Source organism: Lingula anatina, chromosome 1, assembly GCF_051362555.1.
Source record: "Lingula anatina isolate TDL-2025a chromosome 1, LinAna3.0, whole genome shotgun sequence".
Taxonomy (NCBI): domain Eukaryota; kingdom Metazoa; phylum Brachiopoda; class Lingulata; order Lingulida; family Lingulidae; genus Lingula; species Lingula anatina.
The window spans coordinates 13,518,525-14,082,628 of record NC_141767.1 but is presented as its reverse complement, the minus strand read 5'-3'; the positions used below and the strand labels follow the sequence as shown (position 1 = coordinate 14,082,628).

Genomic DNA, 564,104 nt, shown 5'->3' with positions numbered 1-564,104 from the left:
ACGCCAGTGACTTCGATTGGTCATAATGTTATTGTAATCAGCTTGCAAACAGATCGCCACTGGCTTAACGCGAGTGATCAAATTCATATACCTGAATTTTTTTCAGATGAACCTTGCCAGGCAAATCCGATTGCTTTCCAGGGTTTCATCTGGTATATGAAAGCCCATTGGCAAACAGCAACCTTGCAATGCTTGCGCATGTAAATTAATCTCATGTTTCAGACAATCTTCAAAGAGTGCTAGTTATTATCTGATTAAGAATGTCATACACTAAGGAATCGGGTCGCTACGGTGGGGTGTCCCATTTTCCCCAAAAATGACCGGGATCAAAGGGGAATGAGGGGTCCTGTCCATTAAAGCAAATGTAGACGCGGAAATATTGCGTCACACGCTCAGATCCCAGTTAGCCGAAGTTCAACTTTAAGTACATATATTTTTGCCGTTATACATGAACATTTATCTTTTTTTTTCTATTCTTCTGAATAGTCATATGCCCCCCCACGCGCGCGCGCACACACACACACACACACGCACACACACACACACACACACACCTACACACACACGGTGGAAGCAGGAGAGATAAAAACAGAAGAGAGAAAATAAGAGAACGGGTAGTGCCTCAACTGAAATATCAAGTCAGGCATAAAGAATAAAAGGAATCCTGCAACACTGAGAGCTTAATCTTGGTTACTTGGCGCCAAAAAATGTTTGTCGAGCCATTCCCCATTCCTCTTTGCCTCTACCCTCCCTCAATATTCTAGGGTCTGTTTCACAAAATGACATCAGTACGATCGGGTTTTAGATCTTGCCAAAACTGCTTTAGGTCTGCTAGTTCTTTTAACAAATATATGGCCAACAAAAGAATGAAGATTGATGGAAAAATAATGCATAGCCCATGAAGAGGAAATAATTAAAATAATTATTGAGCACAATAACAGATATAATCAATTTCAAGATTAAAACATCATTTGTATGAAAAATGACAGAGTCGAATATATTGCTCAAATCGCATTCAACTCGGGCCTGTTTTTGAAACTCCATGCGTTGGAGAGTGCAGGCGGTGGCTTTTCTTCGCAAGCACTTTCCGCTCTTTCCGTAAGCATTTCAGAGCTTGCGTCGGGTAGTGGCAAGTCACTGTGAGAGATGTTAGAACTGTGGTCGCTTTGAAGTCCCTCTACCTAAAGAGGATCAAATAACACTCAGAACGCGTAAACGATAGTTTTTTTTACCTATGGTGTAGCCAGGCAGGTCTCGGGTTCTACTGAGGTTTTTGAAATCGAAATCTTCTGCAAACCGAGGCCGTTTTAGTCTGTCATCCTTAAGTTTGCTTTCATTGTGCATGTACAACAATGAGGTTCGAGTTTTTCCCAAAAAGGACGCCATTTATTTAATCGATTATGGAATACTAAGGAAAATTAATGAAAAAAAGAACATTGAAATCTAGTAGATATGTTTCTCCTAGTCAGACATAGGGCCTACAGGCCTATATAGTCTTATATTTGGGGTGATCTTACTGACAGTAGGCTAAGGTCAGTAAACAGATGTCCGAATCAGATGGATAATTTACATTCTTTTTCAGAACTTACAGCCGTAATTGTTTCTTAGAAGTCTAACATTGTGTTTTATGCCCGTTGCTTATAGAGTATCTTTATCCACTTGGTACATTTATCAACATTAATCGGAATTGTAGCATGTCTGTTGATTTATCTACCTCTTATATGGTTGAAACTGAACAATCACTGGTACTCGGTAGTGTGGAGTTGGTATATTGGGAGTGTGGAAGACAACAATAAACTACTGTCCTCCTCCTCTCTCTCTCTCTCTTTCTGCGTTTGTGTGTGTGAGAGTGTGTGTGTGTGTGTGTGTGTGTGTGTGTCTGTGTGTGTGTGCGCGCGCGCGCGTGCGGGAGCGCGTTTGTGTGTGAGTACGCCAGATGAAGGGTTTTGCGGCATCAAAGAGACATACGATCAGGAGGTAACAGTAGGAAATGCAGACCAGGTGTGATTCTGAAAACCCAATTTCAGCGCCAAGCCCACGTTTTCTTTCCATGAAAAAGAAAAGAAAAATTTCGTTTTCTTGAACCAGGACAACGGCATACAGTAAAGACTTGTTAAATTGTCATTAATAACTCGGTTCCAATCTGTCACTGCCAATCTGTGCCTATCTGAAGGAGGTACTATACAATGAGATCAAAGTGGTTTTAATGCAGTCAAACAGAGTTAATGGTACGAAGGGAAATTATCTGTCTTATCTGTCTCTAGCGTTAACACAGCAAATTTCCATCTACTGAACGAGCTGCTTAGAATACAACCCTTTTTTCGTGCGAGCACATCCTCAAAACCAAAGGATGTTGGAGGTTAACCCGGCAGGAGACGTAACGCATTGCACCTTTTTACTTCAACTCACGTGCTTTTTGGCGTGGAGGGCCTGGGCAGGTGGTATTTGTTATACAAACGCTCTGCGGGAACTCCTGGTTTCTTTTCCTAAGAAACTTTCGGCTTACACTGTGAATTTTGCGTAAACAAGCCTTCCTTCAGTTGAAAACTTTGCACACTTCACCTATGCTACGTAGAGTCAAATTGTTTGTATAAGAAATGATTTATTCGCAAAATAATACCAGAATCGCTCTCCTTTCATAGATAATTTTCACAAAAATAGGAAGTGGGTTTTATCTCACATCACAAAGACACAATTTAGGAATTATTTTAACCCCCTCTCCTTAACCGCATAATACTTGGTAATGAGAGTATGATCAGACGATAATGCTTGGTTGGATATTGCTGGAAAAGCATACACGTTGAGCACATTAGAGAAACACTCCCCGTCCATCAATCAAGAAACGACTGTCCCACGATTGTCCGAGTTTAAGTGCGAGATTTGCCTTCCTTTGGAAATGTGTCTCTTTTTATGCCAAAAACCGCAAAGCAGTTGGCGTGTCTGTTGTAACTCAATGGGGATTGTCACAGAATCTCTCCCAGTGTTCTCATTCATAGTGTGGTTTTTCGTTTTTCTTATTTTCTAGGTAGTTTCTTTTATTTTACAATATGCCACGCGTGGTAGAGAAGTGATAGAAAGGTAGCGTGTCAATGGTTAAACAAGTACAGTATTGTGCCTGGAAGTATCTTTTATCATGTTCCTGGTTCAGCGGCAATAAAAATAGACCCATCGTGGTTTGTTCAGCAACAATGAAACTGCTTCACACAATGCCATACAATCAATCGTTACATCACACACAAAACTACTTTTAGCAGTCAAGGCATGATACCTTTGTGCCATAAGTCATGGGCAGCCCTACCTCTACTTAGAATTCATCTCTCAGTATCCATCGTATAATGGGGGCGAAAAGGGGAATGTCTGATAAAATCTGATATACTTTCTGACAAACCAGAAATAACACAGCGGGCCTCAGAATCAGAGTATTGACGTATGAGCTTTTCGACAAAAACGGAACACACTCGAGCTTGTGATCATGCAGTTTGCCAATTACTCACAGGGCGGCTCCAAGATCTGCTTCGCTTGCGTTGTTGCCGTTTTTTATGCGATTTTCCGAGTGACGGGGTTTAAATGCGAACACTGGTTACATTATCAACAGATCATTACTTTACCGATTGATGAGAGGTGCGCACTTAGTCAAGTCGGATTAGGAAGTGACGGACGAATATGCTGTGCTCATACTTGAAGCAGTTGACCACAAGAAAGGTAATCCGGTGTTCGCATGTCTAATTAACAAAAGCTTTATTGCCCTGCATGTACTAATGAGGTATATGTTTTATCTCATGAGACAAGATAATAACTACTAGGCTCGTTACACTCATCCAACCTGCTCTCGCTCTTCGGAGAGATTTTAAAAAGATTTTTACTGGCAACATTGGAAAATATTTTATTTATTGCAAATTTTGTGATAATCTTTTTTGACAGGAGAGCATTTCTTTACTACAACGTTCACGATGTCAATTTTGCAGAGAAAAAACTTTTTTTCATAAAATATTTTTTTCGCCTGGTAAGAGGAAAACGATGAAAATACGCCCGACAGAGCAAATACGAGGTTATCTAATCATTTCTGTAACTAAGTCGGTTAGTTAAGGTCAAAAATACATTAATCTGCTGCTAGGCAAAATGAGTAAGACGCCGTTCACTGAAAATCATCTTCAAGAAGAAGTGAAGGATTTATCGTAAGAAGACAGCTGCGCTGTTTGCACAGGAAACCTCTTTACATGTAACCACTCTCTTTGCATTCTGTACGAAAAATCTTTCTCTTAGTGTGGTAACCATCGAACTAAAAAGCAGATAAATAATGTCACGATTTTTTTAATTATATTCCCATGTTGTATGAAAAGTGCGATTGATTTAATTTTCTGAAGAAAGTGTGCATACTCAGTAGCACTGATGGCCCTCTCTCTTTTTCTGTCATTTTTTCTCTAGTTGTGTGCACATGTACGAGCTTGTGAAAAATGGCGGTACATTTGTACTTAAAATGTTTCTGTAAATAAGCTACAAAGTATTAATTCTCAGAAAACAAAAACCGGAGATTGTTGTCGCCATAAAATGTCGTTTGACTATGCCAAACTTTTCTTTATTCAAAACTGCAACACCAAAGGCCTGGTTTGATTAAAATTAACTTTTGTATCTAATCAAAACATAATGGTATAAAGTTTCAATTTTGTTGTGGTTCTATACAGAAAATATAATAACCATAAAACAGAGCAAAAAAAATTCGATCTAATCATTGTTGACTTGAGACAATCTGAAGCTGGTATAAATCTGAATACGCTTACCAGATCCAGGGTCTGGTAAAAAAAAAGCGGCCTCTCTGAGCTAAGGTTCCATTTACAGGAGAGTGGGGTCAATCCCATCACGTCAGCACATCCCTGTGCTCTCCTTGGGGATATCCCCAGTTGTACTGGTCACACATGTATCCCCTTGCCCTCAACGACATCGATTGTTTTATTTGCAAAACCACATAGAGAGGTGTGCATTTGCGTGTTTTAATCTTGGTGTTCTTTGTAGGCCTTATGTCTACATTTCGTAAGTGAGAAAATAGCAGAACTTAAAGTTGTGTGATTTTGCATTTGGGAATAGTGTCTCTTTTACTCAATAGTGACACGCACACATACACACACGCGCTCATACACAACATAATTATATACAAAAATTGACACCATCAACTGCAAATATGCATAGGAAAATAAATTGTGCCTGTGCCATGTTTATTTACAAATTATTTGTAAAAATCAAAGTTATCAAAATCAATCAAGCCCAGAAAGGTTTGAGTTTCTCAGAGGTGTAGAAAGAAAATCTTATTAGATAATTGGACGACTGAAATTAAGTCCTCACCTGTGGACACTTTTGAACTTGGGAGGCATGCCACCACAAGTACTCTAAAATCTAAACAATGCACTTAAGTAAAAACTTACTTTGATCTACATTTAATGTGGTCGGCCTAGGTCAACCAACCTTTTTGCACTCAAGAACAATGACCAGTCGAAATTACCATCTGGCAAGAAAACAAATGTTTTGTCGCACTTGATAAACTGTTTTATCTAAGTGCAGGCTACTGACCGCACACTTTGTTTGCCGTTACTTCAAATTAAACTAGCACTTAGAAAAACTTGAGATGGGGATGACTAGGAAGATATCTTGAGGTTAGGATTACGGATGTATTGGAGCAAAAATGTAGCTATTTCTCCCGCTTTTCAGACCACTGATTCACAATTAACCCCCGACAGCTCCGATGAACAGCCCCAGAAATCATTTTCACGATTGATGTATGGAAAACCGACACTGTATTTTTCTGCTGCGTTTAGACAACGATCTCTGGCTCACTGGTTCGACCCTGGGGCGCCTGAACCTTTATCTCAGCAAGCATCTTCAGCATGTCTGCCTCCCTTCACACAGACAGATTAAATAAAGACAATGAAATGAAATTAAATACAAACAGACAGCCTTTCTATCAAAAGTCTTGGTAAATTTCCAAACGTTGTATGCCTGTTAATCTTTCAAAGAGTGTTGGCATGATAATAACAGGAAGAAATGACTGTGCATTTTCAGATTTTGCAGAAAAAGCTTAGACCCCATTCCCATACCTAGATCGATCTAGCAGGATTGACCCATCTCCGATGGGATTCTCACTAAATTGCATTCAACTTAAGCGGCTTATATGTCTGGCACGCCCACTGAAGCTGCTAAATGATAGTTAATTACCCCCTAGCAGCTTCAGTAGGCGTGCCAGGCATCAGAGCCGCTTAAGCTGAAATCAGTGCGAAACCCCTCGAAGATGAGTTGGTCCTGCTGGACCGATCTAGGTATGGGAGCGGGGTCTTTTAATAACACAATTTTTTTCATGTTCTTAACATAATCTTATTTCGCACTTATAAAATGCAGAAGCGATCCAGGAGCTTGTGATTCAGAATTTCGCCAGTGTAGACCCATTCCTGGAAAGAAAAGTTGCCCTGATTAGGGGCGTGATGTAGTGTGTTCATCCTCGTGTATCGGTGGGTGGCCCGGTAGGAAAGGTGTGCAAGACTTGTGCCCCTGCGTCACGACTTTAATAACCAATGCGAACGCGCTGCAGTTCCTGCCACAAATCACAAATAGACCATCAGGGAAGTAGCCAGTACGGGGCAACCACCGTATTGATCCACGTGTTGGAAATTATCCCCTTTCCCGATCATTAGTAAAATCTACTTAATTTAATAATATAAATCTAGTTGTTGGTGTTTTCGAAACGGCGTTAACAAGAAGTATGTGGTCTTTTTCTATTCTGTTACATGTTTTAGTTTTCTTTGTTTATATCTGTATTTATATGACTTCTCCACCTGGACAGGGTTTGTAAAAACCCGTGCCCTTTATTAACTGATTTCATTTGCATCTTGAGGTCTGTTTGTTTTCGCAAGAAAAACAGTTACATTTTTATCAGGTTTGAAGTTATTCCGCAAGTTTAAACTAACAATAAAACAGCAGTTTACAAAATCAAGGGGAAGTTTTGTTAAATGAAAGATTTGTTTCAGACAGCATTGCGCACGTTGGATTTGACAAACGAATGCCTCATTTGAAGAACTCTGTGTGATGATTTCTTTTTCTTTTTTTCTAAATAACATGTCAATAATTAGTGCATAGGACAGAATTACAATTCGTAGAATAACTTGTTAAAAGTTGTTATGTACACATTCTTATTCCTAATTATTTGGTTCCTGTCTGATCCATTCTTTAAGTCCATTGGCTGCCTTCCAAACGTCGAAAGTAGATTATGTACAGAGTATATCAAAAGTCATTGTACAGCCTAACTCTCTCCGATAAGTAAGAAGAGGAGAAATAAGGGTTTTTGCATGAACCCATACTGTAAATCATCCAAAATGCACTAGGACAGACTTATGTGTCTGTTATACAGTTCTCAGAGCACCAAGAAATATGGTTATCAGATTATAACTGTCGTCCTAGTTTATCGGTTTTGTGCTTGGAACCAGAATTAATAATTATGGTTCTTTTATCTCAGTTGTAAGTCAAATTGATCTTTTATAGCCCAATTACGTTCGCTATAAGTTTCGGGATTATACATACTTGCATTGGCAGCTTTTGGTGAGAATAACAAATTGCTATAATTAATTACGTCAACTTACCAGGTTAATGTTATTGAAACGCGAATGTGTGTCTATAATTTGACTGATAATAATTTGTCAATTTTCCCAAATGCAGGGTCTATAAATTATCCAAACATCAATAATCGTCCATTGAATTACGTCCAGTAATTTGGGCTCGCTATTTCATTGCTTTACCATTCATGTTTACTATTTTTTATATTCAAAACTCATTTATCCGTGTGTTGCATTTGTCATCTGTGTTCTTATAATTTGTCAACCTTTTGAAATGCGTCCATTCCTCCAATGAGTTTTCTTTGATGTCTGTCTTTGACACGGCCCCTATTGAAGTCTAACATAGAATAACCAAACGGCCAACTATTGCAATAAAGCAATTGCAAGAATTATTGTTCATTCGTGTTACTTTTGTTGGCATTGTTGAAACAAATGGCGAATCTATGTTTTGCGTCAGTCCACTGAAGGTTAGTTATGATTTTTGATGTCCATGCGATTCTTAGAATTAATTAATCTTGAAAGCAGTGGTACAGACACGCTTAAAACTAACCATGATGAGCGATTTCGTTTCATCTAACCGGTTTAATGGATACAATGAAGCTCAAGAGAAGAACAAGTTCGTCATCAGACGAAATTCAATGGTGAGCCTGGGGCATTTGTGCGGGCGTTGTGAATAATGGGCGATGGTGTCGATGTCACTTACAAAATTAAGACTTAATCGAGGAATCAGTTTTAAAGTCACGTAATTCATTCTGTAAGCAACAAAAAATTGACAAATGCTATCTTGTCAAGAATCGATATCTGATTTGAGGTGGTTCAATCAAAGCAGAAAATGTCTGCAATCTTGGGGGTAAAACATAAACCTGCCCACGTATAACATCTCCGCCAACCAGCCATACATACGCATTCCCTTGGCCCTAAAGCCATCATTATTAATGAAATGGCAAAGTATGCGTAATTTCAGGATCACGTTAACTCCATTTTCTGTTTTCATAGATCAATATATTAATTTCAATCCTCTTCCGACTGTCATGAAGGTGGATGAGGTAGACCTATGTAGGTTTATTGGCTCTTGGCCACAGTGCGGTCTAATCATCAGTCTAAATTGCTTACAAATGGCTGTGAACAGAACGAGGAAGCTCTGTGGGCTGGCAGATAAACCTACTCTCTTACGGATTGTTGGAGATTTGTGTTCCCCTACGTTAATTTTTTATTTTAGACCTGACCACTTTTGAATGGGTTTGTAAGCGGTACATCTGTGTTTGCACATATGTGCATTCGTGTCTACGCATGTTCACAGGTTTGTGATTGAGGATGTGTGCACAGGAATGTGCGTGCATAAGTCTCTATGACCACATTCAGATGCACACATCGCACTAGCTGGGTCGGTCCAACTCTGCAGGGTATTCTCGCTAAAATGCAATCAGTGGAATCAGACTTATTGCCTGACACGCCACCCTCGAGCAGCTAGGGATAACTAATGTGAACTGAATAAGCTGATTCCAGAGTTGGACCGACCCGTCTGGTACGATGTGTAAATCTGAATGCGCCACGTGGCAAAACCGTTCGGTATTGTCACATGTTGTTCAGAATGTATTCTTTCAGCTATACCATACAGGAGGACATTATATTGTTGGTGATTATTTGGAAACAACCCCAGCTAGACAGACCTTAAAAATATTTTTAAAAAGTTTCCTATCAATTATTTTCATCCCCTCGAGATTTGGTTAACTCACGAGTTTTCAAATGAATTGAATTTTAAGTTTGCAACTTGTACACCTCTCATAACCCAAGTTGTTGAAGCACAAGTTGGTATGATCAGTATCATGTCACTCTTCATCGTGCCAGGTATTCAAGTTCTATAGGTTTTTCTCGTAAGTTTTCAACCATACTAAGCTATTAAAAATGCGTTAGTCTCTCAATGAGATAGGAATCGGTCAGTTTCCTGGTTTACTTAACCTCCAGCCCACTGTTAATTTCCACATCGGGTGGGGTTAATTACCTCATAGCTGTTACAAGTTTCAGTCGTAATTCGGATAATAAAAAGGCTACCATTTGATCAATGCGTATTGGTAGAGAGCATACGTCGCTGATCACATGCGCGATCGTGTATATATAAAAGGGCTGTGTTTCACCGTTGCCACATTAGCTAGCAGTGTCAGTTCACGATTAGATATATGCTGCACATGTACATGCGATTTATACGCGTGTTTTGTAAATATTTTGAATATATTTAAGACGTGATGTAAGTATTTGCAAGATATGTATGTATATATACATCTCTGGATGTCTGCGGTATACAAATTTAATTTAATGTGTTTTTGATTTATGTTTCTATACATGAGTTTTACCAGGTAATATAAGCCCTTTTACTGGGCATTTATTTGAAAACTTAATGAAAGTCTTCACTGTAGAAGCACACGATTAAAATCTTGCCAGCAACAATGATATTTTCTCAGTATCGTCTGATTTTAAATGGCACGATACCACGCCATTGTAATGAAATGCACCACTAATACGGCGTATCATTTCTTTTTCAGATAACCATGAGACACTTCTTATTAGCTGTGATACTGTCTGCATTGTTGGTCAGTGAAGTGACGGAAACCTTCGCTGGGGCAGACGACAGATTCAGAGGTGAGATACGAGTTTCACTTTTGACTGAAGTTATCGAAGGGGACAATTGACGTTTCAAAATTTTCGCCATAACATAGGACCCTACTTTTACATAAAAATCAGTGGCAATTTTGGTATCTGCCTTCTCAAACTTACACCGGACATTCAGAAAGATATTTTGAGGATTAAAATATTTGAAAGATATGTTTTTATCTGACCAAACTTGACATACGATTGGGTGTTATTATAAAGCCTAACAGTTTTCATGGGTTTTATGGCATACTTGCCTTTGCATCAGTTTTTTTAATCTTATTTTATTTATTTATATTTCTAATTATTTCATTTCCAATTATTTTCAATTATTCTTGTAGCGTGACACAAGCAAATGGTGTGCATGTATACATAAATAGGATTAGCATAGGCCCCAGAGGAAGTTACCTTCTTGCCAATATTATGAAGCATCAAAACAAACACTAATAAGGCAAACCAAGCTGGCCATTTGTTGCTTACTTATCAATAGCCATTGGAACGACGTGTGTCTAAAATCTCTTAAGGAAAGGCATATTCCAAACTCCACTTGCAAAATCTCAGCCTGCATTCTGCTTTGACAAATTAATATCTACCCATATTTGTCTCACAATCAATGCCATATTTGTGCATTGCGAAATCTCCTCTCTGAATATCTTATTTGCCCACTGGTCAATTTTCCCTTGTTAAGCACTCATGCAGTGGCCTTAAATGATTCGATGAATATCCTTTGTTTTATTTCAGTGGAGCCATCAATTGTCTGCATATGAGCTAGACAAAGTAGGAAGTTGAAAAACAGTTTAGGAAACCTTAGCAATTGCCCCTTTAATACCAATTTGTATGGTAATGCCACATCTTTCCCACGCTGCCAAACACTGTTCAGCATAATATGGGAAGATTGAATTAATAGTGAGACAAAAAAAGAATTGTTACATCACATCACAAGGCGCTGCAAATGAACCGTTAAAGTAGTTCGTCAATAATTTACCATTTGTCCTTTCGGCGGCGCATGTCTGCGTTATGATGACAAATCTAAAGTTAAAGATGCCTTCCGGTTCTCATTCCCAACTGGTCATTCAATTAGGACATTGCATTGTGAAGAATACCCCAGAGGGTTAGGAGACAAGTTATCTGAGTGGACAGACCTCGTCTACTACGCAATCAATAGAACATCGACGCCAATGGTGCTTAATTCTAATCACTTTGTTGTTCATCCCGTAACTGCGTAACCACGAGCAAACTGTAAAAATAAACCGCAGTATAGGAAGCATAAAAATGAATTATGACTCAAACGAACAATGTCAGTGAACGGTTCCACTAGACATGATGAATAGATGTCCATTTTTATTTTATCTAACTGAAAAATCCTTCTTGTTTTTGGCAGTTAACACATGTATACATAATTGACGTACGTACTGTGACTAATGACCAAGTATTGAAATGTCGAAACGTAAGTGAAACCAAGTATGCCTACGATAGCTTTATTATGAATGAATCGTGCAACGTATCCAATTTCGTTCATTGTAGATTTTCTTTGAGAACTCGCTCGTTTTTCGCTCGGATGCTATGTCTCAATATAGATGTTAATTAACATGACTCGGGGGTCTATTTTTATAAATCTTAACGTCAATCTAGTTCTCAGATTACCAATATAGTTCTCAGATTACCAGTGGTTGTCACTCATTCCCATTATAGTTTTGTAGAAATAAGCACATGTTAACATATACGTCGTGTTAACTTCCTTGTCAGTTTACTTTCATTTAGAAGGCTTGGTTTCATACAGATAGATACTAAAACGACTTTTTGAATGAATCGTGCAACATGTTTTGCGGAATATTGCTATGGTGTATTTTCATTTGTTCTCAATATATTTCTAGGTCTTAGCAGCTTTTATCCAGTCCAGTCCAACCGAGGATACTATAACCGTTATTCTAAATACAAATATCGATACAACCGGTGAGTAAGCCTTTCTTGCCTTCGTGGGAAGGTGTGCCTTACTTTGTGATCTTTAACGTAAATATAAGTCATCACGTTTTCCATGCCCAATCAAAAACATTTACTTAATTCAAAATTAAAAGGGCAAGATAAACGGCATGAACGTAATTGCCAATCTTTTATGAAAAAAAATCAGCTTGTGAAGAAACAACTTATTGGACTAGAATTCTCCATTATCGCAATGAAGTGAATTGATGAACTGGAAACCATATTTGACACGCTTTAAGACAGTAATTTAATAACAGTGCCCACATGCAGTGCAATTCTGTGTTTGTTAAAATTTGGCCCTGATGATACTACGACACCTGTGTTTTGTCTCATTCATAAAGTAAACGGCAAAACAGATGTTTTTAGGTTAAAATGGATTACACCTTTTTCACTGTTTGACTCATTGCCTTTAAAAGTTCCAAGGCCACATTTCTTATACATTTCTTGTAAGACAACAAGGCATTGTGGCTCCTGAAGCGCAATTGTTGCCCGTTACAGTTTTATCGTGTTGGACTTAAGGTAAACCTGACAATAACCCATTTATTTCTAAATACAAGATATTACACATGTGATTTCACTGCTGTGACTGTCCAAGGTGACTTCCAAGTAACATGGCCAATATCAAAATAACGGAACCTATTTAGACAAACCAAGGAAAAGAAAGCTCTGTACATGAAACTAAGATGGTTTCTTCGAAGTAGAGCCAATCCTCGATCAGTAAATGGTAAAAATTTCAGCACAATTAAATGCGACAGTCTAAACCTCTCCAATCCATTCCGATTGGCATCTTTTACCAAACCTTCACAATGCTCACAGTAAACCAATAAATCAGTCACTTGGTCAACTGAATGGATCGTGTGGATAAAACAGCAGTAAGCACCTACAACAAATTGTGTACATTAATGCGCTTCGGCAACTTTCATTCTATTGGCATCGTTTCTTTGCCAGTACCGTAGCCAGGAATTTGGTGAAGAACAGATTCTAAAAATGTTGATAAAATGAGTTTCGAAGTCTGAGGGTCTTTTGTACGCGATTTTGCGACTCGATTGTTATTTGCTGTGTCACAGTTGTGAAAGTTGAAGTTTAGTACCAAATGTAAGGTTTGGATTAAAAATGGCTAGACGGACCGTTTCTGACGAAGTGCGGTTGGAAGTGGGCGACCTTTTTAACTCAAAGAACCCTCCCAGTCGGCATTGTTGTTAAAGATTTAATGCTTTTTCTTACATTCTAATTAAGTTTAACTCATGTGAAGCTGATGAGATTACCTCTTACAGCTAAAAAGTTGTTTGCCAAGAAGGGGTATTAGCTTCGCCTAAAGGAAGAAGTAGTAGACTGACTTTGTGTAATAATCAGTACAGTGTAGGTCCAATTTGGTTTGGTAGGCCTCCGTATAAATCAGAACATCTTTTTATCAGTAGTACATGTGCCCTCATGGGTATAACTGAATTGATTGCCATGCCATGTTTTACTGGATAAGACAAAGTGCAATACGTGTCTGGAAAATCAAAAAAACCATTACGCTCAGATATATAAGGCATGATTTACATCCCAGTGGCATTGTAGGTACAAAATTTCTTTCCGTTTTGCGAAAAAATACATCGAAACAATTTACTCAGGCACATGTCAATAGTTCTTAATGTTATAAGCTAAGAGACGGCGTGTAGTGACTTGACTAGTTCAACATTCAACAGTTCGCTCCTGATTATGCCCGCTGTAAATCAAAATTTCATCTTGTTTCTTAGCCATTTCTCAAGGTGGGTCAACTAGGGGGATAAAAAATTCCACATTTTCATGAAAGGAACCCTCTTGCCGGTGTAACGAAACCGGGGGTCCGTGTAACAGAAAGTCCGCCCTCCATATAGTTATAATGGTTAGGGTTAGCCTGACCTAAGTGGGTCAAAATCTAGGGCGAGGCTGACCTGTACAAATGAATGGGAGGCGGACTCTCTATCATGGGGGACTCTCTGCCACGTTATACCGGTCATATCTTTTATGTTGATGTTGTGTGGCAGTCCTTTGAGGCAGTGTCACGCAGCATTTTCATTCGTACCTGCTTGAATGTTATTTAACTATACACTGACAGACACTGACAATGCTATTTGCCCTGGAGCATTTGGCAGATCTAAGTTCAGTATTTGCAATCCCACAAACGAGTTTGTGCAAAATTGCTTATAAATAATAACTTTTGCTGACTCATTGCATCATACTTTTTAGGATGATGAGTTGTCTTGAATATGTGATGTATATATTTATCCACTGTCAGGGCATAACATTTAATACAGGCAACAATTTGTTACATTGTTAAAATGATTAGAATAGTGGGGTTATATGATAAAAGCAGCCTTGTTTGGCCAAATCTCGAACAACCAATATTCTTTGTTGCCTTCCTTCTTGTTGTGAATAGGACCATGAAAGTTTGTGGTACACTGGGATGGAGGAGACAGCAAGAAATACATGGTATAACGTACATGTACCTTACTATTCTGTCGTTTGTAGAATGATTTATATACAAACTTAGTAATTGATAATATAGACGGTAGGCTACATAGGGCCTTTCTACAAAATGAGTTTTTATAATGTTAGTGACCATGGCCAGGTATAACCAGTTCCCTTATGAATAACATCAAATCATTTAAATTAGGTAGATCCATGACTGTAAGACAAGTGAAAACACTCTTAATTGGGGAGTCTTTTTCTATCTGTTTCAGACCAAAAACCCGTTGCCGAGGTGCCAATGAAGTTTGCGCCTTGAACAGCAACACACCCAGTTCAAGGTGCTGCGACGGCTTCAATTGTAGGTGTTTCTTCTGGTTCAGCAACTACTGCCGGTGTTCCGTCAAACTGTTCGTCAAATAGACAGATCTTGCTCCGGCGGTTGTCAGGAAGACGCAGGCCTCAGGAACCCCACGTTACTTCCGTCTGTTGCCAACTTACTAGAAGCAGTTTCCGTTTCTTTACTTGATATCACCTCTTACTATGAGATACGGCACGCTGTGCATACATTGGAAACTGGACGCGTGCAAGGCAAAGGATGCAGGAAATAGACTTTTGATGATTATCACGGATAGTCTAGAAAATATGTAATTGGGCATGTTTCAGCAGTTTCTGAGATATTTATCTGGAACATCGATATTTTGACTTCACTAAACAATATTCGACAACATTCCATTAGATTTAATAGGATACATCCTTGTTGGAGATATCGTTTGATATGTTTATTCCTGGAGTGAGAATTTAATACAGGGTTTTATGACATAGTTCAAAGTACTCACATAGACGAATTAAGTAGGCACATGCTTAATTCAGCATAGAGTGCGAGCCATGCATAATAAATGTTAATTGGGCATGGGGCCGTCAAGTACCACTTATTTCGGATTCGAAGTGTTTGCGTGTCATCTTTATTCCTATTTTAAAGATTTGTCTATACATTAGTGTGGTTTCTGGAGGAAGCAACAGAAAAAACGAAGCCTTGAACAACTGGTGAATTCTGAATCTAAAATATCAATCAGCAAACTGTTGTGGATTTGTTTTAAATAGCAAAAAAAAAAAATCCATTTTACCACACTTTCTCTTCTCTTTCTCTATGAATTATACATCACGGTACTTTATACAATTTGATGGGTATGCATTGCCCAAACATGCAAATATAGTTCGTGCTTTCGCCAAAAGATATGCATACAGTAGATAAATTTTACGACGATCAGAATCATATTTATTCTACACTTCAGTTTGTTGCGCAATTTCTGTATCTATTAAATATACCCCATTTGCTTTGGATAATAAAGTTAAATTGGTCAAAAGATTTGAAAATATTTGATGATAGTATTGTTGTCAATAATGATTGAAATCACCATACATTAAGGCAATGTGCCTCGATGATGAAATCAAAAATGCTATAATCAAATAATAATATAATTATACAATCTTAAGTATTAGCGGATAAAACACACATGTAGGCATATTCCAAACACACTATCTCTTGCTCTCTCCCACAGAATTCTGTCTTGCCAGACATTCTGGTTAAGATTGAGGCAGTTATGTTCTTCTTAGTGTCAGGACCAACGAATTATAATAGCGTTAGATGTTTTGAAACTATTTGCGGATGAACAACCGCTGTAATGTCCTAATAACGGAAGAAATACCGGCTTTCTTAAAAATACATTGCCCAACAATATTGATGATAAATCATAGATCAATTTCCTTTGCCTTTGGTGAACAAATTGGCTGTTGCTTTTCCCGGAATATCACGATCGATAAATGTGGTTTGACTGTCCTGTGTGATTCCATAGTAAATAGCTATTTGTCTCAACCGCCCCCACCAGATACTATAACAGGTATGCCTACTTACTTTCGGTGAAATGAGGAGTGTCGGAAGTCACACATACTGCAGCACAAAGATATTATATCATCCATTCTCTTTATCATGGAATTGGAGAAAGCAACCTGCATTCAATATCAACTTATTGCAATGTATCATTTCTTAGTTTGATGGAAATTTTCTCCATTACATAACTCACGTCGTAAAACATCAGGCGCCGCGTTATTAGGATACGTACTTAGTTTCGGATAATTTTTTCCTTAAGGTTATCTTTAATACTGCCACTATGTCTTCATAATGAAATCACAAAGGCGTCCGCGAGTCTTAAGCGTTTGAATTGAAATAGATATTCAAACTGTCGACTTCAGTGGTAAGAAAAGGTCATTGATGTTAGGAATTAGAAATCGCTGGCACCAATATTCGTGGTTTCAGAATTAAAAAGGGACGAGTAATTTCGGTATGACAATGGTCGTCGTTATTGGTTTTATTGCATTTGTTTTTCATCTAATGTACTCCCGATGACTCGTAAGTCAAATTTTATCGGTGTTTTGGTGGGAAGGGGGTTAAATTGCCCGGCTAATGACCCATCATATGAAGCTTTTACAAAATTGTTCGATATCAAATTTGATTTATACTCTTCAGATGGTTCAATTAGTCTATTTTTGCCGTTCAATTTTTCGATATTCAGAGAAACGAGTACATATTAGCACCATGAGAATGCCTGTGGCACACGTTTCATAAAAACAGTAGTACGGACAGATGGACAGACAGACAGACAGACAGACAGTTGTCGATATTTTTCAGATGTCAAAGTCCTTACATTCTCTCTTTTTTAATATAAAAATTCAATCCTGGAACAAAACAACTCTCAGTCAGTAAATGAGACAGAGATCGTGGCATGGAGAATTACTTGTTTACTCTTGCTGCAGTCGCGGCTCAAGTATGACTCCACTATACCATACTATACTATACAGTACAGTAACTTTCTACAGCCATAAAAATCACATCGTTTTAACTTCTCTGTGTGAAAGGTATTTTAAATTTACTTAGGGTTTCTATCAGGAAAATCACAGGAGTTTTTATTTTATTTATTTATTTATTTTTTTTTTTTGTGTTTTCATCATTTGAAGGTGCTTCGTGTGCGTTGTGTGTTCAGAAAGTAAATTCAGATATTTTATAGTGAGGCAGATATGAGACGAAGACTATAAGCGATAATGACAGTGATCTAATTTCGTGATTACATGGCAAATGGTCATGCAAACATGTTTATGGTAATCGCACTTCCCAAGGGAGGTTTTATCAAAAGCTATCTCAAAACTGGCATTTTGACTTCTAGTGAGAAATGATCGTGCTCACTTGAACACAGCAGATTAGATTTTTAGGTCAATTTATTTAGCCAGATGTGGCATCAACGCGCAACCAGTTACTTGGATTAAACTACCCAAAAACAAAATACCGCTCATTAATGAAATACGTCATGAACACCCTCATGTGCTGGGGAAAGGATGGATACCAACTTATTTACGTTTCACCTCTATCGCAAGTCTCTCTCTCTCTCTCTCTGTGTGTGTATGTGTGTGTGTGTGTGTGTGTGTGTGTGTGTGTGTGCGCGCGCGCGCGCGCGGTGGGGGCAGGGGGTGGAGACGAGAAAAGGGGAAGAAAGATTTAACTGAGAACGCACGCAGTGTACAAATGATCACCCAAGGTTTTCTTGTATTCCAAGTACATGTAGAAACGCAGTTGTTGCCACCTATTCACCTTAATATTTTCCTCGACATCAATTTTACAAGTTATTTTATATTTTCTGAATTCAAAAACATCGTATTTACAAATATATTTTCATGGATAACATGTATGATGTAGGCCTACTGAATTGGAATTTCTTCATCAAAAATAACTGCATATGCATTGCAATTTATTCAGAATTGCTCATTATAACAACCTAATACTTAGTGTGTGTTTATCGGCGGCAAACTCTAAAATGGCAACTCTTTCATCACACTGACATCACACTAATCTCAAAAAGTAGGCCTACACAAAAATGAGTATTGAATTATACTTCTTTAGAAATATATTTGAATTCCAGTAACTGTAGATCTAGTGTATATTCTACAACACCACTGATAAATGGATGTTGATACTTTGTAACCTTTAAAACTTGCAACTGTGACGTCACAGTTGCAACACGTAGCATAAATTTTTACCGTGACGTCAAAGTCGAATATCGCATTTATATTGTGTCGTCACAGTTGACGACTCGTAGATAAGCCCTCTGTGACGTTCTCAGAGTGTCCTTGGAGATCATCATGGAAGTTCCTGAATAAAGGTAGTCGCTGGATTTGCTAAAGTCTTCTGCTTTGTAAGGAGGGAGCGTTCGTAAAGGAGGGCAAAATAAAGACCTACAAATCTAGTGGCCAATATGTGCCAAAGTTCAGAGACAACACTGTTCACTTCAGAGATATCTCCGTCGTATCTCTCCAGTGATCTGTTCACCCCATACCAACGGCGACGAACAACAGTGCCATCAATAGGGTAAATAATATACATTAAATAAAAAACATATGCGTGTTCTTTGATTACTTCTTTTAAGGCACGGTCATATTGAAAATAGCACGATTCTTTCTCAGTACGAACCTTATCTGAAAAAGTAGCCCCTATATCCCTCCCCTTGCTGTCATCCCCGAGGCAAAAGTCTTCCTTCGAAAAACAAAGATTGCATTTATTGTCTATGCTTGCTTAGACGAATGAGGGTCGCAATGAGAATAGTCCACCCATCTTTAATGTAAACGCACTTTTTATACAATGAATTTATTAATTTTATCATTGAAGTTATATCTTATCTTGGTTGCATGAGCAAGAAATTGTTTAATCGAAAAGAAATAATTAACAGCAATCGAACCGGTCAAACGGGACTTCCATGAAATTCAAACAGTCTCTTGGACTAAACATCGGAAGACACACCAGACTGGCGAATTCAGAGTATATATAGATAGAAAGACCTCTCACACACCAAACTCACATAACCATACACAACACGCTGTCAAATGAGGCAGTAAAAATTTGACATTTCTGTTTGTTGTATAGGTTACAGGTATCCGCCTGCCCGCCACCCGGTGGTAAAACATGGGGAGAAAATGTAACACATTACGGGGGCATAGGCAAGAGACCGTTTCTGGACGCGTATCGTGTCAAGGACCTCCTTGTTAGCAGAAGTCACAGGCATTTTGGAAGTGGCTGTCCTCCAGAGTAAGTATGGGGGTTGTTATTTCAGAATTAAGTTACAGCAAACACCCTTAATTTCAACGGTTTAACACAGAAATCAATATTTCATCGTCGATTTAATTCATATGTTAATCGGTTGTGTGAAGTCCCTTTAGACACACTATTTCAAAATAATGATAATAAAAATCGTTATTACAAGTCCATGATTGCATCAACTTTTCACAATTATACTGATAAAATCTGTTTCAACTAAAAGGTTTTTATTTTCAGTCTGACAGGTACACAGCCTTACCATCTGACACCGCTGAAACTGAGCGCTTGCAGGCTAAATGACCAAAGGCGAGTTATCTGAACATATCATAAAACGTTTGAGGTTTCGTTTGAGTTGACAGATGAAATGATTAAATGTCGCAAATGGCGCTGCAATATACTGCTGTTTCAAGTTATAAATCAGCTACCTCACTTTATCGGGGTTTTTTTCATGCGTTTTTTTTTTTTTTTTTTTTTTTTTCTAAGTTAATGTGTTATTTGCCGAGGCTTAGGTTCTTGTAGACGGATTTGTCAAGTATCGGTAACATATTTCATGTTTACCCTGTTGGCCGCCACAAACACAAAATGGCGCCAGTTGGCAAGACAGTCCACATACTATACTAATCGTCTTCAATGACGAGTGGCGTAAGGAAAAGTAGTTGACGATGGATCTCTTTTGACCAATCTTATAAATTTAAGAATTCATTTGCAATTTTTTCTCGTTTTAACAATTCAGATTACCGAAAAGCCTCGATCTCCCTGTTTTGCCGCGACTTAGAGCGCATCCTGCCCTCGACCTCCACCCCTATACCTCTCATATACCTAAAGAAGAGGTATTTCCATACCACGAGAAAGACTGGGCAAAGCGAGGTAAGGAGACCTCTGCTGCAGAAACTGTGTCAGGATATAGGACATTACAAAAACTGCAGATTGATTTTAAAAAATCTGTTTCTTTGTGTTTTTTCCATATGGCTCTATAGAAGCTTTGGCAACTTCAGATAAGAATATTATTGGCAAAGATAAGAACTAAAATTTGAAACCAATGATATGATCGTGTACAAAATGATTTTCAAAATATATAAGCAAGTTTATTTGCGTCATGAACGTGTTGTTGTAGGTAAATTTCCCCTTGTTGGCGCCACACTTCAAGCCCTTTCGGACTACCACGAACAAGTTTACCTGACTTCCGGCTATCAGAACACCTTTACTGATCCTAATCCCCCAAAACAAGATGAATTAATGGACTTTACCCACGGGCCTGATGAAAAGGATGACGATGAAGAAGAAAAAGATCGGAAAGGTGAAATCGGGGATTGCAATAACAATGAAGGAAAGAAAGCAGGCGAGCCTCAAGATGAGTCAACAAGAGATTGCTCAGAAGGTTCCAAAGCTCTTCAAGGTCTGGCACTCTGCTGGCCTCCAAAATGTTACATTATAGATCCCGTGACTTTGAAAATTTGCGAAAGAGGACTAACAAAAACGCTCTGCAGTCCCGTCGCCCGTAACCAACTGAAAGGCAACAATAAATCGGCCAAAAATCGCAAAACGCCATATCCAAAGAAAACTGTCCACTTCTTAGATGAGAAAACGGATAGTGCACAAGCTGATTTTTCTATATTCCCGATTCTACCTCCACTTACGCCATCGGAACAAAATATTCACGTGCCCATGGGACCTGATTTGTCCTGGTTACCCGTCCCAATCGGTGAACATGCAGAGAAAGAAGCGACGGACAAGTACAATTGGTTTTGGAGACACCAACTTCATCCTGCGCCATGCATAATTGATAAGAACGGAAAGTGGTGGAGGAGCAATATTCCACAGAAATTGGGTGTTTGCTTCAAAACTGACGCCCATAAAAAGTAAGATCTGATGCACTATAATATTTCAATCACAAAGACGTTTCTCTAAAAAAAGAAGATATAAAAGACACGACCCAAACATACACACAGATAATAAAAATATAAAATTAAATGATAATACATGAGGTTAAATACAATAAGATAAGTTAATAAATAAACAAAAGTACATTCTTTGCCCCACGCCCCCCCCCCCCCCTCCGAAACCTTGCTGCTTTATTTAAAAGAAGACTTTTGACTGATAATACCAAGACCACCTTTGACGAACAAATAGCTTTGGGTTTCTATGGATTTATCATCGAAATCTACTGTCACTTTCACTATAATGCAATTGATTCTAGATCCTGAAACAAAACCATATATACCACCTCACTCTGAATAGTTTTGAGACAACACAATATCTAATGATATGCATTCAAATCAATGTTACACCACAACATTTATCACAGATCTAAATGCTTGCTATAATAACCATTAGGCGCCAGTAATGAATATCGGCAACTTGAAAGTTATGAATTTTTAGATCTTAATGGTTTAGCTCCTGCTTAATGCAACCAAACGGTAATTAAACAATGATTCATAACTCCCTAGTTGGATTAATTAACAGTCCTCCAGTTATTAATTAATGATAAATCGCTGACAGAACTGAAATGGAATGCATTGGGTTTCTCTTTGATGTTAAAAGGACGATATAAGGTTAATAAAGAATAACCTAGTTATAATTCCATTTTGTACAGTTTTTCTTCAAATGAATAAGGTGAGACTAATGCGCCCACTGGCTAACACAGTATTTTGCCCTCTGTTTCAAGGTATCACATGCTGCACCCAGAAGCGGTTCCAGATCTCCGGGACTCCATGGTTTATCACAAGAAATATTTCTTCCATGGCTATCACTCCACGGCGTTTAGGGGATAGGCTAGCTGACAAGGAAGGAACCAGTTATCAGATGTACGATAACTGAGGCAGACGATAAAACATCGGAACTGAACATTATGTAGATGTTCTCAAATATCTTGTTTTAGAGATTGTGCTGTACGCAAATTACATCATTTGTTAATGAAGGTATCTTCATACAAAACAGAGCGAAATTAACAATCGTAAATAACTCACAAATTCAGATTGTTTTAATTGAATTCTAATTATTGAAATATGTCGGTCTAGTCTAAATGGCAGCATGTGCTTTATCAAGTGATTAAGAAGTTATAATTATCTACTGACCTCACCTATTACTGGCTCACGTAACCGTGATACAGTTGGTATGAGGTCACATTATATCAGTTCATCTCTTGGTGTTGTTTTAAGAGTAGTTCCAAAATTTCACATAGAGGCTTCTATTGTTTGTGATCAGACAAAGTGTCATTTAATATTTATCTATACTTCGGGTCATATCAGTGATCTGAATAAATTGATGTTTTTCCATCTGGAAAACCATGTAAGTTAATTCCATGGAAATGATAAGACTATTATTAAGACGTCTTACGCCATAATCTTCTCTGATATATCTTTTTATCTTATTCATCTTTAGAACACCGTCCATGTTGACATTCCATATTTGTATACCAAAATGACGAAAATGTTGTAATTGTCTTGTAATTGCAGTTGTTGCTTTATTTGCGAGAAAATCTTGAACAAAACTTTAAAAGAATTGTTACCCTGTTTGCTTTTCAATTTCCGCGCAGTTTTCCTTGTCATTCTTGTTGACCATCGCTAATTGAATACGCCTCTTTTATAATCAAAATGCTTGGTATTAATGAGGTTGTGTCTTTAAGAGTGCTTCATGTCATATTTTGATGTATCTTTGACACCTGTTATCCCCGTGTGTGTGTGTGTGTGTGTGCGCGCGCGCGCGCCTGTGTGTGTGCGTTCGTGCACGCGTGTGTGTGAATAATTTACTGGGACTTGCGTTAACTGTTCTATACAACCATGATCCTTCACATGTAAGCCGGTGCGATTTGTCAGCATGGATTGGGGGGGGATATAAAAGGGAAGTCTAACATAACCCAGCGAAACCAAGATGGCACTTGATTTACAAGAAATGTTTGCTCGGATGTAAATGGCAGAAACATTGACATGTTTCTTTCAAGTTCATTCAAACAAATTTTGTCACAATTGAAATGCACTTAGATGAAAAAAATGAGATGCAAAGTGATCTGATACAAGATCGAGGTTGTAAATTTATGGCACCTGACACTCTTAACCGTAATAACAAGTTTGTTGAAACGTTTTATGTGACACATAGGCAAAAAGAAAAAAAAGAAAGAGAGAGAGAAGACACAAAACAGGCGTGACTGACTGAAGTCTATACTGATGTTGTGCAACACCCTTCAATCCATCCATCCATTGAAAATAATACCTTTTGTTTTGTTTGAGCTTTATTTTACTCCTCGCTGTTATCACCAGACGAGCGCTGTGGGCACACCTTCAACATATGTTCACAAAAGCCGGAAGTAAGATTCATTCTGAAAAAGATAAGCGAAGAGAAGGTTTTTTAGTTCTTGTTGTGTACGAAACACTCTCCCCACGGCATTGTTAACAATTACCCGATCACCGCTACTACATGTGCACACGCCAAGGGCAATTGAATACCAGTTGGTCTAGCATGTACACGTACCAAAAGAAATGACGGCCCCAGACTGCACTAAGAAGAGACAGAAAAAAGATCAGCGGAAACTGGGCTTCAGGTGCAATGCACTTTGCTTGAACTGTGCTTCCTTTGGAGAATAAAACCTATGTCTATGTAGAAATTTCCGTTTCTGCCCAACGGAAACGGAAACTTCTGTAAATTAATATATTGACATGTCGGTTAGAGGCCTGGAGAAAACTGCACTGAAGTTGAACCACTAGATGAGTTTCGAGTTTCTGACCTACTTGAAACTGAGGAAGTGAGTGGGACAATGGTAATTGCTAAGTATTGACATGTAGTAATTGTAGTAATTTTCTTCAGCCTCATTCTTTGGGTTTCTTGACGCTTATAATCAATCAAACCCAAGATATACATCATGATATTAAACAGGCTTGTGTTACTATAGATTAAATCACGCCCATTTGCTCGCAGTATTAGATTTCTATTATGTGCAAGCATATCTGTGCATATACATGTATATCTACTATCAAATATAAAAAATAATCAGTGGCGGGGGTGACAGGGGGGTCCTGACCCCCCCCCCCCCCCCCTTCGGATTCTGAAAAAAATCACACCAATGGTCCCCTCTTGAAATTAGAATTTTGACTAGCTGTACCAAATGGCACTGTTCGCCCTTTAAAATACCAAAATTTTCGGGGCCCTTCAGCGGGTCCCAAACCCCACACCAAAGAGATAGGAAGGGAGGGTCGGCTTGGCATCTGCGACCCCCCCCCCCCCCCCCCCCCCACTTTAAATAATCCTGGATCTTCCCTTTGCGCTTTATTTGAAAACACACTGAGTAATGACTCTTCAAGCGATGACCATTTCTGCTGTTGTTTCACAGCATTGGTAGTGCTCACCAACTACAATGCACTGCAGTCTCAAGTATCGTGGAAAAGAATAGCCTACTGTGACAGAGAGAAAGATGGTTCGCTCCTCTACTGCAATAAATTTGAAAAGGTTTGAAATAAAAAAGCTCTCTAGGGAGGGAACGATAACTACATTTTTTTAAACTTTATTAGAAGTTCTTAAATGTTAGATTTTTTTCTCTCACAGCACTTATTTTGGCATTTTATCTCTGCGTGAATGATAAAATAAAAATGAAATAAAATGATTCTTCAATAACGGCATTTTCTCGCACGTCATAAGGCATAATTTTAATTTAATCCTTTGAATTGAAAAAAAATGCCAATAATCTAATCGTCCTTCTTATCAAACTGCAGTAGTTGTTTTTCATTCTTGGCAGGCGTGGCACATCTGACACCAATGTTCCCGTGTTTACTGCCTCCTTTTTCACTTTGAGCAGCAACAAGACCAAATAGGTCTTGTTTAATTGGGCAGATATACATGAATATTTGAAATATATAATTTCAATTTGTCGTTGCAGTCTATTACGGCACATCGGGGAAACGAACGTGTACCTGTAGATAAAGTTAATAAAGGTTAGAAAAGTGTTATATTTTTCATACAAAAAATGATTGATGAATCAATGGATGAAAGAAGATAAGAATAGACATCTGTTTGATTAACAAAACTGCATCACCAATTCCCATCCTCTATTTAAGAAAATATTACAATTCCTTAATATCTCGGACAAAAAAGTTTTCGATAAAAATATATAATATGTAATATATTTCAGTAACTACCCTTGCATCACATCGCGATTGCCCTTCAATTAATTTATTATCCCTTTTCGTAGTCTCATCACAACACATCGTTACTATCCTTTTACTAGGACATTCGTGGTATTCATTCGTTCTTCAAATATTACATTTATCTCTCACGTTCATTTTCTTATTTTCATTATCGATTCTGCCTCCGATTCACACTCTATAAACGACATTCTTGATTTTTTTCAATATTGAAACGTTTACTGGATTCTTTGGTGGCGCATAATAATATTTCAGTTCTGGCATTTATTTTAGACCTGCCTTTGTATTCCGTGATACACAGTTACGTTGTCAAGTGAGACATTCGTTAAGAATTGCTTAAACGGGGTGTAAGAAAAATGTAAAATTATGTCAGGAATTGTCATAAGTTTCATAACGCCATGCATGGTGTTGTAACTTTTCATAAGCATGTCACATTAAAGAAATGACTGGAAGGGCTTTTCTTTTCAAAAAATCGGTTAAATTAGCCTTTCTCCTCTGATGGCAGTTTATTATTATGTAGTTTCATAGATATCGCGCGATCATGGCGTAATCACAGGTAATAATCTAATAACGGTGTTTTATATCGCGCCCGTTTATAAACACAACTTCAACAAAAAGCGTCCGGAGAAACAAAAGATTGCGACGGTGCATTGCTCTGCCCCATGCATGTTGCCCGCTTCTCCAGGACCGCTGGCGCTTCCCGCACAATACCAGCAAAATTTTCGCCCAAATTTTCCTAATCCGATTACTTCTCGTGAAAATAGTGACAACTTGGAAGAAAGCATTACCACAAAATCGACTGCCTTGCTGTCCCCGCGGGCTTTACACGTCAATCATCGTTTCCCTCCAATCAGAATTTAACATCGGTGGCAAGTAACTTGATCATTTATTCTTAAGAGAATAAGACTATGTCTCCTCAGCTGGTCTCTAAATTCGATAGAAAATATTTTAGAAATATGAAAAGTGTTAAATGGTTATTAATGAGGTGCTATGTATATGACTGGATACTCGGAGAAAATAGTCGGAGGAAATCGAAATAACAAATACACAAGTAGCTAAAGCAGTACCCGTCCATTACCGGATCAAAAGGGCGACAAATGTTACCCGGCCATGCAACGAATCTGCACAGCATCTGATCCAAGTGGTCTTAATAGGAAATCCTCATATTATACCTAAGCAAGACTTCCAACTTTTGTCTTGCTGCTGTCTAGATCCCCTATAAATCTAAATTGGGTATTTAGCTCTTATAATTTTTTTTCAATTACAATATTTGGAAAAAAACTGTTGCATATGTTTCCAAGTAAATGAAAAGTGAATGTAAATCAAAAAGCTAATAGATAAATATTTTCAATGAATGAACGACCTACTTCTTTTATATTTCCAACCTCATTTTCAAAAAAAAAAAAAAAAAGATACGATGCTGAATGCTGAATGCAACTGAAGAACTTACTAATTATATATATTATTATAAGAAGACTACAGAATTTATAATTATAAATGAAAATCATAATAATAATAATCAAAATAAAACACAGGGCGGGCAACAACAGCTACGGTGTTTACGGGTCGAAAAGCAAACAGGTACTCCGCGTATCGATAAGTATTTGATCTCCGCAGTTCATTTTACATTGTGTCCTGTCAACCAAACATCGCGGATGACCAAACATAAAAGCAACACATAGGGCCCAGAAAGCTCGCTCAAAGGGCGGAGAAAGACCCCGCAAAGAAACCTGCAAGGAATCGGCCCCTGAAGATAATCTGCCCGCGAATTCAATCTGAATGCCTCTCTATTGTCGAACCAATGATGCCCCGTTATGTTGTTTGATTTTCAATTCATAGATTGAATAAGAGGTATTTTCTGCTCGAGCAATGGACCGCTCACGGCTGTTCCTTTAGTGTGGGGGACCAATAAAACCAACCCACCTCGTCTTTATCTGTTTGATCAACAACAGATCCGAAGGGTGATCTAGCTAGTGCGTGCTTTGGGGAGGAATTTGGTCAGAAAGGTGGCAACAAATTGCACTGACATATAACCCCGGTGACAAATTTCTTTCGGATGTTATCAAATGGCAGAGTGAGAATTCTGAATCGGTTGTTTTTCCTTATTTCGCCTTTCCCATATCTTTTAATGGAATCGAAGAAAAGAAACAAACTTGCAAAAACATGGAGCTTATAGCACAATGCAAAATATTCCTCTTCAAACAGCCTCCAATTGCTTTTATTCCACTAAGTGGATAGAATTATCACATTTGTATTATGAATGCGTCAATTTGTTGATTTCTCCATCTGCCGTTGAAGTTTGTTAGGTGACATCCTTGCTGTCCTGTTTTGTCCGAAATGCCTCGGCCACGTGGTTTGTCTCATGTTTGGTGCCAAGCGCTGCCACGCCTGTCATACGCGGCATTCATCAAAGTGACGTGTTTCACGGTAATTGATCTTTGATTGAGATAGCCTCGTTTTCGATTCGGTGACACGGGGATTGCCGCTGGTGATTCATTGACTGAGTGTAAGCATAGTAAAATATTGAAGACTGGAGATTTTTAGAGGCTGGCCGCAAAGCATGGGGTTTCATTTGCCTCCGAGCTTCCAAGGTGTTAAGATCGAATACTAAGAGTTAATCTAAAGAAGGACTTAGACTGTTTAGCCGGGATGTATAACGACGATTTGTTTGGACCACGTACTCACCACGGAAGTTTTCCTCTCACGCATCCAGCGATGATGCCTGCTCCTCAGCCGTATCACTTCAGCTTTCCTGTGCCGCATCCACACCACCATGACCCGCTCTCGCTTTCAGGTAGGGTCTCTTTTGATGGCGAAAATGTATTAGATTGTGCCATCATGTTTTTTTCCAGCACGTGTTATTTTATTATACGGAAACGCATCATTTTACATGTATGTTATCACGGAAATATTGGTAACCAAATGCTGCATGTTTTTTAATTCAAAATTAATAGTAAACAGTTTTCTTAATTTGTTTGAAACGAGAACGTTAATATTTTGAATCAACTTACATCGAAAAAGTACCGCTTCATTGTTTACAGTTTGCGGCATCAAATGACTTAATTGAGTTTAAATGTTTTGATACCTAAACAAAATCTGTGGCAACATGGTAGGCAAAGTATTCAATGGTTAAGCAGTGCAATTCAAAATTAATGGTAAAATGATACCAAGTTTGGTTAAATAAATGAAAACCTACCGACAGTTTGCAGCAATTCAAGTTGCAATTTCTGCGTATCGAAGTAGAAAATCGGCTGGCTCCCACTTGATAAGCCGATGTTGGAGATATATTTTCCTTCTTAATACTCATTTTTCATCGCAACCTAAATCGACGCTTGTGTTGCAATTATCCACGCGTATGATAAAATGAGATCGTTTAACAGAAGTGCGTATTGTTTGTTTTTCTAATGAAGAATGCTCCCATTTCATCAAGAATGCCCGGTCTAAATAATAATAAAAAAACTCTGTCAATTGTTGTATTTAAGCATATTAAATATTATTAAAGAATTTGTTCAAACTTAGGTTTATACAATGAAGATATATTGATAGGATACTTTTAAAGAGCTTTTTTCTGTTTGAAATACACAGAAATAAGTTTTCTTTGTTTGATTTTCTAAAATCTAGCCGGAAGAAAAATTCCATTTAGGCCGTGCTACTAAATAAAAATAAAAAATAGCACGAAACAACAAGCTTAGTCGAAGTTGAGTAAAAAAAAATCATCAAGGCCACTGAAGCATTTCATCCCAACTGTCAACACTTTTGTCACCATATTCTCCCTTTTAGCCGCAGATAAAAGCCTCGCTGTCACATGGGGTGCACGTATTGTGGCCTGTTGTCAGTTTGTGGCGCCTGCCTAGTTTCCTTCGCTACAGAAATTCTTAAGTGATACATGAAGTGGTCATCGTCAACGACAAATAAGGATTCGGGTTTCTTTTGGGGTGTTGTGAGTTAGGGCCATAAAATGGTGCCTGGTCCTTAATTATTTTCTCACACTTAATCATCCAACGGGTCTCCTCAAATTTCATGATGATGTTATGTCTATATGAAAGTTCGGGAGGTTTGTTCTTTGATGGGTATTGAAAATTCCCCACACCTGCATACCGATGGCAAATGAGGGCGAGAGTATTGACAACATGTTTTTTATGCTGATGAATAATATCAGTGTTCTCCACGACCTGTTTTTAGAACTAAATTCGATTGTTTGATCCAAGCACAAAGGTAATAAAAAACGGCGCATAGAACACCTCGCATGTCTCTGGCATAGCGTGTAATGCTTTTATCAAGTTTGGTCTGTAAATTCCACCTCCCCCTCTCATGGATTTTTTTCGGGTGCACTTTTTTACTAGCATCAGATTTCAATAAATTCAACATCTGTGTAATTTTTTTTCACATATTAGTCTTATTTAATTGAGATAAAATTGGTAGGTAATTGAACTATCCTTTATTTTTAAACGTGACATTGACAGTAATTATTATTTGACATTAACAGTAAAACAGTAACAAATACTACCCGAACAAAAAAAATAAAAAAAAGTTCTGAAAACCACTTATAAAGGTGACACTAATGCTAAAACAACACCAAATCAAACAACCGAAAACGACAATAATAATAACAGTAATGCCAGAACGCGTCAACCCGCCCTGTGCGCGGGTGTCAAAATATCACGATGTATCATATAAACTTTTGGCACCGCCAATTAATTCAACGTGAGATAACCACCTTTCCCTGTCAGGAGGCGACAACAAAGAAGCGTCCATTAGTGCTATACTCGAGCTTTCATCGTATCTCCAACAATGGCGGTCTGAAAGAAAGGTGTGATCGTCTCAAGTTGGTAATAATATGCCGACTTGATACTTGACGGTCGTCGTGCTCGCTGACAAATTTGCAGCATGATCTGTGCAGTAGTGCACAGTTGAAAAAAGGTCTCATACAGATTGAGGAATACTGCATGATCAACAGTAGGACTACTATCAAAAATACAGGTATAGGTATTTGGATATGCACCTGAGAATTACAGTATGGGCACTATTAAGTTTGGGACGGCTAATATCTGTGATCAATAGCAAATTCAGATCAATTTATATGGCGTATGAAATATGCTAGAGATTGGAGCAAGAATCCGTGAGTTTTTTCATAATTTTGACTATTTTGTTTTGAAAAGTCTGCCGAGGTGACTTCATATTGCCAATCATCTTTGATCTAGAGAATTCTATTTTTTCATTTATTTATCAAAAGAAGACAAAACAGAGACGATGTTAATTTATGTTAACTAGACGTGGCAAGGTTGAACAAAATTGGAAATAAATTCAATTTTCTTAAATTTCTAAGGTAAGGAAAGTATTCATACGTGCAGTGAAGATGCTGAGAGAATTGTCAGTATGATAGTTTTTTGTTTTACTTCTAGGGCCGCCTCAAGGATTCGGTGCTTTTCCCTCTCAGGGCAGAATGCTCCCCGGGAGAGAAGGTGCTACCAATGACAAGAACATCAAGATTAGCCTGGAGAACAGGGACCTCTGGGAGAAATTCAACAGCTTGGGGACAGAGATGATCATCACCAAAACCGGGAGGTGAGGTTACACGAAAAATTGTCATAAGTTCATACATTTGTGTCATTTTCACCCGGATATAAACAGCATAAATATGAAAATATCACAAGGCTCTTTAACTTGCATCCGTAATCTACTATTTAGTAAAAAAACATTGTTCTTATCGTTAACACGCCTATTTTTTAAAAAAATACAAGACATATATATTTCGTAAGTAGAGCCTGTCACGGTGTGTACAATGAATCCTTCTTCGGTATGTGGGTCACAGCACAACTGTATAGGTCACAGCAAAAAAAGGGGAACCGTTACAGCACGTAACACTTGGAGCAATCGTTTCATAAGTAGTCCTAATTTAAGGTCTTATCTGGGGCCTCTTACGACACGTTACACCATGCGGTGACGAGGTATTTGTTCACGGCGTTATTCGTGGTGTTACGCCATCATACATAGTGGCCAGTGCCCACGCACTACGGCACAATGTCCAGATTCGTAATATAGTCGGTAAAGTGTAAAAGGTGATATTTCAGTCGGATGCTCTGGAATTCATTCTATACTAGCTTTACGGTTTTTTTATGAAAGAGAGAATGGAACATAGTCAATGTAATGGTTTGGTTTGCTTGATCGAAAACAAAACAAGCATGTCAAAGTGATTGGATTTATTAGATTGAAATATATTAAAAAGTGGGTGGCACTTATATTTTCAAAATTCCAAACAAAAGCGTTTTGATTATTTCACGAGGAAGGGGGTATTTTAAAAGTGCATTAGCACTTAAAAGACTGAATTGATATTTTGCCAACCCAAGGTGAATGGTGTTTTAAAATAAAGAAAATCTAATATTTGCAAAACTGTGATTAAACCAAGGTATCGCCTATAATTAATTAAGAAATGAAATAAAACAAAAAAGAAAGCATAATAATATTTGTGACGATCTAAGAAGCCAAACCCAACATTCTTTAGACCGCTGATTGATTTTCATCCGATCAATGCTGATAGATTTGCACTCAATTACAAGAGACCACACAGAAAATACAATGTGTTGTTGTAGGAAAAAACAAAACATTTCTTCAATGACATACAGCTCCATCAGTATACACCTGGAATTTTTTAATCGTTGACCACTTGGCATGTGGTCATTGTTTTGTTGGAAAAAATCATACTCCTCACGCACAGTCGATACGGTCGATGCCCTTTTTAACCTATTGACCGGTGGGAATTTCACGCACTGTAGATCTAACCTCCCCCCACTAACTCTCACACGCCTGGTTATCTGGTAGAAATTATAGTGGCTGTAGATACGACGTGTTTAGATAAACAGCCTGAGATTCATAATCATGTGTAAAATGTCACGAGAACTAAAAAACCCACAAACTAAAAAAAATGAGGGAAGGAAATGTGCAAAATGACACTGGCTGAGTCTTTCTTACAACAGATCAGCGTATGTACAACAAGATGTCTTTGCATTAGCAAATTTAACATGATGTTATTCAAGTTATCAATTGAATTTTTTCAATAACTTTGATTACATATTGTCGTTTAAGTCATTGAAAATTTCCAATTGAAACGTAGCTAGAATCTTGATATAAAAAAGAACAAATTTTGCCTGCAAGACGCTAATGCTTGGACATTGATTCGCATGATCACGCACTATCGCCTTAGGTCACGAGGGTTATCACAGTCTTTGTTCACTAAACGTTGAACTGAACTTGCTTAGTAATGGTGTTTTAACTTTTGACCGTGACGCGTGAATCTAAGAAATCATTAATCAAGACTGCAGACCAAAAGTCATAGTCATAGGTTAGTTGTCTAAGGTTAAACAAGTTTCAAAAATAAGGAAAGAGCGTAACTTCATGTTGTCTGTGGTTATGAGGGGAAAATAGTTGAAAAAAAATGTATACCAAAATTAAACTTAGTTTTGTAAATAAAACGTAAATGTATAGGCGGCTCTTCTTTAATTCAAATCGAATCTTTGAGGTAAAAATATCACCAATTTAGAATCAATGGTAGTTGTTTGTATTGGCTTTAGGCTTCGGGTGATATTCTAGTGACCCATTTGGTCGATTTTTGTCCCTCGCCCCCACGGCTCCGCCGTGGCCTTCGAACTAAAACGTGCCGCTCTATTCTCTAGTTTCACCTGTGCGATTTTTTCGGCGATCGACTCTTTTCCTTTTTGCAAGTTTTTACGTTAGTTCAGTGAGCGAGTGATCTGCCTAACTCTCCGTAACAAGCTCTGTTTAGATACGGCTGCCACAAAGGTTGTTGACAAGGCCTTGCACATACTCGCATCATAGATAAACATATCCATGTCAAGTGCGTGATGATTATTGTTAGGGTCCTGGTCTCAGTGAAGTTCGAATAAAGTGGGTAGAGAATTTTAAAGTTCGTATACTTCTAGGGCCTACTTGCAATTCATTATGATTTTTAAATATCATACTTGTTACGCCAAAAACCAATATGCATAATTTCGTTTAATTTGAACTAGGACGATCATGTATACTTGGCTTCAACAGAGCAATATTTTTTCAAATACTCGAAAGTATGAATAATATAATAATAATATAATATAATAATAATTTGAGTAATTAGGATGTCGGTTCGAGTGAAATGTATTTGGGGGTCATTGGGTGAGTTTCTGTTGCTTCAGTCGTTTGATAAATATCTTGTAATCTGGGATAAATTTCTAATCTTATTAAGATTGATTATAGGGAACTAAAGAACTAAAGCAAGAATGGTAATTACTTCAACAGAGAAGAGTTCTTAGTGGCATTTGGGTTATTAAATACAATTCTTTATTTCCTTTACCTGCAAAAATAAACAAAGCGTTTACCTTACATATCAGTATGTACGTATCGATAGGGTTGAATTAATACCTCAATCCTAATCTTGTGCAGATGTTCGGCCGTTCACACAAACTGGTGCTCTCTGTGACATTAAAAATCTATGGCAAAGAAATTCTACTAATCTGCACTGGGATTATTATTATTTTTATTAACGAGACGTATATGAAACGGTCACTTGGCCAAATTAAGACCTTATTAATCCTATATTTGTTGCAACGAAAATTTACACACATTTCCTCATAATAATAGCTGTGAACTTAAATACCTCGATCGCATTCTTGTCCCCTTACTGTATATTATTTCGCTCATTAATTCATAGCCTTTGCTTCGAGGCCTAGGATTTAGAGCGGATTAAAAGGTAATGTCGTTGAATCGCATATTAAATCATCATAATTGTGGCTGCATAAAAGGAATAATCCCGTTTCACTAATATTTATACTGTTAGAGCGGGCATTAAGTACTTTTGAGTGCGATTCCAAACGGCATTGAATTACATTGGAGAGAGTTTGGCTGGCACAGCGCACGCTTCTAAACTACTTGCCTGTTACGGCAAACCAGTTGTACTTTGATGTGAAATTATCAAAGTATCAAATTTATCAGAAATAAAAAAAAAAAATTTCAAACCATACTTTATATTTATATTTATATGCCAAGCTTTGTTTGCCATGCCAAAAAAAGGTCGAGAAAAAAGACAAAAACTGTATTAAACTCAAAGATAGATAAGATGGCAAAAAATGAATAAATAAATGATAAAAAGTTAACGAATAAATAATAAGTAAATAATGATGAAAATTTAATTTGCAAACTGATGAAAATGTATGTATTAAGACCGTGTGCATTTATGATATAATTTTATTAATTTTGACATGTTAAAATAAACCTGGCCTTCATCCCTTGTGTTTTACTGTTGTAATTAAAAATTCCCATTTGAAGTAAACAAATTAACCAATTAGCAAATTTATGAAGAAACCATAATAAATGAATGATCAGTTAATCAACAGGATCCTGAATTATTCTCTGCAACAAATAAAAGTTTCTTCTTTATTTTTCATTTTTTTTCTAGGTTTTTTTTTTTTTTTTTTTTTTTTTTTTTGGTATCAATATGAATATGATTTCCTCACTGATATCAATTTTATCTTTTCTAGGCGCATGTTCCCGACTTTCAAAGCCAGTTTATCCGGCCTCGACCCCCATGCTAAGTACATCCTCCTAGTGGATATCATCCCCGTGGACGACTGCCGCTACAAGTACCACAACTCCGAGTGGGTGGTCACGGGGAAGGCCGAGCCTCATATGCCGGGGAGGTTGTATATTCACCCGGATTCCCCATCTTCCGGAGCGCACTGGATGAAGCAGTCGGTCTCTTTCCACAAACTCAAGCTGACGAATAACAATATGGACCAAAACGGCCATGTAGGTATCATGATAAGCATTTAACATTGGAGATATTACCCCCTCCCCACAGAATCTACACCCTCTCGTCACTAGAACTAGCCTCTTTAAACTTCCTCGCTGTTAAAAAAAATGATTGTTAAAAAAAATGAAACCATCTTGTAATTTCCACAATGAATTGTTTGCTAGTTTTAATAACTTTCAGACAATATGCTAGTTCAAGACTTTCTTGTGCGCAAAGATGAGAGTGGTGAGGATTTTCTCAGTTGTTATAGAGAAGAATGATAACAATTGCAACGACAATATAAATAAATAAACAAATAATAAATAAATAATAAATAAATAAATAAAATGATCTAGGAAAAAAAAGAAACAGAAAATATGAGTTCAAATCAAATTCAAAACCTTTAATACGTTCACTTTGAGCACAATGAACAAAGTTATTATTTTCACACACTAGGCGGTAATTTAGAATGAATATGAAAAAAAATGTCTTTCTATTTTTTCGGTTGTAAGTTCTCAATAAATGTAATGTGTTTAAGAATGCAAAATTTATAGACCAAATACAAGAAATTTGTTAATTGGCTACAGAGGGTTGTGCGATATATACACAGAAAATAAGCCTATTCTACTACACGTGGTTCAAAAGTACAGATCATTTTATTAAAATTCAAGATGGAAAATATTACAAGGCACCAAAGATGTCCACAAATCCAGTTGTTTTCTCATTGAGTAAATTGCATTTGAATCGATACAAATTGCTCACTTATCTCTCCCAAATTAGCTGAAATTCTCCACAATGCGTGTTACTATTCCGAAACTTTAGAAATGAAATGGCGCCAATGTGTCAAATTGTGGTAATTGCTCTTTACCAGTCTCTCCCGTGAATAAAATCTCTCTCCGGTAAGTTACCCAAGTCAACAATGACGACTCTGACGCGGTTTTTGCTCACTCAAGGGAGCAACGAAGATTTCACTACAGGGTAATAACATAGGTGATTACGACTAGCGCATAAAACTTTCATGTTGGCGAGTTAGAAACGAAAGGCCGTAAATCTCCATTATAAGATTAACACTGCACAGTGCAGACTTAGTCGAGCTATAACCAGTCCAATGCCTTCCTAAGGGATTCCCAGCTCCCACTTTCACACCCAGCCTTCCACTTTTCATTTATGGAGCCGATGCATTCTCACCTTTGCTCACCAAGTCATTACAGGAAAATTGCACATTTTGGTAGAGAATATTGGTATTCTGGGAGCTTTCTGCTACATTTTCAGCAGGCGCCTCACAATAAATCGAATTTTTAGAGATTTAAGATACGCCACGCAATATAATCTTTTTTTGCTTTTTGGTTCGTCTCTCGTATTTTTGCATTTTTCTAAAGTACATGTTTTTTTCTTGTTTGATTGAGATGTGGTTCGTATGGTGTTTACAAATAATAATTTCCGAAATAAAACTGTTTTATTTGTAATGTATTTTTTAAATAAATAACAGCATTTCGAATAAGTTTGCGAAAAAATAAAGAAAAGTCAACCATTCAACAATTCTTCTCACATTTTATTTCTTCATCTACGTAATATGGACCTTTTCTTTTCTTCCTTTTTCAGATAATCCTGAACTCCATGCACAAGTATCAACCTCGCGTACATGTGGTTCAGGCCAATGACATCTTTTCCATGAGGTGGACCTCCTTCAGCACGTACTCTTTCGAAGAAACCACCTTCATAGCTGTGACAGCGTATCAAAACGAACAGGCAAGTTGCTCATTTTAATTCAGCTATTGACAGAGTCTCCTGTTTAAGATTAATCCAATGTGGCGTGAAAATAATACTGATGCCATTAAGGACGACGCGTAACGCACCGATTTAACATTGCCTGGCTTACCATTATGTTGCATGCAGTATGCATTATTACTTCAACTTGCGAATTTTTTTTTTGCAAGTATATTGTTCTGTTATTTAGTTTGTTTGTGGTCAAATTTTTGTTGCACGTTAGAGGCCTCAATTTTAGAAATTTTGTTTTCAAAAATATTTTTGGATATTATTTATTGGTCTTGGATGCACCCTATTAAGGACCATATTTATTGATCATATCGTTATGTAGAACATTTTCAAAGTTTTGAAATTAACATGGACAAAGCCAATTGACAATTTAAAAAAGTTCTGTATTTTTTCATTTATGGTGTAATCACATCAAATTACATGAAGTGATATTAGGTCATGACTTCTTCCAACTTACAAAGTTTCATCCGGGGGATCATGCCTTTTGTCTATATTAAAACTTACTTTAAAAATTTGAAATTAACATGTGAAATCCCGTAGACAATTAAAAGAATTGTGTTTTTCTTTTATTTTCTATGTTAACTCGCCAAGTTGCGTAAAATTATACAAGGCCATGGCTTCTAACAATTTACCTAATTTCATCCAAGTCTGAGATGTATAAGCATACTTTATCCTGGTGCAAAGGAAAACGTGAACGTGTTATGGTTCACAGTTCTCACATTACAGAGCAGAAAAACAATTATACCATGGCCAATATCTGATATCACAAGGGTCTCTAGTATAGCCTGTATGAAAAGTGTTGAGACTTTTCAGCAGTTTTGTAACAGACTAGTAGCAACCCGTGTGGTCAGAGAGTAGCCTGACCATAAGAGCCTGTGCGAAGTTCAGTAGACCACGAACGTTTGCGACAACAGCGTGCACGTGCACCATGTTGAACAGGCATTTTACTGGCACCCATAGACGCTAAATTGTTGTATAATAGTTCGCAAGCCCTTGCTCTGTGAGCAGTTTTTTTATTTTATATTTAACTTTAATTATTGCGTAAAAACCCGTCAGTTTAAACATTCAAGTGTATCCTAAGAGCAAAGGTCACAAAAATGAAAACAATTTAAAAATCAGATATCATATTATATAAACTATTAAAATATTTGTTAAAACTCATTTTTATGGAGGTGACTTGAAGATATCACGGAAAGAAGTACGAGCATAAGCATTAGCTTTTCTAGTCAACGGATCCCCCCGGATGACTCTCTCACATTAATTATTCCGCGTTGAAATATAGATCAACGTGCAGAAAGTGACAGTGGCGTAATGAGAATCGTTCCATTTTTCCGGGAGCCATCATCATTAGTTCATTTCTTGGTTAATTCCAGATTACTCAGCTCAAGATTGACAACAACCCATTTGCGAAGGGCTTCAGAGATAATGGGCTTGGCCGACGGTAAGTTCATGATTTGGTCATCTTTTAAATTGATCATGTTCATTTTGTCCATATATTTTTTTCTCGCTTTGGTCATCACCAAGACAATTATATTCATTTCCTCAAAATGTCACTGCGAATTTAGTCTATCCTGGGCGTATTGGTTTCACATAGAGTAATTGACTCGCGTCAGACGAATCAAAACTGATGCGTTATCAACATCAACAATGAAAATTTAATCCTCTTCTAATATCTGTCAATACCGTAATGCTTTTGATGTAATTAATATAATAGCCAATTGATATTAGTGTAAATTAGCAATATCATAAGCGACTTATCATAACAAATTTGTTGAACTAAGAGAAAAGAGAGTTATTTCCTTCTAATATTGTAAATCTCCAAGGGACCACGGGAATCAAATTTGGCAACAACAAAGTCAATTTCTATGGGAAATTAGTGGAGCCTTATTATAGACATCAATCCTTAGTAATTCATTTAGCGAAAAAATTGCATGTTTTAGCTTGAATTATTTATCATACTGTGAAAGAACTATTACGTGAAAATGGAAAATGTAGACAAATGTGGGAAAGAGACTCTCAGCCTCCTTTTTAACAAAACAAAAAAAGTCAACCAGGCGAAACCTTAAAAAAAACATTCACTGGAACAATACATATGATAAAGAAATAAATGATTAATCACTGTTTAAAGAGGCACGGACTCGGGTGTCTGACAGTAATTCAATCCGTATTAGTTGAAATTATTTAGAGGGTCATATTACAAATCTAAACATAATAATTGCCAATTTATGTTTGATGCATATCAGCCTCAGTATCCATGGCTTATTCTGGTTTTTTATATTTCAGAGACAACAAACTCCAATTAAAGAGACTATCTATTGTAGACTCATCAGATTCGGATAACGATAAAGGTAAGATCCAGATAAAAGAAATTGAAACATTTTCCGATAAATATTATTATTATTATAAATGTGCGCATGCTTTGCTTAATGCCATTTACGGACATTTGTTCTATAAAAACATAGACCCGCGGAACCCACCCGATTACGCTGTCCTACCTTTCCGACCTTGAAATTGCACCTCGAAAACAGGAAAGGACTTGCGTCCGTGTTTTACCTGGTGAAATGACTCATCTTTGGAAACCTTGGGATGTTCTTTTGTTCATGTTCTAAATTTCTAACTGCATTACTTTGAGAAAGTGTTGTATGATGTGTTCCACATTATTATTATTCACTAAAATTAAAGTTTTTTTTAAATATTAATTGCTTTACTTATAATATATCATTTGTCAAATTAAGTCGATCACTAAAGTTACGGTACGTTTTTTTTATTGGAAAATTATCTTATTTCACAGACGCACAAGACAGAAAGCGTCACAAGCTGGACACGTTGGAGTGCAACAACAACAACCCAAGTGGTGTACTATCCCCAGTAGATTCGACAACTAAAAAGGACAGCGAATTTTCCAGCCCAACTGCCGCGTCTGAGCCCAACGGCTTTAAGGACAGTGTGCAACCGAAAGCAAGAAGTATGTCTAGTCCCCACAACAACCCTTTTCTAAGTCAAAGTTCAGCAATGAGTTTCACGCCAGTTCCACAGTCTTTGACCTCGTGCCGGATCCCAGCAGACGACAGAATGTTCTTCCCGCCAGGAATGTCTTTACCAGCTTCCAGCATGTTCCACCAACCCACCAGCAGCCCCAATCTCCTCCAGCCGGTAACGACGGCCATTTCTTTCAGTCAGCGAGGCGTTATTCCTTCATACAGTAGCGCGTGCGCGTTTGCTCAGTCGACGGCGGCGATGTACGGCATGGCGTCCACGCCCCCGCCCGCTCACTCCGCGCTCCCGTCATGCACGTACGTGAGGAGTCAACCCTTCCCAGCTCACGGAGCAGGCATCAACGGCTCAAATGGAACGCCCTCACTAGCAAGATGAGCGAGGAAAACCATTTGAAAAAAAATTCTCAAGCCGAAAACCTAACACTCCCGACGAAAGCGCCGCCACTAGGTTGGTCTTGGTGTTTGTGAACTGCAAAATAAGTCTGTCTCACTTGAAAAGTGCAATACATGACCGACGCAAAGGCAAAGCGGTGTCTCAGGGACTTTTCTTTTCTTCCGCGGACTGAAACAGATAAAGAGGTCTGTAGAAAGCTGATAACATTGCATGGACACAAGGCTTAAGCCAACCGACAAATGTTATGTCAACGGACTAGTCGTTAACTGTATGTCTTTTGCACATTGTTTTTAACTCGAGATAATTAATTGTTAACGCACCACCGTGGATTTTTCATCCTGCAATCCTGTATATTTACATCATATATTTCACTATTTCAGCCTATCTACATCAATATGTAAATTACCTCATCTTTCTGGTTACATACTCATGTGCCGTGGACAGTTGTTTTTAAAAGGTTCTCAACTGCTTTCAGTAAACCTCTGTAACATTGAATCTAGTCAGAAAACCAAAGACGGCAAATTTCCCCGCAACATTTGTGCTTTTTCAGTCAAAATATGAAGTTGTTGTTCGTAAAATGAATGCAGTGTATTTTCAACACATAACGATAATAAATTATTTGAATAGAATTAAGCCGGCGTTAGTGTTGACACGGGCACTGTGAAAGGATGACGCGTCATGAACTGGTAGATCAAAACGAAGCGCACACTTCCATGCGAATCCAATAAATAAAATAACAATAGTCTTCATGAAATATCAACACTATGATGACATTAAGCTTCTGATAAAAATGGCATTTAATAGTGGCAATGATAAGACAGACATTTACGTACAGTAAGAATCTAGAGCATATTAAGCCTGATTATTTTAACTAAATATATGTATATGTATATATATTTATATATACACCAAGAGCTAATTGTACCTTTAACATCACTTGCGCTACATTTGGACCCTAATTAAATTTCCTTCGTAACTGAAAAACTCTGTGCAGGTTGCTAGACTTCTTAGTGAAGACTAACTACAACTACAAGTGCACTGAGGGACTAAAAACATCGTTGACATGTTCTCTTCAAAGGATATACGGAGCACGGTTTAACTACAGCTAAAATGACCTTCTTTTAAAAACAAGAAGCTAATTCTACTATGCCAGGTTACATGATGTGTAAAATGTGTAAATGATAGGATAAAATGTGCCTTACAGAGAGAAAAAAAAATATTAGCCTCGTCTTCCAATTAAAAAACCTGGTGCTGTTTAAGTAGCAAACCAACTGAAGCAGCCAACTTCTACAACATTTTCAGCATGATGTTTAAAAATGGAAGAAGACTCTAAGGAGTCTGACCTCCTCCTCATCCTCCCACGTAAAGAACAACAACAGGATGAATATTGTTTTCTGGTGTAAGTTCTCTATGTCGCCTGCCCCGTTCGTCTCGATGCCAATACACGCAGGGCACCAATTCACACGAGCAGCAGTAGAGAACTTGTTAATGTATCCAGTATATAGATGCACTGTCCTGTCAGATCAACTTCCATGTGCCTGCAGCACTGTACTGTACACACACCTTTTCATATTTGTTGTTTGTTTTTGCAAAGGGACTCTCATGGCCTGAGTCTATTTCCCTATGTGAACACGAGGGGGTGGGACTGACAAATGTTGGTTTTTTTTCCTGGGCCCAAAAACTATGCTCCTGCATCTTTACACCTGCTACTAGGGGCAACACTGCTTTGCTCCTTATCATTTTTTCCTGGTTTCATCTGGTAGCTTCCAGTGACTCTCAGCGTATCCTAGTATTTCTTTTCAACGCGTTCCTCCTTGGCTGCTACTGTGTGAGACAGAGACTTAGTCAGATCCATCACTTTGCTGCTGAGCTAGAGCTTGCTTTACACATATCGAGAGAAGTTCATCAACTTGGTCTGTGTCTGCCTCTGGGTCTATATCAAAGTCCTGCAAAATTAATAACACATACATATAACAGTTCACTATACAGATAGCCATGGAGAAACCCCTCCCTAGTACTTCATTTCGTCAATCTAGTGGGGTTGGTGCCAGAGCCATGTACAGGGCCTGGGCAACTCTCTCTCACCCCTAGGTTCACAGCTAACCAAAGGCAGCTGTTCTCATAGGAGAGAGAAAGTATCTGTTACCATATCTTAACAAGTTATCTGTGGTGTACCATATAAAAAATATCAAAAATGTCTATAATTCATTTAAGATTTGTCCTTGGGTCTCTTTATATGTATTACCACAAACAAGGTCTTTATTCCAAAACAAATTATGAATATCACATTTCTCAACATATAATCTCACAGTAAATCAATTAAAATTGCTTCATGCCAGCAAAATCCACCATGTACTCCTGAGCGCAGTGGAGCAAATGTCATCTCCGGCAAATTGTTTATGATAACAAAACTTAATAGCTTCACATCTGTGTGGATGAATATTTCATTAGCTCTGCTATGTGCACTGGGCCATACTCTGAACAGATCAGATCAGGAGATTTAACTGCACCAAACAGATGAAAAAAGTTGAGAAATTCTTGATTTACCAGCCCAAACAAATTTATGAGCATTATTAAAATGAATGACCAAATTGTAACATTGTGCTGAACAGAGTGGACAGAGCTAATGGTTTTGTACATGTTTGAAACTGGTCTTCTTTTGAACAACTGAAGGTGACAGTTGCTCACATTCATTATCAGCACTTTATTCCAGCAATATTTTTCATACGCCCACCTAAGCTTAGAAACTTTTCACCGGATTTCAAAGTATTAACAAAAGAGCTGTTCTATACCTCATTAATGGATTTTAAAAGCTTGGCGATCATCTTCCTGACATTTGACAGTTTGGATTTTGCACTCTCCGCCTCCTGCTGTTTATTGAGTGCATCAGCTTGGAAATTATTCACCAACTAAAAAGAAACAAATTTTAAGTCTTTCACAGATAAAACAGTATGTGTAATATTTTAAGATTAAAATATTTTAAAACACTTAAAAGCAGCTTTATATTCATTATGAAACAAATTGAGTAACAAAGATACATTGAAGCTGATATCAAGTAACCAGAAAGTCATACTTGTAGCTCAGGACACTGTTATTTACTCTGACCATGTAACAAATAGTGTTTTTCCTAGTGCACACAATAGCCACAAGTCCACTGCTTGTTTTCTTCTGTTTTTCCATTACCTTTCTCAGGCCTTTCTCATAATGATCAAAGAAGTCTTCTAGTGGGAAGGCGGCTAGTTCCTGCAGAGACAGGCCGGACACCGCCTCTTTGTCCATGACCCAGTTAGGAGGGAGGAAGTAGCGTAAGCATGTCCTTCAAAAACCAAGTGAAATTCTCAATAACACTGTGTCATTTCATTGAAATTAAATGATAGTTAAAGAGGATAGTTCAAGTGTCCGGAAAGTCACCTTCTTTAGATAATTTGGCCATAAAAAAACAACATCTTGAAGGTAACACTCATAAGTTGAATGTGGACTGAATAACTTTAACTGAACAAGAACTGCAAAATATTTTTTTAAAAAATTACTCAAACATGCTAACTTAACTTGTTAAATATTTATATGTAACCAGAACAAGATATCTTACTATTTCACATCCTAAATCACTGTGAACTCCCTCATCCACCCCCCCCCCCCAAAAAAAATATCTATTTTACTCCCTAAATCACTGTGAACTCCCTCATCCACCCCTCCCCAAAACACACACACACACACACACACACACACACCTGTAACCTGCTGCTATTTCCTCATAGTGCTGTGGGGTAGAGGTGGTGGTGGTGGTAGCAGTTGTGGAGGAGCTGGGGGCCTCAGAGTTGCTGTCCTGTGTGGACACCACTGGAGACGTTGAGGTTGGAGGTGGGACAGAGTTTTCTGTGGACTCGGCTGGGGCCTGGAACACAATTGACAGACAGATTGTTATGTACTGTGACTTTATTCTGAGAACAAATATTATACACTATAAGCGGAATATTTCAGACTTTAATTCAATTCAGATAATTATTCTATATTACTTAGAAATATTGTAAGGCTCTAAATATTCCTTTCTAGATTATTCTATAGTTTTCAAGTAAAAGTGCTAAAGGTTTCATAAGACATGTGACTGGTGTTAATACAAACCACATTATTTGAAACACTTGCCTTCAACAGCCTAAGGTCTGTGCTATTCTGATCAAACCTAAAATATTAAAATATACATTTTCAAACATCCACATTGATAAAAGTTTACAACTCATTGTTCTATAGTTTTATCAACTGAGCAACCAAAAATAGGAAATATTTAAATGTTTACTCAACCAGTCACAGACATATTTTCTAGACATAAGGCCAAAAGTAACAGATGACAGGACAATATTCAAGAAATCTTCAATCACTGCCACAATTATTAAGGAAGATTTAATAGTCTCTAATAAGAACCTACAAAAGACTCACAAAAACTGTCAATGAAAACTGATGCCCTATCTAATAGAATGCCCTCGTGGCTGGCAAAATTAAGGGATAAGGAGACGTGTACTTTCACTAAGTTGGCAATTTCTTAAATGGACAATTCCTTAAATGCCCCATATTGACCAGTGTTAAGTGACCAATCTAAAGGTATAACATGGGTTGGTTCTTATTGTCTAGTCTGATTGGTCATCTGCTGCCCACACTGCCAGGAAGTGTGCCACATACCAAGAGTGAAAGTACAATAGGGGGTTTGTCCACAGAATCTTTATGTTCAATAACTTATTAAATCTTACATGAAACAGGTATGGTGCCAGTTGAAATGAACAGATTCAAGGCTCAGGTAGATACCATTGTACCATAAACGTCTGTCTTGAAACTATACTCTACAATCATTTACCGTTATATCCCTTGGGTGAATTACTCTGTTTAAAATATCTAAAGGTATTGTGTAAAAAAAAAAAAATTGGGATTATGTATAATTTCATTTTTCTGATATCAACAGGCTACAAAACACCATATGTTCACAATACTGGGTCTTTGGGTCGTTTGTATTTATCAGTTACATAAGGCTTCTGAACTATGCACCATGTGCACTCAGATCCAGGACACTGTGACATGATGTAAGGGAAGAATGAACGTCTACCACACGACACAAAGTGCTGTTCAGTCCCTGACAGAGACCAGTGCCGGTACAGAGCCACACCACGCAGACCACACTTAACACCTCTAGAACACTTAACTTCCAACAAAAGGTTTTTCACAATCAGCAGAGGAGGTGCCTCCCCTCCACAAATGACCCCAGTCCCACAGGCACTTCACACCCGCCCAGCCCAATCAATTCCCCATTTCTCCCTGGCCATTACAGCTACCTAGCCAAAAGTGTGCCTCCCATTTGTCCAAATGGGAAGTAAATGAGAGGAGTGTGCCGTGGGTAATTCGTTCTCTGTCTACTACAAGATTACCAGCCTCACAGAGGTGTAGGCCAGACCATTATGGAGACTGAAGGACAGTGAAGTGGTGCGCCATTTCACAGGTTGACATTTTCCTTGTCAATGTCTTTAAAAGTGTGTCCTTTAGAGCTGTCAACTTTGAGCATTTAAGCACACTTCGTTGAGGGCATATTTTGATTATCTACTAAAAGTACCACTGTGATACACATTTTTTGTTGCACTGGTCTTTTTTCCCCTCCATTTACGGATATGTGTTTTAACGAGCACAACTGGATTCATTGTGGTAACCTTGATATTGAAGTTCTGTTTGGAGTCAGAAAATTCATATGACTGAGACAAACTACATGTACAACTTACAGGGGAATTTCAACCAATACAATTTTAACATATCACCCAAAGAGTCAAAGTTATCATATAAATACAGATCCTTCACACCAGTAACAGTACATTTTTTTGCAATATCTTTCCAATAAAAGACAACATTTCAATGGCAGCCCAGCACTACATGGCCTTAGGAGGAATTAGTTTATTAACACCTTCAAATGAATCTCCGACAAAATCTCTTTTGTAATTACTCTCAATAACCAGTGTTGAAGTATGCCTAGAGCCTGAAATCTTATACCCAGTGAGTATGTAAGCAGTAAGAAAATCTGCTTTGATATTACTTTGTTAGGAGTGTAATGTTTTGCCCCCTCCTGGCATCCCCTAAATAAACTGAAGCCTGTGTGTAGTGTATATTGAAAGTTATGTCAGGCTTTTGCCCAAATAATGCCATCTGCTTGTCAAGGGATGTGGCCATGAATACCAGTGTTAGGTTGAAAACTGAGCAGCTAACTTGTAAAACACAAATTAAAATAGCAGTTTAATTGCCGCAGACATTATGAGGATGTGTCAATATCAGGGAGAAGAGGACAAAAGGGAACCCGCCTGGGGCACACGGGGCCAAGACACAAAGGCTATGAAATCCTCATACATCAGATATCAAATATAACTGTTTCATTTTGCAGTTGTTAACACTATTGCAGACGTGTAAACTTTATCTTGTTTAAAAAAGAAAATTGAGAGGGGTATGCTGAAAAAACTGGTTTCAAGTTCTACCTATCGATCAATTAGCATGACAACCACCCCAGGCAAAGTTAACTCATTACACATATCGGGTAATTAATTTTTGGCAAGGTTGACCAGATCACTTTATTTCTATTCAACCTGGTGGTTCACCAGGAAAGGAGAAGAAAAAGAAAGATGTCAATAGAAGAAGAAAAAACATTTACATATACTGCAGACCAAAGCCCGTGGAAGTCTTTGAATAGTATTATGTTATACATGGTTATTTATTGGGTGAACAGGTTCAGGTAAGAAAAATAATTCAAGTTATACTTCCGACCCCAGAGAATGTCAACACAGAAACATTACTATTCAGTATTAAGAACTCGATTCACTTAAACAAAAAAAGACACACAAATATACACTTGTATTTTCAATTAATCTTAGACCATGATTAATCACAGCCAGGCTGAGCCAGATGCTTCCACAAAATTTTGACTATTGAGATGTGAACAGCTGGTACTTTTTTCAAAGCAAAGTCTTTCTTTCTCTTTCTTTTTTTAAACAGGGATTATTCAACTGGGCAAAAAAGGGCAAACTCTAGTGACATTATATGCTGTCCTTCATAGAACAAAAGAAAAATATAAATTATATGTAAGTTGGTATATACCAAAAAGGAAAAGAATATAAAGAGGAATATATTTTTATATTTTCTCTTTGGGTTTGTTAAAAAAAAAAAAACTGTTATTTTTAAGTTGTTTAGTTATGCAAAAAAAAAAAAAAAAAAAAAAAAAAAAAAAAAAAAAAAAAAAAAAAAAAAAACCTCTGAAGAGGGGCCACTTTGTTTGCAAACCACCAATAGAGCAGGTAGGTCTATCTAATGGGGAACCCCTATACAACTTCCAACCCCCCTCCCCTCACGATCCCACCCACACCCCCTCAGCCTGCCTATCGTAGGGACCTGTTCAGGACTCCACAGGTTTCTCACAGCAGAGGTTAACCTGGCTACTTCTTCACAAAGTTAATATTAAATCTTTTAAAAATTTCTTTCTGGTTATGGCCTTAAATCATAACCAGTAAGAGATATACCATGACAGACTAAATCCAGCCACAGGCATTGTTAATCTTCAGAGGTCAATTAAGTACAGGTAAATCATTTAATGCGTATACCGTTTTAGCAGCTCTATCTGGAACGATAGTCTAAAAGCTGTAATTAAGTATGCTCACTGAACCTTGCTCAAAGATTTCAGCAAAAGTTGTCACAATTATTTGGACATGGATGGACGAGTTTTCTTTATTGCTACGATTCCCAGTTACGAACATTTGACCATAAGAGTAGAAGGCTGAATCATCTTGTTTTGGTCCCACATTCTAGTTTTCTCCCACCACACATAACATGCACGCACAAGATTAGGCAACTCTTCATGCACTCTTACCATTTATCGTATTTGTCCTTTGGGTACTTGTCAAACTTAATTTTCCACTTCTGCTGCTGCCTGTTTACTTTCACTACTTTGCCAGCGTGCCTACAAAAGACAAAGAATTCCCTTCATATCCTTCAAGGTGTATAGGATATTTTTCTTTGATTTTTACTGACATATTTATAACAAAAGAAGGGTGTGGAGGTCCACAGGTTTGTGGTTATGGGGTCATTGTATTGCTTTGTTTTTAGAATCACCACATTGTTATTAGGGCTTACATACTTTAAAAAGCGGCATCTTTGAAAATGTCCTATTTATTGAACACAATTTGGTCATTTTGTCATTGTATAATAATAACAACAACAAGATAACATGGTTGATTTTGACAGAATGCTTCCCAAGCTTAACCTTGTGACCTACTTCACTGCAATTCAATAGTTTTATCATAAGTTGACATGTTACCTGGGATTTAAGCTGATTTTGAGAGCTCGCAAAGAATAAGAATGCAATTTCACAACTGTAAACACTTTATCTGCTTATCTTTGTATCAGTTGTACATGACTTTTTGAACTGCATGGTTTTTTGTTCCCAGTAATGACACATGATGCATTTTAGATCTTTATATAGCAAATAAATAAATAAATAAATAAATAAATAAATAAATAAATAAATAAATAAATTAATTAATTAATTAATTAATTAATACCCTGTAAACTTCAACAATTTTCAAAACTGTTGAGCAAAATATGACCTATAAACTCATTTTTTGAAATTAGTTCATATTTTGTATTTTTACCATCAAAACTTTTATTTACCAGTTTCATCTCCATTATTAGAATTATTTAAAAAAGAAAATCTAGACCTAAAAAAGATGAAAAAAAATTCCAGGAAAACTCATGTTTTGTAATTTATAGGCCTAAAGCTATGTACCTTTCAATATGTAAAAGGCTCCATACATCTTAGAGACTACCTTCAACCTGTGTATCTTTTAAGACAACTATATTATGGTTAAACAACAAAAAATGAACATTCTTGTTTTTTAAATTATCTGGTTACTTTCATTTTGTCAGAATTGCAGTTTGCACGTGAAACTATTTATGGAAAAGATTGTTTATTGAAAAAATTATTGGACAAAATTTTATAGAATGGGCTTTAGGCCTCATGCTCTGTGCATTTCCAGTACAATGCTGTAATTGTGTACTCCTGGCTGTGGTTGTGCTAGCTGTGAAAGAGAGACACTGCATGAAATTACAACTCTTGCTCACAGGACATAAAACCAGGGACAACTTCATTAAATCTTGCTTACAGCAAACATGAATTTAGAAGGAATGAATTTGTGAAGATGGTTACCATGAAGTTGCTGGATGCACAGATAGGTGCTTAAAGGCACCGCAGTGATCTTAGACATTGTAGACAACAGCTATGAAAGCAACAGAAAAAATGACAGTTTTATTTCTTCACCACATACCACATAAAAATTCTCATTTGAAAATGCTTACCAATCTTTGTTGATCCAAGCATCCACTTTCCTTCCAATCTCACCTAAAAACAAAACTTAAAATGTAAGATCATACAACTTCTTTTTTCAAAAGCCCACAATGATGTTCTGAAGTCCTACTTATAAAACTGAAAGACTTTCACACACTTGAATTAACCATTAGAACTAGACATCAAGGATCAACTCAAACTGACAGTTCCATAACACAATAACAGTAATATATTTAGAAACTTACTGTCCTTTCCATCTTCACTCATCGAAACATCATCATAATTTGTTTCCACAGCACTGTCTTCTTTAATATCATTATTAATTTCCTTCTCATCTTCCTGTCCAAGAGAGAAGAAAAACATACTGACAGTTTTTACATGAAATAAAAAGCCTTTAAAGATATTTAGGTTATCCCATACTGAGCAGCCTAAGATATCATTAAAGAATCCACTATAAAATCTTGGAAAGAAGCAGATATGCTACCTTAATGAAACTTTTTTTCTTGGAAGGCACCTCGTCCATGTCTGATTCTTCACTTGCTATTGAAGACACAACTGATGTAACAGAGGCCTTTCTTTTCACAGCAGCTGCAGCAGGTTTGGTTTCTGTCACCTGTTAATTCAATGGTGAAAATACATTTCAAACATTTCTGAAAAATAATTTTGTCTGATTCGAGGTTAAAAGAGAAGTGTTGGGAAATATTTATGACATGCAAGTTTCAAATTGTGGAGGCCATGACTTAATGCCATCTTTTAGTAAAATATTTCTACACAATGTGCACATTTTTCAGTACTTAGAACCAGTGAAACTCCACTGACTTTACACAATTATATGATCCTTATTTAAGTATTCTAAAGGCTCCTGGCATTGCATTTTATGGTTTAAGTGAAGGCAAAATCATCACTTAATACAGGACTCTGGGTACCAAGGCATCCTGAATGTCCTAGTTATCCTGTCCCTACCTTAGACACTGGTGCTGTCTTAGTGGTGGTCACAGCTGGGGCTTTGGTTGGCACAGTCTTCTTACTGGGCTCTGGTCTGGTAGATGTCACTTGTGGGGGCGTGGCCTTTGGTGTAGTAGTAGTAGTAGTGGTGGTGGTAGTGTCAGATCTTCTCCTGTTGTCTGCCCAGGCCGGAGCCGTCTTTCTGCTGTCTGCTGCTGTGGAAGAGACTGGCCTGGCAGGGGTGGACCTGGACTTAGCAGTGGGTGGGGAGGGGGGAACTTTGATTCTACTGGATTTTGCTGGAGGTGGTCTGCGTTGAGGTTCGCGCTGGGAAATGAGATTAAGTGAAATGCAAAATAATATGAGTAACAAATCCTTTGGCAAAACAATTATCTTGTTCTTAGACACCATCATATTGATATTTTTATATACACAGCATTTTGTCTTGTGCCTACTATCTATCTTCTTTACTAGTTTGTTTACCCTCTGTGTATAACTTTCTAATCACATGCTTCTATTTCCAGTATGAAGACAAATTCTGTACTTACAGATTTCCGAGGAGCTGGTGCTTCCTCTTCCTCCTCCTCATCTTCCTCTTCACTTTCTTCTTCATCTTCTTCATCCTCATCTTCCTCTTCTTCTTCTTGTTTCTTTCTTAAAAGCTGCCTTCCTTGCCGTGATGACGTAACAACTTGTGTTTTCTAGAAAAGAAATACATATAAATATACCCAAATATGAACATAACTTTTGTTGTTTCAATCAAAGTTTTAACTGAATTCATTTCAAAGCTTGTATTCCAAAACAAAAAAGTTGTTAGGTATTATTTATTTTTGTTTCAAAATTTTGCCTCTAATAAAACATAAAAATAAAAGATACCTTCATGGCTTTCAACTTTTCTTGCTTCTTTTTTATTTCCTGAAATGGGAATACGATAATAAGTAAAAGAAAAATATGCATTCTAAAAGGTGTCTGCTTCTTTGATAAACGTTGACATTCCAAAATACTAGTCAAAGAATTCTTGACTGTTAGTGAGTTATAAAATAATAAAGAAAAGCTACTGGGAAAGTAGCCTACAAGCATTATGTCCAAACTTTCAAAATGTAATACTCACTTCTGCAAGTTCCTTTTCTTTCTGGTCTTTAGTTCGGACTTCCTTTTTGAGGACACCCTCTGGTATATTCAACTTCTGCTCTGGGGCAGAGCATCTAGAAAAAAAAGACAACCACTCTGATTGAAGTCTTTTTTAAGATAGTAAAGGTAAAACAAAAATCTGGGTCATATTTTTTTTCCATATTCAACAAAAGTGAAATTACGAGCTCCCTTCAACATCTTGTCCCACTGCTTTAAGATTTGTGATATCTGGCAGTCAAACATGGAAACCATCCTCTAACTCTTAATGTACTGGACTCAGAGGCATGTGTGTGTGTGTGTGCGTGACTGCGTGGGTGTGTTCACCTACTTGTTATGTGAAGGGTCAGGGTTCATGGCACAAACCCAGTTATCTGGATACACTTTACCAATACTACTGGAGGAAAAGGGAAGCATTCTCCATTTCAGGCACTCATCTGGAGGAAAAATATTGATATGTATACATTTCCTTTCTAACATGTGGTCTTGAATCAAAAAGAGAAAAGGGGGCTATCTGCCCCATAAAAATGTGAAGTGTTATCATTTGTGATTCATTAGCATATTTAAGTGATAGCAATACAAAGACCAAATAAAAACCAATATGGGAAAGTATAATGCAACTCCAGCTTAACAATTTTTACTTCTGGTATAATTATGAAGGACAGAAACTTATTGATTCCAATGGGGTTCAGAAGCAAAAATACAACCTACCACATTGAATGCACATGCTAACTTGCATGGCTCGCTTTCTTAAATATTTTGGGTCATCGGACGGAGGAGCTTTCCAGTTGGGACTGATGTAACCGAAATTCTCCCTGAAATGAGTAAATAAACAAAAATTGTGGACACTATATAAGACACCTACTTTAAAAAGACATTATTTCAGTTCATATTAATATGAGCTGTTTTAAATTTTTCCTACAACTGGTAACAATGCAATGGCTCACTTACCAAAATGTGGTGACTCCTTGGTTAGCTGAAATAATAAAGTGAGAAAACAATTTTAAATTGAGATAAATGGCTTTAAGTTGGAATTTAATATTTCCTCTACTGAAAACAGGCAGGATATAAGAACAAAATGGTCCAAGGTTTACAGCGTAACATATGCACATGTATGTACAGCACATCTTATGCACTTAAAACATTCCAAGAAATACTAAATTTACAGAAAAATAGGTTGGTTTTAATCCAGGGCATATAGCACCAGTTTTACATGAAGTCGATCTGAAAGACAATGCTGTTATGGTTCTATCCTCCCAAGCTATGGAAACAAAGTCAGAAAGAAATCTGAGATTTCTATTCAAATTCTTTTTCAATCCTTATGTTCATTCCTCACCAATCCCCGTGTCTTTCCAATATTGCTTGAGATGTTCCCCCATGGCTTTCATCAGATGTCTGTACTCTTTGGCATCTGCAAAGTCCTGTTTGTTGTGAGTGGGTTCTAGAACCAAATAGGGCACGTCTACTATGCCAATAACACCACTGCAAAACCTGCCAAAGGAATCATTTTATATTTCACAATGTAATCTGCATCTACTTTTGGGTGTCATTTTTTTTTCTTGTAGCATTCTAGACAGCATCTGTTTGTTAAACAACAGCACAAAAACATTAAATATTGTTTGATAACACTTAGTCTGGTATAATGCAAGTTTTTCATTGAATGATTCCTGAATAGTGACAGTTGTTGTGGTAAACTAAAATATAGATTAGCCAGGAATTACTAGGTCTGGTATCTCAATAATCTGGAAACATTATTGTTGAGAGCATGAGTTCAATTGAAATATAAATGATTCACTGAAATATAAATGATTCACTGGTAGTATACTTACACCCCTCCATCTAATTGTGGCCCCACTCTTTCGTACATTTTGATTAACCTGCTGCAGTTGTATACAAACATGCCGTACTGATTTCTGTTGCTTAGATTGATTCCAAAGATGAAGTTCAGAGTCTTGGGATCCTTGAGAGATCTTGACAACAAATTAAGTAAAAAGTGGTTTATGAAATGAAAAGGTTCATCAACTTGGTAAATGCTTTCGGACAATGACAAGTTTTTTAATGTTAGCAGTGTAAAACATATAGTTTTTAAGCTTGCAAAGCAAGATTTTTCCTGTCTGTATATGGAGAACTTACTGTTGCAAATAAATGAATAATATTACAAATAATTTAATATACAGCAATTGATAACATCCAGTTAATTTCTTTAGAGCTACTGGCAACTGATATATAAAAACTTGCAAGTTTTATGGAAATTATGGTGATCTTGCTTCTAAGAGATCAACAATATCCTAGCAAACCCCCCCCCCCTCCTTCTGAGTTTCAAATACAATAAGACATTAAAAGCATTACATATCCAGACATTCAATAAAGAAATTCAAAGAAAGACTCAATGGCATCTAGGCATGATGTATGGTGAAGTAAAGGGAAAGATACAAAGCGAAGCAAAGACCTGGAATAAAATAGGTTATAAAAGTCCTCTATAAGGATAACTAGCACTTACTTTGACCGCCTCTCTGCAATCTGTTTTTTTAACTGGGCGTCTTTTTGCAACTCAACTGCTGTAGCTTGAGCCTTTCGCATTTCAGCCTGGAATCCAAGCAACAGAGATCTTAAAATATTCAACAGCAACAGGAAAGAATCATCTGAGATGATTTTATATTTAAGCTTAAATGAATGCAGGCTTAAAGTACTTACAAATCCCACCTTTAAATTAAAACAGATATGGTTTAAACATTTAGTCCTTATCTGCACTAAATTGAGGTCAATGCAATAATGCATGGAATGACCTGGTTCTTTTGTATCATCACAGTTCATCATAGTTTAATGGTTTCAACAATACTTTACTCTACTTGACTGAATAAAAACAAATTAAAAAAAAAAAAAAAAATATATATATATATATATATATATATAAAATTTGAAGTCAAAAGAAGAAAACCACTTGGCTCAGAGTGACCAGAATACACACACGCACACAACACTAAGTCTGCACATAAAAATTATATATCATTTATTGTGCCATATGATACCTACCCTCAGTTCTTTAGAAGTTGAATTAGAGATCCGTTTTTCAAGGTCTTTTGATTTACTTAAGGCTTCTTTTGCCTTGTATTCAGCTTGAAAAGGAAAAATTGAAATGACTAACATATAATCTGAAGTAAAGATTTGGCTTGTTTTAGCCTGATATCATCACAAAAATAGTAAGACAGTAGAAACATGATCATCTAAATGTATTTGTAGGACTTTTGCCAGGCATACCATTTACTTTTTATTCTTCTTTTACTAAAAAGAAATAAATGTAAAATATACTTTTCAAAATGGTATGGCACAATTATGACATAATATAAAACTTTCAATTATCTTTTACATCCAACTTCACAGATACAGGGTGACCATTTTTTTTTGGGGGGGGGGGGAGGGGGGGGGGCTTACAGGGGCGGACCCAGAGATATTTTCTGACAGTCTTCCATATTATATTTGTTGGTCCATCCTCCATTTTTTGACCGTCTTCCGACAGAAAAAATTAGATACCCGTCAATGTAAACTTGAAAATCTGACCGTCTTCCGGAAGACCCAGAAGACGGCCTAAATCCGCCCCTGGCTTACAATGATGCAAGCAAGAAAAGTTTCCAAATTCTTACATATTTTTGCTTCTTCTTGAGCCTTCTTCACTTCATTTTCTGATCTAGCCTTAAATCTACTGGATGTGTACTTATAACATTTAGGTTTGTATAGACAGCTGGCTAGTTTTTTAGTCCGCACTTTTTCTCCCTGTATGTACACTTTCATCCTAGGCTCATTATACAGTAATGCAGCATAGGCTCTAAATGATCTCCTCTCTGGCATCAACCTGGAAAAGATGAAGGAACTTTGAAACTGCTGCCTTTTGTAAGGGCCATAGGCGAAGCACTTAATAGTTCTTTTCTACTTAAAAAAATAGGGTTTGTCACTCATGGATGCACAAATATATGACAAGAAAAAAAATCTAAATCTAAAATCTAAAAAAATGGATAGTACATTTATAATGACTAAAATGATAATTCCTTAAAAGATATAATGGGCCCTTAATATGTTCTAAAATAAATTACATTTTTAACATTGGTGTCCTCTGATTTCATATAAAAATATCAATTTGAGAGCCATATAAAGCTAGGGTGCATAATACAGTGGCACCATCTTTTCCCCGAAAAAAAATAAATAAATAAACAAAAATAAAAACATTTGTACATATAGTGCCTGTATATAAAAACTGATTACCCATCTTCTGTGTCAAAGTCATCCACACTGGATTTTGACAAGAGAATATCATTTGGTACTGAAAGAACGTCCAGCTCAGGCTCCCCAGAGTCCAGCAATTTCAAATTGTAAACTATAAGTAGAGTTCCTGATGCAGAATCAATAGTTTTAAACTGTTTCATAACCTCCTCCTCTGTTTTGAAAGGGGAATATTTAAGGATAAGGCCCATCTCAACAGCATGCTGAAAAATAAACAAAACCAATATACTTTCATCAGTTTTGTTCTTCTCATATGATATAAAGCTGCTTTATTGATAAAATACCCTCAAAGGTAATGAGATACTTTCCATTCAAAGATTATGAGTCAAGAATCTTTTTTTTTTCACAGCGTTAGGTTACAGTTGGTTCACGCAGCAGACTTGCACATTGCTATTTACCAACCTTTTCTTGTGCTCGGGCACCTTTGGCAACTGGTTTACACGTATCAGCATCAAAGCATGGAATGGGAACGACAACCTAAAATGTTATCATTAAAACAAAAAACTGAGCACAATGTCCTTTACAAAAAGGAACTGGCAAATAAAGAGACACTAAGCAGAAAAAGAGTAATCAATATTACTCCATGCAATGTCCATACAGACAGATAGTAATCAGATATACACAGACACTAACAGTGTCTACATAAATAATCACATCCCAATCTAAAGAATACAAGTAACATTTTCATTATATTAATTGTTTATTTATTGTTAACCTTCTTTCACAAACTACTTTCCCTTTTAAAGTGATGCATTTTCAACTAATGTGAGTCAGTGTTCTTGACAACCCTACCATATCAAACATGTATTCTCTTTAGTTTTATCACTCAGTCATTGTTTGACTTGCCTCTTCAACTCCCTCCTCTTCATGAAATGTTCTTGACAGGAACAGACATGTTAAAGCTTTGGCTTTCTTGGTGAATAGAATTAGATCATAACCTATTCTCATGGAGCCCCTAGAAAAAATGGTAATAGCAACTTACTATCAAATACTTGTTTTTGATTGTTGTTCTGGCAATCGTATATGTTGCAATCTAATGGGAAAAATTGGACTTTATGGGCCTGCTGCTAGAAGTCTAAAAATGTTTTCAACCCTAATCTCAGGAATCTCTCTTTGTAGTTTCATATCTTAGATGTGTTTGTTTTTAGCCTAGTAAATTCTTTAAAGAATAAAAAAAGGGGTATGGCAACTTTTGTCAAATTACCAAATAGACATTTATCAGGTCTTTTTGGATTATGAAAGACTAACGTGATAGCATAGAGGCTTGTGTGCTTTTTTTTTATTTATCAACTAATTAAGGCTACTTCAGGCCTTTGCCAAAAACTCCTTATTTACTGCCTTACATACTTTCCTTTGGATAACAGATAAATCTTCAGTGTTCAGTAACTAAATTAACATTTAAACACATGTCATCTTACAGGTGATGTCATTTTTGCAATTTTGAGGTTAAAATAGAAAAATCTGTTTCTCAAATTTCTCCTTTACCTGAGCAACCACAAATGCATTTCATTGCCAATTTAATGACACCATTTAATACACTTAAACTGTGCTAGAGATTTTTCTTAAAAGTCTTAGTTCAGACTTTATCATAGACAAAGCAAATTAATGCCTCTGGTTATCTGTAATCAAGGGCTCAAAACTCCATAACCAAAGCATTTAAAGCAAAATGATGGCTCAGGATTGAGGCCCATAGACTTGTGATCAACTATGCCAATTTTGATGATAAAATCTTATTCTGGGATGAAGTTATGCCCCATAACGATCACTATCTCACCTCAAAATAGAAAGCTGTTAAACTGATGATAAAAGCTTTGAGTGGCCTATGCTTACACACAGCAACGAGAGAAATGAATGCCAATATTTTAAATATTTCAAGGGGATTTTCTTTGTTTTAAATCAGTACAAAGGTAGATATATTATTAATAATTAGATGCAGGAAAATCCTCTTTTTCCATATTTGGATGATAATAATTCCTTACAGTACCCATAAGGAGACAACTAAATGTAGGTACTACCATGCAAGGTTACAAAATGGTGGCAGTAGGACTGAAAAAATTACAGCAACACCTGGCTAGAAACAGAAGCATTCCACTGTGCTCATTATGAGAAATGAAACAAACAACTGATTCAGATAAAATACTATTCAAATTTATGCTCTTATGTACACTTAAATACCTTACTTTATCAAGCTAATTGAAAGCAGGAAAAGGCAAAATGAAAATGTTGTGCTTACGATTTCAGCCCATTGCCATACATTCCAATTTGTTGGTTTTCAAAATTTCTTTTGTGAGATTTGCCAAATGTAATAATGTCAGCACATTCATCTGAAATGAAACATTTTCAATACCATAAAATGTGCTCAAGAACATTTTTAAAAAGCAATAAAATAACGTAGCTTTAATTTAAAAAAAAATTAAAAAATGAACATCAAGAAACTTACCTACGAAATATTTTTTGTAAAAAATTTAAAACAAACATCAATTTTTCTGGCATAAAATTCTTGGTTCAAATATTAATACAAATTGCTTTAGAGGGAGTTTGGGGGGGGGGGGGGTGAAAACACTGCTTGTAATCCAGCAACATACTACCTTTTTAAGAGATAAGACATTCGTGATTGATAAAACATTAATTATACACACCTGGATCCATTCCTTCTCCATCATCATGAAAACACAGCATGTAACCACCACGCAGCTTTTTATCAGGGACTGGAAAAAAGTTCAATCAATACAACGGGATTAATTACATAATTTCTTTCTAGGAAATCTGCAACGTTGGCTGCCAAATACGCCCTCATCTATTTATCTGATTATTTTTCTGCAGCTAATTAAGCAACTGAGATAGTGGCACAGCAGCAGACAGACACAAGTGAAGCCTTATTGTCAATTATATGGCTTGTTACCATGAGAATAAGAGGTTTAGTTTCAGCATTTTATAAACCTTCCAAAAGAACATATTGTAAATGGTGAATTTTTCATAACCAATAATTTTTTGGAAAACTATCGACAGAAAGCAACATGAAAAAGCTAATACCATAGAGTACAAGTACCAGGACTGCAGATTTATTTGTGGATTTCTCTTTAATGGGACCCTGTCACTAGAGAGCTTTCGCACCTGTACGTTTAGGCGAATGACTACCTTTACTATTAGGTCATCATATTTTGCTGTCTAGTGACGTGTACACATACCGTTAGAGAGAACATTATCCACAGCTAGATTGCTACCCGTCAATGAAAAACGGTTCGACAAATCAGCATAATTTTATGAAATCAAGCCTTTCAAAATTGATCGTTTCTCTGCTAAAATCATATTGGGCATTTTATTTTTGCAATATATGTGAAACATTTTGTCTCTGTTATTTGTGTCTATGTTTTTTGTTACTATTGAAATATAGGTTATACCTGTAAACAAGGCAGCAAAGCTGTCAAATGTACAGACAAAAAAACAGAAAATAAAGATGCAAATAAGTGAAAAATTAAATTTTCACAAAAAACTGTTAAATTGCCAGAAAAATTTACCAAACAGACTGCGTTGCCTATTGAAGCTGTATGTTAGACCCATGTTTCTTTCCTGTAAGTTTGAGAACAGTAAGTGACATGATTTCCCTTAAATGGTCATCATAGGAGCAGTGTACAAAATAGGGGTTTCTTCAAATTTTGATGCAACATTACATAATGTTTAACAGCATAATGACAATCAAATGTTATTAATAAAATATTAGTAACATGGACATTCAGAAAATGTGACAAGCAAAAGTCTTCAGGATCATGGAACTTTAAAGTCACACCTTGAAAATGCCAATATGTGAAAAATTAAATTTTCACAAAAAACTGTTTAACTGCCAAAAAAAAAAAAATAAATAAATAAATAAAAATACCAAACAGACTGCATTGCCTACTGAAGCTGTATTTTAGTCCCATGTTTCTTTCCTGTAAGTTTGAGAACAGTAAGTGACATGATTTTCCTTAAATGGTCATCATGGAAGCAGTGCCCAAAATAGGGGTTTCTTCAAATTTTGATGCAATATTACATAATGTTTAACAGCTAAATGACCATCAATTTTTAATTATAAAATATTATTATCACAGATATTCAGAAAATGTGACTAGCAAAGGTCTTCAGGCCCATGGAACTTCAAAGTCACACCTTGAAAATGCCAAAATGTAAACAAGACAGCACTGTTCTGAAATGGGTTTATTTCCATTTTTAACACTTTTTTAACATAAAACAAAATAAACATTTTACTGCCATTTTTATATGACCAACTAAGAAAATTGATGAGATGGGAAAAGTATCAATAAAACAGTGTTAAATGTCCAATTTCCTCCATTCTGAGATTCTGAACATAGTGGATGATTGAATCTGACAAACTGCAATGATATGAGTTTATTTCCATTTTTGGCACTTTATTACACAATACATGATAACAAGTTTACCATGTTTTTTACATAATCAACTAACAATGTTGTAAAGATGCAGGAAATATCAAACAAACACTTTTAGGCATCTTATTAGTTAAATAATGAGACTGTTAACATGCCTAATAATTGAATCTGAGGAAATGTGAAAAAACAGTATAACTTCTAAAATAATGGCCCGATTATGCTGATTTTCGAACTCAACCTGCGTTTTAGTAAGATTGACCACTCCTGTGAGTATAATTACAATTGGCCAATCCGTTTTTCTTATATTGTGTTATCAGTGTTGCATTTATATTGAAAATAGTGAAAAAACAGCATAAATTCCCTAAAAATGGCCCAATCATGCTGATTTTCGAACTTGACCTGCGTATTATGAATATTCATCAGTTCTGTAAGTTTCAAGTCAAAAGGTAAAATGGTTTTCCACTTATTGTGTTATCGGTGCTGCATATATGCTGAAAAAAGTGTAAAAACAGCATAAATTCCCTAAAAGTGACCCGATCATGCTGATTTTCGAACTTGACCTGCGTATTATGAATATTCATCAGTTCTGTAAGTTTCAAGTCAAAAGGTAAAATGGTTTTCCACTTATCGTGTTATCGGTGCTGCATATATGCTGAAAAAAGTGAAAAAACAGCATAAATTCCCTAAAAGTAACCCGATTATGCTGATTTTCAAACTTGACCTGCGTATTATGAATATTCATCAGTTCTGCAAGTTTCAAGTCAAAAGGTAAAATGGTTTTCCACTTATCGTGTTATCGGTGCTGCATATATGCTGAAAAAAGTGAAAAAACAGCATAAATTCCCTAAAAGTGACCCGATCATGCTGATTTTCGAACTTGACCTGCGTATTATGAATATTCATCAGTTCTGCAAGTTTCAAGTCAAAAGGTAAAATGGTTTTCCACTTATCGTGTTATCGGTGCTGCATATATGCTGAAAAAAGTGAAAAAACAGCATAAATTCCCTAAAAGTGACCCAATCATGCTGATTTTCGAACTTGACCTGCGTATTATGAATATTCATCAGTTCTGCAAGTTTCAAGTCAAAAGGTAAAATGGTTTTCCACTTATCGTGTTATCGGTAAAAGTGCACGGCGACGGCGACGGCAGCGACGACAGACGCAGATGATGGCTATTTGTGTCTGTACATAAAAAGGCATTTTCCACTGACCACAAGGCAGTCAGAACTGGCCTTCCGCACGTGTGACTGATTGTATTATAAGACTGTTAGGTCATCATTTTGTGAGTAGTTGTTAGGAGTACACATGCCTTTATAAGTGGACTGTAGACTAGCCGTTTGCATATGATGCATAACAAGCAGGATATCCGCAAGGTAAGTGCCATTTAGTAAGATACTACTAGTAGCTCGATTTTCTCCTTTAGTTAACAGGACATGTCTCCTTGACTTTTAATGCTAATGTTATGAAGCCTTGTTTCGAAAGTCACATGGCTTCCTGTTTTGTGTATTTGAATAAATGAATAATAAATAATAGTAAGGACAGCACATCGTTCTATAAATCGTTCCGAAATTGTCTCTAATAGGAAATATTGATTAATATTTATTATATCAGTAACAAAAACTGATGCTGCATTAATTGGTGACACACTTATTTTTTCAGCTGAAAATTGGGACAACATGCCGCCACTTAAGAAGCGCCATACTGATTCATCAGGAGATTACGTCAGTTACCTGAAAGACAAGTTGGCCTTCGAGAAAGAATGCTTTGAATTAGAAAAGAAAGAGCGAGAAGCTCAAATTGAGAAAGACAAACAAATGATGGAGATGGTTACATCTTTGGTTAAAAAGAAAAACTGAATTGACATACTAGGCCCTTGCTGCCTGCAAGATACACATGGGCTGAATCTTTGTTAAAACATTAGTTTTTTATTCAAGATTTCATTTAAATGTTTGCTTGCGGTATGAATTTTACATTTTACTCTATACACATGTACAGTTCATGCTAAATAGTCCGCCAAGGTGGGAGGATCTAGTTAAAAGTACCGACTCATTTGATTGCCATACACACAGGTATGGCAGTTGACCAGAAGACCACCTACCAAGTAGTGCTTGGCTGCAGGAGACAACAGAACTTTTTAATTCTTTCGATTAGTTTCGAAAGTCCAGGAAAGCAAAGTTTCGCAATAAGTTTCCGAACTCCCACTCGACGCATTCCCGCACAGATGAAATTATCCTCTTGAATTCTTCTTCTTCGGCACTAAAATTTGCTCCTCTGAAAGGACTCAACAGATACCTTCTAATGGGGTAAGCCAGATCTCCATAAATTGTGTATGGAAGACCATTCCAAAATTACCTAACCTGTCCAATGGCGTATGACCTATTTAACGTTTCTGCTTACAGTACGTGAAACATGTATCAGCCTACTGTACAATTCGACTATCCGTAAAGGCTAACCAGGTCTTTCTGCGAAATAACGAAAAAATAATTGTTGGTCATTTTACAGTTACGGATAGCTAAATGTAGTAGGTCACCTAAACGTGCAGGTGCGAAAGCTCTTTACATTTGGCCAGATGGAAGCAATTAATTCTGCATGCTTGCAGATGACATTGTATCCACTCTAGAAACTGGGCTTTGTGCCTATGTGATAAACACAGCCTGTTTTGGATTAGCTGTCTGCTGAAACAAGTCCTGTGGTTTGAAAGAACACCCTTAAGCAACAAGCTATTCATAGGGAGCTATTTCTATTTGTCACAGAAGAGCAATTAACTGTCTTGTGGCTGTCGAGGGGGGGGGGGGGGGGGACTTGTTAAGTTGCAGGTTAAGGTTGACCACTTAAAATCTCATTAAAAAGTTAAATGACAATGCTTTTATTGTCTTTCAAGTATTTAATTTGGTTTCTTTGGGATGTAGACTTTTATTAGTCTACAGGGAATTTATGCTCGCTTCATATGCAACTTTCAGTATTTTGTACACAAGTTTAACCCAAATGATACACGGCCTGTAGGTCAAGTCAAGCCATTCATAAATTCAACCAAAAGTACTCCTATTTAAAGTTTTTTTCAAGCTTGATGGTTGTAAACCAACATGTCTTATCTAAAATCAATTTCTGATGAATAAATGTCCAATATAACATCAGGTAGGGGCATGGAGAACAAAAGACAACGGCCTAAATTATGTACTTTAACAACTCATACAGTATGTGTGCTATCAAAATGATGGGCTGGCAATTTAATGCGACTCACCTGAATAAATATTGATTTTTGTGGCTCCAGCATCTCTGCAATATAGAAATCAATAGCATACAATTAATACTCTTTCAATGTGAATAGGCAGAAAAATAACTTTGCTTTTTTATATCAATATCACATTTCTTATCCCATCAAAACTGAATATGAATTCAGTAATGTTTGCTTAAGCAGAACAGAAATGGTTATTAGGAACTAGGAAATGGTTTAAGGCAGGAAACCACTCCAACAATATTGAACAAACTTACATCAGGAATGACTGGCTTAAAAAAACATTATGAATGACAGATTTCTCATATTCCTGATTAGAAATTGATTCTAAGTTGCAGAACCTCCAAATGGCATCTAAATAAAAAATAGCATACAGGTACCAATTACGTAATCAACTTTCACATTATTTTTTATTAATGTGAATTCAAACAATCCTATGATACTGGGCTTATAAACATATATATCACAACAGTTCAAAAAGACGTCAAGGATGGCAGATGTACAAAGTAACAGATTCAATGATATCTAGTCATTTGAGAGTTATAGGGCAAGCAAAAATGATGTAAGCAAACAACTACAATAACAAAAATGCAATTCAAAGTTAATCTATTACTGTTTATTTGATATTTTTTTGAGAGTTGAACGAGTTATTCTGCACTACATGTAGTGATGTCTATTAAATGTGTATACATACTGAGTTTTGAAAAAGAGATGCTTTGGGAAGAAATCGAAATGATACAAGTACATTAAACTTAACAGGGCCATTTTATAATCCGAATGGTATCCTGAAAAGAGGCTTTTAAATCTTTATCATTTCTTCTGCCACCTTTATTTGGATTGGCATTTTACAGTTCAACAGTTTCATTTGATTGTGGTCGTGTCCTGAAAGACAAGTATGCCATGCCACTGCTAAAGGGCTCTAGTGTCAGCAAGATGTGCAAAAAACAAAAGGGCATTCAAGAGTAATATTGTCAGCTTCAACACATTTCAAGAGCTTATACATACATATAGAAAAGTTATTTCAATTTTAAGATGAAGATGGATGACCAGTTTAAATGACAAAATTTCCCACTTTTACAGATCCTCTAGCATTGTCAGTTTTTTCTTGTTCAAGGGGAGGTTAACTCCCCAAACCGAAGTATTTTAAGTAGGTGAGTATTGACATTTTGGCTTTTAAAGCATGTGAAAATGAGTAGTACATTCCATATCTTGGCTTTTTTTCACCAAATGTGCACAGTTGATGATTGATCAAGCTGCTGTAATGCCCTCAAGACCCACCCACCCACACTTTTTGGTACATTTGTGAGAAAGAGGGTCCAGATATGTTGTTACCTGCTGCACATATAATTTATATTGTACTCTGTTTATAGAGACTATGTCAGGATTATTTACCTACCTACTCTTTCCTTACTTTCAGCTTGGAAGTACAACCCCCTTATTGATATTAAGTGAACCTTTATATATCATATCCTCACAATATAATGTCAATTTAATATGAAAAGAGTTTCACTGGTTCTCAGTTTTGTTAGTCGAAAAGTTTTCTTTCATGTTAGATCCACATATAAGATATACCTGTTGACTGTTTTGTCTGTTCACTCTGACAGAATTGGTCACAACTGAATTGCTTATACAGGTAAAGGTGACCATTTTATTACCCAAGTTTTGATGACGACTTGTTAATCCCTCTAGCCCACACACCCCAGGGTGGATTTGAGAATATCATCATACACATGGGGTAGTTTGTGCACTCTTTCACATCTGTTCGTGGTGTGCTTCCTCCTTCTCATCCAGATGGATTCCAAAAACTATGCGCTTGTTGTAATTACTTTCACTGGTTAGCACTTTAGTATTGTCCTATTTTGGCACTTGGTCATTTTCTGACATATGATCTGTGATGGCCGATTTGTGTAGAACTCCTGTCAGTATAGCGCATTTGGATCTGGTGTTAACTTGCCCACTTTCATTTTGCTTTACATCTTTCTTGTGCTCCTCTAGTCTCATTTCTAGTTTTCTTCCCATATCTTCAACATATACAATGTCACAACGCTCATAGGCGGTCTCGTATATTATTCCACACTTATTGCTGTCCTCTATCTTGTCTTTTGGGTGTACTAGATAGTTTCTGAGTTTTGTGTGTGGATAATGGAGAGGGACTAACAAGTCATCATCTATACGTGAGGCAATAACCTCATCCATATGTGAATTTATCAGAAATGAAATGATTTTGACTATCAGTGCAATATCCAACATGGTTTGCTGGATTTGGAAAGACCATCTAAGATAATCATGGGTATCCCAAGAGAACTGTGCATGCTCTTCTAAAAGTGGTGGTAGAAGTTAACTCATATGGAAATCCAGCAGCTTATTCATTCTATTCTCTTATTATACAAATGTAATGATGCTTTTTTTGTACTCTGTATGAAAAGAGATCTTTTTCATGTTTTCGATAGTTGCAGTCTCTATACATTCAATGAGGTTTAATATTAGTGTATAGCATGTATAAATCTGTGAATGAAATTTTGTACAAAATTACACACAGGGATAGTTGCATAAAACACATGCTAGCTTGAGTCTACTTTTCTGGGGAAGGTTGGCTCAAGACTTCCTTTTAAAGGCACAGGTAACAAGCATGGCTTACCAGTTCCTGCTGTGAGTGGAAAGATACCATAACATGCAAATATGGGGCCATTTCAGACATGGCTCCTGGTCTCCTGTCAAATTATTTCTAGACATATTCAGTCAATGACATTTCAGAACTTTATTTACTAGCTAGTAATGGCTTTGCAAAATGTGAAGTGCATTCTTGGATACCAGCATATATTCACCCTGAGTTTATAAAATTAAACATGAAGATATCATGCCCTAACATGGTGGATTGATTTGCTTGTTGGAAACCATTTTCAAGATGCATATTAAGCAAGTGCTTTTGTCAAATTATACAAAACCTGACCAAATGCCACCAGTGTTTTAAAAAGTATAAAGAAATGCTGCAGAGTTTCAATTCATTTTCTAAAAAAGAAAATAATAAAAAATGAAAATTAAAAAAAAAAATATTTGACAGACATTTTCTGCCTACTTCCTGTACTTTAAAGAAAGAGAAGTAGATGCAGTTTAAATGCTTTTTTCTGCTGCCCAAGAGGTGAATTGCAGTCTTTTTGTTTTTGTTTTTTTTTTTTTTTTGGGGGGGGGGGGGGAGGTATGTGGATTTTATAAGTGTCTTGAAAGAAACTGATACAAGCCTTAAAAACAGATTAGGCGTTTATTAACACTAACTGCAGATCTTTTGGCACTAATGACCATATTAACCATAAAACCTCACAAATGAATCAACATACTATACAATTATTTAGCACCAAAAAATCGTTACCGAGCATGAACATTCATCCCCTCTGGTAGTGCTGGTTAAATTGTGGGTTATGTGGTTAATATGGGTGTTAGTGCTCAACGATCTGCGGGTAGTGTTAGTAAATGTCTAATCTGTTTATAAGACAGGTGGTACTAATTATTCATTATGGGGTATTTACTCTTGTTAGGTACGTACTGGTACCTTTAAGAATTTATTACAAATCAATAATATGACTGAGAATGTGATTCAAAACAAACAAGAGAGAAATATCACTTTATTAATACAACATAACCTTTGTCATAAACCAACTACATTCTTTTCTTTTTTTCACATCCCCTCTATCATGCACCAACTTCAGCTCAGAATATGTGCAGGCCTATTAACTGTATAAGGCCCATTAGCACCTTCCAGCTACACTTCAACAAGTACCACACAATCAATTCACCAGATAGCCAAAATTTGACAGTAATGCAGAATTGCTTTCACAGCCCCATTCCCTCAATAAATAAATAAATAAACAAACAAACAAACAAATTGAATGTGCGTGTTGAAAGTGAACTCATGACAACCCAAAGGAAATGAACAACACTGGCCAAACATTACACTGACGGAATGTCCAACCAAATGAAAATGCCCTTTATTCTATTATATACATATACTTAGACCTCCTCACGATGTGTTCCTTTCAGAAACACAACAGCAATATTTGTTGTCTGGGTGTGAAGGATAAGCTGCAGAATTACCTTGCATTATCTACAAGCTCAGCCAAAGCTCCAAATAGAAACTCGTGGGTTGTTCTGGAAGGAGAGAAAAAAAAGCCCAGTCAGAACTGGATTTATGAGTCAGATACTAATCTGTAGCAAGAAACTATGGTTTATCTCTTTATTCAACAGTCAATCAGGTGGGCTTTGACAATATATGCCATTTCTAATATCAAAACATTACTGAAAACAGAGCTGTTTTTAATTCTTACTATTTTTGTCAAACCTGTCCATGGAATTGGACTGTTGAAAGAGATCCATCAACATTGAATAAAAAATTCTCACCTTAAATGAATTAATTTTAGTTGACATCTTTACACATATCAAAAACACAAATAACATGTACCATTTCTCAGAGGGGCTTTTCTTTTCAAACATTCCATTCTAAGCATCCCACCTTTAGTGTTCAGTTTTGAGATTGACAGCTAGATAACCTAACCATCATGTAAGAGAATCACCAAAATGGACCCTACATTCTTCAAACAGCCAATCAATTTTGGTCGGTAGAACAACTAGCCTTGCTTATTGTCCACAATACTGGTTTTTAGGTTTAAGAACCTTTGGAAGGGGTCTTCCATTATATTATCATTTTTACAAGTCTACAACGAGCAGACTTTTCCCAGACCCCCACACACCTTCAGATAATACAAATTGAAAAGCTAAAATTATTACCTTTGCTACCACACCCCTATAGATTAAGGTCGCGTTTTATTATTTTTCTAAAAGTGTAACCCCCTCCTTCCAGCATACGTTTTGTAGACTTGCAAAAATGATGATAAAAACGGTTGACCCTGAATACTTTGACCTGGGAAGAAAGAAAAAAAAAAAAAACCAGCAGGAAGCCTGTGAACACTTGATTTATGAGGAGTCATGTCCACTAGTGTGGGATTACATGGTAGCTCCTCTTAAAACAGAATGCTAAGGATAGAATGCTTAAGATAGTACGTTTGATGTGAAAAGACCCTCCAGGACTTAAACCATACAAATGAAAAACATTCTGTGTCAGAAACATCTTTTAATCAGATACAGACAAGCCATCAGCTGCCCTGCTTGTCAACCACACAAACACAGTTTGGGAACATTTTATTTCACATCAAATATGTACATATATAAAAAATAGAGCAATAAAACATAAACCTTGTATGTTTGTAGAAGGTGGGTGGTGTTCCTGTATCATTAGAGCAATGTTACAAACTTGCTTCCTTAAAAATAAACATTCTTCATATGTACGACAGTATCACTCAACATTAGACTGACTTTTCCAACAATCCTGGTAAATATACATTGATGTAAAAAATAACAATTTTAATAAGAAAATAAAAAGAAAAAACTATAACAAATGCAATACTCTCATTTTTTGTTGTAAGGACCTGTCAACAGTAAAAGGCAGTAGTTCTTATTCAATCTGACTTCAATCTCTATTAAGAACTGGTGCATTGGCAATCATAAAGCAGATAAACATTAAATCCGGCAGGCATCAATGCACTGTACACTCCTAGTTAAAAGCTTGGCATTTATTTATAATACCACCAGCATGAGGACTGGTGGTACTCATGGTTTTAGTCTCCACCCGACTCACTGTGTTCTGATTTCACAAGGCTGCTACATGTGATGGTAATGGATTTAGGGGGAAATCCCTTAAAAATTTTTGTTCCTTTATTTTCCTATCCTGATCATTATCAATGCCCAGGTTTTGGATGATGCAACACATCACCACGGTCAGATAACTACCTAGCCTGAAATTGTATCAAACTGGCTTAGCTTTTACGCATAGTCTTCAATCCTCCACCCCAATACATCAATCTAGGCATCTTGAAATAATGTTGTATCATTCTTGACAAAACCTTACTTTTCTTCTGGTCAAGCTCAGTCATAGATAAAAGTTGATTAATTTATATTTCATAAGATCCAGGTTTTGTTCTTCTCATATTTCAATATTTAATGAAGACTTCCCAATCTGCCAAATACAACAGTAAGCATGGTCTTTGGATGCACTCTAAATTTACAAATGAATTTGTGTTGGAACATTTTCAAAAGGCTTTCTTCAGTCATCTTGAGCTTCAGATCACACGCCTCAATTTTCAAACGGGCATCACATGTATATTTAATCTGACCTTCAATGTCAAATTTAGAAGTCATCAAGATGCCAAGCTCTAAAGGCAGCCCTGAACTTGGTGTTCTTCTTCTTTTATTTGTGTATGTATTGTATTCATGCTGTTGAACCTTCAAAAATAGTCAAAACTAAACACAAAGTAGGTCCACTTGCTGTGTTCTCCTTTGAGATACAAGAAAGCCTTACCACACCTTGCCTAGATGTTTTTTAAAATTAAAAAACCAGTGTGATCTTGTCAGGCGAGAAGTCCAAGAGGAGTCTCGGCAGGAATAGGAAATTGTGGTTTGAATGAGCATTAGCAATTGCAAGGCATTCGTCAACCATATCAAAAATAGTTTCCAGGTTCCTACTGCAGCAGGGGGAATCTTCTTGCCAGCCCTCTTCAGTCACTATTGGTGTAATTGAGGTTTTAATGAGCATTAGCAACTATTGCAAGGCATTCATCAACCATATCAAAAATAGTTTCCAGGTTCCTGGTGCAGCAGGGGGAATCTTCTTGCCAGCCCTCTTAAGTCACTATTGGTGTAGTACTTACCAGTTTGTTGCTATATGAGGACCACAGGGAGTAAATATGTAACTTCTTAGGAATATTGTCTTTAGTCATTGTGTGGGCCTATACCTTTTTCTCTTTTGCCTCTTCATTTCGGACATTTTTTCAGGTTCCTGTTAATTCCTTTTGCCAGTTTTTATTTTATTCTTAGGTTAGTAGATACTGGAACTCCTTATAGTTAAGTGACCCTGTTCAGGTGGTTCCCTCTAGTGAAGGGAGACTTTCATCTCCTGCCCTCATCAGACATCTTTTCCATTTCGCCTTTATCTCTTAACTAATTCACATATCATTTTGTTATTCGAGTCACATGAATCTTGCATCGTGTCAAATCCATCCCCATAATTTATAGAAGACCAACCTGTTACAAATTTTATTGCAATAAATAAGGGATTTAAATATGTACTTAATCCATTAATTCGAAACCAAGAACAATATTCTGAGAAGCATTGCACCAATTAGTATTCCTGTCCAGAAAACTTTTATCCTACTCTCCCCCAGCTGTTTGACTAATTTGGTCCAAAAATGTCCAAGATTGCATTTGTCCTTTTAACATACATGATGCATTTTAATGGACTGCATATCTTCTCTGTTCTTAAACTGATTCTTTAATAGGAATATATATCAAAAAGCTTGAGTAAAGAATTATTTGAGGTGAAATACAGTTTGTGAGAGGTTTGTGCTCTCTGTTGTTCTCTTGCAGTTACAAAGATTGTCTGTGAGAATCTGAAGCTCAGGATATGTTTCAGTAGGTAGCCAACTTGATAATAAGAACATCTGGCCATTTCAAATTTAATAAAGCAATTTCTTCAATAAAAAAAATTATTTTATAGTCAACTTTTCACTAAGGAATAACTTGCTGTGTTCTGTAACATCACAGCTATTTGTAAGAAAGAGCATGGTGAATTTAAAGGGTCAATTTGCCATCAGTGCGAATAAAAACTAATATTTTCCTGGGAGTTTATAAAATTGTACAATCATAACTCTTTTTAGATGCAAACTCAAAAGTGGTCAATAAGTGTTTTTATGCAGAGTTGGTCACATGTAAGCTTGGCTTACATTGGCGGAAAAATGGACCAAATTTAGAGATATCCTATACATAAAAAAACTCATATTTAACTAATTTTCCTGGGCTTAACGTCATTTGCCCCTCGACTTACCAACCTTTAATCTTCCTATTCTGACACTCGCGATAACTCTGTAACAATTTTGGAAAAAGCAAAAGAACAAAACCCACAATTAAGCAAAGGTTTTGATACATCATTCATTCCATCACTTGAATTCCAGATACTGTGAGACTCTCATGCTTTGACCTGGTTAAAATCTAGTACATGCTGCCAATGAACCCATGTTTTTTTCTAACTGTGTCAAGATGGCCGACTACCGAGGTTTGGCAAGGGATGGAGAATATGATTATTTTCTGCAACACTGATTAGGCCATTTATCTGTCTGTATGTTTTAAAAGTTAAATTTAATTGCCCTCAGATAAACTCAACAAAAAGGTGATTCATGCCAAAAGAATGTCTTCAAAATTCTGACTTGAAAAGTTTAAATGGCTTGTCATCAACAATATCTATCCCACCCAATTTTATCAGGGGAATTTTTTTGCAAAAGATATGGAGGATATAAATAGTGCTCATGTGCTGTAATAAACTTTTTGGGGTCAAACATGACATTGTTAATTGATTACGATAACAACGATGTCCTAACTGTGACCTCGTAGTATCAGCTTAAAACTGCACCTGCCCCACCTCCTTTAATCTTAAGATAGCGTTGCAAATATTACATCGTGTGCAGAATATTCTACCACAGATTCTTGGTAGCACGTATGCCCATTCAGGAATACTTGAGAGCTTGCATTGGTACTGCCATTTGAAGATTCTTCTAGATTTTAGTATTTCCCATTCCCACTTACGAATTTGTGTGCAGATATTCATAGCTCAATTGAGCCCTGCTTAGGCCACTGTAGTTGGCCATGATGCTAATATTGCGTCTTCCCGAGGTCGATCACGTTCAGCCGGGTCGTGTCGAAAGCTGTTCATCAGTGAAATCTAATTCATACAGCAATGATCTCCTATCTGCTCTTGCCAGCAAACAGACTGGTTGATGTCATCCTAATGTATCCATATCAAGATATAAAGCTTCATCTTTCCACTAAACAGAACAGTTATATTCTCCTGCCGTTAACAATAAGTATTCGTCTTTACTCGACAAAGGTACTACTTTATAACTGCCATGTGACTTCGATCACTAAACAGTAATGAAGCAATCAAAAAAGTACTGTTAGAGGTATGAAGATACCGCTAGTAATGTTCCGTCTTGTCAGGAACTATAACAAACCCAAACACGTCAGACAAAACTGAAAACTTGCAGATGATAATGTACTATATTGGTGGCGTATGAACTCGGAAGAGATTTCGCGGGAAAGTCCCTTACCTCGTTCTGAAGGTAAACAAAATGTCGACCACCAGTACGGAATCGGATGAAGATGAAAGGCGTCGCTTACAGGACGCTGTTGTAGATATACGCCCTGTAGTTAAATCCAATCGTGAGTTCAACAATATATATTTTTTCAGCAAAAAAATTATATGGTAAAAATGATTTACAAATCAGCACCAATGGCGTTTATAGGCTCGAACGAACAAAGTCATGTATCACGTTACCAACTCTTTTATTAATATAACTTTTATGTTACTTGTTTGGTGTAATGTCTGTTTATGTGCCATCCTTGGATGTTTAGTTAAAATATTTCATTCTTATGCGAGTTATTTTATCTTTTCTGCTTGCAGATCACACAGTAAAGCAAGGTGGGAAGAGACTAGATAGCGTGTAGGTCAACAGAATGAGATCTGGCTTTCTATAAACGAACACCCACACTCCTCCACAAATGGAGAAAAGCACCGGTGTTGAGTTGTCTTTCTGGCTATGGATATAAGCCTCCTCTTGGGCCCATTTCACAAAATGACTATTTGAAGCCAAAAACCACTTCTTCGATAGTAAAATCTGCAACTGGTCTTAGCTGGATAAGGTGCATTTGACCATCAATCTCAAATGCTACCATTTTTTTTTTGTTCACCATTCCTCTCAAACAAATTTTATTTGTGAAACAGAAGTCCTGTTTTCCCACTTTGTCTGAACAGTTCTGTTGGTTACACGTTACATGGGCATTTAGTGGTTCACAAGGGGAATTATTATACAGATGTGAAAATTATTTCATACCTGTTGCTGACTAGCACATATCCCTGTTTGTGTTACATAATGAATTTATAGCTGTAAAGATTAAGTCAAGCATGGACCAAAAACATTTTCTGGTGCTCAACCTCACAATTATACCCACCACTGGTGCTGTGCCACAATTTAACTGGTGGGTAGGGGTGCGGAAGATACATACTATACCAGGAGACATTGATAACCTCAGATTTCACAGGGGCCCCTATTTCAGTTTTGTTACAGGTTTATTCTAGAGGCCCCTGTGATATCAGAGGGTAAATACACTGTATTTTCAGCTCTGAGTGAATTAAAACAGTAATTGGCTTGTATCACATTTTGCATTACAAAGCTAAATGTAATACTTCAAGCTGGACCCTTTACAAGAACAAAAATGGAAAAAGTGTAAGGCTTTTGTGACAACTTTAGGAATTGATATAGGGTTAACAGCATCTTTGTTATGAAAATTAAGTTTATATATATATTGATTTATCATGAGATTTGTCAGTGTTGGATTTCATATGAGATTAAATGTTTTATAGGGTTGAAAGTGCAGATGTGCAGGGATTGGAAATAACTCCAGAATTTAAAACATTTCTAGCAGGGAAGCTGTCAAAAGTTCTTGACGAGTAAGTTTGTGTTTGAAAGAGTTTGTAATGGCTTTGTACATTTTGGGTTATGATGAAGTTAAATGGACGAGTAAGAATAATTGTTTGAAACATTGGAAAAAGACATTTTTGGGGATTTTACTTATGGAACCAACATGACTGGGTGTCATGGAGTATCTAATTTTAGGTAATGTTTGCCCAAATGAATAAACAATTAAGTTAAATTAGAATAATGAAAATAACTGTTGAGAATATATAGTGCTATTTATATTACATGCTCAATTTAGTTTTGTATGCACCTTTTTTTCTGAGAGCAAACTACATTTGAAAAAAAAAGAGAGAAACCTGCAAATGTGTATATAAAAATACCACTATTCTAATTCTTACTTAGCCCTAGGTGAAACACTGAATCACAGGAATCTCATTGGACCTGTCAAAGCAGATGTTTGTATTATAGTTTTTTGTGTGGCAAGCTTACCAATCCATAAGTGTGTATGGCTGTTCACTTGTCAGATGAAGGTAGCATTTTCCTGCTTGAAGCCATATCCATGAAGCAGTTGTTGCTCCGATGGAAATCTTGTTTTACATAAATTTTATATTGTACTCCTTTTTCCCTCATTTTTTTCACAGCAGTTTGCATGTTCATTAGGGGAATTCCCATGGGCCTTAGTCACATGGTACTTGGCTTTGAATATTGTTTAGAAAGGAATGCTATAATCATTTGTTTGATGAAATCCACTGGGTTGCTGACCAACTTCATATCAGTTACTCGATATTTTCTGCATTTTTCAGTGTCAGAGCTGGTAAGTGACACTGAAAAACGCACTAATATCAAAGTTGAAACATACTGAAGTTTAGTCAACATTTGTTCAAATTTATTCAAAACAAAATTACTGTATGTATTTATTACTTTTTATGTTTTATAATCAATTCAGTTTATGAACACCAAGCGATTAAATTTTAATTTTGCAGTTCAATTGAAGAGACTCAAACCCTTGTGCAAACCAGTGAACAAAGCAAATCATCTGATGATAGTGGTATGTTTGGATCTTAATTTGAACCTGTGAAGTGAGTGCTAAATGTTCTCTGTATGATAAAACAATAGGACATATGCTGTATGTAGCTGGTTTTCATATAATCATTGACTTTTATAATGACAAAAAATGTTTATTTTTTTTCCATCTCTTTAGATTTTAAATTGTTTTCCACGTCGCACAGCCATGATGAGGTAAAAACAAATATGTGCAAAAAGAAACGAAAAATGTCCACTAGTAGTGACAGGTATAGTATTAATTTTTGTATTACTTTCAAAGCATAAAATGGATTTGTATACAATTATATTATGCATGAAAAGACCTCAGTTTGTAACTCTGAAACCAGATTACCTTTACATTTAACACTGACAATCATCTGTCCAAGTTTTACACGAATAAATTTGTCTGACTTCATTCTATTACAGCTCTGAGGACTTGTCAAAGTTTCTTGAAGTTGCAGTTTCTGCTGAGACAGTACTGAATAATGGTAATATAAAGAACACTGCAGATATAGCTAGTCAAAAGTGTGATTATATCCAATCAAATGAGATGCAAAATAAAACTGAGAATGCATCTAAAAAAACAAAGAAGAAGAAAAATAAGCACAAAAAAGACAAAAAGACTGGAAACACACAGAATATATCCTCTGTGACTTGATGTGTAGCACACTTACTGACATACAATTTAATAAATGCAACAATGAATAATTACTGAATGTAATGTTTTTACACCAAATACACACGAGATGTAATTTTTGTCCGTAAATGAAATATAAATGCTGCTCCGATACTACATGGGACCAATTATTAAAATGCTCAAAACAATTTAACTTAAATCACAATTTTAAAACAGATTTTCACAGACAAATATTTATGGTTTACACAAAACATGTACATGCATGTTAACATTATGTTACTAATTTGAATGATAGTTAAATGACCACAATGATTTGTACTAGTACTATACTTATAAGCAGTATATTATCATACAATTATAGCCACAAACAATGCATTTATTCTGCCAAACGTTTCCCTTCTTTTTCCAACACAAAGGTGCAATTTTGATACCATATCACATCACATATAATCATAAATACAATTCTAATTTAAGATATAAAGTGTTGCAAATTTCATGAGAATTATTTAATTAACACTGCAATGCAGGCCTTCCAAAAAGTCATGACAAACTGAGGATCGTGAACAAAATGACATAAACAAAAAAGTGTCAAACTACCCAATCTTAAGTGTCAGCCTCTACACCACACCTGGCTTCATGCGTCATGTAGAGAAGTGACAGCTGATTCACTGAAGTTGTGTGGTGTGGTACTTTTCTAGACATATCATTGCATTTTGGTAGATAACAATATTCCTTTGATCCAGACTGGTATAGGGTACATCTTGATCTGCGCAATACCATTACAAAAAACTGGTAAGTACAATCATCAAGTATTATGCAGTATTGAGACAACTGTATGGCATATATGTTTATAACTTTGTACACCGGTACATTGAATAAAACACCACATTTCTGCTTGGCAGTCACTGGCATTTATTTATGAAGCAATTATAATATATCTCTAACTGGATTCCATGTTGAAGTACTTCTTATTTCATGGCCTCTTACTTTGTGCTTTAACATCTAACTATGCCACTATCACAACTTCAAGCTTCCATCTAGTGATGACCTGTAGAAAACTTCAAACCCAATTCCTCTGCTTGTCCCTGGCCAATTACATTCCCTGCTTGTAAAGCCAATTTCTAGTAGGTCATAAATGGTTAATTATTATACATGTCATAGAGTTCCTGCAAAAACAAACATTGTGACATACTTTTATTTAAAAAAGCAATGGATAAAATTCAAGTATCCCTCATGATATTTCTTACATGTTCCAGATCAGCAGTGATAAAATTTAAGATTCTCACATAGACCATGTGGTGGCAAAAGTTTTACATAACTATTCCCATTTATATACGGACACAGTTGCACATATCTAACAGTATGTAGACAGTTATTTTTAGCTGGATTGTTGAAAATGTGTGTACTATTATAGTACTATTATAGTACACACATTTTCAACAATCCAGCTAAAAATAACTGTTTATATAGATATGTGCTACTGTGTCCATATTTAAATGGGAATCGACAAATCATTTTTTTATGACAAAGGGTAATGTAAGATGTTCCTATCTATTCTGATAATGACACAAAAACTCAACAAGTATGCAGTCTTTACATATTAACTAAACAGGTTTCCAATGTCCACTTTAAATTAAGTTTTATTACAACTGCAGCCATTTTGTCTCAGAAGAGCAATTTTAGAAAACTTGGCAGTGTAGGATTGCTAATCATGTTTACCAACAGTGCATACTGAATTATGAAAAAAAAATACTTATGAATGACTTTTCAATTTTTTTCTCTATATTAATTTGGTTATACTTACCCTCTGGCACCTACAAAACTGACCCTCCATTAACTACTTGTATAGTTTTATTTTTTGGTTTCCCTTTAATTATAGCATAACACATGATTGTGATGACCATGACAAATAGGAAGTAACTTGTGTGCATCAGGTGCAAGTTAATCACTGATCTATCACCCTGAAATATACAAAATAACATGGAGTAAATAAAATGTGAGCTGTTAATTTTTTTTTTTTTGACAAGTTGAACAATTTTTTTTTCTTTTCTTTATGAGTTTTTTGTGGGGATAATAACACATACTTACTATGGACAGCATGATGTTGAGAGTTGGATCCCATTCATATTGCACTTCTATTTTGGGATGCTGACTGCACCATAAATGTCTAAAGAAAGTATTGTCCTTCCTACTTGTCATATGAGAATAGGGGCCTTGGCTTGATTCATTTAAAGGAATACACGTCTCTGGTGCCCTGAAGAACAAATGTGCATTCATCAAATTAATGAGCATCCCCGGTGAAATGCTTTCGAAACCTTGAAGATCAGAGAGATGATATCACCTACAAGGTATGTACCACCAGCTGGGTATTGGATACAAAAGGCATGATTATAATACATAACTAGACAGAAAACCGATTAACAGTGATGTTTCGTCTTGATGGTGTTGCATAACATTTTTCTGTGCCTTACTTTGGAGAAATCAGCATAACATGGTTTCCACTAATGGGAAAAATATGATATTATGATCTGAACCAAAACTAATTCACAACTATGCACAAAAACTGAGGAACTATTTGAAGATCTCACCTATAACCAGGAAAGACTTGAGCAGTTGCTTGAAAATACACACAAGTGCGCAGTCTGACTGAATCGCACTTCCGTGCACTGTGGCAGTTAGTAAGGTTCCAGTCAAATGGTAATTCAAATGTCACATTTACTTCCTCAGACACTAAATGACCTAAAATAAAATCAAAGTACCTTCAACTGCTACAAAATTAAAGGCAACTATAAATTGTGGTTTGTTTACCATAAGACAAAGAAGACTATTGCCTAGCAAAACTGTCTTGTAAAACAACAGACAAAAGTAAGATAATATTGTATATTGTTGGAAGGTAATTTGCAAGGCTTGCCATCTTCACAGTCAAACACATCAAATCAAATTTTTTCAGTCCCTTTTAATTTTTATAACAAAAAACATAATGGCGTAAACTTAATAATTGTCAATAACTTGGTGTTTAATCAAAATACATGCAATTTACATCCACATATTAAGCATGAATGTTTTCATTTTTAAAAAATTTAACTTCAAGTACCTTTCAATCCCAAATCCTCCCCCCTCAACGTGGCTAGTAATCTGGAGTGATTGTAGTGAAACCTTGTGAAGTCCATGGTGGGCCACACAGTCAACCATAAGGCCACAGAATAATTTCTAAAATGATATTGTTAACCTCTATTTTAAAAGGCAAACTTCTTATGGTGCCTGGAAGTGGGGGAAGGCAGTATCATATAATGGAAAAGTAATAAGAGTGGTATTTTGAATGCTGGACCAACTAGTAAACCATAAAATTGCAATTACGGAATATAGAATTTTACAAGCAAACTTACAGGTCAAATTTCAAACAAACAATGATTGTACCATTGGCCACAGTTATGTAAAGACTTCAATGAAAAATCTTGCAATCAAAACAATTGTAGTTCTACTTAAATACTTTATAGATCACCAACTAAGTAGCTATGAATTTTTGTGACCGTGGACATTTAAGGCTCATTAAAACTTTCAAGTTTAAGGAAGTCCTGAAAAAGTTCTCTTTCTCCTTTACCAAAATTCTTAATGTATTTCTCATAATCTCTCAGTCTGTAGTAGTCCACCTCCATCTTTTCAAAAAGGCAGAAAAGACACCAATGCCAGCAGTGCCACATCAATCATATTATACATGTAGATGTTTTATCACCCTTGGAATAGCTGGGGTCCAACACATTATATTTTCCTTACCTAGTCCTTTCTGGTGAATTGTTAGGTGATGAAAGGGAGTTGGCTACTGGTGTGGGTTCTGTTGTTGGGACTGTGAAGTTTTCATCCATGCAAAAATCATTTTCAGCAAAATTTTTGAGGAATGTGTTCCAATTCTGAAAACAGAAATTGTGTGTCATTATTTTATCAAACCATCTATCAAGTATCCCTAACTTTTGTGCTGTGGTTTATATTTATATCTGTTTGTCTACTGTTTGTTTCTTTAAAAGCATTATGTGCACTATTTGATGAAATGACTGAAATGTGTAATGTGAATGTATTATAAGCTTCACTTTCTGTCTTCAGTTGACCTCTTTGACTTTGAACAACCAACTTAAAGCCAGAGGCGCAGCTGAAACAGACACTTAAATGATATTAGCCATATACTCTACTGGTATTTTTCATGGTACCAGGTTTATCAATATTCAAGTTAACTATGTGCACTGACAACTGAAGCTAAATAAATATATGCAGTCTGCACACATTAGCACTGGCCCCAAGAAATATGCCAGCATAATGTAGGCTGTGCCAGAAAAACTTTGCTGTGTTGAAATGGGGGTATAACATTATAAAACCCTAAGGGTGTTTTAAAAGCATTTTTCATATGTTCTGTTGCATTTTATCCAACAGATTGCAGAAATGCTTTATCAATAATTTTATAATAAATGTTTTTGCACACATTCCCAGTTTACCAACAGAGACACGTTCTATACTAAATTTTATAATTTAATGTGTTTGACTGGTAAACTGTGTCTATTTTGAGCACCTGCTGAAATTTAGTCTGCTCTTCAATTCTATTGGGTGACATGACACTGACATCACTTCCTTTCTTCTCTTTTCCCCCTATAATGCAGCACAGATACATGTACCTGATCAAAACTTTTGCACAGTAGCAGTAATCATTTTGTTGTCTCCAGTATAAATCTATCATTCAATATTTTTTTTCAACAAATTTGCATTGGTATTAATGAAAAAATTTAAAAAATGTCAGAAAACAGTTGTTACTTTGCTATATTAGTGTCTGCATTACCAAATGAACCTTAGCAAGATTGTGCAATACAAAAGATCTGCCACTAACACCATGATGATCACTATACACTTGTTTTTGTTGGTAAAGGGTAAAGTTGTATTAATGACAATATCCACTTTTTCGGTGTAGTGTAACTGCATTCAGTGACTTGAGGGAAAAAAAGACTTTGCTTGGTCTCTTTATTACCAAATGAAAATCTTAGACCCCATTCCCAGAGATTAGATCGATCCAACTAGATCAACCTAACTCCCTAGGGGTTCACTCTAAATAGCTGTCAGCTGAGTGGGCACAAAAGTTAATTACCCCCTTACAGCTTGTAGTAGGCGGGACAGACATTAATACCCCATTCACACTACGCTCAGTTATCCGGATAAGTTGCGAATTAGGTCACAATTCGAATAAATGCAGTAGTGTGAACGTAAGAGGATTTCTGTAATGCGAATTTTCAAAATCCTGCAAGCGAGGTGGATTTCTAAGCGCGATCCGAATAACTTACCGGAATCGACACCTGTACAGACCTTACTGCGCATGTGTGCAGATAAGTACGGGTATCTATGAACGCTTGTTTATTACATTAGCGATTGCACCAAACGTATATTTGAAGGTCACCACTCACTACAACATGAGGAAACATAAACTTATTTTGCCATCTTATACTTCTCAAGAATGCTGGAATGTCTTTTGAGTTGCATTTGTCGTCACAAATTTTTGTTGGTATTTTAAGATTTCCAGTGCGGCCCATGCACGAGTGTTCAAAACAGGAAGTTAAACCTGAAATTTTCAACGTGTGATTCTGTTTCGCTTAGCGTGTGTGAACGCAATACCGAATCGAATTCCTCACGAAAAATTCGGATTACAGAAATGCGCATTTTTGCAACTGTCGTGTGAATGGGGTATTAAACCAGATTAACTGACAGTAATCTAGTGAGACTCCCCATGGGGATAGATCAATCTAAAATCTATGGGAATGCCCCCTTACTGTCACTATATAACATACGTTACTGTAATTTATCCAAATTTGTCTAATGTTAATACTTGGTCATCTGGCACATTGCACTCATGCTGGTGGTACTTTTTAAAGTTGGTTTTTGTAAGTTAAAGCTGGTTTTTTTTAGTTGGCTTACATACACTACTTTCGGGGAATGCCAATGAACTTGTGCACCAACTCCTGCAATCACGTTTCCATTGAGCAGTGTTCATATATGCATACCATGAATATTGTTTGTCCTTAGCTTTTTATAAAAAATGTATTATTATTATTATTATTATTATTATTATTATTATTATTTTGCATAATACAGCATTAGATAAGCCTTATTATAGATACCAAGATAGTGAAAAGCTGGTGATGGTGCTCTGGGTTGAAGTGTACCAGTATGTCAAATGGTGTCAAAACAAAGAGTAAAATAGAGAAGCATCTGGATTGTGTTAATGATCCTGATTGCACCAAGCAATACAACACAGCCAAATCAAATGGGAACCAGAGTAGATGGCTTAACCTAAGCCTGATTTCAAATATCTCAGTTTGTGGTCATTTGTTCCCAAATAAGAGTCAAGGAAAAGATTTGTTACCCAAGGGTCAACTCTACTGATTTATTTGTTATCCAAGCAATCTGACAAGAAAAAGAACCATTTAAGAAATTGTACCAAACTATTGAACAAATATAAGAAAATTACATAAAGAAGCAGGGTAAAAAATTTAACTTTCTAATCTGAAGACAATAACTGTTATTGTGTTCAGATTAGAAAGTTAAATTTATTAACTTTACTTGATGCACAAGTGGCCCGATAACCAATGTTTTTGCTTTATCAGAGAAAAGATTTCTAAAAGATTTCTGTTCAGATGAGATTACTTACTATTTGAACATCTGTATTTTCTACTTCATTTGTCTTCATGTACACTGCCAGAGAAAGTAAAACCACAGCAAATGCTGCTAAACAGACCATAAACACAACCAGCGGAGGACGGCCCAGCACAAATCCTTTGGCATTCTCATAAGGTGTTATCATCGCCATTGTTGGATTGTACCTAGAATATTAAAAGAGTAATTCATGACCATTGTATTTTTTAAAAATATTCTGTAGATGATGGTTTATTTTTGAAGTTTTGGTTAAAAGTAAAGTGATGTCATTAAGGGGAGCAACTGAAGTCCCACCATAGTACTGCCATCTAGCACAAAGTAGTGGCACTGATAATCCCCTATCATTCTAGTTCCAATTGTACTGTATCAAACATGAGATTATAAGGGATTGCCAGGACGAGATAACACACTTTATCTTCAAAAGTGCAAATATTTGAAACAATCCCCACGCTTTGAAGCAAAACGCCTACTGCAAATGTACTTGCCAGTTATTGAAATATGCACAACTCTGTCCTTTCTCAGAGACGAAGGCAGACTCACAAAATATCTTCAAAAACAAAAAATGAAGTACAAACCAAAAGTTGTTATCACTGTATCACTATCAGTATCACTCGGAACAACGTGGCTCATATAAATGATGAAATCATTACTTGGTGACAAAAAGAGTTGCCCATGACTGCATTGTCTGTGTATGTAGTACACGTAAGTAGTTTTAAATGTCTCGATGTTGGATGCCCTATTACTTCTAAGTTCTAGTAATTAATAACGTAAAAGAATCTAATATTAGTTATTGGACTCTAGTAATGCCCAGTGGAAATAAACAGAACAGATTTTCTCAAATCATCTTTTGTTTTCTAGCAAATGCAACATGTAAACATGCTAAGCGTATAAAACTTCACACTTACACTAGTCGGAATAGAAACGGCTTTTGCTTTCCACTCAGTCTGATCTAAGGGGACACATTTTGCGTACCTATGTTACACTTTCCACCTGCACCGCCATCATTGACTGACAACTATCGTGGTCTCCAATTCTCTCGCGATTTCAAGCGTTAGTTAGATACACTTGTGCCACGCCCACCCTAAATCGAAAATTAAGTAATTAAAGTTGTAAGGGCAGTCTGAGAAGCAACTATTACAACCAGCTTTTGTAAGAATTGCTGAACACATCCGAAGATAGAAAACTTGTAAAAGAGTCTATATGACATATACAAATAACAAGTGACTTGAACAAATGGGTGTAAGCATTTGTTTGGAACAGCCAAAACATAACATGTGATTTCCAACGTGGTGTGTGATGACGTATGTTGTCATGCTTCTATTGGTCAGAATTTGACAGGTGCCAATCATATCCCACGTGGGATGATCACCTTCGCGTAGCTTTGTATTTTTGACCGTCTTGCCTTTTCTTAAAGGCTGAAAAAACGGGTATTAATCAACTCAATTTTTATCGGTTTTTCATCCTAAAGTTACCCGGGATACCTAGGAGTATTAGGTTTAAGCACAAACGCCTAAAGAAGGGAAGATGAGTCTGGAGACTCTCCTGGAGGCAGCAGAATATTTGGAGTGGCGATCAAATACTAATGCACGTGGTATGTAGTCCACGCACGCTGGAGATGTTTGAAGTATTAGAACGATATTTAGTACGTTTTTACAAGTTAAACATGCTGTTGAATTTACAGCGATAGCTATAGGATAGTTAAGTAAGAAACTAAAGGCGAGATTGTTTACAATTGATCTGTATGCGTGGTGTAAAATGCATGACCTAATTTACTGTTCATAAACAACTGGCATAAGTAATTAGGTCGAGGACACGTCTTCTTTCAGAAAACGAATCAAGCAAAGAATTCCATCAGTATGCAAAGTCTCCAAACTCTCAACCTAACGCAGATAATTCTGGCGGCTCCGATTATGGGGAAAACTCCATACATAGTCCTTCGGAAGATGGCAAAGAGAAGCGGCGAGCGGGCGGGTAAGTGTTCGATATGTAAATTTGTATTGTCTATTTTTGGCTTTGGTTTCATGCTGAAGTATGAGAAAACGAATCCACAACGATAATTTGATGTTGTAAATACAGTTTATGGTGTAACGATTGTGTGTTTTTTCTAAATTTCAGAGCTGGCACAAGAGAAGTGCACAATAAATTGGAGAAAAATAGGTAAATACGAGGAACTATTTTAATGTAGCGGCAGTGCACGCGAACCATTCGTCAGTTATTTATTCATAAAGGCCACACGTGCTGCCATGTCCACGTGTTGTTATATTGTTTTTCTTGTGTGATCATTACATTTCCTGATACGAAGATCTGTAAAGCATTTTGTGAAAATTAACAACGCATGAAAGAGTGTTTTGTGTTCTGTCAAGATGGAAAAAAGATGTCCATTGCCATTCTTCGTGGAGTGTACATCGGTGATAATTAAAATATGCTGGGTGAGGTGGATGTCACATTTTTGTCCCAATTTTAATGTAATGTTTATGCAACCATCACGTTTGGTCTTAGATAACTGAAACTGAAGAGCCCACCTTACCTCATCCTGTTCTGGAAACTGAAAGATTATGCACACTCTGTGATTTCAGAGAAGTGGAAAATGGAATTAATTTTCCCTCTAAATGCCCCCAGTATGAGAGCAATAGAAATTTGATCCCTTACATTACAAGAAGTGAATATCACAACAAAAGTGTTCTACACCAAAGTGAGGTTAACAAATTCATTTCATTTTGCGGTGCCCTAAAGAAGCACTCATCTTTACACTTGTGAAATACTGCCATTAAGAGAAATCATGCTACAAGCTTCTAAATATGAAGAAAAACATTACCTGTTGTTTTTATTATCACAGGTTTTAAACATCGTTTTTAATTTTTTGTGACAAAATGTTTTTATGTCTTTGGTATATAAGCTACAACTTAACTTTTCCTCGTGAGCATATAGTGTGATCCAAATGAAATCTGATGGGTTACTTACAGGACTAAAATATAGCTCAAGATTCAGAACTCATTTTTTCTGTTTGTTGAAAAAAAAAACAGAGTTTAAAAACTTAGATTATTTTTTCAGGAGGGCTCATTTGAAAGAATGCTTTGAGACTTTGAAAGGGCAGTTGCCAAACATAGATGAGAAAAAGACTTCCAATTTAAGTATCCTCAGGAGTGCTCTAAGATACATACAGGTAGATATCTAGACTTTTATAGCAGAGTGTGACATTGGTTGAAATATTTACACATTAATTGGTTGAAATAACAATTTGACCTAAATATTTAGAAATCATTTAGTATTTCAATTTATTTTCAAATTTTTACTATTAATCATTTCAGGCATTTGTTTGGAGTGTTTTAGACAGACATATATAGCTCATTGTAAATATAGTTCATAAATACCAGTTGATACATATAAAATAGGGGTTGGTATCAACGTATACAGCAAGGGTTCGGCTCACACAGTAAATAACTCATTAAGGAGACATGGAAAAGATAATGGGCAGGTTTTCCAACTAAGCTGTAATTACAATCATTAGAGTGACTACCTAGAGCGTCTGTATTGAAGTCAAGGTATTAATTAAGTTACAATGTTGCATAGAGCATAATTTGAGAATGAAAAACAGGAAGCCAAAATTAAAGGTATGTTTGCTAAGCCCTTGCTTGCCCATCTCATAAAATTGGCTGCATTTTAATTCATGTTTTATGGAGTAATGTGAATATCCATAACATTCATATCTTTGGATTTAAGTATTCAGCTGCTGCCACAAGAAAGTTTCAGGGTTTTTTTTTTTTTTTTTTTTAGTTATCTGTTCCTTTGACCCTGTAAATCATTTTATTTGATTATATAGTAATATATGAACACTTATAATAGATATTAAAATCTGCAACAAAGAAGGACATGTTTAAACCCGTCAGATTTTTTAAAAATGCTTTTGAGCCAGCAAAGAGTAAATTTAACAGTTTAATTTAATTTTGTTTAATTCTTTGTTATGTATTATTTTCATTTCTGAATTTGACCCATGCCCTTTTTTTTAACGATGAAATGTGCTTTTTCCCCTAATTTTTCTTGGGTCTTAGGGAACATTCAGATCATAGACTCATCGTACTAACTGGATCGATGTAACTGCCGCACAGATTCTCCCTTAGTGCAATCACTGTAAACGGCTTAAATGTCTGACGTGTTGCCTCAAGCTGCTGGGGGGTAATTAAACCGAGCATATACAAGAGTTAATAACCCCCTTGCTACTCAAGGAGGCGTGTTAGAGAATTAAGATGGTTACACTGTCACCTAAACAAGATGAGATACACCCATAGTTTCAGTTTAACATATAGGAAATCATTTATGGCAAGCCCAGATGTGACTTTAAGTTTGAACTATTTTTTAAGTTCTAGTTAATCAACTTAGATCAACTTAATCTGGCATGATATTTGAAACTTTAAAGGCACTCACAGAGTACAGAGACCTCCACCAAGGACTTTAGACTGATAAATTGTGGTAGTTGAGACTACTTACATTGCACAATAGATCAACGCCACCAAAGTTTTAATAAGCCTATTTCTGACCTATCCTGAAAATTTCATCAAAATCCACCCATAACTTTTTGAGTTATGCTTGTGATAAACAGAATAACAGACAAATGGAAGTGAATATATAACCTTGGCTGAAGTAAAAATTAATCCATTTAGTATTAAGATTCAATGGTCTGAATGTAACTGATATTTTTTAAATTAGAATTGGCCTTCTAAATTACACATGTAGTTTTTATGTGTACAGGATTTAAAAATTAATACTTGTTCCTATATAAACTGAGTTTTTCCGACCTTTCCCAACTCAGTTGGTTTATCTTTGGCAGTAATGATAAAACAATAAGTGATGTTTCTTTGAGAAACATGCATAAATACAAATGTCCTTTTGTTTGTCGTTATTCATAGTTTTTTGAGAAACATACATAAATACAAATGTTCATTTGTTTGTTGATATTCATAGACCCTGAAAAGGAAGGAGAAAGCTCATGAGCAAGAAATGCAGCGGCTAGCCAAAGAAAAAATAATTGCTCAAGAGCGAATAGCCACACTAAAAAGAGATCTTCACCAGATGAACATAGAGGTAGACATGAACCACTGGATAACCACAGAAGATCAGGAAACTAATTCTACATCTACAGCCACTGGTGAGTTGTCGTGTTTCCAAGTTAATAAAGTAAGTTTGATTCCTAGATTACGTATTGATTTTAAAGGCAGCATCCAGCAGAGGAGCGCTGCTGTTTACTGCCATGCCAGTTACTGTAAAATGTATGAAAGATCCAGAATAGTGAAAGATTCAAAATAAGGATGGAATTACGGAGAGAAATGGTTATTAACAAAATTTAGAATGTGAATTGCTATAAGAAAGTAATAGCAAATGAAAAGTAGCCTCTTTTGATATTTGTGCTGCCACTGACAGAAACAGCTAGTCAAGTTCTGAGTGATGAAGAAGAGGAAGAGGAGGCTGCAGACAAGTTAACAACCACTACAGTTCAGATACCTAGTGGACAAACTCTTAGTATAAGTGAGTATTATGTTTGACTTCAACTGCAGTAGGAAAATGATGTTTAGTTGGGATAAGTTGTGTTTGCACTGCTTCTTCCTGTGAGCTCACACAAAAAAATTTGTAAACATAGTGGCCTCACCTTTCAGAAGACTACTGTTGATGCTTTCTTAAGACTTTGTACTACATACTGTTAGACTTCCCCTGGTGTGATGTTGATATTATATTAAATTCAGTGGCACTCTTTAACTGTTGTCTTACAATGTCAGGGAGCAAGATGTATTTTTATTCAAAGTTTGCAACATACCGACTTTCTTCATTTCTTATGTATGCCTGTATTTAGTATCAGGATAAACTAATACATAATTTTTACTTTTTGCAGTTAAAAGGGCTCCTGTTCAGGTGGTGCCTAATTCAATAGCAGCAGTAGCAGTGTCACCGCCCACCACCACCACAGCAGCAGCAGCGCCTGTAACAACAGCTCAAGCTGTGTCAACCTCAGTCAAAGGATCAACTGTGATATCAACCATTACTCCAGCTGGAAAACCCCAAGGAATCACAAAGACTCCGGTTACCCAGATCTTGCATCAGGCAATCACTCACAGAGTTCAGTTACAGCAGCAGCAGAAGGCTCTGACAGCATTACAGCAACACCACCAACAGCAGCAGCAGCAGCAACATTCACAGTTGCAGAGGATTATTTCAACCCATGGTAAACACTTTTCTTTGTGTCTGATGTTTACCTTTGAAAAGCATGTAGACATTGTGACACTGGGCTCATATAAGCAGAGATATGTTGTAGACATGGCAGCTATCAAAGAGATTGTCTCTGTACAGTCATGTTAGTAGCAAATAAAGGCTTAATATGCACATTCCTCAAAAATGCCAGTGGTAACATGATTTATGTTTGGCCATCTATCTGCATGTTAAGACAACCTGCTCAAACTTACTCTGGTCTCTGTGGTGGCACCACTCAGTGGGCTTATCTACTGTGTCACTTGCCCTTTTATGGAACCACATCCTCATATCATTAAATGGAAATCTTACGAGTCCAAAGTTTGACAACATAGGTTTAAATCAAGTCTGATTTTATGAGATTTGGAGGAGAGTGAGGTCAGAAATAAAACCAAAATACAGAATGCATTCCAGCAATGACAAAAAAACTTCCAAAAGTTCAATGTGGTTATTTTCATTGCACAACAGTACAAATTCTTCATGTTTTGTGTGCCACATATGTATTGCTTTCAAAGATGCCATTCCCAGCACATCAAGTTTCACCCTTATTGCTGAAAAGTTAATCTCATGGATTCTCGAACATTTTGTACTATTGTATGATGTCACGCATTGCTGAAAGCCTCGTTTTAGACTGTCTTGCACGATTTCCACTGGCACTGTTATTGGTAAAAAGTAAACTTAGTCCGAGTCTGATAAGCATGTATATATGGAGATTTGAAAATGAAGAAGCTGGAACACTTTTGAATTAAAGCTCAGGGTAACACAAATAAATTTCCAATAAATATTTGGAAAAAATTTACAAACTTTTTCACCCTTGTTTAAAATCAATTTGCCGAATTTTGTCAAATTGTTTTCATGTAACACATAAAAATTTCAGACTAAAAGTAAAACAAAACTCTGTTAATCATTGTTATTTCCATTTCAGTGATGCCCACAACTGGTAGTGTGCTGTCTAACAGCTTGCGAGCCCCACCGCAGATGATACGACCTGTAGGAATGCCACATGTACGACAGACAATTGTCAGCTCACAGGGAATTCCACATGTGTCAGTGTTACGCAATGTAGTGACTACGAGCACACGTCCTTCGTCCAGTCCTTTCAATGTCATAACCACTAAACAATTACCTGTATTACTGACTCCAACGTCCACAGTGGAACTCCCAGTTTTAAGCAGTAGTAGTAATATTAGTGCTGGAACCTCATCAACAGCTAGAACAGTATCTGTTGTAACGGGAACGAGTACAGCTACCAGTGTTACAGCACCAGCTGCAACCTCGGTGGCAGCAGTGTCGAATAGTCAGCCTCAGGCAGCCATCACAGGATCCTCAAACCAGCAGCCTGCGGCTCAACATGTGTCTGTAGTCAAAAATATCATCACTGCACCGTTGAATGCGTCAGTGGTGCACCCTGTTCCTCATGGCACACAACTGTCTGCCCTTACAGCCTTGACGCAGGCCATTGCTAGGACGCCATTTCCCATGGCCACTACTGTGCCCCACGTCATTTCCTCCACAGTGTCACAAGCGTCAACAACAACCAATAATAACAGCCCGGCTGTGCCAGTGATACCAGGAGTCAATTCAGTGTCACAGGTGTCCGCCCTTCATCCAGTCATGTCATCAATTGCCCAGTTGTCACCTGGAATGACGCAGACGGTCATCCCCGTCACCATGATGTCTTCGTTACCTTTACAGCAGAACCATTTGATGAATCACACATTGTTTAAGACCCACATTCCCATCATGGGGTTGCAATCCCCTTTGCAGTTGCAAACACCTGTGGTTGCTGGTCAACCCATGGTGAAACCAGTATTTGTTGCCAATGTGGTATCAACATCTGGATCTTCTCATCCTCCCACGACCATTGCTGTGGCAACAACATCCCAGAATTAACACCCAATGCTGCATAATTATTATACACTTCTGGCATTTGCACAAATGTCTGAGTGTGGGAGCACAAAGAATGTATGTTGTTTAATTTATGTGGAAGTATAGTGTTGGAGGAGAAAATATAAATTTTCTTTAGTCATATTTTATGTACGGACAGTTTTGTTAGTACATATTGCCATCATCTGCACGCAAGTCAGAAATGTGCATATTTCTTGTTACAAAATTAACTGGTTTTGCTTCACTCTGTGTTTTTTCATTGTCCTAAAATGCAGGTCAAACTGGGCCAGATTCAATTATTCCATATTTTTTTCAACAATCTATTGATGAAAAAATTCCTTTCCTTTAAATTCCTTGGTGGCACATGCAGAATTTTCTTACAGGTAAAGTTGTTTAGTGCACAGGTTATTTTTTCCTAATATTTAAGCAGAAATAAGCTGTCTGTACTCTCTGTTAGCTGGCTTCTTGATTGATAAGGCTTAAAAGATAAACTTCTTCCCTAAAGTTATTCTTCAATTTGTTCATCAAAATAGAAGTCCTTATAAATAGTCAGCACCTTAAATGTCATTGTGTTTCATTGTCAATTTTTCAGTAACATTTTAAATGAACTAGTCTGGACAGTAGTTTTATATCATGGTGCCAGTGTGGCATGTAAAGTGATTGTTTATTGTACTATTTTGAAATATAAAATGGGATCTTTTATTTATTGCAAGAGGCATGAAACTTCTACAAGTGCATGACTCGATAGGGAGATACTGTGATGAATATTTTAGGATTGTAAGATTGTTTTGTCCTGTCCTGTTCTGCTAGGCAGAGCCATTCTGACCCATATGCAGTTGAGATTTACTTATTAAAGTAAGACTTGTTACACAGAATAAAATCATCTTGGTTTCATCTATTGCATTGGGAATATTTTAATGAACACGGATAGTGTTATAAACCAAGTCATGCTAAAGATAATGGAAATGTTAATCATCTTTCACTTTAAATGATGTTGTGTGAATATCAAAAAAATAGTAGTAGCTCAGTTTTCTCTCTTTAGATTGTAAGTCTGTAGAATTATAAGTGAAACAAATAGCTTATTTTTCAAAGAAAATCAGGGGAAAGTCTATTTACATAGATGAGTTGTTACCGTCTTTGCATTTTTGTCAGCAGTTATACTTTAAATTATTTCTTCATCAAACATGTTGATGGAGGCAACTATGGTCATTTCATTGAATTATTGTACCTGTGCTATGTTAGACAGTGTCTCAAGCACAACCTGTTACTTTTTCCATCAGAGACAAAATAGTGATTCAATTTAATGTACTTGGAAAAGGTGAACTTTAGGATGGAGGCAATTTACCTAGATTGAAATATGTATAAGAATTAAAATGTACATAAGTCATACAGCTCTAAGAGTTGAGGAAGTGAAACTTTCTGAAGATAACTTTAATGGAACAAAGAATAGCAGTGTCTGGATTTGTGTACTTGAACTCTTTTTAGAGTGCAACGGAGCTCTTATTTTGTAGAGAAATTGTATTACAGCATATGGAAACTTGATTCATGTTTTCAATGAAATAAAACAAAACCATTCGCTTTTCATGTTTTAATAGCAGCACTGTATGTTTACATTCCTACAGAGGCTCGTGTTCTTCTAAAAGACATGGAACATCATATCTACATTGACATGCAGATAGCAATTTGGTATAATCTGTGTAAGATATTGCACGTACTTCCAATAACTAGATTTGTCACAATTTCATGTTTTTGAAAATTTTATTGGTAGAAAGGTTGAGAATAATGCATATCTCAACTTTGCACCGACTGATGTTGAATGACAAGTGTGAAGACAACATTTTATATATTACATAAAACATACCCTGAGCTACAAGTCTGCGGCGTGCCAGTTTCTTCATTTTTATCTCCACACACTGCAGTTTATTGCACCAATTACAACTGGGCATCTAGTATGCTGTATTTCATGGTTCTATAGAACTGCAATCTTCAATCAATTGCCGTTGAAGTTCAGACAAAAGGAGTGGACTTTTAAAAATGAAGAAGGTAGCCCAACGCAGTAGTTAAAACTCGGGATTACAAAATACAGATACACATAAAAAATATAAATAACATAATTTTCCAAAAAAATAAATTTTTAAATGCACCAATGAACTAAACAGCACCTTGCTGACAAAAAATACAATACCATATGTGGTTTACATATCAAACATCAACAATATTTATATATTATATTGCCCTTCTACATTACAGAAATTATACATTTTCTTCCTTTATTCCTCCTTTCAATAAAACCATGTTTTAATTCACTTAAAAACTAGAGGATCAGAGAGGCGATACCGCCTCCAGATATTGTACCACCAGCTGGAGTAAGCGCATTCGTATGGACCCCCCCCCCCCTCCTAAAAGGGACACCATCACCAGTCTGGTGTTTGACAAGCTCTATAAGATGCAATCAACAAGAGTTCTCAAAATATGCAAAAAATATAACTAAAAATGATACAATCAAGCAGATTTTCAAATTGACTTGCATTTTCCTACCCTTGCTCACTACTGTATTCTCTAGACAAAAGGCCTATTGGTTTTCCTTGAAATGTGTTGTCAATGGTGCATATATGCTGACAAAAGAGAAAACCCAGGGGAAACAATGGGCACATCTCTGCTAGATTTAAAGATATGAGAGGCAAGAAAATATGCAAAGCTCAGTTCATGGTGAAAAAGTAGGTCAAAGGTCAATTTCAATATCATAGTATATGAATTTCTATTCAAGTTCAATAGCAACCATGGACATTTCTTTGCCAATTTTGCAGATTTAAAGGCCAGAAAACATGCAAAAAGCAGTTCATCATAAAAAGTAGGTCAAAGGTCAATTTCAAGGTCACAGATTGCTAGTGTATTACTTCCTTTTCAAGTTCAATAGTAACTATGGACCTATCTGTCAGTTTTGAAGATAAAGGTGAACGAAAATTTGCTAAGTTCAGTTCATAGTAAAAGGAAGGTCAAAGGTCAATTTAAAGGTCACAGTAAATTGCCAGTTCATGACTTCCTATTTAAGTTCAATAGTAACTATGGACCTATCTCTGCCAGTTTTGGAGATTAAAGGGAACAAAAATTGGCAAAGTTCAATTCATGGTGAAAAGTAGGTCAAAGGTCAATTTTAAGGTCACTGATTAATTGCCAGTATGTGACTTCCTATTCAAGTTTAATAGTGACTATGGACCTATCTCTGCCAGTTTTGGAGATTAAAGGGAACAAAAATTGGCAAAGTTCAATTCATGGTGAAAAGTAGGTCAAAGGTCAATTTCAAGCTCACATCTAGATTGCAAGTAAATGACTTCCTATTCAACTTAAATAATAACTATTGACCTATCTCTGCCAGTTTTGGAGATATAAGGGACTAAATGTTACAATTCTGAGTTACAAAAATGTGCCACCACAAAGTACTTTTTAATACAGCATAACACGAAAACCGTATGAAATACAAAAAAAACGGAGACCACTCTCAGTGTTGGGCTTTACATGCTCTACAAAATGCAAAAAAGAACGGGTCGCTAGCATTAACGGTTCCCGAATTAGAGACAGTTTTCATTTTCGGTATTTTATGGCCGCTACTCCTGTGAAAATGCACCGATTGACCCCAAATTCACAGAGATGAAAGATGACCCAAAGGGTAACACTTTCCAATATAATTATTGGTTAAGTCTGTGTAGTGTCTGAATAACAGTGCAAATAATATTTTTTTTCATAAAAAATTTCATTTTTTTGAAAATTTTGGCCCGTTTGACCTTGAAATAAAGGTCAAAGGTCAAATCCAAGGGCATATTTGAAATCTACACATATGACTTTTGGAAAGCCGTCTGTAGAAAATTTTCCCATAATTCCTTCCGTAGGGTAGATAATTGGCATTGAATTTTCAAAAATTTTGACAAGGGTGCATTTCAAGGAGCGTCACGCCCAGGTCAATGTACCGACTGAGACAAAAAAACCTGGGGGTTCAAGTTGAGGTTATATGTGACCTAAATCCAAGAGATGGGGACAGGGGTCCTTGCGGTCTAGGAGGAGAAGCGGTAACGGTGACTTGTATCCGGCGCCAGTACGCGGAGCCGGCGGAGCTTACGGAGCCGGCGGAGCCGGCGGAGCCAACGGAGCCGGCAGAGCCGGCGGAGCCGGCGGAGCCGGACGAGACGGGTCGGGACTAAAACCATGAGTACCGCCAGCGTACACGCTGGTGGTACTAATTAAGTGAGGTTTAGATTCCTTATCGACTTATAACATCACAGTCCAAAATCTACTACGTGAATGTACAATAATATATACTGTAGATTTGTAACACTAAACCACAAGACATCACTATACAGAATTTATCATAGCTTATATTAAGTATGTTGACAGAAATGAATATCTACATAATAAGAGTGGCAGTAATGTGCTTTTGAAGTTTTATTATTAAAAGTTTATTGTTTAAAACGTGCACATTTGTGGGTTACAGATCTTCATAAATGAAAGTTAAAATATTCCCATTGAGAATTAAATGGATCATAATTAAAATACCAAGACTATTTTTACAAGTTGAGAATGGCAAATTATCAAGTGGTTCTATTTTGCATTGTAAGCTCATATCCTACATATTACTGTATGTTTTCCACTATTTGTACATTACTTTTATGAACCATCTTCAAATACTGAATGTTACAACTAATTAGAGAAAAGATGTCTATCAATGAAGGATAAACATCTACAACCTATATAATGGTCATGAAGAATATAATAGACATTAAATTATATATATCTTGAGAACATTCCTCTGAAGTTAAGTATTTTGAAGATTTATAGATAAAACTGAATACCACAAAAACCAATAAATTAAAACTGTTAAAGCCAGTCCATCATACTTTTTTTTCTACTTTACACCTTCAACTGCCAGCACCACTTTGTAATTGACAAAAGTCAAGAAATGTAAAAGTTCTTTTCAAAAGAAGAAATCTAAAGCTGGTATAAATTGTCCCTATAGGTCATAATTTAAAATTATTTTCATTATAAAATTTGTACTTTGGGAAAAAGTTAATTGCTCAAAGTTTAAGCGATGAAAAAAGGTAAAAGTCAACACATGATGCACTGGACGAAAATGAGAAATGGAATAAACAGGTTCTGGCCTTTAGTTGGTATTAACTTCAAAACAGAACCGGACTTTCACCAAAATATCAAATATGCCATTTTTGGGTAGAAGAAAAAAATACATACATAACTTTAAGATAAATTATGCAACTGCATGAACATATGTCTTTTCTAAGGACAAATATATTATTCATGTAGCAATTCTGATAAGGCTGTGATTTTTCTTCCAAACTAAATGATGTAAACATATGTAAATGGCCATTTTTTGGTATAGCTGATTCATTCAGTTTGGCCAGATAATATATGGATTTCTATTTTTGTCTAGTGTTTACTTTGACTCAAAAAGGGTCCCATATCTTCCCCTTTTTATTTCCTTTGGCATAAAAGTTTTACTTTTAAGTCATAAGACTGTTTGGTAGACTCCTTCAAAATGTCACTTGTTTTCAATGAGATTCTGCAGTCTGTAAACGAGGTCACGTGCAATAGCAAGCACCTGCTTAGCATTGTGGTGCTCAGCCATTTCTGAAATTGAAAAACAACAGCACTATGTCAAACATTTGTCATTTGTGAAATAGCAATGGTAATTAACTTTTAAAAATACATGACAAACAGCTAAAAAAGTTATCTGTTATTTCTTTTATATTGAAAAAGTCAATCAAAAAGACTACAGAAATTCAGTATCAATGGCATCAATAATCTACAATGCCGGTCTCACCCACCATTAAAGAATTTGATAATATCAGTAAAGTCCATGTTGTTGTCCATAATAATTTCCCTGTAGTATTCCACCAGTGCCAGAGCAATGAAGAGGACAAAGTGAGAGGAGCTGATGTGGCAGGCAGACCAGATGGTCTCCCATACTGAGAAAACATCATCATACACCAGTTCTGTAGGGGGAAAAATTGAACACCATATTTACTGGAGCTATAATACTTAGTCATTAATCAACTCTCTTCTAAAATACAAAATAGGGACTAAATCTTAACTGCAAAACACTGTCCCTTTATCATTTATAAACACACACATGCGCGCGCGCACGCACACACACACACACACACACAAAATACTGCAAATTATTGTGAAGTTAAAAGAACATCACTCCAAGTTATTTGGTTAGCTAGTACCTCTCTTAAAGTCCAGCAGGAACCACCTGTAGCAGAAGTAGAAGTGTGTGTAGTCCCCATTCTGGTGCATGTGCTCAAACAGCTCAGAATCTAGGATCTAAAGAGGAATTTTTCAGGAAATGCATTCATTAATGTCTGTGCTATAAAGTTAGCATGTTATTTTGCTTCAATCAAAGAAAAAAAAAGAGAATCTAAGAGGCATTACTACTTTCTACTTTCTAAGTACTACCAGCTTGGTTTAAAGGGGTTAAAACACACAGCAAAGCAAATAAGTTAAGAAGAGTTTTCATTTCTTGCTATAAAATGACATTAGCCTCTGTATTCTATAAAGAGCAGCTGCCAGGAAGATTTGCTCCCAATATATACCCCAGGTGGATATGGAAGACGTAAGATACAGCAGTAGTGAACCACAATCTACAGTATACACACTGGTGGTAAAATAACCATGAAAAAATAAGTCCAATAACAGGGACATCAGAAGAAAACTATAATTATATAGAACCTATGAGACTTTTCACTTAAACAGTCAACCTGTGCAAAGTTATTCCTGGTTATCAAATTGCAGCAAAGAGTAAACTATCACCTGAATGAGTGACCTCATGTTAGCAAAGTGTGTGTCCATTGCGCCTCCATGTGGGAAGTTTCCAGACATCCTCTTCATTAACTGCTTGAAGCAGCTGTATGACAGGGCCTCTGAAATCACAGAATCATATATATATATATATATATATATATATATATATATATATATATATATATATATATATATATATATATATTATTAAGACAATAATTTGGATGGTCTGTGCTGACCTTGGCCTGCTTCAATGCTACAGCCCACACCTTCACAGTATATCTAGGAAGGCGAGTCTTCAGCAGGTGTCTGTATCATGTCCTTCAAAAATTCCCTAGATGTGATATCTTTCATTTGCAGATAAATTAAGACTGCCCAGGCCTCCATTGTGTCCATTTCAGACTTGTTTCACACCTCTCACCTTTGCATGGGCCTTACAGCCACAGATATTAAGACAAAAATCTGTAGCATGCCATCACAAAAAAATGATCAGCTATGGCTCTCCTTTCTGGGTTACATTTAGAATGCTTTAAATATGTATATACTCACTTCCCTAAATAACCATGAGCTACTTACCATCATCAAAAATGACTAGCAAGGGGGCCAGGAGGTCACACATGCCTTGAACATAGCCAACATCCAAGTTTTCCCACACATATCTGAAAACAAAATGGACATGGGATTTCCTTGAGGACATCTTCTTTAATGCAACATAGTTCATCATACATATCACTTCCTGCTGCAGTCACTTCTCTAGGTATCAATTTAGACAGTGAATCTTTTTAGAATGTCTCTACTTTTTGCTTACATCTGTAGCTATTCTAAGATGAAAATATGAAGTTTTATCAGTGGGTGCTAACCACATATCACCTTGACTATTCTAACTCTCATTGTTACAGAATTTAACCCAAAGCAACTGCAATAATCATAACCCACGTGCACATTATATTCCTCAGCTTTTCCAGGTTCTCTGTAGTGAAGAAGTGGTAGTTCCTATCACATCTCTGAACATCCTTGTCAATACGGTGGAGGTTGAGAGCCACACTGTCCAGTAATTCTGGCTGTAATTAAATATGTTAATATGAATAAAAAATTTTTAGTTTTACAAAGCGGAAATATTTCAACTCAAGAAAAGGAGAAAAGTTGGAGCTATGTTGAAATCGTGGCTTCACAAGCAGCAATATTATAGCCACATAGTTCAAACCTGATTAATTTAATGGAAATAGTGTAAAAAATGGTAAAAAAATGAAATGGACAAAATCCTTAAACCACAACCAATCAAATTTTATGAAGTCAATTGTCACTTAATTGCTCAGAAGCTTTCTCTTTTGGCAAAAAATCTGCATTTATTTTATTTTTTTAAAGTTATCACAATAAAAATTCCAGGAGTTATAAACATAGGCCTACAGTGTAAGCAGCACCATGACAAGCTGGGGAGGCTGGAGATGCCAAACTCTCCTTTGAGGTAGAAAGATGTCTGGTTTTCTCTGAAAGTAAATTTGCATAATGATGACAGGCAATTTCTAAAATATTTTGTCTCAAAGATGATAATGAAAGCACTCAATCATGAAAAAACTGGAAGAAAACTTAATTACAGATAGCTTAAGCTCTTGCTTTGAATGTATGGAAAAATGTGAACTCTATCATGAAAGAAGAACCTAATATTTCAATTGATGATTGAAAGTGAAAAACTAAATAATACTCTATATAAATTAGAAGAAAATACAAACCACTGATGCCTGAACGTTTGGCATTTTCATTGAGCGCTGCGACTTCTTGGTCTTCAGGTGTGACCTCCCCTTTAGGGGTGCTCTCGCCCTTGGAGAACACATCCTCTGCTGCTGGGTATGTGACCACAATGTCCTTACTTGGCCCCTGGTCTTCGTCACCTCGATCACAAGCACTGTCATTGTCAAAACTGTCATACAGAGTCCCCTTGGACTCACAGGTACTCTGTCTCTGAAGGAGGGAGTCCCCTATCCCCTCATCTGGGCTGGTGCTGTCCAGTTCATCAGATCTTTTCAGATTACGTCGTTGTATCGTCGCTCTCATGTCATCCACCTTCTCTTTGTTCTCTGTGGCAGTCGTGGATGTAGTTGCTGTGAATTCTTCTTGGATTTTGGCTGACAGTTGAGCCACTTCTGACTGGACCAATTTTAACGCAGCCTGATCACTCATTGGGGTTGAGGCTCCGGTTGAGCTCTCCTCTGTCAATGGTGGCTCGTGGGGATGAAATTCTTCCACCTCAAGGCTGCCATCGAAGAAAACATCATTACTCAAACTGGAATCCTTCCTGACTAAAGGAATGGTATCGGTGCTTCCTGACGAGTATTTCGATAGATTGACTAAAGCAGATTCCTTTTCTCGTTGCTTAACAATTGCCTCCACAGCAAGCCATTCAGACATGGTTTGTTCGTAGCCAGTTTGTATGGATTGGTCCAGTGCTTGTCTCTCCTCTGGAGTGCTGCCAAATGTGTAATGTTCAAGTAAGTAGGGCCATACCTGCAATACAAACTTTTAATTAGCTGTACTTCAGAATATTGTTTTGCTATATGTTGTGCTTAGTTAAAAAATCACAGGAATTGTTCTACCATTAAGGCTTTTTACACTTCCCACATAGAGAACAGAATGAGTGCCGGCTACTACAACATTAGATGAATTGAGAAGACACACCATAATTCTGGTAAACTACCAATGTGCCTAACTTTATAACAATGTCATTGGGAATAAAAAGTATCAATAATTTGTACAACAATACAATATACTTCAGTAACTAATAACAACAATGATGATTTTCACAGCTTAAAAGCAAAAGACAAAGTACATGCATTTTCACCTCCTTCCTAATTTCATGTGCCACACCACCATAATAAGTCAGTCTATTCACTTCCAAGGAGTCTTCCACCACTTGGTTCTTATACAGTTCTGCCCAGGTATCAGCAGAGAGGCCACAAGCCGCGTCACATGGGTCATCTACAGGGTACATGGTACTGTTCACCAGACCAGACAGGTGAGTACGCACTGTCTTCAGGTGTCTACGGTGAGCAAGCCCTGAGAGAGATGGCAAAAAATTACATAAATAAATTACATAAATAAATAAATAAATAAATAAAAATACTTTGTCTTTTTTTAGTTATATTTCATAGTTGGTAAACGCCCAAGTCAGAGAATGAATGATGCTTAATTAGGTGGATAGGTGCTCTTTAATGACAAGGTTTCAAATCTGTAAACATTCCTGCATAAAAAAAGTTCTACTACTTTTTTATGATCTATTTATTTTATAGACAATGTAGGTATGACTGTACATGAACCTCTACAAAACTGTTAGACACAAGTAATGATTCCATAGGTACAATATTCTCTTACATCCATAGAATGCCCGTGACAGAATCTGCTTCCTCATAGTATCACACAGCTGTTTTATGGTGGCTCTGGAATGTATACAAATGTATGGAACAATAGTGACAGTTTATTTTATAATTTTTTTTTTCAATTCTTTTATAGTTTATTTTCAATTCTTTTTCAATTTTTTTTACAAAGCAAGTATTTGAATGGAGCAAAATGTGTACAGTAGCTAGGTTGTGACATGCAGGTACTAGTTTTCTGGCATTTGGATTTTATTTGAATTGTGTAAGAAACTCGTTTAAACAATTTATCTATGTAATAGGGCATTTACAAGCACTTCACATGCATCTTTAAGTTTTTTTAAAATCTGAAATGACATTTGAGTTTTTACTCTGCATTTCTTTTTCTCTATAGGTTTATCCAGAATAACTTCATCCAATTTTATCACTTTAAAATCCCCACATCTTACTTACAGTTGGCAAATACTGAATAGATGAACTGTCCATAAAAGCATCAATACCTGTGGTTTGACTGATTCTGAAAGATACATGTGTTGTTCATGTGCTGCTGCGCCCTAGCGTACGAATGCACGGAAGTCTCTGGGGTGACTGGAGTAGACGGCTTGCTCACGTTGGTCTCTTTATTCTGCCATGGAAACAGGTCCAACAGCTTGAAGTTGAACTCTGTCTTTGTGTCAAGGATTTCTGGGGCTTAAATCAAATGTGATGAACAAATTTGAAAGCAACCATTTCATAGAAGAAAATTACCTTGTAAAAGCATTAGTCTCAAAATTCTTTAAACTGAAATGTACGTAGTGTGTAACAACAGAGATGATTTACTATCTGAAATTACAAATAAGGAACATGCATCTACCAAATCACTGACATTTAACTTTGTAGTAACAAGTCCAATAATAATATACACAAAACAGGCACAATATTAAGTAAAAGTATAATTTCTATTTGTCCTTATAGGGGAGAATATAATTCAAATACCTTCTATTCAGACCTATTATGAAACTCAGGACTTACGCATGTTCTCTGGTCTGAATGTGGTGATAATCCTAAAAACATAGTCTGTGGTCTCCTCATCTACAAACAAGTCTGAATGCAGGTCTCCATCTTGGCTTGAACTGGAGCCTGAGGCACTGGAGCTGCTGCCCCGCAGACGATTGTTCCTCTTTCGCAATTTTGGAAATACTTTGCCTGCAAAAGACAAAAAATGTATAAGTATATATAAGAATAAATATTAGAATTAAAAGAAATACTTTTGAAATGAAATCCAAAGAATGTCAGTGGATGGGTCTTTTTTCTCATAACTTGAAATTGCTTTTTGGAGAACCTTTATGTAAATGCCTTAAATAGCATTTCTTTTTCTTGATAGTTGTATATTTTATGAAAGATGAATTTTTATTTTTAAGCAAACTTTATTTCTAATCTTTATTTTTAAGCAAACTATACACAGACCTCACTTAACTCGTACAGTACAGTATGACCTGTAAGTAATTCTTTCTTTTCCCTCGTGGTTTGAAAATAAGTCACCTAATGACGACATATGTACAGACAACCTTATGATAATTAAACTTATTTTTGACAGTTAAGCCCCCACTTCTACTGTAAACAGAATGTTTAAAGCAGGTCAAAAAAAGTAAAATTATATTACTGAAAGAATAATTTGATCAAGCCAATTTAACACTTGACCTACAAAGTAGGCCGTACGGAAATGCCAGAATGTTTCATCTGAATCAGTAGAAAAAGTGTCTACACAGTTAAAATGATCAAAAACAATAATAAGTGGATCAGTGAAATAGATTTTTTATTGTCTCTTTTGTAAAAATGAAAAAAAGTAGTGCTTTCATCCTTATTCATAGCCATGTGAGTCATGCATTCATGAGTCAAAATGCTATGCAGGCTAGGGTAGTTACATGTAAAAACATGCTTAGTTTCTAGAGAAATAATTTACTTTAATTTTCAATAATAGACCAAAATTAATTTTCAAACACATTGAAAATATAAGGAATAATGAATCATACCTATTTAACATAACCTGCATTATAGGATTACAAGTAATCCCAGCAGGATTCAACTTATTATAGCACGAATAGTAGTTCTGGCCTTCACAGCGCACATTCATATGTACATATATCTATATGCTATACACACATGCTGGGTACATGCATACAGTGTGAGATGTATGTGACAAATAACAACAAAAATAATTTTGAGTATTAAGGTTTTATGATCAAAAACCAGCAACAATATTAGTCCTTGATATAGATTACACACAAACATTCTTTTGGCTATCAATAATAGCCTACACAATGCACAATAAGAATCCAGTTCACAATTCTTTCATTTTTTTTTTCAGCTCAGCACTTGTGAACATGACTTCTCATAAAATATTGCTTTTTATATGACCATCAAAACTTGAACTATCGTAGCTTATCAATATTGCCATTTTCTACTTTCACAATGTCATCTGCTTTGCCATGGTGGTCTACTTTACTTTTCTTTTTACCTACACAATAATAATAAATAACAACCAGAAAACCACCAGCCAGAAACAGCACTGCTATCACCAGCATACAAATTGATAAAAAGCACACCTGTAAATTAACCACAGCTGCTGTCACATAGAATGCTACCTTCATTTCAGGTGCACTTGGGACATCGATTACATTCAGTGACTCTCCAAATGCAGCATACATTAATGGCCACATTAACAACAATATGGCAATCCACCACTCCCATAAAGCATAGAAAAACTTTTGGGTGGATGTGATAGTCTGTATATCTTCATGCCGAACTTCCGTATAATCTGATTTATCAATGGCAAAATTCAATACTTCCCCAACCATCTCCCCATAATCTATAACTAAATTTTCCTGAATTTCCTTTTTGCGCATGACAGCACGATTAATACTGATGAACAACTCAAAAATCCAAAAATAATTGACTGCTATGAAGAGGAAAATGCTGTAAAATGGAAAAAAGAGAACTAAAACGATCTGGAGAATGGCATACAATGACATGGTATAGTCCCCTGAGTCTTGATTGTCATATAAAACCTGCACTCCCAGAGTGCACAGCATCAATCCCATAAGCATTGTGTTTCCTAACATAGTGAAGTAAAATCGTTGTAGCACACGACCAAATTTGCTCCCTCCGAGGGTGGCATTTTCTAATGTATTACTCTCGTCCACTGCTACTTTCAAGATTTCATCTTCAATATTCCTGGTGATTTTCCAAGCCATGAACATTCTCACAGTGTAAACGTTGAAAATCAAATCAATGCCATCTATGAAGAGTAATGCCATAGTTATGATAGCAGCAACCTCTTCAAATGTATACGACTGCTCAGTGGCTATTGCAATTACATTGATAATAATGGCAGGATAGATCAAAAGTTCATGAACAACATTTTCTATATACTGACGATACTTCTCGACTTTCTTGGTTTTCTCTTCCTCTCCTTTCATGCAAGGACAGGACAGAATAAACCACATTGTAAACATGAGCAGGTTTTCAAAAACTCCAAAAAGAAATGCTGTGACCTTGAAATACAGAAATTCAGGGCCAGTAATGATATCATACAGGGCAAAAGTCAAGTTAGCCAGAAAAATCAATTCTGCCAGAACCCTGAAGAAAATGCTCTTAATTTTACTGAGCGGAGGCTTTGTTACCAAATTGACAGTCTCCAAGGCAGCAGATGCCTGAATTCGATTCTCCCTGTAGGTAATCCTCTGTGTAGGTGCACATATAAACGTTGTGGTAACTTTTCCTGTCACTGTCCTTGTGTCCCTCCATTTTGACACCACATTCACCCTTTTCACCATGTTCCTAATTTTTTGGCGATTTTCTTCCCTCTTTGGATGATTGAATTGTGGAATTATTCTTGCTAAATGTTCGTCTGGTGGCTCGTCTGGGGGAGGTGTGGGAGTAGGCGTAGGAGAAACGTCCTCCAGGATATCATCCAAATCTGGAGCTATGGACGGAATTGATGGACTTCTCAGGGATCTCAATTCTTCCTCTTCTTCTTCTTCAAGTCCATCATTATTTTCCCCATTGCTATCATCATCATCATCTGAATCCCCACCATTTGTATTTCCAAACATCTGAAATTTGTACAAAACAAATTTTTCAAAATAGTCTAAAGATTCTTTGAGTAGAAACTGAACTTCCAATAATGTTACAGATTAATGCAGAAGCACATCACCATTCATCAAATCAGTTGATTATTCATTAAATTATCACTAGATCAACCATCTTTTACTGAGACAAAATCATAAAATGCTTGATCAGTATGCCTTTCCATAATTTTTGTCGTATTTTTTTTTTAATTTCAGTTCAATCTTAGAGTAGAATTGTATGTTTGAAAAGTGAAGGATATAGATCAATACCCACTTACCCGGAAAGATTTGGAGATCACTCTACTATGCCTATTAGAGCCCGCCATGTCGGTACTTCACTAAGTTTCCAAAATGGCAGAGAAAAAAAATTGTCTGGGTTCAAAGTCACATTCTCTGAAGTGTTCTAGTACTATGGCATATGATCTGGTGCTGTGTTCATTAAGCTTCTGCTTGTCATCCTTGTTGTCATTTTCATAAGAACTGCTTATGTTCTATTAAAATCTCCTTTAACTCTGTGTTCAAAAAGGACAAGTAACCAAATCTCATGGACTACGAAATATATATACAAATATCTTCCTCTTCCTAATATCCTGGCTTCTCAGAAGTCACGTGTAATTTGGTTTTAACTTTCAAGTTCATTAAGGTAAAAACAGGTGACTTAAATATTTGCCTTTCAGAGAGACATTTTGACATGAATTTCCTCCATCGATGCTATGAGGTCCTTATTCTCAAGTATAGTACCATTAATGTCGTGCTAGCCAAATACTGCAAAGAGTGGCACATATTTATATTACAGTTCTGCTTTCATGTGCCATACAAAAGAAGTAATACACTACTCCTCATACAAATTTCTTGAGGCATGAAAAGCATGGTATTGTTGTGTTTGTTACCTACACAGGGGGCATTTCAATCTGGTCACAAGGACTGTTTTCGATACCCTCTTCCGTAACCCCCACAAAATTTCTTTGGAGAAAGTGACTTGCGCAACACAGATACAAGATGCACTGACTGCGCACTATATAGAAAAGTTAGATTTGGGTTTTCAGTGTTTTTTTTTTTTTTTTTTTGAATAAAGACTTTAGTCTCTGTTTGCATGTCAAAACTTACTTTGAATTCCATCTGATTAGTAATACCGAATTTTTACCAGCAGAAAATGATATATAAAGTTTTAAAGATTTATCAAAACACATAATACTGCTCTGACAGAAGTTATCAAATGTAAAGAATTCATCATCTATCTCATATTTAAATGACAATAAATTATTTCAAAAATATAAGTTAAATAATTTGTATTTGGTACTAGTGCCAAACAAAGGTATTTAACACCTTTTCTTTCTCCAAAAATTGATTTTTACAATAACTATGATAATGTGGAAAAAAAGCTTTCAGAAAGCTTATTGATTGCTGAAAAATAATGAACACCTCAAAAATATTTGCAGCCCACTTTCATCAAAACTGTTGATTGGAATTGGGCCAGAAGCTGACACATACCATCTCCAACTATTAAAATTATATCAAAATAACTCTTTCAGAAATTAACCTTACACCTTATAAATATCAGACTAAAATTTAAAAGCACTTCTCCCACCACTTTACTTTTTTTCAGGGTTTTACAATGATCTGAGCACAAGCATACTGATATGTCTGCAGTCAGTGGTGTCATTTGTTATCTTGTCCATCATTGAAAACAATAATATGTTAATAATGTCACACATTTAAATTAAATCATTAGACATTCTCGCTAGCATATAGTTTTTTTTAATTAAACAATTATTATTATCATCATTATTATTCTTAAAAATAAAGAAATAAATAATAACAAGAATAATAATGATGATAATAATAATTTTATCTAATTATTATTATTATTATTAATCTTTTTTATTTATTTTATTATTATTTTTTTTTTTTTATTTATTTTTTTTTTTTGCAGTCAACATGAGATCCATTCCTTTTCTTCTCACTCTAGTGGTTCACTGGGTTCCTGGTCCAAAGAGTCCAAGATAGGTTTAAATAAGCATATCATGAAGAGCCACAACCAAGACACAACTGTATGTCACAGTACACTATTGACATCAGTCCACTGCAGTGAAAATAATCTTTATTCATCTCAACAATCACATTCAGGTCCAAATGAACAGTATGGGTGAAATCTAGCAAAGTGCCCTCCATACAAAATATTTACTTATGTCAACAATTAGCACATGTGTTATGTGTATTTACCTAAAAGTAAAGATAACTCTTAAGTGGAACCCTGTTTTTGTACAAAAGGAAAGAAAATAAACAGTGACTATGGAAATTAGATTAAATGAATAAGATATGAATAAGATCTAAGGTAGAGGAAAGACCCAACTGGTATACGTATAAAGATATACATTTATATGGGTATAACAACCAACTGACACTGAAATGCAGAGTAATGGGCCTCATGACCTAAATTCATTTACTCAAGTGATCCCTATTGAAATCCTGCTGAAGATATTGGTGTGCTAGAACCCTTCATTCTGACAAGGTAGGAACATTATTTAACTGTCTTCCTATTTCCATTAGTCCAACTGTCATTGTCTTCTGGCGACCATTTATAATGCCATCCATTTCTAAGTCCTAATATTTTTACAATTCGGTACAGAGGAATTATCAATTTCACAGTTTGACAACTCTAAATTAAAAATCTATTCCAGCAGCAATCATTTTATGCTCACTTTAGAACAAGTATGCTTTGCATAAAAATGAAATGATTGTGAAAACAAAACAAAGCCAAGATTCGATCAGTGGCTTGAATAATAAGCGATTTTATAACACTTTTATAATGGTTGAAGATTCAGGTGGTAAGTTTTACTTAACATTACAAATGCAAAAGAAATAATTCTGCTGACAAATATTTACCAAGTTGAGGTGTAAGATGATTTTCATATGATTGTTGATGATTTCCGAGCATTGTTATTGGGATATAAGATAATTACTTTACTGTTTTAATATACTTTTGATACAAAATATGTAGGGATTTTCCAAGTTTCCACCTTCAGGTGTAACTCTTCATTGTTGCATCCTATCTAATCAGCTGTCTTGATCTCTGAAGTTATTTCCCGAGAGATAGGCTTGGAAGTGAGTTTACCTGAACTTTGAAATTGCATCCCCAATATTAAACTTGCACTCAGGGGATTATTGATTAGAAACCAAATGCAAGAAAATTTATTAACAAGCAACACTGTAATTTAATCAAACATTCAGTTTTTATGGACTCTAACATGATTCCATTTCACACACAAGTTGGTAATTTGGTCATTAGGATGTGTATCAAAGAGAGGGCAATGTCCTGAATTACTCCCAGAGGAATTATTCACACCCTCCAGCATATAGGTGAAATATTATTAGCACTTTAAATATTCTTCATAACAGAGGACACAATTATAGTATTGAGTCAAGCACCCCAGGTTGAATAATGTAGAAAAATTGAAAAGGGACAAAAGTGGAAAGCAGGTAAATGTTAGATGCATATATTTTTTTCAGGAAATGTAGTTTAAGGAAATTTTATCAAAAAGATTAATTCCCGTTTCATTAGTAATGTTCTCCTATCAGTTCAAAGGATGAACTTGAATCCATTACCATCAAAGTTAATCATATCTTTAGAGATTTATAATATAATTTATTATCTGGATTTGAAATATGTTACCTTATCAATCTCCCAAAGAAAGGCATGAATGACTTCATACTGGAAGAGTTAATCCCGTAAGCTTATTTTTATATCAGAGAAAGTGTCAGATTAACACAGAGTAATTGCTTTTCAAAATTTTTTTTTCTTTGTAGGGAACTGACCATGGCAAAAAAGGCAAGGTTTTGAATGGAATTCAGGAAGTGATTTACTTATCTTATGCCATATATATCATTTGCCGAGAGAAATAAGGCATGAAAAAAGGTACAAGAATTCCTATAATCAAGCAGTGCATATCTTGCATGACACTTTCAAACTGAAGTGCCTATGTGTCAACAGGATCGATCGAGGACAGTGCTCGCCTCATTCCCTGCAACATTAGTGAGTATGCAGTTGCCCATCTCATTTACTTCTTTTTTTAAAAAATCCTGGCAGCTGTGCAGTTCAATTGGATGACATTTAGTTGTAATATTCAGTCAGGAAAATTTTCTTGCCACACATTATGGTCATCAGACTACATAATGGAAAATAGCTTTTTCAAGATGTATAGGAGACAGGTTAAAACATTCTTTGTCTGATTTTCTAACTTCTAAAGCTCTAGTTCCATTTTAAAATTCCACTTGCTCTTGCTGCTTCCTTACTTTAACCATGCCACGAACATCATCTACTAGAAGGAATGCAACTGAGATGTACTGCATGGTTTTTTTCACAGGGTCTCTCATGGAGGCTGGAGATATACATGTCATTCCTAATGCCACCGAGAAAAATAATAACACTGACACTGATGGTCCCAAAAAAGGTGGACAACAATTTACTTTTGCTGAAAGATTCAGCGAAGAAACCCCTGCATCAAAACAGTGTTTTAAAAATGAGTCAGTTACAAAGGAGAAAAATGTGCAAGGAGAATGGCTTTTTGGAACTTCCGATGATGGTGATGGACCTGAGAGACATGATGCCACTGTCAGATGGACTAGTGACCATGACATCAATACTGACCACGCCCAAGACAATGGACAACTCCTAGTTCCATATCAGGAAGAGCATGCTTTCAAACATAGGTCAAATGCAAACCCTGCTCATTCATCTGTGAGCCCTGAATGTGATCACAGCAGTATAGAGGCAGGCACTGGGACAGAAAAGAAAATAGCAGAACACAAAAAAATTCAAAAACCACTCTCTGAGCCACTGATAGCAGAATTCCAGGAAACAGAAAGAGTGGAATGTGAGGAAGTAGATGTAGTAACATCCATTGAGAAAGATGGCAAACATACATGCGGTGCTTCAAATGACATTAAAGGTAATTTTGAAACTTTGCTTTTAGAAGAAATTGAAGAACAGTCAGAAGAGAATGGTGACTTTAAAATAGAATGTGAAATCAGAGAGACAGAAACAAATCACAATCACAGTGAAGGCCTGTGCACAATGTGTTCAATGAATCAAAACAATGAAGTACATCTGGAACAAGAAATGCCTAATCAAAAATCACATAAACATGGGCTTAGAAAAAAGACATTTAGTCTAATCACGAGTCCACAAAAAAGCACCGGCACAAATTCACTCTCTTCTAACGATACAAAAGAAACTACCATCAGTAGCAACAGATCTCATACCAGCCAACTCACGCTAAGTGAGTTTGAAAGCAACAGGGGTTTCTCCTTATTTTCAAGTAAGACTTCTTCAGTTGACAAGGTGAGTCAAAAATGGAACTCTAAACGTCAGACTAAATCAGTTCCTCGTGATGCTATTGATGATTCATCTGGCAAACATAAGTACAGCAAACCAAGTGATCCACCTGAAGTGGATGAAGAGATTGAAAAAAAGAAAGAGAGATGGGAAGAGATGACTTCTGAACAAAATGGAATTGTGAAGTATGCAGGATTAGTGTTTTTTATCCTCCTATTCTTTTTATTGTTATACAAATTTATAAAATAGAACAAATCCGTTTTTTTATCTAGTAAAAAGTGCATCTATATAGTAATAGCAGATCAGCTGAAGTCTCCTTTTTACCTTTTTTGTCTCTCAAACTACAATAATCTGTTGACAACTGTCAGGTGTTAGCAATACCTTAGGGCAGTGGGAAGGTAGTGGCCATAGTTTAAATTTGATTATAACTGTTAAAAGTATATTTTGAAGGCATTTTCTAGCCTTCGGCAATTTCTGTAAAGGCATGTGTGACAGGTATCATATATTGTCAAAAGCACTCCATCAGATGGCAGGACTTGCTGGCCCAGTGGTAATATCCTTGGCTGCCAATCACAGGGGAGTGGGTTTGATTCCCACTCAGTTCTGTTTTTTTTCTTTTATTTATTTTTTAATGTTAAAGTTACAAAACCGTTGACTCAGAATAAAAGTGTGAAGATAAGACTTTCACACAGAATATAGTATATAAAGAAATTCTATAAATAGTGTATACTAATCTCTTATCATGGTTCAATGTTTTATGTGATGGGTATCAGCATGTTTATATTTATTTTAATTTGTAAAGCATGGGATTACTGGCTATCTAAATTATTGATGTTTTACCAATGTATTTCTTTGCTACAAACTTAACATGACAAACAGATGATGTTATAAATGTTGTCAGTGTTATCATACACCATGATTTACAATAGTCCTAGGTAATTAGGCAAAGTTTAATTTTGTGTATTTTTCCAGTGACTGATTTGTTCAGCAATATTGTCCTTGGATGTACTGATAACACACATGGAGTATAATAAAACTGAGATTGAAGCAGTTAAAAAGTTGTGATCCATGTCTATGTCATAACAAAAGGTCAGGGACTTTACAAAGACTTAACTTGTAATATAATGGAATCATGTGTTCTATAACATATTGATACGAACTCACCAATCTAGTGTATTTGCTAAGCATTTTGGATAAGCAAATTTTCTTTAAAGTTTGCAAAAAAAAAAAAAAAAAAAAAAGGAGGGGTTGAGACAATATTTTAAAAGGGTTACAACTTACAAACCTTGAATTACCAACTTACGTGAACAATAGGTCATAAGTAGAAAGTTACAAGAAAACCCCTGGGATTAGCATGGGAATATACAGAATGTACAAAAAAGATGACATTAATCTCAACGAATAGCAATGTGATATTTTCAGCAGATTTTAAAAGCATTTTCTAAGCAGAAAAAAGTGCATTGTGTGCTTTTTGGTCAGATGTAAGAACATATTTCCATCAATTGACAAATGATTTATCTGTACTGTGTTACCAAACATTGCAGATGTTATAACCATTTTGCACTAATTGGCATATACAGTCATGATTAAAATTTTTTGCATGTGTATGAATAAAGAGCTTCTCATCACTATTTCATCAAATCAGGGTAATGTGCATGAAAGACAATAGCTTATGTATTGGGTTTTTATCACTTCTCAATTATACATCAAGCAATAGAAAAACCATCTTGGCTGTATAAGTTCCATCATTTAGCATTAATTCTGATTTAATGCAACAACCAAATTTCCTTAGGTTTAGCAGTAATAGCATCAATGTTGTAATAAGTAAAACAGGATCAATACAGCTTACTTACACTAGAAAAAGCCCCAATGCTTTTGCCGAGTTCCAATCATAACACAGCATTCTCTAAGCATGAATTTTTAACTCATAAAGAAAATCAATATAAAAATCAAGTTGGAGGCTAGTGGCAATAAGCTGCCTCTCTCCTGTCTATGTATGTCATTAATATCTGTGCTTTTTTCTGAACCTTTGGATAATCACTTCAATTTTCTCTCTGTATATTACATATCTCATTAGGTTATGAAATTCTATAGCAATTATTTCAACCAGCAATGTGTAATTTCTTTCCTATTTTCATGAAGAATTGAATCATTAAATCATTGATTTTCTCCCAGTGTTAAAACTCCACAACAAATAATCCAGGTAAAAATCACTAAAAATTTAAATCTTAGTTTGAGCTTTTTTTTCAAGGTCATGTACTATATTTCTGCTTTATTTTCAATATTAAAACATTGGGCATCCTGAAAACATTTTAAATTCAACAATTATTAGATGTCAACAGCAGTCATATATGCTAAGAAATATTGCCAAAAAACTTTCTAATCCCAGAAATAACATCTTAACATAAATATGGCAAACTTAAAAGGCCAGTAATTAAGCTCTTCTCACGGTATACTGGTTACATTACTTTGGTCAACACAAAACCTACTGACGTAGACCTGAGGTTCATTGTTTGGGCTGTGCATTCTATTGGATACACGGATACCTGGCTTTTATCCTGTGTACCATGTGACATGTTGCTGTATAAATACAAGCAAATAGTGAGTCCACCATATTGAATAAAACAGAAAGTTTAGCTGTCAAATTCGCCGTTAAACTCATTTTGGAAGCAGAACATATATATTATGAAGTAATAGAAGAATTTCAAGACGTTAAAATGGATGGAGAGGAAAAGAGAAGCTTGACAAATTCAAAGAAAGTCACTAAATAGGTGAGTGCAGTAAAACCAATATGTGTCCAATATACAGTGACATGAGGAATGCTAGTGTAAAAATATTTCAACTTAAAAGAGGGTGTAATACCTTCATAAGTATTTATAAAACCAAAAAATATGATTCTGCACACTATTGATACATTTTTACTAAAAATTGTGTTCCCCATTTCCTCAGATTATGTAACAGAAATGTTTTGGGAATAAAAATTTAACTTTCACTTTCAGGACTTTCCCTGTCCCCAAAGCAGCTATACAAACAATTCTCATGGCATTGTGTAGCTAGTGAAAAGGGCTATGTTACCCAGCTATAATTCTTCTTAAAATTTGTACTACAAATTTTATCAAAAGTGTTAAATTACACCTGTCGATCTGTCTTCTGGGGATCATACCTCTAGAATAAAAGGGGAAAAAAACAAACACACCATTTTCTTTTCTACCTTTCCACACAACCATTGTAAATTTTGAGACATGTCTCAAATTACACTAGAAACCAATCATGATCACTTCTCAAACACCAAAAAAGCTTCCTGTGAAAACAGTGCTACTGCCAACTCAGCATGTTTACATGCTATCAACCTCCTGTATGGGGTATCTCTTGGTGATTTATCCTGTGTAAATAACTGTCATCTATGGATTGTTAAATTAATCATTTCACAGACAGTTTTTATCTAAATATTTTCGTGCCACCTTATTTTCGGCTCAACTCAAGAGCCTTCCTCAGGACAAACTGGTCATGCACTGATGTTCTAACGCCGAGTTGTAATCATTGATTCATTTGTCATTGATCAAAATTATTGATGAAAATGTTAAGATAAAAACTGTCTGTGAATTGATTAATTTAACAATCCATGTATAACTAACAGGCTAATGAACTTTTTTAAGAAACCGTCATCTAGCTCATTCAAAAAGGTGAAAATACAATCTCATGTAAGTTTTCTATATGCAATATATTTTATACTTTTTCAATAATTAATAATCAATTTTTAAACTCATTACAAAAAATTCAAAATGTTAATACACAGATTATTTAAATTCTTGGATTCTACAATTTAAAAATATTTCCGATGTCCAATAAATATGTCTAAATAAAAGACCAAGAAAAATTCACATTCCCAAGAAAAAGGAATATACAACAGTGACTTGCCAATGCTAAATTCAACAGATCTATCTATCATAAAAATATCTGAGGAAATAGGATTAAAGCTTTCACTCAGTGTGTTGTCATTCAATGTAGTCAATGATGTCTGAATTATCCCCTGGGTGGAAAAGTTCCCCTTGACAGGTTATTATCCCCATGTGGCCTCAGGCATAAAAAATAATGAACCTCAAACTAAGCACACTTTTCCAAATATTTCATTATGAATAAAAATCTATTATTATTATTGATGATTAAATTTGTGGTTAAGGTCACTCTATGTCCATCCAGTTTGTGGTTTTGTGTACATAGTCCACTTTGTCTTTCATAAGTATTCAAGACATGCTTTCATTTCAGGATAAAAGACAGAAATCTTCATAATGCCGAAAGTTGTGCACAAGACAGTTAGAATAGTAGTCAACCACGCAGGGGCTGAAGGTCAAGGTGACAGTCCGGCAGTTACTTACCATCAAGGGCAACAAATTACATACACAGATGCATCAGGAAGGACCATTAACTTACAGGCTGGTTCAACAAAGACGTTTGTGAACAGAAAAACACAGCCAAGAACCACTCACGTAAAATCTAATCAAGTTGTCCCAAGTGTGGAAATGCCTACACCTAGAATAAAAAATGACCAAGTTGCCGTTTCAATTCCAGAAATGGACAATATTTCTACAAGTGACAGAATCATCCACCAAGACCAGGCTGCAGTCAGACAAGATGTCGGTGCAGGCAACATAAGTGCCAGTGACAGACTGAAAAACCACTGTTTTGTCTCTGACACCCAACGGTTATCATACGGAGCAAATCAGGACCAGGCTAACCTTGGACATAAATTAATTACATCCCAGACAGAGAAACCCCTCAACCCATGCATAGCCACCTCATTGGAAGTATTCATGCACTGCGTATTCTTAGCCAACCTTGTATTTACCATAGCGGATATTGCGGTTGATCCAAACTTTTTACATTTTAAAATCCCTGCACTTATCATTGGGATCCTAGAGAACATTGTTCTCCTTGTCATCTATTTCTACCTTAAGTTAAGGTATTACAAAAATAAAAATACTGGAATGACAGAAACATCAGAGGAGGATAAACACAGAAATAAACGCATTCAGTATATCACCAATCTTTGCTACGAATTTCTCCTCTATCCAATCATAATTTTCACCGTTTTTGGACTAGCTGTTGGAAAAGATTACCAGTTTGGTAATGCCTGGCAAATAACTGGTATGATTCTATTGTTCATAGATCTTGTGGACTTATCCATAGTCTATGTAAGCAGAATGTATATGGTGCGAAGACTTGTGAAAGATATGGAACTAATTTTAAATGTGCATGGTTTTAAGGTATCGGAGAGAACAGGCTTCTGTGGTGGAATTCTAACAAGAACGTATATTTGTATTGTGGGAAATTCTTTTTTGTTCGCTGTTATGTTGCTGCTGCTGGGTTTTCAGATTCATGCTGACAATTACATCAGTGAGGATTATTTGTTATCATTCAGATCAGCTTTCATGATTTTGTGCACTGTTCTCATTCCCTTCCTAAGCCTGGTAAACTTCATCCTGGTGAACTACTACTGGATCCTGGAGTGCCTACTCCTCATCAGTAAGTACGCAGCTAGAGATTTTGGAGATGCAGTAGAGGTATACCGAGAAAAATACGGTGAAGCTTTTGCTGACACCCTGGAACACATCATTCTGAACACAGAGGCAAACGAAAGCAGGATACGTGACATTCAACAGGTAGCACCCATGCAGAAATTTCTCTACGGCACTCAAGAATGGTGGATTATTATTCTTGTAATTCTATTTAATACTCTAGCTATGTCAATCCCTGCTTTCTACCAAAGTGACCCCCACTCAGGGCATGGCAGCACATTTGCCATAGCTGCATACATTGTAGTCCTCATAGCATCAAACATCCAGACAGTGGCCACTCTGGTGCTTCTCCTCCTCATTGGGTTTGCCTTCGTGTTCACCATGTTATATGAAATATGCCAGGCATGCTGCTGTAGGCAGACATCATGATATTGATTTCTTTGTACAGAATCTCATCAAAACTGATGCAGCTCAATCGGATGATAATTAATGTGCATCACTCGCCTACGCAGTCTTTGATGTGAGAATCACTTTCAAAGTGCAATTTTTCATACATAGATAAAACATATTTATTTAGTACATGCCAAAGTGATATTGCTTAAAAAGTGTTGTCAAGTTAGTGTATTTTTGTAACTTATTTATACATTCAAGAAAAAATTAATTAAAATGGTAATCTATTGCTTAATTTTTTATTCAATTGTGAGAATGTTTAATAACAGCATGCTACTAATGTTTCAATATCTTAAAGCAGGTCTTACCAAAATGTGCAGAAATAAATAATCAAAATGTATGGATGACCTGGCATAAAGAAAATGATAACAACACCCAAAAACAATAGACACAGATGATGACTATATGTACAGACACACTGTGTCTGTACATAAAAAGCAGGATACATACAATTAAAATAATTCAACAGTAAAAATGCATGCAACAGCTAAAATGAGATGCCATCCACTTGAATATTTTATAATCTTAAAAGAAACCGTTTGCAGCATCAAACCATCATGACATACAATGACCTCATACATGTACTTCCACTCATTAGACTGAGTTTTTGGCCAAAAGGTAAGTCAAGATAAACTTAGTGAAAAACTCCATATAATAGTTCCTGGTCAGTGAAAATATCTGAATTTCTCTCTAAGTATGACAAAATGTCAAACTACAGTCATGGTGCCAATATCTGTCCAATGCACATTGAAGAATGTGTAAACTAAACAAAATATAAATGCAGCTATTATTAATGAGGAGTTGTCCATATCAGAAGCACTAGTTCCATCAACATGAATCAAACCGCACATGCCACAGACTGCATTATGACCATGAGAGTAAAATTATATATTATGGTCAGCTTGTTGTCTGGTATGACATAATATATGGAACTCAAAGTACAAAAAATTTTGATGACACTGGATAAAACATAGGAAGGCCAATTTTGATTAAAAACAAAGAGAATCAGAAAGTTTACTTAAGATTTCTATGCTTGGTCCAGTCTCACCAAGAGTGTAGTAATATGCAACAACACAGATTTTTTCCCTTGAAAATCCCATGGAGATGGCAGTCTGTGCATCTAGACATGGTCATTCCAAACCATGCCAGCAAATAACCTCACCTAGTCTTTTAACTTTTTTTATACCAAATCAATGAATTGATGCAAATGATAATTTATTTCTCATTTTTCAGTTCATTTAAATTTTCTTCAATATTTGACAAAGAAAAAAATCTATGCTAGCATGGGTGTCTCACAGCACAGCACTGGCACATTTCCTGTCTACTTGTGACCGTTCAAAATAGAACACACTACCTAAGCTAACCAGTTTCATAGCTGGACACTGCATACATTTCCACTCACTTACAATGTCATTGAGCAAAATGAGAAAAGAATAAGCTTAAGCCGCATTCAGAACACTGGACTAACTGATCCATGGATCAAATATGGCCAACCAACTACAATGCTTGTTGAGTAATCCCCATGGAGAATCTATTCAGTGTCTAATTGGGAATTAAGCTGCAAGCTTTTTAGTGGGTGATCTTCAGATCTGTTAGTCCACTGTTCTGAATGCACTGTCAGCTTTCCATGGCAAGAAATCAGTCTGATGAAAAAGCACATATAAAACCAAGAATTCACAAACAGAATGGAATTATGTCTTATGGCTCTACAGTACTAGGGAGGACATCAACACCACACCTACCTTTACCTCTTTGTGACCATAGGGGAGGGTCAAGCTGACCATGGGGCAGCAGGCCATTCTCTAGGCAGGACAGGAAGGCCAGCAGATGACCGCCTTTGGGGAAATGTATAGGGGGGTGCTGGACACCATCTTGCCCCACTAGGACCAGGGTGCCACCACTGTCAGCTAAAAATAGTTTTATGCATAAATTTAAGAACTCCACATTTGCTATGGATATAAATATTTTTATGTTTCATACTTTGTTACAGAAAGTATTCCAATTTAAACACTCATATATAGCTTGCCAGGTCTGCTATCTTTTTGCATTTTGAATCTGTATCACTGTGTCTGTACTAAAAAAAAAAAATATTCAAAATGAGCTGAATCTGTTTCATTTTCGCAGTGTAAACAATCAGAAGTACTTACGCTGCTGATGGCAGTGAAGGTAGACTATCTCATCCACATGAATGGCCAAGGCATAGTCCCAGTAGATACTGGAAAATTACACAGAGAAAGCTGTTGCCAGAGGCATTTAAAGCACACAATGCGCACTAGACCTTTGTATTGGAAAAATTAACTTTTCTGGATATTTCAGCGATTCCCTCCTTAATCACAATGTTATACCCTATGCAAAACCAGTATTTAATCTTAGTTACAAAAGTGATTCAAAAACCTTGACTTTCGTTCTTTGAATGGTTTTGGATATGGTATTCTGTGGGAAACTATTTAAATTTCGAGGAAAATAAAATTCAGCATTAAGTTCAAGTGGCCCTTGCGTGCTCTTAAGGTCATGCAATGTTCTTTTGACATTTTATAGGAAAACTCATTTTTCCTGGAAATTCCCTTTATCAAGTCCAAAACCACCAAGAACATAACAATCTATAACCCCTATTCTAAACATACCATCACGCCAACAGTTCATCAGTTTCCATACTCACTGCAAGAGTGATTAAAAATTAAACCAAAAACTCAAAATCAGGTGTCATTTTCTCAATACTTTTGGGTGGTGTATGACTAGATGATTAAGGGAAACTTACTGGCATTTCTAGGAAATGTTTTGCAATGTAAAGGTCTAGTGCTCATTGCATGTGAAAAATATATGAGAGACTAAATCACATTTCTTTTGTTATAAAACAAGCACATACATATAAGGACAAATTACTTCTACTGTTTCCAAATCCATTGCAATATTCAAGGATGAGTCTTACTGATGTAAAAGACTGCAACAAATATAAAACCCATTTTTGCTATGAGTTTGCCTATTCTAATAACTTTTGCATCAGTACCCAGCCTCTATTATTCTAATTATAGATATTAGGTATATATTATTCATTTCTGCTCCCACATTGTTACTACCAAACAGCAAAGGCACTACCATCCAAAGTTAGTCATTAAGGTGGTCATTAAGGTTAAAAATGCTGTTAAAAATCTCCAATAACAAATTTTTCAACTTAAGCTGGAGGAATCCCTTGCTTTTGCCAGATACTTTTCGCTCATAAATTATTTACATTCATAAATTTCATCATTTTTCTTAAATCAAAAAATATGTAATAGAGAAATGACGCAACTGATAATCAAAGCTGCTGATAAAGGAAAAAACATGAGGTAAAAGATTAAAAAAAGAACACCCTTCCCACTAAACCATTTCAGCACCAGATCAAATTCACCTTGCCCAGTAATTAGTCAGTCCCCATCCCAGTAGCCCAGTAGTAAGTTGATTTTACACAGGTCTACTGGATGAATTGTTAAAACTCACAAAATTACCACCTCCTGCGTTTGTACCACCAGCTGGCATTAGACATGACAAATGGATAATAAGATAGGATCAGAAGAGATATCTAATAAATTTTCAATTTTGACCCCCCCCCCCCAAAAAAAAAAAAAAAAAAAAGGTAGAAACTGTGCTGAAAATGTACTTATTGATCACAAACTCTGACAGCATATGGGAAACACTACCGTATAATTGCATGAAGTTTATAAAAAAAAGCACACAGCCCCTAAACCCATAGTTTAGGAAAAAGTGACTTCAGTGCTGGGATTGTGTTGTTCCCTTTTAACTTCTATATTATAACTATATCTGCTTTTCCCTTGGTTAGTGAAACACATTTTAGTCTATGTTTCCTTTTAACTTTTAATGAAATGTCAGTCTCAGTCCTACTAAATGCCAGTTCCTTGATTCCCATGCAACAGACAAGGAGGGTGCAGTGGTTTGGGGCTAATATCAAAGTACCTCCTATGCATACGCTGGTGGCACAATTAACTAATAGATGACTAAGGGACCATTCCCATACCCCTATCATACTAACAGGATTGGTCTGTCTCCGAGGGGATTCTCGCTAAATTGCATTTTACTTAAGTGGCTTAGATGTCTGGCACGTCTACTGCAGCTGCTAAATGTTAGTTAATTACCCCTTAACAACTGCCAGACATCAGAGTCGCTCAAGCAGAATGTTATTTAGCGGGAACCCCAACGGAGATGGGTCGATCCTGCTAGATCAATCTTGGTATGGGAACGTGGTCTAAATAACTTGCACATTGCCCAGCTGATTAGCAGGAGAAGATTACCTGGTGCTGAACTGGTTTAACTTGGTATGGGTGAATGCAACTAAAGAGAAAAACATTAGGAATGGAAAAAATTATACTCACTCCTGTGAACCCCTTTTCTTGAGGAAACGCTTATATTTATGTCTATGAATATGGTTGCTAGCAGAATGATGAGAGGAACTAAAGGGGGGAAACAGATGTGAGTGAGTAAAAAAGAAAACATAAATATCATTAAGACACAAATGCAAAACAAGTTATGAGAAATTTGAAAGTGTTAGCCTGAGCAGGAGGCATGTCATTTCTAGATTTTTGAAAGGAACACTCTTTTAAAAACAGATAAAATTTGCTTTTAAGCTTTAATATTTTACAAAAAAGGTTTTAAAACTTTACAGAACATAAGAACAACTGCTCATTACAACACACTCAGTGGTAATTTGATAAAGCAAACAGAAAATTCTAGACAAAATACACATCACTTCTCTCTGATGGGATTTTACACATCATTTCTCTCTAATAAGATTTTACATTATGTATTATTACCAATCTTTACACCGCCTACATTTAACAGCCATCTAACAATCAGTGAACTTCCACTGAGACATGGTTTGTGCTATGTGATTCCAAATAACATTTGAGGTCAAACAAAATTTCAATATGCGCATGTATGTACTATAAGCATTGCATTCACTCATTCTTACATTCTAAACCATGACAAAAGTATTCCACCAACTCAATATAAAGTTCCCCACCAACCCCTGTTTTACGGTTAAAAAAAGGCTTTAATTGCCACAATTATATCAGTATAACACACTATTTGGATTATCTTTGTGAGCCATGTATGCAGACCTAAATGACATCCACTGCATTTGAACTATACAATATATTGTCAATCACAGAAAAATCACTGGTGCACAAAAGATCTAGGAAAAATGATGTGTATTCTGCTCAATCAAATAAAAAATAGAACAAATGTGCACAGTCAAAGTGTGCAGAATGAGTCAATCACAAAGACTAACAACTAACAATAGCATGATTAAGGAGAATAATCAAAGTACCACATTCATTTCCAATTGACAACATTCAAAAGAAAAAAAAAGCAAAAGGTAATACATGAACAACATCAGTTTTCAAATATCAAGGATTTTTTTCTGCGCTGATTCATTGGTAAATGACTAAAGACAAGAGGGGCATGCTTTATGATCAATCATTTCAGTGTATCTGTAGGTCACCTTTTATCCGTGTCTTCCTGAGTGTTCTGTCCACCACCCATCAGTTGATTGGGTGTCCACTTGACGGTCAGTCCATCTGCAGACTGATGAAGAGACAGGTAGCCAGGCAAGGGCTGTGCATCTTCTTTCTGCAGGCAAAAACATACTATAACATACAAAGAATTTCTTTTTATATCAAATCAGTGAGATTGAATGAATATCAATTCGGCACGATTCTCAGACTTTTGAAGTGAAATAAAAGGCCTTATAAAAGTATCAAGGTAGATGCAATAATTGCAAGATTAATGACTCTCCGCTGCAATTGCTTTCAGGTATGTATATTGAAATTTATCAGTATTCTGCTGGTTTGTAACAATTATGCAGCTTTGGGTTAGATTTCTCAAGACGGGCTCCTTAACAATTTTCAAGTAAAACTGTAAGAACTGAGCACTAAAAAAATTAATATACAATTTGCCGGGTTTATCATAGCATAAAGAAACTTTTAAACAAACACTGTTGTCTTATCAAATGATACCATATAAAACATATTGAACACATACTGGCTGAACATGGACATTATTCTTTCCATACAGGAGAAGCACCCTGGAATTCTGATGAAGAGATTCTACATATTCTTTGGCCGACACTGGAGCTCCCCTCATGCTCTCCTCACTGCTGCTACTGGTGTGTCTCCGGATCTAGAAGAAATATAACTTTTATTAAAATATTGCATTATGATGGGCATGGGCCAGAAAGAATTGCCTTTTTTCTTTCTTTTTTTTTTTTCTTTTGATAATTCTTTCACATTTTTTTATTTTCAAAAATATAAGGAATTAACTGTGAAGTATAATGATAAAGGTTTCAAGAACTTCCAAAGCCTGTGCATATAAATGATCATTCTACAGCACTTTATCTCTTTGGTGCAATTATCCAACAGGTGACTCATTCACTTTTTCAAATGTACGGTTGAATGCACATTTTCCAGCTTTATAAATCCGCCTGACAGAAGTTTTATCTAAAATAACACAACATATACTTGGAGCTTTGGCACAGATATTTCACTCTTGAACATCATGTTTAAGGTCATGACTACATAGCTGAATATGCAAAACAATCAACCTTCAGCATGAAGGTCATTTTAAGATCACTTCAACTTTGGGTCCATACATCTAGTAAAAAGATTTCCTATATTAATGGCATGTGTTTACAAGTGTTATATATTTAAACATATAGTTGGGGTTTTCTTCTTCTTGTTCTCTTTTCTTTTATCTTTGAAATTTACCTTGTTATGGACATTTTCCCCAATATTCTGCATGTTTATGTGCACTATTGTAACTTTCTTTCTTCTTGGTATAAAATTAAACTTCTTTTTCTGATCTATTATGAAGAAACTGTTATTTCTTGTTCTTGCCTTCCTGGTCTTTTTTCTGTGGAATTTCACACAACAAGTGAAGATCTCTTCAAATGAACTGGCAAACTGACTGAACATTCTGAGGTTTTCTATGCCAATAGTCTTTCACTCAACCTATTTTAACTGTTTAACAAATTCACCTCATACCCTTATTCACTTTCCTGTTAGCAGAATTCCCAATATTTCTCAACTTCAGTCATTTTAATACCATGAACAATATCAACCCAAGGTTGTACTAAGTCTCAAATCTTCATTTCTGCACTACTCCCATCATGTAATTCTAGGACATGACATTAAAATCCCCTGAATCCATCCAATTTTCCAAAACAACTTGACAGTAAACATCAAATTTCTGCTCATTATCTTTATAATGGAGCTCTGTCTACTGATTTTGCCCTGTGATCCATACAAACATGCAGAGTCTATCCAAACCACAAATAACACTTTCCATCTCTCTTCTCCAAAGTCACATCAACATCATAAGTAATGCACACCAACATGCAGGTGCCGTCAGCTTCTGGTAGTCTAACTAATCACTATATGCAGAATATACAAACTGTAAACTTTCATAGGTAAAGTATTAATTGCTTATACAGCTGATTTCATTATATTTATAAAGTTGTATCAATATTTAAAATAAGTTGAGCGAAGAAGTATATAGCCCTATTAGCAGCTTTGTGTCAACTTTATTCTATGTCAGATCAACCAATGCTTCTCAAAAAGCCTACTTCTTGCATACAACATGTTGTTGCAAGCAAGTAATTATCTGAAAGGAATCCTATTGAAATTATTTTCTTCGGTGTAAACCAGTACATATAATTGGCCCTGTGTCTCTCTATTGCCGTCACCTGGCCTCTACACACACGAGCTTAGTACTGAAAACAGGACATGGCAGCAGTGACAGGCTGCTATATTTAATGACTGAAAATTGGAAGTTTACCATTTCTACACTGAAAATTTCATTCAGAAGAGTCTGAAAACACTTTTTATATGACAAAATGCAGCCAAAACAGGTCTCCTTAATCATAAATAAATAAATATACAGACAGACAAGCTTTCTTTATGGAAAAAGAGCAGAAAAGTAACCTCAATAAACTGATGCCCTTCACATGTATAACAAGGTTCTAATAAGCAAAACTCTATTAAGAAGTAATGTAATTCTTCTCTGCATGTAAATAATTCATGTCATGTAGGAGGCTTAACAGGTAAACTGCTATTAGGTCAGCAGTGCCAATGACTATGAGCAATGACATAATAAACAATGAGAGCATGCTGTTAGGTGTAGCATCATGACACAACCAAGAGTCACACCAGTGTGCTAACCCTAATGGCATAATAAATGGTGCCTAGGCATAATGTGGACAACCCGCCACAATGTGGTCACTAGGAACCTGAAAATTACATGTGATTTTATGAAAAACTGTGCTGTGTTACACCACGTGAGATTTAAAAACAGCTATATACCTGCAGTCCAGGCCTCTTTGGGGAGTCTGGCCTGGTAATGTGGTGATTGCCTCCACTGTGGATCCTGTGTCTTTGCACCAGCTCATCTGCAGGCGGGTCTGTCCACAGATGGTCAGTGGTTTTCATCTTGGTATATTCCAGGGCACAGGGACCAACTAAACACAAGCATGGAGATATGAAATTATCGCAGGTCACATAGTACCAGCATCATAACATGCAATATTTAAAGATCTGGAGGTGTGGTATGACTGCATGTTATATGAAAGGATAATGAAATACAGAAGTGATTGTATTTCTATGGAACATCTTTTGCAATAATTAATTCATTAATTTTTTCCTCAGTTGAGTAATTTCTCATGATTCATCCTCACATGCTTTAATAACTAATATGAAATGGCAATTAAAATACACTGACTGGATAATAACAATATGTAATTAACAACTCTAAGAAAATAACCCAAACAAAAAAAAAATTAAGCAAAACATCAAGGAAGCCAACCATTACCTAAGAGAGAGGAGAGAATAGGTCCATCACAACCATCAGCTATTAATGCCCACTCCTCATAATATTTACTGGAAAAACAATTTAACATTAGACAAGCTCTTCCTAATAAAACTCATTGTAAAAATAAATAAATAAATAAATAAATAAATAAATAAATAAATAAATAAATAAATAAATAAATAAATAAATAAATAAATATTGCCCAAAGGTGCATTTTGTTAGTCCTTGTAGTTTGTGAGGAGAGGCTATTATAAGTTATAAGATGTGACTGAGAAGGGGGAATGTACGGCAATAAGGAGGGCAAATCCTAAGCAACTTAACACTGGTGGCACTATAAATCATTCATCTATTCATAAAAGGTTTCAAGGTAGAAAACCAAATAACATTTAGTATATTTTCATTAAATAACTAGTTGTCTGAAAATCATGTTTGCAGATATTCTGGAATGAAATAACAGGGTTTCTATAATGTTACAGCCCCTTAAAAGTCCAGCATTTAACAAAAAGTTGCAATGTTAGAGGGTACCTGTGTATGTAATCTTGCAGTCCAATAATGCTCACTTATGTTAATTAATAACGATTGTTCATACATACAAATAAACAAAACATGAGAATGTTCTGCATAAGAAAAGAGAGAATAACAACAACAAAAAAAATCATTCAGGAGATGCTTCGTATTTACTCCAAAAAGAGGGCATTTAAGCAAATGGGCTTTTAGAATAAGTGGCAGACTTAGTTATAAAACTGAATAGTTTTCCATAATGTCTGCATGACAATCTTTACTAAGGAGTTTCACAAGATAAACATGTACCCCAAAAATGAAAGACTGCATGCCAGTTTTCAAATAATATATATGTTATCTTGGAAGAGAGGAAATAACCATCAATCCACCCGGAACTCAGAAAAGATACACCCCATTAGCCACGTTTCAAAATCAATACATTCATTTAATATCTTTTATGAGCATAACTTTAAAACCAAGCTGCTTACTTCCAGTTTTTGACAAGATAGTCTAAAATCTTGGCCAGCTGTTTCTCAAAAAGAGCAATCCTGATCCACAAGTATTTGGGGTTGTAAATACCACTTGGTTTCTTTACACTCTGATTTCTGTTGCCATCTAAAGTGAGGGAAATGGATGATTTTCTGAAATATAAATTTGATAATATAACTGTTATAATAACATATACTAAAAAGGCTTTAAACTGTAAATGGCAAGTAATACGAAAATACAAAATACATATGAAAACAATGTTCTTCTGTATACATTCTAATTCATCTTTAACTTGGACTAAATTTAAAAAATACATTTGTTTTGAGGTCTGTGTTATAAAAACATTTTCACACACTTTCTTACTATAATTTCATTAAACCCATCCACAGATTCCAGTATTCCCTAGGTTCATAAATATCATAGCAGATGCAGAGAACACATAATATAACTGGTCACTTCCCTGAGGTATTACACCTACTTGTGCACATCTGACCAAATGTTCGCATGTATGCATGTTACTTTGTGTGCATGAATTTGCGCATTGTGTGTGTGTTCAAATGTATGTAAGTGCCAGATTGAATCTCACTTGGATGCTTCATGCAGATTTTCTATTTCACTGTAAGTCTTCATGACATGGGCCGCTGGTTCAAATCCCTTGGCAACTTTCTGGAGCAGCGCAGTAGTGGTGCTCAGCTTAAAGAGACCTAGCGCACGTTTCTTGAGGCCATGCAGAAGACAAGCTTCCACAGCTCCTGGAAACAAATTAAAACTGTAATTTGTTATTTTGATTTGTGTGGAAACTCTTTGAGGTTTCCAGCCAACTCCATGTAAATGTTTATAAATATGCCCTTTTAATGAACAAGACAGCACACGCTGTCAAATGACCAGAACTATATAAAGTGAACATCAACAGCAAAACAGGCCAGAAGTCTGTCACTTCTGAAAATGCAAAGTTTTGTAAAAGCAAAAAATTCACAAAAATTGGAATAATTTGAAAAAAAGTTATGTAACCAAGATGAGTTATTACTTCAACTTAGGGTGAATTTTATATATATTACATAATTTTGTTGATAATAACAAGGAAGTGCACTGAATACCCTCATTGCCAATTTCGACATATAAATATTATACAATGCTTAACTGCATAATCACCACCAAATTTCAATAAAGTGGACTAGCAGTAGCTACTGCAGGGCCTAATAACCAAGGGGACGCAAACTAACATCTACAAAACAATTTGTGTAAAAGCAAAATTCCACAAAAATGGGCCAAACATCCAGATCATCAATATCCAACTTTCATAACCCTGGAACACTGAAACGTGGAGCACTTCTAAATATTATGTTTATGAAATACAGCATGCAATCTCAAAATATCTATTAAAAAATAATGACCACGCCTCCCCCCCCCCTTGATCTTGTAGGGTACCCTTGTGACAGCCATTCTATCACGTTCACTAAACACCCCTCCCTCTAATCTACACAGTTTGTATTCCCGAGAAAGCTAATAAGCCAGCCTCTGAATGGTTCAGTAATTGTTCTATCGACATCACACATTAATTCATACAACAATCTGATGCCTCAGGCTCTCTGAGTGCCTGGGTGAAGGTAACAGTGTCAGCTCTATCAAGGGACTTCACTTAAACTGCCATTGATTTCTATTGATTTTTTTTTTTTTTTTTGCATGTACCTCAAGACCAGACAAAAAAGCACAATTGATAAGGGTTTTAACAACCAAAATTTAACTTCGGGCAGTTGTAACCTGATTGTAGATACTCATTACGAATCTGTTTCTGTAATCACAATAAGCATCGTGATGGGGATGGGGAGACCTCAATGAATTATCATTATTGATTTAAAAAACTACAACATTTTTAAAATAAATTATAGCTATTATCATATGTATATCTGATCTTGTTAGTAAGTTAAATTTGATAAATTTTACTTCGTTAATGTGTAAAACAGAAATTATGTTAAGTGAACAAGGATCTTCTTCTTCATGTGCCACCACCGATTCGGTGTTTGACGAACGCTGATATTTTGCCAAAGGGTTCTATTTCTCGCCCATGACCAGAGGTGTCTTGTTGGTAATTCAAAATTGTCAAGAAAGGACTTTCGTTGTCTGCCTCGGGCACTTTTGCCAGGTATCCTACTGCTCAGGCTAAGATCTTCTAATCCCTCTTTTCTGATGCAATGTCCCAAGAACTTCAGTTGTCTTTCTCTGACAGTGTTGAGAAGCCGTCTTTTTTGATCAATCTGTTTAAGGACCTCTTCATTTGTAACATGCTCAATGTACTCACAGATAAATACTGCCAATGCTTATGTACTTAAAAACAGGTCTCATAAACAGAGTAGGCATTTACTAACACTACCCACAGATCTTTCAGCACCAACACCTGCATTAACTACATAACCCACTAATTAATCAACACACCTTAAAAGTAATTACTACAACCAGAGTGATTCCTAGCACTAACATTCATCCCTTTTTGTAGTGCTGGTCAATTTGTGGGTTATATGGTTAATATGGATATAAGTGCTAAAAGATCTGCGGGTAGTGTTAGTAAATGCCTAATCCGTTTATAAGGCCTGAATAAGGAAACTTGTTAATTTGTCCTTTCAGGATCTTACAATATTTCAATATAACAGCATTTCAATATAACAGAGGTGGAGCATATTGTGGTCATTTCCCTCTAGACCTTCAGTCAAAGCTTGGGATGTTCACAGCATCAACTCTATTTGTAAAAGCCATGTTCAGCAATGTGGTCTACATCTTCTGCAAGCTATTTAATGCACATTGGCTTCAAATTGATTTTTTACAGAAGGGAAGAGAGGGTAAAGAAAAGAGAAGCCTCTGGTTGTCATAAAATATCTCAGCACCTAATAACAACAGATATAAAAGAATTTACAAGACCACAGCTGATATTGACTCTAAGCTGTAGTGAGAGCGCTTTGATAAAACTGAGAACTAATGGCTTACTAAAAGGTGGCACAAACTACTTAACCCATTGATGGGCAACCATTTCCCTCAGTAAAAATAAAGATGCCTGACAGTTTCAAGAAAAATATTTTGCTCTCAAAAAATGATTCTCACATTCATACACACTCTCTGAAGTGTACTTCTGTGATATTCACAGTGTCACTGAAAAGTATATGTACTGATAGCAAAAGTAAGGGACAAGAACCTGATGGAATTTTCCATTAAATCAATAAACTGCATGAGCTATAGTAGCTGTCTTGAAATCTGACCCATGAATAATAACTACAAGGAGAAACTGAGGATAAATGGATTATTAATTCAGCTCCATTTAACAGCATTACTTAAAAGTGCTGTGGTTTTTAGAAATCGAAATGGCAACGTATTAGGATATCATTTTTGATTAACCAAATTCCTGGAAATATTAGAAGGTTCCCACCCACTATCTCAGGATCTCAGAGACAATATCTCAGGATCTCACAGCAGTTTTCTCTCCATGAATGATTACATAGTCATGGATTACAAACAATTATCATTACATCACTTTTAGTCATAAAAAATGTGCTGATAAAATCTCCCTTTCCTAGATGCTAAATGCCATTATTATGCCATTACGTTAAATACAGGCTGGGGCAGCCAGCAACCTGGTCTTTAAAATATGTTTACTTTAACTGATATTTCTGTAAAGTTTGAGAATCCAATAAGTATTATTCTGAGATTTCCTTAATGGTACCACAATAACAGCCACTATTCAAAGGCTGCATTGATTTCCATGAAAGAGCCATGACTTATGAGTCAACGTTGGGTTTACAATCTGCTCACTAATACCAAAAGTTAATCACTGCTCACATTCATCACAGAATAATACTTTTATTTTCTTCATCTAAAAGCCACGAGAGAGTTGAAACAGCTTCAATATTCATGTTTTCATTGCTTCTCAATACTCCAAAAGTCTTTTCTTCAAAATGTGCTCTTCAATTTCTGGGTTCCGAGACAATTTTGTAAATGCTAAAGCAAACTAGAAAAGCACTCTGAGAGCGCAGACCTCTGCTAAGGCAGCGATTTTTGATTATTATTGATTATTGATTGATTACTGATCCGGATCACTACCAAAAACTAATCATTTCTAAGTTAACCCATTTCCCACCTACCCTGAAAATTTCATCAAAATCGGTCTATAACTTTTTGAGTTATGTTGATGACAAACAAACAAACAGACAGACAAACAGGGGGGAAAAGATAACCTCCTTGGTGGTGGTAAAAAACAGCATTTATTCCTCTTTTGTGAACACTGGCATAAATTAAAGTATACAGCATCCTTCATAATACGGATCAGATAAAAAAAAAAGCACGCTCTACAACATAGTATTATACACATGATAATACAACCAGATCACTTCTAAACACTCGTGTATACACTCAACATATCGAATGGTATTTCAAGTTTCTAGGTTTCAACAGATAAAGTAAGTACATAGGGAGTGATAGGGACCATTATTGTACTTACTATAGATTGATCTATCTCTGATGGGATTCTCGCTAAATTGTAATCAACTTAAGCGGCTTAGATGTCTGTCACACCTACTGAAGCTGCTAAACGATAATTAGCAGCTTCAGTAGGTGCTCCAGACATCTAAGCCACTTAAGCTGAAAGCAATTTTGCAAAAAAACCCTTTGAAATAAATCAATCCTGTTAGATCAATCTAGGTATGTGAACCCAGTCATAGTTATTTTTAACTCAATTCACAATAGCCATCTGGACCACAGTTATCACCTAACCACAGTTTCTGTTTCGAATGTACATCAAGGACCCACCACACAGTGAATGCACTGACAGCACTAAACCCACCTTGGGACTTGGGCTCTATCGCATTCTACACACTCTCACACACAGCAGATGATATACCTAATGTCCTACGGTTTTCAGCCAGTAGAATCCAATCTCTTATCTTTTGTGCAGTGTGTGTGTGTGTGTGTGTGTGTGTGTGCGTGTTTTTCATTAGTAAATAAGTAGCAGTAATATCATTTACTTTTACTCTCAAATAGGGCTGTACTACGGGACGCAGAAAGGACGCCATCCAGTGTAAAGTGGGCTTTAACAGGTATGATTGGGGAGGCCAATATTTTGACCTTGTTGTTTTATTTAGTGTGAACATAAAAAGGCAAGTTTTGGACACTGGTAATAACAGAATTTATTGGATCAGGTTTTATTTTTTAATGTGAACTGGACTTATATCTGCTCCAAGTATGAATTTAGAAATGTGTAACACTAAAGGTATAATTTCAATTCCATATCTAGATCTAATTTGCATTAAAAGTAAAAATGTCTTTGGATTAACCTCAACTGGCATTTTTTCTTTTATTTTAATTTTTAAATTCATTGACCAGGTGATAACTTACCACTAAGAGACATGATACTGCTGCTCTCCTCATGGACAAACTTTCTGGTTACAGCTTCTTCCATGAGCTGTTTCACCTGGAATATTAAGAAAATGCAGATGTGAAACCAATTATGCTTTTTTGGATATTTTGCTTAGAAGAATCTTTTTGGGAAATATGCCTCTTTCTATTTATGAAACACTTCAAATAACTAGGTTACATATTAGTAGTAATTGTCTCCTGACAGGATCAACCACTGAAGTTAAAACTTTGGACATTGTTTTTGTTATATATTTGTACAATTAATGATTACAGTTAACTTTAACCTAATTTCCTGCACTTTGTTTTTATGTACCCTAGATAATATTTAGAAACTTAATTTTTTCATAATTTCAGAATACTCTAAACAATCTCCTCCAAATAAAGACTTGCACCCAGAATACAGAGTACTTCACTTTTAATGTATGTAATATACCCCCAACAGTCTATCAATCAGTGATCATGTAATTCCTAAATTTCAAAAATCCAGAAACTGTACTGAGAAGAGCAAAAAAAAAAGTAAACAAAGAAACATACACTTGTACTGAGTTTCACAAAAAATGCAAATGAAACTTGGACTTTATATGATACCAGCTATAAAAGAAGGAAATCATGCCTACATTTTCAGGACATATTGTTAATAAACAGGAAGACATTCAAATATGACTCTCTTGAGGCACAGGTTATCATGGAATGGGTAGATTATCAAGTCTAGGTAACAGGCCAAGGCCTTCTGTAACATCAGCATTGCACGAGGACAAAATTTCAAAATGTTCTTCCTAGAATATAAATGGCCTCAATAACAAAATCAAGAGAAAAGATATATATATCACTGTAATTTTGGATTATTTCAAGATAATGGTTAAAAGACTCTTGAGAAAATAGTGAAATGGAGTACTTTTCAACAGTTAAACGAAGACGAAAGGGGCGAAAGCCAAGGAAATCTAGTATTTGTATATGATACTCCTCATAAAAAATTTTTAAAAACTTCTTTACTAGTGATCATGTAAGCGAGCAAAATTTTGGCAAAACAGGTTGATGTAACAAATTTGAAATTGTATTATTGTTGTATTTTTGGTGCATGAATACTCTAACAGTGGAACTCGATGATTTAATTAATGATGAATCTGATAAAAATTAATCAAGTGAAGTCTTACAACACAATACCTTATAATTTGACAGCTACAGACTATTTAGTTACTCTCACAGGATAAGAAAAATAGTATGATCAAAAATTATATAAAAATAATATATTATGAATTTAACAAAATGTATCCTTACAACAAAAACAGTGAATTGTCTGAAAATATAACTCATCTCATTGATTTGAAACTGCTATTCATGGACCAAAACCTTTCAGGAAATTGGAATGCAAGTATACTAACAAGGTTGGCATATTCCTGGCAATTTTTAAGTATTAAGTACACAGCCATATGCAAACATGAATTAATTGTTTGATTTAGAATGTTAAGTGCTGACAACTTCAATTCAACCAAATTGATAAGTATGACCTAGGTAATTCAGATATCTATCACGGATATTGATAAATATAAGAAATGGTGAAATAAAAACACCACAATCAATCATTGCATTCATAATGACTGTATAAAAAAAAAGAGTTAAAGGCCAAAGCGGCATTGCAAATAGTCCAAAGAAGTATTCTACACTTTGTTTTATGACACGCTTCAGTGTCATCGTTCCATTTGAACCTCTCATTTACAGCTAACAGCATATATAAACAAATCACTGCCTCTATCAAAAATTTTTTACCAAGATCCCTTTACCCTAGCAATCTTTTAATTGCACATGCAGATATTTATGTTATTTTGATTTCTTGTTGCAATTCAGAGTTCTAAATCATCAAATCAAACTTGTTGCAATTCAGAGTTCTAAATCATCAAATCAAAATTATTCTAGAAACTTTTCATTAAAACAAGGCAGCAAAGCTGTCACATGGATTGGCATATTCATGGGAAAACTAACAGAAGCACAGCATTTAGTCTAAAAATGATGAGCAATCACTATGATGATGAAAGTGCAAAAATGTATTTTTAAAGTTTGATGCAATATTACAAATAAGGCTTAAAAAATAATATTACACCCTTTAACTTTGCACAACTGTCACTTTGGACATTCAGAAAATATTACAAGCCCAGGACTTCAAACCCATGGCAGTTCAAAGTCACACCTTGAAAATGCATATTTGTGAATAAAAATGAAAAAAATCACTAAATAACTTCATAACTATAAGAAAAAATAATAATCCAATGAGGCTGGGTCTTTAATTGGATATGTATATTAGTCCTATGAATCATGATTATAAATTTCAGCATAATATGTAAACTGGTTTTCCTTAAAATGTCTTTATGATGACAGTACACAGTTTTTTCTCAATTTAGATACAATATTACTTGATGCTTAGCCACTACCAGTTTAAATAACAGTATATACTAACAGCATGCATGGTACTGTGGTAATTCAGAACTTCTAATTAGTGCAGGTTTTCGGAACTGTGGATATGCAAAGTCACACCTGGAAAATGCCAATTTGTCAAAAATAACAAATCCAGAACAGAGCTTCAAGAAAAATAATCTAATTTGATGGCTTTCTGAACTCTGGATGTATTTCAATCCTAGGAATCATTCCAGTACATGAATGAGAGAATGATAAGCAAAACATTTTTTTTTTGTGATATTTATAAGTAAAAATTCTTGGAAAGGGCAGTGATATGTCAGAAGCAAATGCTAACAGCAACAACTAATGCAGGCAATAGCATATGTCAAGACAAGCAATGCCTGTTCATAATGATCAAAAGAAATAAGGAAACAAACACAAAATTTTCAATTCTTGCGATAAAAAGAAAAGAATTGTAAGTTGTTCTTTTATCTTACCTAATCAAGTAAATTTAGGGAAACATACAGACTTGTGTAAATTAGTTGAATTATTTTTAAATCGATAACATTTACTATCTTTAATGCATTAATTTTTCTGTACAAATTCTGGATTATTTTTTAGAGATTATTTTGCTCTAAACACAATTGCCCTCAGTACAATTTTCTCACACAATCAATAGCCATAACATGACTAGTATGGACATCAAGCAATTATAATTACCAATATCCAGTTGGCAAGTCGCAGTCATATTAATGACTGAATAAGAGATTTAGTGGATTTCACACTTATTACCAGAGTGAACAATATCCCAACCTGATAAAGATAAAGACCTCGTAACTACTTGTCTCTGTTCTCATGATTTCACAAGAACATTGTCTTGTTGACCAACTTACAGTTCTACTTGAAGTTTACTCTGTAAAACGTCTTACAATATTCTTAAAAGGTAGTCTAAAAATAAAACCCTTCAGGCCAAGGACAAGAGAAGATGCATAAAACAGTCCTTCTATCTATATTTTCTATTCTTGTATCATGTAATAAAAATATTCAGATTAAACAGACTAGGTCACCATGGTAACAGGAAATTGCCAATGAACATGATCTACTGAAGCTTAAACAACTTCGATCCTTTATCTATACAGCCCATCAAGATTTTTTCACTGCTTTCCTTTCTTTTCACCTACCTTATCTTGACTGCACAAAATTAATTTGAAAAATAGATTAATACAATATATTAATAATTTTTTTTTCATCATATAAAGTCACACTTTATTGACGTGCAAGAACAATACCAGACAATGTAAACAAAACAGGCGTGGGTGTATGTTATCCGACAGATCTTGTTATCAGACATGTGCAGTCATCACTTTGGATCAATACAATGAGAACTGACCATAAAATGACTGGTTACATCTGCCAAAATCTGGTAAGGTAACAACAAAAACAAGAGGTGCATGATCTGTGTCACACCAGCATCTCTTGACTAATTAATTTTTTCAAATGATTGAAAAATCTTCTCTTACAGTGAAGTTACTTAAAGAACAGCTTTGATGGTTTGCTACATAACATATTAAAGTATAGATGTTGATTTGATATCATAAAAATAATTGTGAAAAAATAAATCTTATTAAAAGACCAATCAGCCTGCTATTGAAATTAGAGGGATAATACAAATCAAATCAAACTAGTACGAGTGATATTTTACAGAGATGTCAACCTCAAGGCAAAACTAGACTTGAAGAACGAAACAGTACAGATGAATTGTTAGCATTTAACTATATCAACTGTCCATATCTTGATTGCCTCATGTTTTAACCCATCACCTAATTACATTGTTTCATGTATAATTCATATATACTGGGGGCCTCTTCATAAGAGAACTTACCCTTTCTGACTGACAGCTAAAACATTGAAAGCCTACTACATAGAGGACACAGAACTGTTAATATTAGTCTTTTTGTTAATATTAGTCTTACAATTAAAACAAAAGGGTGGAGATGTCAGGGGGACTTCTAGCTTCTTTCCAGGACATAATTTAAGCTTAGATTGTTATCAGAATTAGTAACAACTGATTTTTAGCAAGAGTGATAAAGGTGCTCAGAAACAAGAAATGTGAGACTGAATACATCAAAGACAACATCTGTGGGTGTTATACCTGTAAACATGTACTAGTAAGTGAAATTACAGCCATAAACATATCTGATATTGCTACAGTCCATGATTAATAAAGTCCCTATGATTTTTATTTTATTTTGTTGCCTTATCACAGATAGTTATTTATTTATTTATTTATTTATTTTATTTTATTTATTATTATTATTATTTATTATTATTATTTTTAATTTTTATATATATATATATATATATATATATATATATATATATATATATATATATATATATTTTTTTTTTTTTTTTTTTTTTTTTTGTGTCAAATGTTCTACTGACTTCATCAGTCCTCGTCAGGATATCAACTGATCAGTGCCCATCATACAATGGCCTCTGTTGTTTATGAGTAGTGTCAACAGACCTTATATATATATATATATATATATATATATATATATATATATATATATATATATATATATATGCCAACATAAGGCATACAGGGCAGTCTTCCATAAAAACCAAGATAACATAAATGAATGTGTTTTTAAATGCAAGTTAAACAAGGGTTCAATTAGAACTCAACAAACCTCTTCAAAGTGTCACAAATAAGGGTTCAATTAGAACTCTATGTTGCCTTTAATGATGCCATTGGATTCTTAAAGACTGCAACCTTTATCTCTAAGTAACTATAACAGATCCCAGACAACATGAAATATTAGTTTGGCAATTATCAGCCTGACATATTATGCCTTAAACCTAAAAAATACTGCCATTAAAGCATGATTACTTCTGTCAAATACCTGCATTTTGACAACGCTGATAATATTTTGTATACTATTCTACTACCCTACAGCACTACGACAATTTTGACTGCAAGTGCAATGAAAAGACAATTATAATGCACGGAGGTTTAAACTACAGGCGACATCCCCTAGCTATGGCTAAAATAACTTCCGATTGCTACTTCTCTGACGTAAGACGCATCAGAATTCTCATTATCACTTAAATGTCTAAGATATTGCAAATCTAAGGTACCCGACTTAAAGATAAGTTAACCACCTGTTAAGAACATCCTCTTACCTCTTTCTTTACATTTTTCAGCAGTTTGTCTCTGGTATCTGCCTCTGGAATGAGAACCATATTGATGAGAAAATCTGCTGGCATGTTTGTGGTGAATCTAACAGCGAACCTGCGGTAATATCATTACAATGGAAAGCTTTCAAACGTCAATACTCACCGCCTTCGCACGTCGCTGCCATCGTTAATGTTGATGACCGAAGGACTTCCAACCCAAGAGCATTGCGCGCAAAAACCAAACAAATTATGCCAAGGTCTTATTGGCATTACACTTTAAGAAAATGGTCAATGTTGAAATTGCAATATCTAACTATCAGAATGACGGGTTAATCTATGTAATTTTTCTCTCCTCTCAGTTATTAAGTAGTTGTATCCATCCGCTAATAATCACGGGGTAAATCATATCTCTGTGAAAAGATTGGTTTAAAAGTCGACAACTGTGTCAAAAGCTTTAAATATTTTATAAGGACTGTGTTCCCATTATAAAAGAACAATTGTATTCAATCAATTCATATTCCCATTATCTTTCATTTTTTTTCTTTTACTATTAAAAACCCGGAAGTAAACAGTACACACGCAGCAAATCATGTCCCATCTCAGCAGCGGCCGTGTTAATCTTGGGATTCTTAGAGAAACATACAGGCGTGAACTACTGGAATGTATAGATAAATGTACAGGGAGTAAGGTATGCATATTTTCGTCCCATCCGACCATTAATGAAAAATGCAACACGCATGTTTTCAAAGTGTTAGTATAACACTTCCCATTTTTTCTCACCTCACACGAACTCCAAAAGGAAGCACGTTTGCATATACGAGTAAATGACAGCCTTTATTACAAATTTTAGGAACTGACAAATCTTGATAGTTTCAAAATTAACTGATATATGTTAGATTTAGACCATAGGGTAGTCGTTATTTATGATCTATATTTATGTGGCTAGTATTGTGACATTAGGATTAAGCTCCTCCCCCTTCAGCTGAAAGTTACACTCATAGTCACATTTTTGCTTAAAACCGACCAGATGCCATCATTTAGTTTCAAATAGCATATAAAACATAAAGAAATGCCAAAAGCTGTTGACTCATGTTTCCTGAAAAACAATATTTGATCAGATATTTTCTCCTTAATTTCTTGCTGTTCAATACATGTACAGTACATAGCCATCATTCGTTTCCACCAATGTATTTATGCTAATGTGCATACTACAGCAATGCATCACAAATTACTAAATAATTTGGCGGGAAACTTTTAGGACATTCAAGGATAAACATACATATGAGGGAGATGAAGATTTCCCAAAATACATATATTACATCTGTACTAGTTGCTTATGTGTCTCATGTAATGTCACCACCCCAAAGGATAAACTAAATTAATCACCTGGACAACCAAACAATAGCTTGAAAAAACTTTACTTTTCTTTCCAGTTCATAAAACACTGTTAAATGCGCAATAGCATAAGTATTGAAAGGAGGGTAGGGAAGTGGCAGGGGGTTATATATAGCACAGAAGGCATCAAAGCAGAAAATACTGTATCTGGTCAAATATCATTTTTTGGGAAATATGAGATGGTACACCCTTTGTTATTTCCTTAAGTTATGCTATTTGAAACTAAATGATGGCATTTGGTTGGTTTTAGTGGCAAAGATTTCACTCCTTATGTAACTTATCTGAGTCACATATTTATGGCTGAATATCCTCAAGGTACACTTGAACATACACTTGATGTAACTCAAATTGCACTTTTGCTTTAGGGTTATTGCCCTTTGCTCATTTTTTATTTACACATATGTAGTTTTGGATTTGGACCTTATGCCCTCAACAATTAATTTTATCAGTATACCGGTATGCTAGAGCAGTAATTTCAAAAAGAAAAATATTACAACATCTATTACATATCATCATTCAAAATTTAAAAACTCTTCATAATGTAACAGCTATCTCTACATGTTACTATCCATTTAATGTACCAGTAAACCAGCTGGTGGTACATATGTAGGAGGCAGTTAAATCTCTGATCTTCATTGTTGCTTTAAATGCTATCTTGTTTCTTTAGGCTTTAGTATGGGATGAAGCATTGACTGGGCCTGTCGGACTTATTGCTGAGTACCCACTGCTGAAGGTAAGTCACATTTAGGTTTTCAAAAGGTAGATATTATTACCAACTTTAGCAGCACAAGTGTTGACATCTTTTCTGTAAGTTAAGTAACTTTCTTTTTGATTCGCCAAACATCGTATCAATCTCAACTAATTTTTATACTTACATACTCAACATTTGGTTGTAGTTTTTTTTTGTTTTATTTTGAAAGCCAGACTACCTTTTCACTTGGTATGATTTTAATTCCAGGAACATGAAGTTGATAAAATGTTTCCTTTGTCTTCTGGAAGACTTCCTCAAAGCAGTGTCCAGAACATCATCTTCATCACAAGGCCAAAGTTGGCATTGATGAATGTTATTGCGGAAAATGTTCGCAAGTATGGTTTTTGCTACTTATTCATTTAAATTGCACTAAAAGCAGGGGTTTGCAAGAAATTATATCCAAAAACACCATCTTCACTTCCTCATACAGTCTAATTTAACAAACCTATCTTTTAGCTGGAAGTTGCTGAAAACATTTATTTAGTTTTAACAACTCTTCCTTGCCTAATCCATCTTGCTTAAACTTAAGTTAATATTTCTTTGAATTTTTTGTTTAATTTCTATATTTTAAAAAAATGGTTCCATCCTTCATGTCTAGTTACATTCTTATTTGCATCTTATATTCTAGAGAAGATCAGAGTGGAAGCTTTAGGAAGGAATTTCATGTAGTGTTTGTTCCTAAGAAAAGTCTCCTGTGTGAGAGAAAGCTAAAAGTAAGAATGACAATTTGAAATTGGCATAATTGTTAAGAAATTGATTGGAAAGACAATTCATTATTTATTTAAGACTTCTGTACTTACAAAATACAAAGATCATATTAAGAAGTCAATGGTTTTGGTATCATACGTGCATATGATAGCTTGTTTTCATTAAGGCATATTTTTTTCAGGAACTTGGTGTTTATGGAAATTTCAACATCATTGATGAGTTCAGTATGGAGCTCATTCCTGTGGAGAGTGATGTGCTGACACTGGAATCAGAATCAAGTTTTAAGGTCAGTGCTAAAATTTCTTATAAATTTATAAGGGCAACAATATAATTCATCAACTATTGAAATAATCCCACAATTATGGTTATCAATTTTATATTACTTTTTGTTTTAAAAAGTACAATTATTTGTTTTTGTTTTATCTCACAAGCTTTTTGTTGGGTCACATTTGTTGTCACTTTTATGCATAAGTGTAAGAGGTCTTTGTTTATTTATTTTTAATAATTGTGTATAATCATTTCAGGAATGCATATTGGAAAATGATAGCACCTCCATGTATTATGCGGCTAAAGCTTTGATGACACTTCAATCACTGTATGGAATCATTCCAAGCATACATGGAAAGGGAGAGCTATCCAGAGTAGGTTTGCCTCTGCTTTTAGGTAGAAGTGGTCTTATATACATTTCACTTAAACCCCTCTGAATAAGGTAGGTCAGTCAATCAGTAATCATTCTGTTGGCCTTTGTCTTGAAAGTGGTATTTTTACAGAGAGAAAACCAAAGGAAATATAAGAAAAAGCTTTTTTTATTGCAGCATGTATGTGACATGATTCTCCGCATGCGTAGAGAAATGGCCGGTAGCGAGCCCCAGATAACCCCGCAGATAGACACACTGTTCCTGGTGGACAGAACTGTAGACCCTCTGACACCTCTCCTCACACAGCTAACATATGAGGGGCTCATTGATGAAACATTTGGAATTAATAACAGTAAGTGTGAATTGTTGTACCACTCCTGTGATTAAAGTTAACTGCCCCTCTTCTGCTTAAAATAACATAACACATTTCATAAAAAGATACATTTCATCCTAAAAGTAGCCTTTAAGTAATAAAGCCTAAATTGTGTAAGGAAATCAGTTAATGTAGTGTTTAAATGTGTTTTAAAAGATTTCAATTTTATGCATATTTCTTTCCAGCAACCATCAAAGTTCCACCAGAGAAATTTGCCAAACAAGAAGGTCAAGCAATGGCAGAAGTTCCCACAGAACCCAAAAAGATTAGGTTAAACTCTGCTGAAGAACTCTTTGCAGAAATTAGAGACAAAAATTTTAATGCTGTTGGACCAGTGTTGAGTAGGAAGGCCAAGTTGATATCAGCTCAGTATAATGTGAGCTTCTGAAACTACATGTACTTTTTAATATCTGTCAATATATATGGTGCCTGTCTTTTCCGTTTGTATACATATAGTTGGAAGTGTGTCTTAAAGATACATAAGAAATGGGAGTAACATAAAGAACATATACATAACTGATCATCTTTAAAAAATATTATGTATAAATTTACTTTGATTTCAAATCAATATGTAAGTGTGTATGCTTGTGTGTGTGTAATTTCATTATTCTCACATTCAGAAGCTAGAACAGTAGTGATAAACAACAAGCCTGAAAAAATGAAATGTCACTTAATTAAATAACAAAGATTTTTTTCATGTGTATTTCAGGAACGCCACCAAGCTAAATCTGTGAGTCAGATGAAGGAATTTGTATCAAAGCTACCGCACATGCAGCAGGCCAAGCAATCTTTATCCACACGTGGGTACTCATAACATGTTTTCATGGCTGTGAAAAAGTAGTAGTGAGTTTGCCAATGTGAGTCGTGATATATCTGATGCAAAACTTCTTGGTGCATACAAACGCATGAAACCTTGGTGATATGGTGTGCAAGCCATTTAACATAGGTCCCATACCAAATAAATTAGTGCAGTTCCAACACTCAAATCACAAGCAGTTCCACCATATCAAGCATCATAGAAAATAAGATGCATGTGTGATAGTTATAGTTTGAATTGTGTCTTTATAGGCTATTGATTATGAAGTGCTTGATTTTCTAAATAGTAAATTTAGAAAAGGTCTGTTTATTTGATTCAGACACTTCCATAGCAGAACTGGTGAAGGAGGTAACAGATGATGACCAGTTTATGGAAAATCTAAGAGCTCAGCAAGGTGTGCACTCAGTTTATTTATTTATTTATTTATTTATTTATTTATTTATTTATTTATTTATTTATTTATTGAGGGTAAAATATGGTAAATGTAAGAATTATCTTCCCCATGACCCTCACTGTTTCTTTTACTGCTTCAAACAATTTTAATGCCTTTTTCTCCACATTAATATGGAATTTCAAAACAAATCAAATTAAGAAATCATTCAGTTGCCATTTCTCCAGTGTTTCTTTTGCAGATTTTGTCAATGGGTTAGAAACAGATAAAGCTCATCCGTATATTGATGATTGTATAGCCAAGGAGGAACCATTGATTAAGGTAAATAAGAGCCCAATGTTAGTTTTGCACTGTATGACTGCACTGAAATTATGGGCCTGTGTAAATGAAAATTATGTGGTTCTATTCCTAGCAGATTGCCATGTCTAATCAGCATTTTATTATGGTGAACATGCTCTTAATTGTGCATGGTGCAAACTTTGAGCTAAAGATGTAGTTTGACAATACTGTGTAGATTAGCCATCTAGTCCCATTTTACAGAATTTTTTGGGACCTGTTACCGGACATGTTACTGGATGTAAAGTTTAGTCTTATTGGGGATGCTGGGTCTCTATTTAAATTGTTCACAGTCTGTTACATAATCTGCACATTGGGAAGGAGATGCAATGGTATCAGTAAGACTAAATTATGAGTCCAGAAAAAGATTTTAAAACTTGTCTATTTTGATACTTCATGTCCAATAAGATATTACCATGAACACTTGCCTCAGTTTTCAACTTCTACAATTGGGTGTGGCAGCATTTTTTTAAAACTTTTGTTTGCCATGTTATTGCAGGTTCTGCGTCTGATGTGTGTGCAATGCTACTGTAACAATGGATTCAAACCAAAAGTCCTTGAATATTATAAAAGAGAAATAATACAGGTACAGCAATATGGCATGCTTTCAGTTTAATGAAAGTTAATGTATGTGGTTAAGTTGTACATTTCATTGTAAATTTTCATTCAGTAAAGACTTTGTATAAACACTGCTTAAACATTTGAATGCTGATTAATTTTCTTATCTTATTAATTATGCTAAGAGAGAAATGTTATGATATCAGTGAACCAATATGATATGACAGTGTTATGCTCATTTTTCCAAGACTTATGGTTACCAGCACATCCTTACGTTGAACAACCTGGAAAAAGCAGGATTACTCAGACAGCAGGGGCAGCGGACATATCCCGTTATTAAGAAAAGTCTTCGATTGGTTGTAGATGAAGTAAATGAACAAGTAGGTTACTGTCTGTAGATAAAACTGTATTCATTGCTGTAGAAGAAAAGAGAATATTCTCACAAAGTGCATTATTTTAACAGACTTAGATTATCTGTTCTAATGTCATGACAAGTGCAGCAATAGATTTCTCAGTATGCCAAGGAATGAATTATCACGTGTTGCAGTTGTTATTGTAATGGCTAGAGACCAATCGTTGATTTTTCATCCATCTTTATACTAAGCCTGTAGCTGGTGGTATCCAATAGGTGATATCTCCTCTCCATTTCTGTATTTTATATTTGGAAGTCGCCATAGTATTTCTTGAGTTTGGGGTAATTTATTTATACGTATATTTTCACAGGTGTCAGTCATCATTTGCCAAAACTGAAAACGAACTTTTTACATATCATCCTTTTCATTTTCCTTTAATGTGCTCAACTCAGCTAGCTAAATAGCCAGGAGAAATTGATACCTTTCTGTTTCTCTAGTTGTGGGCATTTTTACAATCCTGGGCTCCTTTTTTTCCCACCAAGGGTCAAAAATAGAAGTCATTATTGTGTTGAAATTTGTACTTTTCTTGAAAGTATAGACCTGAAGGGTATAAGAAATGACAATCCCGAGATAAAACCTTGTGTATGTATAAAGATATGATTATTTGAATTTTGAAAATCATTTTTTTGATTTTCATAAGCTAAACCTTGAAGTGTGTGACTTTTATGGCAATTTAAGGTATTGATCTTCAAAAAACCACTTAGTTTTACTCAGAGAGTATTGCTCTTTTATGTATTTGCAAAAAAAATGGATGAAAATATCCAAAATTTGACGAATCAGTGATATTTTGTAATTTTCCTGCTTCAGTATTACATGTGACTACATGAAGTTTTTTATTCTGAGATATTCTTAGGACTTCTGTACTTCACATTACCTTGCATCAGTTCTTTATGTTATGCTTCATGATTGTGTAAAATATTATTTTGCACGGACATGTGTGCTAATTGCAGTGTCATGTTAAAATTAATGTCCTTTCCGAAACATCCCTGTTTCGGAATGGACATTTATTTAACGTTTATGAAATTGCCTTAAGATCTCATAGTATGTTGGTTTACAAGGTACAGGTGAAGCAATCATTGGACAAAATATGAGTAAACTAGATTAAAACTGTTTTTATTACATTATTTGGCCATTTTGGATAGTTTTTGATTCTTTTTTGAAATGTTACTCCATTAGTATTTGATCATGACATAAAATAGAGTCTTCTACACTCCATTATACCCTATTCTACTTCCTTTTGTTACAGCTCATAGCTGTATAAAATATTATTTGACAAGGTCAGGTTTGAATTTAGTAATTACATTTTTAAATATGTCCTTTTAGGCATGTCCTGTGTTTCGGAATGGACATTTATTTAACATTTACGAAATTGCTTAAATGATATATATATATATATATATATATATATATATATATATATATATATATATATATATATATATATATATATATATATCATGATGTATGTATATGTTATAAATACTCTCAGGAAGTTAATTATAACCTGTGTCTGCCTGCAAGCGCCTCTGTAAACCGTGCCAGTGATCTGACTCTCGCAACTTTAACATGTGTAGCCTCATAACTATTTTGAGTACTTTTATGTACATCTTAAGTAAGCAATATTTAAAGAAGGGTAAGCTATATTATTCATAATCATATTCTACATAAATTTGATGTGCTTCCCATCAATCTTTTCCTCATGAATAATAAATAGATGAGCAGACCAAAGAGTAAACAAGTGTTTTAGACAATGTGTTAAAAAATGTCTTTTCCGATACAAAGCATCCAAATTGCCTATATTTCTATTTATACTGATATAATCTCTACAATCAATTGTTAATTTAACAATGAAATACACGAACTTTGGGAAAATATGTAATGGAAGTTCTAGTAGATCCAAAGAAAAGATGCTGACTCGCAAAAATGAATTTTTTTGTTGAGGATATATAGAAATTTAAAAAGATGCCATTGAAGAAATGTTTTTCTATTATTTTATGTCATATACATGATGCTCTAACAGTAATTTGCTCATGTCAAGTGAAACATACAGCATTAAAGACAGAATTTTCTCTATTTATAACATTGGCAATGTAAAGGTACTTTGTTTCGGAATGGACAATTTTTAACAAGCATCTCAAAAAAGGCCACAGTAAAATGGGTTTCTGTGCACTGGGGTTTGCTTATATAAAAATAAATATCACATATCCTGGGCTTTAGAGAAATATATATTGTTACAGGCTAGGTGTCAACATGTTCTTTTTATGTGAGAAAAACCCAATGTTTCGGAATGGACAAATTTAACGGAAAAACACGGTAGGGTTATTTTGCACTCCATGTCAAGCTCAAGAATCATCGTGCAGATTTCATTATTTGATACAAACAATACCAATACATCCAAATAATGATTAGGATGGTTAATTGTACCACCAGCGTAGGCGCTGGCGGTACACATGGTTTTAGTCCCGACCCGTATGTTCCGCCGGCTCCTGCGGCTCCGCCGGCTCCTGCGGCTCCTGCGGCTCCGCCGCCAAGTCACCGTTACCGCTTCTCCTCCTAGACGGTAATGGCCTCCATACCCATCTCTTGGATTTAGGTCACCTATAATCTCAACTCGTTCCACGTAAAATTTGGGCTTTGTCGGTATTGGGGTCTAGGTGTGGCACTCATTGCAATGCACCCTTGTCCAAAAATGGCAAAATTAAATGCTAATTATCTCCCCTACGGAAGGAATTATGGGAAAAATTTCTACAGACAGCTTTCCAAAAGTCATATGTGTAGATTTCAAATATGCCCTTGGATTTGACCTTTGACCTTTATTTCAAGGTCAAATGGGCCAAAATTTTCAAAAAAACAAAATTTTTGCTGAAAAAAAAATTATTTGCGGTCTTATTCAGACACCACACAGACTTAACTAATAATATTAATGGAAAGTGTTACCCTTCAGGTCATCTTTCATCTCCGTGAATTTGGGGTCAATCGGTGCATTTTCACGGAATTAGCGGCCATAAGATATCGAAACTGAAAACTGTCTCTAAATCGGGAACCGTTAATGCCAGACACCCATTCTTTTTTGCATTTTGTAGAGCATGTAAAGCCCAACACTGTATGTGGTCTCCGTTTTTTTGTATTCCATACGGTTTTCGAGTTACGCTGTATCAAAAAGTACATATTGGTGGTGAAAGCAAAATGTGCAGTACGGTAATGGATAATAAATTTTGAACTCCGGAAAAATAAAACATAAGGCTTGGCAAAGCAGACAACTTGTGGTCAAAAATGACATTATTTCATCAAATTTGAACATCTGGAACTTCAGAGCACCTCCCATTTCAAGAATTTTGACCAAAATGACCTTTTCTTTATTTTAATTAATTTTTTCTGTAGGAAATTTATGGCACATTATGGTAACTCCAAAATTATAACATTTAGTCCCTTATATCTCCAAAACTGGCAGAGATAGGTCCATAGTTACTATTGAAGTTGAATAGGAAGACATATACTGGCAATCTAAATGTGACCTTAAAATTGACCTTTGACCTACTTTTCACCATGAACTGAACTTTGCAAATTTTGCTTCCCTTTTATCTCCAAAACTGGCAGAGATAGGTCCATAGTCTCTATTGAAGTTGAATAGGAAGTCATATACTGGCAATCTACATGTGACCTTAAAATTGACCTTTGACCTACTTTTCACCATGAACTGAACTTTGCAAAATTTGATTCCCTTTTATCTCCAAAACTGGCAGAGATAGGTCCATAGTCTCTATTGAAGTTGAATAGGAAGACATATACTGGCAATCTAAAAGTGACCTTAAAATTGACCTTTGACCTACTTTTCACCATGAACTGAACTTTGCATATTTTGCTTCCCCTTTATCTCCAAAACTGGCAGAGATAGGTCCATAGTTACTATTGAACGTGAATAGGAAGTCATATACTGGCAATCTAAGTGTGACCTTGAAATTGACCTTTGACCTACTTATTATCATGAACTGAACTCTGCTAATTTCTTTCTCTTTTAACTCCAAACCTGGCAGAGATAGGCCCATAGTTACTATTGAAGTTGAATAGGAAGTCATATACTGGCAATTTACTGTGACCTTGGAATTGACCTTTGACCTACCTTACGATGAACTTAACTTTGATTGTACCATTTTTAGTAATATATATATTTTTTGCATATTTTGAAAATTCTTGTTGATTGCATTTTTACAGCTTGTCAAGCACAAGACTGGTGGCTGTGTTCCTTATTTTGTATATGTGGGGGTCTATACGAATGCTCTTGCTCCAGCTGGTGGTACAATATTTGGAGGCGGTATCGCCTCTCTGATCCTCTAGTTATACTATATGTTTTATGATATATTTTCTGAAAGTAATTTATTTTTGTTTCGGAATGGACATTTCGTTTAACGGAAATACCAGCATGCCAATAAAAGACATTTTTTTCTAGGATACACCTCTCTCCTGTTAATATTTAAACTTTTTTGCTTCCACCATACTAATACATGTTTCATAATCCAAAAAAATGCAATTTCAAACACTGTTTTAATTTATTTCAGATTGCTTTTTATTTCATATGACTAAAACGGGAAAATTTTTTGGTCATTTTTCGGGCTTTGCTTTAGCATAACTTTGGACTCGGTGGTGATATTTGGTTTCTAATTTCAGTGTTTATCTTCACTTACACCATTCTCTAACATAGTGATAAAAGAATCCTTTGATCATATGTGTGTAATTTGTTAATTAGCAATATGTGGGAAAATCTGAAAAGTGCCCAGGATTGTAAAAATGCCCTTATCAATAGCTTTTTCACAGCTTAATATCTTTATTTCATTATATCCAGAACCCCAATGATATTGCCTACGTGTTCAGTGGGTATGCCCCCCTGAGTGTGCGCCTGGCTCAGATCTTAACTCGCCCAGGTTGGCGCAGCATAACGGAGGTGCTTCAGATGCTTCCTGGATCAACTTTTGAAGAAATACAACAGATTCCTGTTGGACTGAGAAAAAGAAGTAAGATTTAATAATTATCAGTCAGTTCCACTATTTTTGGATAAAGTACAGTATTGTAGTTACTACAAACCACAAATCCCAAGTTAACAGAGGTTAAAACTAGTGTCTGCCAAAAGATTAGACATCAAATTAGAGTTCTCAACTTATTAATTGTCAGTGTTATGCATTTTTTTAATTTATTTATTTATTTATTTATTTATTTTTATTTATTTTTTGTTGTTGTTGTTGAAAGGTTTATTATTGAAAGTTTCCAAACATTTATTGCTTTATGAGAACTTATACGTTCTATTTCTAGAAGCCTCTATAACATCAACACATTCCAACACAATGGATCAGAAAGTGGTGCTCATATTCTTCCTGGGAGGCGTGACATATGCAGAGATTGCTGCTCTGCGTTTCTTATCACAGCAGGAAGATGGTAAGATGTATTGCTTTGAAAGTGATACTTAGCCTAGATAGATGTTAACTTCTAGGAAAATTATTAGTGAATTTTTTTTAATTTATAAATTGTCAAAGACAATTGAACTTGTATTTGTACCACCAGCATAAGTGTGGCAATACATTGGATGTGATCTGGAACTGCTGTATCAACCAGATACAAACTTCATCACAGCTTTTCATTAGAAACCAATGGTTTCATTAATATTCAGCCACATATATATATATATATATATATATATATATATATATATATATATATATATATATATATATATTGTCAGTGATGTGGCCACCACAAGGCAACATAGGCAAAACTTTTCCACTTTGATGTATTATGTCACAGTAATTGAGAGAGACATTGATATAGGTATTATCCCACTATTATGCTGGACTTTGCTGGTGGTACATTAAAGAGAATTGCTCCTTCCTGATTGTGAAGTTTTGAAATTTGAATTACGAAGACGAGAGAAAATTGACCAACATTTATTTCTTATCAGCTAATGTGGAACATCTCATTTTAGGGCCTGCTGATTACATAATAGCTACAACCAAACTGATTAATGGGAAAACGTGGCTAGAAGCAATAATGGAAAATGTAGTGCCAGAAGAAGGGAACCCATTTTTGATGTAACAGATTTGGAAATAATCCAATGAATGGAGTTCTGTATTATTCAGTCTTGTGGCAAGTGACAAAGGAAAGATTAACTGGAATTCTCTTACCTCAGAAATGAGTCCCCTTGAAGACAATTGCATGAGTGTTTATGTAGTCAATAAGTAGAAACTTAAATAAGAACTGTTGACCCAAAGTTAAGATGCTCATATTCTTTAACTGTCTGGCCAAATGATGTGATGACAGAATAGTTTGAATTGTACAAATACAGAAATATGTTTAAATGGTAATGGATTATGGTGTTTTACATCTTTATTATACCCATTTAAATTAATAAATATAATTTAAATGTGAAGTACTGTTTTACATTGCCAGTTTCATTTATGATCCTGCAAACCCTATTATAGGTGGTATGTTTCCAAAAGCTATGGAATGTCAGTTCAATGCCTCTGAAGATTGTCAATTACCAACAAAGGAAACATTACAAACATTTTGTTGCTAATAAAACAAATTTAAAACTTATTTTAATCCCATTGAATTAAGATGAAAAAATAAAAAGACTACTTTCATTTTACAAACATTGGGGTGTCGGCCTGACGACTTAAATCTGTCCATTTGATGTACAATTTCTGTACAAAATTCTAATATAGAGTACATACAGAAATAATAATTTATTTAAAAGAGCTCACTGGGCATGAGTTAATACAGAACTTACTTTAAACTGCTCACTACAGGGTATCAAGGAAATCTATATAAACCATGATTCAATCTCATTATACTTGAGAAAAAAAATAACTTTGAAAAAAATTCTGGTACCGCTCCATATTCCGCACACTCCAGATTGACGTATCATAACCACCAAACCACAAGTATGGTTAATATCCCACAGGATGAACTGCTAGAAAAAAAACACAATCCTGCTTACAGCTTTTCCCTTATGCTGAACTCAATTTGATATATGACACAGTCATCACAAATGGGTGAGAAGTGAAATGCTTCCTCAAGTCCAGCCTAGTTCCTCAAGATGTGGATAATGGATTGTGTGATGAGTGCTTTGATGATGATTGTGTCCAGATGACTGATGATGATGAAATTTACCAGTTAAGTGAGATAAGATTATTCTCCTTCCTGCTTTTCTCTAACTGCATCCTTAAACAACAAAATATATATGTATTATTGACAATGATTTAAACCACTGAAAATCTTTTCTAATCAACTTTGTACATGCAGTAGACTGCATAACTCGGACAGTTTGAGATTGTAATATCTTTTCTAGTTAGTAAAGTTGAACAATGTTTAAGCAATACTAAGCTAATACAAAAGACGATAATTCTTTTTTTAAAATTTGAGATGTATATATACACAATGATCTGAAATATAAAGCGTCCAGTTACAAAGAATCTACTTTATTTCTTAATTATTCTCAAATGACTTGATTATTCTCATTGCCTCTCTGATCTATAAAACATGTATAACATGATTTTGAAGGCTTTATGCTTGTCTTTTTGAAAACATTTCTATCATAAATATGTACCACCAGAAAAGAGATCCTATTAATGAATTTTTTATAAAGAATATCCTTAATAAAAATCATTATTAGGACCTCTATCAGAAACTGGTAAAGAAGAATTCAAACTAAGAAGGAAGGGTACCTTAAACCTTTCCTCTAGCAAGGAGACTTCACTGATGAGATCTGTGATGGCATTTGTGTATGCTTCCTGAGGACTGTAGTCTGGTGTTGTCTGGATCCTGAGCACAAACTTGTGTTCTAATGGATGAGGAATCTTGTAGCCTGCAAACAGGACTTGTGGGTCTTTTAGGAGTTGCCTAAAATAAAAACACTCATGTCAGGCTCACCTACACCTAGTGGTTATTAATTAAATGAACTGCTTGGGTGAATAAATACAGAATTTTTTCTTGAGTTGACCCTTGATTTTACAAAATAAATGGTCAGTAAATAAAAAAAAAAAGAGACTGAACATGATAGGAATAGGCAGGAGGTTGTAAATTGATATGAGAAATGATGTGCACTTATATATATATATTTTCTGTACACATTTTATTTAAAACAGGTCAGTTTTTAGTAACAAAAATGTACAAGGGTCACCCTCCAACCCCTGTGACATGGATATAGACACAGGTGATGGCCATTTATTAAATATTAATGAAATGATTATTATATTTCAATGTCCATCAAATAAAATTTTTAAACGTGTTAATATATGTAAAAACCTCTTACATATTGTATTATAATTGTTAATAACACAAACACTGTATTTTCAAATCATTTTTTTTTTTTCACTTACGTTGTGAGCATGTTTCCTAAAGTGTGGTCCTCTTTCATCACAGTGAAGAGAGCTGCATTTGGAACTTTAGTGTCTTTTTCTATGATAATCCTGGAATTAATTGCATAGCAAAGATAAATTACTTGGCACTTACAAATAAAGCTTAGCACCAATGGACTTTCTGCATTTCCCAATTCAAATGACAGCCAGAACGCATCCAATGGTGGAAAATATTTCAACATGGGCTGTATAAGTGAAATCCTGTTACGTTAACGTATGTTAATTTTGAAATAATTTCTTTTTCAAAATAACGTTTCTTTGTTTAAATCCTAAATCATTTAAGTAAGACAACGTTCAAGCTCCATAATTACATTGGATTGTTAATCTACTGCCCTCTGTCTAGTGTCGAGGATGAAGGACTATCGACATTTAACTATACATCTTCAAATGTGCGATTCGGGTAGATTAAAACTATGGCCAACAAAATCAGCATAATTCAGTGTGAATAAAGTTTCTTTATAAGCTGCTAGTGGTATTACATTCATCAAATCCAACTCAAAATAATATTTCAACACGATACGCCGGTTTGTCGAACCCATTGTTTATCAGTTAGTATATTTACCTTTTAATCAAGCTAGTATGTTCCACTAAACAAATACCATAAGATACCTATCTTCTACCATTTATTTTCATGCATAACATTCTCATCATACGTACTTTTTTTCTCCCTCAAACAAGAGAAATGTCTCAAATCTTGGCGGTGCATTCATCCTGATCCTGCTGCACAGTACTAACAATCACCACTGGCATCGATAAAACGAGTAGACGTTTCAATTCAAGATGAGCCACATTAGTAGTTTTAACTACATTTATCCTATTAACTCATCACTGTTTTGGCGTACTGTTTGGCGACCGAACAAAAGTCATCAGAATTATGAGCACTTGAATTGTTTTTTTTCTCTAGAGTGATTTTTTTCAACTCTAAAATTGTCAATTGGTTTTTAAAATTTATATCAAAAATCTTCGTCCAATCCTTGTTCGATTGTGCAAGTGTGTGTGTGTGTGTGTGTGTGTGTGTGTGTGTAATTTTAATGTCACTGTTTTATACCTGACCAGTGTTTTCTTTCTAAGCGCAACGTGTGGCATTGCATATTGTGACAAATGAAGTTTCATATCTCAATTTTCATCATTTTCCATTTTTATGTACAAATCGCAGTGTCCATATCCTCAACACCCTAGTCTGTCTGCACCGCCGGAGCTGGAGCAAGAGTGAAAACGTTTTTGTTGCCAAAACAACTGAAAAGAGCTGTTTCCGTTTTGCTTCAAAGCCACATGATAAGCTACCTCATGATAAAAATTGTGACTGGGCATGTTTTAAATAATAATAATAATAATAATAATAATAATAATAATAATAATACTTAAAGATCAAAACTTTATAATTCAGATATTTGATTATAAAACAAGACATATTATATTGTATTGTCAGTATAAGTTATAAAAACTGCATGTTATAATATATCAAATGATAAACATGTATAAATAATATGCTAAAGTTTCAATATTATTGGCTTTGTGGACACTGATACTCTGTTTAACGGCGTACTTCACACGTTTGAAAACGTCCAAAAAGAATTATTCTTATGTATGAGTAGGCCTATCCTGCAAAATTTCTCATCTTTCTTAATCCAGGCAATTAAAATGATAAACCCTTCAAATAAAAGTTTACCTGAACTATGTGCCAAAATTACGAAATGTCAGGAAAATATATGACGGCTAAATGAATCGTGCGTAGTTATTAACTAAGTTATTTAATTTTTATTGGCGCAAAAAAAAATAATAAAATAAAGAGTACGGTACAGGGGCGCGTCGATCATTGACTAGTGCGTAGGAGGAAATCGAGGAAAATTAAATCCTGTATAGTTTAGAAACCTATTTATTGACATTGATATATAATACCAAGGGGTTTTTCATAACAGTGCTGACACTATTTCTATAAGATCATATACAGTGATGTTCGTTATTTCTACTAGCTAAAAAATGGATTAGGCCTATACATTGAGGAGCGGTGAAAAACAGGACGAAAAGAAAACCATCGAAAATACACATAATGGCATTTTTTAAACCCAGTTGATCTTTTGAGGACTACAGTGTATGCTTAATTATAACATTGTAAATCAGTTTAGTGGAAGATTTGAACAGAAATGCCTAATTGTTTTGTATCAAAATGTAGAATGAACAATGCGCCTTTTCACCGACAATCGAAAGAAAATAATGTCCCTAAACGTCATATCTACGTAAATGTGTTACTCTTAGTCACACGGCTTAGTACAAGTCATTAAACACATAACTAATGATAACTTGCTCGGTATTTATTCATAAACAGATACGGAGTGCGCATAGGTCAATGTAGCATTTCGATTTGCTTCTTTTATCTCTTACAAATATTAACACAAGCATGTTATTCTTGTTTACAAATCAACCGAGTCATTTCATCGGTTTCTAACCCATTTGTTAAGTGTTATTTCTTATAACACAATACCGCGAGCTTGAATGAACGCTGCTGGGGGCACATAGAGCTTGAGGGAATGTGGTTACCCGATCTCAAAGTTGAAACTGTTATGATGGCAACCATTCTTTCTGAACTGTACCAGAATCGACACCCTTGATTTTTCGTTCTCTTGTCTGGATATGTGACTTCCCGATTAAACCCTGTCATTTTCTTGATCAACGTCAACGCTGACACACATATATCACCACACGAACAGCGCCGGTAGACTTTGCCCGGCCTTGGTAGACACGAATAGGAGCAAAGAGGTGCAGGGAGTTAGGCAGCCTTCGCCTTTCATCACTAACCGGGAGGTCAATTAGGAATGAATGATTCCGATCGAAATGGAGTTTATATGAGCTCGGAAAAATCGAATTGCTGAGAAATATGTCGAGCGGTAGACACAGTCACGGCCACCGTGACAGTCACAGTCAAAACAGCAGATCTGCCGTTTCCGCGCCACCGCTGTCAGCTCGAAGCCGTGCAATGCAGTCCTTTGTGAGAGTTAAATATGGAGGTGAGTAGCTTTAAACATATTTTATAACTATAAAATTGTTAAATCAGGGATATCAAAGTAATCCATTCAGAGGTTATAAGCAGTGAAGTACTATCCAACACAATTCGACGACTTTTCTGACTATGGGAGATGTATTTGAGGACATTAAATCGAACACATTTATGTCTGATAGAGGGATATATTCTGGACAAACGGAAAAGGAAAGTAGCTAACCTACAGCTGAAATGAACAATTCTTCTGCGCACTTTTTTGCACTAAGTTGACATTCAGTTTCTGAAGTTGAAAAATAACTGCAAATCACCCAAGCCTCTCACTTTGAATGGTTTGTTTTGTGATCACCTGGGCAACGAGCGCATTAAAGTGTGTATTACGCGCTCAGTCGTGTTCATCTGGTAACCCTACCCCACTGTAGCTTTGACAACTTATAGCGACACTAAATCGTACAGCTGTGTCCAAATTAAGGTTACAAAACACATCTGTGTATATCTCATTCCTTTATCGTTAATTTTAGTTAACGATGAGAAAATTTAGTTCATGTCCAGTCGGCGTATGATAAAAGGATACTTTATCGCTGTCTACTTTTGTGATTAGCGTGTTATTTCTGATTTACCATGTCTACATTTTCTAAGCTCTGTGTTTCAGATAACAAGGAAGCTCTCTTCAACCCATGGTGCACGATAATTTGTCTTTTAGACTCTATACGGAAGATATGCAAATGTGATAAAGAAAGTAAGTGAACTCTATAAACACAGGCACAGTTGCACCCACCCCTCTTCCCACAGATTTTTGAAAAGTGTTTGCCTCTTTCTTTCTCTCAGTCTGAAGAGTCAGAAGTCTCGTAGTTTCTTTTCCTTCGGCCAGCGCGCTCTCAAGTTTTCTTCAGTAGGCGTTTCCATGTAGATGAATACCACAGGCGGCTCAAATACCTGCTAGCAAATACAAGAGTAGCAAAGGTGTTTTAGACGACAACCCCCCCACCACCCCACCCCACTACCACCATTCTCAGCCATACCTGGCTTACCGGCCTGGCTTAAGATGTGATTGCTTTTATTATAAAGAAAACACTGCTTAGCTGACTGATGGCACATGTATCTTCAATACTGAGAAGAATGTGCGATGTCAGAAATCCTGCATTTTGCCAAGAAATAACGGCACTACCACTGTAAAGCACATTATAGGGATGGCTCTATTATAAGCATGATGTATAGTACGCGAATTAATCAATTTTGTTTAAGCCATCGTATGACACTCATTTTGAATTGCAGAGGTTACATGATAAATACAAAATTGAATAGATATACGAGAATAATGAGCAAGTATCACTGAAGTATAATGATAAAACTGCTGATAATAATGTTGGGTTTCCAGTGACGTATAAAACTAGTTTGCGGTTCTTTATTTAAAATTCCAATGACGGGTTACATAACAAGGAATATATCCCAGAGGTCACCTCACCAAAAGTCCATAATTTTATAATATTTTACAGTGTACAAACGTATAGCCTACACCAAGATATACTGGTCTTTATACTACATGTATTTGTCATCACGATTATGATAACAGGAATACAGGCGCCTTGCGTTGATAAATCCAAGCAGATTCAAAATAGAGAACAGATAAAACATCGCGGAGAGAAAGATACATGTCCCTGATTTCAGTTTATAAAGACAACAAACATACTGACAGAAGTGATTTGTCCACAGAAGGGAATGCATATTACAAATAAGAGATAATGATTTTATATGAGTTGGATAGCTTAACTGCAAAAAGTTAGTTCCAGTACCCTATAGATATGTGAAAGCAAATTTTTCTCCCCTCTTTTCGTGTGTTAACTTCCTTCTTAATACGTTAAAATAAATATTTTATAAATGTTCAATTCAATTTATTTTTCAGTTGTTATTGACCTTGTGGACATGCAGGGTCATGTGACGAATCTTGGTGCCAAACTGAGGGAGTACGCTTGTGATTCCCTGCAAACGAGGGAAATTTATGTCTTAATCAAAATAGAAAGTAAGTCGGTTACAAACTGCCGTCTGTCGCAACAAACTGTTCTGTCTGTGCCCTACCAATTAACTACAGTATTAACTAAATTTAAATAAATAGATTTTGGCAATATTAAACTTAAAACTTTCTTAAGTCAATGCGAATTCAAAGTTTTATTATATGTTCGGTTATAAAAAAGTTATATTTCCATATTACTTTCAGAACAAGCGGGCAATTTACCGAACAAGTATACGCCTCTACTACAAAATTTGGATAAATCAAATCCTGAGCTACATTGTAAGTATAGGGCCTATGAAATATAAAATTGTTTAAAACCAACAAAATTAAATTTTAAGTGATAAAAGGTGTGTTTGCGTGCATGTCAATGTTTGTTGTTACCGAAAATATATTAACCACTGTTGCCCTGATCAGTTTGTCATTTGAATGCCAGTTTGTGTGTACACAAAGTGAACCTCGCATTTGTAAGGAAACCCTGACGTCATGAATACAATTTTCTGTACAATAAATGTTTCCAATTTTGTGATTTACAACACTGAAATACACTTCCAATTAAACAACAAAAGAAATGCAGGGGCTTTGAGGTCAACCTTGAAATGAACCCCGACCTGAGCTATTGTTGTTAGGCAGTTACCACACATGTGTCAAAGGTATACATGATATTCACAATATTGCACCTGCATCTCAAAAGTCGTATTAAGAATATTTTCAAAAGTGGTTTATTGGCATCTTTCTCCAGTTAAACAGCTAACAGGATGTTTTGTGCTGGAAATGCAATGAAGAATAAAACGAGAACTTATAGCATATGTACGACTAGTCTTTGTTTCAAACTTGAAACAAATAACCCGCTACTTTCCCCAAGGTAGCGCATACCCTGAAGGAAACAACATAAGTAGGCCTAGGTTTATATCTGCCACGAGCCCTTGTCCGTCCACTGCAAGAAAAATATTAATCCTTCAATCATTATATCATAGTTTTCATCGTCATTTCAGATAAACTTTTGCATATGTCAAGACCTGCCAGCAAATCCAAAGGGAAATGGGGGAATCTTGGTAAAAAGGGACTCAAACAAATTGCCAGTAAATCCTCTTCACACTCAGGAAGAGACAGCCCTAGAACTAAAACTGGGAATGATGATGACAGAAAAACGAGATCACTTTTATCAAGGATGGGAATGCTGAAAGCTGGTGGTGATTGACAAGTGAAATTTCACACAGAACGAAAGAGATTGGAAGCTTTTGGATACTTATCCCCAAAAACACTCATAGAGATAGAACGAGGGTGTTAAACGACAAGGGATTCCTTTTCGAGACAAATTGCAAATCGCAATAACAAGTTCTTCCTTTTCTGTATGCAGACTGACTACAGGCAGGACTTGATGATAATAATAATTGATGATGATGATGATGATCAAGTCCTTTTTGATACACCTCTTATAAGTTACAGAATGTCAAAATTTATTTAGAGCAGATGATAAAATAATTTGTCAATGACGATAAAAAGGACACAAGCTATCATTGAGCAGCATTACTAAATAAAATGATGTTATTTTAAATACTCATACTTTAAATATATTATCAAAATTATATTTTCAGTAAAGTTTTGAAAAACTCAATACTTTTGCAGGTCTTATTATTAGCATCAAATAAAAATTTTGGAGAGTATTTCCCAAACACACAACCAGCATAAAATACACTTAAACTCCTATTGGCATATGAATACTGCAATATTACCCAATTTTTCTGTTTGTACTTGAAGCATTATTACAAACTACGAGTTACTTATTCTCCACCAGGGGTCTTTCTCAGACCTCTCTAACCATTACAAAATTTGATGAAAGACCCCTGTTAGATTTGAGATGATCAAGTTCATTCACTATACTTTGTGCAATGCATTTGACACATTGAAAATCTTTAAAGATAACAGAACCCTTTTCTGAAACTACTGAATTATTCTTCTAAGTTTGACAATAATAAGAAACAGTTTTACTTTATACTCCTCACTTGAAAATATTAAATAGTGAAAAATGAAGAATGCACCAAAAATAATAATAATAATAATAAAAACTACACAACTTTGAGAAAAATAATCTACTTGGCAAAGATCACTCCAGCAAGTTTGAGACTAACAAGTCACACAGTTTTCCATATATTGCATTAACAGTGAAGTGCATGGCAATGATGCAGGTGATGGCTACATCACTTGTCTATACATAAAAACATTTGAAAAAATCAAATGTCCAATTGCACATTTTTATTTTAACAACGATGTCCCAATTGTACAGTAACATCCTAGATATTTCTGTGCATGCACTTATATATTTCATAAAAATAGCAGATTGCAGTGTGGGAAAGCAAATATATGAAACACATGAATGAAAATCACAATGGTTATGTATAGGCTGAAGTTTACAAACTTGCTTCAATACCGTGTACTGGGAATGTCAAAAACTGTTCATGAGAGTATGAACGTAACACAAAGAAGACACTTTCTAATGCCACCCGATCATGTAGTACAGCTTTTTGGGTGTGCCTCAGATCTTAAGGGTTGTTATTTCTGACGATCTATATCAATCTTGAGCCTTAAAAAAATCTACACAACATATTTAGAAAACTCAAATGCACCAACATTGCATAAAATGAGCAAAATTAGATAGATCAGTTAATTGCCATCCAATCTTCCGTTGGTCATTAATTGTACACTTGGACTAGTAAGACATAATACAACAAGAAACTGATTCTTTTCAAGGAAACAAATATTCCTTCTCAAGGCATGTTAAATATTAGCTGTCACTAAGATTCTGCAACATCTTGAATCCTCTGCTTGAAGCCTTCTTTCTGGGTATGGACATCTGGGACTTGGCCATTGTGATCTTCGTATCTGGAAGACAGGGTTAAGTAAAGGAAGTTTAACATAAATGGTCAAAGAGCCTGGGGATTCAGAACAGTGGACTAACAGATCTATAGATCAAATATGGCCAATCCCACTTGAATGCTTGTTGTGTAATCCCTGTGGGAGATCTATTCAGTGTCTAATCGGGAATTAAGTGGTAAGCTTTTTAGTGGGTGGCCATATTTGAACCACGAATCTGTTTGTCTGCTGTTCTGAATGCACACTAACACCCCATTTCCAGAGATTAGATCGATCTACTTTAGATCGACCTAACTCCCTGGGGGTTCACGCTAAATAGCTGTCAGCTGAGCATACACGAAAGTTAATTACCCCCTTGTAGTAGGCGGGACGGACATTTAAGCCGGATTACCTGACAGTAATCTAGTGAGACTCCCCGCGGGGATAGATCGATCTAAAAGCTCTGGGAATACAGCCAAAGACTACACACTGTGCACTCTTGAGAAAAAGGCCAACTTATAAAGATGCTTATGTTAACTTTTTTATCCATTCAATATATCTGGTAACCAAAAATAAATTTAATATATTTTCAAAATATGACTCACACAAAAAAGAATCTTGTGCAAACATGATCTGGATTAGGGCAAACCCAGATGGGACCATGCTTCTTCAAATGTTCACTGGTGACAACCTCACACAGAGCGATACATGAAAGCCTGTTTGAGTGACTTAGGAACTTCTGTCCAGATACACTGCTTTGGGAACTAGTCTAAAATTTGTAATCAATGATTAGTATTAGTCAATATGAAAGAATTTGTTCTGAATTAAAACTGTTATACAGTAGTTAAACAATGATTGTGACAAAATTTGAGGAAAAGTACTGCAAGAGACCAGAACTAACATATGTTTGGAGTCAATATTTCACAGATATACCTGTTTATTCTATGATATTATCTAATCATACATTTTTAAGTCATTCTTTATTACATCAATTCCTCCTTTCTTCTCTGAATGTTGATATAAAGAAACAGAACATATGAAAAACAACATATTACCTCTTTTGTGGAAGTGGTTTTCCCAACAGGGGTTTGTTCTTTCTTAGTGGACCGTGGTGGTAAGTATTGTACCTTTCCAGAGTAATTAAATGACAGTTTTGCCTGGGGACTCAAGTAAATGCCATTGCCATAAGCTGCTCCATTTACCTTTGAAAATAAAAAAAAATACTATGCTGAAAAGTACACTGTATGCATGCATTTGAAAACGTTTACATATCCAAATAGGGACAATAAAAATAAAAAGGTACCCCTCAAATACAAGTAACTGACCTAGATATATCCTTCCTACACAAGAAGTCATGGCTAGTCATTTAGAACTCAGTCATTATATTAAAAATGGAATAAAACAGGGCTGTGCAATGCTTTCTGTCAGTCTAGATGACCTGTATTGAATTTGGGCTAACTTCAAATACTTATTAGTGGCAGGAAAAATCTGGAAATCCTCCAAGTGCACATTTTTTTTTTCAAAAAACTTACTTTGAAGTCCAACATAATATTTCAACTCCCCACCTTACTAGATAAGTTTTAAAATTTATTTTCCTGGTCCTTCTGTTCTCCCATATAGGTAATGTCATATTTCAATGTCTTTTGTACTACATTTACATCAGGCACACTTGACAACAACAACAACAACTAGAGGATCAGAGAGGTGATACCGCCTCTAGATATTGTACCACCAGCTGGAGTAAGCACATTCGTATGGACCCCCCCCCCCCAAAAAAAAAAAAATGGACCCCACCACCAGTCTTGTGCTTGACAAGCTCTATAAAATGCAATAAACAAGAGTTCTCAAAATATGCAAAAAAAAAAAAAAATGGAAAACATAACTGTTAAAATAGTCCAATCAAGCAGATGTTCAAACTGACCTGCATTTTGCTAACGCTGATCACTCCTGTGATTTTCTAGACAATAGGCCTATTGGTTTTCCTTGAAATGCGTTATCAGTATTGCATATATGCTGACAAAAGAGATAACCTAGGGACAACAGTGGGCAGATCTCTGCTAGTTTTGAAGATATGAGGGGTAAGAAAATATGCAGAGTTCAGTTTGTGGTGAAAAAGTAGGTCAAAGGTCAATTTCAATGTCACAGTATACGACTTCCCATATAAGTTCATTAGTAGCTATGGGCATTTCTTTGCCAATTTTGGAGATATGAAGGCCAGGAAACATGCAAAGTGCAGTTCATCATAAATAGTAGGTCAAAGGTCAATTTCAAGGCCACAGTAAGATTGCCAGTACATGACTTCCTATTCAAGTTCAATAGTAACTTTGGACATATCTCTGCAAGTTTTCGAGATATAAGGGATAGAAAATTTGCAATGTTCAGTTCATGGTGAAAAGTAGGTCAAAAGTCAATTCCAAGGTCACAATAAGATTGCCAGTATATGACTTCCTATTCAAGTTCAACAGTAACTATGGGTGTATCTCTGCCAGTTTTGGAGATATAACGGCTGGCAAATTTGCAAAGTTCAGTTCATGGTGAAAAGTAGGTCAAAGGTCAATTTCAGGGTCATATTTAGATTGCCAGTATATGACTTCCTATTGAAGTGCAATAGTAACTATGGGCGTATCTCTGCTAATTTTGGAGTATTTCACATTTTCTCCTCTAAATATTGCAATGTTGTAATTTTTGATATAGCGCAACGCCTAAACCATCTTGAAAACAAAAAATGGACACCACCTCCTGTATTGCACTTGACAAGGTCTACAAAATGCAACAAACAAGAGGTCTCTGACATTTACCGTTCCAGAATTAGAGCGAGTTTTCAGTTTCGGTAAATAATGGCTGCTTCTCCTGTGAAAATGCACCGATTGACCCCAAACTCCCAAAGATGAAAGGAGTCCCCAATTGTAACCCCTCACTATAACAGGAGAGCTTAGGGCTGTGTAGTTTCCAAAAATTAGCACAAACAAATTTTTTTTTTGCAGAAAATTCCCATTTTTACAAATTTTTGGCTTGTTTGACCTTGAAAAAAAGGTCAAAAGTCAAATCCAAGGGCATATTTGGAATCTCCACATATGACTTTCAGTCAGACTTCTGTAGTAATTTTTCCCATTATTCCTTCGGTTTGGGAGATATTTAGCATTGAATTTTCAAAAAATTTGACAAGGGTGTATTTCAACAAGCGTCATGCCCAGGCCAATGCACTGACAGAGACAAAAAAACCAGGGTGTTCAAGTTGAGATTATATGTGACCTTAATCCAAGAGATGGGGACACAGGTCCTTGCGGTCTAGGAGGAGAAGCGGTAATGGTGACTTGTTTTTGGCGCCCAACTGCGGAGCTGGCGGAGCTGTACGAGACGGGTCGGGACTAAAACCATGAGTACCACCAGCGTACACGCTGGTGGTACTAATAATGTTGATGGTTATAATTATAATAAAATATCCTTCGACATAAAGAATTCCTTTTAATTTTCAAAAATTATTAAATTCTGGCGATATCAAAGATGGTTATATTAAATAGTTTCAGTGAAGAGTAAAAACTTCTTTAAACTTTAAGGTTTTACTACCTGAAGCTTGGTCCCTGATGCGTTGACTAGCCCTTTCCTTATGATTGAATGCCAGTTTTCAATGCAAGACCCACTGTAAGGAAAGCAATTCTCAAAATTGTCACTAAATTTATATAAACTATCTAGTTAAAATCAATGCAAATGTTTCATGTAATAAGTAGAGTTGAATCCCTTAAAGAAGTAATCTTTTCCCTGTAACATACTAACAATTTGCCTACAATTTGCCTACAATGCAATATTTCCACTTTATAAATTAACTAGGCTATAATACTTACTGAAATGCAAATGTGCTTCCATATTTTGATTTTGCTGCTCGGAATTTGGCTTCTTTTGCTGGTGGACTGCTCAGCAGAAGAAACTGGTGAGGTGTGTTCATGAAGTGAAGTTGCTGAAATAAAATTTGAAAAGTTGAAGTCAATTACTTTTTTATTTTATTATTTTAGCAGTAAACTTTTCATTCACTGTCACTTATCATCCTTATTCATTTTGATTCCTTAACTGAGCAAAATATCTCACCTTTGAAGTGTGTAGCTTGACAATATGACACCTATTACTGGATATTACCCTGTAGATAAACAGCATAAGCAGTATTTTAGATTATATTTGTAAATGAATTGCATTAACTTATCTTTAGTAATCAGTGGAAAAAAGCAGTTGTCTACATGATTCCTAACATAATCTAGTAACCTATGTGGAAAAAAGACTTGCTTGTATGGTTTTTATTAAAATATACTTAAATCACAACCATAATATAAACTATTGATGGTTCAACCAAGCATGTTAAACTGTGATGCTAATATTATGAGATACTTGCTTTCACAATAACATGTTCACTTTTAGACCCCGTTCCCATACCTATTCAGCTTAAGTGGTTATAATGCCTGGCACGCCTACTGAAGCTGTTAGGGGGTACTTAACTATTGTTTAGTAGCTTCGGTAGGCGTGCCAAACATCTAAACTGCTTAAGCTGAATGCAATTTAGCGAGAATCCCCTTAGAGATGGGTCGATCCTACTAGATTGATCTAGGTATGGAAACGGGGTTTTAGACTCACCACTGTAAAAGAGGGTATGCCACAGGGTTAGCTTTATCTAATGACTGCTTTAACTCCACAGCAGACATCTGGGTCATGGTGCCCATATCAGGAATGCATTGAAAACAATTTATCACTGAGGAAAAATCTTTCTTCTGGAAACAGTAAAATACACCAACAGGCATCATTAAGTATCACTCTATGAGAAAAATATAGAAAACTGACGAAAAAATTCCTGTTCAATATAAAATGTCATTAAATGGTATTCTACACTGATGGGGAAGGAAAGTCAAATGTTAAAAAATGCAACTATGTAAGTTTTGCTGGGGAAATCTAAACTTACCTTTGGGTTAAATGCTAGTTCAGTTGGAATCAGTGGGTTTACAACGGTGGGATAAGGATCAAAAATCACATCTCTTCTTGGTGATAAACATGCTGACTTTGCCATGTTAACCATTAGATCAACAACCTGTATCAATTTATACAGAATCTGATGTTACTGTCAAGTCTAATTTTTATAAAAAATATATATTACTAGACAGCAAAGCTGGCAAACATTGACATTTAACAGAAAAAATTCATTTCTAACTCCATTAAACACAAATACGTATATTCCTGTATAACTGATGTTGTTTCCATTTTGTCAATGTTTACAGTGATCAACATCATGGAAAATGCATACAAGCCTTCCAAAACATGACTGCTTCTTAATTTTGCAAAACTTTTTAGGTTATAAAAAACAAGAGTGAGACCTACCTCTTCATATGAATATAACAAATAAAATGACACAGTGACAGTGTTTTACATACCTCAGCTGCAGATGCTATTTCTTCTGCAGCATAATGCATGACTCCTAGTGTTTGATATGCAAACACACACAGTTCTCTAGAACAAACTGCAGGCTAAAAAGATAATAGTAGCATATTTGAGGCTCAAATATATGAACTGGGGGTTAACTCATAATTATCAATAATAAATACAAAGCTGGAAAACATTTCTAAGAAGTTGGACAAACAATCATCTATCTATCTCTTAGATGACTATAGAGCAGTTAGAACGAACTAGCCTTCATCATGAGCACATACAATCCTACCTTCAGCATACCACCATTTTGAAATTCATGAGGTTCATCACAGACAACACAGAATTCATTCATAGTTGGCACCCTCTGTTGGGCATAACGCATCATCTAAAAAAAAAAAAGAAATAGTAAATAAGGTCACAAAGTAGACAGCAAAGCTTGCAAATATACACACACCAAACTGAAAAAAATGAGATAGTTAAATCACAGTTAGCACAATAGGTCTGGGAATGGTCCCTATGTTTTCAATCAGTCTTATTCAAAATAACTTAATCAAAAGAGAAGAAAAATTGGTAGAAAAAAAAACTTAGTTAACAGATCAAAAATGACTACATTACCTGCACCAGCCAACCATATTCAAGTCCAGGTAAAACTTTATGTGCCTGGTTACAATGGTCAGCAATGGGACCTTCAGAAGCACTTGAAGATGTTTTACAGGTATTTTCTTCAACTGCTGTCATTTTTGAAGGTTTTCTGCCTTTACTTGACGCAGAGCCTCTGTTGAGCAACTTTTTCAATCTTGAGCTCGAGTCTGTTTTTGGCACTGTATCCTGGGGCACCTCCTGTCTATGTGTTACACCTTCACTGTTAAAAATAGAACATAGCTGTATGTTCCCACCAGTCAAGCCTTTTTCAAGGACTCAATTACATGAGGTAAGTAAAGAACACATCACAAGGACTTCGCCATTCCATTCAAATGAATTAAAATTTGTCCAACACATTGATATCTATAATCTGAAAACTATGATAATAATTCATTCAACCACTGACAACTTTTAATTTTCTACTACAGCTAACATATGCATTGTGAAAATTTAACTAGCAAAGGGCTACAGGCCCGTGAGTTCAAAGTGACACATCAAATATGATAACATGTGAAAAATGGATAATTCACAAAAAAAGAAAACCAATGTGACCCAATCAGTCTAGTTTTTTTTTTTTTTTAAACTCAAGCTGTATTTTAATCCTAAAAGTCACTGAAGGTAATAATGGCGACAATAACAACAACAAATACAAATCCAGGTGTTGGTATGGCAAGTCTGTATTCTACATCAGTATATCCAAATAAAGTCATGCACACTGACCTGGCATTATCATCCCCACACAGCAGGGCTACTGCTTCCTGTTCATTTCCCCTGGCCTCCAGCAGTGCCTCCCTACTCCGCTCCAAGTCAAAGCCCATGCCCACCAGTCTGGCAAGAGTGGCATCGTCTACCAGCTTCAGAGGGCTCTCACTGAATGAAAATACTTGCAAGAATAAAACATTTTATGTGCTTTTTACTAAATGTGTTAGCAGTTAGATGAAATATGTTTCTCCAGGCTTGGTCAAAACACTTATATATACATGTACATGTATGTATTTTATTTTTATCCCCGTTCTTTTGTGACAAAAGTCGGGGTTCATATTATTCTGCAAGTCCATCAAACCGCCAGTCCCCACATTTGTAACTTCCACTATCCCCTTCTTAGTCTTTAGAATAAAAAAGTTGACACTTAGGGGATTGATAGACCTAACATCAGGGATTGCATGTGTGCCTGAGCTCTGGACTGTCCCTGGGGACAGATGATTTAATTTCTTTTTTTACATTCTAATTTCTGATATATCTATTCTAGACCATTAGAGTGAGGGGACTCGAAACTTTAGGGATTGATGGACCCATCATCAGGGACATAATTAGTTACTTAAATATATTTAATGCACTTTTTTTCTGATAGTAATTTGTCACTTTACCTAGGTGACTTTGTCTTCCTTGCTTCATCCTTGCTCTCAAGGCCAGGCACAGGGAATAAATGCTGACTAGCAACATATGCATTGCTTAATTCTTTCCACTGCCGGGATATAAAGGATTCTAGAATTCTGTGGAATAAGTTACAGGTTAAAATTACAATGTATGTTATGCAGTTGTATTCAAGAGATGTTAACTTAATACAATCACTGCAGTGCTCATGGGCAAGCTATTTCTGACAGTTTACTACATAAACACGATTCTTTAAAGCATATTAGTTAGCACATTCAATGTTGTAAGAAAATGGCTCACTTTTTCAGCTGGCTGCCAATGCCAAATTTTTCCTTTCTAGAAGGTTGGAAAACTTCAATCATGGGTTCTAAAACAATGTTCAATGGTATTAGATTAAATGAGTTAACAGGGTGATATACAGATAAACCAGCTTTTGTAATAAAGCATAAATTACATTTCTCATCAATACCTTTGATAAACTTGTCATTTTATTATTCCTAGAAAGATTTCATACTAACACTGAGCCAGAAATATTTCCTTATTCCAATTTATCACCCAATCATGTTTTGAGTGAAACTTGTGTACTCTGAATGACCAAAAAAAAAGAAAATTTGTTGACTTTGTCATCATCAAACCTGACCTGCTTCATCCAGATATGCTGACATACTTAAGTGCAACCGTACTATTAAAGGCTCTTCTCTGTTGACACACCATGCTTTAGCCTGTTCTTCCTTTAAAAAAACATGTATAAAACCAAGTTATGAATATTCTTTTGCTTCATATTTTGTTGGTAATTTAGTCTAATGACTGTTTAATATTTTGCTTAACAAAGTCATTTATCATTCCTACAACAGAAATATTTTTATCAGAAACACTCTTGATAAAGTCTATATTTTTTACATTTTCAGTACTTTTTAAAATTTCAAACCCTGAATTTACTCACATACAAAAACTGCATACTGATTTTCAATGCGACATCAAGGTTATCTAGAGCTGCAAGCAACCTTAAAAAAAAAAAAAAAATTTAATGCATATCATCTCCTTAAAAGGTTAAAGTTGTAAACACAATAAACTCAGTTCATTCTTTATATACTATTATCATAGGTAGCAGTTCATGACTAATATTGAATGGATTCAGTTTTAAATAGCAAAAAAAATTATAATGGAATTAGTTCAAACCTATCAAAAAAACTGACCTTATACTAAATGACTGCTCTCCATAAATTTTCTTGAGCATGTCCAAATCATGGGTGAGAACTTTATTTTGCTCTCGTATTCCTGTGCCCTAAAACAATTTAAAATCATTTCAATTAAACAAAATAAAAGCCAAACAAATGTAGATATTTAGAGGCAGCACTTATTTTAAAACAAGGCAGCAAAGCTGTCAAATGTACAGACAAAAAGCAGAAAATAATGATGCACAACTTTGATGCAATAAAAAAAAATTTATGAATGTTAAATAACAAAATCAACACACACACACACACACACACACACACACACACACACACACACACACACACACACACACACACACACACACACACACACACACACACAGGCTTATGGACAGTGCATTATTTAGTCTAATTTGTTTAACTTCAAAATTAAACCCTATTAAAACAACACATTAAGAACAAGAGTAGCATCACCTCATCTCCATCACTATTGACAGTATAATAGTTGTCAAAATCATGTTCCTCTTCACTGTATAAATTTGGATCATCATCACTGTCAGTACATTCTTCTGTATCACTGTTGTTTTCAACCCTGTATGCAGTTTTATCAAAGTCATCTCTACTGCATACTTCATCCATTCTTCTGTGCTTTTCTTAGTTATCTTTTGTTTATTGTTCACTCTTTGTTTGTTGCAATATGCCTGTTGACTTTAAACCAAGCCTTTGTTTAAGTTATGTTGGGGTGTATGCAAACATCATTTCATCACCATTGCCATCCAACATGGTCCAGGTATCATCTCATCATCAGTGTAGTTTCAGTAGAAAAAGTCTCTAGAAGTAGAGGAAATGGTATTATCATGCCTGTTTACATGATAATACCATTTCCTCTACTTCTAGAGGAAATGGTATTATCATGCCTGTTTACATGGCAAGTCTAAGGCTGTATTCCCAGAGCTTTTAGATCGATCTATCCCAGCGGGGAGTCTCACTAGATTACTGTCAGATAATCTGGCTTAAATGTTCGTCCCGCCTACTACAAGCTGTAAGGGGGTAGTTAACTTTCGTGTCCGCTCGGCTGACAGCTATTTAGCGTGAACCCCCAGGGAGTTAGGTCGATCTAAAGTAGATCCATCTAATCTCTGGAAATGGGGTCTAAGTCACAATCACATCATGCAAATAATCTCTTCTTTAAAAAATTACTATAGCTCATGGCCAGACAGCTCTCAGTTGAAGACTCATGAACAGTTGTCGATCTACCACATGTCGATCTTTTGTTTTCCACATCCGACCCATTAGTGAGATAAGTGAGATAACCATGCACTTGTAATCAGATTCAATGTGTACCGGTTACATAATACTGTATACTGCCTTACTGGACATGTGACATACTAGTATCTACTTCTGTGGTTGTCGTTAGTAACTTAAACATTCCCAAAATTCACGTTTTATTGTCAGCACTTACTAAACTAAACCCTCTCAAGGTGGCCACAACAAGGAAGTAAGGCAAGAATGTGAATGTGCGTTCACTCATAATATAAATACATCCTTGTTTGTGACAACGTCTGTAACGTTACAAGCGTTCCACCAGTTGGCTTCTCGTCACTCACTGCTGTGAAACTCATGATGACGTTATATTTTGTGAATAAAAACTATAGGTTGAGTTCTTTCACACCGGTTTGTTCTTTTGCGATTAAAAAAATTAAAGAGAAAGCATTTTTTTCGTTTCGCATCCGGTGTTGGTGGCGACATCTCTGCTGCTGCTGTAAACTTCCGGCAAATCAGCTCGACCGGAAGTGCTATGTCGAAAAGCTGCGAAAGTAGTGTTCAAAGCAGTGACCTGCATAGCAGCTAGTTAAAGTCTTCTTCAAGCAATGTTGGGTATGTCAAAGCAGCTAGTAGAAGTATTTTGCAGACTTACTGCACCGCAGTGGTAGGTGGTGCACTGCAGTGGTAGGGTTGTGAAACTGAGACTCAAGATTTTGGCGCAGATTTTTGCTTGCACTTGCAGATTTCCTTCCACGGCTCAAGTGCACAGTGGTGCACCACTGAAGTGAAGTAAAGGCTTTTTAAAGCTAAAATGCGGTCTTGCATTAAGTGATGTTATCTGATTTCGAAAAGAACACATCAGTTGTCCAGACATTTACCTTTTAGTTGCAACAAGTTTTCTCTTTTTCTTCTTGGCTACTACCAAATAATTTCAATGAAGAAGCAAAAGATATAAGAGTACGTGCAATATATCCATGCTCATAACAGCTCACCTTTATAATTTATCAAAAATGATGTACAGCATTACTGCAGCATCCTGTGTGTGGGGGGGAGGGCATTTTTTACAATAAACTAAAAGTGACTTCATCCAAAAACACGGAAGATCTGATCAAGTCAGGGGTTCTATTGGCCTTCTTGATTTTCCTTGTGTATAAACATGTACCAGTATATATACACACAGAAAATCAAGATCTGTTTTCAGTTCATTGTCAGCTTCTACACCTAGGTCTACAATCATAGTACTTAATTTGGTAGTTCCCATTGAGTATTCAAATTTAGCATTATTTCTTCTCAGGTGCATAACCTTACATGTCCCTGCACTAAAAGTAATTTGGTAGTCTAATGACTATTTACAGTACAGAATGTACTTGGTCTGTTTACCTGGAAATATTGGGGATCTAGATTATTGTTAAACACCAAATTTTGGGCATCTACAGCAAAGAATGCAGTGTTGTTGCAAACAATTTCTGGCCTGTCTTTTATATAATTCTGAATTTTAAAACCTTTCTGTAAATGCCAGAGCTTGAAAGTGACATTTTTTTCAAGAATTGATGAGGGGAATAAAGATGCATTAACAACATGGCTGGCTACAAGTAGAGTCACTGTTTGCTCAGATAATTTATATTTTACTTATAATTACATGAGAAAATCCAATATGGTTCCATTTTATCCTGTTTATGTTGCAGACTGAAATATGGAAGAGCAACCAGAAGTTCAAGATCTCAAAAGAAAAATAGCAGATTTAGATTCAGAACTTAAATCAACTCAAAAGAAACTGGAGAAAGCCTTACACAAGTTGTCAAAAACAGAAAGGCGGAATGATAAAATTAACAGCTATAATGAAGACTTGCGAAAACAGGTTGAACAGTTGAGCAAAGAACTTCATGCATATAAATCATCTGGAAAAAAACGGAGTGATGCTTCAACACAAGTATCGGAGGCTTTATTGCAGGAATCAAGTATGTGATATATGTATTTTAATATTTTATTTATGGATTAAATAATTTGTCTGCGGTAAATCAAAATAAGCTCAAATCTTTTTCATTGTTTCCTCATTTACTCAAGATATGCAAGTGCAAGCTGTAATTTGATGGATATTCCTTTGAAGTCTTGGCTGCTTTATGTACTACTTCATTTTTTCTCACATTTCAGATGGTGAAATCGGACAATTTAAAGAATGGAGTGAACCTGTCAAAGATCCTGAAGTATGAAACCATTCTAACTTTTAATTTTCCAAATGCTTTGCTTCCAATAAAAATCACATCATATTACAGCATTACTTTTACTTATGGCTTTAAGCTTTTCAACTCTAGGATGTCATTTAAAAAAATAACACACTAACACTATGTTTAAGTTTTCATATGTTAATCATCACTTTTATTAAGCAAGTATCAAATTGTTGTTTCGGTAGAGTGAGGAAGGTGTATCCCTGGCAGACAGTTTGAAGGCAACAGCGGAAGCTGCATTGCACCAATCTGGATATGTGTATGATGATAGCACAGGCCTATACTATGATTATAACACAGGCTATTACTATGATGCTGTAAGTATAGGTTGAGAAAGCAATATCATTATAAGGGGGTTCAATACATTGAGAATTTTTTCTTTATCAGCGTAGATAATGTTGAAATTGTCAAGTTATAACATAAAGCTTGACTTCTGGTTATTCTGCTGAATGTATTAGATATGAACATCAGCACTATATTAGTCTCATGTACCTTATGTGTGTTAAAATTTTTCATTGAATATTTGATATTTGCTGTTCTTAGTCTATAGTTATTTACCTCATGTGCTTACTAGTAAAAGGTTACAGTCTTGTATATCTTTTTCCATGGCATTTGTTTTAACACTTAAAAAGAACACTACTTAACAATTCACATGAAGACAGTATGGAGACAAAAAAAAACTGAATGTTTCTTTTCTGTCACCTTCTAGGAGAAGTCTCTCTATTATGATCCAAACACAGGAATCTATTACTATTATGACGCTGGCACAGAGAGCTATGTATTTCACTCCCAGGCAGATTTAAGTTATTACCAAACAGCACAAGCAGGTACCGAAGACTTCCAAATGTATGATGCTGACACAGAACACAGAAGTCATAGAAAACACAATAGGCATAAAGACAAGGAGGTAAGCTTAACTTCTCCACTTAACACTAAATTTGACCAAATTGTTTCCTGTAAAGTTTTATTGAAATCTCCTTTTTATTTACAGACTCGTATTTTCTCGAAATTCTGCAGTTTTTGTTTTGTGAATTTTTCATTTTTCACATTTTGGTATTTTCAGTGTGTCTATTTTGAACTCCCATGGGTCTGATGCCCTGTGCTAGTTACATTTTCTGAATGTGCAAAATTGAAAATTGGTGATGATTATGCCTTTAAACACTAAGTAATATTGCATCAAAATTGCCAAAAAGAAATATTTTTTGTTCTGAAACAGTACAGTAAATAATTTTGTAACTAGTAAGTTTTACACAATTATAGTACAAGAGTTCTTTAAGCATACTATTTCTAGGTATAAAATCTGGTTTAGTCTAAAATCCTAGTACTTGGTCTAGACTTTTAAAACATGTAAATATACTGTTTATTTTGTATCATTGAATTAATTGTTTCTGTAGCACTCTAAATAGCTTTTCATTGTGTGTTTTGATTTCAGTATTTGTGATACCATGTTTGCTTCTTCGGTAGAAATGAAGGCTGGTTAGATTTCCTTTAAAAAATGAATAGTTTGATATATCCATATTATTTTGGCTGGATATTAAAAGTTCCTTTTGGCTTCATCATCATTCAAAACAATCCCATTTTTTATAATTCCCTGTAGTAATTGTAAAGAAATGCTATGCTGAACAATGCTTCCTGCTCCTCTTGTTGTAGGATGAGGATGTATCTGCTGTCACGTCCAGTCTCTCCAGACTTCATCTCTGCCAGTTGACCTCTAATGTCTTAGGTAACAAATGATTTGTGTTTGTGTTGGTAAATGGAAGGGCTGAAAATCATCAGTGAATAATGCCTACAGTTGTACAGTTCTATAAGTAAAGCCTGTGACATGGCTTATCATGTGACACAAACACTGGCTACATAAATGGTAATTGTTGTTTTCTAATATGAGCCTTCGATTTGGGAGCACAAATGCCCAAATTAAAAACTCAGGCCACAAATTAACTTCTGCAACATATTATTATTTGCCACAAGCTTAGCAATTCATTACACAAATAATATTGTCAGCTTCCATCTGGGTCTCTGGCTGTATAAATAGGCCCCTACGGGTACTTTTTATACAGCAATCTCTAGCTCTTATGGAACATACCGAACTGGTGGATAAGCAGATAAATGGTTTGTGTAATGAAACGCTGTGCTTGTGACAATTTTACATTGGGGTACTTAATTCATGGCTGGAGACTTTAATTTGGGCATTTGTGCTCACAAATCTAACACACGAGTAAGAAAACGCCTTATCTGTTTATAAGGTCTGAAACAGCACTTCTGCCAGTGAAATGATACGAAGGTTTGTTAACAGTACATATTGGCATTAAAAAAACATGATGATTTTCAACCTTTCCCTTTACAATTTAAGTTACAACCAAGCATTTATATCTACAAACATAATGTGTATTGTGCTTAGGAAATGAATAAGAGGAAAGAAGCTACTGGGCACTCAGAAATGAGGAAACACAAGTCTAAACACAGAAAACTAGATCAACCCATAGATAAGAAAAAGCAAACTACCAGTGATATTAAGGATAGCAGATTGAATGAAACCAAAGATATGGTTGATATCACAGAACCAACAATTTCCAAAAGCAATAGAACTTTATCTAAAAACAAGCGTAACAAAGGAAAAGAAAATTTGAAACAAGAGGAAGAGAATTCTCAGTCTAATAAAAACCAATGTGTTGACTTCGATAGAAGTGGTAACTGCCACAGTAGTAATGAAGAAGATACTGAACTTGAGGATGGGGAACTGTCTTCTAGTTCATCTGACAATGACAGTGACAGCAGCAGTAACAGTGAGCCTGTCCCTGAAGAAGGTATGATGAGAAGAACTGGGTTTCTAGCAGACAGGTTTTTCTTCTTTATTCGAAGAAAGCATAGCCATAATAAATACATTATTTAGACCGGTCAACCAATGATTTATATTTCTTATTATTACAAAACAGAAATGAAAATTGAATGGAATTTATTTGGCCTTCCTTCTAAATATTGTATATGTTCTTTAAAAGAACTGCTTTAGTTCCTCAGTCCACCATGTTTGTGCCATTCATTGATTTCAGAATCTACAAAGTGCACAATGTGAATTAAAATATCTTGTTAATAAATATTCCAGCTATGACAGCCAACTACCCTCCTTGTATACGTGTAATGGTGAAGGAGTCCAGCACTCTAGACATAGGCACTCTCTATATCTTCACCTATCCTGGTGCTACTATTGGGAGAGAGAAGGACATGGGGCATGCCATACTCATTCCAGATTTACAGGTTAGCAAGGTAAGGGGAGATTTACTGAATAAACTATGGTTGGATTTCATATATTAAATTATTATATGGTGAGAGTGTGTGTGCATGTGTGTGTGTGTGTGCGCAAGTGAATAAAAGCAAGTAAACGATATAGCTGATTGACATGAATCCCTCCTTTACTGTCACACATCAGATGTGCTCAGAATAATTACAAGATGTTTTTATCCTGTTATAAAAATCAACAGTCTATTTGGTATACACGTCTGACTTGTTTGGCAAGTTCTTTTTTTTTTCTTTTTATTTTGATTAAGAGAGGAACATGCCAAATTTCCATCATCATTCATTTCCCTTCAAATGCTAACAGTAAAGCCCATACTTGTAGTTAGAAAGTTTATTTTCCCTGTGGAAGATAATGCTTCAACATTGTAGGTGTGGGTGTACCTTTTAGGTTGTCACACTGCAGTAATGTGTCTGTTAACATCAATTAATAGTATTTATGATGCTCTGATGATATAGACTATAGGTAGCTGTGATACCCCTTACCCAAGGCTGGAAGAAGGAAGATTGACTGCTATTTTCACTAATTTAACATTAAAATCTGGAATTCTTATTTCTAATGTTAAAACATGATTTTGATACTGCAATAGATCTCTGCTATCCTATGGGTACCCAGAATTTTCAAGTCAATGTAGGTAGCATCTTCGTTTTTTATTTATCACTCATGCCTACTTATTCTATAAGCATGTGGAGATTCATTAATGAAGAGACTGGCAGAATTGTCTGCTTTGGATAGCTAACCATGGCATCATCTTGGTTTCTTCAAATTTTCCATCAGCAGTTACAAACCTTTATTTCATTTTCTAGTCTTTGTTAAACGGCATATGCTCTGTTTACTTATGACTTTTTTTGTCTTTTAAGACAAAAATAATACTTAAAATTATCTTAATGGAGACAGATATACATCATCTGGCTTTACATATTGCACTGACTATAGCACAGAGAAAAAATAAATTTTCTCTTTTAGAATGAGAGTTTTGAGAACTCCCCTATTTGAAACAGGTTGTTGTTTGTGTCTGACAGTGACACATATGGTGTGTCAGATCATCATCTGGAGATTGGAGCTGGATTAGAATGACAACATTATTTCATTGCTGTTTATGCAACCAGTTAAAAAACATCACAGTCACTATCATTTTTTATTTTTATTTTATTTTTTATTATTATTATTATTTTTTATTTTTTTTGTCATTGATATGTAATATATGTTATGTAATCTTACCCTGATTACACAAGTGCAATTTTAAGAGTAAATATGTTTTTGAAACATTTACCACTGTTAGATTTGACTGGGGGGCATGAATGCCAGCAATTAAAATATAACCAGCCTTTATGTAACATTTTCTACTTTTATCGCTTAAAGGCAAATCTTATGGTGTTTTTATGTACAGACACAGATGTGTCTGTACATATTGCCATCACCTGCGTCTGTCGTCGCCGTCGCCGTCGCCGATCATGTCGCCGTGCACTTTCAGCTTTAACACCATAAGTGGAAGACAGTTTTACTTTTTGGCTTTATATTTACAGAGCTGATGAATATTCATAAAACGCAGGTCAAGTTGAAAATCAGCATGATCGGGCCATTATTGTAGAATTTATGCTGTTTTTTTCACTTTTCAGCATATATGCAACACTGTTAACACATTTCAAGGAAAACTGATAGGCCTGTTGTCATGAAACTCACAGGAGTAATCAGTCTTACTAAAACACAGGTCAAGTTCGAAAATCAGCATGATCGGACCATTATTTTATAAGTTACGCTGTTTTTTCACTTTTCAGCATATATGCAAAACTGTTAACACATTTCAAGGAAAACCCATAGGCCTGTTGTCATGAAACTTGAAGGAGTAATCAATCTTACTAAAACGCAGGTCAAGTTCGAAAATCAGCATAATCGGACCATTATTTTATAAGTTATGCTGTTTTTTCACATTTCCTCAGATTCAATTCTTAGGCATGTTAACAGTCTCTTTATTTAATTAATAAGATACGTAAAAGTGTTTGTTTGACATTCCTGCATCTTTACAACATTGTTAGTTGATTACGTAAAAATGATGGTAAACCTGTAATCGTGTATTGTGTAATAAGGTGTCAAAAATGGAAATAAACTCATATCATTGCAGTTTTTAAGATTCAATCATTCACTATGTTCAGAAACTCAGAATGGAGGAAATTGGACATTTGACACTGTTCTATTGATATTTTTCACATCTCATCAATTTTCTTAGTTGATCATAAAAAAATGGCAGTAAACTGTTAATTTTGTTTTATGTTAAAAAAGTGTTAAAAATGGAAATAAACCCATTTCAGAATAGTGCTGTCTTGTTTCACATTTCCTCAGATTCAATTTTTAGGCATGTTAACAGTTTCATTATTTAATTAATAAGATAAGTAAAAGTGTTTGTTTGACATTTCCTGCATCTTTACAACATTGTTAGTTGATTTTGTAAAAATGATGGTAAACTTGTTATCGTGTATTGTGTAATAAAGTTTCAAAAATGGAAATAAACTCATATCATTACAGTTTGTAAGATTCAATCATTCACTATGTTCAGAAACTCAGAATGGAGGAAATTGGACATTTGACACTGTTCTATTGATATTTTCCCATCTCATCAATTTTCTTAGTTGATCATATAAAAATGGCAGTAAACTGTTAATTTTATGTTAAAAAAGTGTTAAAAATGAAAAAAAAAAAAAAACATTTCAGAACAGTGCTGTCTTGTTTACATTTTGGCATTTTCAAGTTGTGACTTTGAAGTTCCATGGGCCTGAAGACCTTTGCTAGTCACATTTTCTGAATATCCATAATACTAATATTTAATTATTAAAAATTGATGGTCATTATGCTGTTAAATGTTATGTAATATTGCATCAAAATTTGGAAAAAAAAATATTTTGGGCACTGCTCCCATGATGACCATTTCAGAAAAATCATGTCACTTACTGTTCTCAAACTTACAGGAAAGAAACATGGGACTAAAATACAGCTTCAGTAGGCAATGCAGTCTGTTTGGTAATTCTTTCTGCTAGTTAAACAGTTTTTTTTGTAAAAATTTAATTTTTCACATATTGGCATTTTCAAGGTGTGACTTTGAAGTTCCATGGGCTTGAAGACCCATGCTAGTCACATTTTCTGAAAATCCATGAAAAGTATATTTTATTATTAAAAATTGACGGTCATTATGCTGTTAACCATTATGTAATATTGCATCAGAATAGAAGAAAACACAATTTTGGGTGCTGCTGCCATGATGACCATTATGGGAAAACCATGTTACTGATGATTGCCAAACGTTCAAAAAAGAAATACAGGACTAAAATGCAGCCTGAGTTGGAAAAGCAGTCTAATTGGCTTCTTTTTCTGGAAGTTATACTTTTTCAAAGTGTGAACTTGAACTGCCATGGGCCTGAAGCCTTATGCTTGTTTACACATTTTACTTACATTGGTATTACCTGTTGAGCATAATTAAAATTTGATGTTGAATTTGCAGTTTAACATAATGTACTTTTGCATCAGAATTGACAGTAGCCTATTTTGTGCATAGTTATTTCCTGCTTTTTGTCTGTACATTTGACAGCTTTGCTGCCTTGTTTACAGTAGAAATTAAAGTTTCACTTTTTTTATTGAAGATGCATGCTGAGGTAAAGTATGATGACAGTTCCCAAGTTTATACAATCCAGGACTATGCCAGTCAAAATGGGACATTTCTCAATGGACAGAGGTTATCTGAGGTGAGCGTCACTTACACATGTGAAAGAATGTAGAACATCCATTATGAGTACCTAAGTACCTGTGCGTTTTCATTATTCTACAAGGATGACTCCCTAAAAGCCCCATGTAAACCACATACATTTAGAAAGATATTTAATGAGCTTTTTTTCTTTTTATCAGCAGGGAATAGAGTGGTTTTAAAATGTTTTACATGATAAGAAGTGTAAGTAATGGACTGGTAGAAATAGACAATTTTCTTTTAAAAACATTTTCAAAAATCCTAGATAAAATGTGGTTTAGCAAGGCACTGTATACCTCGCACTGGAAGATCGAGGATTTTGACGAGGGATGGGAGCAGAAACCCAAAATACCCCCCCCCCCTGCTTTAAAAATACATTAGAAGTCAATGTTTGTCCTAAAACCCACCCAAATGCCATCATATAGTTCAACTACAACTTTAAATGACATTTTTGATAAAAATGCAATATAGTGCAATCTGTTGTGTTGCAGAAATTGTTTATACCTATCTTTTGGGGAGGGGTAAGCTCCTGGCTCCTTCCATGCCTTGCAAGAGCTCCTGATTCCTACTTTGCCTGGGTTAAGTATTGTTGACTTTTGTATCTATTTGGTATTGCAGCCCAAGGTATTGAGTTCTTGTCATGCTCTGACCCATGGGGACACAGTGCAGATAGCTGAAAGCACATTCCTCCTGCACATCCATCCTGGCCTGGAGACCTGTGATCTCTGTGAACCCGGCCAGGTCCAGGCACACCTGAAAGCCCAGCAAGAACAACCCAGAGGTTACTGTATTTATTATTTATTTATTTTGAGCACCTTTTTACAATTATTGTGACAGTAATTGAAACACATTGAAGCGGGAAATATTTTTTTGGCACTGTTTAATTATTGGATGACGTTTCTAATTTGGTATCACTTAAACCCAGGTATAAGTCTTTCTGTAAGAAGTTTAAGTTCTTAGTTAAGAAAATATATATATCAAGCAAGAAATAAAACTCAACTACTTTCGCTCTTTATAGAAATAAAAATCCTCAGTAAAGAAGATAAAGAAAAGCTTAGAAGACAAGAAATGAAGAAAATTAGGAAAAAATTTGGACTAGAGGTAAGTTCAATACCAGTCTCCTAAATGGTTTGCATTATCAAAAGCCCTTTCTTCAGAAATTTCTTTTTATTTATGAGTAATTTTCAGAAATTTTCACATGGGTGACTTCCAAAAGTTGAACATTGAAACAGAAAGATTATGAATTTTATAGAAGCTTATATTTCTTATGGATCCACATTACAATACGCGCACACGTGCATGCACATGCACACACAGTATCATTTCTTTCACTATAATTATAACTATAAGATTTTATATTGTCTAATATTTAATAGTTATAAAATTTTTTTCAGAGTGCCCCATATGAACAAAACTCTTCTGTTGTGAACAATCCTGCTTACACTGACAAGGCGGAGGTGAGAAGGAAGACAGTGGGCAGTGATAATCCATACCAAAAGGATGACGCCCCGGCCTCTGTTGATGTGTAAGTACCCTTGTAGACACAGAATGGCTGCCTTCACTCTTTATTCCCAATAAATGTTACTTAAATATAAGGAATTCTGAGGGAAGTACTTTCATTTGTATAAAATTGAATTGTGACTGTTAATTATAACTTTCATTGGGTTGCAGAATGTTTGCTGCAGATTAATTTCCAAAGCTTGGTTTTTGTTGTGGTTCTGGAAAAATATAATTTTTTTTTAATTCTCATGACAAATATGTGTTGGAAAAATCAATTCATAATATACATAGAAAGGGCAGTATACAAAATGAGTAGAAAAATTGTGGCCTGGGTGAAAAATGAGAAGTCTTCTAATTTATCATGACTTGTTCCTTTCTGAAGGGCTATATCTACAGAGAACAAGGGTCACAAGTTGCTGAAGAAGATGGGATGGGCTTCTGGAGAAGGCCTTGGGAAAACACAGAAAGGAATCAAAGAACCAGTAAGTTCCTTTTTTAATTAAAAGTATGATCACATAAGCTAAAAAGTGAAATCAGATCCCAACAACTTTTATTAAATTGGTAGTAAAGAGGAAAACATGGATGCTGACAGATAAAAAAGAATGTGTTATTAATATATGAAAATATTGGGTCTGGATTTAAAATTGATATATCCTGTTTAGTTGAGACACTTGCACATAAAGGTGCACATGCACTAAAAGAAGAATACGTGCACTTGTTGTTGAGCAGAATTACTTGGTATTTTCCCTCAATTAGTTCACAGACATTAAGCCCTACAGCTATGATATGGGAAGAAGCATTATTGTTTTGTCTCCTTTTGATCTACTCCCACTTGCTATTACATATGCATTGTTGCATGGGAAGAAAAGGTCTTAAGATGATCAATAATAAATTGTACTAATAAATTGTATTAGAAATATTAAGGTAAAGAAATGAATTATTATTGGATATGTTTTTTTGTCTTGATTTATAAAAGTGGACAATCAACAGTACCCCTTAAGTGACATTTCAAAAAAGGAAGTTGTTCTGTGGTTAAGTAGTTACAAAAAATACTTGTATGAAATGCTAGACACAACATGTTATTTAATAACCACAGAAGATGATTTATTTAAAATGAAATTATGATTTTTTTTTAACATTTCCTTCTTTTTTTCAATTTATCACTTTGTGTTATTTTCTAGATCCAAGTTAATATCCGGCTGCGGCAGACAGCAGGCCTGGGTTCAGCAGTATCAGTGGAGAGGTCTATGGATGATGCTCACGTCAAGAATACACAGGAAAAGTGGTTGAAAGCTCAAGATAGGTTCTCTGCTTTGGGTCAAGGAAAAGGAATAGCACAGGAAAAGAAAGAACACTCTATTAAATCAAAGACATGGTTAAAAGGGGAAACTGTTAATGCGACTATAGATAAAGTTGAAAATAATGACAATGGTTAAATGCATCATTTCAGTCTATTTGTAACTTTTCTTGAACAAAAAATATATATTATAGATACTGATCCTAGATTTTTGTTTATTATATGACTTTTTGTGATGACAAAAATGATCAACACCAATTGTTTTGGATTTAGTATTTTATTCTGCATGGAAGACACCACAACAAATTTCAATATTTTTAATTTGTGCCAAAATTGATGGTGTTGGACTATTTGAAGGAGCATCATTAAATTCAAGAGTTACAAAGCCAAACGATCCATGCATGAGGATCTTGTTATCATACAACTTTCTGAATACATAAGAAAGGTTTACTTTATTCTGTATGTGCAATGAAAAGGAAAAAGGAATCCCCATGAAATAAAAAAATAAAGAGGACAATATGTTTTGCTTAAGAGTAGATTGATAACCATTTTATAATCTGAATGTGCCATATTAAAAACATTTTAGCATAATTGTTTGTAAAGACACCAAATTCTGGACAACTCTTGGTGGTTTATGATCTCCAGAGATGGTAATTGAGTGAGATTTCATTTTGGTACAGTATTTTCAGTGAATAAGTAAGATGTAGGTAAATAGGATAAAAGTGGGCACCTGTTGTAAAGTATGGAAAGTAAGATCAAATCTGTTGCATGAAGTATCTAGTGCTAGTAGATTGCCCCGGTTTTCTTCAAGTCCAATAATTTAATGATTAAATACAAAGTTAAATGTAAGTGAAGAAAAAGACGAATAAGATTGAGTATTCACTTTTGAGTTTGAAAGTGTAAGAGAGCAGTGCAAAATGTCGATAACCCCATAAAAATGTGTGCTTTATTTTGTATTTGTTGGTTCCAACGTTGCAAGAGATTAAGACGACACATCACGCAACAAAAAGGTAGTTACCAAAAATTTATTTTTGCATGAGAATTGACACTTGTGGGGGAAAACGTATTTTAGGCGGATGTAGGCTCCATTTTATTTCCACTTTAAAATCCATATTTATAGCAATAATTTGGCTTTGGCATGCAAATATTCACTGCGCGAAACCTCCCCGCAGACTAAATCAAACTTCAGTAATGACAGCGAGGACAATAAAGAACTTGATGAGCCTCGCCAAGATGATGTATTTGGAAACATATGAGACCAAAGATCTCATGGGAGTCCAGTAATCACCGAGACGAGCTGAGCCCCACCTACGATAACCCGAATGAACAGGGGCTGTTCATTACAAAAGATTGATACTGTCAAAGGTGTCTGATGCGGTTGAAAGTTGAGGCGTGTAAATAAACGGACAAAACATCAACGGACCAAGGAATGTCTGAGGTGAAATTGTGGTTTTTAATGTTGACAATAAATTACTTTTTGTCTGGCACGATATAGCCAAATCCAGGATGTCTACGCAGGTAAGACAATTTACTCGGGGAGTGGTCACGAACGCAGATAATGATATACTGCTGTGAAAGGATCACTGTTCGCGGATATCTTAAGTGGACTTCCTACTTTATCTACATTATGAATTGTCACAGTGGTACCTCAAACCCACCAAAACATCAAACGACAGTCTTGTGACAATGTGTAATAATTGTGTCATTTTACTCTTTGCGAAAACGGTGGCATTCCAATGCTTAGTGTTAATTAAAATGGGGGAAAGTGCACTGATTGAACTCCTTGGTCGTCGCTCCACCGTCTAGTTCGAGTCTGTTCCTCTGATAAAATGGCTCTTTTTCATAGGAGAATGGTTGTGCGATAGTCCCGAGACGACACATTCATTTCTTCGGATTTTCCTGGTCTTTGTCTGAAAAATGAGAGGGTGGACATAGTGCTTGATTGAAAACTCGTTAACCGTGATCAATCGCAGTATATAACGGCACGCCCTGTGCTAACGACCGCAATATGTCCCCACAGTACGTGATGAGTACGCCCACACGAAGCGCAGAATTGGCTTAATCTACTCCGTCGTCTGGCTTTTGAATAAATCTATACTGGCTGGCTGGCTGTCTGGACTGAAACTTGCTCAACTTTTGAAGTAATTAGTGGCTGAATGTTAAATAACGTGACATGACTATAATCCCAATGTGAACCCAATTGTTCGTTCATTTATTCATTCACAGCGTACGTAATGTTAGCATAAGTCAAATTTTTGTGACTGATTGATTACCAGTTTTAAAAATTTGAAGAGTCGAAAATATCTGTATGCTGTGTTTTTGAATGATAAACCTGATTTAGGGCACAAAGGGATGAGAATCGAAGGCACGACCAAGAGCTGTTTCATGGAGTATATGTTGCCAGTAATGCCCGCGTCTTTGCCTCCACCATATATGTCATTACATAGCATCAGAGAAAACAAACACAGAACTGTTAAATTTGAGAAAAAATCTTGAATTCTTCCAGATTCATTCTGCAAAGCAACATTGTCTAAAAAAACCTTAATGATTCTCCTATTTATTTCGTAGTAATGAAAGCAAGAATTGTTGCAACGTCCTTAAACATGCAATATTTGTCAATATTTATTACTTACAATTCATTGATATGTATCATAGACGAAGTTTTGTGGCAGTAGATAATTACGATAATATCTGCATCGATTTAAATTTCAATGAAGCAACAACACTTGAATATAATATTCTATATTGATAACATTCTGCGTTAATCTGGTATTAGCGATTAGGTATTGTATATACCGATATCCCTTTGAAAAAAGTTTTATTCATCGGCATGCGTGTATTGGGGGGAGCTATTCAGGGACACATTTTCTTTCTGTCATCTCGTATTAAAGTGAGAACATTCAGTTTGACTTTTTTCTTTGCAGTCAGTTGTGAATTTTTGGTGTAATTAACGCGTCTTTCGGCGAAGATATGAAAGTAGGGAGTATCAAATTCTGTCTCAAACGGTGATTTACCGACATCAAGAGGAGAGAGAAATTTGCAGGCCCTTGTCCACACGCAACTTGTCCACAGTAACAAATGAAATTGTCATGGAGAGGACGGGAGTATTCCTGGAATTTTTCTCATCCCGATTATCTTATAGGCCTACCTTTTTTTATTTACTGACTGCTTGCGCTTGCTGCGCCTGTCGCTTAGTAAATAAACGGACATTGTAGGCCTAATTGTGTAACCGTCCAGTGAGCAAATGTCGAAAGAGAAGAGAGCGGTCTTAGAAAATAATTATTTTTTGTTTTGAGCTTGATGAGTTAATTATTAACAAAAAAAAATGATGGTAACGTCAGAATATTCGAACAAAAATGAAAATTGGAGGAAAAATATTAATGTCTTTGACGCATTGTATTCACGACGTTGTTCAAAGTCAGTTCTCAGCCACATTTAGATAGACACCGTCCTCTATTCTGTGGCAACAGCACAAAAACTTTCCACAAAGTACGTCAGAAGAAAAACATGCATCAATGTTAGTGTTGCCACGGTTGCTACGAGGCATTTTTCTACGTACTCGCGCTTCATTCTAAATGGATCGCCTGAGAGGTGCAATGTTAATAATGCTTTGTTTTTCTTATGAAGGGATATGTAAAAAATGATTTTGTTTTGAACGTCCATGATATCTGAAATTAGGAATGGCTTGCCTTTTTTCGATTAGATTTCAAACATAAATGTTCATTTTCGTTTATTTTTTTAAAAATTTGTTATATAGAACGAAAATGAAAAAAGAATGAGGTATTTAACAACACGAATTTTATTATAATTAATGAGGAAGGCCTTAATGCGCATAACAAATTGATTTTTATTTATTAATGAAATAACCTTTCATATATACCAGCGCATACCTACTGATAACCATTAAAGGGTTTTTAGAATCACGCTGACTAAAGCGGAAATAATCATTGCTTTTTTGTTTGTAGGTTTTCTTAACGAAAAGTGTAGGTTGATTCTTTAGCGAATGAAGTTTTCCGCACTCAAAGATTTATACGCATGTCCCCTGAGATTTGATGTTGGTTTCACGGGCTGCAATATTCGATATCCGTCCAATACAAAATCAGGACAAAAATTCCGACTGACATTGAATGTCTCAGTTAGTTCAAGTTGCAAGAAGCCAAGGCTGGTTAAACGTATCTTTTTTTAGTGTTCATTCAAGAAACACAGACTCTTTAAGAAATCAATAGACTGTCATCTGCTCAATTCAACCAAATCACCGGTAGGAGGTACTTGAGAAATCCTCCAGAGAACCTGTTATTTCCCAGTACCGGATCCTTTTTTATACAAAAAGATTTCATTCTAAGAGCCAACTAATGTAATTAGGTCGTAAAGCGAGCGGTCATTTTACGTGGGCGCGTGACTTTCACTTGCACTGGCTGATTTCTTGGCTCAAATGATGTAACCTAGACAGAGAATGGTCAGTGCAGAATTAAAGCCAGAACTCAAATGATATTAAATTGATTATAATTCTAGATTAAATCTATTTACGGAGTCGAGGTGTTTAAATGAACTCATAAGTCATTGTCTGTGTAAGAAAAGTAAGGGGGGGGGTAGCATTGGACTTAAGTGCGAAAAAAAAAACAGTTCATGGTGTTTTCATCATATTTAGTATTTAGCGATATTACATTTTTTGGGTTTTTAGCTGAAAACTATGTTTCAAAAATGCGTTATTAGATAACGCGGACGGTTCCACGCATTTTCGGCATTTTCACTTTGAGTGAGAACGCAACTTTTGCCAAGGGCAGTAATTGCATTACATAAAGAGGGAACAAACGTCCACTTGTTACAAACACGTGACATTTCAACAGAAAATGAAGAAAGTTTGGAACATCAAAAAATCCCACAAATAGTACCTTCAAATACACAGCAAGCTGTTACAATTTCCTCAGTTTGAAACCGTTGCGTAAAATTTAAACTTTAGTCTTTTTTTTTTCTTTTCTATGTTTGTTATATGTAATATACACGTAACTGGAAAGGAGTTAAGAAAGCCATGATAAACCTTCTTAGATGTTTTCAAGTATATTAAGAAGTGTTAATGTTTTATTCACGGCACACGTATGTCCTAAATAATGATTATCAATGACAAAAAGAAATCATTCCTATGCCTCAAACGCGGACAATGTTCTCCAGCAGAGATGACATAAAGAGGCCCAAAACTCACAATCCGCACATGGCTGTCACGGTTCCGCCCTTTTTTGTCACAATGAACATTTTTTGTAATTTTTCCATTAGTTGTATGGCTGCCAAATTATTTTCAATTTTCACATAGATTATGAAATGAAAGAAGAAATTTGACATCACACTACTGAAACGGAGAAACCTCGCAAATCAAAGTGAAATGTGGATGACAAACGAGAAAAATCTTGAAGGCGGGGTTGACGTACGTTAGACATCATTGCCTACGTTATTTACATAATTGAGTCGGAACATTTTTGTTTTTTTTTTCCTTCGGGCAATAAACAGCAGGTGTGGCTGATATTTGGTTGTAATGAACATTCAAATTCACGCATGTTTCGCGGTTGTCACACGACTAGACCGTTATACAAACATACGCAAAACCTGAAATTAAACTTGATTGCTTTCATAGTTTTTAAGTGACTAAGACATAAAAGTTTTGCGAAGTGGAGAAATCTTCATCTGTTGTGTATTAGTCGTTCGGTTAATCATGACACAGAAAAGTTTATTAACACTTTAAGACGATTGTTAAGCAAATCAAAATAAATGTTCGTGTTATGATAAATCAAAGTAGTAATATTAAAATTAGTCCAGGCAAATGGGCCTCGTAGGAATTTAATAAATACGTGAAATGTCCCCTCGTTTTGGGGGTATAGAAATAGTCATAATAATTCAGTGCACATTCTAATCACCGTTAGCCGTTGGCTAAGGCAAAATATAGAATTTTAATGATTTGAATATTTGTGCAGAATGCCACAAAACGTAGTATTCTATACGAAACTAGTGTCATCGCACGTTATCTCAGAATAAGCAGGTCACGTGACAAGGTCATCCCCTTTTCACGTGTCATAGCGTTTTACAAATAGTTCCTACCGGAGTAAATGTTAAAGGAAGAGGCAGAAAGCGAACGCGTGACTTTTTTGTTTAATTTAGAACCTTATTATAGCTTAACTAGACATAGTCACGTCTTTTTGAAGTACTTTTAGCTCGCCATATTAGCTCTATTGAATGAACGTGAATATCGGTCTGTACGCAGTAGAAGTGCTATGGAAGTTTCCAGTGTGTAGATTCAATAAGGAAACACTGTATCCTATTTGCATACTAAATTCTTCACACTCCAATACTCGGTCATTTAAAAAATGAACACCAGTAATTACTACAGTAGTTATCCAGACGGTTGGGATAAAATCTCTATATCATATCTGTCATTATACCAGGATTTATGTCTTGGCAGACTGTCAGCAGTTTAATTTTGCTGAAACATATAGAAATTAATTTGTAGCCGTTAAACAGAGCAACGGTCAATTGTTTTAAATGTAAACATCAACCCCATATATAACATATCAGAAAACCCAACGTAACAACTTCATTGCCATCTTAGTCTTTATTCACAATTGTTTCATTCCATTAGTTTATTTAAAATAACATATACGTTTACAGTCTACATCTCTTTACAACACTTGCTAGAGGCGCTAGAACATGCGGTTATTCTGTCCAGCACAGCATCACTCAGTTCTCTTGCACTGTCTGATGTGGTTTGTGGTTTTCATGTCTGGAACGCGAATTGTAATAATTACCCTTGATTAAAAGAGTGACCACGATAAAATGGAAAACTATGCGCACACATTACAGGAGTGTTAAGGACAATCATTAACGTGCACCGTGTGAAAGTCTCGAAGAAGGGTTATAGATTAATGACTCACTAGGGTCACTGGAGAAACGGTCTGTCGCAGGTAGGTCGTGAGTAGCACCTGTGCGGCGTGTATTGTAAAAGGAGAGAATGGACAATAAACGTCTTTTGGATGGCCCTAACTATCGTGGCCTTCTTCATAATGTTTAATAAAATGCTGGAATTTAAAACAGGCTCGAAATTCATCGAGGAATGTATGAGTATGGTAGCTCAATTTGGGGGCACTACGTTCCCAGGAATGCGTGGAGGGAAACAAGATCTGAAAATGACCTTTTTTTTATTTTAGATTGAATTCTTATTTGTGCTTATATGCATACACATCATTCACATAAAAGGTGGATGTGGGTCCTGAAATACATTAAAGACGGGAATTGTAGTGTAGGGTTATTTCTTTTTCACTTATCGAATTTTACTCAAACGAAAAGAGCCTGCATATTTTTTACAGGTTTTTTGCATGATAGGGTGAGCGAGTTGAGTGCTTCCGGGCTTGCTCGCAAATGTGCTCATTGGTATGAGTATTTACCGGCTTATTTCCTTGAGTGGCCATCTAAGAATAAAGCACTAAATATATCATTATCTGTTGTAGTAAATATAATATAAGTACACTTTAACTTATTGTCCAATTAATAAACCATTATGAAGTTGTTACATGCAAATAGGTTATTAACCCCCCTGGTAATGGAAATGATAGGCGAAAAATAAAACACTTTTCAAATCGCTAGAAAGCCTCATGCAATTGTCGCTCGCAGAACATTTCGTTAAAATTAGAAAATGGAGAGGAGGTGTGGTGGTGCGGGTGGCGTGACTAGACATTTTTTTCTTTTTTGCTTCTAGACATTCGTTTACGGTGAATGCTGATGAGAAAGCGAACGTAGTCACGCCTTCGTCAAAAAGAAGTTTAAAAAAGGATGTTATTAGTTATAAAAAAGGCGTTAGACGAAAAAGTCCAATTGAACTATATGTCATAAAACTCGGCTTTCATAAAATATATTTCGTTTAAATATTTGCCATTAAGTTATTGTCAGTACAAGGTATAGAGGGTTGACTGTATGAAAATAATGCGTCTTTTTTTAAAGTTTGTATAACTTAAATATTTGAGATCAAGCACCGAGACTTAGATCTAAAGCAACAAAAGATTGTAATTAAATTCAAAAATATATCCGCAAAACACAAGTAGAAGGGGCGTAAAATGAATGAACAAATCCGATTTCACATTGCATACGGATCGCCTCTTCTTTTGCTAACTTTATGTTGAAGCTAAACAAATGGAGTGAATATATGGAACTCCCTGTATCCCTTCACAATCTTCAACGATGGCCACGGAGTACTTGCTGTCTGTGGTGAGCTGTGGACAAACAGCCCACAGAGACAGGCCGTATTGAGAAGGCGCAAATTATGGACCCGAGCTAAGGTGATATAAATAACGAATATTTTAATAGAACTAGTATCCGAAGTGCGATTTAACCCCGTTTCGTGGAGTACCTCGCGTAAATGTTCACCCCTATGCCTGTAGGTAACTACCTCCCATGCAAGGAGGTTTTCCCGAAGAAAACATCTGGAAGGACGATCGATGGTTTTGAATGAAAGCTGTGAGCATTAAATCTCGACTACAATCTTTCCATCGATGTTCCTTTCTACGTCATACACGCAGGTCGGGAGAAGAAAAAACGCGGGCGCGTGAAAAAAATCACGCTACATCGACATTAACCTGACGTCCCCTCTCTCTGTGTTACTTAAATTATCTAAACGTCCTCTTGATTCACCTGGTCTCGCATCTCGCCTATTAATGACAGTTCTTCCCAATACCTAGGGTTGAATGAGGGCTACTTATAAAGAGTGCCCACACACGAAGCGAAAATCACAGTAATACAAGCCCCCCCCCCCTCCTACAACAGCACACCTTTCCTGACACCGACAGTTAGTCGAGCCAATGTTAATGAGTTTTTAATGATTTTTGAGGTCCTATTTCAAGGCAGACTGTGTCCTTGTTATCTGATTACAACAACGAGACAGGGAGTGGAGGGGAGTGGACAGCCACCTGTCTGGGTTCAGGATACCGAAAGAGGCCAAACCACGTCTTGTTGTTTTTCCACAAATTTTCTTAATTCGATAGAGATTAATCAGAGTAAACATGTCTGACGTCAAAACGCGGATTATTCTCTAGTCGTGCTTTTTCGGAAAGGGGTTATGTGAACTTCATGTTCCTGTAGTTACAGGTCGTCTTTTTATTTAACATGGGTTCTTTCTATGGCTGTCTTATTTCCAGATTTGAGCAAATGTTTACACATATAGCATTCAGATGATAAGATAATAGGGCTTTAAGCCTTATGAAATCGGCGCAAAGACAAGCACAACCAAAATGAGTCGACGTGCCCGCTACAGCACATATATCACGTCAAATGCTTAACTCTTGCAATTATCAGTTAACCTTCGCGGTCTAAACTACCAGCATTCATTATGAGCGGAATATATACCTTCCCATATATCTCAAACCCTCACTTTTCATGTCATGTTCTTCTTGGCACTTGATCCTTAAATTTTTCAGTTATTACATGTCGCGTGCCCGATAAAATTCCTTCAGCCTGTGAACGTTTTGTAAATGGCTTAGTTGAAGGTTGCGAAAATGCGAAAAACATCTAACAAGAATAACGTTAAATTTTTGAAAAAGCTGTATGATAATCCCAGACCCTTTAAGAGGTGGATTCTGTTATAATTATAGGTTAATTAGGTTACTTATCATCTCTGACGTCAGGTACGGTGATCATAGTCTACAAGTTAATTGTTTCCGAGAAATGTGAAAATGGCCCGCCAGCATGCTACGTCAAACGCTAACAGTCCTCACTCATTAACCTGTCTGCTCGAGGTCGTTTCAGCTCCGTTTGTCAGATTAAGAAAAATACATTACATTCACAACAGATCACAATAACTGAGTTTCAATCTAAGTACGTGAAACATTTCTCCTATTTCAGTCAGCTTTATATTCCGTTTTGTAATCCTATGCGAGTAAAACCGTTGTTTTGTTTATTAGTGATATCTACTATTTCAAACCACACTGAAATTGGACAACCTCAGCGTGTTTTGACTGAAGTGCCCCACGAGGAGCGTTCGCACTCGTTGGCGTTCGAGCCGTCTCTTTTGACGGACGGGGGCTGCGGCTGCACCTACCAGTGACGAGATCTTCCCGTGGACTGAAGGCATACTTAACATAATTTCCCCCCAAATAAATAGCATCACACTTCAGATGCCCCCTCAGATGTTAGTGGAAAACTGTAGGAGAAACTGGATGCCATTGTATTCATCATTACTACCAAAATCCCATAGATATGTGCAGCGAAGCCGATGTAATGACTTGTCTTGCAGTATTTGTCAGTATCTTATTATTTGGAGGTCATCAGACGTCAGGTGAGAACGTAATGTAACTGCTTGTCTGTAAAAAGGAAGTTCGTTATGTAATAAAACTACTTTGACGTACTTTGATTTTTTAAAATCAATAATATACCAATTAGGACAACTGCGGCAGCAGCAGTAATGATGTCAGACTGACAGTGCCAGTAGCACAAAAAGGGACAGTAGTAATGGGCTATCTCAAAACGCTTTTTTTTTTGTTATCACTGTTATTTAATCAGTTTTATGGTTGCTTTTCTCAAACGGATGAGAGATGTTTCTCCATAAAAATGTGTAGCTTTATTGCATTTTGTCTGACGGTTTCGCTTATTCTGTGAGCCTTTCTAAACCCCACAACTACTTTTAACACCTTTAGTCCTTTAATCGTGAGATGACGTGTTTAAAGGCATTTTGATTAAGTACAGTTCATCTAATACATTATCGGCCAGGAATGTGACACAAATGAAGGTATTTCATTCCTCTAACTGGGAATGGGTCTCCAAACGAGTAAATAATCGTTGGCCTTGAATCCCCCCACCCAAATTAAAGCAGAAGGTATTCCGATTAAAAAAGTCATGCTTCTCTATTGTTTTAACTGGAAATGTTTAGCAATGCGTGTTCTGAGTCGGTCCCTTTAGTCTCATTCATTGACGGGATCGCTAACCACGTGGTTGGGAAGAGGCAAACATGGTCCCCGTATAAATTGCGTGGATAGCCAGACGGAGAGAGATATATGCGTTAACATCGGTGTTACGTGCATCACATCTACGACAGTGCCCTTATTGGAAAAACGATTTTTTTCTGCTTCGTTTCTATTATATCATTTTATTCTGGACGTTGGAAGAGTCAGGCTGATTGCATAAAATATAAAAAAAACTGCTTCTTGCAAAAATGCAGACTTTTACCATCATTCACCGCGCCGTAATGGGGAAATCCGTGGTCCTGCTTACTTGCTTGTGGATGATACTCTATATTTCATCAAGCCCAGTGGCAGGTAGGTACAGCGATTTTGATATAGTGGATACTTTCGTAAAAGAAACTGAATCGTTTTAAACGTCGATTCTTAGTATTTTTCAGAATGCGTACCATTCCCGCCACTTTATCTTTACTTTCTTTTATATTTCAGGCACCTGGTATCTTTCTTGTATCTCTGATATATATTTTTTTCTTTCTGTGAATAGACGAGATAAATAGCCTGGTTTGTCTGGCACTTTGCCCTCCAGTGCACTTGAAGCGTATCTTTAGGTTGAGTAATCGTTTACATGCTGGAATTTCGATTGCACATTAAAACGGCATTTTGCGCTCGAAATCATAAAAACAGCACAGAATAACATCATTGATGTGTTGTCTTGGAAAGATAAACCCACTCACTGGAGGTGGAAGAAGTGGTGAGTTGTTATACACATAAGACAAAGAGCGCGACGTAAAATGAGGTTATTTTTCCGTGTTAACGATTAACCTGTAAATTTACGGCACGTTTTGCGGCAGAACTCGGCGCGTTTCTGTGACGGAGAGCCATGTATCTTCATTGCGGTCTGGAAGATGGTTAATCATTTTTCGCCGTGCAATATTTCATTGAAGACATATGCATTCAATGTCCCATTTCATTCGAAATCCTTTCATTTACACCAGCAATCTACGCTATTTAACAAGACTGTATGAATTAATTGGCCAAGGAGTTGTCTAGATAAACTTTGGAATGAAAGTTTGACAAGGGTTGTAGCTATTTGTCCGACACTTTTTCGTGCAAGGGAAATCTTAGTTTAGTATAGAGAAAACACATTGATCTGTATCTAAACAATCATTATTTAGAACGAGTATAGCAAAATACATATGTAAAACACTTCATGTTTGTTCTCCGTTGCTTTGAGTGGACATCACGTATTTGACAGCCAGTCAATGAATCCATTGGGGCGCGGCCGAAACAGGTGCCCTTTTCCTTTTCGGCAATATTATCAAACCATCTACAATTTCAATAAAACGGTACCCATGGACCTCAAGTTAAACTGTGGACGTGTCAACCCCTTTCATTCCAAAGTTTACACAGACGTCCCCTTGGCCAATTCCTCTCGCTCTAAAAGTTAACAGAATAAGTATTTTTCACGAACATGAGTGCCAAAATGTGCCGTAGATAAAAGACAGGGTTCAGCTAGAAGTCAGACGTAATTTTATGATTTCCAATCAAGTGAAATTTTGTTATTCCGACCTCACAACGATCTGGGGTCATCCATTGTTGTAAGCGAGGCGATGTTTTGCCGAGTGGAGGAGACAGGTCGCGACCTTTTCGCTAACAAAACCCAAAATCGGACCGAATTCCTCACAGATGGACTGATCAAGATATCAGGGGCGCGGCAATCCGGCGCGTGGCACGACGGGTGCGTCCTTAATGAAGATGAGAGTCGCATATCACCGCGACCGAGAATGACACGGCAGTTACCGGAGGAAGGTACTTCTGACACGGAAACTCACATAATCTGAGGCCTTGCGTCTTTTCGTCTTTTGTCAGCCTTCGAGCGGTCGCGATGGCTCCTCTACACAGGAATCCGCGTTTTTCTCCACAATCACTCGAATTTCATAATACGTGTGGTTGGTTGTCGTATTTCAGATATTCATCTTATCACTTAAACAAATATTTGTTCGAGGAAAATATGTATCAAGATGCCGATTACGTGAAAAGCCAAACAAATAAATATTTCTTTGCGTTGAATTAAGTCGTTCCAATGAAATAAACTGCTCCATCATCTCAGGGAGAGAGCTCACTTATTATTATGAGAATCACACACAATAGCATGTTTCGTGTGCTATTTTTACCGAGCAGATAATGAAAAATGGCACTACATAGTTAAATTTATCTTTGTTATTTCATTTCCATCAAAAGACTCACGCAAGGTAAATTTGTACCAAAGTATTGAACCAATAAATTTAAGTGCGTCCAACCCTGCAAATGATTAGCGAAGCCGTCTCCTAACAAGTAATGAAATAGCTGTTTTGGTGCTTTTTACGAAAAATTTTAAGTTCGTCAACATTCTTCCCCGTCGTTTTAAAACAAATGCTGTAATATATAAAAGGTGCAAGGGAGGAAGCACTTATTTTTAATGTCAAATGCTGAGTGGCGTTTCTCTAATATCTGAGCTATTTAGCCATGTCTGGTCTTATTTGTTTTCACGTGCTCCCCACTTAGAGAATGTACATGCCTATTATCTACTAAAGATGCGTCTGGGAGGTCAACCTGGAGGTCAGAAAAAACTTGCCGCTACTAAAAGAGTGGCAAGATTGAGTCAATATTTTCATAATCATTTGAACAAGTTTTGAAGCTGGAATATTAAAATGTTGTGCCCCTTGCCCATGGCCCAGCTTGTCACTGTTTAGGTGGGCATGGTCTTTTTGTTAGATCAACAAAGTCACATCCGCCGGGAAGTCTTTGATTGTTGTGCTGAGTGATCCCTCCGTGCAGTAATGGTGCTCGAATTCTTTTTTGCTGTTTTTATAAATTAATTTGTTTTGTTTTCGCTAACAAAATTAGCATCAGATCTGTGATTCAAATGCAGCAGATAATGAAACACCGGCTGCACAAATGCGTGATTCACTAGTGCCTTCACATTCCTCAAGCATAAATATGAAGTTATTTGGTACAAACGTGTTCATTTCTTCAACAGCTCTGTCCCATGTCTTGATGGTTGCGATGTGACACATGCCCTTGGGTACTTATGAGCGTTTTCCAACGATATGTTTTCACCTTCTCCTCAAATTTAATGATGCCCCCTCCCTCCTACGCCGTGTGCCGCAGCTGCTTATGCACAAAAAGACGATCTTGAAATTAGTGAGTGTCATATTTCAAAACACTTTAAATATACCGCCTACGATAAATCATATCCATTGCATTGGACAACACCAGCAATAGCACTTGACTGAACTAAGTATCAACGTATGTTTTCTTGACTGGAGGTGAGAGTGTAGTTTAGCCATGACCCACGACACTGAGACGACACTGAAACGATGGCAATTAATTGCTTTCTTTCAAATATATATATATTTTTGATTGATTTAAGCTAATATCCAATATTCGTAACTTGGGCCAACAGGTTCACATTACGGATCTACTGTTTTTGTCTGGACATATCATTAAACAAAGTCTTCAAGAATGCCTTGACTGTGAAATATTCCTAAATTACGAACCAAACCGAAAACTAAATCGTCTGTAAGACGTGATGAACAGCCTTGCATCTACCAGCTAATTCTTAAATTCCAGTCTTCTGGGCTTGCTGCCAAGTTCTGTTCTGCGGTGGAAATAAATTCTACTCTACACAAGTTACTGTTCCATTATTTGTACAATGTTTTATGCTTTGACGATTTGTTAAGCATCTCATTGGATCCATGACATAGGCTTCTGTGCAAGGGTAGTGTACTCCAGTGTTCTTTGTCATTTAGTCTTCAACCTGACTCATTATTCCAATAAGATGATTGGGAGGAAATAACCCCTTTCTTTATAATTTTCAGTTGGATATGGTTGATAAACGTATCCACAATGGGTAATCAATGTTAACACAAAGCCTCCTCGTGGTAGTACAACAAACACTGATTAAACATCCTTCCTACGACTTGTGCATGAGTGCCAGATATCTCCAACGGCTATGTGGAGATGCTTACCAATTTAATCTCATATTATACTATCGGAACAGTGTGTTTCCTTTTTGTATTTTACAAATTTCTAGTTACAATCATCTTTTACTGCCTCTGGGTATTTTGTCTATATGATTTGTTCTTCAATTTCCTTGTCACACAATGCAAACGTTGCTCTCTTCCAAGCAACTGGTAGTGCAGGTTTTGTTCTTTACGTATTATGTTCTGTGTTCAACCATCTGAATCAGTCTGCAACAGTTCCTGGGAGGTTTGGTTAATTGACCGAGTGAGTTGGTAAGCGTAGCATCAGTATATCAACAAGGAAAATTACTTATGATTATCTTTTTCAGGCACAGGATTTTGAGAAGGAAGGGGATGTTGCATTCAGGTTTTCTGTCAGCAGCAATTCTTTTGGGGTTTATTTGTCCATGTCTTTTATTTTTTAGAAGGAACAAATCAACTGAGCCTTCAAATTCTTTAATCAAATTGGCCAAAGGTGGTTCCATTTTACCATACATTGCATAATATAATTTTTACTTGAGCTAACAGCTCCTAGGCCAATTAGAAAAGTGCTCCCACAAACCATGCACCCCAAGCTTCAAACTGTGAATGATGGTTTCTTCTACACAATACAACATAGTTATTTCTTGCTACATCTTCTTATATTTCAGCTGGGAATTGCTGGTTGATGGTTGGCAGCAATGGACTGTGCCAAAGTTTCTATAAAGGCAATGTATCCCGGGAGGAATGCTGCAGAAGGGGGCATGCAAATAGGGCATGGACACCAGAAGACTTATCCTCAGGGGAACTGTTCTACATTTTGGCCATAAGACAAGGGGCTCCAAACTGCCAACCTTGCCAAGGTATGATACACAGTTCATGGTTTGCAAAGAGCACCATCTCTGTCAAGACTATGGAGAAACTATGTTATATTCTCTTAGAAAGTACAACTAACAACAGAGACCCTTTGTGTAATTGTGAAAACTGAAAATAAATAGAAAAAGCAGTTTATGAGTAAATCTGAAAGCCCACAATCATGATCATGCTCATTGTAGCCCTGTATAAGATGACGGGTGCCAACAGACTGACGTTTGTATGAAGGGCCAGGTTATTTATTTAGCAAAGAAGTTAACTAAGGTAGTTGGCTTTTTGTCAAAAGTCTAAGAAAAAGGTATCCAGGGAACCTGTCTACAATATAATTAAGTACAAGAAAAACACCTGTTACATGATCGTCTGGATATACAGATCTGTTTGACCAGGCTAATTAAACTGAAAAAATGCAATGCCCATCATTACCTTTATGAAGACTTTCAGAAAGTGACAACTGTTAATGAATACATTTGAGTAGATACAAACCAGAAGCTTTCTATCTTAGTGACATCAACACTAAGAAATCTAAGAGGCAATAAGGATAAAGCACTTCTGTTCTAATCATATTATCCTTTCAGACCTGTTTTGGTCTATTTTGATATACACTGAATAACATTTAATTTGGTATTTCCTTAAAAAAAGACTCTTGAAAAACATTTTTGCCTGTGAAGTTCTTTTTTTAGTGCAAAATGTGTGTTTCCTATTTCCTCCCTCCCCTTATTAACAGTTTTAACATATTTCTCCCATAATAAATCCTGACAAGTCTTACACCTTTTGAATGAGCCTTGTTGTATAATTTTGTAATCATGTTCTAAAAATAATAGAAACAGAGGACATATTACGTAATGCAATAGAACATGTTTAGTTGGTTGTACTTAGACAGTGCAACACATTTATTCAATAATTGTTCGTGACTTGCTAATTAATTTCTTCCAATTTCAATACATGCTATTATTTCTAAATCAGAGAATAAAGAGCAGGTAGCAGATGATACATGTACCCCACTTTTCCAATATACTCTCTTCTGTCAGGTTCTGCAGAACTGTTCTGATAAAATTGGCACTTAAATAATGAAAGAATGCCAACAATACACATGTCAAGTGAACACCATTAAGGGGGCTCATCCAAGAGTCTAAAACTGCATGATGCAATATAAAAACACGTCAGAAGCAATATGAGGTGTGAGAAATCTAGCTTGATATTACATTTTGTTGTGAGACCTTGGGATATCTTGGATGATCCCCATTCCACATCCCATCCATCCATTTCACACACCACCCCCTTGCAAGAAAGTTTAAATTTACTTTCACAATTTTTCACTTGGTCTCTACAGAAGAGATCCATTTATCAATTTCTAGGAAAATGTGCTTTTTCTATTGCACACTGCAACAAGTGTCTGCCAAAAGCATAACATCAAAACCGCAACAAGTGCTTTGCATAGCTCTAGCATCTCTAGCAACTCAGGTGAAAACAGATGTTAGCTCCATCAAATCCACACTAGTTTGCAGCATACAGCTGCACTAATGTTCTGAGCCTGTAATGTTTATGTGCTCCTTCTGTCTGTTGTTTACTGATAGATTTGACATTTTGTCCTTCCTTATATATAAATATATATGTGCTTCTTATGTTTAACCTTCTGAACTTCAAACAAATTTACATTTCGTTTTAAAAAAAGACACCAGAATTGTCTTTAACAGCATTGGAGGCAAGTTATTACATCAAAATAAGCATGTGATAATAAGGCATTACTTTGTATTTAAAGTTCATTTAATGGTGATTGAGCAATTTTATGATTATGATTATTTTTTAAAACTTTTTGTTTTTTCCCTCAGAGACCTGTGAGCAGGTAAAATGTGAGGAAGGCAAGAGATGCAAAATGCGCAATGGCCGCCCCAAGTGTGTGTGTGCTCCGCGATGTTCCAGTAACCGACCTCAGCACAAAGGCCCGCTATGTGGTACTGATGGCAGAATGTACCGAAATCACTGTAGTATGCTCAAATATAACTGCAGACACAATAAAAAAGTGGAAATTGCTTATTTTGGAAGATGTCAAAGTGAGTGTCTGTGTCTACTGTAGTGCAAGGATTGTTTATGTTAACTGCTTTTCAGTTGCTAAAATGAACTTTTTCTGTATGATATTTAACATGTTTGAAAGGATTGGAGAAAAGTCTAAGGTGCATCAGAATTTCTTGATGTTCAATTTCTATCATAGGCACAATTATGTCCAAAACTTTTAAAAATTCCCTTTTCAAACTTTCAGAATCCTGTGATAATGTAATATGCACTGACAACAAAAACTGTGTGGTGGATCAGAATGGCATGCCTCACTGTGTGTACTGCTCTATCCACTGTCCTCCCGCCCACAGTGCCAGCCAGATGATCTGTGGGGCTGATGGCGTCACCTATGAAAGCTTCTGCTTGCTGCAACAAGCCACTTGCAGGAAAGGCAGGACAATAGGCAGTGCCTACCACGGCCCATGTCAAGGTAAGCTTCTACACGAACACCAGACAAAATATTTCTACAAGGGGAAAAGTCTGGAGATTAAATTTTATTTCCAAAAGGCTTGTCCTGTATCATCCAATGGAATTTTAGATGCTAGTTCATGATAATGTTTCTTTGGCATACAAGTTTAAATCCAATATTCTGTAGTGTTCGGTAAATACAAAATCCATGGTCCAAAAATGCAAAGCCAGAAAATTTAAAGAAATGCCACCACTTGTCGTCTCTGAAATGTGATTTTGAACCGATGGTGATGTTATTCAGTTTTAATCCAGAAGTTACTCAGGCAAAAATTTAATAGATTAAGCCTATGCTGCATTGTAGTTGTAAGTGAAATTTCGTATTGGATAATTTTTGAGAATTTGAAGTTTAGGACTTTTTTTGGTATGGATAGATGAAACATGAACAAACTGAAATGGCTTTCATCACATGTGACACCTCCCACATGCTTACACCTGCACTCACCTGGACTATCTTTTCCATTTCTGCAACTTTTAAAGTTTTTAAAATGCTTTTAATTCTAAGTCAAATTCGAGTTTAGAGAAACAGTATAAATGCAGCTTTAATAGTGGTATCATAGAAAAAAAAAACATAATTCTTTCAACATTCATTTAATTCAGCAAATTAACCTGAAGAATTGTAGGGGTTATGCATAGGAATGAATTCAATCAACTGCTAATCAATGTGTCTTGGGAAAACTTACAAGCTCTTTAACTCTGAAATTTTGTATATACTCCCGAAATTGAAAGCAACTGTCTGGCCTTTTTTTCCTAATACCCAGAGAATAGTAAATTTTAGTCCATGAAGGAGCAAATTTTTAAAGACAACCATCAGTGTCAAATGCATTCCATAAAAAGATCACGTAGATATTTAGCACAAGCATAAGATAAGCACAAGACTCGAGGGTTCAGCTATCTAGTATATATATTATTTCATTAATTGCTGCAAAATACATTTTGGTTAAAGCAAATGAAAATTTGTTTTAAAAATGATTTGCAGGTTTCTTCTTATTTAATAGTTTATAGAAAATCCACTCATTTACTCTGTTACAAAGAAAATAAAAATACATGCAGATTTACATAGGTCATTGGGTACACCATAATCTATTGCTGGCTCGTCTGAATTAGTTTTAGTAGATAAAGGAAACATTACCAGTCTGGAGTATAAATATCTTCTTTACAAAAATGAATTCTAAACGAAAGTCAAAGGCTCTTTAATTCAAACCATTCTTAGACAGCTTCTACTAACAGATTCCTAGACAGAGGAGCTATTTACGGGGGAAGAGGGTAAGAGGGTACAGGACTGAAATGGGAATGGAAATTTAGTTTGTGCGAGTTCAGGTCAGTTGGGAGACCATCCAAACAAAGAGGTGACAAGGTGGAATTCCATGCAGAAATGTTAACAATGTGTAGACTTGTTTCTACAGTTACGCAGTGCATTTCCCTCTTCTCAATTGATAAAAAGAGATGGGTAGGTGTCAAGGTTATTGTCGCAATTTTTCTTACATCCTCTGGTATTGGTGAAATATTAAGTGTCAGTCATAAAGCCAACTTAAATCCACATGACACCAAACCTGACAAACCAAGATACGGTAATGACTCAATCTTTTCAATGAGCAAAAATTATCAAACTTTCAGATACATCATTTTAAAATCATAAAAATTATATTTTTTGTATGCATTTGTAGTGCTTTTAATGCATAGAATAGTTCTATAAGGTAGTCAAACTGCTTTTTCAATTTTGTTGTAACCACTCAATAGAAATGCTCTTATTTTAAGAAATTATCACTTAAAAATACAGTATCTGTATAATTCACAATTCCCCCCCCCATTGAAAAGATCTAGTCATCAATATATCATCAAGGTTGCTAAGTGTAGGTCTGTGTTATGCCCTTCATAAATCTGTTTAGTTTTTCTCCTTAAAATAAAATATGCTGGCTTAAAAAGAACAATGCCCTGTTGAAGATGTAGTGAGAGGAGCCAAATGTTGCATTAATAAATGCTTTTTCTGGGTCTTTTATTGTAAATGATGTGCACTGCAGCACCATTGTCCCAATATCTAGATCACAGTCAACCAAACAGTATTGGCTTGATTTTGAGATTTAAAGGGCATTTGTGGTTGAGCCAGTTTGGAGGAGGGGGAGAGGGAAGTGCTTTTCAAGCTGTTGAACTAAGTAGGTCAGTGACCTTGATTTCATCTTCCTTCTCCTTTTTTTAATTATCTTGAAAAAGATTTTCCAATGGATAGAATCATATGATTATATTTTCAACATGTATGTTTTAACCTGAGAAAGGGTGTAAATTAAAATGCACGACCACACACAGGTTTTTAGTGGTTTTGGTGCACTTAGATATTAATTTTTAAAAAAGCCTAAGGCAATAACATATAATAAAATTATATAGTCTATAGAGTTGAGTTGTCTTTCAGGGAGAGAATCAGAAAGGAGTTTGATGGTTTTTTCATGGGAACAATTTGCCTTCTTTGTACTGGAAAACCTCACAAATTGTCATTTCTGGCTATCGCCTTCAATTGCGTATGGCACTTTTCCAACATCAATATCAGATACTTAGACAAAATTGCACATCGCTTTTCGTCAGGCATCAAGAACTGTGAAAATAAACCTTGAAATGATTCAGTTCAGACTGATTAGGAGTCAAAACATACTGGCTACATGCACTAGATTGCTGGGAGAAAATATCAACGGGCAGGGCATTGTTTTGAATACTGAAAGAACACTTCTACTAGGTATTTTATGTTCCCTTGAATTGATCCTAATCAGTTATTTGGAAATTTAATCTGTGTATTGAGAAAACTGGTGGCCCTAAGTGCACTTGCCCTTGCACTTGACCCACCCAACCTTGCTGTAAGCCATAGTCTATCGGTATACAAAACAGATCTTTTCCTGGAACAATTAAATCTGCTGACTGCATGAGAGTGCTCAAAGTGGAGAATTATTTTTGTCATCAATATCCTTGAGTATCTTTAGGTTGACAGTTTCTTTCAATGGAGGCTTGACTGCAAATAACAAATTTAAGATCTTAAGACATAATCCTGATTATAATGTAAATAATAGGTGTTTGAAGATGATTGCTTCCATTTCTTGAGCTGCATCAGCAGATAACTAAGAAATAAAAACAACTCTTACATTATTTCAGTTTCCTCACAATGCTTGACAACATTTTAATTCTTGTTTAACTTACTGATTTGAAACATGAAATTTCATATTGTATTCCCTCCCTCTGTGATTTATATTTTTGGCAAAAGTTTTACATTTGAAGAGACACATTTTATAATTTTTATATCCTTGGAGAGAAGTAGGCTTTTTTTATTTTTATCAAATTTTAGAATATGCATGAATTCACTTTATTAAACCACTGCATTGAAAGTTATGTATGTGACAACACACGCTTTCTTACTAAACTTGCCATGGTGCCTTAAAACTCTGAATCTGGCAAAGTGCCAAATTTTAAAGTATCTATTGAATACAATGGTATACACAAGCAGTGTATACTTAATCAAAACAAACAGACAGTTGTGTATTCTGTGAATGCTAGACAAATCCTTGCATAAATTCCGACTTCCTTTACAAATACAATCCCGTACCTTTTAACCCTCTCTCATCATCTGCATTTGTTGATCTATTCCCCCTTATCCAAACCATTCCACACTTTGCCCATCTTAATTGCCCAATGTTAATTGCCTTAAGTGCTTCCTACTGAACTTTTATCTTTGGCAGACAGCCAATAAACAATGACCTCTCTGACTGTAGAAACTTCCTAAAATTGTTGGCAACTGGTCAAAACATTTATTGATTAAACAATTTTCTCAGTCATATTCATTGTAGTTAAATACCACCAGTCCATTTTTTGCCAATACAATTCTAGCAGATTAAAACACCATATGTAAACAAAAGTCATATATTTATAATACACATTTTTGTTCATAGAGTTCTTTTCATTTATTTATAGGTCATATCACCTGCCAAAATCTAACTTGCTCAGATAATAAGAAGTGTCTTGTCAACATTAAAACAAAAAGACCGCAGTGTGTGTCATGTAATATGGACTGCTCAGACTATGGGGCACTAAAAGTTTGTGGAACAGATAATCAGACCTATAGCAGCTGGTGCAAGATGCATCAGACTGCCTGCCAGATGGGTGTAGTGATAGAAACTCAACATGCTGGTGCATGTGGAACATTAGGAGGTAAGAAACAACATACAAAAATCTAGTTCTCGTAATTCCCCGTGTCTCTAGATCCAAATGAAAGTTGTTAAAATCTTTTGTCAGTTGTAAAACTACTAGACTTGAAGAAAACTTCCCAATAAACCACTCTTTTTGTGTGTTTTATGCCAAGTGGATAGATGGCACTTTGCCAAGACAGACCTCCTTCGATCCTCACTTTATGTCAACTATGCAAGTAATGCACCTCTTTCAGTCTTTGTCACTTAACAATCTGAACTGATGTAATCCTAAACCATCACCAACCTTCCCTGTTCCAACAGTAACCACCTGATAATTGCACTGCCATGACTTGTGTCCAGTTTGTGGGTTGCACAGCTCCTTTTTCTAAACTAAGCAATAATCCTACCAAATGCACCTTAATTGTATGTGTATGTAACAGTGTATTAGTCACAGTAGATGTTGTGGTGCTCGCATGAATTTTCACCTGTTTGTTTTTCTTCCCTCTTTCCTCCTAGATGCATTTAATGTGGACTATTACGATGCTTCAGGCATAAATGACCCAAGCACTGAGTGATTTGGCCACGGCAAAGTACTGGATCAAGTCTACTGAGCATCTTGGACAGGGCAAGGCAGCAAGCTGGAGAGGGATTTTCAGCAGAATCAGTCAGCATAAGAACGCAGGGGTCTTATGAAAAGCCACAAACACTAAGTTCAATTCCCTGGAAAATGGACTCTGTGAGCTTCAACAAACTCACAACCCAAATATACAGACTGAATGTTACAACCAGTATTATTCTTGACATGTTAGTACTTTGCTTAACAAAGGTGATGTGTTTTTGTGTTGCAAATGATATTACTGTACATGAAAATATTCTGAATCCTTATCATTTAAAATATTTATTGTAAATTATATACCAGTAACAATTATTTAATTTATGAATGTTTGAAATGGAAATGCACTTGACTGTGAAGGTGGTTTAATACCATGGCAAATACTCCTTCAGGACAAGTCTAGATCTGTTATTAGCACAAAATAAGCCTTGGTACAAGCTGCCATTTTTAAGTGTTGGTACATGTATTGGTATATATTCATGTACAGTATGCGTACAACAAATGCATGCACATGTCAGTATCATATATAATATTCTAGGTACAGTTTGTATAGACAACTGGTTATTTATGTACATTAGGTATATCCTAGTCCAATCTGAATGTATACATTGGCTATAGTTAAATGTATATCTGAAAGGTAAAAGTTAGAAATAAATTCCAGTTTTAGGCATGTCAGTACTACAATTAGTAAGTAAAGAAGGAAGTAAGGCACAGACCTGGATTTTCTTCCTGTCAAGTGCATGTCAGCTTTCTTAATAAGTACCTCAAATGAGAAATCACTGAAACATGCCCAATTAATCTTCCATTTAAGTATATTCCAGCAGTATATTTGGACAAGGTACATGTCCACAAGAACTTGGTGTAAAGTACATGTCCAACAGGATTTTAATTTGAGTTAAGAGTGCAGCGTATAACAGCAAGCCACTCTCAAAATCTGATAAATTCTGTTTAGACGATACAAATTCTGGATCAGAAATGGGCCTTTGACATGTGTCACCAAGCTGCAAGGGTAGTAAATGGTCTCTCCATTGCACAGTAGTCTGGTTGTCTGATGACACAAATAGGACAAATTTCCTGACCAAAGTCATCCAGATTTGACAATAAAGTGGCACATAGGTTATCAGGAATATGTGTTCCACCACACCCTAGCTACATCAGCCGCTCGCCTTTATTGTGCTATCAAATCCGACTGTAAAGTGAAAATATAATATTTATGGCAGAAAGGAATCTCTAGAGTTTGAATTTTCAGTGATGGATAACATTGTATAAAGGAGTATTGACTCAATCGTACTTTCTTCATAGAAATATGTTTTAGTTTATAGTGTGGCTTTGTTAAGTAACTAATTTATTTTCCTGTAAATAGTAGCCTGTATGTTAATTATTTAATGAGTTGTTAGACAAAAATACAGAAAGTAGTGGTATAAACTTAAAAACCAACATCCATAGACACCATATTGATGAAGAGCTCCAAGGAGCTGTAACATTATCCCAAGATGTAAATGTTGTCTTAAAAAATCTTTAAGTTTTGTTGCAGCAAATTACTACCAGAATCTGAGGTCAAATCTGAGCATATTCATGGAAAGTGAGTTTGAATTTTTGCTATAGTGTGCTTCCTTGGCCATATATAGGAAAACTAGACTAGATTACTTTATATTATTGATAGTAGATAACTGCTGCAGTAAAGCTTTAAAGATCTTTCTTTCAGTTATAATTTTTATGATTTTCTGAACTACCCAAGACAAAGGCTATAAGGCAAATATGTTTTTCTGGAAACTAGGCAAAATTAGGATATGAAGAATTCATCGAATTAAATCAAAACCTATAGGTACTTATTATTTGAATTCTGTTTTTCTATAAATATACACAAGATATAAAGACTATGATATAGGTTCATTTTAGATAAAGAAGACATTTAAATGAATACAACAACTTGTAAAAAGTGTTAGTATGCATTCAAAACAAACCTCTGCTTTAAAGGTATGTGTATCAAATACCTCTTTTTCTGTCAGCATTCTGCACATTACTGTGGTGAACATTTATTTAGTTGTCAATTAATTTGTTCATATTATACAACTGTTAATTATATAAATAGAAGGCTGGTAGGTGCAGGTGTTTCTTTACATTTCAATGCCAATGCAGGCCCGTAGCCAGGGGGGGTTCGCTGGGAAAAGGTCCACTCTGGGTAAAATTTGATCTAGGTACATGAAGTTTTTATGGGAAAAGGTTCACTTTTTCAGAAAAAGAACCCCCCTTTTGAAATTGCTGGCTACAGGCCTGCAATGTATTGCAACAGCATTAGTTACAGAAAAACGCTCTCTCCCTATGTTCCATTCTACGTATGCTTTTGTTCCTGTAAGCAGCAATGTATATACGTTTTGTGACTATTTAATTTCACTGAATCTCCGTCCAAGCACATGTCACTTGTCTTAACCATGTATGTAACTTATTTATGTTAGACAATATCCAGTTTATGAAATATTCCAATTAAGGGGATTTTCAAAATATCAGTACTCTGGCCAACAGTCCTAAATTCAGACTAACTGTGCCATCTTTTATGATTCTATTTTCTCCCTAGGTTCTCACTATTACTATAACCCCATTATTCTTTAAACCCACACAAATGTTTTGTGATAATGCTCTCATCAAATTTTGTGCAAGGATTTTATTTTTGTATGTTTTGACAAATAAATGTATTATTTTGCTTATCCAATGAGTGATTGTTCAGTTAATTGCAGAACATCTCTTAAATAATTAACACCACTAAAAGTACCTTACGTACCCCAAAAATTAAAGGGATAACAATTCTTCATATGAGATCCATATGTCATAATAAAAACATTGTAAACAACTCACAGAAATATAATTTATTCTATTTTACCACAAAAATGGCAGTTAAAGCAATTATTCTGAAATCTGTGCTTGCCATCGGACCATGTGACCTCCATAGATGGCTATACTCTGTAATAATCTTTTAAGATATTATTTAAAAAAAAGAAAAAAGAAAAAAAAACAGTTGTTATCCCTTTAATATTCATATTATTTTCCTGCAAAAGGCTTTGGCAAAATTCTGACAGTTCATGAAAAAATGTAACTAATGATTTTAAAAAGAATTAATCATCTCTATTAATAAATAAAAACATAGTACGTTTTCTGAGAAAATAGGCTTAACTCATGAGGGCATGCACGTGCAAGGACCCAGAGTGTAATTGAAGCAATTTGTTTCCTAAAATGAATGCAAGGAACAAGGAAGTGTGGCACTGGAATTTCACTTCCTTTCTGTTCATATCCACTTATTCAACCAAATCGGGAGATAACTAACACTGAAAACTGCCTGTATTTACTACCTAAAACCAATTAAAAATTTTATGACAGTGAGGGCTTAGGGTGGAAACATCAGCAATTCTATATGTTGTAACCTGCTGCACATGCTAAATATGAACAATTTGCTGCAAGGTGATAGTAATTCACCACTTAAAGAATCTGAAAATTGAAAACAAAAACCAGCTTGAACATAAGTTTTTAAATTTCTTTTTAAATGGACAAATTAAGTGCAAGACTGTTCAAAGCAGCATAAGCAGGACACCCTAAAACTTTTTTTTTCAACTTTTAAAGCCTTTCAGCTTTATCTGGTACCAATAAAATCAAAATTATCAGAAAAAAATGCAAAACTGAAGAAGGTTTTGTTTTGAACCAATAATAGAATTTTCCATCTGAAATTCTTTATGTCTGGTTTTAAAAAAGCACCAGAGTCATGTTGTTTATACAGCAGCCTATGCAGTTGAAAAGAGAGGGTCTCTGCCTTGTGCACTCTGGTACCAACAGTTTGTGCAACCCCACTAACATTTACCCAGACACATCCCACATGAGGCTATGCATACTGTGGAATGGGTCTGGGCTCTTTTATGTTCTATCTAGGTGGTAACATGAGAGGTCAATTAACAGGGACAGTTTGGTTAGTGTTAAAATTATAGTCAAAAATGCAAACCATACCCAATATATCTCACCACAAGATTACTGTGGTACACTCCTAAACAAAGAAGGAACCCTATAAACTGTTAAGTACCAATTAAGGACAGGTGCCTTTGCTTTAAATCAGTCTTGTAATTTGGGGAATTCCAATTCTATACATCTGCCAGACTGTTTTAATCTTACATCAGACCAATACAAAACTAGTTTCCTGGAATTAGAAGGGTATATTCACCTTGAATGGTTCAGCTCAGGCGGTGGCCCATGTTCATTAGAAAATGGGAGTTTTCTGTGACAGGTGCAATCTTAACCTTTGGCAACAAAGGCACTCAGACATATTGCTCACAAAAAAAAGTCAATAGAAGCAATTGCACATGACAAACTGCACAAAAATTGCACATCGAATAAATAATGCTAACCCATTTACATTTTGTAAAATTTGAAGAATGCTCTAATGGCTGACATAAAAACTGATTTTTGGGCCCATTAGCTTCTCTAGGTACGACAATAAAAAATCGAACAATGAATGAATAGTTAATTGTACATTAGTGTGCGTGAGTGTGTGTGAGAGAGAGAGAGAAAGAGAGGATGGGGGGGGGGTGGAGGCAGTGGAAGGAAAAGTAAATCATCAATATTCAAGGTACACAAGGAGGAATTGCAGATATGTGGTTCAAAGTAACTTGTTTCTGTGCTCAGTGACCTCTGTCAAGCACCCTAGAGACTTCAGACAGCTAATGATCTTGGCCAAGTTTCAGCTAAATCATGACTGACATTCATAGTCTCAGTTTTCTCCAAATATTTACACCTGACCTTAGAAAATTAGCAACTTTGCCAGTCAATGAAAACTTTTGAGGACAGGCTGCACCATCCGAGTGAAGTAACCAATGAAATGCTGATCCTAGGGGCACAGCCCTCTACTTCTCTGAAATGAACCAAAAACTTGGCATGCTGTCTTGAAAAGTGGCCAAATCTTATTCAAAACAAAAACACCAAAGATCAAAAAACGATAATCTTCACAAGGGACATTCCTCAAAATTAAATGACTGCATGTTTTTTGTCTATATAGCTGGGTCACTACTTGCCCAAACATTTCTTATTTAGTGCTTCCTGCATTTTAAGAAAAAAGTGATATCTTTGACAAAATCTTACCCCTAGCCTCTATGCAATGAACTTACTGTGACCGATAATTTCAGTTTCAGATCTAGAATGCCACTAGATGACGTAACTGCAATAACGTCAACAAAAAACACTTCTTAATCTTTTGCTCCAAGGTGTATGTACTTGTGGGATGGGATGTTTAGATTATGCTCATTGCAAAGTTAGACGTCATAACAATAATATTTTTAAATCCTACAAACAGTACAATCAATTTGGCTTTTATTTTTTATTCTTGAACTTTATACAGTAAACACAACTTGAAAGAAAATTCCTTTCTCACGTTTGTGAATGTTTTGACTCTCTTTCCAATTCACCACATCACGAGACTTTCCCATGTGTTTTAAGCATGTGGTAATATTCAAGGAACTAATCATCACATTTGCTTCTCCAGAAATCTGTAATATTCAGATAGTCTTAAATGTAATGGCTTTGTCATATTTTTATAACATCATAATGTTTCTGTTATCTTTAGCTGAAAAAAAAATCGAGTAAATGTCAGCACCTTCTCCTTATTAGCTTTCTGAAACTTTTCTGCATTTGAACAAACTCCTCAAGGTGATTCAAAAGATGCATTCACTTCTTTGTTTTTGTTCTGATGCACTAGTTTTTCATATAATTTAACTTTAACATGTAACACATTTTAATGTAAATGTTCAAAACTTTTTGTTTGATGGGTCACATCGGTACAGAGCAGGATACCCTAGCAAACACTACAGCCCTCCTGACTGTAGGGCTTTCCTATGCCTGGTCACTTTTTGTGAAAAAGTCAATTTCCATGAAATATGAGCCACGAGAGTAAAAGTTCAGTAATTCATGTCATGAATGTTATAAAAACTAAGCCGAAGTGCAGGTGCACTGGTTGACAAATGTAGCCTAGGCATGAAAGAAATATAAAATTGTTGCCAATCTGAAAAGAAAACCAGCTCGCAGTATCCTGCCATAACTGCACCTGAAGTGTAGTAAGATGCTCACTGTGTTCACGGCCCTCAGAGCCACAAGCATGGCAGGGTGTGAAGATAAAGAGTAACAAACCATTCATTTACTGGACACAGGGTTATCACGGTAACCTATTGAACTATTCCGTATTTTCTGAAGGAAATTTGCACCCGTCTGACAGAGCTCTATCAGGAAGATGAACAGAAAAGAAACAAATAGACTCAGCTGGTGAATGCCACCCACCGGATCCCATATATCCTGAGGCCGTCAATGATGAACTGTAGTACTACACTAGTAGACTAATTTGGCATTGATCTATTTGTTTCCACATTTTCTACTTTGAATTCCTCCCCAGTAGCATGTTCTCATGAATGAGAGTCATTTACACACCTACATACAGCTAACTGTGGAGGAGTGGTGGATTTGAAGTAGATGGAAATAAACCATACTGTACTTAATGTTAAGAACATAATCAATAAGACTGCCCTCAGGGGAAACTGGCTTCCAGGATGCTACTGACACTCTCTACACTATACACGGCCCTTTTAAAAACAAATTACTACGAAAAGATGCAATTTCTAGTACATCAAGTAACAGGCACACAGGCCTTACCTGAGCTGTCTTGAAACAGGTTAATGGACTGAGTATAATTATAATACCTTTCTATTGTATAAAGGACAAAAACACTTTCATTAAGCATGTGTAGTGTACCAAGCTAACTTTAAAAAGATCATAAATATCACCAAGTATTATCCTATAATTTTATCATCAAACATTTTTAATATTTATCTGCTTTAACTTAATTTTCATTTCAGAAAATGGTTAAGTTCTTAAAGAATTATTGTTAAGTATTATTTTCCAGTGGTTTTAAAATTACTCCTTTTTGTAAACATTTGTTTTCATGTTTAGGAATGGTTAACTTACATCTGTCAGATAAATTGTATTGATCTTAATATGTGTCTTTCTTTCATTTTATGAAAATAATGAGTGTTTTCCACAAATACTTCCACTAGCTTTCCAAAATGTAAATCAACCAAATGAAACTGACCCTACATTTTGTTTGGAGTGTACTAACCTACATATCACAAACATGTGGCAGTTGAGACATTTAGAGAGACTTCACAACACACGCATCATGAAGAGCTTAACAACTGCAATTGAAGTATGTTGAAAAACAATTCTGGCAATAAGAAATACTAGTTTTAGTTTTCTTTTTTGCCTACTGATATCATTAGTGTATTGCTTAGAACCTCAACTTAAAAGTGCAGGCAAAATAATTCACTGCATATCACCAGCACTTTTAGATAAAATGATTATGGAATCTTTTGTGCATTGTTAATCATGTATAAAATAACTTTTAGAAATAAAAAATTTAACTTCTCTTCTCAACGAATAGGTTTTAATTTTTTTTAATTTCTATTTCAGTGATATATTTATTCATTTTCAAATATTAATTTCCTTTCCAAAATGTAATGAAAACAATTTTTTTCTATCAAACAATAGTCAATTTTACATTACAAACATTTTACATCTTTTAGCAAAGCATAGTCTCTGCAATGCATATAAATCACTACGTTTTTTTATGATTCACTCCACATGCCAAAGAATAAACTAAATTAATCATTCCCTCAGCCAATAAACAAAGTTTTAATACTGCAACTTCTTCAAACTGTTGGTCTTAATTTGACCCATTTGTCCCAGTTCATGAATGTCTGCCTAATGTCTGTACAAACGGGATATCTGTACATACAGAGAGGCATGTTTTGCTGGAATTCCCTATGACTAAACAACTAGCATCCCATTTCCATAGATTAGATCGACCTACTTTAGATCGACCTAACTCCCTGGGGGTTCACGCTAAATAGCTGTCAGCCGGGCGGACACGAAAGTTAATTACCCTCTTACAGCTTGTAGTAGGCGGGACAGACATTTAAGTCGGATTATCTGAAAGTAATCTAGTGAGACTCCCCGCGGGGATACATAGATCTAAAACCTATGGGAATAGAGCCTAGGAGAACAGTATGACTTCAACTTTAATATTGTACATGAGCTGTGTGAAGGTTCTTTGGAATTTGTTGTAGACTTTATGTATGAAGCGTATGTTCAGTACCAACATGTATAGATTATTTATAAGCAGCACCTGGGTTATAAGCTCTGTATATTATGTGTGTTTTCAGATTGTGAATAACTTTTATTTGTTTATGTTGCCACACATTCACGAAATAAACTATTACTACTACTGATACTACTAGACATGTATAAAGCATTACTGCTGCATGCTGTTACAGCATAATCATTCAAAATAGGGTTGGCGAAAACTACCCATGGATATATAAAGGAAAGCATTTGTTTAAATATAATTCTACCAGAAATACAAAACCATATCTTTTGGCATGCCCTGAAGCTATGCTTTTTGAAACTTAACTATATGGTGGCACTTGGTCGGGTATACGTAGTGGCAATGATTTGACATGTAAATTAGCTTCAAATGCATTTTTAAGAGCAAGCATCCAATCCAAAGAAGGGTATATCAATACTTTGTAAGTAGGATAAATTGCTTTTTTTCACAATGAAAATTTGATTTTGTGCAAAAACTTTCATAAAGGACCCTTTTACAAGCAAAATCCCCATCAAAATTAAATTGCCCTCTACTGTACATAAGGTTGAAGGCTATATCTCCAGACAAACCATCTATCCATAAAAATATATAGATGGCCACTTTTCTGTTTATTCTCTTAGTTAAGAAACTTGCATTCTTATGTCATTTTGCCAATTTTGCTCACCTACTATTTGCTTGATAAAAAGAACTTAAATTCTATTTGCAACAATAACAGCAATTTTTTTTTTCAAAATAAGTGTATTACATTTCAACTAAAAGTAAATAATATACAAGTGTGTTCAAAACCACAACAAAACTGTTGTAAATAGTCAATAGCCGCATATAGGTTCAAACTGCAATGACAATCACAGCTTTAACAGTATTCTGTATATTCCTATTTTCAAGCAACAGTATTTTTACATTCTGCTGTTTTAGCTCAGTTAAGCAACAGTATTTCTGTTTTATCCTTATAATACAGGCGCATCCTTTGTGTTATTTTGTAGATACCCTTGTTTTTTTATTCCAGGCAAAATTTGCACCATATGACTTCTTTCGTAATACTTTTTGTGTTGGGGCTTCTACATGGTACTTGTAACCTTATAAGAGAAGAAAAAGAAGAATATTTAACTTCACTTCACAGTACAATACAACATTAGAAAAAAACAACAATTTCTTTCTTGCCAACTTGTATACTTTTAGATTGGTGAGATTTCCCAAGATGGATGCAATTTAGTAACCAAACTATTACTTTAAGTAAAATATCTCCCTCTTTTTTCATAATGTGATACCATGTTTAAAGATTCATCATATGCATGTAACTCACCCATTCTTTCTGCATGTCTTACTGCATCCTCCTGAGAGCTGAATTCAAGAACTATATTTGATAACGGGTCACCCCTAACAAAAAAAGAACATAAAAAAATAATTAATTTTCAATTGTAACACTTGTTTCAACTGTAATGATAATATGCAGTCTATTTAATTGTCCACTGCAATTAAATAAATGGCATTATTTTGTGAAAGTTTAGAATAATATAAACACTTACGAAGATGACCATCCCATCAGAGGGTTTTCCCAGCGTTCCCTTGTGTCATATTCTAGCCTCCATAGCCTTGTGGCAGCACTGCCAGACTGCATAGCATTCATAGCTGGGACAAATATCCTTGCATGTCTGCCTTTCACGTGTTCTACAGGTGCACCAGATATCACACCAGTTTCAACCTGTTCATAGTCAATAAGAAGACAATGGAATGTCTGGATGACACATCTTGAGTGATCACTGGCATTCTTTTACAACTAAGCAATGTCATACATATTATTATTTATTATGAACAATATCCAAGAAGAAAAATGCTTAAGTGACATATTATGTTAAGTTCTTAAGTATTATTCAATAAGGTATTCCTAGGAAAAAACTGAAGTTTATTCTGACAACATCAAGAGTCAATTTAAAATATGGCAAAATCAAGTACAGTAATTATGGAAGGATCTTTCAGGTAAACAAAGTCATGTGAGTGTAAAGGTATGGTAAAAGTACATGTGTCAAACATGCATCAGAACTTCAATTTCTTACATTTTCTTCCACTTCTATAAGAGCACTGCCACTTTTTTTGTCTATTACTTCAACAGCATAAACATCGTCATCACTTGCTTGTAACACTCGACTTCCACAAAGATTTCTGCAATGTAGAAATATTTTATACCTTTAACTGGGAATTGAACAGATAATTAAGATTGGTTAACAGCAACAAATTAAATTTTTTTCAGTCAGACAAGAAAGATGCACAGATGAAAAGAGCAGGGTCATCACTGTGGAACAAGATGGAGATAATGTCTTCTAATAATGGCTTGCTTCTGTTTTCATCATTGTGTTCTAGTATTGATATATATATATTTTTTTATAAATAGTTATTTGGCAAGGAGATACTGTGGTGTGCCTAAATTGCGTGTGCCAATACAGTGCAGTATACTGCAATACAGATTTCGTAAGTAGTATCAATGCTTTTAATTACCTCATAACATATTTCTCTTTTATATTTATTTTATTTGGAATGACAGTTTCCCCTTATTACTTGTGACTGGACTTTTTTTTTTTTTAAGTGTAATGCACTGTGTTGCACTGTACTGCAGTGTACTGTCCAATTTAGGGACACCTCTGCAATAGTGCCAAAGAATGAATGGTTCGGACTTGTTGTCAATGTGAACATTTCACTATATTCCATTAATACCATATATTTATAGTAGTGCCAATATAAATACTACTTATGCAATATACCACAAAACTTATAAATGTAAATCCTTGTTTTTGAGGAGTTTTTAAAATCTAAATTGTGATATGTTTAAACTCTGAACTGCAAATTATGTCACAAAATATATGGCAAGTAGTAAACTGCCGCACTAATTTTTATTTGAAAAGCTGAATACAGACATTGATCAGTCGCACAGTGATCAGTGCCACAGTAGAACTATCCAGGGGCAGTGAAGTACAAAACCTGAGACCCGCCTGCTAACCGCTCGCCTATGACATCCCATTTTTAAATCTCTCTTTTAGCGCCGTGTAAATAAACTAATACAAGCCATTTACTAAATAAGCTGTAAATCAAAGAATAAATTCCGGTCACGTGATTTTCCCATATTGCAGTCTTAGAGAACTTGGATCAGAGGACGTTTTGAAGTTTTGCCTCGACAAAATGTCAAAAATTTCAGATAAGTACTGCATGAAAGTGCTTGTAATTTATGCCGTGTAATTAAAGTTCACTTTTGGTGAAATTTTGCAGTTAAAAAAACTTCAATAACTTTGTTGCTTGTAGGAATGTTTTAAAAATTCCAAAAGAATTCATCTATTTTTTGCATAACCTTTCAGAAGATATAAGTATTATAATTTTCTGATCAGTTTGAAAATTTTTCTGATATATTATATCTATCAGATCTAATACTACAGGTAACTGTATTCAGAAAAGTGTTGTAAACCAAATACTTGTAAATTGCATGCTGTGCTGGTACAAAAAAAGTTTTAAAGAACAAGCATGAGCACAAGACATTGAAATTCATATCTAACAATTTTACCTTATTGACGAATTATTCCGCAAAACAGAACCAGCTCGTCTCAAGAGGAGGGAAGCCATTTTACATCCGTAGAGCTAAATAGAAAAACTGGACTAAAGTTACATGTCATACATAGTTTTATTCACTTACAACAGATTATATGTTGCAAAAAACGTCATCAAAAACGCAAAAAAAGAGTTTTAATATTTATATATTAACATATTTGGATTTAGAATTTGGCTTCCATTCCATTAATGTTTTTCAATTCTTTGTTTTTGGGGAATTGTTTTGATGACCTTTTGATGACCTCATAGTTGAAACTTTTGCGCTTGCGCGAATGAGTAACACATTTCCGGGTGGGATAGCGACCGGGTGAAGTGATTCATTTTGCCAGCTTACTTCTTTAGTGGATCTCCAAAATATACTAAGCACTTATTGAGTAATTTTCTTTCGGGTTGGTTTGTTATCTGGAACTGATGAGAAAGGCAGGATGGTAAGATTTTAAATAGAGTTATATCTTTTGTGTGAAATATTTGTCCAGGGCAGGTGCCATATTTTTTTTTTTCATTTTGAACCATTACTTCCGCAAATAGAATTGTAGGAAATGGACAGGTACGTCTCATTATAATTGACATTTCCCCATAATTGACTACTTGTTTATTTTATGTAGGCAAAGGTTATTTTAAAAACCGTAGCGTCTTATTAAAATTTCCTGGCTGTGTCAGATAGACGAGATTTTTTTTTCTATTTCAGATTCTAGTTGATTGTAAGCACGTTTTGCCCAGACTATTGAATTGTAAAGACATTGATCAAAGTAATAGCAGTTTAGAAAAAAAACATCAAAAATGAAAGACTTCCATGTATAAGAAATATGTATTGCATAAGTAATAAATGGTCAATAGTTTAATCATTGAATGAGCTCAGTAGTTTTTAAGGGGTCTGCCATATAGATAAACGTCCTAATAAATATTCGTCACGATAGATACGTCTCTATACATACACGTCTCAATAGATTTATGTCTCGTTAAATTTACGCTACGATAGATCCACCAACAGATTCCTATAAACCCACATATCTTTAGATCCAAGTACCGCTAGATCCATCTATCTGGCATCGTAATCAGCTAAAATGCCGTTATCAACTTGAGATACAGGTATGAGGCTTTTGAGTGATAGTCTGACTGCGAGTACTGCCCCACTCAGTGATCTGACTTAATTACAACCTGATATTTATTACATATTATGTATTAGGTATGGTAAGCTCTAAAAAAGGCGCAAATTCCTTAGAAAACGAACCCAGGTAAACTGCATCTTTCCCGGACTTAATTTTACCAGTTCATTTTTGTTCGAAATCTTCAATCCGAACTGTCCAAAAGCACTTTTGCAATTAGTTTGAGTATCTAACGATGTCTTAAGATACTATGATCAGAATTCAATAGAAGTAGGCCTAAACAGATTCAAGTTCAGTCCGAATGCGGTGTCAAAAGAGGAAAACTGACTTCCCACGCCTGTGAAAAAAGAAATGAAAAGCGAGAGAGAGAAGAGCAAAGAGTATTGTTTTCATTTGGTGGTTAATCAGCTACCAGGACCAAGTTGAAAGGACCTAAAATACACACATGTAGAGACATGTTTACTTGTACTTCAAACTTACTCTCAGTCACCTAGCGAGCTCTGCAACTTTGGGAACAACGCAGTAATGTGGTCTGTAAAACTACCCAAAGTATGCAGGCGCAAACCCAACGCCTATTGACGTTATTTTTGCTCATCTAGCCGTAACTTCTACAGGTGTTCAAACAAGACATCCGATCTAGTAGTATAATAAATTGCTGAAGGGATTAATATGTGCACTGTCGTTTTAAAAAAGTGCATTTCATGTACTGAGTAGTATACCAACCATTTTGGGCAATAGTATACTTGTAATGGATCTATTGGTATTTGGATCTAAAAATATGTGGATCTATAGGTATGCGGATTTATAAGTATGTGGGTTAATGTAGACGTCGTATCTATAGGAACGCAAATATATAGGACAGTGGTAAAAAATCAGATCTATCGGTATTTAAATCTAAAAAGAGGTTTTTTCAGTTTTTCCTTTTTATATGTCCACGTTTTTAACGGGGTAGACTTTTTTAAACCGTATTACTTTTTTGTTGTAAATCTGGGTGACCTTTTCATTGTCACTTAAATATGTGTAAAATTTCTCATTAATTTAGCATTTAGTCAGAATCATGACAGATTAAACTCGATCAGATTATTTTTCAAAATTGAATGGATGGGATACATTTTTTTTAAATTTGAAATTAATTAGACAATACCTCTCAACAGCCTGCTTCAATTCTCATATCAGACCAAGTGAAAGTTAATTAAGAAATAATGATGATGTTTTCAATCCAATTTCTTTCTTTATTTCAGCCTTACCACTGGCAGAGTCACAATGTCAAGCAGAGTGGAGTGGATGATATGGTGTTGCTGCAGAAGATTGCAGAGGTGGCCATAGTTGACAACTTAAAGAAGAGATTTATGGATGATTGCATTTATGTATCCTTGTCAAAAGAATGTTCATTTAAGAATGTCTGAGTGTGGTGGTAGTGATAGGGGGAGGGGGAGGACACAGGGATATTATTTTATAGAATAAATTAACTACATCTTCTTATTTTCTAATCCTCCCATGCAAAAAAAGTGTACCCAGCTCTCCCTCTCTCCCTCCCTCTCTCTCTCTCTCTCTCTCTCTCTCTCTCTCTCTCCTTTTTGAATAATTATGTGTAAGTATTTGACGCCAAAGGAAGCATTTTCTTTAACCAAATACAGACATACATAGGCCCAGTGCTTATCTCTGTCAATCCATTCAAGCAACTCCCTGCTCTTTATGGAGATAAGATGATAGATCAGTATCAAGGGGCTGTAAGTATCTATAGGTTTACTGTAATATCTAGCATGTGTTATCATTGTCAGTAATAAGATATATGATTTAATTCAAAAACTTTTTGTAAAGGGTGATGTTTTAATAAATTTAAATAAGTTATGTCTTAATTCAACACTGCTTTTGGCAAAAGGATTTTTTGTTGAAGTCAGGTTTTTATGAGCATGCTGATATAGAATGTTGCTAACAGATGTCACATGATAAGCTATTATCAGGTAATACATTCAAAGATTTTTGTTATTCATTCGACGACAATTGCTTGTTTACTATATTTGAGCTGCTGTTTTAATTTTTTTCCTGAGCTACAATAAATGGCTTTCCTATCAAGTTTAAACACTCATAGCATATCAGGTGATAAATAACTTGAGGAAACTGGGTCATATTTTACAGAAGTATTCTTTGTATATCACAAATTATCAGGTAACATTATCCAAAGTGGGGATGTAAAGTGTAAGAAGGAAGTTGAGTATTCTTAGACCAATATGCTTGCATTGTGTGCACTTCTAATCAACAGACCTCAAAAACTTGACACGCTTTTCTTGATAACATGTACACATATAGTTAGAAAAGTTTCTCTTTGTTTTTCACTTTTCCAATTAGAACATGTTTATAAGATATGATTGCAAATAAAAATAAGAATGATGATAAATGATAAAATAATTATTGTAATAACTTTCCAGTTTTACCACCAAATTTCTCTTTCAGGCAGCCTATGAAAACCCTCCACATGTTTATGCACTCTCAGATAATATGTACAGAAACATGATGATTGACTTGGAAAACCAATGTGTTATCATCAGGTAGGATTTTGACAAAAATTATGTTTAAGATTTTAGAATTTTTTCCCCAGTGAAGGTACCTATGTCGTACAATAATATTTCACTTGTTTTACTAATTTCTTTGTCTTGTTATGCCTGATTACATAGAGATTATGGACATTATGGGTTGTTCCAAATACACATTAATTATTTCATGTAATGTATTTTTTTAATTTTTAATTTTATTATTATTATTATTTATTTATTTTTTTTTTTTTGATAAACTTTGTTTTATCTATATGGTCAGCAAACAGTATGATATAATAGAAAATAAAATCTTCATGGCATAGTTCATCTGTAATGCTGTGTAGTAATACAGTTTAAAGTTGATTGTGTTTATATTTAGTGGTGAGTCGGGTGCAGGGAAAACTGTGGCGGCCAAATACATCATGGCTTACATTGCCAAGGTGTCTGGAGGCGGCCCTAAAGTAAAGGTAAGTGATACAGATGTGCCTGTCTGGGGTTTTAGTGTGTTCTAATTTTACTTCCTGGTGCTATTTCAGCTTTTGTAGCTTGTAAACAATGAGTTGTGGTATTGTTTGTAGTCATATGTAGGTTAATTCTTTTGCCTTTTTCTCTTTTGGTTTTATGTATTTAAGTGATTAATTTGTACATGTGCTTATTTGTTTCTTTCATACTGCCATTTTTTTGTTTTGTTTTCTGTGCTGATATCTCTTCTTATATATTTAATCTTTTCATCTTTCTCTGCTTGTTTGTGTATTGGGCATGTAGTTTGATATATTGCTCATCTTTTGTTTCTGCTCATCTCATTAAGTAGTTTTGTGTGTTTCTTTGCATGTAAACAAGTTGCAGTTTCTTTATTTTCCCATCACTAATAGCATGCTGGCAGGGCTACATCATTTGCGGTATGTTTGGTTTTGGTAAAACTACCCTTGCTTAATGTTTTAATACTCTCTAGGGGTGCTTGACTCCTGTTTTCTTTCTTATTTCTGTGTTAATTCTACTAAGACTTTTGTTTACTCTTCACAGTAAAAGATAATTGAAGTGTTTTGTGAACACTAGTATCTAACTAAATGAAGTAACTTAAAGCACTTGAATGTCTTTAATTAGTATCTAAAAAAAACACACCTCAGTGGTTAAAAGTATGCTCCTTAACACCTAACTATAGGGAGTGCATTTTGTATTATGTTGATAACAGGGGTTTTATGACTAATTGGTTTATCTCTATTTGATTTTTACCTAATATTTGTTTTATCTTTTTAAAAATTCTCAGAAAAACACAGGCTTGATCAAACTTTGGATATTTTTTTAAGCATTTTTCAGAAATTGATAAATCATCATTTATGTAAGCATATCCTGCATATTTTTGTTACTTTAGCACGTAAAAGACATCATCCTGGAATCTAACCCACTTTTAGAAGCATTTGGAAATGCTAAGACAGTGAGAAACAACAATTCCAGCAGATTTGTAAGTATTCAGACTGACATATGTTAGTTCTTTTTAAATTATGTGAAGTAGGAATTTAAAAAAAGAATCACCTTTGTAAAATTTTGAATATTGATCTGAATATATTTTTAAAAGAATAGCATGTTAAATTAGGGACTAGCTGATGGATTTGAATAATACTTCAGTAATCTTATTTCAGGGCAAATATGTAGAAATACAGTTCAGTCGGGGTGGAGAACCAGATGGAGGAAAGATCTCACAGTTTCTATTGGAAAAGGTTATACTTTACATAAGCACCAAAAATAGTGAATGCTTTTGTGAACTTTAAATTATCTCCTGAAATTATTCCATAAGTAACTGTAAAAAGGAATCTAGTCGAAAGTCCAAGTGATTGCAGTTGTGTAAAATAAAATAAAATTTTGACAACATGTTTGATCTATATATTTACAAGGGTATTTTGAATTTTCCAGTCTCGAGTTGTCAGTCAGAATACGAACGAGAGGAACTTCCATATATTCTATCAGATCTGTGCGGGAGCAGATCCAGAACTACAAGGTACTGATTAAGTGGTGAATAGAAACATAGCTGGCTTGTGATTTTTGAATACAGATGGAAATGAAACAAATATGAAACATATTTTGTCAATGGTGCCGTCTCCCTCTCTCTCTCTTTTTCAGTATGTTTGAAAAGTTGAATTGTTCTATATTGTTCATATATTCTGGACAAAATAACTTCTATGTTTTGGGTGGGAGGAAGGCCTGTACATCTTATTTTATACTTATATTATTGCTCTCATTTCAGAATCTCTGGGAATTACCAATCCAGATTATTATTTTTACTTGAACCAGAGTGGCACATACCAAGTGGATGGCACTGATGACAAGAAAGAATTTGAAGATACAATGGTAAGAATTTTTTATATATCAATAAACCTGTTGATCTTCATATAATCAAGAGCAGAATTTTTTCTTTGCAAGTAGATGCAGTATATCAGCAATGACTATAAAAAAAAGAATAGAATTCACTTGACATTTGTGCACCTTTTTATCATTTTTTTGTTATGTGTTTATAATGCTGTTTATGTATTGAATTAAGAATATTGCAAGGTTTTATACTTGATCTTTTGAAACTAGATATGAATTCATTTTAGCAGTTATTGAATGCAGAATGTGATTTTAAAAAATCGATACATAAAGTGGAATTTTGGGATGGATATAGTGTCAGTGGTAATGAAGTACAAACATTTTTCATTGTCTCTATATGTTTTCACACTACACTCTGCAGGCTTTTAAAGATACCAGGGTAAGTCTGACAGCTGTTGCATGTTGTGTTAACAGGATATGATGTGTACAGTCAGCTGCACTGCTCTGCATTTTGGATTCCTGGTACTGAATGTTAGAGAGAATTTAGAAATCATTCTTGACATTAAAAAGCACATTGCTGTTTATTGCCTTTTATGTGACTAGGTATTAGTTAATAACATTCATTCAGAACACTTCCCTTGCTATATTCATGAAATGTCATTTTGGCTGATTATTAAGAGATGACTGTTGACTTTTTAAAAAATTATTTCATTAAGAAAGGATTGCCAACACCCTCCTTCTTAAATAAAAAGGGATTTATGATTTACCTAGTTTCCGGAATTTGATGATGCCCAGAATGTATTCTGCTGCTTTAATCCCAAAACAGCCATCGAAATGAAGTGATTCTCATAAAAATATAGCTTACTTCACATTTTACTTATTTTGTTGCAGTTGTTTTGTTTTTGCACATCAGTTTTCAGTGGACTGAGTGGTTGCTTTGTTTCTCAATTATTTTTTGCCGTTTTCTTACAATGTGTCCTTTAATGTGAACAGATGCATTGACTGTGATGCTTGGTTGGTTAAAGTAAGCTGAAGCAGAAATAAAACACAATGTGAAGGCTTTGTTCCCAGCACACAGCATGTTCATGCATCTCAGAGGTCTGGTGGTAAACACAAATGTTACCTTATTTCCCATTTTATTACAGTTCACTTATAGGAATGCAATTTCTTCAGACATTTATAAAGTAGGATACTCTACTATAATTATGAAGCTCTAGAGATCAGTGTTTGCTGTACTCTATATCAGATTTGTCAAAATTTTAGTGGGGTTGTGTTCCTTCTAGTTGTGTCATTCTTAATGCTAGACAGCTATGTCATAGGTTTGAGTGGCAGTGCTTGCTGTTAGCAGATGGAGTCATATATCATTTATAATTGCAATACATTCAATTTCAGACTTTTGTGTTGAATGTAAAACAAAGTATCAGACACCTCCGTGATAACTAGTAATGTATCCAGTGTGCAGACTGTGCTCTAATGTCACCAGATGATATGATCGGTTGTTTGTGTTTCTTCCAGCATGCTATGTCAGTGATGGGGATGGATGAAGCCACACAAGTAAATGTGTTGACCATAGTGGCAGGCATTTTGCATCTTGGCAACATCAGCTTTGTTGAGGATGGAAACTATGCAAAAGTGGAGAATACTGAATGTAAGAGGCTGTATAAAGACTTACTTAAAATGACTGTAGAGCTTTTTTGGCATTGACATAATTTTTTAATTGAGCGAAAAACTTCAAGTATGGCCAAATTAAAACTTGTAATTTGTGTACCATCATTTCAACTTTGATGACACTGGATAAATATAATCAAAATTGAGCTTTATGAATACTTAGTTTTTATATAAGAAATTAATCCGGAGTACCTAAAATTTAAGGTTTATAGATATGCCTTCATGTCAGGGCTCTCCCCTAATTGGAAAAGATTGAATGTGTACACAATTTCCCAAGAACCTAACTACACTAAACATGTAGTGTGCCTGAAGGAGGTATTGTCATGGATTTTGATTAATGTGATTAGGAATTCTTAAAAAGTTTCATATTTTGTCAGATAATAATGGTACATGTATGTTGGAATCACGATATCATATTCAATTCAGTCCTGGATTTCCCGGCCTATCTTCTTGGTGTGGACAAAGAAGACCTGAACACCAAGCTGAAGAGCCGTGTGATGGACAGCAAGTGGGGAGGAAAGACAGAAACCATCAACCTGACCCTGAACACAGACCAGGCTGCCTACACCAGAGACGCACTGGCAAAAGCACTATATACAAGGCTGTTTGATTATTTAGTAGCGGTAAGCATTCTTCATGCTGCCTCTTGTATATCAACACAAAAACTGATACAGAAACTGATGCTATGCACACAATAGTATTGCCAATTTTATCCAAATGCTGATTTCAATTTCCTTTGGCTAAAAAAATGTAGAAATTATTTTAGGACTATATAAATATTTGATTTAATCATTTTCTTTTACCACCGAAGTGCTAAAAAATAAGTTATTTAACTAAGAAAGAAATTGTACTAGAATGATGCCAGTTATGGCAATCTTATCTATTTGTGCCTAGATGTAAATTGTGTTTTTAGATGTAGAAGAGACATTGGTGCCATTTCTTATCTATTATTAATGCTGCATTATACACATTGATAATGTGACTGAGTGACTGAACTGTGTGGATACCATGTTTCTTCAATACAGAGAACAAATGGAGCCATGGTGAAACAAAGAGAAGAAATAAACATTGGCATCCTTGACATTTATGGATTTGAAATCTTTCAAAAGAATGGTTTTGAACAGTTTTGCATCAACTATGTCAATGAAAAACTGCAGCAGATTTTCATAGAGTTGACTCTCAAGGCAGAGCAGGTATGTACACACAAAAAAAATTAAATATAATATATAAAGATGAAATGATAGTTGCTGTATATATTTCATGTCACATTTTATGACATTTTACAAACTTTTCATAAGGATTTTGGTATCATTTTTGTATGTTAAATCAACAAATGTGAAATTGAAAATCGCTATTTTGAATTACTATTTATAGGAGGAATACATCCAGGAAGGCATAAAATGGAATTCCATTGACTACTTCAACAACAAGATAGTGTGTGATCTCATTGAGTCAAAGAGTCCTCCTGGTATTATGTGTGTACTGGATGATGTCTGTGCTACATTGCATGCTGTCAGTGAGGGAGCAGATATGAAGCTATTACAGGTAAATTTGGTCCAATTTGAATCTTTGAAATTGTTTTTGCAGCATCTCTACTTTAGAGTGTTCAGTGAAAACTTATCAGCCAGTCAACTGAATCCTTATTTTAGTTAAAAGGATTTTCTCAAAGTTTCATGTGTTTGTCATGATACTGTATTGAGTTTTTTATGAGTGAGTTTGAAAGTTGTTTTTCCTGTTGATATCATATGTGTTTTTTTTTCCAGAAACTTCAAGCAGCAGTAGGAACACATCAGCATTACCAAGGCTCCAATATAGGATTTGTAATACACCACTATGCTGGCAAGGTAGGATTGCTTGCTATCCAGAAACAGAGAAGGCATTAAATGTGGAATCCTGTGGTTATTATGATATGAATGCCAGTCACACCACCTCATTTATAAATTATAATTGTTAGCATTTTTGTAACTGGATTTTACACATTTGAAACAGTGGTAAACTTTTTTTAAAGAGATTGAAATGTGTATCTTTACATTTGTCTTTGTGTGGGTTTAATCAGCTGCAGCAGTTTTATTAACACAAGATATCACAACAGAGGTAGTAATATTGTCTTATGATATTTTTTTCCTTACAAGGTTTCCTATGATGCAGAAGGTTTCTGTGAGCGTAACAGAGATGTCCTCTTCCCAGATTTGATACAGCTGATGCAAAGCAGTGAAAAGTGCGTATACCATGTAGAGAAAACGGACCGTATTGCAATGCATTTAGTAATCTTGAAATATCTTAGTCTGAACACCGGAATTTTGTTTAATTCTTCGAAATCTGTTTAAAGCAAATTATCTTACAGTGTCCAATTTGCTTGGTTTTTCAGTGAATTCATTGCCAGTCTTTTCCCAGAGGATGTTAGCTCTACCACACGTGGCCGTCCTACTACTGCAGGCAGTAAAATCAGGGTGAATGTTTACCTTGCTTGAAGAAATCTAGTTCGTGTAATGCACATTGGAAAAAAAATAATAACTTGTGAATGAGCACACACAAACACACACACACACTTACACACATGCTCTCACACACACACTTGATGCTGAGAAGTCTCTAGATAAGGTTCTAATTATAACAATAATTATTGAGATATTGTCTTAACTGTTTTGTATCCTAGACTCAGGCCAACCGTCTTGTAGATACTTTGATGAAGTGCACCCCACATTATATAAGGTGTATCAAACCAAATGAAACCAAGAGAGCACATGACTGGGAAGACAGCAGGTATTGATAAGTTTTTTTTAATTAATTCAATTACCACCCAAATTTTTGTGATATTTATGTATAGGAATAGAATTTATACATCACTTAAGTGTTTTACCAATATGCTGTTAAATTTTATATGTTTTTTTTTTAATCTGAAGAAAGTGCTGGTTTATAGATTTAATAAAATATTTCATTTTCAGTATTATTGTACCACCAGCGTTAGCGCTGGCGGTACACATGGTTTCGGTCCCGTCCGGATCGTTCCGCCGGCTCTGCCGGCTCCGTTGGCTCCGCCCGACGGCTACCGTTACCGCTTCTCCTCCTAGACGGTAAGGGCCCCCATACCCATCTCATGGATTTAGGTCACCTATAATCTCAACTCGTTCCACGTAAAATTTGGGCTTTGTCGGTATTGGGGTCTGGGTGTGGCACTCATTGCAATGCACCCTTGTCTAAAAATGGCAAAATTAAATGCTAATTATCTACCCTACGGAAGGAGTTATGGGAAAAATTTCTATAGACAGCTTTCCAAAAGTCATATGTGTAGATTTCAAATATACCCTTGGATTTGACCTTTGACCTTTACTTCAAGGTCAAATGGGCCAAAATTTTCAAAAAAATGAAATTTTTTACGAAAAAAATTTTTTTTGCCCTGTTTTTCAGACACCACACAGACTTAACCAATAATATTATTGGAAAGTGTTACCCTTCAGGTCATCTTTCATCTCCATGAATTTGGGGTCAATCGGTGCATTTTCACGGGAGTAGCGGCCATAAGATACCGAAACTGAAAACTGTCTCTAATTCGGGAACCGTTAATGCTAGAGACCCATTCTTTTTTGCATTTTGTAGAGCATGTAAAGCCCAACACTGGAGGTGGTCTCGGTTTTTTTGTATTCCATACGGTTTTCGAGTTACGCTGTATCAAAAAGTACATATTAGTGGTAAAAGCAAAATGTGCAGTACGGTAATGGATAATAAATTTTGAACTCTGGAAAAATAAAACATAAGGCTTGGCAAAGCAGACAACTTGTGTTCAAAAATGACATTATTTCATCAAATTTGAACTTCTGAAACTTCAGAGCACCTCCTATTTCAAGAATTTTGACCAAAATGACATTTTCTTTATTTTAATTAATTTTTTCTGTACGAAATTTAAGGCACATTATGGTAACTCCAAAATTATAACATTTAGTCCCTTATATCTCCAAAACTGGCAGAGATAGGTCCATAGTTACTATTGAAGTTGAATAGGAAGTCATATACTGGCAATCTTCCTATGACCTTGAAAGTGACCTTTGACCTACTTTTCACCATGAACTGAACTTTGCAAATTTTTCTTCCCTTTTATCTCCAAAACTGGCAGAGATAGGTCCATAGTTACTATTGAACTTGAATAGGAAGTCATATACTGGCAATCTAAATGTGACCTTAAAATTGACCTTTGACCTACTTTTCACCATAAACTGAACTTTGCAAAATTTGCTTCCCTTTTATCTCCAAAACTGGCAGAGATAGGTCCATAGTTACTATTGAAGTTGAATAGGAAGTCATATACTGGCAATCTTCCTATGACCTTGAAAGTGACCTTTGACCTACTTTTCACCATGAACTGAACTTTGCAAATTTTTCTTCCCTTTTATCTCCAAAACTGGCAGAGATAGGTCCATAGTTACTATTGAACTTGAATAGGAAGTCATATACTGGCAATCTAAATGTGACCTTGAAATTGACCTTTGACCTACTTTTCACCATAAACTGAACTTTGCAAAATTTGCTTCCCTTTTATCTCCAAAACTGGCAGAGATAGGTCCATAGTTACTATTGAACTTGAATAGGAAGTCATATACTGGCAATCTAAATGTGACCTTAAAATTGACCTTTGACCTACTTTACACCATGAACTGAATTTTGCAAATTTTGCTTTCCTTTTATCTCCAAAACTGGCAGAGATAGGTCCATAGTTACTATTGAACTTGAATAGGAAGTCATATACTGGCAATCTAAATGTGACCTTGAAATTGACCTTTGACCTACTTTTCACCATGAACTGAACTTTGCAAATTTTGCTTTCCTTTTATCTCCAAAACTGGCAGAGATAGGTCCATAGTTACTATTGAACTTGAAAAGGAAGTCATATACTGGCAATCTAAATGTGACCTTAAAATTGACCTTTGACCTACTTTACACCATGAACTGAATTTTGCAAATTTTGCTTCCCTTTTATCTCCAAAACTGGCAGAGATAGGTCCATAGTTACTATTGAACTTGAATAGGAAGTCATATACTGGCATTCTAAATGTGACCTTGAAATTGACCTTTGACCTACTTTTCACCATGAACTGAACTTTGCAAATTTTGCTTTCCTTTTATCTCCAAAACTGGCAGAGATAGGTCCATAGTTACTATTGAACTTGAATAGGAAGTCATATACTGGCAATCTAAATGTGACCTTAAAATTGACCTTTGACCTACTTTACACAATGAACTGAATTTTGCAAATTTTGCTTTCCTTTTATCTCCAAAACTGGCAGAGATAGGTCCATAGTTACTATTGAACTTGAATAGGAAGTCATATACTGGCATTATAAATGTGACATTAAAATTGACCTTTGTCCTACTTTTCACCATAAACTGAACTTTGCAAATTTTGCTTCCCTTTTATCTCCAAAACTGGCAGAGATAGGTCCATAGTTACTATTGAACTTGAATAGAAAGTCATATACTGGCAATCTAAATGTGACCTTGAAATTGACCTTTGACCTACTTTTTATCATGAACTGAACTCTGCTAATTTCTTTCTCTTTTAACTTCAAACTTGACAGAGATAGGTCCATAGTTACTCTTGAACTTGAATAGGAAGTCATATACTGGCAATTTACTGTGACCTTGAAATTGACCCTTGACCTACCTTACGAAGAACTTAAATTTGATTGTACCATATATATTTTTTGCAATAGTTTAAAAATTCTTGTTGATTGCATTTTTACAGCTTGTCAAGCACAAAACTGGTGGCTGTGTCCCTTATTTTGTGTATGTGGGGGTCTATACGAATGCGCTTGCTCCAGCTGGTGGTACAATATTCGGAGGCGGTATCGCCTCTCTGATCCTCTAGTTAAAATTGTTTTAGGTGTAGCAAAGCCAAGTTGTATATAGACTGTTTTTCACTATTTTAGGGTGAAGCATCAAGTGGAATACCTTGGTCTCAAGGAGAATATTAGAGTCAGAAGAGCAGGGTTTGCATATAGAAGACCATTTGGGAAGTTCCTCAAAAGGTATGTTTACCCATTTAAAGGTTTCTGTTTCAGTGCCAGATTAAAATCTAAATTTATTAATTTCTAGCATTTGAAATATTGTTTGTGTTAAGGTGAACAGTAATTTGAAAAATGAGTGTAAAGGTTGACATCCATTCATTGTGTTGTGCTGCTTGAATCCTAACAATCCTCCCAGTGATTTTTGCTTCATTATATATTCAGTCCAAGTGTTACTGTTGTTTTGTCAATAAATTATTGTGAAAAAACTAATCTAACAGAGAATGAGTTAGTCAAGATATTTTGTCCTTCTTGAATTGAATATGAACATTTGGTGAATTGATGCCTCTGTGGCCCTTATAAAATGCATGTAGCAAAACTGATGAATCTTTAACAGAATAAAGAAGGGAAAATACAGAAAAAGTCATTTTGGAGTGGAGGCTAGCAGAGTTTACGTAAACATTAAAGAATGCTCATTCTTCCCTAAAGTATTCCAGAAACAAATATAAAACTTGGCAGTATATTCATGACCATCTCTGTAGTTTGTGTGACCTTAGTGATGCCTAGCATGTCCCAGTAGGCACTAATGCTGCTTGTCTGCGTGTTCAGGTATGCTATTCTAACCCCTGAGACCTGGCCCCACTGGAGAGGAGATGACAAGAAAGGCGTGGCTCACCTGATGAACTCGGTCCATATGGACTCAGATCAGTGGCAGCTGGGGAAAACCAAAGTCTTCATCAAGAACCCAGAATCGGTATTGAATTAATTCTGAAATGGTTATTGTGTTATATCTGATTTAGCATGGCTGTTCATACCCGGTTAAGCTTGCACCTTCATTTGTTCTATATTTTTTATCCTTATTCACTTGTTAGTGAACACACACATATACATAAAGATATGAGCTTGGTACATAATTATTCAAATTAATGACATTGCGCTATATGAAACTGCCCCCCATATGCTACAAATATGGATTTCTGCTGAATCATTTATTACCTGCATCCCATGTATTACAGCACATGCTTTTAGTTTACCCTTACAATAGATTCAAGTCTTGTATTTTGTTATATCCTTGCCATCATTTCTTAAAAATTTGCATTAAGATGCTTAACAGTATTCATAGAAAATAGAGCAACTCACTTTTTTTTTTTCAAAAATGGATACAGTTTTTGAAGTAATTGTCTGTGAAAGGAGACTTTGTCACATGCTATTTTTGTTGTTTTCATAAAGTTGTTCTTGCTGGAGGAAGTTAGGGAAAGAAAATATGATGGCTATGCTAGAACTATCCAGAAGGCATTCAGAAAATACAATGCCAGGAAATTCTATGTCAAACTCCGAGAACAGGGTAAAGTTATTTCTTGTTTAAAAGTCTTATAATCTGTCATTATTTTTTTCATTTAATGTTTGATTGTACCCAACTATATAAAATTAAGAAAATTGAGAAGTGCTTTCAGAGATTTATTTTAATGAGTATCAAGAACAGTGGGACAGGGAGGGGTGTGCTGTTCTCTTCATGCCTGCATGCACGTGTATGTAAGTCAAGTCAAGCAACATGGACATCCTTTCTATAATCTTACATCTTCATAAAATCATACATCTATCAGTGCATAGGGTTTGCTTGTTTTTGTTCATGTATTTAACCAGTTTCCCCCTCTATTTTAGCCTCAGATCTGTTGCTTAATAAAAAAGAGAGGAGACAATACAGTCTCAATCGCAACTTTGTGGGGGATTACATAGGGCTGGATGACAACCCGGCCCTCAGAGCTCTGGTTGGCAAGAGAGAAAGGATAGAGTTTGCCAATACTGTGACCAAATATGATAGGAGGTTCAAGGTAAATATTGTATGAAATATGGTTGAAGGTGAATTTAATTAATTTTCTAGTTATAATTATTATTATTATTATTATTATTATTTTTTTTTTTTTTTTTTTAATTTTTTTTTTTTTTTTTGCTAAAAATATTCATTTATTCTTCTTGGAATTTTAGACAGCCAAAAGAGATTTGATAGTAACATCAAAAGGAGTTTACCTAGTAGGCAGAGAAATGGTGAGTTCAGTCAATTATAAGAAAGCACCCATTTGACAAAATGACATTTCAACTTTTAAATCTATAAATTTATCCTAGCCAAGTTGGATATGCTTACTTTTTGTAAACTATAACTTTCTTTCTCAATGACAAAAAATCCACAAGAATATTAATATTATCTCCTTATAATTGCAAAGAAAAAGTGATTTTGTCATTATTTCCTGTTAGTTAAATAATATTTCTAGATAATTTCTTTTCAAATTAATTTTTTTTAACCAGGTCAAGAAAGGGCCAGAGAAGGGCCAGCTGAAAGAGGTGGTCAAGCGACCATTGGAAATGGAAATGATAACTGGAGTGGCACTGAGGTATTGTATCCCTTTTTTTTTGTCCATTTGACTTGAATTAATGTGTTGCTCAGTGGGAAAAATATGAAGTTAAATAACAAACTGACTGTTTTCTTGTTGTTCTCTTTAAATAGTAGAAAATGTGATTTTAACACTTGTAGCAATGCATTGTAAAGAAAGTAAAATAATTTTACAGTAGATTTTTATGCTTAATTTTAAAATTTTATGATAAACTTTATATTGCAACTTTATTTAAGAACTTGACTTTATGTCTAGCCTTTTACCTTAGACATTTAACAGAGCTCATGCTAAACATTATATTTTCATAAATTGGGGATAAAGTTGGTAGAACAGGAATATTATTATTATTATTTTTTTTTTATTATTTTTTTTTTTTTGTCATAAGATTCCATTAATTTTGATGCTTTAGTTCAGTCTGATTATGATGTCAGTACTAATTACTGAAAAAGTGAAATGCGACATGTTGAATTGTGTTATGATTTTGACAGGAGCAATAAGGGGCGTTTCTTTTAGACAAATAGTAGGTGACTTTTTGACTTAATTATATCAGATAACAAATAACAATGATAATAATAATGTCTTTATGGTTTCTCTTTAATTTTTAATTCTTAATTCTTATAAAAAATTTGAGCAACAAAATAATTGATTTATTTCTAAATGTTCATTTGGTACAGTTTATTAGTAAGGATAATTACTGTTTAGGATACTTATGATATCATAGCAATTGCCATTTATTGTTTAGTATATGATAGGCAAAGGAATTTTTGGCTACATATTTATTTGTTTAATGTTTTCATGCCTCTAAATTAAAAATTTTATAACATTGATTTTTGTAATTTTAACTTAATATTAGCTCCCCCAGACTTCTGCTAAGTACTGTTTTTCTTTTGCCATGGTAATCATGAAAAACCTGCAGGCTGCAGAGTCTAAAGGCTTTCTTGAATTGTACTTTTGTCAGAATTGTTTACAATCAAGTGTTACGTTACAGAATAGAATTAAACATTGGCAGTGACTTATTGTTCCAAAGTCAACAATGTAACCTTTGTATGGCAACTTTTGCTGGTCATAGTATGGCTGATACTTTCCAACAATTTGTTTGTATACTTGTGAATGTCAATTCATTCCCTGCAGTTACAACAATGACACATTATTCACATGAAGGAGTCATAATTAACCTTAGCTTTATGCAGAATATAAGTAAAGGAACTGTAGGTTGTAGTGCTTATGGCTGTTGAATTAACACAAGGCTACAATATGAGTAGTACAATTGTATATTTGGGTATCACATTACAAGGAAACCAAACCACTAGTTTATTAGTGATGAAGCAAACAGAATCAGACTCAGTTTTGAAAGTTCTGTATAACAAGAATGGTGTGGAACAAGAATGTTTTGGGATTATGTAGTTGATTACTTGTTAGTTTACCAGTATGATAATAATGACTTCGGGAGTTAAGACTCTTCCACGGTGTGCAGTGTAAGTACATTATGAATATGGTGTTGAATTTAAGTTAAGGTTCAGTTAAATAGGGACTTAAGAGATGCTCATGGAAAACTCATTGATGCTTTGTAGTATCTAAGTATTATTAATAAAAAAAAGGATTAAGGGCGGTGACTGGCTACTTTTGCTGCTGAAATTTTAGTGAAAGTTTCACGCCACAGAATTATGACATGAATTTTGTAAGAAAAAGTGGCCCTTTGGTTTCTATTACTCTTGTGCTAATTTTTTATTTCTGATTTTTTAAAAATTTTCAGCACAATGCAAGATGACTTCTTTATCATCCATGTTCAGAATGATTACAGCAGTTTACTAGAATCAGTCTTTAAAACAGAGTTTCTGACTGCTTTGTCTAAAAAATACAAGGAGAGGACACACAAAGAGTTGAAAGTAGAGTTTAGTGATACGTGAGTATCAAATTAAATTCATGTAGCCATTTTACAATAATACTCTCTATGAGTCACCAGAGTTTGTAGTTGTGCCAAAATAGAAATATATTTAGTTTAAAGTTCACTTGAACACTAACAAATTGAAATAATTTCGGATTGTATTAACTTAAATAAGTAATGCAGTTGTGCAATGGCATCTATGTGATCCACTGTCAAAGTAATGCATGATAGATATATACATGTACATTTTATGTGTAAAGCAAAAATTATTATATTAGTCATGTTTTTTTTTTAATTCAGAACCAGAATAGATATGTTAAACATGAAGGAACTTCAGCAACTTGAGAAGGAAATGACCATAATTCAATACTGTTTAGAAAATGAAGATATGTATTATTTTAGGTTAGAATTTCCTGTCAAAAAGGAAGGATGGGGTGGTGGTGGAAAAAGAACTGTGAAGTTTGTGAAAGGAAATGGCAATGCTGCGCTGCTCAAACCCTCAGGGAAAGTTCTCACAGTATCAATTGGACAGGGACTTCCAAAGAACTCCAGTAAGAACTGATAATTATGTTTGAATTTTATTCATTTTAAAGTTTGTATGAAACCTAAGCAAAAATATCAGTCAGATACTAAGGACTATGAAAGAGGATTCTCCTATCTGCCACTGTCAGTTAGTCAAAACGTATTTGTCTTTTATTCAGTTGTCTGATACAACAATGTAACAAAATGTAAGAAGTAAATGAGCAGAAATGTTCATTAACTTGGTAGTTGGATCATAAATGAAAACATCATCTCACATCAGTCTGATGAAGCCGTATGTCCAGGTTGGTCATAAGCTAACAGTATGAAAGTTGTTGTGTTGGATAATTTTCATTTAATGTAAGATGTAATTTGAAAAAAAAAACAGTTATTGTAATTATTGTTTGTTTGAATCCAGGGCCAGGCAATGTAAACCTCCCCGTGCAGATGACAGGAGGTAGGGCCAACTACCGTCCAGCTGGTCCAGGCCGGGCAGCTCCTCCCCCTCCCTCCAGCCATCCCCCTAGCAGACCAGCCCCTGGACCTCCAGGTAGACCCACAGTGCAGTCATCTCATGCTTCTAGGAATACACCTGTGCAACTAAGTCAACCAGCAAGAGCTTCTACCAAGGCAGCCTCCCACCCTCCAAACCTGTTGAAAACTCCAGGCCAAAACCATGGCAGAACTGGTGTTAAAACGCAACCAAAATTGATTCCTAAAGTTCAGACCAGAAATGATCAAAAAGATATTTCTTCTGTTCCAAACCCTTCCCCTTCATCATACCCTGTTACAAGCTTTGAGTATAATCCTGTCACACTGCACAGAATCAATTCAACATGCCCTCCTCAACCTCCTCCAAGGAGCCTAGCACCACAACAGCCCCGTATCTCCACCTCAAGCACAAGTCCTGCCAGATCTGCTGGTAGAAGGCCTGATATGGTTTATAATGTGTAATATCAGTGAAATCAGGTGTGAAAGTAGACTCTAATGTTGTTTGAAAATTGACCTTTACTCTTGAGTCATTTGTACTTTTATCTCCATTGTTCAGTTAAATTGTGTATTTCTTAAATGAAATGGACATTTTAAACTTGATCACAACATGAAGCACATAGGATGTTTTAAGAACATTAACTTTTTGTACTAGTAACTTTTTATAGCAAATTATATATGTATATATATTTATTGTCATTATACTGTTAAGACTGATAAATGTAGTGCATATTAACTTCATATGTCCATCTGAAAATAAATGTTTCTAATGCCATTTTCTTTTTCTCTTTCTTCCCTTTTCTTTCATGCTTTTACTCTCCATTTCTTTGGGCATTTCACCTCTCTGGCTTCTTTGGTTTTCATGTACCTTTGTGTACTATCTCTGTTTTCTTTGCAACCTAACATTATTCAATTCCGAATATTTTGCTTTTAAATGTGTGGCTTTTGTCTGACATAATTGCTCGTTTCTTCTACCATTTTACCTGCTAAATGCATGTTTCTGTTCTTTTCTTCAATTCTCATGTGTGATTATACACTCACTCCACCCTTGCTTCAATTTTTTCTCAATCACTCGTATTACTTCTGTACTTTTGTGTTGCTCTGCATGGTTCTGTTATGCATTACTTCCTTAAAATCCCTACCTGCATGGTGCTCTGTGTTCTTGCTTTGCGTTCTGTCCTGTCAACACCAGGTTATCCACCACCACCGGTGCACAGCAGTAATGGCAACTTGAGGTCTGCCAAGAGGACATCTCGGAGAGTTTCTTCCTCTTCTGACAAGTCTCCGTCCCTGCCCAAAGAGGGAGCACAGAGGCTGGCCAGGCAGATCAACCAGGCAGTGAGGAATAATGATGAAGAATTCATGAAGACACCTGAGGCAGGAGTGGCTGGGTAAGTTAATGCCTCATTGGAGGAGATTGGTTCAGTGTCATTTTGTGCATTTCCTCAAATGTAATGAATTTTACATTAATGATTTTAGTTTTAACAGAGAATATTGAGTGGGAAATGCTAATTAATTAATCAGCAAACAAGAAAAAATAAGAAATGTGTTTCACAGTTCCAAGGTGTGTATTAATGATGATTCCCTATTTTTAGCATTCAGAGATTGAATAGCAGAAGTAAACGCCCTGCCCCAGGAGCCGGTCGGCCCAAGCCGAAACCCAATCCTAAACCTAAACCCTTGCTGCCCGAGTGCAGGTGTCTATATGCTTACGATGCTCAGGACACAGATGAACTAAGCTTCAATGAAGGAGATATTATATCTCTAATAAAAGAAGGTAAATTGTAGTTTTGGGTTATTTCTTGGGGTTTCGCACCTGCTTGTAAAAGCAAAAGCAGTAAGCAGAATACGAGTCTTCCAAGATAAAACTAAGACTGTCATCACTGCATGAAATCATAGGAGTGTAGAAAATGTGTGATAGAATCTGCTTGAGGGGGAACCTTTTAGTCTGCCATTATCACACTCTCCTCTAAATGGCTTAAGCTTGCTTGATTTCATGCCAAGTCACAAGATTTTGGGCTATCTTGGATGATTCCCTTTAGTTTCCTTTCTGTTAGTTTACCATGGATTACATGTAATGATGTCATTTGACTAAAATATTTAACTTAAAGATAGAGTGGTCTACAGAAGCTTAGTTTTGTACGATTATCTGTCACTCAAGGCATTATACCTGGAACCTAAACTTGCTCTTATTTTAATAGAAGTAAGAGCATATGAAAAATGTAGACAATGTTTTTTTCAAAGAGCATACGAAAAATGTAGACAGTGTTCAGTGTTCCAAAGAAAAAATAAAGGGCCCCATTTTAACAAGCCTGGTTTCTTTTTCACCAGTCTGAAAAAAATGATGGCAATTTTATAAGACAAGAAATTCTGTTTTCAAAATGCCTTATATCTTTTGTAGATAAGTATTTTACAAAGAAAGAAATGTAGAAGGTAAAAACCAATGTAAGCTCTATTGGTACTTTTGTGTATCTTGTAGTTTGTGTGTTGTTGCTATAGGTATGTTTGTATAGGATGTTATTCAACAAATAAAATCTATGTTTGTCCTTTATTTCCAGATCCTCAGGGCTGGTGGACAGGACGCCTGCGTGGAAAGGAAGGTCTATTTCCGTCAAATTATGTGGAGAAAATATGAACCAGGCAGAAAGACTGGGAGGTGTTGAAATTCTAATACCTTAAGGTGATAGTGAACAGATTGGTGCCAGTATTCATCACATCAAAGGCTTAGCTGGCCATAGAACTAAAGAAATATATGGATGAATTAGGACATACAGATTTGTTAAGAGAGCCTCAAAAAAGTATTAAGTTCAACCCAGGTGGTTTATGAGATGAAGAAGATGGCAATCTAAGCATTCAGAGAGATATCCCTAGTTTGTCAGTTATTTAAGTTCACATACATAAGAGTCATCTTAATTGTAAACACTTATTTCATGTTTATTAACAAATGAAACTAGTCCATTTGCAACATTCATTCCAATCATATGTAGCAAAGGTCTCAGATGCCCCAAAGGGAATGTATCAGTAGGTATTTATAGTATACATGTGGATGTGGGGTTTTGATAAAGACAGTTTTAATCATAATACAAAAGGATATGATTGAAGTGCTATACCAATCTAAGTGCCATGTAAAAATCTAAAATCCTAAGTGCATGAATTTTGGATGTGGATTTTTTTTAGCCTTTAACTGTGCAAGCAAAAATTCTAATACTTTAAATATGGTAGCATTTACAGTAGGCAGATGTTGGTAAATAGCTGAGATATCATTGTAGTCAGAAGGCTTTCTTTTTTTTCCACAGAGAATAGAACAAAACTGCATACTTTTATGGCTTATGAACTTCTTACATTGCAGTGTCTTTGTACCTGTTACATTAGTTGAAAGAAGAAATTCCAAGCATATTTTACCTTGCAGTTTTCTCCTGTGTTTATATGAAAAAGTCTGTAACAGCATTACAGGACCACAGACATTGTTGTTGATGATGCAGCAGTTTGTTAACTTGTTTTCTGCTGACACAATGTTTTGACAAAAATAAGTGATGTATATATATATATAAATATATAAAATTATTTGTACTTTATACAGTCTCATTAATATTTTGTAAGCTAAAGACTTGTTATTGCTTTTTAATGAAGTGACTTCAGTTTCATATAGATATGTTATAATATCAGCTTAAAAGCTTATGATGCTAATATATATGTTCAGCATTGCTTCAGCATTGAGATGTCCATTTCTCAATATCATGATTCAAATGTGAATGTAAAATCAACACAAAGTGTTCATGTCAGTGATAAGGAACAGAAATAATTGTTTTTCTTTTTATCAGATAAAAGAGGGTGAGAAACAAATTAGTTAAAATGTGATAATGGCCAAGTTATATATGATGTTATTCTAGTGCACATTCCAAGATCCTGGTACACAAATTGTTATACACAGCAACTTTATAGCTCTCTATTTATTTTCCCTTTAATGTAAAAACTTGTAATAAATTAAACAGAGGAGTATTTTGTTTGTAGTTGTTTAAATACTTATCTTATTCAAAGCAATACAAGGTCAATACACTATGGGAGGCCGTGATTCTCTGAAAAGTGAATGAGGACATTGGGCCATACTTACAAAAAAAAAAGGGAAGGGCTCTTTTTTTATCTGTGCTTGTTGATTACTACATCAATACAACATATGAAGTTGAGGAATGACAGTAAATGGGTTGCGTGCTTCATATGAGCAACCGACCATAACTTCCAAACGCACTTCAATGTCTTGTGGGCAAGGGATTATTTAAAAAAATGTTTGATAACATGTTTATTTAACCATATTGTCACAACTATTATACCATGTTACTTTGTCTTTTCTTATAAAATTGCCATCACGTACGTTTTTCATATCTATGAAAAAGAAACTAATGCAGCCCTTTTTTTAATTTTTCTTTGGAATTCACGTAGAATCGCTCATGTTGTCCACAAGCCGACATTCTTGTACTGGTATCTGTAATGTGTATAAAGCAGGAGGCGTTCAGTTTGACGTTTCTACCTGTAAATATAAAAATGTCCGATCAATTTCATATACAACTGACACCTCCACCCTCTTATTTTCACAAGTTATAGCCACAAATAGACAAAAGTACTGCGTGAGCTGCACGGTGACTAAGGAGTTTAGGATGAATTCAATATATTTATTGGAGCATTGAACAAATTGACCTTGAAGCCCTAATTCGCACGCTACTCGGACAACTGCAAAGTCAACTGTGTTTGCTTGCTCATTGGCCTCATATTATTTATCCTCCTTGTCAGATAGTAAAAGTAAATTTCCTCACGCATGCCTTTGAAATTGACTGTCATTTACACTTTTGTTTACAAAAGACTTGAAAGTTAATCATCCAAACCTGCTCGCGTTAAACACCTTAACCCCCACTTTCCTCTGGTAATAAACTCGTCTAAGTGTGACTCTAACCTGATTAGCTCAACCGAAGTTCAACTTACCTGGAAACCAGTGAAAATTTGGTCATGTCCAGCCTTCTGAAGGTGTGCAGGGCTACCTCTCGCCTGGGCTCTCTGAGGCGTTCATTTGCGGCTGCAGCTATTCCAGAACCGGACAGGAACCCCGACGTCAAATACACCGGGGTAAGAGGCCATTGCTTGCGGGTTACATTACACCCCTGGATTTACCATATCTCACTCACTGAAGCCGGGGTCGAAAATCGCTCCAGTATAACATTTAGGCTCTATTTCTAGACTGCCAGCGGATCTGTGTGTAGTTATTTTGGACGATGTTTTATTTACTTTTTGGTATAAAAAAAAAAAAAAGAAAGAGTTCTGCTTTAATACAGTGTATTATGTTGTGTATGGAATTAGTTCAAGGCTCAGTAAACAACAGGAACGAAAAATAGGTTAAACCTGTTCCTTGGAAGAAAAATGGTCATAAATTACATAATGAAACCTGTTTTTGTCATTAGTGATTATACTTTTGCTACATTTGAACTTTGCCTAGATAATAAAAAACTGCACTGCCAAATATACTAGCAATATGCATGCAAGTACATGTATATAATGATATTGGTGTCAGATCCTGTTTATCATTAATTTATCAGTGGGGATACGCATGTAGCATTTTCATGTGAAATTAAAGTTGATAAGTGGTAGATGCCTTGTTTTATGTACAAATACAGTAGTGCCATTTACATTTGTTGTTATCTTTTAAAATAATAATTGAATAATTAATCAATTATTTGCTTCATACTCGTTTTTTTTATAAATACAACTGCATTTCTGTTTTCTACTTCGGATCCACTCTGTAGATCTTTATCAACAATGAGTGGCATGAATCAGTGAGTGGAAAGACATTTCCTACCATCAACCCTTCCACTGGACAGAAGATTTGTGATGTACAGGAGGGAGACAAGGTAAATATAAGAGAAGGTCAGGTTACTAGTACATATGTGTCATGATAACTGTAGATAATGTTGATGTTATTTGAAACAGTAGCAATAACATTATATTATTGTAATTGTAATTTGAAATTTTCCTGTTTTAAAGGATATGAGATGATCTGTGCTTGCTTTCATTCCAAATGTAGATTTTTTAATTGCATGTTATAGACTGGATTTGCTTGTGATTGGTTCTCTTTTAAATATAACATTTGGAATTTTGTCTGAAAAAGGTTTTTTGATCATATCTCCAGATGGAAGTCGAGCACTTTGTTCATGGGTTGGGAGATACTACTGAGTTAAAGCTATGCCCCTGATCTATTTTGTGTTTATTTACATATATAAAACTTGGGTTATACATTTTAAAGCAGAAAAAATCGGACCTGGACCTGTTGAATAAGGTCTTGCACTACATGATATATAGTAAAGTACATATATTTCTCAAAATGTTAGACTTAATTTCTTTATGTTCAAATTAAAACAAATACATACGCATCTAAAGTTCCAAGTCAAAATATACCACAGTTTTGAAAATTAAGGACTTAACCCACATTTAAATGAGTTGTTGGTTCTCTGTTACATCATAATTTGCTCTTGTATGCCCTATACAGTGAAAGACGAGTACTTGTAGTTGTAACTGACTTATCCCACGGCTGGTACTTCAAACAATAGGACTAATCCACCAAAGTGCAGTTATCCTGTTGTTCGAAGCACCAGCCGTGGGGTGACTAAGAAAGCTGTGACATTGAAATTCATGCGAATAATTTTATAAAGAATCCTTTAAATGGGCCATGAAGTCTATAAAAAGTATGTGAAGATTTTGGTGAAAGTAATGCTTCATGTATTTTCTGCTTACATACTATACAGCCAGATGGTGCATTTCAGTTTATAAAGGATGCCCTGAAAATCTGTTTAAGATATCTGGGTTCTATTTTCAGCCTCTTGTGTATAATTGACATTTTCTGTGAACAGACTGAATTTAGTAGTTGTAACTGAAAGGCAAATTACTGGTAGAAGAAATAGGTTGTCTGAACAGTTTGAGGTGCACTTTGAAACTCTAGGTCATATTTCCAGTGTTCACTTATGGTTGTGAGTAGGTCAAATCTAGTGGCATTTTTTAAATGTAAGCAACATTGATGAATTGTTCTCCCTCACTTACTTTTCAAAGCCACTCCTACAGGTATTTTAAGGCCTTTTTTTAAATACTCAGTTTTGAATGCATTTTATCACACAATATGATACATCTTCATGAATGTATTAACTCATCCCAGCCTCCCCAGCAGGCCAGTTAATGTGTTAAAATTTGAATATATAAAATTACAGAATGTTACATTCTTTCTCTTATTGCACTCATGTTTTCACCCTATAATCTCCCCTGCTGGTAAACCTGGGCCAGAGCACATCCTTCTCTTGTGCATGCAAAGATGCTGCCGAAAAAAATAAACCGAATCAGGTTTTCAGTATTTGCATTTAAAAATCATAACATACATGCAATATAGGATTTTCGGTTGTATGTGATTTTGTTACGGTCACTGGGTCTTATTTGCACATTCCTTTCCCATGCAATACATTCTGTCAAGGTAACACTATCTCAGCAACATGTATAGCTGCACTGAAGCAGAGAGATTCCCTTCAGTATATTCATACAACAACTGGATAGATTCATAATATTTTTATCAAATTGTATATCTAGAAACTGCCAACTTCACCAAATTGCAATTTACTAACATAACCAAGAAAAAAGAAAGGTTATTCTATTTCAAAGAACATAAATTCAGTGAAGTTTACTGCAGAATTGTGGCCACTTCTATACAGAAGGTGATGATTTATAATTAGATAACCTTCAAAATATGCTAAAAACTATCCCATTTGTTAATTCATTTCTTTTGCTAGGCTGACATTGACAAGGCAGTGAAGGCTGCTAACGATGCTTTCAAGTTTGGGTCAGAATGGAGGCGTATGGACGCTGCACACAGAGGGCTGTTGATGTACAAGCTGGCGGACCTGGTGGAGCAGAACAGGGCTTACCTAGCTGTACGTAGCATTCAACTTCTGCTTGTATCACAGTGAGCATTTTGAATGGAACTAAGACCACACATTTCAACTGCCTGAAAATGATTGGAAGTTCATGAATAAGTAATACTGTAATCTTATATGTTTTTATATCAGTTACAGATCATAGACACTACTAGCAACAATCCATCAATAACTGATAATTGATATAAGGTATTAAAGAAAGAACAAAGTTGTTGTGTTTGTGAATATATGTGTGTGGTAAAAATGCTGGTTATGTTCTCCAGGCCTTGGAAACACTGGACAATGGAAAGCCTTTCCACGTGGCCTATACTGCTGACCTGCCATTGGTTATTCAGTGTTTAAGGTATAGTATGTCTACACTAAACTTTAAGTGCACTTTGAATTGGCATTTGCCATATGTTTTGTGTCATTTACAGATCAAACCTATTCAAAGTTATGAGAAAATCGCAAAATTAAATCTACTGGTAGTGTTTGAAAGAAAATTTAAGACAATACAGTTGCATAATTTTTGGGTAATTTCAACAATTATAATTAGAATTTCTGAAGTGCCCTAGATATATTTGGTTGAAAGCGGCCATATCTTGTCTGCCGTGATTTCAGGTACTATGCTGGCTGGGCTGATAAGATTGAGGGAAAGACCATACCAATAAGTATGTTTGACTGACTAACATCACCCCTAATAATTATCTTGATGGATTAATTATTTATTATTATATATTATTAATTATTAATTAATTAGTTGGATGGTCTGTAGTGAAGTAAAAAAAATTGAGCCAAGTTATAGTTATGAAAAAAATTGCTGTTGAAGTCGAACAGTGGAAGGTTGGTGGTCTATTTGAACTTTGAACTCAGTTATGAAAATGAAACGTATTGATCCTTGAAGCACATTTGAGGTGTTTTCATTATATTCTTTCTTGGGATTTCAGCTGGTGACTTCTTTGCATACACCCGTCATGAACCAATTGGAGTAGCTGGTCAAATCATACCTGTATGTATAAATTTTTAACATGCTATTTTTTTAATGCATGTGTGCATGTTTGTTATGGTTTATTTTTTAAAATAATTCATTTATAAACAAAATAATGGGGTTAAATGCCACTAAGTATTTATATATCCAACAACAGATTCTAATGAATGTTTGATCTTGTGCAAGTTTAAAAATAAAAGATATGTATCTCATCTTCAGTGGAACTTCCCCCTCTTGATGATGGCGTGGAAGATTGGTCCAGCTCTGGCTGCTGGCTGCACAGTGGTGTTGAAGACGGCTGAACAGACTCCTCTCACAGCTAATGTTGTAGCCCAGCTGGCTGCAGAGGTACAGTCTTGTATACTAACAGTCAGTTATAAATACATGCTGCAGACAGCTGTTATATAATTCAAGTTCACTTCTGTTGAAGTTTGCATACTATGTTTTCACATAAATAGTTTTATTGAGCTGTGTTTTTTTTATTGACACACACAAACAGGGATGAGTTTTTTTTTTCTACTATCAGCGGATTTCCGACTTTTTGGGAGTCCAAAGTATCATGGGTCTAAATGGCAACCTTATCCCTGCACAATGTGACTGGACTTAAAGACATCACCTGTGTCTTTCAAAGGAAAACCATGTTAATTAATATTTTCATATGTACAGGTATGATTTATATTACTAATATATAGCTTGAGTTTGAAAATAAGCCTGATTGGATCTATTTTTACAGTATTGATATTTTTATGACTGTCCATTTGACAGTTTTTCAATTTTTTCTATTACCTCATACTTTCCTTCTGTCCGTTACAAGAGTGTTAATGGATTTTATTTTGTAGGCTGGCTTTCCCCCAGGTGTCTTAAATGTGGTCCCTGGTTATGGTCCTACCGCAGGAGCAGCTCTTGCAGCACACATGGATGTGGAAAAACTGGCCTTCACTGGATCTACTGAGGTAGGGGATATTCTTTATTGGATCTGATGCACAGAACATTAATTATATTTGTTTACTGTATACTTTGCAAAAAATCAATTGGGACTTGCCAGGGCTCTCCTTTTACAAATACATGTCAGTAAAGATGTGTTTTGAAATATACGCATTATTAAAACAATTAGCCAGGAGAGAGATGCAGTCTGCAGGTGAGTTGCCTCCTGGAATGGAATGGTTTGCCTCATCACTTTTCAGCCTCCACCTCAAGTTTAATCTGTGAAAATAACATATTTTCTCAAATGTCATCTAGGTTGGTCAGATTGTGGGAAGACTGGCCAATGACAGCAACCTGAAGAGGGTCACCCTGGAGCTGGGAGGCAAAAGTCCAAACATCGTGCTGGCTGATGCCAACTGTAAGCTGATATTTTAGATAGGACTAATAACATGATAAAAATAGAAGGTTAATGTGGCATTTCCAGTTGCCAGTTAGATGAGCACTGTTTGCTTTGCATTAACGTGTGACACTGAAGATTTTGAAAAAATATTTATTTTTCATTGGGATAGAAACAGAACATGTTTCCAGCTTAAATAACAAACTTATTGATTTTATATTTAAAAAAAAAAACTGAATTAAAATGAGAATCTACTCATTGTGTAGTCAAAACAAGTTTTAAAATGCTGTAGGGTGGCAGTTGTGTATTTTTAGATTTGTTTCATCCTTCCAGTGGAAGATGCAGTGGAAACCAGCCATTTTGGCCTTTTCTTCAACCAAGGGCAATGCTGCTGTGCTGGGTCCCGCATCTTTGTTGAAGAATCGATTTATGATAAGTTTGTGGAGGCTAGTGTGGAGAGAGCCAAGTGCAGAACTGTTGGTGATCCCTTTGATCGCAGTAATGAGCAGGGTCCACAAGTAAGTTATCTAACAGAGTGATTATTTAAAACTGTTACAGTGCAATATCAAAGTAATCTTTTATTTCTTTATATATATATATATATATATATATATATATATATATATATATATATTATTTTCACTGTCTGCCACATTTATTTAGCAAATATAAAATTTTGTTAATTTGTTTTGTTTGAGGCCACTGTCTCTGCTTTGGTCCATTAGATATTAAGACCCTATTGTTATAAAGGGACAGACATTTCAAGCCAAGTGCACTTTACTTAACAGATTGATGAGGAGCAGTACAACAAGATCCTTGATCTGATCGAAAGTGGCAAGAAAGAAGGAGCCAAGTTGGGAGTTGGAGGAGAGAAAATGGGCAGCAGTGGGTACTTCATTCAACCCACTGTCTTCACTGATGTGCAGGATGATATGAGGATCGCTAAAGAAGAGGTATCAAGAAAACCTATAACATCAAAAAAAAAAAAAAAAAACAAGACACCCATCACTAGCAATAGTTGTTTTATCCTAAATGCTATTTCCCAGTCATCATGTCATATGTATTTTGTATTTACTTGTATGTTATAAAACTAACAGTAGATTAGAGAGCCTATAAATGTAACCTGTACACATTTTAGTGCCCAAAAAAGAATTATTATTATTATTATTATTATTATTATTATTATTATTATTATAACTTTGGGTGATTTTAAACCTAGATGGATATTGATAGATATAAACAATAGAATACTTGGGGAAAGGACAATGTAACAAAAACAATAATAGCGAAAGATTGTCAGACAGTGGTTAAACATTTGAACATTGGTCATGTATTTTCCAGATTTTTGGACCTGTGATGCAGATCCTGAAGTTCAAAACAATGGATGAGTTGTTTGAGCGGGCTAACAAGACCATGTATGGGCTGGCAGCCAGCATCATGTCAAATGACATGGACAGAGTGAACTATATTGTCCAGGGACTGAGAGCTGGGACAGTGTGGTGAGTCATTTTGAATGATATTTTTTTCTCAACTTCACTACTTGACCCATGTTTTATGGGGGAATTGAATTTTGGAGAATTTCATTTGCATCACATTCACGTACCATACGTTTTGGATTATCATTTCAACCCCAGCATGTAAGAGCAAAAAAAATTAACACACCATATTTTGTGCATTGCCTCGTTACTGTAAGTTGTTTATTTTATTATGCATTATTTAGGGTGAATGCCTTCGACAAATTTGATGCATCCATGCCATTTGGTGGCTACAAGATGTCTGGCAATGGACGTGAGCTTGGGGAGTATGCTTTGGATAACTACACCGAGGTTAAGAGTGTAAGTAAAATATTTTAAAACTAATTTTGGGCATAAAGAAGGAGAATTTTACTTGAAAATAGCATCATCTCTTATGCTAATCTAGAGTCCAAGTAATTGAAATTATGGATGAAAGTGAAAAAATCAGTTGCCTTGTTTATGATGAAATTTAATTCATTTGAATAACAATTGTGTGAATCAAATATTTATATGTATATAAATATATATTTAGGTGTGCATCAAGATTCCACAGAAGAACTCTTAAGGTGCGGGTGCACTTCAAGAACCTTCAAAATCTGCAATATCTTTCATGCTGTCATGGACCATAGTTGAAGCAGCTTAAATGCCATTAAGATTTTTACTAACAGTGCAAATATACTGAGAAATATGAGTGTATATTTTAATATACTCAGTAGTCCATGGCCCTTTTTAATTGGAGTGGTATACTTAACTGATTCAGTCTGTATCAGATCCCTTTGAGAGATAGACAATTTAATAGCCTGGCTATTAGGTAAGACTTAATAGAGCCCAAGAACCATTATAGATTGTATCAGTTGAGTATACCCTCTGATGTGAATATGGCCTGTGTAGGATTGTATTTCTTAATATAGATATAGAAAGATTGTATGAGATTTAGAGTCACTACAACATTGTTTATTTACATGTGCAGCATTTTTTGTATGCAAATCACATTCTCATTCATGGTAATTACAAATTAATGCAGTAAATTTGCTGCTTTAAGTATTGACTTGTGCAGCATTTTTTGTATGCATATCAAATTCTCATTCATAATAATTACAAAGTAATGCAGTAGATTTGCAGCTGTGTGATATAACCAGATACAGAATTGCTGACTTTTATTTTTTACCTTGTCAGCCTTAGATGTGTTGTGACGCATTAATCAAGATTTATTCCTATCTTGCCATTATTCATGATGATTATCAGACAGGAAAAAAGTTAATTTTAATAGTGTGAAAAATATTATGATTCAGATAGCACAATGTAACATGCCAAAATTAACTTTTAATAAGCAATATTTAGTTGCAAAAACAGTATTCATAAATGTCAGTGATTGCAAATCGCTGATTATGAGCACAAAATTCACATTACTATTACATGTATGAAGTCATTGGCACTGTATCAGAAGCATTATTTGCAGTCAGAATTAATAAAGTGTACTTGAAGGTGAGACAGTTTTCATGTTAAAGCTGTCAGAAAAGGTACCTTTGTAAATGCTGTTGTACCGGTGTATATACAAGCTGTGATTGAATAAAAACAATGTATGCATGGGCTATATTCCTTTGGCTGAAACATTTAAACATTTCTCTAGCTAAATGTATCTTTGAGCCAACCTGCATAAGTTTTTTTTATTTATTAATCTAATTATTTTTATTTTATTTTTACTTTTTTTTTTAGTATTTTCAAATAATTTAAATTTAAAAATACTTCTGTATATATGAGACTTGCAGTAAAAGGCTGAATTGTAAGAAAAACTCGCACACAGAGCCTAATGATGTGCCTTATATTGCATCTTACTACTTATTCGCGCTTTTTATATTCGGTGAAAACTTGTTCGGCAAGGATATGAATGTAACCACATTTGCTGATCAATACATTTTCATTAATTATACTGAGTAATTTATATTATAAGGAATCCAACCACGATGGATATTGATATAGAAATTATTGTAGAATGAAATTTTTAATATGATTTAATTTTAAATAGATGTTTAATGCTTGTTAACTGTGAGGGCAACAAAGATAGTTGTGTTTAGACCTTTTAACATTAATTCCCATCTAACTCAACCCCAGTAGCACTACGTACTGTACCAGTAAATACTACCGTAGTACTGGTATATACGTACTGTATCTTTACATGTACTTGATCTTTTATCATGCCTTTATCCTCCTTTAAAAACAAACCCAGGTTTTATTACAAAACCATCTGGTCTCATTTTGTAAATTTGGTCTATATGAATATCTCCACTGGCTGCTTCTCATGTATTGTCTAGAGGGCAAAGAACCTGAATAACAGGTGTGCATTATTGTTGACAATAGAAGTAGGTCAAACCGAACTGCTTGACGGGATACTATTTTGAATTTAAAAATGGCGGCCTCCGTATTGCAGGTGCCCGGCGAAAACAATTGTAATGTTTTGCAGCTCAGCGGCTTGCATAATTTTCCAAATTCGTACGGAGTTGTGGAGAAAGACATGCTGAATAATTTAGAATGGAATGGGGAGTTATTTCCAAACAAAGAAGCTGTTTTGCGGCAATCGAGGACAGAGTTCCACAAAGGTCGCCAAGTTGCCATCACGAACGTCCCACCGGTAACGTACGATGTAAGTGTCCAGATTAAGAATTACATTGCTGCTAAAATATTTTAGGAAGAGGGATGTATAATATACTTTATAAATAGAAAATATGTATCCACACTGAGCATGGCTTCCTGTTTGAAGAAAAATGCGAGAAAATAGAGGAATGCCTCGGTGTAAAGATTTGCACTTCTGTAAGTATGGAACAAAAAGACGTCCTACAGTGAGGCAAGTCAAGACTCCATGTACGTTTAATATTAATTTGAGAATTCGAAGTCAAACCAGTCTCAGTCCCGAGCTCCAATATGGCCCAATCTTGGAGTAAACCAATGAAATGCCCACACACGTAGGGAATTTGATTGTTTAGCTGTTACCTGAATAGATGCCAACATGAAATAAATGGCAGGTTAAGCCCAGTTCTTAACTCACCTGTCAGTAATAATTGATACAGGTAGTTACCCTCCTGTCCTTTGTGTCATACTCCATCAAGTTTCTGAGTTACTGCATAATAATAGATAATTTCCTTTGGGTGAAAAAAGGGTCTTGTATCGCTACAATCATTTAAACGGACAAATTGTTTGATTTTTTCAGTATTGTATGCTATACAAATATATGAAGAAAAAAGGTGAATAAATAACAGTTACTAGTCACAACCCAAGGGTAACTGAAATTTCAAGAAAAAAGTGGCATCTCTGTAATATTTATTGTTTTGATTGTTTATTAAAGTTATACTGTACCCTGTAGAAAGTTCCAAAATGTATGTCTTCATATCCTGTAAAGCTACTTACTAGTATCTTCCTCAATTCAGACCTCAAAAACATTAAACCCTTCAAATAAAAGTGTAAAATAAATGTTAATATTTCCTTCTAAAATGAACAGTACAGGAAGACATGGTTTTCTAAGTGACTTCCCAGTCATTAAGAACCAAATTATTGTCTAAAATGGAATAAAACATGGTACCCAAGTGCAGGTATGTTGGAACGGGTCAAGCAATAATTTGTGAGTAAGAGAAAATTATTTTCCCCTCCCAAGGAAAATTAATTTTGGTGAGTAAATTCTATGAAGAGTACCTTTAACTTTACTGCATGTTGTCAGTCAATCCTTTATGTTCTGTTTTTATTTTAGGAAGTAAAGGATTTTGTTGGAGGCTATGAAATTTTCAACATATCTATCAGCAAGAAAGCAAGGAGAGGTATGGTCATGATGAGATCTTTCATATTTGGACATAATATTTGTACTAGAAATTGTAACATAAGATACAGCTTGGTTAACATAAAACTGATGGGTTTTACTTTGACAACTCTTTCTTACACAAATTAATATCAGTTATATTTCTATGTTGTGTGACAAACTGATAATTCTGTCCCTACTAGCTGTTGTAACCCTTGTGGATGGGGACCAGGCTGATGAGCTGGTGCAGAAACTTCAGGGAAAGAAACTTCTTGGCACAGAAGTGGAGGTTGCGGTGTTTCCCAAAGAGAACTTGATATGTTTTACACAACTGCCATTCAACTTCACAGAACAGGATCTTGCAGCCTTAGTGGAACCTTACGGAAAGACAGAGAAATTGTTTCTGATGAGAAGTGAAATGACAGGTATACCATAAGTGATGTAATATACTGGTAGAAGAGTGAAAAGATTCCTAGAAATGACCGGATGTATGTTTAAATTTCACTTGTGTAACATTATCAAAATAGTGCACTGCCTCTGCTTAGGTAAAATATTTGACAAATACTTTTAAAAAGGCACTTCTAACAGGTAATTTGTTTAGGCTTAAAAAGAGAAAGACAACCAATTTGCACATGATTCTGTAGAGTAAATAAGAAGTATGCTACAATGATCCCCATGTATATTCCAACAATATATATACCTTTCAAATGATAACATTGTTATTTTATATTTTGTTTCAACTCGAGCATGATACAGCAATTTCATTTGTATTCTTCTTACACAGGTTTTAGTAAAGGGTATGGTTTTGTGGAGTTTTCCCACAACAGAGACATGTCACAGCAAGTGAAATGCCAGCTGGATGGCATGAATCAGGGTACCTGGACCAGCCACTGTGACTTTGTAGATCCTGCTATTGTGATGTACGAGGACTTGCATTCCAAGTGTCTGTTTGTGGATAATCTTCCTGACAACTATTACAATTCTGTCCAGTTCAAGGAAATGTTTAGTAAGGTGGTGCCTCCTGCATACTGTCAGGTGAGTTGTTTCTCTGAGTGAACTTTAAAGACAACCATGATTTGATTAAAAGTAGCTAATGGGGAAAGTAATTCAATATCTCTAAAATACTCGTTTTGCAGTTTTTAACGAATAGATTTTAATATAGCACACCATATTGGAAATAACTTAACTGTTTTTTATGTCATTGCTTCTGTCAGTTTTGTCATTCATATGCATTTATTTGACAGTTTTGCTGCCTTTTCATTGTTTTAGTTGGCCATGAGAAATGGAGACAGCCTGGGTTTTGGAATAGTGGGATTCAGGAATGCAGTAGAAGCAGAGGTTACCCAACAGCTAACACATAATACAACACTTCAAGGACACCAAATCAAAGTGACATTTTGTACTCCTGAGCTGTCTTGTGAGAAAACCTACAGGAGGGCTGTAGAGAAAGTAATAATTGGGTCTTCATAATAGATTGTTGTTGATGAAGTGTTCTGTAATTCAGTGGCAAAGAGAGTAGTCATGTATAAATGTGTGAACCCTTTTCCATGCAGCATTGCATTGACTGGCATTTTGATAAATAACAACCTTATGTCCACAAATATTTCATCCTCAACTCTGCGATTATTCATATTATTGTTTTTTTAATTAAAAAACTTATGCTTTTCATTTTCAGCACAACTCGGCCACTTCTGTTACATCGGTCCAAGGTCTTCTCCACCAGAACCCAGTGTGTGAGTAGCAAGGCATATATTTATTATGTTTATTTATTTAAAGCATTTGGCAAAGAATTGTATTTTAGTAGATCTCAAGTTTCTGTCATGGTCAACATTACATTGACCATTTACATTTAGATTCATATTCTGAAAGTCTTAATTTAAATGTCACTGGTACAGTTGTTCTCATTCAAATTGTAAAATGATAATTATATCTTTTATATTTATGGTAATGAAATAACAATTAATATGATTTTAAACTAATTTTTTTCAGTGTTAAGGAGTTTTACATCCTTGCTCCATGATCTTCAGCAGGTTCTTGGCCAGCAGCCTCAAGGTAATTATCAAAAAAAAGCTTTGTATAATCCAACAAAAATCTCTAATTCTTTTGAATTTTCTACATATCAAATAATACAAAATTGTATGATATTATACACAAAAAAATATATATGTTTTAAACCAAATTGATCAAACATTTAAAATATGAAAAAACATTATTTGGGGGGTTAACTGTCAGTAAACATGAAAATCAATTAGTATATTTGTATGCTTACATTTTCAGAAGGTCCTGATATCCGCCTGCTTCTCTCTAATCCAGGCATACAGATGGCACTGGTCCTCCTGTTGTCTGCTCAGAATACACCCAATGGACAACAACAGGTACTGAGCAAACTGTTTCCTTATGTTAATGTTTTAAAATGGCAGCAGATTAAAACAGATATACCCAACATTTTTCTCTTCAACAAAAATTGGAATAAAATAATGTTCATCACTTAAAAAAAACATTCTTAAAAAAGTCCGTTTGGGAAGGCTAAATTCAACTAAAGTCAGCTCATATATTCTAGCTGCCTGCTGCAAAAGAACTTCTGAGAGACCTTGAAAATCTGCAGGCTCACCTCAGGGCTCAGGTAAGATGTACTCAAGTTTGCTATTTGATGCTACATTCCACATATATATGTTTGCCAAATTCTTCATTAATAATTTTGATGTCAGTAAAATCTATTATCTCCAGAAAATGTTCAGTTCCATTCTTTGCTTTTATAGTCTTGATTTTTTATCGTATGATTTACTGTCTGCATGAATTTTTGAATTGTAGCAAAAAGGTAGAAGTTTCATTGTGTAAGTATGCACTGTAATTTATTGATACACGATTTTTTGTAAGATGTAAAACTATCTAATGTTATATTATTATATACTAATAATTTTAGGAAAACCTTATGAACAAAGCACAAAATTCATCCCTCCTGGGCAACCCACTCGTAGCAGAAGCCAGTGCCTTCCTGCAGTCTCTGGCTCAGAAAATCCATCAAGTGCCACCACCCCCTCTGCATTCCATTCCCCAGGAGCAAATACCTCCATACCTGCCAAATGTTCATCATAAACACGGTGCTGGTAAAACTCTCAATGTGCCAAAGACACTGGTCAGTGCTGACGCTTCTTTCATACATGATAATCTTAACAATTGTCAGCCAGCACAAAAGGTTAATGGAGGACAGAGGCAATTTGGTGCTGTGTACAGTTCAAACAGTAACATGTTTCAGTATCAACAGCCAAATATCAGTCAGCCAAATCAACTGCAGAATGCACATGTGCGTTACAATCTGAGAAGTAGACAAAAACAACTTCCTTTCCATGACAAGTGTAAGGATTTGCAAAATGTACAGCAAGCAGTTCCTGTTGTCAAAAATGAACTGACCAGGCCACAAAAAGAGGATTTTAAAACTCGGCATGATTTGTCGGATTTGGACAATGTGGGAGATGTTTTGCAATTGGGGGCAATTTTGCAACAAACAGACAACTTGGTGCCAATCAGAAAAATTGGAAAAGCAGTAAGGTAAGAAAATAACTATAAAAACAAGACATTTAGCGTAACATTTTCAATATAATACAGCAAGAATGCTTTTTCATATTCATATCAAGAACAGTGTCCATGTGGTCATTGTATCTATCAGACACATTTGTATGCCCCATAACTACCAGACTGTATTTTTGCTTAACTTTAAATTTTTTGGACCACTTTTGAAGTTTTGGGTGTTAAAATAAATTGTTTCTGTAATTTAATGCATTTTTACAGGCCTGTAAAATCTACTGTAACTGACAGAAGACTTTGGAATGATGAAAATTCTGACCCAGAAAAACAGAGCATTCAACCAGTAGAAGTGGAGAACCTAAAACCTGATGAACAGGTATCAAATAATTTTATGAAAATAATACATGAACCCAATAGTTGGTGTTACAAAATAATAATAATAATTATGATTATTATTGTTAGTTGAAAATGAACTCTGTGAGCTTTCAAAAACAGAAGTGAACTCAAACATATAATGCTTGCTCAGTAATCAGTTTTTGTTGCACCGTCCTCTTTCAGACTAATAAGACCATCACCAGACCAAGGACAAGAAGCAGGAGAAAAGTTCAGGTTGGATGCATTCTGGGAGGTTCAAATGCAGGTATGGGGCAGGTTCCTGGTGTACCAGAACAGACACCAAGTGAAGTGGAGAGGGTTGGCCTGAAGCGGGTAAGACATAAATCTTTTTTCCTTTATGGAAATATGGCAGAATTTTAAAAAAATCAGGATTTTGCTAATAGTTTCTGTGTGGTTTGTAATATAAAACATTCCTGATCTAGTAGCAATAAGAAGTGTTTGGTTGTTATTTTTTTCTTTTTTGTACTTCTTGTGTTAAATTAAACTGTTCATATTTTCAGTCTGCAGTGACACCTATAGAGACACCAGTAGCAGCCAAAAGACGCGCTCTCCACCTGCTTCCTTCACCAGAGGCCAGTCCTCCTGGCCCTTATATAGGTCAACACTCACAGGGTATAGGTGGCCACTATGCTGACTCTTACTTCAAGACCAGGGTGGTACTGTGAATGAAACTGGGTTATTTATGTTAATGATACAATACTAATATTAGACCTGCATTGGAAATTATTTCGGTTGGACAGATCTATTTATTATGAAAAATCAATACTTTTTGAAGTATTTATTTGCTATTTAAAGAAACTTTCAATTGCCAACAGATTGAAGTTTTAATTTTTTTTACACAGTTGTGTGTACTGTTATGATTTTAAGTCCTTCATAGAGACACTTTTTCCTTGTTTCACACCTGTTGTGAATTTGATATTATTTTTATGTACTTTTAAATGCAGATTACTACCTGGTGTATATGAAATTTGATCCAGAGGTTGCAGTTGTGAAAATATTTTATACTTCATTTAGATAAGTACATTATGAGTTCTTATGTGCAACCAACTCATTTGACAGTTTTTGTCATCAGTGATAGTATTTTAAGGTAATGAAGGGAATGCCAGATTGATCAGATTCTTTGCCATTTTTATTAATTTTAGATGAAATTTTTGTTGCCAGTTTTCATGTTAGAGTTCCTAAGCAGTGGTGATTGGGTGTATGTAGTCAGGTGTGATAGCTTGTGCATGGTGAATGTGAAATTGCATGTATTAGCTTATTTAATTTGTTTACTTCATTTTAACTGTATGCAGTTTTAAGTAGATTGTTTGTTGCTCTGGTGCATACTGTATATAGATTTTAATATTTATTGATAATTTGTTCTTAAAAATAAATTAGAAACATTTCCTTTTCTATATAGTGTGTATAAGCTATTTATACTTGTAGATGTGGTGAATGTGACACTGAATGTTGTTCTGTGAGCTAGTATATTTGATTTTATTTAGATGTCAATTGTTTTTGATATCATTAATATAAACTACATCACACTTAGAAAAAGTACTTACTTTTCACTTTTAATAAATGTCATCATTATAAATATTGTTTAGGTTTGTGCAATTGGATAAAGTGTTAATTCTGGTCCCTATGGAGTATTCTATTCCCCTAAAGACCAGCATGTAAGTTATTTTACAATTCTAGAATGTGGGGATTTCTGCATTCCTGTGTACACAATGAAAACTTGCATGTACAGGAATGAATTATGAATGGTGACCTATTAACTGTATTGCATTATTGTTTTTCCACAATTATTATCAATTGAAAAGTACCATTAACAATTGGTATTTTGTATGCTTATTTGATGTGTTTTAATCAGTATTAAATTTATATTAATAGATAGGATAGTTGGAAAAATCTGTACACTCCATGGAAAGCAATTTCAATAAAGAGTTATTGTCACAGAGACATCTATGCTTACCAATAAGTATACAGCAAAGCTTGCAAATAAACAGACACTAAACAGCAAAATATTTAAAGGGATAATAACTCTTCGTATGAGATCTATATTTCACAATAAAAACATTGTGAATAACTCATAGAAATATAATATATTCTGTTTTATGACAAAAACAGCAGTTATAGCTATTATTCTGATATCTGAGCTTGTCTTCAGATCACGCGACCTCCACTGATGACTGTACTATGTAATAATCTCTTAAGAGATTTTAACAAAAAACCAAACTTTTTAGAAAAAAACCAGGGACTAACTTCGAATGTAAAAATGGATTCATTAACCATTGGTTAGTATGGGAAAATTGTTGTTTACTCCAGGAAAATTCATTTTTTGGCCAAAACTAAGAGTTATTATCTCTTTAACCATCAAGTCACAATATAAATTTTAAATACATCTGATCATGCTGATTTTCTCAGAAAATGCATTTGTTACCAAATAGCGACTCGTCAAATTTGAAAAAAAAAATTAACTTTTGGGGCAAACTTCACCAACATATGTATATGTTAAAAATTAATAACAGCCATTAAAAAAGTCTAAAGGGATATATTGGACAGTGATGATGCTGACAGTGTCCGTACATAAAAACTAAAGTGATATCTGACTCCAGAGATGACCGGCTAAAATAAACCAATTTCAAGACTTTCAGGCCTAGAAGAGACTAGAGTGACCCAAGGCTACCTAGTTCTACTGTCTCCATCATAACATAATTTACTTTTTCTCAATCAGAAGTCCAATGCCCTCTCCCTCTGTTGCAGTTCTGTCAGTGTGACCACTTCTCCAGCTTTATTTCTTTTCCAAAACTCAAATGGTTTTCTAGATGGTTGGACATCTTGAGGGGGGATCTCATATACTTCTGCCTACAAATTTTATAGATTACATAAAATAAAAAAATTGATGGCAGAATTAGATCATTGCTGTTTCATATAGTTTGTACTAACAGTTACCAAGATTTCAGAATAAATCCAGATCCAGTGATATCTTATCATACCAGTTTTGAAAGACAAAAACATAGCAATATTCAACTTTCCAAGAAATTTTCAAAATTTTATGCATTTTTTTACTTAATGAATTTAGAAAGGGGACAGATATTCTAACATACCTCTTCCATTTTTTCTTCAAATGAAACAAGTGCCAGCATGCACACCCAGACAACCAGCACCAGTACACTCACTGTAACAACACACACATCATAGTACAGGGGCAGCAGGCCTGTCAGCTGCAGCACAGGATACAGCTGGAGAAGTGCAACGGCCATGTTTGAAAAAATCTGAAATTAAATAAGTAATGTTATTCATTATAAGAATATTAAGTAAAACATCAACCTTGGAATAATTAACCATGAAAAATTGTACTTTTGTTTCAAAATTGGTGCTCTCCCTTCTTACTTCCTTAATATATATGTTTGCTGGAAAACACCAAAAATCGCTGAGAGAGAGGTCTGAATAACATCTATTACTTGATTATTACAACAACATGCTTGTATTAAATTGTACCTCAAAACCGTTGTGAATTTCTACAATTCTTAGCTGTGAAGAAAACGTCCACCTACATCCCCTGAATAACAATAATATATAAACAATTCATTCAAAACACAGACCTTTTTTCAATGTCATAAAATACAGATGTTAATTTTTGCTCAAGTGACTGTGTATATATACTCAAATCTGCTGTGATCTCTTCTCTATTTTTATTACAAATTAGTTTAAACCACTAGCACTTTATTCTAGATCTGCCTCAAGAAAAGGCATCTAACCTAACACATACCCACCTGTATGGCCGTCCAGCAATTACAGTTATTGTGTAGGCCAATGTCAAAGATAAATGGACAATGGCTTGAATAAATGGCCTGTGAAAGAAATCATAATTTTATATCTGTTAACAAAATATTGGAGATTGCCTATTTACCTACTCCACTCATATTCTTTTATGCAATTAATAACATTTTCCAAGGAAAATGTAATATAGCTGATGAAGAGTTAAAGAGAAAAATGGGTGCAAAACAAGGAATCACTATATGCTTACTTTACAGGATTGACATCTGTTATCATAATGCACATTAGCTTCCTAAAGAATGGAACACTTTCCCAAAAACAGAAGGTCCTGCTGTAAGCCTCATAAACATATCTGTCAGGAAAAAAAAACATTTCCACTGAATTGTAAACCCAAGTATCATTTAAACATAAATTGTCACATAAAAGAAAAACAAAAAAGAGTGCAAGAAGTTTTTTCACAATGTTTTACATTAAAAAATCAAATCTCTATCAGATTTTCCAATACATCTTGTGTGCAATTAACATGCAACTTTTTAGAACCTATGACCAATTCTTGAGCAGCAATATTTTTTACAAAAATTTTTAAAGTCACTTACCCATCCTTGACCATGTTTTTGTTCAATGAATCCCACTTTCTAAGGCACAATGTAATGAATGCAATGGCTGCTGGGACCAAGAAACCTACCACCACCACGCAACCAGCACTGATGAAATAAAATATCTGCAAGAAACAAAGAATCAAGAGGAGATGGGGATGGAAAGATACTAGAAATTTCCCAAGACTTTTAGCCTGTCAAAATATTATATAGAAAAAAACAGAGTGATGAAATCACAAAAAAATAAAAAATTAAAAACAGTGTTTTGTATTCTAATCACTCACATATATTTGGAGGCATGGCTGATCTGAATTCTGTACTGGCTGGTGTCTGTATTATATGAACTATAATTGATCCTGTATTACTAAAAGTCAACTTGATCAATGTGAATTAAACAGACCTAACAGATCTAAAACCCTGGAATACAATAACCAAATCAAATGTGTTCCACAACAAAATTCTCACCTGAAAGGAAAAATCCTCACAACTTTGAGCCTGGTCATACAGAAACACGTCATATGTGTAGTTTAGCAGAGGCTCCTAAAATTATCAACACCTTATTATATTTCTGTAACAACAATCATCAAAATCAAGTAGGAACTTCATAAAAGTTGAAATTTTACAAACTAATCTTTAGATTTTCTCAACTTTGTCACATTTTCATGTTAAATAGCCATTTATCCTCAATTATGTAATGTGTAATAAATGTTACGTGTAATAAATGTAAAACTGAAAAATGAAAATTATGCCACTCACCAGATCACCAGAGCAAGCAAATGACTTGATTGACATGAATATCAGTGGAGTGTAAAAAATGCTGAAAATGAGCAAAGCTGATCTCCTTACAGTCCTCCTTTTTGTCCACAAACTCACCATTCTTTTACCATCAGGCACAAATCCAATATCTATTTTGTGTTTCTGTGTTAATAATGAAATAAAATTAGTGAGTACAAATTGAAAGATGCCACAGCACTGGAAGCTGGATGCTACAAGCACATCATCTTAAGAGAAAAAACAGTTAATTGAAAATTTCCAAATGGTAGCGTAAATGAGGTAATATTTTGATGGCTTGAACTGACTGGAAGGCCTGTGAAATGCATATAAAAGAATTGATATAAATCTCACCAGTTTTTTGTCAATCAATACTGACGTCACAAGAGCGATGCACAGCATCCCTATAACAGACCACCATTCTAAATACATAGTTGTCATTCTGGGAATGGGAAAGTAGCATTCTGAAAGCAATTTAAAAAAAACACGAATAAATCGTACAGATTATGAGCAGATCTTTTGTTTAGTGATAAACATTGAATGGTTAGGTTTCTTTGCCGGGTGTTCACACTAAAATATAAATTAAAGTTAGACAGGACATCCTGCAAATTAACTGACACAAAACAGGAAAGAAATATTGTAAAAATACATGCTGATATTAAGAAATAACTCTCATGAAAAAAATCTGATCATATGATGATTTTCAACTGCAGTCTGAATTTTTCACAAAACAAACCTACTTAGCAAATAAAAAGTAAAAGGCAAATTCAGATTGGCACATTCAGTAAATATTTGTACTTTTTAAAGTATAACAAAAATACAGTTTGGCAGTTGAGGGCAAACTACAGTGTTGGACAGCGACAACCCTGACATGGACAGACACAGTAATCAGAATATATACAGACATTTTGTGTCAGTACCTAAAAATATGTGCACTGAATACCATGAACAAGGCCTATAGTGGGCTTGCTAAACTGCTATGAAACATATCTTATTTACTGAACTCAGAACTATGAACATAAAGATCTTTAAGGTGTCTTTCATTGAAATTTAAAGCAAAAAATTGAAGTCCCTTTCTCCTTTTTCATGACTTATTTTTCTTTTCAATTTAAAACAATCTGTTAATCCAATTTTTCCTAATTCAATATTTAAAAAAACTTCTTTACACTCCTTACAAAGACCCTGACTGACCACTGGCTAGCCTCTTACCTAGAGTGATCATCTTGGAGGAAAGCCAGGCAAAGGTGAAATTAGTGAAAGTGTCCAACAGAAGAGAAGGCCAGGCTATCTTGATTGACAGGCTTAGCAAAATCAGATGTAGGAAATGCAGAAGCAGCTTCAGCTTAAAACATATAGTTTCAAATTTTAACAAATAATATTGCTAATTTTGAAACAAGTTATGCACCTAAATCACATTTTGCAATGTATTAATTTTAAAATTCCTTTTAATTTTACTTTTAACCCAATCTTAATTTCCATTTATTTCCAATATTATTAACATCATTTATGCATTTTCTTTCATTGAAAATTATGGTGCACTTCTTATCATCTTTATATCTGGGCTACAAATATTCTTATACAGATACCAGGGCTTTTCCCAGGATTGGGGGTACTTCCAAAATTACCACCTGTAATTTCCTACAAAATTTCCGCGAGTCCAAGTACTGTATGCATAGCATTGCATAAAGCCGTCATAAAAAAACCCAAATGACGGCTGGATGGTTTCTGCGAAAACCCTTGACAGATATGCAATGCCATCATTAACAGAATTCACTATTCGCTAGCATGCTGTCTGAGTGGCAATTTTACTTACCTTAACCACTAAAGATAGGGTAAAACCATGCATTTCAATCCTAACTATGACAGAGAGCAGCACAACCACACCACACACTGCAGACCAGGGTACAGGCGAACACAAGACACAGGCACAGCCCAGCCTATGGTAGCCTGTACAGACACAAATTAAAAATGATAATCTGTTTATAGTATTTTTTTTCATGTACAGTACCTTGCTGAAATCATATTTGGCACTTAACTAAAACTACATGTAAAAAGCAAATATACAGACAATAAATTGTTTAAAAATACATAACTAATTAAACAACTTTTGTAAAAATAATCCAATTTTTAAAAAGAAACATAGTCTACATTTTTGCCAAACAAATTTGAAAAGTTAATCAAAATTAACTTTCTGATTTTCAGTACAAGATATCGAAAAAACAAAGAGCTAGGAGATCGAAATACTACAAAAGTACCAAATATTATAGGTCCAGAAAGAATCACAATATTTATAAATGTGCAGCCTGATGAGACATTAAATCCATCGCCTCCATTTAAAGACACAGTTAATATCAGTATAAATTTAATGTTCAAAATATTACCTGGCTCACCGTCTCCTGGCTGAGCACATTGTTCACAAGTTAGACCTGTGGTTCCAGGCTTGCACAAATTGTTCTCTATACAGTTGTCAGGAAAGAAGCACTCGACACAATTAACTAAAATTGGAAATGTACTTATTCATCAGCATTTCAATAAACAGAAACTGGGGTTTATATCAAACTACCATCTTCAAAGATCCACAACTTATTAACGGTTAGCTTTATATTTTTTTCTTTTTTTCTTTTTTCGTAGATTTTAAAAGAAACTCAAATCTATATCTGAACAAAAAACATAAACACAAGTTCCACATTGAAAAAAATTAACCTTCATCACTGACACTGGTTTTATTTGGCATTGCACTGCAGTGCACTGTAGCACTGCCTGGTATCAAGCTGCTATGAACGGTTGAGAATCTTACCACACCTAAAACAATCAATATTACTACCGCCGCCATCTTCTCTGCTGTGCAAGTGGTGCAAATTGTGCTAGGTGTTATTTTGGCGTGATCTCACGACCGCTGTGCTTTACCACAATGACTGACCTGAAACCCGTTTTACAAAAGAACCTTTATAAATAGCCCAATAATCTGTGCACAAATGCACAAATTAACGACTCCAGCCACGAATAAACCCCCCCAACGCAGTGGCGGGTTTAGGGGAGGTGTCAGGGGGGTCCTGACCACTCCCCTTTCGATTTCTGAAAAAAAATTACACCAATGGTTCCCTCTTGAAATTAGAATTTTAACTAGCTGAATCATAGTTCTAAACCGTAGGGTAGACCGGGGCTAAACGCCCAGTCGGGATCAAACGCCCACCCACCTTTTTTCTGGTATTAATTAAGTAATATTACGCGCGTCACGTGATGTTTTGTCCACTTTTTTCCCCCTTTTCATTTACAGATAAAATGGTGAGAAATTATAAGAGGAAGTCTGACAGAGGCAAATATGGTCAGGAAAACCTGGCAGCAGCACTAAAGGCTTTGTCTGCACAAGAAGTTATAAAGAGAACTTCTTGGTCTGCAGGTATGCCTCTTATCCGAGCCAGCCAAGAGTTCGGTGTACCGACACGCACCCTGCGCCGCCACCGGGACCAGCAAGTGGCTGTACCAGGTACGCTTATTTTTGGAAGGTATCACAGCGCCCTGCCGCAAACTGTAGAATTACAGCTGAAGTCCCATGTCATTGAAATGACGACTCTAGAGACGACTCTACGGGTTAAAAGTCCGAGATATGCAGCGCCTTGCATTTGATGTGGCGGAAAAAGCACAGGCCGCTCATCCGTTCAGCAGAGAGCTGCGGATGGCAGGTCAGGACTGGGTGCAAGGGTTTCTCTCGCGTCACGCCTTAAGCATTCGTCAGCCTCAGTCAACCAGCGTCGCGCGTGCTGTAGGCTTTAATAAGCCGCAAGTGACCAATTCCTTTGGCATGTATAAAGCATGTCTCGACGCCCATCACTACGCGCCGTCCCGAATTTGGAATATGGACGAGACCGGACTTACCACTGTCCAAAAGCCAGGTAAGATTATGGCGGCAAAGGGAATGCGACAAGTCAGTAAAATCACAAGTGCTGAGCGGGGAGATTTGGTGACCCTGATCTGTGCCTTCAGCGCAGCAGGAAACTTTTTGCCACCCATGTATATCTTTCCAAGAGAAAGAATGGTCGAAACGCTCATGAAAGACGCGCCGCATGAAGCTGTAGGATATGCGAGTCAAAGTGGATGGACAGACTCGGAGCTATTTCTCACGTGGTTGAGGCATTTCGTCAGTTTTACAGCCTGCTCTCGCCAAGACCCCCATGTCATATTGTTGGATGGACATCACAGTCACAAGACTCTGGAGGCCATAGATTTTTGTCGGGAGAATGGAATTGAGCTTCTCACATTGCCCCCACATAGCACTCATAAGCTGCAACCGCTGGACAGAGCCTATTTCAAATCCTTGAAGAGTGCATTTAATACTGAAGCCGACAGTTGGATGGTCTCTTACCCTGGGCGTCGGATCTCAGTCTACGGCATGGCCGGTCTATCTGGAAAGGCCTTTTTGAGGACCGCTTTGCCGGAAAAAGCCGTTCACGGTTTCAAAGTATGTGGTCTTTGGCCCTTTGACCCCAATGTTTTCGCAGCCGATGAATTTATGGGGGCGCTAGTAACAGACGAGCCGGACGCACAGCACACTGAACAACTCCCAGCAGAAAGCACAGCTGCCTCTTGCAACTTACCAGCCGATGAAAGTTCCACACCTGTTAATGAATTGCCATTTTGCTCATCGACCAACACCAGGCGACCGGAGGCCTTGTCCAGCACTTGTATTGTCCAGGCAAGTAGTGACGGGCGATGTCTATTTCGAAGTATAGTAATAGGCATGAATCCAAAGTTACAATTAGCTGAGATGAATAATCATGGGATTTTGAAGAGTCCAGTGTTAGAGAAGCTGGAGAAGAGCACTGCAGATGGTTTAAGGGCCAATGTTATTAGCCACATGTGCAAATATTACAGCAGGTTTAACAACCTAGATATTGAAACCATCAATGCTGACCTTCCAGCCTGGTTACGGTATTCCTCCATGGAAGACAGAATCGCGGCCATGGCAGTGCCAACTTCCTTGCCGGGGGAGTTCGAGATTATTGCAGCCAGCGAAGTTCTCAACCGGCCAATTGTTGTAGTAGACAATCTGTGTCAGGTGGTGCAGCGATATGGCGACGGAGAAGGCGACAGACAAAGAAACGCTTTACGAGGTGCGGCCAGGAAGTCGGCCACTATGACTGCGCACTACAGCACAGTCCGCTACAACCCATGGAGTCAGATGGGGCGATATATTCCCGTATCAGATACACCTACCCTTCCTCCACTGCAAAACAACCAAGGAATCAGGGACATTATTAATGAACTATCCCCAGAAACCTTGCAAAGTTCAGTTCGTTGTAAAAAGTAGGTCAAAGATTAATGTTAAGGCCTTATTTAAATTGCCAGTGTATGACTTCCTATTCAAGTTCAATAGTAACTATGGGTGTATCTTTGCTAATTTTCGAGATTTAGTAACGTACCATAAATTTCGTACAAAAGAAATTAATTGAAATAACGAAAAGATCGTTTTGTCGAAATTCATGAAATGACAGGTGCTCAGAAATGCCAGATGTTCGAATTTCATAACATTCTGCCATTTTTGACAGAAAGCTGTCTGGCCCTTGCTATGTTGTTATGTTGTCTTTCCACGACTTTCAAAAGGCACATTACTGTATTTCACATTTTATTTTCACCACCACGTTGTGCTTTTTGATAGTGTGCAAAAATGAGGAAAAGTAAGTTATTTTTCACCTTGCGGGGTGTCTCAATAACGATACGACCCCACACCGGTAATCCTCCGCATCGATACATCCCCTGTAAAATTACCATTAAACGCACACCGTGCTCCCCCACACCTACCACACCCTGCATTGTTGCTTCCTCGCATCTCTACTCCCACTATGCAATTAATATTTTCGACATTAATATTGTTACACATCGATAATATATTGAAAAAGGAGTTAATAATTGCAGGATTTTTGTTCGAAAAATGCATCGGGTATTGGTGTGTCATGTGGAAAGTTTACAATTGACCGCAGGAAAACCGTAGGTGATGTTGCTTTTATGCTTTTAAATCACCTTCACTTTAGATTTGAATAAACAGTATTTTTTATATAATTTCGACCGACTGCAAAATTTAGTTGCTATGCTCATTAACCATAGTTGAATTTTTACAAAATGAAATTCGTCTACCGACCAATGTTTATACAGTCGACGCTTCATGACTACATTATCAGTTTTGTTTAGGCTACGTAGATGGAAAATGTGGAAAATGTCCCTATAATATCTGCCACCCTGGTAGAGGGTATCTAATCCCCGCTGCCTACGGAGTCGAGAGTACTACGTCAAATCATTTACCTAAACGTATTATAATTTGTAAGTTTACTTTGTTTACCAGAAAACGATATTTAAGTTCAGGATAAATTTTCATAAACGCTTCGTCTTGAGCTACTAAGTCAGATAATTCGTGAAACAGGTGAAATGAATCTGTTTGCTTGCTTTTTCAGTGATGTTGTCAAAATCGTGCTTACTGCAATAAACCTGAGAAAATTAGGAGTTAGAAACATGCTATGGCTGCTTCTTACTCTTTTTGTAATTTATTGTACATGTATCTATTGAAATGGCCCTTTCCATGGCAGTAAACCAAGGAGTTGCTCATTTCAGTGGTGTTATCTAGCAAGTGAGGTACGTATCTGCTCTCACTGACACCAGATGATTGACAAGTGACAGCCAAAACAAGTTCACTTGTTCATTTCACCATAATGCTTGTATAATGTTTGACTTTGAAAAACAAGAGAATTGAACTCCCCAGCCGAAAGTACGTATGAATGGGTAGGTATAATGAAATTTTGCCTCATGCATACACAAAACACTTAAAGTAATATTCATGAGAATAACTACATTTCTTGGCTTTGTGAAATATGGCAACATACAACGCATATTCAAATGTGCTCTTCTGTGTTAAAAAGTGAAAATATTTCTTTTAATACCCCAATTAAGGTTAATGGTGAATGAGAAACATTTACCAACGAAGTAGATATATACATGTATGTGTGGGATAATACACCGTCACCCGAGCGATATATGCCATAACACCTCGAGCGCCAGCCAAAGGTGTTCATGGCATCATGGCATATATGGTGAGAGGGTGACAGTGTAGGCCCTATTATTTGACATATATACCGTGAAAAAATAGAGTCATTTCATCCTAAAACACCCCTTAAACCGAATAAAGTGACCCTATATCAAGCTCTAGAGAAGTTATATGGAATAAAATCGTCCACGTGCGCAGGTCACCTCCCACCAAATTCTTACGTGCCTGTCGCAGAGAAGTTCAACTCGCTTGAACAGTATTCAACCGTCGACACTGACCATGCGCGTCTCAGCTGAGCCACACCTAGCTGGGACTGCTGCGGAAATTAGGTCCCATTTCAAATCCACTTCTTTTAGTGACATTTCTGATAAACAAGGAGCGTCGGACAGGAATATAGTTAAATTAATTTTTCACAAGTGCAAAGTAGATAGGTATGTATCAGGAATGTAACAGCACCCAATAATTCCATATCTTAATTATAATTCTCTGTTCTTAATATATAGGTCCATTTGAAGAAAACAGAAAAGTAAAAAATTAACTTGAAGATATATTCGCGGTTAACCCGTATTGCAGTACTTCAGACTTTGTTATGGACTGTATAACTGCCGAACGTGTCTCCAAACCTTGTGAACTTTACGAAAAGCTGGTTCGTGTAGCGGATTCAGAAAACCAATGACCCTCAAATTTGAAACAGGTAGCAAATAAAAAGGCTCGTACTTAGACTGCAGGACCTGCTAATGTAGCAAAAGACTTTGTTATCTACACAATTCACACCATGAACACCCTTTCATTCGCAGGATCAACCACATAAAGAGCAAGTCCCCTTGTGTAAAGTTGTGTACCGATGAACAGATCTCGCTGCTCCCAACTCCATCACTACAATTTTGGGTGCCGATAAACCGTTCAACCTGGGACAACTTCATGTCACTTCAATAACTTACAAGCACCTAGGATTGGTATGAATCAACCATATTTTTAGGACCCATTCTTATTCACTGATAATCTGATTGGAAGACATTTGGGAACTTTTTCACTTCTATTGCCATGAAAATGCTTAAAAATCCAAATTTAGTTATCGGAAGTAATGAGGAAAAAGTTATCAAGAAAGGTGCAAACTTTGGTTTTGGAAGTAATACAGATCACATTTCTTGTCATCGGCCCATCAAAAAAATGTTATAATTTTTTGAAAGATAAAACTGGGGCCAATGAAAAAGAAAGCAACAAAATAGTTTCAGCTATATTTGGCCAAAATGGATTAATATATTTTGACAATCAAGTAGTTTTTGAGAAAAGGAGCCAATCAGTTTTAAGAAATATTGAAAATGTACCTCAATTTGAAAACATTAATTACAGGAAAACTTCCAAACTAGAGAAAAACACAAAGATCTACCTATTGCATGGACAAATAATAATTGTGAATTAGTTAATCACATCATGAAGATGAAGGTAAATTGGCAACCCCAAGATACTCGAACACTGGTTAATTCTTTTTATGAAATTGTCGAGGGACAATATCTGGAGATGGAGAGAGCCTTCAAGGGAAGGGGGGAATTTTGATTGGATTCATATTTTAGTAGAGTAGACAGGTGTGCGTGGGCAAGTAAAAGTGCAGAGACAACACACTCAAAGGTTTTTAAATACGCCCAAAGGTAAGCGAAATATAGTTTCTTCCTGTGGATTGAATTTAATTGGAGGAACAGGTAATGGGAAAAAGCCAAACCAACGGAAGAGAAAGAGAGCAGATAGAACGGTAACATTGCCAATGGAGTCAGCATGCATGCAGTAAAATTGTCATGTAGAGGTTCCTATCAGTGTTCTGTCATGTATTTTTTCTGTAGCATTTTGCCTTGACAGCTAACAGCTATTCTGTATGTTAAACGGATGTCTCTGAACTGCTTTTTTACGTTAATGTCTTCAGTTTGTTTTGCAGTGATTGTATTTTTGGTGTTGCCTGATCTGAAGTTATTTGTGAAGACATTTTAGACATTATTTTCAGTCCAAACTTATATCTAAGCTTTATATTACACAAACTGAACGTATGATAAGCTTTCAGTCTGTTGACACCAGATGTCTCTGAAGTGCTCAAGTTTTATGTCCTCAGTTGTTCAGTAGATTTTCGTGTTTGTTAAAACTGACAGATATTTTACGTACGATTTAGAGAAGCTTATTTACAGTGTAATTCATTGCCGAAGATTGAAGTAGTGTCTAGTGGAGTCATTGTCAATACAAAGATATATTTGTAAATCATGAAAATTTTTAAAACCCATTGTAGAGTTCACAAATATAATTTTGGATCGCGTTATCCACTAAGTTAGTCTAAAACGTAATGTCCTATTTCGAGCCCATGCTTGAATTAAGCGTACAAAATTATATAAGTTTAGGACATTCATCCATATGTATATGTAAAAGGTACATAACATATTTTAATTACTCAAATTGCACACGTCCACTTAAGTTACATAATTACAGGTAAGGTCATAAACTAGTCGAGTGCACAAGCAATCGACTCTAATCAAATTAATTAAAACGTCTGGGAATTATATTTGTGAACTCTACACCATGCCTTGCTAGCACGGGGTAATTTTCGAATGTATTAACGGAAGTTGCAGCTGTTTTAGCAACGCAAGTCTTTAAAATAACAAGGATAATACTTGAAAGTTTTAATACTAACAAAAATAAGACTGCACTAATGCATGTTTATTTCACTGAAACATTTTGTTATCAACCGCAAGTACATTTTTCACAATGCCTGGTAACGAAAGTTTTGCAAATAACTTCCTAAGACCATGCACTTTCCTGTAAAAAAATCAACTGTGACATGTCACCATATCGTCTAGCTAATCATGGACGTTACTCAATTTAAGATTGCGTTAATCGCTAATATATTACAAAAAGTTAATAGATCAAATAACTAAAACTGATGACCTGCGCCAAAAGACGTGACGAAGGTTTTTTTTAACCCGGCGACACCGCAAAAGTACAAACAAGCTACTTATTGAGTTATTTCATAAATAAACATTCTAGATATACATTTTCTGAGATGTTAGACATCATACTCACTTCCTGACAAGTTGCAGATTTTCTACTTTAATAAAAATAAACAAGATCGATTGTAAAATTTGAGATGGTGAAAATGTTAAATGAACATATATATTGAGAATGACTGTCACGTTGATACTAAATACGAAAGCTGCAGTATTTTTAGTAGAATTGCTGAATTCTATTTCATTATTGAACTTGGGTAATTATTTTCCTTAGCTTTTATTTAAAAGAACCCTCTATGGAATATTTGCTTTAAATCTATGGTTCTTTTCCTAAATGTTCACTATTTCAGTTTTTTTTTTTTTTTTTTTTTTTTTTTTGACGTTATTGGCAGGGCCAAATTCAGCCGCCAGTCCTCCAATTCGTGTTTGCTGGCTTGTGAGTCGATTACATGAATGGGTATGGAAAAGTTTTTAAGCTTCGCCTCGCGTATAATCACCGGTCTGAAATCAATGTATTGACAAATTAGTGTGGACGAATGGATGATATCTGTTCTTATTTCCTGACCGTTCCATCAGTCCTGTTTGTTGCGTTATTAGGTACGTGCCGTTATTTGTTAACACAGCGGACTTTTTGTAGATTCTCGCTTTGTTAATAGATAAGAACGGCTAGCGGGTTTCTAGAGATGGTAGTAGTCAAAATTTCCGTTATCAATAAGTTCTCCGTCATCTGCAGCTTTGTTCCTGTACAAAGTGCAACGCAGTGTTCCCACATTTTTGATGCCGTGCGACTGGCAGTCGGGAAGGTCAGCACACGCCATTGCGCAATCCATTCGGTTCCCGATGTCAAATTGCATAATTTCATCTGCGAAGTTTGTCTTGAATTTTTTCCCAATTTTCCCACAAAAGCTTCGCGCACAGGTACTGCCTGAGAAATGTAAAATGTTGCTTACAGTTTATGAGGATAATATGATTATAAAGAACCTGGCAAAGCAATGTAGTTAAATATATATACCTTTTTCATATTTATTTATTTATTTATTTATTTATGTCATGGATGTGCTCGCAGTTAAAGGGATAACAACTATTCGTTTTGGCAAAAAAAAAAAGTATTTTCCTGAGGTTAACGACGATTTCCCCATCCTGACCAGTGGTTTATGAATCAATTCCGACATTCAAAGTTAGTTCTTGTTTTTTTTTTTTTTTTTTTTTTTTTTTTTATAATGTCCAAAGAGATTATTGTGGAGGTATAGCCATCTATGATGGTCCGCGTGCTCTGCTGGCAAGCACATATTCCAGAATTTGCGATAACCGCTGTTTTGGTGGTAAAATAAATTGTTCACAATGTCTTTATTGTGAAATATGAATCTCATATTGTTATCCCTTTCAGGATCAGAGGAACTCGACATAATTAACATTATCTGCTCTTAACAACGCTAGAATACCCAAACGGGATATCGACTGTGCATTATAGAATGGAAACTGCAGAAAGTGAATCAATTCGTTACCAACATCCTAACTCACAGGAATAATAACTGAAATGTGCCAAATGCTTGAATTTCTGCATTTAATGTAACATATTTGACGATAGCTTATTAGAGTTAAAATATGCAGCATGAACACGGCATAGGTTCTACTGATGAAAAAAGCACACAACTCACTACGCAAAACTGGCGCTTTTCGTTTCAAAGCAAGTTTCTTAATTCATTTGAAAGACTATTTCAATGCATGATTCAAAGATACGATACGATTCAAAGATATATTTTTATTGGAAACGTTGTCGAAATGCCATCCACGTGGACGGAATCAACGTCCCAATACTGATAATATTTTTTTAAAATCCGCCTGAGACTTGCTTCTCTGTTCCTCTTCTATTTGATGATTCTATGGAAGAAAACTACAGTGAAATCTTGAAAGTATCTATGAGCATTAACTTGTATATCTATCAGAAATAATGATGTAAAATTTCAGACATAATACTGATGATATGTACTACACTCACCTACGGTCATTTGCATGAATATCGATGCTATCACTGTATACAAAAGAACAACAAACAGGCACGTCGTCTTCATGTTGAAGCGTAAAATGCTTTTTGGATATATCTTTACTTCTTTTTATCCCGTCTAATAAAAAATCAAGAGGCTGTTGATAATCAGCGTCTAAATAGCGTTCCTCGTGAAAATGGATTTTACATTGTCTTTTGCTTAATACTAGAAGGAAAGTCGCTAAGTCGATGAAACACAAATCCGTTATTTACTTTCTTTTAGAGAATTTTGTCGAGTTCATCGTCTCCAGGAAGTAGCGTTTTAAAAGCAATATTTAAGCACTTAAAACGCTATGTATTTGCACAATCTTTGCTCTCTCAAACAAAAGAACTGGCAAATTAAAGGGTTTTTAAATATCAATAGAAATATGCCAAAATATGACAATAGTGAAAAGGGAGCAATTCATGCTTTCCAAATTATCTGAGCTAAATTGTCGCTCGATTTCAAGAAAATATGCAAACGAGGTTTGTTGTATTAAACTGTTACATGGTTGTGTCGGTATAATCGATACAAATTTTTTCGCATATGTTTTATTAAAGAGATACTAAAAATTGAGCCATTCTGTCGCAATTTGAATGAATTGTACACATATTTTTATATTCGGTACTGAGTGTCAAAATGTCATGGACTGTTTATATTAAACCTTGTAATAATGTATCCGTAAGACATTTTATATATGTAGGCCTTGACATGAAAAATTGCATTTTTACCAGCTTTAAATGCTAATTTTATTATTATCATGCTCAGCTATTCAAGGCACTGAGGTATTTGTCCAATTGAAAACTACCAATAAAATTGTATTGTATATACATTGTTCCCTTCCAATTTGGTGTGGTATTCTATGTGGTATAGGGGCTACATCATAATTATATTTGAATCAGTCACCAGTTCGATTGTTAGGTAGACGTCGGATAATTCCAATGGATTTCGACCTTTTCTGTAAACTTCATCAAACTTATGTAGTGCTTTGTCGACCTTCTGAACATGTGGAGGATATGTTATATTTTACATATCACTCAAAATAGTAGAAACTTGAATCAGAAAGTAGATTGGATCCGTTGTTGTTCCTCCGTGCACTGTTCAGTTCGCAGAAATATGACAAGCCGTACGTTTCTGGCTGTATGCTGAACGACATACAGAGGGGGGTCACCATGCAGTTGAACGCACAAATCGTACGTTGTAGCACTGTCTCGTTGACGATCACCAAGTGAGCAGGCATTTTGTATCCGACGTATCTTCTGAAAAAACGGCCAGGTTTTTTACCTGAAAGTAACCAGAGATGGTATTGTTCGGGCATTGCGGTTGTAACTCAAAACGTGATCTTTTCAAATATTAAAATTTCTGAGAGAGAGAGAGAGAGAGAGAGAGAGAGACTCACTTGTCACGACAGTATCGTTTTCGCTGTTGGTTTTCTCGTAATAGCTGAAACTGTTATGTGCATATACCAATATACACCCGTTATCTCCGTCTTTCTGTTGTAGTATCTGGCACTTTTGACCATTTGGTTTGTAGTTGATAGCCGGACAATCAGTGCCTAATGAAATACACTGCGCTTGGCACTCATCCAGCGACACCTGGTTCATCAAATCGTATGGTAGTGATGTTTCCAGGTAATAACTTTCCAAATGCTGCCATCCTGAAAGGGGACAAATAAAAAAATGTGAAGAACTGCTGACAGTGATTTGAAAATAAGCATTTATGATCCTACTTGTACCGTTAGGGAAATTATAACGAAAGAAGTTGTTTTACTTACCGCCTGACACTCTTAAAACTTTTTCAAATCCTACAAAAGCCAGCAGTTGGAGCACGACACACCAAGCTGAGTTTTTCATGGTATTCTGTCTTATAGAGCAACCTATGTACAATCGTGTCGGGTCGCGACGACAAGTTTACTTGTGTATTAATGAATTCCTTCGGCGAATCACTAAAGTTGTTCAAGAAAAAGGTTCTTTTAAACCATTCCTACATCCCGTCATATTTAGTCTTCAAATAACAGTGTTAGTTCCTAAAAAATACTTGGCCAAGTGGCAAATTAGTATTTGAGGAAAATATTATTCAAAGACATATCTAGGATACTTGGCCAATAAATGGACAAATCCCTGGACAATACCATCATGTTTTCGTTTTTCCCTTAATCTCCTCTTTCTACTCTATAAGTTATTTTGGGATGAATGCAACATTTTGTCAGAAAAATTGATTTTCTTTGCTTAATATAATGAGAAGAGCATCATAGGGACTACATTGTAAGTGCTGCTTTCTACGTGTTCCGGAAAACTCGTTTCGACAAATGCACTGTGTGTCTCTCCCATTAATGCATACAAAGGATCATCGAGTCGAGATCTATAAAACATCGATGAATTCATTTTCAATTAAGCCATTTTGAATTCGTGGTCAATTGGTTTATGGAAACCAAATCCATATTTGCGACCCTCGTGAAAAGTTATACACGTGCTTTTAAACCAGTAACAAGGACGCCACCCTTACCAGGAAATCACTTTATCGACTTTGCACTTTTCTCACGGTGTACAATTTTGCTGCGGATATTGGCATTTAAGAGCTTTGTCAAATAGTGCTAAATCGCATAGAGAGTGTATGCTTACATGCTGTTCTTTTTGCTGCCTTTAAAGATACATTTATTTCTTCGTTCATTTTCATTTCTACACGTTTTTTGCAGATGGAATTTGGAACGGCTATTTGTTTAAACGAGATGGTGCTAGTTGTAGAAGTAAAGATACACATTTGCCTTTGAACCAGTACAAGGGCACCATTCATTCTAGGATATCAGTTTATCGACTTGACGCTTTTCTCACGGTATACAATTTCCCTACGGATATTAGCGTTTAAGTGTTCTGACAAAAAAGTGCTAAAATGCAGGTTTTATCTTTTTATTTATTGTTTATTCATTTATTTAGGGGGAGGGGTTTCTTTTAACACTGCCTGAAAATATGCATCCGTTTCTTCGCTCACTTTCACTTTTACACTATTTCATTTGTTTTACGTCAGATGAAGTCTTGACCGGCAAGTAAGTGGTGTTTGTGTATGTATAATAACTCTTTTTACAGAGATTTTCAGGCAAAAAATAGATTTCGGTATGTTGGTATCTATTATCGGTCTTTAACATTGTATCAAAAGTTGTGTTGCCACCATTGAAAAACACCTAATTTGACGACAGTGCTTCATACAGAAATTCTCTCTTGGCACACTGTGCCTGATGGAAGACAAAAAAGAAAATGACAAATCCTCGTCGTAGTCTTTCTGTTTCAAATACAAATTATAAAATCGTGTACGAATTATTTTGAGTTTGAGCAAGGAGTTATAACTCCTTGGTTTGAGCGATAAAGAGGTGTTCCAAGTGTACAGGGCCGTAGCCTCCGGGGGGGCAGCTGCCCCCCCTGGGATTTGAGGTGCAAAGAAATAATCGCAATTTCTGACTTCTGATTGAGCAATAAATAACAGTTAAAATGCACCAGAATGCAGTATTATACATACAGTTTTTAAAATTTTTCCACACCGTGGGAGGGGGACACCCCCACCCACACCCCCCCCCCTTGGTGGCTTCGCCCCCTCGTGTCCGCTTACTGCAGGGATGCTAGTGGGGTCCAGAAAGAAAACCTGAACTTTTTTTTGGCAAAGACCGGGGGGGGGGGGGGTACAAATTGATTATGAAACAATTACTATATTTCAAATTTTATTTAATAAATATATTGCAATATATGTCATCACAACTTCGTGGTAATTTTCAACAGTTGTTTCCAAGGATAATCTTGACATTGACAAGATGGAAGTGCCATCAGTACATAAACACCTACCACCCATAGTAGACAGTAATGATCCCTCACGTAAGCTTGATAATCACCAGCATGATAATGATAGTCACTAAATGTTAATCCCTTTCATTTATCATTTTCAAAGATTGGTAATGGCTTTCGTGGTAATGCCCAAGCAACAATGGGGCTCCAACTGCAGTCTCATTAATCAAAATTTCTAAAACTCCAACTAAATCTATTTTTGACAGTAATGTCGATGTTTCTAATATCGTCTGTTCCCCTCTCCGCGAAATCCATTTAGTTTGGTTTAGTTCAAAATTCCGCGCACGCGGTGTCAAAATTTTCCACATGGGTGCCGACATTAAAGCCTACATTTCCAACCAATCAAGCGCCATAAATAAATCACGTGCTACGGTTGTGACTAGATATTGTGTTGAAACGCAGCTCTGTCGCAATGGTTGAAATGCGACGTTCCTCTGACGCATCGTTCGTCCAGTCCGCGACCACGTTAAAAACGAGAATTCCGGAACAAAATATAGTACCAGAAAATTTTATAACTGGACGCAAAAAACCGGAATTCCGGTAAAAACCGGAAGACTAGCATCCCTGTTACTGCCCCCCCTGGCAGTTTGCTCAGGCTACGGCCCTGGTGTAAGAGTGAACACAAGCGATAAAAGACACGGCTTCTGTTGTTTCCGTAGGACTGAAGACTCGAAATAACGGCCACCCGAGATCTACCACAAACATATTCTTTTAGTATATAACATGCTAAAGTGCAGCCGACTGGAAATTTCTATTGTTGCACTTGAAAAAACTAAGGAAAATGACATGCCTCGATCACCACCATATTTATTTCCCTTTAATGACACCAAGGCTTCAAAGAGCCGTTATGATGCTCATAAATACAGTATAAATAACCATAATAAATAAATATACTTTATCACAATTTATAAAAACCCTCATTTTCTATAATAAAAACAACCACATTAGGTATAAATGACGAAGCTGAGAATCGCTCATGGGATTGATTTTTCTTTTTTCAGTCTGACGTAAATGCCTGTGCATGTCTCAAAAACCGTTTCAGTAACCATAATAAAACCCTACTCAAATATTGGATTTTACACCAAATAAAACAAAATTAATGTATGTAAACATCCACTGGATTGGAGCAAATAAAACAAGGCAGCAAAGCTGACAAATGGACAGACAAAAATGACAAAAGTGAGAGGAGCTGCACGAAAACATTCTAAAAAAGGCGAACAAAATTAAACGATGGCAGTGGACGTTTTTTGTCAATTTTAATGCAATATTACAGAATGCTTCACAGTATAATCACCATCAATGTTTAATCACATACTTATTTTACTGCAGACATAAAGAAAATGTAACAAGGACTGAGCACCAAATCCACGCTAATCCAAAGTCATACCTAGATGCCAATTTATGAAAAAAAAAAAAGAAACAAACATCGTAAATTAAAAAAAAAAACCCAAACAGGCTTGTTTTAAAATTGGAACCGTATATTTAGTCGTATGAGTCATTCTTGTAAGTGTGAGAATAATGAGTAACTCATTTTTTCTTTAATGACATTTTCGAGTACTAAATGAAATGGGAATGACAGATGCAGGTGTATTTGTCCATAAAAATGTTTTTAAAAATGAGTTTAAATTTAAAAAAATAATAATGGTGTGCTAGAACTAGAAACCCACAACTAATACTAAGATACCTTTTGTTTCATAATTTTTTTGCACCAATTTCCAATGCATAGCACCTTATCTTCTTTTGTGCAAAATAAATTAGTGAATTCAGAATCTTTGTAAAGAGTAAAGCTTGCAATGTATACAGACTATAACATAAAACCAATCCAAAAATATTCCAAGAGACACAATCCCCCTAGCTACCTTTTGATGTTAAGCAAAATTTTAGTCAAAGTACAATTGTGACTAGTTCTTATTGTGGCCTCAATGGTAAATTAAACAATATTTTCCATATTGTTCAGCTGAATATCACGTTTTCTGCATGGGTTCAGTCTTGTAAGATATTCTCTGATGACTGGATCCCACTTGGTTTTGTTCTTGCTGTATATGTTCAGGTAAATCCCCAGTAAAACAATCAGACCTGCCCACAAATATCTGAAAGTAATCAAACTGGATGAAATTTCAATATCTATCTAAAAGAAAAGCCATTACTTATAAGTTGCAGTAATTATTTTAGATATTTTATGGAATTTGCACATGTAGCGAAGCATTTATTATAAGGTATTTTCACAAAAAAACGATGCTCTTTTATAGACACCATTCAGAATAATTTTCTCTTGAATGCATCAAATGGAATTTAAAATTTCCAGACCCACTCTGGGTTTTAACATATACTAATGTTTTGTAACATTAATTAGTCCATTACAGGTCTGGTTTAGCTTCTTCCGTTCTTAAAAACACTGACTGATGAAAATAAAAATGATTTCTACTCACTGGAAAGTAAATGGCTTGGCAAAGAAAATGAAAGAAAGCACTATGGTCAAGGCTTTTCTACATGTGGTCACTGAGAAAAAAGCATTTAATCATAAATGAATGGCCTCAATACAAACTGTTTTCATTTTTCTCTAGCAATATTAAAACAAAATACATTTAAAAAACATAGTCTCAGATAAAATTTGAAATCCCTTTTTTCAATAGTAGGCTTACAGACACTGCAAAGTCGCATCTATTTAGATTGAAGATTGCTTGAAATGTGCTGTGAATGACCACTAACACAATTCAACAATGGCTTCCCTGAATTATGGCAGTAATGCAATTGGCACACTGATTGAACAGAAACTACTATTTTATATAAACATTTCTGAAAATGTAGCTAAACATATTATATTATACTACATTACATTCCATTACATTAAAATATACTCATTACAAGATGCACACCTCTTGTGTTGGTCTTTACAACATCAAGAACATGAAATCAAGTAGCAAAACACACTTAACAAAAATTTTTTCTCCAGAATTTCTAATTAGTTTAACCAGTGAAGTGTGTTGTGATAGCTAACTCACCTGTCACAGCTATGAGAGCCCCAAATGTCTTGACCATGGTCAGTACTATGTTCACACCCAGATAGCCAGTCAGGGAGAAGACTGCACCATAACCATAGGTTTCCACTGGATACTATATGGAATAAGGAAATATGATTAAACTGGCATTCACTGAAACAAGTACAGAGACTGTGAAGGTAAAACACTATTAAAATGACAACATTAATAGTTCTATTGATGCAAATCTACACTGTGTATGTGGGGGTGGACAGTTTTGCCTGGCTGTCAGGCAACATGGACACAACTGACACATGACAGGTTGAAGTGTATGTGCTGTTGTCTTCTGCCCGCCTCTTGCACCAGTGAGACCCCTGCTGCTCCTGTTCAATTTGATGTCTGGGTTGTTCCAGGTGATCAGATACACTGAGAGATTGACTCCTTCATCTGGCCTCCTGATCCATTGCTCCTAGATCAACTGATCTGTCATGCATCAGTTGAAGTATGAAAAGTCAGCTGATACACAAGTGAACCAGTCAAACTACTGTACACTATACACAGGGCATGAGTATGCTTTGATGCTGACATTTACACATTAGAAAAAAGGTTTCAATGATAATAAGGCACGTAAAACATTTGTAAGTGCCAGCCCCACTGAAGGCACAAAATCTCTGTATTAGGTCTTTATGACTTAAATATTATTTGGAAAAGATCGGTTAAACTACAGAGAAAAGATATTACAAAGAACTTACTTGTAAACAAAAATTAAATGCAGGAAAAAGCTGTCCACTGATAACAAGTCCAAATAAGATGTACACAAACCCAATAGAGTATGAGTATAATACCTAAAATGGAATTCAAACATTTTTCAATCTTAAAAAATTAAGTAAGGATTTTAACAGTAAAACGAATCATTATGATATTGAAAACAGTTGATTTTTAATTTCATTTTCTTTACCTCTAATTGATATTCATAAGAATTGAAGAGCTAGAAACAACACAAATAACTGCATTGACTCAAACAATGCCATTTGTCTGCATGCTATATTTACAACCATACAAAGTAATTCTTTTCTATTTGGCTTCAGTTGAAACCCCTCGTAACATGCACATTACCATTTCTGAATTGGTGCTCTTGAATTCTTTCATTGTTTTTTCTTGCACATTTCCTATCACAGCATCAGCACAAAGAGCAAGTGAGATCAATAAAATACCTGAAAAAAATAAGTCATTGACAGCAGCATGAACCATTTTTCATTCATGTATGAGACAGATTTCCACCCTCAAAGCAGTACTGGCCATGCTAAAGCTGACAAATGTTTTTGGTCTTAACCAAATTATTAGAATTATATAGTTCCAACAAGGAATCTTTGGACCATCTTTCTAAGAAAATAAATAAGTAAGTGACAAATAATGTAGGGAAAAACATATCAAAATGTTTACATGCTAGCATAAACACAGGTCAGCTGATAAATTGTAACATGTATCTAAAAATTAAGTTTCATTTATCATTAACCATACTTTTTTAACCATTTAACACCAAACTTGAAATGATTTAATAAGCATATTGTGGCAGTAATATAGAATACCTTATCAAATCATAATAAACATTCTTTCATGAATAATTTTATCTATAAAGCAATTTGAAAAAATCTACATCATCATACTTACCATAAGAATTAAAATTAGGAGAAACTGTGCTGTCTGCCAGAGTAAAAAGGATTAACCCAATGCTCATACTGAGACATGCACTAACATCTATCACACCATATTTTTTGCCTGAAATTGGACATTTTTCTTTCGCTGTATCTTAAAATATGCAGATTAAAAAGACGAATAAAAAAGGCTGATCTTACCACATCATTTCATTTACAAACTTCACATGCAAAGAAAAATCTATACGTCCACGATACTGAGTAACAAAAATTGGGACATGGGCATCAAAATTTCAACATCATACATGGCGCTGATCTTGTGAACCCACTTTCCGCTTAGATTATGCATTGCATTTTGCTTTATATTCATATATTTTGGAAAATGTAACATTAAACACATATAAAAATTATCAGGAAAGAGCATGCTTAACTTCACAGATTTGGAAAAGCAGGCTGCAATCCTGAATATATATATATATATATATATATATATGTATATAAACAAATCACATTGAATGTCTATCAATACCCAGAGTTTCAATTTCTTTTTTCTTATGGTCTAGGAAATTACAAACATAGTTATGCATGGACAGATGGGATAACATTCCCTGATTTTTGTCACAGAAATATGGGGATAAATAGTAGTTACCCAATTTCCAAATTCCCTTACAACGAATGAGATCATCACAAACCAAGTGTATATGCCACCTTCCTCACCTTGAATTATAATACCTCCTACTAAAACTGGTATTAGTTTGCAGCATTTAAATATAACTTGGGTCGGATAGTTAAGGTATCCTAAAGAGGAATTTGACAAACCCATGGTGGCTACTGTTAAGAAGGCCAAGAAACCATATGTTGGAAGGGGAATCCTACAGTATAAAATAAGATGTTCAGGAAAATATAAAATATGAATTAATGCATTATAGAAATTATAGCGGTTACAGACTTTTGACAGAAAATGAAGGAGAGCAAGTGCACTGTCACATTTTTGTAATCAAACTCTTTACTGCAAAAATTATTTAAAAATTCCATCATAAATGCACAAAAGTCTTTCTATTAAAGCTCATATTTTTAGAGTATATGTACAGAAAGGTAGACAGGACACCTCCAGTGCAAAAATAAATTTTAAGGAAGTAAGATTTTTTCCATCAAACAAGACTAGCGTCATTAATTTAATTTGAAATAAAATCATAAAGTAGTATCCAAGCTCAACAAATTAATCTAAACAAACTTACCTCCGTTGTCTGTCAGCTTTCATATACAATTCAACTAAACCAAACAGTGAGTAGCATCCAAACTGTACTAATGTTAGGTACCAGCCATAGGGACGAAAGCCCTCAAGTCTGAATATCAATTCCTGAATACCGTATACAAGAGTTAGGTGTCTAATTTATCATGCACTGCAAGGGTGTATGTAAACAAAGCCGATTTCAAAGATTTAAGATTTAAAAACAAATCAATATACAGGGTAAATTCATGAACTTCATGATAATATTTACTGCTACTTAATCCAACATATGGAACCATGTAAAATTCCTTGATATACAGTATATCCTATTGAAAATGTTTTCACTTACCTGGACATAACCATACAACAGATAAAAGAAAAAGATTCCAAAAGTCAAAATGAAAAATTGCACAGCTGGGGATACATGTGTTAAATCAAAGCAAAGAATAGAAATATTGTCCTTTGATTCGTCTTCCTTTCTATTCCTATGTTCCCTATGAGAATGATCAATCAGTACTGTGCTTGTATGATCTCCTTGATTTAACATGTTAGATGATCGACGAACTGGCGTCTTGTAAAACCCATAGGAAGGTTTACTACCATCAGAATTCAACATCACTTCTCTATGCTAGAATGAAACATGTAAGCTCAGCTGTCAACATTATTAATTCATTGATTTCTCATTTTAATACTACAGAGTAGTTACTTATACAGACAGTAAACGTCAACTGTACATTAAATATAAATAATGTATATATATGTACATGTATGATAAAAAGTAAACAGCAGTGCTGCTGGGTACCTGTGGGTAGACGTGCAGGGTTAAATAGTGTTGACATTAACATCTTTAAAAGTTCAGAGGTAATGACCAATCAACCATGTACTATTTGTACAATTTTTTCACTGACAATGTAGCAACGTCAAAAACTTATCATGTTCATTTCCAAAGTCAGACATTGAAATGAAAAAAGTCGAACGAGGCACAGGTGTCTGTATTTCTTTGGGGTATGGAATAAAACCTAAGGACTGGTATTAAATACATACCAAAATTGGATAACATTACCTGTTTAAAGAACTTTAAAAGGAAAAAAGCACATATTTTTAATCATTAAGTCCTTTGGCAAGGGATTTGCTACTGAAACTGTCCACATGTCATGTTAAAAACGTCACTTCCTGTGTACACCTTGTAAAATGTGCAATTCGTCATTGATTGTTGTTTAGTAAAGATGGCAGCCTCCACAGCAAGCGGCTCCGATTTTGAGAAGCAAAGACAAACGTGTCTAGTAAGTTCAGAGTATTCATTGTGAAAGCAAGAGTGGCTGCTATTACACGGGTGAACATAAAATTATGTAGAATAAAAGAACTATGTTGCTGAATGTACGAAGGTGTTTATAAACTACTAGTCTATTATTACTTCACATCGCTTTCAAGTTACAACTTCACTTTTCACCACTGCCTTTTTTGATCCAATGCATAATAATAATAATAATAATAATAATAATAATACAGTTCAGAGAAATCCTCAAGTGTGTTTCTCAGTGGAATTTCACTCAACCAGGTAATTAGCCTTCCTAGTCACTGGTTATTTCAAACCGATCAGGTCACTCAGTTTGGAACTTGCCGGCTGAAATCTGCCGCCGACGGTGTAGCAGACAAGCTCCATAACAAATTAACACACCATTACGGCGTCAGTAGCGTACGCAAAATAAATATGCTTCACAGATAGATATCTTTCATTTCTTCAAACAGCACATATATTATACATAGCTGTTTAGTAAAATTCTGCCCACGTACAATAAGCAAATGGAATTAAGAAAAACACATGTCAACATTGCCTTGTTTTATTAAGAAATGTTATTTTTATTTTTACCCAGAAATTCATTGAGAAACATCACAACAGCACAGACTTGAATGGTTTACGAGATGAGTTCCAAACTTTGCCGGGCAGGTAAGAAATTGTAATCTCTCTGACTGCATCTGTTGGATAGTGAATTGTGTTTTACAAGTTGACGCATACATGCTATTTTGTGTTATGTAGTTATTAATGTTGCATATTTATATACAAGTGAAGAAAAGTGGAAGTATAGATTTGCCTTTGGCCAATGTTTAGCCACTTTGACATTCAGAGCACTGGGCAGAAATCACATTACGTTAATACCAGGCTACGGCCAATGCAATGCTTTGTTTTAATTAGACAGTTGGTTTTAATTGTAATTTCTTCTAGTGAATCAGAAAGAAAGCTAGCCCTTGACCAAGCCTTCAGAGATGCAGTTCACAAACAAGTGGTGAGTGTCAGAATGAGTCATGTCCCAAGAGTATTTTTTACTTCATGTTAATTTTGATAACCTATTAAGTTAGTCTTATTCTTGGTACAAACATGGATGTGTATTTAATTAATACGTGAACATGAGAGGGAAAAAACTAACGTTCTATGTAAATTATTTTCAGCAGTCAGGAGGTGATATCAGCATACTTACATCACTCATAAATTTAGCTGTAGAGGCAGTCAGACAAGGTGGGTGGCATAGATTTGTATGGTTTTCTTTCATTTTTTTTTGTATCTTTAATAAAAAGACAGTTGTGCAGTGTTATTTATTAGTCATAATATTTATGTGCAGAGTAAGGAAAGCTTTTTCAAGTTGATTATAAAATGTGCAAAACGGTACATCTTCGTTTAGTAATTTTCTTTGTATTGTCATATATGGTTTGTTTTGTAACAGATAGTCAGATATCAGTATTATCATGTTCTGTTAACTTCTATTACCACTAGTTTTTTCTACACTTGATTTAATGGTTTGCAATTCAAACTTCAATTTTAAAATGAAATTTTCAGCCGATTTATAAATCTGATGTTTTTGCTAAGGTGCCATTTTACTCCTATAAATTTCCAATGGGTTCATGATTATCTGTTGAATTTCAGAATTAGGTTCCCACTCCACACCATTCCTTTTGTTGCAAGACACGTTTGATGGCTTGGAGCTAGAGAAATGCAGCTCACTCTTCAAGTTTGTGGAAGATGGTGTAGCCACATGGAAGTCGGTGAGTAGACTTAGGCCTTACTGTTTGTAAAAACTTGAGGAGTCTATTTTGAAACAAAGGATAAAAATGACTGCTTTTATATTTTCTTAAAGGCAATTTAAGTATCTGTTTCGGGGTTAAAATGTTGAACTTCTATCATGACTATAAAACTTGTGACTTCTGCACAGATTAGGCTTGCTTTAGCATTGGTACAGATTGTAGCCGTTTATTTGTCAACTGCAAAGTAATCTTGCTGCATTTTAATGGAATTAACTTTGTATGTATGTTACATATTTGAAACCAAGTTGCTTGAATGTAGACAACATTAAATTTTAAGTTCTTTTTTTTTTTTAATTTCAGGACATCTTTTATTCAGCTGGAAAAAACTACCTGCTGCGAATGTGCAATGGTAAACCACAGTTGTGTCTAGACATTATTTGTTAAATGATGTGGAGACTGATGAATTCATTAGAAAGAGCTTCACTGTTGCATTGTATAAGTTCTTCAGTGAACAACTTAATTACTGTTATTACCCAATCACGATGTAATTGACTGATTTGCATGTCTGGTGAGATTCTTTATGGAGCTACACACTACATTAATTGAATGATACTCAAACATCACTGAATTCACTTTAGGTTATATTTTAGATTAACTTCAATCACTGTTAAATGAAATATATATGCTTTTTTTAACACCTTATATTTGCTTTAGTCTTATATTTGCTTTAGTTCATAATACATGAAGATGGAATACATGGAATCTTGTTTCAGATCTGCTGAGGAGGTTGTCTAAGTCCCTTGATACAGTGTTCTGTGGTAGAATACAGCTGTTCCTGGCCAGGCTATTCCCACTGGAAGAGAAATCAGGTGCAGTGATTTTGCACTCAGCATGACCCTTGATTATCTCTGAAAATTATTATATAATGAAAGAGGTCATGTCACTATCTAGACTTAAAATTAAAAACCATGTGTAACAAGATACTTTTCTCATATACAGCGTTACTGCACCATAGAAAGGTTTATTTGCAGAACATTACTGCTGCTTCACATTTGTTTCACTGGTTTTTCTACTGTTTCTTTATGTGTCCTTTAGAATTTTGAAATATTCTTTTACAGGGGTCAATCTAACATCCCAGTTCAATTTAGATAATGTCACAACATTTAGCTCTAGTGCAGAAGATTTTGTCAGGAAATCTGTGAGTCTTTTTACAGCTGCTATTGATTTATTGCTATGTGAATTCACTATAATATTGAAATGTTTGTGCCTTAATTTATTATTCTTTTTTTTTAAACAGTTTTTTAAATTATCTGCTAATGGTGCATTGGCTTTTGTATTTCTATATGTTCATGTCATGTTACATCACTAAAGTTATTTCATATAAATATTAGTTTAACCCTACAAGAGCAGTTGATGCTTTCAATTGATTAAACCAAGTTGAGAATGTAGAAATCTGTCATGTGAAAAATTCTATTCAGACTGTTGTCATTTTGTACCTTCACTAGTCGGAAACAGATGGAGAAAAAGATGATAGCATGGAGATTGAAGAAGGAGAAATGGAAGATACTTTATCAAGGTGATAAAACAAGCTCTCACTCCAGGATAACATTGAATGGATAATTTTGATCAAAATTAAAATTTTGCTAAATCAAATGATGGCATTTGAGGGGAGAGAATAAAATATCTTATGTCTCTCAGACAAATTAGAATTAAGTTATAATTAAGTTTAAAATTTTTTTGCTAGAATAACCTAGGCATGCTTTTTTGTATTTTGTGATTATCTACTATTTTTAATTTTTATTTTTACTCATGAATATTACCTTTTACACTTGGATCAAGATAACTTAATTATGGTTAATGATATTGAAAATTATAAAAAAAATGCCTGTTTTTTATGTCTGTAAAATAGAACTATCTATATTAAAGGTAAATGCTATGTGTTATTCTGACAATTCCAGCTCCATTCCCATAGACTACAATTTGTACAGGCGGTTCTGGTCTCTTCAGGACAACTTCAGAAATCCACAGCAGTGCTATGAGAAGATAGCTTGGAAACAGTTTGTAGTGGTAAGTGGACATGGAAATCACTTTAATCTTGTAACATTCACAAAGCATAACATTTCAGTCTTATTACTAAAAGCCTAGCCTGCCTCACATGGATTCTTGTAGGTTTTCTATCAGGACATCACTAATGCCCATTTAAGACAATGTTGAATGATTTGTAAATATTTGAATTTGATCCCGTCAACACACTGAATAGAATTTCTCTATTTTAGAATGCAGATGAAGTACTTAAAGTTTTCACAAGTAATAAACTCGATGACATAAAATCCAGTAGGAAGAATTTAGAACAACCCAAGCAGTCAGGCACACACGAGTACTTTGCCAAGTATCTGACCAATGAAAAGGTAGGGAATGCCTATTGAGTTATACATTTGGAAACAGAGAAAAAACTTTTTTATTTATGTATAAAATGTCTTACATTGCTTATTGCTTAGTAATACATGAGAAAGCTGAATGATCTGTATATTGCAACTCAGTGTGAAGTGGTTTTAGTAGAGTCAAATATATGTAGTGCTGTCAGTGTGCTATCTTGTCTATGTTAATTGTAGATTTTCATCAGTTCTACCTGATGCATAAGTATGAAATAAAGTATATCTTATTTTCTTGGATGATGATATATATATATGATGCATTACTCTAAATCATCCCTTGGTTATTGTTAACTACTAACTTAAAGACTAATCAGCAATCACATACTCATAATTCTTACAAGTGCAAACCTATCATCATGAATTGTTGCTAAAACCAGATCTTACAAATTGATAATTTCTACAGTGTTGTAATTTTTCATTATTTTTCATCTTAGCTTCTAGACCTCCAGATGAGTGACGGTAACTTCAGAAGATATGTCCTTGTACAGTTTCTCATCCTATTCCAGTATCTGAATTCAACAGTCAAATTCAAAAGGTACAAATATTGAAAGTTTTTCCATTTGTCTAATGTCTGAGAAACTTTTTTCTTATGAGACCCTCTCAGCATTGTATCTCTAGTGTAGTTACCATATTATTTCTTTGTCTTTGGAGTACATTTAAGGTAATCTGACCTACAATTAGCATGACCTTCTTTTTTCTTTTTTGACTGACTGACTGACTGTAACATAAGAAATGGCACGGGAATACTAATATCTTTCCAGTGCCAACCAAGTGCTATCAGAAGAGCAGTCCAACTGGGTGAGGGAGTCCACAGATAAAGTGCTTCAACTTCTCAGGGAGACGCCTCCAGATGGAGACCAGTTTGCTAAATATTTTGAGGTAAGCTCAGTCAACTTCTAGCTGTACTCTTTTTTAATCCCTGTACTTTTGTGGCAAAAGTAGGAAGTCATATCATCTTGTCTGATTCACTTTTAATTTTAAAATATTTTTTCCTGTTTATGTACTTAATAAGTGTAATCCTTGACATGCATGCTGACTATATCTCTTTCATCTGCCTTATTCTGTTAAGCATCTGTTGGCCAGAGAAGAGAACTGGAATGCCTGGAAGAATGAGGGATGCCCCAGCTATGTCAGGGAGGCCACAGAAAACACTGCAAAACAGAAAAGTTTGAGGTAAATGTAATGTGATTCTATGCTCTTCCATTGAATTGAATTGTTCATGTCTTTTGAAGTTTTTGTAGCTTTCCTTTTTTTTGTTTTTTTTGTCTGACCGACTTATGGCCTTTTCTTAGGAGAATGAGATGAGTTTTTCAGTTCCATGATATGTCATTCTCTTATTATGAAAATAACTTTTTGTGTTGAATTTCATGAGATCACAAGACAGAGCATGCCCTGTGGTCTCATGTACCATGCAGTTCTACACATGAAATAAAAGCATAAGATTTCCAGGACATTTTCCAGTTCCAAGCATAGATCTACCTGTATCAGAAAGTTTTGGGTTAAGCTCTCATTAATACTGTTTCTCAGTGATGTGTTAGTCGTGGTTTTAGACTTTTCCATTATTGACAATTTCTTACTGCCACAAAAATTGTACTGAACAAATCTGTAATGGCAAAAAATTCCTAACTTTCTGTAATGGCAAATTGCTATTTTCAGAGTGCGGAAGAGGAGTTTAGGTGAGGACATCAAGGCCACAGGAGGGAAGGTAGTGAAGATGGGCAATGATGAGCTGACCAGACTGTGGAACATTTACCCCTCCAATATGGAAGCTTGTAAATCTGATAAAAGGTACTTTGAGATATTGCCTTTAGCGGGCATGGATGTTTTCATGATAGCGTAACTTCACTTTGAATACATTTTACCCTTGGCAGTGTAACGGGTAAGCATTGTTTTACTTTTTTGCTTTCTTTATTATGGTTTTTTGTAATGTAGTGTGAAAAGCAGTCTAGTGGTACATTGATTTGACAGAGATTTTTGAGGGGGGAAAAGTGATGACATTACAATTGATTTGCTCCAGGATTTTCCTGCCATCTTTGGAAGACTTTTTTGAGGAAGCAATACTCCAGGCTGATCCAGAACAACAGATAGAGGAGCAGTACAAGTATGTGTGCTCAGTGTTTTCATCTCAGTTCAAAATATAAAAGCACTGCTTAAAATACTCAAGTTGGAGCATTTTACAGTCCATGAAACAAAGCGATGTAAGGCATGGGCTTTTTCATATCACACCAATGCACTTTCACTGATCTTTTGTTCTTTTGTTAAGATGTATTTTAATACAGAGGGCACTTATTTTTTTACCAGACTCGTGAACCAGAGCAACTTCTGTTGGCGTTCTCTGCGCCTGCTGGCTAGAAGAAGTCCTCACTTCTTTGCTCAAACTAACCAGCAACCAGGAGCTCTCAAAATCTCAAAGTTTGTGGAGTCCATGGTGATGAGGATTGCCAAGGAAATGCCTGTGAGTATAGACACAGATAAATGTAAATACTTTGAGCTCGGTCAGCATTGTTTGTATATTGATAACAAAATGCCAGTTGTAGTTCCCATTTTTGTCACTCTTTGTCACTCCTTGTGTTTTTGGTATACTTTTCAGATATGGCTTTGTTTTTGGTATACTTTTCAGATATGGCTTAATGTACATGATATTCTAGTTAACACAGAAACCAATGTTGATATATACATATTTTATAAATGTAGCTGGCACAGATTTCCAGTCTGTAGATAATTATAAGAAGTCTCCTGCACTAGTTTTGGTACTCCTTATTTGTGCATTATGTTCTTTAGAGTACTCTGCAAGAAGAACCCAAGACTGAACTGGAAGAAGAAGAGGACATCAGAGAGGAACACCAAGAAGAAGAACTGGACAAGGCAGAAGAGACTGGTAAGTTCTGATACTGGTCAATTGTCATATACACCAATACTTGGAAGTCTTGACAAGTTTGTCAATACCGGCCATATGTGTCATAACAACAATACTGGTAAATCGTGATGTCAAACCAGTTCTGGTGACCTAGCAACTGGGATAATAATGATGCCATATTTGTGCTGAAAATATGAAAATGGTACTTGTTAAAATTCAGGTTGCGCTTTTACTAATACTTGAGAACAGGCTTGAATTAGGCATGAAAAGTGGGAATTTATGTGCTTTCTGAGAAGCTTGTTCAGACAAACAATATACATCTGCATTGAGCACCACCTGCATTATAACTTATAAGGATGGTAGTGGGTTTTGTCAGGAAACGCAAGTCGCAGATTTTGCTGTTTAAGTTGCAATGAATGGATGACAGAAAAAAAAATAAAGAAAAACATGTATCCTAACCATGATTAATAAAAGCATTACTTATCTGCAGTGTATTATGATTTTCTGGTGTCTCGCCCCAGGTAAAGAGGAGGCTGTGGAGGTGGTCACGGCAGATCAGGTGGCCACTGTGGCTGAGGAGCTGAGTCAGGAGTGGAAGAGACTGGCCGTGGAGCTCAACTTCCCCGAAGATGACATTGCTTACATAGAGAGCGACAATGAAGACACAGTTTCTCAGGCCTTGAAAATGCTTACGTTGTGGATGGTAAGTCTCTTTTTCTTCACAAAATGTTGTAATGTTTAAGAATTCCAAGTGATTTTTTTCTTGTCTGATGTAGGTATCAGAAGATAATGACGGCAAATTCACCAAATCTTTTATTGCAGTAGAAACATTTTTTTTTTTTTTTTTTTTTTTTTTGAGAAATTAAAGTTTTGATCAGATTCCAGTGACAGGTTCAATTTCAAATCACTTAATCTAACTGGTTCATCTATGGTTTATTTGACAGCCAGTTCTTACAGATTTTCTCATTCATGTGCCATTCATTTTGGATTATTCTTTACAGGAAAATGAAGCTGAACGTGCCACCCCAGGGACTTTGAAGATCGCTCTCAAGGAAGTGGGTCTCATAGACATTGCAAACAAAGTGTTTCCCTCCTAGAGCAAGCCAAAGACCATTTTATATTGGAGGGCATTGTGTCAGTACACCTGTCTTGTGAAGATAGGTCTTAGAAGACATCTGAACCAAGTGGCATTTTATAAATTTGCCGACTTTGAAGGCTCAAGTTGTAAAATAATACTAATTTTTTACATGTCTAGTTTTAAATCTTTTTCAAGAAAAAGAAGTGTCATTCATTGCAAGAGCAATATGTGTAAATAACATATAGATATATATATATATATATAGAAGAAATGAAACATGACAAAACACTTTTATGCTTACCTTTTTCATACACGTTTGAGAGTAAAATGAGAAAACAATTATACTTCAAATATTTATTTACAAATGACACAGACCTGGAGCACAGATGTCCACTGATCTACAAATAAGCTCCACAGACACTGTACATGAACAGCAAACTGAGACATTACAATAGGTGACAATGATTTAAGGCAAAATATTAAAGATTAATATTGTACTTTATCAAGTCTCTTTTCATGAAAAAAATTTTCTTTAAGCTAGCATGGAGCTAATTGAGCTGATGCTTAAGCCAATCATCAGTGTAGCAGCAAAATAATTGTTTGTGTGGGTATAAAATACCAAGACATGAAATGACATTTTATGACCTCAGAAATGCAATTTTAATTAAAAGAGACATTAATAAGATACTGTGAACAACACTTCCATTCCGAATACCACTAAATGAATGATATCTATGATATAAATTTATCTACATCTAGGTATGCTTTGATATCAAATATTGTGTTCTTTGGGAGAGTTTTGGAAAAGAACTACTCTTGGGATACAAAATGCGATAAGCATGCCATACAAAATGTTTGAAAACATCCAGTGCTGTGGAAAATGACAAGAAATAAGAAATATGTTCCAAAGTGGGACTCTGGTACCAACAAAAGTTGCACTCCACTGAGAAAATCAGAGATAAAGTGGCTTGCACAATTACTGTGGAGGAAATTGTAACATGACACAATTATGGTACAAAAGCTACCTGGTGGATACAGCATTGAACCCAATACATCAAATGTTATCAGATATAACAACATTCTCACATACTTCATTGTGTACCATTTTAGATGTAAAAACTGAGAAGGTAAAGTTTTGCAAATATCATGTCAAAAATCAATGGACCAAATACCAAGAATGTCAACACATGGTCATGGTGACACTATAATAATCTGATGCTAGATTGTTTTTACTAATGCACAACAATTTAAATCTTTCTATCTTCACCACAAAGATGACACTAAATATTTCAATCAAAAATTTACAATAATTTTACTTGGCCAAATTAACAACCCATGCAAAATAGCATAATTAATGAACAGATACCATCCCCATTCCTTGTGCAATAGTCATTTAAGATAATGAGGCTAAAAGTTAAATGATAAAAAGACCATTCATGGGGAGAAAACAAATATGGAATGTCAGTTTGACGAAAAATGGAAAGCCGGGAAATAGACAGGAATGGAAGAACTCTCAGGCATATCTGAAGTAGAAACCCATGTGAACAAAGCCAATTTATGACTTCTCTTAAATACAGGTTTTCTTATAAAACATACTGCTATAACCGACTCGAGCTGCATAGCTGCATAACGTAGGACTCTGAAGCATTCAGTGTAAAAATTATTGAATTACCAATTAAGCTGTAGGTAATTTTTCATTCTCTTCCAAAGTCCCATGGCATCGCAGCTCTTCAACAGAACACCAGATTCATTCTAATTAAAACTCATCATTTGACAGGCAATATAAAACATGAGCAATGCATTAATCTAGACAGAATTACAACTCATCCCAGACTTGCACAAGATCAAAATGAAAGCGCTCAATTGTTGACCCAAGCTATCAATTATTTTAGCACTAGAAACACCATTTATGTTAGACTGAAATTGCTTATCTATACTGCGGCACTTCAGCAAATCAGAGCTAGTCATCAAACGGTATATCTACACAGACTGTTTTAAACAAACCAATACACATTTTACTTTACATTGGTAGAAGAAAACTTATCATAATTATATTATCATCATATATTATGATTATTGTAGCTGTTGGGGCTTGGTGTGTCATACCTCTCTGTACAAACTAATATCACTTGGTAATATCGAGTTTTGCCTGCAGTACCATAAAACCTTCAACTTTTGCATATCTTGGAAGCCCGTCTCAAACCATTTATTCATACTTCATTTTTGACAAGAGCTTCATGGTGAAGGGGGCAAACTAAAGGGACTGTTTACCACACTGGATTATATTTTGATTGCCTTTTCATTAGTTTTTGATGCCCAGAGATACCTCTCCAATCAGTCAGAACACTACCTAAATGCCGTTTCTAAATGCTATTATCTAAATGTTTTTTTTACTAATTCAATGTTTTGCTTTTGTTAAATTCAAGCAAAAGCCTATCCCATCTCTTGCATGATATTCTAACGATGACATCACATTCCAATGTTTTTTTCATAACTAAAAATGTTTTAAATGTTGTAAACAGATTTAAGGCAGATAGAGGTAATCAACACAAAACTCCTTTAATTAAGATAAGGAAGATCCCCCTTTGCCTTTAAATATCTAGTGCTGCAGATAAAACTTTTAACGTGAACAATAAAACAATGATATCTAGCATACATGATCTTGGCAACAAGGTATCATCTCCCACAGTGGTTGTACATAAGGCCATCAAGGGTTTTGTCAATATTAGTGCCAGGAAATGAAATGACTGTATATGCACTGGATGGCAGTATCCTGTGAAAATACTTACAACAGCTTTACATTAACTTCTTTTTAATCCAGTGCACATAAACTTTTATAAATCAGACGTATTCTGGTTGTTTTACGCAGACATGAATAATGCATTTGAAGGCAGTTTCTAATACTGATGAAGACTAAATGACTTTCATCTATATCCAACTTCTTTAATCAATTCTTGATTGGAAATGCCATTTTTTCCTCCATGTCATCGCAGATGAGACATGAAAAACCATGAATGGAATATTCAAACCAATTCACACCCATTTCAAACAGCACCTAAGATGTTGTGACATTTAGTCCTGTTGGCAGACATCTTGATCATATGAATCTGTCACAGCCTCTCAGCAAGACAACATCAGGTTTTTTGCGTGATAAGAAGCTTACAGGCCCATTCCTTTTTCTTGAGATTTACAGGCATTAATTAAAGTGAAACAGTGTCCCAGATGCTTCTAGGAAACCCGTTAAAAAAAGTGTCATTTCAATACACACATCAAAAGTATTTCAAATGATGCAAGACACAGGTGTGTGCTCTCTCTCTTGTATGACTATGGAGCACTATTACCGCACTACGCTGGCCTCATTGTATTCACTGCCTTGCAGTGTAAAGAATTCCTCAAGTTTCCATTGCAATGTTTCAAATGTGGGTCTTTCCATCTCATCCTTCTTCCAGCAATCTAGCATCACCTCATAGAGAGCTGGTGGACAACCAGGGGGCGCTGGCATACGGTAGCCGTGTTCTACTTGGTGGAGGACCTCGGCATTGGTCATACCTGGAAAGGTACAATCAGGTCGTCAGTGTTTTCTGTCTTCAAAATGCATATCACATGAAGTATTTCTCATATTGATGAAATCGATAAATATTAGAGTTTTAAGAAAAATTGTGAATTATTTGACAAAAGCAGGAATAAGAAGAAAGTCATTATTAAAAATGGACAAGGGAGATGTATAATGTGATGCCCAATTACAGAAATGAATGATTATGAAATTATTGTAAAAAGGCCAGAGGCCATATATACAGTGTAATAAACTCAACAAATCGCATGAAACAACTGCATTTTAGACCCCAATAGCCATAGATTCCATGGGTCTAGGTAAATTGATCAGACACCACAGGCATGCTTGCTGAATGCAATCAGATTAACACACCTCCTCCTGACACTGAGGAGAATACAGAAAAGCTGGTGATTAAACAAGAAAACTGGAAACAAGAGGCATGTTCTTCAGTTCAGGTGATTGCACTCAGCTAGAGTCCCTGCAGAGTTGGAGCAATCTATGTTGACTCATGGTGTCTATATAAGAATGGGGTCTTAGACAGTTCATTTTGAACAGAAGAGAAATTTGCTCATTTAATCATTATTTTCCCCCTTGTGTTGAGCACCACCTGTGCCTACCTGGATAAGGTATCCTTCCATAAGTGATGATCTCTGTGAGTAAGATACCAAATGACCACACGTCTGATTTGATTGTGAACCTGTTGTAGTTGGCAGCTTCTGGGGCTGTCCACTTGATGGGAAATCGGGCACCAACACGAGCTTCATACTCATCCTCCTAGAACAGAAGATTTGTAATGTGTAGAAAGTTAACTTGAAAGAATAATAATTTTTTCTTTTATATTTAAATAATGATTTTTCCTTTTATATTTAAAATTTTGCTCTCACTTGACTTCATGATATCCTGTAGTTTATGACAACTTGTAAAACAGTCAGCTTTCATTACAGTGCCTTGAAAGATCCTGACCATTTTATGTTTGTTATTTTGGGTAAACAATGATGGAAAAAAACATTCTTTTTCAAAATTCAAACATGCGACATAAATTTCATATAAATATAAATTTACTAAGAATCACACTTGCTTGTTATTCAGCAAGAACACAAGCTTGTTATTCAGCAAGAAATGCTTTTAAGAATCATGATAAAAATCATATCAAGGGGATGGTTTTGCAAAATGAAATCACACACCAATCAATAGTTTGGCCAAAGGCATTCATGTCAGCATGATAGACAAGTCTGGGAAGTCCCTGGAAAATACCTATTTGCTATTTGCTTCCAAACATAAAATGGGAAAGTGACTGCATAAATACAAGTAAATGGCTTCCATGTAAAAACAAATCATCTGGCCATTGATGACTTATATCTAGTCCTATGGTCCATTAAACTGATGTTGTCCAAGCATATTTTCTATGGAATCTTGACTAAGAGAGTTAATGCTGCCTTAAATTGACATGTAGATGTCAAATTGGAGAAAACTAAGAGTAATATGAAGAGTAAGAAAGTGAAAGACTATAAAGAGTAGTTCAGATTTTCCATGCACTGTAGAATTCACAATAAACAATACTTAGTAAGGTGAAAAAATTCTCCCTCTCACGTCCCTTTACCTATTTTGAGACAAAACCCAATGTAACTAATTATTTTAAAAATTCTTTTTGAATTGTTGATTAAAAGATATATAACATGGATGAATCAAAATGGGCCTTAAATTGAAATGACTGTAAACTTTTATATTAATCCAGAATATCTAATCTTTCATAGGAGTGGGTGTGAACAATCAATAATCAGAAACTTGCATGAGTTGTCTGAATATCACTCTCCTTCAAAGCATGCAGCCCAGCCCTCTAAACTGACATTTCAGTTAACAACAGGGAATAATGGAATGGAATTAAAACCCACACCCACCAAAGCATTACGCTGTTTAGGTGCAATCACCATGCTCTAAGAACATGGTTTAATCAAGTGATTTAGTCCACAAATCACCTCTCATCTATTACCCATCACAGCTGTGCTCCTTAACTTCACATGCAAGGAGCCATGAAGCCTCATCACATCGGCTTAATACTAGTTACAAGGGGCAGTATTGCTTAGCCGCCAGGAGATGGATCAATACATAGGAGTGTGACAAGAATTCCACCACTCCAGGCGTCACGAGCAGTGGATAGAGATTCTCCTTTTATTTTCACAAATCACCAGTCATAAACTAACAGGTTCATTTGGTGAATCAATACAACATACTGACAGCCTGATGACAAAAATCTTCATCTTAAATTCAAGATTTGTTCCATTTGGAAATTATTTTCTCATTAAAAAAAAAAAAAAAATCCATAAAAGTACTTTATCTCAACCAGAAAATGTTCTGTATTCCAAACCAGCAAAATGAACATAGAATACTTATGACGCCAAAATGTTACTTTAACCAAATGTACTTAATCCCAACTTACCTTTATCACCCTGGCCAAACCAAAGTCTGCTATTTTGACATTGTTGTTGTCTCCCACCAGGATATTCCTGGCAGCCAGATCTCTGTGGATGTAGTTCTGGGACTCCAGGTAAGCCATCCCAGCCGCTATCTGGGCTGACGTGTCGATCAACTGAGGGAGCTTCAGACTGCGACCTTTACCTGGACAACAAGGGGATAAATGTCAATTCACTTTTTAAAGGTGTTTCTGTAATGCTTCTTAGTAACATCTGGCCATTGTATAATAAATTGTCCTTGGTTAAATAGTTTTTAAAATGTGTTGCATTTAATTCAATTGTAATATCCATGGCAATCCTGAATACCAGTATTGTATACAACACCAAAAGGTAACAGTTGGTAAACACTGACAATGATTAGCTATCTATCTAGACTTCCAACATAACCACAGTTTGTCGTTCATGTTAACATTCTGTTCTGTCAGCCGGGACTTAGAAGATGGTAGAAAATATCCTAAGAGAAGGCCGAGAACTGCTGGCAGACCACACAAACCACAATCCCTTTAACAGCCTTGCTTATCTCATAAATACCTCAGCAAAGCAATATGCCTCAAAAGCTCTGCAATTATTTTCATGATCTGCATGTTGTTTTCTTCACTTGCAAAATTACAAGTAAACTACCATGCCTCATAAGAGACAATAGAGAGCTGTACATTTAGGTCATCATATTTTGCTATCTAGTGACGTGTACATATACAGTTAGAGAGATCATTATCCGCAGCTAGATTGCTACCCATCAATGAAAAACAGTTTGACAAATCAGCATAATTTCATTTTTGCAATAAATTTGTCTCCGTTTTTTGTGTCTATGTTTTTTGTTACTATTGAAATATAGGTTATACCTGTAAAAAAAGGCATTTTCCACTGACCACAAGGCAGTCAGAACTGGCCTTCCGTTCGCGTGACTGATTGTATGATAAGACTGTTAGGTCATCATTTTTTGAGCAGTTGTTACGAGTACCCATGCCTTTATAAGTGGTCTGTAGACTAGCCATCTGCACTTGATGCATAACAAGCAGGATATCCGCAAGGTAAGTGCCATTTAGTAAGATACTACTAGTAGCACGATTTTCTCCTTTAGTTGACAGGACATGTCTCCTTGACTTTTAATGCAAATTTTATGAAGCCTCGTTTCGTAAGTCACATGGCGTCCTGTTTTGTGTATTTAAATTAATTAATAATAAATAAAAGTAAGGACAGCACATGAAATTGTCTCTAATATTGATTAAAAATATAACAGTAAGAAAAACTGATGCTGCAGTAATTGGTAACACGCTTAATTTTTTTAGCTGAAAATTGTGACAACATGCCGGCACTTAAAAAGCGCCGTACTGATACATCAGCAGATTACGTCAGTTACCAGAAAGACAAAGAGAAAGAACGCTTTGAATTAGAAAAGAAAGAGCGAGAAGCTCAAATTGAGAAAGACAAATAAATGATGGAGATGGTTATGTCTTTGGTTAAAAAGAAAAACTGAATTGACATACTATGCTCTTGCTGCCTACAAGATACACATGGGCTGAATCTTTGTTAAAACATTAGTTTTTTATTCAAGATTTCATTTAAATAAGTGTTTGCTTGCGGTATGAATTTTACATTTTACTTTTTAATTTTCCATACGCACAATATACACGTGTACAGTTCATGCTAAATAGTCCTCCAAGGTGGAAGGATCTAGTTAAAAGTACCGACTCGTCTGATTGCCATACACACAGGTATGGCAGTTGACCAGAAGACCACCTACCAAGTAGTGCTTGGCTACAGGAGACAACAGAACTTTTTAATTCTTTTGAAAGTCTAGGAAGGCAAAGCTTCGCAATAAGTTTCCAAACTCCTACTCGACACATTCCCACACAGAGGACATTCTCCTGTTGAATTCTTCTTCTTTGGCACTCAAATTTGCTCCTCTGAAGGGACTCAACAGATACCTTCTAACGAGGTAAGCCGGATCTACATAAATTGCGTATGGAAGACCATTCCAAAATTACCTAACCTGTCCAATGGTGTATGACCTAATTTAATGTCTCTGCTTTTAGCACGTAAAACATGTATCAGCCTACTGTACAATTCGACTATCTGTAAAGGCTAACCAGATCTTTCTGCGAAATCACTTTACGGTTACGGATAGCTAAATGTAGTCGGTCGACTAAACGTGCAGGTGCGAAAGCTCTCTAATATAAATATGTAATATATAGTTTTCTCTCCTAAATACTCCAGTGAATTACCTTTTCTCAAAGCTTCTGAGACTGTGTTGATACTCAAATACCATCTGTACATCTTGTACATACTCCAGTATACTAGCATGCCTCATTAGCTTTGTGACCAAGTAGCGATCCAATACAACATTTCCTCACCTTGTAAATACTCCAGTAAACTACCATGCCTCATTAGTTCTGTGACTATGTAAATAGGCTCATCCTGCGTACAGACTGCATAGAGTTGGATGAGTTTGGGATGCCGTAGCTTCTTCATGATTTGAGCTTCTGCCAGGAAGTCTTTAGCATCCATTGTACCTGGAATAACAAATATATGAGAGCATAACAACAAGAAGAATACCAGGAAATCATTAAGTTCTCTCTGGAATTCTACATTTTGCCATAAGGCGAACTCTAAATTGGCCGTAAGGTACTCAGGTTATCTACACATTTGTCATTACACGGAGTAAAAGTTCTGCTGTATAACAATTATAAGCATCTTACATATATGCCCATGAACCATCATGTCAGATAAACAAGTTCTCTCATCTCACCTGGTTTTAGAGTCTTGATGGCCACTGGGGTGGTATTGTTCCACAAACCCTCCCACACTTCACCAAACTGCCCATGGCCAATTTTACGAATCATTTTCAATGATGTTTTGGGAATCTCCCAGGCATCTTTTGTGTTATAAGACAGGCCTGCTGTTTGTGGTTTCTCAATCTAAAAAGTAAAAAAAAGAAAAATTCAACATACATCTTTGAAACATATATACATATATTTGTGCATTACTTCCTGGTCCATCTAAACAGTTCTGTTACCATGTTGATAATCTCCTAATTCACTACGCTGGGGTGGTAAATTACTGTATATCAATACAGGGTTGTGACAAAGAAAAGTTGCTAGTTTAACCTTTATCATCATTCTTTTTTCTTTCAAATGTGAAGGTTAAGATAGATTCTCACAAGAATCATCTTTTTTAATCTGAAAGATAAACTATCATTTTGCACAATAAAAATGACAGCTACAATACCAGTGTAGGATTGAGTGTGGTTTTCTTGACATGACCTTTTGGGTCAACCAAGTAAAAGACACTGAACTTCCTTGCTAAACTGATCTTAACATCTTAAATGTCAAAAGTTGACAGTTCAAAAATGTTGAACATCTCTTCATCTCTTTCAAATGGCATTATTGTATGACCTACACACGACATACCAATAGAGCCTCTACTATTCAACTCCCAGTACTATTAACCTTTGTTCTTACAGATATTATCTTATGGACTTCAACATTGGTCAACTGTCCATGGTTTTTGGACTTCATCTTTCTATAGATACAGCTAGCAAAAGCATTCAAAAGACAGAGTATAGAATTTCAAGACTAACATACATAGATACCAGTCACATATTTGTGAAAAAGTTCCCGGACTTCCCCCTTTTTAAAGATGCTGCACTAAAGAATGGTGTTTTGATGAGTGCGAGTGCACTGGCCAGCATGGGTACAAGAAAATTATTGTTATTCTTCAAAGCACTGGGTATCATGTCTGTGCACGTGAACAAAAGATCCTGTCATTTATCTGATAGCCCTCCCATATATTTTGAACCGCTAGGTGAGTTTTATGAATTTGTGTCATATTCTGTAAGATAAATCAGTAAAGCTGATGATGTTATTTTCTATTTATATTATCAAGAATGCATTCTTGGTCTTAGGTCAATACTTCAATCACATAACATCAGCCAACATACTTTGGCCCTTTGGAGTGTGACATATTTCTAAAATGACAATTCCTGCAATACAACAGTGGGAGGAAATTCTGCACATACTCTACATTTTTCACAGCAACAAAATTGGCACATTTTGCTGCAGTGTTTACATCCTGAGAGACACTCTTTAGGGGCAAAAAATGAAAGTGACTCATGGGTTGTAGACACTCTTTACTCTAGATTGAAGAGGGTGATGGAAAACCTATATTACACAACTTTAAGGTTACCAATATACGAATGCCCCAGTCAACCAAACTAAAATTTGTCTAGCATTTTACTGTGGGTTTCAATGTTTTCCTGCTACAAGTTTGTTAATCAACCTCACGGTTATTTGTACATATCCCACAGGAATTTTTTATATGCTACATTAATAGTAATGTTACAGTTAAATTTGAAAAATATTCACATCTTTGCCATCATGTGGCACAAAGCAAAACATTTCACCATGAAAAAAAAATGTATGCACCCTGGGAAGATGCTAGTGACAATAAACATACCCTACTTTAAATATCTAAATATAAATAAACTCTTTCATACAAATGACTAAATAACCAATAACTAAATTCTCATTAGGAATTATATTGTTTTGACCACCACAATTTTAGTGTGCACTTTCTCTTTAAGTCTGAAAAATTATTTTACATATATTTAAGGAGTTAATTATAAATCCAGATCGGAATCATATAAATAGCTTTCAACCCACCTGTGAACAAGGTTTCCGTAAATTAACACACAGTCCATCTGCATCAACAGAATAATGTTCTACCAGCTCTGATAAAGTTCTAAAAGTCACTCTCCTAGCAATAAAAAAGCCTCCTTCGTCTAACTGTCGTATCCTGTAATGTTTTACTGTATCACCATCACGCACTGAAAAAACAAAAGAATTTGTACAATATTATTTAAACTGACAGGTGGTAAATAACAAAATTAAATTCAATCAAAAAGAATTACAATTCACAAAGGGTTTGCTTGAGAGTTGAAGTTGACAATAGTGAGTATATGACACCCGCAGATAGTGCCAGTTGCTGCTGGTCATGATCAAATCAATGAGATGTATTTTAAAGCAACTCTGATCTTATTCTTTGTGTCAGAGTTGTGTGCTTTCTCTTAAATAAACACTATTCTTTACAGTGCTGAGTCATAATACCTATTGCAAACAAAATTATTCTACAGGGAATGTATACTGTAGACAAAGAACTTGAAATAAACCAGGCTGAATTTCTCTTACAATCTATAAAGCTATGTTACATATAAGTTCAAGGAAAATTTACAGCTTTTCAGCATGACAATGATTCCTCACAAATACTTTTCCCATTAAAAGTGAATCTGATGTTCTAGCAGTATGGGAGATATTCATCTGATACATGATTACTAAATAGCAAATCAATGAAGATGATTCTTAGATAGAGTATGTGAATGGCAGTTATCCACCTTCATTGATCTGAAATTCAAAAACTTTCCCACACAGAGAAAAACAGTAAATGACACAAAAAAGTGCCAGATGATGTCCTGGTAGAAATATGTAAGTAATACATTTCCTTTCATTTAAGAAACTAGCATCAGTGGACAAAACATATCTGTGAGCAATCAGTCAATTAGTAAAATCAACATTTTCTGGGAATTAATTTTTTTCATCTCACCCACTTAGTCAAAGCAACTGTTCATTATAATCATTGTCTCTCCATCTTCATTAACCACAGTTACAGATGACAGTTTTTTTTTTTTTTAATTTCAAGCCAATCTCATATTCCGCATCAGTTCCAAAAACCTTTGTTGGCATTTTTCAACAAACAAGCTATATTGCAAAACACTTTTGGAAACATCATAAGGCTAATCCAAATCAAGAGTGAAGATAGTATTTTCATTGTTATCTAATATTAGTCTTCAATATGAAACTTCATTGAGCTAAAAATATATTTAAACCTCAAAATTGTTAACAGTAAGCTACATCTCTTCACGGAGAAAAATGAACTCCTTCAATACCAAGAGTTTAGAACTTAGGGAACATCTAACTAAGTTCTATAAACATTTTCACCACTTAAATATCCCCTTCAGACATTTTATGGCCAGTTAATCATTCCAACTCTTCTGAGACCAAGAAACACTTTTAATTGAATCCCATAGAGTTAAGTAACTATTGTTCTCTGGAACCAATTATGCTTCTAATACCTAATTCACAATTTGATATGCCTAGGTGTAACAAGTCAAATAGATTAAAAATAGATTAAATGACTTTAATTAGTTCATAAAGCAAAATATAAAATATTGAATCTAAACAGAAACAAATAATATGGGGGCAAACCGAGCATGAAAATCCAATTCTATTACAAGACTTTAATAACATAACCTTATTTTTATATCATATGCTAAATACCTTTTAAGATAATTATTATATCAGTAAAATTAAAAAGAAAAGATAATGTCTTCCCTTAATCTACCAAATAATAATAATATAGCCTGGGATGATTTTATATTATTTAGTTTGGTTGTTTTAATACTAAACGTACAATTTGATTAAAATATCAAACTTATCGCATGCCACAGTGTGTGTGTGTGCGCGCGTGCATGTGCATGTAAGCCATCTGCAGCATCTGCAATCACTCCCTGGTACAAATTGTTTTTACAGAGCAGAATTATTAAGATGGACAGTTACATAAAAGTACAGGTCTGCAGCTGACAACATTCACTCTAGTTATTGCAGCTGTTTCAATGTTGGATGCATTTCATCTTTGTAGTGGTTAGTCCTTTAAACAAGAATATTTGACTGCAAATCGAGTTAAATTTTTTAAAAAATGCATTATTTTCAATAATTTTTTTAAAAAAACCTTGCTTACATTCTGATCAGGATTTACACAAAGTTAGATATTCACCTGATAAAGAAAAATCATTCCGCCGACTCTCACTGTCTCGTATAAGGTATGCTCCATGTTCATTTTCTGGTAATAATAACTTCTTTTCAGCTTCTGTCCTACGAATTTTGCCGAAATACCACCTGAAAATGAGAAAGAACAACAGAGTAAATCCAACAGCCGCCTAAATGAAACAGAAGCTAACACTGTTGATCAAGTTGTGAAAATGTTAGAATAACAGAGGAGGCGTTTAAGAAATGTAAACCAGCTAGCAAAATATTCCAGGATCTGCAGTTTCTTTAGGGCATTTCCTGAAAATAGAATCTTCTCATCAAGCTAGCCACTAGGAAACATATACCTCTACCTGTGATAATATATCAACTGTATCATTTCTGCCAAGAATGGGACCCAAGCAACATCCCCCATTTGCTTACATATTTATCTATCTTATACATCAGTTTTAGCATTCTTTTAATCTGTAAAGATGGCATCCTGCATCAGAAACAGCAATCGTTTCTGAAATTGATATGACAATACCACACAATCTCAGGAACAAGGGAAACATGGAACAACACACTAACCAATGGCCCACTTATTTTGTTCAAAATATTTTGTGGGAAACAACATGATGGCCCTTAACAACTCACAACAGGAAAGTTCTACATTAATTTTTCTTCCCAACAACCTTATATATTTCTCTCGATTCCCATTAAGAGAAAGGGCACACTGTTAAATTCGTTCAGTAAAATAGGCCTTTTACTGCCAGGTTGTGTAAAGATAGTAAAATAATATTTTAAACTGTTAAACAATCTAAAGTGTCTATTACCTATGAGGCACAACATTTAGACACTTGATCTTACAGCCTTGATCATATAACTGACTTGTCAATGTTGTTATTGCAATTAGGCTAATAGCAAACACTCCCTGTCAACTGTTATCTCAATCAAATGGAGTGTACAGGTAAATGCTCATTTTACATCCAATATGATTTATGATGCAATCTGATCTCACCAATCACTATATACAATGACTACATGATGTGAATGTAGTGTACTGCACTGCTATATGTACCACCTGAGAGAGACATTTTGTTCAGATTTCTCATTTATTTACAAGTATTAATACTTTACCAAGAAATAAATTTTTCCTACTCAAATGCACCCTATAGCTTGCATTTTTATATCGTTGGCTGCTTATGCCAAATTGCATTAAATTTATTACCAGGAAGTGCAGGAATATTTTTTGTGATTATTACAGAAATGAGCTACTTATTGAATATTCAATCCACGCATAAAAGGTACATTTCCTGCACATTACTTACAGTCTATGACCCTGCCCTTGAGCTGAGCTCTGTCAATATCTGTCTCATACTCAAAGCTCACACACAAATCAATGCTACTTCAAAAGATATAAATTTCACTGGCACATCAATGGAAAACATTTTATCAAAGGGGCAATCATATTCAATGCCATCTTTGCACTGAAATGTGCAGCATGAAATCAAAGTAATATAGGAGCATATTCAATTATTGAACTTCTGATTATAATACACACATCTTCAGTTAGACTTATTTCATGTTGTGCATGCTATTTGCAGTGGCCCTAGTTTTAAAACCCACATTTGAAAAAAAATTGGGGGTTCACTAAGTACTTCACCACCACAAATATTTTCTTTCCCCATCATTTAAATTTATACAGAATCATTCAGAAATTAAGCATAATGTATGCGTCTTGAGAGACATTATCTAATGCTAAATGGTGGATAATCTCAGACATACATTTTCAACTTGGGTGGAGATGAGAGAGTGCAGAGTTTTATTTAACATCATCTAGCAGAAGGCAGTGCTACCAAGATATAATCTGAATATGCCAACTGTACTATTTACACAACCATGTCAATATCAGTTGATGACTGCATGAGATAAGGAAACTTAGAGGGCATATATATCCTACCTCCCAATACAAAAAAGATGTTGTTTCAGAGATTTGTCTGTTAGAAAATATAACACTATTAAGTGTTACCATTTGTGCACTACATTATAATAATTTGGAATTAATTTGAAGGCCAAAATAATGAAGGTATTTTGTTCTATTTAATCTTTAGATAATGCAGGTTTGTTTTTACCAACTTGTCTTTTGTTGGACCATATTCTATAATATCTCTAGACAAAGCCTTAGTAAGTCTGTTTAGGTCAGAATGGCACTAAGCAATAAATATTAGAACACATGCTGACTGTGTGTGTGTGTGTGACCTGTCTGAAACGCTTGTTCTCTCTAACAGATGCATCATGACTGTTCTGTCTTCTCTACCTGGACAGCAAGTCAACTCCAACCACTCAGTGCATACCAATCCTGTTTTACAGGCACTTTAATAGTAACCCATTGTCTGGGCTGAAGCTAATGTGTTGTTTTAAGGGCATGGCCATTGAAGCACTTTGTGGTTAAATGAAATGAGTTGATGGTAAGATACAAGTGTCAGTTCACACTTTGCACCTGTATACAGTACTATCCAGCATTACATTTGAGATAAGTAAAGGACAAGCAAAAGCATATGGACATTGGTCATCCTGCAGACAAAATATCATATATAGCTTTGGCTCACAGCCTTATTACAATACAAGAAGCTTAGGGCTCTTGTGCAAGACTGTGTTCTCATAACCTTATCAAACTAGCAGGATCGATCTATCTCAGCTTGAATTCTCGTTTAGATGCAGCCAATGTAATCAGCTTAATTGTTTGGCATGCCCCCTTGCAACAACATCATGGACCACAAAACTTTCCCAACTTTACCCAAGTACTTGAAGTTACGAGGGGGCATGCCAGACATTTAAGCCACTTAAACAATTTAGTGACAATCCCCGAAGAGTTAGATCAATCTAGCTAGTATGATAGGGTTATGGGAACGGCCCCTAAGTCTATTAGAGTGAACACTGCCTATAATCTTTTCTTAAAAATGGCACATGCAGAAGGTGTGATTCATACAGTGTTGAACCAACAAAGCTGCGGGCATACTAATACAAGTATACCAAATAAACAACAAAACACATTCACAAAAGATACATGACTAATCCATCCCACTCAAACGACTTAAATAACACATGAAATAACACGAAAGTAAGGAGACAATAAATCCAATACTAGCAGGTGCCCTGACAGTTCTGATGTAACCTTGGACAGTGTAGTCATGGTCATTTATCATGCATGATGAATATCTTATCCTGACCCCAACTAATATCCTACACAAGGGCCTTTCCAACTTAAACTCATCTGAAATGACTATCCTGTAATCTAGGGCAGTTGTAAAAGGTTTGCATTCTAGATAATAAATGTCTGATGAATCACTGATATAACACTAGGTATGCTTAATGCAGGTAGACAGTTTTATCCATATCTTGAGTGTGGAATACTTTTTTTGTAGATAAGTTCTAATTTTTCAATTAATTTGCATGGAATCTCCAACCTATGCTGCTTAAAAACCTCTAGGACTGTAAGAACTCCCTTAATTATTGACCAGTAGGTTCTGTCTGAGGTAATCTTACTGCAGCAGGTGCCTTCATCCTAGCATGCTGAGCTTCATTTGGGCTTGTCTTCACATGTGCATGCAACTCATCCATATGTTGGCAAGTGGGGAGAAAATGTATTAGAGCAAGTTTACATCATTTTAAGCAACCTAAGTGCACTCAAAATGCAATAAAACCCAAGAGCACTGTTGATATCTGTAACCAGCTAGATTCAACAGGCCGATTCAACACCCTGTGATATTTCTGCAGACCTGAGTGAGAAACAGGACATGGTTTTCAAATGTGTGCAGAAATGACTCTAATCACTTTTTCAGTATGAGCAGCCTTCCATCAAAATATAAGAACATAAAGATGGTGTGGAGAGTTTGTAAAGAATATTGAAAGTGACTAATTCTTTAAAACCAGTATTTAAAAAAAAAAGATATTCTGTGCCAGATCTGTTGAAATGAACAACATTGTTGATAGAAATGTATACGGATTATTACCAAACAGGTTACACATTCGTGCATGCAAACACACAGACACACACCCACACTAAATCAACAAAGCTTTTAAATTATATCATGCATACATCTCACAAAATAACTGTGATAATTAAGAAACTAGACTATAAGACTATCACTGTTTACAAATGTTGACATTGGGAACAAAACAAAGAGAGTCAATTTATGAGTTGGTGAAGTTATTCTACTGAAAAACAAACAAAAGGTGGGCATGGATAAAACATAAAGATTTTGAAGGGAGACTCTGGTCGAGGGCATAAGATGAAAAAGATAAATGTGGTAACAGTGCTTTATGAATAAACAACCCTTAAGTATTCAGCTTAACAAAATGGGTCATAATGTTCTCATTGAACGCTTTTCAAGATGTCTTAATGTTTCTTCATTATATCTTATAAACCTGGATAGCAATCATCATTGCATGTGGACATTCGGATAAAGAAAGACCCAAATATGCCATGTATCAGTATTAGAGTATGGCTTCGTTCACATGAAAAGTCTATTTTCTAAAAATCTATTTTCTATTCGCAGTATATCTTGTGATCATGGTCTGTGCCCTGAATGTCCTGCGGCGTAATTACTGGCAGCGCGAGCCAGTTACTATAAGTTACTATAAGTAACTGGCTCGTGCTGCCAGTAATTGCGCCGCGGGATATTCAGGGCACAGACCGTGATCATAAGATACCGCGAATAGAAAATAGATTTTTAGAAAATAGACTTTCCATGTGAACAAAGCCTATATGTCTCTGGTATGTTCATGTTAGAACACATTCCCATAAACGCCACTGGTCTACATGGATCGACCCAACTCTGTGGAGACTCTTGCTAAGTCCAATCAGCTTAACCGAATGACATGCCTCTTCTTCTAACATAACTTGCATAATCACCAGTTTTTCTGTATTATGTCAGGATTATGCGTGTAATTCAGTTTAGTTGACTGTTCCAGCAGAGTAGGGTCAATCCATGTAGACTGATTATCTCTATGGGAATGATGCCTTGGTCTACCACAGGCCAAGGTATCATGCCAGCATCAATATAATAGTATACAACTCTATCTTCAACATTCATAACATGTGCCACATAAATAGCTTTGACATTTCTCGCAATCTGGGTCATATTCAGGCAAACTTTATTTGTGCTTTAAGTATTTGTCATTCCTACATACACTAAAAAAGCTTACTATTACTGTCAAACCATTTATGAATCAGCCCAAAATCATTTTATTAAACATTATCATGCTATTATAATCTATATCTCATAACACCACCAGATTTGGGAATAAGCGTTCTTCTACTTGGGCAGTGAGTCATCCCTTATAAATCAAAAGATTACAACAAAAAAACAGCCACTTCTGAATTATGAAAACACATTTAAGTAAAGTGTCTTCTTCTGTGAAATAGAGCAGTTCCTTTCTGTGCCAACTCCTTGTGAATGGTACGACTCAATGGATGTAAATCCAATTACTTCTCTTTTCTCATCCATTTTCTAAAAGAATATCACTTTGCTGTCTTTTCTTTGAATATTTAGCTCTCATCAGCAGGGAATGTTGACAACAAGGGAGAGCTGGGCTGTTCTAATTGTGTGAAGAACCACTGGTTAATATTACTGGACAGATGTGCTGGGCAGTCCTACCACGACAGGGTAACTACAGTGGCCAGTTCTCTACGAGACTTGAAACATTATTTTTTAAATCTAATAGCTCGATGACTTTCATTTTGCAAGTAGCTGTGCCAAGTAGGCCACAGTGACAACAAAAAAACTATCCCATACTATCCTATAAGAATATATTTGACTAGTGTAAGACCCCATTCCCAGAGATTAGATCGATCCAACTAGATCGACCTAACTCCCTGGGGGTTCACGCTAAATAGCTGTCCACCGAGCAGGCACAAAAGTTAATTACCCCCTTACAGCTTGTAGTAGGCGGGACGGACATTTAAGCCAGATTATCTGACAGTAATCTAGTGAGACTCCCCACGGGGATAGATCGATCTAAAATCTATGGGAATGCACCCTAACATTCCTTAAACTGCATTGTACCATGCTATTGTATGGTCCACGGTTTAGACTGAGTGCAAGTAGCCTGTATGTATACACACAGCTCTAGGGACCATGCAGGCACAGAGTAATCCATCAATATCCTGACACCAACTGAGCATCCTGACAGATAACAAGTGGGGTGGGCTGTATGTGTGTGTGGGGGGTGGGGGGGGGGAGGGGGGGCTGCTGCTGCTATAATTCATCTTGACTATTATACAGATGTGACTTCATTACAGGTGACAAGAGAACATATCATGGGGAACAGTGAGTTTCACAGTCATGAGGTGCCAGTACTGCATTCTTATTAGATGTAGGTCATTATAAATAAACGAAAGATACAGATACAAATTCACAGTTCTGATGACATTCTTATTATTCAACATTAACAAATGATAATTGCCCATTAATTTTAAAATTTCTTTAGGTTTTCAGTTTATAAAGTTCAAAAACATGTAAGCAACAAGCTGACAAATGCATCAGCTATAAATATGTAGAGCAACTAGTAATTAAAGGCCCAATGGATTCAGTTCTTTTCTTATGTCTACGAAGTGCAGTTAGTCAGACAGACACAAGCAGCCAATTTACTAGTATGTGCAATGCCACATTAGGGATGCCATAATGTAGTATGACTCAATAAGTACATTAGATGCAACTTCTAGGTGCTTTGCCAATGGTAATATGTCGACTGTTGTCTGGCGTCAACTCATTTTCAACAACATAAGTCTGAAATCCATTAACTTTTGGCTTAAGAAAATCAGGTAATGTTCCCAGTCTTCATTTTATCTTCTCTTTTAACACATTAAGGTGGTTCTAAACGTGGAACCATTGTGGGTCTTAAATGTTTCAAGTTGAATGTATCACAGGAGGATTAAGTCAATTAATGTCTGAGCACAGCTGAATCTCTTAGTAATCCTTGCACTGTTAAAGATGCATACAAAGTCAATTTTTTGTCACAAAAACCAACCAAGTGCCAGCATATAGTTTCAAGTAGTATAACTAAGAGAATTACCAAAAGGCATTGTATAATTTTACCCGAAAATGATGTTTGAACGGATTTTTCTGCTGGCATTCTAAGCTGTATGTCAATGGGGCAGGAAAGTAGGTCACGAATGTAGGTTAAATTTACAACCATAAATTTAAAGAAAGGAGCAGTCTAAAGGTCTTTTATGGCTGATCGAGTGATCTATTCAGTTTATCCCTTGGCATGTCGAATTTATTTTAGTCATATATGAATCTAGTAGAAGTGGTTTACATGTGTTACTGGGAATCCACGCTCCACCGATGCTCGGTTCGTATGTACCTTTAATTGAACATACTACAATGGTTACTGTATAAATGAACAACAGTTCAGTTGTGTTTTTATTCAATAATTTGAAACTTTTGTCCCTGACACTTGTGTTATACATTACTTTATTATTCACTGTTTACGAGGTAACAATAGACAGGGTTGCTAATAAGTCCAAAAATGAATACTTACACTTAGATACAATATTAATCAAACCATCTTAGTCCAGGTAATGGTGGTCTACCCATCTGCCCAGACATACTAGTAACTAAATTATTTTTAAGATTGGAAATAGAATAATACTTCCAAATCCATGTGCAGGGACGAGGAGAAAATTTCTTTTTTTTTCTCTAGGGAAATTGGAATTGGCACAAAAAACCCTAAATAGGCTACTATTTAGTTCACCCAATAATTGTGGCTTAGCACTCCTATTTATTTAATGTTTTCCTCCTGTATGAACCCAATTTGTACTCATAAAATAGAGACAGCATTTGAGTGAAACACTGGAAGTCCTCCACGTTCACTTACTGCTAGAAATCCAAAGACTTCTATTGCCAACATAGCACAAAAATTATGTGTAAGCAGTTTCAATTAGATGATTTGCAAAGACATATCATTCAGTCTCTTTCAAAATGCCATCATTTAATAATCTTAAGCGTTACTTTTGCATTTTCTGAAAAAATCACATGAGAATTGTCAAGGGTGGTGGTCTCAGTGGTATATGCCCTATAAATTTGATAGTATCAAATAATATTACAAATATGTTATCGTGTTTACAAAATTAAAAATATACTGTACAAGTGTGCTGATTTCATTTTACATAAATATTTAAATCAAGGATACTCACGGTTCAGACTCCAAACTCTTTAGCTTGGCCACATAATTGGACGGTATATAACCTTCTACTCTACTAATCTTAGACCTGGCATACCACCAGTCTCCTTGAGTGTCATTAAGTATTTCTAGATGCTCTCCTTTCTTAAAGCTCAAGTCTTCTTCAGTCCTAGCATCATAATCATACAAGGCAACATATAACTTAGCACCAGGGCTAAGTGGGACTTCGCTCATAGGCGAGCTCGGTGTCTGTGGGAATCCAGAGGCCTGCGGCTGACTAGTTTCTAGGGGTCCTGTGGTTGCAACACCACCGTTTTGTGCCGACTCGGATGAGCTGGGAATCTTGTTGCCATTTGAAGTCTTTCCCTGATCCTCCCCAATGTGATCAAAGCCGGATTTCTCTTGCTTGCCCAGGCAGTTCCCCATTTTGAGTAATGGGTCCTCCTGGTATAAACGAACACCTTATACTTTTCCGCCTCCCTCGCACAGTCGGTCAAATGCCTTCTGTAAAAGATAACAAAAGAAACGTCCCATACACCAGGAAGTGTTGTTCGAGTACACCGTCTCAGTACGACCACATCGCTCAGCAGGTTGTTGCGAAACATAGATCGCACGAAAACGAGATTTTCCTTGAATCATTTATGGAATATTGAACTTGTTTATTTATTATCATAACTTAATGGGAAATTGCATCTTTGGAGGGTATATGCAGATGGAGAGTTTCGCAATATATAATTAACGCGATCGTGTCTTCTGCGGAATGATATTTCTCTAGTGATACGGCCTGTCGGGCGGAGTCGAAAAGCATGTTGTTAAACAGCATTTGATTGGTCAAATAAACTACCAACGTGCCCGAGTATTCCAAAGTAAAGCCAATCAGACATCTTCTTGTTGAATCGCAATTAAAGGCTTGGCGGAAATTTGAAATGTTATTTATTTCTCAACGTGATGCTGCAGCTCTGAAAAGTTCATGTGGGGGAGGCACGGCTTTGGAACCGTCAATGAAACTGAATATCCTGTGTTTGGAATTTGGGGTCTCTGTTGTCCCATCAGACTCGTATCTCTATCGTGAATGTTGGTATAAAAGTGCATTTTCAGATGTTCCCATTTTGATTACACCTTGAAGTTGATTTCATACATGTAAAAGAATGTACAGATTATTTGAATGATAAAAATTTATAATTTCATCTGTTCACTATGTAAAGTGCATGAAGTGAAATGATGCCCAGGTCTTTACTGGCCTGCTTTGTGTTTAACAAGACGAAATTTTGTATAGATTGGGGATGTTGCATTACTAGTAAGTTTCCATACCTGCTTAAATCCAAAACAAGGAAGTGACATATTCTGATAAAGACTGCAGCAGGTTGGAGTGATATGTGAAGCCCATATGTGTCATTCACTATACTGCATAACTTTTCGACAATATTTACTGTTACATATGTTTGTGTAAGTGAGCACTGCCCATAGGATCATTTACCGGTAGATGTGTTTTCTTTAAGCAAGCAGTTGGTGAAAATATTGAATTTTTTCAAATGTACATTTACCAGATTATTCTGATTTACTGGCAACTGCTGACAATTTTTATATTTATCTGGGAAATAATGTGAATGGAATAAATTGTCATGAATGGTCTTGATTTTTGTTTTAATACCCAATCAGGATGCCCAACCATTTTCCAGATCAGTTATCTATTTTATATTGAGGGTAGGGAATACCCCCCCCCCCCTTATTCACCATTCACCAAGATTAACAGCTCAATCACCAAGATATATTCAGGCCAATCACCAAGAATTCCTGAATCACTTCACGCAGAATATTGGGCTCAAATGACGTATCACACTCGAAAAATTAGGCCAATCACGCTGAACACAAAAGGTATTCCATACCCTCTATACTGGGTTGAGATGATTTTTTTTCAGCATTTTGTTTGCCATTACTCTGTATGAGCTTTCTAGGAAAACAATGAAATTTCCATATTTTGAATTTTTAAAAAACAATTAGCATTGCAATTCACAAAACTTTTTGTACAGAAAATTTCCTTATAAACTAGTAGGAAATCCTTGTGGGAAAATTGAACATCTAGGGAGTGAACATTGCATTATACATACAAGTTAGGCATGCCTCAGTTATTTTAGAAAAGGATGATAAATCTGTTGACAATGAATTAAAGGGATTGTCTTTTATCTGAAATTGTACAGTACTGATTACATTTAAACACAACTACAAACATGCCTTGAATTCATTCACTTCTTACATTTTATCAGTCAGCATTTAGGTCAGCTGTGACATCACAAAGAAGTAAAAGTGAATAAGAGAGAAGAGATGTTTTAATATGTCTTCCTTGCCAGTCACAGAGCGCAGCAATCCATTGACGGCCAATATTGACATCTCTTTACCAGAGGGTATGAAACATTGAGTTATGATGCCTGTAATCATGTCATTTTTTGTTTAAAGTTAAAATATGTAATTAGGTGCTAGAAATATTGTTCTAAGGATACTGGATCTAGTGGAATGTCACCGAATCCTATCTTGGTTGGCTTCCTTATTTTGGCACACATGGTGTTATATATCCTTATTTAAACAACCATATCATGTTATTGTTATGATTTTGAAACTGTAACATGAAGGTCTTTTTTATATGACATGTTCAGCTGAATTTCTGCATGGAACAGTTTGACAAAATATTAATGAAAACGTAGCACAAGATGTCCTGAAAATGTCACTTGCATTAAATTCAAGAATTCTTTTTGACCAAAAGTTTTGACCCTTAGACCAGTTAACACAAATGATTGAAGGTAGGCAATGATGATTTAAGTGCTGGTTTTTCAAAGGGAAAGTGAAAAAATGTATAGCCAGCTAGTATTTATGGTATGCAAATTTTAGACATTAACTTTCAAAGGATTTTTTTTTTTTTTTTTTTTTTTTTTGCCTTCCTAGATATAGTTAGTCTTTTGCAGCATTGTGACAGAGAAATCTTCCATGGATGGGACAACCAAACAGAGGTACATAATGATCTGAATTTTGCCATTGGTGATATTGTATTTTGATTTAGTTTTGATTCTACATGGTTGGAAATAGATTTTATTTGAGTTAAAGATTTTAAAATATTGCAGTTTGCCTCATTATATATTTATTACCAAAATGGTATTGTTATCCAAGATGAATGTACTTATGGCTCTCTTTTTTACATGATGTAGGGTCAGAAAAACTTGGATCAGCTTAAAGGGCTTTTGGATGGCAGAACTATTACACTGGTTGAAAAAATAGCAGGAGAAGTAGTAAACTTACTCAGGGTAAACAACTATTTCATGTTATTATCATGTGAAAGTTGCAATATTGTTAAGGCATTAGTGCTAGTGCTGTTTTGAAAAATGGTACGAATTTTCTGAATTAATAATTTTATTCAGTTAAGATATCAGTATAGGGATATGCTATACTTGTGTGGTTTATGAAAAAAAAAAAAAAAGATCATACATATTTATGACATTGTGATTGATTCTAGAAACCTTCAGACAACTTAATTGTGCTCAGTGGTTGTGGCACTTCTGGGCGTCTGGCTTTCCTCACAGCCGTAAGTATACAAGAAAATATGGGTAAATGTTGATGGCAGTATAGGATAATCTAAATGAAATTTTTCAGTTGTGTCATTCAGTAGAATGAAATTTGTCCTTTTTCTTAATTCCGGTGTCATTGTTGATTGTTGACTAAAGACAATGGACAAAGTTTAATGTTTACATGATACCATCTGTCGTATTTCAAATATCAGTAAAAACAATTCACATGTTTTTGAGTGTACAAGTATAGTACAAATAATGTAAAACTTGGTTTTGACAATAATTTGTTAAACGTTTTTCTCAGAGGACATTCAATAAATGGCTGAGAGAGTTGGACATGCCTGAATGCTTCCGCTATGTCATTGCTGGAGGAGACAAGTATGTCGTAGCTTGTGCTTTAATTCAGGGGCGGATCCAGATATATATTTTGACAGTCTTCCAATTTATCTTTGTTGATATATCCTCCATTTTTGTCCGTCTTCCGACAGTAAAAATTAGATACCCGTCAATGTAAACTTGAAAATCTGACCGTCTTCCAGAAGACTCAGAAGATGGCCTAAATCCGCCCCTGTAATTATTATAAATGTTTTATGCAACTCCCTTCCAATTACTTATTTTAAGAATTTCACTAATTGCTCAAACAATTTTCCAAGTAGGTTTTTATGTGCTCACTGTGAAAAACTGAAAGAAAGTCTGGCAAGTTTTCCATATTTTGTTAGTTATTAGTTGTGCTCTCATGTTTTAGGGCTTTGTTCACCTCTCAGGAAGCGCCAGAAGATGATCCAGTGCTTGGAGCAAAGAAGTTGCAAGAAGTATTTATTTCTTGCTTGTTATGTACTACTGATACTTAGTTAAAAATATATTAAAGGGTTTTAAAAGATTATTTATCATTATTTTATTTATTTATTTGTTTTTATCTTTTTGTAATGTTAGGAAACAGCTATGCAAGAAATAGTTGATTGTAAATAAACTAGTAGCAAGTAATCAATTGACTAGAATAATTATGAACTGACATTTGAAAAAAAAAGATAAGTAAATTATAAATTTTGTTCTCAATCAGAACACATTATTGATTAATAACATGATCTAAAATTAACTTTTGACATGTACATTTTTAAATTTACCCCAAAAGGCCTTGTCTGTTGGTAAATTGACAGGTATGTGCAGGCAAGAAGAAAGTCTTGTACATTGGTATTACATGTGGACTGAGTGCATCATTTGTGGCTGGTCAGCTAGACTTCTGTATGGACAACCTGGATACTTACATTCCTGTACTTATGGGCTTTAACCCAGTGGATTTAGCAAAGTGAGAACTTTTTTATAAAGGAAACTTTAGCCTGGTCAATTCATGGTTGTGATTTAGATGAATTTGGTTCAGTAAACCATTGATTATAACCATTAGAGTTTTATTTAGTTATGATGGATAACATAACTTCCAATGTCAGAGCCCACTGTATATCACACAGTTACTTATATGGTTGATATATTTTTTATAGTGTGTTTAATTCCATGTTTAATATTTTAGGAATTTGCCTATTGAAAACTGGAGCAAAACGATTTTGGAAGGTTTGTTTTCAAGCAATGAAAATAGTTAATACAAAACTTACACTGTATTTCTTCACATGTTCTTTCATTTATATACTAAGCAAAATTGTTATGAATTGTTTAATGTTTCTATTTCACTATTGGCGAGATAAAAGCAGGCAAATACATTGTACTTTAAAAAGAAGAAGTTCGCACACATCATCTTTGAAATTCTGGCAAGGCAGTTTTATAAGACTGAAGCAACCATTTAACTGTGACATTTTCATACTTCTCTTGCTGTAGTGTGTAAGCGTCTAGAAAACCTGCAGAAGACAAAAAACTGTTGCATCATAAATCCTATAATTGGGGTAGGTAGAGTCAAATCATTTTGAATAATCTGCAGAATAAAAACCCATTTAAGCTATCAATTTTTGCATAAGTGATTATTCTTGTTAAGAGATTTAAAAACAAGGATTATTTTACCCTAAAACCCAGACAAATGTATCGTATCTTAGGATTTTAGTTTCTAAAGGTTTGTCATTAAATATCTTAATTTTTAATGTTTCTACATGTAGATGGCAGAAATGAGGTGTTTTTACTTAATTGCCTGGATTTCTCTTTTAGCCAGAACCTATAACAGGATCTAGTCGCATGAAGGGTGGAACTGCAACCAAAATTCTGTTAGATGTCATGTTTGCTCAGGGTTTCAGTCTCTTTAAAGAAAAACAGCTCAGGTATGCTCGCGATAAGGGATTAATTTGTTAAGTTTGTAATGATTTTTGTTATTTGAAAAAAAAAAACTTTGCAGATCTTAAGTTACTACACACTTCACATAATTGGATTTTGTTCATCATTATTTTATTACACTTGCCCTGGTTGTTGAACTAACTGTAGAATTATAATTATCAATAAGAAGTCTTTTCTCCCCCTTTAGGAATACCAAACAGTTTCTTGAAACATACCTCACAGTGAATGAGGCCATAGGTCACTGTAGACAATACATAGGTGCTGTTATCAATCTAGCAGGACAGTGGTCAGTGGGATTTTTTACTCTTTTATACTTACGGATTATTTTCTAGGGTTCATTGTAGTAATGCTTGTTGTCAGCTTTTAGTGAAGTGCATTTATTTTCCTCAAGGAAATCCCCAAAAGTATATTAGTAGATGATTAATATATTTCTGAGTTTCATTTCAAATTGAGGTACATGTATCACACTTCTAAATGTGGAATATGTATTTCTGTGTTGGTCATGTAATAATAATAATAAAAAAGAAGATGCAGATAGTTTTATTCATTTATTTTGTACTTTTTTCAGCTTGCGGAAACATGGCCACATTTACTACGTTGGTGCTGACAGCCTTGGAATTCTTGCCATGATAGATGCATCTGAATGTCCTCCAACCTTTGGGACTTGTGAGTGTAACACTCCATTTTACTTTAAGATTATTTTGTGTTAGATTAAGCACTTGGATTCTCTCCTATTATATTTTCCGTAAGGAAAGCTTAAAATTTAATGTGAAATCTACATGAATACAATGTGTTTCTTATCATTCTTGATTTGTATGATCCAAATATCCTTTACTATATTCTGTTTCAGCACTAGATGGAGTAAGGGGGTTTCTAATAGGGGGATTTGATGAACTAAGAAACCAAGAAGGCAACATATCAGTTTTAGTAAGGAAATCAGAAAGTTGGCTCTTAAAATCCATTTTGATAACTCTTACTAAAGTTGTCATGTTTAAAAAGAAATATTATTTTGTTTACTCAGTTGTTTCCATTTCAAGTTTTCTTGTTTATTTTTTTATCTATTAATCAGTATTTGAAAAAAAAAGACTTGATATATTTGTAGATATTCTGAATCACTCTTTGGAAGTAGAATGTAAATTTTTGCATTGAATGAAAGACCCTGAATATTTAATTTGCAGGAATGTAGATATGGTGTCATTTGTTTTGGCTCAGTAAACTAGGGTATATAATTGGATGTGATCAGATATTGTCAATTGTTACAGGGAAGGCATTTCTCCATAGCAGTAGATGACTTTCAGTCAACCATCTTGCCTAACCTTCAGAACTCTGATATTGTGATCTTCATCAACCATGGTGAGAAGAGATTTACCTGTTATTTGCTGCTTTCTTTAAGTTGTTTTCTTACAAGTTGGCATTTTTTGTCTTAAATAAATACAATGTACTTGATCATTTGCAAAACTTCTCTTTGATCAAAAAATGATTGAAGAAACTTTATTCAAGTACTTTACTTACTTGGACAATGCTTGTTGTATTGAAATATTTTAGATTTAATACATTAAAGCATGATATCTTTTTGTTGTCATTTAAACAAGTTGTAATTTTTGTCTTTTAAATAAATAGTTTATTATTTGCAAAACTTCACTTTGGCCAAAGAATTTAGAACTTAATTCTTTTACAATGGTAGTTAAATTGAAGCCTACTTAAAATTTAAAACATTAAAGTGTGAGATCTTTTCAATGCAATTTAAACTACCAGGTTCTGCTATGAATACCTCCCTTTTGCCACTGTTGGCTACTGTGCAGAATGGGCCAGCAGAAAGTGCTGTCATACACATTATGAATAATGCACAAAGTGGGCAGGAAAAAATGAAAGAGGTATTTTGTTGAGCTTTGTGTGTTATCTACAGTACATAACCAAATATTAATGTTAAATGTTTTGATTGATATTTTCACATTTGGTAATTTAACCCATATTTGGGGTATCAGAGGATCTAGTACCCACCTTTATTTTTTGTAAGAAAATAATCTTGGTACAAATTATGAGGCAGAGATAAAATTATTATCATCAACTTTTCCAGGTGCCAAAGACCACAAATAAAATTACAGTTCAGTTACCGTGGATTCAGATCCAGGAGCTTTTTGGCCCAGAGCACTTAGACCTCAGTTTCAAGTTGTTTGCAGAGATAGCCACCAAATGGGTGTGTAATGCTGTCACCACAGGGGCACACATACTGCAGGGGAAAGTCTACCAGAATTATATGGTGGACCTTAGGGTCAGGTAAGGCACAGGTGGAAAATGCTGAGAAATATATAACTCTAATATAAGGAATTTATAAGAACTCCTTTTCAGTGCAGTAACTTAAACAGCATATTTGTTGCAGAATGAATTGAGATGGATGGGCGTTTGAATTGCATAATTCATATGTAAATAATAAGAGCAACAATGTGCATCCTGTCAGTGATATGGTTTCCCTGCATCAGAGTTAGTGGCTTTTCATTAGTGCAGGTATTTTTGTAAGTATTAATTGTACTTGTAGGATTTAGAAAAGCAATAAAGCTTTAAAGGTCATTTGTGTGTAGTTTTGATCTATAGAAAACTGTATGTAATGCTACGTTTAAGTATAATGTAACACGTTTTGGTTGCACTAACTGATTTCTGCTAATGAAGTCTTTTGTCGTATTTCTGTAATGTGCTTGCTTGTTATGTTGTTTAACTGATTATGGATGGTTTTATTTTAGTAACAACAAGCTGTTTCATAGAGCCGTTAGAATTGTTGAGGTAGGTAAAAAATGAAAAAAAAATTATTCAGGCAGGTGATCTTACTACGTGTAGTAGTAATGTTTAGTTGATGCTCACCTACTTTGAAAGCATATTCTTTTTGTTACAATCAGAAATTCAATTAAACCTCCACTCGAAATCAATCTTAAAATTGTTCTATGAGTTTTTGAAAACTCTTGTATGGTAATTGATAGTAGAATAATAGTATAATAAGGAATAAAAGTACTTTTATAAAGTCACTCTTTTTTCCCGAAAAAAATAACCAATATATTCACTAAAATGAAATACTTCTGTCAAATATTGCTTTTATTTGCTTCTTTGACTGCAGAAGACATGATGCAATCTGTTCCATTACAGACATTTTCTGGTTGCAATAAAGAAGATGCCCAGGAGTACCTTCTTAAGTCCATATATGGCACAGATGTTTTGACTGGCCAGCAAACCACTGCAAATGTCAGTCAGCATATTTTACAGGCTACATCACAGGAGAAGGTAATGAAGCTATGTTTGTTTTTTTTTGTTTTTGTTTTTTTTTTTTGTATACATACAATCAAACTATGTTTACTGTCATACAAGGTTTTCACAAATCGGTGGTCTTTTTTATCACTGAGGCAATTTATATTTTGTAACTTTAGTATCCAACGAGCCACATTTTACCAAAATGTCAATGATTAATGTGCAGATTAGATTCATACTTTTGTCATACCTTATGACTGTTTCACTTCACTGTTTTCACTTCATCACAGCAACATCATAACGAAGAAGTATCTGCAAGCCATGTTTAAGATTTAGCCAGATGAATTTTTTAATGGAACAGAAGCATGGTTTGCTGTATTTGCTAAGCAGTTGTGTGTGTTATAATATATCAAGAAACATTCATTTGAGTAGGAGTATGGAAAATCAATGGCAAGCTTGTGAGTATATCTTGCTTGGAGGTATATGAATCAGAATTATGACGTTCTCTGTCTTTCTTCAGGTTGTACCCACTGCGCTGGTCTGTGCCATCTTAAAGTGTTCATTGTTGGAGGCCCAGAAGCATCTGGCAGAAGAACCAGTCATCAGAACTGCTATAACCTCATGCTTGGAGAAGAAGAACGTAGAATGAGAAATGTTCCATGTCTCAAGTACACTGTTAGAAATATACTTAATGTTCATTATGAATGAAATCCTGACATGGGTTTGTTTTGATTAGTAAAGAAAACGGACTTTTTCTAAATTATGTGATTGTGCTCAAAATAGTCTTGTATGCCATTGAAATATGAATATATATCTATTTTATACATGTATCAGTATAATTAGAATTTTACCTCATGGAAAGGTGGGGCATTTGTGTATGATATAAACTTTTAAAGGCTAACTTATCCTTAAGATTGTGTAATTGAATGTAACCATTTGTCGATTTTATGACATTTGTTGCAATTTTTTGTCTTTTTGCAGTCTGCCTTATAATCAAAGAATGAATTTTTAAAAAATCATCAGCGTATTGCTTTTTAAATTGCTTGCAATTGATGCAATATAATCATTATTTAATCAATATCCAGTTTTAAAGTTTAGCCAGATATAGTTATACGTCTTTTTCTAGTCAGTATTATTCTTTTTATTAATATTCCACACTATCTATAGTCATAATGTACAAAATGGGTGCTTGAGAAGTAAGAAATCGGTAACAAAACTTCAGTAATACAAGAATAATATTTTATTAATAATGCAATCATAATCGAGGTATTATAACGAGAATAAAATAAGTTTTAAAACAATAAAAATAAATCACTTGATTTTTTAATAATAATTTTTTTTTTTTTTGATAAACAACAATACAAGTATTGTAAGTTGCCATACAAAGTTAATGTAATGTTGAAGGGAAGAAAAATTTTATGATGTAAAAATAGTATAAAATGAGGAGCAGTGGAGGAAGAAAAAATTGGATGAATTTGATAAAGCAAAGACAACAGAATTTATCAATATGTTACTTAGGTTTATTTTCAGTACAATAGGGCAATAAACCATCAAAAGTGTACCTTATCCTCTGTTTGGTAATACTGGGTAAAAAGAGTCCAAGGCGAAGCCATCTTGTTTTTTTCTTTTCTGTAATCTGCAGCAAAAGATACTGAATCAATACTTCTGTTTTTCATGCTTTTGAATTCTGGTGAATCTTCCACACTGTATGGTGTTGAATTACAGATAAAATATTTCAGATAGTCTCAAGCTCACGTACATGAAGTGGACCCCCCCTATCTATTACATTTTTTGATTGAAATGGAATTCTTTAAGGTCAATACTTACCCAATTTCTCCATTTTAATGTTTCCCATACAATTTAAAATTGCAGGTAAAAAAACTCATCTAGAAAAATTCACTTCCTTAGTTAAAATATTTTTTCTTACATTTTTGGGTGAATTTCTGAAATAGTTTATTTGTGAATTTTCCATATATTTCTATGTAAAATTTTCAGATGGTCTCTCACAAAAACAAAGCTGGTAACCTCCTATTTGTATATTACAAAATTAAATCAATAAGGTGATAAGACTCCATGATTTTACTCAAATGTATTCCCTAGGGTAAAGGTGTGATAACCTAAATTATAGATCACAAATTTAGGTTCCTTTTTGAAGATTGAAATATTACAAAATGGCTAGTCATATTTTAACATTTTATTTCATAAGGTACAGTTGTTTAATTAACAAATATGAAATGCTGACATAAGATGGTCTTTGTTGGAGGACTGTAGAAGTCACTAATAAAGATTGTCAGTAAACTGCATAGAATACTGCAGAATGCAAAAACTTAGTGTATATAGAACATTTGCAAGAAAGTTTGCAACTTCAGAATCTCCAACTTAATGTTCAGATTCCTAAAAGGAAGGCAAAATTACACTATTAATTATGAAATGAAATCTCAAAGACTCCCTAAATCTGTTCAGTAACTCCTCTGTAGACCCAAAATCTGTCAAAATAACCAATAATGTAATCTGTCTATTCAAAATGGTTAACAATAATTATAACCACATAGAAAAATTTTTGGTTTAGAGCTTGGAATGTTTCTATAAAACAAGCTTAGCAATAGACTAATCTACTAAACACTTAAAAAATGCTAAATTAGATTAACAATTTAAATAATAATGTTGGAAGCACAAAAATATGGTGTATTTGTTTTTAAGGCCCAGTCTACAAAATTATAATTTTTAACTACTGGTGCAATCAAATGCTTCTGTAAAAGGCGAGGAGTTATGTATAAGCAATTTATAGAAAATTTTGCCTTTAAATAAGCCTTAAATTTGATTTTTCTCAAGGTAATTATATCTGTAGTGCACTTATTATATATGTAATATATATATATTTTTTCTTTACATTTGAATTCGTATATTTCATATGACCATTTTAATACTTTAGATGGATCAAATATGTACCCTCCTCCTTACTTCCCCTACACATTATAGCACGTAATTGGGGGAGGGGGGTGGAGTCCACTTCTGTCACAGTCCACTTATATAATTACCTTCTGAATCTTCCAAAGCCTTAAACATATACTGATTAAAACTAATATCCAATCTTTAACAAATCACTGACATATAATGAATATACTGTGCATATTTCTTTACTTTTATTGTCAAGGAATCTAATTCTGATTTAATAACAGTTGATATAAAACAACCTGATTAACATATAATCTGGGATTAGCTATCAAACCTGAATATAATTTGTTCTTTTACTTCTGCAGTACAAGTCATCTATTTCAAGAGTTGACACAGATGTATTTGTTACACATCTAAAAACTTCAAATCAATGCTGACTATAGTAAGAAACAGAGATGAAGAATAAAAAAAAGTATATTGACATTTTCCAACATTAATTAAAGGTTTGCAATTACAGTAGACAATGCATTAAAGATTAAAAGCGTAGAATCACACTTAACTAAAATAATCTAAAATAATTGTAAAACTGAATATTGGTAAAATATACCTACACTTCATAATTGAAATCATGGAATATACTTTCATTGCACGAAAATCTAGAAAAGTATGCCTTGCACAGCAATATTTTGGGAATTTCAACAAGAACTTAGTATTCAGTCCAGCTGAGATTAAATTGTACACTAAAACTACTGTACTCAGATTTTAAATACAAATCTAATTAACATCTAAACACTTAATTAGATTTTAAAAATTATGGGAATTAAAAAGGCCTGACTGAACCAAAATTTGTGGTATTGTGTGCCCATCTCTCTATTATCAACTTGTTTCACACAAAAAATGTAAGTGGGCTTGGCTAACCATCAATAACTCAGATAGCCAACTATGTAAAGTTTACAATGCAATAGCTGTCTTTCAGCCATTTATAAATGATATGCCCACTTGAACATAGTTTTCTCAATAAAGAAACATACAATTGTCAAAGTGAGTAGAAATCAGTGTCAAGGCAATCAGATCCTGGTCTTGGGTTTAGGTTTAAAAGACCAAAGAAACGAGGTAAAGGGCTTTTAAGATGCCTCGAGTCAACTTAAATTTTTAACAGGCTTGGCTAAGCAAGTTTAATAAATATAAAGCAGTACTCAGCATTGCAGACTATTTGACAAGGGTAAAGCCAAATTACTTGAACATAATTTCAGTGGGAACTAGTGTCATTGTACATGTATAATACTATGTTTGTCAAATTCACTCGGGCATGAGTGGGTATCACAATGACTGGTCTGTAACCAGTGGAGTTTGTTGTAACATGTCAATTAAAAAAACACAACACAATCAAAAAGTAATCAGCTAATTGTTGTTTGCCCTAGAGGGATAGTAATCTAGTGAATTGAATATCTTGGAATGTATCATGATCTTGACATGAACATTCATCCATCTGATTTCAAAGGTTTCCAGTATGGTCCTGTATCTTTCATCAGTCTTAAAGAATCATTAAGGGCAAGTCTTTGACATTTTTAGTAAGATGAATCATTGAGGCATCTAGTCATTGTCAGCTTCCTTGTAGCTGGGCTCAGTGGAGATGAAAAAGTCATCAAAATGGCCCTGCAGGAACTCAAATGTAGGTCTTTCCTCTTCATTAGATTTCCAGCACAGCAGCATGGTTTCATACAGGCTGTCTGGGCATTTTGGTGGCTTGGGCATACGGTAGCCTCGCTCAATTTGATCTAGGACATCTCGGTTACTCATACCTATAATTATATATACCAAAAAATTTAATAATATATACAGTTGTACATATAAACATGTAATAATATAACTTACTCAATCACACTCGATTTTTCATGATATACTCATGCAACAGTATATACAAGTTACTTGTGAAAAATATGCAAACATAACTGACATAAAGAATCAATGCTAAAATAATTTCTTAGTATTTAACTTCACAAAACATATTCTACAAAAGAATTAGAAGCATTGCATATAAAATAATGAGCTGCAGCATATTAATATTTTTGTTTCACTCAGAATCTTTAAGCATGGGTTAAATCCAAGCACAGTTCAGCTACAAATACAACAGATTAGATTATTAAAATACCTATTAAAAGCAATAAAATGAAGCAAAAAAGACCAATAAACACCATCAAGCACCAGCCTAGAAACATAGATAGAATCAAAAGAAAAAAATGCATACAGCAACCTACAAAGACTAAACATAGCAAGCAGAACAAAAGCAACAATCATTATAGCTCTGGACAACACAGGACTTGAGAACATCCGATCAGCACCTGTATGTAATGTATCAATGTACTAATAGTCATCAGTTTCTTTGTAACCAGGCTCTGTTGATGTAAAATAGTCATCAAAGAAGTAGAACAGGTGCTCAAAAGTTGGCCGTTGCTCTGGTGTCTTCTTCCAGCAGTCCAGCATCTTCTCATACATGGACTCTGGGCAGTTGCTGGGGCACGGCATTCTGTAGTTCCTCTCCACTTGCTGGAGGGTTTCTGCATTGTTCATGCCTGCAGTGAGATGATAAAGCAAAACAGGTAGGTCACTCTCCTTACCTTGCTCTGTCAGGGGAACACTTTCAAAAACTTAACCACCCCCACAAAAAATGACCACACATCTTAAGCACAGCACATCATAAATATTCATGATGTATGTCTGCATTCAAAACACCAGGGACATTCAGAGGGAAAATCAAACTTCAATCATGTAATCAACATCTGAAGCAAAAAAAAGCTATATTGCAGGATAAAATGATGAACTTACCAGGATATGGGATCTGACCATATGTTACAAGCTCCACTAGCAATATACCATAACTCCACACGTCAGACTTGATGGTAAATTTGCCATATAAGGCAGCTTCTGGGGCAGTCCACTTGATGGGGAATTTGGAGCCTGCAAAGGGATAACTTCATTGTACAACTTTATAAGGAATATGCAATGTTTTTGTGATATATATATGGCAGTGGTTCAGATACAAACTAAAGAGATGTTATATGACACTGGCAATATACGCTTTTTTATGTTTTTGGGGAGTTTATTTCATACACTGCCACCCTCTTGTGATATATGACTGGAGTGATAACTGAAATAGGTCTCCAACATTCAAATTCTCCAATTATATTTCAGATTGCTAGCCATTACCTTGTCTAGCATTGTACTCATCATCTTCAATAATCCTGGCCAGTCCAAAGTCAGCCACCTTCACCACATTCTGGTCTCCCACCAAGATGTTCCTGGCCGCCAGATCACGGTGGATGTACTTCTCACGCTCCAAATATGCCATGCCACTGGCAATCTGGAACCAACAGATACATTACAAAGCATGCATATAAGAAGCAACTGATTGCCCCCTTGTAAGATTTTTTGGGGTTGCTGGACCTAAGATGAAACTGTGTCCACTGACCGCAGGCTTGGTGTTAGGAATTATTAACATTAGTCTGGCTAAATTTACAATTATAGAGTCACTGGCTATTTAACAGTTATAATTATTGCCAGCACCAATGTATTCCATAACTAAGTTATCTTGAACACTAATGAACTTAGAAAGTAAGCCAAATATGACTTTTATGATATAAAATATTACTTGGACAAAGAAACAAAATAAACTCACCTGGGCTGCCATGTCCACCAACTGTGGTAATTTGAGTGTGGTGCCATGATCATCTCTCAGATACTGCAGCAGGGCTCCTTTAGACATCAGCTCTGTCACAATATATATGGGTTCCTCCTCTGAGCACACGGCCAGAAGCTGAACCAGCTTGTCATGGCGCAGCTTCTTCATAAACTGGGCCTCCTCAAGGAATGCAGCTGGTGACATGGTGCCTTTTTTTAAGGTTTTGATGGCCACTGGAGTGGTATTATTCCACATCCCTAAAAGATGAAATGAAAGAAATCAAGATTCATTCCATGAAAAAGTGAATTTACACAGCCATGACATATCATTGTTACTGTGATGCTTGAAAAAGAAAGGAAGATTACTGTAATTGCGATCCATATTCAAGGATAAAAAAATATCAGTGAACAACTCTTGAATCAGCAATCAATAACAGACTTACCACTACGTATTTCAGATTTGTTGTAAACTTGCCAAAAATATATTTTTTTAATAACAAAAATGTATAACATCAAATTCAATTTTCTTGACACAAGTGGCATTGAAGTTCGCAAAGACAAAAACATAGCTTAATGTCAGATGTCAATACTGGTCATTCCATCACCTACCCTTCCAGACCTCTCCAAACTGCCCACTGCCCAGTTTCTGCACCAACTCCAGCTGGTTTCTGGGGATTTCCCACTTGTCTTTTGTCTCTGGGGAAAGGTCCCACATCTGTGGTGCAGGTTTTTTACATGGTGATGTAAGATGATAGCACAACCCATCTGCACGAACTGGAGAGAACAGAAAAGTTTATTATGTTAAAATATGTTTACTATCTTTTTAAAGACAAATATGGCAAATTTAAATTAATTCCATGTTTTCTCAAATGTGCTCATAAAATATTTGCACATTTGGATTAAATGAAATATTATCCAATTTCTAATGCAACATCTAGTGTCAATTACCTAACTTACCTTTATAATGATCTACAAGTTCTGTCAAACTGTTGAATGTGGTTCTAGTTGTAATGTAAAAGCCACCATTATCCAGATTTCTTATCTTATAGTGCTTGACATTGTACTTCTTTACTTCATCCCAGTCTGTGACAGACAAAACATAAGCACCTAGAAAAACAGAAATGAAAATTGCTGAAATCATTTTTTAAATACCAACAAGGGGAGGCAGCCATGTCTGTGCAATCTGACATAATTAAAATTGAATAAATCACTTAACTTTCAGTTTGTTGACTTCTATTTTCATTTTAATTGAATTCAATGGAATAGTTCTTTTCAGATAGGCTACATTTTCCAACCATTTCAATTTTCCATAAAATTCTGACTTTTTTATATTAACTCTGTGGCATCAACGAAATGAAACAATCTACTGAAACTTTCAAGCATGGCTCCCTTCCAACAATTTTAAATTGTGGGTGATGATGCAGGTTTATGATTTCCATCTAATAATGACAGAGATAAACCTAATATTTTGGTTGAACCCCTAATTCATCCTTTGTTATACGTATAAATTAGAAAACTTGTGAGCACAAACTTCTAATCCAAAAAACCTCCTCCAGCAATATCGACAGTTGCATTTTATGGCTCACACATCAAAAAGTACACCTGCAGTCAGGCTTTACAGCATTTTAATTCAACCTCTTCCCTTTCACATAAGCCAATAATCAGCCTCAGGTGCTTCACATTACACATACACATCTCACGTAAAACTAATGAAGCTTTGTCCAAGCAGTGAATACTGCAATACATGATTTACACTGACTTCACATATATCAAGCAGGTAAAGCTTTCTAAAACACCAACCCATGTATGGTTTACAATACATCTAGAACTTCATTAAATGTGAAGGACAAAAAAAATCTAATACATTCAAAAGTAAATGTTATATTTATCCTAGTGTAGGTCACTCAGAGTGACAGTCAACTGAGTCAAACCATTTATAAAATCATAAAACATGCAAAATGGTACAGGGTTACTAACTATACTCATTTTGAAATACTCCTCACAATTTTTCCATTAATTCATTCCCCCTCAGATGTGACAATGTTACACCTCTATTATAACATAATTATATCCACAGATCTATCCTTATCTTGAAATCCAAATGTTAACGACCTTGTAAACATGAAAATCACAATATATCATAAAATGAATCATTAACAAAATGAGTTTTTGTTCTTGTCAATGATAAGTTATTCAGAACAAACAACATTTTATTACAGTAATCCTCATAAAAATTCATGCACAATTGTAGACTCCTGTACTATAAGCAGTTGTGATGAATACACCAACAACTTCAGGTCCTTCTCATATGCCTATTAAAGATGTATTCAACCCTTTAATTGACATCTAATTTTAAAAGATCAAGATTAAGGTCATGAAATAATTACCTGCTTGACTCTCACTCTCACGGATTAAGAACATCCCCCTTTGTGTCCCACTCTCTTTCAAATACCGTTCAGCATCTTTGCGACCACATTTGATATACCAACTGAAAAAAACAAAAAAGATTCTCAGTCTGATCAAACTATTATTAAATCAACTTGACTAATTTTGGCCATGAGTATGACAGCATTCAATAATATACAACAAAATGTCATATTTCATTTTATTCAATTTGACAAAGACAAAACTTTGAACAATTATGAAAAAAAAACTTAACAAACTCAAAAAATGAGTCATGATTTTTATTTAGCAATTTAGCCAAGTCAACCCAAACAAGTACTGCTTGATCAAGTGTACATTTTTTGTCAATAAATAATGGCAGTGTTTTCAAAACAATTACAATGAAATATTTTGATATTCTAACTGGCATGTTATTACAACAAAGCTTACTCATGAGAGTCTAAGGTATCCTCAACTGCCACATAGTTACTTGGAATGTAACCCTGTTGATGAGTGGTCATGTGCAGAGCTATCCACCAATCACCATCTCTGTAAAAAAGAAAATTACACTGCACAAAGTTCCCATTGAAAATTAGTTTTTCATCAGATTCCCTATTTTTATTTTTACTTTCTAACTGAAGAATTCAATGTGGATATTTACAAGTTTGTTCATAACACACTTGCCTAAAACCATTCTCTATGCCAAATTTTAACATTAGTTTTTTTTTTTTTTTTTTCAGGTAAGATAACAATGTGAGTAAAATTACGTTTTGGGACCTATTTCCAGTCTGTTTATGGCAGCCAAACTTAGTTTGAACTATCTCAGCAGACTGTGGGATTCTGATAAGATCACCACAGGGTGCGGAGCATATCTTATCCACTAACAGGTATGGCACAGGAATGAAATGTCTCCCTTTTAAATTCCAGAATAAGCTGCTGCTTTGGTATGTGCCAAGTGAAAACAACTGTCACTTCCGTAGTGAAAATAGGCCTTTCTGCATGAATCCTCACAAAACTCATTCCATAGTAATAATGGAAAAAAAAAATTCAATCTGATAAGACAAAAAAAAAAAAAAGATAAAGTATAAAAATTCAGAAAAAACTTACGTGTCTGTAACAATTTGTAGTTTATCCCCCTTGGCAAATGTAAGGTCATCATCTGTTCTGGCTGCATAATCATACAATGCACGGACTACTTTTCCTCCTACAACATACAGATACAACATATTTAGCAATGTTCCAACAAGTTTTAAAAATATAGATTTTTCGAAAATAGACAAAGTGGTATAAGCAGGTCAAAATTTTATATATATAAAATCATGCTGGTGAAGGAAGTTATATCTACTGACACATGGTTATACTGCCTACTATTACAAACTTGTAGTGCCTGCCACATCAAGATCACAAGAAAGGAAACATTTACAATTACACATTTTTTTTTTCTGAATTTTGGCATTTCATAATGAGTTTTGAATAGACAATGTTTTGTCATCAAATCTTAAAAGCAGGAAACAGTCACTTCATGTTGATTTTGAACTAGAATGTGACTGGCCCAAATATTTTGATGTGAGGAAAAAAAAGAAAAAAAAATTGCTCACTCTGGCCTTAATTACAGATTAGGCCTTTGCTAATTCGAGCCTCAGATTTGTGAGCACAGATATTAACTATTTCAGCCACAAATTAAGTACCCGTAAAATAAAATTAGTTGCCACAAGCCCACCACTTGATTAATTAATTAATTAATTATACATTTGTGCTCCCAAATCTAGAATCTGACCCTAAAACATTGTCCCCAGAGAGCAACGGTACCAACTTCAGGTCGTTAACTGTTAACACAAAGTATTGATTTAGTGATAAAATAATCATATGAAATACTTCTACCCCTGTTCAAATGGGTCCGTATCTTTATAATTTTAATTATAAATTGTTAAAACAATTTACAACCAGGAAGTAAACAAAACAACTTAATTCAAGGTGCAGTGACTGTCCATTTGGTGTTAAGTAGGAAACATTTCCAGTTAAGGCTGCTTTAATAACATACATAGTTTGGACTAACATGTGATAAAGAGAGAAAAGGTTATCTATGTTGCATAGAGACAGCAGATAAGGAATGAAAAATTTCACTTGGCCCTTGTCCTATCAGAGAGGAAGTATGTATTTGCCTAGGAAGCTGAACCAGAGTTATAACTTCCACAGCATGGAAGTTCAGAAATTTCTTAGCATGTGGCAAGGACAACCATAGTCTAATAAACTAAACCAATGCCAGTTTTGACTATTTGCTTATTAGTTTTTTTTAATCAAATTAATGATTTTAATGATAGTTTTCATTTTTTAACATTAAAATTAAGTACTTTCAAGCTCTGTAAATCCTTATATTCAAATACCATACTGCTTGTTATGCAAATGAAGTCAAGAGGATGTCAGAGGCACATTTGTTTTGTAATGAAAGATCAAAAATATTTGGCAGTGAAAACAAATATAAGCATATTATACCATTTAACAATAACAGACAATACTGGTTTGTCAAGGAAAAGCTTCCTGGTTCTTGAGATTGAGCCAAAGAAAACATCCGTGATAAAGCATCATTGTATGTCTGCTCTACTTCAATCACATTGTGTATGTGAACACTTATATCTAGCATGTAAAAGACAAATCTAGGCTCCAAAAGTTGCTATTTGAATCAAATCAGCAACTGATCCAGGTATCAGCAAATATTTAGATTTAAAAAAGATAAAATTCATCATGACTATCAATTTATATTACAGACATAGTTCCTGTGGTCCTTTTTTCTCTTAATTACATAAGATGAGGGTTGACAGATAATTTTTCATAGAAGCATCATGTGCTGTCAAATAATATAAAAAAATATACATTTATCAGATGCAAAAAAAAAAAAAAAAGGAAAGAAAAGAAAGAGAAAAGACATCCAGCTTGCACATCACAGAAGTAAGAAAAGTAATGGTGCTGGACATTCAAATTTCACTTCTGATTTGCAATGCACTGAAGATACATTTTGCAAAAGTTTGGTTTAAAAGATTTTTGTCAGTAATCAGAACATTAATTTTTTCAATAAAACTGATATCTGTTTTGTGAACGTTAAGTTTTCTAGGCTCATATGCTGGCGGGTAGTATTGCCAGCTGTGTTTTAAGCTCAGTTGACTTTTATTAATGAGCTTCTGCCTAAAAAGCAGGAAGTGAATTTATGGAGAATTATTTTAAAAAGTCTCCTGTAATATTAAAACCTCCAAAAGTATAATGATACAGCTGTAAACACAGATATAACAATCGGTATCATAACATTTGATGTCAAAAGGCCTTTTAAACTGGATAAGTTTTTATATGTAGCTACATGTTACTAATAGTCAAGCACAAGATCATTTTGGAAGTCATCAAATTACTGATAGAAATAATATAAATAATAATGGCTCATTTTACTCGATAACTTACAAATATAATTCAAAACACAACTTATAACTATTAACAAAGCCAACTGCTTATCTAAGGAAAGAATTGAATGGAAAAGACTTCCCCATCAAAAGAAAAAAAAAGATAGTGAGATGGTTTAATTATAATCACTCACCCCCAGAGAAAGATCTGTTGACTTCTGGAGGCACTGAGACTTGGACCTCTGTGGGACTGACACCTCCAGCTTGGGAAGGATTGGTTGGATCCTTGGAATAGCGTGTGGGATCACTACGTGAGACTTCTGCAGACTGAGAGCCCTTACTGGCAGAGACATCCAATTCTGAAGCCGTCTTTTTGGGTTTTCCTGGTACACACCCCATTTTTTTAAAAAGTGTTAGCCCATATATATGGCAATATAATAATCTAGTAATTCCTTCTCTTTTTTATATCACTGTGGTTATTGGTATCTTCAGACTCATGTATGTTCCTTCTAAATTCTCCTTCACAGGGAGGGTAACCTAGAAAAGAAATGAGAGAATGAATAGTATATATATATATATATATATATATATATATATATATATATATATATATACAGTACATGAAATTCTGTGCAATTTAATAATCGCTTCTTTTAAAAACATCTTCATATATTGTCCTCATATAAATTATGAAGATAACATCTGCCCTACCTTATATTCATATTCTCTGTGATCTAATACACTATATGCACCACAATGATACATGTCAGGTTTTATTACATTGATTACATAATTCAACAGCCCTCCTGTGACTTTTCAGAATGAATTACTGTACATGCTAGCTTCTCATATACTAGTACCACTTCCATGCAGTAAGTGCTAATGCTAGCCATGGAGCAAAAACATTTTCTTTCCACAATGGTAGGTCTAATACAGTAATATCTAGCTCATTGGGCCAAACAAGAAAAGCACCAAGAGATGATTCAATTATCAAATGTAAATAAAATATATATTTAGTCTACATATATACATTGTATTAAGTGGAATATATAATATATGTACTAGTAATTAACGCCATTTTTCAATCAACAAAAATGTTAGGCATTTAATTGAAATTGTGCCAATTAAAACTTGGAATTTTGTTGTCATAAAAAAATCTGGAAAGGGTATATGTACCAGGTATCCACTGACTTCCCAGTTTTCACGAAATGATTTATTTCTATCGCATCAATTAATTATTAAAACACTTTCTAGTAAAACTGAAAACAATTAAGCGATGTTAGAATAGTGCTAACTTGAATATATATATATATATATATATATATATATATATATATATATATATATATATATATATATATACACTCATTTTCTATGTACCTTAAATATGTAACTGCTGTAAATGGTCAGTGACTACATTCTTTTTAGTTCATCAAAAGTTGGTTAACTTGTGAAAAGCTTGTAAGAGAACATCTATAACGTTAAAGTTGAAAGTTGATAAATCAGACAAAAAGTTATCATAATGCTTATCTTATACACTATAAAATACCTCAAACGTCCCAACTATCGTATATACTCACCTAGACGTCGTACCGGACATGTTCAAGGACGCAGGAGATGGTTAGAAGACGACAGTACATTTGCCCGAAACTTTCCCGTGAAGCAGAACCAGGAAGTATCAACACATAGCCGCACAAAACTGATTTATGCGCCACCTATCCTAACATAAGGGAGCAATAATTAATCAAGTAACACAGAGCACTAGCTCAGCAATACAACGTCTTGTAATCTAAACTGTGAATTCTTTCTGATGTATACGTAGGTAATAGATCTATGTTATTACGAATTCTTACAGACAATTCTAATTGTGTCTATTTATTGACTATTTTTCTTCAACAAAGTAACGTCGGCGTGTCTCGCTCCCTGGCGGTCCCAATACAAATAGTGAAAGGAAGTAAAAAGGGGAGATCGAGGGAGTCAAAATAAAATTTTAATACTTATAACATTTAAGCCTACTGTATTTTTATTTACTTTGATGTTCATTAATAATATACATGTATACAACATAGAGGACAGAAAAGCACCTATGTATTAATTAATTTATTTTTTTCTGGAAATTTACGACCTCCAAACCACAAAAATGCGAGTGATAAGTGTGCTCGCGCTTCAAATATTTCGAACTTTGAAAATTGATCAATAATGTGTTCGAGTGAATTTTGCCACCCAGAAACATAAAATCTAAAATAAGAAAGAAAAACAAATGAACATATTTGGTGTGTCTGAAAAATACTGTACTTGGAATATGAGCACTTGTCGAAATTAATGTTTTAGTGATGCCCAAATATTTTTTGCACAGCAAAAGCAATAGTTTAGACTACATCATTATATGCAAACGCTTTTTTTTTTCACATGAAACATGGCTAGTTTCAGCACGATAAAAAGTGACAAGTATTGATGACATGGCACTTTTTTCCTATCACTTCATCAGAAAAGAGACATCTTGTCATCCTTCAAGTAATCTCAGTTATTATCTATGTGATGTTACAATCCAGATTAATCAAACATTGTGCTATGGCTTATAAATTTGGGTGACAATATATGAGTAAGAAGGGCCCTCTGCAGGGACATCTAAAATCATTCTAAACTCAGTTTCAAAACAAATTTCAATTTTTTTTTTATTTTTTTTAATTTTTTAATTTTTTTTATTAATTAATTAATTTGTTTTTTTTTTTTTTTTTTTTTTTTTGTCATTAGACTTGGCATTACATACACAAACAGTGATTCTTAAATTTCATCTAGTTATATGACCTTCATCTATTGGTGAATAATCCAGGATATCAAAAAGGTATTTGTTCCTCCTACTGCTATTAAAAACTTTCAATAAAAGCCAGTCAATGTATTTTGGAGTTAAATCTGGAAAGATAAACAAATGATGTGGTCTAGGGAAGAGACCAGAAACTTGACTGTATGAGTATACAATGTTCCTGAATAATATGTTTATCCTGTATAGAAGAGTATGTACAATAATACTTTGCATCTATTTATTACTTTGAACATAAAAACATAAGACAGTTTCATGCATGTGTCTGTATACTGTAAGACCACAATCAAATTTTCAAAATATGCAATTTACAAAAAAATTTTTCTTTTACATAGAAACATGAAAAATCAAAACAGCTCGGATAGGATTTCTCAATGAATAAAGCTGCAGCTAATTTAGGATTTATGAACAGTTCCAATTGCACTTGGTGAAAACAGAAATGACTTTTACAAACAATGATAAGAAAGCTTACAAGAAACTAATTTCTTGAGCCCTCTCCATTCCAACCTACTTGCGTAAAATCAATACTACAAGTACATGTATCTGTATATTTAACATAAATATACAATAAAATTATACCAACTGCAGCAAAATAAGTAATTTTGACAATGCTGACGGACAGTGTTACTTTCTAGACACTTCAATTCACAATGCCACATTTACACAGAAGTAAGTACTGCCAGCATGCTGCAGAGCAGCACAAGAACTACTCCATCTCCACTGCAATCTTTCTTAATTGTACCACAAATTACCAGAAAAACTCCGTAAGTTATTTGTACCAAACAAACACACAAATGGTCCACAATACAGAAAACAAAATTCACAGATACTACATTAGCTATAACAAAAATGTGTATGTTCAGCCAGTGTTAAAGCAATGGCTTATCCAGGTGATAGTCCAGTTTGCTATTAAGAAGTTTTGGACAGACAGTTTCCTCACACACTCCTGTCTTCAGGACAACACACACAGAAGTGCAATACAATGTTGAAGATTTTTTTGTGAGGCATTAACAAAACATATTCCATGTAAATATATGTATATGCAATGTTAAAGTGTCACTTTTGTACAATGCATTACAAATACTAACAAACATTACAAGTGGATAATATTGTTTATAATATATAAAATATATAAGAAATGATATAGATATATGTTTATACATAGGTAACTAAATGTCAATATTCTCTCAACATTTTACTCAAGCAGAGTTCATAAAATTTATTATGTACAAAATACTATACAAAAGCTTTAAGTAGAAAGAAATACACAGTTCAAATCAGTGGATACAGGATGTAAATATGATACAACTATCCCTACTTGCCTTCATTATTCCTGTTGGCATTCTATCAAATCTATTTTGTCAATGTTATATAAAAACATGCATTCTTGTACTTCTTACTGTTTGCTATTATGCATAAACGCAAAGAAAAACTGCTCTGTTATCCCTACAGTGCACCTTTAGAAAACCGTGCCTTATGTACCACAGAAATAACAGTTGCCTTATATCAGTTTTGGGAAACCTCTATCACTGTTTCTAGCATACCAAATAAGAATTATAAGGCTGCTTTTAACTTCTGAAAGTTCAGCAAAATGTGGACTGTTTTTATCAAAATAACAACAAACATTCAAAAATCTGGCATCTCCAAAACTTTTATCTGAAACATGTGGAAAGAACACAAATAATGCCTTGCTTTTAAATTTAATCCAGCTGCATTTGCACGTAAAATGATTTATTTTACCAAATTAATGTGAAAAGTTACAAGTAACTACTAAAGATAGGGTTTAGCTTTCATTTTCAATGCATTGGACATGAAATGAAACTAACATTCAAGCAACATCAGAGCGGTTACCGCAATAATATCTAATCTTAGAAACAATTTTACATTTTGAAAGCTCACTCAAATGCAATTAACCCGTTCTTCAAAGCAATTACTCACAAGCTATTTATACAGATAAAGGGGGCAATTTACTGGCACCAAGGTTTAAACAGATTTTGATTGCCTTTATTAAACATTTGCTTCACTCCCAATATCAATGTAGTCTTCCCATTAATGGAGTCTTTTCCAATCATTCAAGACCCTTTATCCAAACACATTTTAATGTTCTTTAGATAGATGAAATAAATTTTAAGACCCTGCGCCAAACTTAAATGCTAGTTGTACCCTATGCAGTTTAAATTGCTTTAAGCATGGCAATTCATGTAATATGTATCATGTTTATCAATAACAAAATTGATGTATTTTGATAAAAAGACCTGCCTCTTTTGCCACTTCAAATGACCACAGGATACTCAAAACAATATCAATAAATTATGAATTTATTTGTCTCAAGTAGCAAAACTTCAATGGGATACCTCAGAAAATCATGGTGTTCCTCATTTGTCTAAACTCCAAATGGTTATTAATTGAATATTGTATTGTGAATGCAATAATTGTAATTGTTCAGCAATGCATTGTACAGAGGCAAAATACATGCAAGGCAAGTTTTCACAACTGTCAAGACAGGGTATAACACACATTACATGTTATTTAGTGGCATTTGCTTACCACAGTCAGCAATAAAGGCATATTGACTACTATTCAGTAAGTTAGCCCCAAATTTATCTCCTCCTCCTCCGGGGTTTCAGCGTAATCATGTCCAAAATCCTCAGGACCTCTGTATTCCTCATCACCATTTTCGTTTTCCCCCATGTCAATAGCATAGTCTGTGAAATAAGCAAAGAGCTCATGAAATGATGGTCTTTCTTCAGGGTCCGCCTTCCAGCACTCCAGCATCTTGTCGTACAAGGCATTCGGTACAGTGAACTCCGGAGAGGTAGGTTTGGGCATTCTGTACCCAAGCTGCACTTGTTTCATTACCTCTTTATTTTTTAGTCCTAAAAAACAAATGTAGGTATTATGCAACTTTTATCTACATTCTTCTTTGTAATTACACCACTATTCACATTCTCAAGTAAAAGCAGTGCAAGGAGAATGCAACCACTGCGGAAAACACATTCCTGAGGGTTAGTTAGTAAAACATAAATATAGCCATAAAAGATAATGAAAATAAATGAAAGTCACATAGCTACTTTGAAGCAATAAGCAAATATCAATTTGTTACATGGTTGTGCTAAAACATTTAATTTCTTATTATCTACTGTATTTAATGAATTCAAAAATTGTGCTACTTGTTATTTACACTTTAAATGATCCCACAAGTTCTATAATCTAGGCTTTACAATCCTTTTACCACCACAAAGCAACACATAATATTTCAACTGACACTAAGAATATCCTTGCCTTTATATCAAGCCTACTAATTCATTTAATAATTGTCTGTCTCCTTATATCCTGGTTCTGTGGCCACAAAGTAGTCATCAAAGAAACTGTATAAATATGCAAATGTTGGCCTGTTCTCTGGCTCCTTGGCCCAAGTTTTCAACATCATCTCGTAAAGCGAGTCTGGGACTTCTATTACATCATTATGTGGTTTCTTCATCCGGTACCCTCTTTCTACTTGGGTCAGTACTGTCCTGTTGTCCATACCTACAAGCAAAATTATCAAAGAGACAGTTCATTGGACTTAAAATCCTTTAGACCTTCCTATAACAAGTACTAGTAATTATACCAACGCTGGCGCTTCAAACAATAATTGCACTTATATTTCACAAACAGGCTTGCCTATATTTTCATACACTTAAGTGCGCTCATCCCATTGTTCAAGGTGCCAACCCTGGTATAAGTCTGTTACAACTACTTGTCATCCACTGTATGCGACATACAAGAGCGTAATTCTAGCGAGGCGCAGTGGACAACTTGTGTCGTAACTAGTACATATCCCCACAAGTGGCATGATAAAAATTACCAAAACCTTCAAATTCCATGAACTGTCCCCTTAAGCTGAATCAACAAGCCGCCTTTATATGCATAGAGAAGTTTGATTAAGCAAGACTGCTTTTCTGATGCATTTCATTTTTTTTCCTTCTACATAATAATTGCATGATCCTTTACCCTTAAAAAGGGCCTTTTAAGGTGATATTATACAAGTTATTTTAAAGATATTGACCATGAATCAGCAGTTCATAATTAATGCAAAATTTACTGCAGCAGAATGGGTCTGATGGGGGAGAAGAGATAGAAAAAATTAATATAAAGATGGACTATTGTCCTTCTAGCAAATTATTGTTAAGCATCTTTATATCACAAAAGTAATTCCATATCATTTCAACCAATTGTCCATTTCAGATATGTCTGTGCTTTTAAACACTTTGGTGCAAAAAAGGATACACTTCTTTTTTAATAATATACTATCTTGAAAAATATTGATTTCAGCACTCTAAACCTGCAACATCCGACCAATTGCACTAACTCTCAAGATAGAGTTTGTGTTATTTTTCATCACTATCTAAAAAATATTTTAGTGGTGATAAATGTGGCTGATATTTATTAGTGCCATAGTGCTACTTTCCAGACACATCAATTCAAAAATTGCCACATTTACACTGTTGTCTTTTGTGCTCCCCACACAGGTTAGTACACATTGACCAGATCCATTAAGACCAGGCATAAAACTGTGAAAATAGCTGACCTTGTTTTTCTGGGAACTAATATAAGGCTATAGAATCAACCTTTACCTTTAAAAGCAAACCTTAAACCTCCTTACACATGTATGTTTAACCTTAGTAAAATAAATCAGCAAATCTTAGGGGTTCTGCTGTTTTCAAAAAATTGGTTATTTTGATATGGAATTACCCTTAAAGGTATCATAAGGATGCAAGAGACTGTACCAAATTGTGCTGGTACACTGGAAACTGTGAAGACGTCAATCTCTGAGACACAAAAAGTGAGCTCATGTTAACTTCTGACACCAAAGTTATCTTGAAAAAACCTGATCCGTAACTCTTCTGTTAGTAGCATTACCGAGTCCAGATCAACAGCATGTTCTGGCAGTCTCTTACGCATAGTGTGTTCCCAAGTTTGAAATCACAATATTGACCCATGCACCAGAGAATAAAATGCACTCACCTTCCCTTATTTCTAAGATCTGTGAAATAAAGTTTGAAATTAAGTTTAAAGTCAGAATTCAGTTTACCTGGATATGGTACCCTTCCATATGTGACCATTTCATACAGTAAGATTCCAAATGACCAGACATCGGATTTAATGGTGAACCGCCTATCCCATGCTGCCTCCGGGGCAGTCCACTTGATTGGGAATTTTGTGGCTGAAAAAATCATCAGGATTTATTAATATTTTAAATCATAACTGTTATGGTTGCACCTAATTAGCAATCAGATTTCTATTTATTGGCTAAGATGTAAAGCATGTAACTTCCAAGTTATTTGTTTCCAACATACATATTGTGTCTGTATATAAACAGAAAAGTTTCCAGATGATATCTGGGGAGCTTAGTGCATATCCATTGGAGTGATCACCTTTATTGAACATCAGTCATGTTAGATCACTTTTCGAATCTGGCAAGCAAAATAATGAACTTCTAATCCAAAACGTTGTTTCTGTAAATTAAATTATTACATTTCAATACCTTCATTAGCCTCATACACATTTTCTTCTTCTCCATCATCATTCTTCTTTGCTGTTAATCTAGCTAGACCAAAGTCTGCTATTTTTACTACATTGTTTTCACCAACTAAAATGTTGGCAGCTCGTAAATCCCTATGGACAAAGTTTTCCTCTTCTAAGTATGCCATGCCGCAGGCAATCTGAAACATTCAAATTGAAAATGTTGTAGCATCAATAGGAATAATGACAATTTAATATGTAATGCTGATCATGAACACTCAAAAGTTCTGAAGAATTGTTATAAATGTTAAAATCGTAGAAAGTTTTGCCTTCTTATTTTAATTGATAGAGGAACAGTTTCAGCTAAACTAGATATTCAAGAATTTTAATCAACTCAATGACAGATCCAGCAGCTTGGTATATACCAATTTCATTCTTTCATTCATTGAACTAGAACACCAAAAACATACTTGAGCAGCCATATCTATAAACTGTTGAAGTCGTAAAGCTCTTCCTTCATCTTTTCTTAAGTAGTCCAGTAGAGCTCCATTGACCATAAGTTCAGTTATTATATATATAGGTTCAGAGTCTGTGCACACAGCTAGCAACTGGACTAAATTGTTATGCCGTAATTTATGCATAATTTTTGCCTCCTCCAGAAAGGCGTCTGCTGACATAGATCCAGGTTTCAGTAGTTTCACTGCTGTGTCCACATTCTTCCATTTGCCTGGAAATACAACTCATCTTGGTCAAACACATGAAATGGGATATAAAATGGGAAATAGGAAAAAAAATCCCAAAAATATCTTTAAGTTAAATAATGATCGGAAACAGAGACACAGCAATTATCAAAGGTGAATCATATCTTCTGTCTGTCTTTTTGGGATGTTCTAATGCCCTATCAAACACGATGAAAACCCATGTGGAAACCATGCCTGTGCTGTGTTATCAGAACAGCAGTCAGCTGATGGTACCCACAGGCTGTCACTTTCACACTTTCAACAAACCCCTGGATAAATTGAATTTAGCAAAGATTGTCACATTATGTCTCACTCCTCTCTAATATCAATCAGAAACTTTGTGTTTCATCATTCAAATGTAATAAGAAATGATTTGACCTGCCCAAGAAGGGAAAGGATTTAATGTAAAGCAATTTCTATTCACTTACCAGCCCATACTTCTCCAAAGTTCCCAGCTCCTAGTTTTTTAATCAATTTAATGGAATTTCTATTGATTTCCAGTTCTCTAAAAGGCACCACTGGACGTATCTTAGGGCATGGGTTTGTAAGCTGACAGCAAAGGCCATCAGATCCCTCTGAAATCAGTAATGTGATAAATAAGAGACGTCATATTATCAGTCTGTGCCAAAAACGTTTTAGACTATTAGCCCTTCGGGCTAGCAGACTCTCAAACTTTACTAGCCCGAACCAAAAAACACTAGCCCAATTTAAATAATTCATTTAAAAAGTTTAAGCAGATGTTGTAAAGAGTTGTGGTACCATACTGTACTTTCTTGTAAACCTTATTATAGAAGTAGAGCAAGTGAATAACAAAGTCAATCAGGTTAATTTTCAGTTGATGGGGTGGTAAAATCGATTTAAAATATATATTTAATTATTTAATATTGAAAAAATTCCCTTTTTAATATGTAATACTGAATATAGTTACCCTTACTTTTCATATTTTTATAATACCTTTTTTTCCATTTTTATATACAATCAAAATCTTTTTTTTAATTCCTTTTCTTTTTATTGATAATAGCTCTTTTCTAACAATTTATTTCTAATTACATCGGTAATTAGAAATAATACTTCTAATTTAAAATACATAGGTGATACTTCTAATTTAAAATACATAGGTGCTGTAAGGGTAATTAAACAAACGTCTTGCAATTTTTTTGGTTACAATTCTTTTGGTTATACATTTGTAAAAACAACTTTTCAAGGACTTTACCAGGACAAGTGTGGAGGGGTAGCCATGGCATTAACCGAACTATCCCACATTGTCAAGTATAGTTCATAGGGTATTTATGTCACATGTAACTGCCAGGGTCTTATTGTTTTTAAAAGGCAATAAGCAAAGGAAAATGTATTAACTGGTGGATATTAAAATTATAAATAAAAAATATAAACAAAAAAGGAAATAGAATACTACACCCCTCAGTCTGCTAAGTGGTCCTAACCCAAATGTTCTATGAGATAATGCATACATTACACTTGCTTCAGAGACAGTGTTGTTTTGACAAAACCTGTTGCTAGTACCAAGGAATTCCGGTCTGATCCAGTAACTTGATTGACAGCAATTTGTAGTCATGACAACAAACTGGTCAAATAAAAAGATGCCGACACGCTGATCAGACAGACTGCTGCTATAAATAACTACAGTGAAGTTATTTATAGTAACTAATCAATATTCAGTAGTTTGAGCAAGGTGTGAGTTTTTTCAATTGAGAGGCACATCATACTATCTAGAAACGTCAAATTAGAGGCAGGGACAAAGAAGACTGGCGACTTATATTTTTGAAATCTTACTGAGTGTTACAAAAGGCTCAAAATTTCAAGTAGCCCGTTCGGGCTAGTGCTTTATAAAATTTCAACTTAGGCACTAGCCCGGTGCCACTTTAGGTGGGCAATTGCCTCGGGCTAGTGCCTAACGTCGCAGACTGTATTATGTTTATAATATGTTGTTTAATAGGACAACTTGAGTTCCAATAATAACCTGGTATCCAAAAGTTAGATCCTAAAACACTGACTATAGAGAAGTTGTAGGTTTAAGAAGTTAAAAAAAACACACTGCTTGACAAAGTAGACAATTGTTCCAATTAATGAAGATTGTTACTGTTTTCCACATAAAACAGTATTGCCCTGCTCACCCATATAGTGATTGATCAACTCTGTGATGGTCCCAAATGTTCTCTTGGGACTGATGTAAAAGCCACCATTGTCCAGCCTCCTCATGCGGTAGTGTTTAATGACAACGTCATTGCTCTTCATGTCAAAATCCCTCACTGACAGTGCATATGAGCTCTTGTCTGGAAAGAGATTATAGTGATTTTTTAATTCTGTTCTAACCAATTTTTCAGATGAAAGATTTTCACTTTCCCAAATTATAAAAAAATATATACTTATACATGTTACCTGTTGCAAACAACTGCTGGATCCAAATCTATGACATGAGAATACTAGAAAAGCTCTCACTGAATATCCTCTAAGGCAGTTCAATATTAATTATTAGAAATCAATTAATCAATGGATCACCAAAATTCACTTGATTCTAAATTATCTCATTTTTGACCTTTCTTTAAAATTTCAAAAAAATCTACCCGTAACACCTGACTATTATCTAACAAACCAACAAAGACAGAAATATGTGTTTTGTGTTTTTTAGATCATTTATAAGATGTGAGTTAGGACTTGTATTATTTTTAATTAAAATTGAATACACAAAAAAAAGTCTCAGTAAAGACATTTTTTCTCTCCCACCTCCCTTTTTTATATACCTGAGCTTGAACGGACAAGGAATGTTCCTCTTGGATTGCCAGGAAGCAATAACTGTTTATCTGCCTCTCTTCTGTCTATGTTATAATACCAGCTGAAAAAAATGAACCGTGGAGATACAACAGAAATTGTTTTTAAAAAAACATAATGATGGATAATCCATTTATGACTCTAGATAATTACATTTGATGACTCACAACTGTTCACCATAGAATAGATTTTTCCTAAGGTTTTCACATCAGTGACAAAATCAGGCTGTTTTATGAGTTTATAAAAAAGAAATTGATTCAATGACATTTGGGCATGATGGAGGCATGGCAATGAAACTGACAGACTTAGGTGAAACAATATATAGTGTCTTACAGTGCCTGTCTGTAAAAATGCCACAAGAAGCAATTCATACAATCCAGTGTATATTGGTTTTGCGGTGAGTCAAATGATATGATGTAATTTTATCATTGTGAAAGCACAGAAGCTCTAAACAAACAATCACTATCTCAGGAGATACACAGAAGGTTCTCTGACTCAACCTTTAGATCGATTTGATCCAGTCAAAATAACCATGTGTAAGCAGTCATTCTGCACCGACTGTACAGTCATCTACTTTTTTGTCTGCTACACCAGCTAAAAATCTATACTTTAGCACAAGACAAATAAAGATGTTGGAGGTCTTGAACACTGGTGCACATTTCAACTCATTTCCATTACCAACATTAGTCTTTCAGACCACCACCATGATAAATGTACAAAATAATGTTGAGCAATAATTGTAACATGACTGATTTAGCATCAATTCAGCTGAATCTATGAGTTCGAAGCATGGCTCTGATGTAACTTTATCTTCTGTTTCCTAGAAAACACCACAAAGCTTTCCATTCAGGCTGCTGTAATACAGGCACTAAGCGCCAGACTTACTCTTGTGACTCTGTGGAATCATCATCTTTAGTGATATAGTTACTGGGAATGTAACCTTCCTCTCCTGTCACCAAATGACGGGCCAACCACCAATCCATGTTCTCACTGGAAGAAAAAAAAAAGAAAAAGAAAACCTCATTTTATATTATGTAAGTAATAAAACAGTGACAATAAACACGTCTTCAGCAGTCAAGCTGAAGCTGTGCTAATTTACAGAACTTCAGACAGAGAAATTTAATTCTGAGTCATTTCTTTATTCAAATATAAACCAAACTGGAAAATATTTTTTTGATATTTCTTTTTAATTTCACATAAAATGAATTTGTATGATCTGTCATATATTATTGTGCTAAAAAAACAATATTGCCAATGTGTGTGGTAAGGTTACATATCAAGGCCTAGGCAAATAATTCCTCTGTAACACTCCTTTCCTCTGATAGATTCATCAAGTTCATCCATCAGATACCATAAATTCCACTCCTTATAATAAAAAAAGCCACTCAAAGGCCAGACAAAATCGATAAATAAGTTAACAAGTGGTGACTTTCTATGGTTGGTCGAAAAAAAATTTTTTCTTTCTTTCTACAGTGACACCGTGGGATGCCCCAGACAACAAAAAGGGATGGAAGACGGCAATAGGCACACATCTGGATGCAGTTCTGGATGCAGACGGAAAAGTTAATGGTGATTTAAAGATACAATATTTAATGAGGATAGCCGATAAATTTCAGGGTATCTTTTAGGATGGAGGAAATGTTAAATCACCAGTGTGGGTAATTTTAGAGTACAAAAACAACAAAATTTAAGGTTCTTCCTGGGGTCCATTGTAAACTTCCACTTAACAAACCTATACCCATTGCATTTTCCCTTTTGAAGAAACTAAGAGCAAAAAATGACATGTGATTCCTTAAAAATTGGGGTCAGTCACATACTGATTTACCAATTAGGTTAAATGTACAAACAAATTATGTTAACTTGGGTGTGCAGGTTTATAAATTTTCATAGATACTTGAAATTAATCATTGCTATTTCAAAAACCTGTTTTTTTATTCTATTTTGTAACCTTTTTAGACTTGAGCATACAGATGCTTAATTTTCATAAGCCTCTGCACAGCTGTTGAAGAGACCAATAGGTCAATAGTGTTATCAATTTAACTTTGTAAATCAATGCAATAATAGTACTTGTAGCTACAAGGTGTCTAACCGTTCTTTTCTACTGTTGAAAAAAGTATTAAGTAAAGCAGATAATAAATTCCTTATTATTACACATACAGGCCCAAACCTACATTATGATTCACAGAGTTCTACATATATGGGCTAGCCACTTACAAGACGATTCAAGCCAACTCTCTAAACAAAACTGGTATAAGGAATGAAATTTAAAAGACTGCTGACATGCTGAATACAGTGATTTTATCCTGAATTTATTGGTTATAACCATTCCAATCTCCTGTCAACTGGAAAACTTCTTTATTTCAGTACTTTTAAACAATTTACAACAAATTCATCTCTGAAGAAGTTTTACTGGAGTTGTCTTTATAATTCAGCTAAATCAGCAAAAAAACATGACCCCGCGTCTAATCTTATCAGCTGTGTACACAAATTGATCAGCCTAAGTCTGGTTGGCACAGGGGTTTACTTATTAGGTGGGATGAAATAACTGGTAAACACAAGACTTCCTGGTCCAATGTCCACAGACTTGCTGCCTATCTAACCTCAATATCTCCATGGCTCTTTGTACAGATCATGAGATGTAATACTTAAAAACCAAGACAACCAAAAAAATAAATAAATAAATTCTGATTGGTAGTTTTTTCAAATAAATTGTACAGCATATCCAAGGAATGTGTGTGACTCAGTAGCTTTGCTTTCATCTATCAAAGAGCAATAGAGAACTCTGACAGTTGATAAATTTGGCACAGTGTATACAAATCCCTGTGAGTATACATAAAGACTTTATGTTTAGGTTGTCAAAGTAAGCTTCAAATGTATTCAAATTTGCATTTTTAATGTAAGAAGTGAGTTGAACCACTGTCCTTGCTCACATGATATTTGGCAGCAAATATTTAATTCAATAACCTATGGTGACCATCCTAAACACATCTACATGACAACTAACTCTTCATGTGGGGGTGCAAACTGTGGTCGTTGTCTCTGACCTGCAATAATCTTTATGTTATCTTAATAGCTATTAATCATTCCTATGTAAAAAGTAACTGTACAAGTGTCAAACAAACAGCAGTCACTCTATAACAAAACTGTCCATTTTGGGTGCAACAAAGCTTTGAAGTGTCCGCACAACTTCATGCTCATATTGATATAATTGTCTTTCCTGAGTGAAAATCAAAGTGAGGTTGTACTGAAAATTAACATGCCACAAAAAAAGTTAATATTTTTTTCAAAAATTTAGACAATGGTAAATGGAAGTTTTAAGTTTATTCAAATTTAAATATGAATCATATCAGGATCTTTCAATGAAATGAGTATTTCCTCCTTCCTTGAACTTCACAAAAGGTGGAAAAATACCCTGGTATTTTCCCTGAATTAATGAATCATGCACAAATTATGACTTGACTAAACATTAACTGCCTTGGTCTTGCTCTTACCTGTCACCAATAACTTCCATTTTGTCTCCTTTGTGAAAGCTGAGATCATCCTCTGTCCTTGCTTCATAGTCATATAAAGCTTTAACAATGTAGGCCCCTGGAACAATAACAAGTTACAAATATATATAAATATACTTGTATTTTATTATATTTACAATAAAGAACATGAAAATGTAAACATGAATGTCAGACAAATCCAGTGAGATGGCAGTGATGGAAATTTAAAAAGAATGGTCATTATATAATTGACGTAAAGCTACTTTCTCAAATTAAAAAATCAATGTCTTAAATTCATGAATTACATCCTCATATTAAGGAAGTGGAAAAATGAGCAGGTCACAGCCATGCAGTAATGCCTTGAGAAAGGCAACGAGCACTATTTATTGTCGAAATAGCTTGGTTATGCCAGGAATCAGTTTAAATGTAAGCTAATATTGAATTGGAGGATAGGAGTTGTGAGCTGACTTTGCCAGAATACTTGTTTATATATATATATATATATATATATATATATATATATATATATATATATATATATATATATATATATACAGAGAGAGAGAGAGAGAGAGAGAGAGAAGCTGAAAAAAGACTGACAATCACTATGGCATAAGGTGGGTTATGCAAGAAACACCATTTGTAGTAAATCTCCCCTCACTTAACACATAGCTATGAAGTAGACTTCCTACTGTACTTAATAAAACATTTATACGTTTATGCATTCTGTAAAATAATAATAACTTAAAGATGTTAAAAATTCAATGTTAAAGACATACATAAGCTTAAACACTTATCTCAAAGATGCAGTAAAAAATTAATTTATCTAATCTATTTAAATATATCAAAATAAAATAAATGAAAATATAATCAAAATAAAAACAAAGCCATACAATTTATAAACAAAAGAACAAAAGTGTACATAACAAGACATTATGTACTGTATGGATTAAATGTCCTACTGCTGCTGAAAGGTGCATAGTCAAAGTGTAATACATTTAGCAAATTTGACAATAATAATAAATAATAATAATAATAATATGCAGTGCTATTTTCTTTTTCAAAACACAACAAGAGCATGCATTATAAGTTCAACAACAGTATTAACTATCATATCACAACCACTTGATGATGTATTAGTATAGCCACTGTGAAAGTGTGTGCCTATAAACTGAAGTGGTATATACTGCACTTAGGTACAGGTCTGATTTACTGACAGATATACACTTGAGATAGACCTATATTTTCAGTCTGAGATAACAGGTGCTAAAGATTAACAGCCTTTAAGATTTATCTTTTAAACACTGAAAAGTGTAACATTTAATGACTGAGATACTATGGATCATGTGTGTTTAATGAGTTCAATAGACTTTTATTATTATTATCATCATTATAATAATAATTATTATTATTCTGACAATTCAAATGTTTACTGCATCACATTAGTTCAGTTGCTGGTGCAGTATCAGATTAATATATGCTATAACACTGCAATACAATCACTTCTTTGGTAAAGAATGCTCCGTAAACGTGTGATAGAATGAAATGTAAAGTGGTAGCTGAATACAAAAACTGTCATGCAGATATCAGTGGCACGCTATCCAATAACTCCAAGCTTCCAGTTAGTCACCCTTTTTGAAGGGCAGGTGTGGCTCCAGCAGACAAGTAGGTGTTGTGCATAAGTGGGTCATGAGGTTGCTATCACATACAGGATCAAAAGGAGACTTTCATTTTTCTAGATTTCAAGGAATGCCTTCAATCTACAGGCTACAACACAGATTAAGTCTGGACTGGTCTTTGATAACATGTTCCCTGTATAGCCTGTAACAGATTTCTGCTCAAAGTAAAATCCTGCACTGCAGTTTTTAGCATATAAATACAGAGGAAGAGAAAACAATACTGAAATGGAACACTGATAATCACCAAAAAGAGCACACATTTGTGCCAACTGAATCCCATTAGCATTGTCAAAGACACTGAAGGCAATGTGATTACAGCAAACCCTGACAGGCAAAGAGATTTAGATAGCAAATTCTTCTTTGTGGCTTTGTGACAAATTTCATTGTTTTGAAAATTAATGCATCTCCTTAATTGATTGCATAGCAACAATATTTTGTTGGGGAGCCTCCTGTTACCTATCATGAAATGCCTTTCAGTAATACCTGTATGGCTACATGCAATAGGCCAATCAACACAACAGGTCTCTCATTCATATAACAGTGAGTAATTGCAGAGGGTGGAATACACTTGTTAAAAATGTCTGGTCTTCACAGAAGCCCAATTTATATAATTTCTAGACAGCAAAGCTAGCAAATATACTGATACTAAATAGAAAAACAGTCATTTCCATTGCTCTATTTTAAAGTAAATGGGCAAATTTTGGTAAACATGGGAAAAAATTATCCAATTTGTACAGTAAACCACTTAAGAAAATTGTGCAAGAGGATGTGAAACTGTTTTGAGCCTCATACATTTTCCAGTCAAAGTGAAATGCACCACACTTGATGTATGTCCTAGCTACTGATTTCATGTAGCGTCATATTGCTGCTTACAACTGTTTTGATACAACTTTTTATGGAAGAGGCATACCCCAACAAAATCAACTTCACAAGGACAATGCACCAACCCACACAAGTCAAGTCAACATAAGAGACGGAAGCTCCACCACATCAGAGGACTCTAAATATGTTTACTCAGAGAAACCAGGGCATCAGATCCCATAGGAAGCAATAAAGTTCTTGGACAAGGACCCATCACTGTATGAGAAAGGGGGGGGGAGGATTTTTAGACACATTTATAGACAGAATACAGATCTGTGCCCACAGCCTCAATGGAGACATGGAGAACCATCAATTGCCTCACATATAGGACAGCATTATTACTGAGACACTAGTGAATTCAGATGAGTGCTCAGTCTCAGGGCACATTCACAACAGCAAACTAACTTGTCCGTGGATCAAATATGATAGACCCACCTGAATGCTTGCTGCGTAATCCAATGGGGGAATCTATTCAGTATATATAAGGAGATTTAACAGCAACCTTTTAAGCGGGTTGCCATTGTTGTGAATACGGTCTCAGAATAACACGCACTGAGGAAGGTCACATTAGTGATCCAAAGCTTTGTTTAGGTATAGCTCAAGTAAGTGTAGAAATTGAAAAGTTTAAGCATATAACATAATCAAAAGACTACACAAATGAATTTCCATCAAAATATGACATCATTATGTTTATTTTTAAAAGAAACCAGTATTTTTGTAAAACAAAACCACTCAGCAAATATGAACTAATGAAAATAGATACAACTTGACATGTATGAGGCAAACTTTGCCAAAATACATGTAAAAATGCTAAAAATTCAATAACTTAAGTAAAAAATAACCCCATCATGACAATCTCTAAAGGAATCAAGAATTTTATAAAACAAAGGGACAAAGTAAATTTAAAGTACTACACAAATAACATGTCAGACAGCACCGCAGAAAGTGACAATTAAGACAGACAGCAAATTAGTATCTATTCAAAAACATTCCGTGTCTGCATATAAAACAACAGCAGTGGCTCAACCAAGGAACCACTGAGCAATATTGGTTATGTTATATGTTTGATAGGTTTTGCTGTAACTGCACAACTTCTTTTGAAGCCTTAATACTCAATGCATCAAATATAGAATCTTTTCAGGGTCTTCATCAAATTCATTCACTTCCTTTTCTCATTTTTAGAGACATTTTTTGACAGCTCATTTCTTTTTTAATACAGGTGCCTGTTATTTTGGCATATAAGTAAATGGCATAAAAAAAACCTTAAGTCAGTACCTGGATGAATAAAAAGTTTTACTTGTCCAAGCTTATGTAAGTAGATGTGCACCACAAAAAAATGTATTTCGTAATTTTTATACAAATCTGACATAATGTTGTTTGATCTACACATATAGAAACTTACCTGGTTTTGTTTTTGGCACATCAGGCAAGGGCCTGTTGGTTGTTTGAGGATTGTTGAACGTGACTGTTACATTGCTCGGGTTTAACACAACCGAGCCATTTTCCCCCTGGGCAACCTCTCTACTGGGTGGTGCTTGCGTCTTGATCTTCTCCTCCTTCCCTAGGCAGTTCCCCATGATTCTCCTACCATACACGTATATATTATATAGAGATGAAAATATCTGCAACTACTCGGTAGCCCTGAAAAAAAAAAGCATGAGACACATGATCAATTGTTATAGAATACTTCTCAGTGCTGCAGAAGCAGGACAAGTCATCAATATAGAGTGTGCTGATTGGAATAGTATTAAAAGAGGCAAGCAACAGTGATGTAGTGTTCCTTTGTAGACCTCTAGCTTTACAGGCGATATGTTAGTTCTTATCAAAAAACAGTTTTTGGACACCAGCAAAACAAATATAAAGCTATTACTATTTTGAATCATAATACCATATCCACATTTTACAAAACTCAAAAATTTTAAGCATGCTTAAAGATGCAAATGATAGGATTTCAAATGCATTCTAAGTGCATGGATTTCTTCTTGTTGAACTTATTTGACAACAATTAAATGTTTAAAACATAAAATGAAAGATAAATGGCCTATATCAATATCACAAAAAAATAATCATATTCATCATCCCCTGTCCAACCCTAGTAGTCAGCCACAATTTGAAATAATGCGGGTCCTTGCTAAATTAACGACCCAAACCATAATTTCATGAACCATGTATCCATTTACCTACACGTTCTGTTTGTTCTGTGCATGTTAGAGATTCTCAAGAGGACACTGAAAATAGTTTGGGTTGAAAAAAATCTGTATTTAAACAGCAAGATAAAAGTATAAAATCTGTATAAAACCTGGCCAAAAACTTTGTGATATTTTATGTGATAGATGAGAACCACTATTTTTTCATTAGCATCATGAAGTTGTGGTTTGAGTCATTATTTCAGCATACGCAATCAGAAACCGCAATTATCGTTTATGAGACCTGTTACCTCAGATACAGGGTTATCTCTAGCTGATTGCATTAAGTCTTCAAAACACTAGCAGCTGACTACACCAAGTCTTCTGAGCGATAGCAGTCTCAGGCTATTTTACAAATTATTAGCCCACTTAAAGTAAGGTAGTCATCTCACCAAAGACAGCTAACATATATAAAGAAAATTGAGGAGAACTCCATTTTAAGATACAGGTTTTGGTCTTGGGACTTACTTCTTGGGCTGTAAAATAATGCATAAACAGTCTTTGATATTCTTTCTGATCACAATTTAACCAGACAAGATTTTTTAGAATAAAGCCATCAAAGACTAAGATTTCTTCTCCAATGGAATCCAGGTCTCTTAGTGATAGACTGTTCGGACTGGTGACTCATCATAACAAATTCATCAGAGGTTTGATTTAGTATCCAGCAATAATAAGTTCTACCATTTTTCAAAATTACTTCATGAACATCTACATTGTATCTAAAATTCAGCACAAATGACATAAGATATAAGTAAGGTCAACAGACCATTGTAAATCATTACCATTTTACACCTAAAGTTTCCCCGCTTCTAGTGGGTATAAGCAAATAACAATACTTATCAATTCCACCTTGTCTCCTTTGAAAAAATTCCACAAACCATGATGAATCATACACTGACACCTACAAGTAAAGTGTGTACACATACCTTTCCAGCAATAAACTGAACATAGTTTCCAAACATATGGATTGAATGCCAAATTTTCTAAGTACAACTGAAGTCCCATGATACAGTTGTCAAGAAAATATAAATCATTACAGAGATAATTATAGGAGTAGGAGACTAGACACAGGCAGTCTTTTTAAACATCCTTATAATATATTTGTCAAACAATGCTATTTTGAGTAAAACCCTTATTTTATAACTGCTTGATTTTGTACTAGAAACCATGAGCTGTAGCTCAATAAGAAAAATTCTCCTTCACCCTATTGATGAGATGTTTCTTCTTTTCCATACAACTGGAGAAACACTCAGAGCTCCCTGGCTCCAGGCTCACAATTAAACCAAATTAACTGACTTAACTAAACAAGGTGCAGATCCTACGATCCCATAGAATGGCTATCAAAATGTTTACATGACAGGATAGTCAATTTTAACCAGTGCCACCTTAAAATGATAGCACAACTTTATATCATTATAAATGTTTTACACTGAAAACTGTATTTGGATGAACTCTGGAATGGCATTTTGTGACGTACAGCAATGAATCAGGAAAACAACTACAGGTTAAAAAAATTACAGTGTGTCTACTTCAATTTAATGGAGTTCTCGATGTGCTTACAAAGATATCCCAAGGTTATTAACATTCTATCTCCAGAGGAGCATGCAATAAAGATTAAATACTATTGCAAAGGCTAAGGTAATAAAACCAGAAATGCACATATTTAAATTCAACATTATCTTCATCCATCAAAACTAGGGCCTTTAACTGAGCCCCTTATCTAACTTCCCACAGTCTTTATTGATGCAAAATCTTTTTTATCTAATGTTATACATAATAAGCAGGCTCTGTACAAACAATTTAAATGACAAAAGAATAGATATCCCAGTGCAATATATCAAGGGTAATCCAAAATTCATATATATTAACCTTTTGCATATATAGTTGCCTCTTGACATAATATTAATTATCCATTTATACTTCAGCTATACATCACACACACACACACACACACACACACACACACACACACACACACACGTGTACACACATACACACACACACATTTTTTTAAATCAATATTTGGATCTACATTAAAACTCCTTGTTCAAAATTCTAAGGGTGAACATTTTCATATTTTCATCAGCCCCACTAACTCGTACCCAGTTCAATAGTTGTTACAATGCTTTTGAAGAACATTTATAATACAGATCAATGAGAGAAACTTAAACTAGGGCACATTTCTGTATTTATAACAAATATTTAACGTGTAAGTTATAACCATGCACCATGCAATTTTAAAGGGATCTATTAATGGATGAAAAGTCTCACTGTTGTCGAGAAGATATCTGAATGGTGTCTCAATGATTTATCTTAAATATACAAGGTATACATTATTTGCCAAAACCTGATGTTAGTGTTGTTCTTTTTCTGTTTTATGTGATCTGTTTTACACTGAATTGCCTGAAAACATGACAAATCCTCCAATGTGCAAGGACCTTTCACTACTACTACTACAACTGCCACTACTAAAACAGGAGAAAAAGGAAAAAGAAAACCAGTTTGCTGTTATCCACGCGTATGGCCTTACAACATTTACCAGATGGCCTGTATAATATAAACCCCACTTTTTGTAATTATTGTCATGCTGCTTTCCTCTTATTATCCCTCTTACATGCTCAAAAGTTTCTTCTTGGCAGTGAAGGCAATTTTTACTTGACATGAAAAAAATTTGAATTATCACAACCCAACAGCCATGTGGTACACTTCCAATTAATAAGTGGATAGTTAATGTAATGCTTATTTCCTTTTTTTCTGTGCATGTTTTCAGTTTAAATATGAAAAAGACTCGTTTCCTTAGAGAGTGAAAGTGGGGGGGGGGGTATAATTTTCAATCAAAATAAAGTTATGTGGTGACTTTCATCAGCCTCTATACTATTCAAATTAATTCATTTGGAAATTTATTGAGTTATTTATTATCTTTTTTTAATAAAACTTCCAGTTCTTTAATTTTTAGATTATAGCAAATTTTCACCACAGCGATAAGCTTGGCTCTAATAATATTTGGAAGGCATTAAGCTTCATGTAAGGAATATATCAAAATAAGTAAATCAATTGCCAAACTAATTTACTTGCTCAAAGTCACCATACAAATTAATTTAGAAAAGATATTGAATATCACAAAGTTACATGGTATGGGGAATGCTGCAAAAGTCCCTCATTTTCTGTTAAAACTGCTTTAAAACCAGATGTTCAACAAAAGGTATAATATCAAGACGACCAAAGTTACTACAACCAAACATATATATGAGAAAAAAAAACAATTTTCTGCAATGTGGTTACTAGTATTTTCTCTTATTGCCAACTAGCAGTGATTTCAACTAGAATGATGTTGTGTAGGCAGTGAGGCCCTCATTAGATTTCCATTTCCACCGCACTTGCCTAGTACGCAATGTGATAGTGATGATTCTCAGCGGGGTTGGAAAGTAGTGCATCTCATCTCAAAATTTGTTCCCGGGTATGATACTGCGAAATGTGTACTGACGCACACCTTGAAAACGGGTGGTGTGGTCTGATCTACCAGTAAATTCGGGATAATTCAGTGCCGAGTCTGGTAGTTGGGTAGGCCTGTTATTTGGGGTCAGATACATCATATAAGATTATTGAAGCCATATCATTCTAGGTGAAGTTACTACACTAGGAAACCAGAGACTGGTGCCTTTACTCTTCTTAAACAACGCCTCAAGTTCATTTGTTTGGCAGACAGAACAGGACAGAAAAACTGAAGACAAAATTATTACATTGCCATGAGCTTTCACGCCACTAATTTGTTTAATGCTGATAACATCTTTATACCATACTGCTCTATAGGGTGCTTCTCAAGGCTTTTTAAACCTTACCACTAAATAGTGGGGCTCTTCTTACTTTGTCCAAGCTAAAAAAAATCAATACGTAAAAGTATTCAAGTAACAACACTCTTGAATTTTCAATCCTAATTAAACTCCAGATCAGTTAAAAAGAAGATATCATCACTTCCTATTTGTGACCAAAATATCAGAAAATCATTTTTATTTTTTGATATTCTGAAATGTATTCCATGTAAGCTACAGTTATTACCTCAGATGATAAACTGGCTTTAAAAAATAGAACCCAAGACAAGGTACACAGGACAGTGGCTGCACTGGTGCTGGCAGTATTTCAAAAGAAAATCTTGTGATTTAGCAAACTGAAATGTGGTTTCCCACAATGGCTAGGGTAGGAACTGTATCGAAACAAGGGTAATTTGATAACTACTCAACCACTTAAAACAATTTTGTTTCAGTTCACTTCATAAACCCTCTGCATCTCCTTGAAAAAATATGCACAACCTCATGACTGGTCCCATAAGTAGCTCTTTCAATCCCCAAGTAACATAAATGTAAGTCGGGGTGGGCAGCAGTAAGCTAACATTGCCGAGTGCAGTGGCAATAGCCGCAAATGCTGGGAGTGCGACTCGAGACAGGTGGAGGCATTTGACGTCGTGCTCCTGCGTTCGTTATCTTCCTCTAACCTTGGATTTTAGACATAGCATTTACACTTACCTATATACTGGATAAGACTGCTAAGGAATATGGGAGACCAAGTTATTCGCAGTGAGCATCGTGCTAATCGGCATCTTAATTTCTATACACAGATACGACACCCGGAAGTTAAGCTAGAACTAACTAACTCTCGTTTTCTCTCGGATTGAGCGTGATTTTTTGTCTCCGAGATGCTGCCTCGTTGTTGGACAAAAAAAAACGTTATACAGCTTCGTGGATAAGGTTGAAAACGAGTTCCACACAAGGGTAAGGAAGCTTGTCGTACGTTGCGTTTATTTTCTCCCTCTTACGTCGGTCCTTTTCGTATATCACGGTTCGAAGGGTCAGTTGATCAATATATTTGTACCCTTCGCTCAGTTTTATATTGTAATTTGAAGGAAAACTTACATGGAACAAACTATCCACGTTACTGTGGTGACCTGCATGCTGTAGTTGAGACAAAACACAACCGAAGCAAACTATCATAAAATGGATCGGGTACCAGCACAGATTTTGATCAAATGTACTAATTTTGCCGCTCTCAAACACAGTAAACAAAGACGAAAGGACCGAGAGCAAACCCCATACATCAACCATCCCATAGGTTTGTACCAGTAGTCAGATCTACGCCTGCATTTCATCGCAGACGTGATTAAAATTAATAGATCTACACTCTAACAGTGAATAAGAGCAAGATGGCATTACATGTATGTTTAGTCAGCATTCTTTTTAAAGTCAGCCCACCGTGGTAAATAATTACTGTGTCGACACGATCAGAGATGTAATGAATGATGCAAAATTGTAATGAAAGCTGACATTACTTTTGTACTATTGATCTGCATATTCTTTGAATATTATAAGTATGATTAGATGTGCTGCAAAAAAATGATTAATTACAGGCCCGTAGCGAGCAATTTCAAAGGGGGGGGGGTCGTTTTTTGAAAATGAGGGGTAAATGACTATATTTTCATTTACCCATTTCCAGTGGTTAATCCATTCCAACATTCAGAGTTAGTTGATTGGGTTTTTTTAAGTGTGGTTTTTGAAGGGTAGCCTTTGAAGTTCCACATGGTATGACAGCAAACAGAGTAATTGTCATAACCCCCTGGTAGTAAAATGGAATTTATAATATTTCTGTATGTGGTTAATACAATGTATTTATTGTGGAATGTTGAATCTTCTATGTAGAGTTGGTTTCCCTTCAATTAAGTTATATTATATTAAATTATAAATTGTATGGATAATTTGCATTTTAGGGGTGGCTTACATTCTCACAGAAGAAGCTGATATAACAGACTTAGATGTTATACAGGTACGTTAATACTGACTGTGACAATTAGGTACATGCTCTTTGACTGAAATAAAATACCCATGCTACCAAAGTGAATGAAATTTTCTAATATATGAAATACAAGTATCATTGAAAACTAAAGTGAATTTTGAATTGTGGGCTTTAAAAAGGAAATAATAGTGTTTTATTATGTCTTAGTAACCTATCAAGCTCCTTTATTGGAATGGATGGATGGTTTGGCATTAATGTAACTGCCTACAAAGAACAAATTACTCTCTGTATAATAATGCCTAGTGTGTGTGTATGTGTGTTTATCAATCCAAATTTTTTTCCTCAGGCTGCTCTACTGCATGATACAGTGGAAGACACAAAAACTACATTTAAGGAACTAGAGGAGACCTTTGGGAGTGCAGTCACAAGTATGTTTTAAGCTGAGAAACTGTCAGACTCCGCTCCCCTGGCACCACCTTCACCAGTGGTGCTCCAATTTCACTGTCTTTTTGAAAGTGGAACCTTCCATTTACCCTTTTAGATGGTCATTGCATTAATACTGGAATGGATAATTTTAAACAAACTGTTGATACAAGAAAAGGGATGTATAGGCATAGGGGTCGCAACCATTGAGGGTTGGGGGGTGCATATGGAAACTATTTTAGTGTCTTTTGAATTTCTTAAGACGGATTTAAAATGGGGACTAATTTGAGTCATTTAAAATTAAATGGAAAATTTATTGATGGACATTCTTGTTGTATTTATTGGTTTACAATGAAGTTAGGTTAATTTAAACATGAATGGGAAACTGGACATACTAAATAATTGTCCTGTTTTGTACTTGTGTACCTGTTCTATGAATATATACATTTTTGGTTTAAGTTTGTTAATGTATACATGTATCTAAAATATTGTAGGTGAAGATGAACAGTGGAAATGAAGCTGACAATGAATTTGTAGCACATCAGGAATGATTTTTCTGTAACTGTCTGTCTTTTTTTTTTTTTTTCAGATATAGTTCGAGAGGTGACTGATGACAAATCTCTTCCCAAAGCAGAGCGAAAACTCCAGCAGATTGAACATGCCCCACACTCTAGTCCCAAAGCAAAACTGGTCAAACTAGCAGATAAATTGTATAATCTCCGTGACCTTAACAGATGTACTCCTAATGGCTGGACAGAGAACAGAGTGCAGGAATATTTTCAGTGGTCTGCTAATGTTATTAAAGGCTTGAGAGGAACAAATAAGAAGTTAGAATGTGAATTAGATGTGTTGCTGAAACAGAGAGGAGTGCTGGAACTTTGAAGTTAGACATTTATTACAGTAGTCAAATGAAAGTGAAAATCATAGATAGATATAGTTATTTATTACTAATAGATGTATTGATGACTGATTTGTATACTTTTGATTTTAAGGAGATATTTATCTATACTAAAACTTACTTTTGCAGACTTACCAATGATCTCAAATACTAGTGTTATCAGCTTTGGGGGTATGCAACCAGGGCATATTTGTTTTTTTAGTTTATTTATTTAACTTAGGTATTATTAGGATTATTATTATTTTTTTATTAAAATAAACTTGTTTGTTATGTTTATATAATATCTTTATTTTTAATGTTGCTTTCCTGAGATTTATGACAGAATCCAGTTTTGACACTAGTGTATCAGTGGTAATAAGAGTGAGTACTACTCATGGTGGCCTCTCCCCCAAAAATACAGTATTTATATAGAAATTATTATTATTATTATTATTATTATTATATGGGATATTTACAAAGGCCTCCTTGCAGTAACACTGGAATGGATAACTTTTTCAACATAGATTATTTTCTGAAACAAATTGACCATCCTTCTGTTGTTTGTTAACCTCAAATTACCACTTTTTTCTATGCTTGGTGTAAAGTAGTTGACTTCATGATTTTTAGCACTTTATCATGAGAAAATGTGCAATGATAGTGATTTCTTTCTTTAAATGACTCAGAGATTGTTGAAGATGTTTATGTCTTTATTTAAATGCATTTGTGATTTAAAAAAACACAGTCCATGTAAAAAGAAAAAATTCATGTATGGACAAAATATCTCTGTTTATTAAGATTTCTTGTTTAACTGTACCTGGTTATCATACTTCTTATTACATGGGATGAGAAACGACTGCTAGCAAATTATTTTCATTTAATTCTATTTCTTTTCTTGTTTGAATAAAATCTTGGATAATGAATCAGATAAGTCAATAATATTGTAATAACTTTTCATGTCCCCATGTATTAATGCTATAGTTTCATAGACAATAATAAAAGGTATGTGATTGCTTAAACGATTGAAATTTAAATTTGAAAACCAGATAAGATATTAAAGCCTTCAGTTGTCTGGCAAGAGATATTCTACAAACAAATGATATAGAAGACGCTAAAAAAACTGAAAAACAATTATACTGGTGCCCTGGAGGAACTGCCATTAAAAGATGTAAAAATTGCCTCGGTGGCACATTTTTCTATAGTATTATCACATGGTATTCATTTGGGTAAAAAGTTGATACGAGTTAAATTTTTAAGTACTGAACATTATTCCTAGAAATTAATTTATACTCACAACTAAGTTTGATTAATGGATGTGTATATGTTTAATTTTCACTAGAAAACAAACCTATCTTGCAATGTCTAAATAAAAGACGTTTTACAAATTATATGCACATACTAGTAAAAAACGAGAAAAGAAACAAAAAGGAGTGCACTGCAACAAAAAATTCAATATACTAACCTCTTTTAACTTTAATATTTATAGAGGCATTTGTACCAAAATATATGGGCTTAGTCACGCATTTTTGTTTTTAGTTTGGGTTATATTTCCTTGTTTGACTTTATTTTACTCCACACGCACACACACAAACACATTTATGACCCCCCCCCCCTCGTTTTGATAAGAGATTCAACTGTTACAGTAAATATTCAACACAAGTTCATTGGAAGGCATATCGTAAATATGCATTCATGCCATGTACAAATGTTCTGGAAAGGTTATTAGGCAGGCTTGAAATATGATAGTCCACAGATTAAACTTTCTAATTTCATGTAGTCTATGTGCTCCCCAAACGTCTTTTGATATGCTCGTCCCATAGGTGCTTTTTTACTGACCCTTGCAGATGATTTTTCCCCAACACCACACATCGCAGTTTTCCACGTAGTTGTTTTCCCGTTGCCTTCTTGGTCCTATTAAAGTATAGTGTCATCGTAGAATCTGCAAAACAATAGAACGATAGAGAATTGATCCAGGCAAAAAGGGGAAAATTAAAAAAGAGGCATAGGTGACCGACTGGTATAGATTGGTGAAGAATTTGATGTTACTGTAGTTATCAGCGGCTTTTAGTAAAATGTTATTGAAAAATTATATCAGGAAACTGACACGTATAAACAACAATTTTAAGGAACATGGCCAAAGCTAAATACATTTTTTTACTTTTTACCTCGCGTACTGCCCTCGCAGACTTTTTGACCCTTCTTCCGGGTATGAAACTCCGTACCTGTAATATAACGATGTTAAATGTACAGTGTAAACCGTGTCTTATCATACCAACTTGTTTGGTATTATTTAAACCAAATAGGCGTTATAAGGCAATATCTTAAACAAACGTTACTTCCTCTCTCTGTGGTTGTTTAAACCCTAATTCAGTTTTAGTTTTTAAAGTTAAGAGCATTTAATACAGGGTACCTACATGTTTGAACGGCGACACTTGTGGATGACCATGCCGACTGCAGCGATCATAATAACCGCCAATGTGACAGCTAACCCAATAACAGCGTGTTCGTAATCTGTTAACTGCTGTTGCTGGAGATTCTTCACGATCGGCGTGGTCGGTCTTCCTCTGGTCTCGGACAATAGTGTCAAATTGGTCAAAGCGCTGGTCGTTCCCGTTCTGTTATCGTTACTTGTACTGGGGATTGTGCTTGTAGTCTTGCATTTTGGGTCGTTACTTGTACCATTTGGTGGGCAACCAGATGCTGCTGGGGATGGAGCTGTTGGCTCAGAGGTACCGAGAGAGATAGAACGATTGCCCCCCACTGTAACATGATCCGTTTTTGTGCCGCTATCGTTTTCTGTGCCACTGGAACTTTTGTCTGTGGCAGGCCTCGAAGAAGTGTCTAAAGCACTCTTGGTTACGGTTACATTTGTCGTTGTGGGTGACTCGGAATTCGCAATAAGTGTAGGCGTTGTAGCTAACGCTGCACTGATGCTTTTAGGGGCCGTAGTCGTCGTCGTCATATTGTTTTGTGCAGTATTAATCTGCTGAGCATGGCTGACCGCAGAGCTGACAGTAGATGTGGCAACAGTGGTGAATGCAACTGGATTCGACCCTATGCTTTTTGTTGTCGCCACCAGATACCCTTAAAAGTGTATGCATTTTAGCAGATTACACTAGAGTTAATATCAAAATGTTGAAATCATTTTTAGAGTTATCGAAATACCGAAAAGTAATGAAAAGCGATATTTTGGTACCCTTACGAATTAAGAAAAAGACGTTTTTAGATAATGTTAAACTGGTTTGAAAATTACTGCCAATGTCCCATGCTTTTCAGCTCTTCGTAGTAACAACCTAATAAAGGCGCTCGTGGTGATGAATACCATAAAATCTATAAGTCTATGATATGATCTATTTCTATTTCTGTTCATTAGGCTATATAGAGAAAAATTTAAGCACACTTCGACGTATTTCAAGCACACGTGGGCACGTATTTCAAACAGAGCTCTTAAAGTGATATCATACACTCTCGAGTGGCCATGGCATCTGTCCGTCATTGTATCACCACTTGTAATGTAACAAAATATGACATTCAAGGAAATTTCGATTAACTGGTTGTTAATTCATTATTCAGCAAAATGTCATACATTTGCACTCCTTCAAAATGCTTGTATCATAGATACCCCAATTACCTACCTGTCACAATGACAACTGCAGTAAAAAAGGACCTTATAACCATCTTGAGGTAAAGCTAGTGAAAGAGTATCAAGTGTGCTGATGCCTTTGGTCTGTATCTTCACGTTTTACACCTAACCTTGCATTGCATCCGGGTCTGTGACTAAATAGAACGTGAAGAAATTAAGAGTAATTTATAGCCGTGTTCATCATTTAAACAGGTAACATTTTTACACGTGTTGCATCGAAAGAATTTTTTTAGCCCTTTGTCATGTAAATTATTCAAAGTAGTTTAGATGCACAGGTTAGGTGACGTTGACAGCTGGTTAAAAACTTGTGCCTTATTTGTCCGGCGATATTAAACGTAGCTTTTAGTTCTGTTATTTTAGGCACAAAATACCAAAGAAACAGATCGAAACCATAATTACTAAATTTATGTGTTGGTCAGTTCCTAGTTAAGTAAATTATTAAAACAGCAAATGATGGTATATTCTTTGAACACCCTAAATTCACTGGAAGGCCCCAAAAACTGCCGGTTGGTTGAACAGCCTCTAATGTATCAAAAGTAACGAAATCATGTTATCTCGTGCGTTCGTAATATCTATCTCCTCGTGAATTTTTAAAATGAGGAACTAGACCTTTTGGGAATTAATATACCTGTCGTCAGGGTTGTACATAGTGCACAGTGGGGCGGGGGTAGATATTTTTTTTTTCAATTTGTAATTCCTACTATTTTCTCCTAAACCATACCTGTCAGAAATTTGAAGCTTCGGGGAATGATAGACCCATCATCAGTGATTGCATATGGGTCACAGCCTCGATTGGGGCCTATTTTCTTTCAGTGGACCCTATTCTTATATTCCCTCGGGGCTGTGATATATTTGTTTGAAAGCTATATACATGTACATAGCTGGTAGTAGCTCTAATGACCCACTGATAGCCCCTCATATTAGCTGAAAATTTACTGAACTTTAGATACAAAATAAGAAAGTCTGATACCAAAAATGTAAGACCACAGGAATGGGACGGCCATTGTTAAATATTATATCGTTAAATATATCGACATTAGAAAGAACTTTTCCATACACGCATAGTATTGAATTTCATGAAAAGGTTTTGATATGAATTTCCAAGTGCAATTGAGACTATTAAATATCGGAACATAAAAAAATAATGTTATGTACACAGAGGAATCGAATCGAATCGAATTCTCTGGAATCTTGGATATGTAATGAAACCTGAGCCCCTATATATTCATCTAGTATAGAGAAATGATAACGGATTTTTTGGATAAAATAACGAATTCAAAGGATAATGAAATTTTAGTCGAAACATTTTGGCTCGAATCCAGTGTTCTACCTGGAAACTTGAACTTTATTGTTTATTTAGTAGTATCTTTTTCTGTATTAATTCATTACTACAAGGAATAGCATGTATTTTCTATTGACTACAAAAATATTGGACAATAATGAGGCACAATACCCTCCAAGGGACAACGTGTAAATCAATTAAACCACCACCTTATGATAAGGACGCGTGTTACACGGTTTTCGGCAGCTGCAAAATCGGTCTCCAATGACCAGCAACTACCTAGCACTTCATATAATGCGTTGTTTAAGGCAATGTACAATATCCAGTTGTTTTGGTGCATAAAGAATTCCAATCGCCCTAAAAAGACTGAACATACTAGAAGGTATGTTGAATGTGAAATACAACCAAAATCTTGTTATTCCTCGCCTTCTAGTTACCACACAATCCTATCGGTACTGCGCATTTGAACCTACGCTTCCAGTTGGTTCTCATACCCAAGATGTGTTTGTGCATCACATACCTATCCTCAACCGGGGCCAGAGAGTGATTGAATTTCACAAGATATTCACAGATATTTCTCTTTCTGTTCACTAGCTGTAGACATCTCTGTTCCAACGGCATTTTTATTTTTTTATTTATTATTATTATTATTTTTTTTTTTGCACAATAACTACCTCATCACCCAGCCGGCCTATCCTTGACGAGAGTACCACGCATACCCGTCAGTACACAACTCACAACCGTTCTATGAGACGTACAATGATTTAATTACGTTTTCTTCTCCCCACCTTCTCGCTCGAAAACAAATCAATCGAGCTTGCTTGTGCTTTATCCGGCTTTATGTGAAAATCCATACTCACGTCATCTAATACTCTTTAATTGGTTATTCAACTAATTACGAACCTCAGGCAGGTCTTAAAAGGCGGAGTGTCGTTTCTGAATATGCCATACTACATATGCTATAAGAAACCTTTAATACTGCGATTCGCTGTGAACAACTTATCCCAATAACAAATAAATAACTGTGGTATTTTATCTTAAAAAAACAAGCTAACGTTTATTATCGACAGCCAAAATTAAAATGACTTACTTGCAGCTTTGATTGAGTGTTTCTTGGTGTCTTCATAATCATGTAGCTGCCTAAACTATCAGTGGGCTGGATCCTCAACGTTCATATATCTATGCAATATTCCAGGAAGTGTGTCACGACCTTTTCTATGACGACTCTTCGCATTAGCTGGTATTGATCGCAATGTGCTCTATATTGTTGACACTGACGGGAAGTGATGATATTTGCCAAGATATGGTCGATATTATTGCGTACTTGATGTATGGCTCCGATGTGATGACGAGATAATGTAAAAATAATTTGGTAAGCATGATTTTTGTTTTTTATGCCCAATTGATGGAGATTTTTTTCCGTGTTAAAATAAAGCGAGTTTTGCGATTGACCACTGTTATATCATTTGGATATTTCAAAGTTTTTACAATTAATCGGTGTTTAGTATGCATTAATTGTTTAAAAATATTGAAAAAGGAAATTAAGCACGGATGTCCATAATGGCGACAGATTGCAATGAATTTGGCTCGTCACAAATAAAAATTAAAAAAGATGTTAAGGCTTCATTGCTGAGTTCATGGAAAGAGTTGAGCCCGGGAACATGATTTCAGTCTATGGTGATACAGACTTGACAGCATGGAAATTTTTCCCCAATCATTTTTCTTCGACCCCCCCCCCTTGACATTTTTTAAACATTTTATCTTTGTATAATTCAATTTTGATAAAGAACATGCTTGAACAAAAAAAAAAGGAAATGAATTAATACTAGAAAGTTTTTTAGTAAGATTTCCAAGGTTGTGTTCCAATGTTCTATAGTGTATGACGCTCGGTTAAGAAACATTAAACGCACATCGTCATATACAAATAGGAAACAAGGAATCGTAAACATACTTTCAAATGACCTAACTACGTGTAAGTTTATAATTTGATTTCACATTTTTGGTAGATAGTAGAGTTTGGTAAGGTGGAAGTAAAATAAAAATCGGCTGTCCGGTACATGGTAATTGGTAGATTTGCCTGCCAGTGCCCGAATTTCAGAAGATCACTTAAATTTCATAACCGTTATTTGCTGAAAAACCTATAAGTTGAATACGTTTTACCTTAAACTAGTTCATAAGATTTGCACCCATTACCGTGCTACAAAAATCCCTTGTCTGATGACCAGTTATGCAGCATCCAGTGTTACAGCCCATTGCTACAGTTGAGACGAACCAAAGCATTCCGAGTCATAAAACGACACATACAATGGTGAAACGTGCATCTCTAACAAACTTTGGAACAATGTTTGAACACGCTAAGATGCACGGATTATTGGATCATATTGCAGACATGCTACTTTTATTTGAAAATTGACTCATGCTTCTACTTATGTCCTGTTATCATTTCTAATAAAATAAAAGCGCAGCATATAAAAGTTCTCCTAGCGCAAGTTGTGATCAAAGTATTATGCCTGATTAGATGGTGTGTAAACGTTAACAGCAAACGATTAAGCAAGAGCTGCTAATTCAAAATATAAATTATGTTTTTATGTTGAAATCACCAGTTTCACAGAAACACGCAAATGCATATAAAAAACAAACATAAAAAAGTAGATGTTGAAATGAAACAGTGACCAGAAAATATGCCATATGCAAACATCACGAATAAAGATATAAACGTTCTTTAAAAAGCATCGTTTCAAAACATGAACTAAATACCGTAAACTACATATCTTGCTGAAATATTCACTTATGCGTTAATTTGCACTTATGTATCTCTAATTATACTTATGGGGATGAATTATACTTGTTTTGATATTTTTTAAACATTTTTAAACACAATGAAAAAATTGCTTACATGGGGCATTTTTCCTTGTGAAGGATCTATCTACTGAAAAACGGAAAATGGAGTAAATCGTTAAAGAGACTACCAGTCTTAATAGACTGCCAGATGATTAAAACAATGAATGTTATGTTACATCCTCATGCGTGGGAGCATATAACATTCTGATATACAAATGCAAATCGATTTTATTAAATACTGTCTGGGGCATCTTAATACATACATCAGATGGCGTGGGATATATGTATGTAATAGCTGGCGGTGTTAAAACCTTCCATAAATTGATTTTAAACACTTAAATGTGAACGATAAATGAAAGAGCATGAGCATAAATTCCTTTCCTTCCAGTCCATAATGGTATTATTTCTGTAAACAATCTGACCAATGCAAATATACTTTGGAATAGATAGTGATTATCTGTAAAAACGATACTATATCCATGTCTTTGCAAATGTATGTATCATTTAATTCTACTCTATTCATGACATATTTATTTAAGAGATGCTTATGTCTTGCAAAACAAACAGAGCCACGTGTCGCTATGAACAACCTATACACATTGAGTTAACGTGCATCTTCCGGATTTCATTTTCGAACAACATTAAAACAATAACGACGACTCTTCTTACAATAACCTAGACACAAAGTGACATTACATTGTATTGGTATGAACTAGGTCGCTTGTCAGATGCCGTGGCGAAAGCAAGTGCGCGTCGCAGAGTGAGGCTATATAAGGGCAGCAGTGAGAGCTTTTGCTGTCTAACGGAGAACAGAGATCCAGGTGTCGGAAGCAACTCCACAATGTACTTCCATGGAGTGGCGTCGGCTTCTTGGTTTGGAACGATATTTGCAGTGATTTGTATCAGAGGTGTGTACTGGTTCCATGTTTTAATTGGCATATGTTTGTTTGGGTTTTTTCTACCGTTTTCTTTTTATCACTCATATCTTTTTACTTTAATGTATTGGGCATGTTCTTATATCATCTGTAAATGGGTTGCGTGCTTGAATTGTCTGACCAGTGTAGAGCCGTGCTTATTAAATATTTAATGATTTATAGAAATCCTCTTGACAGCCAGTTCGTCCCTTGAGATAAGGTAATGGTTCCATTTGTATTAGAGAGATTAATATTATGTAATGGTTCCATTTGCTAATTCGGTACTCCAGACCGCTGTGTTAATTTCTATCATTATTGAACTACATTATTTTCAATGCCAAATATAAAAGCTAACCAAAGATCTTTTTTTAATTTTGAAAGCCAATCTTACTTCCAAATAGAGGTATAAATGATAATGGCATCATTGTAAATTGTTTATTTCAGGTGTCGTTTCTTTTTCCGATGAGGAGCATGCTCTGCTTCACCGACTGTTGAGTGACTACGACAAAAACGCTCGTCCCGTGGCCAACTCGAGTGACAATGTGACTGTCAGGCTTGACATGGCGCTTCACCAGCTGTTTGACGTAGTAAGTACATAAGTACCTATAATATAATGTGACAAACAACTGGCTCTTATTCAAAAAGATAAAAAAATATTTTAAAAAGATATAAATATGTATAGAATTGAATACTTTTACCCCTTTTATGAAGTTTGTTTCATTTTTTTCTCACAGCAAGAAAAAAGCAAAACTGAAGTTTCTATTTGAACGATTTCATTAGAAAGTGAAACATAAGTTTATAATGAGTTCGTCAATTAGCGCAACTTTCTGGACATTATTTGATAGTATTTCAATTTAAAATACAAATTTTGTTTTGCAACATAGATTTTTCATTTTTTCACGTAAAAGTTTGCAAATATCTTGAATTTATTTCTGAATGATAAAACATTTAAATGATGCAAAAATTGGCAAGGAGCTTCTATTCTGCGCAACGTGCAACTGTATGCGCTGTGGAAATACATTGGAATGAGTAACTACTCTACAGATTGATCGCGAATTAATGGGAACCATTAACATTATTTAATTTAGCTAAAAGCTAAGAACACAAAATTAGTAATGAATACGCCTGAAGATAAGTAAACTGCGTGCACTATTTCGCATCCTTTACCAACAGATTAAAACCCTTTTAGACACATCAATGACATTGCACCTTGTTTATCTTAGATTTAACACTTATCGAAAATATAAATGTGATATGTTACATCATTATACAATTCAGATTTCGAGTAAATGTGTTTGAGGGTAAATGCCTTAAATGGAATTTTTTTCATAGATTTTCACTTAAAAAGCATTAAGCAAGTAGTTAACTTTTCTCTTTGTTTGATGGATCGATGTGTTTTTCAGCAAGTGGTTTTATTTCGATAAGCTAACATTCACTAATCGGTTATTCTAACCTATTTGATGAGTAAACGTAGGCTTACTAATTGGATAATAAAGAGACTTTTTTTCAATTCCTGCATTCTGTTTACAGGACGAGCGAAACCAGCTCCTGCATACTAATGCTTGGATGCGAGTGGTAAGTTACGATTAAATTGTTAACTAGTCGCACTATTGAAGGTCATTACACTTTATTAAAGAGGGTAGTACAAGAACCTTAATCAATAGCCTCTTTGGCAAACTTAGCAAATCGTGAAAAATTTCACTATGGTCAAAACGCTTCATATTCTAAAAGATATTCCTTGGGAGAAATTACAATAAATTTTGCTTTAAATATGAACATGGCGCAACTGTTTCTTATGCAGAAAAAATGGACAGTTTTCAATGCCCATTCTTACCATCGTCATTATCGTCATTATTTTTCAAAAAAAAAAAAATATATATATATATATATATATATATATCCGTTAAAGTTCATCGTGAATATAATTGATTATCACGTCACTGGCTTTGTTTGTTTGTTTGTTTGTCTGTTTTTATGACTCAAGTGAGCACCATGTCCAACCCACTTAAATTTTCGATTCTCACAGGCCAAGTGACCGTTTGCGTGTGGAAAACAGAAATTATTACACTTTTCTGTCTGAGATTGTTTCCTTGAAATCAGTATTGGCATAAATGTATGTTTATAGGTGTTTTTTAAGACGGGCAAACATTGACATTTGAAACAACATTTTCTGTTGAGAGATCCAGTTAGTATAATTTCAGTGATGATATCTGGGTAAAACAGCTGTAACAGAGAAAAGAAGCGGAAACATCTAAATAAGGGAGATAAGTAGATTCCGCATATAAAGACGTTCATTATACAGAGACAATAATAAATGTGTAGGAATTTCCTTTCTAAATGTGTGAACTATTTTCCAGTTTTCTCTCATAAGTGTCTATGTTCTGTAGTAATGTAAAGCATTTGCAAATGTCTCTGCAGATACTAGCTTTTACTTAAATTCTTCTTGTATCGACCGATAAATGACCATGATGACCAACACAGCCGCCTCTGGAGATAGATTCACTTGATATGTGTTAAGTTTTAAGATAGCAGTTGACACCATGCCCCTTTTAACTGTCTATATGCGCAATTGCCTCTTACCGCTTTATGAAAAATAAGTCAGAATTGCATAAAGTTGATATAAAAGGCCATTTTCTTGCGATAACAATGACCAAAGCATATGACAGCTAGAAATCGCCTTCAAATATTCTTTGTCTTCCAAAAATTCGTTCCACAAGCGTTAGGAAATTGAACTACAGTCCTGGTAATAGTATGTGGTCGGGTGTGTCTGCGTGCGCATGCCAAATGCGGCTGGGTTTTTATTACAGAATTGCCAAACTTTATCTTGAGAAGCCATGGCGTTAGACCTTATTGGTTATTTTTCAAACGACATTGATCACAAAATGATGCTTCTATTGGGTGAAGTCGATGAAATGTAATCTTCTGAGACTAGAGTGTTTCTCATAACTAATGGCTTTTTACCAGTCTATTGATACAAAGAGCGCTGCCATTAATTTTTTCCTTGAAAAGCGATCGGGACATTTGGGAGAGCCCTTTCGAAATAACCAAAGCTAATACAAATCAATATAGGGCATGATAAGCGTTTAATTTTGTGTGTAATATCTATTAGGATTCACTTTTGTTTGCCTAATGAACGTGCTTGAGCGAGTCTAATGGAACAGTCTGATTGAGCATTACTGTTAGCGAGCCAGTATGTGTGTGTTTAACTTCGGAAAACAACCTGCTACCTAAACTGTAAATCCAGCTGTTACACTGTCATAACATTATAAATTTCCGAGTAATTTGCGTACTGTTGCTTTGCAAAAATGGTCTTCTTTGCCCACAAACTGGGCATAGGCCTACATAGAATGCTACTTTTATCTCTCAGTTTGTCTAATTAAGCATTTTATTTGAACTTATGATACCTGCTTGGGTATAGGCTTACTTGCCGTTTAAATCACGGCAAATTTAGCTAAAATAAATCTGTTCTTTGTGTTTCTAAAATTCATCAGCCTACTAACAGCTCTATCTTAGAAACAAGAAAATCGGTTGGACTATGCTTTCAGTGCATTTTCCGGCGGTTAACAAACAACCCCCCAAGTTTTAACGGTTTATGCATTATCGATGTTACTGACATCGAACAGAGCAATTAGGGCCATTAGCACGAGCACTTATAAGCATGGTTTTATTCGTTTCGCTTTGCGTAATTGTATTGTAACTAGGCGGTCTCTGGCATTTTATCAACTGCCGCGATTTCTCCAGGCTTATGGCAAACAATGTAGCCTATCGATCGTAACAGTAAGCTTGAAACCACTTCCAGGTGTGAAGGGATGAAACGACATTATTCCATTTTTTTTTCGCTAAAAAAGTATTTATCGCACTTTTTAACCTAAGTTATCATCACCCGTGGGAGGAGAAATATTATCTGTGTGCCTTGTAACGACGCCAGTTTGCAGCGTTCTATGCAAAACTATCCCAATATTCAAACAACTTCCCTGGCAATATTTGCGTTTATGTTATAAATGAGTTTAGAACCGCACATATCATTTGAGACACTTATGGACTACCACTTTACGTCACGTAATGGCATATGGTGTGTATACATTCTTGCCATTTAACATCTGTATGTCTTATAGCGTACAGCGCGTACCTGAATCATAAATAAGCTGGTTAAACGCAATAGTTTTTTAATGAAAAATTTATTAATCCGTTTACTGCACAGTCACCTGAACTCCCCTGTTTTGTATATTCTCCATTTTTGCCCAAATCAGACTAGTTTTCACCACGTTTCAATTATCAAGTCCATGAAATGGTTAATATGATTTAAAAATCACAATCTACTTCAACTCTCATGTTTTCAGAAATGGTGGGATAACAAACTGACGTGGGATCCCGCAAACTACAGTGGTCTGACTGAAGTCGTGTTGGACGTGGCTCTCCTCTGGATCCCTGATATCATGCTCTATAACAAGTATGTCGATAACATGTAAGACGGTGTATGGAACGTAAGTTTACATCTGCCTGGTAGAAATCATAGGATATTTCGTGTACTAATAGAAGTGCGTTTGTGTGTTTTTTCCTGGTACTGATCATTAACTGCACATATTGTTGACACTGCATTTTTAAATTTTTTTTAGTTGGATGTATCACACCATATTAGTTGAATCCACGTAATCCAGTTATGAATGCTCTTCCATTAGAATCCCCCCACTTGTATTTTCATTTCCAGTGCTTTTAATGTCTGTTTATGTATTTCGTCACTATTTGAATGAAGATTTCCATTGAGATAACCACCTCATCGCATACTTGCAAGGGTTCTGAAGTTGTTACTTTACGCGAATGCCCAATCACTCGCACGGTCAACTATTACCTTAACTTAAAATACATTCCACTACAGCATAGTGTGCAAGACCTGGCAAATCTGTTATATTATTTATTTCGACCATACAGATGTGATCACAGTTTTTAAGGGCTATTATTTTAGCAATCAGTTAAAGGTACATACGAACCGAGCATCGGTGGAGCGTGGATTCACAGTAACACATGTAAACCACTTTTACTAGTTTCTTATACGACTCAAATAAATTCGGCATGCCAAGGGGTAAACTGAATAGATCACTCGATCAGCCATAAAAGAGCTTTAGACTGCTCCTTTCTTTAAATTTTTGGTCGGAAATTTAACCTACTTTCGTGACCTACTTTTCTGCCCCATTGACATACAGCATAGAATGCTAGCAGAAAAATTCATTCACACATCATTTTCGGGTAAAATTAAACAATGCCTTTTGGTAATTCTCTTAGTTATACTACTAGAAACTATATGCTGGCATTTGGTCGTTTTTTGTGACAAAAATTGACTTTGTATGCATCTTTAAACGTCTGTAGTGTTCAGCTTCATCCATCGGTCCCAATGCTGTGGAAGATTTTGACTTTTTTAATAAATAGCCACCGGACGTCGATATAATCACTGATAGCAAAGCACATGTGCTTCAGTTTAAATTTGTTTTAATATAATTTCGATCTACGACAATCGCGAGATCTATGTCAAATGTCATTTTTTCAGTGAAACGCTTTGGGGTGCTGCATTCCCTGCCACCAAACAGTGTTGCATTGAAACATAACCATTTAAAGCAATGGCATATCCAAGTCCCATTGTCGATGTGCACTTAACTATCAAATGTCTTTGGTTCCAAGAAATAGATTGGTGTCATGAATGACAAAAATTTCTAATAAGAATAATTAGAAATTAGTCTTTCCTATGGGTGAAGTGTGTCCCTTAGGATTAATAATGAATTGTTGTTTCCAGGAAAAATAGCCTGTGCAAGCAGTCAACAGACAAGTGCAATTTTTGTCCGCCTTTTGTTTTCGAAAGACTGTATAAAATATTCATGCTTAATTTAGGTTTATTCATGTGCAGAAATTGCCACTTATGTACACGTCTCTAGCTCGTAATGTTAGTAGCGGTATAAAAGCTGTTATACAGGATGGGCCATACGTAAATTTTAAACCAGTTCATAGAAAACACACCCATTAACTCACAAGAGAGCCATTACTCCTCCCTGGCAAACTCACAGGTTATTTTCAGACCAAGTTATTTAAAGGTACCCTATCCGGGATTTTCGCGCTAAGCCTTATTTTCCCAGACTAATAAAAACGGTAATTTATCTTGCTCACGAATCATTGCTCGACCCGTCTCTGCATCTGGACTGAATGCTTTGAAAAACTTTTAAGAAAATTGGTTTGGTTCTGCAGAGAATGATCATGAATTATTTTGGCCACAATGCGTCAAAACATTTCAAGAGGTGCTTTTATTTGAGGGGGTTTATAATTCTAATTTTAAAGTTTTAAGAAGCTCCGACATTACAGAAGAAGATATAATATTGACATAAAATATGATTTGGGGATATTGCCAAACGCGTACAGTTTGCCTTTTGTTAAAAAAGTGAAATTCCTTATCCCCTCCAATGCTAATGTAAATACCATGATGATCTTTTCAGTTTGACATATTTTGACAATTTGTTAACACTTTTGCAATCGTTTCTTTTTTAGGGCTTTTACGTATGTATTTCATAAAACAGTAATAAGTGTATTTTCGTGTTTTTTCTAGACATTTCAACAGGTGTATTTTTATGCTCGAATGTTTTAGTACATGTAAAAATGGGCTATTTGCTGTGGTACTTTTTTTCTTCTTTTTTTTTTTTGCTAGGAGACCAATCGATGCAATCCTGACTTTGATTCTTATTTTAAACTTCAAACGGGCATATAAAGCGGTTTGATGACATTGACGAAAATACCACTTTTTTATTCTCAATCTATGTATAAGCAAGATTTATACTAATTTCAACGCTAAACACGCGCTAAATTAATAAAAATAAATTTATGAAAGTTGAATAAATAACCCACGATTATCTCATCCTGAGGTCTCTATGGATTGATCTAATTTGCACGACACGTAGATATGGAAGGTCGCTGTGAAGAAGTTAAAATTGCGCCCTGTTCTTTAATTTTTTCGAATGATTTAGTTTGTTCTGAATTTGATGATTAATATTTTAAAATACATTTATTTTATATAAAATCGATATCATGATCTCAACAATAAGATGAGTTTTTTTCTTGCTTTATATGCCCCTTTAAGTACAGGTGTGTAAACAAGGTGTATACTCTGGGATACAGATAACTCCTGTAGTTATCCTGTAGCGTCGATAACTTGAATGTCATCTTTTCACGTGTATATGTACATATATAAATATTATATAGGCAAATGAAAAGAGCACAAAGCACTGGATCCAGTATTGTAGTTAGCGATGGGCAAAGGTGTTAATATCTGCTTGCACAGTAGATGAATGGTGGCGGCTTTGATGTGCAAGAATCTTTCTTTGACATGAAACGCTTACTATTTAGATGTGTTCAGTATTGCGATTATCATCAACACTGTTATAAAGGTGAAAACTCAGATGAACTCAACTCTTTATTAATCATTCAACATAAACATTTTGGAGTTCATTGTGAATTGCATAATACAGATACAGTGAGTCTCGTAATTTGGCACATTCACGTAAATAAATTTAATCATAATGAACTATAACAATATTCATAATGCACTATAATAATAATAATAATAATAATAATAATAATAATAATAATAATAATTAATATAAATTCTATGCAGCTCGTTTCTCATTCCTATACTTTTTCAGTGCGGCAAGTACATACTCCTTACGGCGAGACACGAAGGCGAAGGTGACCTATGACGGCGACGTGAACTGGATGACGCCTGCCATGTTAAAAAGCAGTTGTAGTATTGATGTGACTTACTTTCCATTTGATCATCAAAGTTGTCCCCTGCAATTCGCCTCCTGGGTGTATAATGGTTACCAAATTGACATTATGAATGCCAGTGCGGAGGGAGATACGTCAAATTACGTAGAAAATGGGGAATGGGAACTTTTAAGTAAGTGTGGCGTCCCGAAATTTTAATTTAACGTTTACCTTAGGCCTATTTATTTATTTATTTATTTATTTATTTATTTATTTATTGACACCTCAAGGATGAAAGACGTAAAAAAATACATACATAGAATCACACAAGAATTATTAACCCACATGAGCTTTAAGAGTCTTTGGTTTTTGTAAATAGAAGAATTAACTACTGTATATGTTTGTAAAAAATAAGTGCTTTCCAATAGGTCCAAGTATGATGTGAAAATCGTTACATTTCAGGTATACCGATCCAACGTGACGTCAAGGTCTATTCTTGTTGTCCCGAACCTTACCCCTCGGTAACCTTTCACATCCAAATCAAGAGGAAAGCTCTGTATTACTCCTATAATCTTATTCTCCCGGTCATTGTCATAACTGCGGTGACTATGCTGGGATTCTATCTGCCTCCAGAAAGTGGAGAGAAGGTGTCATTGGGGGTAACAGTATTGTTGGCAATGACAGTGTTTCTGTTAGTAATAGCCGAGAGCATGCCTCCCACCTCAGAGGTCGTGCCACTTGTGGGTAGGTATCTCTTTCTCTTTCTCTCCCTCTCTCTCTATCGCACGCACAGTCAAGTCTTTTAGGAAATTAAAAATCTAATATTGATAGGCCATTGCAAAAGATCAATTAGTTGGTAATAGAACGGTGTTAATAATGCATTAGAAAAGTTATTAAACAATTGTCACACGTGTTCATTGCAGGGATGTTCTTTGGAGCCACAATATTTCTACTGGCCTCCTCGCTGGCAATGACTGTTATCGTTCTGAACATGCATTTCCGAGGTGTGCATCACAACAAAGTGCCGAGGTGGTTGCGCCATTTGACGCTGTTTCTATCTAGGATCGTGTGTATGCACCATGCAGCGTTAAAAACCTTGCGGCTGAGCCACAACACTTTACAAATCAAGGTACTTATTGAACATGTGCTTTTTTTTGCATAGACAATCATGCCGATTATTTCCCCTTTTTGGTGCTGATTTTGGGAAGCTAAAAGTATGTATAACTGTGTTTACGTAACTATAGCTTTATTACATCACTTTCGTTAAATATTTCAAAGGCGTCTTAGATAAGAAAACAATTCCGACCTATTTTGTTATCTTTCTGCCCATTTGTAATTTCTGTATAGAGCATAAAGTAACACAATTGATGAGTTTCTATCATTAACAATTCTTTAATGAATCTAGGATGCGAACGTTGCCTCCAAAGACCATGCTGGCGCAGAAAACTTCATGTTGGTCAATTTCAATAAGGATGCACATTCTGTGGAAACGACAGCTAATCAAAACCAGAAAAACATTTATTTGGATCGTAATGACACAGAAGATCAACGCGCACTGGCGTTCGCGCAAAGCACCAGAGAGGCTTTCAATGAACAATCAGAAATGGAATGGCGTATAGTTGCCATGGTCATAGATCGTGTGTTCTTGTTTCTGTTCTTGCTCATAACTGTTGCTGTTTATGTCACAATATTAACAAATCACCCGTGATAAAACTTGATGGCGCTTCGAAAAAAAAAGGCCAATAAAAATCGGCTTATACCCCGAAGAAAGAAGAAAACGTTTTTGTTTGAAGACCAGTCAAGGTTGGGATAGTTGGGATAGTTGGGATGTTTTCTTTGGTACACGTAGGATAATGATAGAAATTCCGTTTGCAAACATTGCTTGATGTGTGGATAATAATTTCAAACATTAAAGATCCGCTTATAGTTTCTTGCAAATATATATATAAAATATGGGGACCTCAATGTGAGACCCACTACATATTTATCGCTTGTGCAAGTGTTTTGTCATATTTGTCTTTCAACAGGTCCACTAAAAGTTAGGAATGAAAGAATTAGGCTGTATTTGAAAGGTGTATAACTGTTGCATGTATCGATTATTGTAGTAAATCGTGTAAACCTACCATTACTAAATAACCCTTCGAAAATGTGGTTGCCTTTGTATAACAATGTTGGTACAATGTAGCAATAACATGAAAAAGGACCTCGCACTGTACATAGCATGGCCATGTTAAAATAGACGTAATTCTCCGCTTGTAGTTTACTCGTATTGTTTAGAAGCCGTTGTTTAAAATAAATTCAGAAGAATATGAAGCATGTAAATCTGCATGGTTATCTTTATTTCGTACCCCAAATGACAAAACATATACAGGAAGGCTATTCCCCACAGATTCAAAATTTCGATACGATGTCCATGAACGATTTATAACACTCCTACAGTTGATCATAAGAAATACACAACAAATACGGCAGATTATATAAGGTCAATTTTTGTAAAATTATCTCAGCAAAATATGGTCTATTGACTTGCTGTTTGATAACCAAGCCAGCCTCCACTGTCGATACCATTGTATCGGCAGTTTCCGTCTTCGAGGTCTTCAACCCATATCCTTGTTGTCTCGTGTCTAAGTCTCGGTCTCGGTCTCAGTCGATGTCATGCTATCGTCCAGGTCAGTCTCCGTCGACGATGTCACTGCATCGTCAGTCTCCGTCGTCGGTGTCTTCACTGTCGACAATTTGCTTGGTGTGGTTTTATGGACAGTATCGGTCAATGTGTCTCGGACACAGCACAGTCGCTTATCACCACCAGCACATTCATTCCCGGTTAAAAAATGGCCTCCTTCACAACCATACTCAACGTACCGACACTCGCCCTTATGCCCCAGTACGCACCAGCGGTCTAAAAAGATAATGGAAAGACCTTATTATAGAAATGGCAGGCATGCATACAGAGAGGCTTGACTATTTTTCATGTAAAGAAGTGATCAATTAAATGGATGTAAGATCTAATGGACTAAAATTTTACTGAGAGGTTTACTTTGATAAAAAATTTTTAATTAAAATGCTTTCTCACCGTAGTTTGGATCATTTTGCAATGTTATGCTGTCTACACAGCACATACAGGCAGCATGACCGACACAACCCCAGCGAATAAACAAACCAAGCCCACTATCATGTTCACAGCCCTCCTGGACATCTCGGCAAAGCCCTCCGGCCATGGCACATAAAGTTTCTGAAATATCACGGAACCGATTAAAAAATATATGGTGGGAAATACACGCACATTTGTTGAAAATTCAAGATATCTGAACTCTTAAAAATGACACGATGTTCGTAAGATGAAGAAAAATTAAGCAAATTTTAAATTTTTCAAAATAAAATAATGGCAAGTGAAGGAATCATTGAACGTGTACCGTTATCTCTGCATACGAGGGGAGAAGGCGTTGTTGTCTCGGCTTGTTTCGTGGCTGAAAAATAAAGGCATTAAACGTCATATCGGTGGCCTACAGTATTAAAATGCAAATTCATTTTACAGTTCTCTTTCGTTGAATTTTCATATTTTGGCATTTGCATGTGTAAACTGCCCCTGCCTGTACTCATTACATTACTGAACAAGAGCCTGGCAGGAGTATAACGTTAATGAGTTGCGAACAGATGCACCTGCAGACATTTCAAAATTGTACGCACAGTTCCTTTCAAGAGGTACTCAAATTAAAAAAAAATTGAAACTTAGTAAAATTCGAATTGTTGCACTAGAGATTTGCATTATAGGCGTTTTCACCTCTTTTACTAATAACGGACTGGACAGGATAGGTTCAAACTAACAGTACTACTATATGCTGTTTTATTCAACACAAAAGAAGACGGACTGGTGATAGGGACTTGAAGAGGAAAAGCGTTGGATAAAAAGACTGATGACACATTAGTCGGTTACCGACATTATAATCAGCTAATTCTAGGACCCGGTAAACACTTAATGGATCCTAGATTAATTACATCAGTATGGTTATGATAAGTGTCTTGGTGCGCATGCGTACCCAGTTTCAAGCCCAAAATTTTCTCTCAAGTATTTCTACATGAAATCTTGAAAGAAACCTTCGTAGAAATTCAAAATTTTTTGGGAAAGGTGCAGTTAAAGTGTATCCGTGCGTACGCCTATGAATACTTTTACATTTGTGGCATAGACCTACTTGTCTTTGTCCTCGAAGCAGCAGTGGTCTTTTTCTGGCGTCTAGTTGTCTTGGGGATGCATTCATATTGCCAGGGGAATACACAACTTTTTGACCGCGGCTCGTACACCAGACCTTTCTGACACTTAAAACTGAACGCTGTTCCATACGAACAAATGATGTACCTGATAATTATAGTGTACGTAGGTTAACGGGTAGTAAAGTATTTTACTCCATCTTTTTTCTTTCTTTATCTAACAAAGTGGCTTACAACAAATGAAAATATAATCATGAATGCTAGTTTATTTCCTGAAAATACACACGGTACATGTATATCCAAAAGAAAAACTATTTTTGAAAGGAACGCAAAACGCTTATTGTATACAATTAATGTTGATGACGTAAATGCAGTAGACATGTTGGCAAATTAAATATTTAAAGCCAAAATAACTTAGCTATTTAGGCTTACCTGTTACAGGTCCCGGGGTGCGGGACGCTATGGCCGGATCTGAAAGTCGGTTGTCTTCTAGGGCACTGATACACATCCTTGGACACTGCCTGAGAAGCTCCAAAATCAACTGCAAATAAATAAATAAATAAATAAATAAAAATTAAAAACAAAAAGATTATTATAATAAAATAACAAATAATATATTCTACTAACTCTTGCCTCTTTTTTAAACGTCAAAATCACTCTTTATGAATAGAGAATGAGATATACACTATTCCGCCTCAATCGTCACTGTGCCATTTAAAAAATCCTTATTCGACTTTTAAAAAAGACATCTGAACACATTCACTGGACTTATCCTTATGGAGTCCTTAGCACAAACGTAGCCTAAAGGAGCCCTATTAAAGTAGTATTTCAAAGTCATGGTCAGCAAGACCCTTCATGCCAACCGTGCTTACCTGTGAAAAAAATGAACATCAGTCCAACAAAGACTATCTTCACAGTCGTAGCCATACTTAGAAAATTGCAGAAGACTTCGGTGAAATGGGCAGATTAACGTCTGTTACTTCGTATTTCTTACCATGTAGGCCTATCAGCACCGTGTTTTTAATAGAGTGAGGGAAACTTAACACTTGGGTACATTAGCTTGGATTATTTTTAGGATAATGTCATTTTGCGACAGTCTGAATCCATCTATAAACACTTAGTATATATTTAGTTACTATGTTTGCGGCTAGACCTACCTGACAAACTCATAGGTCCTGAATCAAAACTGCCATTAAACAACAATAATGTGTTTCACTATGCAAGTGCCCACGCCTAAAAGAAAGGAAACAATTAGATAAATAAATGAAATAAAGAAATATAACGCAAATATATTTAGTAAATGAATAAATAAATTCTATTTTGATATAATTTAGAAAAATGCTGATGCAACCACTTCTTTAAAACGGATTTGGTCGTCTTTTTTGCTACTTTTGGTTAATTTAACGTTATTCAAAAGGTATCGAAGTACTTTGTTTTAAATATTACCAGTCTCTAAGCGTGAACTCGAAACCAGATGCCTCATGTTTTATATAATTAAGAAAAACTAGATATTTAAGTCATGGCCCATCTAAAGATGCTATTACACTGGACTTGCCAAATAATTTTGCCCAGTCGAATTTTGAGAAAAAAAACTTTTGATAAGCTTTTGATATTTTAATTTTTTTCTCGGCTTTAGTCTTTTTGGAAGATCAGGTATGCATAGTTTTGCTGCTTGTCCCTCTTACGTGCACGCGTTCTTCAGCAGCAAAAACCACATCCCATCCATATTATAAGCTGTTTGGCTCTTTATTCGCAACCGCACAAGAAAATTTGTTTCCCTCTACATTATACGTATTGATCTTTTTTTTTTTTCATTCTTCTCTTTTTGACCAGAAAATACCTATATAGGTAGGCATATTACGTGAATACCTTGCTTCACTGTGAAAAACGTAGGGTACGAAAAAATGTTGTTATTTATTACCACTGAACTACATGTATAGGCCCCCCATACAGTAGATAAAACCACTGATATAAAACCTTGAGTAAACGAAATGGCCTACTACCGAATGACGTTATCAGCAGGCAAAATTAAAACACTTTTACTTGTAAAAAATAATAGGCCTACTCCCTTTTTCTTAAGAAAAAAATGATTTGGCTTAGTTAGTGGTCAGATAAAGAATTCTTGTATTTAATTTTTTTAAAACATAGCCCAAGTTTCTGTTGTGTATCGTGGGTGAACCAAACACCGTGTATTATATGTCGTAGTTCCTGTTGGAAAAATCGCAGCTCTTTAATGTTTGGAGGAAGAACTTGCATTTGCAATCACGCTTCCGCCATGTCAACAGAGTCAGGTGGGTGTGCGTCTAAAATCCTAATTAAGAAATAGATCCATCACATGGATGGTTTTGAATTTGTGTTTTCTTTTTCAGATGATGATGACGCAACATGCGTTATGTGCTATGGAAAAATCCACGAAGAGCGTTTCTTGCAGGCCTTGGGCGGTACTTGGCACTCCGGCTGCTTTCGGTACGTTGTGCTGGAGGAAGTAGTTCTTCTGTTTGAAAAATTATTCACGGAATACGGAATTATTTATTTTCATTGTATTTTATATATAAAATTGTTTTTCCATTTAGTTTGATCTTTTAATTTTTTCTTTGAAATGGGACACGGACGGTACGAAAATAACCAATAAATCAATTATAATAGATCAATAAATTAATTATAACTTCCTTGTATATCATATGGATATCATAAACATGTTATTTGAGCAGATACGTGAGAGTTTGTGCACAAAAGATTTTTTCTGTGATAATTGAATGCATTGCTGTAGGTTGTGCTGTAAAATGTCGGTATTCAAACCCAACCGTAGTGATGCATTTTATTGTTTTTCATTTGGGCTCTTTTTGCCACTGCTCCTGACTTCACCAGCTATTCCCTTATTTTAAAGAGTTTAAGCAGACATTCCTTGAGAGGTATAGCATTCTTATGAAAGAAATTTGAAAAAATTGGAGAACAATAATTAAAACAATAATTAAAACATCAGGTATAGATTCCATTACATTAAAGATTTATGGCAGACAGTAAAGTAAGATGTGTGGTGACAACCCATATTGCAGCAGATGTGACACATAAGCTTAACAGGACCCTGTGATTTATTGTATACAAAGTGCATGACTATAATATGTGTGATTTTAATGCAGAAGCTGATTTTCTATTAAAAACATCCTGTTTTTTTGGTGTGGAACTAGTTTGCACAAGGTTACATGATCCAGGTATCATTGTTTTGGTATTTGCCATTGTTGTTTTTGAAATGCAATCCATGTAATTTGAAGTGAAGTTATGACATAGGGTGCCAGAAGTCATGCTGCTTGGCTAACTAACAACAGGGTTGTCCTGAATGAGTCATACAAATTCACCTATTCACTTATGAGCAACACATTTACCTTCGTTTATACAGAATTATACAGAATGTGTTTATCTTGAATATTTTCTTTTGTTGTTGTGATATGTGCATGTCTCAGCACAAACACAGGGGTGTATGCATACTTGGTATAAACCTAGTTAGTGGTAAAACACCATGTTATTAAAATAGCTTTTGTTTCGTTTTTACTAGTTTACAATTTAGAAAAAAAAAGGTGCTTTTTATCAAGAGACGAACAAACATATTTTGATTTTTTTTCAATACCTCTCTTTTTTTAATGTTATTTGTGAACTTCTCTTATTGAGAACAATATATCTAAATGTATTTTTTTATCTTTTGATATTTAAGTCATAAAAATTGATTAATATCTCATTATTATAAACTGCTGTATTTTTTTGTAGCTGGAATATTGATGTTTTATACAATACATGAAATCAAAATATTTTAGGTGTTGCCTATTTAATTCATATGGTGATAAGAATAACAGTCACAAAATTCACTGTAATTTGAAACAAATATTGTTACTTGTGTGTTACTTGTGTGTTACTTATGTGTTTATAGAGGGAATATACAAGTTCAAAACATTATTAGAGTAGTGGTGGTAGATCAAAGAACATGTCATGATATAAAAATTTGAAAATTACATAACCAGCAAGATGCTTCTCTCAGTTTGTAGCTATTTTCTAGACAAATCAGACATGTTTCTTGTGACCATTTATTTGTCCTGGACAGAAGGATAGTGCTCAAGTTTCATGTCTTCCGTGTCAGGACTTGCTTGTGATGTAACTCTTCATTCAGGCTAGAGCACCCAAATAGGACAAATACCTTACCAGTTTAAGTTAAGTCAATACTCATTTGTGTAGTTCCAGCTTGTCAACAGTGATAAGGCGTTCTATTTGAACCATGTCTGTAGTCCAGATTGGGGTCAGAAAAATAAAATAAGGTCCTCTTATGTTGCCTGCTAAGCCTACATGCAGAATGCCATTACAGTCAGAGCATAGTCAACAGTGTCATAATGCACCTGCATAACTTGCACTCCATTTGTCTTGATTACTATGGTAAGATGTAAACAACTGCAGATTACTTCTTTCCAGATACACTGTCAGGAATATATATTTTTATGAACAGATACATTAGCATCTGCACAGATTGTCATGACCTGTATCTGACTGCACTGCCAAAGCCTAACTTTGCACATTACTTGCATTTTGTTAACACAATAATTAGTAAGCAATGTTGCCATTTTCTTCAAACTCATAAGGTTTACCTGTTGTCCTAAATGTTGGTCAAGTTTAAAAAGCACATGATTTGATTATTCCTTATATATGTATTTTGTATTTTAAAATTATAATAATTCTGGCATGTAGACACTGTTTTATCCAAATATTAATTTAAGTGAAAACGTGCTGGGGTACGTCTGGGTTATAATGCAGGTCACATTCAAAACTGGGACTGATCCAGATAAAATTCCTAATATTTTTGGTTGAAAATTTGGCTTTGTTGAATTTTCTGGGCATTATATTGTTCCTCTAAAACAAAAAGAAATAAACCCATAGTTTTCGTTGAACTCGGGTAGGAGATCAGCATGGCAAGTCCAAATTTAACCTTGATTTTGAACTTTGACCACCTTCTCTTGATGTAATAAAATGTACTAGGCGCTTTTTTCTCCCCACCTTTTATGGTTAATAAAAATGATGCACATTACACAATAGGAAGCAAGTATTTTTACTTATTTGGTTTAAAAAATATAAAGGAGTTATTCATCTCTGGTAAAGATTTGGAATAAGAACAATGGGTTAACACCCATTGTATTAACACAGAATAGGAAGTGACTCCAAAGTCCCAAAAGTTAAAAATAACCATAAAACAGAGCAAAAAATCCTCGCCTTTTTTTATTTTCCTCAAAAATCTGTAGCTGTTATAAAATGTACTAGATGTATAATAAAAGTCAAAAGTCAAAAGTGACAACATATGCTGTAGGTTCATCTGGATCAGACAGACAGACAGACAGAAATAATTGAAAAAGTGACTTAACCACTTCAACAACCTCATCAAATACACCAGCATTTGTCAACCAAGGCAACCCATTTTAATCCAGGCAACCCACATTTAGTGAAATTTTTGCCCAAAGTTGAAAAATTGAAAAAAAAAAAAAAAAGAAAAAAATCTCCCATAGTTGTTTTCTGCTTAATACTGTGGTGCTTATGTTAAAAGTTTTATTTCATTTTCAGTATTTTTGGATAATTTTGATTTTGTACGGTGCTCTTGTTAAAAGTTTTGTTTCATTTGGTTTATCTTTGGATAATTTTGGGGGCGGATCCAAAGATATTTTCTGATAGTCTTCCAAATTATCTTTGTTGATCCATCCTCTATTTTTGACCGTCTTCCGACAGAAAAATTACATACCTGTTAATGTAAACTTAAAAATCTGACTTTCTTCCAGAAGACCCAGAATATGGCCTCAATCCACCCCTGAATTTTGATTTTGTATTTACAGTGGAAGCATGAGATTGGCCTGTCAGAGGTTTCAAAGTTGTAATATTGTTTTGTCAGTCTTCACGTTTAGACTGACATGACTGTCTGTGCATATGAAAGCTTTTGCTAGCTTGATTTTAAACTTTTAAATAATAGGTCAATGTTTTCAGGGTGTGGCCCATTCCATATGACAGATAAGACACTAGTATAATTGCTATGGATGCAATTTCTTTTACTCTGAAAATGCATTTAATTCTAGACTGTGATGATGAGCAGTCTGTTACCATCTGAACACTTGGTATTTGAAGGCCTGTTGATTGGTTATATAAATTAGTTAATTGCACAGCAAATGCCCATTGTGCCATCTGGTGCAGTGAGCTTGTAGGTTGTCACTGCTGAAAAAGGGGGGATGGGGAGGAGGGCAGTGCTTAGGGAGCAAACTATTTGTATTCATATATTTAATGTACTTTCAGGTAATTTCTGTGTAATGAAAAAAAAAAATTTTGTTTATTTAAATTTTCACAAGACTTATTTTCTGGAATGATGTTTGTGACAATATGCAAATTCCTTTTCACCCTCTCCCCAAAATATAAAGATGCCACTGTTTACTGACTCCATTAACTAGTTTGATTATATATGTCAGGTAGTGTTGAACTTGCTTGGTGGAGCCAAATCAGTCTAGTGTTGTTATATAGCCCATTGGCTAGGGGTATTTAGATGATAAGAGATAGGTGGTGACCACATTTCCTGACTGCTCCTTGAGAACACATATTAAACCCAGGCCTATCTGACTTCAGTGACTTCAGCGGAAGGCACCTCTGACTTCATCAGTTTGCTATTGACAAAGATGATTATCAGAAACACTCAGGTACCATTTAATTAGAGGAGCTGTTCAACATTGGTGACTTTTCCCTATGGAGTTGTGCTGGGCATTTGTAGAGGTCACTGGATAAGACTGCAGACATGCAGTTGACCAGTGGTTGAAACTTCTGCAGTTTGTCAGGTGTGACTGTGAAGTTTTGTAGAAGTTGACTGAGTGTTGAGGCTTCCGAGAGGGACATGGTCCTGGCTGCCAGCATGAAGGGAGTGCAGGTGGTGATACAGAGACAGAACAGTGATGATGTCCAGAATATCATACGGCATGGTCACACAGCTTGTGCCAGGTGAGAGGATGCATGATGTCGCTCGAGTTCTCTAGTCGATTCTTAGGTCATTTGCCTGCCTCTGTTATTGTCAACTTGTCTTTTTTCTTCAAAAAATTGTCTTCCAATAATGGTGGACTTTTTTTTGTGAAACTACACTAGTTTTGTGAAACTACACATGGTTTATGAACTTCATAGGTGATGGAGTCATCACTATCCAAAGGTGACACATGTATGTATTGCTACAATATTGTTTACTTTTTGAAGTTGTTTTTATATACCTGTTATTCTTACCAGCATTAGGAAGAATTCATGTTAGAATACTTGAGTTGACAAGGTGAAAAAAAGTTGAATAATTTGATAAAGTAGTTGAGAAACAAATGGTTTCTTTGACAAGATTAATTTACACTATACTGCTAAATAAATTGGAATTGATTTTTATAAAGATGTTAATTAAAGTAGTTTATACATGTTTTCTTTTCATTTAGTGATTATTTATGAGAAAAACAGGATGCTGAAGAATTTTATGAATGGGAGTGGAGCTGAGTTAGTTTGATTTAGCTATTTGGTCAATATTTGTAGGGGGTCAAGAGTTGAAAAGGCTTACCTTTCACATAGCTACTGTCAGTGTTTGGATATCCTAAACTTAAATTGACTTTACTGTTTGCAAATGGCTTTTCTCTTTTTTGCAGTTTTATATTTTTATTCTTTGAATATTCTCCATAAAATCTCACTGTCACAAGTGATCACCATGAAAATGCAAAGCAGTAATGTAATTGAACACTTAACATTTTTTCATATCACGGAATCTTATTTCAAAGACTGTAAACCTGTAAATACATGCATATAATAGTTGTTATCTTTCAAGTTGGGAAGTGAGATATGCTTTTGGTGCGCTAGTGTCATGTTATGTTCTCATTAAACAGGCTTAGTGTCATCAATGAACACTGGGACTGTGTGATGTAGTCGGGGCAATGAGCCACAACACACCATACCCTGGTGCTTATTATGAATAGTAGAGTTTGTATCTGAAGAGACATCACGAGAAGTGACTTTAAAAGGTACCTGTAGCTTGAATGGACTGCAGAATATTCGTGGTGCTGTAGTGTTATTGTTTTTGTAATGATTGTTTACAGTTTAGAACAATTTGTGGAACCATCTGATGAATATGGAAAAAAAATGCACCTTCATTTTGAAGGAGAATCATATGTTGTCATGTACACCAAGATATGTGTTCCATCTAGTCCTGTCTTTTTCAGTGATGGTGAACTTTACAGTTAGTTAAAATACTATTTACTAGTATTTATTGTTTAGTAAATTTAAATAAATATTACTATGTTTTTATAACAATTTTCATCATCCTGTTAAAAATGTTGGTAAATGCATTTATTAGTAATCATTGTTGGCAAGCATTATAAGGAAATTGAATGGCATTTTGTAAAGGGTAGAGGTGAAATGATTTAAACTGTTTATTTATTTGAGCTGGCATTTTGAGTTATTTTTGATTGCTTGGAAAGTTTTTGTTTAGTTTATTGAGGGAACAGAGCCCTTAGCAAAGCTTTGGTCATTCAAAAGTCCATTAGCTAAGTAAGTATATATATATATATATATATATATATATATATATATATATATATATATATATATATATATATACATACTTTAAAGGATATGAAGGTCTGTTTGCTAGTATGATTTACTATACATCAGTCAATTCATTCAAGTTTTATCATGTCACAATTGACACCTGGCAGCCTCTTGACACAGTTTCCACTATTCTCTCTTCTAATTATCAGGGTGTTGGTTGTTCAGTTAAAGTAGTGATAAGATACCTGTTGAATAATAGATATTAATAAATAACTTCTCTAGCTGCACCCACTTGTCTTGACACACACACACACACACATGCACATACACTACTTGTTGTCTTCTAGATAATATATACCTTGATAGTCACTTATAAAAAAGCACTGTTTTCAGACTTTTATTATGAATAACTTGATAAAATAAGCCATATGAAAGAAAAATGTCTGTTTTAATGCTATTCTTCTTTCTCACAACATGTCTCCACTGATGTTATCAACTAATATGTCTAGTCTAGTTCTGAAGACAGTAAGTATGGAAGGTGAAAAGGGAAATAGATTTACCAAGCAAATTTCTAATTGTTATTTTTTAATGGCCACAGGCAGTTTAAACATGCTAGAGGTTCATATGATACAGTTATTTAATGATGGAGGCTGATAGCACTTATTAAAAACCCAGACTAGAGATCCAAAAAAAAATGTGTAGCATCCATTTGTCTGTATAGTTTTGGACTAGAGGAAGTTGTCTGTGTAGTTGTCAAGAAGATGAAGCCAGCTCATTTTTTAGTTACACACCTTGTCACCAGTAGCAAGAGTGGGAATATGTCTCTTCCTATAACTTTAGTGGTCTAATTGGGACAACACCTTCCAAGGTGAATGCTTAGAGCAGGGGAGCGGGCCTGACCTTGTAAACCCCAGGTGAGAAATTAGATTAGCTCATTATATGGTAGTTATTTTAGTCCATGTTTGCCTCAGGGATTTACTTAGTACTAGTTGTTGTATTTTGACCCAGTCAGGCCCCCTGAGTAGAATGTCTGTACTTGTCTGAAGAATGAAGCTACAAATCGATTACTGAATAAAGTAAAAAGATAGGTCAACATACCTGACAGAAATGTGGATAATTTGATACCTTCCTTTTTGGCAATAATTATAGGTCTCTTTTCTACACTATAACATAATGGCTGTTTCTGCATTTACTTCTGCTTTTGGAAAGAGATTCTAGAGCACAGGAAAAAAGTTTTTATTAAGTTCAGAGTTGTGAATGATGAAGAATATTTTTGAATTTTTGTGTTAATTTTTCTAAAAATAAAAATACTATTTGTCATGATAATAACGTTCTTTGAAAGTATTACTCATGTCACTAAAAATATCCTTTACGCACAAACGAGTTTCATAAACATATTGCTCTCCATCCATTTACATAAGCTTTATGTTATTTTCTTTGGTATATATATATATATATTGAAATAGCAATCAGATATTCATAACTGTCATTAGTTAATAACATGATTTGCCTGATACTTTTTTGCCTTGCAATTTGTATTCTGCATGAATAGTCAATGTGCACGCTTCCAAGCTCTCATCCTCTCCATGGCTGCTTGGGGCTACTTTATGAATAGTCTTCATGCCTTCCACCACCTGTCACATGACCTGAGAGCTGTGTCTCCCAGTATGACAGGGGGAATCCATCTTGACGCACTGATGTGCTTGGGATGATTTTAATGTGTGTGGTTAGACACAAGACCTCAACTGGTTAGTCAAGGATGTCCCTTATGTCTTACTGACTGAAGCATTGTATAGACAGTAAAAATATGGCACTGCAGGCTTTGGCACTGTGTTTTTTGTACTTTTTTGGATTCTTCATTAGTTTGTGTAGAGTTTTTAGAGAGTTTTGGTGGTTCGTCTTGCGTCTGCCCAACAGGTAGGTGTGTTGTAATACGTTTATCTGTTATTCAAGTTGTCGAGTACTGACAGTTACATTGTGGTGGCAGTGGATTGTATTACTGAAGTTATCAAAGTTACAGCTCTGTTAGAGACGTGCTCATTGGTGAAGTAGTTACTGTGTTTATTTCACTTGAGTTTCTTTACATTGCTGTCTCTTGAAATATATGTTATGGCTTTTTGATGAAGTTAGGTGACCTGTATTTCTGTTCACCTTCATTGCTTTTCTAATATTATGATTTTAGTTTTTGGATCTCTTCAGACAGTAATAGTGTGATGAGGAAGAATGTTTATAGTTCAAGACATATATCCCATTGAAAATGGAAATTTTTATTAAGTCAAAAATGAAAGTACAGGTAGAATTCAAACTTTGTTGATAGTAAATGGAACATCCTTGAAAGCAACTGTGCTTCATGCATTTAATCAGTGAACACTTATATTGTGTAAGAGAGTGATAACAGTGTCAGATTGACAATAGGAAGGGAATTAACACTTACAAGCACAATATTGTTTGCTGGGAATGATAAGGCGGGCTTTGTTAGATTTATGGCTGATATCTACACAGAGGTGCACAGTTTCCTTACTGTTTGACATTTGTCTTATGTGTATCTCATAATTTGTACTGAGAGATACTGCCTCTGCAAAGATAGAAAAGAACTTTTTAAGCTTAATTTCCAGTTTTGAATAGTAAAAAAAAAACATTTGTTTTTCAAAGTTTATTTTTCAGTTCTACACATGTCACAGTTCTTAAGAACAGGTGTTCTACAATACAGAGACACAATAAGAGTGTCAAGGACTGTCCACAAAGGATACCACCTTTGATATCTCGAAATCTTCCTAATGATTAACTAAGTTCTTATTATTGTCTGTTTAAAATCCTATATGGATCAGCTACCATACATGTATATTGTGGTCGTAATCTGTTAATTAAGGTCCCCATCTAGATTTATTAAAGAAACTATAATTAATCTGCCGTCAAGAGAGCCCAGATATGTAAATGTTTTACCTGTTACTTCACACAATATTTCAAAAGAGTTTCTATTATTTTTGTTAAAAACTGATGGTCTAGAGTATAAAGAAGGAAGTTCCTTTGAACCATATTTTGTGGTTATACTAGTCAGAAGCTTCGTGATTGTGGTCAGGCCTTTTTAAGTAGAGCAGGGCTGCTGTGTATCTGTATGTGGGTGACTAATATATTAGCACATATTTCACAGTTTTGTACCATTGATGCAAGAGATATGGGTACATTCCAAGACAGTTGTCTAATAATGTACTGTCAACATCTGACGTAGGGGTGGATTAAGACATGAGTGTCACTATAGGCATAGAGGACTATATTTAATTTGCCCCTGCAGCTTAAAGGTTATTTTAACATATGTTGCTTATGTTTTAATATTTCTTACAAATTTGGGGTGTTTAGGTGATAGTTTATGACCCTGTGCATAATGACATTTTTTTATATTAAGGTTCTGAAATGCAAAACTGCAGTAATGACATACAGTATATTGATGTAATTTTTATACTTTCAATCACACATCTCCTTGATAAAGGCTTGTCTGACGATTTCAAAGATAGTTTGTTTGATCCACATTGTTAAACAGTTCCCCAGTATTGGATAGTTTCATGCGCTGATAATTCTTATGTGTGTTTGTGTGTGTGTGTGTATGTGTGTGTGTGTGTCACCATAGTTGATCCTTCATCTGACATAATATCTCTCTGTTGATGACATGCATATGCCATCACATTACAGCCATATTTATACTTCAATACACCAAAATGCACTCATAAAATGTACTCATTTGATAGAACATACCAGGGTATTAATTAATTCCCTAACATAAAAAAAATCACGAGAAACATCTCATTAAGTATACATGTAGCTAAAGTATGGAAGACAGCTGTCCATGTATACAAGGACCTACAAGAGATAGTAAGACCTCTGACTGTGAGAATAATACTTTTAAGCAAATATCGCATACATGTATTGGCTTTTGAGGAAGGTGTAAGCAGCACAGAAATGTGTGACGGAGATTTAGATAACATTGACATAGTATCATAATCTGTTACGACCATCATTTATCATAGATAAAACTACTATTACTCAAAGTAAAACTATCAGGAAATATCAGGTTTTCTAACTGGCATCAGGGGGACAGCGCGCTGTGCCGAAGGTTCGCTGTGCCGAGGGTTCACTGTGCCGACAAAACCGGAAAATTGGTCTAAAATCGGCTAAGTTTTTCCGGAGCCCCAAAATCAAAGGTTCGCTATGCCGAAAGGGTCGCTGCGCCGAGGGTTCGCTGCGCCGAAAAAGTCGGCTACCCATCACCCATTGTGCTTGTTATGTAACGTGGCGAGCAGTGGCCTTTTTTGAAAATAAACGAGTTTTAAAAGTTCTCTTCTTCTATCCGTACCATTTGGATTTGTTAAAACTGCGCATTGAAGATTTATCCTTATGGACATAAACATCTTAAATCGCTTTAAATAATCAGTTCTGTAAGTTAATATATTAATTATTTTTGGCACTATGGGCGTCACCCACATTTAGGAAATTACTGACAAGAAAACATTCTCTAATTATTTTTGGCGAACTTGTTGTAGTTATTGGGTGTGTGTAAAATTAACATCTTTTTAAAAACAATCGGCATAGCGAACCCTCGGTATAGCGAACCTTCGGCTCAGCGAACCCTCGGCATAACGAACCTTCGGCATAGCGAACCCTCGGCACAGCGAACCTTCGGCATAGCGAACCTTCGGCATAGCGAAGCGCACCCGGCATCAGTGCTGGGAAACAAAACAGAAAGTGCCATTGTTAATTTGGAAAATAAGATTGCAACCCAGCAAACTGAGGACATGACAAACTGTGGAAGTGGCTGTCAGTTGACTGAAGATAACATAAGTTAATGTCAAACATGCCAAGTATGAAATGGAATTAGTTTCCCCTTGATTGCCAATACCTTGATTAAACTGGGGGCAATCCCCCTGGGGGCGGTGGTTGATTAATTGTCTCTGGTGGATCAACATTTGAAGAGAAATGAGCTGTTTGAAAGGACCATCCCTCTGGAACTTCCTTCTCTCTCTGTAATGTTTATTTCTGGATGTGTCACATTTTAAAATAAATGATAAAAGTAGTCGCACCTCATCTCAATGATCTTTTCAACTAAGTTTTGAGGAGACACTTTAAAAAAAGTTTTGCAATGGAGTTGTTACTGTGGAATGGCCCCCACATATTATACACAAAGAGCTGCAACTGTCCTGCTTTGAACTTTACTAATGCTATATTCACTGAATAAGATAATTAGATGACAAATATTCCTATATAGTTGTATGAATAACCAATGAATTGTTATCAGTTCAGTTCACATATTATTTCAATTTTCACCATACTGGAACATGTATTATGCTGCTTTATTTTTGGTAAATATGTGATGCCTGTTAATACTATAAACAGCTATGGTTTTCAGTGCCAGGCTGTTCAAGGTTAAAAATAACGATGACAGTATGGTCATTACTGTTTACTAATAACTGTTGACCATGTTTTCTTCCAGGTGTTCTGTTTGTCATGGCTGCCTGTCCAACTGGTACTTTGAGAAGGAAGGGAAGCTGTATTGTAAGGAGGACTACTGGGCCAAGTTTGGGGAGGCTTGCAATAAATGTCTGCAGGTGATCACAGGACCAGTCATGGTGAGTAGCATATGGAGGCAGTACATACAGCTGGGGTCTACTAGAGAGTATGATCGCGTTCAGAACAGATGAACCGCCGACTTACTGATCCGCGGACTAAATATGGCCGACGTCACTTAAAAGCATCCCCCCCATCTCCTAATGGTCTCTCCACCTCCACACCGTTTTTTGCAGAACCCACCTTATGCCATGGTAATTATCAGTTTATTCAGTTACTTTAAATATATATATGTTAAAACCAAAAAACAAACACTCAGGCACGGTCAGCTCACGACTCCTATCTTCCAATTCAGTAACAGTTAACATAAACTGATCCTGGCATAACCGAGCTATTTCGAACAATAAATATATTTTGATGGGATATATGCTCTTCATGCTGCAAGATAAGAATGATGTCAATTGTAAACTGGGCTAAACTGAGTTATCATCATTTCCAGAATTTCTGGTTCAACTTTTGCCAAGATCCTGTTGTGCCAGTTAAATGTGTTGTGTTACTGAACTCGTGTCTGATGAGATGTGACCATGCAAGGAATAGTTAATGTGATGACGTGTACCCTCAATATACCTCAGTGTCACATTTTAGCATTACATATAAATAATTGTATTGATTGCAAACATGGTTTTATGAACAAAACACTAGGGCTCTGCGATCAGACACCGAAACATATTATTTTAACACCAATATTTGGAAAAACAAAACAAAAATTAACATGTGATGTTGGTACTTGTCCAACTAACACACACACAAAGCTACAAAGAAAAATTGAGAGGCAAGCAGAGTGTTTCAGTCAGACAGTGGAGCCATAGTGCTGTGATGTACATGTATGTGGCTATACTTAGCATGTCACCTGTGGCGTACGTGGCACCTGTGTCAGTCAACAAGTTGACCAGGTTTGACAATCCTGGCACACCTGATGCTCCTAGCTAGTCACTGATTTAGTTTGTAAGTTCAGCCAATGTATGCTTATCAGTACCTTAATGAAAAAAATTAGAACAGAGGGATGCAGCTGATGTGTGTTACTTGTTTTGTTCATTATTTGTTTAAGTTTTTGTGTCACGTTTCTTCGGCATGCTATTGACTCATTGTGTTTGTTATGGTAGGTAGACTTTGACAGAAAAAAATAAGGACAGCTGTTTAGTAGGGCAAAATTCTGTTCTTTAACTGACGTGTATATATATATATATATATATATATATATATATATATATATATATATATATCTGGTCTAAACCTTGTGTAAGAATATATATATAAAATTGATGGCCTTATATAAGGTCATTTCCTCTGGGTGGTTCCAACTGACACACAGGTTATAAATAAAACAAATAATTATATAATAACAGTTGAATAATTGTCTTTCATCATTCATTATGATGACACTAAAATTGAAAAGAAGCATTGTATTTGACTTTGGAAACAAATTACAGGTGATGAATGCAAGAAAATATAATATAAACATTGTATGTATTTGGTTTTTATTCAGACATCAAAGAGATGATGCACTGAGAATCATTTTTGGTTGACCAAGTAAATTGCAACATCAAAGAAGCGTGTCATGAATGATAATTTCCCAGTTTAGATGAGAAGTATCATGTCACTGGTGGCATGCAAAACATACATATCACTACTTGCACTTAACACCCTCTGCTTGACCCTGGTGGTCTGTAAGTGCATGACCAATGGTCTGTGGAATTAAATGATGCTCTGAGGTGGTCAGTGTTTCAGTATTTTTTCCTTTGCAAAGACACATTCTTGCGGAAGTGTGCATCAGTAAGTGAGTCGTTGTCCATTATACAAATTATTCAATTTGGTAAAATTGATCTGGGTAAAATTTCTGATGAAAGATTAATAAACAAAGATAACTAGAAATATCAAGCATATTTCATCACCTTTATATATATGTTCTCTTATGATTTCAGGTTGCAGGGGACCACAAGTACCATCCAGAATGTTTCAAATGCACCAACTGTGATGTGTTTATAGGGGATGGGGAGACATATGCCCTGCTGGAGAGGTCCAAACTTTACTGGTAGGTTGTCTTTTTTCCTTCCAGTTGATTTTGATACCTAGTAGAATACTAAATGGTTTGTCACATTGTAGCATCAAGGGAGGACTGTCTAGGGCCCCCAATTGTTATTTACAAATCATGAAAATAGACCATGTTTAGGAAGCAACGGAAATACGTTCTATAATATTGAAGCAATTTCTAAGCTAAGGCAAACTCAGAAGCTCAATGTGAAATTGTGTGCCAAACTGGCACATCTAACACACTTTTCCTCTTTCAAAAGCTGGCAGAACTGGAGCAGCCCAGTCACATTAGTCAGGGGATGATCTAGAAATAATTTCTGACAGACTTCCAAATTATCTTTGTTGATCCATTTTCCATTTTTGGCCATCTTCTGACAGAAGAAATTAAATACCCGTCAATGTAAACTTGAAAAACTGACCATCTTCTGGAAGACCAAGAAGACGGCCTCAATCCACCCCTGATTGTGATAAGCAATCACTAGATCTTGTAGTCCTTCAATTTCCATCAATGTCATGGTAACAACAGGCCCCCTAGCAACCCAAGGTATGGCATCTGATTGACAGCAGGTTGACATGGTACACATTGCACATCTTCATTTGTGAAGTAGAATATTGATTGACCAATCTGGCAGATGTAAACCTAATCATTTGTTGGACAGGGGTGACCAAAATGTATTACCAGGAATATTTTTGGTAAATAATTTTGATTATTATGAAATATAATATTCTTTATGCATGGCATTGAACATATACTAGAACATATATTTATTTTTTACCCACATCGGTGAAAGTTCCTAAGAAAATGGAGATAATTGCCAAGGAAAATAAAAATCATATAACAGTATACAGACCTAGCAAATTTGTTGAAATCTTGTGGATTACAGTTTTGGGCAACTCTTCTGATTAATAAAGGACACCAACTGGCACTTCTTGCATACAGATTACCATCTATACTTTAGCAATCCATAATCTCTAAATTGACGCAGCAATGAAGAAATTATGTAACCATACTAATAACACATTTTCCATATAGACATTGTGCATGTTTACTCAGAATATCTGTAGTTTCTCCACATGATCTATCCCCACTATACTGAAGACCTGGTAAACGGGAGATTTTTATTCGCCTGGGAAGAATTCTGTCTGGGAAATAGCCATAAGGAGAGTGATTACTGCCATCTAGGCTCATTGGTCATGACAATTTACTGCTATTTCCACTTGCCTGTGGGGAAAGCTTAATTGCTGTGTATACACCATGGGTGCCAAACAACAGTGAACCTTCTGATATCATGGCAAAACTCATAATGCACTTATATCCCTCAACTAAGGTGATGGTACTGGTCGGAAACTGATGGAGAGTTCCGTGCTCATTGTGTGATGCCGTGACTTGCTCTTGTTGGTGTTTTTATTGGAATAAGCTTTTGTGTGCATTGTAATACTTGGAGAGCTGTCACATTTTGAGTCTCCCTGTAGACAAATGTGACACAAACATTATTACCATCTGCTGCTGATGTCTTTATCACTGAGGTGGCAGCAGAGTAGAAAGTGAACACATACTGAATTTAAATATACAGTCAGTTCTACTAGTAGTATAAAAATGTGGTAAGTACAGGAAGGAAAGTGCAAAGCAGATTGGGTTTGGACATCTTTTTGAGCGAATGGTTTTAAAGATCATGTCACTTTTTTAAGCATATGCTGGGTATTTGTTAAGTATTGACAATTTCATGAATACATGAATGCTGGATTTTGCCAAGTCCTTCTGTCTGCTTACCTTTTGTTAGATTTGAAAAAAGTACTTTTTGATATACTAGTACATAGCATATTTAAAATAAAAGTAATCAATGAACCTGATTAGAAATAGAGAAGTGGGTTTTAGCATGCAGCTTCAGCGTAAATTGAAGTGCAGTTTTGCATGTTATGGAACATTGCATGTGTGCAGAATAAGCCTGCAATGCTGACGACTGAAGTCAGAGAGAAGTCGGATGGAGCTAAGTTTAAGCTCGAGTTCAGGCTTTTTTATGTTGGAGATCAACCTTTTTTGTATTCTTTTCGCAGTGGAACATGCTATTCTCGTGTGATGAAGCCTCTCCTGGTGGATACCCCTGGCAGACGGAAACCACACTCTATCCAGTTAGTAGAAATCCCGCCCACACCAGACGGAAAGAGGGGCTTTGAAGTGACGGTGGTGAAGAAGAGAAATCGTGGGGTTCTGGAGTCCCAGACCAGCATCAGGATCTCTGAGTAAGTGGCTGTATGGTCTGAAAACATTGCTTTGTTGAATAAACACAGATTGCAGGATGGTGATATAAAAATTTATCAGATAGTTATTGTGGAAATGGACAAAATTTATAACTACAAAAGTTTTTTTTAAAAACAGGTACATTTGGTTTTTTTATTTTGTTTCTGGGTCTCTTTTACAACATTGTCCAAACTTCAATATATTTTTCTTATAAAGGTGTTACATCTATGGTGGGAAAATATACTGAAAGTGTCACATATGTATTAATCTTTTTGTAAAATCCAATATCTATTCTGTGAAATTTCCCTCTACAATAATATGATAAATTAGAATAGAATGTTCTCCATCCAGAAAATAGCTTTTTCTCTGAAATTAATCAAACAAGTTCAACACCCCAGAAATGCCAATGCCTCTAACATGCAATAAAATACTTAGACAGTAATTTATCCTGCTCCGTATTTGCTAAAGGGCAGCAAGGCATATGTAGATTTTTGAGAAAGTTGCTGACTGATTAGACTAATGAATATCAAAGTGATGATAATGTTCAAAATGATTTGTTATTTGCCAAACACATAACATTGAATTTCATTAATTTGCATATGTACTATCTACTCTATAAATTTTGTCAAAATAAATGCAGACTGCCTTAAAGTATAGAAGAGACTGTGATCTGATACCAAACAAATAAAAGGTGTGCTGCATTACCTTCATATAGCATGTGGACTGAAAGCATGTCCGGGAACAATGTATAGTTTGCATGAAGCCTTATATCTACACCTTCTGATATTCATTATGATGGCTAGGTTTCATAAATACATTCCTCATTATTGTTGAAATGAGTCATGCTTTTCTGGCCATGAGAAGTAAGTATACACATTGTTTTTCGTCTGATTGGAAAAGACGGAAGTAGATTTGAAGATTAAGTTTATTATAGTTCAAAGGAAAGTTGTGTATTATCTGATGCAGTGCCTGGTCATGTTGTCTCTCATGTAATTACTACAGTGTACACCTCATCACAGCTGAGGTGTCATGTGCCCAGATCTGTGGTACATAGAACCCAGTGTGTTAAAAAAAATATTTCACTTCAAAGACATCCCTACCTGTGTGGATAAAATCATCGCTGTATACGATTTCATTTGTTATCTGGCAGAGTGTCTGGAAAAGTTGCTATCATGAATGTCATCAAATATGATTACGCTTTGACAATAACTGTCACATCTTCGGAAAACTCTGTGGATCACTCATTTGTAATATTAAAGATCAAGGAGTTTGTGTTGTAGATTTATGTAGTGCTCTGGTAACATTCTGATTTCAATCAAAGTTTGTTTCATAAGAATTAACAATTAACGCAGAGATATCCCACGGTTTGATTTCACCACCAGCATGATGACTGATTTTTAGAAACTTCATCTATGCATTCACTTGCATACTATGTAAAAAAATTAAGCTTGGGGGGGGGGGGGGGGTTCTTTCTGCTGTTAGTTTGGGCCAATAAGTGCATTTCCACAGGAGTAGCATATGTATATAAACTGCTGAAACTTATAACTCTTTCTAATTTTGGCACCATGGAAAGATTGTGTGTAATTATCCTCTTTATGTGTTAAATCCAGCTTGTAATACATACCCAGGAGACAGTATTGCCTCTCTGTTCATCTGGATTCCATCTTTGTAATTCGTCAGTAAAACAAAGATGTCAGTCAAAGATTTCTTTTGTCTGATGTGCAGGATTGACAATAAGAGTTAGACCAATAAATCCATATTTCCAAGAAGGTTGCTTCCAAGAAGGTTGTCAATAAAGACATCAAGAAATGATAAGTAGACACACAACAGGTCAATTACTATCTTTTCATTGCAAAGGGTGAAATACTGCAATGCTCAAAGAGGAATAATTATAGAATGTTGAATTTTTTCAAAACAAAGTATATTCTACTGGATATAAGAGATTGTTGTTGTATTTATCATTTCAGTATTGACACAGAGTTGAGCCCAGATCTCTCAGTGCTCAATGTGGGGGACAAGATCTTGGAGGTCAATGGCAGGCCCCTGAGAGACAGAACGGCAGAGGAGGTAAGACAGTTTTAAAAATTAAAGTTAAAATTACATGTAAAACTGATGTCATGGGATAAGCATGGCATATGTGTCATAGCATACATTGAATACTCTTCTCTAATGGCAATCTCTTTTTTAATCTAAACTCAAAACACCCCTTTTCCTCAGTGAACATTATGTTTTATTTAACTATAATTGTCTCTGCACCGAAAGTATGTGGAAGTTGTAATTAAATAATGCCAGGAAGATTTATGTGATATTAGTTGGTGAAATTACTAGACAAAGAAGTACACAGAAGCTTAAGGTCATCAAGAGGCAATCTTGTGATGATAAAAGAATTATATTTTAAAGTTCACAGGAATTTGTGTGGTTTTTGCTTTCAGATTGATAACATCCTTGCCAACCAGGCAGCCATTAAACTGACCCTGGAGAGAGACCCCACCCCCCTCCGTCCCTCACAACACCACCTGGAGGTGGACACTAGCGTGAAGAGAAGACATCGCAGATCATCCTCTCTTCCACGGGAGGGAGAGTGAGTCATAGTTTGAAAAATTTTACAGCAGATATATGAGATTTATGTTTAAAATTTTTTTTATGTAGTCGATGCATGCTTATTAGATAATAATAACAATAGTGAACACTGTTTTATTTCTAAGTGTACAATCACATCAGTAATGATACTTTATCCTGAAAAGAATGGTACCAAACAGATAATGCAGCAATTTAAACCCCCATGGACACTGAGTTAAATCAGATTTTTTTTAGTTATTTTTTTACGTATCAAACTCATCCTACAAGCAAACTATTATTACTTTCTGCAGCTCCAGTCCTAGTCGGTCTCCCACTCCTACCAAACATAGGAACTGTGACCTGAGTAGAACCCAGTCATTCCGCGCGGGGTCCAAGAACCACCGCGTGTTCCGTGCCAGTGACCTGGTGGCGGGGGAGGTGCTGGGCTCGGGGTTCTTTGGACAGGCAAGCAAGGTAAAGAATTGGGGTTTGCTAAAAAGCTTTTACACTGTTACTGATTTCCTGTACAAGTGTTTGAAGAAAATAAGTGCAGGATTTAATAAAGAGAATTTGTTTTTCACACTATTATTATTTCTAGGGCTTGTTTCTTTAGAATTCAAAAGTTGTGAGAGAGAAAATGGTAAAGGCATGCTTTCTTAAATTGTCATTATGATATACAGACATACAGAACAGTTGAAAACATCACAATACATGAATAGCAATTCATAAAATTATGACTAGGATTTTGGAAATACAAACAAGACCAAATATTATTATTGAACTAAAAAAGATGTCATAGAAAAGATTTTTAAATGAATGTAGTAATCATACACTTGTTGTGCAGGTGACACACAGGGTGACCAAGGAAGTCATGGTGCTCAAAGAATTGTTTGATTTTGACGAGGAAGCTCACAAAGCTTTTTTGAAGGAGGTAGGAAAGGAGGATTAATACTGGTATTGTTTTGTGTATTTGAAATGTACAGGAAGGCATGGTGGTCTAAATAAACTAAGTTATTTAATTAGAAATGGTTTAAAACATGAAATACACATGCAGGGACAGGTTGATCAGAGATATGTGAGTAGAAAAATTTTTTTCAAAAATAAGTTTTATTTGGGTAGAAAATTTGTATAGGATATCTTTAAATTTGCTTATGGTCCTTGTTTTGTGAAAAGGCAAGTTGATTTCTAAAATCAGCATAATTGGTTCATTTTCACAAAAAATATTGGCACATTTTATGCTTTTATTTTCTCTTGTTACAGGTGTCAGTGCTACGCAGTCTAGATCATCCAAATGTTCTAAAGTTTCTTGGGGTGCTTTATAAAGCCAAAAAACTTAACATTGTTACAGGTAAGCTAAAGAGAAAGATAAAAATTCTATTTTGTTACAAATAACAGAACACCAACACAAATTTGTCATTTTCACTTCTGATGTTAAAATTTTTGCATTATATTTGTGGTTCTAAATCATACATGTATAAAAGAGGAATAAATAGTTTTGATAATGATTATTTGACACAATTGCAGAGTATATATCTGGTGGCAGTCTTAAAGCCATACTTCATGACATGAGTGATGCACTGCCGTGGACAAAAAGGATGGGGTTTGCTAAGGATATTGCCTCTGGAATGGTAGGGAACAGCTTTATGCAAAAATTAGTTTCACAACTGAAAGGTATTTTAGCAAATCAACGTAAAATTTATCAGCCAGTCTTTGTTGGTTGGAATTATGTTTTAGAATGGTTATAATCTTTCAAACTTGATAGGTAAAATGTATTGTATAGTAAATAGTGGATTTGTTATAATAATGGTAAGCACTAAAATTTATTCAGCAATCTGATGCTTGATAATTATTTTTTTGCAGGCTTATTTGCATTCAATGGATTTAATCCACAGAGACCTGAACTCCCACAACTGCCTGGTGAGAGACAATGGCCAAGTGGTGGTGGCAGACTTTGGACTGGCCAGGGTGATAACAAACAGGCGGGACCAGTTTCGAGGCATGCCCCCAGCCACGCCTGCCTCCCCAGGGTCCCCCTCCTCTCCAGAGCCCGACAGCAATGGCGCTGGTATTAATGGTGGAAATAGCAAAACATTACGCAGGTTCAAGAGAAAGAAAAGATATACGGTGGTGGGGAATCCATATTGGATGGCACCAGAGATGATGCAGGGGAAGAAATATGATGAAAAAGTGGATTTGTTTTCGTTTGGCATTGTTTGTTGTGAGGTGAGGTTTGTGTGCCTAGTTTACAATCTTAAAAGTGGTCATAAAGATGTGTTGATGGATGGCGGAGTATGTATTATACCAAGGCATACTATTGCACTTATTTTACCAGAATATTTAAAGAATGTCACACTGAATCATATTTGACTCACAGTGATCACTTATACAGTTTTCATTTTAGTAAACTGTTTAAATGGCTTTTTTTTATAACAGAAAAAAAAATCTGTTTTGTCAGTTTTCACATAAAATATCTATTTGTTGCAGATAATTGGCAGAGTTGAGGCTGACCCAGATTTCCTGCCAAGAACACTGGACTTTGGGCTTGGTGTGGAAGCCTTTCATAGGAAATTCTGCGGTGACTGTCCAAAATGTTTCTTCAGAGTTGCAGTCAAGTGTTGTAATTTAGTCCCAGAAAGCAGGTTAGTTTTAGTTAATTATTTACTTGATCATTTTTGAGTGTTGAAGTAGTAGCATGCAGAACAAAATATGAAAAATAAGTTAAAAATGGAAATAGCAATTTATAGGATTATGAATAAATACCTCAAAATGTAGCCTTGTTGCATGCTGTAATGGATTTTCACTTTTTTATGGAATTGTCAACAACATATCTCTTATTCAGAATTTCCATTTTGAAATATTTTATTGCTCTAAGAGATAATATTTTCTTATTAAGTTCTTGCATGAATTGATACAAGACTCCTTTTTAATTTCAGACCAACATTTTCTACTGTGCATAACTGGATGGAATCCATGTTGCTCCACATGCAGACAGACCATGGCACTCCTCTTCCTCAGGAATTACTGCAGCCATTACCAGAGGAGAAACCTCTTGGACTTGATGATGCAGATGGAGTGAAAATGCCTAAACGCAAATGTGACTGCTTACCGCCCCCAGTAGACTGTGATAATATAGCTAGGAAAACCAAAGACATGCCCCAGCCTGGGGGAGCAGCCTGCAGTGGCAGACCCTCCCTGGAGACTATTACTGAGACACAAACACCACGGGAAATAAGGACTTCATGACATTGGGGGGCAAGGGATTTTCTTTATGTGAATTAATAAAATGACCACAAGGATGTGGTGCTGAGGTGCTGACACAGGTTTTTAGGGGGACAAAGGAAACCATTGATTTCTACAAGGGAATGATCATGAGTGTTATACAAATTATTTTCTGTATTACACATTGCTATTACATGTTTTCTCTGTCCATGTTAACCTTACTTTCACACAGTGTACTGTGACTTTCAGAGTATTCACAACTTGTCCTGCACTTGCAGTAATAGCACAGGGGAGTGTCCCTGTTTTCTGTGTTTGTCAGGGTTCACTGACAGAGGTAATGAAATTCCAAAACCTGCATCTGTGAATCGACGTAAGAAGTATTAGAAGTCCAATATGCATTTTGAGCCTACCGTACACATCAAAACCTGGTGCACATTTACCTTAGTCAAAGAAAGTCATGCCTGATTTTGAGCAACAAATTTCAAAGCTTAAATGAGTGTTGGGTAACATGTTCCATATTGCATCAATATCATGTTGTTATCTAAAGATGACTAGTAAATAATATTTTCTTTGAAAGCACTCAAAGGCAAATGTCATTGTGCCAAATTAAAAATGCTGCAGCAGGGTTGATTGCGCTAGTGTCGTGACCAATTTGTAGATAGTGCAAACTTGCTCATTTAGTAATTTATAAACAAACTAAATATAGGGTAGATAGACCAGTAGCATGATCAGTTATTGGTTAGGAAAAATCCAGCAATTGTGCAGAGCTGACATAAAACATCATGAATAGATTGCGCTTAAATAATTGTGGATCACACAAATCATTGCAGGCATGATTTATTGGTATAATACTTATTTGGAGGTGCTTTGTGTGCTGCTCTTTCTGCTAACTAGTTTACAATTTCCTAAAAAGATTTGTCTGCATTTACTGTTATACAAAAACCATTCCTTCTTAAAGTCAGTTTCATCTTTATTCAAACATTCCCCTCAATACTTATTCCTTAAACTTTTCATTGCCATTCCACACAGAAAGTATGCTTATGTAATAGAAGAACACTTGCATTTTTTAAATGCACATATATTACGACCATATTGGGATTGACTTGTTCACAGCTAACTCATTCCAAATGAACTGATAGGGGGATGTTTGCTGAATGCAGGGAACAGATAGGGACTAACTGTTAATGGTTTGACGTTTAAATGGGAGATCTATTCTGATGTTGGGTAAATTTGGTGCTATCCTGAAACATCCGCATGCTCTGTAAAAATTGTAGATATAGATTCTAAATAGATGCAATGTTTTCTTGACATAGGATATTTATTTTTCTCATCAAAATGGTTATCGTTTGTAAGACAAACACTTATCAGCAATAAACATTGTTAATTTGAAAAAAAAATGATGTGTTATGTTTTTTCTTTCAAATGAGAATCTAAAATCCATTAATCATGAAAAATATATAATAATTGCATTTTTTTTTCACAATGAAATGGTATTCTACATTGTCACTTTTTAAAATGTTCAACAGTTCTAAAAGGCTGTTAAATGCTTGCATAATATCTGACTGTTCACAAGATGTGGGAAGCACCATTCTCTACAACTAATACTGTACTTTTTTTGCAATTTCTCATGATCTGAGAAAATTTTGAATACAGTGTGTTCATCAATGTTCTTTGTTACAGAAGTTTTAACAATATATTTTTTTCATCCACATGAATCAAAAGAATGTTGAAACATTAATGACACGATTAATGAATTAAAACGGCCATTATTTTCATGTGAGTAAACAAAAACACCATAAGCACCTAACTGGGATCAACAATGTTCTGCATGCATATGCAATAACCCCTAAATGTACAATATACTGGTCTGTCAGTCTTTTAGTTTATAAGTGTACGGAGAGCTTCCAATTTTAGTAACTAATAATGCTAGACTTCCAAGCTGTTTATTAAAAACTGGCATAAAGTAGGGTACCCCTATCAGAGTTACATAAAGGGCATCCATCCTGGAAAAACTCTGCTGAGGTTGTGTGTATCCACAGCCTGCTGTATCAGATAGTTCACCTGGCCTTTGAGACTGAGCTGTAGACCTTCTTCGACCCCCTGTAACTTCTGCTGTAGCCTCAGTAGCACTCGCTCTGCCATCTGGTTCACATTGTTGTCAGAGTTCACTTGACCTGGTCAGAAAATGAACAGTAATGATGAATATCATCTTAACAATGTTGTCAGCAGCGGGAGCTTTGTGATGAGCAGCCATTATGCAAAGATGTAGTGTTAGCTTAGTAATCTTGTCCTTTATTTTGCAACATTCATGACAAAAAAATCCCTGGATGCATAAACAAACAGCAGAGTATGTACCAACTCCTCACCTGGTAGCTGATGCATTAACAAACAGCAGAGTATGTACCAACTCCTCACCTGGTAGCTGAGCCTCTGCCACTGCTGTGGTGCTGGTGTTGAGTTCTGTGGCCTCTGTCTCCTGCCTGGTCCTCTGTAGTGCCATAGCCTTGAGGGGGGAGATGGTCCACATATAGAGAGGGTCATACAGCAGCACCTGCAGGATGGTCAACAAGGCTTCCTGGGACTGATGCATGGCCTCCATTGTCTTCTCACAACTCCTGGGAACAGTCAATCATCCAGGTGAGATTGTATTTTCTATGAAATCCAGACCCTCTCCCACCATCTTTTTGGTATTTTAAAAGCATTTTTTAACATCTTGTATCTGAGAGAAGTTTTACTTTAAATTACCACAAAATAGTGCACTGATCATTCTACCATCTATAATCAAGACACCAAAAATTTACTGATAAAGAAAAAACTAACTTTCTGAAGACTCCTTCCACGCCGGTGATCCCCATGCCATCCACTATGTCTCTGGTCAGGCGGAATGGGACTGTTTCTGGAGTGGGTAAGATCTTGCCTTGCTCAAATGCAACACCTTTGTTGAACAGAAATAAACACCAAAGTTTAAGATTCACTTCTGATACTTACCAACAAGGACATTTTTTTTTCTCGAAGAACAAAAAATCAAACTTTTATTTCAAATATTATAATTTTCTTTTTAAGAATTATTATTTGCTATTTTGGGTTAAATAGTGTTTTGTCAAGTTCTTCCTTTGACCACAATCTCTCCTAACCAGTTGTAAAGTATTATTTCTATCACTATTATAAGTATTAATAGTATTAAAGATACAAATGCATGAACAGACACAAATATGTACAATATTACCCAGGTCTATATGCACCAGCTGTGCTGTAGTGCAGTCTATGAGGATGTTGTGAATATGACGATCACCAAGACCAAGGATGTATCCAACTGAAACAACAGCATGGAGACCGAGTTTGCTAGTTAGCACTTGCTTATATGATGATCAAGATCTTAAATGACACACTTAGAGAACTTCCACATAAATGTACAATAAGTAAATCAGTAAATAAAAACAATGTCTGTTCATAAATGACATAAATAAGACAACGTAAAGCAAGAAGCAAGAAAATTTTTGTCCACCAGCAAAAATAATGCAAAAGGTTCTTAGACTAACAAAAGACAATTTTTCACAAAGAAAGTAACTTTCTTACCTATGGAAGTGGTAGCCACACTCCTGATATACGCCTGTCTCCTGTCATACCACTCTGCTGGGTCTAGGAAGTTTTCAAGGAAGAAATGGCGGAAAACTGGTTGAAAATGGCGACATACTTCCAAGTAAGCTGGTAGTCTCTCTTTAGGTTCTTTAATTGCCTGGAAAGAAAAAGCAGTCAAAAATATTTTGTAACAGGGGTAAAAAACACATCATAATTAAGATATTGGAAAGATGTGCAGGTAGATAATTCTAGGACAGGCCTGTAGCCAGGGGGGGTTCGGGGGGTTCGAAAGAACCGCCCCTTTTGCTGGGAAAGGTCCACTCTGGGTTAAATTTGAACTAGGTACATGGAGTTTTTATTGGAAAAGGTCCACTTTTTCAGAAAAAGAACCCCCTTTTTGAAATTGCTGGCTACGGGCCTGTAGGAGGAAGAAAAGCACAAAAATAAATATTGGGCAAAGACAATCATGTAAAGGGGCCCGCACACGGTGAGCATTTGGCGCGTGCCACTTGCGCTGCGCCGTTTTCTCATCGTGTGCGGGGGTATTTTGGTGAGATTTTTGCCTCACGCACGGCTGAGCAAAATTTCTCACGTGTTTGATTTTTTTGGTCTCTTGAGGCAAATGTCTCAGCGTGTGCGGGGTGCAAGTGCCGATTGCTCACGCCATGCTAACAATGTGCATGTGCCAGTAGCCGGAAACAAACAAAAATGGCAGCCCCCAGCGAAGTCAACAAAAATGTACACAGTTATAGTTAGTCTGATGGATTAACGTGGTCACCATTATCCATTACTATCAGAAAAAACAACAATATGTAATGTTTCCTTAATCACATGATCCCACAGTTCGTGGTGCGTCCAATAGGGGCAGGCCGGGAGGCATCTCTGCTGAGCAAAAAAGCGCATCGTTTGCGGGGAGCTGAGGAGCGCGAGCATCTGGCGCAGCGCAAGTGGCGCGCGCCGAATGCTCACCGTGTGCGGGCCCCTTAAGATAAAGCTAACTTATCACAAATGTGCCCACAAATAAGTTAAGAAGTACTATCCAAGAGGCTGCAGCCCCAATACACTTACTTGTAGCCTCTTTCTACACTGAATGAATGTCCAGTCTTCTGGGTAGTATCTCTGATGGGCACCATTACTACCAGCCAGGTACTCTCCCAGTGGCTGCGTGCCCTCACACCACTCTACCAGACCACTCCGCCTGGAGAGGGGTACCACCTGGAGAAGAAAAATTGGGTGAAATATTACACTAATCCACTTGGGATTTCTTATGTCATTTAAAAAATATAACCATTGTTTGGAGCTTAGGAAAATGATCAATAGGACAATGGACACACCTTTTGGTGATTCCTTCATTTTTACCAAACAAAGCCATTCAGCAATATTGAAATAAAACAAAGTCTGTATATAATGAAGGCCTACCTTGTATGTTTTGACTTGAAGTTTGTGTTTTCCAGCATTTTTGTCTTTCTTCAGTAATGTATTCACCAACCCAAATACTTGCTGCATCACAGCATCCTGACGCAAATCATCGCGACCCTGAAAAATACGTTTACATCTAGACTCATGAACAGGAAACTGTCTTCTGTCTGTCTCCATTGTTTTCAACAGAATATTCGATGAGTTTGACCATGCAATAAGGATCAAAAATATCCTCAGAAGAAAAAACACAAATCCAAAATGGCTGCATTGCTTCTTGATAAGCTCACAAATATTGTAAGGTTTATGCCCTTGATTAAAATCAAGCAAGGCTATCAAAACATCATAGTGAAGCATGAGTATTTTCTATTGAAAGGCAGATGGGTTAAAAGAAATAAGTTGCACTTCCAATCCAGTGTATCATTAGTACAATGTTTATATGAACAAACTAACTTATGCACAACCAAGGCTATCTGTTCACTATTATATTGAAACATTGGTTTGTTTTAGCATAAAGGCTTGCCTGTTTATACACTTTTCTATCAAGTTGTTGTGTACAAGAGGTTTGACTTGTTTGCAAAAAGCTAATGTTAATCAAAACTTCAAAAAACAGGTTCTATCACAGTCATAGGAGAACAGGCTTAGTACAGTGATACCTTTGTCAGCTGTTTCATCCTTTTGCCATCAGAGCCAATACAGTAGATTATCTTGGGCAGGTTGATCCCCCCTGCTAGTTTATATGTGGGCTCAAAACCTGCTACCTTCGCCAATGCTCCATATTCACCAGTCAAGTCCACCTGTGGAGGAGTAATTGCACATCCAAAATTTCATTTAGAACAATAATTATAAGGAGAAATCAATTTCACTGAACTTCTATGAGATAATGTAAAAAAAAAAAAAAAAAAATCAAAGATATTTCAAGTTATGTGGATTTTAAAATTATGTCAATTGAAGGTATCGTTTGATTGCATATTACATGCATACTTACTTGGATATCACCCGTCAAAACACAACATTCCAAGTTCTTCAACTTTGTAATAAGTAAGACTGCAGGCATCTTAATAGGCCCTATTAATTAACAGATGTACAAGTAAAACATTATGTAGTATTCCAAAATATGACTTTTTTTTTCACTTCATGTTGTTGATTCATTTTAATTTGCTAGCCATTCCTTAATAACTTTAAATAAAATGAATATTTCTTGAAATATTCGAATTTTTTTACAATAATCATCTTGGAAAACATGAAGAATTCACAAACCATGCTCACAAGGCTAAATCGAACTATAAAGATAATTCTCTAGTAATTGTCTTAAGTTGCATGCCACATACTTGTCTCCTTTTTGTGTGCTTCCACACTGAAGTTGGCCAGCTGGATGTAGGCATCGGCCAGTGTTTTCAGGTCTTTAATGAGCTGTCTGTGCTGACCACTCTCAGAGGTCATAAACTGGTCAAGTATACTCTGGGCTGCTACTGCACGGTCCTGGGGAAATGACACGGTTATTAAAGCAATACAACAAAAGCATAATTGTCACCGCTCATTCTTTTATGTAGATGTAATAATATCAGTCTTGAGTAATGGTCTAAATGAAGTAAAAATAGCACTGTAATATGGGGCACAGAGTACATGATTCCAGTTAATCACTTATGCTTATCAGTGGAACAAATTCTTGAAAAAAAAATTAAACAAAGAAAAAATCATAACGGAAATGTAGTGTACTAAATAAACAACCATTCTCATTAAGTGTTTAACTGCTATGAGAGTGGAATTCCAGGATTGGTGCCACAGTAGAGCAGATGAAAAGAACTTACTTCAAGGAGTGAACTGGCTTGTGAGAGCTGTTGCTTCTTGGTCTGCCTCTGCTGTGCTGCCAGCTCCACGTCCCTGTTGGCATTGGCCAGCGCTAGGATGATAGGAAGGGTGTGGTGTGGGTGAACTGCTGCCACCTGGAGGATCAACTGAAAAACACCAGACATTACTTATTTACTTACTTACTTGTGCCTATTATCCTCTGTAATGGCCAATTGCTGCTGTCTATTTATTACAATTTAAATCAAAATGTACAAAACAACATCTTTACAGTATTAAAAGGAAGACTACCAACATATCATTCATTCATTTCTACCTCACTTGTACCAAATACACAACACAACACAACACAGCACAGCACACTACATGTACCTTCTGCAGAGTGGTTTGGAAGTTGCCAGCATTTTCTTTGCTCATCCTGGCTGCCAGCTGGTACATCAAGGGCAGGAACTTGTGAGGAGGTAGCACTCTACAAGTGTCCTATGACAAGACAAATATAGTTAACATAAACTGTTTTGTAAAAAAGCACTCTCGCTTTTGCAAAGGAATGATCACAGAATTAATTTAGTAACAACAGTTCACTTTTCACAGTCAGTCAAAAACTCTTGAAAAAATCCAGAAATATAAAATCTAATATATATAATGTCCACTTTATCTTCAGTTATCTTAATCTAATAAACTATTCCAAGGTTGCATGAGTTTTGGCAATCTTTAATCCTACTTTTCTTAAATAAGAACAGATATTTTAACATATTAAAATACGTTCTCAAAGCAAACAATATGTTGTTTTCAAATTGTGAAGAAATGGCTGCACCTCAACCAGGGTATTGACTGCCTCATCCTGTATATTCTCAAACCACAACCCAATCACCCTGAAAATGCGGTTGTCATGTTCATCCCCCAGGTGGAGACACTTGGTGTAGTTAGCAATGGCCTGGTGTAGAAATCTGTCACGGTCAGCCTTCATCTCATTGATCTCTACTTCATCAATACGAGCCTGGTGGTCCAGTGTGCGGCAGTAACGACTGTTCAATTCAATGTTCAAACGTTCAATTATACATTTTGACAATATTTGGATGAAAATTTTTTTAAATTTCCTTTTAAAATATACACAGGATAAAAAAAAGTATTTTGCATACATGCACTTACTCTATATATTTACTATCATGACATTAGTTTCAAAAAAGTTTTCAAATATAATGAAAAATATTTCCATGGAGACACAATTCTTATCAGAAGACACAACCTAGTTTACAGCAAGTGAAAAATTGCAATACCTTGAGTCAGAAGTGGTCCCCAAACTCCTCAGTTGTTCCAGCTCCTGCCTAGCATTCCTAACATGGGCTTGCTTGGCCTCATAGGTGCTGGACTTGTAGTAGTCCACTATATGCTTGTACTGGCCATCAGCAAACTTTGCCAGGGCAAGATAGGCCTCACAGCAGGTATTTTTATCATCTGTGCCTAGTTCTTCAAGGGCATCAACTGCCTGAAATGTCAGCAATATGGTGAAAATTAAATGGGTCAAAACAGTATAGGTCACAATTTGGACATTTCTGATATATCACCACAAAATAACTTAACTTTATTTTCTTGGAAAAAAAAGAAAAAAACTAGAGGATCAGAGAGGCGATACCCCCTCCGAATATTGTACCACCAGCTGGAGCAAGCGCATTCGTATAGACCCCCACATACACAAAATAAGGGACACAGCCACCAGTCTTGTGCTTGACAAGCTGTAAACATGCAATCAACAAGAATTTTCAATATATGCAAAAAATATATGAAACTAAAAATGGTACAATCAAATTTAAGTTCATCGTAAGGTAGGTGAAAGGTCATTTTCAAGGTCACGGTAAATTGCCAGTATATGACTTCCTATTCAAGTTCAATAGTAACTATGGACCTATCTCTGCCAGGTTTGGAGTTAAAAGAGAAAGAAATTAGCAGAGTTCAGTTCATGATAATAAGTAGATCAAAGGTCAATTTCAAGGTCACACTTAGATTGCCAGTATATGACTTCCTATTCAATTTCAATAGTAACTATGGACCTATCTCGCTAGTTTTGGAGATAAAAGGGAAGCAAAATTTGCAAAGTTCAATTCATGATAAAAAGTGGGCCAAAGGTCAATTTCAAGGTCACACTTAGATTGCCAGTGTAAGACTTCCTATTCAAGTTCAATAGTAACTATGGACCTATCTCTGCCAGTTTTAGAGATAAAAGGGAAGCATAATTTGCAAATCAGTTCATGGTGAAAAGTAGGTCAAAGGTCAATTTCAAGGTCACAGTAAGATTGCCAGTATTTGACTTCCTATTCAAGTTCAATAGTAACTATGGACCTATCTCTGCCAGTTTTGGAGATATAAGGGAAGCAAAATTTGCAAAGTTCAGTTCATGGTGAAAAATAGGTCAAATGTCAATTTCAAGGTCACAGTAAGATTGCCAGTATATGACTTTCTATTCAAGTTCAATAGTATCTATGGACCTATCTTTGCCAGTTTTGGAGATAAAAGGGAAGCAAAATTTGCAAAGTTCAGTTCATGGTGAAAAGTAGGTCAAAGGTCAATTTCAAGGTCACAGTAAGATTGCCACTATATGACTTCCTATTCAAGTTCAATAGTAACTATGGACCTATCTCTGCCAGTTTTGGAGATATAAGGGACTAAATGTTATAATTTTGGAGTTACCATAATGTGCCATAAATTTCCTACAGAAAAAATTAATTAAAATAAAGAAAAGGTCATTTTGGTCAAAATATTTGGAATGGGAGGTGCTCTGAAGTTCCAGGTATTCAAATTTCATGAAATAATGTCATTTTTGACCACAAGTTGTCTGCTTTGCCAAGCCTTATGTATTATTTTTCCGGAGTTCAAAATTTATTATCCATTACCGTACTGCACATTTTGCTTTTACCACCAATATGTATTTTTTGATACAGCGTAACTTTAGAGATAAAAGGGAAGCAAAATTTACAAAGTTCAGTTCATAGTGAAAAGTAGGTCAAAGGCCAATTTTAAGGTCACACTTAGATTGCCAGTGTAAGACTTCCTATTCAAGTTCAATAGTAACTATGGACCCATCTCTGCCAGTTTTAGAGATAAAAGGGAAGCAAAATTTGCAAAATTCAGTTCATGGTGAAAAGTAGGTCAAAGGTCAATTTCAAGGTCACAGTAAGATTGCCAGTATTTGACTTCCTATTCAAGTTCAATAGTAACTATGGACCTATCTCTGCCAGTTTTGGAGATATAAGGGAAGCAAAATTTGCAAAGTTCAGTTCATGGTGAAAAATAGGTCAAATGTCAATTTCAAGGTCACAGTAAGATTGCCACTATATGACTTCCTATTCAAGTTCAATAGTAACTATGGACCTATCTCTGCCAGTTTTGGAGATATAAGGGACTAAATGTTATAATTTTGGAGTTACCATAATGTGCCATAAATTTCCTACAGAAAAAATTAATTAAAATAAAGAAAAGGTCATTTTGGTCAAAATATTTGGAATGGGAGGTGCTCTGAAGTTCCAGGTATTCAAATTTCATGAAATAATGTCATTTTTGACCACAAGTTGTCTGCTTTGCCAAGCCTTATGTATTATTTTTCCGGAGTTCAAAATTTATTATCCATTACCGTACTGCACATTTTGCTTTTACCACCAATATGTATTTTTTGATACAGCGTAACTTTAGAGATAAAAGGGAAGCAAAATTTACAAAGTTCAGTTCATAGTGAAAAGTAGGTCAAAGGCCAATTTTAAGGTCACATTTAGATTGCCAGTATATGACTTCCTATTCAACTTCAATAGTAACTATGGACCTATCTCTGCCAGTTTTGGAGATATAAGGGAAGCAAAATTTGCAAAGTTCAGTTCATGGTGAAAAGTAGGTCAAAGGTCAATTTTACGGTCACATTTAGATTGCCAGTATATGACTTCCCATTCAACTTCAATAGTAACTATGGACCTATCTCTGCCAGTTTTGGAGATATAAGGGAAGCAAAATTTGCAAAGTTCAGTTCATGGTGAAAAGTAGGTCAAAGGTCAATTTTACGGTCACATTTAGATTGCCAGTATATGACTTCCCATTCAACTTCAATAGTAACTATGGACCTATCTCTGCCAGTTTTGGAGATATAAGGGAAGCAAATTTTGCAAAGTTCAGTTCATGGTGAAAAGTAGGTCAAAGGTCAATTTCAAGGTCACAGTAAGATTGCCAGTATATGACTTCCCATTCAACTTCAATAGTAACTATGGACCTATCTCTGCCAGTTTTGGAGATATAAGGGAAGCAAATTTTGCAAAGTTCAGTTCATGGTGAAAAGTAGGTCAAAGGTCAATTTCAAGGTCACAGTAAGATTGCCAGTATATGACTTCCCATTCAACTTCAATAGTAACTATGGACCTATCTCTGCCAGTTTTGGAGATATAAGGGAAGCAAATTTTGCAAAGTTCAGTTCATGGTGAAAAGTAGGTCAAAGGTCAATTTCAAGGTCACAGTAAGATTGCCACTATATGACTTCCTATTCAAGTTCAATAGTAACTATGGACCTATCTCTGCCAGTTTTGGAGATATAAGGGACTAAATGTTATAATTTTGGAGTTACCATAATGTGCCATAAATTTCCTACAGAAAAGATTACTTAAAATAAAGAAAACATCATTTTGGAAAAAATTCTTAAAATAGGAGGTGCTCTGAAGTTCCAGAAGTTCAAATTTGATGAAATAATGTCATTTTTGACCACAAGTTGTCTGCTTTGCCAAGCCTTATGTATTATTTTTCCAGAGTTCAAAATTTATTATCCATTACCGTACTGTACATTTTGCTTTCACCACCAATATGTCCTTTTTGATACAGCGTAACTTGAAAACCGTATGGAATACAAAAAAACGGAGACAACCTTCAGTGTTGGCCTTTACATGCTCTACAAAATGCAAAAAAGAATGGGTCTCTAGCATTAACGGTTCCCGAATTAGAGACAGTTTTCAGTTTCGGTACTTTATGGCCGCTACTCCCAAGAAAATGCACCGATTGACCCCAAATTCATGGAGATGAAAGATGACCCGAAGGGTAACATTTTCCAATAATATTATTGGTTAAGTCTGTGTGGTGTCTGAATAACAGGGCAAAAAAAAATTTTTTCATAAAAAATTTCATTTTTTTGAAAATTTTGGCCCGTTTGACCTTGAAATAAAGGTCAAAGGTCAAATCCAAGGGCATATTTGAAATCTACACATATGACTTTTGGAAAGCTGTCTGTAGAAATTTTTCCCATAACTCCTTCCGTAGGGTAGATAATAAGCATTTAATTTTGCCATTTTTAGACAAGGGTGCATTGCAATGAGTGCCACACCTAGACCCCAATACCGACAAAGCCCAAATTTTACCTGGAATGAGTTGAGATTATAGGTGACCTAAATCCAAGAGATGGGTACAGGGGCCCTTACCGTCTAGGAGGAGAAGCGGTAATGGTGACTTGGCGGCGGAGCCGCAGGAGCCGGCGGAACATACGGGTCGGGACTAAAACCATGGGTACCGCCAGCGCCTACGCTGGTGGTACAATTAAAATGTGATTACAAAACACTGTGCATAAACACCATATGCAATAACAAAGCCTTTTAGAAATCAAAAAAAAAAAACTATTGTTTCACCTTCTCCAAGTATTTCTCCATCACCACTCTAGGACTTTCACACTTAGTTTGGGCTAGCCAGGACCCAAACAAGCCCAGAACCTGCGGGTACAGTGTCTGCCTCTCTCTGCCATCTTGCCACTCCTACAACAGAGACAACCAATATTTTGAACTACAGAAGAGCTTTTTAAAATCCTAAACCCTGACTATTTGGTAATCTAGATCCACTTGAACCCTCTGGCAATGGCTAAATGAATGTGGAAAATGTTTTTTTTTGTATAAAAGTAATACATAAAAATGAATCAAACAGTGACCAATTACTGATTCTCGATACATAGAAACCAGTCTCACCCTGCTCAATTCCTGTATCAGTCCCTGCATGATGTTCTTGGCAATATTCTCCTCTCCTCTGGCCCAGAACAGCCTGGCCTCCTCCAGCTGGCACACAGGACTGATAGCACTGTGTCCACCTACCAGCTTCCTAATCTGGTGAAGACACCGTTCCCCTGTCTGGAAGATAGAGGGTATGGAAGTTTTGCTGTGAAAAGCCATTTTTCCTATTTGTATGATTTGCTTTTTATGTCTATACTTGTTGTCAATAGGTTTATAAGCAACTACAATTATTGATTTCCCTCTTTTTATACTAATAAAAAATTAATTTCTTAAGTTTTAGTATAAAAGTTTTACTTATCTTTCCAAGTACTACTTTAACTCTAATTACCTGGTACATCCCAGCCTCTCTGGCCACCCTGGCCACAAGTTGCAGGTGGTCAGTCACTACTTGACCAGCTGACCTGTTCCCTCCCATGTGGTCACTGAGGATGGAGAGCAGTGTGTGCTGAACATCCAAAGCAAGGCCCAGGAACTCAAAGTCAGTGCCCAGACTCTGGATATGTGATGACCAGGTGTGTAAAAGGCTCTCTGTGTTCACACTCCTTGGGCTCTGCCTGCCCACGTCCTCCACCAAACTCACACACAGCAGTCTGCTGAGTCCTGGGTATATGTTGCGCACACTGTCCATATTGAAACTGCTAATGTTCTTCAGAGCAGCTAGCCTGGTAAATAAATCTAAATGTTGTAAAACATATTTTTCAAGTAAAATTCCATTCACTGTTCAAAAGGAATGATAAGCAACTGTTTCTTGAATCACAAAAGCTCATCTAAAGAAAAAGTCTACCATTACCTCTATGAATCTTTTTAATTTTAGCAATCGAAATTTGTTTTTTTACAAACTTACTACACACAAAAGAATTATTAAAATACTGTAAATGACACTTCATTCTTGATAACTAGTCACCTCTATAACCCTGTCCAGGCTGGCACCATCTCTTACCTACCTAGTCACCTCTATAACCCTGTCCAGGCTGGCACCATCTCTTACCTACCTAGTCACCTCTATAGCCCGATCCAGGCTGGCGCCATCTCTGTCCTTTACTGCTTTTAGACAGGTGAACAATGCCTGGTGGAACCCACAACCCGACTCCGCTCTGTAAAAAAAAAAATTTAAACGGGCATACAGATTATTGAATTTCATAATAAATTTCAATAGTTTAGTTAAAATAATCTTACATAAGTCTCACGTATGAAAATTTTCAGTGGCACTCCACCCTACTCAACCTGTTTCAACTGTATCCATCTCATGAAAATACATGTTGACATAAACATTGGAATAATGTAATAATTAATTCCAATTGTTACCAGTACAAAAACTGGATTTTAAAATCTGATATAAACAATGTCTTCCAGCCCTCTCACCTGGCTGGTAATTCTGTACTCCACTTTCCTGCCCTCCAAGCTGCTTGGTACTGCAGCTCTCGGATCTCCTCGTTTTCTTCCCAGCCTGCCTGCTGGAGGCCGCGTAGGTACATGTCCAACACATGGTCAGTGCCGAATCTCTGCAGAGACTGAAAGAAAAAAAAAAGACATTTTAAACATGATAACCTGTAGAGAAAATCAAGCATACAAAAGGAAATCTTAATATGTTCAAAAACAATTCACTCTGAGATGTTTCCACTTGAGATGTTTCATGTGTAAAACATTTGATTAGGAGAACGGTGTCTGAAAACTTATAAACAGCTCTCATCACTGATTCAAGTATGTATCCACTTCATTTCATTACAAATCTCCTTACAAGCTGTAACATACTTGCTATTACCTGAACTTCTCTAAATTGTGAAACACACAGTGAATATCTTTGCTTAAAATTAATAATAAGTCTATTAAATAAATAAAGCCACAGAAAACTTGCATCCACATACAACACTCACATTTAACAGCCCTGCTTGTGTGGCAACAATCGGATTTTCCATTTCCAGGTCATACGCCAACAGAGCCTTATCCCAGTTCTGTTCATGCTCATACGTCTGAATCCTAGTGCTGACATCTGGCAGTTGCCCAGCCCCACACCCATACACAGCGTCTGGGTCGCCAATACTGCGGTATGCCTCCAGGAGGAGTGCCTGCACTCCATCCGGCAGTGGGCGCGATGTCAGCGACTGCTGGTCTTCAGAAGAACTACTTGGGCTGTCCACATCCTGGTTTCTGGAATATACAGACACAAACCCAGATTGAAAGAAAAAAAAAATAAAAGGGTAACATTTATCTTGGGTCCAGCCCTTATTGGCTTGGGCTCATGGACTCCCATTTTGACCTGGCTCTGACGTTTATAGAAATTTTTCTTTTTTTAACTGGAGTCTCAATCTCTTTGATTGTGCTGGAGTTTTTTTCCACTTGATGATTTCCATGTGGTATACTGATGCAACCAAAATAGTTATAATATAATCTGGACAGTTCACACACTGAGGCATTAACAATTTTACCTTTGTTCTGCACAATTACTGACAATACACCACCTATGCACAGGTGTATAAAATTCGATATATCAGTTGCAGTGATCAAAGGTTAAAAAATCCTCTTCATATACTTGTTTGTCATATTTTCTCTTATTCCAGCCTTCTGTGTCCCTTACCTTTCCATATCCCACCATATCTCAGTATACAGCAGGGTGGAGAAGGGTGCCCCACATGTCAGAGCTGCTTTGGCAGCATCCAGGAAGTTCAGGTCCAACCAGTAGTTATTGTCAAACAGAGTATTGCGGGACCTGAAGCAAGGCACAGCAAAACCATTTGATAAATGTAACAGTTATGAAAATATATCTTTTGAATTAATCAAAGTCAAGGAACCTTTAGAGCCCAAGTGTCTGGAAATTAGGACATATTCAAACCTTCCTTGCTGGGTGCAAGAACCACTTTTTTACAGTGATGCAAATACAGTGCATCCAAAAAATGAAATTAAAAAAATCATCTTAATGAAGATTTTAGACATTAAAAAAATTATAGTGCTCATTTTTTCACTAACAATACAATCCTTTCTAATTTAAAATATACCTTCTATTCTGACTGGGGAGCTGTTGCTGCCTCAGATATTGCACCACTTTCAGCAGGACTTTCACCACCTTCTGGTCCACATTGGAACATCTAGGGCTGCTCTCAGAGCCTGGACAAATGTTCAAAATCAGAAGTGCCATCACATCTCATTAAACAAAATTCTGAAGAGGTGCACAACTCGACTAAAGGTCTTCAACAATATGAACAGCATGAGTGCATAAACAGAAGAATTCTCATTGAACAAAAAACCAATTAATTATATTTTGCTTGCCAAGTGTCTATATTTATAATTGGCAGTCCCACAATTCATGTTTAGCACCAAGCTTTTAAAAATATCTATTATGTATGCTATATATGCTAGCTTGTACACTTAATGAAGTCAACACCAGCACACATGCACACACACCTGACATCATCGGGGTGGTTGTTCTGCTTTTCTGTTCCTGCACTGCACTACAGTGTAGAGCAAACACGCGGCTAATCTGCTGAGACACTGCCTGCCTCTGGGCCTCGTCTCCACACAGCAGGATGTTGTGGATGAGGTAGGGCAGAACCAGCTCACAGAACTTCACCTGGAGAACAACGTGATGGATGAGAGGGCATATTATGCTGACTTGACCTGGCAGAGAAATCTTTTGGTCATTTAAAGGTGACATATCACCTAGTTTTTTTTGGAAACTTTTTGTGAACATTCATGGAATTTAGTAGACTTTTAAATTCTCAATCAACATTATCATTAGCCAAATATCACTAGTATTTGGTGTTTGACAGCATCATAAGTTGAGACCACACCTATATCATACAACCAGTGAATACTGTTCACTGTTTCAGGTCTATTCAAACACTTGGGTGGTTTGCCAAGAACATTTAGCTAATTTCACCAGTAAATGTACAGTTTCAAACATACAAAATTTTTTATTCTAAACTTTGGATTTAAGTATAAAAGGTAAAATACAACATGGGACAAGATACCATGGTGTTACATATAGGCCCCAGTCTCTGTAGAATTTCATCCTGCACATATTTTGAGTCGGCCAAACTAGAGGTCAGTTTGGTTAGCCATTCAGTGTATGTCTGATGGTGGTCTGGTAGCCATAGGGATTCATCAGTTAAGACATGGTGCGAGGTCCGTGGCTGAACATGCTGCGACTGGTCATCTTGGGTGGACTGCATATTGGTAAACAAGTTAAAGAAGAGGTACCATGAAAAAAAACTCTTTGAAAAATGATACAAGTAGTTTTATAAAATATGCCATGTTTGGAATCAATTAATTTTCACCTTACTATTATGATCAGGTTAGTCAACAGGTGTTATTTTATTCCAAATTAATTTTTAGAAAATCTTGCAAAAACAAATTCACTAAGGTGTATTTTCTTCAACAAACCTTTTTCTTGGCTGCTTTGAAGGGATGCAGGTAGTGGAACAGTGGGTCTACTTCCTGTAGTCTGTTCCTGTGGTCAGTGCAGAAAGCTTGGCCACTTCTAGTTGACAGAATGGACTTCAAAACTTTATTAGCAGCTAGTTGGGTGCTTACACTATAATGAGAAATAAGGCATTGCTGAACAGGTGTTTGATAATTTACTTTCTACAAGTTTTACCTAAAGTAAAGCACTAAAATATCCTTAAAGTTTATTTATGGTACATATATGCTTAAGGTCAGAACATTTGCTGCATTTCATATTTTTTTCAATTATCAAATTCAAATTGACACAAAATCAAATAAAATGGCAAATCCTTGTTATTCATATTTTCATGAAAGCAAGTCTACCAAATAATGTGCAAAAATTGATTTTTTGTTTTGATACAACACAAAATAACTGAGGTAGCAGTGAACTACTATTTACCTCTGCCAAGGATGTTATGTTTTCACCCATCTTTGTTTGTTTGTCATTAACATAACTCAAAAAGTTATCAATGAATTTCGATGGAATTTTCAGGGTATGTCAGAAATGGGTTAACTTAGAAGTGATTAGTTTTTTGTGGTGATCCTGAGCAATAATCAATCAATAATCAATAATTAATATTAAAAAACTAAGTTATGGACCGATTTTGATGAAATTTTTAGGAACTGTCAGAAGTTGTCCAAGGAACAGATGATTAATTTTTGGTGGTGATCCGGACCAATAATCAATCAATAATAAATAATCAAAAATATCGAAAATTTAGGGGTGAAATGGCATTGGATGGAGACTTTGCTGCCTTGGCGAAGGTCTGCGCTCTCTGTTTTCTAGTTTTCAATACTTACTCCTCAGCAATTGTATATTCAGACAATTTATGGAAAATGAGGAAATATCTCCTGAGGACTTCATCTCCTTGGTATCTTTCTAACAAGGGTGTCCAGTTCTCCTGATAGCCTCTTCTTGGTAGGGTGGTGACTGACAGCTGGGCGGGGCCAATCTCTCCAAGACAAGCCGCAGCTTCCAGGGCAATGCTGTGATCTCCTGAACTGCACAGGTGCACTAGTTCCGAAATCACCTCACAAAAGGTTGGACTCGCTGGAAAAAAAGCATAATATGTTACTTTTGACAGTCAAACTCTTCCTCATTAAAATAACTGTAACAAATAAAACCTTTACCCAATGTAACATCTTCGAGTAACTGATTTTTCTGCAGTTTCAAATCTATTTTTTAGGTTCCTCACATTAAACTTTCTTAACCTAATTCAAAATATTGTAAAAAAAAAACAAAAACAAAAAAAAAACTTGGAAAGCATTTCAACCATTTAATGTTTAAAAAACTAAAAAGTTGGCATCACCTCCATCAGGTTTCCCTAGCAATTCAATCAGTTCTAGCTTCCTATTCTTCAGCTGCAGGTTCAGATGTACGAGAGCTTCTCTGCAGTTACGCTCTCCCAGGCACTTCAGTGCAGACAGGAAACTAGACAGCTCCTGAAACACAATGTGTGTCTTTTATCTTTTCATTTCCTAATTGGTTAAACAAAATTTACAATTTAAAAATTGACAGGTACTTTTTTGAAGAATAGCTGTATGTTACAGTAAATGAAAAGTAATGAAGAAAAAAGCAATATTGAAAGTTCTTGTAAATAAAAAAATTTCAAAAATCTTTTAAGGTTTTATTTAAATGTCTAAAGAACATAGTTTTACCTCTTGAATGGTAAAACTTTTAGCACCATATTTGACCTCTTGCTGTTTGTGTATAAGAGCTGAGAAGACTGGTTTATCAGGGAAGACCTCCAGTAAAGCTACCGTGTCTCTGTACACATACACATTGTCCAACACTAAGAAGTCCAGCAGGCTCAGGCTCTGGATTACAAAGTGCTTGCATTACCCAGAAACTAAAATTGCTTCTTACACAATGGCAAAATAATGTTCTTGTTGGCAGGAGTGTCAAAAACTGTGTTCGCAGAAAATACTACTGATACTCAATGCAAAAGCACTAACATATTACATGCTTGATTCACTATTTTATTTTCTCTTTTTATTTCATGTTTTGGATGAATCGGATATAGTTCGTTATGAATGCCACTGAAGGTGTATCTGTCTTACATACTTTCTCTCCAACTTCTCCCTCGAGTTCTGCATATGGCACTATGGATGTAACTATGGCAGCAAGGTACTTGTCCATTTCCTGAAGACGAATACAATATGTAAAGAATAAAAATCAACACAAAATGCTAAATTTGTTTCTTGAAACATAATTCACTCTACTCCTTTGTACAAGATCTTGATTATTTATCACATTTCTCTGATGCTATAAAAATGCAAGAATCATTATACTCAATTATCTTTGCCAAAAAAAAAAAAAATCAAATAAATAAATAAAATAAGCTAACATTACGTTAAGGTAAAAGCATGTCAGACTTCATAGCATTACAATGATCCCCCTGCTATCTTTGGCAGGAAAACACTAAAAAGAAAAAGACACCTAGCCATCTTTCAGTACCTTCAAATCTAGACAACTCAAGAAATTTCCACAACACCATGAAAGGGGTTCGTTCATGGCAATGTACACTGCACTATATGAACTGACTGACGAATTAGAAATGATTATCATTTGGTTATTCAAAATTAGGCATCAGTCACATCTTGTACTGCCATGTCAGTTGAAAATAAACTGTTCTTCCCACCTGTCAGGTGTGACTTTACCTGAGGACAGGATGTCATCCCAGTGTCACACACCAGTCTTAACATGTCACAGCCCTTGGTGAAGACTGTCTGACTGAATGTCTCTTCCTCTCTTGACCTACTCCTTGTCCTGTGACACATAAGTAATATAAGTAAATTGAAAATGTGACTAGTTAAGAAAAAAAAAAAAAGGAAATGTTACTTATCAAAACTACATAATACAGTTAAAATGTTAATGATAACTCAAAGTAGAGTAGCTGGATGCTAATTAATCTAAGATACTCTGACAAAACATAAACAATCTTTGCCAGAATTTTCAGCAATGAAACAATGATACATCATACCTAGCCTTTGTTGGAAAGACCTTCAAAATGTGCAGCAGTGAGTGTATGGTGTGCCTCAGAACATATGCCCAGCTCCCACCCAACTGTTCATGAAATTCTTGCATCAAGAGGCCTGTGAACAACTCGTACATCTGTAGCTTCCTCAACTTCTCATGTGCACAATGACATTTCTGAATGTCCACAGACAACAGCAGGAGAACCTTCTGAATACCATCCTAAAATACAAAATCAACTGTGCAAAAACTACTTTGGAGGATTATATAAATAAAACAAAAAATTATAGCATTTTGCTTAGTATATTGCACTCTGGTTTCAATCAAAATCTGAAATATGTTTCTCAATTCTGAAGAAAAAAGGTTTTATAGTAATACACATACCGGTTATGTAAAAGAATCAAATGAGCAAATATTTCAATTTAACAGTTTGCCCATATTCATCATAATTTATACAAAATCCTTACCCAAGCTATATATACATTTGTATTGGTTTAGGCATATAATACCTGTGTTTTAGCTAGGAGAGATACCAGACTCTTAGCCTTAGTTCCGTGACACTTGGTCAAGTATGCCAATGTACTGCTTATTATCTCCTGGCTGAAGTAAGGTGGGTTGGGCTCTGGTAAATAACCACTGAAACAATCCAAAAATTACAGTTGAAAAAAAAAAAAAAACAAAAAAAACACCAAGGTATTAGGTGAAATGCATAAGGCTAAAATAAAACCTGAAGATACAAAAAAGGGAGTGGCAGGTAAGTGGTGATTGAAATTATCCATTTATGGCCATATATTTACCCGGTTTGGTCGTCTCCTGGGTTATATAATGTCCTGAGGACATCCAGCACTATACTGTCAAGGTGGTGAGGTATGGACATGGACACAGTCTGAAATGAAATTGAAGAAGTTATGTACTACTGACCACATCTGATAAGTGGCATCAATTTGTCCTTATTCTAAATTGAGAAATTATAGCTGACTGTAAGAATTAAAAATGGCATAAATGCAACATTTCCTTGTACAATGACGTATTCAAAATCACCTTGAAAAAATGTTTGCACCTGTCCAGAATTTCTTTACAGAAACAAGAATTTGCAAGGCCAGTTTTCAGGACATACCTGTTGAGACAAAATCCTTTCCAAAGCTTCATAACACTGGTTTGCAATCTTAACTTTACTCCTGATGGGTTCAGTGGTACACAATTGACTGTCCTTGCCTGCAGCAAACACAGGCAGGATATGCACCATGATGCTGGGCAGGACATCTGTCAGCATCTTCTGCCAGTTCTGCTGGACAGTTTCTGCTACAAACTTTGTCCCCTCAAAATCTTGCAGCATAACTTGATACGGGATGATTACATGGAGGAAAGTCCTGCAAAATAATAATAATAATAATAATAATAATAATAATAATAATAATAATAATAATAATAATAATAATAATAATAATAATAATAATTATAAAAAAATATAAATAATAGTGAAAGGTATGGCAGGGAAAGGTCAAAAAGTCACTGAATGTATTAAGAGTTTGTAGGAGTAACATGGAGAAATAAAAGATTCAGAAAAAACTTTCATCATAAGACAAATCATGATGAAAAATCTGACAAGACATAAACATCCAATAAAAAGTTAGAAACATTAACATCAAGCCACATGCCTGAAAAATTCAGCCAGGTTAGTGCACCCCATCAACTGGTAAGGAAACTCCCCCAGTGGGTACTTCATCTCTGTCCACTGTTGTAAGATATAAGGGACATGGGTTGCCATGTAGTCTGAAACTGATCCATACCCTAGACTGCTACTCACATCCAATAGAACCTGAAGCACACCAATAAATGAGTCAATGAAATTTTATGTACTTTTCTAAATCTTTACAAAAGAAAGCCTCGTGCTTTTTCTAAAACCTTTTTATACCTTTTTAAAATGAAATCTTGATGTGACAGAACATAGACTCTCTACGAAACAAATTACTATCCCTGAACTGGCCTCTGTGTTTTAAAACACCAACTGATCAGTGTTAGATACGCAATAAAGATGCACACTTAGTTTGCACTAGTGAGAGTACTACTTACTTTCTGTGCCAGTTCTAGGTCTACATTGTGCTCCCTGATCTGTATACATACAGCACACACTGCCTGCTTCTCACACACAGGGGTACACTTGGCAATAGAGGCCATGGTTTGCAGCATTGTACTTATGTTATTGACACTCTCATCTTGCTGTTCATCAGGGGAAAGACGACCCTGAAGATTTTCATTAAAAAAAAGAATTAGACTTTAAAAATTAATTAATTAATATTAAGAAAAAATAATTAAAAAAAAAAAGAACAAAGCGATGCCTTCCTCACTTTACAACTGACATATGGTTTATTGAAACTTCTTTTTGACCAAGTCTAATATTATTAAAATTTGGTAAAATGCATCCACTGTATTATAGTACCTGTATGACCAAGACATCCTGCAGCACACTATAGACCACTTGAAACATGTTCTTCTGTTCTTCTTTGCTCTTCCAGCACAGTCTGCCCTCTGTGTCAGGGTGGACAAACAAGCTGGAAGCCAAAATGTTCAGCAAAACTGTATGTGTAATTGAATGAAGGCTATTTTAAGGAATGTCAAAAATTGCCTGTATTTTGTAATTTTCCACCAGTTTGGTTTGGGACTGCTAGAAATTTCAAAATGCCTGAGATTGTGGGGTATTTATCAAGTAATGATTAAAGATTTTAAAAAATTTAAGCATTTTCTCATTAGGTGAAACACTATCTACCAAATTTCTTTAATGGAACATAATAATTAAGGCAAGGTTGTGCAAATTTTGTCAAAAGCAAATAAGCAAGTATCTTAAAGCAGTATACATAAGCCTTAGTAACTAGATGCAATTACTTATAAGTTTACTAGATATAAAATTTATTCCAATGTAAGCAGAAAGTACAAAGTATTTGCTCAATATATATGCAATCCATTATTATACTACATCACAACTCAAGTTGTCACACTCACATATTAATTCTTTCTGCACAACACTGCTGTACCAATCTGCTGGCATCTTTCAACAGTGTACAAAATGTATCAGTAAGGAGTAGTGTATCTTGGAGTCCACTCTTCTGCCAAAATGCCCATGTTCCTGCTGGATCACACTAGAATAAAGAAAATATCTAAAAGGCAACTATAACAAGTCAATCATGAAGGAAAATTTCCTATTGTTTATATCAACTTCGAGAGAGAGAGAGAGAGAGAGAGAGAGAGAGAGAGAGAGAGAGAGAGAGAGAGAGAGAGAGAGAGAGAGAGAGAGAGAGAGAGAGAGAGAGAGAGAGAGAGAGAGAGAGAGAGAGAGAGAGAGAGAGAGAGAGAGAGAGAGAGAGAGAGAGAGAGAGAGAGAGAGAGAGAGAGAGAGAGAATGCGTGTGTGCATGCATGTATGTGCAAGTGTGCATGATCATACATATATAACACGTAAGAAAAATATTTAACACTGCACTTCTCAAATATATGGAATGACTCTCACTATGTTTCTTATATTAATCTTTTAATTTCCATTTAATTTTTCTTGTGGAGACTCTAGCCTCAACATAATTCTGTTCTAATGCTCATACCTGTATGAAAGCCTGAAAGCAGTAAACCATGGACAACCTCATATTCACAGGCATTGGGATCTTCTGTTCTGTATATTGGATCCTGGATGGTAACAAAAAAGAACTACAAACTTAACTGAATCAGCTTGAATTTATTATGGTAAAAGCATGTGAAAGAGAAAAAGATGCTACTAACAGCAAACAGATACACAGATAGCAGAGCTGGCGATACATACAAACACAACAGAAAAGTGATTCCTGTTGCTCAGTTCTAACATAAACAGGCACGTTTCAGTAGACATGGGAAACACTTAATTTAAGTAACTTATGTTCATGGTGGCCAACTTTATGAACAGAATACATTGTCTTTCACAAACATGACTGCTACTTTTGCACTGAGCTCTTGTCTTTAAGCAAGTTCTCAATCCAAAGTTTGTGTACAGGTAAGCTCTTCATTCCACATTTCAATTTGTAAAAAAAAATACTGCAACCACAATAACTAAATCATTTACAAAATTCAAAAAGGCTACTTACAGTGACGTTAAACAAAATGAGATGCAATTGACACTAGTGGTGAGAATGTTGCAAAAACAGTTAGGATTTGTTGGATGGTATTTGTGACAGCATCAACTACAGCTTATGTGATGAATCAGACAGACAAGTAAGCCGAATACGTACATACAAACATACATGAACATATTCTATTCTAATGTGCACATAAAAGTTCCTAGGGTTCATGACCAAACACCAAATACCATTATCTTTTTCAATATTCTACCAAAAAGTGCTGAATAAACAAACCTAACTTACTTTATATTAGGTCATCAAAACATGTACATACCAAAAGAACCTGAGAAGCTGCAATGCCATCTTTTGGCACTTCTGCATGGTCTCACTACAAGTGGCGCCACCTTCACTAAGGTGTGGGATCATCTTGCCCATCAGCTGAAGACCTGTGGCACTGATCTCATGGTCCAGCTTATGAACCTTTAGCAAAAAACTGAAATATAGGGGAGAAAACTTGGAAATCCATTTGTGTTCACCTATTAAAAACCTAAAGTTATGTCAACAACCAAAAGGTCAATTCAGATAGTTCATCTATTACAATCCATTTCAGTCTTGGATGTCTGTTGCAACAGCTCAAGTCATACATCAAATAAAACAAAATATATCAAGCTGAAACATTTGCCACCATTGTTAGCTTATGGCCAACATGATCAGTGGGCTTCATGAGACTGATGATGAAAGTATGAGGGGACTTGTGGTTTGGAATCAATAACAACAAGGTTTGGAGTCTGAATGGTATATTAGATCTTGGTTTCAGCACATACCCTAAGGCAGTCATCACATCTTCCAGATCACTCTCTGTGAATACTCCACAACCCTTGTGTGACAAACCATCCAGCACCAACAAGAACTACAAAAGAACCAGATTCCATTTTCTAATTTGATTTTAAAAACTACATCCCAACATATACAAATTCAATCCCCACATCACAAAGAGAGAAACAATATAATGTTTTCTCTAATAAGCATGACAATGACACGCAACAAACTTTATTTTTTTAACAATCTAAAAGCACAGATTCCTTTTTGCAACCCAATCTTAACCTCTGATCACTTCCACTACAAACTTCTTTTAGTCAACTCTGAGTGAACTTACTAATTGTAGATCATATGGTGCACCAGGATCCCAGGACTCTGCAGTGAATATTTCAATTAATTTAGTCCTCATAGACTCTGTTAATGGCTGCTCCCCTAGGCTTCTACAGAGGCAACACAACACACTGGCTGCCTTCAGACTGAGTGCCTGGCTCTCTGTCAGCACACTACTGCTCAGCAGGCTAGAAAAACCTGAGAATTAAGTCATATAAATATAGCTTAAATTGGAAAAAAGAAGTCTTCTGTGCAGAGTAATAGTGATGTAAAAATGTGGTTATAAAACTTGTTTCTTAGGTACACTGATCATGCGATATTACACCCAGTTTCCAAGTTACTGACTGTCCCATCATCTGTCTATTTGAATGCCATCTTTAAGGAAAACACACTGACAGTATCTCACCTTCAGTAACAGTAGCACCATGGGCTTCGGACTCCCCAAATTCCATGCCACCAAAACCATCATCCATGCCTTCAACATCCATACCATCTTCTTCATCCTCTATTACACTAAGTGGTCTATGTACATTGGCACTGCCTACAGAACCCTAAAAGATGAATGTGCCACTGAAGTCATTACTATTCATTAAACTAAAAAAAATACCAATGAATTTGATCTGCTCTATCCCAAAGGGCCTTTGTTCCATAATAAGTGTATCTGAGCTCAACCCTTTCTTTAACCATCGCATTTTTGCTGAGTATATGTGAGTAACATGTGTAGTGTGCAACAATTAACATACATGTACACTTCAAACAACTGGTAATCTGAAAGTGGTTCACATAGGAACAAAAATGGAAATGTGAAAGACACGTTTCACAAAACTGGTCAAAAAGACATTTTATCTTAAGTATCACACTTTGCAGCAATTCTCCCACAAAATCAATTCATCTGAAGCGAGTGTTACCTTGATATGGACAACCTGCAGTAAGGCATCCATTACTCCCTCTGCCTCAGCCCCGGCCATTCTTGCTGCCATCTCCCTGCTACTGGCAGACTGCATCAAGGTGTACAGGTGATGTAAATATTCCAGTAACCTCATACAAACTGAAGCATTCTTTTTGTTGAATTCTTCACTCACTTTGTGGGTCAGTGTTCGTATCACCAACTGTCATGATGTAATAAAAGAGAATGATTCAGAAATATTAAATCATGCCCAGAGAAGTTGTCTAGTGAAAATAAACACATTGTACAAATAACTAATGAAGCTGTTATTTTAGGGCATGGTTTTCCAATCAAACAATCTGAAAAGAAGTTTTAGACCTCAAAGTATCTTTAAGACCCTAAAGCTTTTGTTTTGCTATAGCACAGTTTCTGTTGATAAACTGACACATGGGCAAGCTCTGCACTGTACCTTCCATATCTGTCTGAGCTCCTCCAGTGCAGACCCAGTAAGTGTGAGTGTCCAAACCACTGTCCCCACCACGGCACACCAGTACCCCAGGGAATCCACTGAATGCCCCTGAAATCACAGTGCAGTGGTATCATTTTAATGCATTCATTTGTGACAGATTTCTGAAACACAAAAAAGCATTAAATCAAATGTTTTGCACAGTCATAAGATGTTAAAGACTTGATTTCCATCTTCAATATTTCCCAAGAAGTCTTTAATCTTATCATGAATTATGATCTGAAAATAGACAGCTAGACTGACAGTTAATGCAGAATGGTTCTAAAAAGGTGAAAGGCACCAAAAGCGCTTTATCCAGATTTGAATTTTGAGGGTTTATTTTCAAGACTCTGACATTTTTTTTACTAACTTAGCTTAGGATACTGGTAGTGGATTTTTGGGTTCCCACTACTGATTTAAGAAAATGAAAAGTAAGCATCTACCCACCTCAGAGTCCAGCTCTTTAAGACACTCAGCACATCGTTTCAGCAAATCCCTTGAAAGTTCAGGTATCCGACTGTGTTGAACCATCTGCTTTGGCATTGGTGAAATTAGCTCCTGTCTCTTCTCTTTCCATTTGAATGCAGTCTTCAAATACAGTTTCTCAAAATCTGCAGTGGATTCACTCCATTCATCTGTTTCTTTCCTGTCTAAGTGAACAGCAGCAGCATCATGGGAAGTAAGACTGGCTAGTACACTGGCAAGTATTGCAACATCAACCTCTGGCACCTCTGTCTGAACCTTCAGGGGATTTCTCATATTTGGCAAAAGCCAGTCAAATAAAACCCGCCTTAATGTGTAGGCATCCGCAGCAGAGGCAAGGGGGAGTGGACTGAAACTCTCTGGCAGGGGGAATTTCTGAATGTAAACCTGCAGGAATCGTACTGCTGTCTCTATAGGGGCAGTACCAGTGTTGCCAAACAATGTCCAAATAGTCTTGTCTGCTCTTCCATAGCCAGAGATCACTAGGGAGGTTAACAATGAGAAGTTTTCTGCTACTGCATTCTGAAGGCTTATATTCCTGAAGAAGAAAGAAAAAGAATTTATAGTTCCAACCTACCACTACATTTGCAAATTTAAGTGTTCTAATTAGCTGGAAATTGATTTCATAAAGAAATCAAATATTGACACTTGCATTTAAATCTTTAAGCATGTGATAAGCCAGTAGGTGATCAATATCTAAATTATAAAAATACTGCACATATAATAAACAATTTCTATTTAGTACACTGGCATTTTTGTCAAGTTTCCTTACCTTACACCTGCGATCCATACTCTTCCCCACAGTAAAGAGTCCCTGCAGTGCCCTTCCCTACTGTCCTGTGTGCCTGAGACATCAGCCACAGCCATTAAACACCTGGCTAGACCTGCTGTCACCTCCGGTCTTCAAAACGTAATGGTAATGTACTTGACATGTAATCTAAAGATGTAATTTGTCTGGACATGTGACCTACTTGAGGCCATTTCATTTGGAGCATGCATGTTTTTAGTAAAGTGAAAGCTGAATTAAAAAGGTTCATTATTCATTAAACACTCATATACACTTCTTAGAACACCACTAGAAAAGAAGTGAAAGGAAAAGCAACTTAAAGCATTTGCAGCAAACATACATTTGTTATTATGATTAAGCAAATATCATACTTATTGTCCTCTCCAAACTCTGCTCAAGTATTATCAAGAGTTCATGTCTGCGATCTTCATCCATTCCACCTGGATACCTTGACACCAGCTGGGTTAGCAAACCTAGCCTGATGAGAGAAATGAACTATTAATTATTCATACTTATTAAAAATGTAGAATGGCTTATGATCAAAAGAAACTGTTTTTAATATAGAAAAATTGTTTCAGCCCATTGATGGGAATAGGACACATCCAGATATGGTACTGACACTGTGGAATATATGCCACTGGCTTAGTGATATTTATCAGAAAGAATGGTCATTTACGTTGATCGGTTTCTTACCATGGTAAAGCATGGGTTTTATTCTGTGTATGGAGTTTGTCAGTGATGGTCTGCCAGCCCACCTCAATGCCTCTTCTCTTAGCCCCTCCACTCTGTGTGGTACTAATCTGTGTGACTTCCAGCACAGCGGTCTCCTCACTAAAAAGCTTTTTTATATAAAAGTTTACACGTCAACACTTATGTATTAGGTGACCGCTGTGGTCTACAGGACATGTAAAGCAACAATCAAATTTAAAATGTATTCTCTTTCTCACTAAAACAACTTAAAATTCTTATAGTACTTTGTTTGTGTAACAAGGGTTTCTTAATCTGCACGTACTACATTGATTTTTGATGCTTAAAAATGAAGGGGGGGGGGGAGAGAGAGAGAGAGAGAGAGAGAGAGAGAGAGAGAGAGAGAGAGAGAGAGAGAGAGAGAGAGAGAGAGAGAGAGAGAGAGAGAGAGAGAGAGAGAGAGAGAGAAGAGAGAGAGAGAAGAGAGAGAGAGAGAGGAGAGAGAGGAGAGAGAGAGAGAGAGAGAGAGAGAGAGAGAGAGAGAGAGAGAGAGAGAGAGAGAGAAGAGAGAGAGAGAGAGAGAGAGAGAGAGAGAGAGAGAGAGAGAGAGAGAGAGAGAGAGAGAGAGAGATATGTACCTGATGGCAAACATCAGCTGCAAGAGCAATAAGAGCTGGTTTCACAGCAACCTCTCTTGACCTGTAAATATAATGTCAAAATAATATAGTACTGCATAAATGTTAATTTATACATAAACTAAACTGATTAAAACAAAAATTACTCAAAATTTTTCACTGAAGTTGTAGTCTTAATATATTTCTACAAAAATTCCTTAAATTATCACTTAAACCTGCCAATGTAGCATACATCCTACCCAGTGGTATAACGAGTCCTTGTCTCTTGAGTTCCAATTTCCTCCAATAACACACTGTAGAGCTTGGTCAGATTGTACTGGGGAAAAAAACAGAAAATGCTTATATGGGATATACCGGCCAAAATGAATTGTTTTCTTGGGAAAAAAGTAAAATCTTCCTAGTCGTGAATCATTACTCAACCGTTCCCTGCACTTGAACTCTCGGATTGATTCATTTTCTAGTTTAGTGATTAAGTTCCAAATTATTTAGAGTGCCATGTCTTCCTTTGCATTTCATTGTTCACATGGAACTACTGATATCAGGTCTTTTATTTGACAGGTTATATAGATTTAAAGGTCTGAGTTAGGAAAGATTAGTTACTTTCCAGGCTATGTAGACATAGTAAATATGACTCTGGGAAATTTTAAAAAGCATTCAATTCGCCAGAAAAAATTATAATGAGGGATCATATCATACCCTATTATAATGCATTTTTAATAACTCATGAGACTGCAAAGTCCTTTTTTTTCTTGATTGAATCAATCCATATAAAGGTAAAAAACATTACCTTCCAAGACCTGGAGTCTACAGCAAAAGCACCTTCTTCTTCCGTTTTTGCACCTTTAGGATGATGAATAGAAACCTGATGCTGCCAACATTCAATGATTGCACTCTGTAATAATGATAAAAAATCCGTATTCATAATACAAGGGTTAGTCTAATAATTTTATTATTTTTATTTTACTGGCAAAAATTCTCCCTTTTTGTTCTTAATTGTTCAACTCTTTTCATTAGTAACCATATTCAATCAACTGGTCACACAGAAACCCAAATAAGCTTTCAAAACAGTTTTTATTACAACCTTAAGCCTGTCCGTGGGCCTGTAGCTCCAACAATACAGTAATCCTGGGAAAATGTCTTCACCAAGACGAGACAACTGTGTCCTGCACCTGGCTGCAACAGTTTTGGTTAGCTCATTGAGGGATGAGATGAGACGCTCCAAGATATTGCTGGTTATACCGACTTCAGACCTAATCATGGATGCAGGGAATGGACACACTCAACATTATAATGGTGGAGAGCAGAAGAAGGTGCCACATGCTACGTAAACTACTGGCATCTAGATCTATTTCTTAAAAGTGACTATCAAAAAGAATAATTTAGCATTTCTGAATGTCTCAGTAAAAAGGTTGGATTTGAATAATACTTAAAGATGTTAAATGCTGCTTCTGGTATTATCACTCTTCAAAAATTTTCACTTGCAGCTGCATATGCCAGTAGTTGTTGCATAAAGGTACATATGACCTTTCATTCTACTTAGGTTTGATACTGGGTATACAACTCTAGATAACCACCTATTGTCCATTACCCAATAATTTGTTGTACTTCTGTGACTTGAAATTTGTTTGTCATTGCTAAAACAAACTGTATCAAAGATTTTGTAGCATTTGTCACAGTGACATTGAAAATAGTTGTATCTCTAATTTTTAAAATATTCCACCATTTTAGAACAGATATTCCACCATTTTTTCAGTAGCATGTTATTTATTCTGCAAAAGATAAGTACATTTCAGTTTGAAAAATTAAACTTATACCTTAAAAAATCTAGGGCCAACACTTTTGTATAGAATTCAAGGAAGCATTTTGGTCTAAGGTCAGCTTGTCTAGTAGCCCCACGCATCATCAACTGAATGATTTGAGCTGACAGGAAACGATTGAAGCCTACTGGAGACTGGTAGAACAACTGACAATATATCTGCAGTAAACCTGCAACAAACATAAAAAAATTAATTTACCATACATGCTTCTCAAAAATGGTTTTAAGTAATTTTCTAGAGTTTGAAATAATTCCTTAATATAACTCATTTAAATTGGAAAATTATTACAGTATGACCTGACTTCTGTCTTTGAATACTAAGGCTGGTAAGAGAATATGGAGAATATCACACACAAAACAACAATAGTAATAAATAAAGATAATAATAATCAATAAAAATAAATTAAAAAAAAATAATAAAACTCTCCAAAAAAACTTTTATCAGACTTACCCTGCCAAGACTTGGGTGGAATGTCTCTCCAATATCTCTGTTCAGGTAAAATTTCTTTCATAAGAATGTTACTATAATCGGCACCAACAACTGAACATGCAAACTCATCTTGCAATGTTGTCTGAATATGCTCTATTACATCAGTTACTTTCAATCGGGGGCCATCTGAAAAACAGAGGTAATCTGATTCTTTTCCAGGAAATAATGTCCCTATTTCAAAGGACAGTATATCAGGCTGGGACTAATAAATGTAGGTGGTTATATATATTAAACACAAAAGCATGCAGCAGACAAGTTTTCTATATTATCTCTACCTAGATAATCTTTAAACATTGCCTTAGATGCTTCTTAATGTTTGGATGCTTATCAATGGCCTATTTGATATAAAAATGATGTCTTTAAATTTAAAGGAGTTGGAAAATAGCTTACTCTTGTTAATAGTTCTGATGACTGTTTTAAAGATAAAACATATTTCCAGTTTCTTCTTGTTAGTTGTAGCAGCTGTTCTTGATTGTCCCTTTTGCAAAGCCTCAAGTTCTTTTCGAACAAATCCCTTCACTGCCTGAAAAAAATGTTTGGTTGTTTATATAATTGTTTTTATCTATCATAATACAAGCTTGCAATATTTTACTTAGACCTACAAGTTTTAAATGCCAATTAATAGTCAAACATAGTCATGCACCTTAAATTTTTTCATAAAACATTTGCTTCAATAATGCAATTATGTTTTTACAAACAGATGCATTAATGATGTATAAAGTTATCCAATCTAGCAAGCTTTTAAAGCAGCATTTACAGTGTACATGTACCTTGAATACATTATCCCATCCAAAACCTTTACAGCGTTCTTTTCTCTTTTTGTCCGTAGCCTTGTCTAAACTATGAGTGACATACGTCTTCCCAATAAGTTTCAAAAGTTTGTCTGCACATTTCTTTAGAAAACAGAATAAAAATTGAATTTTAATAATTTCAAACTCTCAAAAAGTCATCTATACACACCATTGATAGTTTCAATGTTAATGTCAGAATTGAATAACACGATGAAAATTTCATTTAAGACAGTAAAATAAACACTTGTTATCCAGATAACAATCATACAAATCATGGTTAAAGGTCTAGTACTAGTACAGGCTTTGTACACTAAACTGCAATTTGTGACTTGGAGTTGTGGATTAATGATTTGGATCACCAACTGATGACTTGAACTACAATATCATAGTCCAGTTGTACTAATACCAACTGTGTTGGTTATCTCCTTTGAATCACAAATCCTGTCACCTGCCTGTTTGGCATGTTCTGCGTATATGCAGAAGATTTTTCAGAGTGCAATATTCTTGTATTAGGAAACAATAGAAAAGAAAATAATAGAAACAAGTTTTTGTCAATTTTATGTTTTACGTAACCCCATATTTCATAATTATACTATTACATTTGTACATCTAAATGTATTTGTATCTACATGTATAAATAACAATTGCATTACCTTTCTCTCTGTGACTTTGTCAGACTCCAAGCCAATGCACGTGGACATCATCTCATGGTCCTCCATGTTATACCTAGAACAAATAACACAATTAATCACTAAAGACAAATGAATGCATTTGTTAACAACAGTTATGAAAAGGGTGGCAGACACTGTTCTTTTTTCTTTTCGAAGGGGAGGGCACAGATATTACAAAGTCAGATTTTGTGGTTCTTTGTTATTTTCAGGCTGCTTGATGATGCTTTCATAATAACAACAAATCATCACTTCTACCAATACTTAATCGACAATACTGCTTCCTTGAAAAACCTGCGTGGGGATGAAACTTATAAGTGGCACTATCAACAGCATGTAAGCTTTTATATGCAGTATGTTTCCCATCCGAAACAAACAAGTCTTGGGATTTCATAATTGATCTTCATGCATATGATATGGTGAAAGCGCATCATATGTATATATCAGCACTGTGGCAACGCGTTATTACTGCGATACAGATTTAATCAGAGAGTTGTCTATGCCTACCAGTCGCCTTGTTACGACTTCTTAATCACTCAGACAAGATCTGTATGTTATTTAATGCATTGGACCGCATAAATTGAATCGTTTCGGTTTTTGTTTCGTCGATGAAGCATTTCCCAAAGTTTAAGCCCGGCGGCTTCATGTGGGTCGGGGTGCTTTATACAAGTAGGATTTCGTGGATTAAGAACCAACATAATAACTTTCCTAAAATATTCTTATTGTACGTTTATAAGAAAGATTAAAAGATTGTTTTACAGACATGGTAACTGACAAGTTAAGAAATAATCGCTAAAAATCAGTTATTTACTTAATATTATTAATTTACACCTTAGCTATTCTTGCTTTTGTGGTTGCTCGAGTCCAATGCGCAGATTCGGTGCGCAACGTAGCAACGTGAGATTTCGTTTAGAGGTAAACACGAACTGTTACACAGTTATATACGCCTTAAATTGTACAATCCATTGTCTTTCTTGAAGTATTTTTCAAGTATTTAGACAAGAGAGGAAACCAGGATGACGTCTTATAGGGTATGTGAAGTGCATTTGCCAAATTTACTGTTAATGACTCGTGAAAAAACCGTCTGGATTTGACATAATTTTCACCTTGATGAGCACTGTTTGCGTTGACAGCTGCTTCTGAATCTGAGACTCAAGTAAATGGCTTATTACTCGAAGTGTTTGTATACTTGGTATTTCCCAAAGACAGAGTCGTTCAGAAGAATTGTATGAGAGATGCCTTTGAGGTTCGCATTATCTTAAAATTAAATAAACTAAAATTAGGCAAAATGGACAATAAATAATTTATAATGATGATAATAAGCAGTGTGTGGAAAAATAAAACCTGTTATAATTTTTTGTTATTATGCTGTGGATTGTCAAGTACTTATTTTATAAACACTGCCTTTAAAACTTGGATAAATTAATTTCAGGCTGCAGATTCTAAGAGGGAAGAGTTTAGAAAATACCTGGAAAAGGCAGGTGTTCTGGATGCCTTAACAAAAGGTATTTATAGAAACATGTTTACTCATTGTCATATATTTCAATCTTTTTGTGTTATCAGGTAAATGCCTTATATTAATCTTGAAATTTGTAGAGACTCAAGAATATTTATAAATGAAACTGAAGAGCCTACTATAGTGTTTTTAATTCAACAACAACAAATGTTGCAGTTTGGCATTTGGGTCATTCAGAATGAGCCAGGTCCCAATAGCTACTGCACATTTACTCCACAGGGACTCTTGCTGAATGCAATCAAATTAACATGCCTCCAGGGCCATGGGTATGTACTTGTAAGCGTGAATATTGGGCAAATGGAAATATTTGAAAAATGAGACACTTGTCGTTTTTCCAGTATTAAACAATATTATGTTTTTTTTTTTCAGTTTTAGTTGGTCTATATGAAGAACCTGAGAAGCCAAATAATGCACTAGAGTATCCTTTTTTTGTTGAAGTTTGTGAGTGCTGAATAAATTAAATGTGAAATGTGTGTTCAATGTAACAAACCATGGGAGCTGTCCTTCTTGCAGGTCTAAATGTATTTTTGGGATTGCTTTATGTAAATAATGTATGCATTTGATTGTTGTAGGCTGACAGTTTTTGCCTATAAATTAAATGGCTTGTTCACAAATGATAAGTGATTACAGCAGAGACAGTACAAGATGTCACTCTTTAGTCATGAATTAACTTGCCCTCATATTTTTGGAACTGTTGCACAGGGGCACTAATAATGTACACATGTACTTAAAAGAATTTTAAATGGCATGTTTTATTTCTACATTTTGTTCTTGTTCTGATATAGGTAGTACCAATTTTGATATAGGTTTAATTATTCTTAATAAAAGTAAAACCAACCAAAACAACAAAAAAATGTTGATTTCCTTGATATATCTAAGCTTTCTGAAGCACCATTTAGGAAGTGGTGGACCAGAGACTGCAGATGTGGAGGCCTTAAAACTGGAAGTCACTGAATTACGTCAGAAAGTAGAACAACTAACAGAGGAAAACAGTGACCTCAAAGCAAAAGTAGGCTAATTTCATCTTACTAGTATTCTGTTGTGTCATATTTGTTCAGTAGTTAGAATTGAGCAGTGTACAGTAATGGTCAAGTACAGGTTTATGAAAATTTACCAACAAGTCTTGTCTTCTATTCGCTAAGGCAAGTGTGCTCAAATTAGTGATGTATCTATTTTAATTATCATTTTAGCTTCAAGCTTATGAGCCACCAGCAGAGGAGCCAACAGCTGATAGCTGAACAAAACAAAAACATTGGTGATATTAAAGGAACATTTTAAAATCTCAGAATAAAACTGCCTATGCAGAAGAAATAGTGAGCAAACGTCCTTATGGCTTTAACGATACATTTTTAAGAAGAATATTTATGCAGAGTTCAACAAGGCAGGGTTATTGTTCAGCTAAAAAACTTTGAAACTTGACAACTATTATATTCATTGATTTCATGGAAAATTTTAATTTACAACTGCCAAAAACAAATCTGATATAGTATCAAAAATGTTGGTAAAGTATACTTTATTTTAAGATGTAGATTTTTTTATTTCTTGTGGAAATACAGGTTTTTGTCCTATATTTAATTCTTTGAGTTTTTTGTCAGATTTACGGTAAAGTCTTGAAAATTTCGTCACTTAAAAATTAATTAATATTTTTAATTATGTAAATCCGACTGATTTTTCAAAATTACCTCTCCCCGACTCCTGGGTATGACGAAATTTTCAAAAATCCTGCCTTTGTGCTTTTATCCTTAGCGGGTGTTATCTTTGACCCTCCTATATTGTAGGATATTTATTACAACTTCCTAAGTCATTTTCTGGTGGTAAATAATTATCTATTTATTTGTGCATCTCTTTTAAGTTATATTTAACTTACTGTACCTGAAAATATGTTGAGAATTATCTTCTCGGTAAGAAACATACCTCCTGTTAGAGGAGAAGGATCAAGATAAGCCTAATTACAACCTTGCATCATAACCTGGATGCGACATATTAAAAAAAATTACGCACTTGGCAAAGTTTGTTGCATGCAGGGCTTTTCCCAGGATAGTCGGGCCTTCTAAAATTACCATCTGTAACTTCCTAAAAATTTACAGGCAGTTAAAATAATTGCTCCCGCTGACGATCATCTGCAATTTAAGTTCCTTGAACTAATATGAAAACTGCATTTTATTATTGCTTACATCGCGAACGATCTCCCGATGATGATATGAAAATTGCCTTTTCGTCTCACTCGGATCGCGAACGATTTCCCTCTGACGATCTTACGCGAACAAAGTCCTGACGATATTACGCAAACGATTCTTCGCCGAAGATATGCCGTGAGCGGGGAAGGGGAAGGGGGGGGGTATAAAGATAAAATGAAAAATACATATTATTTATAAAATTCAAAGGGGGAGGGGGGTTAAAATAATGATCTCCTGGTGACGATCTTCCACGAACGAAGTTCCCTTGAACTAATATGAAAAGTGCATTTTATTCTCGCTTACATCGCGAACGATCTCCCGATGATGATATGAAAATTGTCTTTTCGTCTCGCTTGGTTCGCGAACGAACACCCTCCGACGATCTTACATCGCGAACAAAGTCCTGAGGATATTACGCGAACGATTCTCAGATGAAGATATGCTGTGAGCGGGGGAAGGGGGGGGGGGGGTTAAAGATAAAATGAAAAATATATGATATATTTGTTTGCATGAGAAAAATGACTCCCTTAGTGCCTACAACCGGACATAAAAATTTTGACAAAAATAATAGCAACTATCAGTGGAAAAAACACTAAAACATCTTCCTTTGGCATTGCTATAGCAAAGTTTCAAAAGGTTTCCTTTCTTTCATTCCAGTTTTGTCAAGTCCTGTTCCATTCCATTGTTGTATTATAATCATTGGTTGTTTAAGGTGATGGTTTTCTTGTTGGTCTTCTTAATGCAGACTTGTACATCAGTCAGGGCAAGCAAAATCTCCTCCACCAAACTGATTTTTCCACTCAATAGTAACGATGTAAAGAAATATGTATGGATTGTGTTCTGTAAGAAAAACAAAACTTATTGTTGACTTTTTCAAATATCTAGTATTACTTTATTAATCTTGGTTCTTTACAATGATGAGCAGTGAGTTTGACACTGTGGCATTCATACAATGCATTGATACCAATTAAAGTAGCATCACAACAGCGAGAAGCAACTATTTACTCATGCATGCAGCAGACATTATGTTTGTAATGAAACTAATTCAGAATACCTGTTGACTGCCTGCTTTCAACTTAAAAATGAACACCTGTAAAACTTAACAGCATCTAATGTGGTCTAGAAATGCTATTTCACATATGCTGAAAACTTATAAATAAATTTACTAGACTACATTTTGAACATTTACTCCTTGAATAATGTCATATAATCTCACAATGTGAATTGATAAAATACTTCACCAGGAAAGTGGCCTTAATGACTAGCCTTGTCTTGACATGACAGGGATGGCCATCACACTAAATCTTAACATGACAAATTGTTCAGTTGTGTACTGTGGACAAATGATAGTCAATATCAAATGGTGTGAGTTACAAAAGCAGAGTGTGCTGCAAAAATTGCGGTGCAATCACAATTGTTTTGAAATTAACAAACATTAGTTTCACACATTTCTTCTTGATAGGTTGTTATTAGTTGACTCAGAAATAAATATTGTTTACTGAATATTAAAAAAATAACACTTGAAAAATACAAGCATAAACTACTTTGATATACATATATATTTTAATACAATTTAGGTAACTGAAAAAAAAGACTGATGACTGAAAATTTTGACCTTGAATAAACTCTGTATTTCATATTAATACACAGTTCTTTGGTAAAAATCTATTCCTTAATTCTTCATTTTTTACAATTATAACCTAATCATCAGTAGGTGACTAGGTCAGATCAATGTTTTACTGTCTATAGTGTAGAACAAGTATGAGGACATAATCCTAAATACTATTTTTTTTAATTAAAAAAGACATACTTGAAAATATAACATCTTGTACAGTAACAATTTCATATAGAGAAAATGACCTTTACATGGAAATATCAGCCAGAAAAAAAATTGCAATTAAATTAAAAATTGGCATCAAATTCTTTGTATAATTCAAAATATTTTGATAATCTTGTAATGCTTTAAATAAATGGTACTGAACTAGCTCCTGAAATGGTAAACGCAAGCCAAAAATATTGTTAATGATAAGGATATTAAAAAAACCTTATTTATAAAATTACACCTTACCTTACTGCTTTTGAGCATTCTTGCCTCCCTACCACATTGTTGTCACAACAAAGTTACAAGAATGCTGATTCAAAGCCATCAAGTTACATTAATTGATGTATATTTTGCAGAAACAGGAGAAAATGACTGTTAAATTCTGGTAAAAAGTGAAATGTTATGATAATGCATCTCAAAATAAACTTTTTCTGCTTGTAGAAATGAAACATCAGCTTAAAACATGAAAAGAGCCAGCTTTAAATGAAATAAATTTATATAATTGTTTCCAGCCAACTAAGTTAAAGTTTAATTGGATCTATAGACAGCTTCCGTTGAAAGGCATGAAAATTAGATCCACACATTTTGGAAAATAGGGTTTTTCTAATATGTTTCTTGGTGTGTGTGTTTGGGAGGGGGGGGACAATCATTATTAATATCTTGAGAAATACTAGTTTAGGTGCAGCCATAGAGCTAGTAAAGAATGCTGCCAGTTCCAGTTGTGGCAAAGCCAAGATGAGATTTAAACAAAACCTTCCACAAGATGCCAAAGAAGTAGGGATCTAATTTTCATGAATATTCTTAAGCACAACCGAATATCACATAACAAACCTAGCTTTAAGTTTTTGTTTTTTTATTACCTGATAGTCTGCTTAATCCAGAAAAAATGTGCTTGAAACATAACATAGAAATAAATGTAGAACTGCACTCAAACCTTGCACAAGCCAATAATGGCAATGTAACATGACAGGTCAAGAATTTACAGTTGACTCTCATGCCCTGGCCAATCATAAATATCTGGCAGGAAGCTTTCATAATCTGTGGAATACTGGTGAGATTTAATGAAGGCTTCTTTGTCCTTTGGCTCAGGATAGTGGGCACACAGATTCCCTTTCTTGTAGGCATACTCTGCTAGCTTGGTGGCTATTTCTGTGGACACTTTCTGGATGTCAGACAATGGAGGATATACTCGGCCCTCAGCCAGGTGCTCGTTGTCCACCATTGCAGCTAGATACTGGAATATTCAACAGACAATGCTTGATTATTTTATTCTAGTCACAAATTTTGATACCTACATACCTATAGATATATGGAGTTTCCTGCACCTGATGATAGGCAATGAAGCATTTTTACATGCTTTGTAACTGCTGCCTTCTATCAGATGTTCAAATTATAACATATAATATTTTAAAAGTGCAATAACAACTTCAAACTAAAACCTTACTGTAAAACATAGAGCATCATTGGTTGAAGAATATCCTTAAAATAATGCCTTTTATTAAACAGGAATTTACAAAATCAAAATTTTAATGGCCATTTAGTTCATATATACTACAGGTACCTACCTCTGCAGACTTGAGAAACACCTCATCAGATATATGTCTGATGCCACAGGCTATCGTGGCGAGCGCAACTCCTGGGAAAATGTAAGCATTGTTGCCCTGACCAGGGAAGAATGTTCTCCCATCCACTGTCACTGGATCAAATGGACTTCCACTGGCAAACACACAGCGACCCTACAAAAATTTGTGCAGCAGGTTTCATGTAAATGAATTCACAGACAGTAATATTATGAAAATAGAACAGTGGCATGGACCTTCCCAAAACTAGAAAAAATTTCCTTTCATATTCTAGGATCTGTTTAAGTAGATTTTACTATGCATTATTATCCCTATCTGTATTTTTAAATATATGAATAAACAATTGTTTCCCAAGTGCACTTTACCTCAGTGTATCTATATGCCTCCTCAGCTGTACATTCTGCACTGCTGGTGGGGTTACTCAGTGCAAAGATGATTGGTCTCTCATTAAAAGATCCCATGTCACGAATTATTTCTTCAGTAAAAACATTTGCAATAGCTGCAGCACCTGCAAACACACAGCATAATCAACTTAAGTGGCTTAGATGTAAAATTTAAATACAGTATCTGTGTTGTAATTTATTTGTAAGGCTAATCTACTGTTTTTATGGGTATTCTGCCCCTTAGTTTGTATATTAAAATTAAAAAACAAACTCATTAAAATAGATTTATATATTAGAAATAACATGCATATGCATATCATTTTATCATAAATATAATACCAACAGTAATAAACATGTCGTGCATAAACACAACAGCTTATCAAGTGGTTGTTTTATCTAACAAATCTGGAGTAATTATTCATCCTGACACTAATATCAGTATCACACAAAAACATTAAGTGCACCTATCGTGTTTGACCACCATAAACCTTCCAGATGTGTGTCACCACTTTTTCAGACTAAGGGACCATTCCCAGACCATATTGTACTAACTGTGGATTGATCTATCTAGGGGATTCTCCAAATCAACTTAAGCGGCTAAGATGTCTGTCAGGCCTACTGTTCGGGGGTAATTAATTAATTATCGATTAGCAGCTTCAGTTGGCATGTCAGACATCTAAGCCACTAAGCTGAAAGCTTGGAGATGGATCGATCCTGTTAGATCAATCTAGGTATGGGAACCCAGTCTAAGAGCGCATTCTCAACGAATTAAGCCAGGCTTTACAAAGCCGGTGACCTAAAAATGGCGGACGTACATGAAAGAAAAACCGCCTTATCTTTTAATAGTCTCTCCGCCTCTCACACGCCTCCCCACACGTCGTCCCTGCGGGGTACAGTAATTAAATCTCAGCTCCGAACATTAATATTTCCGTGAATATCTCTGGTGATATTATCTCCGTAGATAGTCGATTCATTGCTGCTCTACGGGCCAAATTATTCCTTTTTCGTCTCTGTTTTCAAAGATAATAGAACAGAAGAGCTTTTTTCCTTCGATCGCCTTCAGCCGCCATGCTTTCTTCACCACAAGTTTAACTGATGAGCATGCGCACTTAATATTTCTCAGGTAGCTTCCGCATGGCGAACGGAGCCGAGATTTAATCTCTGTACCCCGCAGGGACGACGTGTGGGGAGGCGGAGAGACTATTAAAAGATTAGGCGGTTTTTCTTTCATGTACGTCCGCCATTTTTAGGTCACCGGCTTTGTAAAGCCTGGCTTAATTCGTTGAGAATGCGCTCTAAGCATAATACAAATGCTTTTGTGCTCAACTGATGACATACCAATCAGTGCAGTGGGTTTGACAGCCTTGACAATCTGTCCTAGGTCCCCTATGTGCTGCATATTCTTGGCAAATGGTGCCTTGTGCTCAGTGATGCCACCAGATGGTCTATCCTGAAACAAATAAATAATAATATTACAAATGATGTTCATTAGGAACCCCAAAATTTCCATCTTTCTTTAACATTTCAAGAACTAACTTTGTTGTGATATTTATTTTTGAGGGTCATAATCTTATATTCAAGCAGAAATTTCATCTTAAAAATCCATGCTTTAAATAGTAAAGTAAAATGCAGTAAAAGGTTTTTAAAAGTTAATAAAAAATAAAAAAGTTATGCCTAGAATACCTGCTTATATTTCTATAATGTAAGGAATGAAATGACAAAAAACCTTTGTAATGAGTCCTTTGGAGTCCACTAAAAATATTTTCTCCAGAGCTTGTTCTCTTGACGTCCCTTCCTCCATCATAGCCATCACGATGAGATTGGCAATACCTATGGATGCCTTCATGGCAAAAACATTGTAAACAGATTTATACATACGAACAAAATTGTAATGAATCTGTGGTTGCTAGGAGATAAATTGAAAACAAATGTGTATGTAAATATGACAACATATAAGATGCAAAATAAATAATCATTTAAACATTACTGCCTAATTTTAGCCAAAAAATTAATCAACTCTATTTTTTCTACAAAAAGAAAAATGTGGAAAAAATGTCCTTGTGCATGTGAAAGCAGCTACTGTGCAGTTGTCTGTCAGTGAGCACACACTAAGAGTGCAGAGTGCATTCAGAACCGATGATCCAAGGACCATCTGATCTGCTGACTAAATGTGGCCAACCCCACTTTAAAAGTGATGCAGCTAATTCCGATGGTGTCCCGCCTCCACACATGCGATTAAACGGCTTAAATCTTGATTCTGAGGTTGGAGGTTGGGAAAATGGGGGGGGGGGGGGGGGGGGGGGGGGGACATTAGGGAACCAGCCGCATCACTGTTGGAGTGGGGTTGGCCTTATTTAGTTGTCAGATCAGTTAGTCCACAGATCATCTGTTGTGAATGTGCTCTAAATATGTAATATGTACTTGACATACTCACCTCCCCTGCCCCTTGGAACAGGAACACATTGTCTGAGAGCCTAGTTTTGGTGATCCTTAGACTAGCTAATACCCCGGCTACAGCTACAGCTGCAGTACCTACACATAGGGATATTTTCTTGTGGTAAGCTTATAACATTCACTACAAACATGCTATGTAAAAACACTTTAAATAATTTACTTCTGGCATCTGGGGATTGGTGTAAACTGGTAAAGGTTGAGAAGTTGGAAAACAGGGTGTACATAAGGAGCCACGAAAGGTGGACCTGAGAAGGGTGCTGGGGTATTGCATTCATTTGAAGTGGGTATAATATTTAAAAATGTAATGTGGCAGGTGATGTGAAATGAAGAACACATCACAACATATATACATTTCACACCACATTGGATTAGGTCTAATAATAATAATAACTGAACCAAAAAGAGGGGGGGGATCATAAACTGTGAACAAGTGTGTACTAAAAATGTCAGGTAAGATACACATATTTCTATACATAAAAAAAAAAAATAAGTAAACTAACACAAATCAAACAAAAATGTCTACACTTATCACAGGCCTTTGGCCAGCAATGTCAAAGGGGGTCTTTTTTTTCACAATGGACCTTTTCACTGGTAAACCTACATGAGCTTTGGTACTAGCTGGCAATTTTTTTCAAAGTGGCCCTTTCCCCAGCCAAAGACACATAACAGTTTACACATAACACATAACAGTTAACCTTGCATGCTGCGCATAAGATATGCTATTTAAAGGAACAAATCTTCATGGTTGGATCATTATAAAAAACACTATATTGCTTCCTTCTGAATACATACCAATTAATTTCAAAATGTCAACATTTATTCAAAATGAAACTAGAGTTCAGAGAGAAAGGCACTGTAAATGAAACTACAATAATTCAAATATGTTCAGCTGTACTCTCTGCTGCAAACGCTTCAAAATGTGTGATATGAAATTCCAACAAGCTGGCTAGCACTGTAGAAGTGTATGTTCTTTAACATTAAAATATTACAAGAATGGTGATATCTTTGAGAATAGCAAAGCTAATTCAAGAAAAGGATTAACAATTTAGCAATATTGACAATTCAATCAATTATATGTAAAATTGTGGTTTCTGCACTCTCCTATACATGTACACCACATACACTACATTTGAAGCAAATGGAGGAAATTGACATTGGCTGTCCTGTCGATGTAAGCAAATACTTTAAATAAGTTCTTTTTTTTATTTAGCATAAGTGATGAGGAGGATAAATATATATTCCTAACAACACATTTCCCCAACCTTACCCTGGATGTCATCATTAAAAGTACAATATCTGTTTCTATATCTTTCCAGCAGAGTAAAAGCATCTTGGTTGCCAAAGTCTTCAAACTGCACCAAGCAAGTTTGACCATACCTAAGAAAAGTGAAGATACTAGGAATATATACACACACTTTTAAAGCATTGCCTTTAACCATGTGTTCTTTAATGGACATAAATACCTAATCGAACATTGGTCAAAGTCTTGGTTCAGTTATAACAGTATCCTTCTTTGTGATTTCGATAAGATAAATTTTCATCTTCTCATTTTATCATATTTTTTACCTCCTAACAACTGCTTCCATAAATTCATCGAGCAGATCATAAAAGGTATCTCCCCTAGTTCGACGTTGTTTCAAACCAATATACAGTGGATCATCAAGCAAATCCTGCAAGGAAATTAAAACAATAATGATTAATCTAATTTCTGTAAACCATAGCTGGCCATGATTTGCAACACTCAATGTAGCCAACTTTATTACAGATTAAAACATCATACATATGCAGGCATCAGATGCTTTGTCTAGTTTACATATAATAAACTACTGTATTTAATTCTAGCTGAATACAAAGGAAGTACTTTTTAATGCATTTTTTGAAAGATTAAAACTTGTGGCACTTACAGGATTGTTAGTTCCTACATCCACAAGGATGGGAAGGCACTGGTGTGGCTTGATGCCCCCCAGAGCCGTGTACAAGGACAGTTTTCCCACTGGAATCCCCATTCCATAGGCCCCTAGATCACCCAGGCCCAGGATACGGTCTCCATCTGTTACCACAATAGCCTGGAAATTGTTTGTTTGGTTGTTCATTGCACACACCAAGCACAATAATACATACAACAAATGCAAATGCTTTTTGCATTAACTTAACTATCATTGTATTATTCCTGTGATATACAGTGTGTTTTGTATCTTATAAATAATGGCCTTGCCAATAAGTGAACTGATGATAATTAAATGAAAATAATGAAATAAATATATAAATAAATTACATAAATTTATTAATATTAATAATGTCATATTTATAATTTTATCAGATAAATGCTAAGTATTCATTTCATCAAAAATAATCTAATTTATCACCTTGTGACATATCTCACCACCATCAATAATTTAGATTTGAATTGTGCACAACCAGAAGTAAGTGTGAGGTATGATATAATTTGAATAACCCATATTTTAGAATGGGATAAAGACTATTAAACTTTTTTCAGATTTTTAACAAAGTTATGGCAAGTGTCAAAAAAGGAGGATCAAATGTCACTTGGAGAAAAATATTGTGTGCCCCAGGAAAATTTAAGTACGAGGTTTTCGCAGGAAATTCTTAATATGCAACTTAAATGTACTTAATTGTTCACCTACTTTTACATCTGTTTCTGGCCAGTTGCAAAGGATAGAATAAATATGCCCTTTATCGTGCTCTGTTATGTATAGGCCCCTGTAATTGTAAATTGGATTTCAAGAATAATTTTCTGCATTAAAACCATCAATTTCAGTACTTAAATACAGCTGTAACTTTTTGTACTACAGTACAAAGACCTTGTGACATATATATATTAATCTGCCAAATCAATTATCTAGATAATTGCAAAAATCATTTATGATAGCATATACAGCTGTACATGTCACCCTTAATTTAAACATTCATAATGATTCTGTCACACCAAATATCTACCTAGGTTTCCTGTAGATCAAGCCAAACTTCTGACAAGCCAAGCCCACGGTAGGTGTATATACCACAGGCATCATAAGTTCTACATTCTCTGTAAGGACACGGTAGAATAGCTTCTCATTTCTCTCCTGTAAAGCTGTAAGGTAGATGTATCTGTCCAGATCATTTTCTCTTCGGTAAAAGTTCTGCATTGTTCGATAAACCTGCTGATCTTGTGGGATGATTGCTGGGGGCAGGAGACCCTGGAGACCCATTACTTGGCGCTCCTTCAGTGTGAAGGCCATTCCCTGAGAGAAAAACATATATTTTAGGAACAAGTATAGTGACTTTAAGTTAACAAGCTACATGTAATGCAGATCTCAACAAAAATGGAAATTTCACAAAATATTGGTGCAAAACTGGTGATCCAACCATGGTTTTTAATAATAGAAGAGAATTGTTTTACTGGTAAAAATACAATCACATGTTGTATTAATTTAATAAACAAATGAACAAATAACTAAATAAGTAAATATATAAATATAATAATGTTTTCTGCACATGCATACCCATACGCCACGAAAATTCATGCATTAGCACTATCCTCTTTAAGTTATCAGTTATATGCTCCATGTGGTTACTCTTTAATCTGTTTTAGTACAACAAGTACATATCAGAAACCGTACAAACAGGAGTGCCACTGCATGAAATTCATTTTAATTCCAGTATACCGGCCGGTATATCCGGTACAAATAATGTATAATAGTATCGAGTGTACGTGCAAATTGCAATTGAATTCGTCATGTTATTGTGTAATAAAACGTATAAATGAATTTGTCTTTATCATTACCTTGTTAAGTTTAGGGTCTCTTGTTATGTCAATCCCTCTGATTCTCGTGTTACAGACCAAGTCTTTGTGTCCTTTAGAGCTGCTTTTACCAGTGCTCGAAACTCTTCTTTTTGGGACAATTTGCCCACAGCCAGCATTCGGAGCACATAACATACGAACTACACCACATGATCTGACCATATACTGTAATTCTAGTGCACCCTTCATTGTTGGCATTACCCCTTGAATCAAAACCTTCGACCGTAACATATTGGAAGGGATCTGTCACTTTCGTCCTTGGAACAACCTACGTTCTACTGGTCACGGCAAAAAAGGGTTAGACAGATGCAAACCGTTTTCCTTCTCTTGTCTTAAAATTGCTCACTTTTTTATGCAAGCGTAGAATGAAAAAATATATTCTTAAAAATTAAATTTACGTGAATTATTTTCTCTAAAAATATTTTATTAAATATACTAATAAATAAACTAAAATGGAACGGAAACTGCGAGCCTGTCGATGACCTATTTGAAAACTAGGTCAACTAGGAAGCATACAGAAATTTCTCGCCTTCCTGTTCGATAACGTTTATTTTGGCCCAGTTTAAGTGATCTGGTTTAATTATTTTCAACATTCCAGAGGCAAATATTCACGTAAGTAAGAAAAATACATATTATCCCAAGTGGCAATTAAAGAAAAAGAAGATAAAAACTTTTATTTGTACATTACTGTACTACATAATCCACAATGCTGTCACTCATTTTTTTAATTCAGGTGTTTGAAAACAAAAAAGAAATTCAACATACCACAACAACGCGTTGATCAAGATATGATCGGGATAGCGAGTGATCCTGAACATGGAAATAATGTTATTGAAGTGCTGAAGAAACAAAAACTAGGTGAACTTTGTGCTAGTAATATCAAGTTAAAAGTTTGGCTTCATCCAGCCTTATTATGTTGAGATAATGTAAAAAAAATCTGGATTTTTTGTTGAAATGGAGATTACAGTGCTTCAGCCTTATCACAAGACCCTCTACAGGTGAACTGATTTTAGTTGTCACTGGCCTTACATGGTGACAGAAGAGTGGGAGGCCATTAATCACCAGATTGAACAAACCTAACCTCAACAAACATGGTGATAGACTAGCTGAGATACCAACTACCACATCTGTGGGATCAGGCCCTGGGAGACATCTTTCACAGACTGTCACCACATGACAAAAGTGACAAATCAGATTCAGTTCACTTGAAGAAGGCTTTTCAGTAAGGTTGGAATGTCATGAACTGTGTTTCAACGTAAGATCCAATATTAGAATTTTTTTTTCATTAACATTTTACCAGCAATGGTTCACATGAAGTGCAAATGCTACAATTTCTTATAAAACGGACCGTAAGAACCAATTCATTTACCTTAAAACACTGTAATGACAAATAATCCCAATCATAAATATTTTGTTAGTTAAGATAAACCTCACTTATCACAAGAAACTAGATTTTGAAAGTAAAAAAATATATTTCTTTGTACTTGGTATAGCCAATTATGTTTCCCAGCTACATCATTTTGCTTCCATGCAATAGCAAACTCTTAAATGCATTGAATGTTATAATAACGTTATGGCAAATATTATTGGATTGTAGGTCTGACACTAGGAGTGCTTCTGGGCTTGGCAGCATTGTATGTAATTGTGGCTGTGTATCTATATCGACCTATACGGCCCAACAGGAGGACTCAACAGCAATGAGGGCATTTCCAAAAACTGTCTCAACATGCTGTGGCAGCCTTTCGCCATTAAAAGGAGTGCAAAAACAACATGGTGCATATATTTACTATATTATATATTTAAAGCAGGTGACACTGTTTTGAAATGAATTCCACAGGAGCATTGTACCTCCCAGGGGCCAAACTTTTGATCAGTCCCAGATTATTTGGTGTAATGTGTGAAAGTGTTTGTTACCATTTGTAATTTAAAGGAATAAAATGTGCATATCATATTAAAATTTCAATATGTTTCAAATAAAAAATACTCATTTAATAATAACCCAAGATAGTTCTTTCAAGTGCCAAAGCAAAAATAACAGTACTCATTAATTTCTTGTATATTAGAATAGGCAATTTATGTCTTAATTTTAATGTGGTAATTTACTGTGCATTAAGCCAAATTGATTTACAGGTTCAGTTTCAGGATATTGTAAATTTCCTGAATTGTTTGGAAGGTTTTATAAATACTGCTATTTGTTTTTATTTTTCCATGACTTATAAGTAATTTACACTAATACTAGAGATGTGTATTGTGATTGGAACCAGTCAGCATGTTGGAACATTCCACCCTTGGTATGCAGTGATTATTCACTTGCATTCACCCTTCCTAAAGCAGGGTACATGTAGTTGTGGCCATATATTCCCTCAGACTAGAAGATGGATCAGTTACCCTCTACTAGGGTGGCAGATATGAAAGGGAAATCTTGAAAACAGCACCCTGTGGCTTTTGGCCAGAGGAAAGCAATTTAATCTGCCTGCACGCATATAGCAGTGTGCCCACTCTGTAGGGAGCTACTACAGGATATTCCTCAGTTAACTTCAATCTGAAGTAACAAGCTGTTACTAAGGGGCTATTTTTATCTGTCACTAAAGAGAAAGTGATTAAGGTCAAAGCGATTCACTGTCTTGATTGCTGTCAAGGGTACTTAGATTGGGTCTGTTAAGTGGCAGTGCCTGCGCAGTTATGCAAACAATTACCAGCCATGTAATCAGCCTTGAGATTGTAGCATGGGGTGACAGAGCCAAATGTCTGTCTGTTTATCTAGAGACTTATCTGTGAATATCTTGTGAAAAATCAATCTGTCGCCCTGGTAGAGGGTATGGAACAGTCAGGTTTTGCATTACAGATTAAATGTGTTTAAACTGATTAGAGGACAGAATAAATTATTAAGAAAGTCTCAAGGTTTATTCTGTGCTTTTTGTGTAACTTAGGCATCTGATGAAAGAAATATTCAATGAACTGTTCTCTACTGGATATTGACAGTTTTAAATTTTACTCTAAATAGTCAAAGTCTTCTGGTATTCCAAATTGCTTGTCAATTACACTGTCCTCAAAAGCAAATTTTCTTTTGATCCAAGATTTTGTGGCAAAGATATTATCTGAAAAAAAAAAAAATATGTATCACAATAAAGAAATTACATAAATGACAATGCAATTCTTGTCTTATTCATATCTTCATCCTCATAATTTATGCTGGATATACCAATTATCCTTGCTTGAAACTGATGCAAAGTCATAATTTTTTGTTTTCATATGGTCCTGCAAATCTAATTGTCTTTCCCAATTCAGAATGATAAAGCCCCTCATATAAAAGTACCTGATTTTTTATTTCCCCATTCCCAACACAGACTACATATTCCAACATTTAAGACCTCTTGTAACCAAACCATCTAAGCAATTTTGCATCAGCAATCACATCAATGAGATCTGATATGTTGTACCTGTCCATCTGTTAGCAGCTTCTTTGGCAATAAGTGCCTCTTTCTTCATAGCTTCTAAAACTTCTGGGTCACATTCTTTATATTTATCAACTTCTAATCGCAATTTGTCTCTTTCATCTTGAGCTCTGGATAGATCTGCAAGGACCTGGGTTCTGTCAGCCTACAAGCAGGAAGTTGCTGTTATTCTTAAAATAATTGGAAATTTTAGAATTAGAATGAAGTATTGCACAAATACTCTATATAAGTATTGAAAAAGCAAGGCTCTTAAGGGAGACATTACCTATAGTAATAGTTTTCCCTTTCTTACACCTCTCAGGCCAAACTTTTAAATGATAGTATGAAGTACTTGGTGTACGTATTTACTATCATTGAAATTACATATAATACTCAAGTCTTCATATGTTGCTCTTTTTAAGGGAAATATTACAAAAACTCTACTAGACATCATTCATTTTCATTTCGGCATACCATACTAGTAAACTGACTGCTGAATCTAAACTAGTCAATGTTTATTTATTTATATAATACTTTTAAAGCCTGTCTTAAAACTCATCTTTTTAAAGAATTTTATGGTTAGTGTTCCTTTAAACCTTTTAGTTGTTTATCATTTATTAAGAGTGAGCTTGGGTTAATTTTAGTAGTATTTTAAAGTTATATCAATAAATTTTCTCTGCTTTCTTTAATTAATTAATTTTATCAGTAAATGTTAAAGTATTTTAGTATTGTTATTTTTAGACTTTTTAATTATTTGTAAAGTGCATTGAAATGTAAAAAATGGAATGCGCTATATAAGAAAATAAATATTATTATTATATGCTAGACAGATTACAGCACAAAATGAGATGGTATATCGGGTATATCAAAAAAACATTACTGAGACATAATTGACAATAAAGATTCCTGGAGACAAGAACCAAATCAGTTAGGAGAGGTGACAGATATAAGGTGAATTAACTCAATAAAAGATACACTTGAGTTTTTGTATTACACCATGTGAGTTTTGACTTCATGTGAGTGACCCTTCAAAAGTTCAAAACCTACAAAGTGGTTGGAAACTTAAGGTTACTTACGCTTTCCTCTTTCCCCATCTTTGCTTTGCAAATAGCATTTGCCAAGTTACTCTTTTTCCTTTCTAACTCTTCTAAATTTTTGCCAAGATCGTTCAATTTTCTCTTTCTCTGGAAAAAAAAAAACTCAATTCTGACATATTTTATAATTCAAGATATAAACTATGTCATTCTTTGCCTTAGTAACTCACATGCTAATCGTATAAACTAATACTTACATTTTGACTGGCTTTACTTGGAAAAGCCCAAAAGTAAACTGAAGTTCCTATTTTGTCTGTATCCACCATAGCATCATCAACAAGGCTGGTAAGAACATCTTTTACTGACATTGAGGTGATCCCTTTCTCTTTTTGACATTGTTTTTCTAGTTCCTTTAACTGGAAACAGTCTTTCTGCAATTGAAGAAAAAATTGTTGTGGAACTAAGTACATTAAATATAAAGATTAATAACATGGTTGTAATAAATTTCAGAATTGAAAAAAAAAATGACCATTTGATATTGATCAACATATTGCCTACTTATAAAACATTCCAAACTTTTTCTATAGAGAAAAATTAATAATTGATAAAAAAATAACACAATCTGAATTAAAATTTGGTCTAGGTTCTATACCATCTTAAAGAAACATGTTGGTTTTATAGCGAAAGTGTCTGGAAATTTCTGGCTGAAGGCCTAAGATATCCTGCAGGGCAATACACTTTATCTTTCCCAGTTCAGATCCTCAAAATGATAACCTGCCTCAATCATGGTTGAGCATTGATTTATGAGTTGGACATATAAAATACCTTTAAATATTACACTCAAAGTACAATAACATGCAAGGGTACGTACCTTTTCAAAGAAAAATTCCATCATCCTTGTTCTTTTTTCTTCAAGGCTTAATCCCCTCTTCTTTGACTAATAGTTCAGAAATTAAAATCAAATAAAGTATACAGTTTTGGTTAAACATACGTAAAGTAGGTGTTAAATCGCACATTTTAATTTTTTAAAGACAGTTGTTAGATCATTGTATAGGGATTGGTTTGAAGTGAAATTTTAATTTTAATTTGTATTACATGTATTGCATTTGTATTGAATTATTCATACTAATTTCCATTGAAACTGGACTGTTTTAGCCTACTAAACTTGACAGAGCCAAGATTAAGGTAAGATCCATCATGATGGCTACCAGCAAAGCTACCATGAAATTAAACACCACAAATGAAACCAAAAATGGACTTTTGAATGCACAAGCTAGGTCAAATATTGACACAATATTTTTCCTGCCAGGAAGTAAATAACCGCATAAAAGAAATTACTGTACACTAAGATCTATTAGATCTTAGCTGTACAAAAGAAGCTGCATGGCCAATTTGATTATTTGAGAATTTGTGTCCGATAGGAAACAATTTCCAATGTATACTTCTGGAATTCAGAAATTTGTTCAGCACAGCCTGTGTATCATTTCACAGCAACCTAACTTGTAGACAACCAAGGAGGAGATACAGCAGAATGACTACCCAGTATTGAAATAACCACGCCCCCTTCCACCAATAGTGCAACTTACACAAATGGGCAACATGAAGAACTGTATTCAGAGAATATTTTACCAAATACCGTTATACGTGTAACTGGGATATCATTATAAAACCTATCAGGTGCCCGCATTAGAAACTGAACTGCGTGGTTTTATTTCAAATGGTGTAGTCTAAGTTATAACATTTTCATGTTAGTCACGCTCTAACCTACCATTATGAAAAAGAAGCCATGCAATTGGACAATGCGACCTCTGCGGTTACGTCATTTCCTGAATTGGATTGTAGAGAGGACCAATTTAAACATCAGAGGTGCAATTTGGATATACGGTTTGATTGTGCGTATGCCATGCACGGAATTTACAAACGAGCGACGGGATGATGTAGCCTGCAGTATTTGCGGTAAGCGTGCCAAGTTTTAGGCCGCTCCGATGCCCGGCAGTATTTTATTTCGATTATTATGTTTAAGTTGGTTTATTTTTGTTTCACAAGCTGACTCTATTTTATTGTCTCTATTCGCCTTATTCATATAGACCATAATCCTTTGCGCGCAACAGGAGTTCCGGTATTTTTTTCCCATAGCAATTCTATAGACGCGTGAATTAAATGCCGCACAGGTAAGTGAAAAATGATTATTTAATTTCAAATAAAATAGATATGAATAAAACTAATATTTCTCCTCATGATTATCACATTTTGCCATGAAATTAGTCGTTTTTTAATAATTTTTTTTTATTTAGACGATAGGCTGACTTGGAGCGCATTTGCGCACCGCAGTGTGTTAGATGTGTTGAGAGGAGATTGCGTTCGTGCTTGTCTTGTTTGACCCATTTTTAAAGTCACGTTGGTTTGTTTTGATTTTCTGCGAGTCCGATATGAGTCGGATGTCCATTTTGTAAACCATAGCCAGGCCAAATTTACCCAACTTCCAGCAAGAGAGCCGTGAGTGAGACACTGAGAGGAATTGTGATATGTCAGGAAAGTCGTATACCCATTTATCTTTATGTTACCATATGTCAGTTGTTCCGTTATTTTTAGACCAAAATATTTACATTTGTTTGAAAGTATATTAGATATAGTAAGAGTGTCCCATTTTTAAAATAAGAAGAAAAGGGTAATTCTGGTCAGAACAATATGTCTGATAAAGGCAAATAAATTCAGCGCTTCCACTATCATGCTTGTGGGCTGATTTGATAGTTGTCGGCGCCACTAGCTTGATTTTAGTGGTACATTGTTTTGAGGCAGTGGACATTAGTCAGGACAGGTGGCAGTGAAATATCACAGGAGAGCAAGCTCAGTGGTAGAGCGTTCACCTTGTGTGGAAGGTCTTGGGTTCGATTCCCAAGCTCTCCCTTTTCCAAAGTTACCAGCTACTTAAATAACTACCTTCTTGTCCTACATTTGCCCTCAAACAGTATCAAATTTTAAAATATATTTGTATCATATAGAGTATTGTTTTTCATTTATACTTGTATATTAGTACAGAAAACATTTTGTCCATTTTATGATCATTTCCTCTCAAGGTGCCCATGGTGTACAGGATCTGTAAGTATGTTGTACTTTGAACATGTATTGCATGCATGGAGGTTTCCACTCTGAAAAGCATCATTATTTATTTGAAAGTGGTTAGGATATGCTAACTTAGTCTACTAGGTAAAGGACAATTGATAGTTGAACCTTTCTTGATATGTTTACTTGAGTATAGCAGATTATATTTTCCCTGTGTGATTTTTCCCTGTCTGATTTTATGAAATTATTCTAGTACTAGTAGTTATCCGGTATTGAATATAAGGCAGAATAAATGCAAAGAAGAAAATCATAAGGAAAGCAAGTTCATTGTTGTCATTTACCCATTATGAAAGGTCTAGGGTGAGGGTCTAGTTTTTTATCCCTAATTGTACACATGTACAAACATTGATCTCTTGTTGTTACTGTCTAAACCTCTTCCCCTGCCCTAATTAATGCTTCCTGTTACAAATAAATTGCTTTAATGTCTGTCACAACTAGTATAGAAATCTCATGTTTTTATTTTAGTTGGTTGGGGAGATGAAAACTAAAAGCAAGACCGAAGAAGATACTGTGACATTACAACCAAGATCATGCACAGAAGTATTTGCACTGAAAGCAGAGACCTTAAAAAAATTATGTTTGAAGCACCAAATTGCAGTGCACTACCCAAAAAAGGCAAGGTGCATTTTTTTGTGTGACATATTGGGACTGTCAACTACAGGGTTCAAAACAAAGGACTCATTACTTCACCCAGGAGTAAAATTATCTGACGAACAATTCCAAGAATTTCATCAAAATGTCAGTCCCCAAAAGCTCTGTACACGAAATGACTTTTCAACGAATTTATTAAACATCCCAGATATAGATGTGTCAGACATAAAAAGATATCTTTTAAATACAGAAGTCATCACAGCAGATTGTGCAAGAACCTACAAACTCTCTCGCCCGTATCAGTTAAAAGATTCTGTGCATTCTGTTCGTTATAGCCAATGTTCAGATTTGAAATTTTTTAGTATAATAAGGGCCTATTGCAATGCCTCTCAATCAACAATTTCTGAGGATGTAAAGGTGGTTTTTGTTGTTATAAACAAAATCAATGCCATTCCATGTGGTGGGTTTTGTACCTGTTCTGTAGGCTATTCCTTGACATGTGGCCATATAGGGGCAACACTATTTAGGGTTGCAGACCTAGTTGCAAGTGGAGTCAAGGAGGACATAACAGCTAGCACCTCCTTGCTGTGCGAGTGGCTGGAGCCTAAAGGGTCCTCTGCAAGTCCATCACTGCTGTCTCATCTTCCTATAAAAAAGAATGTGAGCAGCATGCAGAGGACCCCTGACGACTATGGACAGGTCATACGACAGCAAAAACCACCTTCAAAAGATGACATTTTAAAGTTGAGGGCGAGCCTTTTTAATGCCACACATCACATAGGACAATATTGTCCTGCAGTACATCTTTTGGGAGCAAATCTCCATAATGCAAATAAAATTCCAGATTCTATTCTCTTTGATACACACCTAGAAAATGACAATTCAATTTTATTTGACAATGAAGTTACTGTCACTGCATTACCATTACCAATTTTTGACCATCCTCATAATTGTGATTATGATGCAGATGCATGCATTAACGATCAAGTTGAAAATTTTGTAAAATCAATAAAATTTAGTGAAAATGAAATTCATCAGATTGAGGAATCCACAAGAGGCCAGAGAGAGAACCCTGAGTGGCACCAGCAAAGAAGGGGTGCAGTTACAGCCTCAAGGATGGGGTCCATTCTTCGCACATTTGAAAAGCAGAAACCCCCATGCAAATCGGTCATTACTGCCATCATGGGGAGAGAATGCTCTGAAGACAATATCCCTTATACTACAGTACCATCACTTAAGTGGGGGATTAGTAATGAAAAGAAGGCAAGAGATCAGTACCTTAGACAACAGAAGAAGCAACACACAAACTTGTCAATTAATGAGAAAGGCCTAGTTGTTGCTGAAGACTATCCATATATAAGAGGCAGTCCAGATGGAATAATAACATGTAGCTGCCATTCTGAGAGAGTGTTAGAAATTAAGTGTCCATATTCATGCAGGAATATGATGGTGAAAGATGCCATAAAATGTGGTAAGATAAGGTATCTGGATGGCAATTTTATGCTAAAACCATTCTCAACAGAGGGCTATTATGAACAAGTTCAGGCATTGATGTATATTCTAAAATTGAATAAATGTGAATTTGTAATTTGGACAAATGTTGACATGATGGTGATTGAGGTTGGGTATAATGCTGAATTTTGCCAAAAAAAATTATTACCTGGTTGTGTAAGCTTTTTTAAGCAATATATAGTGCCGAATATTTTAAGCTGGAACAATAAGAACAAAATGCCCAAGATGTGTTAGGGAATGAAAATGATTACTGAATTGGTCAAAACCAATATTGGGAAATGATTCCCAGTGTAATTATGTGATGTATATAGAACATTACAAAATATGTGCACATATTGGTGTAGTACTTTCATATTGAGAATGGTTGTTTATATAATTATATTAAATCATTATACCCAACCTCAATCACCATCATGTCAACATATACATAAATTCCTAAACTTGTTCATAATGTATTTACAAAAAGTTTGGTAACATGCATTTATATGAAGATTTGAGGAGTAATTGCAATTTCCTCCTTAATGAGTTTATTTAAGGACTTGAACAGTTCATGATAAAATACAGTGTTTTACAAAGTCAATTACAATAACAGTTTAAATGATGTAAAAATACAAATGTTGAGTACACAAACATGAAAATTTTATTCTATTCCAATACTATATGTATGTACTCAAATGACTAATTGGGATGTACAATAAATTACTGGCTGAAAATGGCATTTCTTAACAATGTAGTAACATACCAATCCCATACCTTTATTATACAATCTTATAATATGTTCATATTTCAAAAATATTAAAATTACTTGTTGAGATGTAAGTCTGCATTACATCTCTGACAGGAAATGATATTACAGTAGTCTGCAGAATTCTCCTTTGATGAATATATCACGGGACACTTTGGTCTGATTTACTTCTCCAACAGGTAACACAACAGCAGTAATATGTTTTCCAGAGAACAACTACAAATGACTGATCTTTACGTTTATTTCTCTGGTTGAGAGATCTGGAGTCTCCTAAGACAGCAGGGACAATCCAGCTATCGGTTTGACTGACCAAACTCACTCCGAGCTCTGATCCCCAATCTCTCTCTGTCTCTAATACAAAGTTCTTCTCCTTATATACTGATACACACAAAATACATTACAGTGATTCCTAAAACAAGTCAGAGATATTGAAGCCAATTAACAGAATAAAGACATATTACTAGAGACCTTCAACATAATTTAAGTCAGACTGCTTTAAACTCCAACTTGGGGTTGAAGCCATAAATAAAGTTATTCAATCCTTTTTAAACTGAAAATACCCTTTTAAACTTGGTTAGTTTTTTTCAATGAATAACATACATTAACAGATTCATATAATGTCATTATAAAAGAGGCATCTGAATGATCTTTACCAAATGTTGATTTAATTTGATTTAAATGTGGAAGTTCCTAAAATGAAGTTTGGCCGTGAAATCACCACTATGACAAATATAAATACAGTTTCAACCTGACCACATACATATTTGAATAAAACTGACTGTAATCAAACTTGCCTTGCCTGGATTATTCTGCATTTTAAGCTGAAAGTGGGTTTTCTTGGAGATTTACAAATACAAAATTTTACTGAACTTTGGTGTGCTCTTAGTCTGGACTGTAATGCTGAATAACTGGACTTGATTTCCCATGCAAGAATTCATTATTGAAAAAGACAATTAATCACAAAAAATGCTAACTAAAAATAAATAAACTAAATAAGAATGGAATTATTTATTTCTTTATAACTGGTAACTGAAAGTTTGTCAGGTAAGCACAAACAACAAAAATTTGCTCAAATAGGTCAAACATATTTAACTTAACAATTTGTTCTAATAAGTGAAATGTCTTAATTCTTTGTATGATCCTTTCTACGTGAATTCTTGCATGGGAAATTTTGTTTGATCTATTTGATTCGGCATTTGTGAATTGCACTCTTTCTCTTCCCTTAAAATCAGGCATTACGATCTTTACACCTTGAAATTCCAATTCATCAGATACAGTGAAACCTCTGTCAGACATCACCAAATCCCCCCTCTTGAGTCCATGCAGGAGTGGCTCAGAGTTCAGGGTAATATGCTTGTCTGAAGCTCTGCCACCCCATGCACTGGACACAAAGTTCACGGCAAGATTTGGTGATATGCCAACAAGAAATTTCACTGTATCGTGATGTTTATAATTTGAAAATGTGCTCTTTCTTGAATCAAGTGATGATGATTTTTGTAATAAAAGTTCTGTGCAGTCTAAAATAATTTTTAAATTGTCAAATGATTGAAAGCAATTAGGTTGTTCTTCTGTTGAATATTTCATTTCAAATAAGGTTTTAAGTTCATTGCTCAGAAAATTAATCCATGTTGTAAAGATTTTCGAAAAATGACCTGTGCTTATATCAAAAGTTTGAGCAATGTCTTCATTAAATTTTCCTGTCTTTAATTTAACTAAAACCATAAAAAATTCTTCTTCAAATGTAAATTTTCTAGTTGGCCCTTTTTTAGACGTCATCCCTGTTGTGTTTGTGGCCTCTCCATTCCAGTAACATAAATTATTTGAATCTGTTCTTGTTTTTAAGTAATCGCATAATGAAGAAAAAACTAAAAAATTTGGCAAATTAGTCCAAAACTGAAATTTTCTGTCATCATCTTTTATATTTTCCAAACGAAGAAATTTTCCTTTTAAATCAGAAATTTGCTCTTTCAATTCAGTTACCTCTTTTTCCAATTGTTGAATTTTTGTTAAATTTTGTTGTTTATTTGTTGTATAATAATCATGATCTCCTGCTTCATTCAGACAATCTAAAAGTCTGGCAACTTTTGGCCTGCCAGCAGCTTGCCTGCCAGTTGATGATCTTTTCCTGAAAATATGTTTTGGCTTTTGGTTGTAGCTCCTATTTGCAGATAAAGAGTTATTTGTTGTGCGGGGCTTTGAGGAACTATTGGGAAAAATAGTTGGTGAGTAGCTTGGATGAGTCGGGTCATCATTTTTTCTACCTGTAAATGAGTAAATATAATTATATATATCAACCAAAGTAACTGAGCGTATACTGCAATTGCAAAATCTGATTGCAGTTATTGTATAAACAATATTGTAATTTACTATTGTAATTTTAGTTATATGATTATATAATATATACTGTTAGGTCATAGTCATTTTAAAAAATGTACTTGAACCGCAATAAATAATAATAATAATAATAAAATTAATTAATTGATCATCTTCCCTATCTCATGCCTAGATTGATCCATAAAAAAATTAATTAATTGATCATCTTCCCTATCTCATGCCTAGATTGATCCATCTGGATCAGTATAACTCCCTGGGGAATCTCATTAAATTGCTATCAAATAAATTGCTTTAATGTCTGTCACACCTAGTATAGCTGATAGAGGATAATTTTCTTTACCCCCTAGTTGATTTGGTATATTGTGTGACAGACATTTAAGCTGATTATATATACCTCCTGCAAAATGCACAGAACATATCCTTGTGGATGTAGTAGGTGTAAAATCCTTCTCAACAGGTATGTGGCACAGCCAGTTGTGTTTGCGGCTCACATCTTTGGGGAATTGGTAAAAGCTAATTGCTTGCCCCTCCCGATTACATTTCCCACGGGAGTTTGTGCATCCAGGCACGCAGCAGTAGTCGCCCACATATGCCTTTTTCATTATTCTGAATGACTTTATTCCCTGTAGAAAATTATGGCAAAATGATGGTACAAAATAAAGTAGACTTTAGGGCAAGATGAGCACATTTAGTATTATAAATATATTAAGAATTAAAGATATTAAACCAAGATATGCTAATATATAATGGATAAATTTTTTGCCATTTGCTTTGTAGCTCAGCAATGTATGCTATTTGAAAGAAGATACAATTAAATATTGTACGCAATTTAAAATAACTGTTTGAGAGCATGAATATGCAGTATTGGACAGGAATGCATGCAGTTACTGGTAGGCTATTGGTAACTTTGGAAAAGGGAGAGCTTGGGAATCGAACCCAAGACCTTCCACACAAGGTGAACGCTCTACCACTGAGCTTGCTCTCCTGTGATATTTCACTGCCACCTGTCCTGACTAATGTCCACTGCCTCAAAACAATGTACCACTAAAATCAAGCTAGTGGCGCCGACAACTATCAAATCAGCCCACAAGCATGATAGTGGAAGCGCTGAATTTATTTGCCTTTATCAGACATATTGTTCTGACCAGAATTACCCTTTTCTTCTTATTTTAAAAATGGGACACTCTTACTATATCTAATATACTTTCAAACAAATGTAAATATTTTGGTCTAAAAATAACGGAACAACTGACATATGGTAACATAAAGATAAATGGGTATACGACTTTCCTGACATATCACAATTCCTCTCAGTGTCTCACTCACGGCTCTCTTGCTGGAAGTTGGGTAAATTTGGCCTGGCTATGGTTTACAAAATGGACATCCGACTCATATCGGACTCGCAGAAAATCAAAACAAACCAACGTGACTTTAAAAATGGGTCAAACAAGACAAGCACGAACGCAATCTCCTCTCAACACATCTAACACACTGCGGTGCGCAAATGCGCTCCAAGTCAGCCTATCGTCTAAATAAAAAAAAATTATTAAAAAACGACTAATTTCATGGCAAAATGTGATAATCATGAGGAGAAATATTAGTTTTATTCATATCTATTTTATTTGAAATTAAATAATCATTTTTCACTTACCTGTGCGGCATTTAATTCACGCGTCTATAGAATTGCTATGGGAAAAAAATACCGGAACTCCTGTTGCGCGCAAAGGATTATGGTCTATATGAATAAGGCGAATGGAGGTATATGGGGACTTTACGACATTCGGTTTGAAGGCTTTAACCACTTGTTATAGTTTATTTTTGCATTGTATTGGATTAATGTGGCAGTCCAAGGTTGTCCTAGGTGGTTTCCAAGTTTATGCACCCGGTTTTTATATCATTTAGCGATTTTACGACAATCGCTTACTATCCAATCAAGGTGACAGCCGAGCGTGATGTTAGTGACCAATCTAAAATTTAGAAAAAGCATCGTTTCATATTAACCTTCGGCTCCGATTAGTAAAAAGATGAGACGATGTACGATAAGGTCTGTAAAATAGACTCAAAGTCTATGTTCAATCAATGCCTCTTTGACTAACTTACCATGGTGTTGATATTTGAGACTGTGACAAGTGAAGTACACAGACAAGATGGCCAAGTTGAAATAAGCGCTTTACCACAGTTGATCCAAGCCGGAATTTAAATGTTCTACTATTGTTTTTCTTGCTATGAACAGCAGAGGTATAGATATTATTAGGTAAAGTAATATTTTTCAATTAACTGGGATCTTATGATTCACTGAGAATTGTATTGCAGTGCCTCTCGACAAATGGGTACATTGTTTTCTTTAATTTTCAAGCATAAGGTAAAACAATTCAAGATGGCAGCGCCCACGGGATTTCTTGCGTCCTTTTAGTATTATAATAAAATCTTGACGGTATGGACCACCGACAGCAATATAAACACCACTCACATACTCCTGATGATCTTCGTGACAGACGAAGACAAGAAGACATTGGTAAGAATAAATAAATTAGACGTGTATGTCATCTTTGTTTGGATTTGTTCTGACAAATTGCAGTCATTGCTTGAGAATGCCAATATGAGTCATGCCATTGGTCTCTGTTAACTAATCGCATTAAAGCGAACAGTAGAATTCATGGCGACAGTAGGTTTAACACTCATCTCTCACTATCCAGACAATATTTATGGTAAGTTATTTCAAACAAAATTATTTTTGGAATAAAATGTTTCATTCTCGGGCACGGTATCCAAGGTTTATTATTAAAGCTGCCTTTGTTTTGTTTTGATAGTTGTTTAACTTCACAGAAGATTCCACCCTTGATTTTTCTAATAAATTTAGAAATTTGAAAATGTTGCATTTAAAAAGTTTCTTTCTACTCTAGAGTTACGTAAAAGTAGAAAGGCAAAGGCCCTAGATGCCAAGAGAGTGAGATTAGATAATGCAGACGAAGAAGTTGAAATTACTTTGGATCAGGTAATTCTAAATTCATATTGTAGTACTACTATGTTTTCTGATTTGCCCTTTTGCAGTGTAATATATGTCATTTTCATATGTAATTTGTGAATCAGATATATGTATATTCCTCGGTATCTTTCAACCCCTTAAAAGACATAATTACAAATTTTCATTATATGCTACAGCCTACAAGTTTTTATAAGCAGGAATGTAGCCAAGGGAGAGTTCGGAGTTTGAACAAACTGCCCTTTTTGCCAGAAAATGGTCAGCTCTCGGTAAAATTTGATCCAGATGAACAATGGTTTCATGTTCAAGGCTTTTTCAGAAAAAAGTCCCCCTCCCCCCCCTTTTTGAAATGGCTGGCCACGGGTCTGATAATTATGACACAACAGCTGTTTGACATTTATAGTGACAGATGTGAGCCTTTTCATTTTCAGATGAAAACAGCATGTGCTTCATTTTTGCAAGATCATTCATCTGTCAAAGATTCACTTAAAATATTGAGGAAGGCTTTTTCTCAGGGAAGTGTGTTTATAGAGGACTTTATGAGGTGAGGCAGAATTTGAATGAAATCATTTATTTACTCAAGTGAAAGAAATTCAAATTCATAAGAGTTGGTTGGAAATTGAAATCTGTGTTTCTTTATACTTAGCTTTTAAATTTTGATCTAGTCTAAATTGTTAACATTTTTATGCAACAATTTTTATGATTGGGCATATTGCAATTTTTTGTATCAATGACAAAAAAAATGTCTTGTTGAATGTGTACATACATTTTATTATATACATTTTTTTTTCATTGCCCAGAACTGACAATGCTCTGCAGCACTTAGTAGGAGTGCTGAGTGGCCATGATTCAGATCTGCAGATGGAGGCAGCATGGTGTGTGACCAACATAGCTGCAGGCACACATGAGCAAGCCCTGCAGGCTACCAAAGCTGCTGCTCCATATCTCATCACTTATCTCAGTGGCAGCAATCCACACCTACAGGTCATTGAATTGTTATTTACCTTTATGATCTTCAAAAGCTTTTAACATCAGTGCAGCTGATGCTCAAAGGCAGTGTTCTAAGCTTCACTACTCGTGTTATCAGTCCTATTCAACCTGGCTATTTTATTGTCATATGTAGTCTTCAAAACTCTTTCATAATGTCAGGTACCAATTAAATTCTTTTCCCAGAGTCAAATACTTGCCAATTACATGATGCTCATAAATTTTACCAAATTCCTTACATTATGTAGTACACATCAAAGATCAAAGCTTGACAAGATAGTGATACTATAACGTTTTGTATGCATGCATTGTTGTGCTGTGCCAATGATGAAATATGATAGTAAAACTTACCAACCAATTTCCTGGTTTAGCAGATCAGTTTATTGTAATAATAATAATAATAATAATAATAATAATAATTAACATTATTATTATTATTATTATTATTATTATTATTATTATTATTATTATTATTATAGCATATATAAATGCTCATATGTGTGTTTTTGTGTCTGCTTGACATTAATAATGTGTACATCCTTTCCATAAAGTCAAGATAGATAGACATTGACATGTTCTGATATTATTGTGCTGTTCAGGACCAGTGTGCTTGGGCTGTGGGAAACATGGCAGGAGATGGACCAGAGTGCAGAGATTTGTTAAAAGCACAAGGAGTTCTCCTTCCACTGGTTAACTTACTGAAGGTACGGATCTGTTTATTATATATTTTACTTAACTTGTGTTCTCAATCGTTTGGCTGATACCTGTAATAAATGAACTTCATTAAATGACTTGATCTGTGATGTTGCATTTGTTTTTTTGTTTTTTTTTAATTGAATGGCTGTCGCTTGTATAAGGTTACTCTGTCACGGACATTTTTATTTCAGTCTCCATCCCCACATGTTGTCCAGAGCTCAGCCTTTGCATTGTCTAATATGGTCAGATGGGCAGAGAGCAACACCCAGTATGTACATTCTCTGTGGAACAAATAACTAGCTGCAATCTTCACTCCATTTCGTTTTCATAATTGGTTATCATTGTTTGACTTGGTAAACTAATTGACAATTTTTGATGATTTTGTTGTAGTACTTTGTTTCTAGTTATTTTTAGCACTTTAACAGATGTATGTCAGATGAAGACTAACACAATTTGTTATTTTTCAGAGATCTTCTAGACCTGGGAATAATTCCACTTGTACTGCAGCATATCAAAAGTGAAGAAAACTGCCTTGATGTGACATCAGAAGCTGCTTGGGTTCTTACCTACTTGGTTGCTTTGTAAGTTTTTGTGTCCCATTTTTATGTACAGACACAGTACCGTACATATTGCCATTACATGAGGGTACATATTTATAAAAAATTAATAAACTGATACAGGTTTTTTGTTCACTTGTTGGCTTTAGCAGCTGGCCTTTTTAAATAACCATATGATTTCTTAGGTACAAAGTGAATGATGTAATCTGTTGTCGATGATTCTTATCCGTTTCAATGTTTTGTTTTTAGTGGTGACCATGAAGAATCGTTATGTCAGCCCACCTTACAAAAGCTAGTCCCAGTTTTGATTGCCTTATCACAGGACCACGCAGGAAATGCACAGGTATGGGGTTTACAAAAAAATGAAAAATGAAGGTGATTTTTTTTTTTGTTAGACTGTTAACAAACATTTCTTTCAGATACAAAATAGCCATCAACTCATCATATTAAAACATTTCATTCTACAGATAATAGTTGATAACAATGTATTTGTTTTAGTAGTTATTAACATGTCTCATGGGTTAAACCAGTTTCATTTAAGACGAATGCATCAAATCCCACACAATGTGCATGCTGTTGCAGGTAATAACCCCACTTTTACGTTGCTTGGGAAATATATGTAGTGGCCCAGACACCTTCAGCTTGGCTGTGTGTCATTATGAGGGTTTCTTCACTGCACTACTAACATACCTGAAATCACAGCATAGGCACATCAGGAAAGAGAGCTTGTGGTTGTTATCAAACATTACAGGTGAGGAGGAGTGGCTTTTAGTTTTATCTACATGGAACCAGTAAGGCTGGTATTCATTGTATCTGGGTGTTTGTTTTCATTTTTGTTAGCAATCTGGATCAAAAAATTGTATTTTCTCATTCCTAATGTTAACATAATTTACATTTTTTTGTACTAAAAGCATTAACTGCCATTGAGCCTCTTTTTCTTGTTGGTATTTTCATTTAGCAATATTTTTTTGTTCCCCTTTGTTTCGCTTGGTAAAAAAAACATTTTATTGTCTTTGTAGGTACAAGAAGTGTATGCCTTGAAGTAATGAATCATGGGTTACTCAGCCAGTTGGTTTTTCTTCTATTGGATTCTTTTGATATTAGGAAAGAGGTAATATGAAAAGTCTGATGCTGATAGTGCAGAAAAATTTAATGTAAACAGTCAAATAAGAGGTTTGCAAGTAATGTGTTTGGCATTTACGTCTGGAGTTTTAGTCTTGGTAATTTTAACAAGATATGCAAGGAAGGCTATTTATACACTTTCAAAATAGAGAAATAGTTTCTTCATTTTCTCTTTAGGCTGCTTTCTGTGTGTGCAATATAAGTTGTCAAGGAGCAGAGTTTTGCCAGGCATTGGTGAACCAAGGGTGTCTACCAGGGATGCTTAGTTTACTGAAAGTGTCAGATCTTGAAGCGGTCAACTTGGCTCTAGGATTTAGTGAAATGGTACTGCGTTTACTACCAAAGGTGTGTGCTTTTTAATTTCCAATTACATACAGTTACAATTTATATAACAGTTAGGATGAATGAAGGGGTCTAAGGAATCTAAAACCTCAAAAGTTCAAGAGTAGAGGTCTTATATGCTATAATGCCTGGGCCAAATGTAAGCATTCACTGATCTGTAATTACTAAATGTGTATCTAACTACTAGGAAAACAGTGTTTTTACTTTGTTTTGAAGTATTAGTTGAAGAAACTTATAATTTTGAGACATTTCCTTGTTGTTTATTCAGGGTAAAGAGATGTTTGAAGAAAACAATGGATTGTCAGGACTGGAAAGTTTAGAATATCACAATAACTCTGAGATCAGAGAACACACCAATGACTTGTTGGAGAAGCATTTTTATGGAGATAACCATGAAGAATCGGAATTTGGTCAGGTGGGCAGTTTGACTACTATATTATAATAATGTTTATTTTGTAAATTTAGGCCACTAGCCTATATTACATAACAATAACAGGAGTCAAATTTATGCCTTCTGTATATCCCTTAGTTTGAAGCACTCACACATATACACATACATTGACAAGTTTGTTAATCGAGTTGCATGTTCAGATATCATGAACCCTTAAAAGTTGAATATGTTTGCCTGAATGCTGGAGATATATTTGGCTCTGTAGACACACAAGCACGGAATGGTACTCCTCCTCTATGCATGCTTCTTTATAAGCATTGCAGCAATAATCACAGTGTCTTAATTCAAGATCTATATTTTGATGTCTACCCTCTTGATTTTCAAATCATGGCATGATGTTCTGAGCCGTGATAAGGCATTTCTGATCTTCCACTATGTAATCATAGTAAAATAGCGCTCCACATTTAACACATTTAACGCATTATTAAGTTTTTCACTTATTGTGGCTAATCAGCTAATTATTGCCCTTCTCATCAGCTGACCACTGTTGAAACGCAGTGTCCTTCAACCACTGAGTGAACTCACTTAAAAGTGTTCAACATTTCCTATCTCTTGTGACAACCATAACACACCTTACTGGTCCATGTCATTGTACTAGACAGCTCTAGATTATATAACATCTGGTAATATTGCCTCGAGTACCCATCTGGTCCTATACATTATAATTTTAACCAGTATTTAATGCTATGTGTGCACCAACAGAGGTAGTCTTCCACACTCTCCTATGGCTGTGGCATTTGATGCAGAACTTGGTAAACCTAAGAAATATAAAATTTGATTTGCACTTTCTCAATCACCTCAACATAATTGGTTCCCCATATCTCTGCACCATATAACAAAATGGGAAAAAACATGCTATCAAAGATTTGAAAGGCTACATTATATGCTTATCTCCCACATTTTTTCTCAAAACATCTAAGCATTGTGATTGCTCGTGGAGCCTTAGTCGCATTATTTAGTAGAGTAAATTACCAATTAATACGTGTTGATACCAGTACCCAAGATGCTTATAATATGATACAGCCTCAAGTTTTTTTCTCTTTTAGTAAAACTCTACATACTTATGTAGAGGTCTTCCATTCTTACACACCATGACTTCTGTTTTATTTGTACTGACCTCCATATGCTATTTGTCACAGAACTCGCTCAACACGTTCAGATGCTTCTGCAGATGTATAACAGTATCAGAAATATTTACAATGCCGAGTTTGACTATTACATTTCTGTGCGTTCTGTTGTAACATCAGAGTTGTGTTTAATCTCGATTTGTTTTCATGTTCTATAACATGCCTGACTTTTGCACAGGTTTTTCAGCTAGTGAACCTGAACCTATTTAGTCACATTTTTTTAAAGTCTGTTATTTCTTTTATTTTCCAGGATGGATTTCACCATGAAGGCATTGTTCCTCATACTGTGTGACTTTGGACAATCAGTTGAAGCAAAAGCCTAAAATACTCGTTCTTAGATGTTTTCTCTTTGTGACATTAACATATTTATTATCTGTGTACTCAATTTAAAAGTTTGGTGGCCATGTTGTAAAAGGTCAAAGTATCAGACAGTTTGAAACCTGAGATATGTTTTTTGGGGTTTGTAGAAAAAAAATTTGTTTGGGGGGGGGTTGGGCAACATTTGATTGCATGTAAGAGAGAAATTATGATAACCTTACAAGTTTAGGCATTTTTTCTATCATGTTAAAGAAAAAAGCTAATAGCCAGACGAAATTCCACAATGCAAATGTCAAGGTATAATAGATTTTTACTCTTTTTCTGTTTTGTCCTCATGTTAGACACTTACATTTATAATAGAAAACTTATGTTATATACAGAGTACATTTTCTATGTGTAACATTTTGCATAATTTTTATCTCATTTTTACCAAGAAATGCATGTATTTTTGTAGTCTCAGTAAAACACAAAAAAGTTTGTAGTCTTTTATTTCCAATATCACCGAATTGCACTTTGCACCAACCAGTTTGAGCAGACCTTAATTACACCATTACATAAAAATGGAAAGAATGTTTCCTAAACAACTATACATTTCATCAGTCTTATTATTAAATTGTCCTCACTAGAAGTACATTCTTCTCAATGACTTTAAAAAATTGCATCATTACAGTAACCATTATCAAGTCCCTTTTGTAACTCGGTAATCAACTAAATAAAATTTTTCTTCAGATATTATTTATGCGTGTCCTACCATCCCTTCTTAATACCATTGTATGCACTTGCATGTTATGATGGCCAAAAACATCTCAATGAAGTGTGTTCAATCTTAAGAGACAAAGAGCCCAGATAGTAATAAATGATTTATACAAATTGGCAACCTTCAAAATATGGTATTATAGCCTTATTGTTGTCTGTGAAGTCAAGCTCCTGTGCAAAACTAAACCCCCACTTGATCTTTCACAGTGCTTAGACAAAGGCTGGCAACTACTCCAGTTGGAGATTGAATTCCTTTGTGGTGTCCATATTTCATTTGTTGGTCTGTTTCTGTATGTAATGATCGCACCAAATCCACTACAGCCGGCTTCTATTTACAAAGTTAATGTTCAACAGGAGCTTCCCAGTGTAAAGCAAACTTTCAAATCAGTAAGCTCAAACCAACAAAATAATTTTATCATTTTGTTAACGAGATTAAAATAATTATCATTACCTGATAAATAAAATAGATAAAAATCATGTGAAATAAGCAATGGTAAGGGTTTTAATGAATATAAGCTCTTAAATAAATAGTTGAATTGGCAGCTGTACACAATGAATAAGGCACTTTTACTAGCCTCAAAAATTCTAATTCCAACAAATTATGTACATTGGCATAACAATCAAAATTCCCAACTATATCATATGATTGTATATTTTGTGCTGTGACTTAGAATTCAGACTTGTTCACTTAAATATCTTCTGGTAATGACTTCATTACTGTTAGAAGCAGTTGCAAAGAAATATGAAAAAGAAAGTTTTTCCAGGTTTTGAAAAGCACCATTATTATACTAAAATATTTTTCTGTTAGAGGAAAGTTTTAAAAATGGCCTGTTTCATTAAAGATCAAAATTTTAGGTCTTACTTGACCTTACTAATTCTGTAGCAGTCTAATAAAAATAAATGCTTGTTTCATACCAAGAAAGAAATTGAAACTGTTTTGGACCAGAAGGTACTTCATTAGTCCTGAACAATTGCAGATTTATTCCAAAGTGAGACTAACTTTTGGGCTGAAATCCCTTTCTAAAACCAGTCTTGAGCCAAAGTGTTTCTCCAAGACCTTTCCACAGCCAAGTAGCACTTTTGTCCACAACCCACGTAGTCTACTATTTATCTAAATCACATTGTACTATAAAAGGGATTATTTCTAATATTCTGTTGTTCAGCAAGCTTGGTCAGTGGATGTGATCGTCCCTGTAATTTTCTGTCTTTTTTCCATGGACATTGAGCAAAGTCTTCAGAATTTTTCAAGGCACTTGCAAGTTGTGGTGCACCAGCTGTGGGCGTCAAGGAAAGTTCGTGTGTATAGCTATCATCAGAGCAAGATTTTGGCCTCTGCTTTACTGATGATACAACACCAGCAGCTTTCTTATAAGGTATTGCAGATGCCAGACTGGCAGGTCTTGATGATCTGGATCTTGACCCAGATGGCCTCTGACTATCTACGAGGTCAGATTGACCAGTGGTCTGCTGCACTGCAGCTACACTTTCTTTTTCTGACTGCAATTTAGCTTGATCCTTACTCTTGGGCACAACAGATTTCATCATTTCAACTTGACCACCACTTGATGACAGTTTTTCCTTGTCATGGAGCACCCCGGAAAAAGAAGATTCAGAAATGGTTGGAGTCTGCACATCAAATTTTCCCACCAAGTTCTTCACTGTTACTGGCGTGGCAGAAGCAACACCTTCCTTTGTCCCCTGACTGTCATCTTCATCCTTTGCACCTAGAAGCACCATCTGTTTTTTGCCACCTACTGAAGTTCTAGAAAACTCCTTCCCAGATACTCCACCACTGGATGAGGGCTGATCACAGGATGCATCTAAAGAGGCTGGACTAGCTTTGGCAGCCTCTCCCACTGGCCCTACACTGGAGCAACCTCTCTCACCATCTAAAGAGCCTTTCAGGGATTTTACTGGATGCAAGTCTTTCTTGTATATACCCCACTTAAGTTCTATATTCCTGGTGACCTTTTTGACTTTGTTCTGTGGTTCTTCTGGTGGACTTTCGCTCAAATGTTTCCCAATGGCTCTGATAAGACCTAATGTCTCCTTGTTCATTTTATATCTATTGTTCATCTCACCAATGCTATCTGCTCTGGCAAGTCCTGAAGAACCATGGCTTGTAGCGACTTTAGAGATGTTTTCGAGAGCTTCTTTGTGTTGTTTTACAGTTCCCACAGCCCAGGGGATGTCATCTTCTAACTCCTTATAAGCTGGGAGTGCAACTTCATCAGCAGTGGTGGATGTTTTCTGCTGGTCGTCTAGGGCAGCTCCACCATATTTCTTTTCTATTTCTTCTGTTTGCTTTTTTACACTTCCCACCAATGCCCTTTGGTTATCTTTTGAGACGTCTTCAGTAGTTTCTGTCAGCACTGAAGGAGCAGGTGTTACCCTCTGAGAAGTTTCTGATGACAGAGATTCATAATCTGAAAAACACAGGAAGATAATTTTCTCAAGTTTCGACAATTAGACAGCAAAAGTGAAACTAGATTTCAAAACTGGCAATTATTCACACACCAATCAGCAAAAGAATTTTTTGTGAAAATAATCTGATTGTGCTGTTGAATGTGTACTTCACATGGATCTTTGTATTCATTGCCATTATTCCGTAGCACTAGGGATGTGAACTTACCCGTGGTTTGTTTTTTCACCAATCCAGGCGCAAGTGGAACCTCTTCCTGTCCTATTTTGAAAACAGGCAAACTGGTCTCATCTCTCACACCACTACCCTGAGCTATTGGTGTGGCATCTGAAGTTGCACTATCTAGGATACTTGTATTGGTACTTTGTAGAGGGAAATTGCATTTTCTCTGTCCTTTCTTTGCTTCTTGAGGTGTCAATATTGGAGAATAGGTCTTCTTCCCCTTGTCTAAGGTGACTTTAGGTGTCACTCTCTGCACTCTCAAGCTGGAGGACCTTTGCACTCCCTTTCCCGGTGTCCTTAAAAAGTCTGCAGACAGGCCTGGCTTCCCAGATGCCAAAGACAGGGCTGTTACATTATAAGATAAACTCCTGGAAGTAAACAATTACACAGGTAATAAGAACTCCAATATAGAAGTTACTCCATTTAAATTTTCTATGAACTAATACATATTACAAAAAAAGAGGTCATTTTATCTTGAGTATTTTTATTCAGAATCTGCTGCAATAATTAGGATCAATGCCCTCTACATCATTTGCCATATCTCACCCGTATTTCTCTTCAATTTCTTGTGTAGTTTTCTTTACCAATCCAGGGGTCAGGGCAATCTCCTCCTCTTCATAGACACTCCCAGGAGCATCTTGCTGTTGCAGGGAAGCCTCAGGTGTATAAGCACTGTCTGTGGCTGGAGCACCCTTCATGCCAATCACAGCATTTCTGTCCACTAACGTTTCCTTGCAAGCTGGTTCATCCAAATCCATTTCTCTTTCAGAAGCATTCTTTTTGTCTACTGCTTTTTCAGAGTTTGCTAATAAATTGTTTGAAAATTCAGGCTCATCTATCACAATGTTGATTTTCACAAGTTTCTCTTTGCTGCCAGATAATGAACTGTGCATGCTATTACTGCCACTGTCTGAGCTGACACTAGAATGTCGAACAGAACTTTCTTCAATCACCTGGCGGTGTTTTTTCACTGCACCTGGATTCCATGGTATTTGTTCTTTTTCATAATGGTATAAGGCCCCAACATCTGGGTTTGCATTAACAGTATCACTGTCCTTGATTTTCACATTTTCTTTACTGTCAGCATTTCCAGGCATTTCTTCTTCACTGTCACTGCTCAAATCTGACTTATCAGAGACAGCATCAGCAGGAGTAACGTCACTGTCTGTAATTGAAACAGACACAGAGCTCACTTCATCTGTGTCTTCACATGTTTTTTTGTCATAAGACTCGGTCTGAAATGTTGGCCTTTCAGTTTCTTCAGCTTCTGGTGTCTCAGGTGCTGATTTGATCCAGCTGTTGTCGGGCCTAACACCAGAAAACCGTGATGGCCTTGAGGCCAAGGACAGCTGAAGCGGCCTCTTCAGACGCCGCCTCAACTCCTCCAAGTTGGGCAAACTTTTCACTCGTTTTACAGGAGTCTGTGGCTGGCACTTGGACTGAGGAGCCAAACTGCGACGTTTATCTTCTGGAATTTCTCCTAACATCTTTCTATGAGGTTTCTGCTTAGTTTGTTGAAAGGAAGGTATGGATGTGGCATGGAGAGAGGCAACTTGATACAAGCCAGTAGCACCTTTTTCTGAGACATCAGAATCACTACACAGTGAACTGTCATCTGTTTCTTTATCTGACAAAGACTCAGAACTACTTTCGCTATCACTGGAATCTTGGTCATCATCAGAGATAGAGTGAGATTGAGAGGCACCTTGTGACACAGATTTCTTTGTCTGAGATGCAGCACTCATTTCAAAAGAATTCGATCCACTTGGACCTGCTGCAGTTGGAGATGGTTCATCAGGGAAGACTTCATCCATAGAGTCTGCACTTCGGGAACTAAGTTCAACATCCATCTCAAATTTAGCTAAGTTCATTCTATCTAGGTCTTTGGCCTCTAGGGCTTCTGGATGTTGTTGGTCTGAAATATGTCAAAAAGCTGAGATGTAAAATATGAAACACTATTACTATAATTCAGAATGTCAACTTTAAGCAGATGTTGTCAATAATATGAATCAAGCTCTAAAAAGACCCTCTAAAAAAAGACCCTCTAACCTTGCTGTCTGTGACATTTAAAAATGTGAGGTTAAGCTTTTTTTTTTTTTTTTTTTGTAGTGTAAGTAAAATAAAATCAACATCTTACAGAAATTTTGTGAAAATGTTGTGGATGACACATGTTGGGCAATGTGAAGTACTATACATAGAACAAAGGAATAATTCCCAACTTGCATATAACTGCACATTCTTCACTTAAAAAACTTCTCCATGGTAGATACATATCTACACCAAATGCTTGACATGACAATAGCTCCCCTCAACTTTATCATAGCGAAGCTGCACTAAATAGGCCCACCCACATCTCTTGTGATGGGTCTATCAATGCCCAAAGTATTCACTTTCTCACACAAATGGTCTAAAGATTGTGCAAACCCATGGCCACAGAAAAAAAAGTGTCAAAAAAAGTGCAGGGATATTCATCAGATTTGTGCCATGTTGGTTCAAATACACAGTGTACATATATTTCAACTCTGATGCAGGCTCTAGCTATTCAGATGAACGACGAAGAGAAATCAGTCTAACATGCACGTTCCGCAGAACTGCTACACAAACAGCACAACCAACAGTAGACAAGATGACAAAATTTTAAGTTCAACTATCTACTAATCACTACATGAATTGGTTGAGAATTTTGGTATCAAATTCAGCTGCTCATTCCTCGTTGTGCATACTTCATACTTCATGCAGGAGATCACATACAAGACCAATGTCTGTGTTTATGCATTCAAGAAGAGAAGATGCAACAGATTCTTATAAGGGGAAAAAAAAGGTAATCATCTGACACGAAAATGCCTAAAAAAAAGAAAATAATTGCACTAGCTAGTAATAAAATATGAATGGCCATGCCAAACGGGCAGTCATTCAAATTCTTATCTACCTGCAGTTACAAACATTTTCTAGCATGTCTACACTGTGTAAACAGAAACACTGTAGAGGTGAAAGGCACAACCTGTGACATGCACAACATGAGTGCAACAAGTACCACATTTACCCAATTCAAACTACCCTAAACTTTTCCTTTTCCTCTGTCTCACTTTTCGATGAGTATGCACAACGGAGGTATAAGTCATTTTGTCATCTAAAACAGACGACAAGTAAAATAAACATGATATGACAGTTGACTAAACATTTAAAAGAAGCAGACCAGCATAACTGTAGGTATATCAGTATTTCCACTATAATATTTGACATGTTGTAGCTTCCCAGAATCTTACACCCACTGTAACCCATCCCAGTGCTAAAAGTAAGTTCACTGGACACTGGGTCAGTAGATCTCAAGAGTTACTGGTCTCATTTGATATCTACCAGTCTAAAAGTTTGAATATTGACTTAACTTTTGTGTACAGCCATTTGGGAAAGATAACTGTAGAAACTAATATCTTGCACTTGTGCACACTTAATGCACTATTTTAATGCGGTTCATCAGCACTGGACTAAGGTCATTCTTCTGACCTGGCTGGAGAATCACTGGGCCAAGGCCAGCACTTATTTCTAGCACTGCCATCTATTTTCATGCAAGTATACATATTTTGTCATCTAAGCACCATGTTAAAGTGAGGGAAAGTAAAACATACTTATATTTGGTGACCAACAGCTGTATGCAGAGAGGTCTTTAACACATTTTCCCTTTTCTGAACACATACTTTTCTAAATACTTACCTCTGAGAATACATGATGCCTTTTTTTCTTCACGGGACTGAGACCTAGGATGCAGTGTGGGTACCTGCAAATAAGGGCTTTCTGCACCAGGTAATTCAAGCTCTTCTTCCTCCTCCTCATCTTCTTCTTCTTCTTCTTCTTCCTCTTCCCGTCGAAGTACAGACAGATTGTTAAGGTTGTTTTCAGACTTTGACCTCCATAAGGAATTGTGCCTTTGTTTGCTGAAGGTGCATGAGTCAAAGATGGTAAACAGATACAACTAAGACTTAAGGTGTCATAAAATAAATTATATGTATTCTAACCAGAAATGAGATGTTTTAGCTCTTAAAAGAGAAAAATTCAGTGTTATAATATAGGAAGGATATAATGATCTTCACATACTCATACATGCTTTCACACATTAGGAGTGAACAATGAAGTTTTGTCATAGACTTTCTTTTCCTTTATCATATTCACTAAAAAGAATTTTTCAAAAAGAAAATGATAGGACCTCTGCCTCTTGCTCACCTTGCATCAAGTATACCCTGGTAGATCTCTAACTGGTGTAAGAAGCCAGAATTAGGATTTGCAATGCTACGCTTTTTCTGGACATACTTCAGAGCCTCTTCCAAAGACCAGCCATACTCTTTCATAGCAAATGCTATAACCTGCAGAAAAATTGGTATTAAAATCAGATTATTTAAATAATCAAAACCTTGATTTTGAACTGTAAAAAAAATATACAACTAATGCAAAGAAGCTATCAAGTATTTACAGATAAAAAGTTATTCCCATTGATCCATTTAAACATATACAGGCAAACTCCAGTGAACACTGATAATATGATCCCACTTTATCTACAGTCATAAACAATGTCTATATACCTTCTTAAACACTTTGACTAGTATTTTACACAAGTTGTCAATCTAAACAACAAGTACAGAAAAAGCTCTTTAATTCACATATCAAATAAAAAAATACTGCAACCACAATTAAGAAACAAATTGGAAAAGGCTACTTCCAGTAACCTAAAATGAAATAAGATATTTATACAAATCTGAGGTATAAAAACCCATTACACAGCCTGGTATACCTGAAAAAAGAAAACAATTGTTTTCATTTCTGGGTCATTTTAAAATTTTTTCCTGACAATTATAATAGAAATCCCAATTTCTTCAATATTTGGGTTGGTCATGCTTGTTCAACAATCAATCAATTTCGGCTGACTTGACCACCACATATATGACAATCTAAAGACATAGATATCAATTAATTCTTCATTTGCTTTTCACTTACAGTGGAAGATGATCTACTGATCCCCATTCTGCAGTGAACAAGACACTTGGAACCTGAATTCCTGCATAAAAAAGAAAATGGTATTATTTCTACAATTTTAACATCACCTTCTATTGAATCACTACTTTAAAATCCTAAATAAAGCCTCAGAATTTTGTTGCAATGATTTTGACACTGAAAATTTACCAGGAAAATCAATCTTAATTTTGCTTATATTAGTCTTTCTGTAAAAATGTCTGAGAGGGCAATTATCAACCAATATTTGGAATTTCAATTATTGTTATTTTATAAATTGATATCAGCCTAATTGTGTTCTTACTTGGCTTTGGAAATAAACTTGTAAGTTTTCTCCCAGTATCTGAGCAAATCACTTTCCTCTACATCAAACACACGAATGTTGTAGTATTCAAATACACCAGGAAAGAAGTTGTCGATCTCTCTTGAGATGTTTAGAATAAAACCAACCCTGAAAAGGAAAACCAAATATGAATGTGCTAAAACAAACAGGCAATGATTCTTTTCTAAATTGTTGGAAAAATAAATTGTCAGTGTGAGAAGTAAACAAAGCAATAGAAAAATATGTGTGTGTGTGTGTGTGAGAGAGAGAGAGAGAGAGAGAGAGAGAGAGAGAGAGAGAGAGAGAGAGAGAGAGAGAGAGAGAGAGAGAGATCACACACCCATTTTTCTTCAATTCCTCTAAATTGGAAGCATTCCATTCTGAGCCCAGGTAAAGGTAGTCAAAAATCTTTGATGGAGCATCCAGCTGTCCCATGATTATAAGGCACTGCTCATCAATATAGCCACGGTAATCTTTCAAATTCTGTTTCAGCTTTTCTTCCAATTGCAATCGCAGCTGGAAATATTCAAAAATAGCAAATATTCCCTCTGTTTAGCACAACCATTTTTTGTTACCAACAATACCAAACTCAAAAAAGCCATCAATACTTCATAATATTTAATTAAACAGCTTGTAGAAATATAAAACTCACATGAAAGAATGTGTGTAGAGCAATGTGTGTAAGTTACTGTGTGTGCATGTGTGTGTAGGTATTTGTTCATGTATGACAACTACTTCTATAATACTCACATATCTACTAGTTACTTCTTCCAGGTCCACAGTTAACATGATCTCCTTTAGTTTCACTTTAATTTGTCTCTCTGTATCATTTCGTTCCTCTCCTAATGTCAACAGTGGAGAATTTGGACGGGTAAAGTCAATGTCTTCCATTGCATGCCTTAAAAATTGAGGTATTTAAGTCATTTCAAATTCATAAATTTTCATTTTCTATGCTTAGTTTTAAAAAATTCATTAAAACTAATGACAAATGTTTATTCGATCAATTATAAAATTTTAAAATTAACAGACATAAAAATGAAAACAAGCCAGTTAAAACTGACACAGATACAAAAAACATATATCAGCATAAAACTGACATAATAACATAGGTGACATTTGGAGGTCCCATACATATTTCCCCCTTCCAATAGCATTTATAGGCATCAGCTCATAACCTTCTTAGATTCTTACCAATCAACAAAAAACTTTAAGGGTAGTAAACAATTTCATGTAATCTTTGTCCATGTCAAACCCAGATGATAAGACTAATGCTGGCAGAGATCAGAATCCATAGATTTTTACAAAACAATTTTATTGCATTACAAAAAAATCTAACTGTCCAACACTTATATGCAGAATGTTTTACTGAAAGATATTTTCACTCAAAGACCAAAGTAAAATTCAATATCACTGTATATGAATTATATGTCATGTAAAATCATAATTTAAATTAGTCATTTGTATTTAGACATACGAGGAGCCTGCACTTACCATTCACTGAGGCATGACCTGTCAGACTGTATGATGGAATCATAGAAGCCCACCCAGGTGTGGGTTAGACCATGAGGGTAGTAAGTGTGCTGCTGGGCCACCTCACTGGCCTTGTGGAGACACTGCAAAGCAGACCTGAAAATAATACATGAAGAAATAAATGGTAATATCGCATATCTGGTCCACTTTTTCCACTAAAATTACCTAGCTCATAGGATTAATACAATCCAATGCATCAATTGAAATTCAAACTTAAAGTAAAAACCTTTCAACCTTATTAGGCTGCTGCTAAGGGGAAAAAAGCGCACAGAGATTCAAATTGATCAAACGGTTGGAATAGTACAAAATTTTGTTTACACGAAGAGGAAGCTATATATTATGTTAAATAGTGTTTAGTCATGAAAAAGTTGCAATTTTACCCTGCTACCAACTCTTTTGACCAATCAATGTGTTGCAAGCTTGACATGTGACCAACTGACCACATCAGCTCAACTTCACATCATCCCAAGTGGATAAATTTTACTACAAAATATTCACCAGTTTTTTCCACAACAAACACATATTTTAAGTATATAAGGCAGTAAGTAGGATTAATCAGTGCTCTACTACTATGTGCATATGATATCATCTATATTATCTATGTCATATTTGAAGAAGTGAAGCAACAACTGAAATTTAACCAAATTGTACTCTCCCTACTGATAAAACCAAATGACATGATAATCCATCTCAGGCAATGCCTACAGTGTATATGGCAAATTGCGTCAGCTGAGCCACATATAAAACGTCTACATCAAAGATCAACAGAAAGTATAGGAGACCAGCTTAAATCTGAAATTCCATAAAATATGTACTCACATAAACAGTGCACATTGCACTTACCACAAAGCTTGCACTGAGACTGGTTTGAATATGTGGTGTCTGTCATTGGATGTAACACTAAACCCCCTGAAGAATATAAAACGAATTAGCATCCAATTCTCTGAATAAGCATATATTTTTGCATTTAGAATGGGTGCCTAATATGTAAGTAAACACAAATGCATGAAGATTGTTTATGAGATAACAAAGCAGTAAATACTGGAATTCATTGTTTCTTTTGGCAATAGCATTTCCTTTTCTCCTTTAATGCAGTATGTTTTATGAATCCAGTATTAAAATGTCCTAAAAGATGACTCAGTTCTAAAAGGCTACAGTTATGAACTTATGTAGTAGTGACATCATTCACTCACCCATCTCCATCCAGGCTGACCTTGGTATCGGCCCATACGGGCAGCACCAAACCCACAGTGGCTTTGTCATTACAGTCAATACCCAGAATGAGGCTCTCCTCCGTGTCTTGGCGGCCATTGGTGGAAACTATTACAAGGTAGCGATTTCTGTCAGGGAATAAACTTTCTAACTTCACAGCCTGTAAAGAAAAGTTGACAAAAACATGCTATTTCTGACAGACTTACGAAAGTTTGATAAGCTATTAATTTAAAATAATACTTGGGACTGTATTGTTTTTATCTAGAAACAAAGACCAAAAACTGAGAAAGGTAAAATGTTTGAACCATTTTACTCACTACTTTGATTGTGTCCTGTGGTCTAAGAAGATAAAACATGGCCTGGAGATGGTTCTGGATATCTCCTAGAAAAAAAATACACATCCTCTTATATCAACAATTACAAAATAGAAAACTCCAAAATTTAGGAGACATTTTATATGCACATAAGTAGGAAATGGCCTAATATTTTTTCAACAAAGCTAGTTCCTCACCTCCATGTGATCCTTTGGCTATACTGCGCCTGCCTTCTAGTTGGGGTAGTATCATAGCAGCACCTTTGACAGCAAAGTAACTTTCACTGAAGCTGAAATATTGATATGTATGCCCATTAATGTCACAATTGTATAACATATTACACTGGTGGAGCATCTTTGAATTATTCATGGTATAAAGTGTTCAGTCATTTTCAAATAAATTGTGAACTATATTTACTCTTTACTGACACATCCTTAAGGATGATGAAGAGCATTCTTTCTTCTTCAACAGCAGAACAAAGTCACAACTAAACCATTCTGATGTGTTCTGGTACCAACTAATCAAATCATTTTAGCGATACAGAAAGATTAAGATTTAAAGCAGAACAATAAGCAACTATGGCTATGTCATGGCTAAGTCATTTGACCAGCTAATTCTACACACAACATATGCCTTTCATTTACTGTTGAACAAATACCATTAGTTTCATAATTCCTAGCAGTGCAATATTACCAGGAAGCATGTTAATTGTCATTCCAATCTATTTCTTGCTCACATACAGGTATATACTATACATAATAATTCATCAATGCTCCTGAAATTACGCCAAACCACTATGGCCCTTTTTATAGAAAAACATGGATAGTACTAAGAACAATCACTCAGTGAGGTTAATGCAAGCAGTCAAACCAGCCTTGCCATACACTTTGCCTTTCTCTAATTTTTATGAATTAATATACCACTTAGAAACCACAGTTAGCCTAAAACCAAGATACCTAGCTTCTAACACATTTCAGATAGGTTTGTAGTCTGTTCAACATGTCAACAGTGATATTCCCATACGATGCAACATGGTTACCACTCGTATCTACAGTGCCCTTTTAATGCTAAAAACATGTTAAAACATAATATTTTTATAATTATTTTGTTTCTCTTGTTTGTCTTTAATTTCACAGCTTAGTTCATGCCCTATCATTCATACTCATGCTATAAATGTTAAGACACGGAGAAAACTAGTTCATGCAGGGGCTGGCTCTTTTGGACCTTTTCACAGTTGAGTATAGTATGATAATTTTTTTAAGAGAAATTGTTCAAACAAATTTTGGAAATTTAAAAGCAAAAACTGAAAGGCTGGCATAAATAATATATAATATAATATTTCAATCTAATTAATTTCAGAGGAAAAAAATGGTCAAATATTCAGTCAAGATGAAGGGCCTCAGAATATTCAGCTAAAAAAATGGAAGACATCAGCAGTCATGGTTAAACTTGCCAGTCACCAGGTACATGCTTACAAATACTTTGAGGTTTGGATGGCAATTTTGAAGAAAATCATGTTTTAATCGAACCAGCAATAAAAACCAGGAATATTTTCCATTTCTCAACTTCGCATGTCCGTATATTTATCACTTTAAAGGACATTTGATTTTTTATGAACACCAATTTTTTTTATTAAGTCCTGATTATATTTTTGTGAAGGGACCATTTTAATAACTGTAATGCACTCCAATACCATTGAATTACTTTATTATATGAAATAATTAAAGAACTATTTAGATGGCAAAATCTTGGCAGGACAAGCAAGATAGGGATTTTAGGTTGTCTAAATGACCAGTAATACATTCAGAGTTTTCACCATGACTGCATCAAGATATTTCATAGAAATAAAGTGGGTATATCTGTGACTTGGTCCTCTGCAAATAAAAGCATTGGGGAAAATGTTAATAATGAGCTCTGGCAAATTATAATTAGCAGAAATAGGTTAGTAAAAACAGAAGTTCTATAAAATAAGTTTAAGCAAAAATATGGCTTGCTAGCCTGCTAACTGCCTCTACTCTCACCGTAATTTATTAACAAAACGCAGGGTGTGAAAGAGTTTACGCAGTTTTTTCAAGGCACCTCGGGACCTGCAAGTAAACAAAATGATCAGTTGGGGCAGCATACTAGCTGGGCTAATGATGATACTTAATCACTCCAGTGGTAAGTTTATATACATAAACCAATGCCACAGCAATATCTTGGAGGAAACAGGAACCAACACCTTTACCACCAAAACCACATGAAAACCAAACTGTTCATACTGACTACAGACAAAATTTGTCAAAGCACCAGTAAAAACGTCCTACTGCAATATCCCCGTCAGGTAACTCAAATCTGGGCAGAAACCAAAAGAAAAAGAGATATCACAAGACTAGATAAGGAGAAATGAGGGTTTTATGGATTGTGGTATAAACTTTGCTTTATAAAGGATTGTGCATAGTAGGGTACAATGAAATCCATATCTAAACCATTCTGAATCAACTGAATGCATTTTTTTACCAAAACCACCACAATTTTAGCTACCTCTTTAACTGAAGCAGGGTGCTGCTAACAATGTTGACCTAATCTTTTTGCATTTCAGAAAAGGTGGTAATTACTGTTTTGGTCTCTCCTGATACAAGTCAAGGGTACATCAAGCTTTTGTCTTTATTTGGTCATGTTGTTTATTTACATCATAGTTTGTTTCATTCCAAAGTGTAGTTTCATTTGAGAAACAAAACTGCACTGGAAAGCAGACTACTTTGTTGTCATATTAAAGTGTAGATGACAGGTTAAAAAAAACCTTGAATGTGGGTGGATAAATATTATGAACCTGATATTCAAGTTGGACTTAACTTTGTGTAATTGTTGTTTCTGATTGGCAGATTATGGCAAATGTGATAAGAATTTCTTAATGATGGTATGTTGGAAAACAATAGTATGAAATGATCAAAATTTGTTAAATAATAATGGAAAACTTATTAACAAAATGAAAATAGTGATATTTATAGAGCCATATTATCATCCTGTATTAAAAGAAAGTTGAAAAGAAATATGCAAAACAAACACATAACATATCTGATGTGGTGGGACTGCCTTTGAAATTGTGCAATCATCCAATCTTGTCTATTTGTACTCCCTGATACCACCATCCAAAGGAAAGTCCTGCCCAAGTATTACTACACCATTTCCAAGGCCGCATTCAGAACAGTGGACTAACTAGTCCGTGGGTCAAATATGGCCGACCCACTTGAATATTTCCCAATGGGGAATATATACAGTGCAGATTAGACATCAAGCTTTTTAGTTAGTCCACTGTTGTAAAAGCTGTCCAAGACATACAAGCCCCAAGTATAACAGATTTAACACTGACGGTTCCTGAACCAGATGATGCCACCCAGGGTCCATACCTGTGGCAACAAATAAAAACTATCCATGGATATACTTAATTTCTTTTTTTTAAAGCTCTATAGTTCACTGGACAATGTATTTTGTATGTCACTGTTGTATTGCTTTCTCTGATGACATTCTTGGAGCACAGAGTTTCATGCTTTTTGCTTTCACTTTTTCAATGCACTCAAAAAACTTTCAAATCCAAATCTTGGATGAATGCTATTATTATTTTTATTTTTTTTCTATATCAATGAAATGTTTGCCATCCTCCAACTTTTTGTCCACTATTTCCAATTTTAATGTTTTAAACCAACTAAAGTAGTCTAAATAATGTGAACATGGTATATTGGTAAACAATCACAGAACTGTATTATTTACAAAATCTCTGCCCCTTTGCCTTTAAATAAAAATTCATACTGCATAAAACTACATTAACCAACTTGTTAAATGCTCATGGTAATTCTGGTCACCACTAAAATCCATGAAGTTACATCTGGATAAGCATAACGACATTAATCTCAAAGACCATGTAAAATATATTACTGAAATATTTAGCACCTTGTTAAACACATATTATGAGCATTTAGTACATTTCTAACACCTTGCAAATTGACAATTTTATAAAATGACTTTAAGTAAGCTTTTTCTGCCACATGGACAAAAATCTCACACCTACCTTCTCTGCCTTGTAGGCGACTTGGCAGGGTCCACCTCATCACTAGGCTCCTAAAATATGAAGAGAAATAGGTTTAATTGTGGAAAAAATACGACAAGATTATATCATCATAATTTGACAAAACAGACTTCTACAAAGGGCACAGTGGCACAAATCAGTGAAAATACTTTGACTCTCTATTTGCAGATAAACTAAATCCTGTGATTTACCATTGGTAAAGAGTGTGTCATGTCACACCAACATTTCAGAATATATCTTTTGAATGTGCTATCTTAATTATTTCCTTTCTTTCGCTTTCTGATTTAGGTTTACAACAATGTAATGTCCTGATTAAAACGGTATACTGAATTGCCATCATTTTCTACGTGGCATGTGTGCAATATCATTTATATATCAAGACAGGATACTGAAGCTTTAACAAAAATGATGCCAATTAAATCTGATCTTTAAGTTAACTGGTAGTGCATATAATGCCTGCCTCATAATATAAATATAAAATCCTTGGTAAGTTTAAATTCATCATTTTAAAATCAAAGGATGGTGATCTGGTGTTAAAAACACGTGTGCACAACAGCCCTACTGTAAATTAGGGTACTATTCTTAGTACCACACACAACAGCAACACCTTAGGCTTCGTTCACATGCAATGTCTATTTTCTAAATTCTATTTTCTATTTGCGGTATGTCGTATGATCACGGTCTGTGCCCTGAATATCCCGCCGCGTAATTACTGGCAGCGCGAGCCAGTTACTTATAGTAACTTAAAGTAACTGGCTCGCGCTGCCAGTAATTACGCCGCGGGATATTCAGGCCACAGACCGTGATCATACGACATACCGCAAATAGAAAATAGAATTTAGAAAATAGACATTGCATGTGAACGAAGCCTTAGATTCTCACTCTCTCAATACTTCGTTTTAACAAATACTTTCTAGAAATTAATCATGTTTTCTAATTTTTTCATGAATAACTTTTTAAATCTATTACTTGACTTCAAATTCATTAACACCGTTAAGGTGCCAATTCAAATGAATGCTAGCAAAGCTTCCCTGTATATATTATAAAACTTTAAGTTAAATAAAAACCTCCAACCTGCCTTGCTATTTCTCTGCATAAGAAAAAAATAATGAAAAAGTTAGCCCTGTGGTGTATTATATCTTATGCAGCAAATATGCCGCCCCAGGAAAGTAGAGACCTGGTTTCAATGGAAGAGAGTGGCATGTGGTAGTTACACAATTGTAGACTACTGCAGGCAAGTGGCAGTACAGTAACCTGATGAGTCTTGACAGCCCATTTGTGGACACCCAAGCCTCAGAAATACCTACAACTCAAACCAACAGTAAAACTATTTATGTTTTTGGCTGGTTAGTGATAATGTATATTTAGAAATGGCTTCAGTGGCATTATAATGTGCAACCAGTTTTAAGTCTATAGAATTTGGTCTCCTCTGTGCTGAAACACTTCCAAAGTAAAACAGCAAAGATATCAAATGGACAGACATATAGATGACAAAACTGATAGAAGCAGTGGCATTTGAACAGTGGAAAAAATGAACCAATTTCACAATGAAGTGCACACAATATGTATTTGTCAATTTTGATTTTAATACTACAAAATGATTAACAGCATAATCACCACCAATTTTAGGGTGCTTTCCCAGAGGTTTAGATCGATCTAAAGATTAAGTTTTAGATCGACCTAACTCCCTGAGGGTTCAGGCTAAATTGCAGTCAGTCGAGCGGACACCATAGTTAATTACCTCTTTACAGCTTTTAGTAGGCGGGACAGACGCTTAAGCCAGCCAAGCTGATAGTAATCTAGTGAGACTCCCCACAGGGATAGATCGATCTAAAAATCTATGGAAATGGGGTGTTAAATAATGTCATCACTCTCACTGCCAACATTCATAAAATGCAACTAGTACACACCTGGAGAATGGTGATTTCAGAAAAACCCATAAAATAACTTCAGGAAAAAATAATTTAAAAAGGCTGGTTTTTGAACTCTATTTTAGTCTGGTGAATCATTCCTGTAAATTTAAGAAAAAATAAGTAGCACTGTTTTTCTTAACTGTTTTTAAACAAAAAGCCTAGAAAAACACTTGCCAATATTTATTATTTATGACAACTACAACAGTAATGGTGACAGACCCAGGTGATGGCTGGATGTCCAGACAAATGCACCTGTCCATAAAAATTAAAAAGTTGAACTACTGAAGTTTGTGTATTTTGTATAAACCATTTGTTAAAAAGATTGGTATAAATGTTTTCTGAGATAACTTTTCATTATAAACAACATTTTCTTTAGGTTTTCTCCTGGGATATCATTGATTAAAAGAAAAGTTAGCAAAATTCAGGACAAAAAGTTATTAACCATTAATTAAAAAAATATCTTTTTACAAAAGTGTAAATGGTTACTGAATAAAAGTTTTATAAACCTTTAAGAGAGTATTAATTACATTGTAATAATAAACATTAAGCTGTTTTTTTTTTGTTTTAATTTTTTTTTCATTTGACAATAAATGAATCGGGTCAAGCATCTTGCATGTCTGAATAGAAGTGAAGGTTATACCTGTTCCTACATAGGCTGCATTAAGGTCAGTTTGATCCTCGGACTCACTGACTTGCAGTTCAAATATGGCAGACCCACTTGAAAGGTAGGTCGCACAATCCCTTTATTGTCTCTTCTCCCCCCTCCCCATCACACTCACCAGCCCAGCAGGGGCCTATCAATTAAAGCTAAATTAAAACAGCTCTGAGATTTAATTCCTAGGCCCTTGAAGGGATGGTGGTGTGGCAGGCGAAGAGACCAATAAGGGATTATGTGGCTTTGCTTTCAAATGGGTCTGCCAAATTTCATCCACTGATCAGTTAATCCAATGATCAAACTGTTCTGAATGTGGCCATAGACTCAATCTGATTCCCAGCTGCCAATATATGCCAACATGTGACCATTTCATATGATCCAGGGACCATCATATCACATGTGTGGCAATAAAGATAACGACAGTCAACATGCATGTCAAAAACTGATAAAATTTAAGAATAAAACAGCAAAATCATTGGTTTTATTTATATAATAGGGTAGATGATCACAAGTCTAAGTCAAATGGAGTTGAAATCAAAATATTTGTCAATATAAAACAGGATAAAATGAGGAAGTGTTAATTATATCCATACCACCAATCCTTGCGAGCTTGACATACCTATTTGTGTTACTTACCCTGCACAAGTACTCTCTGAGGTTGGGCCACTAATTCATACTTGCCCACAAACAAAAGTGACTAGCTAGAGGATCACTTGCCTGACAAAAGTTTGATTTTTTTTTTCTTATTAAATACACTTTCTGCCTATATTTTACTTGGTGTTCTTCTAAAAGTTCATCAAACAAAAAATAACAGTCCAGATTCTCTTCTATACCACATACAACAGGTGACTACCAGACAGGGCCAGGAAGGCAAGGTGGCCATCACCTTACGTGCATACAGTGTAGTCGTTGTCACCTCGTATGACATCTATGTATTGACATTTTACTCCAATAAAGCATTCTTCTCTCTTATTTTCCATTTCTCACAACTGAGGCCCTGTTTATTACTTTTTTTGTAAAGATGACAACTTTAAAATTTAATTTTTCATACATGGATCAACTCTTAACACCAACTTCGTCATTATTCAACTTAAGACCTACATTCATTATTTCAGAGTAAACAATATAATGAATATTATAGAGGGCAAAAAATCCCCGATGTTTACAGCATTCCCAATTTAACTGCACCCCCCCCTTCCTGTCGAAGCCTTAACCAGGTTAGGTGTGACAAGTACCAAAAGAATGTTTATATGTTTCTCCATATATCTCAGGTATTTCTTTTGTAAGATAAAAAAAATGTTCCAATTTTTTTTCAATACATATACCTGTGTGTACTTTAAATTTAAATTAATTGCAAAAAAAAGAACTTATCAAGCTAATCATAAAGCAAAAACATTATTTAACTTAACATGGACTCAGTTGCAGACATCCATCCATCTTGTTACAGTGACAACATTAGATCCTCCAGATGAAGCGTTCCATTGAGGCTGATATGTGAGTATTGTCTAACAAAGGATAGCACAATGGAATTCCAACCATAGCCAATGAAACATTATGCCAAGTCTCAACTTTCTTAGCTGTAAACTATCACAGTAGCCAATGGTAAAACCCAGTGAAAAACGGTTTCCCCTCTTTCCTCCTGTTTACATGTTTTCACTATATAAGTGTGCCAACTGATAAGCTACTGTTGTTAGTGATGTAATATCAAAACACCACCTCCCACCCTACTTTTCAATATCAGCATTTAGGTCAGGGACTAAAACTTTTCACACTGGATTATGCTGTCCCAGTCACTTTCCAATTAACAGCAACATAAATCTCACTGTGGGCATGGAGACATTATCATAGTCCTGTCATGCCATATAAAATAAACTGAAATTTATGATCCACAATGTTGATCAAATACCTGACCTATGACTGACAAACAAATGACTTGGTTAAACTCCAGATAGAGGTATTATGGTGAGTAAAAATAAATTTCATATCAATCTATGCAACTATATCATTAGCAACAAAACTGATAACGATTTGTTAAATAGTAAAAAGAAATACATAATACCAAATTACTGGGACTTACATGCAGACAAAAGAAGAATACTTAATTTTGAAGGGCAAGAAGATATCTACTTAGAAGATATGTTATTTTTTACTTTTGTCAATCAAGCATCCCACTGTAAACAAAAAACATGGGACTGCACAGAAAAGAGAAAATATCTAGATAAAAGTTGAAACAAAAATAATAAGTAAAAATTAACAAATAAGGCATCATTTAGCTAAACTTCATTTCAATAAATATTGAATCAATCTTTTTCATTTTTTCCCCTCCATCATGAAAACATTAAGAAAGCAATAAAAATTATCTGCAAAAACCCTTTGCCACTTTGGCTAAAATCGGGCCTTATAAACGGATTAGGCATTTACTAAAATTATTTTGCACCAATAAAGCGATACCTAGCACTAACATTCATACTTGTTGGTAGTGCTGGTTCATTCATGAGTGTGGCTAGTATAGGTTTTAGTGCTAAAAGACCTATGGGTAGTGTTAATAAATGGCCTGACAATCAAGTGGGATTTAGTGGGGTCAGAAATAATGGCAGACAAGAGAGTGTACAGTGCAGCAATAAATAAAAGCTGACATTTTATCTGTGAATATTTTTCTGGTTATCTTTGACTCTAAAGATTTAAGTCCTTTAAGCACAATGTGCTACTTTTGTATTGCTGTCTAAGATGCCATCCCTGGTGGGATGGGAGAGATGACTTCCACTACCTTATCAAGATTTTACCAGACCAAGATCAAGACACTAACAGGTATAGAACTAGAAAACATTACCAAATTGAATAATTCAAATATCTTGGTTCCAATATATCACTGACCCCTCAAAAGATTTCATAAGATCAAAGAAAAAGAAAAATCATAAGTGTGAGAAGCGTTCAAATAAGTTCAGAAATTATGTCTAAAATTACTAGTAAGTATAAAAATATTAAGGTCTTTCAAGCTTTTGTTGAAAGCATTTTGCTATAGTGTTCCAGAAACTTGGACCATCACTTGTGTTCCAGAAACTTGGAGCATCACTACGAAGTTGAAAAACAACACAGATGGTTGTAACACACAACTATTAAGAATAGTACTGAATATCAGCTGAAAATACCATATTCTTAACACAGATGTGTAAAAAAATTTACCACCTTATCAATCATTATTAGGAAAAGATGACTACAATTTGCTGGGCCCTGTGCCCACACATTAGATCAACCATCATCAAAGCAGACCCACTGTAACCTAGAATGCACTCAGAAAAGATGACCCACAGTCTAACTGATCCGCAGACTAAATATGGACAACCCCACTTAACAGCAAGCTGCTTAATTCCCTGATGGTTTCCTCATCTCCCCACACATCATCAAATGGATTAAATTTCAGCTCTGAGGTTTAATTGCTGGGCCCCTGCAGCGAAGGTGCATGTGGGTTGGGAAGACCATCGGGGGATTAGCAGCATCGCTTTTAAGTGGGTTGGCCATATTTAGGCTTCGTTCACATGCAATGTCTATTTTCTATTTTCTATTTTCTATTTTCGGTATGTCTTATGATCACGGTCTGTGCACCGAATATCCCGCGGCGTAATTACTGGCAGCGCGAGCCAGTTACTATAAGTTACTATAAGTAACTGGCTCGCGCTGCCAGTAATTACGCGGCGGGATATTCAGTGCACAGACCGTGATCATAAGACATACCGAAAATAGAAAATAGAAAATAGACATTGCATGTGAACGAAGCCTTAGTCTGCGGGTCTGTTAGTCTGCAGATCAACTTGTTCTGAATGCACTCCTACTCAGACACCATCATGAATGACACTGGTGAGCAACATAATGAAATGCTACTAGTAGGAATAATGAGACAGAAGCAACTCTGGTCTAGGCATCTTGCTGCTGCAATTCTGCTCAAGGCGAAGGATGATGATGATGATCAATATTTAATGGCAATTATGCAACAAGTGATGTGTTTAAATTCATAGGTCATTTATGTTAAGACAAATGTTGATTTTAAGAATGGGACAATGTAGCAGAGGAGGATTTGGGAATGGTATGCGGGTTGAGGGCTGTTTATGTTTTCTTTGAATTTTTAATGCAGGTAATCACAGTTATTGTTTTGCAAGCAACGTGTATCATTTACATTATTTTACATTTCGGTAAACACCAAATCACATAGGCATTTGGCGTACAAGGAGATTTCAATAAATTTGTTAAAATATTATATCGATTTTGATCGTGTAATCTCTACTACGGTAGATTAATGTAGTATTATAAAATCGTTTTACGTAGCTTTTAGATTTATTTACCAATCAAGGTAAGTTCGGTGACAGCCGAGCGTGACAATGTCCATGACATTGTCGACTGGGTGTGCAAAGGCTGAGCAGTAAAGAAGTAAAAACTTACCGATTCTGCCACATTACTCGGACTTGGAGAGCGCTGTACTGTAACCAGTGCCATCCTTAGAACCACACGGTATAGTGGGCTGCGTCGCAAATCCAATCGGATGCACAAATATAAAACAATGATGCTGGTATTAAACAACAGCCCCAACTTCCCTATCCACCATGTTGAGGTTTATTCGCTTTGACGCATGCGCAATGTAAAGCGGAAATTGAAACTAGGTCAGTGCTTCCCATAGCAACTGCTGAGAGCTGCTTTATCTCTTGAGTACATATACCTTATTAAACGGGGTAAGTGTATATATTCCTTATATGCTGATAATTGATATTTTAGTTAACAAAGTTAACATTCATTGAGTTATTCAATGTCACAATCATGTACAAATGTAATGTTAAACCCTCAGAAACGACCCTGTTGTTGGCTTGGTATTGACTATATTTGTAAATGTTCTGAAATTTTGTTTTCTGACTGACTGCAGACAATATTCCCGCACTCGTCTCCATCTGTATCTGTCCTTATAAGTTATAGTTCCCAATACTGGTGTATTCGCAACGAAAAAAAGAGAGAGAGAGCACAGACTCAGTTCATTCTGCTTTTAGTGTTTTGAAAAATTCCATTGATGTTGCTGGAACTGACTCTACACTTCTACTGTACATGTAGTTCTGGGCTATACTGTATATTCTGGAGAAAATGTATGACTATATTTTTCAGTGCCCTGTTGATGGGTTACAAAACAACTGTTCTGCAGTTGTGCAATTAACTTTATAATCAGTATATCTTCTGGTTGAAATTTTTTCTTTGAAATTTTTTCTGGTACATGTAGATTTATTTCTGTTTGTTGGAAATATTAAAGCCCCATATATAAAACTTCTGGGTAATCAGAAATTCAATTTTTAATTTAAAAAGTGTATGTATTTGTATTTTAGAACATGTGAAATATTAGTTATCTATTATTAAGCATAATTTTAAAAAATTCAGTTTTAAGATAGTTAGTTCAAAATGCAATTTCTTTTTTCAGAGCATAGTGGCTGGATGTTACAACAATAATAGACATGGCAGATGTAGCCCATAGTTCCCCTCCTGGAGCTAGGACAAGAACACCTGGCTATAGGACAACACCTAGTCCTACAAAAATGGGCCGTGTATCTCCTCCAAGAAGTCCCAATAAGCTAACTCCAGACTATGCACGCCCAGTAGTTCACAGTGCAGTTCGGAAGTGGAAACGCTATCATGAAATGCAGATGATGAAAAAACTTGTTGAGCTTCGTCAAGAGAAGAAAGAAAAGACACACATCAGTAAAGACAAAGCAAAGAAACTTGTAAGAAAAATCCCAGTGGAGATTCTTGTTAAAGAATGGCTGAGTGACAACAAAGCTACAGTGGAGACAAGGGTGTATTTAGTAGACAAGGTGCTACCCACTATGATATTGGGTATGGAGAAGCTGTTGCTCGAGGTGGATAAAAGAGGACTAGCAGAAAAAGAGGAACAAGATCCAAATTTTAACCCTATTAATTATTTGGCACAGTATCTGATGAGAAACAATCCACGTTACAGTAATTTCTCAGAAGCCTCTCCATATACTCGAGGTTTGAGAGACGTATCTGATCAACTGAAAAGAGAACTATTTGATCTGGAAGAAAACAGGTAACTCTACAGTAATTGAGTATTTATACTGACATATGATTAGCTTTATCATTCATTTTTTTTGTTTGTTTGTTTTGTTTTGTCTTTTATCGGGCCACCAAGTAGATAACATGCTTGTTGGTTTATGCTTGATTAATCCTCAAGATAAATCTTTCTTATGCTGATGTATAATGGAAGTATTGTCATTTCCTTTTTGCAGACTCGCAAAGATTAAAGCTGAAGCAAAGCGTAAGAGAGAAGAGAGAGAATTTGCTGAACAACAGAAGAAAAAAGAAAAGGCCAGAAGGGAAGATGCTCTTAAGAATCAGTTTTCTGAATGGAATCTTAGTGATGGCAAAGTTGAATTGTCATTGGTAAGATCTTCACATTTTGTTTTTCACTTGTCTTAAGATACCATTACCATGATATAATTTCAATTCAATGATTAAATTTGACATCTAACCAAATTTCATATTTGAATTAAAAGATATACAAAAAATAATAAATGAGACCTGAGGTGAAATTAAGAAATGAAGATTTCAGAATACAGAATTATGAAAAGGATTCTTTATATTTTTTTACTTAGGTTTGATAAATAAAGATGTTTGGTAGAAATAAAAACAACAATTTTCAATGTTATCTTTTAAAAATCTATTGCTGCTTGTTATTTAAAACTGCTATTTTCCTACAGCTCCAGAGTGCCTTGCGTTCATTCCTGGAGGTCGTGGATAATCTCCCTGAGGAGTTGAAGAAGGCTGGACAGTTTAGCCATCCTCTGGAACCCACAGATGAAACAGGAAAAACCATGTCCCTCAAAGAATTTTCTGCAGTAAGTTTATTGTATAAGTCTCCATGAAAAAAAACCCTCTAAATTTTGTAAATTGAATTTCAAATTTAATATTGTGTTTAAAGAGAAAATCATTTAATGTTATTGTATTTTTACAGTACATTTCCAAGTATGTTGAAGGAATGCCCAGTGAAATATTCGACCAGTTTATGCTCCACTTACAACGCTGTGCTACTGCCCATCGCCTGGCTGCTGAGAGAGAGCAGAGAAGAATGGCGCTCACCCATCTCTTCATTGCATGTGATACAAGTGGGGTATGTTGATATGTGATATATCATGATAAAAACAAGTAGGTGCTTGCTTAAAAGTGTGTACCATTGAGCTCTTTTGTCTAATGATTTCATTGATGGATTTATTTCGATTATTTATTACTTTTATTTTGATAATTTATTGTTTGGCAATACTGTGATTAGCGGGAACATTTGTTTACATTGTTTTTCTTTTGAAGGTGGGAGTTGTTGATCGTCACAGAATCCTTAGCTTGTTTGAAAGGTATTTTGACCAGGCCAAAGAGAGCTATAAAATATACCTGAGAAATCCAAGGAAATGTAAGTTTTGAATTTTGTTGTTTTAAAATGTTGATCATTCATTTTGTTTTCTTCTCTTTTAAAGTAACTTGTGGAAAACTACTATTATTTTATATTTAGATTATTACTGCAGAAAAAGTTAACTTTGTGTCAGTTTTATTTCCTGAAATAATGTTATGCCCTGTCTGTAGTTAAGTAAACAAAATTACCAAATATGAAGTTATACTTTAAAACCAATTGTTTGTAGGGCCTGTGGTTGAGGTGGATGAGATAGAGAGCACTTACAGTGATGATGAAGATTTAGCAGATCCTAAATTCTTTAACAACTCCATAGAGGTCAATGAGGAGGGATCTCCAAAGCCAGAAGAAAAGCAAGACGAAGGGACAGAGAAAAAAACTGAAGGTTTGTTTTGAGTGAATAGTGTTGATGGACGTTTTTTAAAATTATTATTGTCTATTGAAATGAGTAGATTAATTGCAATTTGTTGATAACTGAAATTTGATGAGATTTTCTAAATATATGTCACAGTAAGTCTTGTATTTTCATGCAATTTTTTTAATAAAGTCCTGTTTTAATTTGTTTCAGATGTCAAAAACCCAGAAGTTAAGGTCACTGAAGGTAACAAATTTCCACTAGCACTTAAAATAAGAAGAAATCAGAAAAGGAGTATTTGTATTTTCATTTTGATATTTCATTTTTTATTTTCAATAGAAAATTAAAATTCACCAACAAAATTGAATAAGAATAATTTCTGAGATAAAAGGTAATCATTATGTGGCAAAACTTTCAGAAACAGAGAAAAAGGAAAATGAGTCCTCTGAAGAGACAGGGGCTGAGGGGGGAAAGGTTGAAGGAGAAGAGGTTGTTACTAAGGAAGGCGAACAAAATATTGAAGAAAGCAGTAAGGGGGAAACAGCTGAGGAATCTGCTGAAACAAAAGAACACCCAGCTGCAGAAAAGGAAGAGGACAAAAAGGAATTGGATGAAACAGTGCAAGAAACTGCAGATGTTAAGGAAGGAGAGGCAGTTACAGAGGAAAAGGGGACAGCTGAAACCACTGAAGAGCCTCCTAGTGACCAGCCAGTAACAGAAGCAAAGCCTGAAGCAGCTGCTAAAGAAAAGGTACAAGAAGGGGATGCAAAACCTTCAGAACAGGACCAACCCAAGGAGCCCACCACTGAACAACCAAGTGAGCAAGCAAAAACTGAAGAACAGGTGACAGAAGAAAGTGCAAAACCAGCATCACAAGAGGTACCTGAACAGCCTGTAGAACAAGCAAGTACCCAGGAAGAGGAAACAGAAGAATCTGGGAAACCAGCAGAAAATGTTACTGCTCCAAGTGAAGCTGCACCAGTTTCTGACATCCCTACTGTTGTCACAGATGACACAGCAGCCGTAGCTTCTGAAACTACTGCTGGTTCTGCACCCGAACCTACCTCTGCTCCAGAAACCTCTCCCCCTCAAGCCGTTGTCTCTGACAAGGAAAAATCTTCTGCCAATGTCGAAGAAAAAGAGAAAGATGAAGCAGAAACAGAGGGACAAGGTAGACCTGTGTGAACTGGCAGTAGCAAGCACACTAACACTTAGACTGTATGATGTGCCTACAGTAGCTTCTGCTAATACAGATTTAGACTTTTTTCTTTCAGGTTTTAAGCATACATCCAACCAAGTGTAGATGCACATCTAACCATGCACTTTCACTCTTTGTTGATTATTTCAAGCACCAGCATATAACATTATTATAATATTTCAGCTTATTTCTATCTCATCATAGATTCGCCAGTGCATTGACAATTTTGCTATGCTTTACAGTCTTTTTGTGTTTTTGTAGATTGTAAGAGGCAGCTTAAATAAGCAGTGATTATTGCCTTTGATAACATGTTTTCACTTCTTTGATAACATGTTTTAAAAAAGCTGAAACATGTAATTACCTCATTTAATTAGTTTCTCATTGTCATTGTCATTTTTGTTATATGGTTAGAACTTTTGTCTTTTAATATTATTTTGTTTTTTGTGCCTTTATTTTATTTTTGAATATTGTAGCATTGGCTGTGACTACTTCACATCACCAACTTTCAAATGAATTTCCCATGTCTTTATTATTTTCCCCATGTCTTACTAGAGTTTAAAACATTTTGTGTTACAGATGCCTTTGAAGATGATGTTCGTCTTCCATCACCACCCCCTACAGCTGACAGACCCCCACCAACCAGGCAGAGTGTTACTTTTGCTGAAGGAACTAGATTTGATGAGGAAAGGAAAGGTATCCTTCTATAGTTCTTTCTACATTGTTTATAATATTGATAGAAACCAGTATTTACTTCATTGTAAGTGATTTTGATAGAAAAAATATTGTTCATTTAATTTCTTGATATAGTTATCTTCAGGGTAAAAAAGAGTATCTGTGATAAATTTTCCAGCTGAGACATAATGTTTTATTTACTTACCTTCAGCTCTGGAGACACGAGGCACTGGGAGCATGTCTCAGGCTTCTGCCTTTGATGAAACCTCACTTAATGTGTCTCAGTTTGTCAACCTCATTGAAACTTTCCTGGGAGATGAGCCGGGCATGGAGGCCTTCAACAGCCTGGTGCGCTATGTCAGGGATGGATACATGGAGACGGAGGAAGAAAAGAGAGAGAGGTTGCTCAAGGTTTGTATGTTTGTTTTTGTTTTTTTTTTTTTTAATTTATTCATTTGTCTTTTTAAAATTTAATTGGTAATTCTAAAAAAGTATTTCATTTACTATTCCTATCTGTGGGAATTTCATTCTTTCTTGAAGAATTGCAATTTTTTGTAGTTTGAAACCCTGGCTAAAAATAAGATAATGGACATGTTGTTTTAACACAAAAACCTTGCATTTACAAAGAGTCATTTGCATAGAGTATTGAGCGTAGATTGTTTCTTCTAATGTTTTTTATTAGTGTTTTGAGATAACGTTGTTCATATTTCATTCACATATTTTTTAGGCTCACAGAGAACATGTAACTGCTAAGCGTAAGACTAGAGTTGATGGATTATTTGAGAAGTGGGACAATGATGGTTCAGGATATCTCGACATGGATGAGATTGAAACAATATTGTCTAAATATAAGGACGGAATGGAGAAGGAAACGGTGCGCAGGGGTGAGTGTAGAGTTCATTTTTGAAACAACATGCAGAAACGTTTGCTCAAAACACCAATTCATTTGAAGTATTTGTAGGATAAACATCCAGAAAAAAATATCTTTTAACTCATAAGAACATGGCTGCTCATAAGAACATGGTTTAGTTAGAATTAATTGCAATATTTAAATAAAGATATTAAGGTAGTGCAGTGCATTTGATTTTTCTTATAGTGAAATCCAAATTACGCAAGGATGAAACTGACAATCGTTTGAGCAAACGAGAGTTCCGTGAGTTTGTGACAGCAGTGGCAGATGAAATCCCAGGCTCAGATGAGTTTGATTACATGGTTGACTTTATGGAATCAAGTGTTGAGGTATGTTTTGACAATGAATATTTGTTTTGTGAGTAAAATTTCACTTGTAATTGAAGTGAATTTTCAGTTAGGTTTTTGTTTCAGCCTTAATAAATTATATAGTAATAATGCAAGCAAGTGAAAATTGCAGAATGTAAAGCATTAGATGAAGCACCTGCATTTTTAAAAACCAAGATAGATGATTTTTCAAAACTGAGTGAATAATTGACAGCAAAATGTTTTGTATCACAGCGCTCCTACACAGACCGGGTTCGTGGTGAAGCCAGGAAGAAATGGCTGCAGCAGATAGTAAAGGCAGCGGAGACCAGTGGGGCACAGATGGAGCCAGTGTACAAGGCAGTCTTTCAAGCGCTCTATAAGGTATAAGGTGTAACGGCATAATCAAGCAAGTCCAAATTTTTTTGCATTCATCTTATAAAAGATAAGATCAGAATTAACATTTTAGCTGAGAAAAAAATATTTAGCATATCATTTTTAATCACCCTCTTCCATAAATTAGAATTATAAAGTTTTATTTTAAAAGATAGTCATTACAGTCACTGAGTGTCTATAATATTGTGTTAAAAAGTTATAACAAGTGGTATGCAAAATGCAGGAAGGAATATATTTTCAAAACATTTCACATTTTAGGATTCTGAAACCCATGGTAATGGTAAGAGGATCAGTGCAAACATATCCCTTCTTGAGAACAATGATATTGATCCAAAGAGAGGAGATATGTTACTGCGCTATGTGGCCTCTACACCTGAGGATGCACCATATATTTTGGGGAAATGTCTATTCAAGGACATGAAGGCAATCAGGCAAGGTTTCTTTTTCATGGTTATTTTTGTGATTTACACAATTACTTGTTTTTATTTGTGTTTTTCTATATTTAGTGTTAAATGTGACTATGCATACAGGAGATGTTTTCAGTGCTCTGGCAACATCTTCTTCACAGATCTAGACTTCTGCTTTAAAAGTTATCGTTAGGCCAAACAAAATTGATATGTTGATTACCAAGTGACAATTCTGTGTAAACAGGGTCGGTGCCATCTGAAAAAAAAGTGCCAAAAACTCAATTAACCCAAAATTAGGGTCGCGGTCACATTTGATAACCAATTTTAATCAGTTTTGTCTAACCAATTACTCTTCTAGACTAAGTAATGGAACATAACATTTTATTAGTACCATTGTTTTCATTGGTATTATAGCTGTTAATAGAATATGACTGTTTAGAAAATCAGATGTGGTATACTAGTATGTATAATGATATTCATGAACTTTTATCCCTTTCATTATAGTTTTGCCTCAGTAGAGACTGGGAAGCCTATCCATGTACCCAGGGTGAATAATCATGGCAGCATATATTTTTGGAACACTGACAGAGATGCAGAGGTGAGACCAATTAAAATTAAGTACTTGGCACAAGATCAAAAAACAATCTTTTTTATATATGAAAATAACTTGTTTATTTCTGTGGCAGACACTGATACTCAAATTATTAAGATGCAAAGAAATTTAACATACTTGTTAAATTGATTTTTTAGGACCGTGATGGTTCCTTGATTGTTGTTGCTGTTAAGGATCAGAGGAAGAGAGTATTTGGACTGCTTGCCATTGACACCCTCAGGGATCCACATACCAAGGCTATTTTCATCACACATGAAATACAATTCTTCCAGGTGAATATTATTATCAAACTGCTTTCTTAAAGGATTTTTAAGGCAGGTGATGTGTAAAGTTTTAAAAAATTCTTTTTTTTTTCTTTAAAAAATCAAGTGAACTAATTTATTTTTATTGTTACCAGCATGTCACAATTTTCCCTCTATAATATGTAATGTATAACTTTGTTATACACTGTATTATAGTGAATCAGTCAATAGGGGAATGTGGCAAGTGATTATTTCAGGTTTTATATATTTATAAAGTGATCATTACAATTATTATTCTGATGAACATTAGGGTGTGGGCAAAGCATTTAGTATTGCTTACCATCATGTGGACAACCGCCGTAAAACCATGCGTATAACGGAAAGTGCCATATCCTGGATTCACCGTCGAAGTGCTAATGTGCGAGACATCTCAGTGTACATGGTAGAGCCTGATGGCAAAGACATTGATTATGTTCTGCGTAAGATGATGATGACAGACAATAAAGGAGAAGCAAAGATGTTCTCTAACCCACCTTTACTGGAAAGAAAAGACAATTTGTTCAGGTATGAACTGTACAGAAATTATGTTACATTGAAATCTATGGAAGTTGTATACACACATACAAATTGTAATCAAGACAAGCATAATTATTGCTGTATTAATTCATTACTTTTTATGATAATTGCAATCATTTGTATGTCTATATAACACAATACTGAAATTGTTCATAAATGGGCATATAAATAATTGTGTAAAAAATATGGATGAACCTTGCAGGGATTACTTGTTCAAGTGTGTTGACAACAGTGAGACAGTGACAGCTGATGCTTATGGGGAGAGGCACTTCGCCTTCCCACTACGTGACAGCCAAGGCATGGCAGTGGCAGTTATGGATCTGAATACAGGAGATGTAAAGAAAATGCCCAAGCATGAAGAAAAAGAAGTACAACGAATGCTTAAACTGCTGCAGTTGGCACAAAAAGAAGTCAGCAAGGAATCTGCTGGTGGAGAAAAGACCCAAGTGTTAGGTAAATATGCCTCTAAATGGTAATATTATACTTTTAAGTAGCATATTTAAAATTTTCCATTCAATAATGTTCCTTTTTCCCCAAATGGTCAATATGAAATATCATATATATACACAAGCTATTTTTAAGCTTGGTCATGGTCTGTGAATTCTCTGGGCACCAGGCTTTTGATTGTGCAAATTGTTTTGATTATAGAGGCTGAAAAAGATGAAGAAACCAGAGTAGATGTTATGTTTGATCGCTTGATGTTAATGGACCTACGTAAAAATGTTGCTAAGCTGGATGCTCAGGCATACGCAGAGCTGCGTAGCTACAAGGAACCCCCAGAAACAGTGCACAGTATACTGAAGGCAACACTGAGTATATTCTACCCAGATGAGGTGGAAAATGGGGAGTTTGATGATTGGACCAAAGCTAAACAGGTACTTGGCTTAAAACCATTCTGTTAAGTTATAGTGTAAATAATTTTGTTTGCTTAGTTTTTATTTTTTTTTAATTTTCAATTTCTTGTTTAGTTCAGTTGGTATGTGTACATTTTTAAGGAAAATTTTCAATATGTTAGCTGCTATTTATTTTGATATCAGGGGGTGGTAATAATTCATATTATTTTTTTTTTCACATCAAATCTTGATTTGTACTCTTTCAATAAAACATTTTTTAAATTTTCTATAATTGCAGTTTCTCAACTCTGACCTTGTCAGCATGATAGGGAAATACGATCCAACATCTGCGAAGTCTCTCATTCCACCTGACAGGATTGCCAAACATCTTGAACGTAAGTTAATTATTGGAAAGTCCTTTCACATATAGGTTGAAGTAAGTTTTCAAACATTTGAAATAATTCATTTTTTTCTTGCCTTACACATGGTAGTTTATTGTTATTTTAATTTTATATATTATTCTTTTAAATACGTTTTTATTGACATACCAGTATTATGTGATATGAGTGAAAACAGTTATTTTGTTAATTTTTCTGTATTTCATAGTATTTGTGTTTAATTTTCATATACATAACATGTCAAATATTTCTTACAAAATTACAATTATTTTGCAACAGATATTCCCCATGGTATGGTGTCCAAGCACAGTTCTATACCTGCTCAGCACATGTATAACTGGGTATTTGTGTGCCTGTCACTTATCCAGCACACAGCTAAGATGAGGGAGAGTAAGCGCGGAGGAGCCTTAACACCCCCACCAGGAAAAGGGACCAAAGGAGATGAGGAATAAATCTTACTACAGATTATTTCATTTCTGCTGATAATTTGTGAAATGTAATATATTCATAGTACATGGCAGGTCCAGATGCTTAAGACTAAGAGAAGATTTTGAGCAAATATTCATCTGTACATTATCACAGTCTCATTGGAAAAACAAAAGTGGACTGACCTCATCATCCTCAACTTGGAACCTTTACAGGATTGATGTATTATTTTAGTACTCTTTATATTGTACATTTAAAAATCAAACTGGTACTGAAACTTTACTACCAGAGGATCCAAGCAAGACTGCCCACCTTCTCTGTACTTGCATGTGCAGGTTAATTGCTATTTTGATATTCAATTTATGAAATCCACTCAATTCAGTTAACATAAAAGGATTTACAGTACAGTACTATTGTAAAGTTAATCATTGTTTGTGGCCTTATTTGTGAACAAACTACTCTGTACATGTAGATTTCATCAACCAGTTTCTTTGCAGTGTACTTCTTATCAATTATATCTTATTGTATGTAATATATATTTGTATATTAAACGTGTATCAATTTTAGGTTTTCCTCCTCTTTTAAAATATAATTTTTTTACTGTAAAAAAGCATTGAATTTAATCTTCGTTTAAGCAATAAGAAAAAGAAAAGTTTATAGAATTATTTTGAGAAAAAATAGAGGAAAACAAAATCGGTCCATAACTTAATTGTTTTTTTTTTTTTTTTTTTTTTTATTATTGATGGATTATTGATCGTGATCACCACCAAATACTTATCATCTATTCCTTGGCCCACTTCTGACAGTTCCTGAAATTTTCATCAAAATCGGTCCATAACATTTTCTGTAATGTTGGTAACACACAGACAGACAGACAGACAGACAAACTAACGGAACCATAAAACAACCTCCTTGGCGGAGGTAATAAACCATGTCAATGAATGCCTGTACCATCCAACTGTTGTACGTAACTATATTTGAGGGGGGAGGGGGGACATTTTATGACAAATTGCATAGCGATGTCTGCTCTTCAGTACTTGAAAAGTATGAAAAGCATTACTCATAGAATTATACTGGGTCTTCAAAATATGTAAGTAAAATTTCCAAAGCAATCCACCCATCTTTCTTCTGCACATGCGCAAAGTGGTCTCTCCTCAATCCCTCTACCTTCTCACAAATTTCATTTCATTATGTCGTGATAAAAAGAAAAGACGGAAATGTATTGCACCTTAGCTCTATTTCACTTGGTTATAAGGGCCAAAAAATTATAGGATGAAAAAAAACGCAGTGCGGAGAGGAGATAGAAATGGTCTTTAACAAACCACGCGTACTATGGCGTCTATCCGATTCACAGACTCGATTTGCATTAAACAAAATAAGGCAAAGGTAGTAGCATATCGCGCTTGCAACGAGGCTACAAAGCGGATACTCGTCGACTGATGACAGGGGTTCAGGTAGGGGCAATTTATAATGACTGTTGTTGCTGAAATTAACTTTATTTGTGATATTACCAGCAATGCTTCAGGACAACTATATTATAACAGAGACAATGCGTAGTATTTACAGGCTAACAGAGAATGAAGATGAAAGAGCTGTGAACGAGAAAGAGTGTGGACTGTTTGGATTGTGAATTTGTGTACAGCACAGAAACCTGTTGTCAACAGTAGAGAACTCGAATATTTGACTACCCATCTGTACGTTAGGTTAAGAACTGTCATTTATCATAACAGACACGCACTTGCTGCCGAATACTACTTTTAAGACTGAGTCAAAAAGGTTATTTTCGGCTTCAAGAGTGTACATAAAAACAACCCAGGCTAAAAATGGCGTACCGACAACATCAACAGCCAAACCAGTGTCCCAGCAAGGGCAACTTTCAGGATCGTTTCAAGCAGATGTCGGCACAAGAGAGGCTAATCGAGCAAAAGAAAAAGGAACTGGAGCAGAAAGCTCTAGAAGATAAACGAAAACAGCAGGAAGATGCCCTAAAGAAACTACAAGGAAAGCAGAAAAAAGAAGAATCCAATCCCGTGGGCAACAGAGGAAAACATTTCGGCAAAATGTAATTACTTGTAGATGTTTATTTGATTTCTCAGTCATTGTTCATTGATTAATATTGCTCAGATTTGTGTCTTATTTCAGCTTTACATGATAGGCAGGTAAGGCCTCAAAACTCGAGCCTTGATTTTGTAATGTAACACGGGGTGTTAGGAGGCCTAATTACCAACGTACCAAGTACAGTGTCCAAAGAATTCAAGTATAAACATTAAGGCAAGGGTCCGATGCAAGCTAAATAACATGTTGTCTGTTTTTCGATTACCAAATATGTATTTTTTAAGATGGGGAAAATAGCTGATGCTGGTCAATTTTTCAAAAAGGTTCGGCAGAAGGCCTGGCTTTCAAAAACGAGATCGAAAAGAAGAACCTGAAAAGACCAAACAAGCTTCAAATTCTAACATATTTTCCAATGATGGCAGCTTCTTAGAACAATTCCAGAAATTAAGTGGTATGAAAGGTGAGTTATTCCTAGGCACCTTCAGCAGCAAACAGACATTTAAGTGACCTAGATTAATTATGATCTTATATGCATGAATTTGTTGCCTTATAAGACACTATATTAACCAGTGATTATCATTATGCCTTCAACATGTTTTGACCAGTTATATAAGGTAAACATTTTATCATTTAGTCAACAAAGTCAAAAGTTGCAACTTTTGGTGTTATTATGGAGGACATTGATATTTAGATATTAAATCATATAATAAAATAATAACAGGCAATATCAACCTTGGCAGCACTTTCAATTTCTGATATTTACATTGACCTGTACTAAATTGTATTATTGCATATTTTTGACTGTATTCTGTAGTGATGATTTTTTATAACGTTCTTAATGGCAAGTTTTATGCAGTAATTAGCTTCATCCAGTGCACTTAATCTCAATTGTTTTGTTTTGCTAAATTGTGCTTTTGTTGTCCAGTGTGAAGTAACAAAGAAAGATGTCATTTTCAGTTAAAAAGAAGAAAATGGATGAAGATGTAAATGTATCAGATGTTTCTGTCACTCACTATCAGCAAGAACAGCAACAACAGGAAAAACAAACTCCCCAAAATGACCAGAAACAGACAGCTGTAGTCCAGAGCCCAGTGCCTGTAAACATGCCTGCACACATACCATCACCGCTCATGTCAACCCATCAACAGCAGCCGAGGCCACAGATCACTGTACAAAGTATTGGTAGGATAGGACCCGCTGCTGACCCTCAGCCAGCTGGCCCTGGTTTACCCTCACCTCCACCTCCAGCCACAATACATGTTGGTACCATTCCTGTGCCACCTCCAGTAACATCCCAGTCTGTCCAACAACCTGTCTACCCACAACAACAAGAACACACAGCAAATCAGAGGCATGTGAACTTTCCTGACTTGGGTCACCCTCCTCCCCAAACTGTGGAGATCCCTAATCAACCGAGGTTGGGCGCACCTCCCCTTGCACTTCATCTGGGTCAGCATCAAGGGCCTCCGCCTAAACCTGTAGTGCCCACATCTCACATTCCTTCTCATGGAGGGATTGCTGTGCCTGGAGGCCAACCCCCTGCTCCCCATTTACCACCCCCTTCAGGTTTAATGAACCCCCACGTCCCCACACCACCACATGTAGGGGAAGTCTCAGCAAGGCCATTACCACCCCCTGGTATGGCTGTGTCCAGTGGTCAAGTTTTGGGGTTACCTGTGGGTCCACCACCACCTCCTTCAACCAGTGTGTTTTCTCAAGTATCAATTCCATCTAGTTTAGCAACATCAGTTCCTCCAGGTTTTTCAACTTCAGCTCCTGGCATGATGACTTCATTTCCCCCAGGTGCGGCAACATCAGCCCCACTTGGCTTCACAAATTCTGCCCCGCCTGGTTTTATGACATCAGGCCCACCTCCGTTACACATGGCTGCACCCCAGCCTCTCATTGCTGGTCAAAACACATGGCAATTTACACCTAAAACTGAACACACATTAACACAACAGCAACCCCACATGAAAACTGAAGTGTTTGAATATGGGCATGAGAGGAAAAACCACTCAGTTGAAAGTCAGAATGTGTTTAATTACAACCATGGACAGTTACCAAGTGAGGGTTTCAGCAACCAGGGTGGAGGAATGATGAAAAATTTGGGGCAACCTTTGTCCAATTCACAGGCATACTCAGGAGAATATGGGCCTCCCACTGGACAGGGAATGCCCAGTGAATATGGGCAGCCACAATTGCCAGTTATGCAAGAACCTCAGCAGCACATACCACCAGAGCAGGTGTATGATCCTACAAGTCCTACTGAGGGAACAGAATCCAGCCCTGATGAAAAGCAGCAGAAAAAGCTTCCCTTAATTGGAAAGAAGGTCACTCCCACTTCCATCTCAAGGTTTGGGTTATTTTGTACATATATAGCAGTTTTTGATAATTGATTCTTCATATGGAAACATTTGATGTAGAAGTTCTGTTAACACAAAAAGAATGATTAATAGTGTTTAGTTGGCAGGATTTGCTTTGTTGTATTGAGATTTTTGTTTCCAATATAATAATCATTTGAACTGGATTAAAAATTTCAAAAATTGAACTTGTTTACATGTATATGTCAAATTTAAACAACTGCTTTTCAGCATGTTGTTCCAAATGAAGAAAGCCAGCACAACTAACAAGCCAAACAGCAATGTGGCCAATGTGTTTGAGACCTCAACAGTAGAAAAGCAGAAGGATACTGGTAGGTGCACAAAACTGGCTGTGTTATATGTTAATAAATGTATTTGGGTAAAACTGCTTTTATTCATAAAAGATTATTGTAAGAACTTTGCTTAAGCTTGTTATACTTTTTAAAAAAATTATACAGTAAGTGAATCTGAACTGTTAAATACAATTGCACAATGATAAACCTACTGCAGATGATATAGCCACGAGAGCAGGGATAGAATATTAATAGAAGTGGTTCTAGTTTCTCCTCCAGAGAACCCACAGCTGAGAAACTTTATTGATAACTTTGCCAAGTATGTGGCTGATGGAGGGCCAGTAGTAGAGGAAGTGGCCTTCAAGAACAACAGGGAAAACCCAGCATTTGCGTGAGTTGCCTCCTTTCCCAAATTTAAAACTCCAAATAGTATTTTTAAATGCATTAAAATGCCTATTAAATGTGCAGTGAATAGTGGCACAAAGCAATCTATCTTTAAGTAAGGCCAAGGCTAAAGCAGTTATAGCTTACTAATTCATTGAATTCTTGGATTTTACAGGTTTCTTTATGAAGAAAATAGTCCAGCCCACATTTATTACAAACAGAAAGTTGAGTCACTGAAGGCTGGCAAAGACAGTAAGAAAGTGCAAGGTACAGATGTAGGAGATGGTAAGTTGTATATTCTGCTTGTAAACAGAAAATTGAAACTATAATGGAAAGTCAACTCGTACTCATCAAATGAGATTTGAGTACTCTAAGTTTAGTTGAGTACTCCAATCATTTGCATATTACTTTTGGCACCTCCTTCAAACTTTGTTTATAAAACTACAACATAAAACAACCTTGGCACACACTGACAAGAACATTTTATTCCTTTTGCTATAATGATTCCATTTTCAAAATTTTAATACATTTAATTTCTTTTCCAACTTCATTTGACAAATGAAAATTTTTACCAATTTGAGAAAATTGTAGGATGGAGCTTTGACAGCAAAATTGTTTTCTGGTAATGAAATAGGGGAACCTGATAGAAAAAAGAAAAGGAAGAGCAGGTGGGGACCTCAGGAAGAGGAGAGTTCTATACCACCTCCAGGAGTGGCCTCTCTACCAGATCCTCAGGGTGCGGCACCCTTTCCAGGCGGCAATATAGGAGCTCCAGGAGTAGCAACAGCACTCAGTCTTGGAGGAACAGGTTACTTCTATAAACTTAACTGGCTTACAAAAAAACAAATAAGGTCTGATAGCCCAAAATCTTTGGTGTCAAGGCATTTTAACTTTCAAGGATAGTAGAAGATATTCTATGGATCCATAGATTAGAATAATAGTTCCTTAAAAATATCAAGGCCAGCCATAGCTCTGGTAAACTAAAAAATATACCTAAAAACCATAACTAAACATATCTTGACATTGTTAATAACCCACCCAGGGGCGGATTTAGGGCGTCTTCTGGGTCTTCCGGAAGACAGTCAGATTTTCAAGTTCACATTGACGGGTATCTAATTTTTTCTGTCGGAAGACGGTCAAAAATGGAGGATGGATCAACAAAGATAAATTGGAAGACTGTCAGAAAATAACTCTGGATCTGCCCCTGCCACCCCTAATGACTTTTGACTCTACTTATTATTGGCATAAGTATTTTAAAATGAGTCTGTGGACAAGAGAGTTTTTCTTTCAAATGCAAGTGAATGTTATTAAGTGGATAGATATATGCATATCCAATATGAATATTAAAGTGATTTTAAAAAGTTTTTTTAGATGTGAGTTATTTATAGTTTCTAGTGATAATTCCATCATATTAGAAATACTTTCCACATAAAATTGCATTGATATACTTTCTCAAAATCTTTAAATAAACCCATTTCTAGGCACTTTTTTCATACATGGGCATCAAACTAATAGGAACTTTTGTTGCTGTTATTACTTTCTGATACAGAGGGAAAACTTTGTTACTCGGTTAAAAAGAAATTGAATGAGCAATTAGTGATAATCATGAAAGAAAGCTGTATCAAATAAAACATTATCTTTATAATACTACTAATTGCAGTCACTATAAGCCACCACTGTTTGCGGCCTCCTGTTCCATTCAACCCTGCTTTGCTGGCCAAACAGATGACAGGCGGAGAGCACATGAATGCAGATCAAATTAAACAACTTCAGCAACAAAAAGAGGTAGGTAGCCTTCTGAAGCATTGTTTGTAGTGCAGGTTTTACATAAAATGCATTTCATGTTATTTTGCATTTTTTATCAAAAAGGGAATGGCCGAAAAAAATCCTTACCTTCCAACTGCAATACCTCCTAGTTATATTGATAACCAGTATTGCTTCTTGGATTTTCCCCCATTTACAGTCTTCTGTAGAACATCCGCTGATAAGGGGTGCAGGATTTTTTTTTAATGAAGATGACCCACAGTAAGGAGCTCTGGGTACAGCTTTCATGAATTTGCATAATATCATTATCAAATGGTTTTTTATCCTTCAGTTGCAACTGATGTATGATATGATCAATGCCAGACAGAAGGCAATGGAGGCTGCAGCAGTTTCTGGCATACAGGGATCTAATTACTCTAAAGCCAAGCAGCAATATGAATATGACTCAGATGAAGAAGTGGACGAGGAGGGGACATGGGAACACAAGAAGAGAAAACAAGAGATGCAGGCTACTAAAGGTGATATAATGAGTATTTCATATCCGTTTGACATTGCAACAACTATAAAGAATAGGAAGATGCTTGCAATTTCAATAATGCTATGGTTTTGTTGTATCCATTTTGATTTTTTCAGACTGGGCTGAGAAGTTAACGGAGATGAGTCGTGGCAAGCATCATATTGGAGATTTTTTACCACCTGAGGAACTAGAAAAATTCATGGAAACTTTCAATGTATGTATTTACTTTAGTCAAAAAGTAAACAAATAAACACTGTGTGTGTGCCATTCTGTGTGTTTGTTAGCATAGAAAATAACCCAAAAACTTCTGGAAGTTGGATGAAATGATACACAGTTATCTAAAACACCTTCACACTGCATTACTTTGGTGATGATCTGACTACAGGAATTATTTTTCACTTTCATTCACTTTAAGAGATATTTTTGTTTATAGACACTATATGTGTGTGTAATTCTGCAAACATTTTGATCACTGAGTCTGTATTATGACTCTGTTGTATATATATCACCCTAATCATACCTTTATTTTACTTGGAATTTTCTGAGTGGCTTTGGTGAAAATTATTATGGTGGGTTATTTTTAAGGGGTGTATCATGTTATACAACCACTAAATTGTATTTAACATAGGCATTGAAAGAAGGAAGAGAGCCAGATTTGTCTGACTACAAAGACTTCAAGCTAAATTGTGAAAATGTCGGATTTAAAATGCTGCAAAAAATGGGTTGGAAAGAAGGGGAAGGTCTCGGTTCTGAATCTCAGGGAATAACTGCACCTGTCAACAAGTAAGTGAAAGGGTATGAATCATATGTAACATCTTGTTGATTGATTATGTGAGAGGTGTTCATAAATATAAATGGAGATAGATGGCCTGTAGATATTTAATAATTATCATAAGTTATGCTTCAGTTTGTAACACTTGAATTGCACACTAATAAATAGAATAATGAATATTTCTGCACTCTATTAAAAGTGAATAAAATGGTTGTATGATCCCTTTTGGAACTGATTCAGACGTACGCTTTTACAGGTATGACTTGATATTTTTACAAAATGATCCAACAAACATTTGACAAACTTCTCTGTATGTTTGATCAAATTTGCATAGTTTTGTCTAATTTTCCTTTTGCAGGGGCAATACCTCCCTAGATGGAAGAGGACTTGGTATGGAGAGACCAGCAAATCTGGCCAAAGATGATGACGAGTTTGAAGCATATAGAAAGCGTATGATGCTGGCTTACAGATTTAGACCAAATCCACTGGTAGGTATATACAGTGTCAGTGACTAGCACACCAGTAAAAGAGGTTTCCTGTGCAGACACTTAGGCAGCTGAACAGACGGCAGTCTCCTGTGTCTGTCCACAGCTTCAGAAAGCCTGGCATGATGAAACAATCATTTTAAATTGGTGCTGTTTTATTGTGTATTGCAACTTTTGACCATGATAATATGAAGACCCATAATCCATCAAAGTTTGCAATTTCATATGTTAGGCCTTACTGCAGAGGCTCTCTTTCAGTATTGACCTTTTGGTCTCACAATTTTTTTTATCTTTTTGAGCAAACCTAAGCTGGTAAGCTAAAAAAACTTTTACTGAAAACATTTTGGTTGTTATCAATACAGTTTCAGTGCAGGTAGAGGTCTTCACAATCGTCAGCCTTGTTCGAGAGGGGTGTTGGTCAATGCTTGTAAGTTGTCTACCAGGTATTGAAAAATCAATGTTTTTTTCTGTGGATTCAGCAGTTTCTTTTATTTCTTTACAGAATAACCCAAGAAGACCATATTATTAAAAAGACCACAAAATATGGAAATGGTGTAACAGCTATTATTCAGCTTTTATGACTTGTGACAACAAGGTTTCAAACTAAGCTTTAATGATCAAACATCTTAGAGGTGATTCATTTTCTTTGGTGAATTTTCATTTGGTGAAATTGAGCAATTTGTGGTAAAAAAAAAGCATGTGTGAAACTGCCAAATAAAGGTTAGTGCATGTATACCTATATCTGTATAAGAAGTTAGTTGTATGACATCTTATATCTACTGTTTGGGGGTTTGTCTTTGATATTACTCAAAGGTGTAACAACAGTCTAAATATAAGTGATCATGTAAATTTGAAGATTTTAAGGCAAAAATAAATGCAGTTATTGTACTTTTTGTTCCTTGTAAGAATCCATGGTTTCATTTATTGTACCACCAGCGTTAGCGCTGGCGGTACACATGGTTTTAGTCCCGTCCGGATCGTTCCGCCGGCTCCTGCGGCTCCGCCGGACGGCTACCATTACCGCTTCTCCTCCTAGCCGGTAAGGGCCCCCGTACCCATCTCTTGGATTTAGGTCACCTATAATCTCAACTCGTTCCACGTAAAATTTGGGCTTTGTCGGAATTGGGGTCTAGGTGTGGCACTCATTGCAATGCACCCTTGTCTAAAAATGGCAAAATTAAATGCTAATTATCTACCCTATGGAAGGCATTATGGGAAAAATTTCTACAGACGGCTTTCCAAAAGTCATATGTGTACATTTCAAATATGCCATTGGATTTGACCTTTGACCTTTATTTCAAGGTCAAACGGGCCAAAATTTTCAAAAAAATTAATTTTTTACGAAAAAAAATTATTTGCCCTGTTATTCAGACACCACACAGACTTAACCAATAATATTATTGGAAGTTGTTACCCTTCAGGTCATCTTTCATCTCCGTGAATTTGGGATCAATCGGTGCATTTTCACAGGAGTAGCGGCCACAAGATACTGAAACTGAAAACTGTCTCTAATTCGGGAACTGTTAACGCTAGAGACCCATTCTTTTTTGCATTTTGTAGAGCATGTAAAGCCCAACACTGTAGGTGGTCTCCGTTTTTTTGTATTGCATACGGTTTTCGAGTTACGCTGTATCAAAAAGTACATATTGGTGGTGAAAGCAAAATGTGCAGTACAGTAATGGATAATAAATTTTGAACTCCAGAAAAAAAAATATAAGGCTTGGCAAAGCAGACAACTTGTGGTCAAAAATGACATTATTTCATCAAATTTGAACTTCTGGAACTTCAGAGCACCTCCCATTTCAAGAATTTTGACCAAAATGACTTTTTCTTTATTTTAATTAATTTTTTTCTGTAGGAAATTTATGGCACATTATGGTAACTCCAAAATTATAACATTTAGTCCCTTATATCTCCAAAACTGGCAGAGATAGGTCCATAGTTACTATTGAAGTTGAATAGGAAGTCATATACTGGCAATCTTACTGTGACCTTGAAATTGACCTTTGACCTACTTTTCACCATGAACTGAACTTTGCAAATTTTGCTTCCCTTTTATCTCCAAAACTGGCAGAGATAGGTCCATAGTTACTATTGAACTTGAATAGGAAGTCATATACTGGCAATCTAAATGTGACCTTAAAATTGACCTTTGACCTACTTTTCACCATGAATTGAACTTTGCAAATTTTGCTTCCCTTTTATCTCCAAAACTGGCAGAGATAGGTCCATAGTTTCTATTGAACTTGAATAGGAAGTCATATACTGGCAATCTTACAGTGACCTTGAAATTGACCTTTGACCTACTTTTCACCATGAACTGAACTTTGCAAATTTTGCTTCCCTTTTATCTCCAAAACTGGCTGAGATAGGTCCATAGTTACTATTGAACTTGAATAGGAAGTCATATACTGGCAATCTAAATGTGACCTTAAATTGACCCTTGGCCTACTTTTCACCATGAACTGAACTTTGCGAATTTTGCTTCCCTTTTATCTCCAAAACTGGCAGAGATAGGTTCATAGTTACTATTAAACTTCAATAGGAAGTCATATACTGGCAATTTACTGTGATCTTGAAATTGACCTTTGACCTACCTTACGATGAATTCACTTTGATTGTACCATTTTAAGTTATATATATTTTTTGCATATTTTGAAAATTTTTGTTGATTGCATTTTTACAGCTTGTCAAGCACAAGACTGGTGGCTGTGTCCCTTACTTTGTGTATGTGGGGGTCTATACGAATGCGCTTGCTCCAGCTGGTGGTACAATATTCGGAGGCGGTATCGCCTCTCTGATCCTCTAGTTATTTTAAGAATATGTCTTAATGAAAAATTATAATGATTTTTCATAAAACCATTAAAAGCATAGGGAGAAATTAGTGGTCCTGAATAAATGATAAAACTAGTTGATAAAACTAGTTGTAAACATATGGGTGTAAAAATCCTGCCATATAATAATTGTTATATATTGTGTATCATTTAGAAATCTGTTAACTCCCTATCAAATTCAATACTTTTAAAAAACTCTTAAAATATGTAGACCCTTTCCTGTAAGGATTTTGAAGATAAGTACAGTGTTAAACATTTAGTAATAACTTCTGTTCATCATGTAAATTTATGTTCCTTTGAAACTGTATGTAAAAGTAATACACAATTTTATGTTTATTTTTCAGTTTGGTATTAAATGGTGTATGAAAGATGTTAAATAAAAGTGCTTTCTCTCAATTTGTATAGTTTTTGTAGACATGGGAATGAATCCACCATTTTAAAAGGGAAGACCTAAAAACATATATATATATATTTTAGAACATGTTGCAGAAAAAAAATCACTTTATGGACTTTACAACATGTCAATGACGTTACCGGCTTGGTCACGTGGTCTCCTGGCAAAATTCTGATGTGATTTTTTTTCCTGCAACATGTTCTAAAATATTCTGATATTGTTTTTTTTTCTGCAACATGAACTTCAGTTCTTATGAATGATAAATGTTTCTTATCTATGATGTAGGATATTTCTGAAGAGGAAATCATTTCTGAAGTATAAATTTACTTCCTGATATGTGTATAGATATGATTTTTGGCATTGAAATCATATTTCTGAATACTATTTATTGGTTCTGGGCTGTGATAAACATGTTCTGCAATTATTTCCCCTTTGGCTTGCCATAGTTATAATAAAAATATATAAATGTGCCTGTCCTGTGTTCTGTGTGGACATAAAGATATCACAAGCGACACTCTTGAGTTGAAACCCACTTATGCCAGTTCTACGCACTTCTGTCCATTTGAAGCAAAATACTATCGATGTTGTATTAACTTCTGAAAGGGGATTCCCCAGTTGTGAGGAAATATGTGCTTGCGCACGCATCTGACATCTGCATGATATGTGTCTGAAAATATACGAATGTAAACAGGTCGATTAAGTCCCAGGTGGATATATTACAGCTCACACAGGTACAGTAAATTTTTGATGACTGATGTAACTAAAAGGCTGAGATATGCTTTCAATATCGTAAGACCTGGATCTACCACACAAAGGAGTGTGATCCTACGGGAAGACAGACCACCGAAAGTGAAACTACCCGGTATAATCGAATCATTCTGCTACGATCGAACTAGTATGTTGCATTAAAAAAACAGATAGTTCTCCAAACTTAAAGCAGGTGTGGAACAGTTTCTCAAAGATATACGGATATTTTAAGTTCATGTTGACATGTAAATTATTTTGTGTCCTTTGCATGTCGATCGTTGGCGGGGGAGTGCGTATAGTCGTATAGTAGGTTTTTTATGTCCGTAGGTCAATTGAAAGATATTCATTACAACGAAGTGTTTCTGATATTCTCCGACGGTCATTAGCAGGTGTTAACTTTTTTTAGGAAGGTTCTGGTTGTCATTTAGTGCGTCCTCAACATATGTTCAAACGATTAAGTTTTTGTATCCAATACCGAAACTGAAGTTACGGGCTAGTTTTATTAACCTATTTTACCAACATGCCCCCATTTAGGGACAAATGCCTACAAAAGAAAGGGTGAGAGGAATGGAACCGAAAGAAAAGTCGCAACAGGACAGACAAGACAGAGAACATAACCTTCTTGACAGAGGTAAGACATAATTGAAAATTTATAGTTTTACTTTAAACTTGCAAGTTTTAACATGTTCTTTAGTCCATCAGTATTAACGCAAAACCAGTGCTACATGTACGTTAAAATGAAGTGTGTATCAATATTTAACTTAAATCATTTAATCGGATCAAAGCCCTTCAAGTTATCTTGAACTAAGGTTAACTTTACTTGGTTAAACAATGGAGTTGTACACAGGTCAAACCTTATCATTGATCACACTCAAACCAAATATACCCAATATATGAGGTCACGGGCATGCTCTTTAAAATATTTAGTGCACAGATTACAAACTATGCTTGATTATTTTAGGGTCTCACATCATAGTTTCACTTGGAACCTTTACTCACTTTGAAAACTCAATCATCACTGGTTTTGTTCTGTTATTTTTCTCCTACAGGTACAACGTAAAAAAATTTGATAATCTTCTATACAGAGCAGTTAATTTTTAAACGACTTTAATCTGCTTGACACTGAATATTATAAAATGGGGAGTTGAATAAACCCTACTAACAGTAAAATAAGCATTAAATAAACTCTTTTCCATATGTGGTTCAATTATTGTATCAGAAATGTCAACCTGTAATAGAATCACACTATATTTTCAGTCAGGAACAGAGAACCCTGTTTCCTGTTCACCAAGTACTTGGGCAAGATAAAACTGTCTGTCAGTTTTCCTGGGAAACATGTGAAACGTAGTATTAACCATGACTCAAAGCCCCTTGAGTTACAGCTTAAATATTTATAAAAACATCCTCACGTCAAATAGAGTGTATAATTTACTGTGACTTAATCACTACAAAATATATGGGAACGCAATATCGAAATTAAAATTATACGGCCCGGAACATACGTTACACAATGTATAAATATGGTGAACATTTAATGTATGTAAAATTGAGACAGTCGTGGATTGTTGTTCTAAGCACGTATATGTTTAAAAAAAAACTGAATACAACTTAGCATTCTTTCAATTCAGTTTTTTGATACTTCACCATGTGAAATGCACTTCTATATTTTGTTTGGGTGATCAACGTTTGTACACTTGACATACCGTCTTTTATTTTAGTTTCGATTAAAAATAAGTAATATGTCTCACCACTGATAACGTGGGTATTACCGCAGTTTTTTTTCACGTGACATGCAAGTGACGCCGTAATCGGCCCACAGCGTTGGCTTGCCAGCGACTCGTTTGTTGTAGCTTATAGCTCGTTGTTGGTCCGACGACTTTTTGTTCTCTAGGGTTTTATCTCCAGATCATTGCAACAATGCAGGCAATGCTGTAAACAAACAGACAGATTGATTAAATAAGTACTATTTCATATTTTATGATAAGGCCTACATGCATAAACACCTTTGGAGAGGATCACAGAACAAAACGCAAGTACCTTGCATAAAATCATCAACATTTTATCATTTTATTGCCCTTCAAGTAGCTTTTTGGCTGGTGGCATTCATTAGATTGCTTAAGCTAAAGACGGTTTTTGTAGTTATCGATGTATTTAAAGCCCATTTACACAGGTGAATGACGTTCACAGGCTATTGTCGCATCACAATATTTGCAATACGAAGTGAGTAAAGCAAGTTTGTTTTGCACACCGCGCGCATCTAGGAGAGATAGCGCCACTATTATCTGTAGAAATCAAAAATGCCCCACCCCTCTAAATCTGGGAGATATTGGCAGAAATCATCTGAAGTTTTCACAAGTGACAACTGTGAGCCCGCATAGTGCCTGTTTTGTAAATTGATTTAATCAAGGATGGCACGGAGATGACTATCAATCGACTGACAAAAGATAAAGCACAGGGATAATTGTTTAATCGCTGTTTCTGTTAAAACCTATCAACAGGTGACTTATAAATTAATTTCCAAAGTTGCCAAAAATGTTATCACAAGTACCGTGCGTGATATTGATCACAAGATCGACAGTCAGTTGGCAATAGGCCAGGCTTACTAAGAATTGGGTTTGTCAGCAGCTCCGATTAAGTAGAATTACCGCCCTATGGAAATAAATATACTTGAACAATTCCCGTGGATGCAGAACTGTTAGCCAGAACGCTCTCACTCCCCACCTGCACACCAGGCATGACTTCAGTGAATGGTATTGATGGATGCTGAGACCTGAAATATAGACAACGTATCTCGGGTGACTATTTTGTGTATAGGGATTGTATTTGGAACTATTTCTTGTTTCCATTTATTTTTCAGTGGGTAATTTTCAGTTTCGTTTCACAAAACCTACATAGTTATGAATTGCATATTTGTAATTACAGGCAATTGTTTTCAAGAGAATATGATATAAATCTTCTCTAAACAATGTTTTCAAGTGTGTAACTTTTACAGGGTTGGATACGTTAGGATATTTTCTTATCTGCTTATACATGTATAGTGAGGAAATGAACATTGTCATGTTATGAGATAATGCTTTCACTTCTGTAATACATTTTGGGGAATTTGTCAATTTGAGCTGACGATGTAACAGCAGATTATTGGGTGAAATTGTAACATCGATTTCAAACAGATCTCCCTCACCCTATAAACATGCCTATCTAATCACAAAAAATTAAGTAGAATAATGATTATTATACAAAAAAAAAATGGGAAAAGATTTTTTATTTTTGTTGCAGGACCGTTGTATATAATTTGTATACAGTTAACAAGGCAGCAAAGCTGTCAAATGCAAAGACAAAAAAGCAAAAGATAATAATGCACAAAATAGGATACTGTCAATTCTGCCATGAGAGTTTAAGTTTAGACTTGGAAAATGCCAGAATGAGAAAAATGAAAATTTCATTAAAATTGCATTAATTCAATAAAAAATGATAATCCTGACTCCAACAGAGCTTGTTTTCTAATTTGAGCTGTATGTCAACCCTAAAAATTATTCGTGTAAGTCAAAAAATTATAAGTAACACAGTTTTCTTTTAATAACGTTTGTGGTGGTAGTGCACTAAGTAGGTTTTTGTCAATTTTGATGCAATATTACATAATGATTAACTGTAAAATTACCACCAATTTTTAATTATCTAATATTAATAACATGAACCTTTATAAAATTTGATTACCACCGAGCTTCATGCCACCTAACCCTACACCGCCATTCCATGAAAAAGGGTACAATTCCAAAACGAGAAATGCAGAAATATGCAAAACTGGGAAACTTTTTATATTATTTTCATGAAGGGGTATTCAGAGAGTAGTAGGAGAATTTTAACCTACACCATTACTGTATTTAAAGACATATGCACGTGTAAACACGATACCCTATTTTTTTCGTTACGGAGGTTAGGTAACATCTAAATTAGGTTATATTTCAATCATGCCAAAGGTCACAGGTGCCATATTTGATTCAATTATTAAGATTTTGTATGTATTCAAAAAATTATTACCAATTTAAGATTTCTCTTTAATTATAGAAAATGCGGTGCTAACAGTATTGGTAATAAGTCAAACGTTTTCTATAAATACAAAGCCTGAGATATTTCAATTTAAATATTTTAGGAATCATTGGGGACAGACATATAATTATATCATACTATTTGTTTATTAACAAAGTGCTCTCAATCTGTTTTGATATGAGCATAGATCAATCAGCACAAACATATCCAATGTTCAAATGAAAAATGAGTCATTTCGTAACGGAGGTTAGGTCAATAGCGACCATATTTGTTTAGATATTTTTTAGCTATATAAAATGCATATAAAGTCAATTTTTGCCACAAAAGCCAACCGAATGCCAGCATATAGTTTCAAGTAGTATAACTAAGAGAATTACCAAAATGGGGCAGAAAAGAGCGCTGAAGTTAGTGTCTAGTTTCTAGTTTCCAGTTTCGTTTTTCAAAAACGAGCCTGCCGACTAGAAACCAGTTTCGTTTTTCAAAAACGATTCCAGGCCTTCCCAACTACCAGACTCGGCACCTACGGGTCCAGTATAAACCGATTTATCAGACCACACTACCCGTTTTCAAGGTGTGTGTCAGATCGCATTACAGAGTATCAGCCACCACACCGATTTTGCCTGGTGCGCGATGTGATAGCAATGATCCTAAGCGGGGTTGGAAAGTAGTGCATCTCATCTAGATTCATGCGCTGCTGCAATTTTCTCTGTTTATGCTAAAATCTGACAGTACCGCAATTTTTAACATAAAATTTAGGTTCGGACATAGCCATTGATGTTTTGTAAATAAGAACTTGCAAACTTATATATTAATTTAGAAAAGTATACCTAATTTTGATAGCAGAAGCACATTCTGTCGGGGGTTAAATATTTTTGTGACTACCGGGATGGACGAGATTGAGGGCAGGGGTAATCCTAGAGAGGGGTGAGAAACGTCCATTGTTCTCGTCAGCGAGGCTGTCCTTTTTCAGGGTTTGTACGCACGGACAGAAAACTTAAGTATTGTGGGAACGTTACTAATGAAGCCACTGGTAGTACTAGTAGATATCAGCCTGTAGTCTTGAACAAGCGCCTCGATGACGAGTGAACAGTTGTCAAAAACAAAAGACCCAGGTGTGGTAGTTCAACTACTGTTGATGCGTGCCGCAACGACCAAACCTAATTGCTCCTCAAGGTCACAAAACAATAACCGGTACTGACGGCTAGGCTCGTCTTAATCATATAAGTAGCGCGTTTCCACCCCCTGATTGAGGGAGTCGTCTGTTGTATTCATGCGACTCCTACTTGACGAAAACGAGGCGCGATACCCGGATGACAGGTAGACTTACAGAATTTGTGATAGGGTATGATACTCTTTTATGCGATCTGACACACACCTTGAAAACGGGTAGTGTGGTCAGATATACCGGTTTATTCTGGACCCGTAGGTGCCTAGTCTGGTAGTTGGGAAGGCCTGGATTCTGGCAACCAGAAACTAATGTCGTTTTTCAAAAACGATTCTGGCAACCAGAAACTAGTGTTGTTTTTTAAAAACGATTCTGAGAAGCCAGAATGTTTTTCAATAAAATTAAAAATTATACCTCAAACTACAAATGGAGACCCTGCGGACTCTTCCCCCTCCTCACTCTCATCTGCCCACCCCCAACTCCACCTAAACACCCTACACGGCTTTCGCTGTGAAGGTTACGTAGTCGCGGTACAAGATAATCGCCGGTTACCTCTCCCTCCGTCCACCCCTGTTTCTCTCAGCAAAAACTATTCTGGCTTCTCAAAATCGTTTTAGAAAAACGACACTAGTTTCTGGTTGCCAGGTTCGTTTTTGAAAAACGAAACTGGAAACTAGAAACCAGACTTAACTTCAGCGCTGATCCTACTGAGGTTAGGGGTTACTGAGCGACAATGATTAAACTATGACGGTGTCGTAACTATATATAACCAACAAATTCGACAGAGAACACCATGTATGATAAAAAAAACATAAATTCAAATTAGTTGAGGACTAAATATCCTAAAAGACGGGAAAATATGAAGATTTTTTGTGGCAAATCAGCTATAATACCGAAGCGACACGTAGAAATCGTGCTTTTTGCGGCATATAGGCCCCCGGGGTTCCCGTTAAAGCGAGTGGTACTATATTAATTGCCGTAGCAATAGTCCAAAGCTTCAATTATCCGAAGGTTCATTGGTCCGAATGTTCACTATAAAACCTTCGGACCAATGAACCCTTGATTAAAAAAACGATGAAATTGTTATCACTTTTCGGACCAATGAACCTTCGGACTAAAGATGCAAGCTTTTTCAGCCCAAAGGGGTTAGTATCTGTTTAAAATCAAACTCTTTCATTATTTCATTTCAGGTACCATGCAAGTATCTAACAATTACACTTTTTCAAAGAAGGGACAGTAAAGATATAGCAAAATACAGAGGATGGAAAAACATGAGAGAAATCTACTTAGGTACTTGGAAGATGGTAAGAGGCAATCTCTCCGACAGCTTTCAGAAGGCATCAAATATGCCAATCAAATAATCAACAAGGAGAAACTGTCCATTCAGTCTCGGGAAACATTGAGCTTTTTCCAAAAGTTGGCAGAGTTACATAAAATGCGAGCAAATCGTTACAAAAATCAGGCAGAAATCGATTCAGACTTGGTAAGTCTTTTTAAGCTGTTTGAGGCTCTATATAATATTTTGATGGTACTTGTAGCTGCTGGTGTTGCTGACAAAGCTGTTGCCATCCCAGATTATCACCACAACCTTAATCATTAAAGACCCACAACTTCCAAAACCTGTTTTTTTACTTTAAATTTACAAAGAAGAGTTAAAAAATCAGCATTGTGAGATTATTATAATACTAGTATGCTTGGAGGGTCATATAAATAGATCATGGATCTAAATATGACCTTTAATTTGTCCTTTGACCTACACACACTTTCTGCTGTGGAATAGATTTACATGTGCATTTTGCAAATTTCAGAGTGTGGCACTGTCAGCTTATGAAGATCTCTTCAAAGGTATGCGTTTCTACTGTATGTCTGATATTATTATGTATATATGTGCATGTTCCTGTGTATCATACTAACATTGCTAAATGAAATGCCAAATATATTTTTACCTATTTATATGTAAACCAATGGCAAGAAAAACACTGCTTATGAATCAATTACTTTATTAATACATCGAACACTGGTGCTATTATATATTTTAATAAATTTAATTTTCAATTTATTTCTGTACTGGTACATAGATTGTCATGGCCTTGTACAATATGATATATTAATGATGATACAATGCAATTGGTGCATTACCATTTCTCTAATTGGTAATTATGTTGCCTAGCCGTTTGTGAATGAAAAAATAATCTTTATATAATAAACATATGTACTAGTAAATTTATTCATAAAATATTCTATCTAAGATATAAAAAGGTCATTATATAATTGTCCTGTTTGGACAGTGCATGTCAGTATCACTTTAGGCCTGTATAGTTATTCGTTCACCAATTTTAATGCAGTTTTACTGAGAATATGGTAGTAGAAATCCATTGTGCTATAAGTGTTTCAGTTCTTGGAACTCTATCATAGGGTGATATGATAACATGATATTTAGTGTTTGGAATCCTATTCACTGGAATCATCAACTGAAGTATCACATAAACAGTTTATTTTCCTTGTATGGAATTATTTTAAATTATTTTGGATTTTTTTATAAATAGCATCATGTATCCTTGGTTTCTGGGATAAAAGCTTGGCCTCAGATAGAAAATGTGTTTTACCACTCATATCTGGACAGTTGACAAAAAGCCAAGGCCAGCCTGCAGTAGTAAGTATCTTTAAAGTGGACATATACTATAAAACCCTTGCAAATAGGCCAGTTATTTGGGACTTTTAACCTAAGGACCTACAAAACTAACAAACTTGTTTTATTGGTTTAAATGTTCAGAGACAATGTATGTGTTGTATTATATAGGGTCAATCATCTGATTTTTTGAAGGCCCAATTAAATTGACATATGAAGGCACTTTAAATCTTGCCACTTCTACCTGACAAAAATGTGATGTCATATAGTTTCAAACAGCATAACTTAAAGACATACCAAAGGGTATCATATCATACTTAAAAAAATATGATATTTGAAAAGATATTCTCTGGGTTTTTTTCTATGCTGTTTATAAACTTTGGTCATTTCTGCCAACCCTAATTTGAATATTTAACATGCTATTATGTGCTTAGGCCATAGCAATAGTCCGAAGGTTCATTGGTCCAAAGGTTCACTATAGAATCTTCGGACCAAGGAACCCTTGATTAAAAAACAGTATTATTCTGAATATGTTAAGATTTTTCAGACCAATGAACCTTCATACTATCAAGACACCTCCACACGCGCAGTGGTTATATATGCATCATTCTGTACATTGATTAGTATGGATTAGGCAGACTTTTATGAACAGAAGAGACAAATGAATAGGCCAAGTTTACAACCTGCTTTTTGGCTGACCAAGTGATGTTATTTAGTTGAATAATCCTTTGGCATGTTGACTTTCTTTGAGAAGTGGTTATGTGTTATTGGGAATCTACGCTTACTTCATATGTAACTTCAAAGTAAAATGTCTTTAGTGAACATGAGAATATGACAGTTGTGAGGTAAGACAAACTAAGTGCTGTACACCAATGGAACAGATGCTGCCTCCTTTGTAATAAAAATCCTAGACCTGACCTGATTTTTAATACAATATCTTCTACAGTATTTTGGAATATACAAAATAAAACATGAGATTGTATAATTGTGTTCTCTTAGTTTGCAAGAGCTAAACAAATGCTGAAGAAGCTGGAGGAATGTGGCAGGAAGACCTTGATTGAAGGGGACAAGGCTGGAGCAATGTTTATCTACCAAGATGCAGCAGAGCTTGGAAAATACTTGCTTCATCTTCAAAAGGAGTGTCCTGATACACAGCAGCTGGCTGCAAAATGTCATGTTTCTTATGCTGAGATTTTGTACAACATGGTACTGTTTTTTTTTTTTTTCCAAGAAGACTTTTTGCAATAGATTAGATCATGTAATGTGAAGAATCACCCCTCACCCCCTTATGAAAAATAAGTAAAGGTTATTGTAACCCTTTGTTATCATCCAGATACCGAAAATGAGTTTTTCCTGCATCTAATTATTCAGCAATGCATCTGCCTTTGTGCTGATTTAAAACAATGAAAAAACCCTCAAAATATAAAATATCAGCATTTATATTTTTTCACTGCAACGTATAAACATGGGCAACTCAAACTTTTAATTGTAAATTAAACACCTTTCTATTTTGAAGTGAGATAGCAATTGGTATTGGGCGTAACTTCATCCCTGAATAAGATTTAATCATGAACATTGGCAGAGTTAACCAGGAGAGTATAGGCTACAATCCCGTGCTGTCATTTTAGTTTATATGTTTTTGTTATGGAGTTATGAGCCCCTAATTACAGATTTTCATTTACCAAAAGCATTATTTTGCTTTATCAATGATAAAATCTGAACTAAGACTTTCAAGAAAAATTGTTGGCAGGGCTTTGTAGTACTAAATGGTGTCATTAAATCAGCATTAATACATGACAGTTGGGAGTTCAGGTAAAAGAGAAATTTGAAAAACTGATTTTTTTAGTTTTTATCCCAAAATTGCAATTATGAAATCGTCAGTAAGATGACGTGTGTATATGTTAATTAATTTAGTAACCGAACACTGAACATTTATTTATTACCCAAAAGAATGTACATGTATGTAAGGCATTAAATAAGGAGTTTTTGACGAAAGGTAACAATATCCTTAATGCAAAAATTTACCATATTAGGGTAATGACTCGATCTTTTCAATGGGGGAAAACTGTGAATTTTACAGATACTGTATTTTTAAGTCTTAATTTCTTTAAATAAGAGCAATCCTATTGAGTGAAATGGCAACAAAACTGAAAACCAGACTACCTTATATATGGTTAAATTCTATGCATCAAAAGCACCACAACTGCTATACAAAAATATACCAAGCCATTACTGTACATTTTGATGAAATTTGTAGAACTTTTGAATATAAGTTATTACCCAGGCAGACATTAAAAAAAACATTTTATAAATGTTCTCCAACTTTACTCCTATAAAACCATATGGTGTAAAATCAAACAAAAATGTCATTTTAGGGATTTGATAAAGAAAGCTGTCAGGAAAAGGGGCATCATCTGGAAACTGCTTTAAAAGCCTGTACAGATGGTATGGAAATTTTGTTTTATAATGTAAAAGTGCAGTGGTGACATGAAACCAATTTTAAGCCTCTGAATTTGTGTCAGAAAGCCTGTAAGTCATTTAATTCTTTTAGCATTAATCAGTCTCTGAATCTGTTGTTTTGCTTAATTTCATACTTTATTGGCTTGCCACTTTCAGGCATTGAAATCATTCAAAGCAAATGTATGGATTATGGTGCAAATGGGCACATGGGGCAGTTGCATTTTTGGAAAGCAAATGTATTAAGATGCCAAAAAAAATATTCTGAAGCAATGGATGCAGTTAACCTAGCAATTGAATGTGATTCCAAGGTAAGGCAGCTACAATTCAGTTATTTACAATTATTTATTTATTTTATTTCATTATTTTTTCCAAACCTTTATTTACTTTTTTTTGGGAGGGTAGAGGGGACCTATGGAACACCTACATATTGTATATTGTAAAAAGACCTCTCTATTTTTTATAGCACAATTCTATTTATTAATTTTAAATGTTCCAAATGTTCAAAAATCTAGTGGAAATTTCCAAAACTTGATTTGATCAAAATATCTCAGTTTTATAAAATGTCAATTTTTTTTTTTTTTTTTTTTTTTTTTGTGCTGATAAGCTAAAATGCAACCTTAATGTTTACTTTCACTTACAAAACCATAAATCAAATATTTTGGTGCCTTGAAGTGCATTTTTTTTTCAGTGTGTTTTCTTTTTTTAATGAAATTATCAATAAGAGGATCAAAATATTCATTTCTTTCAGAATGAAGATTTCCTAAATGATCTCAAATATTCCATTTTGGAAGAGTGTCAAGAATTTTGTTTTACAGAAACACATGTAAGAACCTTCGTTATTGTAGCAGTTGATATTTTTATGTATAACTTTTGCTGTCAACTTAATTTTTCCTTTTAGAATGACATATAGTGCTATTTGTATGTTTTGCAGTTGAATTGAAAGTAAAAATATAATTTGATCAAACAAGATTTTCAAGCTTGCCATGCTGTTTTGAAGTCAATGGAGCCATTCAGATTGAGAATTAAGAGCTGAGTGCTAGCTGGTCCAGGGCCGAAATATGGCAGACCTGCATGAAAGGAAGACCGCTTAATCCTGTAATGGTCATTCCGCCTCTCATATGCCTTCCCACATGTCTTCCCTCGCCTGGTCGCATTGAGACGAGGTTTTATTACTGTGCCCCTGCAGGGATGCCATGTTGGAAGGCGTGAAAGAGACCATTACAGGATTAAGCGGTCTTCCTTTCATGTAGGTCCACCATATTTAGGCTGTGAACCAGCTAGCACTTGGGTCTTCTCATGCTGAATGGCCCCAATGGGTATTTTTTGCAGGAAAGTGAGGCATTCAGTGAAGAAATACCAGACCTTGCCTCTTCCGAAAAAGAATATTCTTCCATTATGAGTGAGAAATTGGTAGATACCAGGACATATGCCAACGTTACTAGTGGTTTGAGTAGAGAAAATCTATCACGGTCAGATTCCATAGCATCTCTGTCATCTGTCACATCCTTAGTGAAAATCCCAGGTGTAAATTTAGACCCTGCTGAACCTGTTTCATCTGCATGTGCTGTTGCCTCATCAGAAGTTCCTTCTGTGCAAGAAAAGGAGTTCAGAAAATTTCAGATATTTGAAACTTGTGGTCAGTGCTACAAAGAAGATCACAAAAGATTGGTTGCAAGACAAAAAAATAAATGTGAAAAAAGAAATCATACCTGGAATCCAGTTTTTGTTTGTAAGGATAATGTTGAACCCTCCTGTCAGTATGTCCAAATCCGAAAACCACATACACAAACGTATTTTACACCACGCTTATGTAAATATCTGAATACAAAATGGGGCTGTATAAAAAAGGCATGTAACTATGCCCATAGTAAGCAAGAGATGTTGGTGTGGAGATGGATGAAACGAAACCAAGGTAAGCAGCAAGTAACTACAGTCTATATACAGATAACTGTTTTACAAAGCTTTACAAGTGTTCTTGTTAAATTCAAATTCCCCAGTGTACAGACTCATTGCATTTGTTCAGAACCCAAAGGACTACAGTATATGCATCTCATAGGAAGATTATAAGGTTAAGTAAATCTTAGATAGTTGCATGTTTGATGTACTATAACTGGTATGTTATCTTTACATAGGGTGTAATTTTTAATTTTTTGCTCATTAAAATGACTATGGATCTTATTTAATTTCAGTTTCTGAGTTAACTGATGCTTTGCAAGCATCAGAAAGATATTTTCAAACAGTAAAGCAGTGCCCAAGAAGTCCTAGCAAAAAGCCTAGCATCAAACATGTCAGTGCAAAAATACCAGTTTCCCAGGCTCATTTTTATGAGTGTGGTGTGTGCTGCAAGAAGTGGAAACACAGGTCTGAGTTTGATAAACATCTTAACTCAGAGAAACACCTTCAGCAACTGAGGGCAAGTCAGAGTTGGACTCACCGCTGCCCACCAGATGCACAGCAGTACACACTCTGTGACCAGTTAGTAGAATTTTTTTCTCTTTCACTGCATTTACAGTTGTTATTATGTTTACCATATAATATCTGGAATAAGAAATATCATTAGGAAAAATGGGAATCATCTGAGATAGCCCAAAGTGTTTTGACTTAGAGTAAAATGAAACTGGGTTTCACTGGAGTGGGAGGAGACTGGGATCAGAAATAATGACTATTGAGTGCTGTGTACATGGTTAGGAATGAAATTAACCTCAGTCTGGTAGAGTTTATCCATTTGTATTTTCTTGGTCGTTGTCTCTCAATCAGTTCTGTCCAATTATGGTACAGATTTACTATATTTTGCATGTCACTTATGTATGTCTCTCTAACACCATTTTCTCAGTGTGTATATTTATCACCCTATTTGCTGAACAGTTAACCCCACATACCTCACATTGGTTTTGCCATGCCGAGAGCTTGAATTGTTACTACTGCTATCTTGGATGATTTCTCTTGATACTGTATTTGCAGTTTGCAATGTTGGGTGTTGCACTGTTGCATTTGTCATCATTAATATATGTTTTTGAGTTATAATATAAGAATTTAAACAGATAAAAGTAGGATATATAGGGCACCCAGGCTATAGTCTAGAATAATGACATGTGAATTGAGGTTGAAGTTCTATGTGCTTCAGCTTATAAGATTATAAATTTGCTTTTATGGCCCTTTTGTTTCAGGCACATAAGTAATAAATCTTGCCAGTACTCCAATGTTGTGTCACAGTACAATTTTTGCCAACATGCCCATAGTAGAGAGGAATTGAAAGAGTGGGAGGAACGCAAGAGAGAAAACAAAGCATTTCATAGTCTTAAGAAAGAAGAGCACAGGGATTTTTATGAACTGTATAAAAATATACTTCACTGTCAGACAAAACCAAACGAGTTAAAAGAGTTGGTCAGTATAAAGATATATGTACAGAACGTTCAAGTCATAAAATCATATTCCAACATCTAAAAGTGATGTCAGAATGAATGAAGGGTTTATGATTATCTGAAGTATTTGATATGGTAGATGGTAATAAAAATAAGATATGGTCTAGAACATTGAATACTAACATGAAAAAATGATTACACAAAATTTTTATTTGTAGAATTATAATTTTTCCTCCTAAGGTCACTGATACTTGTGTCCCGGGTGTAAAGGTAGAGGTTAAACCCAGCCTTGGTAGTACAACTGGACCAATGGAACTCCATCAGCAGCATCAGGTTCATGAGGGGAGAACACTTCAGTGGAATTTTCAGGTCAAAATAAAGGATAAAGTAAGCATCAGTGACATGATCTGATATTATTATAAATTCAACACTGTTATATTGCTGCTTTTCTATGATTCTGATCATATTTCACCAAATATATTCTCATCAATCAATTTACCTTTTTTTTTCTCAGACCAAAAGATTGCAGAAAGTGTATCTTCTGAGGGACAGATTCAGAAGTCACTTTCACTTCATCAACAAAAGTGAAAATGCACAGGTAATTCAGTTCAACTCTGACAGTGGCAGCAAATATGTATTCGGTGTAGAATTTACTAGTCATGGACAGCAAGGCGCCTTTGATCAGTGGCTCATCCTGGATTTTGGTGACCGACCTGTGCTGCGGATGGTTCTGAAAGTGGATGCTGAGACAGATGCATGTAAATTTAACACAGAGGATGTCTCACAAGCTGGTTCTACTTGTAGCCTAAGGCTAAGGCAACCAACTTGCATGAATTGTGATGCTGAGGATGGAAGCGATGAAACAGAATCTTCGGTATTTGAAGAATTGGCTGCTAAGTACCCCATTGTGGATTGGCCTCTGTGTTATAGTCACAGTGGTGAAATCAACTTTTTCTCCTATAAGAGCATGATGCACACATATTTAGAGGAGCAAAAAAGAAAAGAGATGGACATTGTTCATGGGTATTTGATGATTTTTACTATTGAAAAAGATTTCAAAAATAATGTTGATAACTGTCATTGGTCAATTTGTTAGATTTTTTTAAACATAATGGTATGTGTTTTTCAGATTAAAGCTAAAATTGTTCCATCTGGGGTCTTAGAAATTGTCTTTACACTCCTTAAACTCTGCGACTTTGAGTGAAAAAATCACTTTGTTCCATATTATATACATGACATTGTAATTATCATTCTTCATTTGTGTAGTGAACTGGCTTAAATATATTTGCACTAACATTTAATTTTAGGAAAGCCACTATCTTATCACTCAAGCTTCACAAACAACTTCCTGTGAAGATTCATGAGAGCAAACATGAGACTGATGGTTGTATTTTTGGAGAGGTAAAGCAAGACCTCTGCGATTTGGAACCAGCCCTTTGCCAACTCCTTCTCACAGCTGTCAGCAAAGTCTACCTTCAGCCTGATAAAGAAATCAACACTGGGCATATATGTAAAGCCACAGTGCTAAATTATGCTGACTATCTTGCAACAGGAACTCCAAGAAAAGCTCTGTATATAAGGATGTCTCAGAAATGTGCCACAAGGTTGAAACTTGAAGGAGATGTTGCCACTTTGAGGATGCAGTTTGTTTTCAACACCACTCTCTTTGATTTGATGCACCAGTCACTTGAAAGGACTCAGAACTGTTTGCTGTTTCCTGATTGGAATGTTCCCATGGCTGCTGTCCTTCCAGGAAAGTTAAGGTATACTTATAATGATGAAAACTCTACACTATTCTGTAATGTTTTCACTGTTAAGTTTTTGTAACATATATCTGTGATGATCATTTATAACTCAAACATGTAGCCTGAAATGAGTTTTCACCTATAATCTTCGAGGGCACATTCAGATTCACACATACTAGCTGGGTTGGTTTAATTCTGTGGTTAATTCTCCCTAAAATGCAGTCAGTGGAATCAGCTTCAGTTGTCCCATTCTGACTGTAATTCTCACCTGAATATAAAAAGGCTGCTGCAAGCCTGGAAGAAGGTCATCATCTTCATAATCATATATATTTCCAGCATTGCACGTACATCCATGGTATCCAACTGATTTATTCATATCATGTATGGGGTTGAAAATTCTTATTATATATAAACTATGGAAGATTATACTAGAATGAATGCATATAACAGCACTATTCAATTGCTTTTACAGTGTTAGTACCAAAATACTTTGTCTCTATTCAGTGCAATATATGCTTCTCAAAAGACTTCATAATGTGTTCCTTTTTTATTTAAATAAATGTTATAATTTTATTTATCTTCATTTGAAAAATGCTGCAGGGATTTTTTTAAATTTTAGATGCAAGCCAAATGAGCTGTCAGAGGAGAAAAGGAAATGTATTGAACACATATTGTGTCAGGCTCCAGGGAACCAACACGTATCACCTTTTGTTGTGACTGGACCTTCTGGATCAGGAAAGAGCTTTACCATACAGCAGGCCATAGCTCTCCTGGCCAAAGATATGAAGAGAAAGGTTCTCATATGCTGTAAAAAGTCAAGGTACTCTCAGCCTTTGAAATGTAATTATTATAGATATTTGCACCTGCAGTGATTTCGTAATAGATGTATACCAGAGGGTGAATTCTACTTATTTCTTTCTTAGATTACTAAGAGAGGCATGATTCCCTGTGCACTTGTATTGTTCACACTGAGCTATACTGTAATTAATAATGCACTATAAAAATTATAAGAACAAACACAAAAGATTAATAATGATAATAATGATTATAAGTAACGTAAAAATGATAATTTTATCACTTATAATTAGTTACATATTACCCAACTGGCCTAATGATCTTAATAACTTCAATATTTCTTATAGTGATGTGGACGCATATGTCATGGATTTGGACAGAAGGATTAGTGGTGGAATGCTTCCCTATACAAGTAGGCCTCTAAGGATACTAGGTCTGTCCTCCCCTGTCTGCCTACAGCCTGAAGTAGTGCAGTACTGCAGTCAGCATCCCAGTCCAACTCAAAAAGAAGTAGATGAACACCGAATTATTGTTACAACACTGACAGCCTCTCTCTTGTTGAGGAAAGATGTCAACAAATTCCCTGCTTTTACCCATGTGATAATTGATGGCATGGACAAAGCAAATGAGACTGAGAGTATCATCCCACTGATGTATGCCGAATGTACGCAGACAATTGTTGTTTTGACTGTTGACCCCATGATGTGTGTGTCCCCTAGTGTACACGTGACACCTAGATCAACATCACAAAATGAGCTTAGTCACTTCCTGACAGACCGGCTGAAGATGCTGCAGGAAAATGAAAACCAGATGTACCTGTTCCCTCTGAAAAGGCTCTCAGGAAAATCTTTTGACATCATACATTTTCTGTCAAATGCTTTTTATGATGGCAAGCTAGAAGTAGAGAATGAATATCCTGGCAGTCCCAGTGCACTAAGCTTTTACTACAAAAGAGGTCTGGAAACACCGCAGGGACTGTCTTATTTCAATGAAGCCGAGGCAAAAGAGGTGTTTGAAGTTGCTCAGGAAATAGCCGCTTTCAGTGAAGACATAGCTGTTATTTCTCCTTTTCTGGCGCAGGTATATTCACATGTAATGTTGCAAAAAAAGTAAAGAATCCCCAAAGCTGTGCATGTCATAAATTCATCATCACTGTCTATCTGTCAATTTAATAATTGTTTTTACTTGAAGTACATGTGTCAGCATAGTCATTTTTGATAACTTACATTAATATTTATCCAAAATACATAACTCCTTTTATGTGTACATTACTCTTTTTATGTATCCTTAACTGTGACACCTTTTGTATATAAAGGATATGGCAGTAATAAATTTTTACCATTTCATTTCATTTCAGGTAAACCTTCTTGAGAAATACTTTGATGGTCTCCCGAAGCCAATAAGAGAAAAAGTGACCATTTTGTCTCCAGAATCAGTTCCAGGTGTGTTTGATACATTCATTCATTTATTTCTTGTTTTTTTAATCAGCAGCTAATACACAAGACAAGGTGTGCAGTTTTTCTTGATCAATATGATGTTTTTTATACATTTATTTAATAGATTTTTTTGGTTGAAATCTCTATCTACTGTATGGGCAAACTTAACTTCTGCCCCATTTTCTTAAAATTTTTGTCAGTTTTTGTCAGGTATATACCTCAGGTTAACAGTTTTTATGGACAGACACATATACATGTAGCCATCACCAGTACAGGTGTCAAACATCTGCACATGTGCAAAAAGTGTGCTCTTGGTAATAAACAATGGTTTTCCAACTCAAGCTGTATTTCAGACATAAAAATCTTTTCTGTAAGTTTGAGAATCATAAGTAACATGGTTTTCCCTTAGTGGTCAATATTGTAGCAGTGCCCAAAATAGTTTTTTTTTTGTCAATTTTGATGCAATATTACATAATGCTTAATAATCACCACCATTTTTATTATGTGCTACAAAGAGTTTTAAAAATGTGACCACTAGTAAGCAAAGCTGGGTCTCTTGTTCATTGCATTTTGCAAAGCTCAAAAAGTGCAACACAGAAAGTGGTGTGTTTTTTCTTTTCTAAATCAAAAAGATTGTCACATTTTACCCTTGTCATTAATATCTAACATTAAGGCTTCATTCACATGGAAAGTCTATTTTTTAAAATCTATTTTCTATTTGCGGTATCTTATGATCACGGTCTGTGCCCTGAATATCCTGCAGCGTAATTACTGGCAGCGCGAGCCAGTTACTTATACAAAGCTGTAATTAATTCTCAGCTGTGCTCGCATTCTATAAAATCTCATCCTCCGTTGCCGCATCGCTTGCCATCGGATCATGATCACTTCCTACTGCGCATGTGTCAAGGTATCAGAATCTCCTCCGAGATGTGTGTGTCCCCTAGTGTACACGTGACACCTAGATCAAGATCACAAAATGAGCTTAGTCACTTTCTGACAAACAGGCTGAAGATGCTGCAGGAAAATGAAAACCAGATGTACCTGTTCCCTCTGAAAAGGCTCTCAGGAAAATCTTTTGACATCATACATTTTCTGTCAAATGCTTTTTATGATGGCAAGCTAGAAGTAGAGAATGAATATCCTGGCAGTCCCAGTGCACTAAGCTTTTACTACAAAAGAGGTCTGGAAACACCACAGGGACTTATACAAAGCTGTAATTAATTCTCGGCTGTGCTCGCATTCTATAAAATCTCATCCTCCGTTGCCGCATCACTTGCCATCGGATCATGATCACTTCCTACTGCGCATATGTCAAGGTATCAGAATCTCCTCGGAGCACAGCGGAGAATTAATTACAGCTTCGTATAAGTAACTGGCTCGCCCTGCCAGTAATTACGCCGTGGGATATTCAGGGCACAGACCGTGATCACAAGTCATACCGTGAATAGAAAATAGAATTTAGAAAATAGACTTTCCATGTGAATGAAGCCTAAATGTAAAATATTTCCCAATATATAAGAAAGTTACTACAGTCAGAAGTCTGACAAAAGGTCATATGTGTTGATTTTGAATTTGGTCAGATTTTAATTTGAATAGCCAAAATAAAGATATGAATTTAATATAAAAAATGTTTATTTCATGTGCAGGCACACAATTTGAAAGTACTCTGCTGAGTACTGTGAGAACCCCACGCTATGTGACAGGTCCAGTAGACTTTGGAAGTTTGGAAGAAAGAAAAACTTTGAACTCGGTGTTTGCCTGTGCACGCTTACACATTGTTGTGTTTGGAGATCCATTTCTTTTGTCAAAAGCAAACCAGAATGATGTTTGGAAACACTATTTTAGAATTTGTGATGAGAAAGGAACCCTTTCCCCAGAAGATCTATGTTTTGAGAAAATTGACAACTTGCAAATGTTTACCCAACCATGTGCAAAGTATAAGCCACCAGTGATAAAAGGCAAACGTAAAAAGCTATCTCATGATGGAATCTCTGCGGATAAAGGTGTTTTAAGTGACAGTGAAGGTGACTTTGGGGAAATTGGCACAGAGCCAGATTCCTTGGCTGAAAAGGTTGTAAAAAACATGAAGGTCAATCTACAGAGGACAAAAAGTAAATTGAAAACACCACATCTTGATTTTAAACGAGATGATGAAAAGCCAACTTCAGGTAATGCCAATATCTTTGACAATCCAAATGACTGGAAAAAGGGTAGAAATCTGTATTGTGAAAGTGGTTTGGTTAATGAAATCATAGATGATGAGGATTTTCTAGATGAAACTTATCAGAATTATCTAGCTGATAAGTACATAGGAGACAAAGAACCATTTTATGAAGACCTCCCAAAAGAAGACCTGAGAAACAAATTGCAAGAATATCCAGAGCAGTTTAAGCAGTGCATTTTGTACCTTGAAACACCACAAAAGGCCTATGCTGTACCTATTGATCAAACAGAGACTATTCAGAGGATAGAGTTGTTTGGCAGAAACAAGTGTGGTATGGCTTTCAATGAATCTGAAGTTGTTGTTGAACTACTGAATCCACCAGAGGGTGCTGATGTGTACATTGGCAAAGTCATAGGTGTTTGGAGGCAAACTCAAGTGAGGAAGTATGCAAGATTTGCTTGTATTGCAGACCATTTTAGGGCTAACCTAATGCTGCCATTATGCAACACTTTTCCAAAGATTCACATTTACAACAAAGATGCTGAAAATGAAAATGAAGTTGCTATTTATAGCCTTGACAGCACAGGACAGCCAACTCATAAAGAAACTGAACTGTTGAATGTTCATAGTCGTGAGCATACAGTGTTTGTTGTTCGCTACCTGCAATGGGATCGATATCACTACTATCCACTTGGTGTTGTTGTTAAGAAGCTTGCTGTGTCAGAAGACTGGGAAAGCAGATTGGATATCTTAAAGATACAGTACAACTTAAGTGAAAAATTCCCTGCACAAGTGAATGATACCATCACAGCAATGTCCAATGAAGAGATCTTCAGTCAGCTTGAGGAGGACGAGGATGGAGGTGCTACCTTCACTATAGATCCTCCCAGAGCCAAAGATCTTGACGATGCATTGAGTGTAGAATATTTGGGAGGAAAAGACATAAGAATAGGTGTTCACATTGCTGATGTATCTTTGAAAGTGAAGAAGAATAAGGACAATTTACAAGAAAGAAATCCAATTGACACAGAAGCTGAAAAGAGGGGAGAAACATACTACCCATCCATTGAAGATCCACCTGTGCCAATGTTACCAGAGAAGCTGAGTGCTCATGCTTGCAGCCTGATTGCAGGCCGTGTGAGGCCTGTTATATCTGTTTTCTTTTATGCAGACAGAAAAAGTGGTGAACTGTATGCCGACAGGCCTACAGAAATAAGGAGAACAACAATCCGATCACAAAGACAGCTAACATATGAAGAAGCAAATGCGTACATCAGTTCTTCAGATGTCCCAGAAGAGGATAAAAAAATTGCAGTAGCTGTGAGACTGCTGTACAAAGTTGCCAAAAAACTTTCAGCAAAGAGACTTGGGGATGTTCTGCTGGGTAGCAAGGCAGAAAGTGTTGTCGAAGAATTCATGTTACTAACTAATAAAACAGTTGCAAAGGAATTGCTCAGAAAGTACCGAATGCATGTTCCCTTGAGAGTTCAGCCCTCACCCAACTCTTCACAGTTGGAAATGTGGAAAGATTCATTTGCAGAGATTGCCATGCATTCCAGTAAACCAGGACAATGGCTTAGAAGAGTATATCCTGACTTTGAAGACCCTAAAAATCTACGCTATATGCCAATTCGTCAGAGCACCTGGGAAGAAGCTCATCTCAAAGCAGTGAACCCAGATTGTCATTTTGAAACTCTAAGACGCCTTTTTGCCTATGAGGAGCTTCATCCTCTGCAGTGCAGCACATTTACAGCTTGGATAGCAATTCAAAGAAAAGCCAAAATGGTTTGCTCTGGAAGTATACCTGATGATGAAATGGCACATTTTGATTTAGAATTTTCAGAGTACACAAGGTTCACATCTCCTATCCGACGATACATTGATATTGTTGTCCATCGTTTGGTAGTTGCAATGCTTGAGGATCAGGAAAAGCCACCATACACTCAAGAGGAGATACAAGAAATATGTGATAGAGCAAATAGCAGTGCTCTTAAAGCAAAGCAATTTGATAGAAGCTGCAAAATGCTTAAATTTTCTTTGATGCTGAAAGAAAACAAATTTATGTCCATCCTCCCAGTCGTGACAAGAATTGATGGTAGAAGCATACAACTCACAACTCCCGGGCTGCAATTTGTGTCACCAAGTTTAATGCAGCTACCATATAACCACCTTGGGGTATGTGAAAGACCAAGTGTCCCTCATCAAGTTGTTGAGGACAATATGTGCACTTCCAAGGAAGTTTCTTTGATCTGGAACAAGAAAATATTTGACATAGATTCAAAGGTGAAGGCATCTTCCAAGAAGCGGTTTGATAAGGATAAGGTTCTTCACTTCAATCCAAATCAATTCATTTTTAATGTGCCAATTTCTTTGTGGGACCAGATTCTTAAAGCTACCAAAAGAGAAGACAAAATGTTGATCAGTTTTGTGAAAAACTGTGACAAAAATGTAAGATCTTTCAAAGAAAACCACAGAGGAAGTCTAGCTCATTATGTGGACAATGCAAGTGCAGAAATGTTTCATGGAAAGGAAAACAAAGTCATTTCACAACAAATCAAATTTCAAATTGACCTGAACCCAGGAAGTGTAGTCCAAGTTTTGCTTAGCTCAAAACTGAAACGTGGCATTCTTCAACCCCACTTGGCAGCTTTTAGTCTGTCTGAGCATGTTCACCTTTGTATGCAACATCGTGCAGATCCTGTTGATGCATTCTGCAAACTGTCAACTGCTCGTCATCTGGAGGAAACATACAAAAATGTGAAAGCCTATCAAGATACTCTGCTCTCTCTACTTCAGCTTGAAGCAGCTGTAAGTGCTGTTACAAATGATCAATCAGTCAGTATCCAGAATGTTAGAGTGCAATGGATTAAGAGAGAAAATATCTATTTTGGAAAATTCAAGATGGGGCACACTTTCTGTGAAGACAGGCACATACGTCTCAACCTTCAAGATGATTCATCAGAGGATTTTCTTGAGAGTAAGTTGCGGGACACCAAGCAATACTTTGACTATCTGTGTATTATGTATCCACAGCTACCTGCAGAGTATCCCATTGAGAGTGACAGTGCCAAGTTTGTTCTAGCCAGTGTGAAGTCCAAAGCAGCAATGTGGATTGCTCATGGTTTGGTATTACATGTTGAACAGAAAGGAGCCTTGACTGTATATTTCAAGTTAAAAGGGAATGATGTGCCTGCTGTGATATTTGAGAGAAGTCAAGACAAAAACACTGCTCTGCCATGCATTGTGGAGATCATCTCAAAAACTTTGCCAGATAGGTATGTTTTATCAAGTTGTAGACTGAAATCTTCACATAGAAAAATAATAAGATGCTCATTACCTATGAAACCTGTGTTCAATTAGCTTAAGTAGTGAATCCAAAAATTAAGTCTAATTTAATCCTTTGTGTAAAGAAGATGTCATAGAGGGAAAATAACAAAATGGCAGTTGAAATTAAAAAGTAATATATTACAGATCTGAACTTGATGTATGTGATATGTTGCTCTTTGTTTTTATGTTGTACCAGACGAATGGAGTGGGCAGTGAGGGAACTTTCAGATACACAACATGGACAGCTGCCACAAAAAATAGCACTGGGAAATACTGACCTGATGGGGAATTTAGAAGGCAGAAGTATGTACTCAAGAAAATACACATGCATTTTTTATATGATGCATGATGACCTACTCAGTATCCTTAAAAGTTTAAATTGTGTACATTTTCACTTCACTATGGTAATTGATTGAAATTGAAGAACAATCTTTTTTTTTAATATACAGCATGAATTAATTTACAGAAACATCCTATCTAAAATAGGAGCAATACCAACTTGGACAAGGTGATATTTACCACGTCACCTGCTCATTCAACCTACGTATTGCATGATGTTATATGATGCTAATATCTGCCTTTTCTATTGCTTGTAATGACAAACAATTTTTTTCATTTGAATGTTTTCTGGGATGGGTCTCTTTTTGTCTTCATTCTCCTTTTTTCATTTTATTATTTTAATAATTCTGTTAATTCATGAATATCAATTTTTGAAACTGGAATAGTTGTATATTTTATTAATGGCATACATTTTTTTACTTTTAAAAGGTAAAGAAGAAGTTGAAAGCTTTTTTCTAAAGCATGAAATAGATCCTGAAGCAGAAGAAGAGCGTCTTGCATGGAAAGAAGCAGAAGATGAGAGAATAGAGAAAATGAAACAAAAGTATGGAGTGGAGGTTAAACGACGTGCGATCAACACAATGAAGAACAGGGACCAGAGAATTGCGCCTTACCTGGAAAACTATCTTCCAAAAGCAAATCCGAGACAAAAGGATGCTTGCAAAGAGGCTCTACTTAAGCCATTTGCCTTGATTCAAGGTCCACCTGGTGAGACTTTTAGACACAAAATTGGATAAATGTGACATTTATATAGTCTCATCTCAGCCTTCATAACACTATCTTTTTGTTATGTTGTAAGATAAAAAATAAACTCTTTTACTGATAAAAGTATGCTGAAAATTAAAAGACATGAAATTAAAGGTATGAAATAAGATACAGAACTGAGGTATTAGTTTGCTTTGGGTAAATGATACTGATTCAAGAATTCTTACTGCTTCAGGCACTGGGAAGTCTTTGACTGGTATTCGCCTCGTGTACCTTTTTGTTCAGTGGAACAGGGAGAAATTTGGAAGAAAATCTCCTAAACAAATTCTGTATTGTGGACCATCTAATAAATCAGTGGATGTGGTCACAGGTAATAGATGCATAATATTTTGGTTTAAACATTTTTTTATCCTAGGAAATACAATTTAGGACTTGATGCTAAATTCATACATCATAATTAATTCAAGTTCAATCATTTTCTAGATTTTCTGAAGAGAAAATTTGATCCAAAATCTGTCAACGCCAAAGACAAGAGGCCCTCTATATGCCCCAGAATACTCAGAGTGTATGGTGACAGCATAGTTCTTCATGACTACCCTGTGCCAAAACAGTCTTTATCGTGGACAGAAAAAGAGGTAGTTTCTACATCTGCCCACAAAGATGTGGCTCTTCATCACATCATCAGGAAGAAAGGAAAGCCTAATGCCACCCGGCTACTCAAGTTCGATGCAGACTTCAAAAAGTTCTTTGAGGACCCAGTTAAGTATGATGTTTCAGATGAAGATTTAGATAAATACAGAAAGCTGGTTGCTAAGGCAGAAGAAGAAGAGATCCGTTCTCATGATGTCATTCTATGCACATGCACCACAAGTGGAACTCCTAAAATAACAGGGGTCAGCAGCTTTGAGCAGTGTATTGTAGATGAAAGTGGAATGTGCGTAGAAGCAGAGAGCCTGATACCTATTGTCTCATCAAAAGCCAAGCAGGTTATTCTGATTGGTGACCACAAACAACTGAGGCCTATCATCAAGAACAACACTGCTAGTGAATTTGGCCTTGCAAAGTCCCTGTTTGAACGCTATGCATCTTTTGCAGACAATGGACCCGCCAAAGTTATGCTTGATTTTCAGTACAGAATGGTAGGTTTTTAGTTGAATTTAAGCATGTCCCAATGAATACTCCCGAGTTGATAGTTTTTTTTTTTTTTTTTTTTTTTTTTTTTTTTGTACAGCTAAAGTAGAAGCAGTACAAAATGCAGTTTGCATTACCAGACATGGACATTTATTGTAACTACGATAACTGGGCAGCAATGTTGCCATTTTACTCATTGTCCTAAAATGTTGAACAAATTTACAAATATAGTGATTTTTTTCAATAACTAAGGACTTGTAATCACTAACTGTATCAAATATATGGTTATAAGCTAAAAACTCCTGGGGTTACTTGTGGGTAAAAAATCTAAATACTTCCTTTTTGTGGTAAATTTTTTCTTGTTTTTATCCACAGGTTTTAAAGTGCTTTTCACCTTCCTGAAATGCCAATCATTTTTCAATTATCAGCAATATTTGGCATGCATACGCAATTTTTATAAGAGGTTTCATCATACAGCCATAATTTTTTTTTAATGGTAGCATATCTTGTGCATATTACAAATGTATAAGTGAAACTTCATACAATTTTAGTTTTTATGGATATCTTGAATTACAATTGAATGTGACAGATAGTCAGAAATGAACCACATACTGGTTGTATGTTCTGTTTATTTCTTGATTATAGAAATATTGCCAAAAAAAATTTAAAAACATGCATCAAGTACTGTACATTATTGATGACACTTTGCTATCAAATGCTACACTAATACCAGTCTCAGTAGAGAGTACCAGAGGAGACAGGATTGTGCCGGAAGTGTGACATCATGTGACGTCAAGTGGTGTAAGACGCTGAGTGGTCATTTTTAGCTGGAGGTGAACGGGAGTGAAGATGTGGGCTCAGAGAAAAAAGCAGTTTTGCCAATAACATAGTGAGATAACATTTTTTCTCTTGGTATTTTGGGCAGAAAATACTAGATGAAATAATAGGTACATGATATGAAAACATGTTACAATACTTGAAGGTGCAAAATCATGCTTAATTTATAGTTATTTTGTTTTGAAAGATATGCTGCATCGACCAACAGCGCAATAAAGAGTGTCATGGGAAAAGAATTCCCAAGAGGTTGTGAATCTTTGTCATGTGGAATTTTTGCATTTATGTAATCTGATATGCCCATATCTAATCATTTTTGGGTGATTTATGGTATGTGCCGCAATTATAACGATGTTTTAGAGTCCTTGAAGGACCTTGTGAAAACCAGGAAGTAGTTTGCAACTGACAACTGAAGCGCACCGAACCACGATTGCTGTGCTTTTTTAAAGATTTTGACAAGTTTTTAGATGACTAGTCGGCTTCACGTCTTAAACCACTACAGGTCACTTCCAGCACAATCCTGTCTCCTCCAGTACCCTCTATTCTAGGAAGAAATTAAATGAATACAATAAGGTCCACTCTTACTGAAAGATTTTATGTGATCTTATTGTATACCTTCAGCACCCAGATATCTGTCATTTTCCATCATGGGAATTTTATGACGGAGAACTGAAGGATGGGAAGGCGCTTAGTTTCACAGAAGAGTCAGCCTTGAAAGATTATTCCAACTTAGCTAAAGGTCTGTGGTATCAAACCAAGGGATATAAATTCCTTCATATTGAAGGAAAACAAGAGATTGTCACCATGCCAAAGACCAATATTCCATCTAAGCAGAATATGGATGAAGTACAAGAAGTTGTGAGTATTTAATCATTATAAACTTCTGTTCATGCAGTAATTATGTAGAAAAATACATTTGTGATGGGCATTAACAGTTTTTGCACCTAATTCATTACCAAGGTAAGCTCAATCTAATGGATAGAATGTTAGCCAGATAACTTTTTATCTGCTGTTGAAATAATAACAGTAAACTAGCAACCATTCTTTCTATAGTCCACTGCATTTACAACAGTAATTGATACAAAATGTTGTACACTTCAAGGGGTGGATATATGATATTCTCACCAGCAGAGATGGATTAAAAATACCTCCAACAAACATCATGATCCTGACCCAGTACCCTGCTCAGGCCATGGCCATTCAGGAGATGATTAGGAAACTTGAAAATGAAAACGTCATACATGTTGCTGACAATCAGAAGAAAGAGAATCCTGAAAATGTCAAACTTGTTGCTGATATTCAAAGTAAATTGAGGTTTTTGGAATGTTTTGAAGTTAAAGCATGTAGTAGTTCTGTGATGATTGCTCAATTTTCTACCAAACTGGTGGTATAAAAGTACATGTACCAGTGAATAATGAATCATTATTATGTAAAAGCTATTTTTTAGTATGTACAAAATGAGCAATGCTTTGGAATGACAAATGGTTTGGAACCATAATACTATGTCTCCTTTTGACTGACTCTGAGGTTAACCATTTTATGTTGATTTTTTTCATATTTTAAGAACCTGAAATGCTGCATATGAAGTGGGACATTGTCATCTTCTCAGCTGTGTGCTCTCTTCCTGAAGATGAGATTGATCAGTTTCGGTTAGATGCAGACTGGCGAAAAAAACAGCTTGGACTTCCTCATGTTGTGAAGGAGCAAATATGTGATGTGGCATATAGAAGAGCAAGGAAGAAGATAATTATGATAGGTTGTTGATTTTGAAACTGTGCTTCATTTGATAAAAATTTGAAGGCTGGATGCATGGTTAAAGTGTGACAGTTACAAGTGCTAAGCAACTACATGCACATAAAAGAAATTACGTACTTCAATTTTTTTCTTTGTTGACACATAGCCTGTTTAGAACACATTTAAAATAGTTTTAGGTATAATTATTTTGATAAATTCATTCAGATTAAGTCATTACCGTGCTTAGATTATTTTGTGATCAGACACTGTGTCTGGATATTTAGCAGTTATATGTACCAGTGTCTTTAAATTGGTTGCCTTTTTAACACCAGAGAAGGAAAAACAGAGTACTTTTTTTAACCTTACAAAAACAATTCCTATGACCATATAAAGCTGGAATATGAAAAAAAAACAGCCTTATTGTATTATTGAATTCACAATAATAATAGTATATGATAAAAAATTGATGACATGATTATGTCATGTTGCATCAAGATTGACAAAAAAAGCTTATTTTGTGCACTCTAATACCCCCATCACACTAGAGGCGGAATGACAATTCTTTGTGCGCTCCTGGATATTCAAAGAGCATTCTAAAAATTCCGAGTGCATTCTAAATATTTTTACCCATTCTTGTGGCATCCCGAATGTTTTTGTCGAAGTGCATTCCAAGTGGAAATTTATTGAATGGCATTTGAACAGTATTCTAACTGCACTATGACTGCATTCTAAATATTCTCACGGCATTTCGACAGCATTCAAAACATTCTGATCACATTAGAGGAATATTCGAACTGACAAGTGACTTAAAGCCCCCGTCAAACTTATTCGAAATAAGTAGGAATCAAGCCAGAATTACTAAATTAAAAAATTTGTACCATATTCTGGAGGGAATTTCAAATTATCATAAAATATTACGGCTTTGTAAGAATGCCTCTGGAATACTGAGAATGCACATCGAACCCACCTGGAATGATTCTTGCACATTCCAGGTATTTTACCTTTCAATTGCGTCTCGAATGTAGTTGGAATACTGTAGGGATATTGCGATAAATTTCCTCTTGGAATGCATTTCGAAAGTTTTCGACATGACAAAAACATTCGAGCCGGCCACAAGAATGAGTAAAAATATTTGGAATGCACTCAGAATTTTTATAATTTTTTTAGAATACTCTTCTAATATCCTGGAATGCACAAAGAATTGTATTTCAGATGCCATTCTTAATCATTCTGCCTCTAGTGTGATAGGGATTTTATATCCCGCCAGAATGTTTCGAATGTTCGGATGAGCTGAAATATTAATGTTGCCAGCAATCGAACTACACAAGGGCGCCGTTCAAAGTATATTCTAAATATTCTTACTGCCTTCTTACAGCATTATAAATATTCCTAGTTTTCCAACTACATTCCAACTGCTTTTGAGAGCTAATGCAGTCGAAAGTGCACTCATTATTCCAGGCGAATTCAAGCGCATTCTGAGTATTCTAACGGTACTCTTATAATAATTAAGGTCAATTTGAAATTTTCCCCAAATGTGGTGCGAATTTTAAAATTCTTCATTCAGGCTCATTCTTCTTCATTCCTGCTGATTCCGAATAAGTTTGACGGGGGGTATAAACAAAACACACACACACGCACAAAAAACTTGTGCTATTTTTTCTCAAACTGAATAAAAGTTTCATAAGACTAACTTAAGATACAGTTCATATCTGAATTAAAACAGCCATTGTGGATTATTTTTCTTGGTTTGTTACTCTTTCAATAATTTTGGCCCTGTATGCTTGGCATCAGAGCCAAAAATGTGTATGTAGCTGTATTTTATATTTTGTCAGTCTTCCATATTTACGCTAGTGCTGTTCAAGATTGTTCCTTCATATGTCAGGTTTAGCTGGCTTGATTTTAGTGTCACACTGAACTGTTTTCTACTACTTGACAGGAAACAAGACTTTGCTGAAGTGTGACAAAACATGGAGGAGGATTCTTCAGATTTATGAGAAGGAAAGATGTGTCATGAGTGCAAACGACTTCCTTTCTCGTGGTGTTAAAGATAAACGATTTTGGTTGGAGACAAGAAGATACAAATTTCTCCATTTGGAAGGAGAGGAGGAAAGTTTAGTTATTTCAACCAATGAAGGGAGCGAAATGTCAAAAAAGAATATGAAGGAAGTTGAAGAAGTGGTAAGTCCATAAATGAAATAGAACTTGTATTCATTACATTCATTTCTCATATGAACATCAGATGCAGTATAATTGATGCTTTTAATCACAACTGTGATGCTTTTTGAATATTTTCCTATGTAGGAGGAGAGAAATTACTATATATCAATTAATTACTAAAATAACTTGGCCAATTCTTCTCATTTGCGGTAGTTATCATTTTTGTGAATAGTATTCTAATCAATATTTTCTCTTTTATCAGGTTAGAATATTTGACATTCTCACCAGCAAAACTGGCCTGAATGTCCCTTCCTCAACCATCATGATTCTTAGTCAGTATCGTGCACAAGTCAATGCTATCCGGAGCAAACTGGAAGGGAGAAACGCTAACGTTAGCACAGTGGTTGCTAGTCAAGGTCCTGTCTGTTCATTGGCTTGACACATTAAGAAAAGTATCATCTTTTAAAAAATTATTGTTGCATTTTTTAAAATTGCATTAGTATTTTGATTCTGTTTTATTTTAAGAATTTGCTGTTCATTTTCTAATACTGATATAACAATACAGTAACACCGAGGAATTTGAAGCATTTACTGACATTCTTTTTTGTAATGAAACCCTCATTGGAAGAATGCCTTTTTACAGGAGGAGAGTGGGACATTGTGATATTCACCACTGTGTGCTCAATCCCAGAATATGAGATAATTGACAAGTCAAATATTGGCTGGCTTAAACGGAATTTGGGATTTATAGTGGATGCTCACCAGATAAATGTAGCTCTAACAAGAGCCAGAAAATGCCTGATTATCATAGGTAAAATATGAACTTATATAAGCCTTACGGAAGTATGTTATGTTATTAGGGATTATGAAATTAAGGGTTTGTACTAAGGCTGATTTAATTATATGTGTATAGCTACTGGATTTTGAAGTAGAACTGATGAAATTTGCTTTTTTTTTCTTTTTCCTTTTCTACTAAAAGTGTGGTTTCATTTGTATTATGTTGACTTGTTTCAGGGAACCAAAAGTTGCTGAAATGTGATAAAGTATGGGATAAACTCCTACGGCAGTACCAGAAATGGGGGTGTGTGATGAATGCAGAGGAGTTTCTTCCTAAAGGAATCAAAAGTAACTACACATTTTCAAGGGTCAAGCACAATTATTTAAATCTGTGGATTTTGTAAATCTTCAAAAGCATGTATTTCACCTTAGATTTTATTAAACCAAAAACTGAATTTATCTGGAAATTAATTTTCCCTTAGTCACCAAGATACACCCTATTCAAAACCATTCAATCCAGAAAATTACTATTGATAAAGTAATATTAAAGCTCGTAATTTCTGATTTTAACAATGATTATTACTCATCTCCACTGATGAGGCTTGCTTTAAAATAACAAAATTAAAACTCAAAAACAGGATTACATATGAATTACATTTGTCATTTGTGATAATGGGAGTGTCAAAATTTCCAGGAAAATTAAATAGTTCAATGTAAAGGTTCAATGCTTACTGTGTTACTTGAAAAAAATGCTTTGGATTAAACAAAACGTAACAACCATATACTGTTATGCAGTCTGGTCAATCCCAGCCTGTAAGCTATACTAATTTCAGCCAATGAAAACCTAAAAGCTTACATTTCCAGGCACCTTTTTCTACCATGATCTACCACCAAGGTTTAAAAAGAAGCTGCTTGAAGGAGATTATTACAAAGATGAACCAGATGAGGACTTCGATGAAAACTTTGATGAACCGATCTATGATGAAGCATAAGGTGTGCAATAACAAGTGTCTCAATATGACTCAAAGACAGTGGTGAAAATGGAACCCGTTAAAAAGATCAGAAACAGTTTTTCAGTGGATTTCTTTTAGTGATATTATTTTTTATTAAGATGTAAAAAAATTTGAAGGGCACAAGTATCAAAAGTTATTTGTATTTTTAGAAAAATAAGAGAAAAATCTGTAAGATCAATTAAGGGAGACAGTTTTCTATATTTGTCACTTTATACTAAGTAAGTGTACATATGGGATTGTACATTAAATTTGTATTCTTAGTACCTCCCCATTTTTATAACATCTTTATCCATGTTCATGGAAGTCATTCAGATATTTAAAGTCAAAAGGTGTCAAATGGAATGCTTTAATTCTAGCATTATTGTTTTTCAAAGTAAATTTAAGGTAACTATTTGCAATATGACCAATTTCAAAAAATCTTAAATTAGATTTTATATTTGTAAATAATGGCATGTTGCCTGAATTTAAGTATTTTGTAAGGGAAAATTTCTGTTTTGTTTAAAAATAATTTTGTCAGTCTTTTTTATTTTTTAACCTTACAATTTTCAATGCATATGTTTTATACATGTATACCAAAGTTTGTCAAGTTGATTATTAAGTTCACACCAATTTTACAATTTGACTCGATTCCTTTGAACAAATTCCTACTTAATACATTCCAATTCATGATCAACTGAACAAAATAATTTTTTTTCATCCCAAAGTTTTTAAGACCTTTTTTATATATGCTTTTTCACTAGAATAGCAAACTTTAAGGCATATGACCATTGCGTACACATGATTAAGTGGTCGTGTAAAATAATAATTAATAATAATAATAATAATTTATTCAGCTTTGAATGTTACAATTTAACATTGTTTGCTGTCTAGTCTACAACAGAATCTACTATATTGTGCTTACATAAAATCTTTTCTACTTGAAATCTTATCTACTTAAATTTTTTTTATTACTTAATGATTGACAAACATGTTAAATTTCATTTATTCATTTATTTTGCTTGTTTGTAAAGTTGAAAACAAGGTGCATTTTACAGCTGTCTGTGAACAACTTATGAAGACACAAGAATAAATTGAAATCTGTACATAAAACGCATCCCCAAGATTTGTTTTGTGATACCACTTTCTTTAGCAATATAAATTTCAATGTAAATACATCAACTTATTGTCACTATTTAAAGAATGTCTTTCTTCAAACCAATTTGAAATTTATATATTATGTGATGTCTAACACACTGGTATTGACTATTAGTTTAGTCCTGTACTATATTCCACTGCTGGCTGCTACACAGAACCTGATTCTTCTTTTTTTCCTTTCTGCCTGATCCCATAGTGATAACAGTTGAATATTCCCAAGCAATAATGCCTCAAGTTTTTGTTTTAACTCATCAAATGCTTTCTTTCAACTGCAAGGGAGTAACAACAGCTGGATAGTAAAACAATGTCATAATTTCTTGCTTTCACCCCTCCTCCCAGATAAGTCATTTGCGTGCCTTCCAGTCCCTATAACTGCCTCTCAAATGTTTAATACCAGTATGTTTTTGCTCTCTTTCTCTTCTCTTCTATACCCATGTTTTCCATGAGTTCTTCTTCAAAATATTTAAGTGATGGTTTATAAGTTATTTTCATCAAATCAGAATTCTTTGTATCTTTGTCAGGTGATTCTAAAATTGAAAAAGAAGTAAATAAGTTGATTTTTCTTTACACACTATTAATACCCCCCCCCCCCCCCCCCATACTACATTTAACACTAATTTTATGTAAAATGTTCACAACCAATCAAATGTCTATAGATGATATACAGATCGGTTTTGACTGTGGCTGATGCAATATAAGTTGTAGCATATGGGTGTTAAAATGCCTGCTTAGGACTCGTCTGAATTTACATAATATACTTAATAATTTGAAGATGGGCACATACCAATTTGTTTATAATGTACATATTAATAAATAATTTTTCTAACACCTTTCTAAGAGAGTAAGACTGAGTTCCCATCGATCTGACAGGATCGGTCCATCTCCAGCTTAAGTGGAGATGGCTCAGATGTCTGGGACGCCTACTAAAGCTGCTAAACGATTGTTAATTACCTCTTATCAGCTTCAGTAGGCGTGACAAACATCTAAGCTGCTCAAATAAATTGCAATTAAGCGAGAATCCCCTTGGAGATTGTTTGATCCAAAGTTAGTACGATAGGGTCTGGGAATGGTCTCTAAAACACTGCAATGGTAATGTACTGCATACTTACCAGCATACTGACTGGGTATAACGAAGTCTTCCAATTGCTGAGCTCCTGATGGTAGTGGTATTACCCTCCCTGACCTGCTGGACACCCTGACCTCATTGCCTTCCTCATCATAGCGCCATTCAAAGTCTGTCGGCTGCCTGGAGTGATAGATTATGCAAATAACATGGCATGTATTATGACAAGATATGTTTCCTTTCACCAAATAAATAAATAAAACTATTCTTACATACACATTCATTTTTTTAAAAGAAAAAAAAAACATTTTACAAACTGATACTTGGGAGGCTAAAAAGATTAATCTATGCTTATAAAAAATCTAAAATAAGTCTATCAATAAAATTATATTAAAACTGATTCTTTGTCTAAATTTTCTGCTCCTTTATGTAAAAATAGTGGGACCTGTCATTGATCTACTACCATTGTTTACAAAGGTCAGAAAGGTCAAAGACTCATTAAAAATAAAACGAAGATAAATTAGAAATTGGGCTGTCAACACTTGCATGTCTGAGGGGTCAACAAGTTTCACATGTTCTGTAACCAACAGTGGCTGCTCTTCACGAGTGAGTTCAGGTGGATCAGAAGCGTCATCCGACAACTGGTTTTCCACAAATTTCTGTAAAATAAAAAGGTAGTATGCCTGTCAAAGGGCAGAAGTATCTATATAATAAGAGAGTAGAGGCCCATCTTTGGTCCTGCTAATCTTGGCTGCAGTGAATACCTGTGCTAGGCCATCATGCACAAATGATCCATTTACTCATGACAGTGTCAAAGAAGTGTCACATCCATTTTACTGCTTTCTGAACCTCTATTTGCAAGTGGACACCATTCGGTGGGAGGTGTTCACTGAAGAGTCGCTGACAGCAAAATTACCAGCGAAGTACCTATTTTTAGTGTGTAAGCATGAAATGTTTATGTACAGCAGATGGCACAGCGGAACATGGTCTAAGAGCACCCTAAGCTTCAGAGATTACTTAAAAAACAAACCTCTACATTACAGCACACCTCTACTGTTTCAAGTTACAGCAGAGCAATGATATAATGTTCAGGTTTATTTCAAGTTCTCTCTTAAGCTCAAGGTGACACCCCAATACTCCGACAGCATTTTTGTCGAGCACCTGCTCATTTAACTGGGGGCTGGACCAAACTGACACATTGTTGTACGACTGTCTGATGATCTATTACAGACTTTTGGATAGTTTTAAATAGAGCTTTATTTGTAACATAATGCTAGGAATCATTTCAGTAAATTAATCTTAATAACTGTTTGATTGTAAGCACCATTTCAAAATCTGTCAATAAATAAATTTAATCTGATACATGTACAACTAACGGGGTTCAAACGATTAAACATGGCATATACATGTGTACACGATGGTTATCAATCATAAAAATCTTCATAAGACAGTGAATTCACTTTTTTTTTTCAAATTGAAAAGTCCCTGGTAACATACATATATGTATGTATATGTATATATACTTACACAGTTGAGACCTTCCACAAAGACCCAGTTGCGTTCTGGCCACACACTATTTACAATGCCAATTTTTCCAGCATCTTTTCCTTCCAGTACATAAACCTGCCAAGAAAGGGTAGCATCTTAATGCACTGCAAAATCACAGGGATTCAAGTATTTGAAAATGAATTAAAGTCAGTCATACATAAGCTAATTACAAGCTGAAATGTCAGACATAAGGTAATGGGTCTCAGAAAATCACACATAATTGTCCCTATTGTAAAACCTTTGCAGCACTGCAACACAAAAGTAGGCCAATTGCTCATTTGGACGAAATATTGATATTTAATATATTTAAAAAAAAAATATATATATATATATATGACAGTCTATGTAAAAATATATATGATGTAACAGGGCAAGAACTAAGTCATATTGTAGTAAAACGATGTCAACAATGTGAGGAAAAGGTGTCAACCTGCAGCTGTCTGTCACTCAGATGCAAAAGAGTGATAAATACAGATGTCACAGGGATGACTATATTTTTGCTCAGGGAATTCTCAATATTTCAATAACAATAAACAGAAAATACCATAACTATAGCTATACTGTGTACCTGTGCTTGAATGCCTACTTATTTGCAAATTAAGGATTGATATATACTTCATAGCTCTATGTATTTTCCAACAAGATCGATGTCAGACTATAAATAATGTGTTTAACTGTAGGTGAAACTAATACAGCACTATTAAATCTAAATTTATGAGTGCCTGTACATCCTCCACTACAGCATTTTAGTCTGTTACAATTATCATTTATCATTTATATTATCCGGGGAGGTAAAATACACTTTATTTTGAATATAGCAATCAATATTTTTTACATATGATCACCCTGAACCATAAAAAAAAACAGCTTACAAAGATTTATAAAATTTTCATCAACTGCACATTACACAGGTCAACCTAATACAGGTGTAAGAATTCACATGCAGGTAAGTAGGTCAAGGGAAAGGACCACTGTATTTTACGCATGACCTACATATGAACCAGCTCAGCATGTTTACCCAGCACACAATACACTAGTGCATAGCAATGCTTTTTCACTTTACTTCGGCCTGAGTGCAGCAATCAATACACAGACTATGCGTATAACCGTAAAGCTGCACACTTTCCTCCAGACTTTTCTTCCAATATCAGTCAAATTCCAGAGAATGATTCAAATAAGCCTCCAGGATGTGTCTGACCAGGTATTGTACTATGCAAAATGACTATACATGTGCAATGCCCATGTTAAGCCTACTCACTAAATCTTTGAACTGTTTAGATTTCATAACTTGTGAAAAATATCTGCATGGACAACATGTAGCAAATTTAGTGTCCTGGATTCATTATTTTTTAGATTTACACAAAGAGATTATAAAATTCAATACACTTGTAATTATTAATAGTGCCTAATACTTCCATGGCCTACATATAGCCTGCCTGAACCTGAATAGTGTTATATGTGAAGGTTTTGTATGTACTGTTTATGCATTTTGTTACTGAGAATATATAAACACCAGTGAACTAATATATCCAAACACTCACTCCGTTCATAAATCTTCAACCTACATACAGTTCTTACTGACACCTGACATGATTTAAAATCTTACCCGTTGTTCATGTTACTTTGTAGATATCTATAAATGTACCAAAAATTAACTGCTCTGCCAAATGAGTTAATGCTAGTTAGTCGTTCTCTTTACTGTTTACTTCTTCCTTGGCACACACACATAAAGGGTACTATTTTCACATTTTGGTAACACCATTTGCCTAGTAGGTGTCTGCCTACCTGGCTATGTAGAAACCCGATCCATATTTCCCCATGCTCAACACTGCTTAGGTTTCTGAGAAACCAAATGTGGAGATGCACGTCTTCTTCTGACTGACCTTTAGCCTACTGATTCAGTTTGTTTGCCTACTCAGATCTGCTCTACAGACACCTAGCATATTCTAACCTCATCCAGCTGACAATTTCGTCTGACCTACTGAGGTATTTATTTAGGCAAGTTATCATCCAGATATTGTCAAAGGTTAAATCTTTATCACACTTAAATATTATTTTACGTTTATCTTCTGTGTATAAGATCAATTCATCTATTTCCCAGGTAAAAGCTAGCAAGCGTCGGAAAGTGCAGATTGATCCTAAGATGGCCGCTGACGTCCCAGAGGGAGTGTTGCTTGGGCTTGGAAACCCCCTCCTGGATATGACTGTCACGGCAGACGTGGAGTTCTTGAAAAAGTACGACCTGGAGGCCAACAATGCCATAATTGCTGAGGAAAAGCATGAAGGCATGTTTAGAGAACTGACAGAAAAATACAAACCCACTTATATGCCAGGAGGTGCCACCCAGAACTCTATTCGTGTGGCCCAGTGGTTACTAGGGAAGTCCAATGCAACTACTTTTATGGGGTGTGTGGGACAGGACGACTTAGCTGAAATCTTAAGAAACAAAGCTGCAGAAGTTGGTGTTAATGTTCACTACCAGGTTAATAAAGATTATCCTACAGGGGTGTGTGCTTCTATTATTACTGGTGAGAATAGATCTCTAGTGTCCAGTCTTGGGGCAGCAAACTACCTTAACGTGGACTTCCTGGATGACCCAGAGACATGGGCCCTGGTGGAGAAGGCTCAGTTCTACTACATTGGGGGGTTTGTGTTTCCTGTTTGCACTGAAGCTATAATGAAAATTGCCAAACATGCTGCTGAGAAGAAAAAGACTCTTGTTATGAATCTTTCAGCTGGATTTCTGTGTAGATATTTTGCTGATCCAGATATTGATATAATGCCTTACATCGATATATTAATTGGGAATGAGAATGAGGCTGAGCGTTTCACAAGCCGCGCAGGAATAGAGACTGATGACCTAAAAGAGATGGCCTCAAAGACAGTAGATCTGCCAAAGAAGAACAAAGACCGTAAGCGAATTGTCCTGTTTACACAAGGTAGAGACCCTATGGTGGCTGCAGCTGAAGGGGAAGTCAAGGAATACCCTGTAACTCCTGTGGATCCCTCTATAATCAAAGACACCAATGGCTGTGGAGATGCATTCATGGGTGGTTTTCTGTCTCAAGTGGTGCAGGGCAGGCCTATAGAGGACTGTATTCGCTGTGGCCAGTATGCTGCTAAGACTGTCATACAACACTGGGGATGCAACTATCCAGACACGCCAGACTTCAAATAACATGTACACATATGTATACGGGGGCATGCATGCACAGTAAAATGCAACTCCTCAAGATTTGGATTAATTTAAAAGGCAATCTAAAAAATAAAGAAAAACAAGATGGGGATTTTTCAATGTATGTTGGGTATTACGGATTGTATTTCTCCTTTTAAAAATGATAATTGTAACAAGCAGCCCTGGCTGGTCTGTCCATTTAAAATTATTTGCATTGTTCAACCAAAATACACCAATTTTCCTTAAAATCATTTGATTACACCATAATCATTTTATAAAATGCATGCTTACTGTATAGCTAGAATTCTTGAATCATTCATCATTAATTAATATATTCCAGTGGAATAGTCTGTGCTCCCGTTTAAATTAAGTGAAGTTTTTATTCCTGTAACTAGCATATTTGTTTACTAGTAAATGTTAATGAATGAGAAATAGTATTCAGATGTTGTTTTTCATTTTACTTTATTATTATTGTGTAAAAAAAAAATAAGAATGCACAGTCCCTATATCAAGTTTGAACAAGTAACATTCTTATATAGTTTAAAGCGAAATATAATCTTGTAGAGTAGAGAATATAATGAAGAATTTATACCATATAACAAGTTGTGCTTAAAATTTGAGAAATACAAGCCAACTACAGCTGACACATGTACAGGCAACCTATATCAGTTCTAAGCAGAGCTACTGTCACACTGCACGATGATACTTCAGTATTATAAGTAATGTAAAAACATGCACACATACACGCACACACAACAAGACCTGTGGGTCAAAAATGTTCAATAAACCCAAAAGTATTGAAGCTGCAGAAGCTTTCTTAGGAATAAGTTGAATTTTGAAGGAGTTTAACATACTCGGAAGTGATTTATTATTATATTTCACAACAAAGAACTATAAAGTTTTTAAAAGAGAAATTTAAAAAATATTAATAGTCATACAAAAGCATGAAAAATGTCAGACTCCAAGACAAAGGTATTGTTAAAGTAATCTGATACTGAGTCATTTAATTAAAATGTGAATTACTGGACAAATTTTACCCAATCTTATCCTGATTCCACCTCATTATATGAGTTTACCTGGTCCCCTTTAAATATTGGCCATTTTTCTAATGGTTCCACAAAGTTTTTTCTTCTCATCACAACTTCACCCTCTTGTGGTGGTACGTCTAACTGCTGAAAGCGGCTATTTGTGGTCCACGGCCTGTCTTTACCAAGATGCCATCTTTTCATAACGACTGGTTCTTGGCCTTTTAGCTGCCCTTTCCATCTCCATGTTAGAATAAAGTGACGGTCCACATAGCGTTTCCAATAACTACACATCAACTGCTGCGTAAGCTTCATCTGATAATGCAAGAAAAGGGGGATTTTTTTTTATCTTTTGTCATAAGTATTTTAATTCTAAATAGGCAGCAAATGTGTCAAATGGACAGACATGTAAATGGCAAAACTGACAGAAGAAGCAACACTGATAAAGTCCAAAATTTGTGAACAACCAACATAACAATGAAAAAGAACAACATTTTTTTTTTTTAATTTTAATGTAATTTGTCTGTTTGCCAAAATTTGTGTGGACATAAACTAGCTTTTTTAAACCAAATATTTCCCTTGTCTCATAATCTTTAGTAATACATATTGTTTTTTTCTTTAAAAAGCTACCTTGAAGAGAAAAATCCACAAACTTTTCTGGAGAAAAAGGTCTTATGCACCAATAAAAAGAAAAAAGGTCAAATTGCCAAATGATTTCTTAGGCAAAAAATTAGGTCACTTTAAGGAGGGAGCTTATAATCTGGTCTTTTTTGCAGAGTTTTCCCATTTTACCTGCTACTTTTTTTATCCATAATCATGAACTACATTTGAATGTCATTATGTACCAAAATAAACAAGAAAATCAAAAAATTTATATATCAGAAATTGATTGAAAGTAAATACTAAAGGCCGTTATATGCACTGTTTCCAATGTACTGGTGTTACCAGAGCAGCTGCTTTTTGCTAGAGGATTATGTAAATTAAACTTCAGACAGAGCCTACTAAATAAATATTAAGAAATTTAAAGCAGACCTGCAGGTAAGATTCAAATCGAAAGGGGAACCCACAGTGTAGGAAATTTTAGAAAAAACTGAGGCAATTTGAGGCATCTTATAAGTTATTGGAATGTACGTACATGCTTATGTGGGGCTCAGTGTGTCTTTTGTCTGTAAACTATAACTGAATTGGTACGTGTATTGATACTAACCTCTACCAGGGCCACTGATTGATTTTTACTAGGTATTCAGGCTAATTTTCGGCATTTTCTCTACCTTGATCTGGTCACGAAATATAAGTGATAATTACTACAGGGTTCAGGGGTGGATTTAGGCCATCTTCTGGGTCTTCTGGAAGACGGTCAGATTTTCAAGTTTACATTGTCAGCCATCTTATGTTTTCTGTAGGAAGACGGTCAAAAATGGAAGATGGATCAACAAAGATAATTTGGAAGACTGTCAGAAAATATCTCTGGATCCGCCCCTGGGGTTGGTCATTTGCATACATCTTCTGAGGCACAGCAGTTGATACTTCCCTGCTCAGTCCTAACCTTTAACAGTGCAACAGACTGATTTTCACTAGATGTTCACATACACGTCTGACTAATTCATGACACAGTTCTCTACTGTGACCATGTAACAAATTCCAAGTGATAATTACAGGGTTGGTCACTGTTTGGCTTTGCACTGATTCTCAGGCACAGCAGTTGACTTGTCCCTGTCAAGTCCTACCCGCACGAAAATGCAGTAGTATCGAAATAGCAAAAAAGCATTAACGATTGCAGTATGATTGCAGTAGTCTACTGCGTTTTCTTGCGGGTATCCTCTATATCAGGGTCACAGATTGATTATTCAATACGTATTCACAGATATGTATCTGGCTCATTCTTTACATGTTTTTTCTACTAGTTGTGACACTGTGAAGATTCTACTAGTTGTGACACTGTGAAGAATTCCAAGGGTGTACCTAGGCTGATAATTACTACAGGGTTGGTCATATATGTAGTTAATATAGCTACTTAGATACTGCAACTCACAAGTCCCAGCAGAATAACTCCAACTGCAATCAAGACAATTAATTGCTCTAAACCAAAGTTCATAATTTGCTGTGCTCTTAACTGTACCTTTCAAAGTTTGAAAGGTTAATCAGGGGCGGATTTAGGCCGTCTTCTGGGTCTTACAGAAGACGGTCAGATTTTCACGTTAACATTGACGGGTATCTAATTTTTTTGTTGGAAGACGGTCAAAAAAGAAGAATGGATCAACAAAGATAATTTGGAAGACTGTCAGAAAATATCTCTGAATCCGCCCCTGTTTATGAAATTTACAACCACAGAAAATGTGCCCCAGAAAACTTTAGAATACTGCAATAAGCGAGATCATTAATACCATTTATAATACTCATTAAGAGGCTGACTGAATGAAAATTAAGAGTCTTTGAATGGACTGGGTCAATCCCAACCAAATTAATAATTTTTCCAAAATCTTGGGGGGGGGGGGGGGGGGAATACTTATTGTGTGACAAATTGAAAGTGTCTGTGACACTATTTAGGGGCTAAAATCAAGCTGGGCATCTTTTGGTTCATTTTTTAAAATGATGCATTGGAAAGTCACTAAGTGAGCACCTACCAAGTACATGTACAGTAGCATGGTAGCATTTTTAACGTCATTACTACACTAATTTGAATAAAGTCAGAGATGCATTATCCTAATCGAATCCGAATGAGAGAGAGGGAGAGGGTGAGACAGAGAAAGAGATCTAGCCGTCATCTCAGTGAAGGAATCATTTATTTTAATTCAAAATAAGGTCCACAACCCACCAACTTCAAATATCTTACCTTTACATGATATGATCAGTTTGCCAGTATCCAACATGTGGGAGCTGCCATCTTGTTTTTTCATGATGCAGTAGCGCTCCTGGCGGCAACTAAACGAATCAGTCTATGAGTCTGTGAGTTTTCGAGTCTTCCAGAAACCTAACGACGTTTTTTTTTTTTAATGTAGATTTAAAATGGAAATCTTATCATTTACTTGTCGACAATAGGGAGGAGAGACGACTTGGAGGATTTGACAGGATTGACTACAGTATCTTAATGGAAAAAATTGAAATTCAAGGGATAGGCCTACCAGACTTTCTAAGACGTTGGATTTATTCCTTTCTTTGCGAACGGTTGCAACGAGTAAAATGCAGTAGCTTTAAATCTGATTGGGTTCAGCTAGTGGGAGGGGTGCCTCAGGGCTTTAAAATAGACTCCATTCTTTTCCTTGCAATGATCAATGACCTGAAAACTTGTTGCTCAGACATTAAGTTTGTTGATGATAGAGTCATGATACGGAGTACATGTAGGGCCTATCTACATTTTAAATTTGCAAATTCGGCGAAACACCGCACCTACCAATTGGCTGACTGGGTGAAGCAAAACAAGATGACACTTGATGCCAGGAAGACAAAGTGGATGGACATAAATTTTTACCAAGAACTGTAATCTTACAATACCAACATTGGAAATAGATGGTGAATGTGTGGAAAAGGTCAAAGAGTTTAAGATAGGCGTACTTGGTGTTATTTTAACCCCAGACCTTAAGTGGGCTGAACACATCCAAACCATGTATGCTAAGGCATGTTTTAGGCTTCATTCACATGGAATGTCTATTTTCTAAATTCTATTTTCTATTCGCGGTAGGGCCTATATCTTGTGATCACGGTCTGTGCCCTGAATATCCCGCGGCGTAATTACTGGCAGCGCGAGCCAGTTACTATAAGTTACTATAAGTAACTGGCTCGTGCTGCCAGTAATTACGCGGCGGGATATTCAGGGCCCAGACCGTGATCATAAGATACCGCGAATAGAAAATAGATATTCCATGTGAACGAAGCCTAAAGCTCTTTTATCTCAGACAGCTAAAGAGGGCAAAACTGGACATACAAGATTTATTAACTAGGCCTATCTACCAGTCTGTACTAAGATCAGTTTTAGAATTTGCGTGTCTAGTGTGGGGACAAGGTCTGACTGCTGAGCAATCTGAATGTCTAGAGTCAGTTCAAAAGAGAGCCTTGAGGATTATTTGCCCTGGTCTCAGTTATGACGATGCCGAAAAAGTTTGTAACATCGACACTATAGACAAACGTAGACATTTGCTGTATCAGAGGTTTTATACAAAACTACAAAATTGTGAAAAATTGAGTCATTTATTGCTCGA

General features: G+C 35.4%; 46 protein-coding genes and 4 long non-coding RNA genes across 103 annotated transcripts; 27 read left to right on the top strand and 23 right to left on the bottom strand.

The window, feature by feature from the left end:
* The first annotated feature begins 3,406 nt into the window (after positions 1 to 3,406).
* LOC106150912 (uncharacterized) lies at positions 3,407 to 23,286 on the top strand. 4 transcript variants are annotated; one of them, XM_087000569.1, is made up of 8 exons: positions 3,407 to 3,702; positions 10,133 to 10,229; positions 12,113 to 12,191; positions 19,621 to 19,782; positions 20,029 to 20,097; positions 20,525 to 20,658; positions 20,906 to 21,650; positions 22,457 to 23,286. In XM_087000569.1, the coding sequence occupies exons 1-8, from the start codon at positions 3,664 to 3,666 to the stop codon at positions 22,560 to 22,562; spliced, it is 1,431 nt and encodes a 476-aa protein (XP_086856695.1). In that variant the 5' UTR covers positions 3,407 to 3,663; the 3' UTR covers positions 22,563 to 23,286. The 4 variants fall into 4 exon arrangements, with proteins under 4 accessions (XP_086856695.1, XP_086856696.1, XP_086856697.1 ...); XM_087000570.1 differs by lacking the exon at positions 3,407 to 3,702 and adding an exon at positions 9,648 to 9,837; XM_087000571.1 differs by lacking the exons at positions 3,407 to 3,702; positions 10,133 to 10,229 and adding an exon at positions 11,207 to 11,685.
* A 5,124-nt stretch (positions 23,287 to 28,410) lies between these two features.
* On the top strand, positions 28,411 to 41,495 carry LOC106150937 (uncharacterized). 2 transcript variants are annotated; one of them, XM_013523966.2, is made up of 7 exons: positions 28,411 to 28,716; positions 31,325 to 31,487; positions 35,450 to 35,717; positions 37,303 to 37,449; positions 38,850 to 38,917; positions 39,760 to 39,824; positions 40,268 to 41,495. In XM_013523966.2, the coding sequence occupies exons 1-7, from the start codon at positions 28,572 to 28,574 to the stop codon at positions 40,846 to 40,848; spliced, it is 1,437 nt and encodes a 478-aa protein (XP_013379420.1). In that variant the 5' UTR covers positions 28,411 to 28,571; the 3' UTR covers positions 40,849 to 41,495. The 2 variants fall into 2 exon arrangements, with proteins under 2 accessions (XP_013379420.1, XP_013379423.1); XM_013523969.2 differs by lacking the exon at positions 28,411 to 28,716 and adding an exon at positions 28,811 to 30,902.
* A 150-nt stretch (positions 41,496 to 41,645) lies between these two features.
* On the bottom strand, positions 41,646 to 73,163 carry LOC106150936 (ATPase MORC2). Its single transcript, XM_013523964.2, has 29 exons — positions 72,869 to 73,163; positions 68,276 to 68,329; positions 64,193 to 64,227; positions 59,206 to 59,274; positions 58,800 to 58,890; positions 57,413 to 57,521; positions 56,969 to 57,043; positions 56,549 to 56,769; positions 55,933 to 56,141; positions 55,325 to 55,407; positions 54,792 to 54,877; positions 54,121 to 54,261; positions 53,628 to 53,782; positions 53,243 to 53,267; positions 53,003 to 53,106; positions 52,623 to 52,728; positions 52,275 to 52,368; positions 52,040 to 52,078; positions 51,712 to 51,864; positions 51,182 to 51,490; positions 50,703 to 50,831; positions 50,464 to 50,557; positions 50,230 to 50,272; positions 48,746 to 48,835; positions 45,010 to 45,046; positions 44,598 to 44,761; positions 44,050 to 44,182; positions 43,659 to 43,775; positions 41,646 to 42,812 (listed from the first exon to the last, which is right to left on the bottom strand). The coding sequence occupies exons 1-29, from the start codon at positions 72,928 to 72,930 to the stop codon at positions 42,708 to 42,710; spliced, it is 3,132 nt and encodes a 1,043-aa protein (XP_013379418.1). The 5' UTR covers positions 72,931 to 73,163; the 3' UTR covers positions 41,646 to 42,707.
* LOC147763996 (uncharacterized) lies at positions 67,374 to 68,269 on the bottom strand. The gene is made up of 2 exons (XR_015335690.1): positions 67,950 to 68,269; positions 67,374 to 67,868 (listed from the first exon to the last, which is right to left on the bottom strand). It is a non-coding gene; the product is annotated as an uncharacterized LOC147763996 (long non-coding RNA).
* On the bottom strand, positions 68,401 to 72,860 carry LOC147763995 (uncharacterized). Its single transcript, XR_015335692.1, has 2 exons — positions 71,056 to 72,860; positions 68,401 to 71,025 (listed from the first exon to the last, which is right to left on the bottom strand). It is a non-coding gene; the product is annotated as an uncharacterized LOC147763995 (long non-coding RNA).
* A 98-nt stretch (positions 73,164 to 73,261) lies between the features above and the next one.
* On the top strand, positions 73,262 to 77,683 carry LOC106150940 (uncharacterized). 2 transcript variants are annotated; one of them, XM_013523976.2, is made up of 6 exons: positions 73,262 to 73,501; positions 73,743 to 73,782; positions 74,703 to 74,789; positions 75,741 to 75,805; positions 75,959 to 76,049; positions 76,228 to 77,683. In XM_013523976.2, exons 1-6 carry the CDS (start codon positions 73,411 to 73,413, stop codon positions 76,457 to 76,459), a joined length of 606 nt encoding a protein of 201 aa, XP_013379430.2. In that variant the 5' UTR covers positions 73,262 to 73,410; the 3' UTR covers positions 76,460 to 77,683. The 2 variants fall into 2 exon arrangements, with proteins under 2 accessions (XP_013379430.2, XP_086875298.1); XM_087019172.1 differs by lacking the exon at positions 74,703 to 74,789.
* LOC106150938 (transmembrane protein 248) lies at positions 76,044 to 84,216 on the bottom strand. 5 transcript variants are annotated; one of them, XM_013523970.2, is made up of 8 exons: positions 84,028 to 84,216; positions 83,118 to 83,289; positions 80,213 to 80,346; positions 79,533 to 79,648; positions 79,027 to 79,177; positions 78,527 to 78,692; positions 78,243 to 78,399; positions 76,044 to 77,604 (listed from the first exon to the last, which is right to left on the bottom strand). In XM_013523970.2, exons 2-7 carry the CDS (start codon positions 83,274 to 83,276, stop codon positions 78,253 to 78,255), a joined length of 873 nt encoding a protein of 290 aa, XP_013379424.1. In that variant the 5' UTR covers positions 83,277 to 83,289; positions 84,028 to 84,216; the 3' UTR covers positions 76,044 to 77,604; positions 78,243 to 78,252. The 5 variants fall into 5 exon arrangements, with proteins under 5 accessions (XP_013379424.1, XP_013379425.1, XP_013379427.1 ...); XM_013523971.2 differs by having other exon boundaries at positions 76,044 to 77,559; XM_013523973.2 differs by having other exon boundaries at positions 84,095 to 84,195.
* A 240-nt stretch (positions 84,217 to 84,456) lies between these two features.
* On the top strand, positions 84,457 to 92,835 carry LOC106150942 (uncharacterized). The gene is made up of 8 exons (XM_013523977.2): positions 84,457 to 84,713; positions 84,949 to 85,093; positions 85,238 to 85,279; positions 86,174 to 86,285; positions 88,082 to 88,265; positions 88,538 to 88,642; positions 89,004 to 89,333; positions 90,282 to 92,835. The coding sequence occupies exons 1-8, from the start codon at positions 84,647 to 84,649 to the stop codon at positions 91,247 to 91,249; spliced, it is 1,953 nt and encodes a 650-aa protein (XP_013379431.2). The 5' UTR covers positions 84,457 to 84,646; the 3' UTR covers positions 91,250 to 92,835.
* On the bottom strand, positions 92,817 to 138,020 carry LOC106150923 (small G protein signaling modulator 2). Of its 4 annotated transcripts, none has more exons than XM_087019055.1 (24): positions 137,806 to 138,020; positions 137,649 to 137,692; positions 132,048 to 132,123; positions 127,258 to 127,423; positions 126,671 to 126,823; positions 125,682 to 125,749; positions 125,177 to 125,331; positions 122,862 to 122,999; positions 122,323 to 122,450; positions 121,196 to 121,273; positions 118,976 to 119,043; positions 118,577 to 118,735; positions 102,430 to 102,603; positions 101,919 to 102,108; positions 101,420 to 101,484; positions 100,890 to 101,104; positions 99,784 to 100,555; positions 99,461 to 99,540; positions 98,990 to 99,114; positions 98,630 to 98,712; positions 98,063 to 98,172; positions 97,480 to 97,576; positions 97,075 to 97,242; positions 92,817 to 96,877 (listed from the first exon to the last, which is right to left on the bottom strand). In XM_087019055.1, the coding sequence occupies exons 1-24, from the start codon at positions 137,825 to 137,827 to the stop codon at positions 96,789 to 96,791; spliced, it is 3,423 nt and encodes a 1,140-aa protein (XP_086875181.1). In that variant the 5' UTR covers positions 137,828 to 138,020; the 3' UTR covers positions 92,817 to 96,788. The 4 variants fall into 4 exon arrangements, with proteins under 4 accessions (XP_086875181.1, XP_086875172.1, XP_086875192.1 ...); XM_087019046.1 differs by having other exon boundaries at positions 118,571 to 118,735; positions 137,806 to 138,019; XM_087019066.1 differs by lacking the exon at positions 97,480 to 97,576 and having other exon boundaries at positions 118,571 to 118,735.
* LOC106150944 (uncharacterized) lies at positions 103,261 to 107,406 on the bottom strand. Its single transcript, XM_013523980.2, has 2 exons — positions 105,806 to 107,406; positions 103,261 to 105,512 (listed from the first exon to the last, which is right to left on the bottom strand). The coding sequence occupies exons 1-2, from the start codon at positions 105,851 to 105,853 to the stop codon at positions 103,830 to 103,832; spliced, it is 1,731 nt and encodes a 576-aa protein (XP_013379434.2). The 5' UTR covers positions 105,854 to 107,406; the 3' UTR covers positions 103,261 to 103,829.
* On the top strand, positions 107,467 to 112,070 carry LOC147763994 (uncharacterized). Its single transcript, XM_087019139.1, has 2 exons — positions 107,467 to 108,039; positions 109,335 to 112,070. Exon 2 carries the CDS (start codon positions 109,828 to 109,830, stop codon positions 111,109 to 111,111), a length of 1,284 nt encoding a protein of 427 aa, XP_086875265.1. The 5' UTR covers positions 107,467 to 108,039; positions 109,335 to 109,827; the 3' UTR covers positions 111,112 to 112,070.
* LOC112041363 (uncharacterized) lies at positions 113,380 to 117,063 on the top strand. The gene is made up of 2 exons (XM_024074452.2): positions 113,380 to 113,633; positions 115,129 to 117,063. The coding sequence occupies exon 2, from the start codon at positions 115,152 to 115,154 to the stop codon at positions 116,805 to 116,807; it is 1,656 nt and encodes a 551-aa protein (XP_023930220.2). The 5' UTR covers positions 113,380 to 113,633; positions 115,129 to 115,151; the 3' UTR covers positions 116,808 to 117,063.
* A 154-nt stretch (positions 138,021 to 138,174) lies between the features above and the next one.
* On the top strand, positions 138,175 to 150,437 carry LOC106150943 (vacuolar protein sorting-associated protein 33A). Its single transcript, XM_013523978.3, has 16 exons — positions 138,175 to 138,330; positions 139,705 to 139,770; positions 139,996 to 140,123; positions 140,417 to 140,501; positions 140,678 to 140,782; positions 141,021 to 141,137; positions 141,312 to 141,486; positions 141,693 to 141,883; positions 142,217 to 142,307; positions 142,644 to 142,718; positions 142,957 to 143,036; positions 143,551 to 143,637; positions 143,858 to 143,989; positions 148,863 to 149,031; positions 149,327 to 149,449; positions 149,994 to 150,437. Exons 1-16 carry the CDS (start codon positions 138,232 to 138,234, stop codon positions 150,101 to 150,103), a joined length of 1,833 nt encoding a protein of 610 aa, XP_013379432.1. The 5' UTR covers positions 138,175 to 138,231; the 3' UTR covers positions 150,104 to 150,437.
* LOC106150832 (DNA-directed RNA polymerase II subunit RPB11) lies at positions 149,940 to 153,251 on the bottom strand. Its single transcript, XM_013523835.2, has 4 exons — positions 153,085 to 153,251; positions 152,389 to 152,478; positions 151,735 to 151,909; positions 149,940 to 151,231 (listed from the first exon to the last, which is right to left on the bottom strand). Exons 1-4 carry the CDS (start codon positions 153,135 to 153,137, stop codon positions 151,199 to 151,201), a joined length of 351 nt encoding a protein of 116 aa, XP_013379289.1. The 5' UTR covers positions 153,138 to 153,251; the 3' UTR covers positions 149,940 to 151,198.
* A 1,305-nt stretch (positions 153,252 to 154,556) lies between these two features.
* On the top strand, positions 154,557 to 160,313 carry LOC106150849 (uncharacterized). Its single transcript, XM_013523861.2, has 5 exons — positions 154,557 to 155,432; positions 156,075 to 156,161; positions 157,326 to 157,442; positions 157,638 to 157,712; positions 158,426 to 160,313. The coding sequence occupies exons 1-5, from the start codon at positions 155,303 to 155,305 to the stop codon at positions 158,629 to 158,631; spliced, it is 615 nt and encodes a 204-aa protein (XP_013379315.1). The 5' UTR covers positions 154,557 to 155,302; the 3' UTR covers positions 158,632 to 160,313.
* On the bottom strand, positions 158,135 to 170,486 carry LOC106150922 (protein mono-ADP-ribosyltransferase PARP6). Its single transcript, XM_086997786.1, has 19 exons — positions 170,343 to 170,486; positions 169,355 to 169,709; positions 168,899 to 168,987; positions 168,646 to 168,706; positions 168,343 to 168,433; positions 168,003 to 168,069; positions 167,696 to 167,821; positions 167,049 to 167,198; positions 166,302 to 166,548; positions 165,976 to 166,071; positions 165,692 to 165,784; positions 165,226 to 165,351; positions 164,904 to 165,037; positions 164,367 to 164,415; positions 164,126 to 164,238; positions 163,851 to 163,923; positions 161,339 to 161,485; positions 160,889 to 161,052; positions 158,135 to 160,313 (listed from the first exon to the last, which is right to left on the bottom strand). The coding sequence occupies exons 2-19, from the start codon at positions 169,517 to 169,519 to the stop codon at positions 160,226 to 160,228; spliced, it is 2,079 nt and encodes a 692-aa protein (XP_086853912.1). The 5' UTR covers positions 169,520 to 169,709; positions 170,343 to 170,486; the 3' UTR covers positions 158,135 to 160,225.
* Positions 170,487 to 170,621: 135 nt separating this feature from the next.
* Positions 170,622 to 182,391, top strand: LOC106150957 (angiogenic factor with G patch and FHA domains 1). Of its 5 annotated transcripts, none has more exons than XM_086997803.1 (13): positions 170,622 to 170,758; positions 171,832 to 172,104; positions 172,298 to 172,350; positions 172,557 to 172,688; positions 173,081 to 173,278; positions 174,770 to 175,175; positions 175,472 to 175,623; positions 179,293 to 179,394; positions 180,012 to 180,174; positions 180,412 to 180,494; positions 180,788 to 180,918; positions 181,276 to 181,375; positions 182,075 to 182,391. In XM_086997803.1, exons 2-13 carry the CDS (start codon positions 171,840 to 171,842, stop codon positions 182,327 to 182,329), a joined length of 2,040 nt encoding a protein of 679 aa, XP_086853929.1. In that variant the 5' UTR covers positions 170,622 to 170,758; positions 171,832 to 171,839; the 3' UTR covers positions 182,330 to 182,391. The 5 variants fall into 5 exon arrangements, with proteins under 5 accessions (XP_086853929.1, XP_013379448.2, XP_013379450.2 ...); XM_013523994.2 differs by having other exon boundaries at positions 175,472 to 175,632; XM_013523996.2 differs by lacking the exon at positions 174,770 to 175,175 and adding an exon at positions 174,022 to 174,094 and having other exon boundaries at positions 175,472 to 175,632.
* On the top strand, positions 175,644 to 178,182 carry LOC147763993 (uncharacterized). The gene is made up of 2 exons (XR_015331476.1): positions 175,644 to 177,212; positions 177,372 to 178,182. It is a non-coding gene; the product is annotated as an uncharacterized LOC147763993 (long non-coding RNA).
* Positions 182,392 to 192,284: 9,893 nt separating the features above from the next.
* On the top strand, positions 192,285 to 207,969 carry LOC106150970 (follistatin-A). 4 transcript variants are annotated; one of them, XM_013524015.2, is made up of 6 exons: positions 192,285 to 192,496; positions 197,770 to 197,961; positions 199,801 to 200,022; positions 200,229 to 200,453; positions 204,437 to 204,673; positions 205,168 to 207,969. In XM_013524015.2, the coding sequence occupies exons 1-6, from the start codon at positions 192,418 to 192,420 to the stop codon at positions 205,224 to 205,226; spliced, it is 1,014 nt and encodes a 337-aa protein (XP_013379469.1). In that variant the 5' UTR covers positions 192,285 to 192,417; the 3' UTR covers positions 205,227 to 207,969. The 4 variants fall into 4 exon arrangements, with proteins under 4 accessions (XP_013379469.1, XP_013379470.1, XP_013379468.1 ...); XM_013524016.2 differs by lacking the exon at positions 192,285 to 192,496 and adding an exon at positions 192,707 to 193,472 and having other exon boundaries at positions 205,201 to 207,969; XM_013524014.2 differs by lacking the exon at positions 192,285 to 192,496 and adding an exon at positions 192,711 to 193,472.
* A 5,516-nt stretch (positions 207,970 to 213,485) lies between these two features.
* Positions 213,486 to 217,111, bottom strand: LOC106150948 (NADH dehydrogenase [ubiquinone] iron-sulfur protein 4, mitochondrial). Its single transcript, XM_013523984.2, has 5 exons — positions 216,991 to 217,111; positions 215,498 to 215,603; positions 214,970 to 215,145; positions 214,747 to 214,820; positions 213,486 to 214,519 (listed from the first exon to the last, which is right to left on the bottom strand). Exons 1-5 carry the CDS (start codon positions 217,047 to 217,049, stop codon positions 214,416 to 214,418), a joined length of 519 nt encoding a protein of 172 aa, XP_013379438.1. The 5' UTR covers positions 217,050 to 217,111; the 3' UTR covers positions 213,486 to 214,415.
* Positions 217,112 to 217,281: 170 nt separating this feature from the next.
* Positions 217,282 to 239,924, top strand: LOC106150947 (unconventional myosin-Ie). 2 transcript variants are annotated; one of them, XM_087002024.1, is made up of 30 exons: positions 217,282 to 217,462; positions 219,382 to 219,507; positions 219,778 to 219,870; positions 220,595 to 220,689; positions 221,054 to 221,141; positions 221,547 to 221,573; positions 222,047 to 222,136; positions 222,315 to 222,392; positions 222,586 to 222,670; positions 222,917 to 223,020; positions 224,494 to 224,626; positions 225,073 to 225,269; positions 225,672 to 225,839; positions 226,021 to 226,191; positions 226,410 to 226,490; positions 226,779 to 226,864; positions 227,015 to 227,096; positions 227,303 to 227,409; positions 230,568 to 230,666; positions 231,252 to 231,396; positions 231,873 to 231,987; positions 232,305 to 232,474; positions 232,629 to 232,688; positions 232,947 to 233,032; positions 234,786 to 234,935; positions 235,320 to 235,468; positions 235,855 to 235,986; positions 237,118 to 237,316; positions 237,521 to 237,702; positions 238,484 to 239,924. In XM_087002024.1, exons 1-30 carry the CDS (start codon positions 217,460 to 217,462, stop codon positions 238,558 to 238,560), a joined length of 3,378 nt encoding a protein of 1,125 aa, XP_086858150.1. In that variant the 5' UTR covers positions 217,282 to 217,459; the 3' UTR covers positions 238,561 to 239,924. The 2 variants fall into 2 exon arrangements, with proteins under 2 accessions (XP_086858150.1, XP_013379437.2); XM_013523983.2 differs by lacking the exon at positions 221,547 to 221,573.
* Positions 239,925 to 240,851: 927 nt separating this feature from the next.
* On the top strand, positions 240,852 to 249,276 carry LOC106150950 (aldehyde dehydrogenase, mitochondrial-like). 2 transcript variants are annotated; one of them, XM_013523986.2, is made up of 14 exons: positions 240,852 to 241,040; positions 241,715 to 241,819; positions 243,737 to 243,877; positions 244,144 to 244,223; positions 244,481 to 244,530; positions 244,807 to 244,868; positions 245,067 to 245,195; positions 245,687 to 245,800; positions 246,087 to 246,189; positions 246,502 to 246,686; positions 246,957 to 247,121; positions 247,510 to 247,667; positions 247,889 to 248,003; positions 248,215 to 249,276. In XM_013523986.2, the coding sequence occupies exons 1-14, from the start codon at positions 240,924 to 240,926 to the stop codon at positions 248,245 to 248,247; spliced, it is 1,557 nt and encodes a 518-aa protein (XP_013379440.1). In that variant the 5' UTR covers positions 240,852 to 240,923; the 3' UTR covers positions 248,248 to 249,276. The 2 variants fall into 2 exon arrangements, with proteins under 2 accessions (XP_013379440.1, XP_086858153.1); XM_087002027.1 differs by lacking the exon at positions 241,715 to 241,819.
* Positions 249,277 to 249,899: 623 nt separating this feature from the next.
* LOC106150921 (ribonucleoprotein PTB-binding 1-like) lies at positions 249,900 to 257,328 on the top strand. The gene is made up of 13 exons (XM_087002025.1): positions 249,900 to 250,323; positions 251,422 to 251,488; positions 251,670 to 251,891; positions 252,251 to 252,501; positions 252,736 to 252,915; positions 253,142 to 253,199; positions 253,456 to 253,518; positions 253,744 to 253,841; positions 254,027 to 254,089; positions 254,390 to 255,015; positions 255,256 to 255,367; positions 255,550 to 255,699; positions 255,888 to 257,328. The coding sequence occupies exons 1-13, from the start codon at positions 250,090 to 250,092 to the stop codon at positions 256,050 to 256,052; spliced, it is 2,289 nt and encodes a 762-aa protein (XP_086858151.1). The 5' UTR covers positions 249,900 to 250,089; the 3' UTR covers positions 256,053 to 257,328.
* On the bottom strand, positions 256,925 to 267,809 carry LOC106150920 (uncharacterized). 3 transcript variants are annotated; one of them, XM_087002028.1, is made up of 14 exons: positions 267,639 to 267,809; positions 263,220 to 263,318; positions 262,898 to 263,011; positions 262,330 to 262,463; positions 261,726 to 261,858; positions 260,871 to 260,980; positions 260,502 to 260,663; positions 260,211 to 260,285; positions 259,746 to 259,870; positions 259,400 to 259,501; positions 259,146 to 259,223; positions 258,871 to 258,931; positions 258,477 to 258,644; positions 256,925 to 258,234 (listed from the first exon to the last, which is right to left on the bottom strand). In XM_087002028.1, exons 1-14 carry the CDS (start codon positions 267,655 to 267,657, stop codon positions 258,100 to 258,102), a joined length of 1,515 nt encoding a protein of 504 aa, XP_086858154.1. In that variant the 5' UTR covers positions 267,658 to 267,809; the 3' UTR covers positions 256,925 to 258,099. The 3 variants fall into 3 exon arrangements, with proteins under 3 accessions (XP_086858154.1, XP_013379402.2, XP_086858155.1); XM_013523948.2 differs by lacking the exon at positions 267,639 to 267,809 and having other exon boundaries at positions 263,220 to 263,764; XM_087002029.1 differs by lacking the exons at positions 259,400 to 259,501; positions 267,639 to 267,809 and having other exon boundaries at positions 263,220 to 263,764.
* On the top strand, positions 264,124 to 265,824 carry LOC147763992 (uncharacterized). The gene has a single exon (XM_087000498.1). It carries the CDS (start codon positions 264,124 to 264,126, stop codon positions 265,822 to 265,824), a length of 1,701 nt encoding a protein of 566 aa, XP_086856624.1.
* A 2,480-nt stretch (positions 267,810 to 270,289) lies between the features above and the next one.
* On the bottom strand, positions 270,290 to 274,685 carry LOC106150931 (uncharacterized). Of its 2 annotated transcripts, XR_001237180.2 has the most exons (4): positions 274,332 to 274,685; positions 273,957 to 274,214; positions 272,533 to 273,841; positions 270,290 to 271,458 (listed from the first exon to the last, which is right to left on the bottom strand). XR_001237180.2 is itself a non-coding variant. In XM_013523959.2 (3 exons), the coding sequence occupies exons 1-3, from the start codon at positions 274,408 to 274,410 to the stop codon at positions 273,591 to 273,593; spliced, it is 588 nt and encodes a 195-aa protein (XP_013379413.1). In that variant the 5' UTR covers positions 274,411 to 274,685; the 3' UTR covers positions 271,867 to 273,590. The 2 variants fall into 2 exon arrangements, 1 of the variants encoding a protein (XP_013379413.1); XM_013523959.2 differs by lacking the exon at positions 270,290 to 271,458 and having other exon boundaries at positions 271,867 to 273,841.
* Positions 274,686 to 277,178: 2,493 nt separating this feature from the next.
* LOC106150909 (adenosine 3'-phospho 5'-phosphosulfate transporter 2) lies at positions 277,179 to 283,475 on the bottom strand. Its single transcript, XM_013523933.2, has 10 exons — positions 283,315 to 283,475; positions 282,601 to 282,879; positions 282,259 to 282,380; positions 281,738 to 281,892; positions 281,037 to 281,144; positions 280,482 to 280,579; positions 280,118 to 280,210; positions 279,390 to 279,501; positions 278,817 to 278,886; positions 277,179 to 278,477 (listed from the first exon to the last, which is right to left on the bottom strand). Exons 2-10 carry the CDS (start codon positions 282,865 to 282,867, stop codon positions 278,318 to 278,320), a joined length of 1,185 nt encoding a protein of 394 aa, XP_013379387.2. The 5' UTR covers positions 282,868 to 282,879; positions 283,315 to 283,475; the 3' UTR covers positions 277,179 to 278,317.
* On the top strand, positions 283,397 to 291,928 carry LOC106171155 (THO complex subunit 1). 2 transcript variants are annotated; one of them, XM_087000041.1, is made up of 20 exons: positions 283,397 to 283,534; positions 284,126 to 284,199; positions 284,476 to 284,536; positions 284,703 to 284,766; positions 285,172 to 285,290; positions 285,630 to 285,678; positions 286,043 to 286,138; positions 286,388 to 286,467; positions 286,775 to 286,845; positions 287,228 to 287,336; positions 287,546 to 287,677; positions 288,139 to 288,239; positions 288,466 to 288,583; positions 288,774 to 288,877; positions 289,361 to 289,492; positions 289,722 to 289,805; positions 290,006 to 290,159; positions 290,486 to 290,582; positions 291,083 to 291,264; positions 291,563 to 291,928. In XM_087000041.1, the coding sequence occupies exons 1-20, from the start codon at positions 283,478 to 283,480 to the stop codon at positions 291,656 to 291,658; spliced, it is 1,980 nt and encodes a 659-aa protein (XP_086856167.1). In that variant the 5' UTR covers positions 283,397 to 283,477; the 3' UTR covers positions 291,659 to 291,928. The 2 variants fall into 2 exon arrangements, with proteins under 2 accessions (XP_086856167.1, XP_013406771.2); XM_013551317.2 differs by having other exon boundaries at positions 284,700 to 284,766.
* A 50-nt stretch (positions 291,929 to 291,978) lies between these two features.
* LOC106171157 (tyrosine-protein kinase Src42A) lies at positions 291,979 to 313,249 on the bottom strand. The gene is made up of 8 exons (XM_013551322.3): positions 312,664 to 313,249; positions 304,492 to 304,613; positions 302,325 to 302,488; positions 300,413 to 300,581; positions 300,018 to 300,176; positions 297,630 to 297,808; positions 295,810 to 295,966; positions 291,979 to 295,188 (listed from the first exon to the last, which is right to left on the bottom strand). The coding sequence occupies exons 1-8, from the start codon at positions 313,074 to 313,076 to the stop codon at positions 294,977 to 294,979; spliced, it is 1,575 nt and encodes a 524-aa protein (XP_013406776.1). The 5' UTR covers positions 313,077 to 313,249; the 3' UTR covers positions 291,979 to 294,976.
* Positions 313,250 to 313,540: 291 nt separating this feature from the next.
* Positions 313,541 to 323,270, top strand: LOC106171156 (glucokinase regulatory protein). Of its 6 annotated transcripts, none has more exons than XM_024077739.2 (20): positions 313,541 to 313,724; positions 314,926 to 315,052; positions 315,588 to 315,652; positions 315,848 to 315,943; positions 316,153 to 316,221; positions 316,509 to 316,582; positions 316,950 to 317,016; positions 317,362 to 317,510; positions 317,730 to 317,770; positions 318,032 to 318,096; positions 318,353 to 318,462; positions 318,663 to 318,761; positions 319,044 to 319,141; positions 319,326 to 319,402; positions 319,738 to 319,828; positions 320,231 to 320,349; positions 320,553 to 320,752; positions 321,214 to 321,253; positions 321,611 to 321,745; positions 322,230 to 323,270. In XM_024077739.2, exons 2-20 carry the CDS (start codon positions 314,983 to 314,985, stop codon positions 322,356 to 322,358), a joined length of 1,794 nt encoding a protein of 597 aa, XP_023933507.2. In that variant the 5' UTR covers positions 313,541 to 313,724; positions 314,926 to 314,982; the 3' UTR covers positions 322,359 to 323,270. The 6 variants fall into 6 exon arrangements, with proteins under 6 accessions (XP_023933507.2, XP_086856170.1, XP_013406774.2 ...); XM_087000044.1 differs by having other exon boundaries at positions 313,541 to 313,728; XM_013551320.3 differs by having other exon boundaries at positions 313,541 to 313,728; positions 314,915 to 315,052.
* Positions 323,271 to 323,888: 618 nt separating this feature from the next.
* On the bottom strand, positions 323,889 to 335,791 carry LOC106171187 (tyrosine-protein kinase fyna). 2 transcript variants are annotated; one of them, XM_013551394.2, is made up of 12 exons: positions 335,631 to 335,791; positions 334,245 to 334,587; positions 331,772 to 331,868; positions 331,115 to 331,213; positions 330,670 to 330,770; positions 329,240 to 329,389; positions 328,892 to 329,056; positions 328,281 to 328,540; positions 327,812 to 327,965; positions 327,431 to 327,562; positions 326,947 to 327,177; positions 326,236 to 326,406 (listed from the first exon to the last, which is right to left on the bottom strand). In XM_013551394.2, exons 2-11 carry the CDS (start codon positions 334,447 to 334,449, stop codon positions 326,969 to 326,971), a joined length of 1,572 nt encoding a protein of 523 aa, XP_013406848.1. In that variant the 5' UTR covers positions 334,450 to 334,587; positions 335,631 to 335,791; the 3' UTR covers positions 326,236 to 326,406; positions 326,947 to 326,968. The 2 variants fall into 2 exon arrangements, with proteins under 2 accessions (XP_013406851.2, XP_013406848.1); XM_013551397.2 differs by lacking the exon at positions 326,947 to 327,177 and having other exon boundaries at positions 323,889 to 326,406.
* A 3,787-nt stretch (positions 335,792 to 339,578) lies between these two features.
* Positions 339,579 to 358,826, bottom strand: LOC106171164 (tyrosine-protein kinase Fyn). Of its 2 annotated transcripts, XM_013551344.3 has the most exons (12): positions 358,638 to 358,826; positions 353,334 to 353,572; positions 349,395 to 349,491; positions 346,789 to 346,893; positions 345,876 to 345,967; positions 345,249 to 345,407; positions 343,545 to 343,691; positions 342,847 to 343,103; positions 342,399 to 342,576; positions 341,946 to 342,077; positions 340,154 to 340,399; positions 339,579 to 339,747 (listed from the first exon to the last, which is right to left on the bottom strand). In XM_013551344.3, exons 2-11 carry the CDS (start codon positions 353,506 to 353,508, stop codon positions 340,179 to 340,181), a joined length of 1,563 nt encoding a protein of 520 aa, XP_013406798.1. In that variant the 5' UTR covers positions 353,509 to 353,572; positions 358,638 to 358,826; the 3' UTR covers positions 339,579 to 339,747; positions 340,154 to 340,178. The 2 variants fall into 2 exon arrangements, with proteins under 2 accessions (XP_013406798.1, XP_013406799.1); XM_013551345.3 differs by lacking the exon at positions 339,579 to 339,747 and having other exon boundaries at positions 340,153 to 340,399.
* Positions 358,827 to 358,904: 78 nt separating this feature from the next.
* Positions 358,905 to 361,978, top strand: LOC106171167 (guanosine-3',5'-bis(diphosphate) 3'-pyrophosphohydrolase MESH1). The gene is made up of 4 exons (XM_013551351.3): positions 358,905 to 359,220; positions 359,873 to 359,928; positions 360,245 to 360,326; positions 360,911 to 361,978. Exons 1-4 carry the CDS (start codon positions 359,106 to 359,108, stop codon positions 361,201 to 361,203), a joined length of 546 nt encoding a protein of 181 aa, XP_013406805.2. The 5' UTR covers positions 358,905 to 359,105; the 3' UTR covers positions 361,204 to 361,978.
* LOC106171166 (uncharacterized) lies at positions 361,966 to 367,389 on the bottom strand. Its single transcript, XM_013551347.2, has 5 exons — positions 367,211 to 367,389; positions 364,831 to 364,972; positions 363,610 to 364,279; positions 363,361 to 363,417; positions 361,966 to 363,134 (listed from the first exon to the last, which is right to left on the bottom strand). Exons 2-5 carry the CDS (start codon positions 364,871 to 364,873, stop codon positions 363,110 to 363,112), a joined length of 795 nt encoding a protein of 264 aa, XP_013406801.2. The 5' UTR covers positions 364,874 to 364,972; positions 367,211 to 367,389; the 3' UTR covers positions 361,966 to 363,109.
* A 2,200-nt stretch (positions 367,390 to 369,589) lies between these two features.
* Positions 369,590 to 379,925, top strand: LOC106171126 (neuronal acetylcholine receptor subunit alpha-10). 2 transcript variants are annotated; one of them, XM_087004185.1, is made up of 8 exons: positions 369,590 to 369,869; positions 370,320 to 370,462; positions 371,406 to 371,450; positions 374,216 to 374,340; positions 377,552 to 377,805; positions 378,075 to 378,356; positions 378,536 to 378,741; positions 379,018 to 379,925. In XM_087004185.1, exons 1-8 carry the CDS (start codon positions 369,803 to 369,805, stop codon positions 379,318 to 379,320), a joined length of 1,425 nt encoding a protein of 474 aa, XP_086860311.1. In that variant the 5' UTR covers positions 369,590 to 369,802; the 3' UTR covers positions 379,321 to 379,925. The 2 variants fall into 2 exon arrangements, with proteins under 2 accessions (XP_086860311.1, XP_013406738.2); XM_013551284.2 differs by having other exon boundaries at positions 369,591 to 369,869; positions 374,216 to 374,325.
* LOC106171128 (uncharacterized) lies at positions 379,924 to 391,594 on the bottom strand. Of its 2 annotated transcripts, XM_087004203.1 has the most exons (7): positions 391,482 to 391,594; positions 382,976 to 383,051; positions 382,251 to 382,359; positions 381,803 to 381,966; positions 381,026 to 381,079; positions 380,686 to 380,844; positions 379,924 to 380,511 (listed from the first exon to the last, which is right to left on the bottom strand). In XM_087004203.1, exons 2-7 carry the CDS (start codon positions 382,986 to 382,988, stop codon positions 380,237 to 380,239), a joined length of 774 nt encoding a protein of 257 aa, XP_086860329.1. In that variant the 5' UTR covers positions 382,989 to 383,051; positions 391,482 to 391,594; the 3' UTR covers positions 379,924 to 380,236. The 2 variants fall into 2 exon arrangements, with proteins under 2 accessions (XP_086860329.1, XP_086860322.1); XM_087004196.1 differs by lacking the exons at positions 382,976 to 383,051; positions 391,482 to 391,594 and adding an exon at positions 382,691 to 382,859.
* LOC106171174 (LIM domain kinase 1) lies at positions 384,057 to 407,444 on the top strand. Of its 8 annotated transcripts, XM_087004142.1 has the most exons (14): positions 384,057 to 384,109; positions 384,188 to 384,284; positions 395,866 to 396,001; positions 397,922 to 398,031; positions 400,086 to 400,271; positions 402,237 to 402,336; positions 402,702 to 402,850; positions 403,140 to 403,302; positions 403,673 to 403,759; positions 404,089 to 404,176; positions 404,353 to 404,456; positions 404,689 to 405,051; positions 405,313 to 405,467; positions 405,762 to 407,444. In XM_087004142.1, the coding sequence occupies exons 1-14, from the start codon at positions 384,094 to 384,096 to the stop codon at positions 406,069 to 406,071; spliced, it is 2,064 nt and encodes a 687-aa protein (XP_086860268.1). In that variant the 5' UTR covers positions 384,057 to 384,093; the 3' UTR covers positions 406,072 to 407,444. The 8 variants fall into 8 exon arrangements, with proteins under 8 accessions (XP_086860268.1, XP_086860277.1, XP_086860301.1 ...); XM_087004151.1 differs by lacking the exon at positions 384,057 to 384,109 and having other exon boundaries at positions 384,116 to 384,284; XM_087004175.1 differs by lacking the exons at positions 384,057 to 384,109; positions 384,188 to 384,284 and adding an exon at positions 388,309 to 388,522.
* Positions 406,088 to 434,922, bottom strand: LOC147763991 (serine-protein kinase ATM-like). Its single transcript, XM_087004133.1, has 49 exons — positions 434,861 to 434,922; positions 434,539 to 434,645; positions 434,153 to 434,281; positions 433,345 to 433,918; positions 432,862 to 432,969; positions 432,415 to 432,615; positions 431,913 to 432,057; positions 431,514 to 431,704; positions 431,182 to 431,267; positions 430,692 to 430,850; positions 429,872 to 429,953; positions 429,280 to 429,416; positions 428,720 to 428,831; positions 428,353 to 428,523; positions 427,938 to 428,098; positions 427,397 to 427,649; positions 427,077 to 427,165; positions 426,789 to 426,915; positions 426,287 to 426,501; positions 425,964 to 426,072; positions 425,368 to 425,445; positions 424,962 to 425,120; positions 424,613 to 424,745; positions 424,104 to 424,353; positions 423,243 to 423,393; positions 422,831 to 423,025; positions 422,265 to 422,430; positions 421,859 to 421,967; positions 421,441 to 421,572; positions 420,740 to 421,013; positions 420,228 to 420,376; positions 419,858 to 419,959; positions 419,194 to 419,527; positions 418,824 to 418,982; positions 418,494 to 418,616; positions 414,129 to 414,337; positions 413,666 to 413,876; positions 413,224 to 413,331; positions 412,854 to 413,000; positions 412,374 to 412,524; positions 412,031 to 412,110; positions 411,699 to 411,839; positions 411,046 to 411,162; positions 410,695 to 410,841; positions 409,624 to 409,783; positions 409,274 to 409,360; positions 408,868 to 408,982; positions 408,463 to 408,662; positions 406,088 to 408,221 (listed from the first exon to the last, which is right to left on the bottom strand). The coding sequence occupies exons 3-49, from the start codon at positions 434,245 to 434,247 to the stop codon at positions 408,031 to 408,033; spliced, it is 7,593 nt and encodes a 2,530-aa protein (XP_086860259.1). The 5' UTR covers positions 434,248 to 434,281; positions 434,539 to 434,645; positions 434,861 to 434,922; the 3' UTR covers positions 406,088 to 408,030.
* Positions 434,522 to 439,305, bottom strand: LOC106167267 (serine-protein kinase ATM). Its single transcript, XM_087001725.1, has 11 exons — positions 439,240 to 439,305; positions 438,566 to 438,688; positions 438,186 to 438,318; positions 437,757 to 437,921; positions 437,304 to 437,475; positions 436,571 to 436,739; positions 436,277 to 436,381; positions 435,729 to 435,805; positions 435,493 to 435,553; positions 434,861 to 435,006; positions 434,522 to 434,645 (listed from the first exon to the last, which is right to left on the bottom strand). The coding sequence occupies exons 1-11, from the start codon at positions 439,303 to 439,305 to the stop codon at positions 434,522 to 434,524; spliced, it is 1,341 nt and encodes a 446-aa protein (XP_086857851.1).
* Positions 439,306 to 440,095: 790 nt separating this feature from the next.
* LOC106171181 (c-Myc-binding protein) lies at positions 440,096 to 442,340 on the top strand. The gene is made up of 5 exons (XM_013551388.2): positions 440,096 to 440,285; positions 440,687 to 440,759; positions 441,140 to 441,188; positions 441,650 to 441,779; positions 441,961 to 442,340. The coding sequence occupies exons 1-5, from the start codon at positions 440,271 to 440,273 to the stop codon at positions 442,006 to 442,008; spliced, it is 315 nt and encodes a 104-aa protein (XP_013406842.1). The 5' UTR covers positions 440,096 to 440,270; the 3' UTR covers positions 442,009 to 442,340.
* Positions 442,341 to 443,802: 1,462 nt separating this feature from the next.
* LOC106179147 (NADP-dependent malic enzyme-like) lies at positions 443,803 to 453,303 on the bottom strand. The gene is made up of 12 exons (XM_013562682.2): positions 452,971 to 453,303; positions 452,145 to 452,428; positions 451,832 to 451,907; positions 451,091 to 451,252; positions 450,753 to 450,856; positions 450,454 to 450,563; positions 449,167 to 449,264; positions 448,459 to 448,572; positions 448,071 to 448,182; positions 446,715 to 446,857; positions 446,335 to 446,505; positions 443,803 to 446,003 (listed from the first exon to the last, which is right to left on the bottom strand). The coding sequence occupies exons 1-12, from the start codon at positions 453,217 to 453,219 to the stop codon at positions 445,749 to 445,751; spliced, it is 1,878 nt and encodes a 625-aa protein (XP_013418136.2). The 5' UTR covers positions 453,220 to 453,303; the 3' UTR covers positions 443,803 to 445,748.
* A 161-nt stretch (positions 453,304 to 453,464) lies between these two features.
* On the top strand, positions 453,465 to 454,951 carry LOC106171148 (uncharacterized). The gene is made up of 3 exons (XR_001239278.2): positions 453,465 to 453,600; positions 453,722 to 453,846; positions 454,586 to 454,951. It is a non-coding gene; the product is annotated as an uncharacterized LOC106171148 (long non-coding RNA).
* A 919-nt stretch (positions 454,952 to 455,870) lies between these two features.
* LOC106179145 (meiotic nuclear division protein 1 homolog) lies at positions 455,871 to 467,996 on the bottom strand. Of its 2 annotated transcripts, XM_013562680.2 has the most exons (6): positions 467,862 to 467,993; positions 458,328 to 458,393; positions 457,714 to 457,887; positions 457,499 to 457,606; positions 456,429 to 456,588; positions 455,871 to 456,086 (listed from the first exon to the last, which is right to left on the bottom strand). In XM_013562680.2, exons 1-6 carry the CDS (start codon positions 467,862 to 467,864, stop codon positions 455,980 to 455,982), a joined length of 618 nt encoding a protein of 205 aa, XP_013418134.1. In that variant the 5' UTR covers positions 467,865 to 467,993; the 3' UTR covers positions 455,871 to 455,979. The 2 variants fall into 2 exon arrangements, with proteins under 2 accessions (XP_013418134.1, XP_013418135.1); XM_013562681.3 differs by lacking the exon at positions 457,499 to 457,606 and having other exon boundaries at positions 467,862 to 467,996.
* A 121-nt stretch (positions 467,997 to 468,117) lies between these two features.
* On the top strand, positions 468,118 to 474,821 carry LOC106171151 (uncharacterized). Of its 2 annotated transcripts, none has more exons than XM_013551313.2 (13): positions 468,118 to 468,276; positions 468,665 to 468,756; positions 469,176 to 469,288; positions 469,545 to 469,728; positions 470,331 to 470,435; positions 470,619 to 470,695; positions 470,895 to 471,008; positions 471,234 to 471,327; positions 471,567 to 471,735; positions 472,004 to 472,095; positions 472,284 to 472,451; positions 472,717 to 472,863; positions 474,277 to 474,821. In XM_013551313.2, exons 1-13 carry the CDS (start codon positions 468,198 to 468,200, stop codon positions 474,316 to 474,318), a joined length of 1,476 nt encoding a protein of 491 aa, XP_013406767.2. In that variant the 5' UTR covers positions 468,118 to 468,197; the 3' UTR covers positions 474,319 to 474,821. The 2 variants fall into 2 exon arrangements, with proteins under 2 accessions (XP_013406767.2, XP_013406768.2); XM_013551314.2 differs by lacking the exon at positions 468,118 to 468,276 and adding an exon at positions 468,305 to 468,469.
* On the bottom strand, positions 474,816 to 497,358 carry LOC106171149 (uncharacterized). 2 transcript variants are annotated; one of them, XM_013551306.2, is made up of 17 exons: positions 497,192 to 497,358; positions 490,172 to 490,221; positions 488,145 to 488,210; positions 486,321 to 486,412; positions 486,127 to 486,191; positions 485,791 to 485,969; positions 485,441 to 485,506; positions 484,559 to 484,693; positions 483,818 to 483,965; positions 483,408 to 483,583; positions 483,050 to 483,196; positions 482,731 to 482,791; positions 481,963 to 482,102; positions 481,456 to 481,676; positions 478,291 to 479,659; positions 477,733 to 478,112; positions 474,816 to 477,526 (listed from the first exon to the last, which is right to left on the bottom strand). In XM_013551306.2, the coding sequence occupies exons 1-17, from the start codon at positions 497,243 to 497,245 to the stop codon at positions 476,217 to 476,219; spliced, it is 4,659 nt and encodes a 1,552-aa protein (XP_013406760.2). In that variant the 5' UTR covers positions 497,246 to 497,358; the 3' UTR covers positions 474,816 to 476,216. The 2 variants fall into 2 exon arrangements, with proteins under 2 accessions (XP_013406760.2, XP_013406763.2); XM_013551309.2 differs by lacking the exon at positions 488,145 to 488,210.
* LOC106171150 (EF-hand calcium-binding domain-containing protein 5) lies at positions 497,332 to 508,101 on the top strand. Of its 2 annotated transcripts, XM_013551311.2 has the most exons (22): positions 497,332 to 497,478; positions 498,207 to 498,833; positions 499,033 to 499,186; positions 499,504 to 499,641; positions 499,758 to 499,913; positions 500,108 to 500,207; positions 500,434 to 500,589; positions 500,773 to 500,805; positions 500,978 to 501,730; positions 502,334 to 502,450; positions 502,641 to 502,840; positions 503,157 to 503,313; positions 503,526 to 503,668; positions 503,900 to 504,028; positions 504,299 to 504,471; positions 504,952 to 505,045; positions 505,198 to 505,332; positions 505,613 to 505,866; positions 506,081 to 506,331; positions 506,527 to 506,753; positions 507,010 to 507,106; positions 507,389 to 508,101. In XM_013551311.2, the coding sequence occupies exons 2-22, from the start codon at positions 498,241 to 498,243 to the stop codon at positions 507,559 to 507,561; spliced, it is 4,233 nt and encodes a 1,410-aa protein (XP_013406765.2). In that variant the 5' UTR covers positions 497,332 to 497,478; positions 498,207 to 498,240; the 3' UTR covers positions 507,562 to 508,101. The 2 variants fall into 2 exon arrangements, with proteins under 2 accessions (XP_013406765.2, XP_013406766.2); XM_013551312.2 differs by lacking the exon at positions 500,978 to 501,730.
* A 738-nt stretch (positions 508,102 to 508,839) lies between these two features.
* Positions 508,840 to 519,398, top strand: LOC106171190 (uncharacterized). Its single transcript, XM_087002564.1, has 13 exons — positions 508,840 to 509,597; positions 509,914 to 510,050; positions 510,548 to 511,946; positions 512,185 to 512,285; positions 512,514 to 512,637; positions 512,806 to 512,915; positions 513,265 to 513,438; positions 514,291 to 514,415; positions 514,726 to 514,912; positions 515,028 to 515,125; positions 515,540 to 515,694; positions 516,042 to 516,171; positions 516,671 to 519,398. The coding sequence occupies exons 1-13, from the start codon at positions 509,359 to 509,361 to the stop codon at positions 516,695 to 516,697; spliced, it is 3,006 nt and encodes a 1,001-aa protein (XP_086858690.1). The 5' UTR covers positions 508,840 to 509,358; the 3' UTR covers positions 516,698 to 519,398.
* Positions 519,399 to 520,020: 622 nt separating this feature from the next.
* On the top strand, positions 520,021 to 553,056 carry LOC106171132 (3'-5' exoribonuclease HELZ2). 4 transcript variants are annotated; one of them, XM_087014750.1, is made up of 31 exons: positions 520,021 to 520,127; positions 520,678 to 520,774; positions 526,546 to 526,838; positions 527,164 to 527,200; positions 527,902 to 528,008; positions 528,984 to 529,190; positions 530,360 to 530,429; positions 530,601 to 530,752; positions 531,193 to 531,267; positions 531,774 to 532,356; positions 532,634 to 532,919; positions 533,612 to 533,828; positions 534,047 to 534,193; positions 534,321 to 534,829; positions 535,114 to 535,569; positions 536,171 to 536,371; positions 536,694 to 537,426; positions 537,704 to 537,788; positions 539,429 to 543,221; positions 543,470 to 543,576; positions 544,042 to 544,320; positions 544,553 to 544,687; positions 544,801 to 545,456; positions 546,904 to 547,140; positions 547,385 to 547,586; positions 547,847 to 548,038; positions 549,953 to 550,194; positions 550,436 to 550,589; positions 550,817 to 550,984; positions 551,188 to 551,298; positions 551,815 to 553,056. In XM_087014750.1, exons 3-31 carry the CDS (start codon positions 526,617 to 526,619, stop codon positions 551,940 to 551,942), a joined length of 10,491 nt encoding a protein of 3,496 aa, XP_086870876.1. In that variant the 5' UTR covers positions 520,021 to 520,127; positions 520,678 to 520,774; positions 526,546 to 526,616; the 3' UTR covers positions 551,943 to 553,056. The 4 variants fall into 4 exon arrangements, with proteins under 4 accessions (XP_086870876.1, XP_086870884.1, XP_023933501.2 ...); XM_087014758.1 differs by lacking the exon at positions 520,021 to 520,127 and adding an exon at positions 520,152 to 520,336; XM_024077733.2 differs by lacking the exons at positions 520,021 to 520,127; positions 520,678 to 520,774 and adding an exon at positions 522,816 to 522,938.
* On the bottom strand, positions 522,024 to 562,933 carry LOC106171169 (large ribosomal subunit protein uL24m). Of its 4 annotated transcripts, none has more exons than XM_087014812.1 (7): positions 562,742 to 562,933; positions 559,960 to 560,223; positions 555,688 to 555,783; positions 554,703 to 554,819; positions 554,207 to 554,339; positions 522,811 to 522,913; positions 522,024 to 522,072 (listed from the first exon to the last, which is right to left on the bottom strand). In XM_087014812.1, exons 2-7 carry the CDS (start codon positions 560,221 to 560,223, stop codon positions 522,039 to 522,041), a joined length of 747 nt encoding a protein of 248 aa, XP_086870938.1. In that variant the 5' UTR covers positions 562,742 to 562,933; the 3' UTR covers positions 522,024 to 522,038. The 4 variants fall into 4 exon arrangements, with proteins under 4 accessions (XP_086870938.1, XP_086870924.1, XP_086870919.1 ...); XM_087014798.1 differs by lacking the exon at positions 522,024 to 522,072 and adding an exon at positions 561,116 to 561,254 and having other exon boundaries at positions 522,594 to 522,913; positions 562,742 to 562,760; XM_087014793.1 differs by lacking the exon at positions 522,024 to 522,072 and having other exon boundaries at positions 522,594 to 522,913.
* On the top strand, positions 556,685 to 559,583 carry LOC106171168 (uncharacterized). Of its 3 annotated transcripts, none has more exons than XM_013551352.3 (2): positions 556,685 to 556,909; positions 557,810 to 559,583. In XM_013551352.3, the coding sequence occupies exons 1-2, from the start codon at positions 556,805 to 556,807 to the stop codon at positions 558,884 to 558,886; spliced, it is 1,182 nt and encodes a 393-aa protein (XP_013406806.2). In that variant the 5' UTR covers positions 556,685 to 556,804; the 3' UTR covers positions 558,887 to 559,583. The 3 variants fall into 3 exon arrangements, with proteins under 3 accessions (XP_013406806.2, XP_013406808.2, XP_013406807.2); XM_013551354.2 differs by lacking the exon at positions 556,685 to 556,909 and adding an exon at positions 557,498 to 557,706; XM_013551353.2 differs by lacking the exon at positions 556,685 to 556,909 and adding an exon at positions 557,500 to 557,694.
* Positions 562,934 to 564,104: the final 1,171 nt, after the last annotated feature.

Coding starts and splice junctions, on each gene's coding strand:
- LOC106150912 (XM_087000569.1), top strand. CDS start 3,664: ATGCTGTGCTCATACTTGAAGCAGTTGACCACAAGAAAG. Junction 19,783..20,028: donor GGAAGTGGCTGTCCTCCAGA/GTAAGTATGGGG, acceptor TTTTATTTTCAG/TCTGACAGGTACACAGCCTT. Junction 20,098..20,524: donor TGCAGGCTAAATGACCAAAG/GCGAGTTATCTG, acceptor TTAACAATTCAG/ATTACCGAAAAGCCTCGATC.
- LOC106150937 (XM_013523966.2), top strand. CDS start 28,572: ATGTATAACGACGATTTGTTTGGACCACGTACTCACCACGGAAGTTTT. Junction 28,717..31,324: donor TGACCCGCTCTCGCTTTCAG/GTAGGGTCTCTT, acceptor TTTTACTTCTAG/GGCCGCCTCAAGGATTCGGT. Junction 38,918..39,759: donor GATAATGGGCTTGGCCGACG/GTAAGTTCATGA, acceptor TTTATATTTCAG/AGACAACAAACTCCAATTAA.
- LOC106150936 (XM_013523964.2), bottom strand. CDS start 72,930: ATGGCCAACTACAGTGGCCTAAGCAGGGCTCAATTGAGCTATGAATAT. Junction 68,330..72,868: donor GAATATCTGCACACAAATTC/GTAAGTGGGAAT, acceptor CTCTCCTTCCAG/AACAACCCACGAGTTTCTAT. Junction 50,832..51,181: donor AGACAGCACCAGTGTCTAAG/GTAGGGACAGGA, acceptor TTGAATTAACAG/GTGACAGAAACCAAACCTGC.
- LOC106150940 (XM_013523976.2), top strand. CDS start 73,411: ATGTCGACCACCAGTACGGAATCGGATGAAGATGAAAGGCGTCGCTTA. Junction 73,502..73,742: donor CCCTGTAGTTAAATCCAATC/GTGAGTTCAACA, acceptor TTCTGCTTGCAG/ATCACACAGTAAAGCAAGGT. Junction 73,783..74,702: donor GGGAAGAGACTAGATAGCGT/GTAGGTCAACAG, acceptor AATGTTTTATAG/GGTTGAAAGTGCAGATGTGC.
- LOC106150938 (XM_013523970.2), bottom strand. CDS start 83,276: ATGGCGATGATAACACCTTATGAGAATGCCAAAGGATTTGTGCTGGGC. Junction 80,347..83,117: donor AAAATACAGATGTTCAAATA/GTAAGTAATCTC, acceptor TTCTGTTTTCAG/AATTGGAACACATTCCTCAA. Junction 79,178..79,532: donor GGAGGATTTGGGATTGAAAG/GTACTTGAAGTT, acceptor ATTTTATTTTAG/GTCATTTAGTGTCTGAGGAA.
- LOC106150942 (XM_013523977.2), top strand. CDS start 84,647: ATGAGTCTGGAGACTCTCCTGGAGGCAGCAGAATATTTGGAGTGGCGA. Junction 84,714..84,948: donor ATCAAATACTAATGCACGTG/GTATGTAGTCCA, acceptor GTCTTCTTTCAG/AAAACGAATCAAGCAAAGAA. Junction 86,286..88,081: donor GTGCTCTAAGATACATACAG/GTAGATATCTAG, acceptor TGATATTCATAG/ACCCTGAAAAGGAAGGAGAA.
- LOC106150944 (XM_013523980.2), bottom strand. CDS start 105,853: ATGGCGGGCTCTAATAGGCATAGTAGAGTGATCTCCAAATCTTTCCGG. Junction 105,513..105,805: donor TGATCTCCAAATCTTTCCGG/GTAAGTGGGTAT, acceptor TACAAATTTCAG/ATGTTTGGAAATACAAATGG.
- LOC147763994 (XM_087019139.1), top strand. CDS start 109,828: ATGCCACGAACATCATCTACTAGAAGGAATGCAACTGAGATGTACTGC.
- LOC112041363 (XM_024074452.2), top strand. CDS start 115,152: ATGCCGAAAGTTGTGCACAAGACAGTTAGAATAGTAGTCAACCACGCA.
- LOC106150923 (XM_087019046.1), bottom strand. CDS start 137,827: ATGGCAGCGACGTGCGAAGGCG. Junction 119,044..121,195: donor AAGAAAAGGGGTTCACAGGA/GTGAGTATAATT, acceptor GTAATTTTCCAG/TATCTACTGGGACTATGCCT. Junction 99,541..99,783: donor CAAACGTTCAGGCATCAGTG/GTTTGTATTTTC, acceptor ATTTACTTTCAG/AGAAAACCAGACATCTTTCT.
- LOC106150943 (XM_013523978.3), top strand. CDS start 138,232: ATGTCCCATCTCAGCAGCGGCCGTGTTAATCTTGGGATTCTTAGAGAA. Junction 139,771..139,995: donor CTGAGTACCCACTGCTGAAG/GTAAGTCACATT, acceptor TTTTAATTCCAG/GAACATGAAGTTGATAAAAT. Junction 143,638..143,857: donor ATAAAAGAGAAATAATACAG/GTACAGCAATAT, acceptor CATTTTTCCAAG/ACTTATGGTTACCAGCACAT.
- LOC106150832 (XM_013523835.2), bottom strand. CDS start 153,137: ATGAATGCACCGCCAAGATTTGAGACATTTCTCTTGTTTGAGGGAGAA. Junction 151,910..152,388: donor TTAGGAAACATGCTCACAAC/GTAAGTGAAAAA, acceptor TTTTTATTTTAG/GCAACTCCTAAAAGACCCAC. Junction 151,232..151,734: donor TGCTAGAGGAAAGGTTTAAG/GTACCCTTCCTT, acceptor TTGTTGTTTAAG/GATGCAGTTAGAGAAAAGCA.
- LOC106150849 (XM_013523861.2), top strand. CDS start 155,303: ATGTCGAGCGGTAGACACAGTCACGGCCACCGTGACAGTCACAGTCAA. Junction 155,433..156,074: donor TGTGAGAGTTAAATATGGAG/GTGAGTAGCTTT, acceptor TCTGTGTTTCAG/ATAACAAGGAAGCTCTCTTC. Junction 157,713..158,425: donor ATCAAATCCTGAGCTACATT/GTAAGTATAGGG, acceptor TCGTCATTTCAG/ATAAACTTTTGCATATGTCA.
- LOC106150922 (XM_086997786.1), bottom strand. CDS start 169,519: ATGGATGAAGTATGCAGTAGAGATGACTTTGATAAAACTGCATACAGG. Junction 168,070..168,342: donor AGCATATCTGGATGAAGCAG/GTCAGGTTTGAT, acceptor ACATTGTTTTAG/AACCCATGATTGAAGTTTTC. Junction 161,053..161,338: donor AAACCACTTCCACAAAAGAG/GTAATATGTTGT, acceptor TACAAATTTTAG/ACTAGTTCCCAAAGCAGTGT.
- LOC106150957 (XM_013523994.2), top strand. CDS start 171,840: ATGGAAGAGCAACCAGAAGTTCAAGATCTCAAAAGAAAAATAGCAGAT. Junction 180,495..180,787: donor GGAAAAAATTTGGACTAGAG/GTAAGTTCAATA, acceptor AATTTTTTTCAG/AGTGCCCCATATGAACAAAA. Junction 181,376..182,074: donor AGAAAGGAATCAAAGAACCA/GTAAGTTCCTTT, acceptor GTTATTTTCTAG/ATCCAAGTTAATATCCGGCT.
- LOC106150970 (XM_013524014.2), top strand. CDS start 193,370: ATGCAGACTTTTACCATCATTCACCGCGCCGTAATGGGGAAATCCGTG. Junction 200,023..200,228: donor TTATTTTGGAAGATGTCAAA/GTGAGTGTCTGT, acceptor TCAAACTTTCAG/AATCCTGTGATAATGTAATA. Junction 204,674..205,167: donor TGCATGTGGAACATTAGGAG/GTAAGAAACAAC, acceptor CTTTCCTCCTAG/ATGCATTTAATGTGGACTAT.
- LOC106150948 (XM_013523984.2), bottom strand. CDS start 217,049: ATGGCTTCCCTCCTCTTGAGACGAGCTGGTTCTGTTTTGCGGAATAAT. Junction 214,821..214,969: donor CTGATGGGATGGTCATCTTC/GTAAGTGTTTAT, acceptor TTTTTTTGTTAG/GGGTGACCCGTTATCAAATA. Junction 214,520..214,746: donor AAGACATGCAGAAAGAATGG/GTGAGTTACATG, acceptor TTCTCTTATAAG/GTTACAAGTACCATGTAGAA.
- LOC106150947 (XM_087002024.1), top strand. Junction 224,627..225,072: donor AAAAGTGGAGAATACTGAAT/GTAAGAGGCTGT, acceptor TATTCAATTCAG/TCCTGGATTTCCCGGCCTAT. Junction 235,987..237,117: donor ACCAGCCCCTGGACCTCCAG/GTAGACCCACAG, acceptor TGTCAACACCAG/GTTATCCACCACCACCGGTG.
- LOC106150950 (XM_013523986.2), top strand. CDS start 240,924: ATGTCCAGCCTTCTGAAGGTGTGCAGGGCTACCTCTCGCCTGGGCTCT. Junction 244,531..244,806: donor GGGAAAGACCATACCAATAA/GTATGTTTGACT, acceptor TTGGGATTTCAG/CTGGTGACTTCTTTGCATAC. Junction 246,687..246,956: donor GTAATGAGCAGGGTCCACAA/GTAAGTTATCTA, acceptor TTTACTTAACAG/ATTGATGAGGAGCAGTACAA.
- LOC106150921 (XM_087002025.1), top strand. CDS start 250,090: ATGGCGGCCTCCGTATTGCAGGTGCCCGGCGAAAACAATTGTAATGTT. Junction 252,916..253,141: donor ACAGGAGGGCTGTAGAGAAA/GTAATAATTGGG, acceptor TTTCATTTTCAG/CACAACTCGGCCACTTCTGT. Junction 255,016..255,255: donor AAAATTGGAAAAGCAGTAAG/GTAAGAAAATAA, acceptor GCATTTTTACAG/GCCTGTAAAATCTACTGTAA.
- LOC106150920 (XM_013523948.2), bottom strand. CDS start 263,349: ATGGCGGCGGTAGTAATATTGATTGTTTTAGGTGTGGTAAGATTCTCA. Junction 263,012..263,219: donor AACCAGTGTCAGTGATGAAG/GTTAATTTTTTT, acceptor TTCCAATTTTAG/TTAATTGTGTCGAGTGCTTC. Junction 258,932..259,145: donor ATTGCTGGACGGCCATACAG/GTGGGTATGTGT, acceptor ATTGTTATTCAG/GGGATGTAGGTGGACGTTTT.
- LOC147763992 (XM_087000498.1), top strand. CDS start 264,124: ATGCAGCGCCTTGCATTTGATGTGGCGGAAAAAGCACAGGCCGCTCAT.
- LOC106150931 (XM_013523959.2), bottom strand. CDS start 274,410: ATGAAAAACTCAGCTTGGTGTGTCGTGCTCCAACTGCTGGCTTTTGTA. Junction 274,215..274,331: donor AGTTTTAAGAGTGTCAGGCG/GTAAGTAAAACA, acceptor GTCCCCTTTCAG/GATGGCAGCATTTGGAAAGT. Junction 273,842..273,956: donor AAACGATACTGTCGTGACAA/GTGAGTCTCTCT, acceptor GGTTACTTTCAG/GTAAAAAACCTGGCCGTTTT.
- LOC106150909 (XM_013523933.2), bottom strand. CDS start 282,867: ATGTTGAATTCTGATGGTAGTAAACCTTCCTATGGGTTTTACAAGACG. Junction 281,145..281,737: donor AGGAGGTATTATAATTCAAG/GTGAGGAAGGTG, acceptor GTCCAATTTCAG/GCAAAAAATATGGTGTGATA. Junction 280,211..280,481: donor AGAGCACCAATTCAGAAATG/GTAATGTGCATG, acceptor ATTCCATTTTAG/GTATTATACTCATACTCTAT.
- LOC106171155 (XM_013551317.2), top strand. CDS start 283,478: ATGGCAGCCTCCACAGCAAGCGGCTCCGATTTTGAGAAGCAAAGACAA. Junction 284,537..284,699: donor ATGCAGTTCACAAACAAGTG/GTGAGTGTCAGA, acceptor AATTATTTTCAG/CAGTCAGGAGGTGATATCAG. Junction 286,139..286,387: donor CCCACTGGAAGAGAAATCAG/GTGCAGTGATTT, acceptor ATTCTTTTACAG/GGGTCAATCTAACATCCCAG.
- LOC106171157 (XM_013551322.3), bottom strand. CDS start 313,076: ATGGGGAACTGCCTGGGCAAGCAAGAGAAATCCGGCTTTGATCACATT. Junction 300,582..302,324: donor TACGGAAACCTTGTTCACAG/GTGGGTTGAAAG, acceptor TTTACTTTTTAG/ATTGAGAAACCACAAACAGC. Junction 295,967..297,629: donor GTTTGGCCAGGGTGATAAAG/GTAAGTTGGGAT, acceptor CTTCTGTTCTAG/GAGGATGAGTATGAAGCTCG.
- LOC106171156 (XM_024077739.2), top strand. CDS start 314,983: ATGTCTTCCTTGCCAGTCACAGAGCGCAGCAATCCATTGACGGCCAAT. Junction 317,017..317,361: donor GAGCAAAGAAGTTGCAAGAA/GTATTTATTTCT, acceptor GTAAATTGACAG/GTATGTGCAGGCAAGAAGAA. Junction 317,771..318,031: donor GAGCAAAACGATTTTGGAAG/GTTTGTTTTCAA, acceptor CTCTTGCTGTAG/TGTGTAAGCGTCTAGAAAAC.
- LOC106171187 (XM_013551397.2), bottom strand. CDS start 334,449: ATGGGGTGTGTACCAGGAAAACCCAAAAAGACGGCTTCAGAATTGGAT. Junction 330,771..331,114: donor GATACCTTAGACTCTCATGA/GTAAGCTTTGTT, acceptor TGTTTTTTTCAG/TTGGTATATCAAATGTGGTC. Junction 329,390..330,669: donor TGAGAGTGAGAGTCAAGCAG/GTAATTATTTCA, acceptor CTGTTTTTCTAG/GTGCTTATGTTTTGTCTGTC.
- LOC106171164 (XM_013551344.3), bottom strand. CDS start 353,508: ATGGGGAACTGCCTAGGGAAGGAGGAGAAGATCAAGACGCAAGCACCA. Junction 346,894..349,394: donor ATGGAAGTTATTGGTGACAG/GTAAGAGCAAGA, acceptor TTTTTCTTCCAG/TGAGAACATGGATTGGTGGT. Junction 340,400..341,945: donor TGGAAGGGTACCATATCCAG/GTAAACTGAATT, acceptor TTTTGCTTGTAG/GTATGGACAACAGGACAGTA.
- LOC106171167 (XM_013551351.3), top strand. CDS start 359,106: ATGGATCGGGTACCAGCACAGATTTTGATCAAATGTACTAATTTTGCC. Junction 359,221..359,872: donor ATACATCAACCATCCCATAG/GTTTGTACCAGT, acceptor TTTGCATTTTAG/GGGTGGCTTACATTCTCACA. Junction 359,929..360,244: donor CAGACTTAGATGTTATACAG/GTACGTTAATAC, acceptor TTTTTTCCTCAG/GCTGCTCTACTGCATGATAC.
- LOC106171166 (XM_013551347.2), bottom strand. CDS start 364,873: ATGGTTATAAGGTCCTTTTTTACTGCAGTTGTCATTGTGACAG. Junction 364,280..364,830: donor TGCAGTTGTCATTGTGACAG/GTAGGTAATTGG, acceptor TACACTTTTAAG/GGTATCTGGTGGCGACAACA. Junction 363,135..363,360: donor CTGCGAGGGCAGTACGCGAG/GTAAAAAGTAAA, acceptor ATTGTTTTGCAG/ATTCTACGATGACACTATAC.
- LOC106171126 (XM_087004185.1), top strand. CDS start 369,803: ATGTACTTCCATGGAGTGGCGTCGGCTTCTTGGTTTGGAACGATATTT. Junction 374,341..377,551: donor AACAAGTATGTCGATAACAT/GTAAGACGGTGT, acceptor ATACTTTTTCAG/TGCGGCAAGTACATACTCCT. Junction 378,742..379,017: donor ACAACACTTTACAAATCAAG/GTACTTATTGAA, acceptor TAATGAATCTAG/GATGCGAACGTTGCCTCCAA.
- LOC106171128 (XM_087004196.1), bottom strand. CDS start 382,745: ATGGCTACGACTGTGAAGATAGTCTTTGTTGGACTGATGTTCATTTTT. Junction 382,360..382,690: donor GATGTTCATTTTTTTCACAG/GTAAGCACGGTT, acceptor ATTTATTTGCAG/TTGATTTTGGAGCTTCTCAG. Junction 380,512..380,685: donor GCAAAATGATCCAAACTACG/GTGAGAAAGCAT, acceptor TTATCTTTTTAG/ACCGCTGGTGCGTACTGGGG.
- LOC106171174 (XM_087004151.1), top strand. CDS start 384,154: ATGGATGGTTTTGAATTTGTGTTTTCTTTTTCAGATGATGATGACGCA. Junction 402,851..403,139: donor TCTCTTCCACGGGAGGGAGA/GTGAGTCATAGT, acceptor TACTTTCTGCAG/CTCCAGTCCTAGTCGGTCTC. Junction 404,177..404,352: donor AAAACTTAACATTGTTACAG/GTAAGCTAAAGA, acceptor ACACAATTGCAG/AGTATATATCTGGTGGCAGT.
- LOC147763991 (XM_087004133.1), bottom strand. CDS start 434,247: ATGGCTGTGGCTGATGTCTCAGGCACACAGGACAGTAGGGAAGGGCAC. Junction 431,705..431,912: donor TGGTGCTACTGTTACTGAAG/GTGAGATACTGT, acceptor CTTAATTCTCAG/GTTTTTCTAGCCTGCTGAGC. Junction 421,968..422,264: donor AACCACCCCGATGATGTCAG/GTGTGTGTGCAT, acceptor ACATTTGTCCAG/GCTCTGAGAGCAGCCCTAGA.
- LOC106167267 (XM_087001725.1), bottom strand. CDS start 439,305: ATGGAGGACCATGAGATGATGTCCACGTGCATTGGCTTGGAGTCTGAC. Junction 438,319..438,565: donor GATGGGATAATGTATTCAAG/GTACATGTACAC, acceptor CATTTTTTTCAG/GCAGTGAAGGGATTTGTTCG. Junction 435,806..436,276: donor TAGACTCCAGGTCTTGGAAG/GTAATGTTTTTT, acceptor TTTTTTCCCCAG/TACAATCTGACCAAGCTCTA.
- LOC106171181 (XM_013551388.2), top strand. Junction 440,760..441,139: donor TCTGGATGCCTTAACAAAAG/GTATTTATAGAA, acceptor TTTTTTTTTCAG/TTTTAGTTGGTCTATATGAA. Junction 441,780..441,960: donor ACAGTGACCTCAAAGCAAAA/GTAGGCTAATTT, acceptor TTATCATTTTAG/CTTCAAGCTTATGAGCCACC.
- LOC106179147 (XM_013562682.2), bottom strand. CDS start 453,219: ATGTTACGGTCGAAGGTTTTGATTCAAGGGGTAATGCCAACAATGAAG. Junction 451,253..451,831: donor GGCCAGAAACAGATGTAAAA/GTAGGTGAACAA, acceptor AACAATTTCCAG/GCTATTGTGGTAACAGATGG. Junction 450,857..451,090: donor ATGTAGGAACTAACAATCCT/GTAAGTGCCACA, acceptor ATTTCCTTGCAG/GATTTGCTTGATGATCCACT.
- LOC106179145 (XM_013562680.2), bottom strand. Junction 457,888..458,327: donor TGGAATTTTTCTTTGAAAAG/GTACGTACCCTT, acceptor CTTCAATTGCAG/AAAGACTGTTTCCAGTTAAA. Junction 457,607..457,713: donor CAAGTAAAGCCAGTCAAAAT/GTAAGTATTAGT, acceptor TTTTTTTTCCAG/AGAAAGAGAAAATTGAACGA.
- LOC106171151 (XM_013551313.2), top strand. CDS start 468,198: ATGGACCACCGACAGCAATATAAACACCACTCACATACTCCTGATGAT. Junction 471,736..472,003: donor GTTGTTATCAAACATTACAG/GTGAGGAGGAGT, acceptor TTGTCTTTGTAG/GTACAAGAAGTGTATGCCTT. Junction 472,864..474,276: donor AAGAATCGGAATTTGGTCAG/GTGGGCAGTTTG, acceptor TTTATTTTCCAG/GATGGATTTCACCATGAAGG.
- LOC106171149 (XM_013551306.2), bottom strand. CDS start 497,245: ATGGCACTGGTTACAGTACAGCGCTCTCCAAGTCCGAGTAATGTGGCA. Junction 488,211..490,171: donor TCGCCTACAAGGCAGAGAAG/GTAGGTGTGAGA, acceptor GTTTACTTGCAG/GTCCCGAGGTGCCTTGAAAA. Junction 482,103..482,730: donor TCAGTAGATCATCTTCCACT/GTAAGTGAAAAG, acceptor ATTTTTCTGCAG/GTTATAGCATTTGCTATGAA.
- LOC106171150 (XM_013551311.2), top strand. CDS start 498,241: ATGGCAGATGTAGCCCATAGTTCCCCTCCTGGAGCTAGGACAAGAACA. Junction 499,642..499,757: donor CCCTCAAAGAATTTTCTGCA/GTAAGTTTATTG, acceptor GTATTTTTACAG/TACATTTCCAAGTATGTTGA. Junction 506,332..506,526: donor AGAAAAGACCCAAGTGTTAG/GTAAATATGCCT, acceptor TTTTGATTATAG/AGGCTGAAAAAGATGAAGAA.
- LOC106171190 (XM_087002564.1), top strand. CDS start 509,359: ATGGCGTACCGACAACATCAACAGCCAAACCAGTGTCCCAGCAAGGGC. Junction 509,598..509,913: donor GGAAAACATTTCGGCAAAAT/GTAATTACTTGT, acceptor TTTTTCAAAAAG/GTTCGGCAGAAGGCCTGGCT. Junction 512,916..513,264: donor AGGTACAGATGTAGGAGATG/GTAAGTTGTATA, acceptor GTAATGAAATAG/GGGAACCTGATAGAAAAAAG.
- LOC106171132 (XM_087014750.1), top strand. CDS start 526,617: ATGGAAAAACATGAGAGAAATCTACTTAGGTACTTGGAAGATGGTAAG. Junction 530,753..531,192: donor CAATTGAATGTGATTCCAAG/GTAAGGCAGCTA, acceptor CATTTCTTTCAG/AATGAAGATTTCCTAAATGA. Junction 550,985..551,187: donor AAAATGCCTGATTATCATAG/GTAAAATATGAA, acceptor GACTTGTTTCAG/GGAACCAAAAGTTGCTGAAA.
- LOC106171168 (XM_013551352.3), top strand. CDS start 556,805: ATGCGTATAACCGTAAAGCTGCACACTTTCCTCCAGACTTTTCTTCCA. Junction 556,910..557,809: donor TCCAGGATGTGTCTGACCAG/GTATTGTACTAT, acceptor TCTATTTCCCAG/GTAAAAGCTAGCAAGCGTCG.
- LOC106171169 (XM_087014793.1), bottom strand. CDS start 560,223: ATGAAGCTTACGCAGCAGTTGATGTGTAGTTATTGGAAACGCTATGTG. Junction 554,820..555,687: donor TTGTGGAAGGTCTCAACTGT/GTAAGTATATAT, acceptor TTTATTTTACAG/AAATTTGTGGAAAACCAGTT. Junction 522,914..554,206: donor TATACCCAGTCAGTATGCTG/GTAAGTATGCAG, acceptor TCTATATTTCAG/GTCTCAGCATCCATCAATAC.